This window comes from Motacilla alba, chromosome Z (assembly GCF_015832195.1).
Source record: "Motacilla alba alba isolate MOTALB_02 chromosome Z, Motacilla_alba_V1.0_pri, whole genome shotgun sequence".
NCBI classification, from domain to species: domain Eukaryota; kingdom Metazoa; phylum Chordata; class Aves; order Passeriformes; family Motacillidae; genus Motacilla; species Motacilla alba.
The window spans coordinates 1194560-1771275 of record NC_052046.1 but is presented as its reverse complement, the minus strand read 5'-3'; the positions used below and the strand labels follow the sequence as shown (position 1 = coordinate 1771275).

The 576716-nt window shown below is 46.4% G+C and overlaps 8 protein-coding genes and 2 non-coding genes across 23 annotated transcripts in view; 2 read left to right on the top strand and 8 right to left on the bottom strand.

Annotated features, from left to right (window-relative positions):
* Positions 1-16037, bottom strand: part of ZBTB7C (zinc finger and BTB domain containing 7C) — a 145208-nt gene extending 129171 nt beyond the window's left edge. For 2 of the 4 annotated variants that reach the window (XM_038124907.1, XM_038124909.1), the window contains exons 1-2: positions 15912-16037; positions 14949-15019 (exon numbers count right to left, since the gene is read on the bottom strand). The gene's annotated coding sequence lies outside the window, so the exon portion shown is untranslated. Of the gene's footprint in view, positions 1-14948; positions 15020-15558; positions 15728-15911 lie in introns of those variants that run through there. The other 2 variants (XM_038124908.1, XM_038124910.1) reach the window with 1 other exon arrangement.
* Positions 16038-59650: 43613 nt separating this feature from the next.
* CTIF (cap binding complex dependent translation initiation factor) lies at positions 59651-206497 on the top strand. 3 transcript variants are annotated; one of them, XM_038123494.1, is made up of 13 exons: positions 59651-59710; positions 86070-86282; positions 89350-89433; positions 99971-100093; positions 104141-104214; positions 105047-105151; positions 109017-109092; positions 137132-137208; positions 161576-162017; positions 163775-164074; positions 184567-184722; positions 200035-200088; positions 201946-206497. In XM_038123494.1, the coding sequence occupies exons 2-13, from the start codon at positions 86103-86105 to the stop codon at positions 202159-202161; spliced, it is 1887 nt and encodes a 628-aa protein (XP_037979422.1). In that variant the 5' UTR covers positions 59651-59710; positions 86070-86102; the 3' UTR covers positions 202162-206497. The 3 variants fall into 3 exon arrangements, with proteins under 3 accessions (XP_037979422.1, XP_037979421.1, XP_037979423.1); XM_038123493.1 differs by having other exon boundaries at positions 163745-164074; XM_038123495.1 differs by lacking the exon at positions 99971-100093 and having other exon boundaries at positions 163745-164074.
* Positions 206498-227385: 20888 nt separating this feature from the next.
* On the bottom strand, positions 227386-255776 carry SMAD7 (SMAD family member 7). The gene is made up of 5 exons (XM_038125003.1): positions 255620-255776; positions 254085-255473; positions 253142-253195; positions 248036-248107; positions 227386-229309 (listed from the first exon to the last, which is right to left on the bottom strand). Exons 2-5 carry the CDS (start codon positions 254593-254595, stop codon positions 228771-228773), a joined length of 1176 nt encoding a protein of 391 aa, XP_037980931.1. The 5' UTR covers positions 254596-255473; positions 255620-255776; the 3' UTR covers positions 227386-228770.
* Positions 255777-295715: 39939 nt separating this feature from the next.
* On the bottom strand, positions 295716-504942 carry DYM (dymeclin). Of its 9 annotated transcripts, XM_038125823.1 has the most exons (21): positions 504798-504934; positions 498092-498153; positions 493549-493726; positions 483661-483713; positions 482892-482985; positions 481492-481628; positions 475082-475154; positions 474737-474829; positions 464679-464804; positions 462190-462332; positions 428540-428722; positions 424837-425015; positions 418592-418717; positions 411056-411169; positions 409677-409771; positions 389049-389213; positions 361696-361798; positions 352718-352771; positions 339391-339573; positions 329390-329503; positions 295716-298185 (listed from the first exon to the last, which is right to left on the bottom strand). In XM_038125823.1, the coding sequence occupies exons 3-21, from the start codon at positions 493686-493688 to the stop codon at positions 298036-298038; spliced, it is 2325 nt and encodes a 774-aa protein (XP_037981751.1). In that variant the 5' UTR covers positions 493689-493726; positions 498092-498153; positions 504798-504934; the 3' UTR covers positions 295716-298035. The 9 variants fall into 9 exon arrangements, with proteins under 9 accessions (XP_037981751.1, XP_037981750.1, XP_037981752.1 ...); XM_038125822.1 differs by lacking the exon at positions 498092-498153 and having other exon boundaries at positions 504798-504942; XM_038125824.1 differs by lacking the exons at positions 352718-352771; positions 498092-498153 and having other exon boundaries at positions 504798-504942.
* Positions 504943-510021: 5079 nt separating this feature from the next.
* On the bottom strand, positions 510022-513409 carry CZH18orf32 (chromosome Z C18orf32 homolog). Its single transcript, XM_038125111.1, has 3 exons — positions 513365-513409; positions 511510-511746; positions 510022-510836 (listed from the first exon to the last, which is right to left on the bottom strand). The coding sequence occupies exons 2-3, from the start codon at positions 511735-511737 to the stop codon at positions 510762-510764; spliced, it is 303 nt and encodes a 100-aa protein (XP_037981039.1). The 5' UTR covers positions 511738-511746; positions 513365-513409; the 3' UTR covers positions 510022-510761.
* On the bottom strand, positions 513361-514169 carry LOC119695514 (translation initiation factor IF-2-like). Its single transcript, XM_038124187.1, has 2 exons — positions 513545-514169; positions 513361-513432 (listed from the first exon to the last, which is right to left on the bottom strand). The coding sequence occupies exons 1-2, from the start codon at positions 514109-514111 to the stop codon at positions 513361-513363; spliced, it is 639 nt and encodes a 212-aa protein (XP_037980115.1). The 5' UTR covers positions 514112-514169.
* A 145-nt stretch (positions 514170-514314) lies between these two features.
* RPL17 (ribosomal protein L17) lies at positions 514315-519464 on the bottom strand. The gene is made up of 7 exons (XM_038125110.1): positions 519409-519464; positions 519014-519066; positions 518879-518919; positions 517562-517696; positions 516515-516613; positions 514872-515063; positions 514315-514410 (listed from the first exon to the last, which is right to left on the bottom strand). The coding sequence occupies exons 2-7, from the start codon at positions 519051-519053 to the stop codon at positions 514363-514365; spliced, it is 555 nt and encodes a 184-aa protein (XP_037981038.1). The 5' UTR covers positions 519054-519066; positions 519409-519464; the 3' UTR covers positions 514315-514362.
* LOC119696220 lies at positions 514735-514807 on the bottom strand. The gene has a single exon (XR_005255544.1). It is a non-coding gene; the product is annotated as a small nucleolar RNA SNORD58 (small nucleolar RNA).
* On the bottom strand, positions 519144-519212 carry LOC119696224. Its single transcript, XR_005255548.1, has one exon. It is a non-coding gene; the product is annotated as a small nucleolar RNA SNORD58 (small nucleolar RNA).
* A 16184-nt stretch (positions 519465-535648) lies between the features above and the next one.
* Positions 535649-545685, top strand: LIPG (lipase G, endothelial type). Its single transcript, XM_038125428.1, has 10 exons — positions 535649-535810; positions 535933-536105; positions 537094-537273; positions 537894-538005; positions 539116-539340; positions 539746-539988; positions 540471-540591; positions 541183-541401; positions 542444-542536; positions 544107-545685. Exons 1-10 carry the CDS (start codon positions 535741-535743, stop codon positions 544126-544128), a joined length of 1458 nt encoding a protein of 485 aa, XP_037981356.1. The 5' UTR covers positions 535649-535740; the 3' UTR covers positions 544129-545685.
* The last annotated feature ends 31031 nt before the right edge of the window (positions 545686-576716 follow it).

Below are 576716 nucleotides of genomic sequence, written 5' to 3'. Positions count from 1 at the left end.
ATAAACTCACCCGGCATTTCCGTGCAGGAAGGAGACAGTGGGGCTGCACAGCCCGGGCTGCTGAAGGGTGCCTGGGAAGCACCAGCCAGATCCTTCAGGCTTGGGGCGCATGCACAGCATCCAGGCAGCATCCCAAAAAAACCCACACGGGGAGGTGGGCAAAGTTTAAAGCTCCCTGCGCTCTTCCCATGCTGCCCATCCATCCATCCATGCCCGATTCCATCACTACAAGGCAGACCAAGTACAGGTCTATAGGGACTGTGCCAAAGGCTCTGTCCCCATGCCCTGCACCAGCCCTGCCACCCCCTCTGCTTCGGCCACCACTCCACTGCGGTCTTCAGAGACCCACAAAGCCCTGGCTGTGTTTAATTAAGTGACCTCACGGTGATTTACACAACAATCACCCTGTTTCCTAACATACCAGCTTCAGGCAGCTCCCTCCAGTGACAGAACCACACTACTCCAAGGAAAGGGAGAGTTTCGTTATCAGTTACCCATTACAATTCAGAATTTTTAAAAATCTTCTTTATATTAAAGGCACAGCTAATCTGACACAAAAGTCAACTCATTTTTAACACAAATCTAGGAACGAAAATTTTCTTTTTTTTTTTTTTTCTTGGACTGTTTCATGCTTTGAAGTTAATTGTAACTATTTAACTTTACACTTCACTTGCTCAGAAAGTTACAAGCCTCCCAGATCTCCCTGGTTCATTTGGGACCAGGGTTTGAAAGTTCAAAAGTCACAGTTCTCTCTAGCCCAGCTTCCATTAGGGAGATTATTCTTCCCCGAGATTGTGTCTTGGGGAAGGTCTGAATCACAGGGCTGGATCCTGCTCTTGGTTACACAGAGTTACAAGAATTGCAAGAAGGGGAGGAAAAACAAAGCTGGGCTGGACTGGCAAGCACCAAGCCTCCTGCTGTGGGACTGGACAAGGGCATTTGGGACTTTTGAGCAGAATGTTTATGCCCCTGCAACAAAGCAGAGCCCTGTCCCAGTGCTGGATATGTCAGGCACTGGAGCAAGTTAGTAAAATTAATAGCAATAACCAAATTGTGCTTGGCAAAGTCAACAGAGCATCCACTGGTGGCCTTGCCTACATGATGGATGGAAAAGTTTTAGCTGCAAATCCCTGGTGATGCTCAGGAAGACCCTCTCCTGCTCTGGGGTGTGCCATGGATGACATTCCTCACTCCTAAATTAGGGGAACCTCCTGTTCCTCACTGCCAAATTAACTCAAACAAAGCAGTGAGGGAACAGCTCATCCCATGGCCAACACCAGGCACTGCTGGGACAACAAGTTTGAGAACAACCCCCTGCAAACAGCCCGCATCTCCTTCCCCCCAAACCCTCCCAGCTTGTCATCCACCCACAGGAGAAAAATAAAAGCTTTGGGCTTTTAGTTAAAAGAGAAGAGCATCAAATCAGAGTCTTGCCATCCACACTGAGAACACATGCAGCACCTACAAGGAAGAAATAAGTTAAAGCCACCAGATCTCCAGGCCAATTCCAACCAAATCCTGAGGAGCCACCAGATCATTCTTACACACTCCTACACACACAGGCACCAAAGGGACAAAAGGAACTGCCTGGCAGGGGAGGAAATGGAACAGCTTCAAGAGAAGGGCTGCACTCACAGGGGACTTGGTACAGAGAGATGTCAGTGTGCAGTGCCTCCTTCCTGGCTCTGCTGCCTGCAATATGCAGGCAAACACAAACCAAGAGCAGGTTTTGTGCTGGAGCAGAATCTGCCGGAAGATTTCCTCAGTGCATCTCAAAGGAAGAGGACTTTCAGCAACTGGCAACCTGAAAATTCAGGAGGAAACCATGTGTGGTGAGGCTCTGATGCAGGTTAGTGCAAGGAGAGCATCGCCACTGTGGAACCAGGCGTGGAATGGGCTGGTGGTGCTCACGCCCCTGCAATAAGGTTTTGAGGAGAACAGCGTTTGATTTGGGTTGGGTTTTTTGCCTGCTGAGTCAGGTTGCTTTGTGAATCAGCCCATTTCTTGCAGGGACCCAGGACAGGAACCCAAGAGATACACCTCAGCTGCACCTCTACCTAACACCACTGGAATCAGAGGGCACAGGAAGATGTTCACCTTTAATCTGGGGAACCTGCAATGGATCAACACCACTTTTTCCTTATCAAAGCAGCAGAAATTTCCAGCTTACAAATTAAAAGACTGCAGCCTGTAAGCAATCAGCATACACTTCCCACTGCATAAGGCTATCCTCATCAAAATAACTGTAAACCTATTTTTTAAAGCACAGTCTTACAGAATTATTCTGCCTCGGCTCCACTGAGCTTGCAGGGCCCTGTATTTGTTCCTCAGCTGAGACAGTTGCAAGTTAAGCGCTGAATGGCAGTGTTGCTGCTACAGGGATTGTGCAGCTAAATAATTCAGTAACCAATTACTGTTTAACAATATCCCTCCCCATCATCCCAGCGACGATCCATCATCCCAGGCCAAGAGAGCCCAGCAGAAAGGAGGCAGCGAGAGGCCTCCTTGTGATGTAAACACATTGACTCGTGTATAATATACAACTTATTGATCAGAAGACAAGGTATACGGCACATTTTATTGCATGCTAAATGAGGGCTGTAATGAATTGCTGCTTGCCTCCAGGTCATTTGTTTGATTGCCACCTAAGCAAACTGGTGAGGGCGAAAGGTCCTGCCTCTGGGGCAGGTCCTCGGTGAAATGAGCTGCTGATCAAGAGAAACATGAGAAACAGAAAGCAGGACAGTCTAATGCTCTTTCTATGCATGAAGAACAGGGAATCTGGTCTTCTCCCCCATCCCCAAAATGCACAAGACACAGCTGTAGCTCATGCTTTCACCAAGAGCATCGGGGCCACTGCCCCCAGCCAGGTCTTCAGCAAGGGCATCCAGTGCTCCCCAGCTCAGATTCACCTCGCTCAGGACCTGGTCCTCCCAGCCTGTCTCTGTGCCTGCACTGGGATCTGAAAACAAAAAAAAAAAAAAAAAACCAAAAACTGGGGTGTGAAGAGCTGACTTCACATTTAAAGAGTCAGGGATACAGAGCACACATGACCAGCTGCCCCCCTGGCTATGAGACAAGGGCTGAACCTGTTCCTCATGCTGGGCATCGCCAGAGCTCACCCAGCTTTTCTCCACCACCGTGGCTCTGCAGAGAAACACGCCTGGTTTTTAAAGATATCCCTCCTGCCTGCTCGGTTCCTCCTTTGTGTGGCTCTAAAGCTTTCTTCTGCGCAGCTATAAAAGGGTGTGAGAAAACTTGGAAAGGAAGCCCTGGGTGGTACAGACAACTGGAACAAGGAGCAATCTGTGCCCGGGGCAGGGGAGGGGGTGGCAGAGCCCACATGGTGCCAGGCTGAATGGCTGCTGGGGAGGAAATGACACACCACACTATCCTGCTTTTGTCCAGGGGCGAGACCAAAACGCTCCAGAGGAAAAAGAAAAACCAAAAAGGGATTATTCTGCCTTGTGCTCTCCCTCCCCTCGCCCCCCTGCCACCCCCAAGCAGGCTACAGGTGACTGCCTCCGCATCCTCGCTCCAGTGGACCGTGGGGCATCGTGATCTGAGCAGCATCTGGTTTGCTTTAGCATCAGGCTTATACGTCCATGCTCCTCAGGTTTCTCCCTGCTTTTTAATTAGGAATCATGGCCACGAGGCCACCCATTGCTGGGTCCGGCTGGGCGGCAGAGCCCAGGTGCAGGAACACCCTGCTCCGCTGCTCCCACTGGAGCTGCCAGGGAAATGCCATGGGCAGGGGGGACAGGCAGTGTCCCCCAGCCCTGCCTGTGTGCAAGCTGACACCCAGCACACAACAGCTGAGGTGCCCACACTGCTGGCCTCCCCAAAACCTGTCTCCCAAAGGGCTGAGGCTCCAGCAGAGTCCCGGCTGCACTCTCTGGAAAAATGAAGACTTAAAAAACTTTTTGGCCTCGTTTTTCCAAGGTTAAGCTCAAAACTTGGGTGTTTTCCAACCCCGCCACTCTCAGCTCTCCTTCTCCCATATCAGTGATCCCTCCTTCACAATAGCTGTGGGATTTCCCCGGTGTCCATCACTGGGGTAATCCTGTCCCCAAGGAATTGTCTCCCCCTTCCTCACAACTGAGGCTTGTGCTAGGGTCAGATCTTTCACCTGCAGCTTGTGAACCATCTTCCAAATGCCCAAACAACTTCTGAAGCTTCACCCCACCATATCACATGTTTTTTTCCAATCTCTTCTCTTTTTCCTGGTGTTTTGGTATCTCACCCAATGTGTCTTCCCTTGTAAAAAGACCAGAACTGACACTTTTATTACTCAGCCAAAACTCTCTCTGTATCTGGGCCACCTCTCACTCCTCACTTCAAGCATAATGAAAATGAACAAGGCACAATTCCATTTTCAGAAAAATTAAGAAGCCCTCCCTGAAAGGGACAAAAATCTCTATTGTACATTTCCATACTGATGGTGCGTCTCATTAAAAACAAAAATCCCCAGAGGAACCCCAATAAAACAACTGTCCACAGACATAAGTTCTCCCCCTGCATCACATGAGCACTTCCAAAGGTCAATACTAGGAAGAAATTTCTCCCTGTGAGGGTGGGCAGGCCCTGGCACAGGGTGCCCAGAGCAGCTGTGACTGTCCCTGGATCCCTGGCAGTGTCCCAGGCCAGGCTGGATGGGGCTTGGAGCAGCCTGGGACAGTGGAAGGTGTCCATGCCCTCCACCTTCAGCTGGTATAAATCACCACAGCAGCCCTTCCACCCAGCTCTCACTCTTAAGACACCAGGACTTCTTTGACTACACGAGCTATAAAACCTTCTGTCCATCCCATAGCTGGCTGGGGCCCTCAGTGCTAGAAGCTGTAAGCAACAAAAAGACCCCAAAATTAGCTATTGCAGCAGACACATCCAGGTCATATTTTTCTTCTTCTGCATGCCAGAGTTTTTTCCTCTTTAAGGAAAACTCAGTAACTCAGTGCTTCCCCTTTTATTCCTCTTTCAACTAACAATTTCCAAGCTTTAAAGTCGAAACAACAACAACAAAAAGAAAACAAAAACAAAACAAAACAAAAAACTCTTCACCCCATCATTATTTTAATATCCGAATATCAGGTGGAGGACAGTGGGCCTTGCAAAGCTGGACAGTGAGTTGGTTGGTGGAAATAGTCTGGCTTTTTCCCATTAAAATAATTTTGGTAGGGTTAATGTGCAATCCCACCACTGCCACCAGCAAAGAGGAGGATGAGCAGGGAGCAAGGACATGGCTTGAGGATTTCAGTGCCTTGTCAGGTCTGAGTGAGCCTCAGTGAGCTACAGCCCTTTTGCAAACAAAAACTAGAGGCAGAAGAGGGTCAGAAATGGTGCAGGTGTCTCAGGTGACATCACACCAGCCAGCACAAGGTCACCTTGCTGAGTACATCTGGGTGAGGAACAGCCTAAGAAAACACTGAAGATTCTGCCAGTTCTGCACGGATCCAATCTTGAACAAGAAGGGCTGCAAACCTCGCACATGGAGATCTGCAGTGCTCAGTCTGGGCTGAGGAGGACTCTCTTTTCCTTTTGCCCTCCACGAAGACTTGAGCACCTCCTCCCTGAGCACCTCCAGCTCCAAGGAACAGCAAAACCCAACCATGGTCCCTGTGGAAAACAGCATCCCTGTGGAAAACAGCACCAGCACTGCCTATTCCTAAGCCCAGTCATGCAGCAGCCACCTGTCACAATCTCCTCATCAGCACCCGTCCCTCATCCACAGAGAAAAGCTGCTCCATGCAGATACACAACCTTGTTACATTCTTAATTAATCACCATTGATAACCAATCGGTGTGGCTGGCCAGCCAACCTGCCATGCCTGCAGCAGAGCCTCCTCTCGCTCAGCTGGTGAAGGACCTGACCTGGACAGGGCTGGACAGAGAGCTCTGCCTCTGGGGAGGGAGGAGGAGAGCCCATGGGAAGGTGGGGAAAGGATCATCCTGGCCATGGACCCTGAGGAAGACCCACAGCACAAGGTCAGGGTGAGGAGACACTGGAGATGGGGGAGCAGGAAAGGACATGAAGCATGGCAACGGGGAGGAAGATTTACCCCTCTGGGTCATCTCAATCACCTGGGTGTCCCCAGGACATGAGTCACCAGACACTCCTTAGTCAGCCCAGCCACCCCAGGCACCACCAGCCCCGGGGCCAGTGCGGTGTGGGGAGCCCTGGGGAAGCACTGGAAGGAGCCACCAGCCTCAGGGAGCACTGTCTGAACGTCTGCATGTTGGAAACCACTTTAAAACACCCCCTAATATCAATAAAAATAGTCTAAGAGCAAAAGAGATGTTAACACACAACTGCCAATACACCGAGGGCGCACACCCCACACCGAACCCACCAGGGTGGCTGCCAAAACCCCCAGAGATGTCCCCATCCCCAGCAGCTCCCCAGCATCAGATGAGGCAGAAGGTGAAAGGAAAAGGTGTTCAGCAGTATTCAGTGTGGCAGAAAAAATGGTTTGTGGGTTGGGGTTTGGGTTTTTTTGTTGTTTTTTGTTTTTTTTTAAACCACACCTGCAGATCATCCACCCATTTGTGACCCTCCAGACTCATCCACACTCTCACCACTTGCAAGCTGCTTCCCAACAAGGACCAACTTTGTTACGAAAAAGTACAGGGCCTGAGGCAAAATTAGCTTTTTTGTCTCCCAAACAGGCAATCATCTCTTGCACAACTATGCAAGTCTAAAACGCAGGAGAGGCAATATTAAGCTTTACTAAAATGGTGCCTTCAAAGTACAAATTGTTGCAACATGTGAAAATAACATGGGGGAATTGCAGTTGTGGAGAATTTGGGGAACTTTTTATTTTATAGTTTTCAAGCATACCAGGCTCCCAGTCGAGGTGACCCAAAAAAAAAAAAATCACTACTTTCAGCTGTGCTACACATAGCACCCCATTTTTAGACTATTTTAGAGGAGGTAAAATAATCTGCTTCTCTGTTCCTCCTGAAGACCCACAGATATGTTCCTTTCAGTATTTAAAGGGAACTTATAAAAAAGATGGAAAGGGACTTTTCACATGGGCATGTAGTGATAGGTTTTAAAGTCAGACTTTTAAATTTAGATTAGATGTTACAAAGAAATCCTTCCCTGTGAGGGTGGAGAGGCCCTGGCACAGGTTTCCCAGAGAAGCTGTGGCTGCCCTCGATCCCTGGAAGTTTCCAAGGCCAGGCTGGGCAAGGCTTGAAGCAGCCTGGGATAGTGGAAGGTGTCCTGGATGAGCTTTGAGAATCCTGCCAACCCAAACCATTCTACAGAAGACCTTAAAAAAGGCATCAAAACATAACACAGACTGTGCTACAGAGTATGTACATACATGTACAGACAAATCTACTTAAATGGGATACTCAAGCTGCATCAGCATCACAAAAAATTAAGTTAACACACTTTTCCATATTTTGAAGAGGATCCCTAAAATGGGTCATTTCTAACATGATACCATTAATTTACCTGTCCATGTTTGTTTAGTGAAGCCTGTCTGTCCTGGGTCACTTGAACCTTAAAACCTGAACACGGGAAATTAACACACTGCAGCATTAATTACATGTTATGCAAGGACTCATTTTACAGCCTTATAGTTTGAAACAATTTAAAAGAAACCCTGCTGCTTGTGTCCTGCTTACAATTCACATGGCAACTCTGTGCTTCTGATCAGGCAGACCAAGAAGTGTTTATCTTTCTTGTGGGGAAAACAAACAACTGCATATCAGACATTAATTTAATTAATCAAGGGCACCAGGCAGCACCAGCCCTGCACCAATCACAGAAGAAAAGAATGAATACCCTGACCTGGAAAGACCCACAAGGACCATCAAAGCCCCACTCCTGGCCCTGCACAGGACAGCCCAAATAATCACAATGCTTGGAGCCTTTGGACTGGAGAGAAGATCAAGGTCCCCAGTACGGAATTCCAGCCCTAAAAAGAAACTCCAAAGTGGAAACACCCAAAGAAGAGGACAGTTCACAAAGGCCAGGCTGACCAGTAACAGCAGTGGCCACAAATCCCCGCTGAGCAACCTCACTAACTACCCACAGTCACACTTCTCTTCTCCCCTGTTTAATTCAAAGTCAAGATGCTCAGAAGCGACAGTGAATACCCCCAATATATGCTCTCACATCTCCTGGACTTCAGCCTGCTGAGCTGGCGGAGGTCACCATGCTCCTGCCCACCCTTTTCTCGGCTTCCCTTTGATCGCGCGCTCACCGCAGAGCAAGGCAACCTGAAAACAAAGGCCCCAAAGGGATCCATATTTCAAACTTGCCACTGGCTTCTGGCTCGTGCCCCTGTGCCAAGGCACAACAGGCTCTACAGAAGGGCTCATCTCCGTGGCACTCATGGAGTTCATCTCCTGCCAGTTAGCTTGAGGTCCCTACATTTGCTAATGCTGATTTGGTTACTGCCATCAGGCTTGATCAAGCATGCAAATCTTCAGGTCTCAAGCTAGACAAAGCCTGGAGAAAGGAGAAGGCTGGAGCAAACAAATATGTAAAAACAGGATTGATTTATTAAAATGGAAAAAAAAAAGGGGGGGGGGAGCAAGAAGTAAACTTTTCTCCTCCTTCCCGACCTCCTCCTGTGATGTGTGTTCTCAAACATGATGCAATGAGAGGGCTCCCACAGCACTGGAAAGGCTCCTGCCAACAGGAACAAGGGTCCAAGAGGTCCCCCAGAGCAAAGGCCACCTTGCAGACTGGTAGATAGTGTGCCCATTAGACAGAAGGTCTGTAAAAAGCAGCAACAGCAGGTTGAGAGGCTTCACTTCTCACTTTTCTTCAGTTTTTTCTCAGCCAATCAGTAACTCATACACGGCTACTTAGGGCTTGACTGGCAGGTGAAGGGAGAAAATTCTGCCCTTTCTACTCTGCTCAGGGAATACCTCACCTGCAGAGCTGTCTCCAGCACTGGGGTCCCCAGCACAAGAAGGACGTGGAGCTGCTGGAGCCAGCGCAGAGGAGGCCACGGAGATGCTGCCAGGGCTGAGCCCCTCTGCTCTGCAGCCAGCCTGGCACAGCTGGGGCTGTTCAGCTGCACCAGAGAAGGCTCCAGGGACACCTGCGAGCCCCTGCCAGGGCCTGCAGGGGCTCCAGGAGAGCTGCCCAGGCACTGGGGACAAGGCATGCAGGGCCAGCAGCCAGGCAATGGCTTCCCAGGGCCAGAGGGCAGGCCCAGATGGGATATTGGGCAGGAATTGCTGGCTGGGAGGGTGGGCAGGCCCTGGCCCAGGGTGCCCAGAGCAGCTGGGGCTGTCCCTGCATCCCTGGGTGTGCCCAAGGCCAGGCTGGATGGGGCTCGGAGCAACCTGGGACAGTGGAAGGTGTCCCTGCCCATGGCAGGGAATAGGGCTGGATGAGCTTTAAGGTCCCTTCCAGCCCAAACCGTTCTATAATTTTCTAGAGAATCATGCACCCCACAGCCCGAAGGAGACCATTTCTCTTGGCTGGAAAAGGCAACAACTTTCAGATAAGCCGTAGAGCTGCTGATTTTACCCAGTAAAAGACACAAATAAAATGTCCACATTATGTTCATAGAGGTGTCCAGCAGTTTCTGACAGGGTTCATGCTATCTGTGGACCCAAATTTTCCCTGCAGCTACAAGCAGAAGAAGTAATTTTGCATTTAGGGTCCTGAACCATGGTGCAGCTTTGTTATTAAACAGCTGACAGTACCCTGAAGCCTGAGTGCAGCGTTTTATGTGCAAGTGAGAGTTTACAGAGCATTTGTGTGTCATTTCTGATGAATGGTGCTGCATAAATGTTAGATCTTCAACCCATTGCTCTCACAAATACTATTTCTTCTCTTATTTATTTGTATTGCTGTAATTCATTCAGGTGCCAACCATGACTGAGGCTGTGCCATCAATATGCAGCCTGACAGCAGCAGCAAGAGACAACAGCAGCTCTACAGATCACACAGGAGGACAGGAAGCATCCTGGCTGGTGTTGGTGGGGAATGGTTCTAAAGGCAGAGAACATCCTCAAACCCCAAGGAAAACCCCAGCAAAGCAAAGCTTTGATGCACAGAGCACCCATCCAAGTGTTTCACCAGAAGAGGCACAGAAGCCCCACCTGTGGCACAAATGGGGCCACCATGTCCTCTTTCAAACGCAGGTGTGTGTGCCACCAAAACACCTAGACCATGAGGAGCTACAGGCCAGCAGCTCAGGGCTCTGCAAAGCCAGTCTCAGATCAAAGAACCACAGAATTCCTTTTTTACGGCTGGAAAAGCTCTCTAAAACGGAGTCCTAACGTTCCCCCAGCACTAGCAAGATGCCATATCCACACGGCTTCTAAATCCCTCCAGGGATGCAGACTCCACCACTGCCCTGGACAGACCATGTCAACATCTGCCAACACTTTCCGTGAAGAAATTTTCACTAATATGGAATCTAAACTGCCCTGGTGCAACTTGAGGCCATCTCATCTTGTCCCTGTGGTTTGCCCCAGCTGCCCTGGAGACCTGATTTCCTACAGGAGCAATAAACGCACGCCCCAGTGCTGGTTTGTGTGGACCAGCAGAATGAGATGCTATCAGCCCACAGCTCTCCTCTGCTCCAAAAGCACCCCGAGGCAGCGTGCAAGCCCTGCTGCTGCTGGGGAGCCGTGCAGCAGCTGGATTTGCAACACCCCAGCCCTGGCCTGGCAAGGTGTGGCCCTGCAATTTCCCTGGTGAAGCCAGCACCGTCTCCAGAAGCAGGCAGACGTGGTCCAGCAGCACACCTGGAGACGTGGGCTAGCTCCTGCCAGGTGCTGCCTGTGTCCCTGCCAGGCGTTCATCCCAAGAAGCACCTGCATGTGGACATCACCAAGCTGCTGCCACGCCAAGCCACACCTGACAAAAGTGTCACCAGGGTGGCCAGGACCTCCAAGGCATGAAGGTCTGCCAGTATCCCAGTGCTGCTCCCTAGGAATTTGTACCACAGACTGCAACAGCAGCAGAGCTGCCTCCTGGTTGTCCTTGCCACCTGGACAAGGTGGCAGTGCCACCCCACCCTTTTAGCTCTTTCTTCTGAGCCCTGTTCTTGGAGCATCCCCCTTTGGTGCTGGAGAACTGCTGGAGAAGGAGCCAGCAGCCTGGCAAGGACCACCACTCCCCACCCACCTGCTTCTTTCTCCTCCAAAAAACCCAAATGCAGACTTCTCAACCAACCAGGTTACGTAAATAAGCAAGGCACCTCCCAGTGACAGTAATGGAGAACTGATGTCTCATTAAAAAAATGAAACAGATTAATGAGAAGAGTGACTGTTGTTTCTTTGAGCTGGTCATGGTGAGATAAAAGGCAAAGCAAGACTCGGATCCCTTTTCACAGGAGTGCTGTAAAATGAGTGGCACAGACTCAGCAGAGCTGAAAATACATGGCAGGACACACTTTATCCCTCCAAACACACCTGATACTTTCTTCTCTGCCCTTCTTTTTCTCTCCCATACTGACTCTGGAAAAGCCAAACTTCATTCATAACAGAACCAAACTATTTCCTTTTTTTATTCTAATATTTCCTTGGTTTCTTAATAGGCGACCATCTGGGAGTGGGGGAGTAGAAAGGAAGCCCTGAAGCTTTTCAGACACAATAAATAAATTATATAAAAAAAAAGAAGTATGATTAAAACCAAAAAGCATAAACAAACAAGCCATGTTACCCAGAATAATGACTTCAGGGAAAAGCGCCAAAAAAATTGTATAAGCTTCTGGAGCGTGGCAAAAGAAGAGAAGAGAAGGGAACAGAAAGTCCTCACTGCTGAGGAGAATGTGCCACTGCAATGGGACAGAGGCTGGGACTACAGGGATGTCCTGGGCAAGCCAGGAAGGAGAAGGGTTTCACAGAGACTTAGATCCCAAATTTGTCTTCAGGCACCTGGTTTTGGTAACTGCAAAGGCCCAGCCCAGGGGCCTTTCCAAAGGGGCCCAGCCCTCTCAGACCTTTTCAAATTTTTTGTCAAATTTTAATTGCATCTGCTCCTCTCTGGTGAGACCCCACCTGGAGTCAAGCTTGGGAATCCTCAGTGCATGGAGGATGTGGGGCTGCTGGAATGAGTCCAGAGAAGGCCACGGAGATGCTGCCAGGGCTGAGCCCCTCTGCTCTGCAGCCAGCCTGGCACAGCTGGGGCTGTTCAGCTGCACCAGAGAAGGCTCCAGGGACACCTGCGAGCCCCTGCCAGGGCCTGCAGGGGCTCCAGGAGAGCTGCCCAGGCACTGGGGACAAGGCATGCAGGGCCAGCAGCCAGGCAATGGCTTCCCAGGGCCAGAGGGCAGGCCCAGATGGGATATTGGGCAGGAATTGCTGGCTGGGAGGGTGGGCAGGCCCTGGCCCAGGGTGCCCAGAGCAGCTGGGGCTGTCCCTGCATCCCTGGCAGTGTCCCAGGCCAGGCTGGACAGGGCTTGGAGCAACCAGGTGTAGTTGAAGATGGCCCTGCTCGTGAGGCTCCCTTGGGCCCACTTCTCGAGCTTGTCCAGGTCCCTCTGGATGCCATCCCATCACTCAGGCACGTCAACCGCACTCAGCTCAGTGTCATGTGCAAACACAAACCCCTCTGAGCTATTCTTGTTCTACAGCTTCATCATTTTCGGCAGCAGCACGCCATATTCTGCAGGGATGACAAACTGGGGGCACACAGGGTAGATGGCATTACACAGAACAAATCTGATTTCTTTCTGACAAGCAGGCAGCACAGAGGGATGCACCCATTGCTCCTGTCCTAGCAGGGAAGCATTTTGGGGGGGATACTTGGCACTCAGGGGTCCCCAGCCTGATGCAGAGCATTAAAAGTAACAGGGTGCCTCATGAAAGCTGTGGTGAGGAGGAGAGGGACACTGTGCAGCTCTGAGACAGGGCTAGCAGAAAATGGGCCAGCACAGGCAGCCACGCTCCTGAGACACTGACACTGCAGCAGAGAAGATAAATGACTGGCCCAAGGCCACGCAGCCAGGCAGTGTCCCCTCTACATGACTTTCAATCCCCGCTCCAGCACAGGACTGCTGAGGGATCCTTCAACAAAATGCTATATTGGCTTCGAAATCGTGAGATTTATTTTACACCTGAACACACTCACACATATAAATGTAGTTTTTTTCCCTGCCTCTTTCTCTTGTCCCTTCTCAGACGCACCCAAGCACATCTTAAAACCTCTCTGAAACACCAGAAGAAGTAAAAACTTTTTATTTCCCCACTAAAGGAGAACTCGTAGGGGTTAACTTGACTCCAGGAGCTGGGGCTTCACAATGAAGCAGGATGCTGCCAGCAGTCCCACCTGGCAAATCAGTGCCTGTATTTACAATTGTGCGCCCGGAGACTCTGCAAATATTTCCTAGAAGCTATAAACCCCATCCCAACAATTGCAATGGGAGTGGGGATAAATTAGCTGAAGCCTGTCACTTGGTGAAGTCACGCTGGAGGAGATCCATCCAGGTAATCCATCTTTCTGCTGTGTTATACAATGACACAGTAATGGCCAGCCCAGAGGGATTTCCTTCAGGAAAACTCAACTGTTACTAAAATGGTAAGTTAATACCAAGCAAGGGCTCAGCCGTCATCAGACCGAAGGATAGACGTGACAGGGAATAAAATATTACAGTCCCCATTCAAATATTTTTATTTACAAGAGCACAAATAAATAGACCTATCTGTAGGCTGCAAAGAGAGGAGGCAGGGATTAAAGGAGAAAACAAAAAAAAGACCTGCACGCATCGATTCCATCTTTGCCATTTTTCCTAATAAATAGCCTGGCACGGCTGTGCTGATAGGTAGCTGGGGTGGAGGAGGGCACGCTGCCCAGCTCTCACAGGGACACAGGACACAAATCTGAGCTCAGGCTCTGCCCTTTTGTGTTGATTAAAAAAAAAAAAAAAAAACCTAAGAAGAAAGGAAGAAAGCAAGAAAAGTTATGTGGCTAATAAAGGGCTCTATTGTGCCATCAATTTTTTAAGCTTTAATGATTTCGGGAGGAAGTTCAGCTCAGCAATCAATAGCACAATATGGGCAGGAGGGCTCGGAGGAAATTCAGCGCCGGAGCTGCGGCGAGGGCTGGCGGAAAGGGGGGCTCAGAGGAAGGGGGTTCCCCTCCTTCAGCGGGCAGGGGGGCTCCCAGGACACTGTACAGCGACCCTGTCCCCCTCCTGTTTAGCCCACTGGGTGTGAGCTCCCTCTCCTGCTGCACAGCGCGTGCAGCCAGGGGACAGCGGGGACATTTGGGGATACCACGGCTGCTGCCACGGCCAGGGAGCTGGAAAAGCACCCACGCCAGGTGGGATGCTCACTCCACGCCTGATGGGACTGAGCACATCCCAGGGATGCTCACAGCACACCAGGGACAGCCCAGGGACCATCACCCCACACTGAGCATATCCCAGGAATCATCACCCCACACTCCCCACACCGGGGCTGAGCACATCCCAGGGACCATCACCCCACACTGAGCACATCCCAGGAATCATCACTCCACACTGAGCATATCCCAGAAATTATCACCCCACACTCCCCACACCGGGGCTGAGAACATCCCAGGGATGGTCACCCCACACTGAGCATATCCCAGAGATCATCACCCCACACTGAGCATATCCCAGGGATCATCACTCCACATTGAGTACATCCCAGAAATTATCACACTCCCCACTGAGTGCTCACTCAGGAGCCCCACTCCTGGGACTGAGCACATCCCAGGGACGGTCACCCCACACTGGGTACATCCCGGGGATGATCACCCCACACTGAGCATATCCCAGAAATGAACACCCCACACTCCCCGAATCTGGGTTCAGCACATCCCAGAGATGCTCGCCCCACACCATGCCCATCCCTGGGATGCTCACCCCACACCCGGGCTGTGCCCACCCAGGGACACTCTCCTCCAGGCCCACGTGTCCCTAAGCCCCACATCCCGGGGCACACAGCCAGCCTCCCCCTGCTCCGGGAAGCTCCGCTCCTGCCCGCAGCAGCATACGTACCGCATCGCCGAGGCTCGGTGCTGCCGCCGGGATGCGGGGCTGTCCGGGGGATGATCCTGCGCCGGGCAAACCTAAGAGACACGGTGACACAGCGTGAGGCTCTCCAGCATCAGCGGGGACAGCGCCTCGCCCGAGGTGTCACCCTGGACAGGAGCCACAGCCGCCTCCCAGCTCTCACAGGCACGGCCAGCAGCTGGATAAAAACCGGGCTAAAAACCCACAGAGGGCTTCCCAACAATGTGGGGATCCCGAGCCGTCGGGTCCCCGTCCCGCTGCGAGATGCAGAGGAAAAACGATGGGATGAGGTAGGACGGGGCGGGACGGGACGGGACGGTCCGGGATCACCCCGCGCATCCCGTGCTTCCGCGCAAGGAAAAGCCGATCCTGCAAGTTGATCCCAAACGTCAGGGAGCGCTTCGCGGAGTGGGACCGCACCAGCTGCACCGCCAGCCCCCGCAGGCAGCAGGAACTCGGGCGAAAGTTTTGCCACGATCCAGGGGATATTAATAAAAATTACTAGCAGTAATTAATCAGAAAAAAAAATAATAGCAATTAATCAATAAAAACTAACGACCGTTGGAGAAGAAGAACGGGGGAATGGATGTCCGACCTGGGAGCCAGGAGCGCCGGTGACAGCAGCGCTGCCTCTGCGTGATGCTGCCGCAGCTCGGGGACACAGCGGGAGCACCGGGCACGGTCCCCCGGCACCGGGAGGGACGGAGGGAGGGACGGCAGGGGAGGGGAGATGAAGGAGGGGGGGCTGCCGCCGCCGCCGCCTCCCCCCGGCAGGAGGGTCCTGGCGGGGCTGGGGATGGAGGGACCCCCCCCCCGGTCCACCCCCGTCGGTGAAGGCAGCGGTTCCCACCCGGCAATTCCGGCAGTGAGGAAAAGGAGCGTGATTTCAAAACGGCAAACAAAATAGCAAATAAATAAATAAATAAATAAATAAAAATCGGAACTTACCGTCTAAAACGAATCAGCAGGGAGGGATCCGCGGGCAGCGCAGCGAGGGGAGCATCTCCCCCCGCTGTGGGACGGGACGGGACGGGGCGGGGCGGGGCAGCTCCGCGCACCTCGAAGGCGGGGGGGGGGGGGGGGGGGCGGCAGCGGCTACGGATGGCGACGGACACAGCACCGCGCCGGGCACCGCGGCACCGCCCGCCCCGTCCGGCGGCGCTGGCCCGCGGCTGCGGGCGGCTCGGCGGCGGTGGCGAGCCAAGGGCCCGGATGTCGCTGGCCCCGCGCCGGGGGGGCCACACGGGCCGCGGGAGGGGGGGGTGGGGGTGTCCTGCCCGCCCCGTCGGGGCGCCGGGCGCTGCCACGTGGGACCGCCGGGGGGGGGCGCCCCACCCTTCCCGCTCTCGCTCCTCCGTCTCTGTGCCTCAGTCACCCCCCCCCAGCCCCCCCCCTCCCCAGTCGCCGGGCTTGACAGGTCCACGCGACCAAACAAACCGCGGCGGACGGGCGGGCGGCGCGGCCAATGGGAGGGCGCGGCGGGGAGGACCGGCCAATGGGAGCGCGCGTGGGGCGGGACCGCCTGAGGGGAGCGCGGCGGAGGCGCCGCCCCCGGGGTCAGAGCGCCGCCCGCTGCCCTCGGGGTGCGGGGCTTGGGGAGCGTGAGGGGTGGGATCGCAGGGACGGGGAATGGCCTGGGTGCGAATGCGCCCGAAAGAGCATCCACGCCTACCTCCTGCCGTGGGCAGGTAGAGATTCTGCTGGACCAGTTTGCTCCAAGCCCCGTCCGTTCTGGCCTTGGAGACTTCAGGGATGGGGCAGTCACAGTTTCTCTGGGAAACCTGTGGCAGGACCTCACCACCAGCGTCGTCAAGTCCTTCTCCCAGAGCTGCTCTTTATTCCCAGTTTGGATTGATCCCGGGGGTCACCTCGCCTCAAGTGCAGCCTTGGCTCTTGAGCTTGTTAAACCTCAGAGATTCCCATGGCCCAGCTTCTCATGTCCCACACTGTTTGATGATTCCAGATGAAAAAACTCTAGCACGGAAATTTAAAAAAAATAACCAATGCATGGAGCAGAGCGGTACTCCAGCATCATCATCCTGCTGTGGGACCCCAGCCCATGTTGTGGGCAATTGCCTTACAATTGCCCTGATCCTGCAGGGATCCAGCAGCTCTGGATCCTCTCTGCATCCCCTTCCTAACTGCCTCACTCTGCCTGCATTCTCCAGTGAGAAAGAAAGCTTCTTGAAATGTTTGGTTTCCATGTTCATGTGGATCGCAAGCTTCGGGTGCCGCCGGGTGCCCTATGTATTGTTAGACAATCATCCCTCGAGCCAATCTGACAAAACCTGTGGATGACCCTTTATCACTCCTCAGACTTTCAAAGACTGCATGAGGGAAGAAAATATTATTTGCAGGGAAAGTAGACAAAGAACACACCTAAATCCAGGAAATACATGAAACTGGGATATCAAGAAGCCCCCCTTCTAGGTCTAATGATCTTGATCCCAAAACTGGTATTCTAAAAGACACCTTTTTTTTTTTTTTTTTTTTTTTTTAAGGGTTTTCTTTGGCAGGATGTTTTGGAAATTTGGGATTTTAAATTTTTTATTTTTTTTTTAAGTCCGACCTAGCCAACAATCACAATTTGTTTTTATTTCATCGGCTATCCTACCCTGTCATCAGGCTCCCATGCTTTCCCACTGGGTCCCTGAGTGCAGTCAGCACGATGCTGAGTCACAGAAGAACATTGTCAGCTTAGACTCAAAGCAGTGAGGCTTCCCCTTCAATATCAACTACTCGGAGAGAGCCTCCCTGTGTGCATCTAGAACATTTCCAGCATATTTGCACTCTGTTTTTTGGGATTCTCATCAAATGTTTCCAGTGAAACCCCATTTCAGGATGTTCCTTTAGAGTTTGTTGTTCTGCAGTCCATCTGTTTCAGGTGGAGGAGCCCAGCACAGCAGTCCAGCCTGGGATCTCTGCTCTATCTAATATCCAGTAAAACCATTGCTAACAGCTGATCCAGCCTGGGATCTGAGTGCCTTAATTAGTCAGAAGTCCCCAGCTTTAGTCAAAATCCATCACTAGTAATGTGTTTTTAGATTTAAAGGGAAGGTTTAAATTAGGAACAGTAGGAGCAGCTGCTGTGAGTTTGCTGGTAGAGGAATGTGTGCTCCTAACAAAAAGCAGAGGCAGGATTTGGGATCTTTTTCATCCAGAGGAAAGATGACATCCAGCTATGAAGTTCTCCATAAGGGGCAGAAGGGATTTTCTGCCCGTCTCTGCCTCCTTGGAAACACTCCTAAGCTTCATCTCATTCTCTAGGTCCAAACTTAGCACCTGATTATTTTTCAAACAGCAAACTTGTGTAAAGCACACTGACAGGAGCAACGTGATGCTGCTCCCTGATCTCCCCTCTACATCTCCTGCCTTCAAAAACACATGGAGGTGGAATCAAGAGTCCGAGCCCTCTGCAGCCAGAAGCTCCTTGGAGAGAGTGAGTGACACAAGACTGACGTGTACTAAGGATTCCCTCCTGCCTTTGTGTGGCAAACACTCACCAGCACAGCAGACAAGAGGCTGGGAGGGATGGGAGCTTTGGATGGAGGTGTCACAAGGCAGAAAGTGACACTTGTGTCTGCTTGTGGTTGTTTTCTCCTCCTGCCCAGCCACAGGCAAACTTGAAATGGGATGAAAACAGGGAAGATCCCAGCGTGAGATTGGAAATGGATAAAATAGAAATATAACTTTTTCTGCTCCACTTTGCATTTAGTTGTTTTTCAGGGTCCTGAGTGCATTAATTGGTATTAATTACCCTGACCAACATCACCTCCACCCATGCAACCACCACTAATTAGTCCAGAGGCTCTAATTAGGTTCTGGGCACTTTCCTGAGCTGTGTTGTTGTAGTACTTGGTTGTAGTCCTTCCCGGGGTTCTATGTCTTGGGTGAGCATCATACCCATGTTGTCACCTTGTTTGCAGTCCTGCTCCTGCTGTTTCCAAGAGGATCCTGGATCCAGTTCATGCCCTCACCTTGCCTGGGGTGCCTGGTGGTTCCTTTTTACCAGAACCTGGCCCTGACACTCCTCTTCAGATCCAGTGGGACGACATGCCTGCCTGTGCTGTGGTCATCCATGGCTCTTGGCTCACCTTGGCATGGCAGGAAGCATCGCTGAACCTGAACGCCCCACAGCACCTGGGAACCATAAGCACACTGTTCCTAGACCACATTCCCTTCCTGGCTCTCCAGGGCACACCTGGCTTTGGGTTCCCCAGCCAGTGCAGCTGAAATATGGTGGCTGTCTTGTGTCTGTAGGACTTGGCTTGTGGGGTCAGGAAAATGTGGGCACCCCTCTCTTACTGCCATGTTTGTTCCACTTGTACTTAAGGAGGTCTGTGGTCAAGCACTCTCCGGAATTTCCCAACAGATTTCTGATGTGTCAGGTTTATCCCCTCCTGGGAGCAGTAACTCAGCTCTGCTAGAAATGGCTCAACTCCGGCACCCGCTTGTAATGTAATTGAGTGTGGAAATTGGCAGGAGAGGTAGGGAGCTACCTCATCTTCATGCACATAATCAATAGCAAATCATTACTTAAAAAGTAAAGTGGTTGATGGTGTTTCTGTAGGGCAAGACATGCCCTGCATTTTCAGTCTTTGATTCATACTGCTTAGCATGCCATGAGATGGGGCTCGGCGAGTGACTCACATTGTAAAAGCTCTCCAGTTAGCTCCTGGTGATCCCTCTCAGCAAGTGTGTCATGATTGCTTCAGCATGTCTGAGTCTGTTCTCCATCCCAGCTCCCAAAGCCTTCAAGGCCCTTTTAGGGATTTCCCTAAGTCCAGACACTGGAGGGGTGGCACCAAGGCACGCATGGGGCTCTTGCCAGGATCAAGGCACTCTCACTCTGGATTAGGTCCAGCCTGCATGAAGCAGAGCATGATACAGCTCAGTCCACCTACAGACACTTGGATGGCTGAGGGAGCTGGGAAGGGGCTCAGCCTGGAGCAAAGGAGGCTCAGGGGGGACCTTGTGGCTCTGCACAGCTCCTGACAGGAGGGGACAGCCGGGGGGCTGGGCTCTGCTCCCAGGGAACAGGGACAGGAGGAGAGGGAACGGCCTCAAGTTGCATCAGGAGAAGTTTAGATTGAGTATTAGGGAAAATTTCTTCACTGGATGGATTTTGCAGGCTTGGCACAGCTGCCCAGGGCTGTGATGGCATCCCTGTCCCTGGAGGGATTTAAAAGCTGTGTGGATGTGGCACTTGGGCACATGGGTCAGTGCTGGCCTTGGTAGTGCTGGGGAAATGGTTGTACTCAATGGTCTTGGCGGTTTCTTCCAACCTGAATAATTCTGGGATTCTCTGTTAGGAAGCCCATGGCTTGGGGAGCACAAGCTGTGGCAACCTACTCCATCTTGCAGGAGAAGGGAACCTTGCTCCTGACTCCCACCACAGATGTGGGAGAGGCCATTCCCTTATGAAGAAGGTGGCATGCTGAAAGCATGTTGTCTGTATTAGTCACTTCCTTTGCAGATGCACCTTGGTGCTTCTGAATTTTCAGCCTTCCTAAACACGAGCTGCCCGTCCAAGTGCTCCTGCTCCAGTGAGGGATTCAGCCAAGGAAAGCAATCTTCCTTCTCTTACCATTGCAAGCTGTTTGCTGTACTTCCACAACCTTATCACTGATTTTGGTCTGGAGCTGTCCCTTCAAGAAGTGACAAAGCTTGGTAGGATTCTTTATTTATACACTGAGGATGCAGGGAGTGTTCCTTCACTGCTGCTTCCTGTTCTCTCCTTGCGCTGACAGCCAGCTGACTCTGCTTTGGTTCCCTGGAGCTACACTGGAGTTTCTGTAAGTTTGGATGGGTCCTTGGGAAGAGATGGGAGTTGGGAGACCCTGGAAGGAGGCTGCTTTGGCTGAGAGGAGGACAACACTGAGGAAGGGCAATAGCTTACCTGGGGCTTGCAAGATCTCCAGCCAGCAATGGCCTGAGCTACCCTCTCTGGGTTTGCAGCAGGACAGAATTGCTGGCTTGTGACCATATCACAGAATCCCAGGGTAGTTTGGGCTGGGAGGGACCTTAAAGCTCATGTCATTCACACTCATGTCCCATGGGCAGGGACACCTTCCTCAAGCCCAGCTTGCTCCAAGCCCCATCCAGCCTGGCCTTGGGCACTTCGAGGGATCCAGGGGCAGCCACAGCTGCTCTGGACAACCTGTGCCCACAGGAAGGAATTTCGTGCGAATATCTAATCTAAACCTCCACTCTTTAGGGCCATTAATCCTCCTGAGGACGCTGCTCATTTTCTCTGGACTCCTAAACCAAAAGCAGTGACAGAATTCCAGCTGAGCTCCAGGGGAGCATGAAGGGTTACGGAGAGCTGTGCAGTGACAGGCGGTCCTGGGCAAGGCTGAGCACGTCCTGTGGAGGCCAGCCAGCAGGGCTGACCTGATGTAACAGGGAGCTGGCGCTGGATGCTTAACTTCAAATGGCCCAGGGACTGAACAGATGGCTCCTCTTTATTTGCATGCTACTTGGATTTGTGAGTCAAACAGAAGAATAACTTAATTTTTGACATTTGCTTCTCCTCAGAGCCCGGCACAATTTATGTTATACTGGCATTTGCGTGAAGGATGTTGCTTTAGGCACTAAACCCATCCTGGCTTTAACCCTAAAAGGAGCCAAATAGGCAGGAATCATATTCCTCCCCAGCTCTTTTGTAGGCTCTGCCAAGGGATATCACACTTACACAGTGACCAAAGAATCAGGAGAAAACAGTCATTTGGGGCTTGTGGAAGGAAGGGGCAGGGTTGGAGTTAAACTGGACTGGAAAATATCTCATTTGTAGGCCTAAAATGAGAAACTGTTTGTGGATGAGGTTTACCTCCTATTAAAAATACCCTTCAAGGCCTGTGCAGTTAGTCTTGAGCACAGGGGATAAATTTAGTAGAGTCTTGTTCCTGCTGACATAAACTTAAGTGAAAATAATATATATAGCCAGGGCACAACATCTGCAAGCCAATTAAAAACCTGGCAGATCGCACCCCAGATGACAGTTGCCATGACTAGTGTGTCTGCGTGCCACCCCTTTGAGAGGGAAAAAACAGATCCTGCTTGGCTGTGCAGCATCTCTATACATCTTCCAATGCCCACGACGGCCAATGGTGATTATTTGATAGCTGGAGTCCCAGCAGCATGTCCTTCTCGCCCTAACGCCTGTGCCTGCTGTCCCCAGTAATCCTTTGTGGTCACATATGTGATATTGATGGGTTTCACTGTAGGTCAGTTATAAAAGTCACAGGATAACAGAATAAAGCTCATTTTCCGGCCTGATTGTAAAGAAGTAAGAGTCTGGGTGAGGATGTCTGTGCTTTGACCAATGAAAACATACTTTTTTCAAAGGCTGTGTTTGAAATACTTAGCACAAAGAGATGGTCTTTGTTTTCCAGCAGGCAAAGTGCAGTTCTCCTTCACCTGTAATTTTAAGCAAAATATCAAGAGGTGTTTCTGTGGTAGGAAGATAAAGCAGGCAGAGCAGGGAGACCCATACCCTTGAATTCTGGGGCTACAATATGTTTTCCAGACTGTTTGCAGCATCTCTTGCATTCACTGTGATCCCCCTCTTGTGGTTAGTCCAGCGCTTGCAAAATTTCCATGTCCATGCCTGTCATGGAGGCTCAGTGGCTTCGGGTTCCCCAGCCAGTGCTACTGAAATATGCTGGCTTCACGGTCAGCTGCCCCTCAGCTGAGCTGCTGTGGCCATCCTGCTGTGTTCCAGAGGACAACCCCAGTTGCGAGGCAAAGAGCATTGTCCCAAACCTCTCCCCTAGACTGTTGCCCCAGCAGCCTCAGTTGTCAACCTGTTGAGAAGCTGCTGGCCTTGTGTAAGCTCTTGAGATGCTCCTGTTGAGAAGTAAAAGATGCTTTAAACCGTATAAATGCAAGCAGACACGTTTTCCTCTGCCACGTGCACAGGCCATGAGCACTTACAGGAAGGATTTAACAGCCCAGCTCATGGGCTGTAATGTGTTATATTACAATAACTTGGTCCCATCTGATGGCGTGTTTCACATTTGGCCTGAGCCCTCAGCGCGTAAAACATGCCTGGAGCACACAGCAACTGCAGTGTTGCTTGGATGCAAATAAATCATCTCCTCTACATCCTATGAAAAGCATGGATTGGATTTTAGATTGGATATTGGGGAAAATTTCTTCACTGGACGGGTAGTCAGGCATTGGCACAGGCTGCCCAGGGCAGTAGTGGAGTCCTTATCCCTGCAGCGATTTCAAAGCCTTGTAGATGTGGCACTTGTGGCACTTGTGTGACAGTGCTGGGGGAGCAGTTGGACTAGACAAAAGGTCTTTTCCACTCTAAATGATTCTGTGTTTCTGTGAAAAAACTCCTGTTCAGTTCTGACCCCACTGAGTTGTTCAGCTTGAAAATGAGACTGACCCCAGTGTTCATGTAGAAGTACTTGGGCTGGGAGCCATGGCATGGAGTTCTGATTCCCCTGAGTTAGCCCATCATCTCTGTTGTGTCTTCTGGAAGGCCAGGATCGTTGTGGATTGAATTCTGCTTTTGGCTATCAAGTGGCTTTTCAAGGCCTGTTCTTCCCCCTTCCTTTGGTGCTGCAAGGAGCTGGGACAGGTACTCTTGTGCTCTGTGTCCTCTTTAGGATCTATCCTTGTCTTCAGGTCCAATCTACAGACATCCAGCAACAAGACCTCTTCAAATCTCCTCATAACTTTCCATCTCCTGGGTTGGTTTGGGTTTTTTTGGTTTTTTGGGTTGTTTTGTTTTGTTTTGTTTTTTTTTTTTTTTGGTTTTTTTTTTTTTTTTTTTTTTTTTTTGTTTCAGAAGCAATATGCCCAGTGTTGAAATAGTCTGACATTTCATGAGGGCCCTTTGTGAGATGTGACACAAGCGTATCGTGATTCTTTGTCATTTTCTCCATGGCTCTCATCGTGTGAGACTCTCCACAGCCCCAGGCCTGCACCAGACCCACACACAGCTGAAAAACAGCTCGTAGCCAGAGGGCTGCTGTGATGAGGAGCAGCGGGATTGTGCTGCGTGGGGAGAGTAAGGAACTGCACTCCCTCTCGTGGCTGTGCTCTCCCCTACCTTTTCCTGCAGCAGAAGACCCTAAAACTTCACTTACAGGGCCAATGCAATATCCCCAGCATATCCAGAGCTAGCAGCACAACACAGCCCAGCATTCAAGGCACTGGGAGTTCAGCTAAAAGTTTTGTCAAACTATTAATTGTTTGGGAAAAAAATAAAAACAGTCCATGCCAGATGTCTGCCTTAGGCTGAAGTTCTCTGGAAAGTTTCAGCCAAAGTATTATGTCCATTTCCAAGAATGAGGGGAAAGCACAGTGTTTTGCCCAGTTTTGAAAAGGAATAATTCCATGAAACTGTAATAACAGAGAAAAGCCTCCATCTATTGAAGAAAGAGCATGCAATTTGGCCCAGCTGTCATAAAAGTGCCATTTCCTACTTCCAGGAAAGTTTGTTTAATTTTGAATTAGTTATAAGCTCTGAAAATCATGGTTTGCATGTGCTCGACAGATCCGGTCACAGATTAACAACTCTGTTCTCTGAGGACTGTCTGCAGCAGGCATGCTCCAACTCAGGCCTGAAAAGGCTAGGGTATGGAATGGCTGCTTCCAGCACTGGAAATAAGAACCAAGGAGGTCAGGAAAGCTGGGAAGAATAGAAGGTTCAGACGTGAATGTTGTGATGGGGTCAGAAACAAGTAGGTGCTGTTGGAGGGCTCTTTATGAGAGGGGCAACACAAGCTGGCCTAAGAAAAGATAATAGTGAAAAAGCTGCTGTGAGAGTTAGACCAGGCACTTTCTCCTGCTCCTCCAGAAATGCTTCCCTTGGTGGCAGAGAAAGGAAGGACAGATTTCAGCAGGTCAAGGAAGGTGATCCTGCCCTTCTGACCCTGGGCTCAGGTGAGAGCCCACCTGCAGAGCTGCCCCAGCCCTGCTCCAACAGCACAAGGACGTGGAGCTGCTGGAGCCGGCCCAGAGGAGGCCACGGAGATGCTGCCAGGGCTGAGCCTCTCTGCTCTGCAGCCAGCCTGGCACAGCTGGGGCTGTTCAGCTGCACCAGAGAAGGCTCCAGGGACACCTGCGAGCCCCTGCCAGGGCCTGCAGGGGCTCCAGGAGAGCTGCCCAGGCACTGGGGACAAGGCCTGCAGGGCCAGCAGCCAGGCAATGGCTTCCCAGGGCCAGAGGGCAGGCCCAGATGGGATATTGGGCAGGAATTGCTGGCTGGGAGGGTGGGCAGGCCCTGGCCCAGGGTGCCCAGAGCAGCTGGGGCTGTCCCTGCATCCCTGGGAGTGAACAAGGCCAGGCTGGACAGGGCTTGGAGCAACCTGGGACAGTGGAAGATGTCCCTGCCCATGGCAGGGGGTCAAAGGAGGTGAGCTCTAACCCTTCCCAGTCAAAGCATTTCATGATTCTAAGATCCTGTGGCCCCAACATTGGGTCACCTCCTGAGCTGAGCAACCTTCCCATGCAGGGAGAGTTTCTTCTCAGAGTTTGGTTGCCGCGCCGTCATCCCAAAGGCAATTTCTGAGGGAAAGCAGGAGTGCCTCAGGAGCATGTCTGGGATGCTTTCAGTTGGTATGTGCTGGAGATGTACTGACTGATCCAGGATATCCATGGGAGCATTTTCCATCCAGCAGCATGGCATTGCAGAGACTTGGGGCAAACTGACTGGAGCTCTGGGCTGCTCCTCCCAGCACCCTGCCTCTGACATCTAAAGCTTGCACTGGGTGTCTGGACACAGCCCTACAGCGTGCCCCGTGGACTCGAGTGCAGATAGCATCTGACTCCCTTGGCCTGGCAAGAAGATTGTCTTGCTTTATAATGCTGCCATCCAGATGCCAAAAGCACACTTTTGCCATCCAGTGGAGGGAAGGTTGTTAAGAATGAAGGCGTTGACACAACCTGCCTTTGGGGGAAATGGCACGGAGCAGCATCCCTAGTTCAAGAGGCTGTCTGAGTTTAGCAATAGTCTCTTGTTCCCAGGCTCTGGGCCAGGATAAATGGGCTGCAGTGTACTTTGGGAAGGATGGTTTTGCCTCCAGGAGAAAAAGAGCTTAGCACAGCTCTGCTGGGAGTCCCTCTTAAGCTCATCCACACAAAGGGTTGGGTGCCAGTTCCTCAGATGGGCTTGTTGCTGGCCTTCCCTGGGTGTAGCATAAGCTGCTGTTAGCAGGTACAGTGAGAAGGGGATTGAGAGGGGCCCACGGGTTTAATTTGCTTTCATGAATTAGCCTGAGTGGATGCAATGGCCTGTCCATGATGGGAAGGAGAGGAAGGCAGAGATTAGGATGACTCCTGTCTCTGTGCTCCGAGTTTTGCGTACACAACTGCGTGTTCCTCCCCATGCCAAATATTTTAATGCCTCACACGGTATCTGGGAACAATCAGAGAACAAAGAGCACCAGCCCTACTCCCTGCCCAGCCCCTGCTGCCCTGGATGCAGCCCTGCCCCTGAGTCTGGGTGGTGGATAAGGCAGGAGCCAGGCAAGGCCTGACCTAGCCAAGAGGTCCTAGGGGCTTCTCCATGGGCTCCATCCAACTGCTTTGCCTTGGAAACCTTCAGGTTTCAGGATTCTTTGCCCTGCAAGGAAATGGGAACAGTCACAACAGCTGGAGTCTTATGACCCACATGGTTCCCATCCCCACTGGAGAGGAGCATGGCTGTAGCTCACATCTGTGTGTTGCTTTAAAAAAAAGGTCTTTTCTGTTAACTAAGATGTTTGAGGCCATCTTTGGCCTTGCCTTCAGCCACCACTCCCAACAAATCTCCTCTGAGCCCTGTGTCATGCCCACCAGTCTCTGTCTCAGTACCTAAAGCATCTCACATGGCATTGGAGACCAACCTTTAGGTACCTGAAGCAAGCCCTTGGTGTTCATGCACCTCGTGGTGCCATTTCTGCTGCTCAGCTCAACAGTAACTTGCTCAGGTGTTCTGTTCAGCCGAGTTCTGGATGAATGGACCACAGGAGAGTGGTGGGGATGTTCACTCACCCCTTCCCAGAGGGACTGCATGAGTCTCCAGGAGAGATATCCCCAAAATCTGTGTCAGGGAGCAGAACAAGCTTCATTTCCCCACCCTGGATTTCAACCTTACATGTACACAGTAACAAAATCCCAATTTCCTACTTGAGATGCAGTAGGATGGAGACCAAAGATGATGTCTTTTAATGGTTTTTTACCTAGAGCAGATTTTTGTATGTAAATTACATACACCTTTAAAAAAAAAAGGGTAACAGCTTCTTGAAAGTCCTAGGCTTATTACACTCTACTAAATTTCCTTAATTACCAAATTTGCAAATGTTACCGGAGCAGTGGAGCAGTCACACGCAAGGTGAAGCCCTGGTTTATTGAGGAACTGCTGCACCTTTTGACAGAAGCCAGCTTCTCCACAGATGCATGGAGACTATTTATTTCATTTCCATTTGCGTGCCTAGCTCAGCTCAATGGCTTCTTCATCCAAGGCTCTGAAGAGAATAGGCCACTGAAACAAACAACAAAGTGGGCTTTAAATAAGAAGCATAGTATGTATTAATCCTGCAGGGGTAAAAAAAAATGAGGTGTGAAAATCCACTAGTTCTAAAAATCTTGTTTGTGGTTGCTACATACATCTGTCAATTGGATCATGGACAGCAAGACTTTCTTCATTTAAGTTGGTATTAAAAAAAACCCTGGTGTTTCCTTTTCTATTTATCTGACACATTTAGGCTTCATCCCTGAAAGCTCTGGCTGGGAGCAGCCCAGTCTGTGCTGTTTGACTCTCTCATCCTTCAAAACAGGGTGGTCCCCTACAAACTGCTTGCTGGGGCATGGGTCTCATGGATCCATGAGCATAAGTTTGAATAAACTCATTAATAACCCATTTGCCCACTGTATTAAATTCCACTAAATTCTGTGATTTGGGACAAATGGGTAAATACATGTGCAATTTCCATTGTTCCATAATGCAAAACATTTATGTTTTAAAATCCTGGAAAATGACTATTCATTTGTATGGTGACCAAAAATATGTGTTTCTGTCCCAGAGTCATTGCAAGACAGAGCTGGGGGGAACCTCAGCTGTTGAGCTCACTAATTCCCTATACCCCAGACAAACTTTGCTGTGATTTTTTTGCCCATTCTTCTTATTTTCTCATCTCTGGTGATGGATATTCCATGATCTCTGCTTTGATGGCATACCACCTACTAGCCAAAATGTACTGAAATATATTTAGCCTAGAAAAAATCAATTCTCATGGCAAAACGAGATTAAAAATGTTTTCTAACATGACTGCATTTTAAGATTCCCTTAATTTGATTGAAACTGTTCTTGACACCAGACCTCCCTCCCCCCGCCAAAGCCCCTTCACTCTTTATTTTTCACCTGGATCAGTTCAGTGATCTGCCTAGGACAATTGAAAAGCACAGGGTGATGTAGTGAGCAGTCAGGGTGGGGAGAGAAGCAATTCTTTTAGCTGGCATTGCTGAAAAGGGAGACAGTCCTTGCTTTGAACCTTCCTGCTGCCGGTCCAGCGCGCCTGCTTTGTTCACCTTCCCCTTAACCCAGCAGGTTGCCTGTCTTCACCAGCAAGTTAAAGCAGAGAAGGGCTGCCAGGGATGAGCTCAGGGTCTCCTGTTCTTGAAAAATCACAGCAAAGCATTTTGCTTTTCAAGCACTTGTCTAAACCAACAGGAATAATTTGCGAAGGAATCCTGACTCTACTTGTCGTTCAGTTCATTATCTTTATGATCCCGTCCCTAAAAACACTTAATGGTTAATAAACCTTAAGGAAATACAATCTTGCAGGCAAATGTTTTGGCTGAGCATCTGCTTCAATACTGGGAAGGGCTGGTCTTTTGTATCTTTAATTACCTTTTTGACCTTTTCAGAATACAGAGTTTTGCATTAGCTGTAGGACAGCTGCGCAGAATCGGTGACACTGAACCCCTGGCTACGCGTCCCCCACAGATGCTCTTGCTCCACAGCTATTTTCATGCTAACCTTTCTGCAGGTTCTGTTATTCATCCCAGAAAGACTCTTTAAAAACCCCAAGGAAGTGTCCTGGCATTTCCAGCATGTCCATAGGGAGGCCCAGCGGCAGTTTGGAAGGAATCTGAGTTTTGTGATGCCAGCTCTCCAGCCTGTGTCAAGATATGAGTGCAGAGCCTCATTTGCATAGATGCAAGTGCTTTAGAGGAGGGCTCAGCTTTGTGCTTCGTGTTTGTAGGAGACCCTCAGTCCCATGTGAGGTGATCTTTGTGGTCAAAGCTGGACTGCACCACAGGGGGAAGAGTTTCAGAGATCAGCCTAATGCCATCTTCGTCTGAGCTTGAGAATTCACAGCAAACACAGTGGGTAAATCTAACCCTGAGTGCAAGTCTGGGTGTGTGCTTAAATGATCAAATCATCATGGTCTGAGTGGTGTGACCATCTTAGCTGTCTGGGAGGAGATGAGGAGACCATGAGGATAATGAGACCATGAGGAGCACGGAGGTGCACTTGTCCTCCAAGGACTATATGTGCTGCACCCCCTCCTGCAGATTAATGCACAAGCTCACTCTTTCTAGCAGAACAGTTCCATGGGAAGCTGCACCTGCTTACTCAGGAACCCATGGGTCAGCACACCAATCTGGAAGTGCCTAAAGAAGCCTTGAAGACCCCTTCCCAGCTTTGAGGAGATGAGCCACCTGGCAAGTTATTCTGGAGTGGGGCTTGCTCAGCTTCTTTCTCTATTTTGTATAAAATAATTAACTGGAGAGAGAGACAGAGAGAGCATGTGAGTTTGCAGCTCATTGCCTAGGCATTAGTCTAGAAGGAGAAGACCAAGTCCCTGCTCTTAGGACTAAGTTAAAGAGGAAACTGCCACAGCTCTGCAGACTCTGCCCAAGGACCTTCTTTATACACAAAGGAAACCAGAAGTTAAACCACGACTAATGAGGAGCAATGACTGTGGAATTTCTGGATCAACAGTGTCCTCCTTCATGTCTCTGCCCAGGGAGCAATGGAGCCTGAAGAACATGTATCTCAGCTGCAGACCTCTGGCCCTTAATTCAGTCCATGGGTTGAATGCCATCAACATGGCCAAGCACTTTGAAAGTGCTTGCTACCTCAACATCTAAGTACAAAGAAGGAAAATATTCGTTTCCATTCGTAAGCTCCCAGCAGATTGTCCCCGCAGGGCTGGAAAGCGAGGAAGCAGGGAATTTCCTGGGACAGCACCTCCACAGCCACGTGGGTTCAGGCAGAGAGTCTGCAGTGGTGGTGGCTGCCTTTCCCTGTCCCTCGTTGGCTGCACTGTCTCTGGTAGGGTTGGCATTGCCTGTGTTCCTCTTGAGCCAGCAGCCTCAGGTCCAGAGGTTCAGCTGGTGGTGATGAGGTGAAATGTGGGTGCACCCTGTTCTGTAGGAAGGAGCTCAAGGGTTCCTGCTGTTTCTGAATGGCAAAGCTGATGTCCAGGCAGCAGAAGGCATTTCACCAGCTGGAACACTAAATAAAATTTTCTTCCTAGCTACCAATATCTGTTAAAGGCAGATAGGAATGGAGAGGGGAAAACCCTCATTCCTGCCCAGTCCCTGCATTTTTTTAGAGTGAAAGGCCCTGGAGGAAAGGTTTGCCCTTACTGTAGACATGATTTAGCTGGAGCTGCCTCCTGCCTTCCATCAGTGATATGTCACTGCAATGCGAGCCCTTAGATAGAGGTGTGTTTATAGAGCCTTTGTTCTCGTGTTCAGTGAATTGATCTCCATCTGAGAAAGTATCACTCACTGTCAGAATTAAAAAACAGCCCATGAAAAAGAAAAGGAGCAGCCTGACTTCAAAGGGCTGTGGTTCTTTTCTTGCGGCCTCTCCTAACCTGCACGCAGCTGAAAAACTTGTTTGACCCAATTCATTTCAGGCCTCCTTCCTCCCCTCCAACAGACAAAGACTCACAAACAATAAGCTCATTCAGGTGCAGAAGAGGGAGGGAAACCCGGAGACCCAGGCGAGGCTCCTGCTGCACACACCCTGTTCCCACAGATAAGCACAGAGCTGGAGGAGTGACAGGTTATCTTGGGCAGATCCAGCTACATGCAAGGTCTCCTTGAAGTCAGTGGTGTGTGTCTGTCGAGAGATGATATCTTTTATTAGGCCAACTGGTAGAGTCAGAAAAACTAGACAAGCTCTCTGGGGCCCAAAACCTTCTCCAGGCCAGAGAAATATCTGGGTCACCTGAAGCCAGGAGGGGCATGAGATGTTGTAGGGTAGGAGGTGGTTAGAGGTTAAGTACCTTTAGAGTCTGGTGGATTGGCTTGGCATAAAGTGAGACCTTACAATGACCTTCCAGGGCTTAATGGGACTCAGAGAGAGCTGCAGAGGGACAAGGGGGGATGGGACAAGGGCCTGGATAGGACAAGGGGGACAAGGGCTTGGAGGGTCAACACAAAGGCAATGGCTTCCCAGGACCAGAGGGCAGGCACAGATGGGATATTGGGAAGGAATTGCTGGCTGGGAGGGTGGGCAGGCCCTGGCCCAGGGTGCCCAGAGCAGCTGTGGCTGTCCCTGCATCCCTGGCAGTGTCCAAAGCCAGGTTGGATGGGGCTTGGAGCACCCTAGGATAGTGGAAGACGTCCCTGCTCATGGCAAGGTGTCAGAACTACACAGGTGCTATTTAAGACACTTCCAACCCAAATCATTCCGTGATTCTGTGATGTTTAAGTGATTTTTTTTTTTTTTAGGGGTACCAATTTAGCTTCTGACTGACTCATTTCATCTCTGACTGGCATGTGGCCAAGGGTGGGACTGCAGCAGCAAACCCTCCCATCACTTTAGACTGCCTTGAAAAGGTCCTTCAAGCTCAGTACCAGGCATTAACAGGGCGCCTGGCCTGGCAGCTGTGACCTTGGAGTTTCCAACACCTGATAACATGCTCAGGAGAGTTATCTCTGCAGCAGAGGTACCAAACCACTCCCAAGCAGGGCTGACTACAGCGGACAGCCCTTTCTTCCAGCAGGAACACAACCTCATGCAGAGAAGATCTCTGGATGTTTTTCCCTCTCTTTCTATTTTTAAATGTGCTCCAAGCTGAAATCTTTGTTTTTTTCTCTTCAGTGATACATGTGCCTGCATTTCCTCAAGCTGATACTCATTCCTTTCTCCCTTGTCTTTTCCAGGAGAAATGTCTTAACATTTGCAAGAAGTAACTATTGTTTTTGCAGTTTAGAAATGTGAATATGTCACTAAAGCAATTATCTCTAAAACCTAACTAAACAGGCCTAATGCTGCTTAATAGGAACTTGGTCGGCTCTGAGGACTTTTCTCTTCATTAATGAGTCACTGCAAAGCAAATTATCACTGGTGTCACTGTCTCAGTCCTGCTTCACTGCAGCTGGATGTGGCATTGCCTCAGTGAAAGCAGAGCTCAGCCACGGATCTGCCCTGTGTGGGGCAGAAGCTCTGCAAGTTCTTTGTGAGATGTTGGTGATAAGATGCAAGAAGACCAAATAAAACCAGCCACTGGGGAGCAACAACCTGGTGAGCATGGGTACCAATTTCCAGGTGCCTGAGAGGGCTTGGTGGCCAGTCCAAAACAGCCAGGAGCAGGCTAATAACGTGTGAAGGATCTGGGTTTGGAGATTATACTGCTGGGAAGAGGGACAAGGGACAAAAGCAGCATGGACGCTGAACACCTTGAGCTTTGAGGTGCTTCCCCAAGGCTGTAAAATCTGTCTTACCCCTGATTTCCATCACTTGGTGGCCAACACCAAGGAGATGCTCTGTGCTGTTACACACAGCATTAGTGAACACAGCAGATACAACTCCAACCAGCCTGGTCCAGTAAATAACCATGCACAAAAAGCTGTTTGTGAACCTGCTTCCTACAGCATAGAAATGAGTTTATCTCAGTCATGCCAAATCACCTAGCTGGACCTTTTTCATGGAGGAGCCCTCCAAGCTTTTCCATAAGTATTCATGCCTACAGGTAGAGTTCTTTGCAGGCACCAGTGAAGCTCTGCAAGGAGACAGCACCTTGAGTGATTTTAAGCTTTCACATCGAGGCCACATTGTGAGCAACCTGGTCTAGTGGAAGAGGTGGCTGCTTATTGCAGGAGGGTTGGACTAGTTGGTCTTTAAAACTCTCTTCCCACCCAAAACACTTGATAATTCCGTGAGCTCTGAGGGGCAAAAGGATTGACCACCGAGTTCACAATCACCAGCAGAGCTGTGGTTTCTGTATCTGTGCTCTACACCTGCGTCCCTTTTGTTAGTGCTCACTAGTCAATGGGTTGAAATACCTGGCACTTCCTGTGGGCTTAGATCACATGTGAGGAGAGTTACTCAGCTGTGGTAGGATGTCATTAAGCTTCTTCAATCAGCTGTGCTGGTGCTCTCCGCTTCCTTATTTTCATAGAGTCATGGAACCCTGGAATGGTTTGGGTCAGAAGGACCTTTACAGGTCATTAAGTCCAGCTCACCTGCCTTGAGCAGGGACACCTTCCACTAGACCAGGTTGCTCGGGCTTTATCTGTCTGTCATTCCAGTGTGTTCCTGTTTACATGGTCATTGCACTAGAAAGGGCTGCAGAGCTAGGTGAAAGGAGCTATTCACTCTTCTGATGGCATTTCCCTGGACAAGGATTAGGAAGGTGATACACAGATTTATCTCTCCTGCCTGGGAGGTGGTGACAGTCCTTGTGTCTGTCACCTGAAGGTTTCCCTTGAGCCCCGATAATCTGAAGTGTTATAACTCATAACTATTATCAGGCACTTCCAGAATAGCCAGGGTAGGAAGACTTTCCCCAGCAAGCTCCCTGCTTGCTGCTCCCAGCTCTCATGCTCCTGAAAGAGAAATAATCTCCTGCCAAGGTATTTCACTCTAGTGGCAGAAAGGTTTGGGAAGTGCACAAGAGAGGCTAATCCTGGCATTCACCTCCACAAGGCTTGAAAACCTCGAGCCTCATGTACAGCTCTGAAAGGTGTCTTGGAGCCAGTCCCAGCAGTGTGGTGCACTAGACACCCTCAAAGCCAGCACACACATCCCTGGGCAGCCTCTGGGATGGGCAGTTTATCATTTGTCCCTCTGTGAGCCTTTACCCAAGGTCCAGATGATGACTCCTGGATCCCGATGCCCAGCTCAATCCCACGCCTGCTGCTCTGCTGTAGCCTTGCAGTTCCTAAGCTATCTATCACGGCACATTTATTCTGACACCCCGTGAGTGCACAGGTTAGTGCTGCTCTGCCAGGCTCAGCACAGGCTTCTAAATATATTAGTGAAGGGGAAAGATCTGGGATGGCTTCCAATTTTAACCAAGGTCACATTGGCGAGTGCTGGTGTGCAGTGTGAGGATATTATCCACAGCATCTTTCATCAAGCTGTATTCCAGCTGCGTGCAGCGTTCCTGTGCTGCGACAGAAGGAAATGGGAAAGCATGGCAGCAGCAAGGAGCCTGGGAGATAGCTAAAATTTTGCTGCAAGTGTGTTGTGTACTTCAGGTTCTTTGCACCTCTGGTTATTTTTCTACCAAAAACCCCAAACGCAAACCGTGTTGCTTACCTGCCCCGAACTGTAGACTCAGGCGTAATGTTTTTCAAAGAGCTCAGAGCTTTGGGCTCTTGGATTCATCCTAGCAGACAATTTTCCCATTAGGAGACAGCCAAATGCTCCAGGGAAACATACATTGCTGGAAACGGCACCTGCATTCCAGATTTACCCAAGTCTCTTGATGATGCATCCTAAGAAGAGCTCTCTTCCTAGCCACAAGAAAGGGCTGGGAAAGTTTAGGCAAGGCCAAGGACTGGAGGTGAGACACATCACAGAAGAAGGTTTGAAATCCCCCCTCTGGCAGCAGTGACTCTGCGACTCTCTCCATGGGAAACGGACGAGATCTGGACTTTTAATTGCAGCCCTGGACTGGAGGAGGAGACCCAGGAGGAGCAGAAAGAGTGAGGAATAAAGAAGAGGTGCGTAATTTGAGAGAGCAAGGAATGAGGCTGGAGGCTCTGGCTGAGAACACTGCTCGGCAGAGGCCAGTTTATGAGCCTGGTAAAAACAGCATGAGGAGGTTTTCTTGTTGGCTTTTGGTGAGGCTCAAGAGCCCCTTAAGTCTGGAGCAGCTTCCCCATTCCTGCAGCCAGGCAGTGAAGAGCCCTGTGCTCCCCTGAGAGTGAAGGGCAAAGTCTGGGGCAAAAAGGGACAGGTTGCCATAAATTACCTGTCCATCCTTTCTAGGCTCAGTGACCGAGAGCTGTGCTGGGGTCTCACTTAACCCTGATAAATGTGGGGTTAGGAAGGATGCTGGGAACATCCTGGTGGTGTGTTTTCCTATGATCACTCATCCATGGTGAGGCAGGAAATGGGCAGGGGTCAAATTTATTTTCTTAGAGAAACTCCATCTTCTGCCTAACTCCCCCTCTAAAGCTATCAGATACATTTCAAGATGGTGAAGGGCTAGGAATCCCAAAGGTACCCTTATGCCTCAGATGCAAATAAAGCACCAGGTAGAAAAGAAATAGCTTTTCTGTGTCTCAGCATGGGGAAGGCTGTCTGGGGAGGTTCCTGAAACATGGATAAGGCAGAGCAGTGTCATGGAGTCCCTTGGCCGCAGGATGAGCATCGGGCAGGCTGTGGAGGATCCAGCTGTGCCGCACTAATCTGGTTCTCTGAGGCCACACTTAGTTACTAATGTGGTTTGTCAGGAGAGAGGGCAATGTTTTATCTACTTGCCTCTATTTTTAGCTGCCTTGGGTCAGCAAAACCACTCAGACAGCAGCGCTGGGGGACCTGCATCTCCAGATCCAGTTGTCCGGCTCCGAGCCATACCCCACACAGAGAGCAGCCTGAAATCTGTAATTCCTCCTTTCTTCCCAGCTCATCCTGCTCCCACCCAGCGGTGCCCACCTCCTCCTGGTGGTCCCAACTCCTGGCTGTGCTACACTGCCCCAGCCTGACAGTGTAGAGACCTCCAGACCTGGTGCTCGAGATCTGCTCGTGGCACAATCGTCGCCTTGTTCCGAGGTTTTGCCCATGAGCTGAGTGGCCGAGGGATGGAGGGGCACACCCCTGATGGGCTGTGTGCATCTTGCTCCTGTCTCCTGCACTGGGATTCCCGGGCAGAGGAGTATCCCTGCTCTGTGAAACCCACAGGCTTTCCTCCATCATCTGAAGAATTTAATTGTTGTTAGCATGCCGCATTAAGTGCTGGGAGGGGTTGCAGAAGCTTTCTGTGCACTTGTCCCCAAGTTAGATTGTACCTGAAATGACTGCATGCCTTTGCAGCAGCAGATATTCAGGATCAGTGCCTGCTGCAGTACTGCTCTGGGTTTCCAGTGCTGGCTGTAGGGCAAGGGCAGTGGCAGGGATGTTGGTGTGCAGTTATACTGCCGTTCCATTCCTGAGCAGAGGTTTAAAAATCAATGTCACACGGCGCAGTCGGAGCAGGGTTGCATGGGCTCTCTGAACTGAAGCATAGTTTTGGTCTAGAAATCATCTAGCAGTGTCTTGCAAAACTTCCAGGATTTCATGAGCTGGACTGGAATAGAAATGCCACAGGCAGTGCTGCCAACCCTGAGCATTCAAATACCATGAGTCAGCCCCCCCATCCTCCCTGGCTCTTCCAAGTATCTTTTCCTTTAAGGGTTTTTTTTTTTTAACAGTGAGGTTAAACTTGGTTCCTATTTTCCAGGTTTCTCTGCTCCTCTTCTCCCCCACCTTTTAGGGAGGCTAGAAACTTAACTGTTTTGGGAGCGAGGAGGTTGTTTCTATAATGAAGAGGAAATGCAATGCTCTAAGCCCCTGGAGCAGGGCCCTGAGTAACGTTGTTATGTGGCTTTATGATAAATTTGGGAGATTTGGCAGTGCTTCAGTCTGGCTCCTTGTTTAATTGCCTGCAGATCCTGCCTTGTCATTAACACAAGAGGTCAAGGTACTGGCAGGAGTTCTGTGATTTGTGGAGGCATACTTAGCTTATAAAAACACCTCTGTCTTTGCCTCCCAGCGAGCTTTCCTTGTTCATCCAGCTGTTACTGTTGTTCTCCCCCTCTCCTGAGCTCCTTCAGCAGACTCTTCCCTGCCTTTGTGAGGTGCCTTATGCAATGCCTGCACTCAAGCACACTTCTGGCCAGCTACACGCCCACTGCAGCAGCATCTGGGCATCTGAAATGCTCATTAAACTTGGTATATTTCAATAATTGTGGTCCAGGAAATGTCTTCTTCCTCTAAGGAAATGAAGCAGAGAGCATGGCAAGGGAGCAGAGCCCAAGGAGCATCCAGCAAGATCTTCAAATAAAGAAGGAGCATCTACCAGGATACAGCACATATGCAACAAGCAGCACACAAGTCTACTGAATGACAGGTATTTAGGTTGAAAAAAGACCTTTAAAAGTGTTGAGTTCAACCCTTCCCACCACTAAACCACATCCCCGAGTGTCACCTCTACACCTGTCTGGTCTTTCTCAGTTCTCCCTGAAAATCAGGGTGTGAGGAGGCTGAGAGTTCCCTCAGGAGCAACCAGGAGCTGCTCATTATAAATTGCTCTAAGCTCTGTATTACTTCTTCTGTCCACAAATACTTACTACCATCTGACAACACAACGAGAAGATGTTACTCCAAAGGGACAGGACTTGGCTAAGCAGCATCCAGTATTTTTCTTTTTTTGTTACTAGATTGTTGAAGGGTTGATTTGCCTGGGCTTTGTAGGGTATCCTAGTACTTAAAGGGAAGTGATAAAAAAGGACGGAGAGAGACGTTTTTTTTACCTGGGAAGATAGTGATAGGCAATTGGGAAAGGTTTTAAACTGAAGGATGTGATATTTAGATTAGCTATTAGGAGGAAATTCTTGTCTGTGAGGTTGGTGAGACCCTGGCACAGGTTTTCCAGAGCAGCTGTGGCTGTCCCTGGATCCCTGGAAGTGTCCAAGGCCAGGCTGGATGGGGCTTGGAGCACCCTGGCATAGTGGCAGGTGTCCCTGCCCATGGCAGGGGGTGGAGTGGGATGAGCTTTACAATTCTTTAAGGTCCCTTCCAAGCCCAGCTGTTCAGTGGCTCTGTGAAACTCCGTGTCCTGCTCTGCTCTGGAAGCAGCCACTGAGTCTCGCACCCCATCACTGACGTTTCCAGCAGTGCTGCAATCACAGCTTGCCAGATCTGAAGGGGTGCAGGGCCCAGGATGCAGGACCACGTTCCTGACAGGACAGCGTGTTGGGCTGCAGCAGCAGGAGAGCACGGGCTCAGGCAGTTCTGTGCCGGGCTGAGAGATGGATGGATGGATGGGTGGATGGATAGACAGAGGGATGGATGCTGTGCACAGTCTCTGGCACCCCTCTGTGGCCACCTGCACAAGCACAGCCCAGGCAAACACCTCAGCCTTCCCCGGCAGCAGCTTCCTGGCCAGAAAAGCCCAGGAACAACTTCCAAGAGGTCTAGAGGGGATATTAAATCCTGGCTGGTGTGGCAGCAAGTCCCTGTGAAGAATGGGAGCCCTGTTATCCTCTGTGGACGGCCAGGAGTTCCTTATGGACCTGGACACCAGGAACCAAGAGAATCACAGAATTACTGAATCCCAGAATGGTTTGGGTTGAAAGGAACCTTAAAGCTCATCCAGTGCCACCCTCTGCCATGGCAGGGACACCCTCCATTGTCCCAGGCTGCTCCAAACCCTGTCCAACCTGGCCTTGGGCACTTTCAGGGATCCAGGGGCAGCCACAGCTGCTCTGGGAAACCTGTGCCAGGACCTCATCACCCTCACAGGAAAATATTTCTCCCTGAAAAAGAAGAGCTAAGGAAGGGACCAGCCTTCAGGGTTTCGGTGTTCTTAGAGCTTACAGTGCCTGTAACTGGACTAAAATAGCAGAAAGCTGCTGTGTACAGCTGTGGATGGCACAGCAGTGATGCTGTCAGCTGGGTTTCACCCTCTCGTCCATGCCCCCAAATTGCTTCCTTGGTAAAATGTCTGAGAAACCAAAATTAAGGAAAACTACAGCTGCAGTGCTGCAAGCTGGCTGCCCACAGCCAGGCCAGCATCAGGGAGCACAGCCAGAGCTGAGACTCCCCCCTTTATACAAAATCAGATGATCCCTGAGGCCTTCCAATCCCTTTCCAGTCCTCTCCATCAGCAGATCCCAGCAGGCAAGCAGCTCCCAAGGTGCCAGGTTTGGAGGCAGTGTGTTCCACTCCCATGCCTTGAGCAATGGGGCCCCCCTTCCCCTCTCATTCATCTTCCCCCCACTTTATCCTGCTGTTTAACACAGTCCTTTTGTTATATTTGCTCACCAAGCTGCTTCCTATATTAATTTCCATTCCTAGGGAGCTCATGAAAGGTGGATTTTCCCCAACCCTATTTCCTACCCCTCTTTGTGCCTCTTGAGGGAGGCAGAGAAGCACTTGGAGGGGTTGCACAGGTCTCGGGGTTGGGAGCAGGGCACTGATTCCTATCCTCTTGACCAGTGCTGGCCTGAGCCAAGGGCAAGCCCTGAGAACATTGGTCACGCTCAGGGACACGTGGAGCATGTGGCACGTCCAGCTGTGCCTGGTGTGGGCAGCCATGCACAGGGAGGTGGTGGCAAGAGCAAGAAGAGCCTGGACAGACTCTTCTCCAAATGGCGGAGAGAGTAGATAAGAACCCCTGAGCACAGAGCAGGACCCAGGGCCTTGTCTCAGACGCATTTGGAGACAAAGGTAGCTCTGTGGTGTCACTCCAGTGCCACCGAATGCCATGCTCTGTGTGGCACCAGGGCCATTGAGAGGGTGCTATGGCCCCTGGGAGGTTACCGTGGCCATCAAGGGGCCATCTTGGCCATCAAGGGGGAGCTGTGGCCATTGAGGGGGCCACGCAGAGCAGCCTGTGCACCACCCACCCCATCAGCACCCATCATGCCACCGGCTTCGTCAGTCACGGGCTCATGCAAGGTGCTCGCTTAAAATCCAAGGCTCTCTGGCTTTGTGATGCTGGGTGGATGTCCAGGAGCACAGAAGAGAGCCCTGGCACAGAGCAGGGCTGGGAGCTGGCCAGCTGCTCCAGCAGGGAGGCCAGCTCTGCACAGACAGAGCTCTGGAGTATTTCCTGCGTGTGGAGGAAATTCCTAGTGCCCCAGCAGACCCTGGCTTTGTGGCAGAGTGCTGCACTTGAAAATTATTTGTCATTATTTGAAATAAGCTGCAGCCCCAATTACATCTCACGGCACTTTCCCCAGTGCAAATGGTGCCCAGGGAAGTGGAACAGGTTTTGAGCTGTGCCCACAAAGTCTGAGAACACAGAGGACACAATGACATATGGGTGCGGAGACAGGCTCTGGAGAACAAAATACTCATTACTTGCAGGGGAAGAATAAAGGCAGGATGTTAAGGAGCAAGTTAAAATAAATTTTAAAGCATCTTCTTGTGAAGATGCAGCTATGGAACTTGCTGCTGCAGTGTGTCTCTGCCTTCTCCATTCCAGCCCTGGCTTCTGAGCTGTGTTCCTGGAGGAGGGGGTGGCCAGAGGAAAATTAATTGGGAGCTGCATCAAATGCACACTCATGGCTGCTGGAAGCTTGGTCACTTCTTCGTGTGCTGTTCCTGTAATTTTCCCAAGCATTCTCCATCCTTAAAGGATTAGGAGGTGACACCTGTGCCCATGGAGGGGGCAGAGCCTGATGGCCCACCCTGAGCTCCGCAGCCCATTGCAGCCAGGCTGGTACCTGGCCTGCCCTGGGTCTGACCACAGCGAGCCCTGGAGGGATCTTACAGAGATGCCTTCACCCTCGGGGCGCCTTGGGCAGGGGAAACCACCCCTAAACTGCTCTCAGGAGCTCAGGACCCTGGATGGATCCTGAAATCTCAGATGTGAACACCTCTGGAGTGATGAGAGCTGCCTCAGCATCTGGAATGTCCAGACACATCCAGCCTGCCATGTGTGGTAGCTGGGAGTGGGGCAGGTGCAGTGGGATTTTCTGGTGATCTCCATCATCATCAGTGGGTTTTCCCTGCTGGCCATTCCCTTTCTGAAACTTTTCCCCAAAAGTAGTGCTACTTGTTAAAGCTCCAAGAAAGAAATCTTCGAGCCTTCCTCTGACACCCCTGCCAGGATGGTCTGACACTGAGGTGGCAAAGGGACCCACTTGCTTGTCACATTTCAGGTCACTGGGGAAAGGAACATCCCCAGGGATGGCTGGGAACACACATGCTGTGCTCCCACCCTGACCCCTCTCAATGTCCTTCCCACTCTCATCCCATTATCAACAGCCTGGATGAGGGGATCGAGGCCACCCTCAGTCAGTAGGCAGTGGTTTGTAGGTGACACCAAGTCACCTACAGTTTGTAGGTGACACCAAGTTGGTGGGAGTGTTGATGCACTGCAGGGCAGGAAGGCTCTGCAGAAGGACCTGGACAGGCTGGATCCATGGGCTGAGGCCAGTGGGATGAGGGCCAGCAAGGCCACAGGCTGGGTCCTGCCCCTGGGTCACACCAATCCCATGGAATGCTCCAGGCTGGGGCAGAGAGGCTGGAAAGGTGGGAAAGGCCACGGGGTGCTGGTGCCAGTGGACATGAGCCCAGGGTGCCCAGGTGGGCAATGGGGCCATGGTGTGACACAGCCCCAGGGCAGGGCCTGTCCCCTGTGCTGGCCCTGCTGAGGCACCTCCAGTGCTGGGGACAGCTCTGGGCCCTCAGGACAAGAGAGACACTGAGGGGCTGGAGCGTGTCCAGGGCAGGGAACGGAGCTGGGAAGGGGCTGGAGCCCCAGGAGAGGCTGAGGGAGCTGGGAAGGGGCTCAGCCTGGAGCAAAGGAGGCTCAGGGGGCACCTTGTGGCTCTGCACAGCTCCTGCCAGGAGGGGACAGCCGGGGGGGTCGGGCTCTGCTCCCAGGGAACAGGGACAGGAGGAGAGGGAACGGCCTCAAGTTGCATCAGGAGAAGTTTAGATTGAGTATTAGGGAAAATTTCTTCACTGGATGGATTTTGCAGGCTTGGCACAGCTGCCCAGGGCTGTGATGGCGTCCCTGTCCCTGGAGGGATTTAAAAGCTGTGTGGATGTGACACTTGAGGACATGGGTCAGTGCTGGCCTTGGTAGTGCTGGGGGGATTTTGGACTCGATGGTCTGAGAAGGCTTTTCCAACCTAAATGATTCCATGATTCTACAATCTTCCCATGGGATATTCTGTAACACTGGGAGGTCCCATCCCCCTGGTGCTGTAGGGAAGGTTTGGGAGGTGCCCTTGTGGGTGGATGTGGAAAGAGTCCCCGGTGTCATCTGGCTGGAACTGGGAGCTGCGGGTGTGCAGGCAGGGGTTGGGGGTGCAGGAAGGGGTTGGGGGTGCAGGAAAGGATTGGGGGTGCAGGAAGGGATTGGGGGTGCAGGAAAGGATTGGGGGTGCAGGCAGGGATTGGGGGTGCAGGAAAGGATTGGGGGTGCAGGCAGGGATTGGGGGTGCAGGAAAGGATTGGGAGTGCAGGAAGGGATTGGGGGTGCAGGAAAGGATTGGGAGTGCAGGAAGGGATTGGGGGTGCAGGCAGGGATTGGGAGTGCAGGAAGGGATTGGGGGTGCAGGAAAGGATTGGGAGTGCAGGAAGGGATTGGGGGTGCAGGCAGGGATTGGGAGTGCAGGAAGGGATTGGGGGTGCAGGCAGGGGTTCGTGATGGGGGCAGGTTCAGGTGTGGGGTGCTGGCAGGGGTTCACGGTTGCAGGCAGAGGTTCAGGGATGCAGGCAGGAGTTGGGGAGGTGGGCAGGTGTTGAGGGGTAGGGTAGGTGCTCAGGGGTGCAGACAGGGGTTTGGGGGACAGGCAGGGCTTTGGGGGGCAGGCAGGGGCCCAGGGGTGCAGGCAGGGGTTTGAGGGGGCTGTTAGGGGTTTGGGGTGCAGGCAGGGCTTTGGGGGGCAGGCAGGGGCCCAGGGGTGCAGGCAGGGGTTTGGGGGACTCCTAGGGGTTTTGGGGCTGGCAGGTGTTTGGGGGGTAGGCAAGGGTTTGGGGTTTTGGGCTCTCAGGTTTTGGGGTTTGAGGTCTGTCAGGGTTTTGGGGCTGTCAGGTTTTGAGGCTGTCAGGTTTTGGGGGTGTCAGGTTTTGGAGCTGTCAGGGTTTGGGGTTTTGGGGGTGTCAGGTTTTGGGGCTGTCAGGGTTTTGGGCTCTCAGGTTTTGGGTCTCTCAGGTTTTGTGGCTGTCAGGTTTTGGGGCTGTCAGGTTTTGGTGCTGTCAGGGTTTGGGGCTGTCAGGTTTTGGGGCTGTCAGGGTTTGGGGTTTTGGGGCTGTCAGGGTTTTGGGGCTGTCAGGGTTTGGGGCTGTCAGGTTTTGAGGCTGTCAGGGTTTGGGGCTGTCAGGGTTTTGGGGCTTTCAGGTTTTGGGGCTCTCAGGGTTTGGGGCTGTCAGGGTTTTGGGGCTCTCAGGGTTTGGAGCTCTCAGGGTTTGGGACTATCAGGTTTTGGGGCTGTCAGGGTTTTGGGGCTGTCAGGTTTTGGGGCTGTCAGGGTTTGGGGCTGTCAGGGTTTTGGGGCTCTCAGGGTTTGGAGCTCTCAGGGTTTGGGACTATCAGGTTTTGGGGCTGTCAGGGTTTTGGGGCTGTCAGGTTTTGGGGCTGTCAGGGTTTGGGGTTTTGGGGCTGTCAGGGTTTTGGGGCTGTCAGGGTTTGGGGCTGTCAGGGTTTGGGCTTTTGTGGCTGTCCGGTTTTGGGGCTCTCAGGTTTTGGGGCTGTCAGGGTTTGGGGTTTTGGGGCTCTCAAGGTTTGGGGCTGTCAGGTTTTGCGGCTGTCAGGGTTTGGGGCTCTCAGGGTTTTGGGGTTTTGGGGCTGTCAGGTTTTGGGGCTCTCAAGGTTTGGGGCTGTCAGGGTTTGGGGCTGTCAGGGTTTGGGGTTTTGGTGCTGTCAGGGTTTTGGGGCTGTCAGGTTTTGGGGCTGTCAGGTTTTAGGGGTCTTTTAGGGCTGTCAGGTTTTGGGGGTGTCAGGGTTTGGGGCTGTCAGGGTTTGGGGTTTTGGTGCTGTCAGGTTTTGGGGCTGTCATGTTTTGGGCTCTCAGGGGTCGCGCGGCCGGGCAGAGGCGCTGCCTGCAGGCTCCGGCAGCCGCCACCAGAGGGAGCCAGAGCGTCACCGCCCGGCGGTACCGGGAGGGGCTGGACCCGGAGGGGGAACGGGGATGGGAATATTGGGATGGGAATATTGGGATGGGAATATTGGGATGGGAACGGCGGGATGGGAATAACGGGATGGGAACAGCGGGATGGGAATAACGGGATGGGAATACAGGGATGGGAATATTGGGATGGGAATAGTGGGATGGGGATAGTCGGATGGGAATACTGGGATGGGGATACAGGGATGGGGATATTGGGATGGGAATACAAGGATGGGGATATTGGGATGGGGATACTGGGATGGGAATACTGGGATGGGAACAGCGGGATGGGAATAGCGGGATGGGAACAGCGGGATGGGAACAGCGGGATGGGAATAGCGGGATGGGGATACAGGGATGGGAATAGCGGGATGGGAACAGCGGGATGAGAATACTGGGATGGGAACAGCGGGATGGGAACAGCGGGATGGGAATACTGGGATGGGAACAGCGGGATGGGAATACTGGGATGGGAACAGTGGGATGGGAACAGCGGGATGGGGATACAGGGATGGGAATACTGGGATGGGAATAGTGGGATGGGGATACTGGGATGGGGATACTGGGATGGGGATACTGGAATGGGAACAGCAGGATGGGAATAGCGGGATGGGAACAGCGGGATGGGAACAGCGGGATGGGAATAGTGGGATGGGAATATTGGGATGGGGATACTGGGATGGGGATATTGGGATGGGGATAGTGGGATGGGAGTATTGGGATGGGGATACTGGGGTGGGGATATTTGGATGGGGATACAGGTACAGAAATACTGGGATGGGAGTAGTGAGATAGGGGAATAGGGATGAGAGTACCGGCACGGGGGACGGGGATGGGAATATTGGGATAGGGATACAGGGACAGGGACACTGGGGTGGAAGTACTGGGATGGGGGAACAGGGATGGGAATACAGTACTGGGATGGGAGTACTGGGATAGGGAAACAGACATGGGGATACTGAGATGGCTGTTTTGGAATGGGGATACTGGGATGGGGGCAAAGCAATGGGGGAACAGGGACAGGGTATGGGAAAACAGGATGGGGATATTGGAATGGGGATGCTGGGATGGGGGAACTGGGAAGGGGGTACGAGGATGGGAGACCTGGCATGGGGGTGTTAATATGGGGGAACTGGGATTAGGAACTGCAGTGGGACTACTGGGATGATGGTATTGGGTTGAGGATACTGGGATAGAGGTACTGGGATGAAGGAACTGGGATGAGGGTGCTGGGATGGGAGTACTGGGATGGGGACACTGGAACGGTGGTATTGTGTGGGGGGACTGGTATGAGGTGAGTACCAGGATGACGGAGAACCAGGATGGAGGAAGGTACTGGGATACAAGCACACCAGGATGCAGGAGCACTGGGATGTGGTCTGGGATGGGAGTTCTGGGATGGGGTGAGCACCAGGGTGAAGGAGCACCAAGACTGGGGAAGGTATCCCAAAATGCACTGCAGGAACACTGGGTTGGGGGGGATTACAGAGCACCAGGATGTGGAACATCAGGATGGGGAGGCTGCTGGGATGCAGGAGAATGTGGGTGGGGGAGCACCAGGCTGGAAAAGCGCCAGGCACAAGCCCACTTGCACCCCATCTGCAGCAAAGACTGCAGATGGAATAGCTGGCGCAGGACACGGGGATGGGCTGTGTGGGTGTGCCGTGGTGTCAGAGACCCTGTGAGGACCGTGCTGTCCCCAGCTGCCTCTGCAAGGTGCCACAGGCTCTGCTCAGAGGGCAGCAAACACCAAATACACTGATTTAACAGCTGTTTCTTGTCCTGTCTCTCCACTCCTGAGGGAGTCTGTTCTCCTCCTCTGCCCACCCATGCACAAAGCACTTGCCACAGCTGGACTGGATTTGCCCAGGAGAGCCTGGTGGATTAAGGTTGTCCTGGATGGGTTGTTTGTAGGGGGTATGCTGCGACTAAAGTCTAATTTTTAGGGAGCAATCATCTCTTTTGGCCCCTCCCTGGGATTACAGCACCACAGGCCCTTGGGGAGCAAGTTGTTTGCTTCCAGCTCTGTTTAATAGGTAATAAGTAAAATCCTCCCTTGGAGCTGTTGAGCCACTGTTAGAGAGGAGCTCACAGAATGGTTTGGGTTGGAAAAGAGCTCCAGAGATCACCTGGTTCAACCCCCTGCCATGGGCAGGCACACCTTCCACTGTCCCAGGCTGCTCCAAGCCCCATCCAGCCTGGCCCTGGACACTGCCAGGGATGCAGGGGCAGCCACAGCTGCTCTGGGCACCCTGGGCCAGGGCCTGCCCACCCTCCCAGCCAGCAATTCCTGCCCAATATCCCATCTGGGCCTGCCCTCTGGCCCTGGGAAGCCATTGCCTGGCTGCTGGCCCTGCAGGCCTTGTCCCCAGTGCCTGGGCAGCTCTCCTGGAGCCCCTGCAGGCCCTGGCAAGGGCTCGCAGGTGTCCCTGGAGCCTTCTCTGGTGCAGCTGAACAGCCCCAGCTGTGCCAGGCTGGCTGCAGAGCAGAGGGGCTCCAGCCTTGTGGCTGAGTGGTTTGAGCCTGAGATCGGCCTGCTCTGAATTCCTGAAGGACATACCCATTCAAGATCATTCAGAGACCGTTCAGTTCAGTGCTGTAGTTAATGGCAACCACTTCTGATGGCGTTGGTTTGCTTGCAGGTTTTTTTTTCTCTTCTACCTAGAATGTGCATCAAATGTGTTCTCACAGATATGCCAGTTCTACATTTACTGGCATTTTTCATCCCATCTTCTCATGGACACACTCAAGAAGAAACAGGATTTTTTACTTAAAATAAAATATGCTTTTTGCCACTCTATTCCCTACTCAGTTTTAAGCACCTGAACGCTGAACCTTGTTTATTTCCTATTTTTCCCCTTCCTGTTTTTCTATCCACCTAACTCATAAGCAGGGTAAACTTCAAACCTTGGGCTTTGGGCTTGCTGTGACTGTAAAGCGTTTGGAACCAACAGTGCAATAGTGCTTTTGTTAACACAGCCAGGGGGTCCGGGCTTTTGGGATGTGAAAGGATTCAGCTGACTAGGAGTATCTCAAATCCTAAAGCTTGATGAGGTCAAAGGGGCAGGGAGATCCCTGTCAGGCAAACAAGAGAAGAGGTGCACCCCAACCACCCCCGGGGCTCTGCAGGGAGAGGCTCCTTCCTGCCAAGGCAGAAGTTTGCTCCTTTCCTTGTGCTCCAAGCAGAGGTTGGGGCATCTCCCAAGGAGGGATCCTGCCCCGCCCAAGGGTGTGTGGGGCAGGTTGGAGTTGGATGTACAGCAGAGACCCCTTCCCTCCCTGCTTTCACATGGCAGAGGTGGGGAAAAACCAGGGGGGCTGCACTAGGACAGGCTGGAGAGGGAAAGTGAACCCTCGTGTGGATTGAGTGTGACTTTCCAATGTTTCCTTGGTTTGTGCCCAGACATCTGGTTTGGGCTTGCACAGCTTGATTTTGGTTTAGAAACTGAGGTATTTTAGAGATCTCCCTGAGATCCCCCCTCCAGTGGAGGCCCTGGAGGTGCTGTGTCATCCGTGTGCCCAGGCAGAGGCCTCAGGGTGTCTCTGATGGCACAAAACATCAGTTTGTGGTGGTGGTGTCATTTTGGGCACAAACCAGCATTCCCAGGACTCGCATTTGAACAGCAAATGCCATTCTGCAGCACAGGAATGTTTGGGTTTGCGCTCAACCAAAGAGCAGGTCAATAAAGGGGGCATTCCACCAGACTTAACTCTGACTAGGAGGAAAAGGTTTATACACAAGACAGACCAAAAAACTCTTTTTTTTTTTTTTTAATTTGTTTGTTGGTTTTGGGGGTGTTTTTTTTTTAAAAAAATGAGATTTCTCCCCCTGCTCTCCCAAGTCCATAGGAAAGATATCTTGATGTCCATTCTGCATGTAACTGCTGCCAGACAGAAGATTGGATGGGAATAATGGCAGCAACATCTGTAATGGAAAAGTGCTCCAGGCAGAAATGTGGTACTGGAATATGGCAGGAATATGGTTACTGCATGGCTGGACATGCTGAGGGTTACGGTCTCTCAGAATCAGAGAATCCAGAATGGGTTGGGTTGGAAGGAACCCTGAAGTTCACCTTGTTCCACCCCCTGCCAAGGACAGGGACACCTTTCTCTAGACCAGGTTGTTCCAGGCCCCATCCAACCTGGCCTTGCAGAGACACTGCCCAATGGTCTAAGGAAAATTAATAAATTGTGTGTTTCAGCAGCATTCGTGGAGAAATGTGGCTCCAGGTTAGTCTTCTGAACACCCAGGTGAACACACCAGGAACTGTGTTTCTGCTGGGTGTCCTTGGGCCAGGCATTGAACAGGAATAACCTCTGTGAGCAAACACATCCAAGGCTGGAACAAGTGAGGGGAACAAGACCTGTTCCTCTGAGTGCTTACTCAGGACCTGACTCAGGTGTCTCTGAGGCTTGGCTGCTGCCAGCAAAGGCTCAGATGTGGGAAAAGGGCTGGAAGAGGAGGCTACTGGAGTATCAGGGTCACTGTACTGAGAACCCATTCTCACCGAGATCACAAGAATTCCTATAATTTATTCTCTGTGTGACAAACTATGGCACAAATCCCATAGAAAGCCAAAAAAATATCAGCTGCTACACCTGATGGCTCAGAGACAGAAATGCAGCTCTGTTAGACTATGCTTTATGTAAACTTTGCTGCCACGTTTCACCTGCCATGAACTGCGGCAGCAGCCCAGGGCGGTTTCCAAGGGTGATGCCTGCTTTGTTCAGAGCTGGAATGCCCTTGGATGGGGTGTGGGACATGGTGCTGCTGGGGCAGGAGAGGCAGACAGCTCCCTTCTCTTGTCTCAAGCAGGTGGTGGTGTTAAGAGGAGGGAAGGGGATGGGGAAGGATGGGGCTCTAGGTCTCAAGGACGAGTGCTGGACACGCAGTTTGTGCAGTGGGAGCAGGGAGCTCCTCAGTCTGCTGCTTGCTGGAGGCATTTCTCTCCCAGTGACAGAAAGGGCTTCTGCCCTGAAGATTTTAATATTCCCATTTTTATGGGGAGGAACACCAGAGAATCAGAGAGTCTCAAAATGGTCTGGGTTGGAAGGGTCCTTAAAGCTCATCCAGTCCCAACCTCCTGCCATGGGCAGGGACACCTTCCACTGTCCCAGGCTGCTCCAAGCCCTGTCCAGCCTGGCCTGGGACACTGCCAGGGATGCAGGGACAGCCACAGCTGCTCTGGGCACCCTGGGCCAGGGCCTGCCACCCTCACTGCCAGGAATTCCTTCCAGTATGTTTTCTCTTATATGATGTGGATCCTTCCTATGTTTCTTCCTCGTATATTCCCATATATTATGCGGATGTGGTGTACAGCACCTCTGCCGTGCCCTTTGACCCACAGGAATGAGGCAGCAAAAGGCAAAGACACAGAGAAACTACAATTTAATGCTGGAAATGGTAAGCAGAAACCTCCTTATATGTTTTGGAAGTACACTAGCTGCTTGTGGCCATTATATGTGCTACCTGGTCTCTGGGCTGGCCAGCACTGTGAGGGGTCACAGAATTCCAGTCTGCAGAGACCCCAAGGATCAAAAGGTGCTAACTTTCTTGGCAGAAGAAACATTCATTCATACAAATCCACATCTATTGAAACCCAAAACTTTTGTCTGTCCAGACAGAATCCCTGGAAGTGTCCAAGGCTTGGTTAGAGAGGGCTTGGAGCAATCTAGTCTAGTGAAAGGTGTCCTGCCCATGGCAGGGGGTTGGACTAGAGGACCTTTAAGGTCCTTTCTTAAGGAAAAGATTAACCTGGGATTCTGGGATTCTGTATCCTTTTTTTAATAGCTTTATTTTCCATTTTTCATGTGAGTCTTCTCCCTCCAGTGGGACAGTGCCCTGGCAGGGTGGTCACAGCCCTGCCACAGCCAGGGGTGCCACAAGGTTTGGCGCCTCCCTTTGCACCTGAGCACACCCAAATAATTTATCCAGGATTTCCAAGGTGATGTTTGCAGGTGGATCTTTCCCAAGGTGAGCAGGAACAGGCTTGCTGAGCCAAGGCCAGGAGGGATGGTGTCCTCTGATGTCTTCTCTCCCACAGCCCACAGAGCCCCACCCTGTAATCCCCAAACAATGCCCACCAATTCACTAAAGCCCCAGCACACTGCTTTAGAAGCCTCTATTAAATACACCCAAAAAAAAAAAAAAAAAAAAAAGAAACAACTTGATTAAAGACTGCAGATGATGAGGAATCCACCACAGCCCCAGGTCCCACACCCTTAATTTCCTTTGCTCTTAAATGCTTGCAACTAAATTTGTCCATCTTTCATGTCCTGCCATGCATACCTGTATTTCTTGATAATTTCTTGTTCAATTTAAATTGCTGTGTCCTGGAGAGAACAAATAGAAGAAGATTTATTCAGTGTTTTTGCAGCAAATTTAATTCCTTTCTGAAATCAAATCCGTCTTAGGAGGACACACCCTACTTGGGAGAGGAGACCAGACTTTTTTGTTCTCTAAAACTGTCGAAAATAATTTCCCACCACCACACCTTGAAAACGTCATGGATTTTCTCAGCTCCAGGACCTGGATGGATGATGGAATAAAGAGCAGCTACTATTGCTCTAGCTGTCTGCACTTCAGCCCCTGTGAACGAAGCCCAGCTGGGGAATATGGGATTATTATAGAGAAATTAAACATTATCTGCTGGAAACTATATTATCTGGAATCCAAAAGCAGGCCTTTCATGAAAAGCAGTTTCTCTCTGCGGAGTGCACTTAATTGTGCTGCTAGTACTTTTTAATTAGTATAATTTGGAAATTGAGTTAAATTAGACATTTTATTTCAGCAGCAGAAGAAGGGGCACTGGAATATCTGCTGACTGAAAGGCTGTGCCTAGGTCTTGATCTAGCTCCAAAGACCTGCTAATAATTATTCACAGGAGCCAAGCTAAGCAGAGATGAACTCAGCATCTTTCCAGGTTTTACTGTCACTTCTGAAACAAGGGAAATTTCCTCACTCAGTGCAGGGAGGAAACCATCTCCCTGTGTCCTATCCCTGGGGAAAAACAGTTGAGTCCTGCTGCACAGGAAAGCCAGGGTGGTGTGGAGTCAGCCCTGCCTGGGGGTCCCTAGCTGGGGTAGAGCACAGTCACACTACAGTGACAGTGTAGAAAAGCAAGATTACCTTACAGAGAAAGCTCTGGAATTTTTTTTCTTTAATTGCATTTGAAGGATTCTTTAGGGAAAATAATGGAAAATTGGAGCACCATTAGCAAACCTGTGTGCAGTGCTGGGGACAAACATTTTAGTGGAGCCTGTTGCAACAGGATGAGGGGAAAAGGTTTTAATCAAAAAAGGACGGATTTAGATTAGACACAAAGATGTTTTTTACAATGAGGGTGGTGAGGCCCTGGCACAGGTTGCCCAGAGAGGTGGCAGATGTCCCATCTCTAGAACCCTTCAAGACCAGACTCCCCCAGCCCCAGTGCCCTGAGCTCTGCACTCCAGCTCACGGGGGTGAAAAGTGTCAGTCAGGGCGAGGTGAAAAGACTTCTCATTATCCCTGTCATTTCTGGTGTCACACACAGAGCATTTTGGGGCAAACAAACAGAAGGTTTTTTTCAAGCAAAATCTGTGCTAGTGGGGATAACTTATGCTGGGCAGGGCAGCTGGTACTTTCACATTGTTGGTTATTTGGGCAGCTGCAAATTTCCATCTGATGTGTGCCTGCTACCCTGTGTGTAGATATGAGGGTATCAGCATGTCTCTATTTTGTCCCAGCATGGTTAATATAAACCTGCCCTGCTCTGATTCCCAGAGGCCAGAGCATGATAAAATACCTGCCATGTGCCTGACGTGCCTGTGGTTTGATATTGTTATCTCTTTTTTTTCTCCTATCAAAAGCAAGAGCGTGTCAAACCCTTTTATTTTTTTCTAACAGCTTTTTCAGCATGCAGGGAATGAAAACATTTCCCTTTCCTCCCCAGTCACCTTACTGGGAAGGCAATGGGGTCAAAACTGGGGTGCCATCCCTCGGCAGCTGCTGAGGAAGGGAGGGCAGGACTGCAGCAGGTGTATTTTTACCAAAACTACGTGACAAGAAGCAAAGCCTGTGTGAAGACACGCTCACTTGTTTCATTGGCAGACAAAGGATAAGTCCCGGGCTCTTGTCATTGCTCAGCCTGAGCTGCTGGCATGTGGAAACCACAAGTTTATGTGGTTAAGGACTATCATTTCACAGCATGGAGATGCCCAGTGGGGAAAAGAGGATGAGAGATGCAGGTGCTCTGAGGCATCACATCTCACAGGTGAAAGGAGCAGTGTGGTGAGTCCTTCTCCTTGGAGGAGCAGATTCTGAGCAACCCCGATGGCTTCTCCATTGCACATAATATATAAACTATGGTTAGCTGACAAAAATGCACCTTTTCCAAGCTCCCCCATGTCTGATGGGCGCTGGAGTGCTGTTTGCTGCCAATCGTCCTTCCTTTTTGGTGGCTCTGCTGGAAGGGGGAGAGAGGATGTGGCCAGAAGGGAGGATCTCCACATCAGCAGGTGAGTCAGGGCCAGGGGAGGCATCATTAGAAGGTGCATGAGAGATAACAGAGGGTGCAGGCAGGTGGCTGCAGAGGATGTGGGCTCCCAGGAGCAGGAGAAGCTGGAACCTGGGCTGCTGCCATCAGCAGGAGTGTGGTGAAGGCCTCCTTGATGGGCTCTTCCTCACTAGGCTCCGGATTAACCCAAGACCAGGCAAGGGGGCTGCCACAGCCCTGAAGCAGATGAGGCACGAGGCTGTAGTGTTACAGTCCGAGACACTTCTCATTTTCCCAGGGAAGATTCTCTCCTAGGACATGTCCTAAGGACCAGGAGCAGATGTTCAAAGAGTCCTTGCTGACCCGGGGCTGCTGTTATCCCTGCAAACACAGTGTTGGTTAACTCCTGGTGAAAGCTGACTCACAAGGTGCTTCACCAGCAGGGTAGGCAGAGCTGTACCCACTTCAGAGCAGGAAAGCTGAAGCTGATCATGGAAGGCTTTCATCTGCATCACCAGTAGCCCAGGTCATCCAGGCCCAAGACCATTGAGTCATCCTGTCTTTTCCCCCTCTCCAGCCAAGGGTTGGGCCACCAGCCCCGAGGCAGTGCCAGCCCTCAGGTGCTGCAGCCATCACAGTGCTCGGTGGTGCCCAGCCTGCTCTCCTCAGCCTTGTTCATGATGAAAAATGTACCCTGGACCAGAGCCCCTGCCCAAAGCTTGGCTTTCTTGCTACGACATCATTCCAGGCAGACTTGTGAGACTACAGTTTGCTTAAAGGTCAGTAAAGCTGTACACAGTGTGATACTGAGCCATGAAATGGCCAAGGTAGAGACCCACAGAATAATGGAGTGGTTTGGGTTGGAAGTGACCTGTAAAACTCATCCAGTGCCCCCCTCTGCCATGGGCAGGGACAACTTCCACTATCCCAGGTTGCTCCAAGCCCTGTCCAACCTGGCCTGGAACACCCCCAGCGGTGGGGAAGCTGCAGCTGCTCTGGGAAAACTGTGCCAGGGCCTCCCCGCCCTCATTGTGAGAAAATTCTTTATATATAATCTAAATCCGCATGTTTTTAGTTTAAAACCTTCACCACTTGTCCTGTCACCACAGGTCTTACTAAAAGTCTGCCCTCACCTTTCTTCTAAGCCCCCTTTATTGAAAGATTGCAATTATTTCTCCCTGGAAAATCACATTAGAGAAATGTTTTGCTGTTGTCCTCCATCCAGCATTCTGGATTTCACACATCCCTCACCCAGTCAAATTCCCCTGCTTCTTCCCCCACCCCAACTATTAGCAATTCCTTCCCACTGCACCCCTCTAAGCAGCATCACAATCCTTTGATGCAATTAATATCCACAGTAAGGGATTGTGGAAAAAAAAATCCCATGTGCTGCCAGAGGAAGAGAGAGATTTCTGGGTTACTCCAGTATTTCCTGGCCAGCCATGCCTCTCTGCAAAACACACTTGTCAGTGTTTAATTCGAACCCCAGCAAAACTGCAGTTATTAATGTCCCTGTCAGAGATGTTTTCTGTCACCCTGCGGAGGTGTCTGACAGGATCCATCTTGCCTGGTGTGGAAGGACATCCTTCATCACCACCCCAAGTCCCTGCACTGCCTCTGCCAGCTCTCGGCTCAGCCTCCTCAGCAGCTTGACCTTTGAAAATCCTCGGGGCTAGAACCATGGTGATCCTTTAAATTGGTAATTTGTTCTTACCTGGATAATCATAATTTTTATTTCTAGGGCCTCTTTAATCCAAAGATGTAGCTGTGAATTAAATCAGTGGAGGAAAGTAATTAATTATGTCCAGGTAGTCTCATTATTCAACAGAATTATGTGAAATATGGGAAATTAAGGCTATTATTTTAAGCTACATGGGAGGTCAAGGAGGAAATCCAGCTGTTCTGAGTTGCAGCTTCTCACCTGTAGTATGGAAAGCAGCATCAGAGCAGGATTTCAACTTTTCAGGAGCAAATCAGTGCTCGCAAACCCCGATCTCCAGAAACCCAGGCCGTTCCCATTTCAGACCTCCTCCAAATACCAGTGAATTTAGCCTTGACTTGCAAACAGCCTTGGCACCCATGGCTGTGCTGGATAAAAATGCCCTTCTAAAAATAACTGGGAAGTGGGGGAAGGAGCCTATCCCCACATTCAGCATTTCAACACCAGCTTCACCAGCTTCCCCTCCCACCACAGCCAAGCACTGCTTCACCCATGGGTACCCTGCTCTGAAATACAAAAATAGAATATATATATATATATATATATATATATATAAATTTTTTTTTTTTGAACAGGAGAGAGTACTGGCATGCTAGTGCTGTCTCTTTTGTCATAAACACCCTGCTGTCTGGCCACATTCACACCCCACCACCTCTGCTTCTCTCCAGGTTTTCAGCCAGGCTGCCTCACACCATGAGGTTTGGATGGAGCAGGGACTGCTGGAACCCCACATCCAATACCCCTGGATCCCAGGCACAGACAGACATCGCCCTTGGGAAGGGGGACAGATGCTTGGGAAGGCGGGCAGAGCTGCTCACACAGGCTCTGTCAGGATGAGAATAAAGACCTTGTCTGTCTCCAGTCCTTTGCTCCTACAGTGGGTCCATTATTTATGTTTTTAAAGGATGTCTATTTGCTTTCAATTCAACTGCAGCCTGACCACAATAAGGATCAGTCTAATTCTGGCAGGAGGATTGTTGGCCAACTATTTTAAGTGTTTATTTTCCTGCAGAAGTCTCTGAGGGAGCATCTGAGCACTTAATGGCCACAGCCACTGAGGTCATCACTGTGCCTCCATCCTGGCATACACCTCCATCATCCCCCCTGTGCTGGCAGGACTTGGGGAAGAAAAAATGAATTCTCATCTTTAGCTTAATTTTTTAAGTACCTGCCTGCATGCAAAAATGAGAATTCCACAGAGGGCATGTATGATTTGAGCAGAACACAGTACATTGAATTTTGCCTTCAGCTACTTTCTCTGAGGCCAAGATTTGCTCCTAGCTAGAGAAGGGGCACCAAGCTACCAGCACAACCCAGCTACGAGCAAGGTACTTTGTAAATATTCTGTATTTCCCCTTGGAATCAGCAGATTCCCACCATTGCTAAGGCATTTTAAAGGCTAATGCCAGAGCAAGACTAGAGTTTGGCACAGAGTTTTTTGAGCTGCAGCTTGTGCTCTCAAAAATCTTCGTGTCCCCGGCTGCTCTTTCCGCCTCTCGCTATTTCCCTGGGACAAAAGTCTTGAGGCTGGAGCGCTTCCCACTGGCAAAGACCCAACAGCTTCCACTGAATTAGGTAGGAGAGAGCTTAGGAAGAGCTCCGAAGATCTTCCCAGAGATGCTCAGTGCTTCCCTGGGAGCAGCCCTGGGAGGATGCTGAGGCTGGATATGTGTCCCAGCACCTTGTGAACTCCATGCTCGGCAGCATAAGGAGCCAGACAGCCTGCCTGCATTCCCTCTGCTAAGGCAATGCAGGGACTCCCCTGACACCTCACTACCTCCCTAAAAGCATGCTTTTAATAAAGAGCCAATTTAATTTCCCAAACACTGAGTCATCTCGTGTTATTACCTGGCATATGGTACCCAGAACAGCAGCCACAGCATCTTTTCCTTGAAAGAAGGATGTTTCTGTTCCCTCCTCCATCCCCGGCTTTTACAACTCCTCTCCTTTCTTTTTCCTTTTAAGCAGAAATCCTCTTCTTTTCCCAACTTCTTTCTAGGCTGTGATGGGATTAAGCCAGAAGCAGGGATGAAAGGAGGAGGTTGGGATGAGCAGCTCAGAGGGGAGCAGGGTTGCTCCCGCATGGGGACGCGCTCGGCAGCTCCACTTTGCTCTTTGGACCTGGAGCTGCGCCAGCTCCTGGAGAAAAGTCCTCACTCACCGGAAAGCTGCCCTTTCTTCCTGCTGGGACACGTGGATGATGAACGCCATGAGCAGCGTGGCCAGGGAGCTTCAAGCCCACGCGAGGGTGGGAGAGCTGCAGTGAGGCGACAGACACGGCACCTGCTCCGGAGTCTGGCACCCACCCCTCGCCGGGTTTGCCTTTAGTCACCCTGCTGCCACCCTGCTGCCACCCTGCTGCCACCCTGCTGTCACCTGTCCACATCCCCCCACACCCCCTAGCAAAACAAACCAACTCCTTCTCACACTCCTACACACACCATGCTCGGCTGGATGGGTCGTTTCCCAAAAATCTCAGGCTGGAGGTTATGTGTCCTGATCCAGCATCCATCTGAGCTCCTGATCCAGAGTCCTCAGTCCTGCCACCTTTCAGCTTCCAGCAAGGATTCAGGCGAGTGCTTGGTGGCATTTTGGGACATTTTGTGACGTCTCTGAGCCAAGGATGCCTTGGGCATGTTGGGGCAGGAGTGGGGTGCACGAAGAGGTCCCGGCATGTGGGGCCAGGTCCTGCTGTGGGGCGCACAGAGAAGTCCCAGCATGTGGGGCCAGGACCTGTTGTTCCCATCCAGGAGCTGGATTTACACACGCCAGCACGTTCACATGTTAATATTATGGGCTGGTGTTCTCCGCAGAGAGCGAGTTGCTCTAAATAACTCTCTGAGATGAATTGTTTTCAGGTTACAGTTGACACTGGAATTCCAAAAAATTAGCATTAACACAAGAATAGGTCACACGTTTTTTCTCCCCCATACAGCAGGAGTGTCCCTGTGAAATCCTGGGCCTGGGGGCTCTTGGTTTAGGGGCTTGAGGGCTGGAGGGGATGTGGGGAGGCTGCATGAGGAGATGAGCTGGGAAAAAAAGGATGTGGGCAGAGCCGTTTTCTGCCCTGGTGAGCTCTGCAGCTCAGCCGTCACAGGAGAGATGCTATTGGCACTCAGATTAATAATTAAACCATAGTATGGTCATAGATATAAATATGAAAATCTAGGCAGTCCCCCTTTGCTTAAAATACAACAAAAGAAAAAGAATCTGGAGCTAAATTAACAATGTGCTCTCCCAATTACAGCCACCCTCCGGTGAATATCAGGTTGTCATGACAACCTGCCCAGCAAACGATAAGGCCCAAAATAAAGCACAGCAGGGAGAGAGATCTTTGGAATCCGATTTTGCTGTCAAAGTAGAATTAAGGTTTCTTCAGAGGCCAGCAATTCTGGTGAATTTATGTCTGCAGTCCTCGCGTTGATGTTCATTAACGTGATCCATTTATCCAGATGAGTGTGACGGTAGAACCAGACAGGAGCAACAAAGAATCCATGGTTAGAAATAGAGTTAACCTCTTGAATACAGCCCAAACCACAAGAAAAGGGGGATGATTGTTGGGTGGGTATTTTTGAGAGCCTGGTGTGGTAAGCAGAAAGTGATTTAAATTGCTTGTAGGAACATTTTGGGGTGGCTTTGAGCACCAGAGCTGAATGGATCCAGCGGGCTAGAGAGATGTTTAAAAGCTGCTTAAATTCCAGTTTTCATATTTCTAGTCTCAAAATTTTGTGTGTTTATATAGAAACCCTAGGTTTATCTGCATGCACAGGGACCTTGACAAGCTTGAGAACCGGGCCCATGCAAACCTCATGAAATCCAACATGGCCAAACACAAGGTCCTACATGTGGGTTTGAGTAATCCCAGGCACAAACACAGACTGGCTGGAGAATGGGCTGAGAGCAGCTCTGGGAGAAGGGAGAAGGTGCTGGGGGTGAGAGCTGGAGCTGCCCCAGCCTGAACCCCCCTGCCCTGGGCTGAGCCCCCAGTGTGGGCAGCAGGGCAGGGGGGATTGTGCCCCTCTGGCCCTGGGCTCGGGTGAGAGCCCACCTGCAGAGCTGCCCCAGCCCTGCTCCAACAGCACAAGGACGTGGAGCTGCTGGAGCCAGCCCAGAGGAGGCCACGGAGATGCTGCCAGGGCTGAGCCCCTCTGCTCTGCAGCCAGGCTGGCACAGCTGGGGCTGTTCAGCTGCACCAGAGAAGGCTCCAGGGACACCTGCGAGCCCCTGCCAGGGCCTGCAGGGGCTCCAGGAGAGCTGCCCAGGCACTGGGGACAAGGCATGCAGGGCCAGCAGCCAGGCAATGGCTTCCCAGGGCCAGAGGGCAGGCCCAGCTGGGATATTGGGCAGGAATTGCTGGCTGGGAGGGTGGGCAGGCCCTGGCCCAGGGTGCCCAGAGCAGCTGTGGCTGCCCCTGGATGTCTGGAAGTGTCCCGGGCCAGGTTGGATGGGGCTTGGAGCAACCTGGGACAGTGGAAGGTGTCCCTGCCCATGACAGGGGGTGGGACTGAATGAGCTTAAGGTCCTTCCCAGCCAAAGCATTCTGTGATTCTGTGAAACACTTGCAGTCTTCTTCTCTTCAGCCCAGTTTAACCCCCCACTCCTTGAAGCAGAGCTGGATGCTGCTTTGTCTTGAGAAGACGATTGCAGCTCTGAACTGAATCCCGATGGATGCAGGTGAGGACATGCGAGTCAGTGTTTGCCCCTGGCGCTGTGTTGGGTGGGTTAACACCACCCCAAAGGCTGCTCGGGGCCCGGGTGGTCTCTCACCAGCCCCGGCGGGTTTGGGACTCGGTGGATGAGGGTCCCAGGGTTTGGGCATCTGGGGGGTCCCTGCCAGATCCCCGGCGTGCAGGACCCGGGTGTCCCTGGTCACATCCCGGGATTGTGGGATCCGGAGGTCCCTGTCAGGCCGCCGCAGGGGTGGATGCGGGCATCTCTGTGAGGGCCCGGGGTGCGGGACCAGCAGATCCGTATCAGATCCGCGCCGGGTGCGGGGGGTCCCCGTCGGAATCCGGAGTGCCGGATCGGAGGAGTCCCTGTCAGATCCCTGGGGTGCGGGACTCCCGGATCCCTGTCACTTCCCGCGATTGCGGGGTCCGGGCTGTCCCCGTCAGAGCCCGGGCTGCGGGATGGGGGAGCCTCCCTGGGAGCCCCGGCGGTGCGAGAGGCAGGAGGTCCCTGTCAGATCCCGGGGGTGGGAGGGTCCCTGCCGGATCCCGAGGTTGCGGGGTCCGGGAGGTTCCTGTCAGAGGCGCGGGGGTGCGGCACTGGGGCTGTCCCTGTCCGATCCCCCCCGCGGCGGGCAGGCCGCAGCCCCGGACTACATCTCCCGTCAGGGCCGGCGCGGGCCGCGGGCGGAGCGCGGCGCGTCACTGCCCGCCGCCCCGGCCCGTCCCTCTGCCGAGCCGGAGCCGGAGCCGGAGCGTCCTCCCGGGCGGCGCCCCCGGAGCCCCCCGCGCCCCCCGCGCCCCGCGCCGCGCCCATGACCCCCTCAGCGGGGCACTGACCGCGCCCGGCCCCGCACGGTAAGCGCGGCCCGGGGGGGACGTGACACAGCACCGGCCGGGGGGGAGCGAAGGGGGGCAGCGGGGGGAGCGCATCCCGGCTTTTGTCTCCCTTGGAAAGACGCGAACCGCGCGGGGGGGTGCGGGTCGTGCCGCGGATGGAGCCGGTTTCTGGGCAGGTCTCGGTGCTGGCGGTGTCGCGGCGGCCTCGCCCCGGCGGGGTCCCCCCCGCTCGGTGACAGCCCGTGCGTGGCCGTGGGGCCCGCCCGGGATGCGGCGCTCCCCGCGGAGAGCTCCGGGGCTGGCTGCGGCTGTGCTCCCGGCCTCTGGAAGCTTCCCGGCCGCTCCGTTCGGCCGGAGAAGGGCAGGGCTGCCCCCCCGGCCCTGCCCCGGGCGAGCCCCCCGTGGGCAGGAGCACCGGGAGCCCATCGGGTCCCCGCCGCAGGAGCCGCGGCCGTCGCCGTCCCCGTGTTGGCGGAGCCCGCACGGCAGCACCGCCGCACAAAGGTGCCCGCCGAGCATCCCCGCGGGGCCGCGGCTCCCGTGGGATGGTCCCGGCTGCGAGCAGCGCCCACCCCGCGGGAGAGGCGGCCCCCGGGCTGGGTCCGGGTGTAGCGAGCGAGGGCTCGCCGGGGAGCCGGTTTTGTTGTCGTTTTACGGTTATCGTTTTCCTGCAGAGTCACTCTGGCTGCACGTGGTCTCGGGGGCCGTGGTGGGTGACAGTAGGGGACAACAGATGCCGTGGCAGCGGAGCAGCCGGCAGTCGTGGGATGTTTTTTTGCCGCAGCTGCCCCCAGAAATGCTGAAGGCTGGAGGTGCAGTTGTTGGGTGTCACTGGCCTCCCTGTGCCTCAAAACTCAGTCCTTGGAGTGGTTTTTCCATAGAACGAACGAGATCAAGGTTCACCTCCTGCGGCCATTCCCTGGGTCAGGCTTCTCTGGAAAGGGTGAGATTCCCACCAGTGGGATCCCACAGTGGACGAAGCAGCAATGCCATTAGATTGGAAAGGGGCAGGTGCTGTTTCTCAGTGCCCCAGAACCTGGGTGCTTCCCTCAAATGGGCCATTTCCACCTGCCCATGGGTGCCGCGTTCATTCCTTCTCCAGTAATCCGCCCTGCTCTTTCTCCACCACTCAGGCAGTTATGGGATGAAGCTTGAAATCACAGCCTCATTAACAGAAATTGAAGAGATGGGAGGAAGCAGAAGACAGACTGAGCTTCCAGGTTGTTTTTTTCAGTGCAAAGATGTCAAATAAGACCAGATCGTTTAATAGTCCCTTCTCTAAAAAACCTGGGAAGGCTTTTTGATGGTGGACCATCATCCGAGCATCCACATTGTGGCAGGGAGGTGCCACACAGGATGGAGAAGGAAACCTCCCACTCTGCTTTATGATTTATGTGACCTTGACTAGCAGATATTCACACCTTGTCTCCAGTGAGTGGAAAAAGCCATTCTGTTGTGTCCACCAGTATTGTTTTTCCCTGTGAGGATCATAAAGGCTTTGCTCTGCCATTGCTGAACCCAAGGTTCAAGAGCAAAACCTTGTGCTGCATTTTATCCCCTCAAGCCTTGGGTAAGATTTGTAGGCTGTGGTTGCCCTGCACTGAGTGTGTTATCTTTGGCACAGGCGAGCAGTGGCTGTTTTGGGAAGCTCAGGCTGTGCATTTTTTTTTATTTTTTTTATCATTTATAAGATCTCAGGTTGCTTTTAAAGCAGAGGAGCAGCAGCTGGATGCTGCTGCAGGTGAAGGTGATGCAGGGAAGCAACTTGCCTCAGGTGGTCTGGGAGGTGAAGCCCAGCACCTAGCTGGATGGAAGACTGGAGAGAATTTGTGGAGATGAACTGGACTCCAGCTCTGCCTTTGTGATGCAGTTTGGGAGGGGGCTGAGGTACCTGAGGGGCTTGGCTGGGTTTGGCACGTTTGTTCCCATAGCTGAGTCACAGCCTGATCCACGAATGGCATGGGAATGGTCTATGGGGGGTTCCTGAGAGCCATGAAAAATGGAATGCAAAGCATGGAAACATACTTGATGGATGTTAGCCCTGCATCCGGTCTGTGGAAGGGAAGATGGTGGGATGCTGGGCTTTATCTCCACAAGTCTCTTCTCCAGCACTTGATTTTGAATGAGGATAACTATACTCTTTTTGCTCTCTGGAGTACCTCATGTTGGGGTGAACTTCATGGGTGAGTTCATTCTGCTGTGATCTCCTGATGAGGACAAATTTTGCTATGTTGACTCTCCTTTCCCAATTTATGTCTCTCTCTTCTGTTTCTCCTTGCATCCATCCATCCTTGCTCCTGCTTGGTTTTTCAGGGAGGGTATGAAATTATGGTAGTTGTCACTGAGATTTTGCCCACAGGTGTCTGCAAAGCAGCAAGAAAACCCTTCTGGACCTAATTTAATTTCATATTCTTGCTGTTCAGTTGAGTCTTCGCAGTGCTGTGTATTTTTGAGGAGCTGTAGCTAGAAGTGTAGCAAGACCCTGTGTTTTCTGTGGAAGCTGGGGGCAGCTTTTTCAGAAGCTGTTTGGGACACATGTAACATCCTTCCTTTCCGTTCTGATGGAGTACTTAAACATCACCAATGGTTTCACTCTTCTTTGGTTTGGCAGAAGTGTTAAAGCATTTATGTTACACCATTGTTAAGTTTCAGAGCTAACAGTTTGCTGCTGTTTGGGCTATGATCAGGTTGGGGAAAGGACAACAGAAGACTGGAAGTGTTGAGGCTTCTGGTTGAGTAATCTCCATAAATGCCTTGGGATGTTGTGAAACTCCTCGGAGAAGGGGCAGTTCTGCCACTTGAGGATAATTAGCAGATTACTGTGTCCTCTGAAATGAAGGGCTGCTGTAGCTGACCAATCATCTTCTGTTTGTTTGAGACCCTGGCTATTTTATTTTTGTTTATTTATATACATGTTTGCATATATATATATTCATATTCATATATATATTTTTTTTTATTTTTTTTTTTTTCACTTAAAACGTAGATGCCTTGCTCTGGTGATCCTGAGAGAAGTGTGTTTCCTCCTCATTTCAGACTGAAATGGGAGTGACATTGGATGTCCTTAAAACTTCTGTGCATTTAAGCTTCCCTGCTGAAATGAGAGGTTTTGTTTCTTTCACGTCTGCCTTGAGCTGTGCCGTGGTCAGTCCTGGCTTGCTGGATTTTGCATTGTCATTGTCATTCTGAAATGTAGAGATGCCTCAACAGTGGCCAGGAATGGGAGGTGGTGTCTCTATCATGGATGGACTGCAGAAAACTTACGATGGAAAATTAATAGATTTGAGACTTTGCTGCTTTGAGGTATGTCTTGGAGAGTCCTCTCAGGCAGTCTATGGGCCACTGAGATTTTAGGCACCCCAGGATGGCTGGGAGTAGTCTTGTGCTCACTCCAGAAAGACTCCAGTCTCCTGTCCTGCACAGACAACCCTCGGCCTCCCTGTCCCCCAGGCATGTAGCAGTTGTGGTCCAGAAGAAGAAGAACTTGGTTTCTGAGGTGGTGGGAGAACCTGTGGTGACAGAACCAAACGTCTGCCTCTGCTATCTCTGCAGGACCAGTCCTGCCACACCTGTCAGCCAGGGACCTGCTGCAGGTGTATTTCATAACGTGCAGACACTTATCGAGGGCGTCTCCTCTGTGGCAGCTGGCTCAGCTTCATCTCCTTCCCCGGCAAGGCTGCATCCGTGCAGGGGGTGGGGTGGTGGTGGAAAACATCTGCATTTCCACCGGGATGGGAAGGGATATGGGTGGGGTAACATGGATGTGGTGGGGCTGTCCCTGGGATGGAGAGCGGGGTTGGGTGGCTCTGTGGTGTCCCCCATCTCCTGGTGCCACATCGTGCCTGGGTGACCTGAGGATGCACGTGGCTGCTGCCCGCCAGCTTCATATTTCTCAGCTGTGGTTTGAATGGGTCTGTTGGGCTTGCGTGGCCAGGTTTGAGTAATCGAGGGGGCTACCAGGGTGGCTTCTGTGAGGAGTTGCCAGGAGCTTCCCCCATGTCCCGCAGAGCCAACACCAGCCAGCTCTAGGACAGACCCCAAGGACAAGCCCATCAGGAATGATTGTGACATCTCTGGGATAACAGATTTAAGAAGAAAATAAAATGGTTGCCAGTCACCGGCAGTTGTAATTGTGGCCAGAGAAGAGTGGGGTGAGGACATGTGAGAGGAGCAACTCTGCAGACACCAGGAGCTCAGGCCAGGAGGAGGGGCAGGAGCTGCTCCAGGCACCAGAGGTGGGATTCCCCTGCAGCCCGTGGAGGCCGTGGGGATGCAGAGATGCACCTGCAGCTCCTGGAGGAGCCCATGCCAGAGCAGGGGGATGCCTGAGAGAGGCAGTGATCCCATGGGAAGCCCATGCTGGAACAGGGTCCTGGCAGGGATATGGTGATCTGTGGAAACAGGAGCTCATGCTAGGGCAGGTGTCCTGATGGGACTTGTGACCCCAGGGGGGGGGACCCATGCTGGAGCAGCCTGTCCTTGAGGGTCTGCACCCCATGGAAGAGTGATCCATGTTGCAGCAGTTCATGGAGAATTGATGCCCATGGGATGGACTCACACTGGAGAAGTTCATGCAAAACTGTCTCCTGTGGGAGGGACCCCACACTGGAGCAGGGAAAGGACTCTGTCTTCTCTCCCTCTGACTTCTCTCCCTGAGCAGTGGCAGGAACATCTTGTTCTGAACTGGTCATAACCCTCATTCCTGTCTCCCTGCACCACTGAGGGAGGAGGTAGAGCTGGGAAGGAGGGAGGGGTGAAGGTAAGGTGTTTTTAAGATTTATTTTACTTGTCATCATCCTGCTTTTATTGTGTTGTTAATAGATTCAATTAATATTGCAAATTCAAGTCTGTTTTGCCCACGATGGTATTTGGTGAGGGATCTCTCACAGTCCTTATCTAAACTCATGACCCTTTTGCTCTATTTTCTCTCCCCTGTCCAGCTGTGGAGGGGAGTGAGAGATCTGCACTGGTGATTGCCTGGATTCCAGCCAGGGTCAACCCACTGCAATTGGCCTTAATACAAAAACAAAACAAAAAACCAACAAAAAAAAAAAAGAAAAAAAAATCAAAAAAAACCCAAACAAAAACCACACACACACAAAAAAAAAAAAAAAAAAGACAACCAGCTTCTCCCTCCTTTGGAAGCAGGCTCAGCTCTCTGGGACTGGTTTGTACAGACTGTTCCACCCTGGAGAGGCTTCACCACTGCTGGAGCCTGCCCTGCACCAGAGCAGAAGCTACTGGGAGACACACAGCTGCCACCAGCTCGCTTGCCCAGGCACCTGCAACAGGGAGCAATTAGCAGGGTTCATAGTTAGTTCTGAAAAATGCTTTTGAACTCTGGAAATCGTGGAGGAGGTGTGTTGTTTGGCTGGCATTCACCAGGACCTTGTGAGAAGCTGGTGCTCACAACCAAGCTGTTGCCAGTGGTGTTGGGTGGCTGCTGGCTTGGGACACGAGTAGTTGGGTTGGCATGGGAGGGGTGTCTTGGGAGGCTGTGGCACAGGAGGGTGTCACACTGCAGCAGCCAAAGTCCCTGACATGAGCTGTGCCATACCATACATTGGGGATCACACCCCATGAGCCTCCAGATTAGTGTTGAGATGGTCTGCTGCCAGGTCAAGCAGTGATAGGGCAGGGGGGAATGGGTTTAAGCTGAAAGATGGTAGATTTGGATTGGATGTTAGGAGAAAACTCATCTCAGGGAGGGTGCTGAGGCCCTGGCACAGGCTGCCCAGGGAAGCTGTGGCTGTCCCTGCATCCCTGGCAGTGTCCCAGGCCAGGCTGGACAGGGCTTGGAGCAGCCTGGGCTAGTGGAAGGTATACCTTCCCATGGCAGGGGGTAAAAACAGATGGTCTTTAAGATTCCTTCCAACCCAAACCATTCTGTGATTGTGTTTCTATGAAATAAGCTGCTGTGACCCTGAATTTTTCACATAATTTGATTAAATCTCACAAATCTATCTATGCTACCACAGTGCTTTTGAGCTACAGCAGAAATGCACTGCAGATGTTTCAGGGGACTTGGCTGTCCCCAGCTTTGAGCACCTCTCTTGTGAAGCCAAAGCTTTGTGAGCGACATGGAGCTGGTTTTGGGTGGAGCAGCCTTGGGTGAGCCTGGGGCTGGGGCAGCTTTGCAGAAGCTGGGCTCACCTGTGGCTGTGGCTGTGGCTGTGAGCTGCTCCTCCTGTGTGGTCCATGGGGATGTCACCAGCTTCTGCAGGTGGCCTTCAAGGATGGTAGTGTCTGCAGAAACACTGCTTGGTGTTTGTTAGTCAGGGATTTTGCTGGAGTTAATCTGGAGTAAATTTTAAAGGATTTTTTCATCCTGCATAGAAGTGTGTGTTCCAGTCACTAGCAGGTGTATGGTGTAGTCTAGGTCCAGCCAGCCAGCCCAAAGCAGTAGTCTGAAAATGATGGAATCAGAATCATTAAGGTTGGAAGATACTTCTGAGAGCAACAAATCCAATCATCAATCCAGTACCACCACCATGTTCCCTACTAAACCGTGTCCTCAAGTGCCACATCCACATGCTTTTTGAACATGCTTCCTTTCCAGGAAGAGGGACTCCACCACTGCCCTGAGCAGCCTGTGGCAGTGCCTGCCCACTCTTTCAGTGGAGAACTTTTTTTCCAGTTTTGAGATTTCCCAATCTCAACTTCCCCTGGTACAGCTTGAGCCCGTTTCCTCTCATCATGTCAACTGTTACCTGGAAGAAGTGTCTGACCCCCACTTGGCTGCACCCTCCTGTCAGGGAATTGTAGAGAGTGAGAATGTCCCTTCTGAGCCTCCTTATCTCCAGGCTAAATGCTGGTTTGCTTTTGGGTGCTGCATTTCCCTGTATTACCCATCCAGCAGCAAATCCCCTGGGGCTAGAGGACTCCTGGGCGCCATGTCCAACTGCAGTGAAGCCAGGAAGCATTTTAATAACATGTCATCAAAAATACCATGTTGTGTGTCTCAGCAAGAGAAGAAAAGGAAGCAGGAAAGGTTGTGGTTGTGCTGTGATTGTCAGCTGGAGGTTAATAACAATGTTTTGTGTTTAAGGAGGTGTTTGCTTTGCACAGTGAGAGGAGAGAGGAGTGTATGCCTGAACCCGCGGGAATTATATTTCCTTAAATCAGGGCATATCGTTGATCCAGGGAATGTCTCTTCCCAGCCAGACGATCACTTTGGAGGTGTCTTTGATTTTATTTTCCTTTGGCTCAGGAAGCAGGGCTGGTGATCGCGAAACTTGCAGCAGTAATTTTTGCAGCAGGAGGTTTTACAGGAGGACATGAAGGCTCGGGGTGTGCTTTGGGAAATTATTTCTGTATTTTTCTTGCCATGTGCACATTTCATCCTTGCGAGTGAGCAGGTGAACCAGGTGAGGTTTTCAGGGTCCCGGCTGTGATGTCTGCAGAGGCCTCTGCAGAAAGAGGAGGCCACAGGTGTGGATGAAGGCTGTGCTGAGGTGGTGGACAGTTTTCTCTCCCAGCTTTTCCCTTTTCTTTTGAGATCAGCAGTTTCTCATACCCTGACAGCAGCTCTGCAATGAAACACACTCTTCTGGAAAGCTCTTACGGTGGATGCTGGGTTTTCCATCTCTCCCTGCATCCCTGCTCTGTCCATCCCTGTGCCTGGCAGATGAGTGTTTTCCTGCCTTTGCAGCTGCTCAAAGCAGCATCAGTCATGGGCAGGACATCACAGCCCCGTGGAGTGTCAGCAGAGCCGCAGCATCCCTCCCTGCCAGGATGCTTTCAGTGCCAAGATTCACCTCAGGGCACTGGTCCTCCCCCAGTCCTGCCTTTTGGAGCATCTGCAGAGCACACATTGTTATTCTCAAAATTGATTCTGAGAAAAAGCACTTGCTTCACTTTTTTTTTTTTTTTTTTGGATAGATATATTTTTGTCACATAGGGTGAAAGATTCATTTATCAACTGCAGTCACTTTAAAGCTTCTCCCCTGTTTTTATGCTTGCTTTTTTTTTTTTTTTTCCAATGAGCAGAAATGAGGCTTATACACTCAGACTGACTGTCACTCGCTATTCCTCCAGAACCTTTTCTAACCCAGGGACTAATATCAGCCAAATTTGACAGAGGAGGGCACGTTTTGGAGATAAGAACTTACAGACTGTAAGAAAGTGGGTAGAAAGGGGAGATGTAAAATCTTTCTTTTCTACAGGGAGAGGCAGCATCAGTCATAAGCCTAAATAATATCTGTCTGGGTGCAAGCAGGTTGGTTAATTCTTAAGTAAATTACCTTAGTAATTCACTACAATTCATTTAAGGAAATAACCCAGATAATTTTGAACATGGCAAAGGAGGAGCTGGCTGTAGGGATGCTGCCAGGGAGGGCGTGTTGGGATGATGCTAGGTAACTTTTTAAGGTCCCTCCCTACCCAAACTCTCATCTTGTCTCTCCTCTCCTCTCCTCTCCTCTCCTCTCCTCTCCTCTCCTCTCCTCTCCTCTCCTCTCCTCTAATACCTCCATCAGGTATTATACTATGATTGCTCCTGATACTGATGTTGCATGTGTTGTCATCTACAAGGTCACAGAGTCCTTGCAGGCTGAGGTGTGGATAAATTCTATCCCCAAAACCTTGCTCGGACACTTGACAGGCTCAACACAGTTTCCCATCAGGACTGAGGTCATGACTGGCAACATCACCTGGAGAAGATGAGGCAGCAGTGCAGTGGCTTTTCAGCATCAGCCATGGTCCGTGAACTTGCCTTGGAGCTGGAGCTGCTGTTACAAGTGATTAGTGAGCTTCCAGTTCCCAGAGGAACCAGGGATGGTGTTCTGCCCCTCTCTGCTCTTGTTCCCATTACAGCTGCAGCAGGAGGCTGCCTCTTTTGTCCCTTTCCCTTCTGCTGTCACTATGTGCACTTTGATTTTTGTTTTTTTAAAACTTTTTTTTTTTTTTTTTTTTTTTTTTTTTTTACACCGGGGATTCTCTTCCTTTTTTGTCAGCTCAGAGAATGATTTTCCTTACGCTCTTCTCTATTTAGGGCTGTGGGGGAGGAAGTGACTCAGCCTTTCCCCCCACTCTGATTTGCACCGTCATCCCTTGCTGGCTTTGCCGAGCTTTTCCTTGAGCACCTCCAGTTACACTCGCTTCATTCAGCAGGAACGTTCCCACCTCCTTGCCGCACGTTCCGGCAGGGAAGGGCACAGTGGGGAAGGATGAGCCCTCAGCAGGATCTTTCCCTGTGCCAGGAGCAGAGTGAAGCAGCGAGCAGGCTGTGCTGCCAGACCTGTGGCAGCTCCAGGTCTCCTGTCTGCTCCTTGTCCGTACGGGCATCTGTGGAGGAAGGGTCAGCCAAGTGGAATTTCGAGGGCTGGCCTGGTCATACTGTAAAAAAATGATGGAGTGTGATGTCATGGGCTCTCCCAGGAGAGACGGTGGCTCGGGTTGTGCTGCTGGCACTGCTGGAGGATGTCCTGCTCGCCTGGGTGATGGTGGGTGGGGTAGGGGTGGGTGATGGATGCGTGGTGACACGGGCTCCGTGCAGGACTGCTGCCAGCTTGCCTTTCATGGCAGGGCTGAAACGGCTGCTAAATACCAGGGAGGACACACTGCCTGCTCTGCTCTCCACAGGCCTTTCAGACACTGCTGCTCAGCAAGGAAGCCAATAAATCACTCTAAGTGATACCAGGCATTTGGTGTCCCATGTTCTGTATAAAAAACAAGTGCATTGGTTTTGGGTTAATTATTCTTCTACCCTGGAAGCCAGCATAGCTCTGCTTCTTTCTAAAGGCAAAAAGGGCAAATAAAAAAAGGAGATGAAACCCCCAAGCCCCCTAGAATGTTACCACTCTGCTCCCAAATCAGATACTCAAACCTTAACAGCAATTTTGATCTGCTGAGGGAATTCCAGCATGTATCGCTTACTGCTTTGCTTTATAACACAAGGAAGTCTGGCATCAGAAATGAATATTTGTGTGGTGGTGAGGGTAGTGCTGGGAAGGACAAAGTTGATCATCATCTAGAAGTACTCCAGTAACCTCTCTTGGGTTTAGACTTGCTTGTGTTCATATTTTTTCTCCTGTTTTAAGAAGTCCAGCCACATCGTGAACCTGTCCTCACAGCATCCTGTGCTCTGTCTTAGGCTATATTAGCTAGCTGCCTTCTGAACATCTCTGTCTGTTGATTAAAGCATTAGGAGGAATGTCATCTTGGAAGCAATGGGTTTGATTAGCCAGTTATTTTAACAAAAAAAGAGGTGAGCTTTGATTAAAAGTACAGAGGGAGCTATAGTGACTTTTTTAATGTGCTGGAAGGGAGGTCAGAGCACATAACCCAATGAGAGCCAATGGTCACCAATGGTCAGGATGTTAATGAGGGGAGTTTGGAGGCTGAAGGTGAACATTGTGCAAGACATCTCCTGCATGACCTAGAAATATGGAAGATTATTTCTGTGTATTTAATGGGGGCTGCTGGTTTTTGGCTAGTGAACTATAGTGAGTGTAGGGACTTCATGGTTGCATGAAGCACACAGAAAACAGTTGACTCTGTCGGAGGCTATTCTTGTGTGAAGGTTGGGTTTAACTTGGATCAGTCAGTGGAGTAATTACATCCTGAAGTACTTAATGAATCAGAGACTCATACAGCCCTGGAATGGTTTAGGTGGGAAGCACCTTAATATCACCGAGTTTGATCCCCTGCTGTGTGCAGGGACACCTTCCCAGGCTGCTCCAAGCCCCATCCAGCCTGGCCCTGGACACTGCCAGGGATGCAGGGGCAGCCACAGCTGCTCTGGGCACCCTGGGCCAGGGCCTGCCCACCCTCCCAGCCAGCAATTCCTGCCCAATATCCCATCTGGGCCTGCCCTCTGGCCCTGGGAAGCCATTGCCTGGCTGCTGGCCCTGCATGCCTTGTCCCCAGTGCCTGGGCAGCTCTCCTGGAGCCCCTGCAGGCCCTGGCAGGGGCTCGCAGGTGTCCCTGGAGCCTTCTCTGGTGCAGCTGAACAGCCCCAGCTGTGCCAGGCTGGCTGCAGAGCAGAGGGGCTCAGCCCTGGCAGCATCTCCGTGGCCTCCTCTGGGCTGGCTCCAGCAGCTCCACGTCCTTGTGCTGTTAAGGACGCCAGGTGCTCTGCAGGTGGGCTCTCACCTGAGCAGGGCAGAGCTTCGGTTTTCTACAGCTAACAGGAAAAGCTTGCTGGTATCAACACAGCTGTGTGGACTGCAGGCAGGAGGCTTCACAAAACCATCCCGTGCTGTTTGTTGTTGTTTGGGTTGTTCTGAGAATCGTTTGTGGATTGTAGGTGCAGGTGAGAGTATCCATGAGGTGTTCAGAAAGAAGCAGCCTAGAAAACAATGTGGAGGCTCCAGTGAGGGAGTGTCTGCCTCCTCTGTTAAGAAAAGAAAATGTCTTTTGGAAGGTGGTGGTTTGACTCAAATCAGTGCAAGGAGGGAGACTGGAAAGTCCAAGCATAGGTGACTGTGCTCTGAGCTGGAGGTTGGGCCCCAGTAATAGATGGCCAAATCAGAGACAGGCAGATGAAGGCACGGGTGGGGAGGAAGAGCCAAGAGCAGGTTGGAGCAGTGAGCACGTCCTCCTCTTTGGTCTGCCCTTCCTGTTTGCTTGATCTGGGGTCAAACATCTGGATGTGATCTCAGTCCAGCCCACACTCTGGGCCTGCAGCTGTGGCTCTTTCAAGTCCTTGAGCCCAAGGCCACCAGCATGGGCAGAGCTGATGGCAAACCATCCAGGAAGGAGGAGATGAGAAATAAAAAGCTTCTGTCTCCCTTTCTCCAGAGAAAAGTGCATGCATTCCCTGTTCAGCAATCTCTCCATGGGACCATCCTCTGCCTCCCAGAGCAGACAGCTTTGCTCAATGGGATTGCCATGTACTTGAATTTCATGTCAGCCTGTTTCCTCTTCTAAAGGTCAGCCTGACCCCTTGCTGTGTTATGAAGTTTCTTCTGGTTTTCATTAAGCTTAAAGTATGTCTTTCTTGCTTTGTCCTGGAAGTCTGGGCTCAGGGAAGATCTCCATAGGTAAGATCCTGGAGTTCTTCTGGACTGAAGTAAGCTCCTCTGGTCCAGCCCTCTGCTCAGTGCAGAGCGAGCTTCTACATCAAACCTGCTCAGGGCCTCCTCCAGCTGAGTCCTGCTGCTGTTTCCAAGCTGCACACCCAGATCTCACACTCAAGTTACTTGCTGGCTGCTGAACCACAGCTCAAAGCAAAGGAATTTTCCAGTATCCCATCAGAGTTTCCCAAGCTTCACCTACCGGTCCCCCGACCTGGAGCTGAGCAGCTGCAGCTGTTTGCTGCTGGAGGAGGCTTTCTGCTGCTGGTGTTTCCCGTGCCCCTGGCATTCTGCTGCTGGGATTCTCAGCTCCTGGAGGGGTATCAGCATTCCCGGGCCGAGCGGCAGCGCGTGTGTGCCTGTGTGTGCTGGGGAGGCTTATCGCCAACTGACCTAATTATTGTAATCTCGCTCTTCCCTAGATAGTGCAGGTTTCCTTGGCTCTCAGGAGGCTTCACGGGTTTTTCCAAGCTGTTCTTTGATTTATTGTCTGTCTCCTAATAGTAATATTCATTCACTCTGGCTAGGTGAAGCCTGAGAATAAGGGTTGTAGCCAGGGAGAGTGTAATACTTGTGAACTGCTTTTCCTGCTCCAGTGGCCATCCTGCTGGGTTTGGTGGTCCCAGCCTGCCAGACTTTCCAGGCAGCCCCTGGCAGGGAATTCTTTGCAGCCATGCTCTTCATCACAGCTCCCTCCTGTTCCCCCTGCCCTGATTGTACAATGCATCCTCTTACTGCAGAAATCCTCTGGCATCCAAACCTAGCAGGTGAAGACTGTGCAGTGACACTTTCTGCCCAGCTCTTAGATGCAGAGTTGTTACCTGTCCCTTTTTTTCTTTAGTTACCCATCCCATTCTATTTGTTACCTATTCCATTTTTTGTTGCCTATCCCATTTTTTCTTCTTTTCTATCCCTTCTTTTATGTTGCCTGTCCCATTTTTATGTCCCTTATGCCCCATCTCATTTGTGTTGTTCTTCCTGATCCCTTTTTTTGTTTGTTTGTTTTTGTTGTTGTTGTTGTTGTTGTTGTTGTTTGATGCTTATCATGATTTTTTCATTCTCTATCCCATTTTTTCTTCCTTTTGCCCTCCCCACTGTGGTTTCTTCCTTCTCTGCCTGCCTCTTTTCCTGTTTATAATATGTGTATTTGGCTACAGGTATAGGCCAGGTGCCTTTTAGAGGTGCCAAATTCTTATTTTTTCCAGCAAGACAGGGATTTACAGCATGTTAACAAGGTTTAACATGTACTTCAACATGAAAAGAACAAGCCTAGGACAGAAAAAAAAAATCTAAGCCCAACAACAAAACATTGCAACCTGGGATGAATTTCTTCCATTCAGGCACTCGATTTTCTTCCTGTAAGCTGTAGCTGAGATTTTGGAGCTAGGAGCTCCACGGTTGGGCAGAGAATAACCCACGTAACGTGGTGCCTCCTCGCAGGAGCAGGGCTTACTGCTAAGCTTCCTGGTTAAACCACCTGATGGGATCAGCAGAGGTTAGCAGCACCGCAGGGGCAGAGGAGGCAGAGGGCTTGGAAAACAACGAGTCAGCAGCACTGCCCTGAAAACCTGTTTTGTTTGGGGGTTTTTTGTCCCCTCGCCCTGCACGAGATCCAGTTGGACCTGAAAGGCAGCGGGAGGGGATGGAGCGGGGCATCACACGAGGCTTTATCTGTTGGGGTTTCTGCAGCCCTGGGTGTTATCTTGTGCAGTGCCTGATAGTCTCTGGAGAGTAAATATTTTCTCCTGCGGCAGAGCAGCCCGTGGAGGAGCTGGGAACAAGCCAAAGCAGAGGCATTGCTGGGAGGTGAAAGCCTGAAAGGGCTTGCACTGGGCTTGTGCCTGGTGTTCCACCTTGCCAGCAGAACTGGGGCTCTACCAGTGCCCCTTCCTTTTGGGGGAGTGTGGGTTCCCGTTTATCCTTATTTACCTCTTTAGAAAAAAGGATATGTGCGAACTTTCCTGAGGTTTCTAACTTTCGGGTGAATTGCAGTAACACTTTAAATTGCAAATCTTCTTTCCTGAAGCGCTGCTGCATCCTTTGGGTGGGTGCCCCAAGTTATCCTCAGTAATACTCTTCAACACCAGGCCATAAAACCAGATTTTTTTTTCCTTAATTAGCCTGTAGAAAAATCGTAGTGCTAAGGATAGTTGTGGAGAATAAGAGTGTTTGGGGCTGTGTTCAGTGGGAATAGATATTTTTATTTTGTTGAAGCAGGAAACAAAATAATGTCAAGTCCCATTTCAACCCAAAATGAAATGTGGTTTAAATTATTTTGCTCTATAATGGAGAGTTGTGGAAATTCAGTGTACATCACCACAAAATAAAACAAAAAATCCTTTGTTAAAAAATGCAAAGCTCTAAAAAAAAGTGAAACCATTTTTTCAGTGTTTCCTTCCCAGTAGTTTGGCTGCAGTCACTTGACCAAAACTATTTAAAATTCATCAAGCCAAATCTGGGGTGCTGGCAAACAAGTAATTTTAAAAATTATTATTGTTAATATGTGATAGGTTCAGACTTTTGCTTCTTCAAGGGTGAATTTTGTTCCTCTGGAGACTGTGACAGAGGAGAAACGTGACCCTTGTCCCACACTAGTGGAGGGGACATGAGTGGCTTGAGTGCCAGGTGTCACCTCTGGTTCCTGGTGCTGGAAGGCCATTGGACATCATGAACATGTGGGAATGCTCATCAGCAGCAGGGTGTTCCCAGGGACCAGGGTCCTCAGGAAGCGCTGGCACAAAGTTTCCCAGAGCAGCTGTGGCTGTCCCTGGATCCCTGGAAGTGTCCAAGGCCAGGTTGCGTGGGGCTTGGAGCAACCTGGGATAGTGGAAAGTGTCCCTGCCCTTGGCAGGAGTGGCACTGGATGGCTTTTAAAATCCCATCCAACCCAAACCATTCCATGATTCTATGAAAGCTCTAGAAGGAGTGGGAAGAACCTGCCCCAAACCCCAGAATTGTGTGTTTATCTTGGCATTCTTGGCATCTTCCTCTGAAGCCTCCAAGTCCTGCACTACCTCAGCGCTAGGAATGAGGTTTATGTTCTTTCATACTGTATAATTTATTGCAGAAGTGCCTTTTCCAGTCCCATGTTAAATTCTGCTGCTGACTTGTTTGGTCTTAAAGACCCCTCACACGGACATCCCTACCCTGTGCTGGCCCCCAAGAGCTGGGAATGGTGGGGCTCTACCTTCAAGGGCCTTTGATGTGAGACACCATCTGGGTCTATATCCCTAAGCAGTCTCTTGATTAATCAAATTCTCTCTTACCTCTTTTCTTTCCTTTTTTTTTTCCATTTTTTTCCTGCAAAGCAGTATAGTTTGAGCTCTTTATTTAATCTCTGAAGTCAAAGGTACATGAATAGCAGGGATCCTGCTGTGATGTTTCTGCTGAAGCTGCAGATGCTGCTCCGCTGTGCTGCACCTACAGCCCTCCCCCCATAATCCCATTGCTCTGCTGCATCCTTTGGGTGGGTGCCCCAAGTTATCCTTACTGTGAATTGTCCTTAACAAGTAATTATTGCTAACTCTAGCTTTTTCTCTCAATTAGCCTGTAGAGAAATCATGGTGCCAAGGTTAGTTGTGGGGGATAAGAGTATTTTTAGTTGGGTTCAATGAGAACAGATATTTTGTTGAAACAGGAAACAAAATAATGTCAAGTCCCATTTCAATCCCAAATGAAATGTCTTAAGTTGTTTTGCACTATAATGGAGAGCTGTGGAAATTTAGTGTACCATGAGAGAAAAAACCACTGTGTTTTACAAGAGAGGGCAGCGAAGCAGGATGGAGGAGCTGGTGTTACACCAGTCACACATGAAGTACATGGCACATCTGGGTCCATGGTGGATGCAACATCTGGACACAAAGAGCAGCTCAAGGGTATTTTGGGACAAATTTTAGGTTCTTGTCCCCAGTACACCAGCAGCAGTACTGGGACTCAACAAGGCTTTCTTGCACTGCATGAAGGGAGCCTACAGGAAGGGTGGAGAGAGGCTATTGGAGTGACAGGACACAGAGGGATGGCTTCAAACTGACAGAGAGTAGATTGAGATTAGATATTAGGAAAAAAGTAGGTGCTGAGGCCCTGGCACAGGTTGCACAGGGAATTTGTGTCTGGGCCATCCCTGGAAGTGTCCAGTGCGAGGTTGGATGAGGTTTGGAGCAACCTGGGACAGTGGAATGTGTGCCTGCCTGTGGCAGGGGGTGGGACTGGAAGATCCCTTCCCACTCAAAGCATTCTGTGATTCTCTGGTCTGAGACCTGGGGTTAGCAGAAGGGACTGGTGTCAGGGTCACTGACAGCAGGAAGGATTAGAACACAGGGTTGGTAAATCCCAAAGCTGTCTTGATCAGGGCCAGTCCCAACTGTCTGTGTGCTGGTGGAGGTAAACAGACACTTGCCAAGCTCATGTTCATTTCAAAACAATTTACTTGTCATGTCATGAAAGTACCTGTCTCTCTGTTTACTTTGTAATAACAAACACCTCCCTGTCCTGCTCCTGCCTGGCAGGGCTCAGCCAGATCCCCTAGGTGATAAATGTAGCTGTGCAAGTGCTTGCAGCATCTTTACACCCTGGGAGTCAGCGGGCTGCTCTTCCCACCCCCAATGCTGGCTTCATGTCATCCCTCACTCGCTGCAGTTTAGGGGGGAATAACCACAGGTGGAGTGGGGCCACCTGGGAAGGGAATTTTTGGAGATCCGTGGCAGCATTGCTGGTGCAGAGCACCCAACAGAGTGATAGTCTGGAAGTGATTGCAAAAAAATGCACTTCAGGCCTCAAAAAGGAGGCTGGTGGCTGGCCAGTAGCTCCCAAAAATTCCTGTCTGGGGAGGTGCTTGGTATTTTTGGGCTGGTTCCCTAAGGCAGACGTTTTCCTGGTGAATTGATTCAAGCTGCCTCGTCAGCTGCTGGAAGGAGCTAAAAGCTGGGGATGGATTTGAGAGGAAGGTTGAGCTAGTGGGCTTGGCTCATGCTGCTTGTACAAAGCAGAGCTTGGAGGGTCAGGTTTCCCCCTGTCCTAGGCTGGGCATTCCTGCTGCTGTGACTTCTGTCAGTGTGGTGGGTTCACACAGGGGAGCCCATCCCTGCCACACAGCAGCATCCCTGGGCTAGGTGAGACCTTTGGTGGGTGCTGTGGTGCCTGTGCTGCATCGTGCTCCTTGCTGGGAGCCCGATGCAAAACCTGGGTCTATCTGGGTATTACATTTGCTTTCCTAAGCGCAGTGGGAAATTATGTGGGAGAACATGCCATGACATCCTTGTAGCCTGAAAAGTGGAGTTAGGGTTTGCAAGGGCATCTAGGAAGAAACTCTTTCATGGAGAAATTATTCCCTTTGATGGTGATGAGGCCCTGGCACAGGGTGCCCAGAGCAGCTGTGGCTGCCCCTGGATCCCTGGCAGTTTCCAAGGTCAGGTTGGATGGGGCTTGGAGCAACCTGGGACAGTGGAAGGTGTCCCTGCCCATGACATGAATGAGATGAGGTTTAAGGTCCCTTCCAACCCAAACCATTCCATGATTCCATGATCTTCTCAAGGTGTGGGAGCTGCCTTAGACGATGTTCTTTGCATGGAACCCCATCCCAACCAGCAGCATGCCCAAAGCTGGGAAGGATTGTTTCCTTTGGTTTTAGCAGCAGGAGCCCATGGAAGATTTGCTTTCAGTGGTGCAGAAGGTAGCTGATGTTGCAAAAAGCATCTTGCTTCCTCAGTCCTATCTCATCTTCCCGAAATGTTGAATTTGGGATGTACCCCAGGCTCTCCTGTCCCTATTCTTGTTGCACAGAAGATCTTCATTTCCAAAAAAGGGGAAAGCTGTGATGAAGGGAAGCAGTTGGTTGGGATGGAGGTGAGAATCCTTAAGGATGGGAGCCCCATGAGGTTTAACAAGGCCAAGTGCTGCACCTGGGTCAGAGCAACCCCTGGGATCAACCCAGGCTGAGGATCAGCAGAGGGAGCGGCCCTGGGAGAAGGAGCTGGGGGTGCTGTGGGGGAGAGCTGGACCTGCCCCAGCCTGAACCCCCTGCCCTGGGCTGAGCCCCAGCGTGGGCAGCAGGGCAGGGGGGATTGTGCCCCTCTGGCCCTGGGCTCAGGTGAGAGCCCACCTGCAGAGCTGCCCCAGCCCTGCTCCAACAGCACAAGGACGTGGAGCTGCTGGAGCCAGCCCAGAGGAGGCCACGGAGATGCTGCCAGGGCTGAGCCCCTCTGCTCTGCAGCCAGCCTGGCACAGCTGGGGCTGTTCAGCTGCACCAGAGAAGGCTCCAGGGACACCTGCGAGCCCCTGCCAGGGCCTGCAGGGGCTCCAGGAGAGCTGCCCAGGCACTGGGGACAAGGCATGCAGGGCCAGCAGCCAGGCAATGGCTTCCCAGGGCCAGAGGGCAGGCCCAGATGGGATATTGGGCAGGAATTGCTGGCTGGGAGGGTGGGCAGGCCCTGGCCCAGGGTGCCCAGAGCAGCTGTGGCTGTCCCTGCATCCCTGGGTGTGTCCAAGGCTGGGTTGGATGGGGCTTGGAGCAGCCTCATCAAGTGGGAGGTGTTATTGTCCATGGCAGGGGGTTGGACTGGATGACCTCTAAGGGTTTGTTCCAACCCAGACCGTTCTGTGATCCTATGATTCCCAGGAGGAGAAGACCAGCTGGCTTCTCCTAGCATAAAATCCATCCGGGAGTGGCAGCTCCAGCGTTTTGGCTGGTGGCCAAGGTGTATTCTCTGAATGCTGCTACAAGCTGGTGTACAGGCACAAAAATGCTTTTTGCCGGTGAGCCACGGGCGTGATTTAATAGGGATTAAGCAGCCTCCATGCCTGCCCTGCTGCTGACCGAGGCGCGCTGCTCCCACCCAGTCCTTCCCATGGGCAGCCACCAGTGGGATGGATTACTTCAGCAGGTTGACATCTCAACTTAGAGTTGGATGTGTCTTTTAGGATTACAGAGCTTTTCACAGCCCAAGTGCCTATTATATTGCCTGGGTGCCTGGAAAGAAAAGATTTTGTCCCGATAATGGTTTCCCTTTGGTTATTTACAAGGGGTGATGCGTGGCAGCCAGCACGGGTGTGCGAGCGACTGTGTATGGATGAGCTCGTGGTTGTGATGCTTTTATTTAGGATGTGGGCTGTGCTCTGTGCCTGCACAGTGCTGCCTGCACGGAGAGTTTTGTACCCTGGCTGCCACTTCCATGGCATCGTGGCTCATCCCTTGGGGTGCCAGAAGAGCTGGGCAAAAAAACAGGTGTTAGTTGCCTGAGGATTGCAGCCTGCCAGGTGAATTGCAGGAGGGCATGCACAGGAGCGTGGAAGCTCATCTGGCAGGAGAACATGCTTGGTTCATGTCTTCCAGCATGATCCCCGCAGCCATCACGTCCTGCCCAGCTGCCAGAGTGATGCTGTGTGCTCTCCAAGGAGAAACAGTGCAGCTCTGAAGAAAAGAGCATGTGTGAAATGCTCTTTCTTCAGCTATTCGTGATAGTTGTTCAATATCTTTACCTGGCAACATTTTCCTTGTAAAGGTGAAAAGTAATAAGGGTAACATGTAATGTGGGCTCTTGTTCCATTAGCTTGTAGTAGAAGCAGGGGAACATGGAAATCTCTTATGTCTGCTTAAGTCACAGCTTGTAGCATGAACCAGTGTAAAATTGGCTATAAAACTCAGGCTGTTCACAATTCAGGGGTTGGTGGTTGGAGGCTTTTTGGGGCCTGTCTCAGATTTTATATCTAGAAATGCTGGTGCATTTGCATGTATTGAATTTGTATCAAAATCTGTGAGTGTTCCTTGCTGTTGTTGCTGCAGCCAGTGATGCCCCAGCAGGCTCCTAGCCCTGACATCCCCTGTAGTGGAGCATCCCACCACAGGGTGAGCCCATAAAAGCCCACCTCCTCTCACTTGATGTTCAGACAGTAGTTTTCTTAGTTGTGTGCTGTTTTTTCCTTTCCTTTTTTTGAAAATATCTATCACAAGCCAAAGGTAATGTCTTCCCCCAGGCAAGGAAGCCCATCTGGTGGAAAACCACTCCAACCTCATGCGCAGATTTGACACACTAAAAGACTTTATGTTTCTAAAGGTGATGTGGCTTTGGTTTTGTTCAGAAATAAGAAAAGGAAAAAGATTCACTTTCCAACCACAAAGAGTTGCTTATTGCAGGGAAGCAAGCTACATAATAAATTGTTGTCTGGGTGAGAATGAGGATTTCTGGCTTTCTGGTTACTCCTCTCCCTTTCTTGCGGGACCAGGCTGGCTGTTTTGGGTTGGATTCTGCGGCACTTGTCTGTCCCTCTCTTTTTTCCCTCCATTTATTTCTGTGTTTGTTTTGATGGCTCTGTTTCAATGCACTGTGGTGTTTGCCTGCTGTGTTCTGTGCCAGGCTCATGAGTGGCACTGCAGTGTGGCAGCTGGTGGGGCTCCTGTCCTGTCACTGGGGCTTTTCTGCATCACCAGGTACCAGAAACCAGACGTGAGACTGGAGGGATGATGAAATACATTAAATGCTCAGCCAGCTGTGGATGCATCAGTATCTGAAAAGCCCAAGGCTGGCTCCAGCAGTAAACACTCATGTGGTTTTCAAAGGTGTTTACGTTTTAATTAGAAAAGGGTCAGATCCAGGGGATAATAATTTACATTCTGTGCTTGTTTTGATGTCTGGAAAGGTAATGGTTTCAGAGCAGCAAATCCAAGAAAGACACACGATGCTTTGTGGAGATGCAGCAGTACCTGGGTACAGGGAGTCATGGTTCATCTCTGTTGCTTTTATTTTCCATAGTAACTGTTCCTGCGGGTGGCTGGGTATGAGAGCTGCCTGCCAGCAATAAAGATAAACTGCTCGTCTCGTTCTCCGAGATGCTCTCGCCGCTTGAGAAAGACGCATTGCTAATTACTTGTTGTTGGAAAAGGGCTGGATGAGGAGAGGGAAAATATTGCTGCAGAAGAGGCTCATTAAAAGGAGATGCTGGAAATCAAGCCGTGCTGATGGCGAGGAGTTCCAGCCCCAAACACAGACAGTCAAAGGTTCTTGTACCTGTGCTGCTGTCAGAGCATGAGCTGGTGGGTGGTTGTTTGCAGAGTTAGGACACACAGAGGGCTTCACCTGACCCAGAGGTGCTGATAAGAAGCAGATAAGTAGAAGGGCTGTCCTGTACTGCCTGCTCTTCCCTGGTCTGTGTGCTCAAAGCATCTCTCTTGTCTGGGGCTGCAGGGACTGCCTCCTTCTGTGTGTGCTTCAGCAGCAGCTTTAGGAAGCCAGGCTTGGAGCCTCAGTGAGCAGGAAATACGAGGGAGGTGATGATGGAGGGTTTGACCATGAGCTGTTCCTCCATGCCCAGCCCCAGAGAGGCACTAAGCAGAAGAGGGTGTCACCTCAGCTTGGATATCCACCTCCACCTGTACAAGGTGACATCCAACATGGCTGTGGGGGACAGAGATGGGAGAACAATGGTTTTGGAGCCTGCACAAGAGATGTGAAAGTTGTCTTTGGTTGCTCATGAGAGAGAATGTGATGTCTGGGCCTGGGCTGGGGCCTTCCCCTCTGTCTCCCTGGGGATCAGTTTGGTTTGTTTTTACCATCATCCCATTCAGGCACAGAAAAATCTGGGCTGCTGAGCTGTTCCTCAATTTGTGTCCCAGGTGTCTCAGAGCAGAAGGGACCTGCTGGATCACAGTCTGTTATAAATACTCAAGGGAGAACTAACACTAGAGGGATGCTGGATGTCCTATCAAAGAACATTCTGGAAGCAGGTGGCTGCATTGGTACGTGAAGAATTTGCACTGCAGCTGCCTTTTATAGGAAGCGTCTCTTGTTCCTAGAAAACTCTGGGATGATAAATCCCATGTGGCAAGACAAAGGCTTTCAGGGATGTCAGGATATCTCTGTAGCCTGTCACAGCCTGTCTCTGCAGCAGCTGGCCTGTGATGGCATTTCTGAGAAATAAATATTCTGTGCATAAAGGATGCTCTGCATTCCTCCTGAACTCACTTTGGAGTCACGGAGGAATGGAGGATTGGCCTGGGATTTTCTCAGTGTTTAACCAAAGGATAAGTAAGGAAGAGACATGAGTTTTCCAATTAAATGCTGTCAGTCAGTCAGTCAAGCCTAAACAGCTGAGGCCATGTTGTGGGAAAGATGGGCTGGGCACTTGTCCTTTAATGAGCTTTGGAGGCAGTTACACCTTTCAATAATTGAATTTCAGTTCAGGTGAGAGGAAGCCCAATGCATGAAGTAGTTCTGCCTGAACTCTACATTTTAGAGATTTTTCCCAATGACCTTACCGAGGCATTGGCATTGGGTATTATCTCCTGGCTGTGTAGTTGTCAAGAAAATCTGCTTACAACTTTAACCATTTTGGTTGTGTGTGACAGTGTGATATTCCTATTTCCTTGTGCCTTTGGAAGCCACAGCCTTCAAAGAAGCTCATCATGTGTGCAAGAACATTTTAAGCTCTTAGCATCCATCCAGTGAAAGCAAAACACTGGGAAAAGCAATCTCTTTATTTTCTTTCCTTCGCTGGTGCTCAGTCGCGTTGGACCTTGCATAGGAGCAAGGTGTGCTGTTTCTGTCCTAAGAGCAGGTCAGGATGTGGGTTTGTGTGGATGAATTGGAGTGAGAACTGGCTTGCTCTTGGTCACCCCAGCCCTCTACAGCTGTAGGCTGGTGTAGAGGCGCTGGAAAGCTGGGAAGGGCCCTGGGATGCTGGCGCTGCTGAGGTGCATCCAGTGCTGGGGACAGCTCTGAGCCCTCAGGACAAGAGAGACACTGAGGGGCTGGAGCGTGTCCAGGGCAGGGAACGGAGCTGGGAAGGGGCTGGAGCCCCAGGAGGGGCTGAGGGAGCTGGGCAGGGGCTCAGCCTGGAGCAAAGGAGGCTCAGGGGGCACCTTGTGGCTCTGCACAGCTCCTGACAGGAGGGGACAGCCAGGGAGGTCGGGCTCTGCTCCCAGGGAACAGGGACAGGAGCAGAGGGAATGGCCTCAGGCTGGGTCAGGGGAGGCTCAGGTTGGATATTGGGGAAAATCCCTCAATGGAAAGACTTTTCCAGCCCTGGCAGAGCTTCCCAGAGTAGTGGGGGAGTCCCCATACCTGGAGGGATTTAAAAGCCATGTGGATGTGGCACTTGGGGACATGTGTCACTGGTGGCCTTGGCAGTGCCAGGGGAATGGCCTTGATGGTCTTGGAGGGCTTTCCAATCTAAACAATTCCATCATTCAGTGATTCTGTGAGAATTTTTTAGGAAGATCTCTTTATGGTTGCAGTTTTGGTGTCATGTTGCTGTGCCAGCGTGTTTTTGCCCAGAAGCTTGTTTTGGGGGCTGGAGTCCCTTGGCGTGGCTGGTTCACAGGTGGGTCTCATCCCAGGGGACAGTGGGAAGTTGCCCTGCTCTTCTGTGGGAAGTTGTCCTGCTCTTCTCTCTTGGCACTGCCAGGCTGCTGCAGTCCAGGTTTTGGAGAGCTTTTGGCGTGGAGGAGAATGGTTGGAGCCTCTTCCCTGGGGGAGGACGTGCATGTGGGACCCTCTCACCCAGCCTCCAGTGACCTGATGGAAATACATCACTGTTCTGCATGTCTGTGGTCTTCTCATCACGGACTCCCCACTTCTTAAATCATTTTGGTTGCAAGTTCCACTCTCCTGTTGCCTCCCAACCCAAAGTGGGCTTCTTCTCCATTGCTGTTCCTCATCTATCAAACTCACCACTTGTTTCCACAAGTTCAACAAGCCTGGAGCACCTTTGGGAGAAAGGGAATGAGCCCACAAGTGTCATAAAAAAATGCTTGTTCTTATTATTTCCTGATGAAGGGTAAAACTGTGTAATTGCTAAAAAAACTGTATAATCTTGCTCGAGCAAGAACCCCATTTAGATCACCCTTAATAACAGCTATTAATAATAATTATACATTACAGTAATGCTGATAATTACTAAGTTATAATAAGCAGTTTGCACATCTATTGACTTTTTCTGCTGATGATTCCTTCTTTTATGGTCACAGTAACAAGCGCAACATGGGCTTTGTAAAATCATAAGATTTTACAAGGATTTAAGTTGGAAGAAACCTTCAAGATCCTCTAGTTCTACTCCCTTGCCATGGGCAGGGACATGTTGCACTGCACCAGGTTGCTCCAAGTCTCATCCAACCTGGCCTTGAACACTTTCAGATATAGGAAAGATTTGGAAGGTAATTTTCAGACCCCCAAAACTTACAAACTTTGTGCTTTGGCAAAGTAGAGTAGAATGAAGGGGGAAGTGGGGAAAAAAAAAAAAAAGGCAAATTTGAGATTGATCTCTATTTGTTGTGATTAAGGAATGTACCTGGTGTCTGGGAATCCTTTGTGGTAGGTGCTGAGCCAACACAGAGCTAAGGGATCACTGCTTCATCAAGAGCTCCCACCAACATTTGTTTGCTCAGTGTGGGAAGATAGTAAATGCTTTGATGCTCAAGTGTGGGTTTTGGTTTTTCTTTGAAAACCTTTTTTGTATGTGTTTAGAGGGTGAGGTGAGGTGAGAAACTAGCTCCAGGCAGAGACCGTCAGGAAGAGCAGGAGTTGAGTGATGGTTTCCTTTAGAGAGAGGTGAAGCTACCACAAGATGAATTTGTTTTAAAGTTTCCCACTAGAGACCCACAAATATCTCAGATATGTGGTTTGTGTTGTCTGAAACAGACAAAGAAAACTTTGGGCTTGGGTAATGTGTGGCCCAGTGAGACGGAGGATTACCTCTGACCCTGCTCACTCCATCCTGAGTGATGCCACCTGTGCCATTGTCCCCTGCCTCATGCCATCTCTCCATGCCATCACTCCAGGACTCATGGGAGCCTCCTGTTCTCCCAACTCTTTCTTTAGCACTTCCTGTTTGGTAATTGGTGCTTTCCTTTTTGTAATTGGCACTAATTAGTGGAAAGGGGAGAAGCATGCCCTCCTCCAGGGCTCCACACTCTCTGGGGCTCCTTCTTTTTTTCTTTCTTCACTTTCTTCTTTTTTCTTTGTCCTTTTTAATACGGCATATGATTTTTGTTCAGGAGCTAATGTGTGATATTGGTCTACATAATGAGCCTTTTTGACAGCCTGGGCACATTTGGGAATAATTCCTTGAGCAGATGAAATCCTTAGGCCAGAGCTGCTCATTCTCGGCAGTTTCCAAATGAAGCCACAATTGTTCAGAAGTGACAGAGGAGAAAATAGTTCAGGAGCTGGAAACTACATGAGCTGGGAGCAGATAATTTTTTTCCCCCCGTTCCCTTCTGGATGGCATGTGACTCATTCCAGATTTGCTTAGTGATTTTATGCTTATCTCAAAGCAGACTGTGAATACCCATTCCTGGTGCAGGAGAGGGTGAGGGATGAAGTTGTTGTGTCCTGCAGTGTGCTGGCAGCTCCCATGTCTTCTCCCTCCCAGATGCAGGAAGGGAGGAATATGAGATTTACCACAAGACACTGGGCCACAGCCTAGTTTTTTCTAAATGTAGAATTATAAAATATCCTAAGCTGGAAGGGATCCCCCAGGATCACCCAGCCCAGCTCCTGCCCTGCACAGACCCCCAACAATCCCGCCCTGGGCATCCCTGGCAGCGCTGGCCAAAGGCTCCTGGAGTTCTGGCAGCCTCGGGGCCGTGCCCATTCCCTGGGGAGCCTGGGCAGTGCCAGCACCCTCTGGGAAAGAACCTTTCCTGATATCCCACCCAAACCTCCCTGGCACAGCTCCAGCTGTTTCCTGGGTCCTGTCCTGGCCACAGGGAGCAGAGCTCAGAGCTATGCCCAGCCCAGGAGCTGGTGATTTCCTGTCTTTATGGTGTTACTCTCTTTGAGCCCTGGAGAAGTAGGAAGGAGAAGAGAATTATAAATCCCCTACGTCTCCTGTAGAGGCAATTTTCTGCAGTGAGAGGTTTTAAAAGTGAATTCTGCTGTGATCTCTGTCTCACCTCCTCACTGAACCATTCTCACTCGCACCATTAGCTCAGCATTATTTACTGCCACTGCCCTAGAGAAGCTTTTCAGTTATCATCCTCTGCCTCACCCTTGTCCATTTCCCCCAGCTTCTCACCCATATCCAGAACAACTAGTACTTTGGATTTATTAAATCAAGCATTTTAGTGTGGCATTTTTTTCTCTCATACATATGTCTGGAGATTTTCAGTAGTTTGGGTTTTAAGCAGGAGGCCAGGAAATACGTCCGTTGCCCTTAAATGCAGGACTATTACAGAAATGGCACATTTTTTGCATGCCTGGAAGCCCTAAAAGCAACCACCTAGGATTATTAGAAATTGTATTGGAAATGCAGATGTACAGCAAAAAACACCCTGCGCGTGGTAACCGGTAGGCTTTGTCTGCTGTGATTTTGGTTTTTTTTTAATTACTGGGAAATAATTCCTTGCTGTCTTTTTTGTCCCACTTCCTCAGGCCCCCTGTGTTCCTGGTGTGCCCTCTGAAGGGATGGAGAGCTCCTCAGTGGCGTCGGCCTCCTCGGAGGCAGGGAGCAGCCGCTCCCAGGAGATCGAGGAGCTGGAGCGCTTCATCGACAGCTACGTCCTGGAGTACCAGGTCCAGGGGCTGCTCACCGACAAGACCGAGGGCGACGGCGAGAGTGAGAAGACACAGTCCCACGTCTCACAGGTGGGTGAAAGGCTCACTGTGGGGTGGGAGAGGGGCTGGGGGCTCCCAGAGTGTGTTCTCAGCTGAAGTGGCTTTTTTGGGGTTTGGATGTGAAGCAGGATGTGATAAAACGCTGGGTTTGGGGCAGCTCGCTTGTTTGGGGGTGTATTTGAGGTCTCCAAGCTGCTGGTAGCAATCTCCTGATGCTGGGTTTGGTTTTTATGGTCTCAAGGCGCATCATTGAAAGTGTTTCAGGCCAGGTTGGACAGGGCTTGGAGCAATGTGGGACAGTGGAAGGTGTCCCTGCCCATGGCAGAGGGTGGAATGAGATGGGGTTTAAGGTCCCTTCCAACCCAAACCATTCCATGATTCTATATATGAAGGGTCCCATCTTTATCTGGTATCAGCAGTGTTTGATCTGATCTGTCTGAACTCTGCAGGTTTGCTGGAGCTGAGGATCTGACCCAGAGTTCCAGACCTGTTTTATATCATCTCAATGTAAAGAAATTACCAAACAAAGGAACCTTTTTAAGAACAGATTTTGGTGAAGAGGGCTCTCACAATGTGAGGATCAAAGCCGTTAGAAGTGGAAGAAAATGTATTTAAAAATCTAGTGATCCAAAGTGTATTCTATTAATCCAAGGCTGGAAGGTGTTTGTGTTTGAAGTGACGCTTTGGAGGGGCTTCAGGTCAAACAGACAAGTTCTGCTTATTAATGTGTCAAGCTCAAAAGTAGTATTGAATCAGAAATACTTAATAGACAAAGCTCTGTAACCTCTTCCAGCCTGTCCACTGCTCTGCCAATAAGCCCAGGCTCCCTCTGCGTCTTAAGGACAAAAATTTGTAATTCTCATGGCAGACCGTGTTTTTTGCATTAAGATCCTTGACTGCAACAACCAAATCCATCTTCCAGTTGTGGAAGTGGCATTTTAGCTTTCCTTCCTGGCTTGCCCTGCAAAAAAGGAGCTGCTAGGTTTTTAATGTCAGTTCTGAGAGTGTTCTCTTTCAAGATGGCTGGGTTTTATTTTAAAGGAAAAATTCGTAATAACGAAAGATCTGAACATTAAATCTTTTAATTAAACCAGTTATAGAGGCAACTCAAATGAAGCAGCTAAATGCGGTTGTACCCCAGACCATTGATGCAGGAGTTTAATTAGGATTTATTGTGAAACTCCATCAAAATGCAACATTTTGTATTTCTAGGGCTGTGTATTGGACAAAAAGTGAAGATGGGCTTTTACTTTAGGTCACTTGCATTTATCAAGCCACGTCTTAATGGATGCACTGAGAAGGAATTAAGTCTCAAAGAGGTTTTTTCATTTTTCCACCTAGAAGAAATCATCAGGAATTTTTATTTCTGATTTTCTCTTCCTGATCAGTTCTTAGGAAAGCAAGGAATAAACAGGCACATATCCTGCAGCTGACTGGAGTAACCCTGGTGGAAGCCAGCCTGATGAAAGGTGGCACGTTCCCTCATTAATGAGAGCTAGAGGGAGAAAGATGGATTTAAGGGAAAGGCACTCAGCTGAGACCAAGGAAATTGTTTTTAACTGCAAGGCTCTGCCAGAAACTAAATCTTTCATGTTGGGCAAGTTACTTAATCTCTCTGCAGTTTGTTTCCTTATGGCTGTGATGTTTTCCCTGCCTGAGAGTGGATAAATCCATTCAGCCATGTGTGCGTGAGTTGCTTGGATGGTACCACATCCCTGGACAACTGCTCTCCTTGCTGGGGGAAGGAAGGAAAGGCACATCCTCCTCACTCAGCTCCCAGGGAAGCTGAATCCATCGCCACCTCAGAGAATCCCAAAATGTGGATGTTCCCATAATGGGGATGTCCCCAGCCTTGCTCCCACTAGGAAAAAAAAAGGAAAATCAGAGGGAAAAAGGTGATTTTATTTTGCTGTGGAGATAATGAGTGAGCTTGTACCTTGAGAGACCTTTCCAGGCATGTGGTTGCACTCAAAATTGTTAAAGTCTGGTAAATAAAAGGCTCTCAAGAGTGATGGCATCATGAGCCTGCCCAGGGGGCTCAGCAGAAGTGGCAGGAGAGTGATGGGTAACTCTTTTATGAGAGGAGACTGAAATTCCCCCATCTGTGAGCTAGGATGGGCCCTCTGACGAGGGCAGGGATCATGGGTGGTTGTAATGAAGACTCCTATTTTGTGGCCTCATCCATACCTGTCAGGGAGCTCTCAGGTTGTTGTTTGTGTGGAAATGACTTTTCATTTTCTGGGCACATCATCCTTGGTGATGGTACCAAGCCTTGAGTGTCTCTGGAGCAGCCAAGTGCTTCCAGCATGGAAGACCTCAGAAGTGGGACTGGTCAGTCTCCACTTTGTTGAAGGAGTGACAAAATGACTTTGGAATTAAGCAGCATCTTTGATCTTTGTCTAGTGAAAATTGGTTTTGGTTTGTTGGTTTGTTTTTCTTTTTCACCAGTATGATGCAGCCCTACATTTATTTAGGGAAAAGAAAATAAGGCAACAAATGACACCAAATTAAATTATTTTTGTGGAGGCACCTTGCTGCCCATCTGTGGGGCAAGCTGGCCTAAGAATCTGCTAATCCTATATGGCCACATTTAGCAATGGCCAAACCTATAGCTTCCATACTCATTTACTGTCTTGTTTAAAATGAAAACAGGGGGTGTTGGCTGCTCAGGGCATGTATCTGTCCTTGAAGCAAATAGAGTTGGGGTCGAGGGTTGGGAAAAGCAGAAATTTTCCAACTTCCCATGGAAGAATTCCATGGAAATAAGTGATAAGTCGCCCTAGTGTGTATCACACACTCCTGGGGTTGCAAGCACTGTCAGAGTCAGTAAGGAGGTATTGGGGCTGGATTTTATTGCAAAGCACCCTATCAAATGCTTTCCTACAGTTGTTCCCGCTTCTTCCCTCTACCCACTGTCAGCGGGTGGAGCATTTCCAAGCCAAAGCCTTTGGGATCATCCTCCAAAAGGAGGGGGTGCCACACGTGTGCAGCGATGCCCGCGGCTGGACGGTGTTTTCTGTGCGCTGTGGACTGACACAGCAGTTCTGCCCAGCCCAGCTATTATTTTACACAATCCCTTTTTTCATCCCTTTTGCAGTGGACGGCGGATTGTAGCGAGCAGCTTGATGGCAGCTGTTCCCCATCCCGAGGGAAGGGCTCGTCGTCTCACGAACATAACCAGGTAGGGTTTGTGTTTAGTTCCTCCTCCCCAGACCTTTGCCTTTATTTGTTGCACTGCCTTGCCTGGGAGGTACTGCCAGCTTTCCCTCTCCCATGGAAGGGGAGATGTGATGTGTCCCTCTGTTTGGCATCTGAAAGCTCGTTCCTGCCCAAACCATGGGAGGTGGGCAACATCCTTATGTGCAGATGGATGCTTTCAACAGGAGCTTAAAGGGGAAAAAATAAGGAGTGTCACGTTTATTCCAGAAGACTTTCTTATTGTCACCTGTGTGAGGAAGCTGTTAGGAGCATCAGAGCTGACTTGGAAGGATGAGATGTAGCTGGAATAAGGGATCTTTGTGTAGCTGGGCTTCTCTGTTGTGTGCTGCAGGCACAAGGATGGTGTTACAGGGAAGAGCATTACACAGCTGAGAGGGTGAGCTGGCAGAAGAAGCAAAGTCGCACGTGCTGAGAGCCTGTGTTGGTCATGCAGTGACAGGTGCCAGGTGTGAGTCAGTTTTGGTGCTTGGACATGGTGTGAACACGAGTGAGGAGTGTTTACCAGGCACTGCTGGAGGTGGCTGTCCCTCCGCATGTGAGTACTCCCATGGAAGAGAGTTGGGTGGGGCGGGGACTTGTGTTTGATCATTCTCATCTGATTGATGAGCTGCTGTGTCACCATGAGACCATCAACTCTGTGAGAGCAGCACTTGCTTGAGGAGATGTGAAATTTAGGCATCTGAGGGAAGGGGAAACAGCATTTTCAATTGCTGTGGCTGATGGATGTCCCACCCAGAGAAAAGGCTGTGAGTTGGTGGCTTTCATTCTCTTGCTCTGCTTGATGTCCTCCAGATGCAGTCTTGTGCGTGGATCCATGAGGGGAAATTTGGGAGCCTCTTGCAGGATGTAAAAGAGCTTGTGCCAGTCTGGACAGGGCATGTTGCAGCTCTCATTTTGGGCAGAGCTTCCTCCTGTGGACCCATGCTTAAAGTTCTTTGCTAAGGGATGTGGGCTTAGGCATCCTGTCCCAGCCATGGCCCTGGGATGCTGCTAGCACCTCTACCAACACCTGTACCCAACAAAGGCAGGCTGCTGTTTTGTAGAAGGGTGTGTGATTAACAGAGGCATTGCTTTGGATGAGCTCCTGAAGGTGCCAGACAGAATTGTGGATTTAATTTATTACAGCTGTGATCTGCTTCAAAATACTCAGCAGAAAAACCTCATCCAGGCTCCCTCCCAGCACTGCAGACAGCTGCTGGATGTTCAGCTGGCAGGCTGGCCATTTCCATCGGGCTTCCTTGGGTGGATCAGGGGCTTTCCCTAGGGAAGAAGGTCCCTGGCCCTTTACCCAAGGGCTCTGCTGACGTGCCTGTGCCTGGTGGGGAGCACAAGAGGATGCAGGAGTCATGCATGGGTGTTGCTTTCCTGACAACCTCCGTCTCCCTGGTGCCATGCACTCTTTTGTTCCAGCTTACATGGGTCTTTTTTTGTTTTCTTGCTATTTTTTTTTCCTGGGAATTAAATGTGCTTGATCTCCTCCTACAGGGAGCTCCTTTCCTACACACAAACACCATTCGCTGATGCCCGAGCTGCTTACCCTGTGTTTGGGCTCTCTCCCAGCCTGCAGCAGGGCTAGTAATTATCTCTCTCCATGTTTGGCTTCCTTTAACTGTGAGTAACAAATTTTCCTTGGCACCAAAGAGGAGCTGCAAGCTATTGTTCCTCTGTCCAGGCAAGCATTTCTCTCACTGTCACTGATATATGAGTTAAATGCTGCTGATGAAGACCAAGTGCAGTTTCTTGCCATTCCTGACTGTTTCCACTAAAATCTTCCAAGATTTAAAAAAAAAATAAAAAAGTCATTACTAAGATGCTTGTCCTGAATTAAAGTTATCAGTCACTTTTCAAACCTGCTAAGGAAGAAGCCAGCTAATTATTTCCCCAGTGGAGGAAGGGGTTGCGTTTTGGGGGTGGGTTTTTTTGTTTTGTTTGGGGTTTGTTTGGTTTTGGGGTTTTTTTGGTTTTGTTTTGGGGATTTTTTTGTTGTGATGGGGTTTTTTGTTGCAGTTTTTTATGTATTTGAGGGGTTTGGGCAGGAAATAGAATTCCTAGTTTTCCTATTGTGTTTCCAGCTGAGATCTCTGCATTGCCAGACATACTTGAAAAATACTTGGATGTGAGATTTCTGCTGGCTTCAGCTAATGTGAAAATGTGGGTTATGTATCAGTGACCATGGTATGCCTCACGTGGCCATCAGAAAGGGCATTTATATGGAAATCTAGGTTAGTCCTGGAAATATATTCAGCATGTGGCTCATTTTCTGTGAAGACAGAGTAGTCCAGTCTTGTTTTTTCAGAAGTAATTGGCTTCCTAAAGGTTATAGGGAAGCCTAGAGAGATGACTTTGCCGTGCCTGAAATATCCCCCTGAGTACTTGATGCCTTTGAAATTCTGGGCTATATGATCCAGCAAGGTAAAGAAAAATAAAAGATTTTTTTTTTTACTCTGTGTGTGTTTATGCATTTTTATGTAGTATGTGTGTATATAAGCATCTACTGGTTGTTGTACAAGTGAGGGGGTTAGAGCAATTTCTGAATAAAATACAATGTAAAGGTAAAAATGAAGTGTCTTGATGCAACTTGCAGTCCAGGATATTCCTGAATTGCTGATTTTTGATGTTGTTAAGTGTCTCTGGAAAAGAGCACCCCAGACTTGTCCTGCTCTTGCACTACTTGGTGAGACCTGTATTAGCAGCTGTGTGAGACTCAGAGTCAGTTCCCATAGGCTGGCAGATAGGCATCCCATACAAAGCAGTGGCTTAAAAAGAGAGAAAATTCGCCCTGAAACCTCCTGGTCTTTCCAGTTCTGTGGGCAGGTGGCTGTGAGAAGATGGTCTGCTCATAGGGGAAGCTCCTGATTAACATTTTGTGAGCTCATGTGCTGAGAAAATTCTGGTCTCACAATTACATTCAGCTCATCTGTAATTCTTGTTTCCTGCTGGGATCTCTCTGTTTGCTGCATGGCATGGCCATGTTCCACTAAACCCCTGAAAGTTTGCCAGGTCTTACCACGTGTGAGCCTCTGGGGCAAAGACCAGGTACTCAAAATATTATTTGAGCACCTTACTGCCTCTATAAATGAGGAAGGTTTAGATAATGGAATAACTTTAAACTCTTTTATGTTTGAATTTTTTTTTTCTTCCCCAAAAAGAGCCAGTGGGAAGTTTTTATATAATACTTTATTTGCATTCCCCTTGTGAGGCTCTGGCAAGTAGGAAGCTCTTTGATATATTTCTGAGAGCAATTCATTAAGTAAAAAAATCTGGTATGGTGCATATTGAGGGATCCAGCAAAGCTCTTGGTACATGAAAGGCCTGGCAGGAACTCCATCCCAGGCTCCCCTTATGTAAAAGGCATTAACAAAAACCAGAACAGCTCCACGGGTTTGTGCCATTTCTCCAGGCGATGGGAGATGGAGAGCTGAAAATCCTCCTTCCTGGCCAAGTCCCTCCCTTCCCCCATGGTGGCTGGCTGTCACCCATCATCACCAAGGAAAAACCTGTGTTCTTGGCAGTAAACAGGACTTGCTTTCATTCCACTGCTTGTGTCCATGCCCCACCAGGTGCAGCAGGAACTTGGTACAGGGTTTGGGCCCTCAGAGGCTTCTGCAGTTGATGGTCGTGCTGCCGATCTGCTGAGCAATGAAGGAGCAGGCATGGTGTGTAGATCACACCTGGTGATCCCACACCTTCCTTGTAGCACCCTTTGTCCTGCCCTCCCTGAGGAGCTGGTGATGAAGAAGATGACTTTTCCTTCCTGTTAAACCAGCAGAAACAGCTGCCCATGGTGGCAGGATGGGGTGATGGGTTTGCACTCTTGGGCCGTGGCTGGAGATCAAGAGCATCCTAACTGTGCTAGCGTAAGAGTTCTGACAAGGGCCTGGAGGGACAAGGGGGAATGGCTTCCCACTGGGAAGGACAGGGTTAGATGGGATATTGGGAAGGAATTCCTGCCTGTGAGGGTGGGGAGACCCTTGCACAGGGTGCCCAGAGAAGCTGTGGCTGCCCCTGGATCCCTGGAAGTGTCCAAGGCCAGGTTGGACAGGGCTTGGAACAGCCTCATCTAGTGGAAGGTGTCCCTGCCCGTGGCAGGGGGTGGAATGAGATGAGCTTTAAGGTCCTGTCATTCCATGTCCACGTCTTGCAGTCGTGGCTGGAAAAGCTGCCATGTTGCCAAAGCAAAGGCAATAGGAGGTGTGGGGCAATGTGTGAAGGCTGTCTCATGGGTAACAGCAGATTGCAGTGCACAGAGGAGTTCAGTTTTAATGGAGAGTGGAAAAATCAAATTATCTGTGCAGATTTCTTTCACAGTTCCAGAAAATTTTCTTTTGCAGGCATCAGTGCTGCTTGCCTTCCTGGTATCAGCCACCAGGAGATCTTTCCTGGTGGATGCCACAGAAGCAGGTGGGAAGGAATCATGGTCTTGGACAGAGGACAGGGGACATGTCCCTGGGTCCAGATCAACAGAAGTTAGCAGTGAAATTGTCCTGCTGGCTTAAGTCCAGTGACGTCAGCAGGCAGCGTGTAATGCCCCAAATTCTTGGCTGACCAGATAGGGTTGGAGAGACAGTGGATTGGCAGGATCTCCTGACTAAATTTGTAATTAATTTTCCCTGTGCTGGTGGACAGCCTGTGTCTCACTTGAGTTGCCCATCGTTGGGTCCAGATCTGAAAGAAAACAAGAGGGATGACTCTGGAAGGACTTTTAGAAATTGCAGAATGCTTAGGGGATGGAATGGACATTAAAAATCACCCACCTGCCATAGAACAGGTTGCTCAGGGCCTTATGTGCTATTAACACTGCCAAGGTTGGGGCATCCACATCTTCCCTAGGCAACCTGGGCCAGTGTCTCACCACCCTCACGGTAAAAACATTCTTCCTAATAGCCAGTCTAAATTTCCTCTCTTTCTATTTGTACCCAGTAGTCCCTGTCCTGACACTATAGTTCTTGATGCAGAGTCCATCTCCAGCTTCCCTTTAGGCTCCCTTCAGATACTGGAAGGTGCTGAGAGGTGTGCACACAACCTTCTCTTCTCCAGGCTGAACAGCCCCAACTTTCTCAGCCTGTTTTTACAGGTGAGGTGCTCCAGTCCTTTTATCAACCTCATGGCCTCCTCTGGACTTGTTCCAGAGGAGTTCCATGTTTGGGGAATATGTTTGGGGTTCTCCATCTCATTGGCCTGCTCATGTCACAGCCCAGGGCTAGTTTGTACACTGAACTCAGCTGAGGGTGTCCACCATGCTGAGGATCTGTTGGGACAGGTGGGTGCTGGCTGATGCTGCAGACACTGATTTGGTGTTTCCAAAAGAGAAAGAGAAAGCAAGAGACAGACACTGGCTTTGCCAGTGTGTACATGTTGATGCATGCCTGCCTGATGGAGGACGAAAGTAGAACTTCAGGTGGGGTGACCTGCCCATGAGCAAAGAGCAGCTCTGAGAAGACCAGTCACTTTTCTGCCTGTAATTGCTGAGTGATGCTTCCTCATTTAGTGGATGCAGCCTTGCTCAGTTATGGTTGGAGAGGACTGCTGAGAAAGAAATCAAGTCCTTCAGCTGATGTGTAGGTGTAACTTTCTCTGAGACTTCAGTTTGGGCTTGGCCTCATGAAGCAGCAGTGCCCCATGTGAAGCAGACACTGGCTTGGGTGTCAGGGGGTCTGGGAGGGAGACGTTTCACTGCCTTGCTGCCTCCTCTGGAGAACTGCTGCTGCTTGCTGGGGGGGGAGGGAGGTGTCTTCAGGACCTGGTGTCACCAGTGGCTCACATGAGATGACATCTTGTCACCCTCATTTATGTTTGGCTGGAGAAGACTGGGTGATGCCTGTCTGCCCATTGTAGAGCTTCCCACGCTCTTATTTTTGTGAGATTTGATTTGCCTTTGAGGTCTCTGTCTTTCCAGGTTTGGATGAATAGGTCAGTCAGTGCTGGAGCTCTAGGCAGGGAAGGGATGACATGAGCCATTTCCTCTGAGGCTGGGACAGGGCCTTGCTGATGGGTTTCCATAGCACATCTGGAGTTTTCAGGGCCATTCTGAGAGCCCTCAGTCTTCCTCCTCTTCATCCTTGTGTGTAAATGAGCTATCTAGCGCATCCTTGGCTAGCATGGCTCTTCCAGTGTTGTGCAAAAATTGCAACCACACAGGCTTGGTCCTTTCTCAGGTAGTCCAGAAAGATCTTGTAAGCTTAACTTCCTACTTCCAAATCCATCAGGAGCTTTGGTCCTGTGTTATGACACAAGTGTAGGTGAAACCTTACTTTCCCTGGTGGAAGAAGATCTCAAAGTGATGTTTGTTATCCCTTCTACAGATTGGAGAGGGCTGGGGAAGGTGGACATAGACCTGGGAAGGGAAGGAACGGAGCCAAAGGGGTTGGGGCTTCTGCATCACATTTTTATATGTTTCCGATGTTCTTACAGCATTATGTAATGCTTTGAGAAGAAAGAAGCCAGAAAGTTTACCCTACTAAGATATTTAGAGTAATCTTATGGTTGGGCTTTTATTGGGGTTTTTTTAAGGTGTATTTTGAATTATTAAAATAATTAAGCCTTTGGTTTTCCGTATTAAAATTGGAGTGGTTTTTCTGGAATAGGTCTAGGGAGGTACTTCGAGTGCAGTGCAAAAATTCTGCATAGCGGGAAGATTTGGCAGCAGCACAAATTGGGTGTGTGAAAACCTCCACTGCAGAAAAACCTCAAAAAGTGCCTTTTACACAATAGCTGTTTTCTGTTCTGACCAGGAATAAGATCAAAGTTGAGGAACCATTTGAAGGACACCCCATAACTTGACCTAGGGATCTCCTGGGTACAGATGTGAGACCCTTGTTATGCCGGGGAATATGTCAGAGGTTTTTGGGGGCCTGAGAAGTCTGACAGCTTCCTGTTATTTTTCCTCTGGCCCACCCATGAATACTGTACATTGAATTGACATTTTTACATACAATTGAACATGAACCCCATCCAGAATCCACTGATATCTTCAGGACACTTAAAATTTGTGCTGGTGCCAAGGTTGATCTGCATCTCTACCAGCACAGCCCACTCTACCCATACTTATCTTCACTGAGAGCAGCCACGTAGGTGATCACTGTGTTTCCATTTATGGCTTCTGCACTGGGGAAACTTATCTTCTTTTTCTGCAGATAGGATTTTCAAACTTGCACTGAAGCAGCAGAAAATATTAACTCTTGAGCTGGCAAAGGCAGCAGGATTAATTAGTTCATGCCTCAAAGAGCTCGCTGCAAAGGTGAAAATTGCAGTGTAAGTGAAACATACGATTATTGCTAATTAAAATGCAAATGTTAGATTTGACAGCTAGTTTCCAAAGGAGGGCTGCTGGCAGTGGTAGTGTGCATGAACCTGGCTGTTCCTGAGAAGGTGCAGAGCTTGGCCAGAAGGATTGGCATGGGTGTGAGCAGCTCCTGGGAGTCAGTCTCTGGAGGGATGGTATTTTCCCTCCCAGTCCCAAAGTGTGACTAAGAGGTTCCATCTCCTGCTGGTGAGGGTAGACCAGAAATGGTGAGTGGAGGAGCCCAAGTAAGATCCATGAGCAAGTCTTCAAGGACTGTTTGGGGAACTGAGAGAGACTGGGAGATCCTTGGTTTTTTAAGGGCACGGCAGAGTAACGGGGTCAGGTGATGGGGAATTGGGTCAGCAGGAGGCAAGGGGTGGAGAGCTTTGTGCCATTACAGCTGTTTCTTCAGTGTTTGTCAGCTTTGGCAGTCAGTTCTGTTCCTGCAGCATGGTGGGTTTGTTCAGCAGGAGCTGTGTGTGGAACATACACAGGATGGAGGAAGAGCAGTGCCACATATCACCAGTGCCAAGCCATGGCTTTCTGCTGGACTCCAGCTGCCTCTGGAGTCTGGGAATGGGTTTTTATGGGCTTTGCAATGATGCTGGTGAAGGGGCTTTGCTGCTTGGGTGTTTTTTTAAGGAACAATCATCACCTGCATGCTCTCACCCACTCCTTCAGCATCACCCATGAGGTTGGTGTGAGCAGCCCATTTCCCACAGAAGGTCTGCAGAGAGGGTCCATTTTAGCATGAAAGAACTTTACTGCCGGACACAAAGCCATCAGAAGTGTGTGGGATTGTTTCTGGGAGTCGTATTTTCATTCTGGAGATTTCAATCCCCTTCATAAGGTACCAGTAAAAAGTTGTTAATCTATAGCAATTAGTCAGAAATTTGGGGAAAATACTGAGCTTGGCTGCGCTGGTGAATTTGAACATTAGTGTATTCAGGCAGTTCTCAGTTTGGACCATTAGCATCATCAGCAGATGTTTCAACAGTTTTTAGTGGAGCAATTTTATTTTAAAGATTATTTGGTTTTCAATATTAGTATCAGTGCTTGGTAAAGGTAAGGAAGGTAAACAGGGCAAAAGCCCCAGGCCATGAGTTAGAGCCAGGAGCCAAGCTGGTTTATTAAAATCACCTGTGATTTGGATCTGACTGGTTTGTGCTGTATCCAGTGGCTTTGCTTGGTGGACATTGGTGCGTGGTGATACCAATATTATTGTTTCTCACAGCAGCTGCTTTTCTGGAATTTACAACATCTTGGATTGTCTGCAGAAAACCACTCCTAAAAGATGGGTCTGCTGAATATCAGTGAACAGTTTTTATTTTCAGTGTGTCTTTCAAAGCAAAGGGTGCATGTGCTGACCTGCAGCATTTGGCACAGAAATTTTGTATGTGTGTGTGAGCAAGATGTTCAGTGTGTAGGATACAATTAGTCAAACATCAAGCGTGAAGGTGCATTTCTCCCAGCCACCTTTTCAGCTGATGCACATATTTCCCATGTTAAAGGAGGTATTTCTCACTTCTCAGGATGCCTACAAGGTTGGCTCTTCCCCAGGCTTTCCTAAAGTGGCCTGCCTGACATCCACCACGGTTTTTTTCCCTTCATGACAATTGAACAACTCCTCTTGTGGCATTTGATATTTCTCAGCCATTGGGAGATTTGGGTCAGGGTGTGATAAGAAGGAAAGAAGTGTCAGTGGAAATAACCACAACCTTTCCAATTTCATTTATCTACAACTTGAAAACCAGATAATTGCCTCTTTTTAAGTCAGTACCACAATGTATTTGAACTTGCTTGAAACTTACCAGCTTGTAGGGTGCAGAATGTCCAGCTGGGGTGATGCAGAAACTAGCACTGGAGTGTTTTTCTTCCAATTCCTTGTGTTGGGTGAATACTTCCATATTTCATGTGCATCAAGGTCCATGCTGGACCACCAGGTAGCATCACCTGAGGTAGTTCAGGTTCTGCTGTGCAGTTGTCTTCCTGTCTCATCCAAGTCGGGTGGCAGTGGTGGAGCTGGGACCTGGTCTGTGCCCTGAAGTTAGTGGCCTGGACTTGGCTGTTGTGTTCAAAAGCAGTTTGAGTGGTGAATCCTTTTGGCTTTGAAGGCTGAGGTGGCCCTGTCCTTGTTTTAGCCCAGGCAGTGTTTGCAGGGCCTCATGTAGCCCCGTGAGACCATCTGAGACATGAGAAACCCTCTTGAAGTTGTCAGCTCTCACACCAGCCCTAAAACACAGGCTTCCCTTTGTTTTTCCCAGATTTTCAGAGTACTTAGAAGAGTTGAATATTCTGCACTTTGTGGTATCATGGGGTTTTAATCATTTTTGGTCACTTCAAAAGCCTTTCCCAAGCCTCTGAGCAAAGCTTTTGGAGCAATTGCCATGACAATATCTACCTTTCTCCCCAGAGACCTTGTGGGGTGTTTGGGTAGAGCTGGTCAGGTGAGTTATGCTGGTTTCCAGATGAGTCATTATGCCTTGAGGGCTGAACAAGAAACCTGCCGTTTGCTTGACAGCACAACAAGTGAGAGAATAAAGGAGAACATCAGGCACAGCTCCTTAAGAGACAAAAATAGTTATTTGTGTAATGAGTCTCCTGGTGAACTACTAGAGTCCTCAGCCGTGTGAATAACTGGACTCCAACAGTGGGCTGAGCAGTGAGAAAACTGACTGAGAAGTTTATTTGGGCCTGGGAGGGGAATGGAATGGAATGGAATGGAATGGAATGGAATGGAATGGAATGGAATGGAATGGAATGGAGTGGCGTATTTCAGCTGGGAGGTGCCAACCATTATCCAGTCCAACTGTATGCTCAATTCAGGACTGACCAAAAGCTAAAGCGTGTTATTTAGGACATTGTCCAAATGCCCTTCAGCAGCTTTAGAGGATGTGGGGTTGGTGAATATGCATAGCTAATACTCCTAGAGATAGAGAAGGTGTTATTTTTCCCCATGCATACACTAGAGCACTAGGGTCAAATGTTATCCTCATCAGAGCCTACCACAGTGTCATCCCTTTGCCATCTGTAAATAGAACATGTTAAAGGACTCAGAGGAAGCCCCACACTCAGGATGCTGGTCATGGGCATGGTTTTGGAGGTGCAGGCATGAGTGGCCTGGTAACTGGAGCTCTCCTATTCCATGAAGTCGGTGGTTTTGGAGTGTGTGGGATGGAGTGGCCCTTGACTAAAGCAACCTGTTTGTTGTTTTCAGGAAGAGTGGGATCACAGCAGCAGTGGGAGCACAGAATCCCGGCCAGGGTCGAGCTCCAGGCAGGGCTCTGGATCCAGGTCTGGCAGCCACAGGAGAAGCAGCCAGTTCAGGCAATCAGCCAAGGTATACCTGGTGGTGACGTGCTGAAGCTGTGTCCCGTGCTTGCTGCTTCTTGGAGGCACCCCATCACGACATGCTTGTGGCGTGTGACACACGTGGGCGTGGGTGCATGTCAGCTGGGAAGGACACTGCAAAGACCTGTTTAATTCACTTGTGATGTGTGACCCGCTGAGGTGTGCTGATTGCCTTAGCTTTGGAAAGAAGTCCCTAGTCAGCTGGTTAAGTGCAAAAGAAATCAGGGTTTTTTTTCTGTATTTGAAGTCTTGGAGTATTTCAGTTTTGAGAAATCAAGAGATGTCTGTAATTATTTGCTGGCAGGTCTTCATTAGAAGTTGGAAGATGAGTGGACAGCACATAGATGGTGTTAAATGGTGACCTTAAGTCCAGCTGCTTTCTGTGTGAGCTGTCTGCAGGGCTATAGGGGAAGTTACCTTCCTACCCTGCAAAAGACTCTAAGAATTAACTTTTTATATGGGTTTAGGTCCATCCTTGGACTCAGACAAGGAACTATTCCTGTTAGTTTCAGTCTTCTCTTGGAGTCGCTCTCCTTAATGCACATGTGAGCACCAGTTGTGCCAGAAGTGGGTGGCAGGCTCTGAGGCTGGAACCAGTGGTCAAAGTCCTGGTCCATTCATCCATTTCATCCTCCTGAAGATCTTGAGGAAATAGCTTTTCCTTCTGAGCCATGCTGTGGTGGGAGAAGACCCACAGAACCAGGTTGTATCTGGAAAGTGACAGTCCTTTCTGGTGGGAATGAGACTCAACATATCCATTTCTCTTTGAGCAGGGATAATACTGTCTTCCTTAAAATATCTATACTTTTATCTGTATCTTTTATATTATATCTTATATTATTATAGGAGATAACATTTATATTTCTATTTTATCTTATATTATAGATAAAATATCTTATGTTTTTATCTGTGTTTTTATTTTCACATGACAACTTGCAGTTTTTAACAAGGAAGCCCAGAATTGGAGCCTTTTCAGTATCTATCTCATCCTTTTTTTATTTTCTACCAAAGTGCAGCCAGGGGTTGTAGGCAGCTGAGAAGGAGGAAAAGTGGGGGAAGCTCCTCAAGCTCAGAACTGAAAAATGCTTAAGTAATACATGGCACAGGATAATCCCTGAATTTATAGCAGGGACCCAGGTGGCCACTTGGTGTTGTTCTGTGTGCAGTGATGGTTTAACCTGGTTGCAGTTGTGCAGCAAAGGGCGTGATTTCATATTTGTTTTCTGGAGGATGGTAATGAGGAGCAGCAAGAGGTGGGACGCTGAGCTGGGCTTTGTAAAGCTGCTGCATGCATGCAAATGCTGACTTTGTGGGGAATTTGCTGAAGCTGCATGCGTGGTAAACAGCCAGAGTCCACATGGGCCCGTCCCCGTTTGTGTGGGCAGCTCCAGGGGCTGGGCAGCAGTGGATGGAGGTCATTTGTGCTCACAGAGGCAGGAGGACAGAGGTTGTGGACGTGCCTTTAAACCAGACTGTGTGCAGGATCTGCTTTACTGGATGTCTCATCTCTCAGAGTACTGGTGGTACTTGTGAAAGCGTCTCTCTCAATTATCATTCCGAGTGAATTAATTAATTTTCAGCAGTACTAACTCCTTCTCAGTGAAAAGGATTATCTAAAGCTGAGGGTTGGGTCACTGGGAGCTTCATGTTAAAATTGCTGATGGTTATAATTGCAGTCCTGGGGGGACTGACAGCAAGTCACTGCTTTTCTTAAATACATGCCATTTTTAATCTTTTTTTGTACCTGGATTTGAGAATTGGGTTTTTGAAGTCTTATTATTAAGTCTTGGCATTGTGCTGTGAGCATTTTAGTGAGCTCTCTGCAGCCCAGGGCTGCAAAGCTGCTCCTTGTCCTGTGAGCTGACAGAGAGACTGGTTCTAAAGACAGGTCATAGAAGACCAAAAGGGTATCTTCAAATGGCCACAGTGACTCATGATTTAACAGCAAGGTGTGTTATCACTGGGCCCTGGCACCATCTTTGTGGAGTCTGGCTGATGCTTGGAGTGTCTCCAAGAGGTTATGGGGACATCTTCTAGGAGGACCAGCTTTGGGTGAGAGTGTCCAGCTGCTGCCTTGGACTTGCCTGACCTCCTCGCCACCTGAAATGGATTTGTCTCTTCTTTGTGTGTCAGCTATGATAACCTGCACATGTGCGCTTCCATTATACTGCATTTGGATGCTTGGAAGGATTTAAGAAACTAATTCCTCTCCTTGGTGGGAGAAAATCGTGCTTACATTTGCCTAAAATAAAAAGCTCATCTTCTGTAACTTATCACGGGAGTTATGTATTTCTGGTAATTTGTTTCTGAGCAGAGACATGTCAACTTGCAGATCCCCAGGGGTTAAAATCATAATCCATAAACCTCTTGGAGGAGACTAAAAAGGGAGCAGTGTGTCTGTGTTTGGAGTTTCTGGTGTCTAAATTGCTTGTGCTGGAAATGACTACGGAGTGTAACCATCTGTTCACTAAGGACATGTGTCCCTGACATTGGTTGGGAAAGTGTTGCTCAATTTGTGAGCAGATTGAGCTCTGGGACTTCATTAAGAAATGGTCACATTTTTTATGAGTTTCTAATGTTTTGGTTAATATTAATAATACTTGAAAATGACAGAAGGTTTATGATGGGGAAGAGATGGAATCCACCTTCTCTAGCATGTGTTTTGCCAGAGTGGGACCATTTGGACTGAGATGCTTAAATAATCTGAATATGTGCAAGGTTATGAGTAATCTAAATGAGAAATGTTGAGGGGAAGATTGGTTAATACGGGCTCCTTATGTGCAATGCATTCAATACATCCAGACTGAGTCAAGTCTGATTTCTTGAATGGTCTTTAGTGGCAAAATCAACCTGCTTTACTTCCCCTGTAAAGGGTGGAGGGGGCAGCCCTCTTTGTGCAGGGAGTGCTTGTGAGGGCTGATGACTGTGAAGGGGCTTTGAATAACATATGTGAGGTCTTTGCTTTAGATGCTCATGCTTTGGGTTGTCCATTTTGACAAAAGCAGCTGCTTGCACAGGAAAATTCAAGGTATTTCACAGCTGGCTGGAGATTTCTTATAATGCCAATGGGGAAAGGCCCTGGGGGTGCTGGTGCCAGCAGCTGGACATGAGCCCAGGGTGCCCAGGTGGGCAGTGGCCCCTGGGCTGTCCCAGCCAGGCTGTGACACAGCCCCAGGGCAGTGCCTGTCCCCTGTGCTGGCCCTGCTGAGGCACCTCCAGTACTGGGGACAGCTCTGGGCCCTCAGGACAAGAGAGACACTGAGGGGCTGGAGCGTGTCCAGGGCAGGGAACGGAGCTGGGAAGGGGCTGGAGCCCCAGGAGCAGCTGAGGGAGCTGGGAAGGGGCTCAGCCTGGAGAAAAAGAGGCTCAGGGGGGACCTTGTGGCTCTGCACAGCTCCTGACAGGAGGGGACAGCCGGGGAGGGTCGGGCTCTGCTTCCAGGGAACAGGGACAGGAGGAGAGGGAACGGCCTCAGGCTAAGCCAAGGGAGGCTCAGGCTGGACATCAGGAGGAATTTTGTCATAGAAAGGATTGTTAAACCTTGGAACAGGCTGCCCAGGTCATTGGTGGCGTCTCCATCCCTGGAAGTGTTCAAGGAACACCTGGATGTGGCACTCAACATTCTGGGCTGGGTGACAGGTGGGAATTGGGCACAGGTTTGACTCCATCTTGGAGGTCATTTCCAACCTAAATGATTCTGTGATTTGGTGAATCTCAGCCTGGCCCCTGGACCTTGGTGGATCGTTTTTGTGGAAATGAGGCAGGAGGACAAGGCTGGAGTCAGAGCTGAGCTTGTGCATTGTCTGCTTCGTGTTGCGCACAGCTCTGTGTCCCCGAGGCTGACAGTGTCACTCCTTGCCTTCACGGTGCACTTTTGCAGCAGGTGAGGGGTCTCTGCATTGCATGGATTCACACGGGAACACAGGATCCCTTGTGCAGAGCCAAGACACCTCCATGGCTGGTGGGAGAGGCTGTGCCCTGGTCAGGATAGCTCCATATGCCTCCTGACAAGTAATCACCTTTCCATCTCTCCTAGAATGGCAACAAGGAGAGCAACCTTGACATGCTGGGCACAGACATCTGGGCTGCCAACACCTTTGACTCGTTCAGGTAAGCTGGTTTTAATTGCTTTAAGATAAAGGTGGACTCTTAGGATGGACCATGCCTTGTCTTAGCCCTTGCTGGTACGTCCATCCTGCTGATACCCAGGCACCAGAGATACCCTGGTAGTACTGACAGCACTGCTCCTCCTCCTCCCCATCCCCATTTAGCCTGTGGCACCAAACACAGTCTATTTAAAGCATCCTGTGTGTTTTGGAGAGGCCACTGGATGGGTTTGCAGTCCAAACACCTGAAACCAGGACCAGTACAATTACTTGTAGTCACCCCAGAGCTGCACAGGCAAGACTTGAGTCAGCTCTGAGCTGCTGCTCTGGGATTTTACTCTCCCATTAGCTGGAAGTAGCATTATGTGTTGGCTTCTTAGCTGCTGGGAAGACCTCTTCAGCTGCTGTCTCAGTGAAAGCAGTGAAAAATCCTTCCTGTCCAGTTTTACGCATAATCTGGCGGTGTTGAGTCACTGGAGCAGACAGGTTGTGCAGGACCAGAGAGAACTTCATTTCATGGACCTGTTGCAATACCCTCTTGGTACTGAGAGCGAGTATATCTTGCAGGGTGCCTTTTGTATCAAAATTAGAGGCTTAGATCAAGCCCCAAGAGCTCAGCATACCTAAGAAACGAGAAAAAATGAAAAGAGATGCATCAGTGTGAAGGTTGGAGGCTCACATCCTCGTGCTCTGCAGCAGGGAGTGGGGAGTGGTGCTTCCAGAAGTGCCAGCTTTCCTTGTCTGCAGGCTCCAATGTGTCCTCTGCTCTTCAGCTCAGTGGTGTTTAATTAGTAGTGGACTTCCTTTCTCTGTTTTTCCCTGTTTTTCTCTCCTAGTGGTGCAACGTGGGACTTGCAGCCTGAAAAACTAGATTTCACCCAGTTTCACAGAAAGCTGCGAAACACCTCCAAACACCCATTGCCTCACATAGACAGAGAAGGGTGAGTGCTGTGTCTGCAATACTGTGCTCTCCAGGAAGGTCTCTAACTTCTCCCTTGCTCTAGAAACTCTGGCTTGGTGGCGCACCTCCTGTAGAGGACATGGGAAGCAACACTGGAGTATTTAGAGAGTTTGAGAATGCCATGATCAGTCTATTTGTCTCCTCTGTCATCCAGTTCTGAGCTGGAGCAGAGTCGTTATCTGTATTTTTGCATTGCCATGGTAGATCTCAGTGTTTAAATAACTCTAGATCCAATTCTCCTAGATCCTGGTGTTCTAAATTTAGATATCTCTGGATATTGGAGGAAAGATCCTGGCTTAGAGCTGACCTGGTTACAGTTCCTGTGAATGACACTGTTCTTCCCAGCGAGAGTTCAGGGAAGGAGAGAGCATCAATGTGTTTCATAAAACTGTGAAAACATTCAACAGCTTCCTTTGGTTGTGACAGCCTCCACAGGCTTCCCTGGTATTTCTGGATTCCTTACTGGTTGTTGGTCAAACCAAGTAAATGTGTGGTGGTACCAAGTGGCTCACCAGTGTTGCTTAGATGGATATCACCGTTTCCCTGCAGGTTCTCTGCAGATGGAGAAACAATCACTCCCAGACAGGAGGGTGCAACCAGGTGGGAGTTGGGCTCTTCTCCCCTGTAACAAATGACAGGATAAGAGGTAAAGGCCTCACGTTGCATCAGGGGAGATGTAGCTTGGATGTTAGGAGCAGTTTCTTCATGGAAAGGGTTGTCCAGCCCTGGCAGAGCTGCCCAGGGGTGGAATCACCATCCCTGGAGAGATTTAAAAAGCATGTGGATGTGGCACTTGGGGATATTGGTCAGTGGTGGCCTTGGCAGGGCCAAGGGACTGCTTGGACTTGGTGCTTCTAGAGGTCTTTTCCAAATACAACAATTTCATGATTCTACAGATTGGGTTTTCTTCATGCTGTCACTCAGAGCATAGAGGAAGGAAAAAATTAGAAAAGGTCTAAAAGATGGGATTGCAGCTGATGTTCCATCACTGCCATGTTGTTTGCAGGGATGTAAGTCATCTCTTGGAGCCATTTTTCTGCTGATAATTTGGTTTTGCCAAAGTACTGGCCAATGCCATATGCCTGGTGTGCACATTTTGTTTAGAAGACAATTTTAGAATTGTTATTAGAACAGTTGATTAGAAACAATTAGAAACATCCATCCGGGCGAGAAATCCCTTGCCAGCCTAGGCTCAGCATCTGCAGTAGGCTCCTGTACCACACAGGGACAGGAAGACTCAGACAACCTTTTTTTCTGCTCTGTAAGTAAGGTATACTGCAGGTTTATAAAGAGCAATTTTCAGAACATTTGGAACAACATAACACTAAATTTCTAGGTCACTAAGTCCCTTAATCAAGTTCAATCCCATTTTTTCAGATGAGTTTGAAAAATGAGATGAAAGGGGCCCTCTGTAAAATAAAATATAATGGGCTTCCTCTGTAAAAGAATATATAATATGCTCCATGGCTGATGGCACTTGCCAGGTGAGCCTGTCAGAGACACCTGCTATGTGCAGGGAGGATGGAGCAGGGTTGGTGTTGTGTTTTTCCTCTGCTTCCTGATGTATTGTGAATGCCCACATTGCAAACAGGTAGAGGAGGCATGTGGAGGTGAGATATTTAATCACTCCTAAATATTAAAGTGGAGTAAGAATTAGTGTATCTGCAGAAAAGTTAAGCAGATGCTATCAGCACAAAACGGTGCATGTCCCAAAATGCATGCCATTTAAGTAACCTGGCTAGGACAGAGGAAGCACAAAGAAAGACATAATTGTTCTTATTTTTTCATTTCTAAAGCTGGCTGTGTTTTGCATTCATCAGCTCTGCGTGGTGAATCTGTGCCGAGATTCAGCTTGCTGAACCTCCATGAATCTCCACCTGCTAGCTAGGCATTTTCGCCCCTTGCTTGAATAGGAAGCTTTTTTAAAAAATTTAGCTGTGCAGTGAAAAAAATAATAGGGGAAAAAAAAAAGGACTTTGCTGTTCAGTGTGTGTTTTCAACACTAAAAGAACCATTTTATTCCTCAGTCTGATCAGTTGCCCAAGGCTGGCCATGTAGTTGCACCCAGTTGTGTGACCTCAAGTGACTTTTGCTTGGGTGAAGTGTTTTCCTCCAGGGAGACACCTCCTTTTATTGGGAGATGCTGTTTGGTGGCATGCTGAATAATCACAAGTGGAACAGTTAAGAAAAAGCGGGGAGCTGTACCGCGTTTCTGACCTGAATTAATCTGGCTTTAATTTCCAGTGCTAGCTCTTGCTCTGCTTGTACTCTTCCAGATCAAACATCCTTTTGTAGCTGGTATTTTCTCTTCATTCCAGGTATCTCCCAAACACATGTATCGCTTGAGTTTTTCAGGTTCTCTTAGGAATTTCCCTACGGTCTCTTTGAAAAAACGACTGCCAGCGCTGCCTGTGGTCCTGTAGCTGGGGCTCAGCCATGCTGTCTCCAGAGGAAAGCTGCCTTCATCCCCCTAATCCACGCCTCCTCTTGATCCCCTGCCTTTTTGCCACAGTTCAGCATCAGAAATTCATCCTTGGATGGTCCCCATCCTTTTCAGATGACCTTTTCCTACAATAAAATTGTGTTCGGCACTTGCAGCTGGCATTGTTTGTCCCCAGATGTGTGACATAATTTTTCTCATCTATATAAATACATATATATAAATATTTTTCAGATGTGCGTTTCTATATGTGTATGCACACTATATTTTTGCCTTTGTAAGTCAAAGTCAGTATTTCATCAATGATGGAAAGTCAATTGTTGAACGCCTCTTATTCCAATAACAGAATTACAGAATGTTTTGGGTTGGAAGGGATCTTCAAGATCACCTAGTCCAGCCCCCCTTTCGTGGTCAGAGATGCCTTTTACTAAACCAGGGTGCTCAAGTTGATTAAGGTTAATTAAACCGCTTCCCTTCAGTTTGCTGGATTTTGAGCCTGGTACTTCAGCATGTGCCATTTTTCTCAATTTTTTTTCTCCCATTTTCTCTAATTCCAAGATCTGTTTTTCTCTGACTTCTAGGCACTGATTACATGAGTCTGCTGCTACCAAAGTCTCTACTGTATCTTATTTAACACTGTCTTGCTTCTGACAAAAAAGATTTATCATTCTTGCATAATAAAGAAAGATCATCTCTGTTGTTTGTGAACAGAGAAGGATGATAATTATTGATCATTTATTTCTTTTTCTGTATCATCACAAACTCTTTGCATCCATCTAGTAATTATCTTTGGATTGGATTTATTTTGTGTCTTGTTCCAAGAAAGTCCTTCAGCTGCCACTTTTGTGTATGGTGTGTAAGTGCTCATCCCAATTTCTTTGTCTTTCAAATTGTCTGTTTATATTTATATCAATTGCTGCTTCCTGTCTGAGGTGTGTGTTTGCTGATTTTCAACACCTTTCTCATCAGGGAGCTGGAGCTCCCGTGGAGACCAGCAAATGAGCAGTGCTTCAAAGGAAACGTTTTTCATTACTCTCTCTGTGCTCTCATTTCTGCTGTCCAGGTGGGCTGTGCTTTCATTTTTACTTAGTCTGGAAATCGAGTCACCCTGGGCTCAGGACTGCCTTTGGTTTTCCCACTGCTGCTACTACCAAAAGTGTTTGCAAGCTGTGGCAGATGGTGCAGGTGGAGAGGACTGAGCAAAGCATTTAATTTTGTATTAACAGCTTTACGCCTGCGTGGGAGTGTTTTGGAGGCACAGCACACTTGCTCCAGAGAGAGCCTCTTTGTTTCCATGAGAGGCCTTTGCAGCAACAACTGATATTCCCCTTGTGCTGTAATAGAAAATTAACTGTGTCTCCAACTAGTTTTCACGTGGTTTTGTTTTGTTTTCTTCTTGCCACAGGCTTGGAAAGGGGAAATACGAGGATGGTGACAGCATCAACCTGAATGACATAGAGAAAGTCCTCCCAGTGTGGCAGGTAGGTGATGATGTCCCTGCCATGGTGGGGACCAGCAGCAGAGCCTTCCCTGCCTTCTGTTCCCTTAGGAAACCTCAGGACTGAGAGAGCTGCTGGGCTGTGGTCCTTTGGGGGTTGGGATGGAGATTTGTGCCTGTGGTTTCAGATGTTGATGCTGGGCAGGGGCAGTTACCACGCAGGCTTTGTTGGGGGGTGATACACTGAGGGCAGTATATACCTATATATGTATACATGTGGATGTACACAGGGCTCATGTGTTGAAGAAAGGGAGATTCTGAAAAGCATCAACCCCTCCTGACAGCTCCAAAATAAATTGCTGCCAAGAAGCCAGCAGTGCCTGTGTGCTGACCCAGGTATTGCCCCTTTGGGGCAGTGCCCATGTTGATACGCAGTGGTAATCCACATGTGAGTTCTCTCCAGCCTGTTCTTTCCCCAGATCTCCCTTTGCATTTTTGGCAGTTCTGGTTAAATGACCTCTGATGCATGGGTGTTGTGGAATAGCAGGATGAGACCCGCAGTTCAGAAGTCAGGTTGAAAAAGTCAATTTGTCAGCATCATATAGTTTTCCATTTTACAGAGCCCTAGTCCTCAAAGGAGCTGAGTTCCCTAAGCTAGGCAAGTTTCAGGGATGCTCAGTGTGTTTTTGCTGAAACCTCTTTGCTTCCAGAGGCAAGGATGAAAACATCTCATGTGCTGTGGCAGTGTTACTCTTTTCAGTGCTGAGCCAACATCTCACTGGGTGTGGGATTTTGGAATGAATTAGAGATGGGACCTCTGAGTTGGATTAGATGGTGCAATATTTTTTTTATTTTTCAGTCTTTTACATAGGCAGGAAGGCTGAGTTTGGCTCACATCTTCACTGCATGGTTCAGAAGGTCACAAGACCTCTAGTTATAAGAGCTTTTAAGGATTTATTAACTAAGAAAAAATAAACTGGCAACAAGGATATTTATGTTTTTGACCTAATCCTTAAATATGGACTCATACTACAGTGTGAGCTTTCTCAGCCAGTCATGTTATGGTACACAAACCTACAGCACTGCATTCTAAAATCCTTTTCACTCTGTAACTACTTTTTTTTTCCTATATAATAAACTCTGAAACTCTGAACTTTGTTCTATTTAGCTTAACATGTCTCAGCCTTAAACTATAAATCTACATTCTCACTTTTAGTACTTAAGTTTGGGAGCCTTTTCCAAGGTCTCAAATCAAATCTTGTGTTTCATTCTAAACTTTGGCTTACAGACCCAAAGTTCTGAGAGTTCCTGCATTTCGGATTCCAGCAGCTGGGCTTCTTGCTCACACGTCATGTGAGGAAGAGCTTTGCTCATCCTGCAGACCATGTGACAATCTGCCTTACTGTTTCTTTTGGGTGAACTATTTGGCACTGAGTACATGAAGGAGTGGAGAAGGGCAGCTGACTTTGGCAGGGAGGAGTACTGCCTGCAGCTGCTTCCTGCTTAGTCTCTTCCATGTTTGGTATGTCTGGACTTTAGGTCACAGGGAAAAAACATCAGGTTCAGCTGATACAAACCCCATTAATTCTGCAAAATAAGGTTAGTTTCCCTGGGGAATAATTGGAAATGAAGAATCAAACCATCTTTGGTGTGAGGAGCTTATTACCTTCAAGAGGGTTTTAATCAACAGCTGTTAAATAAGCCAGGTCCTCTTGGTCTGATTATCATTTCATCATGTCCTAAGAGTACATTGAATACAGTGAATTAATTCCAATATATACATTAATATCTGGCTTAATTATTAGTGTGACATCTCTAAGCTGGAAGACCTAGTGGGAATGCTGGATTTGATGTTTTGTTTGTGCCTCAGGCAGACTCGTGCAGTGCTGCATTGATTTGCAGACATGCTTACCTTGGCATGTACAGGCAGTCAAATGTGTCTGTGGGAGCTAGGACCCAGGTGGCTCTGGGTGAGGGTTTATCTTGTTCAACATGGACAAGTGAAATACTTGCAGACAGCTGGCTTAATCCTGACATATCATTCTTAACTGGATTTGAATGCAACCGTGCAATGCTGACAGTGATTTTACAGCTCCTCACCCCTTGTTTTAAATGGCTCTGTGGAGCAATGGAGGAGGGGGGGGGGTCGTAAGGGAAGGTATTCCCTTGTGTGAGCCTGTGAAAGGAAAATCCTTCATCCCGTGGGGTCGTTATGTTCATGGGTGTTGCATCCTGAGGCAGAGGCTTTTCAGGTTGGTGATGCATAAACTCCTGTTCTGTCTGTGTTTGAGAGCTCATGGGTTGCTTGCAGCAGGCGTGCACAGATGGAGGGGCCAATCTGAGCATCCTCTAGCTCCACTGGGGTAGTCTGAGCATCCTCCAGTGTGACTGAACCAGTCCAAGCATCCTCCAGCACAACTGGGGTGGTCCAAGCATCCTCCAGCACGATTCAGATGGAAGTGTTTAGCTGCTGGGTGTTTTTCAGCAGCCATGGAAAGGTTAAAAGCACCACATTTGAGAGAGGTAGGGAGTCTTGCTTGCACGCTGCTTGGAGATTTGTGTGCCTTTGGTGTTAAGGTGTGATAGGACATGAATTTTGAACTAATCTCCGTGTACATCCAGGTCTGTGTGGGGTGTCCACAGAGAGATGCAGAGATGTCCCTAATTAAGCAGACTATTGTGGTTGTCTGGGGGTTGAGCAGACTATTCTGGATATCTGGGTGTTAATATCCCCCTATACATGAGTTTTTCTCCTGATGTCTATCAATAGTATTTTAACAAAATATTGCAGGGAAAGCCTATGACTATTTGGCAATTAAAAGGTAGAAAAATAAACAAAGCAAAATAAGCCCAAGCGACCTTTCCCCAGATCCTCTTCTTTTGTCTGGAATTCGTGCATCCCAGTCCTTGGGGATGCTCTCACAGCATGGTGTGCTCTGCCATCTCGTGGACATGCACAGGCCTCACAATTCCTTCACCACAACTCGTAATTTGAAGCTGTCTCTTGTCCCATCCTTTCAAAATCCATCTGAGCTGCTTGTTTTTACTGGTGAATAGGTTTTTATTTTTGAATGCTTCAGGACCAGGAGCTCATGAGGTCATTGCCTTGACTCAGCTCATGAGCCATAACCTCTTCGTCTCTCCTTACTCATAAGAGTCTGCAGCAGGATTTGGGCATTAATTCACCAAAGTGCTGCCAAAAATTACTCTTTTGAAGGTAAGCATTCTCCATTCATATGATCTGCTTTTTACTGCACACCAGGGAGCATCTGCTGGATAGGGAGGCGCAGCTCAGATGCAGAAAGAGTCTTTATCATCCTCTCCATTTCCACATCATCTGTTTTGTTGAAGGAGACCACATAACCACCTTGGCGTCATGAAGACATCGCAGGGAGAGCTGAGTCAATGCCGTTTGCTTTTGCTCCCTTTGGCAAGCACTTGGAAAGTTGTTCAGGCTTGAATGTGTCACATGCAAGTACTCTGGTCCCAGATTTAGTCTTCAGACTCCTTGGCAAGCGAGCCCTTGGCAAAGTGTATGCTCACCAGAGAAAATAACCCAAGAGGTCATGTTCTGCAAGATGATAGGATCATGGAATGGCTTGGGTTGGAAGGGAACTTAAGATTCATCCCCTTCCAACCCCCCTGCCATGGGCAGAGACACCTTCCACTCTCCCAGGCTGCTCCAAGCCCTGTCCAGCCTGGCCTTGGACACTTCCAGGGATGGGGCAGTCACAGCTTTTCTGAGCAAGATCCACCCTGCTCCTTCCCGTGGAACTGCTGTAACTCACAAAGGACACAGGAGGCTGCATGTCACAGGGGTGTGCTGTAAATGCTGCTAGACACAAGCAGAGGGTTTTAGGACGTGTCCCAAGTGGTTTCTGGACTTGTGTATTGCAGAGTTTGGCTTTCAGTTTGCTGAACTTGTGCCTTTGGGATGGGCTTGCCCTCCTTTGAATGCTGGGAACGTGCCTTCACTGCCCAGCTGCTCCTTGTCTTGTGTTTTAGGAGATGGAAATGTGGCACTTCTGAAAGGCATATTGGGCTTTATTGTTGTAGTGAGATAAACTTGGAAGATGGCATTGATATCATTTGGTTTGGCATCTTACTGCCTTCAGCTCATCTCCTTCTGCTTCCTTACTGATTCTTGACCCTTTTTGTCGTATGCTTGCAGTTACAATAAACTGCTTGTTTCTCTTCTGGCTGCAGTCGTCATCCAGCTTCCTTGTTGGAAGAGAAACAAGAGAGAAGCTCCTTAGGAGAAAGGCAGACTCTAAGTTGTTCACATTCCTCTTAGCACCACTGTGTTCCTGATTTTGTCCAAACAGGATTAGGAGCACCAGGATTCCTGATCCGGTTTGTAGTTCAGCCTATAGGTGCTTAGGCAAACAGATTTGTTATTTAAACTCTTCCTTTTCACACATGCCTGTGTTTGAAAGCAAAAGCAAGCAAGGGACAGGTTCTTCCTTTAGCCTTGATGTTATGCTGCTGTAGGGTGCAGAGATAGACCAGTTCACATGTGGATTTAGTCACATATGGAAGGTTCCTAAAGAGAGATAAACCAACCCAGGTGTCCAAGGGGAGAGGATAGATTATGGGCAAGCAACTCCTTCGCTGTTGCTTTGCAGGCAAGGAGGGGAGATTGGTGTCCAGCACTGGTGTGAGGGCTTGTTCCTGAACCCTGCAGATCACTGATCCTTCCAGGGAGGTGGCAGCAGGAGAGCAGGTCTCTTTGGAGCTCACAGGCAGGTCTTTGGTGATGTGGTGTTATTTACTATCACCATACAGAGTTGTCACCTTGCCATCTCCTCTCTTGCCTGCTCCTTCTACACTGCAAGGCTTGGCAGTTCTCATTTTACCCAGCATGTTAGGTAACCCAGGTTGCTCCTCTTTCACAGCCTTGGCCATAGCAATGTGGCCCTTTCCTAGCAGGCTGTTCTGTGCTGGTGGATCTGGGGTGGGGTGATCCCTCATCGTGGCATCCCCTCCCACTGGGAGTGGCTTCTCCCACTGGAATGTGCCCCTTGTGCTCTGTGTCTCTGCTGTCACTCACAGGGTCTAATCCTGATGTCCTTTATGTGTCCACCACTTATGAAAAGGTTGAGGTGCCTCCTTAGGAGCCCCAAAAGGGGGGATTACTTCTCCCTGCCCCCACTTCCTGCTGGAATCTGCCCAGAGTGTGTGGGCACAGCACTGCCTTCAGAGAAGGTTTCTTGCCTGACAAGTCCATATCCCAAGGGTCTTTCCAATACAGTAACAGCTAAAACCACTGTGGAAAGTCCCTGTCAAGGAGCCAAGACTTCCTTGAGTATAGGTCAAAACGTATTGGGAATCAGAGCTTTGCTCCTGAGTAAAAAGCTTTTGGTTTGCCATGGCTTCCAGCAAGACACAGCCTTTCTGTGGCCCTTTTTTTGTTGCATTTAACCCAGCTGACAGTGACCATCATCTGGGGCAGAGAGGGCAAACTGCTGTGGTCACCTGTATCCCCTGCAGCTTCCCTCTCATGCCAGAGTTAAGGCCACCATTGCCAAGGAAGGCAGACGAGGCCATGGAGACATCCAGAGCACTGGAGAGGTCTGGACCAAGACTGTGACTGTCCCATGCAGGTCATCACCTCCCAGGTTCCCATGGGCTTGGGCTCTGTTGGCAGAGCACAGTCCCTGTGATCCTTGAAGGTTATAAACCCTGAAGGTTTTATCAGATGTGCAGGAAGAGGTAAATCTTCTAGGGGATTTTTCAGATTATGATGGTCTTTCATACCACAGAATTGGAGAAATACTGAAGTTGGAAAAGACCCATGAGATCACTGAGTCCAACCCTTCCCCCAGCACTGCCAAGGCCACCCTTGACCCATGTTCTCAAGTGCCACATCCACATGGCATTTAAATCCCTCCAGGGATGGGAATTCCACTACCACCCTGTGCCTGTGCCAGGGTCTGACAGCCCTTCCCATTAAGAAATTTTTCCTAATATCCAATTTCCTAGCATCATAGCCTTATTTTGAATAAGCCCGAGAGGCTTATTCAGTGCATAAACAAAATACTGGAGAAATGGCCAAGAACTTGGATATTTCCATTATTACTTTTTATTATCATAATTATTTTTATAATTATTTTATCATTATCATGATTACAATTGTTATTGTTGTTATTATTATCATTATCATTATTATGGCTCAGAGCAGGTTCCTGATTGTGGAAAATGATACAGGCTCTCTCAGGGCTGGTGTTACTCTTCTGGCTGTCAGGCAGTGTTGACTCACAATTCCTGGGAGTGTCTTCCCAACCTGTTGGGCACAGAGATCCTGTTCTGTAGTGGCTCTTGGTGCTGCTATTGGTCAGCTGGTCAGAATTAGGGCCAGGCCACTGTGCTTGCCAGGGTAGGAGGCATTGGGATGTTCTCACACTCCAGATGGATTGACTGGTCAGGAATTTGAGTTTGGGATGAGCAGGGAGGGAAGGTGGGAGGGGAAAAGGGTGGTTTATGCTGCAGCTCTGAAGTCTGGCAGTGTTTGGTGGCCGAGGGGACAGGGCTGGTGGCAGAGGGGAGCCTTGCAGCACTAGAGGGCACTGCGGCCTCGCTGCATGGCCCTGGAACGCTGCTCTGGGCAGAGGAAATGAGGCTTTTCCAAAGGCTTTTTCCAAGCAGAAACCCCACTCTGCAGTGGCTCTCACCCTCCTGCACCAGGGCATGCTGCTCTCCATCCAGATGTGTCCACCTCAGGCTCAGAGTGCATGTCCAACCTGGGGAAACCTGCAGGTGTTCCTCTGCACCTGGGGCTGAATTTGGGTGAGCTGCATTTTGGCCCTGAGCAGGATGAGGTCAAAACTGAAGGTGTGTGTGACCCCCTCAGTTACCAAAGTCCTGAGGGGAGCTGGTTCTTAGAGGTTAAACATGTCCCATCTCATGACTCCCTGGAAATCCTACCTTTTTCCCACACAATCCCCAGCTCCGTGTGTCTCCCACGGGATGCTCCGGCCAGGCTCAGTCTGGCACGATGCTCCTCGCACCAGAGCAGTTCCAGATGTGCTGAGGGGTTCTCCCTTTCTCTGGAGGTGCTGCTGCCCTGTCAGGGGTGGGATATTCTCCTGAACACCCACACTTCCACCTGTCCCTGTCCCCCACTTGCCTTGTTGTACCCACACCAAATTAAGGACATGCCGGCCTCAGGAGAAGGGAGATGGGCGCCATGAGTTGCCCACTGCAGGACTGTCTCTATTCCTTGGACCCCAGTTTGCCAGCCACTGGTTTGTACCACAAAATAAGATTAATAATGGGATGTGGGCAGCTTTGCAGCTTTTTCTCAGGCTGAGATGACAGAGGGGTGGACACAAAGAGATGTTGGGACCAGGATGTTGGGCTTACCAATAGAAAGTGCTGGGTTTTGGGTTCATGACCAAGGACCACAAAGGAGTATGGGAGAGCTGTTCCTGGGAGGATGATGAAGAAAGATGCTCTGTTTTACTTTTAAGGAGTCCAGAAGTTTTAGTCCTGTGAACTGCAGTTTTCTGGGGAATTAACTGGTTTGGGCAAGGGGAATTGTGCTGGGGTATAAATAACAGCTCAACAGGCATTTCAGGCTCAAAAATGTCACCACATTATGCTCTGGCTTGAACACACCAGGGAGCTACTTGGATTTTTCCCAGCTTTACAGCTGACTTCCCTTTCAGAAAGGTTTGCTTTTATGCAGCTATATAATATCCAAAGCAAACCTGTTTTGGTTTTTCCCAGTCATTTCTATAGACTCCAAAACACACCCCTTAAATCCTGCCTGAATTTTAACTTCTCGATAATGTTACATTTTCTTCTCCCTTTTATTCTCAGGGGATTCATTAGAAAACTGAGAGGGTTTTTGCTGCTCTCCCTTGAATTTGCTGAATATTTTCCTGCAGCATGGAAGTAATGTGGAGGAATGATTAAATTTTTAAAACATTATTAAAAGTAGCTGAGAAAAAAAAATCCAGATTTCTAAAGATCCCATTGAGTAAAAACTCAATGTCGCTTTGGTCAAGCAGCTATTTCTGCTGGCTTGGCTATTTCCACATCCTAATCCCCTTCCCTGCTCTCTGTAAAAGAGATGATTTTTTAATAAAATGAAGGGAAGGAAGGAATTTTCTCTCAAAAAAAAAAAAAAAAAAAAAAAAAAAAAAAAAAAAAAAAAAGGTAGGCATACCAAAGGACCAGAGAAGGGAGACGTGCATACATCCCCGTTGTCAGAGGAACCTGGAGAGCCTAGAAACACCTCGCTCTCTAAAAATCCTGCTAATGGGGGATGTCCTCGTCCCTGGTCCGACAAAACAGGAGTTTAATGTTTCCTGTCGCATTTATAAATTTCTTCTTAACCATAAGATGCTCCCCCACCCTTTTCTGCTGCCTTTCCTCTGATGTTGTGGGAATAGAAAGCAATACAATAAATGAGACCAGAAGTTCTTAAAATGCGAATTTCCTGCCCGGAGGCAGCAGGTAAGTGAATCCCATTCAGCTTGGAGAGATGTATATATAGCTATGGGTGTAAATATAGGTATTTAGTGGCAGGGTAAGTGTTTATTGCAATGTAGGGTAGTTTGGTCAAAGATTGTCATTTAAGTGGGAAATTTATTGCTGCACACGACGCCTGGATGTCTCTTCCACAGGGAAAATAAAGACTGTTTATGAAGGGATTAAATGATGTCCTCGCTGTGGTAGCAGACCAAGCTCTGTAACCCAGAGGTCCTTTTAGTCCTACGTTTGTATTGTCCCTCACTTTATGATTTTAGAAGCACTTTTGGTGGTTGGTTTTTTTCAAGATCATGAAATGGTTTGGGTTGGAAGGGACCTTAAAGATTGTATTGTTCCAATTCCTCTGCCTTGGGCAGGGACAGCTTTCACTCGACCAGTTTGCTCAGAGACCCATCCAGCTTGGCCTTGGGACACTTCCAGGGATACTCCATTAACTTCCCTGCTGGCTCTGGAAATGGCTCAGATGTACACATGCTGGCATGGTCAGTGAAAGAAAACTCTGTAGCCTCCTCAAAATGCCTTTGCTGGATAGTGGGCTTGATTGATTTCATTTAGGCTAACAGGAATAGCAAGCTGAATGTGGTTTCCACACCTTTGGCCACACAACACTGCTCCTGTGTCCATGTCTCCCAGAGCTATTCCTCTTTATCCTTCTTCTGTTCCTCCTGTTGTGGAGAAACTCCTCATTGTTAGCTTGCTTTCTTTTTCATTCTTCTTTTTTTTTTTTTAGTAATTCTTGTAATGTATGAGCAGAGAAACCACTGGAGAATGATAAAGCTTCATTTCTTCCTGCTTTTGTGACCCACTTCATTATTTAGTTTCTTATTGTATATTCTTCTGAGGTGCCCTGTCCAAACGGAAAGAAAATATGTGAGGTTATAGGAGTTGTTTGTTTCCTTTGGCTGGGAAAAATAAGACCCTTTGGCTGGACAAAATAAGCAGGTATCACAGAAGACATGGATTGCTTCTGCTGGTTAGTTCTGGGGAAGGGACTGCTGGTATTTGCTCCATCATACACCTGTGAGCAATGACATTTCCTAAAGCTGGTGGGCTGTGTGTATGCCTTCAGCTTGCCAGGCTTCCTCTTGGTGCTCTGCACAAATAAAATATAAAAATACATACTCCTTAAGTTGAGGTTGCTGCACATTTTCTAGATGAGAATATTTGGGGTCAGTAGTTACATGTACATTGTTTGGAGGAGCAGCAGGAGAGATGAGACACCCTGTCTTTTTGTTCCATGATTGTTCCACAACAATAATCCAGACCAAAGGCAGTTTTTTTAAGATTCAAGTGTGAAACACAGATTTTTCCTTGTAATTCAAAGGAAAACATGAGTTCAGGATGATCTCCAGGTTTCCAGCCTGATGGCACCATCCCACTGCTGCTTCTGGACACCCTGGGCACACCACAGAATGACAACAGTGGCTGCTCTGCTCCAGCCGTTGGGCCTGTGGTTAATGAAAGTTTGGTTTTCCAAAGTTTTCTTCCTCTTTGGGTTGTTCCCAGCCCTCTTGCCCATGGAGCTTGTTCAGCCCTGCATCCAGGGTCTTACAGCTGCTTGGCAGGAGGGTATTGTAGGGGAGAGTCAATCTGTTCTCTCAGCCTCAAGTTGCAGCCAAGTTGCACCAAGGGAGGTTTAGTTGGATATTAGGGAAAAAATTCTTAATGGGAAAGGTTGTTAAACATGGAAATGGGTTGTGGTGCAGTGATACAGTCCCCATCCCTGGAGGGATTTAAAAGCCATGTGGATGTGGCATTTGGGGACATTGGTTAGTGATGGGCTGGACAATGCTGGGGGAATGGTTGGACTTGATGATCTCAGAGAGGTCTTTTCCAACCTAAATGGTTCTGTAATTGTATGAATCTGTCTCTGGTGTAAACAGTGCTGGGAGACATCAGGGATGAAGAAGCTTCAGGATTGCCTGTGGTTGTAACAACCAACTCAGCCTGAAGGTTATGGACAACCTGGGGACTAGGCAGGTGGCTGTGGATGGTGGCTGGTCTCCTAGGTGCAGCCAACCTGCTAAAAGATCATCTCCTTGCATGCAGATCTTGATCTGGAAGCTTGGTGGTGTGATTTGATACCTGGATTGTTGTGATAAGATTTCCATTGGTGCTTTATTTTGCTGTCAGAGCAAAGCCAGCGCCTCAGTGCTTCGGGAGGCGGTGCAGTCCCTGCGCTCCCTGAGCCAGCAGTGTCCCGGCCCAACAGGTCACCACCCTGATAAGCGCAAAGCCATGGAGTCAGGCTGACACTGGAATGGTTTTTCAGCCAGAAAGAGAAAAGGGGGTAAAAAAGTGACCCTGACCATCAGTATGTGAGTGGACACTTCGTGTCGTGCGATCACAATATCGGTTTTCTATTTTATTTTTTTTTATGGTTGGCTTAACAATTAAAAGGCTACACTGCGCTTTGGTTTTTCCAGTCTGCTGCATCGTGTGACCCCGGTGACTCTGAGCTAAGCCTCGTTATATAATGGCGGGGTGTTTTTTTGGAAAACCTCCATTTAATCCTTTCAGAGCAGAATTTGCTGTTTTTGTTTTCTTTCATATCGTCTTGTTTCCCCCCTCCGCCTACCCCTTCCCTGGCGGGCGCACGCTGGAGGCGTCAGTCTGGGAGCAGGGTCCTTTCTTCCCTTTTTTCTTTCTTTTTTTTTTTTTTTCAAATCTGCAGAGAAAGAAAAAAAAAGGTTTATTTTCGTTTGCTTGGGTTACAGCGCCTTTCCCCACTGTCGGGGGGAAGGACTACGTGATGTGCAGCAGGTATTTTGTGAATGGAGCACAACCCTGTGACTCCCCGTCGCTTGACCGAAGGGGGAGGCAGGGGAAGGAGAAAGAAAAAAAAAAATAATAAAAACCACCACCCAGTGACTCCATCTGACTCGTTTTGGCTGGAAAACTTTTTCAGCGCTGTGGTTCTTAAGCCAGGAGGAAGCTTTCTTCTGGCCCAAGAACAATAAAGGGGTCAGCAGCCTGATCCTCCCTCCTACACCCTCTTCCTTCCATTGTGAGGGGTCTGTGCAAATATCCCAGGCTGTTTCTGCTAGGGCCTGAGGGACCTGAGCCACACATGTGACATTAAAGAGAGACTCCACGAACTCAGTAATCCTGCGAGAAGGAAAAAAAAGAAGAAAGAGAAAACAAAATGAAATCTCAGAGGAGATCTATTTCTGGTGCAGTGTTACGCCTGGAGAAGTTACCAATGGGTGTTTCTCATGGTGGGGGGAAATCCGTCCCCTTACTCTGCGTAGGTGCTCCTTCGACACCCCAGCAGCATCTTCCCCACTGGCTCAACATGTGGCCAAATCCACACCCAGGGAAGGTGAACCCTCATGTCCCACCAGCACTGCACCTCCTCCATTTCTTGGCTTGTCCAAGAGGGGGAATTTCTGCTGCTCTCATAGTGCAGGTGCAAGGCCTGTGTGCTGCAGGTGTGCAGTCTCCAGCAAGGATGGGGTTTAAGGAGGCCCAGCTGCCTGGCATGTTATGGTCGTTCCAGGGATTCACCACTACCTGGCAGCACTCAGTTTTTCAAGCCAACACTTTTAATTATTTACTCCTCAGATGCATATCACAAACCGTGAAGGTCTGAGCCAGCAATCCCTAGGGTAAAAGGTCTTCAAAAGGTGCCGTGGGGCCGCAGCAATGTGCCCACCAGTCCTGTCTGTCATGAAGGCCACCTGCATCTCTCCAGGAAGGAGGTCATACACTGGTCAGAGGGCTGCTAAGGTTTCTGTGATATTTCTCATGAATCCAGAGCAGTCACAAAACTTGCTGCCCATGCTAGGTTCTGCCACCATGGATAGTGATTGTCCAGTGATTTCCAGGTGGTATCTGCCAGGCTAGATGGTATCTCCTCCCAAAGGAGAAGGTGGGTCCTGTGGCCTTCTAAGAGAAGTCAAGTTCAACGCAGGAAACCACATCATACACTGAAAACCTGATGCATTTGCCAGAGGGAGAGCGTATCATACTCATGTTGTAGGAACCCACCTTCTTTTTTTTTTTTTCTTTCTCTTTTTGACACAATTAACCATCTAGCAGCATGTGTGACCTCGCCTGGCCGTGTCCGGGCCCGCTGGCCCTTGGCACCACGCGGCCGCGTGGATGGCGGTGGGGATCTCGCCGTTGAGGCAGTTCCTGCCATTTTTATCTCCTCGCCGTGTCGATAACGCTGCACTGGCCATGGCCAGGATTTCCTCACGCTACAGAGCTTTCCTGAGGATCAGCTCTGCGAGCGGTGGAGGAAGCAGCCGCTGCGAGATTGCTCCTGGCCGCCGAGAACGCGGTGGCCGGCTTCAAACGTACGTGCGGCCTGACATGATCCGAGGAGCGCCGCGACGGCTCCTCTTCCCCCTCGCCCGCCTCGTCAGGGCGGGCGGGTGGAAACTCCTCTTCTCCTGCAAGTGCCCCAATAGCTGAAGACCAAACATGGTTATGAAAGCCTGTCGGAGGTGGGGGGGAGTTGTCCCATGTCTTGCCTGGAATTCTGAGGGAATGGCGAGAACACTCGCGGGTGGAATTCAGGGCCTCACCCCCACCCCTCTTGCAGTGCCGCAGTGTTGGGACTACACATGCTACACACTTTCCTTTAGCTGAAAGGAAAACCATTTGTAGTTCCATTTTTCAGTGCTTAGGCAAACAGATTTGTTATTTAAACTCTTTTCTTTTTTCACAAATGCCCATGTTTGAAGGTAAAAGCAAGAAAGGTGCAGGGTCTTCTTTTAGCCTTTTCTCCTCGTGCTGAAGCAGCTCTCTGATCTCTGCACACAGAGTCTAGCTCCAGGATTTTGCTGGTGCTTCCAAGTGTAAGGTGATAATTACATTGGCTTTGTTGACCTTAGTGGAGGGCAGGTGAAATGTGACAGAATTCCAAGATAGAGCTCCTTTGCTTCTGTTCCAGAGAACCAGTGCCCAGCTGCCCATGGCCAGCAGGGTCACAAAATTAAAGTAGCTCCAAGGGTTGCAAGTGTACCTAAGGCTGGGAATGTGCTAAGTTAGAGGTGGAGTTCTGGGACTACTTGATCATCCTGACATTCCTGTCTGAAGGAAAAGAAAACTGCCTTGTTTGGCTTCTACTTGCTGCATCTTTTCCTGGCATGATTTGCGTACAAGGCAGAACATGAATTTATTCTGCAAGTCCTCAAATTCTGAGAGGTGTTGGTTCAGGAAGGGCAAGGCTGTAGTGCAGCAGCTGGTGGCTGTGCTCTTCTGGGAGATCTAAGGTAATTTTCCTGACATTAGGTTGTATTAAAAGACAAGGTGTTTGGATAGCACAGAAGTCTTTCTGCATATGAAAATGAATGATTTAGCAGTCACCTAGCGTGATTTGCAGTTTGGATGGAGGAATCCAGGCATCTTTCACAGGCATTCTGCTTATCCAAAGGCAATTGGTTATTTGGTGCCTTTGCTATTTTTAGCACGGATAAATCAGAAGTTAAAGTCCTGGTGGGAAGGACTGACTATTCAGGAGCAGGGAGAAATGCAGCAGAGCATGGTTAGAAGTGAATTACAGGGGGACAAGTAAGGGATGAGAGTGGGACTTGGTGATGGTCCCTTAGTCCACTCTCAAGTCCTGGCAAGTTGGTGCTTCTTGATGACAGCAATCCTGTTTCTGAAAAAATCCACAGAAAATCCCCATATTCTCTGTCTGGGTTTCTAATCTTTTGCTCTTCTGTTCTGTCAAAGACTTGCCTGTGATGACTGTTTGGAGTGGCTGCCTGTTTGCCAAGAGGGCTTTCACCCTGCCAGATCTGCCTACCTACCCACAGCCACCAAGGTGCTACCCATCACCATGGGTAGATGTAATCAAAACAAACTTTAAAAGCTCATATGAAAGGGCTCAGAATGGCAAAACAGACCCCAGTCCTGCAAGTGACTTCCAGCCCTTCGGAAGTTGTTTGGCATCTTGAAAGATTCCCCATTGGGTGCTGCAGTTTGCTGGGGTGGTTTCATGGACTTTGTGTTTCCACATCTCTCTTCTTCTCCTGTGTGGTCACCAAATTGCTTTTCAGATCTTAAAGCGTGCAGAAAGACACGTCCAGGGGACAGGTTCAGGGAGCATCCTGCCTTGGGAGGTGAGGGATGAGGTAGCTGGGAGTTTCTGCTGGAGCTTTGAGGAGTCTCCCTGTGCTGGGAGCTGTGTACAGTAGGAACAGTCATCAGCCTCATCTTACGTGCGCCTCGTCTCACTGGTTAGGATCGCTTCCCCCTTGGAAACCATCAAGAATTTCCGTTATTTCCTTTCCTGAGGCTTTGTTTGGGTGGGGATTTCTGGAAGGTATTTCACAAGCAGGTATAATTAAAGAAAGACATGCTTGCCTGGAGGCTTGACAAGGTTTCTTTAAAGCCAGGCCTTTAGCATAGTGGCAAAACAGAAACCGTTTGTTTCCCGGTCCAGTAGAGGGGAGGTCGAGGAAAAGGGGGAGCTAATCAGCTGGGAATCATCCCAGTTAAATGCTGCACACCAGGGTTAAGGCCCTTATCCAGCAAATCCTTGAAATATGTGCTTAATTTTAAGTCCCTCTGACTTCAATCTGTTTACTCTTGTGCTTAAGTTTAAGCATGTGCCTAAGTGCTCGGCTGGCTGCAGGCCAAGGCAAATAGTAGATTTAGGAGCAGAATCGCATAAAGTAAGTGCTTTGCTGGACTGAAGTTCCATGGGACAGCGGGTGCTGTGCAGGTCTGGGATGCTGGAAGGGGACAGTGTTGTGTGTCCCAGCTCCATCAAGTGTTGGGTACCACAGACCTGAGGCTGTGCTCACCATGCAGGGAGCATCCAAACAGTGCGGCCTCTAAACAGGTACCTGAATTTCAGCATCTGTTTCTCTGGTTTGAAGGCATCAGCCTCACCTGTAGCCTTCTATATTTCACAGGCACAGTCTTGGAAAAGTGTGTAATTTATTTCCTCCCCGTTGAGAGAAAGAAGCATGTTAGTGGAGGAAAATATTCTTGATTTTATCATCAAAGAAGGAAGGAGAGCAGATTCTATGACCTGACTAATAAATCTTCATAGGAATTTGTGTGGCTGCATTAACACAACAAAAAAGACTCCTGTATTAGCAGAAGCTTTTATAATGGCTTTATCTTCTTCTTTCCTGTTCCAAGCTAATTCCTGAAAGCCTTCTTCTAATCCCCCGTTTTGCTCATCCAGCCTGGACTTCTTAGAATGGCAACAGGGTTTTTTTCCTTCAGTTTTAATCTACAAATGACAGCACTTAAAGCTAATAACTGTAGCCTTGGCACGCACAAAAATGAAAAACTGCCATCAAGAAAACAAGACCTGTGTTTTTTGAAAACACCACTACCAGGGGTTAAGGGAAATCTGCAGCTGGAACAAATACAGCACTCATCTAACTTCCTCAATAACTCTGCCGGGGGAGCGGGCAGTTGCCAGACTGAGGAAGCGTGGTTAGCCATCGAGTCTTTGAATGCAGCTCCATTTCCCCCTCAAACCCATGGAATTTATATTAACCTCCAGCTTTTCTTAGCTGGTGGGAATTTTTTTTTTTTTTAATTTGCTTGAGTGAGAGCCTCACTTTTGTTGCTTTGGATCACAGGAGGAACGGAGGGGATGGTCCTGCTCTTCACACCGCACTTTTGCTGGCGGAAGGCCAGGGATGTTAAATGAATAATTTCTGGCAGTGATAAGGAGAGAAAGGTTGAGGCTGCCAAGCACAGAGTCACAAATGTCTGATGACTTGGTTTTGGGAAGGGCAGGTTTGAGAGATCCTGCCTCACTGGGTTGTCTGCAATCCCAGCAGAGGTGCAGGCAGGAAGGCAGGAGGGAGGGCCCCATATGCTTTTAGCATCTTGTACATGGGTACAAATGAAGCAGGCAACGAGCGGCACCACAGAATCATAGAAGGCTTGGGTTGGAAGGGACTTCAGACACCATCTCATCCCAACCCCCTGCCATGGGCAGGGACACCTTCCACTAGCCCAGCTTGCTCCAAACCCCATCCAACCTGGCCTTGGATACTTCCAGGGATCCAGGGGTAACCACAGCTTCTCTGGGCAACCTGTGCCAGGGCCTTCCCACCCTCACAAAGAAATACTTCCTAATATCTTACCTAAATCCACCCTTCTTTGGCTATGTGTGAATTCCAGTCAGGATGTCTAAAACTACTTTCAGTGAGATACTTGTCTACCTAATTTAAGGCCATAGGAGATCTCCTCAGGTGAGCGTGGAGTGTAGCTTGGGAGATGTCATTTTGCATCCATGGGCTCCTGTAAGGTCCCTCTGTGATTTCAGAGCCACTTTGGAGGCAGAGCATCTGTAGGATGTTGTGGCTGTGTTGCTGATGGAGGTGGGCAGGAGTCCTGGGCAGAGAACGCAGCTGGCAGAGACGTGCGGGATGTGCTGGTTCCCAAAATTACCATCTCTCTGGTGGCAAGCAGTTTGGTGTCTCCTTCCAGCTTTGCAATCACTAAATGCATCTGCAGTTTTCCTGTCATGCCCTGTTCTGCTCACTGCCCATTCAAATCTTGGTGGCCACTATCTCAGACCCTTTCCAGTTTCTGGAGCTGGGCCCATCACAGGCCTGGTTCTGCCAGCTACAAAGGCATCAAGGAGATTAGAAAGCAGCTGAAAAAACTGTGGTGAGGAGGGGCAACATGACCCAGGGCATCCCAGTAAGCAATGTCTTTCGTGTTGGTCACTTGACACTTGACATAGGAAAACATATCCAGTTGTGTGGTTCCTTGAGTTTTGGTGCTGATTCTTACAGAATCATAGAATGGTTTAGGTTGGAAAAAAGATCTTTGAGTCCAACCATTCCTCCAGCACTGCCAAGGCCACCACTGACCCATGTCCCCCAGTGCCATATCCACACAACTTTTAAACCCTCCAAGCATGAGGGATCCACCATTGCCCTGGGCAACCCCACTTGGATCTTGTGGAACACCTGAAGGTGCATCCTTGTGACCAATATGAAATTAATTGAAGAGGCTTCACCCAGCACCTGATACTCATCACAAAAGCAGCTGTAAGTTATGCCTTCTCTGGCAGGAGAGCTGATGTATGAATGATGCCACAGTCTTTGGAGATGTCATGTTTGAGATTTGGACTTTGCAAGGATTGGGAGAACCGATATGGCCATGCTGCTGCTTGTCCTCTATCAATTTTGGATAGAAAACAGTTTTTGAGGATTTTTTTCTTGGTGGAGATGCCAAATCCTTTTCCAGTGTCACATTTGGACACTGCTGTAAAGCAGCTACGAACATGCCTTTCTTACTCATCTCTGTTTTACTGTTCAAAGTAGCCTGTGTCTCGCAGAGGTCTGCAGGAGGTCAGTGAAAAAAAAACAGAGCATCTAATAGGTGATGTGATATTATTGATACTCTGTGGCAAGTGCATAATGTTTTCTGAGCTTTCCCTGCATTAAAGCCCATTACAGCAGGAGGAATCCTAGATCCTCAGTGCATAACAGGAAAACCCTTGGAGGGATCAGAGGGATGCTCAAGAAACAGTTTCTTCTCCCCAGGTACAAACTGCCAGTAAACTGGCTAGGAGCAAGTCAGAGCCTTGTGTTGCACAGCCCACACCCCCATGAAGGACTGAGACTTTTCAAAGGGAAGAGTAGGGCTTTTATAGGATTAAATTGGCATGTGCACATTGGGGTATTTCCCAAGCAAGGGCGACAGAGACATGGGATCCTCATGTGATCTCTCTGGGCTGAACTAGACTAAGCAGCAGCTTCAGAGAGGAGAAAAGACTTCTCTTGGAGGCATAGTCCTGAGGAAAGTGCATTGGCTCTGTCTTCAGCCAACTGCAGATCTGTTGCGTGAGAATGTTTCCAGCACAACACAAGGGAGTTGGCAAAGGAAAGGAAAGGAGCATGCTTTAGCCATGAAGATCTGTGAGAAATGTCCACTGGTGGGCCAAGAGGGGTTGCCACTACCATGACCATATTAAAGTTGATGCCAAAGTTCCCTTTTGCTTTGATGGTGCAGCATATGGATCACAGGGATATGGATCATGTTTAAAAAAAAAAAAAGGCTTGTTGAGTTATAAACTATTGCTTGCAATCAGATGGTGTTGAAAAAATTCATGCACTTGGAAGGTGTCCAGTGGGAAGTGCCAAGGACTGAGCACTGAGAAAGTTCTCCTATTGCCTCTGGATCTGCCCATGGTAAAAGAAAAGAAGCCACCTGTTGTGTGTTGCATTGTCCCAAATCCCAGGAGCTTGCAGGATCTTGAAGCTCCTTCAGGCTGAAGCCCTGGTCTGTCCAAAAGAAGATGAACAGAGGCCTGGTTCAGGGGATCGCACAGATGGACATGGAAAACACACCTTTTTTTGAATAGTAGTGAAATGAAAATATTCTTGGATGTGGCCCATATCACCTGGGAGCAAAACTGAGGTTCAAAGCACACCTGGCCAGAGGAGGCTGTACCAACACTGGGCATAGCACAGAAATTTTTGAGCTTAGAGGTTCCTAAACTCCCTGAGGCCCTATCAGGTGTGTTTATGGGTCACCTTAAGAATTTATCCCAGTTCTGCCTGTAGGTCTCCTCCTTGTGAGGATGGAACAGTGGGGAGGTGTTGAGTGGCCTCCTGCCATCCCACCTCACTTCATCTCAGCTGGAGAGACGTGGTCAAACGGCATGCTGAGGTGCACAAATGGGGGTGGTGGAAGAACCAGCCTGGGGAACATGACAAATACAGAGAAAATGTATATTTCAAAGAACAGTGAGGTCCCAGAGACACTGACATAGGTCAAATTATAGATAATCCAATAGCAACGTCATAACAGTCTTAAGGCCCAGTTAAAGCCATTCCTCCCTCACCCCCAAGCTGGTGCAAGCCAAGGAAAATGCAAGAAAAGCTTTTTGGAGTAGTGCAACCCTTTCTCAGGATGAGCTTGGGCTACCTGGGAACCAAACAGCATGTGTGGTGCCTCCTGGTCACAAGTGATGTGGACAGTATTTATTCCCAGTATTAGCTGAAAAAGGCTCCTTTTTCCAGGGAAAAGCAAACCCAGGTCATCAGTGCAATTTATTTTAGTGGTTCTTTAAATAATCTGCATTTAAGGACTTCAAGCAATGGTGTGGTTATAACTATACTTACTGGATAAATGTATTTATTTATGGATGGGATGCTTTACTGCTGACAGTACAGTTTGTTTTTAAGCCTGACCAGGGTAGAGGAAATACATACAAATAAACAATAAACCTAAACAACACTAAAATAACATCAGTTAAAACAATTAGAGTTACTTCCACTCGCAAAGTATTGTTCCCATTTTGCTACAACATGGGAAAAAGCTCCATTTCCTAAGTCAGCTTGTAACTGATTTGGGATTTGCGGATTCTGGTAACAAAAGGGGATTTCTTTTGTCTGTTATTTATACTCTTCCTATGGCACCGTGTGTCCGTGTCGGCGCGTCTGGAGCACCCTGTCTCAGTGCAGCAGTGTCTCCAGCCTGTCCCTATCTCCATGCCTTAGCTGGGCCTGGCTGGGCTTCTTCTCCTGGTGTGAACTTGTCTGTTTGCAGAGGCAGTTCCTCCTAGGAGACTTTGTCCTGGTTTTTAAAGTTTTATAATCTCTGAATTATGTATAATTCAGGAGCTCAGGGGCCAAGAGTTATAAATAGACCCCGGAAAACGCGCTGTCAGTAATCAGCAGAAGGCGTCAAGGAAGGTTCAGGCCATGCCTTAATTGGGATGCTTTGCCTAATTATTCTAATGCTTTAATTGCATTTGCATCCTTCACCCCGCACAGGGAGTTTCATGCCGGGTTGTTCTGCCTTTCTCTGTGTGTTTTGTGCCATCCCAGAGCTGGCTGCAGAGGGATGAGGTGGGACAGCTTAGCTGCCACCAAGTATTTTGTGCCACCAAGTATTTTCAATGCTGCCTTGCCTCTAGCTGTGTGTCTGCTCTCTGTCAGGAGCCAATAACAAACACCAAGGAGAGGTGATGGGAAAGTAAGTGTCTGAATGATACCTCTTTGGGTCTTGGACTGCATGTGTAGAGTCTGTGGCTCATGAAAGCACTCATTATTCTGTGAGAAATGCACACCAGAGCATTCACACTCAGCAAATGGGAATCCAGGAGTTTGTGTCCTTGGGCCAGCAGGCAAGGGCAGAGCCCTACAGGGAATACTGCAGGTGGTTTTAGTGATAAGTAAGGAGAGATGCTTAGCTGTGACAGTCCTGATCACAGTCACAGCCATCCCACCCTTTTTTTTTTTTTTTTAAAGTCTTCGCCACTGTGCCCATCACTGAGGCATGTGTACTGCAGCTGCACATTCAGCCTCTGCTGGCAGTCTGTGGTTTATGGTGTACGCCCGAAAGATGCAGTTATCCAATAAATCCCCTAAACTGGGACATCTCTCATGGAATTACTTAGAATCACAGAACCACAGAATGACCTGAGCTGGAGGGGACCCACGAGGATCATTGCAGTCCAACTCCTGGCCCTGCACAGGACGTGTCTAAGAATCCCATCCTGTGCCTGACAGTGTTATCCAAATGTTCCTGGGGCCTCTCTCGGGCATGTTGCACTATGCCATGATTCATCAGGCCAGCACATTCTGCTGTTAAGGTCCCACAGAGCATCTCTTCTCCACGACAGAGCTTCACAGATCAGTGGTGGCAAAGCCTAGTTTTGCTCCTTTTCTGGTTCCTGGATGGCTGGAAATTAATTTCTTTGTCAGTCCTGTAGTTTAATTTAGCCCTGGCTCCAATCATTGAGGTAGGATAAGGTGTCCTTGGAGGTTGCCAGGACCCACGTGTGCTGTGTTGTGGGTGAGGAAGGATGATAGAACTGTAAAGAACCATACAAGGATTTGCCTGCCTTTTGTCTTGTGTAGGGAGTATTTTGCAAAATTGTTGCACTTTCTATTCCTTAGATCTTGACCATCAACTGCTTGCTTTTTCAGAAGCAACTCTTATTGTAAGCACCTTACAGGAAAATATGAATAGCTTGCAATTTAAAGGAACAGATTTATCACTTGCATTTTAACGGAGAGGAAATAATTTCTGTGTGGCTTCCTGGCAGTGTTTAATGTCCTTCCATGGCCTCCACACCAGGTCAAGGCTTTGGTTTGTGCCTCAGCTCTCTCCTTCTAAGATGTAAAAAAACCATTCCCTTGTGGGTGACAGACCAGAATTCCATGGGAATTCCTGGAAGAGGAAGAGGACAGCGGCCTCTGAAGACAGAGCTCTGCTGGAAATACCCGCAGGACTTACAGATACTCATGTATCACTGAATCATGGAATCACAGAAGGATTTGGATTGGAAGGGACCATAAAGCTCATCTCATTCCGACCCCTGCCATGGGCTGGGACACCTTCCATTGGGATCATCTCCAGCAGAAATGCCAGCCTTGGGTGGATAGAGGTGATGGGGATGCTGCCAGTGGCACCTTTGCCATGTTTTTCACATGCAGGGGGCTGGCTGGGATGGTTGTACTGAATATATTGGCACATTCAACCCCATGGACACCATGACTGTGGGACTGGCACAATAAAAGTTAAATATACCTGCAGATCTGTGCTGTCCTGGCGTTCCCTGCCTTGGACAATCCATCCTATGGGCAGGTGAAAGCCTTGTTGCAGGATGTTGCAATTCACTGGGTGGGTTTCTGCTGATCATTTCTGGAACCACAACGTATTTGTCTTTTTATGCTCCCTCCAGCCTTGGAATTTCTGTTGTTCCTTTGCATGGGCAGATGGGGCGTCCTCAGTGATTCCAGCACCACCTCACCCTTCCCACTCCCCCAGAAAATAAATCCCACCCTGAACTTTGTGTGCAATAAAACTGAGCGAAACTCCCAGCTCCTACCTCAGGCCTAAGAACCTGTTTGTTCAGTTCAGGCCTTCTGCAACCATTTGTTTAAGATAAGCAAGGGCGGATGTTTCTTGAGGGCACAAAAGGCTCTTGAGATAAGGCTCCTGCAGGACTGATCCTGCACTGTGGCTGGATCATTTCCTTCTCTCATCACCTGAGTGTTGTTTTTTTTCCATCAGTCCAGTGCTTTTCTCAGCCTTCTGTTCACACTCAGGGTTTCAATGTTGCTGTTTCCTGTTCAGGTATCTTCACCTGCTTGGCGATCACAGGCTGGGCTTGTTTCTGCTGCATGGGGAACGTCTGTGAAGAGGTGGAATAAGTTGTTAAGAGTGGAGGCAGTTGCTTGGTGGGTTGAGGTTTCACATCTGAAAGTCAGGCTGTAAAACCACATGGATTAAGCAATGAACCCAAACCCCTAGAAGCCCCTCAAGTCTTTGTGAAACACCTACGAGTTCAGCCACCTCAGGCAACAAACAGCTGCACTTGGGAATGCAGCAGTGGAGGAGAGAAGGAGGAGGGAGGGTGCAGGTTGGTCCCAGATAGAGCTATCTCTTCTGTAAGGCTTTTGATTTCAGATGCCAAAGGGGTTGCTGTGATTTGCTGCCTCAGGGTGGTCACAGAAGAATCAGTGGCAGGAAAAGGCTCGGCCTCATTCTTGCAATCAAATTGCAACTTGGGAGCGTTCATGGAAGGGAGGCTGGACCTGCCCCAGCCTGAACCCCCCTGCCCTGGGCTGAGCCCCAGCGTGGGCAGCAGGGCAGGGGGGATTGTGCCCCTCTGGCCCTGGGCTCAGGTGAGAGCCCACCTGCAGAGCTGCCCCAGCCCTGCTCCAATAGCACAAGGACAGGGAGCTGCTGGAGCCAGCGCAGAGGAGGCCACGGAGATGCTGCCAGGGCTGAGCCCCTCTGCTCTGCAGCCAGCCTGGCACAGCTGGGGCTGTTCAGCTGCACCAGAGAAGGCTCCAGGGACACCTGCGAGCCCCTGCCAGGGCCTGCAGGGGCTCCAGGAGAGCTGCCCAGGCACTGGGGACAAGGCATGCAGGGCCAGCAGCCAGGCAATGGCTTCCCAGGGCCAGAGGGCAGGCCCAGATGGGATATTGGGCAGGAATTGCTGGCTGGGAGGGTGGGCAGGCCCTGGCCCAGGGTGCCCAGAGCAGCTGTGTCTGTCCCCATTCTTCACAGAGGGGTGGAACCAAATGGTCTTTAACGTCCCTTTCAACTCAAATAATTCCAAGATTCTACTAATTTATCATTCCCAGTAAAAAAGGCAAAGCTGGTGCCCTCCTCCAGCTTCTTCAGATGATCCTGATGCAAAGGAGGCATAAGAAAAATCATAGCAAAGTATTTTTTGTAGGAGGGCAGCACTAAACCAAACAATTTCCCTGCTCTGTTCCTGCCCCTCTTCCTCATGTCTCTCCCAAGCCAATATCCCACGGGATGCTGAGCTGGAGTGTGGATGGGGTGGGATCAGCAGAGGGATGGTTGCTGGGGAGAGGAAGGTATCAGTGGGGAAAGAGGTGGAGGCTCTTGGGTTGCAGCAGAATGCCACTGAGGTCTTAAAGACTTTTTATTTGTTCTTTCATTGAGCTTTGATGTAAATGTGCCTGGGAAGCAGCTTTTTGTATTCCCACAGGCAGGTGGACAGGGATGGAGGTTGGACAGACACCTTCATTAGGAAGGTAAAGCACAAAAAGAGAGCACGTGGCCTTCAAACCTGCTGCCTGTGACCTCTTGTTTGCAGCAATTCCAGTAGATGACAGATTTCCCTAGCTGGCCATACCACAGTCACCTGTGCTTGCCAGACATCACCTTCTCCAAGAGTTGTTTTCCTCAAAAAATCTAAAAACATGCACGTCACAACACAGCTGATCTCTTGGGGATTGGCCCAGAGGGCAGACCATTCCTGAACAACCCTTCTTTTACAGAGCTTTTGGCCCTTCTTGTTAGAGAATGTATGTTTATGATTTAAATTGGAGCATATGTGCATTAGAAGTCCCATGGGCGTCTCAGGTTCTGCTCCAAGCTTCCCATCATGCAAACCGCAGTGTTTAGCTCCAAAACTGAAAATTAGCCCTATTAGCAACTCTTTCAGTGACCATGGGCTCCTTGTGCTTTGCTTTTCCCACACCCGTTGCTTTCAGAACCAGAAGCACTGAAATGTTGGTTTGTTACCTTCTCCAGCCACCTGTGAATAAATACCAAGATTAGACCCATGTGGAAAAGAGACCAAATGTGATTTTGCTGCCCACTGAGAAGTTACAAACCTGCCTATGAAAACCATGGGCATCTGAGTGTGATGGTGTTTCTGGCCAAAGCAGGAGAAAAACCCATGCCTCTTGTAGACCCACTGCAGAGCAGAGGGTGGTCTCCTGCCTTGAGAGGTGTTTTCCTTTGGCTCTGTTCAGGGATTTTGGCTTCAGAAGGAGTGTGTCTGCTGAAAGGTGGAAGAGCTTCATTTCAGATTCACATTGTCCTCAGTGAGCTGGCTCTGCTGAAGGCACTTCCACAGCTGTGCTGCATGACCCATGGTGGGCAGCAGCCTGGAGACAAGGGCTATGTTATCAAAGCTCTCACCATGCCCTTGGGATTCTGTCCCCACCCACCCATCACCTTTGGTCTTCTCCAGCCACTCCGCCCTACTTGCAATTTGCTGATATTTCCTTTTGCATCAGCTTGCTGCACCAAAAAAAAAAAAAAAAGAAAAAGTCAACTTTTCTCCCTTCCAAATTTAGCTTTGTTTAGGCACCAAAATAGATGAGAGTAGGGATCAGTGACTGTTTTTTTCCAAAACATTGTCTCACAACGATGACTGAGGAAGGGAACTGCTCAGCTGGAGAAAGTGGAGAAGGGAGACGTTTGATTTTCGTAAATGGGGACACAAAGTTCTCCTCTATTCAAGCACAGGCAGTGTCCAGGAGTGCTCCTTGGATTAGGAGCTTATTCCCGTGTAATTAATTCATCTCTTATCCCTTTGACATCAGCTGCTGATGGGTAGAGGTCTGTGGAAGCACAGGGCTTCTCTGCAAGGAGGACATGCAGGAATGCACCACTTATATATGGTTTATAGTTGGAATGAGCAGAAAGACAGCTCCTGAGGCTTTAATGAGGTCTTCACTAGAGGAAATTGGTCCTTGTGTGGAGCAGAGATAGTTTCATTTTTCTGAGGTAATTGTATTTGCACATGTGTCTGCAATGCAGCTTAAATTCTTAAAAACACCCCAAGCATTAGCCTGCTCTGGTAGTACAACTTTTAGAAACAGCATCACTAATTGTTGTACTATTTTTGGCCTCATTTCCTAAACTAGCTGTGCTGATGGGGTTGGACTGTGTGTGTCTCCTCCTTCCCCTCCTTTCTTCATTCAGTTTGGTATCTGTTGGCCAGTTTCAAGTAATTTTTTTCAAAGGAACAGAGATCTCAGAGATATCGAGCTCCTCCTGTGCCTTCAGTGAAAATAAATTATTGGGAAAGTGGGTGATGAGGAACACTCAAACCACAGCCCTCAGCAGTGAAGCGGTTTCAGTATGAGCGCCCTGGTCTGGTGGGTTGGAACTGGGTGGTCTTTAAGGTTCTTTCCAACCTGAACTGTCCTGGGATTCTGTGATTCTAAGCCATTACAGAACCATGGAATTTTAGGATATTCTGAGTTTGAAGCCACCCACCAGGATCACCAGCCCAGCTCCTGCCCTGCACAGACCCCCAACAATCCCACCCTGGGCATCCCTGGCAGTGCTGGCCAAAGGCTCCTGGAGCTCTGGCAGCCTCGGGGCCGTGCCCATTCCCTGGGGAGCCTGGGCAGTGCCAGCACCCTCTGGGGAACAACCTTTCCTGATATCCCACCCAAACCTCCCTGGCACAGCTCCAGCTGTTTCCTGGGTCCTGTCTCTGTCACAGGGAGTAGAGATTGGAGCTGTCCCTCGGGAGGAGCTGCAGACCCCAGTGAGGTCTGGCCTCAGTCTCCTCTTGAGGCTGAACAAACACAGTGCCCTCAGACATTTTTTGATGTGGCCCCTCCGGACCCCTCATCATCATTGTGGCTCTCCTTTGGACCTTCTCTAATAGCTGTACATTTTGGCTCAGTGAGGGCCTTACGGCTTGAAGCCTGGAGGAGTGAAGCTCTCCAAATGGGAAGGCTGCCGTGGGAGCTGTAGGGTTGCTGCAGCAGCAGTTCCTCCGGGCTTTTTGCAGTGCTCAGGATGGATGGTCACAGTAAACCCTGGCTGTCCTCAACTTGGTGATGCCTTCTGTGGCCTAAATTCATCATCCCCAGGAACCTGTCTCGTCCATTACATCTTCCCCTGGAGAAACTCAAAATACTCTTACCTCAGCAACTGCTACTGAAATCAACTGCCATTTCCAAGGCTCTTTGCACAAAGAGAGAGGAACTTTTTTCTGAAGTCAGTGTGTTATGTTGTCATGCCAGTGTCACAAAGCTGCTGCTGGATGAAGCACATCCCCACCCAGCCCTTGCCCTTGCCCAGGCTGCTCCCTCATGGCCCCTCGCACGTGGTGATTCCCAGCAGTGGCTGGAGCTCCAGGCTGAGATAGATGGTGATGGAAATAAAAGGAGCAACTTTTACAGGGCTTTTATTGCCAGCTGGGGAAGGACAATACTGCATAAATAAAATTCATTATAGTTATGACAGCTCTGTGGTTCCTGGAAAATAAATAATACTTTGTACTTACGTAGGGCCTTTCATCCAGGAACCTCAGAGCTCTGTGTGAGCATTAACAAAGCCTCATCATGCCCATAGTAGGATAGTAAATACAGCAGCCCCCTTATCAGATGAACAGACCACGTCAGAGTCGGCACCTTCAGTGGAAAGAGGGCACTGGAAAGGCAGCAGCTGGAGTAACACACAGCTCTGCCACTGCCTTGTCTTGGAATCGTAGAATCCTAGATTGGTTTGGGTTGGAAGGGACTTTAAGGTCATCTCATTCCAACCCCCCTGACATGGGCAGGGACACCTTCCAATAGCCCAGGTGGCTCCAAACCCCATCCAACCTGACCTTGGACACTTCCAGGGATCCAGGAGCAGCCACAGCTTCTCTGGGCACCCTGTGCCAGGGCCTCAGCACCCTCACAGCAAAGACTTTCTCCTTAATTACTCGTAAAAAAATTCTGCCTTTAATGTCATCTAAATCTGCTCTCCTTCATCTTGAGCTTGGGCTCATGATTTACCATCCTTGTCACCTCAGTTGTTTCCTGTGAGGAGGGTCCCACCTGTCCTTGCTGCAGGGGTGGCATAGGCTGACTCATCCATGGTGGGCAGGCTCAGTGAAGTGCTTCTGATGTGCTTGTTCCCTTCCTCTGGGGTGGGGGCACAGCCCCAGCAGACCTACCAGCTGTGGGTCCTACTGGTTTCCCCCGGTATTCTCAAAATGATGCTATCTTCCTTTACAGACAATTTTCTCAGCTGGGTTTTGGATAAATACACAAAGGAAGCAGCCCAGGGAAATCGGATGGCTTAGTGTGTCGTGTGTGAAGTGGGTGAATTCCTTGTCCATCGTGCGTATGGCATTTATACATATGTGATCCAGTCATTTGCCCTGTGTGGTTTCCTCTATACAGAAATTGCAGATAATTTCATTCCCTGCTCCTTGCAATGGCTTTGAGAGGTACAACACATCTGTGGATTTTCAGACCTGCTTTTGTGGGGCCTGGGATGTTGTAAGGCTCTTTGGGGGAGCTGTTTCTTTTACCACGCTGACATGCTGGGTATCCAGCTCTGTGTCACTCTCACCCCTTCTTTGCTGATGCCTCCTGGGGCTGAAGGCTGCTTTTCCCTCTGTTTTACAGGGTTACCATCCGTTGCCTCATGAAGCTGAAATCGCACACACCAAAAAACTGTTCAGAAGGAGGAGAAACGACCGGAGGTAGGTGAAATCTCTTCAGTGTTTGGGTTTTTTTTACATCTTTTCTTTGTTGCATATCTTCCTCAACTGCCTCGTGGTGAGTCTTTGGACAGTGCTGCTGTTCAGCAGTGTTAATGCATAAACTCTTATTTCAGCACTAACACCCTGGAAATATTTTGGGATGTGTCCTGCTTTGATGCAGGAGTGCCTTAAGGACCTTCTCTTCCCCTTGAATTTATTCCTGCATAGCCAGATTCCCCCACTTGTACTCAAAGAGACAGCTGGCAATCTGTTGTCTGTAAAAGCTCAAGTCCTTGGTATTTGCTTCCTCTTTTTCTATTAAAAATCAAAATTTGCTGAGTTTCAGGGCTGCCTGGAAAGTGGGAATGGTTTGGTTCAGAGGGGGTCCCTCAGGTGTCTGTGGGAAGGAGGGGATGTGCTGTGCAGGCAGCCAAATTCCTGTGGCATTGGTGATTTCAGTCCATTGAGTTAATTTAATTGAGTCGATTCGATATTTAATTGTTATTTGATATTTAATTTATATTAAATGCATATTCAATTATATGAGGGCATCTAAAGTCCTTGATGGGAATTGTGACTATGGTTAAATGTGAAAAGAAGTGAGGAATAAGGGAGTTAGTTGTACATGCAGCTTTATTTCTGCTGAATTGTTCTGCTCCACCTGAGACAGCACACCCAGGGCAATAAAGCAGTTCTAAAACCACGTCTTGGAAAGATGATTGAACAGGAGAAAAAGTGGCCAGTGCTTTCTCCTGGAATAAACCCTCTTCAGTGCCTGACCTGTCACAGGGGGTATTTTTGGTGAAGTCCTTCAGACACCTTGGAGTGCATCCTGAAATCTTGCCATCACTTCTTGTCTCATGAACAGCTAGGATGTAGTTAACTCTGTGTGGTTTGATTATCCTAAACTTCACTGAGGGGTCGAAACAAGAGCTAAAAAGAGTTTTCTCAGGCAACCTAGAAACATTCTTCTGTGGGCGGAATGGTTTGTTAGCAGCGAACTCTGTTTCCTCTCCTTTTGGGGACTCCCTCCTTTTTAGCTGTACACAATTCAAAAAGCCAGTCTAATCTTGTTATTTGGGGTGGGTGGGAAAAGTCTTATTTCAGCTGGATTGCAGCCCTGTGGTCTCCAAAACATGGTTATAACCAAGTCTGCTGTCTTACAAGACTGAGCTAGGTGGGCTTAACTGGAGCACTGGGCTGGGCTCCTCTGAGGAACCACAGTGGAGTTTAGGGACTTCTGTTCCCATCTCTGGCCCTCTGCCATACCAAGAGTGTTTGATGCTTTGGGAGAGTGTCACAGACATATTTTATGAAAATCCTTTTGTCAGGATTTTCTTCTCCTGAAAAGCTGAGAAGCCTCAGGAACAAAATATAAACAATTACTGTCTGCTGCTGTGGAATGCAACAGGTGCTTCCTTGATTGGTCCATGTTAGATGTTTCTGCTTATTAACCAATCAAGGATGCAGCTGGCTCAGACTCTCTGGTCAGTCACAAGACTTTATTATTCATTCCATTCTATTCCTGTCTTGCCTTCTGATGATTCCTTTCTCTCTGTTCTTTTAATATAATTTTAGTTTAGCATTTTTAATATAATATATATCGTAGTATAATAAACCAGCCCTCTAAAACATGGAGTCAAGATTTCTTATCTCTTCCCTCGTCCTAGCTGCCTTAAAAAGCTACAGGAGAGGAGACCCTCAGGGCCAAGAGGTCTTCTGCCAGAAGCCCCATGCCCAAGGGTGTGATGAGCCATGGAGCTGTGTGTTGGTTCTTCCCGTTCATCCAAAAATCTTGCCAGTTGGAAGGATGGGAGGGAACACAACAGATGTGCATTTCTGATCCTTTTTTTTCTTTCTGGTCCCTTCAGATAAGGCATCGGCAGACAGAAGCATTCAGTCCTCCAGGGCATCCCTGCCTCCTGCACAGATGGCAAGGGGAGATAGCAAAAGAAACTGCCTTGGGCTGGGGTTGGAAGATGGAGGGGTGAGATACAGCCCTGGCCAATAGCACTGGGATAATGTCCTAGGGGTAGAGAAAAAAGCCTTAAAATCCAATTGATCAGCATCATTCCAGAGGAGCCATGGGGTCATTTCAGCCCTAAGCAGTCACAAATGAAATAAAATGGAAGGAGCAGGGGGTATGCACTTTTGCCCAAGTCCTCCACAGTGCTCTCAAATCTTAGCCAGAAAACCACATTTATTTCAACTTCAAAAAGCTGAGAGGCCTGAGTAGAGGTAGCTGGAGTGAAAAAGCAGTTTTTAAGTAATTATTTAAAAGGAAAATGCATGGTTCCCATCCCCTTCCTTCACCTTGAAACCTCAGCAGCCTCTCCCTCCCCATGCCACTTGTTTTGCTGCTGGAGGTTTTCAGCATCCCCTTGTCTTCTGTGGTGCATTTGGGACTAGGAGGGGATGTTTGGTCCTTTTAATGTCCCTTGAGTTGCTCCAAGAGAGCACTTGCTCCTTAAAATTGATTTCTAGCAGTGAGTTAGCTCTCAGAATGTTTATTTAATGTGGAAAGCATGACAGAAGTAAGGGAATAAAAGGGCAGGAATGGGGGGGGGGGGGGGGGGAGGAATAGGAAAAAACCCAGATTGTATCAGAACACAGACTACAAAGCTGTTTACACTTTATTGCAGTGCTATTATCTTAATGTCCCAGGCATCAGTCTGGGGCAGAAAAGCTCCATTCCAGAGCTGGTGGAGCCACACAGGTGATATAAAAATTCCTCAGGGTGAGGTTTTATGTTAGGCAGAAGAGTTGGGAGTAATGGGCTTTTTGTTTAAAACCTCATCTGGATGTGGAGAGAGTCAAAATTGCAAGAGTGTGGATGGGACATCAGAGGCAGTGAGGCTTAGAAGAAGCCATGCAGGGCCATTTTGTGATGCATGGGTTGGGAAGGGGCTGGGAAGCAGCTCTGGATGCCTGGACCCAAGGGAGGAAGGTCTTGTTTCCTAGAAAGGAATTGGTAGCAGCCAAAGATGGAAGTAGGGCTGGCATGCAGTGGATTTGCAGGAAGATAAGAGGTTGTCCTGCTGAGTTGGTTAGAAGCAGATGTGGCCCCAAAGTGCTGGACACACCTGGGTCTGGTTTTCATGGGGCAGCTTTTCCTCTTCTCCTGAAGCTGGTGGGTCCTGGAGCAGCACCCTGGGCCCCACAAGTAATGCCTGCATGGGGTGCAGGCATTCTTTCTGCCCAGCACTTGCCTCATCCAAGGCTGACAAATCCCAGGTGACCATGCTGGGCATCCTTGTGCCAGGTGCAGGAGTCACCCTCACAAGTGGCCATCCAGCTTGTGTTGGTGTCAACCCCCAGTTTGACCTCTGCTCGATGCACAGGTCCAGCTGGCCTTGCCTGGTTGTAGGTGACCTTCGGGTTGGTTGGAGCTTTATATTAACACAGCTATTACAAAAAAGCTGATAGAGCAGATTGGTACGCAGAAATCTGCCTCTTTTTTTTTCCCAGCTGGTCTTGCAAATGGCACTGATTGCCTCCCAGAGCGTGTGTGGGCTTCTCTGGCCTCCCTGACAGTGACATTCAGATGGGGACAGTGTTGGGCTAGTGGAGCACCTTTTGTTTCACATGCAGAACAGCGCTGATGTCCGGCCCTGCTATAAATAGCGCCTGTCCCTGCTTCCTTCCCGTCACCTTTCCTCGGGAAATGCTGTCCCTGTGTTGTGGAGGAGCACAGCTCACCTACCCTGAGGTCTCTGCCACACACCTTTTGCCCCCTTCAGGAGAAGATACCCCAGGGAAGTGACCCACAGCTCTCTCCTTGCATATGTGCTATGTTTTTATGTTCCCCAATCATTTTTTTCCATTTTTGTGGGTGCCCTATCCTCCAGAGTGTCCAAGGCCAGGTTGGATGAGGCTCTGAGTAACCTGGCCTAGTGGAGGATGTCCCTGCTTCTGAGCTGAATGGTCTTCAAGGTCTCTTCCAAGCCAAATCATTCTGAGAACCTATGATTTTCCATGGATGCCTGCTTCATCTGTTGCAAAAGACAGGCATGAAGAGTGAATTGCATGTCATTAAAAAAACTGGGCACATTTTCCATCACAGCAATCAACATCAGAGCCACATCTGCTGGAGGGTTTGGTTGCACATGGTGCTGTAAAAGCCTGCAGGAGGTGATGGGGCCCTTCCTGCAAAGAGCTTACGATCAGAGCTGTAGAGGTATCACTCCCCACCTCTCCTGGCAGAAATCCTGCAGCCAGTGTCCTCTCTGTTGGCTTAGAGTCAGGAGGTGTGATGAGGGTGGTGGAGGGCATCGCTGCTTGCTGGGATCATGGAAGGAGAGCAGCACAGGCAGGTGTTTTTCATACTATGTCCAAAGGCTGCCTAGTTTGACCTTCCAGGGGCAGCCACCTCTAGGGAAGGACAGAGTTTTGAGTTTTTCTGGGTGGTGGCACAACCTCTGCTGCAAGAAGAAAGATACTGTGGAATGTGGAGCACAACAGACCCCTTTCTCAAGTCCTCTCCTCAAACCTTTCTCAACCCAGTGCCTCTCTGCTAGCAGACCCCAAGCTGTGTGGGATGTGATCTCCTTGGGCAGGTAGGGTCTGAGTTTGGCCCCTTGTTTTTCAAAAAGTTCCCAAACCCCATATTTTTTAAGCACTACAAGCTGACTTTGTGTTGCCCAAGGTTCCTCCAGTTCTCATGGCCTCCTGGTGTGATGTGTTTGGGATGGAGAGTCCAGCTGGCCCAATTCTTTGGCCTGGAAATGCATGGAAATACATGGACAGTGGCTTGCCCCAGCCTTGTAGGAATGATAAAAAACATTGTATGTTCAGATAGGCTTTACAGGGAATATATGGAGTTGAAATATATGGAATTGCAGTACGACAGGTGGGGTTGTACCTACTTTTTGGTCTTCTGGTTAACAGTACTGAAATGGTTCTGTGTCACTTGAGGAAGGGAACAGTTTTCCTGACAACCAGGAAAGGGCTGTTGGGGAAGTCTTAAAAAGTTTGCACCATTGAAATCACATTGATCCAACATCTTGTTGGATTCAAAAGACAGATGAGGCTGGAGAGCTTAGCAAAAGCAAGTCCTTGGCTGTGCACAGATGTTGGCTGGTAACTCACAGCGTTTTTGGTTGTCCTTGTCTGAGGCCAGGAGCAGGAAAGGATGGCAGAGAGAAGAACAACCCCATGTCCTGGAGAGGATGGAGTAAAAGCCCAAGAGTTAATCAATACCCTCTTCTCAAAAGGCCCCTGAAATCTTTTTTTCAGTAGAAAAAGTGGGAATCTCTTGTGCTTCTGTGCAGCTGATGTGTCTTCAGGCTTTGAGGTGACCCAAGCCATGAGGGGCTGCCCTGCCTGTCCCAGCCAGGATTGTTGGATAACAGCCAGCCTCATTTGGAGGACCATCACCTTCAGCTGTGGCTGAGCTTTGTGTCATCTCCTCCTTCTCCTGTTGGATGAGGTTTTAAGAGGGGTGTTTCTGCGCCTGGGGAGTCCATTCTGCATAAAACCCCTGTGTGGGGAGCTGCAGCAGAAGGCTGCACGGGTCCTCCTGGCTCATACATGGAGGGAAGGGTTGGGAGCAAGGAGGCTCAGGAGCTCTCCCCATTTCATTTTAGCATGCCCCAAATACTAAAAGATTTCAAGAACAGAATTACAGAAATGTCCCCAAGTTTTCTCTAGCATTGTCTGACTTTATTTACTTCCTTGCATTAACTTGGCTTTGCACTTAAATGATCAGGAAAAAACAGTCTGGATTATTTTTTTCTGTGTGTATGTGTTTTCTGGACTTAATTAGATTCAGAGCTGAGGGAGGCAGAAATATCCTCCTTCCCTGGAGAGCCCCGGGTGGCTGTCAGGGACGGTTTCCTCTTCCTGAAGCAGGAGGGTTGTGTAAGCACCATGACCCTCCTGCTGACGCCCACGCCGCGCACTGGGTTATCTGGGGTGAGCACACTGAGTGGGCATCCCTGTCCCAACTCCCCAGTCAGGGCCTACACTGCTGAGAAACCTCCTGGGGCTCATCCCAGCCCAGCCATGTGGGTCTTCAAGGAGGTGGTTCTGCCTAGGGACACCCCAAAGGATGGTCATGGTGGGCTCAGGGCCAGGCAGGGAACGTCCCATATCCGCTGGCGGCTCCACTGAGGAGCGTAGGCAAGCTGTGATATATTTTTTTTCCCATTATATTTAATTTTACAGATCCTCGGGGACATTCAACCACCTACAGTGATTAGTTCGACTGATTAAGCTGCTTTTCCTCTTGTGACAAACTCCTTTTGTGAAGGGTTTTCAATAGCCACACTGCTCGGGACATTGTTCCTGTACAATTTCCTTTCAAAACACCATAAAGGCACTCTGCCGCTTCACCCTGTCGTAAAACACCACAGGAATCAGCTTGGCCCAGCTTGCTCCTCCAAGGGCAAGGTCTCCTCATTCAGGGGCACGATGCAGGCTCGGTGCGAGTTGCAGGACCATGTGGTGCCAGAGTGAGACGGAGCCATGAGAAGGGGGATTTAAGATGAGATAAAATGAAAAGCAAAAGTTTTCTGCTTTTTTTTTTTTTTTTTCTTCTGTTTGTTAATGAGAGGATCCAGAGCCACCCAGGGAAGTGAAGGATAAATAAACCTGAGAGCACAGAGAAGGGAATGCTGCTTCACACATGTCAGCTGGTTCAGCTTTGCATGGCAGAGGCTAGGGGCTGGTGCAGATGCTGTCAGGGTACCTAGGGGTAAAAGATGCAGGGGTAGAAGGGCAGTTTCTGCTGAAGAAGAACACTGCTGTGAGCAGCAATTGGATAAAACTGATAATTTAATTAAGACTGGTAGTCAGAGGAAGGTCTGATTGACACCAAGGGAGTAACAGATGGAGGGAACTAGAGGGAGTTGCAGCAGCACAAAGTCATTCCTCCCTTTGTTTGTAGTTACTCCCATGCCCTCTCATGAGGTTTTGGGTAGGACCTGTTGTCGTTTGGATCTGGTTGGTCCAGCAGCTGCCCTCTAGGTAAGGTGGTGATGGAGCAGGGCAGAGATGATATCAGGAACGGTCAAGCAGGAGCCCTTTTGATCTGCACAGCCACACTGGCCAGACATGGTGGCATCACCCTGCCCCACTGCCCTTCCTTCCAGGAACTGAGGAGAAGGCTCTGCCAGGGGTCACACGTGGAGACTCCACTCCTGGGGGAGGAGGTTGTTGAGAACAAAGCCTGCCCTGGGCTCACCGTTGAAGGAGTAATCCCCAAAACATCAAAAAGCCACCTCCTGACACCCAATGGACATGCAGCTGGTGTGACTCAGCCGTGGGTGGAGCTGCAGGGCAGCACTGCAGCTTCTTGTCAGGAGGGAGCTCTTGGAGGTGAGGTCTGGAGGTTCTTTGGCTCCATTAACACCTTTTGCTGCCTTTAACCATGGCTCAGTGAGCAGGACACAGCATGGCAAAGGGCAATGGCTTTAAACTGCCAGAGGGCAGGATTAGATAAGGTATTGAGAAGGGATTCTTGACTGTGAGGGTGAGGAGGCCCTGGCACAGCATGCCCAGAGCAGTTGTGGCTGTCCCTGGATCCTTGGAAGTGTCCAAGGCCAGGTTGGATGAGGCTTGGAGCAACCTGGGACAGTGGAAGGTGTCCCTGCCCGTGGCAGGGATGGAGCAAGATGAGGTTTAAGGTCCCTTCCAGCTGAACCCATTCTAGGATTCTGTGATATCCCTGTGCAGTAATCTGAGCCCTGGTACCTACAGGGCACAGATGATTCAACAGCTCTGCAAAAGCCATCTGAAGTTCAGCCAAATTTATATGTAGCATCAGTCCTGGGCCAGCTTATCTACGAGTGAGTCACCTGCCCCAGCACCATCCCCAGAGCTGCACACGTGGAGTTCTCCCATCATCCGTGTGGTCCGTGCAAAACACCAGGAGCAGTGAGGTGGAGCAGCTGGTATTTAGCATCCACTGGGGAATTTGTTTTGCCTGTCACCCATGTCTCAAGCTGTGGCAGGCTGAGTAGAGGTTCTCTATCCAGCTGCTCTCGTTTCTGGTGTTGTGGGCAGCACTGAGGCCTTATGTGCTTGGGAGCATCAGTGAAAATATGCCCAGCATGCTGCACCCCCAAAGGCAGGTGGTGTGGCCACCATCCTGCTGGCAGAGCACACCACAGGAGAGTTGCCCTGCTCACAGCTCCTTTCCTGATGCTGACAACAGCCAAAAGGATTCTGCATTTTATGCATGTGCAAGGAATAAAGCACTTCTGTAGAAGTCAGAGAGCTCTTTGGGCTCAGTGGTAATGGCAAGAGAAAGATAAACCTCTGTGAGTTTGGCAGGAGGAAGTGCTTGTGAGGACATCAGGGGATGCCTGTCCATTGCTGTTCCCCATATCTGCTCTGTCCTCCTTGTGTGCCTAGCTAAAGACCCATGCAGAAGGCTTAAAATATTCCCATCTAAGCAAATTTTATCCTTTCCTTTCATTGTTCCTTTTTTTCTAATGCCAGGAGGCAGTGGCAGGAGCAAGCCGGGTGCATTTCCCAGCTGCAGGGTTGCCACCTCTCTATTGAATGGCTTTGTCATTACATAAAAACTCTTAAAACACAAGACCTTTAATACCCATTTTTTTCTTCACAGTCTTTGTGACTGAAGTGTCCTGCAGACTAAATTTAACCCAAATAGCCAAGCTGCCAATAGACTTTCTGGCATCAGGAGGCTTTTGCAGGTTGTTTTTATCCTTCTCTGCCACTGCTTGAAAGACTTTATGTACCACCAGCAAACCTTGATAGAAATGTATGGCCTGCTGGATAGGCTCAGGGTCTTATGATGTTGCTTCACCAAAAGCAAAATAATTGTTCCAGAAAAAAAATCCAGAATTTCAGCATGTGGCTGTGGTGGAGGCTATGGTAGAAGTGGTTTTTATGAAAACTCAGTATTTCCTAGGTACCTTTTTACTGTGTGGTATTAGGGGTTGGTCTGGAGGTCAATGAGTTGTTGTCACTGATGGCTCTTCACAAGTGTTCCAGGCCAGGTTTGGAGCAGCTTGGTCTGGTGGAATGTGTCCCTGCCCATGGCAGAGATGGAAAAATGTGATCTTGAAACTCCTTTATGACCCAAACCACTGTGTGATTCTGTAATTTTTGTGAGCATTTTGGAGTGAACAGGAGCTAATGGTGGCTCTACAACTGTGGAGAAGGTTAGGAGAGCAGCCGCTTTTAAATCCAAGGCTTTGCAGGGAACATGAGAGACCTCATTCAGTGTTCACTTTATCAGAGACTACTGGGCTTCTCCTCCATGATCACAGGTCCTATTTCAGGTGCCCTAGCTTGTCTCAATCTCCATGCAAGGATCTGTCAGACACCAGACCTTATGATACTAGCCACCAGAATGGCTGGAAGCCAAACAAGATGCTGTAAGGCATCTCCAGTGTCACTGCCAGCTGGATCCCACTTTGTGTGTCCATAACTACATTGCCCAGATATGAACTGGAGGCCCAACTTCCTATTATGCTCAGAGGGATGTATTCAGTGAACTTTGGAGGATGCTTCTCCCCCACATAAGAAAAGTTAGCCTGTTCATCTTATAGAGAACGTATTTCCTTGCTTTATTTTGCTTTCCTATGTTGACCAGAACCAAGGAAGTCTGAAAAACAAAGAGATGTGGGAGGACTTGAGACAAAACACCTCACACTGGAGGGAGTGCTGGGACAAGGATTTTTTTCTGGGCTCTCTTAAGCAAGAGCAGACACTTGAGACTGGGCATCCCAGTCTCAGGTGGGATGGAGACTTTTGTTAGAAGGGCATGTAGTGGCAGGACAAAGAGGAATGAGTTCACACTGGCAGAAGGCAGGGTTGGGTGGGCTATTGGGAAGGAATTGTTCCCAGTGAGGGTGGCGAGACCCTGGCAAGGGCTGCCGGAGAAGCTGTGCCTGCCCCATCCCTGGAAACGTCCATGACCAGGTTGGATGGGGCTTGGAGCACCCTGGGCTAGTGGAAGGTGTCCCTGCCCATGGCAGGAGGTGGAATGGGACGATCTGTAAGGTCCCTTCCAACCCAAGCCCTAAGTTATATGGTGAAGTAAGTACCTGCACCCTTGTTCTTTTTCTTACATCTTTTGAGACCAAATAAAACTCAACACATTAATCACAAAGCATACAGTGAATTAAAAAGAGACAGGTGAGGTAGGAGAGAGGCAATGGTGACACTTCCAAGGTCTACCAGCCAAACTGGCTTGGTGCTGCTAACGAGCAGGATTCCACAGCAGTCACTGGTCTCTCAGCAGCCTGTGTGAGGTGTGGAGTAGCCTTCTCTTGCCCTTGTTTTTTTCATGAGCAGGTGTCAGCAGAGCTGTTGTCACCACAGGTGGAAAGGTTTAGCACTGAGCCCCTTAAAGGCTACAACACCTAGCTCACTGTCACATCAGTTATCAACTTCTTCCAGATGAGGTAGTGTATTCTTTCTTCTGGTAGAGAGCTGATGGGTGGATGCCCAGTTGATTCATCTGGTATGTCCTAAGGTCTGAGGAGACCCCTGGAGTGGTTATCAGGGCTGGGGTGCTTCTTGCCACATTTCAGGCAAAACATGAGCTGACCCAAGCCTTTGGAGTTGAGTGGGGTTTTGGGAAATTGGTTGATGATCTGTGCCTCAGCTGTGTTGTGGATGTTTATGTGTTCCCTTAGATTTGGTCCTAAGTGTAAAGATGAAATAAATGTATGTTCTGAGGTGTGTTATGGACACATGAAGTCATGGGAGGATTGGTAAGTGGCTCTAAGGCAGTGTGATTTATAGCCCTATTTAAAGGACTATTTTAAATCTATTTTTCTAGCTTGTGTTTGAAGGACATTACTAATGCATTTTATGTGAAAATGTGCTCCTCTGCGTTCATTTTTACCTAATTCTTTGTTCTCAGGCATCATCTTCTTTTCTGCTGTTTCCTTTCTTACAAAAAAAACCAGCTTTCCCTCTGGTTTCCCTTCCTTAATGTTGCGCTGAGAGTTTAAAGATACACATGATCAAGCTGCCCTAGCATTTTTTCTCACAAGATTTTTTTTTCCGCTGGAACTTAACCAAAATAAGTCTCCACACTTCTTCCCACAAGCATCCCATTGGCAAATCAAGAGGTTGGGATGCAACCTCTTCAGGCCAGGTAGTTCTTGTACTGGAAAGATAAAGAGTATCCTAGCCATCACTCAGGAATGTGACATGCAAGGTATTTGTTTGAAAACTCTTTGCTATCAGCTGACAGCCCATATTCATGCAGTTTTCATGCTGTCTTTGAAGGGGTTGCAGTATTTCCAGAGCCAGTCCCTTCGTGGCCAGCGCTAAGGCTCCTCTCACAAATAAAAATAGTCACAGGAGTGGCTCTCACCCCAGGTATGAAGATTTCAAGTTATACTGGGTGAAGGCAGAGGTGAACGTGTTTTACGGCTGGCATGAATGTGTCAGTTTTAAGGCTGTGAAATTTTGGAAGAGCCTTAGAAACCCGTTCCCAGAGGTCAACAGGACAAAGCTCTCCTGCTGAGTGAGTGAATAGAAATGAGTTCATAATTACAGAGTATAGTAGCTTTTTCACTGTTTTAATTGAGGTTTTTCAGAAAGGAAGAGAACTTAAAACAATACAGAAATGTCTTTTGTTCTTTCAGGGCCATTTGCTGAAGGCTTTGCAGTGAGAGGAGAGGATGTTTATTAAAAACAACAATATCAAGACGTTATTTTAGGGCCAAAGGGCCATTTCTAGCTGGAACAAAATTAAATGCTTGAGATGAACTGAAAATTAGCACTGAGCTAAATGATTTGCAGCACATTGCTGAACTTCTGTTGGAACAGAAGAAAGAGAGAGGAAGGGAAGGAATTGAAGAAGTTGAAACACTCCTTTCCTTCTCAGTAGGATTTCCAAATCAAATTAATCAGGTTTAACAGCATGTGGGTCTGAACCCTTGAAGCAGCATCTGGAAGTCAGGAGTTTATCCTCATCCTTATGCTCCTGTCTTCTCCATACCCTCCTGGGACCTGATGAGGCTTACTGGAGGGGACTTGGGGGGTGCAAAGGGGACACCCCAAACCCAACAGGGGTGTCAGGGCCATCTGTGCTGAGCAGGCTGTGGAGGAGCTGAGCCAGCATAGTGGTAGCTGTGAAAAACTGACTCTTCTCCAAGAGAAGCAAATGCAGGGGTGATTTTTTAAAATTTATTTTCAAGCACAAAAGTGAATCTGGTGGGATACTTGCCTGCAATGGAAAATATCAATACTAGCATCTAGATAGACTATGGTGTTTAGAAGGGAATGATGTAAGAAACTCTTCTAAGCAGCTGAAAGCACCTAAGCAGATATGTGAAAATAAGAAGTGCAGTTCGGCCTAACATTTAGAAACTTTGAACCAGTGATGAAGGACAGGTCATGTTTTCAGGAACAAGTGCAATAAAGGGTGATCTCCAAAAGGAATCACAGAATAGTGAAGAACCTTGAAAATCACCTCGTTCCAACCCCCTGCCACGGGCAGAGACATCTTCCACTATCCCAGATTTCTCCAAGCCCTGTCTAGCCTGGCCGTGGACACTTCCAGGGATCCAGGGCCAGCCACAGCTTTTCTTGCCACTCTGTGCCATGGCCTCCCCACAGTCAATAATTTCTTCCTAATACCTAATTTAAATATCTTCTCCTTTGATTGAAAACCACTCGCCCTTGTCCTAATCATAGACTATGTCAAAATAGAGGGATGCCATAAGGATCATCAAGTCCAACTCCCTGCTTCTCACAGAACTGCCTAAAACTAAACCACATGACTAAGAAAACTGCACCAGCCCAAGCTGAGCCTCATCAAGAACAAGGTGAAGAGCTCCTTATTGCAGTGCTGGTCCTTTGTGATAAGTCTCCTCAAGGAAATAAGTGTTCACAGTCACAGCAATCCCAGCTGTGGGTGCTTGCCTTTCCTGCCCAAGCAGAGCTGGCGGTGGCAGGGCCAGAGGGTTGGTGGCAAAAGGCAGTTTAGAGACAGGTCATCATTTTGGTTTGATTTTCTGCAATGTCACTGGGAGTTACTATACCAAATTAATTCTCAGGGCTGCAGGTCCCTAGAGGACAATACCAACCCAGCAGTTTGTTCCTGGCCGGGCTCAGCTGGGTGATTGTGTTGCCGCGGCCTAATGAATTATGGCACACAGGCCAGACATATTGTCCGTGTGTGCCGCTGGCTGTGCCTTCAGCTGGGACATCACTCCCCTTATCTTGTGTTTGCCGTGCCATCCCGCATCAGCAGAGTTCTTAACTCGCAGCTGGATGTGCTGTTGGTGTGCTGGAGCTGGACGGAAGGGCCGTAAGAGCAGGAGGAGAGAGAGCTGTGATGGGTGATGCACGGCCGCCTGGCTTGGTGACCAGCAGTGGACACCAGGAAGAGGGTGAGAGGAACATGCAATGCTGCTTCCCAGCAGTGCTCTCCCCTTCTTAATGGTTGGACTTGATGATCTTAAGGTTTCTTTCTTTTGTAAGTATTGAATGGCTGCAATAAAGTCTCTACAGACTTCCCCAGGCAGAACAACCCCAACTCTCTAAGTCTTTCCTCATAGGAAAGATGCTCCAGAATCCTCAGAGCAATTTTTGATTCTCCTCCTGGGACACCTTAGCCATCTTCACAGAATCCTAGAATAGCTTGGTTTGGGAGGAACTTTAAAGATCGTGCTGTTCCACCCCCTGCCATGGGCAGGAATACTTTCCACTATCCCAGGTTACTCCAAGCCCTGTCCAGCATGGCCTTGGACCTGGATCCAGGGATCCAGGGGCAGCCACAGCTGCTCTGCGAAACCTGTGCCAGGGCCTCCCAACCCTCACAGGAAGAATTTCTTCCTAACATCTGATCTAAATCTCCCCTTTTTATGTTTAAAACCATCCCCCCCTTGTTTTGTCCCTACCTGCCTGTGTAAAATGTCACTCTTGTTTTTATAAGCACTCTTTAAGTACTGGAAGTCAGCAGTGAGGTCTCCCTGGAGCCTCTTTTCTCCAGGTGAACATCCCAAGTTCCCCTAACCTGTCTCCAGAGCAGAGGGGCTCCAGCCCTCAGAGCATCTCCATAGCCTCTTCTGGACTCAGTCCAGCAGGTCCATGTGTTTGGTATTGCTTGTATTGGTGTTGCTTTGGTAGCTGACGCTGTAATTTATTTATTCTTACCCAACATGTGAGGAAAGTCTTCATTGTGTGTGCAGGCATGGGTGTAGGATGGGTCACAGAGCAAGAATACAAGAGCCATCCCCAGGGCAGACAGCCAGAGAGATGGATGATAAAACACCTCATCAGTGATCCACCAACCTCAAGGTGCCTTTTGGCAAAGGACTACATCCTCCCTTTGGCTGTGAAAAAACTGAGGTGGAAATGTGGAAGGAGTCTGTAGCTGGATCTTCCTCCACTGCAGACCTTGCAGGAACCTGTGGCCACCAGACTCTCCTGCGTGTGAGCCCTGCCACCCTTCAGCCTGCCCTGCAGGGCTTCTCTCTCACTGTCACACAGTGCAAAACACATCGAGTACGTGATGCTATTTCAGCCAGCCAGAATTGAGGGAAGGAAATATAGTGGCAGGTTCCTCTGCACTAGGAAACCGATCTGTTATTGAAATTGCTTTCTCTTTGGTGGAGTGTTTCCGGCACGGCTCCTCGGCACTGGAAATGGATTTATCCATCTACACCTTGTTTTCCAGCATGAGTTCATGGAGGTGTTGTCAGCAGTTGGTTGCTGGAGTGAATATGAGGTGAAATAACTTATTTCTTTCTCATGCTTTCCATCTTCAAGTATAAATGTGCCACTGCCTTGGAGTGAGCACCCAGGGCTTCGTGCTGCCAGGTTGCTTCCCAAAATATCTGGCAGCTGAGGTCAGAGATAAGGGCAAGCACAGGTTGATACTTTGAGTGGGTATAAATGAAAGGATTTATGTCACCTCCATCTCGTACAATGTCATTCAGTGAAACCTGGCCCATTTGAAGAAGCCCAGCAGCACTTCAGTGGTGTGGTCGCATGGTTTGGGTGGTGACTTCCAGTTTTTGGCCACGGAAAGTAGCCACTCTCTCAGCAAAAGAGCATCTTCCACCCACTCCTTCTCCCTGCAAGCCCCAGCTGGGGACATTGGCCCCAGGGACCTGGGTGGGAGCAACAAGCTGAAGCTCTGCAGGGCCTCCTGGCATGGTTAGTGTGTGAAGAGGTTGCCAGCTTAAGTTGTTTGGGCTCTTGTTGCAGAAACAATATTTCTGTCTGACCCCAGTTAGCAACTGATGTTTGCAAAATAAAGAAGTCAAGGCACTGGAAATACTTTCCATTCCGGCTCTTGTCTCAGCCCAAAATATTAGTATTAAAAATATTGCATCTATTATATGCAGCTAATATCTCTGCTGGCACATAAATCACCCAGGGATTTTTCATCTCCATATTAAAAAAAAAAAAAAAAAGTAACTGTGCTCTATTTTTGGTTATTTGTTAACTGTTTTGTTTCCATTTATCCTACTACAGCCACAGCAGTCTGTCTCCAAGGGACCATCTGTGGGAAAGAGAGTCCTTAGATTGATTCAGAAGGTGTCAGGGTCATTGACAGGCATGAGGGCGCTGAGTCTCTGCTCTTTCTCTGATAATGTCTTTATTTAGCGTGACAGCCTCCAGGGCACGAGTGGACAAGAGGCTTCTTTCTTTCGTTTAAACTAACATTGCTCCAGCCATTCCCAGCATTGTGCAGATGCTATGGATCTTCCTAATTTCCTGGTTAAAGCTGGGGGTGCAGGTCCCCAAGCAGCGAGGGCCAACAGCTACGTGACATCAGAGCTGCACAAGGTGGCCCAGATCTGTGCCTCCCCCCAGGCAGTGTGTTCCCATCCAAACTGACAAGTGAAAACTCATCCAGGAGAAATTAAGTTTTGGGAGTGAATCAGACCCTGGCACAGCTTAGCAATTCTGTGGGAGTGTTAGGGGTAGCATGAGAGAGGACGCAGGAGTGGGGTCAGGAGCAGAGAACTCTCTTGTTGTGGGTGACCCTGCTCATTGCAGAGGGGGTTGGAATGACCTGTAAAAGGCCCCTTCCATCTCAAATCATCTATAATTCTATGAACTCCACTTTTGACAGTGTGACAGAGTTAAGTAAACATTCAGGAAACAGCTTAGGATTGTCACTGGATTGCAATAAATCAATTTCTGGATCAATCCTGGCTCCCAGGTCTCTACATTAAATGCTATAGGCTGCTGCATCTTTTTTAAAGAATTTAATTTAGTGTGTTTGATAAAGGATTCTGGCACACCTAAATCTGAAGCATCTCTGCAGTTTGAGTTGATGTTTTACTGGATCCCTGTGTCGGAAGTAATTGCTTGCCATTGACTTTGGGTCATCTCATATGTCTGGACAGCTGTCAGGAGATCCTGTCAAATCTTGCCTTAGCTCCTACAGGAAAGACATTTATTTCTTCGCTAGAAAGCACTGGTATAAATAGGATATGGAAAAAAAAAAAAACCCTAGGATGTCTCCTTGCTGCAGGTCAAAGAGGCACAGGGGTCTAAAGGAAGACAGCTGAACACAAAGGCAGCAGGTGGGGGCTCATTGTACTATTTAGGATGTGTCTTGGGGGACAGACCACAGAGGATGGTGGTGGGCTGTGTCTGTGCATCTTGGCGTGGGTTTAAAGTTTATATCTTTTGGAGGATTATCAGATCTCGGGTTAACTGATCAGCCTGGGTGTATTTTTAAAGGAGGCAGCCTGGAGTCTGAAGTATAAGCTCTTTTATTGCAAAGTAGTAAAAGATGATTCCATATTCATTCAAGCCACATTCTTACCAGTAGTCCAGGATCCGTTTGTGTTTGGGAAACATTGTGTACTGTGGTCGTATCTTAATTTAAACTGTTTTGTCTAAACTGGACTCAATTCCTTGTCACTGTGTTTTCCGATGGCTTTTATGTAATTTTTGCAATCTTGTTTACAGTATGCTGAGAATACAACAACGTAATTCCAAGTAATGTAGTTTACAAAGAGAGTAATTTCCAAGCAATTTCTGTATGAAATTGCAGCAGTGATTTCTACACCAGTCACAGCAGTCACTCTTGAAGTCCAGGAGGTGCCTTCCTAGCTGGTTGCCTGCTCTGTGCAACAAGGGCCTCTGTCTTGACATCCCTCATGATTTGTGGGAGATCCAGCAAAGCATTAAAAGAGCTGTTTCAGAGCTATCTCACATGCCATCTGTACTTGGGATATCTTTCCCAAGCTGCTGTTGCAAAACAGCTCCTTAAATTCCTCCTGAAGATTCATTTCCATGAAGCTTGGAAGAAAATAGCTGACTCAGGCAGCCCGTGCAGCCAAGCATTGCAGAGTGTGAGGGCTGTCCCTGGGCTTCAGCAGTAGTGAGGTTTGCTTTTCAGTGCTTTTGAGTCCATCCCAAGGGCTGTTGTGCCATGTCCCCTCAGCCCAGCAGTGCTGTCTCTGCTCCTGCAACACAGCCTGCAGGCTGGTGGGCCTGTGAGTGGGGTGGGAGAAGTTGGTCATTCATCCATTTGCTTGTGAGTCAGTGGGAATTTTGGATGTGAAGACACAGAATCACACTAATACAGTAGTTCAGGTCCAGAGGGACCTTTAAAGCTCATCCAGTCTCATGCCCTGCCATGGTTAGGGACATCTTCCACTAGACCACAGTTGCTCAGAGCCTTGTCCAACCTGGCCTTGAATGTTTTTGGGGGTAGGGCATCTACCAACTCTCTGAGCAGCCTGTGCTGGTGTTCTACAACCATCATTGTGAAAATCAGTGCTACTGTGTTGGTTTATAGTCAGTCTAATTATGCTCTAGAGGACCAAATGAAATCATCTCTAGCAAAGGCAGATGTGGTGTCCAGGCCCAAAGGAAGGGTCGTCAGCACTGATTGTACCTCAGGACCAACGTGGTGACAAAGAGCATTGTGCCCATGTAGGCAACTCACACGAGGGTTTCATAATGCTTTTCCCAGCAGCCAGAGACTCTGAGCCTCATCACAAACATCTTTCCCCTCACAGCATTGTTTTGGTTGGCTGTGCTTGTCTTCTGGCATTCATTGTATGTTTGTAAAGATGCATACATGTGAGACTTAAACTATGCACTTCATCTCAGCTGTTCAAAGATGGTTTTAAATCTTGATCACCCCCATTTTGACAGGTGGACTTTCTACACTTCCAAGATGCCGTGTCTGTCCAGATGACGTGGGCTCTGTCTAGCAGTTGGGGTGGTCTCTACCCCTGGTGACAGAAAGACATGAAAGAAGTGTGAATAATTTCATTTTTGTTTTCAGGAGTGAACATGACATCTTGTTCCCTTCTCATCTGAGAAAAATGCAAACAAAAATGAAACTGGAGCCAAGTGAAACCAGTTTGAGAGAGAAAGCCAAAGGGAAAACAACACAAATCCTGTGTTCTTCATCCTTGGAGCTGGTGGTTATTGCTTTCTGTGGGGTTTTGAGGTTTTTGATTAAATTGTGTGGAACCATCAAGCTTATTCAAGTGTTTCCCATTCTCAACCGTAGCAAGGATAGAAAATGTCTAGGGTTGGGCTGGGATGCTCCCTGCATCAAAGCAGTGCTGAGTTACCATTATCCATGCATGTGAAACACCAGAGTGCCTTTCATGGAGGTAGTCTTGCTGAAGAATGCTTCTGGGGGAAGTCAGGCCTCTAAAACTGAAATTCAGACCTTTTTCCTCATTATATCAGTAACAATATTCCCCAGACCTCTTGGTACCTACCTCTTGGTAGTTTTAGATGTGATAGAATTCCATCCCATCCTACCTGGGATCCTTCAGTCCCTCCACTTTGGACCCCAACATCTCTTAAACGCTCAAAGCCAGTGATGATGGATGTTTCTGACCACAGCAATACTGCCATGCCCAAATCTCTCCAGCAGTGCCTGCTTCGGGATACCAGTCCAATTGTTTGTGGCCTGGCTGGAATATGCTTAGTTCAGAAAGACTAGGCCTGGAGACATGAGTTTGTTCAGGGGATGTTTCAGAGGATTTTGCTTTTTCCTGCCCTTTCCCTCTTCAGGCTGAGTTTCTTGGGCAGCTAGCTAGTACAGCCAGAAATAACCCACATGCTAAACTGAGAATTTTACCATTTTTTTACTCTGGTGGTGACTCTAAGAGGGGCCCTTCTTAATTTCCCTCCATTAGTGGAAAATTGTGTTGATATTTTCAGAAAAAAAGGTGAGAGAGGTGGCCTGACATCCCACAGTGAGCCCCACCAGTCCTTCATTTGCAGGAGAAGCTGCTGAGTTCCTTGGGGATGCTCTGCTCTCCCAGCCTTGAGGGGTGTCATGGATAAGAGGGAGTCATTATAGGAATGGAAGGTCCCACAGAGTCCATTCCTGCAGTAGATCCTGGAAGTGTTCCAGGCCAGGCTGGATGGGGCTTGAAGCACCCTGATGTAGTGTTAGGTGTCCCTTCCCATGGCGGGGAAGTGATGGTGTTCAAGGTCCCTTCCAAACCAAACCAAACCAAACCAAAGATTCTGTGATCTTAATCTGTCCTTTGCGACAGCGGTTGCTAATTAGTTGCAGGTGTTTTAATAGCAAAGCTGATCATGAGATGCTTCCAAGACTTAGCATTATATTCTTGATTCTCACACAGAGATGAGACCCTGCCCAAGCAGACAAAAGGGTGCAGAGAAACTTACTGTCTGTCAAGTGCAGTGAGGAATGTGTTCGTTCAAGCACCAGAAAGATGCAAGGAGTGGAGAAGGTTGCCTGAGTGTCTGCAAGTCCATATTAGCTGTTAATGACTGTGTGGCCCTGGCTATGCCCACCAGGTATTCTGCTTTGCACAAAAGCAGGACTAAATCAGAATTTCAGCTCTGTAGGGAGTTTATGATGTCCTGGAGGGTTTGTGCTGTGGGGAAGTTGGCTGAGATTGAGGGCAAGTATCCAGGCAGGTTCTCCAAAGTCAGGAACCAGCGTTTGCAGAGACCTGGTCCCTCAGTCCCAAGGTGGGATTTCAGGCTGTTTGGCCATACAAGGTGCTCTCTGTCATGGGGTTAAGTGTCTTAAGTGCCCCTGGAAATGTATAGAACCTCAGAATTGTTTCGGTGGGGAAAGACCTCTTTGACCATCAAGTCCAACTATTCTCCCAGCACTGTCCAGCCCACCGCTGACCCATGTCCCCAGATGCCACATCCACACAGCTTTTAAATCTCTCGAGTGATGGGGACTCCATCGCTGCCCTGGACTGTGCCAGGGCTGGACAGCCCTTTTGATTGAGGAATTTTCCCAATATCCAATCTAAACCTCACCTGGCACAGGTTTCTCATGTCCTGTCCCTTGTTCCCTGAGAAAAGAGCCCAATGCCCACTGGCTGCATCCTCCTGTCAGAGCCAGAAGGTCTCTCCTGAGCCTCCTTTTCACCAGACTGAACCACCTGAGCTCCCTCAATTGCCTTTCATGGGGCCAGTGCTCTTATGTGCCTGCTCACCTCTCCGTGTTTGTAGGAATTGCTTACCCAGATCTCTCTGCAGCCACCAGGAGAATGCAGCCCCACATGGTCCTCCAGCTCTCCACATGCCAGACAAATGGTGGGGGCTCTCAAGACTCATCTTGCTCATGGGGATATGGGCAAGGCTGACAGGACAGAACAACTGTGTTTTAGGCCACAGCTGTCCACATGTCTAGAGTTATTTTCCCCAGACTTGTGCCTTCCTGCTGCTTTCCTTGGGAGCAAACGATGTAGTAAAAACTTACAGGAATCATGTATTTCTGAGCACGTAGGCTGGTAATCACCGAGACAGCTGAAGCCTTACATTTGTTTGCGTAGGCTTCTCCGACAGAACAGACATTTGTCAGATCTAAATTCTGTTGAAAGGTATCTCATTTAGTTAATTAAATAAAAAAATGAGTGGAGAAACAATAGCAGAAGCAATACCATCCTATTTCCAGCTTGGCAGCCCTGACTGTCTCCCCTTGGTTTTTAGTACTTTTGCAATTTCTTTGTGACTCTCAATGTCTCTTTAGTTTCCATTTTGTCGGATGGCCAAATCCCGCTGAAGTCAGGGGGAGTTTTGAACTGAATTGGAATTTGGCCTTTGAAGTGAAAATAGTTATTTAATGTTAAATTGAGTCAAGAGATAAGAAACCGTTGTACTGCCCAGATGCTTTTTCTTCTAGCTGAATTATGGTTCCCTGCAAGGCACTACATCCTTATGGATGAGCAGAGGGGGACAGAGGAATGATTTCCCAGTAACTGCAGCATTTTACTGGGGTGAATTCTTGCTTTACTTGGAAGTATTGCTGTGTGATTCAAGCTTAAGCTTCCTCCCTTCAGCATCTCAGACCTAAAAGCCTAGGTTGGGAGGTGCATTTGGGTGCTTCCCTGGGCTGGTTCCCTGGGCTTGGCACATCACCCCAAGGCACTATCCTGGGCCATCACCTTAAGCTACCATCTGAGCACCTACGGTGCTGCCCCTTGACCAAGCACAAGGTTGTTTCCAACAACCCACAGTGGGAGTGGACACCCTGGTCCCCATTTTGTCCTTTGCTGCAGCTCTCTGTGTCCCCAGCACCTTGGTCACACCTGAGAGCAAGCATGGGTCATCCCAACCTCCCAGGCTTTGAGATGCTCTGCAGTCAAGAAAGTTTTTAGATGTGAGCACTGTTCTCCCTGCTTTGGCTCTTCTTCCCTACAGATCCTGTTTCTTCTTGGCTTTTCTTCTTCACTGGGGTGTTGGGAAGATAAAAGCACACAACTAGTCTTTGCCTGAATGCTGGATGATTGTCTAGACCCCTGACTGCTGCCAAGTCACAGACGTTGCTCCTTGTTTGCCGTTCTCCTTCCTTTGCCTTTTATTTCTTGCATTTTTTTTCCCAAAACTTTTTTAATTCTGGTGTTTTCACCCTTTGGCCAGTGACTACAGAGCTTTGGTCAGTGTTTGCTCTGCCCCTTGCCATGAGGACATCACCTTTTAGCTGTTCCATGGAAGGGCAGGGCTGCCTCTCTCCCCCACCCTATTGCAACAGCCTCAAAATTAACAATCTTGCACATTCCACATTGGCTTAACTAGGAGGGTTTTTTTTAATCTTAAACCCTTTTTTCATTCATAGCCCTTAAACATTAAGGGTTTGGTTTATAATATGTCTTTAGGAAAAAAACTGTCCCTGTGTGCGTGTCTTGCAGGAATTTATGGCCAAGTTTGCTTCCCAGCTCATTTCCAGGCATTTTCCCTTGCTTCTGAAATTATAGCCATATTTTTGTGCAACTTCTGTAATTTCTGTGCAATATTTACAAATTAAATAAAGTAGCAAACTGACTGGCTTATAAGCCAAGACTTGAAATGCAACCAAACAGTTAAACTCAGATGTCTGAGAGAAGAGCAAAACCACAGAAAGCAAAACTCTTGTACACTTGGGCCTGTGAAGGCTTAGTACCAGATAAGGTTTTTAACTAACTTTTATTTTGACATTCCCCTTTTAATAAGCATTGGTCTTTACAAAGCGGTTTGTGTGATTGCATTACTGAGAGGAAACAAAGAAATGCCAGGAAAACTTGATGTGGAGAATCTGTACTCATAAACTGCTCGTAGGCTCCAGCAAACAGGAAAGCTTTTCGCATCTCCGTTTTGGGTTTTTTTCCTTTTTTTTTTTTTTTTTAATTCCCTGCCATTCAGTTTGCAAGGGGAAAAAAAAAGAAAAATTAAAAAAGAAAAAAAAACAAAAACCACATGCTGAATATCTCAGAAAACCGGATCTGGTGGTCTGAGAGTAAACACAAATTCTTTCCAGTGCCATGAACAAGCCCTCTTCGTCCTGCATTTGTTAAAAATGAGCCCTCACTCTTTATGGTTAAAAGCCAGTTGGCCTCAGAAAATAGGTTTTGACTCCTGGGGATGCCAAGGAATACAGATTCCGTGGGCAGATGGCTTTGGCAGGCAGGGTTGGAGACTGCTGACCATTGAAATGTATTTGTGAATGGTTGCTCCCTTCATCCGAGCTCCCTTAGCTGAGCAGTGCCAGTGATGAAAATAAAACTAATTGCTGTGGGATGGGTTTAAAGTAAACACTGCTATTTATCCAGATTGGGTGGGGGTTTGGGATAAGTAGTGAGGCTGACCAGGGGTTTTATCATGGCTACAGAACCAATACTGAGACAATCCACTGTGGTCACCACGGCGCTCAAAGTTGTTTCCTTGTTTTTGGGGCTGATTCTGGGGAGATGTCCTGTGTCACCCTCTAGCACTGATCCCAGCAGCCTTGTAAAGGCCAAGCATTAAAACACCCCACAGGCTCTCAGAGCCAAGACCAATATCAAAGAGGCAGCAGGCAGGGGATGCCAGCATGCTTAGGGTGGCCACGCTTAAGACCCAGCCCTGGAGAAGGCAGCCAGTGCCAGGATCATCTCCATCTTAGGTGCATCCTGGATGATGGCATTCTGGCTCTGCCTTCTCCTCTGGGGACAGCCACGCTGCAGCCTGTTTGGAAATCTGAGATGCCTGAGACTGCCAAAGCATTTCTTCTATTCAACTGTTGTTTTTTTGGGGATTTGCCATCTCGGCTACCAGTTAAAGCCAGCACTCAGGGGCTTGCTCATTCTTTCTGAGATGTTGTAGTCTCTCAAGTAAACACTTTGGGGGCAGTTCCTCCTTGCTGTGGCTGTTGGATTTCTGTGTTATCCATTTGGAGCTCTGTACACATAGGTCTCTCTTTGGAGGTTGTGGTCCTGGATGCCATGCTCTCCATGCTGCCAGAGCCAAGTATGGTCCTCTTTTCATCCATGCGTGTGTCCTGTCCTGGTGTAGCAGTGCTGAAGGATAGGTATAAAATAAGGCCAAACAAAACCATTTGGTGTGGGCAGATTACCAGTTTACTTAGTGCCTTTGCTTCTTATTTTTTTTCCACTCAGAAATCCCTGATACACTTAAACTAGCTCACTGCAAAGCCATGCAGCAGTGCACCATGTTGGCAGGCAAGAGGAGAAAGTGATGCTGTAGGCCAGGTGTATTAGGAGCTCTGAAGCCTTCAGAAAAAAAAAAAAATCTCCTGGCATTTCTTGCCTACCTGACTTGCTGCAGCTGTTTTTCCTGGTCAGCGTGGAAGTAACACAGAAACCTGAGAGAATTTTTCCTGGGAACCAAAGTCATGTTGTCCAACTTCACAAAAACTTTCACCTGAAACATGACTGTCACTGAAAGAAATTTAGGGGCATGAGTTGTTAGATGACAATTGCCTCCCCAGTTGTTGTCCCCTGCCAAGGGCCAAACTGTTGGTTGAACAGATGTGTTGGCCCAACAGAACCACGAAGGAATGAGTGAACTTCCTTTGACTTTCTTCCACATTTTTTTTAATGCACTGTCATGCAGTTTGCAAAATAAAAACCAAACTAAACAACCAAACTAAAAAACCTATTTGGTTTCCAGCTAACAGGAGTTGAAATTTTCTATTTTCTGTGGCCAGCCGACTTCTCAATGACTTTCTTTGACTTTCCAGGCGACAGCAGAGACTTCCCAGCGGGAACAAGTCTCAGCAGCACACGGATCATCAGCAGGGTGGCACCAAGCATAACAGGGACCACCAGAAACTCTACCAAGGAGGCCAGGCCCCTCACTCCTCGGGCAGGACGGGCCACCACGGCTACAGCCAGAACCGGAGATGGCACCACAACCAGAAGCACTCGCCCAACGACAAAGAAACGCACAGAAACGCCAAAGAGACTGAGAATCTGAAAATCGAGGACAGCTCCGCGTGCACAGCACACGTCCCCGCCGAGGCGCCGCGAGGCCCCGAGGCCGTGGAGAAGCAGTCCCAGCAGAGCCTCCCCGAGCCCGAGACCAAGAGGAAAGACAGCGGCCACGAGCGCGCTGGGGACAGGCCCAAGATCAATTTGCTTCAGTCTTCTAAGGACAGGCTGAGGAGGAGACTAAAAGAAAAGGTATTATTCCTCGAGTTTCTCTTTTTCTCAGGGTCTGGCTGATGGCCGTTCTCCATACAGAGGGGGGTGAGCTCAAGGGACCTTTCCATCAATGCTCCCAGCTTACCCTAATCCGCCAGTGTCAGCACGTCTCTTGAGGTGTCTTTGTGCTTCTTCAGGAGGCTTTTTATTGAAAGAAATGAGGCTCTGAGCTTGACTTCTTGGGTGAGGTTGATACCAGCTTAAGTTCTTCATGGACTGAAGCTCTCCCATTTTCCATGGGGGAAAGCTGGTGCATACGTGAGCTCCCTCCTGGTCTGAAGAGCTCAGTCACTTTGCAAAAAAACTTGTGAAAAGGCAATTTGTCTCTGCAACTACAGAGCTAAATCCCAAACTTTGATTTTTGAGTGCTGAGTAGTTGGATTCCGCTGCTTTAAAGCTGATATCCATTTATCTCTGCAATGAATTGAAATGCCCTTATCTCCCCCATTCCTTCCAACAACCCAACAACAACAAAAGTATTGCATGCAAGTGATGGAGGAGAAATCCTTTTTGGAAACAATATTCAGCCACAGATTTCTGAGGAATTTGGAGATGATATCTCCATTTGCCCCCTGTAAAACTCAGATTCTTTCTCTTGAGATTCTTTTGTCAGACTGTAAAAAGCATCCATGGGGTTATCTCTAATGAGATTTCCAAAATACAGAGCCAAAATAACCTGAACATATACAATTCCATGGGAGCGCATGTTGGAAATGTATACCTTTGAATGCATGAGCAATTACTATTTCTGGATGTGGCATGAGGGGGAGTAAGAGATTTTGTTAGTTATTTTTATGTTCTTTAAAGCAATGGGAGTATAGTAGAGACTTTCAGGGTATTCATTTTAGTGCTCTTCTCAGAAATTTAGAGTCTTGGAAGACTAAAAATCTCATCGGCACTCACTTTGGGGTGGGTGTTTTCAACATAACCAGTCTCTTGATGGGAGGTTTGGACAACTCCCTTGGAGACTGGATTTGCTACACGTTTGTATTACATAAGATTGGGCTGGAGAGGTAGAAGAAAGCAGACCAGAACAAGCAGGATGCATGCCTAACACTGGGGAAAAATGAGCAAACGCGTAATAAAATGTTGAAAAGAAGCAATAATTTCTGTGGTAATGATGGGAAGTGAAAAGTGTAATAGGCAAGAGATGGAAAAGTTGAGAGTCTTTTGAATTCTAGCATCATGTGACTTCTTTGATCTCAATTTGCATCATGAAGTGTATATATTAAAAATAAATTTATATTTAGATATATCTATTTATATGTATATATTTTATATTAAATATATATATATAATATATTTTTATGGGATTGTTGTCTGAAGAGTTTGCAAACATCAGTGCACTTTCTAAAGAGAAGCAAAAAAATGTCCATTATCATGATGTCACAGATACCAGAAACTGGTCCAAGATGCCAAGGACAGTCAGAGGTGATCACACTTTGACATCCTGGCTCAGGACCCTCCTCATCTTCTCCCTGAGCTGAGGGGTGGGACTTTGGGATTGAGTGGTGTGGGAAGCGGAGAAGGAGACATTTCTGGGGCAGGATGCATGCGCTTATGCTTTCCAATGCTGATGTTATACCATTGTGCCACTAAAAATTGCTTTGTCTTCTCTCTTTCTGTTTGTCCTCCCAATCCCCTTCCCCCTTTGCTGTTTGTGCAAGGACATGGGCTGATATATCTGTTTTTTCCTTGTGTAACAGACGCCTTGTCTTTCCCTTTTCACGGACCAGGACGAAGTCACGGTGGAAACCACCGACCCTGAAAAGAATAAAATGGACAAATTAATTGAAATTCTCAACAGCATGAGAAACAATAGCAGTGACGTTGACTCCAAGCTCACCACCTTCATGGAGGAGGCTCAGAACTCCACCAACTCTGAGGAGATGCTGGGGGAGATAGTCAAGACCATCTACCAGAAAGCGGTGACGGACCGCAGCTTTGCTTCCACAGCAGCAAAGCTCTGTGACAAAATGGCCCTTTTCATGGTGGAAGGAACCAAATTCCGGAGTCTGCTCCTCAACATGTTGCAGGTAACAAGTTAGTTACTCAGATGCCTGTAGCATCATCTCAATTGGGTTTACCATTTATTTGGAGCTGAGCTGTTACCAAATTCCTTTTGAACCCAATTGATGAGTTCAAACTGCGCCCGTTGTTTTGTCTGTGCACATCTTCAGTGATTACCATAGATAATGTGACACTGAGGGCTTTATTAAGGTGTTCTTCATTCTCATTTCATGAACTCTACATGGAACTGTGGCATCTCGCACCAGGGCCTGTCTGAGTAAGGAGTCAGCTGCTTGAGGCAGCATCCCCATGGCATGAAGAGAAATTAACTGGGAAGGTCTCTCAATATAGGCTGTTAGAGTGGAACTCAGCACCAGTGCACCAAGACAAGTCCCTGATGGTCTTAAACACCAGGATGGTCCCTGAGCAGGCTTTAGGCTGCACCACCTGGCTGAAGGGCCTGATTCTGGTTTCTGAAGGCAAACAAAACTGAAATAATTGCATATTTTCTCATTATTCTGGGTGACTTGTTTATTGATATGTGGAGAACTAGTTGGTTGCTCTGCTCCAAAACCATCAGCGACAGCAAAGTTGCAGAGGGGAGGAAAAAGCAGTGGCTCTCATCACTGGTCCATGAGGTTAATGGTTGGACTTGGTGGCCTTGGAGATCTTTTCCAGCCTGGATGATTCTATAATAATGTTGGATGATAGAAAAAAAGGGCTATCCTCAGCTGCCCATGGTCTGCTGGGAGGAGTGTGTTTTACTGCAGTGCCACCATCAGAGAGGGCAGTTGTTTTCTGGGAGGGTATCACACACACCTCCAATTTTCTGCCTCTGGGACAGAGTTGAAACCATGAATTTCCATCCTTAATTTAAGGTGCATTTCCATGTGGCTGTTCCCTCACACACCATCTGTGGGACACGCAGAGCTCACTTTTCATTTCTCTGCTCTCCATACAAGTCTGTTGCTCAGCACCACTCCAGTTTTTAATTCCCATTCCTGTTGTTCTTGCTGCTCTTGTTGGAGATGCTCTCTTGGATGCTGTGGCTGGCTGCCTCTACCTTGAGTTGGCTTTGGGGCAACACAGCAAACAGGGAAATAAGGAGTAAAATAAAATAGTGAAAATTAATGTCAGATAATTCTGCACATTGACTGGTCCAACTTTGCTTCTGTCATTGCTCTGCATGCACATCAAACACAATTCTCCTGTGTCAACTTCCCCCTGCAAAGCCCTTGGCCAGCATACACATCTGCCCATTACCTGTACCAGGTGGTGATTTTTTCCAGATTAGTATTTCCAAAGGGAATATCAGTCAGAGTGAGGGAAATTGCAGACAGAATCAGTCCCAGAATTAGCAGCAAGGGGCTGGAGGGAGCTCTAAACCTTCTGTGCATCCCTTTCTTCCCATACTAGGTCACTCTTGCATCTTTCCATGTTAGGCTGAGCAATCTAAGAAATCCAGAATAAAGCCCAGGAGTGATGGCATGAGAGCAGCAGGGTGTTAGCCCACAGTTGGTGCTGATGGCAGTCCTGGGTTTAGGGAGGATTCTTCCAGCTTGCTTTATTCCCTTGCCCCAGCAATTCCACCCATGCAAACAGACCCAGTAAACTGATTTATACTGCAGCATCCTGTGCAAGACTGAGTGGCTTCCCATTCAGCTCTTCACAGCATGAATGTAGGATAAATAATGTATCTCCTATCTCCAGAGAGACTCAAAGTGCTTCTCAGGAACGTGTTGCCAGTCACAGTGTGACGGGAGGGTTGTGGAGAGCTGAAGTGCAAAGAGGGAGCAGGGTGTGCGGGTGACTGAGTTCATGTGCTGAGGCACAGAGAAATATGCAAAAGGGATTTGTTCAGCCCCAAACTGCACATCTTTTATAAATGTCTTGATGGGCAAAAGGTGACAGATCATTACAGGTCAAAAGCAAAGTGCTGTGCGAAATTGAAAAATTTAACATTTCCTTTCTGATAGAAAAGGATTTTGACTTTCTCCAAGCACTGTTTCGTTTTCCAGATGAAACAATCAGATGCACTCAAACTGATTTAGAAATATTTCGGTAAAGCCCTAAAACAGGACTATTTTGAGGTATTCAGGTCTGATAGCCCTGGATGGAGACAGAGCCAGGTATGAGGCACAAAAGAGTCATTGCAGCTGCACTGGTGTGAAATAAGGAGGTTGATTATCAATATCAGTATGGTATGTTGGAACTGATACAATGTATTATCTGTATTAATAAGGCATATTGGATATTACGTCATGTTACAGAGCAGTGTGAATATCCCATTTGTGTATGACATATTAATACATTGATATCAATTATTACATATCCATATGTATACACATATACATGCACACACAGATCTAATATATCCATATATATCCATATGTTACAATGATATTTTTATATGACTGATGATAGGACATTACCCAGCTACAGTCCTGGCCCTTCCACTATCAGATGCTTTCCGTCAGCCATTTTTAGACAACTCACCGTTAATTAAAACAGAAAAATAAACCTTTATTAAAACGCTTGCTGCAGAGCAGGATTTGTGTCTCTCTAGCACCTTTCAGACTAATCTGATCCCCGGACGTAAGGAGCTCGGCTTGCTGGGCACCGGCGAGCTGGGGAATTACTGTGCCGGGGTGTGATAAATCGGGATCAGTGTGATCCCTCCCTCCCCGTGCTGCTGGCGCCTGGGGCTGCACCGCTCGCCCCCCCATCTGCTCCCAGCAGATGCTCCTGTTTTGTAGGGGTTTGTTTGTCCCTTTCCCTCAGGACTGCGATGGCAACAGCTCACCCCCACCAGAGGACCTCAGGAATTGGTGCACGAACCCCCTGAGGTGCCCTGCCAGCACGGTCATACCTATAGACAGTATCCCTCTATGCCTGTAGACAGTGTCCCTGTACCCTGCTGGACCTTAAAACAAGGTGGTTTTATTCCCTGAAAAACAGGCAGCAAACTATCTTTTTAACCTGGTTCCTGTTCTATTTTCAGGTATTGACAAGGTGCTCATGCTCAAGGGTTGCACATGTTCACAGCTTATCTCAGGGTACTTGTTTTGATCCCAAAAGAGATGCCAGTGCTGCAGCATGGGAGTGTTGTCACATCATCCTCCTCCCTGCCAGCAGCTCCTCTGAAGAGCTTCCCTACAGCCAACATGGTCCACTTCATCCTCTAAGGGGATTCATCAGGAAAACTCTGGTTTGAATTTATCCTTCACTCCATGTTTTGGTCCAGAATCTTGGCTAAGTCTAGAGTTTGGGTGCTGCCACCCTCTCAGGAAAAGAGATATGGAAAGGGGAGCCATGGGGTGGACAGCTGGTAGAGCTGCTGTGTGGGAGCTTGGCACTGGGGGGATCATTTGGCATCTGAGTTGTCCAGCCCTGGCACAGGCTGACCAGGCAAGTGGTGGAGACACCATTCCTGCAGGGATTTAAAAGCTTTGTGGGTGTGGCACCTGGGGACATGGGTCACTGGTGGCCTGGACAGTGCTGAGGGAGTGGTTGGACTTGATGATCTTAGAAGGCTTGTCCAACCTAAACAAATCTGTGGTTCTGTGATTTGGGTTTGATTTTCACCTCATTGAGTTTGGTTTAGTCGGTTGGTAGCAAGAGCGATTTTGAGCTATGTGAGCCCTTGGGATGGACCTGGGTGAGCTGGGCCCAGGGAGCTTGGATGTCTGGGGACAGAAGGAACATCTTAGCAAACACATACACAAGTTCTTCATGCCTCTAGAAATACCTTCTTAATTAATGCATTGAAAGTATTTCTCCTTTGAGAGGGTTTTGCTTGTCATAGTTCAGTTTCACTCACTGGCATGCCCAAGCTTTTTTTTTTTTTTTTTTTTTGCTTTTTTTTTTTTTTTTTTTTTTGCTTTTTTTTTCTTTCCAGTGGGGGGTGTTAAGCAATGTGCCTCAAACCCTTCACATGTAACATAAGTTGGAGTACTCCTCTGCTGGAACAACCGTGCTCTTTATAGCAGAGCTGTGTCTGCATCTGAGCTATGCAGAGCCAAGTGTATTATTAGAGTGAACATCACTGGGGCTGTAATTGTACACTGCTCCCCTTGGCAACCACGGCCAACAGCACATCAAACAGAAGGCTGATACCTTCTTTTAATAATAATTAAAAAAAAAAGAAACACAAAAATCACGAAATGAACATCCCGGCGCAGAGCAGCAGAGCCTGCTGGCCTGCTGCCAGAGGAGTTCCATCCCTGCACATGGAGCTGCCTTGGTGCCAGAGGAGAAGGGCTGGTTCTGCTGGATGCCCTGTGGCTTACCCTGCTGCATGCCCCGTTGGATACCCTGTGGCATACCCTAATGTATATCCCGTTTCACACCCTAATGCATACCCTAAGGCACTCTGCATTTGATACGTCATAGGATACTGTGTGGCATACCCTAATGCATCCCAAAATTTATACCCTAATGCATACTCAGTGGTGTACCCTCATGCATATCCTGTTGGATGCCCTGTGGCATTCCCTGGTGAATATCTTGTGGTGCAGCCTAATGCACTTCCCATGGTATATCCTTTGGTACATCCTAAACACACCCCATTACTTACCCTAATGCACTTCCCGTGGCATGTCCTATGGTACATCCTAATATACACACCCTGCTACATACCCTAATGCACTTCCCATGGTGTTTCCTATGGTATATCCTAATACACACCCTGTTACATACCATAATGCATTCCCTATGGCATACCCTATGGTATACCCTAGTGCATACCCTATAGTGTATGCTAAAATATTCCCTGTGGTATATCCTAATGCATTCCTTAATACACATCCTATTGCACACCCAAGTGCCTACCTTATGATTTTCCTTACTGTATATCCTGTTGGATGCCCTGTGGCACACCCTCATCAATACTGTATGGTATATCCTAATGCATTCTCTATGGCATACCCTAATGAATACCCCATTGCCCACCCTAATGCTCCCCTGTTGCATACCCATATGGGGGTTTTGCCTTATTGCCTGCCCTATTGCACATGCTATTGCATATCCTGATACATTCCTGATGTTGCACACCCACACAGGGTTTCTTCATCATCTTACTGCAACCTCTTGATGCCCCAGAAATGGCCCTTCCTTGGTTCAGTGCTGTGCTTGGGTCTGGATGTAGAAATTTTATAGAAACACAGAACATCCTGAGCAAGAAGGGACCCACAAGGATCACGGAGTCCAAGCCCTGACCCTGCACAGGCACCTCAGTGACTCCTGAGAATGTTGTCCAAACATTCCTGGAGCTCTGGCAGCCTCGGGGCCGTGCCCATTCCCTGGGGAGCCTGGGCAGTGCCCCACCACCCTCTGGGGGAAGAACCTTTTCCCAATTTCCAGCCTAACCCTCCCTGGCACAGCTCCAGCCATTTCCATGGGTCCTGTCCCTGGTCACACAGAGCAAAGGTCAGTGCCTGACCCTTCTCTGCACATTACAAGGAAATTGTAACTGCAGTGAGTCTCCCCTCAGTTTCTTCTCCAGGCAGAACAAATGAAGTGCCCTCAGCCCCTCCTTGGATGGCTTCCCCTCTAGACCCTTGAGATGAATAGTGTTGGTTTTGGCAGAGGTTTCACTTCAGTCTCAGTGGTCTTGGTTGGGTTTGAGATGATTGGTGTGACCATTTATAGAGGGGCTCAACCAGGAAGGTGGCCAAAAATCCATTTATGTCATCCCAGGTGGGGGATGGAAGAGGAGAATTTAGGTTGGAGCGTTTTTTTGGATGTAGGCATTGCGGCATGAGGTACTGGAGAGCTGACTGATTCCCTCTAGTAAATGTGGATGCAGTGTGAAGGGTTTGCCAAGCGGAGCGTGAGGATTTGGGAGGAATGAGGTGAAGTTTTTCCTGTCCTGTAGCCTTTTTAGTCTGAGCAAACAACCTCCCAGTCATAGCAGCCCTTTCAGCACTGTAGGGCTCTAAGTTGTAGTGATAGACACTGGGTGGATACTGTGGGAACTGGGGCATGGAAGTTGGTTGGATTCAATGATCTTAGAAGTCTTTCCCAACCCTAGTGGTTCTGTGATGTTTTGTATTATTCTAAGTATTACATTAATGGTGAATGCTGAAAGGCAGATTCTTTTTTTTTTCCTTCTCAACATGATTATTGGTGAGGAACAGTTTGTGGTTTGGCAGAAGTGGAGGCAGGAATATCCAAGTGTGGCTGGAGAGTATCTGACCTGTGCACCCTGTCCAGCACTGACTGCAAAAACCCATCCGTCCTCTTTCTATGGCTGTTTTTAATATAATTTAATTACAGATGGTCCAATCTGTGCACATAAAACAGAGTGGTACCACTTGTCTCTGAAGGGGTGTTGCCCAGCAGACATCAGAGTGTTGCTTCACTGAGAGGTGGGGGAAAAAAAAGTCCCTATGGCTCTGGAGCAGATCCTAAAGCCATACAAGTGTGTGCTCATGGGCCACAGCAGTGAGTTCAGCTCCACAGAGCAGCACTACGTCCATCTCTAAGATCTGTGCATGAGCCAACATTGCAGCCTTTTGTTTCTCCTCCACAGGAGTTTGATGAGCTCTTCCCCCAGCGAGGTGGGGATTCAATGGGGAAAGCCTCCTTGGCTTGAGCTGCTCTCCATGGCTGTCTGTGCAGACCAGGAACATCGTGGTGGTGAACCTCAGAATGGATGCCAGCTCCTCAGGAGCCGAACACAAGCACAGAAACAGCAAATGATGCTGCCCTTGTGCTGACACCTTAATTTAGGGGTTTGCAGAGACTTTTAGAGCTTGGAAACCTTTCTTCCTTTACATTTCTGATATTGATAAACATCAAACCGTCCTGCTTTTGTAAATCACTGAGGGACTCCCCCAGCAAAAGTTTTGTGTAGCTTTGAAGAGATTTATTTTCTATACGCCCAGGCAATTCGAAGGCAGTTCTAAATTCATGCACACTCATATATCTATGCAGTGCTTGAAGGGGCACGGGGAATGCAGCCCCGTGGGTGGCTCTGAGGAGCATCCCCAGCTGCTGCATCCTCCTCCTCTCAAGCACAGAGGAAAAATAGTGGAAAGGAGACACATTCCCTGTTTTTTGCCCATGCATGTGTCTCTGGAGACATTCTCCAATTTTTTACAGTGTATTTGCTATTTTATTTTTATTATTTATTATTGTATCATTTTTATCGCTTGATTCTTGTATTCAATTACTTCTTATTTTGCTCATGTATTAATATATATATGTATTTATATATATATATATATGCTTTATATATACATATATATATTATAATTATACAATGTTAGTAACTTTTTTTTTTTTTTTTAATTCTTACTATGGTTTGTTTTGGTTTTTTTCCCCCCTTCTTTTGCAGTCATCCGGGGCCGAACACACCCCGTGCAAGTGTCGGCAGCAGGCAGGAGAGGGAGCCCGGGGAGCAGGCTGGCTGTGTGCCTGCGCCGGCAGGTGAAGGGCAGGGCTGGGCATCAATTGGAGCCGTCCCTGCCTTTACCCCGAGCCCGGCCAAGCCTGCCCGTAGTAACAGCGCTGGGCTTGGCCCCGGGAGGCTCCAGGAGCCGCTGGCACACGGCTCCCGTGCGGGGCTGGGAGTTACTGGAGAGCCCTGGATTAAATGTCCGGCTGCGTGCTTCCAACTTGCCACTTCTCCCAAGCGGAACGGTGACTGTAGGAACCACGCGGCTCCTCTGCGGCTTTTCCATGGCAAAGGGAATGTGGTGGGAGCCCGGGAGCGCCGGGCAGCACCTCCCTGGAGGGTGGTGGTGAGGTGGGGAGGGGTTAATGGAGCACAAGACGTCAGGTTTTAACGGAGTGCAAAAAAAGGGGCAGGTTTGCACTGAGAGGAAGGAGAGGATGGGGACAGGAGCTGTGCCACACAAGCACTAGGAGCTGGGGATAGTTGAGCCAGACCCTAAATTAAAAAAGCAGTGGGTTTGCACTGCACATCAGCCCTCAGTCTGAGCCCGGGGGTGGGTTTTGGGGGTCATGTTGAGTTGCAGCTGGAGGTGGCCACAGGGCCACCGACGTAGCAGTGAGTGTCACAGGGGATGACAAGGGGATTGTCCCCACTGCTGTGCAGGTCTCTGGGGTCTGCAGTCTGCCCAGTGCAGCCACATTCATGGCTCTGCACAGGAAAGGTGTTTGGTTTAGACAAGCAGTGCATCGTGCAGTTGGGAGTTTGGTAGGAAGCAGGACTAATTTTCCAAAAAAAAAAAAATCCCTTCCAGTTTAAAGATTGGCATATTTGATTTTAATTCGATCTCCTGGTAAGCGTTTGCAATGCTTGGATGCATCATGCAAAAATAGCCATCGCCTTTAGTCCATAAATTTGTGTGTGGCTTCTCCTGGCTTCTTTTCACCTCAGAGGGGCCAAGATTTCAAAGCCATGGCAGGGACCAGCCCCTGCTCCAGCACATGATGGGACCACAGGGATATGGTACTTGATGTCTCATTGTCTCTCTAGGCACTGGGTGCCCTGGGCATCTCCCAGTGATGGTGTTACCCAGCAGAGGCTCCGTCCTCTTGCTTGTGCATGTTGATGGTGAAGAGTGCCAGGAGCACCCCTGGCCAAACTGCTGCTGCCTGCTAAAAGCACAGATGAGTTCAGAGCAGGGCATTGGGGTGGTGGGACCCGTGCACAGCCTGTGCATGGGCTCAAGTGCAGAGCAGAGGCTGTTCTGGGCTCTAGGTGGAGACTGCAGACTGCTCAGCCTGCCTGCAGCCCTGGGACAGAGCCAGGCAGCAGCCTCCTGCTGGGGTGGGCTCCTGGCTGCCCCCAGCCATTGCTGGTGGGTGAGGATGCTGGGGGTCCTGGTAGAAGCAGAAATTAAAAAAAAACAACAGCTGAAAATCCATGTATCCATTGATGAGAGGTGAGGAAAGGCAGGGGGACACTTCAGTGTTGAGACCTCTCCAGATCAGGCTGAACTGGCATCAGCTCCTACTCTCTTGTTTATTCCCGAAAGGCTCAAGCCCACAGGATGTGGGAACATGTTCCTGTCAGCCCAGGGGCTCAGCTGGCCCAAGGCACCCTCCTCACAGACCATCTGCTCCTGCCTGCTCCAGCCCAAATCCAGCTCAAGCTGCTGCAGCAACCCCCAGGCAGGGATTTTGGGATGCTGTGGGGTTGGAGGATCCCTCCTCCCCATACCCACAGACACCCTGCTGTGCCCAGCCCTGCTCTTAGCTGATTCCCTTCACCCCACCTGGGAACAGGAGTTTTGGAGCCTCACTGGGCCCCTGTGATGCATCACCCTACGTGGGACTCATCCCACAAACCCCACACCCGCCTGTCATTTTGTCAGGGAATGAAGCATCTTGCTGACACAGGAGCACCTGGAGAAGCAGGTGCCAGGGACATCACCTCCTGTGCCAAGGCCAGGGCAGGTGGATGCACCAGCATCAGCCCAAAAATGGGGTTTGGTTTGAAGGATGTTGGAGAGGGAAGCATCTCTTTTTCTCCCTGGAGAAGGGGGAGCATGAGGTAACATGCTTTGCCCATCCCTGGCTTTACTGGACACAGGCCCATAGCATACAGAGGATGCTTTTGTGCTCACCAGCAGGAAATCTCTTGTTTTAAGGTTTTCTAGCTGAGTCACAAGTTTCTGTACCAGATTCAGTTTCCAGCCAAGTGAGCCTGACTGCTGTGGTGGCACCCAGAGTGATGGTCCTGTGGGACCTGCAGCTTGAGCACCCTCAGCATCCTCCAGGCATGCTTAGGCTCAGGGTTTTTTTGCTGGGTATTTTGGCCTGTAGATGTCTGCCAGAATCTGTATTTGGAGAATGAGTGCTTCCAACAAAGTCCACATCCCCTTTGCCTCCCCTGTGATGTTCATTTTGCACAGCCTCATCTTTTCCTGCTGCACACGTTTAAACAAGAAAATACAAAATGATGGTAGGAAGTGGCTTTGGTGGTTCATTGGAGCAGAGGACCTACAGGACACTTGAGAGGTGAGGAGTGAGGCTTGAGAATTATTTCAGATCCCTGTCCTACAGCTTGCCAGACCTGATACTGATGCAAAACACAGCATCCAAGTCTTGGGGACAGAAGCAAACAATGCTTGGCTGGAGGATGTTGCCCTGCCTTGACACATCCTCTGGTCTCATCAGCAGTGCTGCCACCCATGGGGTGTCCCCCCATGCTCCTTCCCTCACTGAGCATCCCAAAATAGTGCTTCCTTTTCCCCTCCCAGTGATAAATTCCTCCACTTTTCTTGCTTCCTTTTTTGAAAATTACTGTTGCTCTAAATACTAATTTTTATTAAACAGAGCATAAAAATAAGCATCTGTGGCAGTGCTGGGAATCCAAAATCAGTGATAAAACCAGGCTGGACAGGGTTTGGGGCAACCTGGTGAAGTGGAAGGTGTCCCTGCCCATGGCAGGGAGGTTGGAATGGTCTTTAAGGCCCCTTCTAAACCAAACCATTCTGTGATTCTGTGATAACACTTCCACTTCAGGAGCAGCAGGAACTGAAAGTGAGGACAGCAAGAGCAAAGTGTCCACCAGCTAAGGAGACAGTTTCAAGCTGGAGAAACAAAACCTTTCCATTTCTGCTTTGTTTTGAGTAAGGTGTGTTTGCTTGCATCTCTAATATTCACCAGCCCATGCCATCCAGTGGTCTTACACAGTGATGCTTGAAGTCTACCAGCGTGTAGCAAAATACATCCTGGTAATCATGGACATCCCTTTAGAGATACAAAGGATGGAGGAACTGAGGGTGTTTGCAGGTTGATGTTGTTTTCTGCAATCTGTAATCTTTTTGTAATCTTAGCTTTTCCAGCATGGATAGGCAGCTTCAGAGGCATTGTAGGGTGCTCCATACCTGTATTCTGCAGGGGATGAGCAAAAAATATTAATGTATCTTTCACATCCACTAAAAAAAGTAAAACCCAGCCAAATACAACATTTCTTACAGCAAAAGTTCCCTGGCTACATAGAATTTGTAAATATTAGCCTCTGAGAAAGATTTTCTGAGCTACTTTGTGTAAATAACATTTTTTTAGCAGACTGGCACTTCACCTCCAGGTCTCGATTTTCAAGTCGTCGCTCATCCCCCCAGTCCCAGGGCTGCATTTCCAGCAGGGGGATCCAGCACTGGTACACAGTGCCCATGGGGTGCCTGGTGGTGGGAGAGACGTGGTGGAAAGCAGATGGAGGAGATAAGAAGGGTGACAGCCCCTTTGCTCTCCAGCGTGTTTGCTCAGCAATGCTGAGTGCTGGGCCAGAGCCACCACCTCCCTGCAGACTAAACAGTTGCAGTGTTTTCTCTCCCATGACCGAAAGAATTTAGTAAAGGGTCCCGGTATGAAACTTTACACGAACTCTGGGTGCCACGAATATCTCTGGCTGGGAGTCTGTTAACTCCTCCGGTTCCTTGATCATCCGCGCGGTTCAGTCCCAGGGCAGATGAAAAGGAGACCCATCCCACCATGGATCTGGCCAGCTGCCTGCAGGACCCCCCGAGCTCTCCCACCCACTGAGTTCTTGTGCATCCATCTTTCTGGGGATTTTGTTGCTTGCTTTTAAAGGAGAGAGCCAAGAATTCTGGCCATGATGGAGCTCTGGAGTCGTCCAGCTCAGGAAAGACATGGACCTGTTAGAGCGGGTCCAGGGCAGGATTCTCCCAGGGCTGGAGCTCCTGTGCTCTGCAGCCAGCCTGGCACAGCTGGGGCTGTTCAGCTGCACCAGAGAAGGCTCCAGGGACACCTGCGAGCCCCTGCCAGGGCCTGCAGGGGCTCCAGGAGAGCTGCCCAGGCACTGGGGACAAGGCATGCGGGGCCAGCAGCCAGGCAATGGCTTCCCAGGGCCAGAGGGCAGGCCCAGATGGGATATTGGGCAGGAATTGCTGGCTGGGAGGGTGGGCAGGCCCTGGCCCAGGGTGCCCAGAGCAGCTGGGGCTGTCCCTGCATCCCTGGCAGTGTCCAAGGCTGGGTTGAACAGGGCTTGGCACACCCTTGGATAGTGAGAGGTGGAAGATGGGTTGGAATTAGATAACCTTTAAAAGTTCTTTCCAGACCTGATTCTATAACATCTCATGCCCCTTGGATCTGTTTGGAGCCATCTGTACGCAGCAATGTCTATCTGAATGTTGTCCACTTCCCTCTGCCACCCAGCTCAGGGACATGCACTTCAGGGAGAGCTTTTGGGGAGGGGAGAAGCCCCTAAGGCTTCATTCATCCTTTGGTCCTGGCTTGCAGAGGAGCAGAGGCCAAGCCTCAGTGTCTTGCCCAGCTCAGCAGATGGGTGGTCCCAGTCCCACGTCATGGTGAACGCCACCAAGAGGGCACTTCCTAGGAGGGTCTTAGCATCCCATGGGATAACATCCTGCTGCCAGCTACCAGGCACCCAGGAAAATCCCTCTGTGGACTGAAGTGATGTGAGCCAGGAGTGCCTGTGCAGTAAAGCTCCTGATGTCAAACAGGATTAGCTGCCTGCCTTTCCCTGCCCAGTTTCATTCATTCACAGGCAAGCTTGCCTTTCAATGGACACAGCTTAATTTCCAGTGCAAGTGGACTTCCTCCAGCCCTGGTGCCTGGACAAAGGAGCACCTTCCTCCACAGTCAGTTTTCCTCATCTTACATCCCTCTTTCCAAATCTGGCCTGTCCCCATAGATCCCTCATCACCTCCACCTTATAAAGAGGACACATTGCATGTGCAGAATTTAAAATAAGAAGAATGCATCCTGCTGGCAAAATCCAGCTGGTCCCTGCTGCATCCTCCTGGGCTGCAAGGCTGAATATCTCCAGACATGGCATTTGCAAGCAGGATCCATCTATCAGACAAAATGAGGGTGCCAGTCATCACCTCAGCCTGGTGTTGGGAGTGGGATGAGCATTTTCTCTGGAACAAAAATGGCCTCTGAGCAGATCTGGGGATGGTGCTGGGGCTCAGACCCTGCCATATAGTGGAGAAGACTTTGCAAACTGCCCATCAAACAATCCCCACCCATGTGAAGTAACCCGAAAATAGTGTTTTTTGAGATTTCTTGAAACCATTATGCTTTTACACTGAACTCGTGCTATGGGAAATGCAGCCTGTGGGATGGGAGATTCATACTAATCCATTTTGCCATGAAGTGGGGGTATCAGCACTGCTGTGGATGCTGGGATGAGCAGGGATTTGCTGTGCTTGATCCTCTCTCTTCCTACCACCTCCTTGTAGCGAGGAGGGGATTGCTGGCCTCGGGGTGGGGTGCTCTAGAGGACATGGATTCTCTGTCTCCTTTTCAGGGGGAGGACTCTCAGTGTCTCCAAAATTCCCAAGGTAGCCCAAGGTTTTCTGTGCACACTCATAAGAGACAAAGGGCATATTGCTGGCTCCAGATTCCCACAGTACTGGGACATGCAGGAATAAAATGAATATAACAAGGAACTCCTGCATTGCTGCAGAAGAGCAAGGCTGCCAAGGGGGAGCTGCTTCCTCTGGGCACTGCACAGCGTGTCTGCAGGGCTGGGTCAAACAGGTGTCCCTGCTGCTCTGATGGCAACCCAGCAGGGGAATTAATTTGTTTCTTTGTGGTCCCGTGTCTCCCTTCCGGTGCCTGTCTGTGGGACTGAAAGATAGGCTTGTGATTCTCAGACAGGTGATTAATTCCCCTTGTCTGTGTGTCCTGCAGATGGCAGGTCTGCCCCTTGCTCGCTGCATGGTCTGGCTGAGGATGGTAATGATGTTTTGCTATGTCTGGGTTCATGGGATAGCAGGTGTTTAAGGTGATGATAAACTGCTGTTATCCAGCTGAGCTGACACCCTGGCACGTGTTTGGGAACCCAGAAAGGTGTGAGATAGGAAGGACAGCAATAAAAATTAACTGATGAGGAAGACAACTCTGTCACCTGGGTAGTGCTGGAGGAGGTGCTGGCAAACATCCAGGACAAAATGGTGATTGTGGTTGGTTGTGTGCAGACCAGGCTACTGAATTCACCCTCCTGGTCCTCTCAGGGCTTCCACCCAGACAGTGCTCCAAGATCTCTAGCAACTGCGAGGTTAACAGCAAAACTTCTGTTTGCACATCCATCATTATGCTCCCACCAGGGTGATTTCAGCCTCAACTAAATCAATAATTAACTGCTTGTACCTCTGCAGCCTCTCAAGGACCTCACAGACATCACTGGCTGAAGCCATGAGACACCCACGTTGGGTGGGTAATTGCTGCTGATCCCAGATTTGGAGCCAGATGAAGAGGTCAGGGTGAGACCAGGGGGCAGGAGGTTCAAGTGACCACTTGGCTGGTCACCTCCAGGTGTGTGTAGACACGAGAAGTATCCACAGCCACTCTTGGCTCTGGTCATCGGCTGCCTCAGTTACCCACACCAGGGAATGTAAAATTGTGTTTCTTGTCCTGGGAGTTTGCTTAGGCTCTGCTTTAGAAAAAGCAGTTTTCTGACCTTATTTTCCGCTTCATGCCCAAATCCTTCTGAGAGGAATAAGCACTGTGTGTCTGCCTGATGGCTGCAGAATCTTTGTTGAATTATTCTTGCCGAACTGGAAGAATTCCATATCCCTGGAATTGTTCAAGGCAGATTGGACGGGGCTTGGGGCAACCTGGTCTGGTGGAAAGTGTCCCTGTCCATGACAGGGGGTCATAAAGAGATGAGTTATGGGGCCCCTTCCAACCCAAACATCTTGTGATTCTGTGAATTGGCCAGTGGCATCTAATGCAAGCTACAAATCACCCCGTGGTCAGATGATGTGTGGTGGGTGTCTGTGGGGTGGTGGTCAGAGTCCTAGTAGCCCAGACTTTCACCCATGTGGTGCTTTTGAGAGCCCTCTGCAATTAAAACCATTTACAGAGCTGTGGCCATCATGAAGTCAGGTCCACGCTGAAGATCACTGGTAGGATTTCCTGCTTTTGCCAAAATGACCAAAACATCCTGAGAAGATATTCTCAGATATCTGCATGTTCAAATGGTGCAGATCCAGCCTGGAGGAAGCAACGTGATGAAAGCCTGTGGGAGTGAAATGCCTCACGGCTGGGTGAAGCCAGGACCTCTGCGAGGCTGGGCACAGGGTGTCATCTGTAATTTAAAAGCTTTATCTGCTTTAAATGTCAATAGCTCCTTTGTTGGAGTCGTAATAATTGCCATGATTCGCATGTCTCAGTCACACACCCCAGAGCACTTCTCAGAGGAAGATGAGCAAATCATTCCCGTTTCTTGCCGGATGGAAAATCAGGGTACAGAGGTGATTGGAGCCCACACAGGGCTGGAAATAAACCTCAGTCTCCTGTGCTGCTGTTCCCCGGGTTCTGCATGGGAGCTGTAGGCTCAAAGCAGGTTGTCTGTCATCGCCTTACCCTGTTCTGTCTTGTCTCCATGCTGGCAGTAGTGTGGGCAGGGATGGTGTGAGGGGATCTCAGTGAGGTTCTGTCCTTGGGTGCAGGCAGAGAGGCCAGGAGTGGGTGGATGGAGGAAGAGCAGAGCCCGTGGAAGAGCTGATGGTCCCATTTCATGTCCCACCACCTCCAGCAGAGTTTTTGTAGTGGTGTCCATGAAGTGAGACTTTCCCAATGAAACTGTGGGTGGTACAGAGGAGCTCAGTGAGACCCCACAAATCCGTGAGCAGAGGTGTTTGATCATTCCCTGGTGCTGTCACAAGGTTCTCCTGCACCTCCTGAGCTCCTTCCAAATGCCCTGTGCTCCAAACTAATCATCTCACTGGTTTATACTCCTCAGGAAGCAAAGCTGCACACCAGAACCTCCTCCAAGCCAGGACCTAAATTCACATAGTATTTAAATCTGTAGCAGGGAATAATGAAGTTGATGTTAACTGTGCAAAGTGTAATTTATGGAGCCCTTTCTAGGAAGATCTGAGAAGGGAGCAGGCAGAGGCTGTGCTTCTCCAGGACAGCAATAAAGAGACAGAGGCTGTCCAACCTCTATCCACCAGTTCCCTCCTCCAACCTATTTGATTTGTCTTAGCCCTTTCCAAAGAGCCATTTAGGGCTCCAGCATTTTACAGAACATTGCCAGTAAGATCAACTATTTAGCACAGCCTATCTCAGCTTTTTATATAGCTCTTAGCACAGATATCTAAGCATCATATATTTCTTTTTGTGCAGTATTTCTGACTCAGTATTTCCTGCCTCCTTGACAATGACTGTGTAAACAGCAGAGCTGCCAGAGGAAGAGCCCTGTGTTTACAGAGCAACAAGCCCAAATGTGCCTTTATTTTTTAGCCCATCAGAAGGTGGTGATGCTTAAATTAACCCTCATTTTTATCTCTCACTAAACTTTTGCCCTCGAACTTGCTGCTACCAGAATCAGCCATGGGTTGGTGGGCCCAGATCTGGGAAAAGTTATTTGGAACGTTCTTATAAAGAAGTGCAGCAAACTCCCAAGGGAAGAATTTTCGGCTGCAGCTGTCTGAGGTGGAGTGAAGGCTTAGATCCAATGGCAAAATGCTGCTTCTCATCCCACCTGATTCTGCTGCCTACCAAAAATGTTAGAGGATGGATTTGCTCCTGTCCCACAGAGTGGCCATTCCTCTTGGCTCTTCTGGCTTGGTCCTAGTCTTGGAAAGGTCTCCTGTCCACTGTTGTAGCCCAGTGTTGCATGAGCTGCATCTACACTGGGATGAGGAGTGGGCTTTCACTTGGCTGCAAGAGTGAACACCCCCAGGAAAAAGGCATTTTGAATTTCCACTGCTGGCTGGAGCCTCAGCCAGGCTTACAAAGGAGCCAGCAGGGGATGTCAGAGGTTTTGCTGAGCCCTGGGCCATCTCTGTGATGTGTGTGAACACAGGCCACCCTGACCTACCCATGGTGAGGTCCAGCATGATGAACGTGCTCAGCCTTCAGATTTATGCCCCAAACTTGTCCTGTATGAGAGCTCTTTAGAGATCCCCTTGGCATCCCCCCCACTTCCCACATGGTTTCCCAATGAATTCTTCTCCCAAACCAGGCAGAGAAGAAAGGCCAACCCTACCTGGTATAAATACATTTTATTTTAAACTATAGGCACTGAAGGAAGGTCATCCAGTAGACACACCCAGATTATCTACAGGCCAGAGCACCCCCAAATTAGTAATACAATTCATGTTTAAAAATACAGCCAAACTGATGAAAGATAATTTGCTTACTGCCCTGACATCACCACCTAAGCATGGGGCAAGCCAATCCACAGGTTATTTTTATATAACTCCATGAGGCATTTCCAGAGCAAATAAAGTTCAGTGGGCAGGGCAGTGACCCGGCTGTCTGGTTCCAGAGCTTTTCAGCCCCCTCAAGGCTCGTCATCAGTGTGTGGAGGTCTGTGGGTCAGGGCACAGCTTCATCGGATGTGCCCCAGGCACACAGGACGTGGGGTTGGTTCTCTGACAGCCAGTTCCTCACCTCTCCCACGTGCTGGCTCTGGCTCATCCGTTCGGGTTGCACAGCCTTTGGAGCTGCTCTCAGTGTTCTCAAAGGGTCACAGGGCCAGCTGTGGGCATGGCTGACCTGCAGCAGGTGAGTCACACGTGTGACTCCATTAATTGAACAGCCCAGCTGAGCCTCAGTGGCTGCAGTGGTCTCCTCAAACTCCCCAAGGCAGGTGGGACACCTCTGCATGGGTGGCACTCAGTGCACACCAAGGTACAGGTCAAACCTGCAGTCCGAAGGCCAAATTTAAGGACAGAGCTTCCTGGACCACCTTCCTGGTGCATGCTGGGACACTGGAGTAGCATCGCCCTGAGGCATGTGGATTTCTAAGGATGCTTCAGGATACCCCTGGCGCTGCAAGTCCAGCTGCTGTGGAGGCTCCTGCCGGGCCCTACTCTGGCCTGCAGGCAAGTGTGGTCCAGAAAAATTCCTTCCACTGGCAACATGTTGTTCCTGCTTTGTCAGAGGAATCAGTGTCACTGCCTTCTTTTTGCAGAATATGTGCAAATCACCTCCTTTTGCAATGTTTGGCCCAGCCTGAGTTCGCAAATGGAGCAAAATTATTCCCACTGCAGCATCACATTCTGTGTGGAAATGTTTGCCATGCCTTCTGCATCCATACCACATTCCATCCCCCTCTCCCATCCGTCATGGGGGTCCCTCAAAGTCTACAGAAGCTTTTCTGTGACTGGAGGAGCAGGGACCACAGACCCTTTTACAAGGATCTGTTCATCTGCAAAGGTGGGGGAGTGTTCATTGATGTCTGTCTCTGCATCACCACTGGGCGCCACAGGATGAAAAAAGGAGGGTGATGTGTGGTGGAATCCTTTCCTGCCCAGCTCCCATCCCAGGCCTGATGAGTTTGGTTTGGTTTGCTAGTTGGTTTACAGAATTTCCAGGTGGTTGGTGAGTTTGTTGGTTTGGGGTTTTCTTACAGAAAATACTTTTTTTAAAAGGCAATATTGAAGAGCCATTTTTTTTTCTTGCAGGGGTGCAGAGCAGGACATGTTTGAAGCAGGAGTGGGAAAGAGTTTCCTGCAGTGTTTTTTATTCTTTCCCAGTAATCTGGGACTGCAGAGCTTGTGCAGTTATCCCAAGCTGCTAGGAATTTCACAGCATGCCCCAGGGATCCCAAAATACAGCACAGCTCCCCAGGTACACAAGTGTAGAGCTTCCAGGCCCAGGCAGGACAGGAGGTGCTGGAGGGCATCCAGGCTGGGAGAGGGAGGATGATTTGGGGGCTGGAGCTGACTGGGATGCTGCATGAGATGCAGGAGACAGTGCCAGGAGATGGAGAGGAATCCAGGAAAAGCTCCAGGGTTCACAGGAAAACTTTCTGTGTGCTGTATAGGTGGATGGGGCAGGTGAGGGGCATGGGATACTCGGGTTTTTAATTTATCATTAATCAGGATATCCTATCTCTTTGACTTCTTTTTTTTTTCATTAAATTTCAATTGAAAACTCCAGAACAAGTAATTGGGTAACCTTGGAGTGATAACCAGAGCTGGCAAATAGCTCCTCTGTCACTGCCCAGGGACGGGCTGCTTAATGAAAGGATGAACTCTGCAAACTCCCCCGGAGAGTCTGGGGAGACCTAACAGGATTTGGCTGCAGGTTGACTTCGAAGTCGCAGACACAGTTGGGCAACTGACTTATGGAAATGGGTGTAGAGAGGAATTAGTCATCGCTGTTTGGTTAATAAGTGCCTCGGCTATTTTACAAGTCTTTTTTCCTGCATATGCAAATACATATTTTATTTTTCCTTTTGTAATGAAACATATAAATAGCTCCTGCCTTGGATCTTCTGTGCATACAGTTGTGTCATGAAAATGATCGTCGTGCTTGTGCCTGGCTTTCTTTAGCAGCTGCTTCACTTAGCTTTGTTCTAAAAGGAAGATCTCCTGTGTGTTGTCCAGGGCAAGAGAGCAAACTTTGGTGTGGTGGTTTTTATATCTCCCCAGCTTTGCAGAGAGCAGCTGCAGGTCAGAGTATTTGCAGCAGTGAAGCCCTTTGTCTCAGGCAGTAGGAATAAACTGAGATGAGAAAGATAGAAGGTAATTTATTTAGTTGCTGGATTTCAAAGGTTGTGCAACCTGCGCTGGAAACACATGGTGTGGAGAACGAACTTGTCCTCTTCTTCAGTATTCCCCTGCTTAGTGTCTACTGAATTTTAGTGTCAAGGAAAGCTCACTATGGAGACAGACAAGAAAAGTCGCGTGGGATGTCATGCAAGAACCTCTGCAGCATCTCTTAGAGCCCAGGGAAACCTTCTTGACTCTGAGCATGATGCAATCCCTTGTGCCATCCTCTAGAAGGGGTTTTTTATGGTTTTCTATGTTGCCTTGTGCTGTTTGCCACGTGTTTCCATCACACATATCCTTTTCATACCTAGCCTTTGGACAAACCCCTTCTTTCCCCACCTGGAGGTCTGATGAAGAGGCAGCTGTCTCCCTGTGTGCTTCCTCCTGATGCTGACCCATAAATCACGTCACTGGGATAATCCTTAGTCATAGCAACCATCAGCTCAGGCTCAGGGTGACCTTTTAATGCCAAGCCCAGGCTGCCCTGATCTTCTGGTCGGGCAGGGAGCCAGTCTCTGCCATTATTTTGTGAGACACCAGAGAGCAGCCAGATCATTAGGATGCTCCTGGCCAGACACTGGGTCTGCTGAAGATACTGGAATGAATGGGCTGGGCAGGTTAACCTGGACCACCAAGCCCAGGATGGCCACCGTCATTTCCCCTGCATTTTGTTTAACTTCTTTGTTGCTGCTTTTTTTCAGTCCTGGTGGTGCTGGCTTCTTCCCTCCTCGCCAAAAAATCCAGCCATCCAAACCTAACACAGTGGTGCATCTGGAAAAGTTACCCTGTGTCTGTCCGGGGGGACAGTAGAGCACAGAGGGCAGACACCATCTCTGGTGCAAGCTGTGGCAGTTATTGCAGGAGTTGGTGATATTTCTGCAGTACCTGCTTTCTGGTGGCTTTGCTCTGTTGAAATTGCAGCCGCTCCGCGCGCGTTGAGTAATCTCCCCACTGTTACTAAAGAGTCAGTCTGTCTGTCTGTCCTCCCCCCACCCCAAGTTTCAATTTCCTCCTAATTCCCTCTCTAGACAGCCATTGTCTCTGCCGTGGTGGCGTGGTGTTGCTGATGCAGTCTCTTGTGTCTGTGCCTCTTGCAGAAGGATTTCTCCATGCGGGAGGAGCTGCAGCAGCGGGACGTGGAACGCTGGCTGGGGTTCATCACCTTCCTCTGCGAGGTCTTCGGCACCATGAGGAGCAGCACCGGGGAGCCCTTCCGAGTCCTCGTCTGCCCCATCTATACCTGCCTCAGGGAGGTAAATGCCTTCCCACCTTGTCTTTACCCACCAGTGGGACAAGCTGTTGGCTGCTGCACGGAGATGCCCATGGTCCATGGAAAGGCTGTGGCTGCTCCATCCCTGGAAATGCCCAAGGCCAGGCTGGACAGGGTTTGGAGCAGCCTGGGATAGTGGAAGGTGTCCCTGCCCATAGCAGAGTGTCAGAACTAGATAGAGGTGCTTTGAGGCCCTTCCAACCCAAACCATTCTGGGATTCCATCTTTGCTCTATAATTCCTGGAGGTTTGCTCTTCCAGCACTTCGCACTTCAAAAGTACTTACATCTGCAGGCGTGCTTGGCTCTTCCTGCATATTGTCTTTCTGCTCGTTAAAGCACAATAATTAAAGCACACACTCCCTTTGTCCAGTGGCTAGGAGGGACTGAAGTTGGAATGGCAAACCAAGCACTGTCGTTTGCAAATTCCAGTGTTGTGAAAATCCCCACCTAAGCAGCTTAAACAGCTTCTTAGAGCAGGTGAAGCCACCTGAATAGATGAGACAGACCAAGGAGAGGAAGGAGGGAGAGAAAGGAAGTCCCTAATGTCCTTAGACCCAACCCAGTGCAGTAGAAACCCAGCCCGGTCACCAGGCTTGGGGATTTTTCAGAACCTGATTTCCTGATGAGCTCGTTGTCCAGCTCCCCATGGCTCAGAGTGGTGGCAGAAACATCTGTGAGTACATACAGAAAAGACAATTCAAGTGTTAGTGTTCCGTAGAGGAGGAGAGGGCTTCCTTCCATCCTGTTTTAAAGATGGCTTTGTCTCCTGCTGGTGCCTGTAGAAGATTTTCTCAGAAAAACCCGCCTTGTTGCCCAGAGTTGGAGCTGTGAATCTCAAATTGTCAGTGGTGCTTCTGTCAGGCCATAAATAACTCACTGTAAAATAAGTTCTCCGCTAGACCTCAGGCAAGGGAAGGATAAAGAAAGTGCTGGTGATTACTTTTTTTACATGCATGGGAAGTTTCCTCTGAATGCAAACGCTCCATAAACATTTTGTCTGGGTGTAGTACTGTGGGCAGAGCTCACAGATGGTGACTGGAGCAGTGAGGAGTGCAGGCCTCATGATAAGGCAGACATATCCAGAGGCGGAGATGGGAGAGGGATGCTAAGAATAGCCGAACTTCCCCAAAATCTCTGCCCACTGAGGCATGTGTCACCTTCTGGGGAAGATCTTGACGTCTAGCAAAGCCCCCATGCCCATCCGCTTCCCATTGTAATCGTGACACAGCACAGCCCTGATTCTGCCAGAGTTTTTCCCTGCCCACTCCTGTCTGCCCTCGCCGTGCTGTCACTGTCCCTCCTGTCACCCTTCTGCTCTGTGGGGACATGGTGGTGAGCTAGAGGTGTGCGGAAGGACATGAATTTCATATATCAAGGATATTTTTTGCTACAGGGCAGCTCCATAAAAAGATTCACTAATTATATCAAGATGTCATGCGTAAATTTGCTCTTAAAAATACATCTCTGTTCCTTAGCAGGACAGGTCTGTCCCTGTGGTGTTGTTTGTCACAGATGACTTTACTAGGTGAACTTTAATAGTGAGATGATCTTTAGGTCCCTTCCAACCCAAGCTACTCTGTGATTCTAAGAGGACTCTTAACTTTGCTGGCATGGGTGAGCCTGACTCTTCTGGCTCCCCTGCCCCAAAATGCTTGCTCTGTGGCTGCTCTCTCTGCAGTGCTTTGACCTTGATTCACCCCTCTTCCATGGCTCTGGAATGGGTTTTCATTCTGCTGCCTTTTTTTGTCATTGTCAGCTAATCCTGCTGCACAGGGCCAGCCGGGGGAAAGGGTCACCGATTTATCAGCAGTGCCAGGCTCTGGTTGGCAGATGGTTGCCAGGGCCAAAGGTGGGCTGCAGACACAGTCAGGGAGGTGGGGGTGTGCTTTCCCAGCTGCCCCCCAGGGAGGACAGGGATATCTGCACAGGCTGGCCCTGCTGGGTGCTCTGTGAGAATGTGGAAGGTCCCTGACTGTGCAGACTGCTCATCCCTTGGTGTTCCCACAGACCACATGGGCTGGTGTCCCAGCAGAGGAGGGGGTGTCACCATGGCCTTTAGAGTTTGGGACTCCCACATGCCTCAGGACAGGCTCACAAGGTGTAGAAGCACTCACCATGGGTTTTTTCCCCTTCTGCTTATCAGAACATACATCCCCAAATAAAGTCTCAGCCCCTCACCCCTAATTCCTTTCATATTGAGTGTTCCCCAGCAAGCTCCCTCTGTGCTGCCGACAGTCCTGCATATCTCCTTCTGCCTCCATCCACCCATCCTTAGACCATAAATCATTAGCAGAGGCAAGATAACATCTCTCCCTTTGCCTGTCCTTTCAGGTCACTCGCTTTTTAGTTTCTCTTTTCTTTTTTTTTTTTTCTTCCTTTTCCCTTTTCCTTTATAGCTCTGGCAGACTCAGCCAAAGGTCAGCAGTGAGGCAGTGAGCAAGAGGAAGGGGAAAATTGCCTGATGACTGTGGAAGGAATGTCTCTTCCCTTCCTCCTGCAAAGCTTCCTCTCTCCAGCTCCTTTCCCCCCAAATAAAAGCTTATTCACACCATCATTAGCTGGGTGGGAAGGGGTGAGGGTGGCCATGAGGACATCAGTGCTGGGTAGGGAGGAGCTGGGGACATGGCTGGGGCATTGGGTGACAATGCCAGTGCTATTTATCGATCAGTGTGGATGGGTTGGTTTTGTGGGCTGGGAAAAAAAAAAAAAAAAAAAAGACGAGTTCATTTCAGGTGAGGCTGGAGTGATAAGTGCTGGGGCTTGCTGGCTGATTGACCCAGCACCCATTGCTGTCCTCAGGGAAGCAGACAGGCCTCATGTCAGACAAAGCAGTGGGTGTTTAACCATGGCAAAGGAAATCTGGGTCAGAGCTGCCACCTCACCCAGACAGTCTTTGTGGAACCAAAGGAGTAGCTGTGCCCTTTGGCTCAAGCACAGTCCAGCCAAATTCCCCTCCCAAAGGGCACTGCTGCATCCTCCTCCATCACTTGAGCTTGAAATGGGGGGAGAAGGAAGGGACTGCCAACACATCCAACACTGTAATGGCATCTCCCAGGAGCAGAATCCCTACCAAATGAAAAAGTTTAATTTCCATAACTGTTTTGAGGGGTTTGGGGTGAGGTTTGTGCAGGCGGAGAGTGTGTCCTCACAGTGAGGTCTGGTGAGGTCAGCGTTGGGATTTTAGGCAAAGAGGGGGTTTGCCAAGGGAAGTAAAAGGTGAGTCCAGCTCTCGTTAAAATGGTTTAATGGAGCACAGTGCATTTGGATGATAGTTTGGACTAAAATACATGCAGTGGAACAGTGCATATTTTAGGTTGGAGAAGGGCAATGGATACCCAAGGCTGGCCCAAAGATCAGACCTGGAGACAACAGGGGAAAGGAGGGAGAGCCTTTTGCAGATGAGAATGAGAGGACTATTGCAGCCCTCAGATCTGGGAAGCCTGGGAAAAGAATAACAAAGCAGAGATGTTAAATAGAAATAAAAGCACTTTCCTCCTATTCTTCCCTCAGAGCTTCGGGGAATCGAGGGCGAGCTGGAAGAGGGCATTGTTCCTGGGATAAAGGCTTTCCCCAGGGATGGTTATGCTGCAGCCAGGGCACTGTGGGTTTGACCCTTGCCTGCTTCCAGACCTGGCTGTTCTCACTTGGGAACGGTGGTGGCATCTTGCAGTACCACATTCTTCCATGAGCCTTTTATTTGGTGAAAGCACTTTTAGCACTGTTAGGAAGTTGTTCTGTCTCCTGGGCATGATGGTCTTAAGCAAGAGTGATGTCCCATTCTCTCCTTCCAGCCCTACAAGCCCTCTTGACTATGGCCTCAGTTTATTTCACAAAAGCACTCTAAATTTGTCCCTGAACATCTCCTTCCAGGATGGTGAGACGTGAACATGCTGACATGTTTCCTGCTCCAAAGCCTGTGCCCCATGTCCAAACACCAAGGACCATGCTGAGCCATGCTCCAGCAATGCTCCATGTTGCATGTCCCCCAAAAACAGCTAAAACCAAAAGAAGAACCAAGGGACTTTTTGGTTCTTGCAGCCTGACCATATTTTTTCTTTTCTGTGGCCTTTGGCAGAGTCAGCAAAATGGAGAGAATGGGTGGTTAAGGCAAGGAAGCAGCAAATGTCAGCTGAACCATCAGAGCCCTGTGCGCAGTGCAAGAAGTGCCCCGTGGCTACTGAAGATGTGGACATAATAAATAATATTATTTGCCATCTATTGTTCACTGATTGTCACCACTTTTGCCTTCCCTAGCTCTTCCCTAAGCACGGTTGGAGCTGTCTGTCCCTCATCCAGCTCTGTGCTCCCATGTCTGTGTGTGAGTCAGCAGGGTGGCCGTGGGCCACCCCAGTTCAGTGCCCTCCCAGTTTCATCCTCTGTTGCTGCTGGGGAGGAGGAACATTAGGACTAGATCCTGAGGGGCTCAGCCCAGTTTTAGGTGACATCTGAGATCTGCAGGGAAGCAGGGATCACAGCCAGTGTGGCTGCTGATGGGTGTTCTTGGGAGGTTTGCCTCCTCTGTCTGTCTCGTCCTCAGTGGATGTTGTTGGGACACCAACCCAGGAGGTGCCCCTGGGGCTGGGAGCTGCCACCTCCCTGCCAGCCCCCTGCCAGGAGCAGCCACTTCCAGCCCGGGTGTTTGATGCCAAGTGCTGCTTTGGATGCATTTGTTTGTTCTTACAATGCCATTTAGCAGCCAGGTAACCTGAGCAGTTGCCTATGGCAGCAGAGCAGGGAGGTGGAAAAACTGGCTCGAGGGACTCAGGCTCAAGGTGATGCCATGTGGCAATAATGTCACTGTGGTCTCTCAAGGCACCTCCCAAGCTGGTGTCCCATACAGGCAGGCAGCACAGGGAGGGCTCTGCCCCCTCTCACTCCCCATATAACCCTATCCCACCCCTTAGCCATGTCACTGTGCTCTTCTCCTGCACAGGGCTGATCTTTTGTTGAAAGTTTTAAGTTTCCTCTTGACATTTTGCTTCCCCCCACTGAGGCCCCTCTCATTAGCAACTCCTTGAATACATTTCAGTACATCCCAGATTTGCTGTCAACTTTCAAACTTCATGAGATTGCTCTTTTTACCTCCTCCAGGTCACGGATAAGGATGCTGAATAGAGCAGGTCCTGGGATAACAACTTGGTAGTTGTTACCATTCCTGGCCTTCAGGCAGAGTTGGGTTGGAACCCAATGGCTACAAGCCTCTGAGCCCAACCATCCCACCCATTTTTTACCCATCTGGTTGTCCTGGCTTGGATACAAAGGGACTGGATTATCAGGGGTGACAGGGAGCTGCCTTGGCTCCCATCCCACTCTGAGCCTTGGACAGGGCTGCTGGGGCAGGTTCAGAGCAAACCCCAGGAAGCAGCTCATCACAGAAAGGCTAATTAAACTGCAAAACTTTGTGCAGGAGGCTGCAGGACCAATTCACAGACATCCCTCCAGCTTGAGGGGATTACTGCTTCTGAGGCTGTGTACCCCAGGGGTACCCCCTTTAGAGGGATGCAGTCATTGGCCTGACCCAAGACAGATGATTTTAGGATCCTAATACCAGTCCTGGGCACCGAGGGCAGCTCCCAGGCGCTGTGAATCAGCAGGGATCAGACCCAGCAGGCTGGCAGCAGGCAGGACAGTTGCTTCTCTGCAGGAGTTGTCTCCTACCTCCAGTCTGGTTGGCAGAGACAGTCCCATTTCAGCATCGTTTAAAATCTTGGCATGCTCCCATCGCTTCCCTGCCTTGGTACACGCTGCTGACTGAAAGCCTCGGGGTGGTGGTGCAGGGAGGATAAATACTCCCTGTCTAATTGCCTTCCCCCTACGTCTGAGTCTGCGGTGCAGCGAGTAGACGGGTATCCACTCCCCTCCCTTCTCTTAGTGCCTGTTATCTCCTGGGGCCATGCTGCGTAATTTAGCAAAATATTCTAACACAGTAATTAACGTCTGAACTTCAAGAGGGCACTGCCTTTTCACTGTCTCCTTCAGAGGAAGAAAAAGGAAAACCTTCCCGGCTGCAGTCGGATGAGCAAGGAGGGTGGTGCTCTTTGGAAAAGAAAATTGTATCTTTTAACGTGGGTTGTGTTTTGTTAATCACTCTCACTTTTTAAAAAGCATCAGCCTTTTGAGTTGAAGAAAGGGTCTTTGACAGTATAATGAGATGCTAGGATTTTTAATATTACTCTCCGAGTCAGAGAGTGAAACAGAGTTTTTGCTTTATCAAATGAGCAAAGGCACCAAGGGGCTCAGATCTTGACCCCACACCACACTTCCACTCAGGAAAGCTCCATGAGGGCAGATCTGAATGGAGAAAATATGTCTTTTATGAGAAGGGGACTTAGATCCTCACACAAGTCCCCTTCTGGTCCCCCCTATCTGGTTCTGCAAAAAACCAAAGATTTGGTCTCCAGTCCAGTGGGACTGGGGGAAACTGGGAAGTGTTTTGTGTGGGGGAAGGATGGAGGAGGAATGTGGGCATGGGAGGGAAGGGATTTCAGAGAAGGAGTGAAAAAGGGGGACTGGGGCTCAGGAACACCGGCAGGAAGGAGAAATGAGGAGAACAAGTGGGGAATTGTCTTGGGAGTCCAGGAGATGTGGGTTGAAGACGTGGAAGGTCTGGGAGGAAGGTCTGGGATTTGGAGCAAGTGGGGCATGTTGATATAAAGGGGATATGGACTTCCAGAGCCATGACAGAAGGCAGAGTGCAGGAGCAGAGTCTGCAAAGAGGAAGGGTGGATGCCTGTCTGTAGGACCACGAAGGGCAGGGGTGGATGTCCCTGTAACCTCTGTGCCTGCCATACATTAAAATACAATTAACCATGCAAAAAGCTCCCACGCCGCCAGACCCCCATAGCTGTGCTAGCAAAACCACTCCTATGAATGCAGCTTGTTTGGGAAACAACAGATTTCCTTTAATCCTGGTCATTTTGATCAAAGGGCATAGTTAAGGTGGAGGAGGTTAGGTGTTATTTGGGAGCAGATGAGGACAGGCCAAACCAGGGAGGGCTGCCCAGTGCCTGTAAGCCCATCTGCCCTGTTGAGTATTGTGTGTGCAGGAACATATTCTTGGAAAGCCACAGGACTCATTTAGTGCCAGCACTAAAACCGCGATGTTGTATCTTGAATAGAGGAGGGAAAATGCCACCCTCGTTTCTCTGGGACCCGTGGAGAAGTCAGAGGAAGCAATTTGTGCAGATAAAGAAGTGAAGTCAGATACCATCTCACAGGATGGTCCCTCCTCCTCGCGTGGCTTTGTTTTTCTCCCTTGCCCTCCGCACCAGGCATTGTTAGTTCCCAAAAACCCTTTCAATGGGATGTAAACACAACTATTTGCGTCTGCCGCTGCGCGCTGGCTGCCTCTGCAGAGCCAGGAAAGCGCAGAGCCTCCGGCCAGCCAGGGTGGAGCCCGCTGCAATCAAGCACCATGGTCTCGCCACTGTTTCTTTCCATGTTTTGTGTTTCCCCGGGACCCTTGGGATGAGATCACATCCTCCTCTCCCAGGGTTATTATGTCTTCGGACGGGCAGGATGAAGCCAGTCGTCTGGGTGGCTTGAACTCCCTGTGCACCCAGACCGGGTGGCTCTGGTCCGTCTGTCCGTCTGTCCTGCTCACCTTCAGATCCTGGAGGTCCACCTCCAGCCAGGGGATGTGTAACCACCAGGCTACTGTTGGATTGCAGCGTCTGGGTTGATGAGTGACCAAATTTTCTTCATCATTGTCTCCAGTAATTGCCTCTAAATGGTTTCCATCTTCTCAGGAATTTCTTCTGCCTGTTCCAGATCCGGGGAGAGAGAGTGTCGTGTTTCATGGTTTCCCTTGCCTACAGTGGAAAGGAGTAGGAGGAGTTTCCCACGACTGGGTACAGGATTTTGTTCCTCTAGCCTTAATTCAATTTGCTTTTAAGTATCTCTTAGTTCCTCAGGAGCCTGACAAGGAGGATAACCAACATTTTGGTTTACTCAGTGCAATAAACAAACTAATCTCTTCTTACCATCCTCCCAGGGAGTCCTGGTTGTGTAATAGGAGAACAGAAATCTCCTCCTGAGCTGAGGGGAGCACATAAATGTAAAGGGAGTTGGTGCCACCAAAACTCATTTAGGTTGTCCAAAGTCTGTTAGAGAAAGTGTCTGCTGTGGACATGGCTCTGATGCAGCTGTGCTGGGACAAGCAGGTCAGCACAGACCTCCTTGCCCCCTGTGCCACTTCGTCTGGGCAGTTGCTTGTGGGATCAGCAGTGGCCTGTGCTGGTGAACTTTTCCTAATGAAGCAGCAGGAGCTGCTGTCAGACATTCTCACCCAGGCTGAGACCACAACATCCCAGTCAGGCAACTGGGAAGAGGGTTCCCTCCATGTGACACATGGTCTGGTGGCACCTTTTGCATCTTCTGTAGCCTTGAAGACTTCCCAGATCCCCAGAGAGGTGTGAGCAGAAGGGAATGGGGAGAGAAGCACCATTGCTAGTGTAAGGAGCTGGACACAAACTGCATCTCACAGCTCAGCTGTGTTTTTAAATTCCAACAAATCCCATTTTGGAGCATGGCAGAGCCTGTGCCTTGTGCAGAGATCAGCACAGGCAGCTCCATAAGGGAAAGGTTTTCCCCAAAACTGTGTGTTTGGGCAACCTCAGCATCAAATGGGAGAGCAGAAACGATTTCACCTATGCCTCTGAGCTTCTAGAAGTCTGTTTCCATGGGCTCACTTGTTTCTTCTCCAGAGAAAGACAATCTCATATGACTTCCCTCGCTTCCAGAGGGGGACTCAGTACCCATTTAGAGGGGGTGGTGCTGGCACAGCTTGTTGGTGGGTACAGGATGAGCTCAGCTGACCTTCTGATGTCCTGGGTCAAGGAACTGATACATCTGATGGTAGCAAATCGTAGAAATCCACCACTGGCCCTGTGGTGGAGCATTTTGCAATCACTCATCCCCACAGCCTTGTTTGTACTTTGCATTTTCCCAAGTCACGGTGGTTTTCTCCATCCTGTGTCCTGTGACAAGAGGAGAAGTGGAGCTGTACCATTGCCTGTGTCTCAGAGAAGTGTGTGACTGTCCCCATGCAGAGCCATGCAGTCCCATGGATCTTATCTTAGGCATCTTCCTTAAAGACTTGTGACAGTAGGTCAATAAGGGGCTGCTGGAAAGGCAGAAAATTGCTATTGATGTCTGTCTGTAGAGAGCCTGTGAAGCAGAATTGGCCTGGGCTCCCAGGAGGACCCACCTAGGAGATTGTGGGGATTCCAGGAGGTTTTGGGAGCAGGAGTTCCCCAGCTGTGATCCATTAGAGCTCTAAGACTGCCTGCAGAGCTGTGTTAGCACCTAAACTGCACTGTCAGATATAGGGGATGATCACAGAACCACAGAATGCTTTGGCGTGGAAAGACCATTTAAAGCTCTTCCCATTCCACGCCCTGCCATGGGCAGGGTCACCTTCCACTATCCCAGGTTGCTCCAAGCTCCAAGTCCAGCCTGTCCTGGGACACTTCCAGGGATCCAGGGGCAGCCACAGCTTCTCTGGGAAACGTGTGCCGGGTCTCACCACCCTCATTGTAAACAAACTCTTCTACCTATTTAGTCTGAATCTCCCCTTTTTTAGATGAAAACTATCACCCCTTATCCTGTTGCTGCAGTCCCCACTAAAAACTGAGTCCTTATCTTTCTTATAAGCTCCCTTCATAAGGGTTGTCCATGATGATCCCAACCGCAGAGCTGGAACAGATCCGTCTGTCAGAGGACCAAGTCCATCATGGTCCTTCCCATGGCACCTTCTGGTTAAAAGCAGGACTGGGAAGCACCATCTCTCTCCCACACTTCCAGTACAGTATGTCCACTCTGCTTAAGCTCCAAGTGGCACAAATAACTCATCTTCTTGAAGGAAATGTGTCTCCCTTTTCCCCGTGGCCTTGCTCCACACCGGCAAGCTGACTGCTGCACCTGGGCCATGCGTTTGCAGCACGCTGGTTCCCCTGAGGTCATGCTCCACAGTCCCCGGGAAGGGGGAATAACTGGGAGGCACCTCCTCGTGACCCAGGTGTGGATGAAAAGCATACCTGTGGGCAGCCTCAGCCCCAAGGCTGCCTGGGTGTCCGTGCGTGTTGCCACTGGACGCGTGAACCCGAGATGCCCGTCGGGGAGCCGGGGCGAGCGGCGCGTGGGCTGCGGTCAGCCCGGCTTTCCCTGGGTCTCATCCCAGCCTCTCTGTGGCTCTGGGTGGATATTTTCCAGGTTTCTTGTGCTTTCACGCTGGAGTCATCACCAAGGCGTCATAAAACGCTGCATGCTAAGGGGTAGTTAGTGGCCAGCATTGCTTATGTGTCATTTTGCAAGCGATATCGTACACAGTAATTAGCACTGTGCCTTGCAGGAGGAGTGTCATTGCATCTGGAAAGGGTAATGCGTGCCTTGGGCTGCTCCCACCCCATCTCCTGGGGAGAGTTGCTGAAGAACGCAATTAAACCTGTGTGGTTTAGTGATAAGGGGTGGTGGGACGGGTTCTCCTGTCCTCCTCGTGGTGTGGGCACCCCTGAGAATACCCTGTAAGCACTTCAGCTTCTCAGCAGGCCAGGCGATCTCAGAAAGCAGATAATAAACCCAAATATTTGGGGTGAGTCCCATTGTATTCGCTTTTTGGTTTGCTCTTGGTGGCCTGCACCCCATACACATGCATCTCTTGCTGTTCAGGAGGACCAAGCTGGCTCTGTCTGTGATGAGGCATAGCTGCAGTTTTAGGGCTCCTTTGGTCCTTCAGCCATGGCTGCACGTCCACCTTGTGTGGCTTATCTCTGCAGAGCTGTGAAGAGAAGGCTCTGGGGCCACAGAGGCCGGGGGAGATGGGTCTCAGTAGCACACCATGGATACCAGTTGAGCTCAAGAGCCACCTTGCAAGGCACTGCAACTCACCACAACACACAGCACTTGCAGGAGCAGACCCTAAAATTTAGTTTGGGTTCCTTATGCAAATATCTAGCACCTGGAGCCCGCCTGGGCACACTGGCTCTGCAGAGGACCTTGTCCAGTGCTCATCTCTCCGAGTGACATGGAAATTTGAATGAGGAGGCGCCTGATATCTCACACCAGTCTGCAAGGCAGCGAGTCCAGCACCAGAAACAAAAGTGAGAAGCCTTTCGCAACTGAGGCTGGGTATTATATGACTGGCCGGGCAGATTCTGGCATGCAGCCTCCTCTCTTAGGAAATCAGGCAGACTCTTTGTCTGCTCTCCAGCAGGAACTGCTGCTTTCATTGCCCAGCTTCGCCCGATACAGGGGAAACCGGCTGGAGAGCAAAGGGAAGTTTTTCTCGCAGACAGACCCAGCCTCCAGGGGATGATTACAGGTTAAACGGAGGAGCTCATGAGTCCCAGCTCACCTGCCCTCTTGTCTGCCTCATGCTCCTCTTTCAGATCCCTTGTCCACGTCCACCAGCTGGTTTGAACCCTGTGGGATACTGGTGGAGAGGGATGGGATGTTGCCCACAGTGGGATTTGGGCAGAGGCACACAGCAGGGAGGAGCGGCTATAAATAGTTAAATAAATAATAATTCCAATGTGGGAGTGCTAATTTAATGGGTATAGAGTGTTTACCTTAAAATATTTTAAGTAAATATGAATTAGATTGCAAACAGTGAATGCAGTTGGCTGGGTGGTCACACAAGTGCTGGGACTTCAGGACTGTGATTTCCGTGGAGCTCTCAAAACATTTTCACTTTTTTCCCTTTTTTTTTTCTTTTTTCAGCCCTGGTTAGGTCTGACTCAGGGGTCACAGAGCTTTGGGAGACACTGTGCTCTGGCTGAAGGAACCACCCCAGGTTTTGAGTGCCTGATGCTCACATGGGGCACCATCAGTGGGGATGAAATACCCTTTGAGAAATACATGCAAGTTGTCATTGATGGGTGAGGACGTCCGTGATGGGACCCCAGGCAGCACAGTCCTTGCAGTCAGCAAGGTTCAGTGCCCATGCCAGGCTCCCTGATCTGCTCCTGCTCCGTCATGCAGGAGTCAGAAGCAAATACTGCCTACACCCCAGCACGCTACAAACGTGGTCAGACACACAGAGAAACAGTGGCATCATTCTGATCCTCCAGGCTTCAGTCCATTGCACTGATGAAAGTGGCTGGCAGCCACCTGTGGCCATGGATTTGGACTCTGGTTCTCCAGAGCACCAGCAGATCTCACTGCTGGGCTGTCCCTCATGCACAGGAATGTGCCTGGGCTTGGTGGGCAGGCTGTGGGCCTCCCCAGCCTGCATGTCTCAGGCAGAGGCTCACCTGTAGTGCCTCAAACTGGTGTCTCTTGGTAGCCTGCTGGAGCAGTGGAGCATGTGGTACTTGGGTGGACAAGGTGGGGCACATGGTGCCTCTGGAGCAATGGAGCTGGTGGATCCGGGGTGGATGAGGTGCAGTGCTTGGTACCTGGATGGACAAGGTGGAGCACATGGTGTCTCCATGGACAAAGTGGAGCACATGGTGTCTCCATGGACAAGGTGGAGGAGCACATGGTGTCTCCATGGACAAGGTGGAGCACATGGTGTCTCCATGGACAAGGTGGAGGAGCACAGGGTGTCTCCTTGGACAAGGTGGAGCACATGGTGTCTCCATGGACAAAGTGGAGCACATGGTGTCTCCATGGACAAGGTGGAGGAGCACATGGTGTCTCCATGGACAAGGTGGAGCACATGGTGTCTCCATGGACAAAGTGGAGCACGTGGTGTCTCCATGGACAAGGTGGAGCACATGGTGTCTCCTTGGACAAGGTGGAGGAGCACATGGTGTCTCCATGGACAAGGTGGAGGAGCACAGGGTGTCTCCATGGACAAGGTGGAGCACGTGGTGTCTCCATGGACAAGGTGGAGGAGCACAGGGTGTCTCCATGGACAAGGTGGAGCACGTGGTGTCTCCATGGACAAGGTGGAGCAGCACATGGTGTCTCCATGGACAAGGTGGAGCACGTGGTGTCTCCATGGACAAGGTGGAGGAGCACGTGGTGTCTCCATGGACAAGGTGGAGCACATGGTGTCTCCATGGACAAAGTGGAGCACGTGGTGTCTCCATGGACAAAGTGGAGCACGTGGTGTCTCCATGGACAAGGTGGAAGAGCGCATGGTGTCTGATGGACAAAGTGGAGCACGTGGTGTCTCCATGGACAAGGTGGAGGAGCACATGGTGTCTCCATGGACAAGGTGGAGCACATGGCACCGTGATGGACACACTGGAGCACACACATTCTCCTCGTTCAGCCAAGGCACATCAGATGAAGATCAGGTGTCCATGAGGGCAGCGTTGAAGTTGGAGGGTGCCTGCCCAGGGCTGGGGGTAGGATGTGTTCTCTGTTTCATCAGAGGTAGGTGAGACTGTTCCTCATTAGCCAAGTATCTGAGCAGTTGACGGGATATGTTCATCCTCACAAACACATTTTGAGGTAGGGAAGCATGTCCCAGCCCTGTGTGTGGGAAGCTGGGGCTAGTGAATTTGCATCCTTTCTATGAGCACATATCCTAGAGAGAGAGCAGGCTCACTGAGGAGACCATGGCAGAGGAAGGGCTGGAGTCAATCCTTACTCTACTTTCATGCTTAGTTTTTGTGTTATGTTCTTTACTAAAGAATACCAAAAATAAGAAAGGTGTTTTTAAAAGGTATTGTCTGTTACTTTATTTGCAGCTCTGCTTCATGCCATGCTCATAAGCTAAATATCCCAGGAGGGGATATCAGGACTACTGTCTGTTTATATTTTTCCCTAACTGATATGTTTTTTTCATTGTTGGTGTTGGGTTTAAAGTAATCTCATGTTTTCTTGTGAAGAATCTGAACTGTTTGTGAGAACTTATCTCAGAGCCCTCGGCTTGGGCTTAACCAACATTTTCCAAACAACTTTGCAGAAAGATAAACTGGGGAGCAGGGGGTGGGGTAGAAAAAAAAAACCTGTTGGGTGATTTGAAAAACCCTGGCTAACAAGAAGCTTTGGCTAACAAGAGGGACAGAGTGCTCAGTGAGATGCTGTGAACACCATCTTCAACCAATTTGCTTTCTGTCAAAAACAGAAGACAAAGCTCTGAAAGCAGTGGTAATTCCTTGCATTACCTCTTCTTTCCCCTGTCCATTTTCCAGCCAACGTGGAGCTGGTAAACAGACATTTATCTGTAGAGGAAAGGAAACATGGAAAAATAAGAATGGGATGGAGAGATGTTAAGGCCTAGAGTCACAATTCTAATTTTAACTAATGGATATGACTTTGGAGGAACATTTAGTTACACTGAGCGATTTTTATATGGGCAGTTTAATCAGTTCAACTGCTTTTAAAAAATTTGCTTCTCTCTAATGAATGTCAGATGATAGTGAAGCCAGTTTTCCCATCTTTTCTCCTGTTGCTCAGTGTTTACTGCGCACAGGGATTAGCTCAGGGCCATCAGGGCTTGTTCATTCCAAAATGGTGGGATGGAAGTGGCTGTAGCTTTGAGTGTTCCTGGTACCTGTAGTTGTCATAAAGATGAGAACAAAGAAAAGTCCTATTTTTGATCCCGTTTTGAGGGTCCTTGCTCGTGGTTTCAGTGTTTGCGGGGTGAGACATGCTGAGCTCCTACACTTTGCCATTGTCAGGTGGAGCTGTTGACCCTCGCTGCACACCCTGAATCTGAACCAAGAGAGATGAGCATCTTCCTGCACCTTGCTGTGCCATGCCCAACAACATTTTGCGTCTTTCCTGAAAGCTGCTCCTGCTTGCAAGCTCGTGTTTGTAACACAGAGTTTATGGAGAGCAGAGCAGGGTTGGAGTTGGTGCACCTGAGACTCCGTAGTTTCATTGGCACCCCTGCCCTTGCAGCATTGTGTAACCTGCCTAGAAGGAGCCATATTAATTACAGTGAATTGGATGTAGCTCAGGCACTTTTGTGCCTGTCAGAAGTGTCCCCACGGGGATGGAGAGGTTCAGGGATGGGTGACAGAGCCCTTCCTTTCCAAACAGCCACTCCTAGTCTATGCTACTCCAGTGCTGTTGACTGAAGGCTGCATTTATTCCCTGAGTGTGCGAAACGAGTGTTTTCTCGCTGCCTGCCATGGGATAAAAAAAAGCAATGTAACCTAAACAAAATCTATTATGAAAGTTGTTAATCTAAATTTTACCCCTTGTTTTGTCACTGCTTACTTCCGATTTTTATGTGGACAATCTGTTTTCTTCCCTCCTTCTGATTTTGTATCCTTTCCTTCTGGAAGTGTCAAAAGCCAAGCTGGACAAAGACATAGAAGGAAAGTTGTAATGGAGGAGGAGGAGGAAAAAGATCATGCATTTCTCACTGTTTGTGTCTTCTGTCTTTTGCAGTTGTTGCAATCTCAGGATGTGAAGGAAGATGCCGTGCTTTGCTGCTCCATGGAGGTAGGGAAGCACCTCTACATCTGCCCTGATTTCATTGCTTTACCCCTTCCATCCTTGCCCATGCATGTGTCAAGCAGCTGTTTGTTTCCAGACCCAACAGCTGTGTGGCCTCTGTGCATTTTGGAATGATCAAATGGTTTGGATTGGAAGGAACCTTTGGAGGTCATTTAGTCCAACCCATCTGCAATGATCATGAACACTTTCCACTATCCCAGGTGGCTCCAAGCCCTGTCCAGCCTGGCCTGGGACACTGCCAGGGATGCAGGGACAGCCACAGCTGCTCTGGGCACCCTGGGCCAGGGCCTGCCCACCCTCCCAGCCAGCAATTCCTGCCCAATATCCCATCTGGGCCTGCCCTCTGGCCCTGGGAAGCCATTGCCTGGCTGCTGGCCCTGCATGCCTTGTCCCCAGTGCCTGGGCAGCCCTCCTGGAGTCCCTGCAGGCCCTGGCAGGGGCTCGCAGGTGTCCCTGGAGCCTTCTCTGGTGCAGCTGAACAGCCCCAGCTGTGCCAGGCTGGCTGCAGAGCAGAGGGGCTCCAGCCCTTGGAGCTCCATGGCCTCCTCTGGGCCTCACTCCAGCACATCAATGCTTTTCCTGTTTGGAGGCCCCCAGAGGTGGATTCAGGATCCCAGGTGGGGTCTCACAAGAACAGTTCAGGTGGAAGACCACTGTGAGATAAGAGCCCTTGAGGCTCTGTCACTGGGCTCCTGGTGCATGCAAATGGATGAAGGAAGTTTGGTACCTGGGGTCCCGTCCCAATATTATATCATCCTTGTTCCTTCAGATCTCACCCTCCAGTAACTTTTTAATCACAGAAAAAGCTGTATTGGAGCAAAAGCTGCCTCATGACTCTCTGTGCTCAGCGGCAGTTTTGCAGAGAGGGAAATGACTGGACATGGCACTCAGTGCTCTGGTCTGGCTGACAAGGTGGTGATCAGTCACAAGTTGGACTCAGTGACCTTGGGGGTCTCTTCCAACCTAACTGATTCTACGATTCTGTGAATTCTAGCAGAATTCTATTGGTTACTTTTTTTTTGGGAGGTGATGGGCCCACGGGGACAGATTCTTTTCTTGCAGAGAGCTGTTGAAGTTGCAGCCTGAATAGTTAAATTCAGCAAAGCACATGAGGAGGCCGATTTGATTTTCAAGGTGAGGGCTTGGGGGAGCTCTGCTTTAGGGAGCCTCCCACAGACTCATCACTGTCCACCCCAAACTTGTACCTTCTCTGTGGAACCACCTAGGGCTTGTGCTGCTCAGTGGAGGCTCTCCAAGGAGTAATTGTTTTAGAAAAAGCCCTTGGCTGTCTCTAGCAAAGCAGCACGACAGGTATAAATGCAGATCTCGGCAGGGCAGGATTTGTTATGCACACAGGCGCGTTCTGCTTATTCCAGCTAATGACTGGGAGTCACTGGGAGCTCTGAATCAGCGAGTAAATGAAGGGCCAGGTAGAAGGCAGGAATACCACATCACAGCCTGCACTTTGTTTTGACAATAGCATGATTTTTAGGTGGGATTTCGTTTCTTTTTTTTCAAAAGCAATCCATCGCTGCTGCCTTTGAAGTCAGTGGGAGCTGAACCATTCACTCCTCCAGCAGCCGTGGTGCGGGTGCTTTTGAAAACCTCACCCTTCGTGTTCAGCTCTTGGAGCCTGCTGCTGGGTGGTTTTGGTTTTCAAAAGCCATGACGCCTTTAACCTTGCCTGCACCAGGCAGGGCAGAATTGAAGGGACGGGAGGTGTCTGTAAAAAGCCAGAGGGGTGTTTTAACATCATAGAGTGATAGAATCCTAGCCTGTCTCAAGCTAGAAGTGGCCCACAAGGATCAGTAATCCATGGCTGACCCCTTCTTCTCCCGACAGCTGCAGAGCACCGGCCGGCTGCTGGAGGAGCAGCTGCCCGAGATGATGACAGAGCTGCTGGCGATAGCACGCGACAAGATGCTGTGTCCCTCCGAGTCCATGCTGACCAGGTCCCTGCTGCTGGAGGTCATCGAGCTGCACGCCAACAACTGGAACCCCCTGACGCCCACCATCACTCAGTACTACAACAAGACCATCCAAAAACTGACGGCTTGAGGGGCAGGGCAAGGTGGGGTGGTAAGGGACGAGAAGAAGACATGCGCCTTGAGGGGACCCGGCAAGAGCTTTTCTGATTTAAATCCCCCAGCAGACCAAACCCCAGCATGCTCGAGAATACGTTCGTGGGGTGGGGAGGGAGCAGCATGTTTCTTTTTCAGCCGCGTCGCCAAGTGCCACCCCTCCTCCCTGCCGTGGTTTTGTTTTAGGGGTTTCTTTTTCTGAACTCATTGCTCAAGCAGCAGCAGCGCATCCCGCCGGGTTATTGTTTGGCTTTCGAAAGAAGACAGAGAATTTGGAAAAGGAGGGGAAAAAAAAAATAATCTAAGTGGGGGCTAGTATTGTTTTCACGCCGTCCTCCTGCCTTGCCCTGGCCAACTGGCAGGAGACAGCACGCAGCAGATGTCTCGGGAGGACAAAGCCAGGCACACACTACACCAGACGCTCATAATTGATGGCTTTTGTCAAGCGGGGCTTGCGTTAGGTCCCCCCCTCCTTCTCTTGTTTTCGACTTTCTGTGTGTTCCCCCACCTACCCGCCACCCCTTCAGAGGCAGATTGGAGAGCGGGACGACTTTCTTATTTGCACTGGGTTTTCCTTTCCTCGAGCGTTCGTAATTTCTTCTTATCTTACTGTATTGTTGGATGGACAGTTGTGAGCAGCTCGGGGACAGGGAGAGCAGCGCCTTCCCTCGAGCTGGGTGACGGTTTATGTGAAGATGCTAAAGCAGAAGGAGTGTTTTAAAGGAGTCCTAAAGCCACTGCAGAAGTTACATAGCCACCGTCATCTTGCCAGTAACCTCTTTGGTGGATTGAGAAACGTTTCCTTTGAGCTGGGGGCTCTAAAAACAGGGGATTCTGTGGCTCTTGCTGTTCAAGTCGCCGTTATTCCTCAGCCACTATAATCATTTAACTTTTTTTTGTAATAATTTTTTTTCCATTGAAGGAGTGCTTTATTGTTATTACTGTCATGGTTGTAATTATACATTTAAACCCAGGCCTGTTATAGTTGGGCCTGATAATGTACAGGGCAATGGAGAAATGAAGGTTTGATGTTTTTTGGAGACTGGTAAAGAGAAGACAAGCAGCATATAGCAAAAGAAAAAAAAAAAGGAAAAAAGAAGAGGGAAAAATAGAAAAAGCCAAAAATAGAAGTTTGAGCCTGGCTTCTAACTAGCTGAATATGCTATCCAGCGTTCCTAGGTGTGTGCAGTGTGCAGGAGCAGCTCTGTCCCACGCTCAGTGTAAGTAGCACAGTGCCATCGAGGGATGGGGGACATCTTCAGAGAGGCAGGGTGTGCTCGGGGATCCCCAGGGGGCTCCAAGATCCCCTCATGGCTCCGTGCTGGAGCATCCCAAGGGAGAGAACAGCTGTGGGGACAGTGGGGAGGTGCCACCTGGGGGGTGAGAGGCTGGTCCGGGGCAACGCCTGATTCATGAAGAAGATGCAGAGGGCTCCTGCTTGCTGATCTAGCAACGCTTTGACTTGGGAAATCCCTCCGGGTGATTTTTCTAATGAAACCCAGCGAGGGTGCAGGCTGCCCCATCCTGACTGCAGGAGCCAAGGAAGGCATGATGCCATCAGCTCACCGTGGCTTCTTCTCACTGTTCAATTTATTCCTTTTATGATGAGAGAATTTATGCCACAAGGATGGTGCACACGGACCCTGGACCAGGCAGGCTGGGCCTGAGCTCGGCAGCTCAAACCCATTTTTCCAAGCAAAACGTTGCATTTCTGGTGGCTTGCAGAGAAGAGAGATTTCACCCCAACCTCCTTGGATGTGCAGTATGTTCTTGGGTGCCTTATGAATGTGTTGGTCTGACTGCGATGGGGAAGAAGCTTTTGCTGCAAAATTTAAAGGGCAGAAATTTTCAGCAGAAAATGCGTGGCAGAGGTGTGATCATCGTGATGCTGCAGTTCAGTATTACCTGAATTTTCATCTGGGTGTCTGCTGATCCAGTTTTCATTCTGCACTTGGAGCAAGAGGAGCTGGAAACAGGATCTTCAGTTTTCCTGTCTACCTAGAAAGCAGCAAAACGATTGCTGAGTTCACTGGAATTGTCTGGAAGAACTAACTTTTGCTTCACTTATTCGAGCCCAGGAGCTTCGCACGGTGACGGCGCCTTGCGTTGGGTCAGCTTCATTAGTAGCAGGGTGGTTTGATAGTATTAATGAGCAGATGAACTTCATTAGCACGGCAAAGCCCATCAGTATTACAAGGCTCAGGGCTGTGCCCATCGCTCTTTGTTTTTTCTGCTCCCTGTATTCTCAAGGAGTGGAAGAGAAGGGGATATAACACCCATCACAGTGCACTCAGGCAGAGTGTCAGTCTTCTGGGAGAAGGCCTGAAAAACAGTTTTGTCTTGTTGTTTGGTTTTTTTTTTTTTCTTTTTTTTTTTAAGAACAGCAAAGTCCTACAGCAGGGACAGCAACCTGATGAGCTGGAGTGCCAGGGATCCTGCCAGCAGTGATCCAGACTGCCACTCTGGCCCCTGCAGCTTCTCTCTTCCCACAGAATTTTTTCTTGGGATGTAGTGAAAGAAGAAAAAAAGAAAATAAAAACACAGATAATTGGGGATTTTTTTTCTAAAAACTTGAATTTTCACCCATCAGTGCATCAGGAGGTATTCAGAGTCAAAGTGTAAGCCACAGGACAGTATTCCTCCTAAAGCATTTCCCTACCCTTACCTGCTTTGAGAGCTTATTCAATTTTCTCATTGTGGGGCAATCCTGAATCCCCCACTAACCAGGCTTGGCCCTTGACTTTCCCTTCCAACACTGGAAATGAAGAACTTTCATGTGAAATTCATCGTTTTTTAATGTCTTGCCATTTATCTCTGGTATTAGCATGCATTCATCCAGCCATTAACTGCTTTGATACATCAGTCACTCTGTTGATGTCCGAGAATCAAAATGTTGACCAAAAATGGGGGTTTCTCCCCAAAAAATTACATGCTGCCAGTGGTATCTTTCTGAAGTCCATCCGCAGGAAGCCGGCAGACACATTACATCATTCACCGGGGTACCATGTTGGGAAAAGAGGTACCATGAGGACATTTGATGGGCAGGATGGGGAACAGCGCTGGGGAATTTTTGAGGGTGAAAGCACCTGGGGATCCTGGAGTGTTTTCTTCTCTCTCTTTTATTTTTTCTTTTTTTTCTTTTTTTTTTTTTCCTTTTGATATTTTGGCTTGTTTTACAAACGGTCGCCAAAGAGCGTAATTCTCCAACACGTTTTTTTGGGTGCAAAGCCAGTGGTTACATCTCCCTAAATCAGCCAGATTCCATCTTTGCTGCTCAACAAAAGTATTTGTGTGGGGTTTTACTGCGTTGTCCCCATACAACTACATCAGCAAAAGGGGAAAGCAAACCCCTTGGGCCAAATGTGTGTGGGGCCAAACCTCAGGGTGGTGTGGAGGCGAGTGGCTGCAGCATCACCTCTGTGCCCGTCTCCCTGGGATGCAGAGCAGGTTTGCTGACATCCTGCCAGGCTCCCCAGATTATTATTCACCTCATTCCTGGTAAAAATCTTTTCAAACTGACGAGTTTTGCTACGCAGAAAGTGACTTGCTTGGTTTCCCCATGAGGGATTCCACTGCTGTTCGAAGAAGTCTCGTGGATATGGAGGTGAAACAAAAATGGGGAGGGAAAAAAAAAAAGGAAAAGTAAGTGATTTGCTTGGTTCCCCTCTTCCCCTGAAGGAGATTAATTAGTATCTATTCTTGGCATGATTGATGGCTTTGAAAGAAAACTTGTCAGAATAACTTATGATTTATTTTCGTGCTTATTTTTATAACACCCCTCACTTGGAAATCTCTCAAAATCTGAAATATGATTTTTTTTTAATTTCCCTGCTGGGTGTTTTATGGCTTTACACTAATTTTGCTCTTCTTGGTGATAGCTATTAAGCAGTCCTGGTGATATTTTCAGTATTTTTTCAGAAGAAATTATACTAAGGGTTGCTAAGTCCACTGTCAATAGCCAAGGGAGCTGTGGTGTCCTGCAGAACACGGAGTTAATGCTAGCAATTTTTTTTTTTTTTTATGTATTTATTTGCATTTGAAAAAGCAACATTTTTAATTTAATCATATTTGTTAAACTAAGCGCTTAAAAAATTTTAAAAATTAAAAAAAAAGGAAAAAGGTTTTGGGGAGAGTTAAGGACTAGATATTCATACTTAGAGAAATCACAAACTCATCGTTTTCAGCATTTCAGAGACTGTTAAAACAAGGGAGCTCATAACTCTTTGTGGCAATTCAGTCTTTGTTTATAGAACATCCATACCCACTGTATGCTATAAAATGCATCATCTGAGTAATAAATGTTTAAAGCTTGACATCTCCCCCTCTCTTTGTGGGTACGCGCTGTCGCTTCTCCTGCTCTGGGAGGGACCATCCTTTAGTTCAGGATGGAGGGAAAGGAGAATGTGGGTGGTGGGAGCAGAATATCCCTCATGGTGGAAACGCAGCTCAGGAGGGCTCTGTGGGGATGGCCAAGTGCTGCTGGCAGTGGTCACATCCTGCCACTCCTCCTGTGAGGCTTGGTCCCTCTCCCTGTCACTCCTCACAGGGGTGAGGGTGAAAGCTTGGGGGAATGGTGCAGAGGGCTCAGAGCTCCATGGATGATGGATTGAGCCTGTCTCCTGCTCTGCCTCCACAGCTCCCCTGCTCCCCATCCTCTGCCCAAGGTGAATTTCCCACCTCTTTGTGTCCTACCTCAGCTGGGCCTGGGGGGGTTTGTTAGAGGACCCCCCAGTTTAATCACAGACATTCCACCCACTGCTACAACAACAAGGGCTCGCCAACCACTGCTGCCTGTTAAAAATAGTCTTTGAAAATGATACTCAAGGTGTTTGTCACAAAATCACCGAATATTCTGACTTGGAAGGGACCTGCAGGGACCATCAAAGTCCAGCTCTTCAGTGAGTGGCCCACACAGGGAGGAAGCCACAGCGTTGCCATTACCAGCACTGTGCTCTGACCAACTGAGCCAATCTCAGAAAAAAACTGGCTTATTCCAAGGTCTCCTCTGGAAGACCCTTCTCAACCCCAAGACAATTAATTTTTGGCTAACTGAAGTGCCTGCCTCTTTTCCTGGCCTGAGGGAGATAAAAAAGAGGGGGAAACCAAATGGAGGTGAAACAAGGAGTGGAAACACCACCAGGATCCCACAGGGACATTCATGTTGCTCCCCACACCTCTAATCCTCACATTCCCCCTCCATTTCCCTAAGGCCACAGCATCTTCTCTCTCAAGTCAGGGGCTCACAGGACACAGCTGAGCACCACAGATGTCCAAACTCCCCCAGGGGTCACCTCCTCCCAGAGACAATGTTTGCCCCAGAGAGCAGGGCTTTGTGGGGAACTTCCCACCTTGCCCATCATCAGTGGAGGTGTCTTGATCGCAGAGTGATGTCTGTTCCCTGCACACCTCACTTTGTCCTTCTGTTTTAATCAAAAATGGGCTTGAAACTGAGCCTCAGCAAGCTGGATTCAAGAACATTTAGAATTTAGAACAGATATTGGGAAGGAGTTCTTGGCCGTGAGGGTGGTGAGGCACAGGTTGCCCAGAGCAGCTGTGGCTGCCCCTGGATCCCTGGGAGTGTCCCAGGCCAGGTTGGATGGGGCTTGGAGCAACCTGGGGTAGGGGAAGGTGTCCCTGCCCATGGCAGGGGGTGGGAAAAGGGGGTGTGTAGGGTCCCTTCCAGCCCAAACCATTCTGTGATTCTGTGAAATAGCATGTCTGACCTTGTGCCACCCTTTCCACCCCTAAACACCCCCATCATGAGCCCCCACCTGCAGCCAGACCCTACAGCTCTGGGTGTGCTAGAGTTTGGCCTGTTCATAATCAGGGATTCGAGCATCTGGACCAGCTCTGGGAAAAGTTTATCAGCACTGGAGTTGGGCTGGGAGCAGACAAGCCAAGAGCAGAGACGATCCCTGGGACCCCTGGGACCACCAGGATGTATTAAATGAGAAAATAACCTGCAGTAACACAAGATTGGGAGCAGATGGTGGATGGGCATCACTACAGAGCCGAAGCTTTCAAGATGCAGGAGTATTTCTGTGCATTCCTCATGTCTGCCAAAAACCCAGACAGCAGCAAATAAAGATTCCATGGATCACAGTAAGATTGCTTGGCTTCCCTAAAACAGGGCAAACCTGCGAAGAGCCAGGACGCAGGATGTTCTCCTCTTGCAGCAGCTCCATGTCTCTGCTGAGTTTTAAGGGGAGCTTTTGAATGCTCCTGCTGGTGGCAAAATGGGCAACAAAGATAAGTAACCTAAAAGTAACAGCACTGGTGCTCTGTTTGCCAGCTGAACTGTAGATTAAGTGATTATTACTTGGGATGCAAGAAAAACAGTGATGCAAGAAAAAGACTGTGGCCTCTTCCTTTTGTATCCTGCACTATGATCCTCAGTTTTAAAGCTGGAGACTTGTGTGGCTACATAAATGTGACTGCTGAGCATAGCTTGATGTCTGTCCTGCTCCCCAGGACTCCTTGAGAAAGATTTCTGCAAGAAATGTTCCATCCCTGGGCTGCAAATTACTGATGTAAACATTTCCAGGAATGCAGACACTGCCTGTACCTCTTGGAGGGGTCACTGTGGTTATCCTTGCTGGTACAGGTGAGTGTGGGGTCTCAAGGATGGATGGTCCCAGAAACGGATGTTTGGCTTTGTCTGCCCAGAGCCAATGGGAAAGAAACACAAAGTCCCTCTCAAGAGAAATGCCGGGGTTTCAGAATTGCATTCTGTCCTAAATCATCTAAGTTCTTCACCAAAGTGTTTTGTTTCAATGTACGTTGTGTTGCTGTAGCAATAACATTTAAACAAATTGGGTTTTATTAGCTCAGACCTTTTCAATAACTTCCCACAGAGCTTTCCCATCAGAAGTTTCCACTTTGGGGGAGCTATGCCAAGAGATGGCAACGGTCTGATGGGAGAAATCACCTTTGCCATGGTCCTGGGCTTGCCTCGGCCTCTGCTCCTCTCCTCCCAGCCCTGCCAGGGTAAATGCATCAGCCTTTCTGTCCCCCCCATCATTCTTGGTGTCCAAATGCCTGACACATGTGGCCTTGCAGCCAAAACATCAAGTTGGACATCGGGAAAAACTTCTCCATGGAAGAGGGGGTCAGGCATTGGGAGGGGGTGCCCAGGGAGGAAGGAGGTTGAGTCCTCATCCATGGAAATGTCCAAGGAATGAGTGGACATGCTGTTCTTGGCTGGGTGACAAGGTGGAGATTGGTCATAGGTTGGACTCAGTGGTCTTGGAAGGCTTTCCCAACTTAAATGGTCCTGGGAAGATGGGGTAGGACTGACTGCACAGACCCTGCTGGTGCTGCTGGGGACCCTACAGCAGTCACTGGTGGTGGAGCTGTGAGCAGAAACCGGGTCTTGGAGCAGACCCCTGCAGCTGGTGGAAGTGTGGGAGCAGCTGTCTGAGGAGCTGGGCTGCAGTGAGGGTCTGCATGGGCAGGAGGGGTCATGGAATCACAGAACCACGGAATGGTTTGTATTGGAAGGGACCTGAAAGATCATCTCATTCCATCCTCCTGCCTGTCCAGGCCAAGACAATGGCCCATCAGATTCTGTGGCATCTAGGGCCTGTACAAAGTCCAAGCGGGTGGTTATGAAGTCCATTTTTGCACTTTACAGGCAGCACCAAGCCTGGCTTTTATTTGGAGGGTGCTTGAAAGTACAGATGGAGCAGCCGGGTTTCCCAATCCAAGGGACAAATCCTACCTGCTCTTGCTTCACACAGGCTCTAGGGAGGAGTTCCTTCTGGCTTGTCCTGTGGGTGGAGGAGGGCAGCAAGCAGAGCTCTTTTACCTTTAACAGCAGTGAGCTCTGCAGGAGCCTGAGCTTGCTTGGCGCAGAATCCTCTGCTCTGGCATCAGACGTGCAGAGCCAGGGTGCCGTGCACAGGTGGGTCATGGGGGCACCAAGGCCAGGTGTCAGCTGAGCTGGGGCTTCCCCAGGTCCCATCCATCAACCACTGCCAAATTATCCAGCACTGGCAGTTTTGTTTTGTTTTTATTTTTTTACTTCTTCCTGGGATAAAACCCTAAAGCAAATCCTGATCAGCATTTACTACTCCCTGCCTTGATCCTGGAATCATGGAATCTCAGAATGGTTTGGGTTGGAAGGAACCTTAAAGATCATCTCATTCCACCCCCTGCCATGGATGGGGTCCCCTTCCACTATCCCAAACCCCATCCACCCTGGCCTTGTACATTTCCAGGAATTAGCAACGTTCAAGCTTAGAAAGCAATTTTAAATTTACTTTTTTTTTTTTCTGTGTTTATAATTTAATACGTTGAGGTCCAAAAGAGGTCAGTTTTCAAAGCAAGGCTGGAAGATTGGGCAGATTAGGGTGGGAGGAAAAGCTGCACCGGGGGATGGGTTATCCAAAACCTGTCTGGTGGTAATTGCACATGTCGGCTGATGAAAAACTGGTTTGAGGGCAAACACCGTAAAAATATTGCTGTGGGGAGAGAAAGACGACAAAGATTGTGAAATCCAGTCGGCAGATTGTTTTACAGCAAAGGTAACTTCTCTCCCCAGGGCTGGATTTTACAACTTGTGCAAGAAACCAACCCCCAGTTAGCAGGGCTGCTCTGCTCTTCTTTCCAAGCACAAAAAATGCAGGGTATTTGTTAGAAACCATGGCTTTGTGCTGATTTCTTAGAGATAAATGCAGTCTTGTTTTTGGGGGAGCCATGAAGCGTTTGGGGCAGGGATTGTTTTGCGTGTGATGACTGCAATTAGTTTTTACAATCATCCTGCTGTATGTATTCTTTATATAAAATTACATTTACATTGCTTTTTTGAGCACTTGAAGGGTGCTGCAGGGGCTCACTGCTCTCCCAAGGGGACTAAACCCAAATAACACAGTGCTGCTGCCCGAGTTCTGTTTTTCAGCTGAATTTACACTCTTTTATTTCTCCATTTGCTCTCTGTCCTGTAATTTATATTTCCCTTTGCTCCCTCTGTGTTGGCTGGCAGGTTTCCAGCTCTGTGCTGTCACTTTTGGCCACCTCAGCTCCCTTTTCACAGCTGAGGATGTCTTCTTCTTGGGAAAGATGAGTTGTCCTGCCAGTCACCACCTGCACTCACCTTTTTGGGAACTGGTGACCATCCTGGGTCCCTGCAGTTCACATTTGGTTCCCCTGAACATTGTGCAAGGGTTTTCTCCCTTTGTTAACACTTTCTGCAAGCGCTGTAGAATCACAGAACTGCAGAAGGGTTTGGGTTGGAAGGGACCTTCAAGATTATCCTGTTCCACTCCCTGCCATGGGCAGGTATGCTTTCCACTATCCCAGGGTGCTCCAAGCCCTGTCCAACTTGACCTGGAACACTTCCAGAGGTGGGGAACCCACAACCTCCATTTTCCCTGGGGTGCACTGGATTTTCACCCCAAAATCCCCCTAGGAATCACCCCCACCCACGTTCCCCTGTAAATGCCAGGAGGAGGTTGCAGGGAGCCTCATCTCCTCTCGTGCTCCCCACCCCTCCACGCACAGCCCCTTGTCTCCCAGTTCCTCCCCTAATTACCCTCTTCTCCACTCCTAATTGCTCCTGTGGTGCTGGATTTAAGTGACTCTCCTCAGGGAAGCAATGGGGTAAAAAACACTCTGAGAAGCAGCTGTCCCTTGGAGCCCTGTCCCAGCCCGGGACGGCCCTGCCCAGACACGGATGGGGACAGCCAGCAGGGGATGGTCTCATGGGACTCTGGCACACCTGGCCTCGTGCTTTTCGTCCCAGCTGTAGGTGGGCAGGAGATTTTGGGGACATCCAGGGGGGCTGGTGAGGGTCAGGGCTGGCTCGCCTCCAGGGCACAGTGCTGGAGCCTATTTTCTGGTGGGAATTGTCAAGACAAAATTAGAAGTAGTTTGAACTTTATCTGCAGCTCGAACTGAGGCTGAACTCGGCCCCGCTTTGTTTTAGTTTTTCAAAGTTCAGTGGAGTTCACAGGGAGAGAGGCAAGTGGGGGGCATTGGATTTTTTTATTTCAACTTGGTCCTTCTGTGATTTCGCTGTAGTTTTTCTTCCTCCTCAGATTGGAAAGGCTCTTCCCATGGTATTCCTAATCCGAGGTGCTGATGTGGTGGCTCAAACACTGCCACAGGATTTATCCCATGTCAGGCTGGATTTAATCCATTTGAGGTGTTTGCAGCTGGGGTAGTGCAGGGCTGAGCAAGCCTTCCCCTAGCTCAGCCCTGGGTCTGCCCCAGCCCAGCCAAGGATGAGAAGACAAAGGGGAAAACTGGGAGTGGACTTGCAGAAGGACCACAGCACTCTGCACTGGAGATGCTTCAAGGGGTTTTGGGCACATTTTTGTCCCATGCCAACCACGTGGGCTACCAGACCACCTTCCACCACCACCGACACTTCTCCTAATCTTTATTTTTCATGTGGCCACCCCATAGTGGAGACGAATTTGCTTGCCTGGACACACGCTGTGGGGCCCGTGAGCTGTGCTCCCTGTCCCTGACCCTGGGGGTTGTGCAAGCTGCTGGCCCCGTGCAGAGGTGTGTGGGTGGTGCAGGGAGCACGTACAGCGCTCTGCACCTCGCTCTGGGGGCACAGCAGTCCCCTCTGGGCCAGGGCGGGTGGTGAAAGCAGCAGCACAAGGACGTGGTGGTGGGGGTTTCACTCCGAACCCACCACAGATCTGCAGAAGGACGAGTGGCATTGCAGCTCTCCACGGCCACTTGTGTTTCCCAACGAGCTGACCATCCCTTCCCAGAACAGACAGGAGGCTTCTACCACACGGATTTTCACCTCCTAAATTACTCAAGAGCTTGTAGAAACTTCACCAGTTTTTTAACAAAGATGCCTCCGAGATCACTGACAAATCTAGGGAATGTGTAGGGCAGATTAATTTCCTGGAATAGGACCTACTGGAGGAAAAGTCCCTCCAGGCTGGCTTCTAACTATGACACATTTGATAGCCATTCAAGGAGTACTGGGAAACTTGTCATTTGTCTCTGTGAGGCCTCAGACAGAGTTTCATCATCAATTCTGACTGTTCTGTGAAATAAAGCTAGCTAATGTCTACCAGCAGCCCTACAACTTCCAGGGTTTATGTAGGACATATCAGAGGGGTGATCCTTTTTTTCCCCCCCTGCAAGGTTTTATACCCGGGTGCAAAGTGACTTTATCCCTCTTGCACCTTGTTTTCTTTCCTCCTGGCAGGGTGACCTGCCTTGTCCCATGCAGGGTGGCACGGGCTGTGGGTGTGCCTGAGCTGCCACCACTGTCAATGAACTTTGGCACCTTAAACCATGGAAAGCCCGACGTGCCAGAGGGAGGGATAGGTGCCTGGCGTCCCGGAGATCAGATTGCCCCAGGGGATTTGCTGGGAGTCCCATGATGAGCCTGGAAGGGAGCCCAGACGGCAGGGCACCGCCGTGCTTTCCACCCAGGGCACGCAGCCGGGGTCCCGCGAGGACAGCTGGTGGCCTTTGTCCCTTGCTGTCACCTTTGTGCGCGCAAACCCCAACCCCACATCACGCCCAAGCCTTGATGGGGTGAGTTGAACCCACCACAAGGGATGTGAACCCACCACGTGGGATGTGAACCCACCAGCTCTGCGGGGGAAGATGGCAGATGGCAGTGGGCAGCCTGGAGTGAATCCCTTCTGAGTCAGGGGACCATCCCCGTGCTTGCCCACGAGGTCCATTCACCAGGCTCACCCCAGGGGCAGCTGCCTTGGGGTGGGTGTTTTTTTAGGACAAGTCTGGATCCTCAGCTGTGGCTCACTTCCCTGTGCTGTTCCAGATGCAGGAGATGTTCTGTTCACTCCCAGTGCAGGGAGCTTGGCCACCAGCATCGTCCATCCTGCTCAGCCTCGTGGGGGCATCCCAGGTGCCCATGGTCTCTCCCAGCTCTTTTTTGCCTCCAGGGTCTCCAGTAGGATCTCAGCACCGGCTGTTTTGTGGGCATATGAGGAATCCAGTGCTGCAGAGGGGTTTTTTTTCCCCGTCACCCATCTCAGCCCTGCCCTCACAGTCCCTGTGAGCTATTCCTAGGAGTCCTTGCCCAAGAGCTCTGCCTCCAGGAAATGCCATTATCAGCTGCCTGCATCGGCTGCTCCACTTCGAGCTCCCGGGGCGCCCGATCCCAATCCAATTTCGACTGGAAGGAGATAAGACAACGAAAGGAGATAAGGGCCAGGCAGCAGGCTGGTCACCCTGACTCACAGGTGTCGGCACAGGGAGGGGGGACACTGTCAGGGCAGCAGTTGCAGCCCTGAAACGGCTGGGTCGGTATGGCATGGGCAGCCAGGGGTCCCCAGCCTGCTGGGACAGCTGAGTGGTACCAGGACTGCAGCACTTGGGGTGGATTGAGATGGTGAATTCACCCTCCTTCCGGGGCGTGCGCAACCAAAACTGGGCATTCACAACAGTATACAGGGAGAGGGTTCAAGTTCAGGACTAAGGGGGGCTTTGCATAACTCAGTTCTCACCCCTGTGCACGCTGCAGGGTGGGGAGTTCCTCCCTCTCCTCCCCAAAAGCACAACCTCACTCCTCTTTTCCCAAGCACCCCCTTGGCAGCCACCTCCTCCCCTCCTTGCAATACCAAAATTTGCCAGATTAGTGGCAGAAATAGAAAGACTTGATGGTGAGGGACCACTCGTTTATCCTCCCAGCTGGTCAGTGGCAGCTGACTGGTGAATGCCTTTCATTAAAACTAAATGGTTAATGGGAAGCTGAGCAAAGGTCTCCCTCCTGGCTGCCGGCACAGGTGCCAATGGAAATCGTGCCGAGGGCTGAAGAGCTCGGTGTCGAAACAGCCAGACTCCACCTTGTCCCTCTGCCAGGGCTCTTACCACAGGATCTCACTCCCAAATACTGCTGGTCCTGGTGCAGCTGAACCTGTGCCTTGAGCAGGGACATCCCCCTGGACGCCCTCCAGCCCGTGGCCCCCTTTGCAAAGGGGGCTCTTGTCTCTGACCTGCAGCTTGGGTAGGAAGGGATTTTTTTTTAAACCTGGCGCAAGTTGTATTTTGACTGTTGCCCGTTTTGGGGGGGTGGGGAGTGGAGAAAAATGAGGAATTACCCAATACAGAGCAGTTTCCCAAGGTTGAGAAGCTGGAGGTTGGAAGTAATAATTAATCGACAGCGGCTGGCGTGGGCTTTGCTCACCTCAAACAACCTGGTCTAAGGGTCACTTCACAAAGGTGTCTGCAGCTTTGAACAGAAAAGACCTTGGCCTGAGGGAGGAAGAAAGAGAGGAAAAAGAGACAGGAGGTGAAACAAGGAGTGAAAACATAACCAGGACTCCACAGGGACATTCATGTTGCTCCTCTAATCCTCACATTCCCCCTCCGTTTCCCTAAGGCCACAGCATCCTCTCCCTCTCAAGTCAGGGGCTCACAGGACACAGCTGAGCACCACAGATGTCCAAACTCCCCCAGGGGTCACCTCCTCCCAGAGACAATGTTTGCCCCAGAGAGCAGGGCTTTGTGGGAAGATCCCCACCTTGCCCATCATCAGTGGAGGTGTCTTGATCGCAGAGTGATGTCCGTTCCCTGCACACCTCACTTTGTCCTTCTGTTTTAATCAAAGATGGGCTTGAAACTGAGCCTCAGCAAGCTGGATTCAAGAACATTTAGAATTTAGAACAGATATTGGGAAGGAGTTCTTGGCCGTGAGGGTGGTGAGGCACAGGTTGCCCAGAGCAGCTGTGGCTGCCCCTGCATCCCTGGGAGTGTCCCAGGCCAGGTTGGATGGGGCTTGGAGCAACCTGGGGTAGGGGAAGGTGTCCCTGCCCATGGCAGGGGGTGGGAAATGAGAGGGTCTTTAATATCCCTTCCAACCCAAAACACTCTGTCTTTCTCTGATCATCACCTTTGATGAAGCAGACATCAATAAACACTCATGAAAACACAATTAAATGCACCTCAGTATGTATTTTATTCTTAAATGGCCTGATTTAAAGTCCATGTGAGAGAGTAAATGGAGCTTTTTAACCAAAAACTCTGCAATATGGGCAGACTTTTCAAACGGAAAATAAGTGTGCTGTGTTGTTCTTGCATTTAAAACACCCCCAGCAGACATGCAGTTCATCCACAAAACTCACTGCTTTGCCACACTCATCCCAGGCCAGGTCTTCAACTGGAAAAAACATTCCTGGCCGTGCTTGTGTGGGGCTGGAGATTTTTACTCTGCCTGGGCATCTGATATCCTCTGTCTGGAAGGGAAACCCACTGTGCACTTGTGGCTGATGCTTATCTCACTGGCAATGCTGTTCCTGGAATTCCAGGGCCAGGAATTCCAGCAGAATCAACTGTATCCTCAGAGGTAATTGCAATAAATAGCACAAAATGCTTTCACATATCAAAATGTGTTTGTGGGGAAAAAAAAACATCATTTCAGAATGGATAAAACTGGTGTACTTGACCCATTTCCCTGCCCAGCACAAATCTGGAGACTTCACTCTGAATTTCCGTGGTATCCTGTGAGCTGGAACTGGACCAGTCCAGGGTTCCAAAACCATAGAGACCTCAGAGGAACCCCAGATTTCTGGTGGGTGTTTACATCTTTTTGGGAATGGGGTCCTCAAAGGTGGCTGGGAAGTGGGGAACCACTGGGCTGGTCCTTGTCAGATCCCCCAAGCTCCTTGTGGCCCTGTTGCAGTCTGGTGCTGAGAGCAGCTGCCCTTACACGCCCTTCCCTCACCTCTGCAAAGCCATGAAGAGCTGGCAGGTGGCTGGAGGACAGCTATCACATTCTGGAACAATGAGAAGAAAAAACATTCCATAATAAGCAACACTTATCCCAATGAATGCTGGATAATGACTTAATAATAAAGGTGGTCAACTAGCAATAGAGGGAGTCTGGAGGATGGTGTCTAAAGCACTTAGAAAATCAAAAGATAGCCCAAAAAGGAAGCTTGAAGGACCTGGTGCTGTTTAGTCCATAGAATTAAAAAAAAAGGACGAAGGGATAAATCATAAAAATTATGTAAATCATAAAACACAGCCACCAATAGAAAGGAAATAAACCCTTCCTTATCACAAAAGAAGGGCTGAGAAGGCGTGGGCCTAACCTGCAGGGAGGAAGATGCAGCCTGAGTGACAGACAGGTGATAAAGGCCTGGGAAAAATTACCTGGAAAAAACATAGTAATGCTGCACTTAATATTTCTAAGAACAGGCTGGAAAAACACCGATTGCAGGTAGTTTGAGGATTGCCCTTGGGATTGCCCTTGGGATCATCAGGAGGTTAGCTGATTTTAAGTGCTCTATTCCGGCATCATTTTCTATGGATTCAGTTTATTTTGCTTCCTTGACTGGATTGTGTTTTGAAATTTAAAGAAATACCTCACTTTGGCATTTTTCTCAGACCTGTCGCCCTGCAGGGAAGAAGTCTCCCCCTCCAACAAGGGCAACAAAAATCCAAAGGGGTGTGATAAACCTGGATGAGGGATTGTAACAGCAAAACCCAGGGATGTAGCAGACATTTCTCCAGATATTCAATGTCCAGCACTGGACAGGTTGGAGCTCAGTTCCTAAAATGTTATCTTCCAGAGAGATGTACCAACCTTGAGGACGTTTGTTCCCATGAGATGCTGTGTGCCTGTTGATACCATCCCCGCCATAATCCCAGACTAAACACGATAAATCCTTCTGAAGTTCCTCACTCCTAATCTCCAAGAACAGATAAAATTATGGGAAAATGGCAAAAAAGAAAGAGCAGGCAGTGCTTTGCGCCCCAGAGCTTATTTGGAGAGGAGGGATGCAGCATGGAGAAACGCCACCAAAAAAAAGCTGTGCCTGGAGAGCCTCTGCTTGGGAAGATCCCAAAAATGAATGAGGTTTTAAGGAGGGGTTACAAGAGGAGGGTGAGCAGGGAGTGGTTAGGAGGAATTTTAATTAACATCAACGTTTGCAATGTTATATAATAGGGTCCAAAAAAACATCTGAGAGCAATGAAAGCTGAAACCAGCGTTTTCGGAGCAAAAAGAGGCAAGTGTGGGGCTGGGGGAGCAGGGCTGAGGTAGGAGGGGCACCTGAAGAGGCGGAAGATTCTGGGCAGAGAAAGGTGGTTTTGGGAGGATTGCAGGGTAGAGGAGAGCTGAGCATCCCTGGGGCTGGAGAGGCTCCTGGGGCTGTGCCCAGCACAGGGACATCCCGGGTGACCTTTAGGGAGGCAGAAATCCAGCAGCATCAGAAGCCGAGGCTCTTTTGTGACCCAGAAACCCCACTGAAGGGGTTTGAGGGGCATTGAGGGGCTGCTGTCTGGATTGAACACCTTGCAGAAGCAGCTGAGCCCTGCTCTCCCAGAGGGATGCCCTTCCAGAAGCGGAAGGGTCTGACCCTGGGGAAGGGGCTCAGCACAGGTCTGTGTCCCGAGGGTGGCACAGCCACAGAGCTGCAGCAGCAGGGGTGCAGGAGGGCACACAGGGCCAGGGCCACCTCCACACAGCCGATCTCCAGCAGCTTTTCCCCCTGGATGGCTCAGTGGCCCTGCAGGGGACTCGGTGGCCCGGCCGGGATGTGCCAGCCCGGGCAAGGCCAGCAGAGCTGTGGGAGAGGCAGCTCAGCCCCATCCCCTGCCCGGGCTTGTCGATGGGGCTGTTGAGAGCGATGACATAATTACAGTTTCAATCGCAGATTAATAAGAAGCGGGGTTTGTTTTTTGGTTTTTTTTTTTTTTTTTTTTTCTTTTTTTTTCTTTTTTTTTCTTTTTTTTTTTTTTAGCGAACGGTGAGGCATGCCTGAACTGGAAGGGCATTTAAGCTCCCTGCTGGCTGGGAGCTGAGGGTGCCATGCCCTCTTTGATGTCTCCTGGCGTGGAGGTGCTGCAAACACTGGCACTGGTGTCCCAGCTCCAGCTGCCCTCCCCGTGCTGTGCTCTCCTTCAGCTTTCATCCCTGGGACTCGCTCAGGAAAGCGGGGTATGAATGGAGGAGCCATCCCCAGCCTCTAAATTAAATTCTGCTGCTGGTGGAAAATCACTCCAGGTGCCACCCAAGGCACAGGGGCTGGTAACTGGGAGAAAAGGGAAACTGAGGCAGAAGCAGCTTGCCTAAGGCCATTCAGAGAGTTTCTGCAGTGTGTCAAGCTCAGGGGTGCACCTGGAATGCTGCAGCAGCTGGAAGAGGAGGCAGAGTGAGGCCAGCATGGCCTGTGGACCACTGTGCAACTGTGAGATGAGAGAGAGGGATGACACCCATGGGCCACATACCAAAATCCAAGCTTAAAGTCCAGCTTTTAGATTTCTAGAGCCTTAGAAAAAAAAAACCCTAGGGTGTTTAGACCCTGAGATACTGCTTAAAGCAAAGCCAGAGAGGGGCAGAAATTTGTTGCTTCAGGGAATGATGGGCATGTAAGGAAATTTCTATCAATTTCCACCACAACTTCTTGTCTCTGCAAGATCACACATTTTTCCTCCTTCCCCAGCACTCAGCCCCACACAGCCTACCTGGACTAGCTGAATCTGCCACATTGCTCAGGTTTGGATGCTTCAGTGCCTGATGGAGGAGCTTTTGCACACCCTTGGGTATGTCAGACCAGGGAATGTCACTCAGCTACTCCCAGCAGGAGTCCCAGGGCCCAGCCAAGCCCTGCCAACCCAACCATTAAAAAAAAAAAAAAAGAATCACCCACATCCTCAGCTGACTTAAAAATCATGTGGCAGCAACTCCTAATAACCTTTTTTTTCCCCCCTCACCTATCCAGGCTAGAAGTCTTCATCCTGCACTTGTCGAAGTTGTCTTGCATTCAGAGGACTGGAGAGTTGTGCTTTCCACTCTCTTACACTTACACAACTCCTGGAGCTCACAAAGTGCTTGTGAGACTCTTGCACCCACTTGGGAGACACCAAGCAGAGCCCACGAGCGGGAACCTCTCATGGAGGTTCAAAAAGCAGATGAGACTTGGGGACAGACGTGTGTAACCAAGATCTGCTGCTGCTCCTTGTGGTTTCCTGCTCTTCACGTTGCCCAGCTCCACTTTCAGGTTCCTTTTAGACATTCCTCAAGTTCTGTTTTACCATTTTCCGGTGCCCCTGAGGTTGCTCTGCTGGACTATTCATCTCCCTTGGAAGGGGATGGGTGTATTTGAAGCTGCTGAGCTCTGAACACCAGAATCCCTCTGGCTCCATCTCCCTGGATTTTCCCAAGCCACGAGCAGGTCCGTATCTGAGATCAGTTTCCTCTACCAAATCCGGTCCCTATCTAGGGATCTGCTTTCCTGCAACAAAAATATGCCCCAGGTGAGAAATTTGCCTCCTGAACTCAGTGTGACCTCGAAGAGCTGAAAGACTTTGGATTAGGAGTATTGAGCTTGACTGTGCTGAAAATCAATCCAACCCCAGGGCCTCGCCGCTGCCAAGAGTGGTGATGCATCCCTGCAAAAAAAAAAAAGTCCCAAGAAAAGCTATTTTTGTAGTATACACACTAAAATGCCAGTGCTGTCCCAGTCCAGCAGGCTCTCTCAAGCTAGAGGCCTCCAGGGAATGATCCCAGCTGTGGGTTGAGATCCCACTCTCCTCCTCTCCATGGGCAGCAGACATAGCTGGCAGCTCCTCCAACAAGGGATGCTGCTGCATGGCTTTTTGTAATTCTTCAACTGCAGCCTTTCGTCCCCAGAAAACACCCTAAAAGAAAAAAAAAATTAAAAAAAAAAAAAAAAGAGCCTGAAGGGTTAAAACAGCACTGAAAGTTTTACGAGGCCAGGCTGCAGATGTTGTAGGCAGGGAGATGAAAGCAAACCCCTCTGCCCGGTTGTGGAGGCTGTGAGCCCTGAAGAGCCCCTCTGATGGAGGCAATTCCCTGCCTCCAGCCCCTCCGCACGCTGTCTGCTGGCTGGAAGTGGTTCTGCTGGTGAGCCCACAAGCAGCACATCGCTGCACGAGGCCTCTCCATCCCACTGCTCGCTCTTGATCAATTATTAAAACCAGAAAATTCTCCAACCATGAAATTCATCCCAGCTTCCCCATGGCATGCTGGGCTGGAAGAACCAAACCGCAGGGCCTGAGCTTCCAGGGAAGAAGTGAATACCACTTCCAGCAGGGCGTTTTGGGGTGCTGGACCATCTCCAGTGGTTTGGTTTTGTTCGTGCCAGTGTTCCCCTGTGGCTCCTGCAGCCCCCCAAGGTGAGCAGTGTGCCCACCCACTGGTCTGCAGGACGCCACCGCCCAGCTCCCATCAGGAGGTTGGTTTCCCTTCTTTCACCTTCACCAGATCTGCATCTCTCACTGGACCCCTTTCACACCACCTTCATTTTCTAGTTTCCTCCTGTCAGCCTTGGCTTACCTTGCTGTTGAGAGGCATAACTTATTTTCTGACCCATTTTCCACAGGAGACTGGCCCTGAACTGAGCTGACAAGCTTTTGTAGCTGTGGTGCTGGGGCCCAGTTATGTTCCTTCACTGGTTGAAGGTTGGAGCCAGAGCTGTCCTGCTCCTTTCTTTGCAGCATGCCTTGTGCAAAACAGATATCTCTGGGGTTAGAATGTGTTTTTTCCTATTTTAAGCATATTCATGCTGACATTCTCATCTGGGCAGCTGCAGAGAATAACAAGGGACCCCCCTCAGCTCTCACACAACAACTCCCTGGAGGTCTTTGGTGGTCCAGCTCCAAACCCAGAGCACGGATATGCCTCAGAATAACTCACATATTTGCTACAGGGCAGAGGATATAAATACATCCATGGTAATGCCAGTCCTATGTATCGCCTCGACAGCAAAATTAGTACTTAGTTCCTTGCAATATGTGGGATTCTTTTTCCCTTTTTCCCATGCGTGTTGTAACCCTGGTAACCGACAGCACCCGCACCAACCACGTCTGACTCGCACTGCTTTGTTCCTGTCTGGTACAAAAACAGGCTGCAAACACTTCACCACGCTGAAAGCTAGTGAAACCACCCAGATCTGACTCTCAGAGCTGATCCAAAACCCCGAGGGCCTCAATCGCCCTCCCTTCAGCCCTGACCCTGCTCAGATGCAAGGGATGCAGCCAAGAGCCTTGAGAACCTGCCCAGGACATCGGGCACAGCCGAGCTCCAAGGGGCTCAACCCCTCTTCAGAGCTCCCACAACCTGCCAGTGGTGCCTGCAGACTGAGCTGTGTGTGGGGGGTGCAAGGGGACCCTTAGCCTCTTCTTTCAGCCCAAATATAAATATATCATATTGCAGATGGCACATGTGGGGGCAGGAGCACCCATGTCCCTCTGCACAGGGTGTCAGCCGCTGAAGGACGGCTGTGCTCCTGCTCAGCACTGCTTTTCCTTGCTCAGCAGCCCAGTGAGCATCCCAAAAGCCCAGACAAAGCACACCCTTGTTCCCACCACAGGGTCCCTCGAGGAGGATGAGTCACAGCACAGCTCGAGCTGCCTCTGCTGCAGGACAGCTGCTCCTTCAGGTCTTCTCCCTCCACCCAGACTCTGTCATTTTTGGAGTGGGAACTCAATTCACTCTCACATTTCCCCCTGCATTTTCAGACCTGAGCCTTGTCACCAGGCTCAGGAGACATTTAGAATCATGGAATCCTCAGGGCTGGAAAGAGCCTCCAAGGCCATCAAGTCCAGCCTCGTGTGCAACTGACAGTGTGTGAGCGTTGGAGCCTCTTGGCTTTCAGAAACCAGAGTGTCTGAAGAATAACCCAAGGGGATGGTCAAATTCATCCCCAGGAGCACTTTGGCAGTTTATGGTGGTGATCCAGGAGCAAGACAAGTGGAAGCATCCTGAGCTTTTCCACTGAAGCTGATGACAGCAACCTTGGCTGGCAAACATTACGCAGCAGCAACTTCCCTGTTAAACCACCTTAGCCTCACAAGCATTTTGGGATTTTATCGATTTCATCTTTATGCCATACAAAAATTTGTAGAGTGAGTTGCTGGAGGGGCTGGGGGTGCTCCTCTGCCTCCTCTGTGCAAGGCTGAGCAGGGCTCCTGCCAAAGTCTGGTGACACAGTGAGGTCACGGGGGACAGACCAGCCTTGAGTGGGCTCTTCAGCCATGGCTGTTCAGGGCCAGTCCGGGGTTTGCTGTCCACCCCCCAGCACATCACCTCTCACAGCTGCTTGTTGCAAAGTCACAAATAAGTCTGGTCCAAAAAAGCCCATGTGTGTCCACGCTACTGTACAGATAAATGGCGTGGGAGCAGCTCCATCTTCACTTCTTGCTCTGAATATTTCTCACAACTGGCTGTCCCAGCCCATTTTAATCTCCCCCTTCAAACCACCAGAGGTGTGCCCCCACCCTGGTATCTTCTTTCCAACACGTGCCCAATAAAACAAGTTGAATTTTTAAATGCATGTAGACAGTGCAAAGAAAACGCTTGTATGGATGTGTTTTGTTAATTCCTCTTAAGCCAAATTTTCTCCAGTTTGCCTCCACAAGGGCTTTCAGACCAGGGGGTAGGTAGACCAACAGACAGAGAGACACACAGAAAGACAGACAGATAGATAGATAGATAGATGGATAGATAGATAGATATAGACAAATACCCAGCTGAGTTACCATTTGCAAGCCGAGGTAAAATCCACTGGGGCAACTTCACACCAGTGGAAACACAGCCAGCACAAGGAATCAGCTTTTCCATGGATTTGAAGTGCCTGGAGCAGCCAGCCCATAACCACCACACTGTCCTGAGGGCTGCATGAGCAGAAGATGCTCTGGGCAGGGTGGGCAGTGAGCCAGGTGCTGAGCATCACCTGGCACTGGGATCATGTCTCTGCACCACCTGCAAATGGCCTTCCTATGTGGAAAAACATGATCTGAAGAGGTGGAATTTCACCACCTTCCCTTACAGTACCTCAGCAGTTGACACTTTGAGGGTATCTCATGTGTGATTTAGGACAAAAATTGCATTGTTTGACCCTTCTTTATTGCACTTTTCAATTATTGCTCAGCAACACTGGGGAAAAAAGGCCCCACTGCACTGCAATTCACAATGTTGCAGTGCATTGTCAGAAGATTTAGCACTTACGGTTCTGGAGCCACAGTCCAAAGCAAAAATACAGTTAACAACAGGCTGATTTCAGCCACCCCAAATTTCCAGATAAATTCTTTTCTAAGAAGGAGAGGAGGGAGACATGTCCCGCCATCCGCTGGGAAATCTGGATTTCAGACTGTCTCAACCACCTCATGTCTGAGCCTCTTAAGCAGATGAGATTTCTCTAAGGTGATTTCCAAGGAGGGAAGAGTGGAATCCACAGATAAGCTGTACAGAGCACGATGACAGGTGAGGTCCCAGGGCCACCACTGCTCTGCTGGAAGATGTCCATGGAGCTGGGGTGTGCCTGAATTTAGGTGCTGGAGGCTTGAAGCAAGGAGGACATCATGTCACTGTCCAGGACCGACTTGGACATCAGCATTTTCGTTTTGGAAGGAGCTGGCTTTGTCCTTGTCCGCAGCTCCTTCATCTGTGTTTCTGCTCAGACCAGGTTTGTACCAGGTCAACACTTTGCTTTGTGTGGCTGCAGCTTTCCCGAGCCCTGAAGATGGAATTACAGCGTTGGCAAACCCTTGACAAGGGGAAATTCTTCCCTACTTAACCTCTAGTCTCTATTTTAACCTCCCACTCACCCCACATCCACCAGCCCCAGAGCTGAGCGAGTGAATGGGGACACATATGAACTGCTGCTCAGCATCCTTCTGTCATGTTCTTTTTCATTTTCTTGTTGAATGAGGGCTAAAATTAGCTCAGCAGGAGGTGAGGGCTGGAACATTTCAGCTAAAACTGTCATAGTATTGAAAAGCCAGAGTTTTGCTGATTATTTCTCAGCTTTCTTACTGTGAACAGCCTTGCCTGGCCTTTTATTTTGACAGATGAATGCAAGCAAGGATCTCACAGAATGAAGTGATCTGCCAGGCTTTTCAGGTCACTCTCCAGATGATTTTAATATTTGACCTGGAAAGGCACGTCCAGCTGAAGGTCCAGCCAGCTCAGTGTGCCACAGCCATGGCCAGGGGAAATCACCCGGGGCAAGGTGTAAAGGGGGTTGTAGAGGATATCCCAGACCCTCACTGCACCCTGCAAATGACACAGGAGCCCACCAGCCCTGCACCCATCACGGGCACATCTCCACAGACAGACTCTGGCTTCGCTGGATCCTTTTTCCTCTTTGCATTTTCACAGAGCAACAGAACAGTTCAAAGCTCATCCTGTTCCACCCCCTGCCATGGGCAGGGACATCTTCCACCAGACCAGGCTGCTCCAAGCCCTTGGAGTAGAGAGAGCCCTTGGAGCCAGCTGTGCCAGGCTGGCTGCAGAGCAGAGGGGCTCCAGCCCTTGGAGTATTTTTGTATTTTGGAAAGCTGCTGTGAAGAGTTTGTTTAGGGGTACAGTACTTTCAACCTTCGCTTTCAGGATGAGCAGCTTTTTGTAACCTCTGTACCTCAGAAGTGGGATTCCTGGAAAACAGGAAGGTTAAATGATTTGGTCGCATCTCATGGACTAATGAGCAGGGACAAAAATCAGATCTTAATTCAAGGGACAAAGCCATCCATGCTACAATTTGGTTTCAAGGCCTTAACCCCCAGGATACAGTATGTACCTCATGGAACACATGAGAACACCTTTGCAATGCAGAGTTCTGGGGTTGTCCATGCAGCTCAGTTGGTGCCGTACCTCAGGCTCAAAGCTATCATCTCATCTCTTCTGGCTTAAGACCCAGCTTTGAGGTGGGAGAAGCACAGGTGAACCAAACATTCCCTAACTGTTGGTCAGAGTAAAACCCACCCAGCTGTGGGTGCCCCATCCCTGGAAATGATCCAGGCCAGGTTGGATGGGCTTGGAGCAACCTGGGATAATGGCAGGTGTGCCTACCCGCAGGGGGTTGGAACTAGTTTAAGGTCCCTTGCAAACCAAATTTCATGATTTTCTCTGATTTTTGTGATTCTTAGACAGCAACCCCAGCATGACCCTGTACCTGGTCACATACCTAGATTTGGGTTGATCTTTCCAACCAAGCTGCTACACAGCTCAAGAGGAGCAAGCAGAGGGATTTGTGAGGCACTTGTCTGCTTCATCCTTCACCGGCAGTGCCTTTGATGGTGATCCTGGAGCTTCTGATGGATGCCATCACCGCTAGCTGGGCCCCCTGCACCACACAGGTGTCGTGTCATTATTGGGGAGCTCACATGTGGTGGCTCAGAACAGAAACCAGCCAAACTGTAGCACAGATGAGACTGTTTGGGAGGACTCCTGTCCTCCTGGGTGTGTCTTAGTGCACATCAAGTAACACAGGATGGGTGCATCCATCCTGCCTCAGCTTTCCATGCTGATTCCCCCCTGAAGGATGAGGAGAGAGCCTGGAAAGCGAAACAGGCCCGCAATCAAAATCCCTGTTGGAGCTGGTTCATGTGTTCAGTGCCGTGGATCCAGCTGAAGGCACAGTCCGTTTGGAGACACCCAAACGCTGTGTGCCAGTAAATCCCTCTGGGGCGGGCACATCTGTGCTGAACAGGAGGCACAGCACCGAGCTGATGCTCACAGAGACTGACCTGCTGGGATGTCCACCCACCCCTGGAGGGGTCACATTCCTGGGGTCCGTGCCCTTCAGTAGGGTGGGAGCTCGCAAGCCCATCTGGGCATTCTTCTTGCCCACGTCCTTCAGTGTCCAGGACTCCAGAGGTTTCCACTCAAGGTCCTGCTCCACGGAAGGTAGGAACAATTTACAGGGACTTGCCCCTGGCAGAGCACATGGGCAAGGAGGAGGTGGAGCAGGGAATGCCTAAAGGCAGGGTGAGGGGGGCAAAAGGAGCAACCACCTTTACTTCCAGAGGCGTGGGAGATGAAAAGGGTAGGAAATAGTCAAGGAAAACCCAAGACTGGCTTCCTCCTATTTTCCACCTCAGCTGCTGGCAGAGGCTGCTTGTGTCCCAGCAGAGAGCACAAGCTTGGGCCAGTATTCATGGGACAGGGACAGGGTCAAACAGGTCCTGTGTCCCCACTGGGGTTCCTTCAGGCTGAAATTAGGAGAAATAGGAACAACAGCAAAAACAACCCATCGGATTTTGGGCAGCCAGCCCCTCCAGCCTTGGGCTGATGGGGTGCATCCAAACTGGGCAGCCAAAAGCCATGGGCACTGAACCAGGCCAGCAGAGCCCAGCACTCAGGACAATCCCACCCAGGTGTTACCCACCCTGGAGAGGCCCCACTCAGGGCTGGGATGGGTGCTGTGGGTGCTCCCACCACTGACCCCACCCAGAGCAGCGCCTCTCCAGCCTCCCTCATCCACACTACCAAAAAAGCCACTTGGCACAGTTTGGGATCAAGTGTACATTTTTATTTTTTAATGGAACATAGACTCCTTTAGAAAAAGAAACATTCAGCTGGATGATAACACCCATAGAAAAAACACCAATCTTGTGTTCTCTTTTTTTTTTTTTTTTTTTTAATTTGGCATTTGTTATCTGCATTTATATTAAAGCAAAGTGCATCTTTCTTACTTTTTTCTCGTTTATACACATTGCACAATACATAAATAATGATGCTTATAAAACGTCTTTATATTTACAAGTAATAATATATTTATATATAACATAAAATACATTTTTTTTTCTTTAATAAATCTCAGGGTTTTTTTAAGGAGTCCTTTCTTTTGTGTGGGTGTTTTTCCAAAGCACTACAATGCTAAAGTTCCAAGAAGAATGCTCTCTTGTTCAATTAAACCTTTATATTTAGAAAAATAGCTTATGTTAAGGTCTAAACATGCTCATTGAGCTAAGAACAGTGTAAAAGTATCATACTCGTGTATGAATTCAAGAAGAAATGAAAGCACAACTGCATTTCCAGATAAGATGGTACCTGGATAACCTGATCTAAGCAGGTTATGACACACCGACTGTTGTGAACACTTTTTCTCTTGTTTTCCCCACTTGTTTTTCTTAGTTTAATCTTATTTATTTATTTATTTTTAGGTTTAGAATTCTGTCACTTCCCATCTCAGCTCAAATGATCAAAGCACGGGCCGTGCCCGGTGTCCCTCCACTGTTGTTTTCCCCCCTTACATCAATCCACAATCATTAAAAAACATAGAAAAAGCAGTGGAACAATGAACACAGTGACACGACATGAACCCAGCAACAAGAGAAAACACAAAAGGTCGGTAAAAGACCTGTCTGGGAAGGTTTTGCACCATCCTTCGGCGGCAACGCGGGGTCAGCACTGCTGGGGAAGGGGTCTTGGTGTCACCGTCACTGGGAAGGTGGTGCGTATAAAAATACAGTCATCTCCTTGTGTTGTCCAAGGGAAGGAGCTGTAACATAGAGCTAGTGGCTTTCAAATCCATCGATCCCCATTGGATAATCCTTTTTGAGAGGCGTGAAGTAATTATCTCATGTGATCTATCCCCACTGCACCCTTCTCTCGCCCTTCTGAGAGTTATTGGTCATTCACACTTTTAAAAAATAGATATATTTATCAAAATACCCCAAAGGCAAAAACAACAAAAAACAAACAACAACAACAACAAAAAAAATCATCTTTCATAAGCTATTTCTCAAAACGAAGAAGGGCGAACGAAACAAAACGAAACAAAAAACCAACAACAACAACAAAAAAAAAATAGTCTGCATGAAAAGCAAGCACTCAGAAGGAAGTAATAGCAGCAAAGTAGTATAGATGTCATGAGTTCACTCTGTCTCGAGTCACCGATTGTTGAAAATAACCTCCAACCAGCAGGGGCAACTGCTGATGAACTGTCTGGTGTAGCACTGGCCCCAGCCTTTCACAAAGCTGATCTGCACGGTAAATCCTGTCCATGGCTGCTGCGTGAACTCGTGGTCGTTGGGTCTCTGCAAGGTGTACGCCTTCTCGTAGTCAAAAGCCTTGATGGAAAACCCTGGGAACACTTTGTGAACCAGCAACGTCCTGGAGTCGGGGTTGTCCAGTGTGGCCGACTTGATGAAGATGGGGTAACTGCTGCGGTTGTACACCCACACGCCGTCCACTTCCTTGGTGAGCTGGATGCCGTAGCCGATCTTGCTGCGCACCTTCTGCACCAGCTGGCTTTTGTTGTCTGAGTTCAGCTGTCCGAGGCAGAAACCATTCCCCTGAGGTAGATCATAGAAGATATCCAGGGAGGGCTCTTGGACAGAGTACAGCCGACCCACACGTGTCTTCTCTTCCCAGTATGCCACCACACACCAGTGTGACCTATCCCCTGGCTCCTGAAGAACTTGAGAATCTGCAGAACAACACGGGGAGAAGAAAAAGGAGAGGTTTAGCAACGAGGGAATCAGCACGAACCGAAAGTGATGCAGAACAGGCAGGACCCTGCCTGTCCACGTCTTCATCATCCCCTCCACGCATCAACGTCCACAGTGCATCCAAAAAAATTTCCAGGTTTGGAGCTCGGAACTCGGAAATGGCACCCCTGTGTTGTTTCAGTGCCTAGTTCTGGCTGGATTCACAGGTCCTGAATGACCTGTGACAATGACACAGCCGCCCTCACCCTACCAACAGCAGGACCACTTCCAGTGCCAACAGGAGAGGTGAGATGCTTGTGCCACCAAACACCTGAACCTCCTGATTTGCACCCAGTGAATGATGGACTTATTTCCATAAATGACAATGTACTGTGCACAGACACTGAGACAAATGAGGTGCTGCTAAGAAAACCACACTGAAAGCCAGCCCATGGGGCCAGAGGGGATGAGAACGTGACTGCTCTGGTGTGTGGGGCTTTTTCCTTCCTGCAGGGCCTGGGTGATGGGCAGTATAGGGACATGAGATGCCACCCTAACCTATGGGAAGCGCCAAAAGACAGAGGGAACCAAAAAATCTCACACGGGTTAACGAAAATGGCCCAAAGACTAGCAAAAAAAAAAGTAGAAGTTCATTCGTGCAGCCCTTCTCTCAACTCCCTTTCCCATAATTACTCCATGCAGCATGGCAATGATGTAGGAGGAAGAAGCAAGGCAGGAGGAGGGAAAAATGTGAGAAAGCCCCTTTTCCTGACAGAGGATCCCGAGCAGCCTGGCGCTGCTCGCCGGGTAATTCCTTCCAGCCTCAGCAGGCATGTTAAGACCTGGGAACTATTCATCTCTATAACAGTACTTAAAAAAAAAAAAAAAAAAATCAAGCTGGGAATGCAAGTTAGAGAGCGCTACCAAAATAATCCCCTGAACTATGAGAGAAACTAGTGGAGCTGGGATGGTGGGTGACCTCGCAACCAAAAACTCTTCCTGCAGCCCCCCCAAGCCCCTCCCTCCCCAGGGCAACATGCTGGCTGCCTGCTCTATTTTTTGCTATTTTTATGGCATTTTCCCAGTTTTCTTCCCATCTTGTTCAAGCCCTGTGCTGTGCTTTTAAGAGAGAAGAGTTAAAAAAAAAAAAAAAAAAAAAGCCCAGCCACACACTTTTAATTTCCTCATTTCTATGCCAGTGAGGAAAATATTTCTCCAGTTGCTGGAGGCAGCTACTAAAAATGGGCCTGATTGTGGATGCCTCAAAACAGGGACCCTCATTCCCAGGTTAAACCAGGGATGGGGGTTCTGGTCATGCTGGGGTGGTCCCTGGGACAGCATCTGTCGAGGTGCACCCCAGTTTGTCCTTCCACTCCCTTTTCTGGTGCACCACAAGACTCTGCTGTGGGCAGCTTTATGTCCTGCTGAAAGGTGGGGCTGAGGAGGGGCAGGGAGGGCAGTTTGGGTTACCTCCTCCCCACTAACACAGATGGGGTGCCATCCATGCAAAAGTGCATCTAGAGGGGCAAGAAGCACCCCCAGGATGGATTTTCCACCACCTGCCTGGGAGAGAAGAATCTGGGAGGGTTGCTTCTGGATCCAGGGGAAGGATGCTCCTCAATCCAAAGGGATTGACCACCCACTGCCTCCCTCCTCACTGTCAGCCTGCCAAGTGATGTTCAGAACCTTTTGGGTTTTGTTTTACAGCATCTGGGGGAACTTTGGAGCCATTGGACCCCTGCTGAAATTCCTACAGGTTTTTATTGATTTGAACATAAAACAAATCCTTTCAGGAGGTGGCAGGGGGGGAAAAAGGACTTTTTCACCTGGTATTTGTGCTTACATCAGTGAAGACCATTTAACAACTAGTTCACTGCTGCTTACAGAGAGCTATTTAATTGCTAGAGCATTTAGGGAAAAGAAGAAAAACACAAACCTACCAATAATAAAAAAAAAAGGAAAAAAAAAAGAAAAAAATAGAAAACTGCCTTGGCCATGAATGAACAGACCTTTATGAAGGGCTGGAAGTTCATGAATGAATCCCACTAGGTTTCTGAATGACATGGGGTGACCAGACCTCAAGGACGAATCTTAGGTAATCCGGGATGTTTGAGTTTTTTTTAAGGAGCTGATGCCAGCACACAGTATAAATATGCCAGAGCCTCTTCCGTTTGCGGGCTTCAGCTGTTGACTGCATGTCTAGTCAAAAATCCATGAGAATACAAGGGCTCAGCCCGGGTAAACAGGCTCAGGCCTCCCTGCCAGCCACCACCAAAGCTGCTTTTTGCAGTTGTTGGGACCCCAGAGGAGCCCCCTTGCTCCCACCCTCTTCCCTGGTTCTGGCATCCGCCAGGAAAAGGGGTGGGAAAAGCCTGTGGCATAACTCCGACAGGAGAGGAGGTGGCAGGAGAGAAGGAAAAAGTGACTCAAGAGATGCTTCCTACAGTGACAGACTTCTTTTATTTTTTTCCCCCCAAAAGGCTTTTTTTGGTGGCAATAATCATGGATCTGTGCAAATGAAGCAAACAGAAGTATTATGCTCAAAAACACCCTGCTGGGTTCACCCCGTGCAACCTGGGGTCATGGCAGGCACCCACCACCCAACTGCCATCTCCGCCTGCTGCAAGCTCGCACAAAAACCCAGATCCCAGGAAAACCCACAGCCACATCCTCCTCAACACATCCTTGTGTGTGACAGCCCATAGACGGCTGCAAACCCTCTGGGATGCCTGTTTTGAGTTAAAAGCATCGTTTTTACGAGCTCCTCGGTGCAAACACATCCCTTTCTAAATGCCTGGAAAACTCCCAGCAAACTGGGAGCGTTCCCATGTCCCAGCAAACAATGATAATGTTTAATGCTATAAACATCTGCGCTATTATTTTGTTATTAAGGGTCCCTCCATTTGCTGCTATCACTGGGTTATTAGGATTTTCCATGGTTTCCATTACAGCCTGCCTGGAGGCTCCAGCAGGCTCCCCCCGGCGCGTTGTGCAAGCTCATTGTGAAAAAATAATAGTATAGAAACAACTGGAAATAAAGTGAGTCTGCCCTCAGGAATTTGGGGAATTAGTTGTATTGATCACTCATAGTCAGGTCTACAGAGAACAGCCGCTCACATTAGCTCCTCACAGAGGGAAGAAACCAAGGCAATGCCCCAGAGCCCCTGGGGTAACATCTTTTGTCATTTTGGTGCAGATGGTTCATCACCAGTGATGCCCCAGCACAACCACAGTACACCACATCCCATCCCCACTGGAAAACTCTTCTTTTTTCCTGTATTTTTTACACCTTCCTGGGTTTTCCTGAGGGGCTGCCCCAGTTTTGCCAATGCATCCATTGTCCTCCATAAAAGCATCATCCCAGCTAAGTCCCAACTCACCAACCAGCACAAGAGGCTATGAGGTTCCCCACCACTTGCCTTGACCTCCAAAACCATCAGGTCCTGCCTGAACTTTCTCAGCAAAAGCCCACAGTCAGGATTTCTCCACAATGGGGAGAAATGCTGTCCGTGGGCCCAGGGCATGACCCCGCTCCTGCTGAAATTGCTTCATCCGTGCAGAAATCCAGCAGGATGAGATACCAAAGCAGCAACCCCACAAAAAAAAACCTGACAGCTGCAGAAACAACAGCGGGCATGGGACATTCACACCACAGAAACACCCAAATTTATCGAGTCCCAGACTTGGTTCTTCCAAGCTGTGGCAGAAGGAGTCACATCTCCCCTTGCTTGGAAGTGGCAGGAAATTTCTGGTGTGGCTTTTCTCTCCATCACATGGAGAGTTTTAATTTGATGAAAGCATGTCGTCCATACTTTTTCTTTCCAAGATCCAGCAGTTTTATTAGGAGTTTGGGAGGAAAAAGTTCTCTATTTTTAATTCACAGAGAACCAAAGCATTTTAGAAAAATTGAATATATTAAAAAAAAATAATAATAAACTGAAACAGCACAGCTCCTGTCCTGGGGTTGTTTTAGATCTGTGTTGTCCTTCAGATCTCAGCCTTGTCCCAGTGCCAGGTTCATGAATGTAAAGGGGAGCTAGGCTGGGGATCTTTGAGTTTTGTTCTGGCTTTTTTAGCTAAAGGTTTTCCTGTCGTCAAGCAACCTTGAAAGAAAAGAGCAAGTTTAGCACACACTGAGCTATCTGACCCACCTGGATTGCTCCCAGCTGACCACATCAAGGGCTGTCAAAATTATCACCAGTATCTGAGACAACAACTCAGATATGAAAATAGGAATAAAATGGCCTTACTGATGAGGATTTTAAATGCCTGTAATTGGATCTTCCATCAATGACATCAGAATTAGAGGCAAATTAAGCTATCCAAATGTAGAAGTATTCAGAACTATATATGTACACTTTTTGTAATATATGTACATATACATTTACTTTTCCAAAAAGCAGTTTTGGTCCTGAGCATCTTCTCATGCTCTTCCTAAAGTTCTCACCATCTAACCCTCTCCTCTCCCTCATTCTTGGGTCTGGATTTCCCATCAAACATCAACCCTGGCACAATATTCACCATGGTAGCATTTACCCTGAACTGCTATCAAAAGCCCCCTCACTTTCTAAAAGAGTTTTGGTTGGAAGGGACCTTAAAGACCCTCTTGTTTCACCCCCTGCCATGGGCAGGGACACCTTCCACTATCCCAGGGTGCTCCAAGCCCCATCCAGCCTGGCCTGGGACACTGCCAGGGATGCAGGGGCAGCCACAGCTGCTCTGGGCACCCTGGGCCAGGGCCTGCCCACCCTCCCAGCCAGCAATTCCTGCCCAATATCCCATCTGGGCCTGCCCTCTGGCCCTGGGAAGCCATTGCCTGGCTGCTGGCCCTGCATGCCTTGTCCCCAGTGCCTGGGCAGCTCTCCTGGAGCCCCTGCAGGCCCTGGCAGGGGCTCGCAGGTGTCCCTGGAGCCTTCTCTGGTGCAGCTGAACAGCCCCAGCTGTGCCAGGCTGGCTGCAGAGCAGAGGGGCTCAGCCCTGGCAGCATCTCCGTGGCCTCCTCTGCGCTGGCTCCAGCAGCTCCACGTCCCTGTGCTGTCGGGAGGCTCAAAGATCTGGAGATGACCCTGCCTGGCTTTCCAGGAGACAGCTTTCAGCTGGGAAATAAGTGCAATGGGCACTGCCCAGGAGCAGATGAAGACGCACAGTCCTCCCTCCTCTATCCACCAGCACACACGGAGGGCATTTGTGCTTAAAAAAAAAATTGTCTGGACTGGTGTCAGCACAACGTGTCTGGCTGGGGCCAGGGCTGAGACTGAGCTCAGCACGTCTCGCGCCTGATAATCTCCCCTGGCTGACCTTAAGTGGCATTTGTGTGTCCGGGACAGTGCCATGACCCTTATCTTCTCCTACTCTTGGACATGCAAGAGATGGAGACACAAAACCCAGAGGTTTCCAAGAGGTTTAAAATGCTCTTCTGGAGGGTCCTCAGGACTTCTCCAGTTGCAGTTTCGCCCCTCCTGTTACTGGCAAGTGCTGATTTTGTGGGATCTCTGGAAAAACAACCGCCCGACCCCTTAGTTGTGACGTGAAAGGCATTGCATCAAGGTGAGGAGAACACAGAGCATGTGTGCTCATGAAAACAAAGAAAAATGGGCACCCAAAAGGGTAATCCCACTTCCTTTCTAGTCTCTCAAGTGACTTACAGGCTGGAAGAACAGAACAAAACAACAAAACAACAACAACAAAACAAAAAACTAAACCACCAAATAGATAAACAAACACATGAATAAAACAAAGAAAAATATCTAAAAGCCAGATTTCCAGGTACATTCAGCAAAAGCAAAGGGAAAAAAAAAGTCCAAATTAAAGGATAAATCCACATTAAAGGATATATCCTGCTGCAGAAAAGGGGCGTTGTGCCTTCAACAAAGTTTGTGGGCAGCTTGGAGACTCCACTCATAGCAGTGTTTGCCTCAAACCTCTCCCACCTCCCAGCACACAAGGGCTAGACAGCTTCACCCCCGCCAGGATCTCCAGCTTTTGATGGCTGGGACAGTTCCTCCAAGCCTAATTTCAAGCATGGTCCTGTGCTAAGCTCCCGTTGCTTGCAGAAGAAATAAACCCTGGCCTTCTGCAGGGATGGCACCGCCCTGGGGGGCCCGTGGGGTCCCTCCACCTCCCCAGCAGAAGAGCCCCAAGAGCTGAGACAGTCCATCACATCAACACCTACTTAGGGAGCCTTTAATCTGCGGATTATTGACATGATAGACCATAACATCTCTTCAGGAGCCATTACAGCCCATCGTGTCAGTAGGTACTTATGCAGGCCTTAATCCATGGATTGACAGGCTAGACCATAAATTTGTGTCTGTGTCTAATTAGACGGCTCTTATTGCTCAGCATATATGGTAGTCATGCAGGCTAAAGAGCCTTAAGATTACTTTTTTTTAATTTATTAGCCAGTTGTCCAATCAATCACTCAAATGGCTCCTTGTTCCTTGCAAAATCAGTCAACCTTGCACGAAAATAAATGTTAAGTTTCACCGCAAGATTTCAATTTGCTGATGTTTACTAAGATTGAGTCTGATGAGGTCAAGCAGGATAAAATATGGCAGATGCCATCAGGGGAAGGAGTCTCACATTTCCCCATTTTTCTCGGGCTTTGGTTCAGGTTTGTATTAACTGTGACCTGAAAGTTTGGGAGGGCTTTGCTCAGTCCGCAGGTGACCCAACCAAATCCTGCCACCACCTTCCCCCCAGCTGGGAACCCCCCTTGTGAAATCAGCACAAAAATGAGGTCAGGTGAGATGGTGGGCAGAGATGATTCACCCCTGAGGACATCCCCTCAGGTTCCCACCCCAGCTTGGTGGTGCCCTGAGTCATCCTTCCCCCAGCCTGGAACCCAGCCCTGACCTTTTCAAGGGTTAATTCAGCAAGAGCATAAAAGTGAGAAAGAAGGAAAGAAAGAAGGAAAGAAAGAAGGAAAGAAGAAAAGAAAGAAGGAAGGAAAGAAGGAAAGAAAGAAGGGAAGAAGGAAGGGAAGAAGGAAAGAAGGAAAGAAGAAAATAAAGAAATAAGGAAGGAAAGAAAGAAAGAGAGAAACCCTGCAAGCATGTTGTTGCAGTCCTAGAGGCTCGAGAACAAACACCACTATGGCAGATGGCAAGGCTGGACCAGGAGTAATGTCCAAAAATATTAAAAAATATATTAAAAAATATATTAAAAAATATGGGGTGATGCACGTCCCCTGCATTTACAGGATGGCAGAGAAAGAACCTGAGTGAAACTGCCGAGTTCATGGAGTCCACCAAACCAGAAATTTGATTCATAAACATCCTATTAGTCACTGCTACTGTCTAATTAGGGTGATTAATCAATTACCACGGCTAAAAACGACTCTAGAAGAGAAGAACCCTTTTCTTGTGACCATTCTCCTTAAAAGCCAAGCAAGGCTGGAGCTACAAGGTGGTGGGGCGGGGGGGGGGGAAATATGCAGGCACACACCAAAAATGCCTGTCTGCCTGTCTCCAGTGGTTAGAGGAGCCAGCTGACTCCAGTTTCCTCCGTACCAGGCTTCAGGCCTCATCAGCCATGCAAATTATAGAGTACCGTGCTGTCTGAAGGCCGAATTTCGACTCAGCTCAGAGAAAAGCCTTAGAGGAAGGGTGGGGATGAAGAAGCCAGCCAAATCCATTCATAATATTTACAGTAAATGGGCCTCTTTGCTGTTGTTTAGTATACAGTCAGCCTAATTATTTTTGAAGTTTTAATTTAAAGAACCTTCTTTATCTGCCTCTCCTTCTGCACCCCTCAAAGGTGTGGGAAAACTTTTCCCTTGTTTCAAAAAAGCAGTAGGACGGGAATCCCTTCCCCAAGCTCCAACTCGACAGTTGGGTGGGACAAAGGGATGCTGCCAGAGCTGAGACCCTTCCAGAGCGGCCCTGCCAACAAAATCCACAGGTTTTTAAGACTCCCAGGCCATCCAAAGAGTCACAGGGGCTTGCAGACCCATGTGGAAACCCCCCAGAAATTCTGTTTCTGCTGCATGTGTTGCTGTTCTGTGCTGGTGGGGGCTTGCTGGCTCAGTGGTGCAGGTGCTCCACTGCCCTGTGCACTCTCCAACCCTTGAGGCAACCCAAAATAATCTCGCTTTTGTAACAAATCAGCCAAGAGACTCGTCTGGAAAACACAGCTCATGAGATGCTGCCCTGGGAGCTCCAGGTGACTCAGGGGTGGTACCAGCCCCAGCTCCCAGAGAGGAGCAGCCACCTCCATGCTTCAGCCCCAGCTACCAGGACACACCCCTTCCCCACCCAAACCCAACCCAGATCTCAACCAGAAACCTTCTGAGAAAGAGAAACCAGCACACAAAGGGCTCCTGACTTACTGCGATGCAAATCAGACCTGAGGATGAGCTTGCCAAGAACCTCTCTCCTGGCTCTGGCTGTGCTGGAGGCTCCTGTGGCAGCATCCCGCCCATCACCCTTCTGGGATAAATCACACCACAGATGCTGAAGCCACCAGAGGCCACAGGGCCGTGCCAGCCATGGGGTAACAGCCCCCCTCAATGCAGCCACCCAGCTGGGGTTTAGAGGATGACCTTAAAAAGCCTTTGCAATGAAAAATAAAGCCTCACTGTTGCAAGGCAGGAAAGGTCATCCAGCGCCCAGGGATGCCCCGGGGAGGGCAGGGATGCAGCCCCCAGGAAAGCCACAGCTCTCCACCGACAGCATGTAGCCATGTGGGTTACACATTAAAAACCTTGTTAAGGCCTTAATAAAAACTGAAGTAGAGCAGTCTAGGATTTCCAAATGGATACCTAATACACAGATGTGTGTTAGGATTTCCCCCCCCAGCTGCATTACACACACACACACATACACAGCACAGCATCACTGCTGTTCTTATTCCAATACTGAAAAAAAAAAACCAACCCTCTCCCTGCAGCACACTGACCCAGAATTCTCCCCTAAAGACTGAAAGCAGACGTAAATATATGTTTCTCCCCACACCAAAAAAATAAAAAAGCCCGTTTCTCCCAGCAACTTTTCCCAGAGCAGCATCTCCCTCACAGGGATGTAAACCCATGGAAAAAGCAGAGTAGGAACAAAAGTCCTTTTCACGTTCGTCGTGCCCCGCTCCATAACAATTATGAAAACTGTTTGGCTGGGCTGGCATTTGGAGCATTTACTGCATTCCTGCCAATAAATTCCAGTCCCGGATCCGATGGAAAAGGCTCCCTCCCTCCCCTTTCTCCTCCCTCCCTTGCCTTCATTCCTCCTGGCTTTCTTTACAACCTAATACCCTGTCGACGCGGGGCCAGGGCCTACTTAGGGGGAAAAAAAAACACCCAGCGCCAGACTGGAGACAGCAGGCAGACTGAAAAAGTTAATCATTACTTCTGTCTGCCTTCATAATCTAATCACGCCTATTCCTAAGAGCAGGCGGCAGAGCACGCCATACATGGAATATATACATCCCAGGGTCCCCGCCCAGGGATGGACAGACGGACACACGGACAGCACCGGCCCCGGCCCGGGCAGGGGGCCATCAAGGGATGGACAGACAGGACGGGTGGCGTTGGGAAGGAGTTCACAAGCCTGGCCATGCACACACACCCCTCCCCTCGCCTCTCACTTTGCTCTGGATTAATAACACACAGCAATTATAGAGAATATTATATTCATTAAGTAATTAACCCTCGCGGCGCTCCGGCGGAGCTGGCACCCCCTTCTCGCAGACAGAGGCCAGCAGAGGTTTGCCCCGGGCTATAAAACGGGGCAGGTCGGCAGCACACAGGTTAAAAAAAAAGCCCCAAAAATCCTCGTGGCTCATCTCACCCCACTTCTGGTGGCAACAGCAGAGCCACGTCCCAAGAGGGGACCCACCGTGACCAGGGCAGCATCACCAACAGCACTCAGCAGCATCCTCCCATGGGCAAAAAACTCGGGGGATTTGGGGTGTCACCAGCACCCAGCAGCATCCTCCCATGGGCACGAAACTCGGGGGATTTGGGGTGTCACCAGCACCCAGCAGCATCCTCCCATGGGCAAAAAACTCGGGGGATTTGGGGTGTCACCAGCACCCAGCAGCATCCTCCCATGGGCACGAAACTCGGGGGATTTGGGGTGTCACCAGCACTCAGGTGACTTTTTTCCCCACAGGGAAAAAGCCCATGGGAACCGGGCATCACTGATGCAGCAGTATCCTCCCATGGGGCTGAAACCCAAGAGATCTGGGCATCACTAAAACCCAGGAGCATCCTCACACACGGGATAAAACCCAGGGAATCTGGGGCTTGGCAAGTCCAGCACCACACCAGCTTATCCAGAAAATAACTGCAGTGCAACTCTCAGGTGAGCCAAGGCTTCATGCTCTTGACACCCAGGATACATTTTCCATGCTTGGCTGTGACAAAGAACAGTAAAACTACAGGCCTCTGCTTATGATTTATGGGTTTGTTCCTTATCATGAACTAAAAAGCCTCAGACTGGCTTCCAAAGAAAATGAATTCATCAGTTCAAATGCAGTGATGTAAGTTCAGGCTCCCAGCTCCTTTTCCAAATAAAACTCCTGTTACTTGATTCCTGCTCAAAGAATGATTTTATGGAGTTATTGACTCCATCCGCTCTGCCTGGGAAGGTGCTGCCGGAGCCCAGCCACGAGGTCACTGACAGCCTCATCCCATGGCTTAGTTTCTTGACTATTTTGCCATTTTCCCTGCTTTTCTACTCAAAACCTCGCCTTGCACACCAACGTGCAAGCAGACGCTCAACTCCTCTGGTATCATCCTGCATTACCATGTAGGGGGCTCCTCCTCAGCAGTGTCCCCTGGTAATTTTGGTCACCCATAAATTCGACCCGCAGTCATCCATCACCAAAAATCACTGGATCCACAGCCAACCTCGCCACGCGCAAAAGTGACACCACCTGAATTTCCACCACCTCCCTAACAGCCACAAAGTCACCTCTTATTGATGAAGTTCTGGTTTCTATGAACAAAATCTCTTTAACCTGTGTAAGTATTACACAGAATTCTATGCAAATATGGAACATATTCAGAATACAATGAACATATTGGATATATTCAACCTATATATCTGTAGAATATACACACTATATGTTGACTATGTTTTACATAATTATATATATAATATATAATAAGTGATCTCCATACATATTCACCCTACACATAGAGATTGAATAGATTTTGCTCAGTATTTAACCATCTACAGTCTCACTTATTACATACATCTGTAAGATACATATTTACAACTAGGTTTAAGAGCCTGAGCAGTACTGAATTATTCATTTAATGGCAAAATTTGTCTTTCCACATGCTCAGAGAAAAGTCACAGAGGAGCCAGGACTTCACTCCAAACCCCAGCACCCCAATTTAAGGAATCCCCCTTGATGGCTGAGGGAGGGTGAGGAAGGAGCACGGAGCCAGGCACAGGTCCCCACACACGGAGAGCATCACCAGGAGCATCACCAGGAGCTCCTGCAACCAGCCCATGGTGCTTCAGCACTGCCAGCACAACCCGACCAGGGAGGCTGAAGCCAGAAGGTTTTTTTGTGCAGTGAGGTTAAAAGGGTAGAGAAGGGCTGAGCCAGCTCTTACAGGGTGGTTTTTTTTTGGGTTTTTTTTTGTTTTGTTGTGTGTTTTTTTTTTTTTTTTTATCCCTTGCAAGTTAAAACCAAGATAATGACACTGGGTGGGGACCAATTTGAAGGGCTGAGCAGCCAAACCAAAATTAGTCTCCCGGCCAACAGCTTCCTAGGCCTCACAGTTTGGGGAAGGAAGCTGAGAAAAAGCATGAAAATAAAATTTAAAAAAATCCTCGGGAAGCTGGACCGTCGCGCTCAAGCAAAGGTGACCCTGCTAGTCAAATATTTTTCAACATAATAAAAATAAAATCAAGTACTGGAGCAGCCTCCCTTGGAAAAGCAGGGCCTATGAGATGGTGTTTTTCCTCTTTTTTTTTTTTTTTTTTCTTTTTCTTTCTTTTCCCTCCCCTGGCACTTTCTTTCCTTTCACTAATAACTATGTTTTCTTGCATTTTTTTTTTCTTGGCTCTTTCCTCATAAAAGACTGATGTAATTTCCTGTCTTGTCCCAATGTTTCCTGTTAATTAACAGGGTGAAAGTTATCATCATGCATTTAAATGGCAACCCAAAAGAAGGGAGGAAAAAAAACACCAGGGGAAAAAAAAAAAAAAAGAAAAGAAAAAAGAAATTAGAGTTTGCTGTCGGCTAGCAAGCACCACATCACATTCCCAGCAGCACAAAATACCCCGGAAAATGCTTTTTGGAACTAATGACTTGAGCCCATGGGCAAAGACCCCCTGAAGGGTGGCAGCAGGTCTGTGCACAGGGGATCCAAGCCCCCACCCTCCCCTGGATGGGGATGGAAAATCCCTGCAATGCTTGCCCAGAAAAGCTCTTTCCTTGCATTAAGAAGGAAAATAAAAGAAGAAGGGAAACAGGGAGACGGAAAACAGGAAGAAGAAAGAAAACAAGTAGAAGAAGAAAAAAAAAAAGAAAAAGTAAAGGAGGAAAACAGAAAAAGGAGAAGAAGAAAGAAAATTAAGGAGGAGGAGAAGGAGAAAAAAGGAGAAGAAGGAGGAAAAGAAAGAGAAGAAGAAGAAGGAGAAGGAGAAAAAGAAGGAGAAGGAGAAAAAGAAGGAGAAGGAGAAAAAGAAGGAGAAGGAGAAAAAGAAGGAGAAGGAGAAAAAGAAGGAGAAGGAGAAAAAGAAGGAGAAGGAGAAAAAGAAGGAGAAGGAGAAAAAGAAGGAAAACAGAAGAGAGGGAAAATGGGAAAAGAAAATGGAAGGGAAAAGGCAAAAAAAGAGAAATAAAGTAACTTGTAGAGAAAGAGGCAGACAGCAACACCCAAGATACTGCATTTATTAAAAGAAGCTGAAGAATAGAGGAAGGAAAAAAAAAAAAAAAGAAAAACCCAGGGGCTAATCCAAAGACAGCAGGCGGAAATCCTGTGAGCCGCCGAGCTCCTTCCCTTGCCCGCCCTCAGCCCCGTGCAGGATCAGGCTCCTCCATGCCCTCTGTTCCTCAACAGCAGCCGTGACGCAGCCGGTACCCCGGCGGCACCGCGGCCACGCCGACGGCGGGCGAAAACAAAGCGATTTAGGCAAAAAGCGAGGGTGGTTAGAACAGAGGCTGTGCCTCAGCAGTTAATAATATCCCAGCGCCGAAAATAAACTGGGAAGGAAGCTCCTTTGTGACAGTAGGCAGGCGGCCAGGCTGCGGCGTGGGTCATTCACGCCGGCGGGGGACAGCAGAGGGGTTGGCACCCACTCGCCACCCAGCCCGTCACCCTGCTGGAGCACAGCGAGGGCTGGGGACAGGGTGCCTACACACAGTTTGCTCCTGGGCACCCTAAAATGTGCTGCACCCCGTTGTAAGCCAGCAGGGAGGTTTAGGGTGTTGGCCACGGTGGCTGGAAAGAGGCATCCCCCCATGCCCATGGCAGGGAAATGCGCGTGGCTAATATTACTGGTTCCTTTAGTGTAAGCGATACCCGCTGGCAGACAGTGGGGATGGAAACGATGCAGCCACATCCCTGCCAGCCCGGGGCTGCTCCTCTACGAGTGTTTTTGTCCCATCGAGTTTTAAATGTCCCCAGTGATCAGGTTGCTCACCGGGACGGCTACTGCGAGCGGAGCGCGGTTTGAACTGACACTCAACTCCCAAAATTCACCTCGCTAGCCTCATTCTTCCCTAGAAAGTGCCATGTTGTGGGACTGAAACACCAGTGACCCCATCATGGTCCCCCATCACTGTTCCCACCATCATCCCCACTATGATGGACTTGCTGATTCTGGGGTTTTCTACATTTTATCATCAGCTGTTCCAAAGGCACCGTTTGACTGGGAAAATCTACTGGCGTCTGGAAAAATGGGTTTAATGAAGCTGTACAGGTATGGATTGAAACTATCTAATGGGGGCAGCACCTCTGCTATCATTTCTTTTTTAAAACACATTGTACAGGAGTATCTAGGAAAGGCTCAAGAGGCTCTAGAGCACTTTAAAGTAATTATTAAATGGATTCTATTTGCTTTGGAAGGATTTTAATCGGCGAAATGCCCGGAGCTGGGAGGAGGATCGCAGCTCTGTCCCAGGGGGGTCCCCACAGGGTGAGAAGCCCCTTAAAAAAAATTAAAAAAAAAAAAGCCCTCGCGGGGCTTGAAGGAACCGGAGCGGGTGGCCAAGCCAAGAGCCTGGGGTCAGTGCCAAGCACCAGCTCCCTCCTCCCAGTCGGCCACGGTCAGATGATGTGCGAGGCGAGCCGGGAGGCTCCTAGTCTGGCAGGCAGCCTGCTCTGCTCCAGAGGCTCCAGTGCTGTCATCCTGGCATTAACCCCTGATAACCTTGTCCTTTCCAGGACAGGACTGTGGTTTTTAGGTAAGCAAGGAGCAGGGGGTCATGTCTCCCAGTGAGGCTGGGAAGGAAAGGGTGCAACGCCCTGCGACGCTCAAAGCAAATTAAAAAATATTGAGAAGACGTAAGCTCAAAAATAAACCAAAAATAAGTGACTTAAAGAAAAAAAAAAAATTCCCAAGCAATTGTTTATCCCTGGGACAAATATACAATCCTAGTTCCACAGGAAGATGTCTCAATTTCAGATTATAATAGGATGCCAATTTGTAAATAAAGGCATTTCACAGGAGGTTATAAACTCCGTAGGGGAGGGAGGTGGAAGTAGGGGGAACGGGAAAACACAGGCAGGGCTCTGGCGGAGAAACTGCACAGGATCCTGTTTACATGGGCAAGGGGAGAGCGACGGGAAGCCGCTTTGGGGGGCAAATATCTCCGGATTTGGACAAGGTGCTTCTTCCCCGTCAAGCAGATACCAGCAGGGATCAGAGGCATAGTGAAACATTCCCGGCCTGTCCGCAATTTTGGAATGAAATGTCAGTCAGCCAAGAGGTCCCTTAAACCAGACAAGGTCCCACAGCACAGAGAGCCAGAGTAGGGAATGATGCCAATGCTCTTCCAGCCTGGGGAAGTCTTTTCCCTGCGTTTTTGGTGTGGACTTGGGAGGGAGAAACTGAGCCTGTGCCTGCTACAGAAGAGCCTTGTTGGTTTCCCAGCCTTAAGGCTTGTAGAACCTTGATCCAGCACCCACCAAGCACCCTCACTCAACATCCGCTGGCTCTTGGAGAGCCTGAGGTGCTTCCAGAGTTTGGGCAAATCAGCAGAATTTGGCCAAAATCTGGATAACCTCTCAGGTTTGGTATTTTAGGAGCAACCTCTATAAAGGAGCAGTGGATGTGGCGAGGACACAAGCCAGCTCAAGTTGCTCTCCCTCTCTGAGGACAAGGTCTGGACTTCTTGAGAGCTTTGCTTTGCCAGCAGATCCACCACCAGCTCACTTCTACCCTTGGATCAGGGCTTCTCCATAGGTCATACAGGAATTGGGCTCCCACCAATCTGACACCACCAAACCATGGGCCAGCCACCTTCAGGCCCTCCAGACATGGCTTTGCTGGTTTGAAAGAAGTCACAACCAAACACATCTGCTGAGAACAAGTCAGCTCAAAACACAGGAAAACCACCCTCTGTCTCCTATTTACGGGAATTATTTTTATCCCCAATGGGATATTTTTGCTCTTTAACCACACGGAGGACAGAAAGGATCTGGCTGGTAATACCTGAGCACAGCCGTGTCAGTGGGAGCAACCGTGAGCGAGGAGTCCTGACCTACCCACAGGCTGACCGCCGATAAAAATAAAGATGATATAAGAAAATAAATAAAGCCAAGAATACAGAAGCAAGAGCCAGTGCCTCGGGGGAAGCGAGGGGTGCATCAGCCAGAGAATGGGATGGCTGGGGAAGAGAGAGCAGAGGTGGGATGGGAAGGGGGCACCAGCATGATGTGAAGGACTACCCAGGATTGCATTCCTGGGTCACGAAGGAGAACAGAAAGAAGAGGGAGGGAGGGAGGGAGGAAGGGAGGGAAAGAGCAGCTCAGAGTAGTTATCACAAGGGGGAAACACTCCCCGTACATGCCCCAGCTGCTCCCCCTACCACATGTCCTCCAGAGCCTCTGGTATCCATCAGCACAACGGCCTGCAGCCCCAGTAAGAGACAGACCCCAGCAGTGGCTGCTCTGAGGCTCCTCCGAGCTGCAAGGATGCTCGCCTTGAGCCCCCTTCAGTGCTCCCCTTGCCACCACCCTCTCTCCATGCATTCCCCTGCTGGCGTGGCCGTGAACCCCAGGCTGGCCTCATTCCCAAATTCTCAGTGCTGAGAGTGATCTTCCTTGCCAAAACCTGCTCTTTAAGGCATCAGAGCAGGTCTACTGATCCTCTGCTGCTACACCAGCATCCACCACACGTCACTAATGACCAAAGGCTGCACTGCTGCAGGATCCCACCACCACCAACAACCACCTGTGATGACTTTTTCCTCACACACCCACTCCAGTTTCCAAGTTAGCAAAATAATTACTTTTTTTTTTCCTTTTCTTCATCCATCCTTTCACCAGGGAGCTGCAAATCCAGCACTCTACAGGTCTGGAGGGGAGGAGGGACACTGGATTCTCCACCCAGCATCACCCATCCCTATGTGCCCAAACACAGATAAGACCAAGCCAAAGCGCTGGCCAAGTACCCTGCCAATAACTCATTAAAGCCCTCTTCAGACACACTCTTCTGCAAACTAAAATATGCAGGAGGGGGTAGGAAAAAAAAAGGAGGAGAAAGTGAGCTTTGGAGGATTGCTCCAAAGTGCGTTTATTTTCCTTTCTTGACTGGGTCTCTCCAGTTGGGAATTTTCAGCACTGCACTTCTGCGCGCGGAAGGGAGATGCCAGTAAATCAGAGCAAATTCAAAACAAATGCTCTTTCATGTGGAGGCATTCGGCTTTGTTTCAGGGCTTGGGTAGCTAACCATATCCCTTCAAGAGTCAACTCTCCTATCAGCTCCTCATTAAACTAAATGGCTACAATTACATTTGGGGAGGAAAAAAAGAGTGGTTAATGATCGTAAAAAGGTTCTGTTTCCAGGCTTGGGGAGGGGGGGAACCTTTGATAAGGGAGACAAAAAAAAAAAAAAAAGAAGCAAATCCAATGAAATTATAGCAACGGAATAAAGTTAAAAATGTACTTTCAGGTGGAAATGTGCTTTCTTTTGGGGAAGAAGCTGAATTAAGGAGCTAGGGGGTCCCCTTCCCGCAGCCTTTTGGGAGACACCAGGAACGAGCCATGTTATTTCCTGCAGCCCAAGCCCCCACCTCCTGCCTTCCCTTCGGGAGCAGAGCTGCCAGACGAGATGTTATCAATAGGCTGAACCTTACAGAAAGCCCCCTTTTAAAAGCGAGTACTTCCTCTGCTTATTTCATGTGGTATCCTGTGGAACTGAACTCTCTCCTCCCCTCTGCAACGGGTGTATTTCAGGAGGAAAAAGGAAAAAAAAAAAAAAAAAAGAAGAAAAGATCTAACAACATCCTTATTGTGTTGTTTTGCTTCTTGTCTTTCTTCTTTCTACAGTCACTTTTTTTTTTTTTTTCAATTCCCTGAAGCTATAGGCTCCAATGGTAAAAAAAAAATTAGAAAAACACAAATCTTTCTGCCTTTAGAAAAAAAAAACCCAAACAGCAACAAGTTTTCCTGTTCCCTCTCCCCCTTCATTTGATTAATTCTCATTAGGGCCTTTGAACAAACAATATGCTCCCCTCTCAAATAACAGACAGGGTATATATTACACCCAAAGAAAAACAAACAAGGCTCACTTAAAGACATCACATCCACACCAAACGCAATTCCTGGAGAGAGGCAGGGGCAGATGCACGCGCGCGTGCAGCCGCCGCCGACCTAATTCTGAATTCCAGTTTCAGGGTGATGAATAAATCATAAATCAAGGAGACATCCCCACAAAGGCAAGCACCTTCAAACATCAGCCAGTACCTGCAGGTACATGGTTTCAGACACTTTAATCCTGGTAGAGACACTGAGGTGGCCAGTCTGGGGTGGAAGATGAGGTGCCAGAGACATCACACCTTGGAAATGGGGTTGGGAGTTGCACTAGATGACCTTCAAAGGTCCTTTCCAACCCAAACTGCTCTATGTCTCTACACAAACCCCAAGTGGGGTGGAGGAAGTACCTAACAAGCCTCCATCTTCTAACAGCAACTGGAGGCTGAAGGAGATGGCAAATAGGAAAACAATGGAAATCACTGAATATATCAGGAAGGGGTACAAAAGCATCATCAACTCTCTCTGCAACATCCTCTATAAAAAACCAGGCCACCTTTCCTCCCCAGGCACCACAAGTCTTACGCATCAGATGTGGGATGCTGGTGACCTTAGCAGGAGCAAAACCTGAGCGGGGCTCTCATCCCAGAGACAAGAGATGCCCCCACCAGCGAGTCAAGGATTTGACACCAAATCCTTCTTTAAGGACTGCACCTGTGCCCATAATCCACACACCGGAATGAATGGTCAACCAACATTGCTTAGCCTTGCCCTGCCTCAGTCCTTCTGCCTCTTCCTGCCTTAGCCCAAAAACAAATGGAGCATAAGGCTGGAATCCAAAGGAAGTACAGACACATTCAGGGATGAAGAACCTTGTCTGGGGTTTCAACACCTCCTCTGCACAACAGGTACATGGCTGCTACTGAAATTAAACCCAACTCCCGCTCTGAGCGCGCCCTTCTCAGGGATGTGCATTCCCAAAACTCCCCCAGCATCACTTTGCTTTTTGTCAGGACCCCCAGCCAACACGAGACACAGCCAAGATCAAGGGCAGCAAGAGATGTCTTACCTGAGAGCCCCCCAGGGGCTAGACAATTAGTTCCCCCTGTTTCAGTGGAGGAAGGCACAGAGTCTGGACAATCTGTGGAGCAGAGGAAGGAGGGGAAAAAAAAAAAAAAAAGTCAGTATATAGGTGGTTCTTCGCAGGCTCCCAGCATCGCCCCAAGCAGAACACACATTCCAAAGGGCTTAGCAGGAAGCGATTACTAATTGTCCGTGCAGAGACGGTAGTTCATCAAGAAGCATCCACCCTAACTCGTTGTCTCAGTCAAGGCTGCGCTTCATCACCAGCCAGCACTGATTATAGACTGGCAGAAATTACAGGCTGGCTGCCACCTCTCTGGACAAGTCACCGGCTAAGGAGATCAAGGTTGTCACCGTTCTGATGCAAGTGAGCTTCCAAAAATGCTTAAATCGTGGCTTTATGCACCCAATTTAGTCAAAACCTGTAACTCACCAAAATAGGAACTGAAAAGGAAACGTCTCATTGCTGCCCTTCTGCAGTGAACGGGCTGAGTTTGTGGTGCCCCGCTCAAGTTTTGTCACCACCAGCAGCTGGCAGACCTTATTGCCACCTCCTGGGCAGCGGGACCCACTCCTCTGTGCACCCCCAAAGGGCAGAGTAAGACTGGCTGCTGCTTTAGAGGTTTCTCCTGATGCATGCAGGTGCTGGAGATCAAGGTTTGGACCTCTCTACCCTAAGCCTGCTCTTCCGAGCGACAACAGTCAGAAGCCAACACTGATCTCCTTGTCCTACAGAACAACTCCAGCTTTTTGGTCACTACCATGTGAACCCTGAGCTGAAGAACAAGCCTGAGAAGACCTGTGAAGTTCATGCAAACTTTTGGACCTGAGGGACTTTGAGCTTCTCCAAATTTGGGTTCCCTATGCCCTCATTTCGCCCACATCTGTGTCCCAAAGCAAGGCCAACCACCAGGAGAGCCAAGATGATTTTCTCCCTACTGATAAAGCAATCCTGCCAGATCCCACCCCTGAAATACCAGTGAATAAGAAATTCCTGTCTACATAACCTCATTTTATCAGAGTAAAGTAAAAGCCTTAACAGGAATATACAGTTTAACAGGATATACTTAATCAAACTGAAAACAATAGGGGAGACAGGAAATAGACTTACTTGTGAAATACTGTATATGATACGCTCTCTAAATGCCTTGTCGTGCTTTCTATGCTTTAAAGAAATAGGGGTTTTTACTTTTTTTAACTCTTTCTAGTCCAGACAGGAGATTTCCCCGCCATTCCCCTTGTATGATCTCCTGAAGTGATCACTTCAACTGCTTGAGCTGCAGATGCTTTCTGAACACAGGCTGGACCACTCTGCCCTGCCCTGGGCTCCCTGTGCCTGCAGCTACAGCTCCCTGAGGAGCTCCTGCGGGTAAGGGACATCTCTGTCTTGCTGTAGAGATCATACATCACCACGTTCTCTGTTACCACATCAGGCAGGACAGACTCCTACCCAAACTTCAAATACATAACCCTAGCAATGAGGCGATGTGCTGCCACTTTTCTTCCTCAGCTCCCTTCCCATGTCCCACCACCTGAGAGACAATTCCCCTCATCCATGAATCACCCCTGGAATTCCCTTTCCAAAACTCAGGGCTGCTGCAGCTCAACTCTAGACCAGCCAGGAGAGCCAGGTGCGGGATGAGCCCAAAGGCAGAACCCTCATGGGGTCTCTACCCTGTGCGTGGCTGGATTCGTTGTTGCCCTCATCCTACTGCCCACAGAGCTGCCAGGGCTCTCCTTAGGAATGGGCACTGGGGCTGGTTTTACCTTCAGCACCAGAGAGGTCGAGGACCAGATGTTGGTCCAAGCCTGGTGCACATCAGTCTCCTCCCAAGGCTGCCTTCCCACAGCATGAAACCATTGCGGAGACACACAATTATTCCTTGTGGCCACCAGCCCAACCTTGCAAGGTGTCAAATAGCTCCTGGGAGCTGCCAAACCTCCAGCTCCCCTGTAAGCTGACACCACGGGAGGGCATTCGGCCCCACAGCGACATCTCAGTGAGTTCCCTGCACTCTCGTACACCAGCACCACCAAGTCCAGCCACGCCAGAGCACAACGGAGCCACTTGCAGACCCTTGTCCCACTTAAAGCTTAGTCAAAAATCTGCCGGAATTATTTGAGGGTGCTACTATCCGCCTCACTTTCAGCAGAGCTGCAAGCTCCAGCAGGGACATCAGGAATGCTGAGTGCCCACACACTTCCATCATCCATCCCTGCCAACATCCCATGTGAGGAAGAGGGAAAGTTCTCCCATTGATAAAAGTCCTCCCCATCCCTGGAGGTGTCCAAGACCAGGCTGGAGGTGGCTTGGAGCAACCTGGTCTAGTGAAAGGTGTCCCTTTCACTAAGGGTTGGAGCGAGATGAGTTTTAAGGTCATTCCAACCCAAATAATTCTGGGATTCTATGAATGATCAAGCCAGGCTGACCCACAGCCTTCCCTCAGGTAACTCAGCCATCAAGGGCAGATCTTTCTGTTCTACAAGTACACAAATACCAGATCTATCCTATCAACACAGCCTGATGTGGCATTTCATTGCCTGCAACAGAGTCCCAGCCCCTCGTCCATCCCTGCTTTCCTCCAGCCTGCAATGCAGCCTGTCTCAGCCTCCATCACCTCCAGAAAAACTGATTTAATCCCCATCAGTTAAGGGTTTTAAACAAAAAGACATGAGAGATTTAGATGAGATTGAAGAGAGAAATGGTTAATGATGGCAGTGATGAGGCACAGGTTGCCCAGAGAGATGGTAGATCCCTCACCCCAGAAACATTCAAGGTCAGGCTGGATGGGACTGAGTGCCCTGGTCCTGCTGAGGATGCTCCTGCTCATTGCAGGAGGGTTGGACCAGATGGTTTTTAGGGTTCCTTCCAACACAACTTTTCTTTTGATTCTCTGATCTGGCGACCTCTGCCAGAGCCCACACCAGTCCAGGGTTATTATCTGCCTGTCTCTCCGTATGAAGCACTCACAAGTCATAGCACTAAACACTTAACTTTTACCACCACTGTCATGCCTGATAATAGCAGAAGTTTCCTGCTGGATGCTCATTCCCAGCTCCACTCTCAGAGCCTAAACACAGGGACTGCTCCCACCCAAGGCCCCAGGTGAGAAGATGGCTGACGGGCACCAGCCAGGTAAAAAATCTTCACACCTTCCCACAGCTCTCAACATGCAGCTGGGGAACTGCCACGGGAGATGGCACCGAGGCTGGGACGGGAAACCCTCAATCCCCCCCGCAGAGGAAATGCTGAGAAACCCTGAGCTTGCAAAACCCACCTGCCACCACAGACTTCCAGGCTCCGCCGGTGCCTGTCACAGCCCCGTTAGTCAGAGCTCAGCTGCCAAGTGGATTTTTCTTTCAAAAAGGAAAAAAAAAGGAGGACTTTTTGGTGAGTAACCCAGTCGTTTGGGTGTTTCCGATGGGCAGCGTTAATCACTTCCTATTGGCCGATAGGAATAACTTTTCCTTTCGAAATGGCACATTCATGTTCTGTGGCTTTTCTGTTTACACACATTTTGCTACCTTATGTCAACACTTGCTAATGAATAAATATATCATTCGGCTAACTGAAAATGAGATCCTGGCAGGGGCAGATTGGATGTTTAAATCCTGCTAATAGATTTTATCCTAACATCTTTACAGGAAACCAAAACCAAGTTTAACCCTTCTCTCCTGCAGCTCCAATCCCTTTTGCATCCCATGCCAGGATCATCAATGAGTGCAGAGAAGAGCCATAAAGGCAAAAAAAAACAGGAACTTTCGGGGGAGCACTGCAGGGATGCAGCCAAAATTATGTGTAACCCACAAAACTCCATGACCCAGCAAACTCCCTGAGTCTATTACAGAACAACCCTTCTGCATCCCAGCACAATCTCTGGACGCTGAACCTGCTCCCTGTGTCCCTCTTTCATTCATGAGCCCTTATCTCCTGTTTTTTCACACCAAGGCAAGACAGTTCATGCTTTGCAACCCAATTGTTTGTTAAACAGCTTTGTTTATTTCCCAAAGGCAAAAAAAAAGACTCATTAGCGTTCCCAAAGAGTTTGCAGAGGGGGAAAACGACAGTCCAGCCTCTGAGGCAGCTGCAGGATGAGACCCCACCACCGCTCCAGAGCAGCCTCAAGGCTGGGGTTTCTTTTAACCCTGAGACCCTGCAGAGAGGTAATTTCACGGACACTCTTCCGTTGGCCAAAAAAACCCAACCAAACAATCCGACCCTGGTCTCTAGGAATATCTGTGCATCCACCCTTGTCACCCTGCAGTGCCGTGCCTCCCCTGTCTGCCACGACCGCGGGATGCCACCGCAGAGACCACCGAGCTCCAGCCCACTCCAGAGCCACGGATCCTCGGGAAGCCAGGAGCTGCTCCTCCCGAGCTCCCCGCGTTTCCGACTCTCCCCACCTCTCCTCCTCCTGCCAGCCTCATTTATCTCACGCCCGGCGAGCTCGCTGCCAACCAAGAGTTTATGCAGACAACCGCAAAAGAGCTGGTGCCAGCCTCAAATGGGCTTCTCCCCTGGCACCCTGACATTCAATTACAAGCAACAGGCATGCACGGTGGTGCTAAGAAATTCAAATTTTAAAAAAGGTTAAATAAATAACTTTTCAAACTCTTTCCCCATTTTTTTTTCCAGCCTGATGAGGTAGGATTAGGCTCCTATAAAACTTAGAGAGGTTTCTAACCAACCAGTCCATCTGTCAAGGTTCACTGGGATTCCCAGGCATCAGGGAGATGTTGTGCTGGATCCCAAACTAAATCCTTAGAAATTCACCCAGGGGTGCAGAAGCACTGCCATTTCCAACTGGAGCCTATGGTTTTCCTGGCTGACTCAAGCAGCACAGGCCTGCACTGCACTGCACTGCAATCCCTTCTGAAGTTTACTGCCAGAGCTTTAAAACCTTACTTTGTGCACAGAGTGGCTTAGATAAATTATATGTTAATTCTTGCAGGGGTAGCAGGAGGCACAGAAGAAGCACACAAGCAACCCAAAAGCAAAATGCATGACAAAGGCAGGAGACTGTTTCCCCGATAAAGGGGCTGTTTTGGCATTTTTTATCTCTTACACTTGCATTGAAAAAAGTCCACTTACCAGTTGGTTTGAGAAAATCCATTGGATATCTGGAGTAGGGTGGAGGGGGAGACTCTGGAATTAGAGAAGTACAGAGAAAATAAAGGCAGAGCCATGAGAAAGAAAAAAAAAAAAAAAAAAAAGAAAAAAGATAGGAACTTATGATAACAGTGGCATTCTTTTAGCAAAACTGTTTGTCTTAGCTCTGGGGGTTGGAGGCAGGGCAGCGAGGCGGTGATTGCCTTGATATTTAGCTGTCAGATAAACAAAAGGGGCCGTCTGGCGCCAGTCTCCCTGCTATCTGCCGCTCGGGCTGTCTGATCGGGGCCTCCTTGGCTCGGCGGAGCCGCGGCAGCGCCGGGGCCGCCCGGCCCTTAATCCCCCGGCACCGCGCGGGGACGGCGGGGAGGCAGCGCCGGGGCCCCCGGGGAGGGGAGGGGGTCCCGGAGGTAGGGGCGTCGCCCCCTCCCCTAAATACAAAAGGAAATACATAAAACCACGGCAACGGAAAGTTTTAGCGCGTGTTCTGGGTTTTGTTGTTCGTTGCGGGTTGGTTTTGGTTGGTTTGGTGGGGTTTTTTTTTTCCTCCAGAAGGGGAAAAAAAAAGTTTTGTAGACCGGGAGGTGAGTGGGCCTGCATCCACGTACCCCTGTATCCCCTCCGTGCATCCTCTGCATCCCCTCCAACCCCTGCACACCTCCAGCCTCTGGATCTTCCCTATCCCCTGCACCCCCTCCAACCCCTGCACCCCATCCCCTCCATTAACCACACTCCTGTATCCCGTCCCTCCCCTGCATCCCCTCCATCCCTTGCGTGTCCCCCAGCCCCTGCACCCCCGAATCCCCTGCAGCCCTGAGTGCCCGCCATCCCCCTCCTGGACTCCCTCATCCCTCCAAGCCCTGCACACCTCTAACCCCCGCAGCCCCTGCATCCCCGCATCCCCTTGCCATCGCCGCCGCCGTACCTAGCTCGCAGAGCCGGCTGAGGTGGTGCGGGTTGCAGCAGACGAGCTCGGAGTGAGCCTTGCCGTAGGATTCACAGCAACATAGCCGCTTCACTTCGGAGCAGTGGCGGAGGTCGGGCCAGCGGAACACCTTGCAGAGCAGCACGGGCAGCGGGTACCAGTGCTGTCCCAGCCGCGAGTCGGCCTTGGCGGGCAGCAGCAGGCAGGGGGTCCGCGCCCCGCCGCGGGACTCCACGGCGTGCAGCAGCCCCTCCAGCTGCCGCTCCTTCAGCCGCTTCAGCACGGCGTGGGTCAGCGCCTTCAGTTCCGCCTCCGCGCCCGCCGCCGCCCGCCCGCCGCGGCCCGCCTTGCCCGGGCAGCACCCGCGCCCCCCGCCCAAGTGCGCCCGGGGCTCGGCCACCGCCGCCGCCGCGCCGGGCTCGCCCGCCGCCGCCTCCTCCTCCTCCTCGCCGCCGGGCGCGCGGCTCCGCCAGAGCCGCCGGACGAGCACCGAGCGTTTGGTCCTGAACATGCGGGACGAGAGGAGGGGCCCCCGGCTACAAAACGGGCATGTCGTCCGCCGAGCATGAAGGGGCCGGCAGGCGGGATGCGGCGGCGGCGGGGGGCAGCGGCGGGGGGCAGCGGAGCCGAGGCGGGCTGTGGCATGCGCCAGTCTCCGCGCTGGGGCCGCGGGTCCCGCCGCCTCCCGCGGGGGGATGCGCCGGCCGCGCCTCCGCCCGCTGCGAGAAAATTTACAGAAAAACCGGATTGAAAAGAAAAAAATCAAAACTGCGAGGAAAAAAAAAGAAAAAAAAAAAGGGGGGGGTAAAATAAAGGTGGGGGGAATGGAAGGGAGAGAGTCGCCACTTGCTCCGGCTTTGCCCAAAAAAGCAAAGAAAAACGCAAAAATCTCCGTCTATAGCCGGCGGCGCCCGTGGCGGGGGCAGGCGGGCGGGGGCTGCCGGCGCCGCGCCGCCGTGCGCGGGTGCGGAGCGCGGCCCGAGCCGCGGGGGAGCCTCGGCCGCCCCGGGGCCGCGGCGCCCATCAACCCGCCACGCCGGGGAGCGGGCGCGGCGGCGGGGATGCGGCGCAGGGCAGAGCCAGCAGGCAAAAAAACAAAAAGAGCCAGCCAAAAAGGCGTCTATAAAAAAAAAAAAAAAAAAAAAAAAAAAAAAAAAAAAAAAAGGTGGAAATAAAAAAAAAAATAAAAACCCCAAAACACCAACCCTAAGGTTTGGACGTCGGTTTAAGCATCTGTCACAAAAGAGGCGAACGAGCGCATCCAGAGTGTTGTATCCCTTTTAAAAAGCCCAAGTCGTCCTGATGTGGGGGTTTCGGGGTGGGCTTTTATTTTTTTTTCCCCCTCCTTCTTTCCAAAGGTTTAATCCACACGGAGTCTTGATCCGGCTGCTACGAAGAGAAAGAAAGGAAATAAAAAAAAAATAAAAAATAAAATAAAAAAGGAGAAAAGTGGGGCTATGTCCCTTCCTTCCTGCCTGCCTTCCCCAGCAGCCGCGCCGGGCCGAGCCGGGCCCGCCGCTCCCGGCGGAGCTTACATGGGTGCGGGGGTGCCCGCCGGCCGCCGACCCTCTCCCTGCTGCCGGCGCCTCTGCCGCGGTGCCTTTTTTTTGCTCTTCACTCCTCCTTCCTGCCTTCCTTCCCCTCCTCCTCCTCCTCCTACTTCTCCTCCTCCTTTCGTGGGGTTTCTCTTTTTTTTTTTTTTTTTTTTTCCTCCCCCTTTATTCCCCCCCGCCCCTCCGCTCTCCGCAGTCAGCCGCCCTCCCCGCACCTCCGCCTTCCCCCGGGTGCGTGCGGGGGGAGCGGCGGCGGCGGCGGCGCGGGGCGCGGCGGGAGCGGAGCCGGCGCGGTGCCTGCGCCCTCCCCCGGCCCCCCCGCACCGGCGGCGGCTTCGCAGTGCGCAGCGGCCCGGCCCGGCCCGGCCCCGGCCCCGTCACGTGGGCGTCTAGACACCGTGTCGCTCCGGGGGAAAAAAAAAAATAAATAAATATATCTATATATTATATTTATCTCCAACCGCCTTGCGCAAGAGGCGGCTCGGGTTGCGGGGAGGTTGTGGGTCCGTGTGTCCCCTGCCCGGCTCCCCCCGCTGCCGCGCCCCCCCCCCCTTCCCGATGCTTCCCTCCGTACCTGCTCCTGGGTGGGGGGTGCGGGGACACTGGGGTGTCCCCCCCCGCACCCCGCGGGGCACAGGGTGGGGAGCTCCCGGGGCTGGGGTGTGCCGGTGCTCACTGTAAATATTGGAATATTAAAGCAAATCAGCGTAAAAATTAAAAAAAAAAAAATTATGTGGCTCTGGGTATAGAAGCAGGGCACATCACAAAAAAGCAGCGACAATAATGATGATGATGATAATAATAGTAATAATAGTAATAATTTGTGTTTTTTACGGCACCTGTCACCAGAAGGACAGCAAAATACACCGAGGAGGCTCGGTACACTCCAAACACGAAGCAGAAATGACGGGCATGTAGCGCTCCGGTATTCGCGCTACGGCCACCACCAGCCGTAACAACCCCTGGCACCCTGGGCGCTCCACAGATTCCCCCATTCCAATTCCGGGCCGGCAGAGGGTGAGGAAAACCGAGCCACCAAGAGGCTGCGCTCTCGTCCAGCCTTGGTGCGCTCTGCGGCCGGGCTGGGAAGTCCGGCCAGACTTCCTAGCGCCAGGCTTGGCAGGGCAGCAGAACTCCCCAGGGGTCCCCGTCCTGCACGCACTCCCACGGAGGAGCAGCTCCTTTTTCACAGAATAGCTGCGGGCGGATGAGTTGCTTTAAGGTCACTCTCCGAGGCAGCTATCGTGTCGGAAGCAGGAGCTTGGACTCTTCAATCATGGCTGCTACAAAGCAAGCCCGGTTCAAATCCAAAGCCAAAGCTATGTCCAGAACGAATGCACCCGACTAAACGTGACGCCAGGTAGAGCACACGTAAAACTAACATCCCGTGCAGGCAGGGCACCCCCGGGGTGTGTGATCCCTGAATTTGGGGCAGGCAGGAGGGCAGGGATAATTTAAGTTGTGTATATATTCACACGAGCAGGTGAGGGATGCTACAAAAAAGGCCCGGCATTTGCAGAATCTGGACCTAAATTAGTCAGAAAGTGGCTAGATTTGGGGGCAGGCTTATTGAATGTTCACCAGACTACACCTAGCCAGGTACAAAATCTGCTCAAAATCCAGGTAAATGGTTGGAAAAACACAGGGGAGGGGAAGAATGTTATTTGCTGGCATCAGAAAGAATAATTTAGGAAGCCTCGTTGCGAAGCTGGAGTCTGAGGAAGGCAATTGACTCCTTGCTTCACCTCCAAATAATTAAAGGTAGGAGGGGAGCCCAGGGCACAGCCCTGCAGTCTTTGGGTGATAGCAGGGGCCAAATCAGAACAGCATCAGCATTTGGTTCTGCACACGCAAAGAAGTCCCATTCCTTTTAAAATGGCGCCTTCTGCACCCTGAAAAAATGGAATTTGGGTAATATTTTTAGTTCAGCATCTTGCCCTGCAGCCTCTGGGGCGACCTCACATACACTGAGGCTGATTTCCTCACTTCCTCAGAGAACCTCGATCTCTTTTCCCTGTGATATATATATATATATATATAGCAAATTGGGAGGGGGGAAAAAAAAGTTCCTTCTCATTCCAATATTTGCTGGTGAAAGGCGTGTTGGACGTGCTCATTAATCCATACGTTATACTTTTTAATTTTTCAAAACTTGCCAGGCTGTTATAAATGAGACTAAAACCTCCTTTTTTTAAATTTCCCCCTTTGTAGCTCCCCTTGCCTCAGCACTGACAGCTACGATTACTTTATTGTCACGGAGGAAGTGACAAAAAGCACAGTGTGCCGTGTGCTGGGAGGAGGTGGAGGACAGGAATGGGGTCCTGTCCTCCACAGGAGGACATGTCCTCCACATAAACAGGAGTTAATGTAGATTTTTGGCCCTGCCATGGTTTCTCCAGGTGACCTTGGGCACCTGCCTTTCCCTGTGAGTAGGGACCTGGGCTTTGGCACCTCTGATTTCCCATCGGTCCAGCTGGGCCATCAGCACTTGCCTGGTTTTGTGATCTCTGCAGGTGAAAATCGCCCCAGAAGTGCTAAATATTAAATAACTGATAAAGAACTGCTTTCCAATTAACCCTGCAAGCTTGTTTAAGCAGACCATATGTATGCGCCCATATGGAAAATACAGAAATAAACATAATGGAGCTGGTAAGCATGGGAACGGGACCTGGGCTGAGGGGACGCTTGGAAAGCAGGGTGATACCCACAGCCTGCCCTGCTCTGGGTGTATTGCTCAAATGTCACTCTGGGCCAGAAACCTGTCCTGAAATGCACGAAGGGCAGTGTTAATCCCCGAGGAGAAATAAAATATGTTTGAGTCATAGAATTCAAGAATTGTTTAGACTGGAAAGGACCTTAAAGCTCATTTCGTTCCACCTCGTCTGTCAGGGCTGGGACACCTTCCACCAGACCAGGTTGCTCCAGCCCTGTCCAACCTGGTCTTGGACACTTCCAGGGATCCAGGGGCAGCCACAGCTTCCCTGGGAAACCTGTGCCAGGGCCTCCCCACCCTCACAGACAAGGGCTTTTCACTTCTACATAGTCTGGATCTCCCCTAATTTAGTTTAAAACCGTCGCCCCTCGTCCTGTCACTTCAGGCCCTACTAAAAAGTCTCTCCCCGTCTTTTCTTCTAAGCCGCTTTGGAGTGTTGAAAGGATTTATACAACGTGTTACATTTGTATAATGTGTTTGCACAACGTTTTGCATCCCTCCTGCCAAACACATTAGGCCCTGGATGTAAAATCCCGGCGAGCCCACCCTCCCCAGCCCCAGACCTCCGTTCTCACGGGGGTTTCTGGGGACCTCTCCTGAACCCAGCTGGCTTTGAAGAGCTAAAGCCGGGTTAATTTGCATTGCAATTCAGCCTTTGACAGACAGTTGGAGCCAAGGCACTGTTAACCTAATTGTTTTGCTAACAGCACCAGGGTGTGAGACTCACCAAAGGCACTTCCAACAAAGGGGATAAAACCAGACTTGGGGGGGAAAAAAAAAAAAAAAACCTTTTCCTGACATCATTACCGGGTACAAACAAACAGAGCTGATCCCTCTTCATACACTTTCCAGGCGAGGGTCAATAACAAACACACTTTGCTCTTTTGGGGGTATGTCTCTCCTTTTCACAGCAGTGAAAAGCCAGTCCGGGGAGGTAGGAGAGAACAAGCCAGGCTGAAGGCAGGGGCAGAGGCAGCGCAGTCTGGCTCCTGGCACTCTCCCATCCTTTTGTGCACATTAGGAATAGCTAAGCTTGTGGCCCTGCTTCTATTTTTATGCATTATTTTGAGAGCAGAGCTCTCAAGCAATGTTCAAAGTCTGGGTTGTGAAGCCGTTTTGGCTGTAGCCAGTCTCCTTCCACTCCAGCGGCTCATGTCAAGAGAGCAGATTCAAGCTATGAGCCCCAAGGTCTGCAAAGAAAAGCATTCTTCAAGCAACCTCTCCGTGTGCTGAGTGGCACGGGGAGACAAGGATCCCGTGCTCACTGCTGTCACACAGCCCTGCAAGCTAAAATCACCATTTCAGTGCTGGTGCTCCTGCCTGCTGGCAGCCATTCCAAGGCTGGTCTCTTGGAAAAGGACTCAGTAAAAGTGGGTACAAGGGGAAATTCACTGCACCCGGCCCTGGGCTCCAACAGCACAAGGACGTGGAGCTGCTGGAGCCAGCCCAGAGGAGGCCACGGAGATGCTGCCAGGGCTGAGCCCCTCTGCTCTGCAGCCAGCCTGGCACAGCTGGGGCTGTTCAGCTGCACCAGAGAAGGCTCCAGGGACACCTGCGAGCCCCTGCCAGGGCCTGCAGGGGCTCCAGGAGAGCTGCCCAGGCACTGGGGACAAGGCCTGCAGGGCCAGCAGCCAGGCAATGGCTTCCCAGGGCCAGAGGGCAGGCCCAGATGGGATATTGGGCAGGAATTGCTGGCTGGGAGGGTGGGCAGGCCCTGGCCCAGGGTGCCCAGAGCAGCTGGGGCTGTCCCTGCATCCCTGGCAGTGTCCCAGGCCAGGCTGGACAGGGCTTGGAGCAGCCTGGGACAGTGGAAGGTGTCCCTGCCCATGAAAGAAAGGGCTGGAATGAGGTGAATTTTAAGGTCCTTTCCAGCCCACACCATTCTGTGAGAAAAATGAGAGCAAAGCCTGGTGAGATGTTTCCTTGCCTGTATCAGCCATGGGAAAAAAACCATTCCTCTCTTGAGCCCTGGGGGTTGGGCTGTCCAAATCAAATGTCCACCAGTGCCGTCCCTGGGGGGCTCATTCCAACATGGGAATATTTGGATTCATCAGGGCACTCACACATGCCTGACTCTGACTATGTGCTTTGCTGGCTGAAATTTTGTTAGCTTTATGAGTTGACCACACAGGGCAGTCTCCCCTTATACCAACATAAAGGAAATTACATATAAAGTGCATATTAAAAACACATTCCCCTAATTTTAGTAGGAGAATTTGCTGTTTGCAATGTAAGATGCTGGTGTAGCTGCATCCATCAAAGGGGGATGTTGGTGGCGCAGGGACTGAGACCCAGGGGAAGGAACGTGGGCTGCTGCCAGAGGGAAAGTGCTGCTGGCAAGAAGGATCTGGTGCCCCATGACCATGATAAGCCAAGGTGGGCCACGGGAGCAGTGCCTGCCCTCCGTGGCCTCTCTGGTGGTCGCTCACTGACACACTCAGTGTCCACGGAGCTGCCACACCTCTGTCCCTCAAATAACCTGTGCTGTGTCACCAGTGGGGCCGAGGGTCAGCCCGGCTCCTGGTGCATGTCACCAGTGGGATTTATGGCCAGGAGGTGAGAGGGATTTAGGTCAGACAGTCTGGGAGGGGATGATGGTGGAGCTGGGCAGGAGAACGCAGTGTCACTGGGGAGCCATAGGCCAGGCAGAGGAGACACGGGAGAGAAGATGTGAAGTGGAGGAATGGAGACAGATGCAATATTTGATTTTACAGATAAAGGAAACCTTGACAATCCCTTTAGCTGGGACAGGCTATGCTGAGAAAAAGGCTTGCCTCTTCCTCCAGCAGTCCAACACAGAGATCCCAGTGCCTTTGGCATTTGCCTGCACCTAGCTGCTTAGGATATAGCAGGGTCTGACTCAATGTTAATATAAAATACGTGATGTTAATGGACCACTTTAGGTGTAACTCTTCACTTGTATTGTACCTGTACTTCCGTGTTTCAGATGTCCGAATTAGTAATACAAGTTTTCAGATTTGTTTTGTTGTGTAAGCTCTCAGAAAGGGAATATTTTTCTTTCTGTAACAGCAAAGTGGCTCTGCTGGAACGCTTCAGGGATAAGCACATGCAGACAGTATAGCTGCTACCCCCCTTTCAGTGTTTCAGTTTCAGCAGAGTAAATCAAAATCCTCTCTATTTCAAGTTAGTGCATTTGCACGAACTGCAATGTTTTATTTGTCGTTACCTGTAGTTGGCCATGGGGTAACAACAGAGTGTATGGAAGGAGCTGGGGCTGACATGAGAAACAGGCGTATTTGTTACCCTATGATTCCTCCTCCTGATACCTCAGAGGAGACCAAGACTTTCTGGTTTCGGCCACATTTGCCTGCAGACCTACCCGTGGCAGGGAGAGAGGAACCAGAGGATCTCTAAGATCCCTTCCAATCCAAACTGCTCCGTGCTTCCACGATTCTAGGACCTCAGGGCGCATCCCAAGTGAGGACCCACTGCCTCCTGGACTCTGGCATATACAAACATTGCAACACCAACGCCCAGGAGCGCTGGGGAAGGGTGGGGCATCCATCACTTAAAAGCGGCATTTCAGCCCTAATGATATCAAGCAAATCCCTGAATTCTGGCTTTAGGAGGATTTATCAGCTCCTGAGAGACGGGCTACTCAGATGCAGCCACAAGGCAGGGATGTGCCCCTCCTTTTGGCCAGGACAGGAGACGGAGGTGTCACTGCCCTGCAGATCAATTTACCAGCGGGAGGAGCCCACAACACCCTCACTAAAATCAAACAAAACCACCCCAAGCTCTTTTTGGCAGAAGGAAACAGTTGTAAAAGGGATGGGAGAGTAGCAAGCAAAGCAAGAGGAAAAACTCCAGCTTCTGTATTTCCTATTGCTGGCAGGTAGGGGTGTAATTTTGGAGTTCCTTCCTTTTTAATGGGATAGGTCGTAACCTTACCATCATTTATGTGTCTCTCTGTATTTATTGCAATGGCCTGGCCAGATGCACTGTGGAGCTGATTTCTCTCCCTCAAACATTAGTCATGTCCTCACAGATGGCAATATAACAGCCTATGCTTTTCACAGACTTTACCAAGCAAAATTCCCAGTGACACTAATGGGAATTTTGTCCAGTCAGAGACAGGGACTGGCCTGCTGTAAAAAGAAAATTCTCATGTTTATGGTGAGTTGCTCAGCATCAGTGTTCCTCTTTCTGACCTACATCTTGACATAAAAAAATAATCCAACTATCAGACATCTGCAACCAAGGACTTTATGAAGCCCTGACCTTTTACATGTGGAGTATCACAGTTACACTGCACAACAGCCTGCTCTGAGGAACACAGTTTGGATTTCTTGTCCCCAAATCCAATACAAATACTCACTTAAAATAACAAAATTATTAGATGCTTCTTCATATTGCAGCTCTCTGGGAGCATTATAGGTCTAGATTAGGGTATTTTGGACTTACATATGATGTGCCTTTTTGGGGAGTTTGAGAGAGAGGGGAGAAGATGCATGCAAATAATTAAAAGATACTTCAAAATCAGGACAGCTGAGGCATGTAACGTCTTTTATCTGCAATGACTTAGCCATGAACTACCTGCATGGCTGAAAAAAAAGAAAAGGTAGATGCTGTGCTAGGAGGACACAACTGAGAAGTGAAGCATCATTTTTCAGCAGTAATGATCCAGGTGGAGTAATTAACCACTGGTTGTGGTGGATGTTTTGTCAATAGTAATTGTGAAATGAGGTTTTGGTGGTATTCAGCAGATGAGCTCCAGCTGGTTTAAACCTGTACGGGTGCAGGGAGTCTTTCTGCCCCAAGTTACTCAGGTGGGTAGTCTAGACAGCAGGAATAGCTCTTCATACCCAATAATTTATGAATTAGTAGGGCCAGTGTATTAAAACAGATAATTGAAAAGTCCTCATTTGTCTAAATGCAGGGTTGGGATTCTTTAATAACTTTTTACAAATACTAAACCAAACAGAAATGCTTTCATGACAGTCTTGCACATGGCTTAGTTCCAGGAAAAGCAACCTGCTGGGAATTGATTTTTTTTTCTCTGAAATTTCCAAGTGATGGAAATTGCTTGAGAATGGGAAAGTAGCTAGCACTAAAAAAAATAAAACTGAAACTCTGTCTGATAGTCACTACCTTCAGGATGAGAAAATTTCTTTCAACCTCATGTATGGGAGTTTCAGGTAAACAAGAAATATAGGATTGGGCAGGAACTGATTTCACAATCCAAATTGCATAAAGTGAAGGGAAAAAAGAAGTATTAGAAGTAAAGTGTAATTTAAAGATTGGATTTTCAAAAGCACATTACCCAAACCTGCGCTTTCGTTTTATCTGGAGGGAAGAAGGCACGCCATCTGATAGCAATGATTAATCCAAAGGAGGCCCAGACTTGTTCTCTTCATTTAAGAGGAAAAATTACATATTCTGTGAGGAGGCAAAAGCAGCTGTACTGACTGAGATACCTGTGGCTCTTCTAGAGATTGCAGAACATGGCTCGCCATCTCCCATATGTGTTAATATTTGAAGGTTTTTTTCAAAGACATAAAAGTAACTTTAGGTTTGAAATATCCAAAGTGTATTTGAGACATTATTTTCTTTTAATTTTATGATTTTTGGGGGTCTGCTGGAGTCATTTAATGACCCAAAGCCAAACCACCCAACACCAAATATGGAATAGAGAAGAAAACTGATTTACAGCAAAGGGGGAAAGTTCACTGTAATGGGTCCTTGGCTAACTGTGCCTTCAAGCTCAGAGAAAGACCTTAAATATTAAAGTGTATCAATTGCCATCAGCAAAATTAGAAAGGTTTTTTATTTGTTTGCTGGTCCTAGTGAGGGTACTTAATTGTGACCTGGTCCCAGTGCTTTCCAACACTCACCTGCCTCCCAAATCACAGAGACAGGGAAGAGCACTTCACAAAGAATTAAAGGATGACTTTATAGCCATTGTTTAAAACCATAATTAACACGGTGTTTAAAGCAAAAGTGAGACAATTACCACCTCCTAAAGCCCTTAAGAAATCCGAGCAGCAGACCTCCTGCCAGACTTTCTGATATCACAGGCACCATAAACAGAGCTTTGTAAGAACCATCCCATTCACAGCCCTGACAGCTATTGTCCTTAGTGCTAAGTACAATTATTAATATTATTATTATTATTATTACTCTCTCTGTTTATGGTGATGTGCTAGGAAGTGAGCAACTCGGGTTTCTCAAGACCTTACTGACTCCTACAAAGAGTAGCCTCACCTCCAAAGGCTGCCTGTCAGTGGGGTTCAGAGCTCTCGGGGCTTCTCCACCAGCACTCGGTCGGTTGGGAAAGTCACAGGATCCTGGGGTGGTTCGCGTTGGAAGGGATTTTAAAGCCCATCCAGTCCCACCCCCTGCCATGGGCAGGGACACCTTCCTCTAGATCAGGTTTCTCCAAGCCCCATCCAACCTGGCCTTGGACACTTCCTATGATAAAAAGGACAGACAGCAAGGTCTCAGCTTCTTGGGTCACAGCTGGAAACATCATGACACATTGTCCCCATCCCTCCGGCGAGCCCCAAGTTGAGTCTCAGTGCATCATCTCCCTCTGCCTCACGTCAGTCTGCAGAGCAGCAGGTAAGGTAAATTGGTACTGCTCTGAAAGTGCCTTTAGTCCAGACTAGTTAAACAATTCTGCAACATATTCATTATGGAAAAAATGTGGTAAAATAGATTAAGTAAAGCCAGAAAGCTCTCTTAATTGCTTTGACTTACCGGGAACACAAAACTAGGCAGAGTCTCAGAAGAAAGGATTCATTTTCTGTACACCTGAACTATTTTAAGTGCTACCTCCCTGCCTACAGAGTCCTGCTGCAAATCACACCTTCTGTCCCCATCAGGACATTCACACAGCACTGGCTAGGATGCTGCCCTGGAATAAAGGATGTGAGCCATGCCCCAGTTCCGGAGGATCTTGCAGTTGAACAATGGGAAATATGTGGTAATATGTATGCCAAAGCCTCCCAAGATCATTGAGTCCAACTATTGCCCCAGCACTGCCCAGGCCACTGCTACTGCCTGTCCCCAAGTGCCACATCCACACTGCTTCTAAATCCCTCCAGGGATCAGGACTCCAGCACTGCCCTGGGCACCTCTGCCAGGGCTGGACAGCTCTTTCCAGGGAAGAAATTTTCCCCAGTTTGCAACTAGAACTTCCTCTGGCCCAGCCTGAGGCTGTTCCCTCTCCTCCTGTCCCTGTTCCCTGGGAGCAGAGCCCGACCCCCCTGGCTGTCCCCTCCTGTCAGGAGCTGTGCAGAGCCACAAGGTCCCCCCTGAGCCTCCTTTGCTCCAGGCTGAGCCCCTTCCCAGCTCCCTCAGCCTCTCCTGGGGCTCCAGCCCCTTCCCAGCTCCGTTCCCTGCCCTGGACACGCTCCAGCCCCTCAGTGTCTCTCTTGTCCTGAGGGCCCAGAGCTGTCCCCAGTACTGGAGGTGCCTCAGCAGTGCCAGCACAGGGGACATTATAGAGCACACAAGAACTCCTCAGCCTGTGATGCTGCCCTGCTCAGACCATGCCAGTCTCAGCCTCAGTGGGATCCCTGGGGCTGGGGATTCCCTGCCATTTTTTCCTCTTCCTCATCATTCACCTCTTTCTCCTCTCCCCACCACCCTTCACCCTTGGCAGCCCCACCCGCTGCCACCTCCGTGCTGCCACATCCTGTGCCCACTCTGCTCCACAACACCCTTTTCCACCTGTGCCACCCCGTTCCTCAGTTTACCCAGCTATGGCTGTGCTTACTAACAGGTTATTACCTCTCTGTGTCATTACCCCAGCTCCTAGCAGCCAGGAGGTGCAGTTTCTCCCCTCCCAGACTCCAAAGGGCACCCACTGCAAGGCAGAATGAAATTTATTTTTTTTTAATTCACAGTTAACACATAATCCATGGTGCATCAGAAAACTAAACTGAGAAACAGCTAAGAGGGAGGAAACCATATAACAAACCTAATTTCTATCTCCCTACCCCCCAAAAAAGAGAAGAAAGTCTGTCATTAGATGACATGGTGTTAAAGGAATGCTGTAATGTACAGAAACCCCATGCCATTATACGTGCCCCTGAGGGCAGTGTGGATTTCTGCTCCAGCATCTGCCAAGGCACTTCATCTCTGCTCACCCGGCTGGGTAGGAAAAACTCAGTGCTTCATACAGCATTTGACACTGATTGAAAACATTTATTTCACTATGGGCACCTGTCTGGCGGGACCACGCATTAGATGGCATTCACCCCACATATATTTTGGTAGAAGAAAGCTAGATTTCTGGTCTAATATTTATTTAGTATCTCCTGTGAGTCCCTGAGAGGAGACAAACCCCTTCAGAGTACAATTCCTTCTCCTGGATATCCACTGCAGTGTGGGTAATACATCCATGTGGGAAGCCTGCTCACCCCCAGGAGATGCCCAGAGAGCTGGGTGGTCCAGGTGGGACACGGGGTAAGGCATGGGTGAGGGAAGCGCTGCAGCTCAGACAAGTTTGTTTTGGGGATTGCTGCTTTGGGACCCAACAAACGAGTGCATCCTGGGAGGTCTGCAGCTGCACTGGGGAGACGGTGCCACTGCCCAGCTGGAGGCAGCTGTTTTCATGGAGCCAGAATGGTTTTGGTTGGAAAGGACCTTGAAGAGCATCTCATTCCACCCCCTGCCATGGACCTTGAAAATTATCGCATTCCACCCCCTCCTGTGGGCTGGGACATCTTCCACCAGACCATGCTGCTCCAAGCCCTGTCCAGCCTGGCCTGGGACACTTCCAGGGATGCAGGGACAGCCACAGCTGCTCTGGGCACCCTGGGCCAGGGCCTGCCCACCCTCCCAGCCAGCAATTCCTGCCCAATATCCCATCTGGGCCTGCCCTCTGGCCCTGGGAAGCCATTGCCTGGCTGCTGGCCCTGCATGCCTTGTCCCCAGTGCCTGGGCAGCTCTCCTGGAGCCCCTGCAGGCCCTGGCAGGGGCTCGCAGGTGTCCCTGGAGCCTTCTCTGGTGCAGCTGAGCAGCCCCAGCTGTGCCAGGCTGGCTGCAGAGCAGAGGGGCTCAGCCCTGGCAGCATCTCCGTGACCTCCTCTGGACTGGCTCCAGCAGCTCCACGTCCTTGTGCTGTTGGAGCAGGGCTGGGGCAGCTCTGCAGGTGGGCTCTCACCTGAGCCCAGGGCCAGAGGGGCACAATCCCCCCTGCCCTGCTGCCCACAGTCTAGGCTGTGCCCAGCCCATATTTCTGGCCACAGAAGTGTCAGTGGCCACTGAGTGTCTGCAGCAGAGACAAAGCAGCCATTTCTCTAAAAAAGTGAGTGCATAACCCCATTTGGTAGAACACAAAGAATGAAGTGCTATTTTACCACATAATCCTTCCAAGCTCCAAGCCCCTGGCTGCTGAAGAAATCAGGATGTCCTCTTGCAAAGACCTATTGCCATCTCCCTCTCTCTGGGTCCAAGTCCCTGGAATCCTGACCCCTTTTCTCCTGGCAACTCAATTTTTTTTTTTTAAGTGGCAGTGATATTGCAAAAGGTCTGTGTTTTTCTTCCCTTCTGATTCAAGAGTTTTACTGATAGGAATAGAGGGGGCTGTGAGTTGTAGAGGCTGAAGGGAATCAGCTGTGGAGGAGAGGTGAAGAAGAGCAACAGAAATACAATGACAGTCAAACACCAGAAACTCTAAGAGACCTGTTTCCTTCTTTCCACAGATTTGGGAGCCAAAGTTTCCTGCCTGGAAGGAATTTCCTGTGCCCCACTGTCTTTCATGTCTGCCTGCTCCCTCTCCACCACTATCTCCATTATTTGTCTGGAGATAAATCTTTCAGTCCCACTCAGGTGGCCGGGTGAGCCACGGTGGTTTTGTTCTGGCAGGCATCAATGGGAGTCACCAGCCTTGTGTCTGATCTGCAGACAATTACAAAAGCATTTGAAACCCTTTATGATTCCCCATTGCTTCCCCTTCCCGATTTCTGCTTCCCTCTTCCTGCAGTTAACTGAGTATTGCTCACCCAGAGCTGAACTTTCCAAACCAACATGTCCTTAATATTTAAATTACTGTGCTGAAGGTAGCAGGCGGCTCCATATGGCACTGAGAAACCTACACCTCTGGACCCAGGGCACAGCCTGACATGGCAGGTGTAGAGGTGAGGGTGAATACTGTGCCCCAAGGACACAAGAGGGAGGATTGCCCTTGAGAGCAAAATAACTTGCGTCAGCCAGAACACCCAGTGCTTCGGGCTCAGAGCTACAGGGTCATTAATAAACACAGACAGAGGGAGAGGCAGGGAGAGGGTCTAGAAAGATCATACATCTGCATTATAACCTGTCATCATATGCGTTGTTACCCTCACACAAACTCTTATATATGAAAAAGTCCTTCAACAGCCTCCTTGGGAAATAAAGTGCTGCCTGCTAGAAGGAAAACATCCAACAAAAAGGTCGTTTTTGTGAACGAGGCTTTGGAAGTAGAAAGGCACTTTTACATCATGAATATGGTGAACAGTGAAGAACACACACAGGGGGCAATAAAAGCTGAATTCAATTATTTTGGTATTTGCTTCATAATGGTATTAGGCCCACGTTTGCACGTCTATACATACATACCTAAGTGAGATGTCCCTTCTTTGTAGTTCCCCAATAACTCTTCTTGAGCCAGCATTTGTAAAATGATATTTCTATATTTACTTAAGCATCTATTTAAAGAGGAGCCCCTCACAATTACTCACCACACAGATAGGTGACACTGTTTGGCTGTGTTTATTTAGTTTCTATTAGTGATTGGCAAAAAGTCTATTGTGGCTCCAAAGCAGATATAGATGAGTGACCCATCAATCATAAAATAAAGTATGATGATGTCTTCTAGGCCTTGTGGAAAATGGCATGTGAAGGGGACATGTATCATTATCTCATCCTGCCACTTTGTGATATAATATAAAATCCAGTCTTTCTGGTGGGTTTGGCTCAAAAGAAGATGTACATACAGTGTTGGCAGTCTAAGGCACGGAATAATGACAGCAATTCAAGGGAAGCTTTTAGCTTCAAAGTGTGAGTTCATTTGTCACTGCAGGTGAGACATCTTTCTACAAGTCCTCTGTCAGTGATGACGGACAAAATATGAGCCATCAGAATGTTAATCTCAAATTTTTGGCTTGCTGTTACCTGCTGGTACATGGTTCATCCTCTGGGAACTCAAGCACAGGCTGTCCTTTGCTCAGCTTCACTCATCCAGAGCTGGGTCATGGAGTGATGTGGATGACACAGACAGAGCAGCATCTGGGCTGTGATCAAAGGACGTGTGAAAATTTACTGTTTGCCACCATGTATTTCACTGCCCTGAGTAGCTCTGCTCACAGAGAGTTTGCAGAGTGCCTGATGTGCCCCCTTTTTGGTTTGGTCATTGGGACAAACACTTATCAATCTGGCTCCAGGTGAACAGTACTTAATTAATACCTTTTCAGCAGATTTAGCCTTCCAGGTGAGGTTGGTTAGGGCAGAAACTGGTGTTGTCTATGCTCACAGGAGCTAGCAGCAGAACTGTACCATGGCACCCAGACACTCCTTGCTCAGGAAATACATCTGGTACTGACTTCTGAACTTTTCTTCCCTTGTAGTTCAAACCCCTCTCCCAAGTGTCACGAGCTACAAGAGCAGGAGGACCTATCTGTGTTGGGAATCAAAGTTCACACTACTGGGAGGGTAGTTTTGCTGATACTCACTAGCCCTGCCAGTCAAACTTCAAGTGTGACCAGCTGACCATCTCCTTTTCACTTCCAAGGTGTTGGTCCACGGCCCCCTGTTGTCATGCCCACCCCCTTGGATGCTGAGCCATTCATGGAGCAATCCTGCTTCTTGAGGAAGAAGAAGAAGAGGCCAATCCTGCCCCTTGAGGAAGAAGAAATCCTCCAGGACTGTGAGGGTGCCAACACTGACAGATCATCAGTAACACCAGTTATGATTTTCTTGTGAATTTTCAAAATGCAGGGCAGTGAATTTCCTGGTGCTCATGCTGTAGTCCCATGATTTGAGGAATGCTGTGCAAACCCAGTATGCACACTCAAAACAAGTGCCCAGTGAGATTATTTAAAATGAGATGTCCAAATAACCTGAAGTACTTTTAATACTCCCGGAAACAAGACTTGCTCCCATGGCAGGTGGAGCATCCTTGGTTTTTACTGGTATCAGGGAGAGCTTGAAAGTACTTACAGCTTTTGTTGCAAGTATTTTTGTGCTAGAACACCTTTAAAGACAGAGGTGTCCCTGCCTGGACATTTGTGTTTGGTCTGTGCAACACCACAAGCACCTTGCTTCCCTCATGGTGACTTTGCTGGAAGATGTGGGATCATGGGCCAGCTATGAGGGAAGCGAGCAACAAAAGGAAAAATCCTGGGGAGAAAGTCCAGGGAAGAAAGGGGCAGCCCAACTACAGTCCCAGTGCATACCTCGTGCATAGGACTGCAGGACTTTGTGGAAAGAGCAACCAATCAAAAATCTCACAATTTCAGGTGGCCATATGTAATTGTAGGACATGCACAACAAACAGACCCTCTCTGCACTCCCTTGCACTTCCTTGGGCTTGTCTCTTCTGGACAAGGTGAACCCAGGAGATTTTTGGCCACAGATTCCCAGTCTAGATGGCAGGATATTTTTGTTTTAAATTGAGAAATACACTTCTGTATCACGCTGGCACTTTTGTTAATTTTTACCCCAGATCTATGGTTTCTTAAAGACACATGCGTATATATATACACATATATATATATAAAAATATAAAATATATAGATATATAGATATATAAATACATATACTACTGCTGTTAGTCATGATACATCCTTTTATATATATATATAATATACATAATAGTGATACATCCATTTATATATATATTAATATATATACGACTGCTGTCAGTCATGATACATCCTTTCTTTACACTCACCAAGAATACTCCTTGTAGACCCTGGTTTTGCTGAAGGCTGCTCCTCTCCAGTTGGGACTTACTGACATTACACAGTTAGGTGCTGGATGAATTTTGTTGTTTATCCTTGCCTTTTGATGATGCTGCTGTCTGAAGGTTATCTGCTACAGTGATTTCATAATCCTTTTGAGTCTCTTTCATATCTTCAAAAGGCAGGAAACAGGGTTTTTTAGCTATTCAAGAGCCACTTGTCTGCAGGTAAAGAATTTAACAGCTTGTGGGAGTGCTACTTACTGCCAGCAATAATGTGATTGATCTTTCCTGGAACTGCAAAAATGATTCTTAGAAGCGACATTGTGGAAGGCAAAAATTGAGCTATTTTCTTTCACTTGTCTACTAGGAACACTTAATACAAGAAAATAAATACCTAGTATTGAAGGGTGACCTGCCTCCTTGCATTTCCTTCTTGCAATTCATTTGTTAGCTTTTGGGGGACATTGATGGTTTTATTTGCTTTAAGATTTGGAATAGAAAAGGAACAGCTTGCTCAAGGACTTTCCAATCTAGATGTTTTTTACTAGAAAAAGAAACATGTTTAGAGTTAACTTCATTTTCTTTTTTGGGGACAGGAGGATTTAAGAGCAAAATTACAAATTGCGCATACTATTGTATGACATACGTATCCAGATGGTTAGGCTGGCTTATCTTTATTCTGAGATTTGTGTGTAATGAGCCCCAGTACATGATTTTGGCATGGTTTTCATTCAGAGCTACCTGATGAGCCCTTCTTGTGTAAGCACTTAGAGCTACTCATCTCGGGTTCCAGGGGCCGTGCTGTTTTGTCTCAAGGCCCTGCTGCGGCCTTCCCACCCCAGGCACAAAAAAAAGGCAGAAAAACAGAGTTTAAATGTTGCAAAATACCCAAATTAAACAGTATCCGTAGTCTTGACTGAGCAGAAGCATGGCTTCGAGTGACCTGGTCTGGAGAAAAGTGTCCTGGCCCATGGCAGGGATGATATGAAGGTCTCTTTCCACCCTAAGCAGTCTGGAACTCAAATCATCACACAGAAGAGTTGAATAAGTTGCTTGACTGGCTTCTGGTGTCCCACACTAAACTGCTTTGGAATCTGGAGTTGATTTTGTCTGGCAAAGGACTACCCAACGTCCCATTTTCCCACACTTCAGAAAAATAAATAAATACCTTTTGCAGGCCAGAAACACTTTTGTGGCTCAAGACGTGTACCTGCCATACATGGGACATGGCCTTTGTCTCAACAAGAAATTCATGGAGGTGGGAGCTCACTGGGAGGGGGCTTTTATTCCAGGAGAGCTCCCTAGCACACTGGCCCTGAAGTAAAGGGAAACTGTGTTTCCTCTGGGTAATCCCCCAGGGAGCTGGGTGACCTCTTTCCAAAGCCTCGTTTCTCATTTAGTTTCCTAAGAGGAAATTAGAATCCAATTATCTTGGTCTGATGCTTTCATGGGCATGGAAATCATGATGTGAAAATATTTACTAAAGCTTTTCTTCTGCCTAAAACAAAAACAAAAAAAACCCAAACCAAAACAAAAACAAAAACAAAACAAACAAAGAAAACAACAACAACAAACAAACAAAAAAAGGAAATTGCATAGAATCACAGTGTGGTTTGGGTTAGAACTTAAATCTCATCCCATCCCACCCCTTGCCATGGGCAGGGACAACTTCTGCTAGCCCAGGTTGCTCCAAGCCTCATCCAGCCTGGCCTGGGACACTCCCAGGGATGCAGGGGCAGCCACAGCTGCTCTGGGCACCCTGGGCCAGGGCCTGCCCACCCTCCCAGCCAGCAATTCCTGCCCAATATCCCATCTGGGCCTGCCCTCTGGCCCTGGGAAGCCATTGCCTGGCTGCTGGCCCTGCATGCCTTGTCCCCAGTGCCTGGGCAGCTCTCCTGGAGCCCCTGCAGGCCCTGGCAGGGGCTCGCAGGTGTCCCTGGAGCCTTCTCTGGTGCAGCTGAACAGCCCCAGCTGTGCCAGGCTGGCTGCAGAGCAGAGGGGCTCAGCCCTGGCAGCATCTCCGTGTCCCTTTATTTCTGTGGTCGTTCTTGTTGGTTGCTTGTTTTGGGATGCACAGCCTGAATTTGCTCCCACTTCCCAATGTGTCCCAGCTGCTGTAGTTTGGAATAGTTTGGAAGTTTGTAGTTTGGATTGATGCCAGAGGAACCCCTGGCAGGAGCCCTGCAGGTACAGCACTCTCTGGCACAGCTTTTCCCAGCAGCTCAGCACCCGCTGGCTTGTACGTCGAAGCGTGGGGATTATAAATGTTTATTTTAGCAAGTATGGTGATATTTTTAGTAGTGGTAGCTGTAGGAGTTTCATGGGAAAGCCTGTAGTTCATCAGCCTTTTCGGCGTGTATCTTATCTCGGAAATGTAAGCGTCGGCCGGGGGATATTGTACAATGTTGCCTTCATCACCCAGAGCTTAATCTACTCACGATTTATTTACTTTAGTAACTACAGGAAGCAAATAGCCTCTGCGTGTCTCACTTCAAGTAACTGAATTAGTGCTGTGTGACAAAGTATCACTCTGCTTGGACTCTTTTTATCCTTCTTAAAAAACATATAATTAAAAAAAAACCGACACACACACACACACAAAAAAAAAAAAAAAAAAAAAAAAAAACAAAAAAAAAAAAAAACCACAAAAAAACCCCACCAAAAATCACGCCCCCCCCCCCCAAAAAAAAAAAAAACCAAACCCAAAAAAAACCCAAAAAACAAAACCAAAAACAAAACCACACAAAAACCAGAACAAAAGCAAAAATGCACAGCCCCAGGCAGTGCATTAAGTGAGGCTCTCTGGCCTGACCTGTCCAGGTACCTGGCATGGTGGAGGGCAGTCAGATAGAAAGCTCTTCAGCAGCTAAAAAAAAATGGCAAAGTCCTCACAAAAGCATCTTCTTCCAAACCACGAGCACTGCTTGCTTTATATATGGTGAAACTGGAGAGTTGGTCTCTCCTTCAGTGTTTATTTTTGCTGGTACAATTAGCTGAGTTTTCAACCAGTAATATTGCTTAGTAGTGACTTCCTTTTAAAAAATTGTTTCAGGCTGCGCAAATCTTCTTGGCTTTGTGTGCATACAATGACTTGAACTGGTAGGACCCCAATGTACTAAGGCAGTGCTGCTAATTAATTCTTGGCTGCAGAAGTCCTGATAAGAGTAAACAAAGAGTGAAATTAGCTCAGGAGAAGACACAGGAATTTGCAGGCAAACCCACATCCTTCCATGATATCATTGGGAATCCACCCGTGCTCCACCCATATGTTTGACTGAGCCCTGGCCGAAGGCAAGAGAGCTGATTTTTGGGAGGGTGAGCTGTGGATCCTAGAGAGACTCAGTGTAATTTATGGCCTGTAAGGATTTTATTCCCACTAGCTTGGAGAGCAAGATAATTTGCATTTGCTCTCGGATGGCAAAGCCAAAAGCCTGGGCCCCCACACCCACATGGGTCATCCCTGCACCACCCAGCAAAGCCCCTCGAAGCCCTCGGTGCTCTGAGATGGCAGCTGAGATGCACAAAACACTGGTCCTGTGCTGGTTCAGAGGCTGCTGGTCTGGAAAGCTCTGTGCATGCTCTGGGGAGGATTTTAGCAGCAGACAGGGAGGTGCTGTCAGCCTCCAGTGACAGCAGTCCTGGGCTGGGGAGAGCGGGGGCAGCTGCCCAAAGGGTGCTCACTGGAGATGCTCCCCCACAGCCAGCAGACTTGGTACCATGGGTAACACTTCCCCAGGACGCCTCAGTCCTAAACTGCTGCCAAAATGATCTGTCTTTTTTTTTTTTTTTCCTTTGTATTTCCAAGGGAAGACTGCAGTGAGGAGATGATGAGAGACATCTCGCACAGTGCTAGTGTGTGTTGCCATGACATTGAAGTAATTGCTGTTACTTTTTTTTGAGAGAAATTAATTATTTCAGAATTAAGTGACCAATTTTGCCAACACTCAGCTGCAGGAGGGAAGGAATTTTCTGTAATTCGGCAAACAGATAACATCGTACCTACGCTTTCACAATAGCAGTGAAGCGTTTTCTTCTGCTCCCACTGTTTGCTAACACCTTGCAGTTTGCATTGGGAAATGATGATAGAACACAACAAAATGCAATCTTGAAATTTTCCCTGAAGTACAGTAAGAGGGGAGCAGGAGAATATAAAGGTGCAAGGTAGCAAAATTATGTCTAGACTGGCTATTTTGAAAAACAAATCCAATTCCCTCTGGATGGTTTCCTCTGTGGTTTAAGCCACATCTCTTTGTCTCAGAGAACACTGTGGATGTTCAGATTTGCCATTTTGTGCAGTGTTCTTGACCACACTCTTGTCAGGGCCACCTAAGTGCCAACCTGCAGGGCCCATGTTCCATTCTGTCATGTTTTACATCTCAGCAAGAACTGTTACATAAAAACCCTGTCCAGGTAATCCAAGGTAAAAAGCAATTAGCTAAAACCCAAGATCGGGTAAAACTATACAATAATAAGGAGACTGAGTGAGCCCTGGCTTAGTGAGCACTGGGAAACTTGAGTGGGTTTAATAAGCACCCTGAAGCCTGTCCACTGCAGGTCATGGTGTTCCTGTGCCCGCCGTACCCAAGGAAGGATGAGATGTTTCCAGACAGTTCCTGACATCCTGTCTAGGCAGGAGATTACCAGTCTGCTGGTGGGAGAGTTCTGCCCAAATCCTCCTGTTTAGAAGGGATCCCATTCAGGATCTGGCAGTCTCTGCCCATCTCCCCTCTTGGATCCCCTCTATATTAAAAAATCTCTGTGGCAACAAAGGCTAAAAGAACTCATCACCCAGGAGTTTTGGCTTTTGCTATGCAAAAAATAGCAGCGACACATCAGATTTCTTAATTGTTTTACATTTCTTTTGGAGTTTGACATTAAAGAGAAGGGAATATATAGGAAATACATATTTTTCCTACCCATCTCACAGACAGAGATACTGAGGTTAAAGAGATTTAACTTGCAGGAAGACCACCCAGCCAGGCTGTGGGGGAGCTGGCAGATGAACAAAGCCCTCCTGATGGATTAGCAAGCATCCCTCCTAGTAGAGAAGGGGATGGACCTTTCTCCAGAGAAGGGGATGGACCTTTAAGAGAACAGTTACTTAGGGATTTGTTTTATTTTTTATTTTAATCGGGTCATACTTCACCCCAAAGACTTCTCACATTTTTCCTTCCAGCCCCTGGTGGAGGGTGCTGGAGAATCCTCCTTTGGTGGCCCCAGAAGCCTGATGGCCTCTGCTCTGCCTTCCAGCACTTTGCCCTGCCGTGCTGTGAGCAGCCTTCCTGTGTGAAACAGGGACTCGTGTCGCTGAGCCATATTTAAAAACGAGGTATGGATGAGCGTCTCGAATGTTTCCTTGAAATGCCCCCACCTCCGAGTCATCAGGATGACACTGGAAATCAACCAGAGCAAACAATCCCCATCCTCCCAGAGCACTGGCAGCCCTGCCTCGCTGCTGGGTGGCATCAGCCCCTCATGCCTCCGCCCTGTCTCTGGACATAAGCCCTTGTCCATCTGCCAAATCCAGAACTGGGTTATTGTTTCCATTGTTGCATCTCTGGAGCTCACTTTTTCTCCTGGAAACCTGTCCTGGATGTGTGAGGCTCTTGAGAGTCTTTGGATCATGGCAGCTGTCTGTGAAACACAGCTGGGAACAGGGCCTGATGCACTCCAGGGAAAAAATCCCAACAAATACAGGTCTTTGCAACAGGGCTGAGCCCCTCTGCTCTGCAGCCAGCCTGGCACAGCTGGGGCTGTTCAGCTGCACCAGAGAAGGCTCCAGGGACACCTGCGAGCCCCTGCCAGGGCCTGCAGGGGCTCCAGGAGAGCTGCCCAGGCACTGGGGACAAGGCATGCAGGGCCAGCAGCCAGGCAATGGCTTCCCAGGGCCAGAGGGCAGGCCCAGATGGGATATTGGGCAGGAATTGCTGGCTGGGAGGGTGGGCAGGCCCTGGCCCAGGGTGCCCAGAGCAGCTGTGGCTGTCCCTGCATCCCTGGCAGTGTCCCAGGCTGGGCTGGACAGGGCTTGGAGCAGCCTGGGACAGTGGAAGGTGTCCCTGCCCATGGCAGGAGTTGGAATGAGATGGGATGAGCTTTAAGGTCCTTTTCCACTCAAATAATTCCATGATTCCATGACTATGTGATATACCCATGTGCTTAGACCCTCCTTCCTAAGACAAAAGCTGGGGGGCTTCTCAGGATCTCAGGGAAGCCCAGAATAGGGAGGGGAAGTACAGGGGAACTGAGACGAGGAGAAAATGGGGACTAGGGGCCTGAGGGGGAGGACGCCTTGCTGTGCAGAGGGGCTTGACCTGTGCATCTCTGCTTTACTAGACAAGGCACTGTAAAGGCGCTTTTCAGCTTTTACTGCACTACAAACATCAGTGCACGAGGGCAGCAGACAGACTGCTAAATTGGACGTCATAATTAGACAGCAAAATATTATATACAGCTTCTTCTTTTCCAAGAATGGCTGGCAGATAGGATCAGGCCAACCACTGTGTGTTCCTAAAACCTGCAAAGCCTTTTCCAAGTGTAAAATTTGTGACTTAAGGGCGAGGGTAGGATCTTGATATTTGGTTCATACTGGACATGACAGGTTAGAATTGCCATGGAATTGGAATTCTGACAATTGTCAGAAACTATTTGCACTAAACACCTTGTGAATTAGCTTCTGAGTCAGCTCAGGGTATAAAGAAACAGAAAGAATCTATTTGTGACTATATACAATTGAAGAAAAAGCCTGTGGTAAGACCACTGAGTCCAGTTCTTCGGGGTAACTTTTTGTGTACCCACAAATCAACCTGATCTCCTTCCAGACCATGGGGGGCAGGTGGGATGTGCCTAAAGTGAATGCAGGAAAGGTGAGCACACAGTTCACTCTTTCCTGTTTCACACATCAGCTAATCCATCATGCAGTCTTTATTGATTTGGCACCAGCCCTTTCTTTAATGGATTTCTGAAAAGTTTTTCTCTCAGTTGTTTGTGTTCTGAGCTGTTCTCTGGTTCCTGCAGAGCCCCAGCTCCCACTGGTGTGAGTGGGTCTGCTCTGTGGGCCTCAGGAAGCCCTGGCTTGGGCCAAGGTTTGCAGCTCTTGGCCATTACCCTGCATTTGATACATTAGCATATAAATATGGAACAGCTGAGCATCAATATATAATTATTTTCTTTTCCTTAAGTCTCCACCTATCCCGTGAAATGCCTCCAATCTAAGTAGCAAGCTTACAGGAAGGCCCAGTGCATTACTCCCATGGCTGCTGAGAAATTGGAGTCCTTCTGTTGAGCTGATTTCCAGGTAACAGTACCTGATGTAGGGCATCCCATGGCTGCTCGAGAAGTGAGATTATTTTGCTTTGTGCAGTAAAAAAATCACCTGACTATCCCTGGCATGACAGCACTCTCTGTCCTGATTCAAAAAAAAAAGAAATGGGAAACACTTTTTAAATTGAATGCCAGGGAATAAAGCACACAGCAGGGCTAGGTTTTAAGGGAAGACAACTGGCACAGCACATATAGTAATTTTTATTATTATAGCATTCTCCATCTTCCAGCATGTGAGTGATTTTTATTAAGTCTCCAAAGAAGACAAGGATGTCCCTATCGTCCACATGTGGCTGGCTGTGATTAAGCAGTGAAGACACAGACCCCTCAACCCATGAAAATTCAAAACACTGGCCCCAGTCCCTGCACAGTGCATGTCACGTGGCCTTCAGGAATGTCAGTACAAATCCCTGCCATTGGCTTGTGTCATTTCAAAGTATAGCAAAATCAATTTTTAGAGGGACTCTCAGTGTGTTGGAGGTGCCTGTGCTCCTTGCAGCAGGGCTGGGCTGGATGCCCTTTAAAGGTCCCTTCCAACCCAAGCCATCCCATGGTTCCATGATCTCAGCGTGTTCTTGCTTTGTCCTCGCTGGCTGGGTTAGCAAAGGCCAGTAAGGAAAGGAAAATGCAGCTCTGGTAACCCACAGCAAACCCTTCTCCTGGTGCTCTGCAGAACCCACCTGCCCCCTTCTCCTCCCTCCATCTCCCTCCACCCAACGTGCACCAAGCCTGACGCAGCCACCAGGCCCCCAGAGGAGGTGGTTCAGTGGTTCACTGTGGGGCTTGGCTGAGCCTGGGCTCCTGGCATCACCCTGGAATGTGTGTCCCTCACCCCTGCCCCGGGGCACCATGTCCTGGCGTGAACTCTCAGTGAGAAAGCTGCTAATCCCATCTGATGGTACACGCTGGGGCTGGAGATCATGTCTGGGTGTCCTGCTGAGCCACAGACCAGAATATGAGTTATATTTAATTAGCATTTACTCATCAGTGCCTCAGGTAGTCCTTCGGCCTCAAGGACTGTGGGCAGCAAGAGCTGTGGGCAGCAAGAGCTGCAGAGCCCCTGGAAGGGCCTGGCTGCCCTTGGATCTGTGCGCAGCCCAAGGAGGGACTCGTCCAAGGAGACAGGAGGCACAGCAGCATCATCCCAGCATTATTGGGATCCGGGTTTGAAACACAGGTGGAGATGGAGTGGCTCACCCCAGGAGGGGAGCGGGGTGGAAGATTGCCAAGGAAGCAGCCTGCTCCAGTCCCCAGCAAAATATAAACCCCTTGTCCCTGGTTAACAATGTCCTGCAGGAGAACAGCTCTCTGACGCTGCAGCACCCTTGCAGGCCTTTCAAACACAACATCACTTAAACACAGCAGTTTTCCCTGCTCATATATCGTAGAAAGATGGAGTGGTTTGTGCTGGAAGGGACCTTTAAAGCCCACCCTGTTCCACCCCTGCCATGGGCAGGGACACCTTCCACTATCCCAAGTTGTTCCCAGCCTTGTCCAGCCTGGCCTTGAACCCTTCCAGGAGTGGAGCAACCACAGCTTCTGTAAGAAACCTGTGCCAAGCTCTCACCACCCTCACAGGGAACAATTTCTTCCTATTATCTACTCTAAACCTACCCTCCAGCAATGTGAAACCATTCCCCCTTCTCCTGTCACTCCAGGCCCTTGGAAATAGTCCCTCTCCATGTTTTTGGTGGCTCCTTCAGGCACTGGAAGGCCACAATTAGGTCACCTCTGACCTTGCCCACTGCAGGCTGAACAACCCCAATTCTCTCAGCCTTTCCTGATACCAGAGCTGCTCCATCCCTCTGGCCAACCTGGTGCTTGCTCTGGGCTGTCTCCAGCAGCTCCACACCCTTCCAGGGCTGGGACCCCTGGGCTGGAGGCAGCCCTGCAGGTGGGGTCCCCCCTGAGTGGGGCAGAGGGGCAGAATTCCCCTCTGAGAGAGGCATCCCTGCCTCCAGAGCCCCTGGACAGGTGTGTGGGGTCAGCCCAGTGCCTTCCCCAGGACGGCTTTGGGTGCGAAGGCAACACGAGTTCAGCAGCCCTGCTCCCCACCAGCTGGTTTGAATAAGTTATGGGCTGAAAACATGGAACATTTGTTCTGGTGAATATTAACGTCCATCCCTGGGTGCTGATGTTTATCTGGCCAGCCTGTTTAAATAATTGGAAAGTACATGCATGAGCTCAAAGCCACCAGCCAGGCTGCTGCCTTCCCCTGCCCTCACCCGTGTGCATGTCAGGCAAGGCAAGCTCCACCAGCCTGAAGTTCTGTGTTTGGGCAGCTTCAAAGGCCTCTGAGAATGCACACAAGGTGCTTGCCTGCACAAAACACCCCTGCCCACACTAAAATGATCAGGAAAGTATTGTATAAAGCTGGTCTCTTTTATTTATTTTTTTTTATTCAATTGCCCTTTCCTTAACAAGCACTGATGGGCTGCATGCAAATCTTGCCTTCCCTTTTTACTCCCTACAGCCATACTGATAATTTAAACATCTCGCGCTTCAGGCGGGTCCCTGATGGCAAAAAAAATAATATTTTAATTAAAGTGGTTCAGACAGAGTCTCCCTCACTCCTCAGATGCTTGTTTTACAGAGGACATTTGTTTATAAGGCTCAGCTGGATTTTTCTTAAGAAGTTCCCTAAGCATTTCAGTTGCCATCTGTGCACCTTTGTTGTTCCAGTGCATTAGCAGAACTTCCCCAGTTCCATCTAAACTGATAAATTCATCCAGTCCCCACTTGCTATCACCACAGAGCAGCTGTTTGTGGGGTTGTTTAATCTCCATTAGGACACTGTGGTTAAAAGCCAAGCTTGCATCCATATGAAAACATGGCACAAGCAGGACGCTCTGCCTCTGCAGGTCTTTCCAGGCCAGGGGTGTCTGAGGCTGTTTGGAGCTGGATATTTAACATTTCCATGAAAACCAGGCTGGCTGCACGTCTCCCTGGAAACCTTGTGCTACTAGGAGGACGATCCTCTTTCCCTGGTGTTTTGCACCCACAGGCTGGGGTTTTTTTTCCCCCACATGAAATTCATTTTGGGAAATGCAGAGATCACTGTGGTGGGGTACCTGGGGCAGAAGTCGGGACAAGGACTGGTGTTTATTCAAGGAAATATATTCTGTGAAAGCTTTTCTTTTAATCACCTCAAGTGCTTCCAAAGGGACCTACGTTGCACTGTGTTTTGACTGCAGGCAGCAAGACGTGGACAGTTAGGCTCTCTTTAAATTACATCTGACAGAGAAATGGAATCTAGATTATTTTTAAATCTCCTTATTTCCCTTCTACATCTTCCAATCCATCTCCCTCAGTGACAGCTGGGGTGAAAAGCCCATCACAGAAGTTCCTCCCCAAGGGTAATTACAGGGAAGAGAAATTATTTTCTGCAACATTTATGCAGTAAAAAAAAAAAAAAAAAAAAGGACTACTTTTCTCATTCGTTCCTTGAAAGTTTTTCATCAAACAAATAAACCAGACGTGAAGTATCCAGCTTGCTCAGTGTTAGTGTCTCAGTCCTCTCTCCAAGCACAATACTGTTGGGATCACAGCCAGGAATCACTCTTTTAAGTGACCTGATGCTTTGGGAGAACAATTTCTCCTTGCAACACAGCTGGGTTTGTCTTTGTGCTCTGGCCCTACTGAAGACAACAGCATTTTTATCAACAGCCTCGAGGGATTCATTGATCTCAAAGGATCCAGGCTTCCAGCTCCTGTATTTCGATCCACATTAGGTTTTGGCTGGGCTGTTCCCAACAGCCCTTCAATTTCAGGAACTCAGTTTCAGCCACCACCTGCAACTGTCTCCCCCTCACAGGGTCCATCCTTCCCAAGCCATGTGTCCCATGAGGAAAGGGCAAGGAGGCAGCTGCAGGGTGCTGTCAGCCAGGCAAAGCAGTGAGCAACCCAAATTTTCTGTCTGTGTCCCCTGTGGCCCCAGGAGTGATGAAGGTGGAGCAAAGAGGATGGGCCAGCCTCTCTTCTGAGGATGGCATGGTGGGATGCAATATAACATATAATCTGTAGGGCCAAAAGGTGCATGGCTTGTGTGTGGGTTTTGCCTCTCCTAATTTTATCTAAAAATTAAAACCCTGGGCTGAAGTGATTGCCCACAGCTTAAATTACAGCAGGGATGAGGCCAGCACAGCCTTGGACATTCACATCCAGGACCACCCCCTCAGCTGGCATGGATGTCACGGCATGGCTCTCCTGCTCTGCACTGCTGTGGATGCAGAGGGCCCCAAGACAGCCCAGGGTGTGCTGATGGGGCAGCTGTGGCTGTGCTCTCCTGCCTCCTCCAGCTCATCTCCAGTGGCCAGGCAGGATTGCAACACTTTGATGAGCAAAGGGGATCAGGTCAGAATACTCTGGGCTATGCTGTGGATCATCAGCATCTTTCCTGGCGCTCCACCTAGGAGCAAGCTCCGTGCCCAGGCACCACCATCAGCAACACCATTTTTGTCTTCATTCCACTGGGCACCTCCTCTTTGTGGAACCTTCCATCCTGACAGAGACACTCAGGGCTTGAAACACAGAATGGCTTCGGTTGGAAGGGACTTTAAAGCTCATCCCATCTCATTCCAACTCCTGCCATGGGCAGGGACACCTTCCACTGTCCCAGGCTGCTCCAAGCCCCGTCCAGCCTGGCCTGGGACACTGCCAGGGATGCAGGGGCAGCCCCAGCTGCTCTGGGCACCCTGGGCCAGGGCCTGCCCACCCTCCCAGCCAGCAATTCCTGCCCAATATCCCATCTGGGCCTGCCCTCTGGCCCTGGGAAGCCATTGCCTGGCTGCTGGCCCTGCATGCCTTGTCCCCAGTGCCTGGGCAGCTCTCCTGGAGCCCCTGCAGGCCCTGGCAGGGGCTCGCAGGTGTCCCTGGAGCCTTCTCTGGTGCAGCTGAACAGCCCCAGCTGTGCCAGGCTGGCTGCAGAGCAGAGGGGCTCAGCCCTGGCAGCATCTCCGTGGCCTCCTCTGCGCTGGCTCCAGCAGCTCCCTGTTTTCCATGTGCTGAGTTGCTGCTGCTGTGAGCTCCCCTCGTTAATGGGGTCCCAGCGCTGAGGGCCCGTGCTCGCTCACACCCTACAGCAGCAGGGCAGACAAGGGGAAGGACTTTCCTCCACTGCCTCCCCTAGGGATTTTTTTGGTGTTTTTTTCCCAACAATCGACTCCTGGAGTGTGTTACTGAGACTCTCCCTCCTCCCACCACGCACTCCACAGTGCCTGGCCCCATGTCACAGCCTTGAGAGAGAGCAGGAGCCTGGCACAAGCGGGGAGCCATCCATGGGATCCCAAAGCTGGGCTCCAGGCATTACTATATCTAATTACAGCTGCCAGGGGCAGATTAAACGCACACTGTGTGCCCTGCTGAAGGAGGCACCAGCTGATCCTTGCAACACTGGCAGCCCCAAACGCTGTCACCCAGGGCTGTCTGCAGAGAAAATCACGGGCAGAAAAGCACAGTTTTGGGATGAGTGGGTATGATCTGAGGGAAACAGCAAAAGAAATGATGCAGTGTGTTGCCTTCTGAGTGCAGAAATAAGCCTGCCCCCTGCCCCTGCCCCTGCCAGAGGGCAAAATACAAAACATTAAGTAATATTTGTTGTCCCAGTGGTGGTTTTTCAGCAAGAATTTAGAATCACAAGCAAGGGTCCAGTTAATGAGGGGTGAAACACAGGAAAATGAAGCAGCTCAGCTCAGGTTTTGCCCTGAAAGATGTGAATGGGGAGTCCTGTCCATCACTTTTCTGCTGGGATATTGGGGGCTGCAGCACACACAACAGAAACTTCGAGGAATCCCAGTCCTAAGGAGAAGGGAGCACCCAAGAATTGCAAGTGCTCGTGAGCAAAGGAATGACAAAATCTGAGGGTCTGTGAAATCTTACGAAGTTTTGTTAGTGAGTTACACACTTGTCATGGAAATTGGTGGAAAGAGGAAATCATCCATCCAGCTGATGGGATGTCCAGGGTCCTGGGAGTGCCATTTAGGCTTCGTGGGGGCACTTTTCATAGAGAAGTTTTCTTCAGCTGGAGAGAAGTTTCTCACTTTTTGTGCGAATCAGCTTTCATGCACAGCCAGTTCTTTTGAGCCTTTCTGGAAATGGTTTAGGGGCTTCAGACATCTTGGGTGGCCTTGTCCCCTCTACAGTCACAGATTCACAGGATCCATGAGGTTGGAATAGACATCCAAGACCATCAAGTCTGCCCTGTGACCAATCCACACCTTATCACCCAGCCCAGAGCACTGAGTGGCACATCCAGTCGTTCCTTGGACACCTCCAGGGATGGGCACTCCAACACCTCCCTGGGCAGCTCCTTCCAAGGCCTGACCACCCTTTCCATGAAGGCATTTTCCTCAATATCCAACCTGACTCTCTCCTGATACAACTCAAGGCTGTTCCCTCTCCTCCTGTCCCTGTTCCCTGGGAGCAGAGCCCGACCCCCCCGGCCGTCCCCTCCTGTCAGGAGCTGTGCAGAGCCACAAGGTCCCCCCTGAGCCTCCTTTGCTTCCAGGCTGAGCCCCTTCCCAGCTCCCTCAGCTGCTCCTGGGGCTCCAGCCCCTTCCCAGCTCCGTTCCCTGCCCTGGACACGCTTCAGCCCCTCAGTGTCTCTCTTGTCCTGAGGGCCCAGAGCTGTCCCCAGCACTGGAGGTGCCTCAGCAGGGCCAGCACAGGGGACAGGCACTGCCCTGGGGCTGTGTCACAGCCTGGCTGGGACAGCCCAGGGGCCACTGCCCACCTGGGCACCCTGGGCTCGTGTCCAGCTGCTGGCACCAGCACCCCCAGGGCCTTTCACAGCCCCTCCAGCCCCAGCCTGGAGCTGCAGGGGGTTGGGGTGACCCCATTCCCGAGCCGTGGGGAACCCCACCAGTGCCCAGCCCCAGCTGGATGTGGCCACTTTCCCCACCTCTCTCTGGGCCTGGCCATCAGCCTCTTCTGAGCCCAGCGAAGACCAAACCTGTCCAAGCCATGGGCTGCAGCTTTTCCAGGAGAATGACGTGGGGGACAGTGTCAAAGGTTTGCTGAAGTCCACAGCCACTTCTTGACCTCTTTCCTGCACTGAGCCAGGCTGTGCTTTGCTCCAGAAGCCAGAACAGGTTTTGTCCCAGGAAAGTGCTGCCCTTCCTCCATAGGGCCCCATCTCCAGGAACATCCTGGTGTTCCTCATGTTCCTTACCAACAGCCTTTGGCTCCACAGCCATGCAGCTATCTGTGTTTGGGACATGCACGTTATCCCCTCCCCTGCTTTGCTCCTCCAAGCCACTGTGAGCAGCAACTGAGCAACAGAAATTTGAGATTTGTGATGAAAAATTGTGGGGAGACCCAAAACCCCAGGAAAAAAAATATATGTCCCCACCTGGCCAGGTATCATTGTGGTGCTCCAAACTTCAGGGCAGGGGGTGGGACTGTTCAAAAATAATGAGGGGACATTTGCTTTGCTTGCAGCAAGCATTTGTTAGGCTTAAGGGCATTGCTCAAGGGGAGTGTTGACAACAAAATATGATCATTCGGCATTTCCGTGTCATTTTACATTTTCAAGATGCCTTTCAGGCACTAAATAGACATTAAACATGAGCTAATCTTTTGTTATAGCTCCTCTGCAGCCATGAGATGGGATTAGGGCTCAAATTGGGTGGGTATTGAAAAAAAAAAGAAAAGGAATCAATTAAAAATATTCAAGTGCTTTTAACAAATTTGAAAGGGTTCATACCATGGTCCATGTGTTATGGACAATAATGAGCACTCACACACTTCACATCAGGCTTGTAAAGGACATCATGGGCAATGCTGAGTCAGTGCAATTCAAAACTAGTCAAAGGGGTGGCAAAATCTCAGAATCCCAGAATAGTTTGGGTTGAAAGGGAGTTTGGAGCTCCTCTCATTCCACACTCCTGAGATCTTGGCTCACCATCTGCAACGCGCAGATGAAAGGACTTGCACAGCAGACAGAGATGATGGAAAACATGCAGATCCAGTAATGAGGATTATACACAGGCCCTCTCTAATGAGTGATGCAGGTTAATTGCACCTCTTTAGCTGAAGACTGGGGGGTTTTGTGTCCTTAGTGGGTTATTGTGTGAATGGCACTGGGGAGCTGAGTGGGCAGCAGCACCTGTGTGTGATCCCAGGGGGGACAGCTGCAGGGTGGCCACTCCACAGGGCAGCTTTCCCGTGAGATAATTCCCATTGTCCATGGGAAGGATCCAGTTTCAGCGTGTCTCTGGATAGCGTGCCAGCCCCGCTGCACCCCGAGCATCTCCGACAGGAGGGGGAGGCAGTTCCCCCCAGCAGCCCTGGGAAGGTTCTCAGCAGCTTTGGCAAGCTGTGGTTTCTTCAGAGACTAATGGCTCAAGGAACCTGACTTTTGGGTTCAGTGTTTTCAAACCAGGAGCCAAAGGCCCTGAGAAGCTCCCCCGGGCCAGAGAGTGACCCTGCCTTGCCCCACAGCTGGACCACAGAAGGGTTTTGGGGCCGGAGCGGGCGCCACCGAGGTGAAGTGACTTGTCTGACATGACATGGACATGGATGCTGGTGCTGGGAGCTGACTCAGGAGATCTGGGCACGGAGTCCAGCTCCTGAACCGCAGCCCTCTCCTTCCTGTGACTCCTTCCACAGCATGGCTGCAATGGAAGATCCAGGCAGATGCTCTGGGAAGCAGAGCAGCACCGTGCTGCTGCTGGTGACCTTGACCACAGAAATGATGGTCACCACTGACCCAAGGACAGCACGGGGTGGTGCTGCTCAGCACCATGGGGCTGCTCAGTGTCCTCAGGCCTGCAGCAGACCTTGCCAGGGGTTAGGGCATCACTTGCAAGGGGGGATAGGTTGACTCTCATGGTCCCTCCTGCTGCAGCACCCCAGCCCATTGCTCTGCAGCCCTGCCAGGCTGGGAGGTGCTGGTTCCCTAGTGCAGTGGATGCAGGGAGAGCTGCACACTCAATAATCCCCAGCCAGGAGACTGCCAAGAGGAAATGCACTTCCCGTAAAGCAGGCACTGTTACTGACTTTGTTTGCTGGAATTGCTTGAGTGGTAATTACGCTCCCTTAATATTGACATATTTAAATAGTTTCCAAGCATAATAGGAGTCCTGCCCCACTCCTTCCACCTCCTTTTCCAAATTTCTGTGGCGAGCTTTCACTTTGAACCAGAGATTATCTGGGGGGGCGTGACTTGCCCACGTCTTGTTTACAGAGCAGCAGTCCAGATGTTGCGCTCTCTCTCGCGGTGCCTTCCCTGCTCTCAGCGCCTGCTGCGCTGCCCCATGGAGCAGCCACAGGGGTCTGTCATGCAGAAAAGGAGGTCTCCATCTCCACTGTGCTGCTCCACACGTGAGCGTGCTGGCCGTGGCCCCCAGCTCACGCCGGGGTGCTGAGGGGGTAACGCGCGTCGGCGTCAGCGCCGCTCGCATATCTGTGTTCCATTCATTGTGTTCTGAGACATTCTGTCCCCAGCACAGCGGCCAAAATCGGCCATTCCCTCCTTACGCTGCTCCATGCGGGGGCCACTCATGAATGCTGCAAAAGAAGGATTCATTTTTCCCAGGAAAAACAAGTCACGCGAGAAGCATGGTGGAAACCTGGGCCACTCCACGACCTGAGTGGCCGTCTGGGCTCCTCTCTCTGCATGACACCACACGCACAAATTTATCTTGGGCAGACCCCCAAATCTGGTACCTTTCCCCACTAAAACAGATGCTCTTTTCTCCCCCATTGCATTGCTGCCATTACTGGTCCCTGTCTCCCTCTGAGCATCCATCCCGAACAGAATCCAGCATGGCTTATGCTCCTGCTCCTCCCAGCCCTGGTCAGCCTCTAGGTGTTCTGGTCTTTGCAAACTTCTCCCTGGGTTTTCCTCTCCACCCTGAGGAAGACTTTTTCCTAGATCCACAGAATCCTGGAACGGTCTGGGTTGGAAGAGACCTTAAAGCCCAACCAGTCCCACTCCCTGCCACGGGCAGGGACACCTTCCACTATCCCAGGTGGCGCCAAGCCCTGTCCAGCCTGGCCCTGGACACTTCCAGAGATCCAGGGGCATGTGGGAAACAATTTTTTTCTGTCACAAGGGCTGGCTGACCCCAGAGGCAACCCCTGACTAGTTGTGGTCCACGCCCAGGGTCAGTGTGGGCTGGACACCCCGTGGGGCCACTCTCTGGGACAGAGGCAGTGGCAGGGGACCCCAATCCTTTCCCCAGGCAGGACTCGGACACCTTGCAGACACCTCCTCTCCTGCAAGAGGCTGCAGCTGTGGCACTATCAGTCCTCACTTTTATCCGAGGGCCTGTTCTGCTGAGGATGAGCATCAAGTTGGCCAGTTTGCTACACTGCCTTGGTACTCAAGCAAGGAAGGCGTTCTCGCCCTTGTTTGGTGAAAGCCAAAACAGGGAAAACTCTCATGCGGGTCTTGAACTACCATGGAAATGGCTCAGAATCACCCAAAAGTGAGAAATTTTCCTGGGAATTTCTGTAAAGGATGGAGGAGAGACAGCTCATCCTGCCAGGGCCCTGGCTGGGTTGTAGTTGCTTGCACAAAAGGGGGTGTGTGCGTATTTCAAGTATGTCAGAGGGATGAGAAAGCAAAGAACGAGCCAGCAAAGTGCCAGGGAGGTTCCAGAAAGGGATCTGGGGAAATGCAGAGCGAGGTGAGGGTACAGGGAGGCACCCGGGGTGGGCAGGGTGGCTCCAGGCAGGCTCGGGCCTGGGCTCCAGGCTGTGGCAGCCGACGTGGCCCCGTGGTGTTCAGGGAAACGGGACTTCACGTACTTTCCCCAGTAATACACAGAATTGCATCAAAGAAATACCTGGCTGTCAACATCAGCGTATCCTCCCAGAGAAAACGATCTTGGCAAGGCCTCGAGCGGGCCCAGAGTCTCAGGCCAAGAGCCAGAAGTGTTTAGTACAAGTTTCTTCACCTCCCCGTCTTTCATCATCTCCCACACGCACCCCACCAAGCTGCCATCCCAAAGGGTTACTGTCGAGGTAGGAGAAAGCTGCAAAGCAAAGATACTCCTAAAACTTGGAAGGGCTTTGCTGCAGAGGCATCAGTAAAAACCCCAACCTCTCTCCAGCCTTCCTGAGCCCCAGCCCTCTCCACGTGGCCTTAAACTGGGAGTGCAAAGTGACAAATCCTCTTCTGAGTCCCTTAAATCGAGAGGATACAATGGACAACTTCTGGTCCCCAGGGTGCATCGTGGGGCTGGGGGCACTGACAGGGAAGAAGGTGTAGCAGGCCTCTATTCCCAACTCCATGAACCCCAGATCTTGGCTCAGACCAAAGGAAAAAGCCCTGGATCCACCAGCCAGGTTTCTGCAGGCTGTGATTTGGAACGTTTCAGGGGTGCTCTCCATCCTACTGTGTCTGTTCTGAGCTAGGGTAAGGGTCTGACACAGCTGGGGAGCTGCTGCTCTTGCTGATGGCTGCTGCTGCTGCACATCTGACAGGTGAAAGATGGGCTTCCCGGGACCAGCTCCTAAACTGTTTTGACCTGAACAGGACTGTGAGCCCTTGAAGATTGCCAGAGCCAGATGTCATGCTGAAGCACACCGGTACAAACAAGGCTTTTGATGTCTGCTGACTGCAGAGCAGCCCAAGGCCACAGCACCAGATAGGAGATTTCAGGCCTGTGTTGGAGGGAAAGATTGGGAACTTGATGCCCAAGGCTGGGGTTGAGCTGCTCTGGCGTCAGGGCTGGGGAAGGAAGGGATTTTTTCCTGGCTCCTAATTTCATCAGGAGCAGAGGGTTATACAACAGTGGGGCAGATGGAAATGTCACAACAGCGAGCTTGGTAGCTGCACAAACACAGCTAATCTGCCCCCACTTAATGCTGGTAGCCACAACAAAAACACGCGGCACCAGGTAACGCAGCAGGTGAATCTGGCACCTCCGGACTTGGGATGTGCTGTCCTGATCCCCCCTGCACACCCCAATGCCTGAAAAAGCCTGGTGCCACCTCAAAGTCCTGCCCCAAATGCAGCTGAGGTGTCACCTGTGGCCACCACTTGTCCATTTCCTCTGGTAGTGTATGGAGGGGCACACACCCAAACCCAGCCAGTGCTGTGCTCTCACTCATGGCCCTTCATCAGACACGGTGGTACATCAGAAAGGGAATTTCATAGATAATAGATCATAAAATCAATCATAAATAACAATGATGTGCCATTTTGACATGTGTATGTGTAAATACCCTGTCTCCATGTGTCTGTACTGCATATACACATATGGACACTATAGACACACTTATGGAGAGGGGAGGAAGGAAGGAAGGAAGGAAGGAAGGAAGAGAAAGAGAGAGAGAGAAAGAAAGAGAGAAAGAAAGAGGGAAAGAAAGAGAAAGAGAGAGAGAAAGAAAGAAAGAAAGAAAGGAAGGAAGGAAGGAAGGAAGGAAGGAAGGAAGGAAGGAAGGAAGGAAGGAAGGAAGGAAGGAAGGAAGGAAGGAAGGAAGGAAGGAAGGAAGGAAGGAAGGAAGGAAGGAAGGAAGGAAGGAAGGAAGGAAGGAAGGAAGGAAGGAAGGAAGGAAGAAAGAAAGAAAGAAAGAAAGAAAGAGAGAAAGAAAGAGAGAGGGAAAGAAAGAAAGAGAGAAAGAAAGAGAGAAAGAAAGAGAGAAAGAAAGAAAGAAAGAAAGAAAGAAAGAAAGAGAAAGAAAAGAAAGAAAGAAAGAAAGAAAGAAAGAAAGAAAGAAAGAAAGAAAGAAAGAAAGAAAGAAAGAAAGAAAGAAAGAAAGAAAGAAAGAAAGAAAGAAAGAAAGAAAGGAGAAGGAAGAAAGGCTGCTGTGTGTGGTTTTATGAGCCCTCTCCATCCCACCTTCACCAGGGCCACTTTCCTGGCCCACATGTGCTCTACCAGGAAGGAGGAGAATCCAAGCAGGGAGACAAAGGTGGCCTGTAGTTTATGGCTGTTGTTTAGGTCAATAATATATCGATTACAATTTTGTGGGCTAAAAGCTTGACCTTTCAAAGGGCAATTGGCGCCTGTGAGATTTGATTTAGGAGAAAGAGAATAATATAAATTAAATTTTCACTTTGTGTTTCAGTTGGGAAAAACTCACAAGACTGCTTTTTTTTTTTTTTTTGTGGGGGGGAAGGTGAGGGTTTTTTCCTGGAGCCATCACAAAGAGCTTCATTTCAGGGTGAGTACAGCTCTGCTGGTTGTCTCTGCTCCACTGCTCACCATGCAGAGACATGGACAGGACACAAGGTACTAAGCAGAACATTTTTCCAAAGCTCAGCGTAGTAAATATAATGGATACTGAATATCCCACATCAAGGAATGACGGCTTTCCCCACTCTAGGAACAGCCTGACCAACGAAAAAACACACATGGCTTTTTTAGCGAAAACCCCACATTTTTAGGCCTTCAAGAACCTGTTTTGTAAGAGGTTTTGAGTCTGCAGACATGGTTTTGCCCAAATGGTTTATTCCCATTATTCTCAAGCTGATACAGTCCTTAAACAGGGACAGACAGCTCTGGTGGGGCTGAGCATCCCTGGTCCCCTGCACCCCAAGCCCCACACCCAGCAGGATTCATGGAGAGGGGGCACTGCAGACTGGATGCAGGAGCAGCGTGGGGAGAGGGGATGGACCCCGACAACAGCTCCAGGTACAAAAATAGAAACAGCAGGCCAAGGACAGCTGTTCATAGTTTAGATTGCCAGTTTTTAATAAGCTGTTTTGCTCTCTGAAAAGCTTTTTTTTGGTCATTTCATAAATAGGAGGAGGGGCCAGGGTAGCATCATCGGGACGTCACCTAGTTTGTCACTGCTACTCTCTGGATCCTCAATTTTCCCCGGGTGCCATCACATTCAGGGCTTTCAGCAGCACAAAGTGACTGCAAGGAAGACTGAAGTCTGCCATTTAGTTTGCCAAGACATCTGGCAAAAACATTATGTACAGCTGAACATTTCATCGCGTCTGCCAAGACATATTCATTTTGGATTAATTTTAAGACAGTTTTTAAAGTGATGATGAAGGATTATGCCGCGCGCTTCAGCGGCATTAAAAAAAAAAAAAAAGAAATCATCTCTCCACTTTAAATCTCTCATTCAAATCATCCCAGTTTGGCAGCTCCACAGTGTTTTGGAGTCGTGATCCGGAGGGATTCACCAATAGTGACGTTTTCATTCATCTGAGTACATGTCAGTGCTGTCACAGTCCATGGGTGGTAGCAGAGCCTCCAAGAGGTAATTCACTTGCAGGCAGGCAGCACAGCCCCAACATCCAAAATGCATCCACCAGCAGAAACGCAGCATCAATGACTGAATGAATACGAGCTGTAATCTCAGCTGGAACCTCGCAGTTCAGGGTTAACTGCCCTCAAAATACAAAGCATTTCTACAGAGCTGTTACTCCAGGAGCTTCCTTGGTATTCCCAGTGAAGGGATGCCAAAATCTGTAGTCAGGGGCTTGCAAAGGAGGGATGTACTCATGGGTTGCTGCTTTTGAGTAAGCTCATGCATCTCTGCGGCCTTTTCCATGGCCCTATCAATTTCTCTGGGCACCCTGGGCCAGGGCCTGCCCACCCTCCCAGCCAGCAATTCCTGCCCAATATCCCATCTGGGCCTGCCCTCTGGCCCTGGGAAGCCATTGCCTGGCTGCTGGCCCTGCATGCCTTGTCCCCAGTGCCTGGGCAGCTCTCCTGGAGCCCCTGCAGGCCCTGGCAGGGGCTCGCAGGTGTCCCTGGAGCCTTCTCTGGTGCAGCTGAACAGCCCCAGCTGTGCCAGGCTGGCTGCAGAGCAGAGGGGCTCAGCCCTGGGATCTTTAAATTCCCTTCTAACCCAAACACTCTGTAATTTAAACGATCATCTCCACTGCCCACAGCACCTCCCTGCCCTGCTCCGTATGAGTGGCTGTTCCCAAAGTCACAGCAGGAAGTACAGCTCTGCTGCTGGGGTCAGTGGAGGTTGCAAGGGCTGCCCTTTTGTCTGTGAAACACCATTATCTTCAGCTGGCAGAGCTGTTATCAGGCTGCTGGTGACGTGTGCTGATGTCTCATGCAGGAGGATGGCCTGGAGCACTCCCCTAGTGATGTCACAGCAGCCTGGGGATGTCCTGCCAACAGGCTCCTTCCCTGAAAGCGAAAAGAACAGGGAAACTCCCAGCCTTGTGATCCTTTCCCTGAACCTGTCACACACATCTGAGGGTCATGATTGGCCTGTGCAAAGGCACCATCAATGAGTAACTCCTAGGAGTTAAAAACTCAGATAAAAACTCAGCCTTCTGGCCAAGCCCAGAACAACTCCCAGCCCCATCCAGCCTAACCTCCACAACCAACCCGGTGGCATCGGGGACATCCCGCCCTGACAGGTCAGTCTCTAGGGACACCTGCACCACAGCCAGAGCTCACAGCCACCACGGCTTCTGCCAGGACCCGTCCAGAGCTGAGGCTTCAGAATGCAGGGGCTCAGGACGAGGCTGTTGCGTCTTGCTCTCAGGTGTGCAGCTGTTACACTGCTAGCTGTTAGCACTAACAGACAATAAATGTGGTAATAATAACTCCCTCGAGTCCCAAAATTATCAATGAATCCAGTACAAAAGCAGCTGGGATGCTGAATTTTACTTTGTTGCCAGTACCAATGGTACGAATTCTTAGGTAAGGTGGCCAAAGGGGGAATGGGTAGAAATAGGAAAGGATTTGCAGTGGTCAGGTGATTCCAGGAAGTGAAATGCACTAGAAAACTCCTGCTCTTGCAGCACAGAAGGTGGAGTTTTTGCAGACCAAGCCCAATCAATTACAAGAGAGCCTGGGGCTGACTAAATATGAGATTTGACCTTTACTTGGCTGAATTAGACAACATATGCAATGATAAAACCAGCAGAAAAGGTTGTACAAAATCTTTAGAGTTTCCAAAGAAGGGAGGGGAGTTGTTTGCTTCTTCCTTTCCTGTTTAACTGGTAGATCAACAATCTAGTGGCACGTACAAAACAGCTAGGGTTTTTTTTTTTTCCCTGTAACTTGCTAATACTCCTTGGTTTTAGGCTATTAGGGTCAAGAACACCAAGAAATCTGGCAGGTTTTTGGACTGCTTTTGCCAAAGTGAATGATGCCCAGTGCATTTATCTCTTCAAGCTGCCCACCCCCGTCTCTCTTTCACAGCAAGAGCAGAGTTTCACTCCATTGCCTGAGGGAGAAGGATTTCTGCCTCACCAGGGACACGTGCATGAGGCTCCACAACTCCAACTTCACCAACAACTTACACAGCAGCTGAGTTTTCTGCCTGTTTGATCTTCTGGAAGGGATGGTCCTCTGAGAGCAGACCTGCCTTCTCCTGCCCAGCCCTGAAGTGATGGATTTCCTTCTCCAGAGCTGCTCAGGGGTCCCAGGCAGGTGGTGGCACCAGTGATCAGCACTCAGAGCAAGAATATTATAACAGAATCTCAGAATGGTCTGGGTTGGAAGGGACATTAAAACCCACCTTGTTCCACTCCCTGCCATGGGCAGGGACACCTTTCACCAGACCAGGGTGTTCCAAGTTCTGTCCAGCCTGGCCTGGGACACTGCCAGGGATGCAGGGGCAGCCACAGCTGCTCTGGGCACCCTGGGCCAGGGCCTGCCCACCCTCCCAGCCAGCAATTCCTGCCCAATATCCCATCTGGGCCTGCCCTCTGGCCCTGGGAAGCCATTCCCCCTTTTACTGTCCTTCCAGGCCCCTTCCCAAAATCCCTCTCCAGCTCTCCTGTCAGTACATGCAGGTACTGGAAGGCCACAGTTAGGGCACCCCAAATATGAGTGGGGTCAGGAGAAGGTCCTGGTGCAACACCCACCCCACACCCCAGAACCAGAGACACCATCAGCTGAAATGGACAGAAAAGGGAATCTGAGGGTGCAGCAACACATCAGCTCTGGTCTTGTGTGGACAACCCTGTCCCTCCTCTGCTTGCCCCCATGGCTGCGCGTTGCCAGCGCCCTCCAGGCCACGGCCACTGACACCATTACAGCTGACCTGGCAAGAGGTGACATTCCACGTGACACTGCAGCATGACATGTTCCTTCCTTTACCAGACACTGACTTGCACACTGATTTACTTTAGACAACAACTAAAATTACATTCTTCTTACTTGCACATCATGGAGGACATTATAAACCCTCCATCAGGTTGGGCCTGATGACCACGCCAACACCCACGACACAAACCACACCACCTTGTATTTACAGTTTCATCTTTTTTTATTTTTGTAATTACGCATAATAAATCTTTCACACAAAGTAATGAAAAGGATCCCTAAGGTGAAGGAAAAACAGAGTATTTGTGACTGTACCAGACTGCAGATGTCAGGACACTGCCAGGCCCCCGTCACGCTCCAGCTCTTGGGAGAGCCAATGGGGCCAGCGTGAATTTCTGCCTAAATCTTGGTCTGGCTCTGCTGTTTCGGCTTCAGGTGGTAACTCCAGCTGTTCCAAACCAGCTGGGACCCAGGAGCAGGGTATTTCATGAAACACACACGGAAATTACGCCATCAGAACAAACCCTCTGCACCTCAGTGTCACCACAACGGGAGGACGGCGAGAGGGAATTTTCTGTGCGACGCCGGTGATGGTTCAGCAGCTGTTGGACCTTTCCTGTCAGACTGCTGCTTCATGTGCTCCTCTCTTGCAAAAAGCCCTTTCAGACACCTGGCTGAGCAGTGTCTGCCCTGGAAGGGCCTCTCTGGTTCTGCTCACTCCAGAGTGTTGAAAACAGATGAACATTGAGCCAGCCCAGCAGCTTTAGAATCCATGGTTTAAAAGTGCATCTTCAGACTGACCTTTCTAAATCTGGGCAGCCCTGTTGACTCACAAACACTCTTAGTCTTTTAATAAAGACAAAATTACAAATCACTACAGTAACCAAGAATAGTTATCCCCTTTTGACGTTTGCTCAAAGACCAAAACAAAACAGAATAAATCCAAAATACAGATCAACTTATGTGCAGCTCAGTCATGGTTCATGAATTTCTCCTACTTGCCTAAGAAAACACTGCATCTCCAGTCTTACCATTGTCTTTTCTCAAAAGCTTCTGCCATTTCAAAGTCCTAAATGCTCATGGGCTCTATATATCCCTTTGCAGCTATATTTAAATAAATTTGGAAAGCTTTTTTTTTTTTTTTTTTAACAAGCCAGCATTTCCATTTGTGTAGGACTCAAATGGACTTCTGTCTCTAAATAAGCAGATAAAAGGAAAGTACAATCTTAGCACATCCTTCAGAGGGATGAAACGGTGCAAGAAGTTCTATTTAAAGCCATTCAAAGGACTTTCTGAAAGCAAACGCACCCGATTCCTCAGGTCAACAAACAGAACATGCTGGAGCAGGCAGTGAATACAGAGGGTTGCCACGCATCTTCAAGAACTAATTCCTTGAAACTGAGGTTTTGGCATGCAAAGCACTGCTGACAGTCCCCCACACAGCAGCACGTGGGACGAGGAGAGTGGGTGCACGTGTGTGCAACAGGCATCCCCAAATATATGATCCCCACTTTGAAAAATGAGATTTCTTTCAAAATCACACCACTTCTTTCGCTTTTCCCACTGCGGAAACAGGTATATCAGGAAAGGGCACTTGAAAATAACCAAAAAAGAGAGTAGTATTCTACATTCAGATAAATTTATACTTCTGCCATAAAACTTTAAAAGCCAAGAGGAGGTTTTCAACACAGAGCTTTGTCAAGGATCCCCAAAACACACTGTCACCATTACGCACAGATTTACAGGACACTGGTCTATTTTACAATCTTGTAATTATTTTCTTTGGACTTTTTTTCCCCCCCTTTCCTTACACGTTCAATTTCCAGGAACAATTTCGCACAGGAGCACAGAAAAACAAGTCTGTAAGGGACTTGACTCTGAAAGCAGGTGTTTCTTGCCCTCTGGAGAGTATTTGTCAGTCAAACAACAACAACAACAGAAGACTTGCTATTGAAAATCCTCCCACAAACATCTAAATCAAGTGTTTTGAATCTGCCTGGGAGCTAACCTGATTAAGATGCTGCTTGCTTAGTTCCCTCGGATGACAGCGTAGACAGCAATTTAAGGGCTGCAGCCTTGACAGTGCCTCAGAAACGAAGGGCTGTGAGTGGAAACAGGGATTAGGTACCGAGCACCCCATGGCAGCATCCAAGAGACCACAAAAAGCTTGACCCAAGGAAGCTGCCCACTCGAAAGAGCCAAAAAATACAAACACTGCTTCCAAATCAAAGCCTGCAATCTCATTTAGCCTGTTAAGTTAAAAGGACGATCAGGTTTGTGGTTGGTAGTAACATCATACCCCATGTGTAAGGCCTCATTTTCATAAAACAAGCTCTAGGTTACGCAATATAAACACAAGGTTGCCTACAAGCCATCAGTGCCCCACACCAGTCTGCCCCAGCGTGAGGCTGGGCTGGACACTGGCTCTGGGGTCATAGGGGGCAGTTGGAGGGGGTCGGGTTGGAAGGGGTGCAGAGGTTCAATTCCTGTAAGATGGAGTGGGGCTGGCCTGGCAGGGCGTCCCTCAGCCTGAGTCCATGGTGAAGAGCTGGATGTCACGGGGGTTCCAGTACAGAGCCACAGCAGAGTTGTACACCAGGGACCACACATAGGGGATGAAGAACTCCTCAGGCTGCTCCTCCTCCACGTATTTAAACTTCAGCTCGGGGAACTTCTGCAACAAGAAGACAGAGTACAGTGAGGGCAGGTTTGCATGTCTGCTTACAAACACACAGCCCACATAAACACTGAAGAAAGAGGTTTGGTGAAAAAAATAATGGAAGGAACTAAACCATTAGAACCCAAGGAAAATATTTATGGGATAAAGAGAACATTTATAATTTCTTCCGTGAATCAAATGCTACAATAGCATATTGTATTCGAGCCTTTTACTGTTGGTCACAATCCATTTACCTGTTAACAGACTAAACACGTGAATCCTTTATGAAACACAAAGGTTTTAAGGAAAACTCGTTTTTGCAGCCCCTCAAAAGCCTTCTTGCTTGTGCATGTACAAACATATTTATTGCGTTTTCCCTTAAAAAACATTTTGCAATTAGTTGTACTTGGCTCCTCAGCAGGAGAATACTCTGAAAAGGCTGAAAGCATAAACACAGCTTATGGTATCATAGGATCACAAAATATTCCCAGTTGGAAGGGACCCCCCAGCATCACCCAGCCCAGCTCCTGCCCTGCACAGACCCCCAACACTCCCACCCTGGGCATCCCTGGCAGCGCTCTCCAAAGGCTCCTGGAGCTCTGGCAGCCTCGGGGCCGTGCCCATTCCCTGGGGAGCCTGGGCAGTGCCAGCACCCTCTGGGGAAGAACCTTGCCCTGATATCCCACCTAACCTTCCCTGGCACAGCTCCAGCTGTTCCCTGGGTCCTGTCCCCAGTCACCAGAGAGAAGAGACAGACATGCTGCAACCTCAAGTTCCCATTTTTCTCATTTTTTCCCTCCCAAAGCAGTGCACACTGCAAACCCACCAGATTCACTCTTGGTAAGTGTGTCTATTGGAAAGAGCTGAGTCTACTTTTGTATTCTGCTCTTCACTTTATCCACTTCTAAATGTTGCCTGTGTCTGAGCTTGGCAGAGTCTCAGGCAAAAGCCGCATTACAGTGATCACTGGGGTAAGATAAAACATGACCCATTTTATTATTTATAAGGCTGTGGCTAAGACTAAGAATAAACTCCTCTGTGTGACATGATCAGAACAAGCACAGCAATGGCTAAGGAGCCTCTTTGCCCATTAATAATGAAGGGATTCCCTATCCTATTTCTTGAGCTCAGTGTCCTGTTTCCTTGCCTTAAGGGTACAAGAATTCTGGCTGGATCAGTCTCCTTTGAGGGGGCATTTCTCGGACACTTGGTTTTCAGGGTTAGGTATTTAACTTCAGTGCTCCCATGTTATTTGTACTCTTGGAGTCAGAAAACATGCACACTTGTAGAGAAGTTGTAGAAACACGTGGATGTGGCACCTGGGGACATGGGTTGGTGGTGGCCTTGGCAGTGCTGGGAGAACAGCTGAACTCCAAGATCTTGGAGGCCTTTTCCAACCTAAAGGATTCTGCACTATCTCTGCTCAAGGAACTGAGGTAGCCAAAAGGTAAGACTGTTAAAGGCTCTTCTGCACCTAACTCCTGTTGAGTTCAAAGCCCAGAATCTCAAAGGTACATCAGCAAGTTTAATTTCCTGTGTAAGACATGCAGTTTGTGGCAGAGAACTCTCCCACAACCGTTCTGTGCATCTAAACCACTTTCTACCACCTCTCTACAACCTCTCTTCTCCAAGTCTGTTTTGACCAGCCTGTTTAATCTTTTGCATCACTTTGGCTTTTCATTCTTAGGGACCTTAGACCCATACTCACCCCCACGTCCCACTTCCAATCTCCCAGGCTACTGCCATGCCAACTCCCTTCCACTGCATCCTTATCCTCTCTCTTTAGCATACTTTTCTCTTTTGTACTCACCTAACCTCTCTTTTCTCACCAGCCTTGTGAGATCCTCCTTTTCATTGACATTCTCTATCCCTTCCCAACTCGGCTCCCAGTTCTGAAGTTGTCCCTGTCTTCCCCCTCTGCCACCCCCCCAACCAAGCCCTCATGTATATTTTCATTAGTATTTATTTTGTTTAAAAAAGCCCTGACATTCTACTCTGCTTATCCTCAGCGTAATCTTCCCCACTTCCTTCCAAAACTTCCTGGCTTGTGGTGAGTGTAGACAGGAGCACGTTCTGTTCAGCACTGCATCAGCAGAATGAATGGTTCAGCCTCACGATGACAGCATGGCAACACTTCCAGCCAGAGAGGAAAGTCTTCCACAGCTGCCACTCTTCACCCCAGGGGTGCAGCCCATGGTAGCCCTTCCGGGAGGGAAGGAGGGGAATGTGATTCAAGGTTCCAATTTGAATGGAATTAAACACAACTTTCTTTTTCACCTTCAGGTCACAGATGTAGCCACTGGCTTTGCCAACATTCGTGGCAGTAGCCTGGGACCGTTCTTGGGCTCTTGTGCAGCTTAAAAAACACCTTCATCAAAATTACATCAGAAATTCCAACAGCTGCATCTGAGATGCTCAGGTCTTACTATCCCATTATGTCTCAGCTGGAAGGGCAGCATAAAATGGCTCAGGTAGCATTCGTATTTTCAGGCAATAAGCCACGCATTGATTTTATTATTCAGCCTCTCTTCAGGCTGATCAATGTTGCCATTTATTGCAATTGTACCGTAGCAATTTAATAATCAATTTCAGATTAAAGGCTGTAACTCACTGCAGTCAGCCTGGACTCTCTGACACTCAACATGTGCTTGGAACAGCCTGCAGGGGTGTCTTGGAAATGCAGACAAGGAGAATGAGATTTTTAAGGAGAACAGTAATACACAGTGCCACTACATACACACAGTTTTGATTGAGTCTATATAAAAAGAATGTAGATAACATTAGGAGTGATGGATTTTTGAGGGTCCACCTGAACAGCAGGCTCAGGACAGCTCAATGAATTGCTGATGAGACATAAAAATTAGAATTCCAGGCCAGCAATTCAAACCCACATTTTTTAGATGACTGCAATGATCCACAGCTGTGTGCTGGCCATGTTTTCTTATTAATTTAAAACGAGAAATCCTAGAGGCCCAGCATGGAGAGAACTGCCCCAGCATCTTTGGGGTGTGGATGCAGCACTTGGGAATATGGTTTAGTGGTGAGCACAGTCCTGCTGAGTTAATGTTTGAACTCAATGATCTTAGAGGGCTTTTCCAACCTCAATGATTCTATGACGTAACTTGCAAGATTAACCATGGCAGCCATCCACTGTTGAGATAAAAAAACACCCACACTGTTTCACTAACAGGGTGTTCACTGAAAACAGAATTTGTTAACAAACAAAAGCATCAAAAGTTTCTTCTTTAAGAGAATGACTTTATAACAATTTGCAACAGCAGGATTTAAACACCATGTGAAAAGCTTGATCGATGACAAAAATCTTTAAGATTTTCAAAAAGCTTTTCAAGATTTTCAGGTGACAGTCCAAGGAATGTTTAAATTCATATTTGTGCCACTTGTCTCCTGTATGTCCTGCTTCAAATGAGTGATCAGGAGCCTTGGGCCCTCACTGTGTGCTGCAGACACACAGGAGGTGACACTGTAAAGCAACCAGGCCACATGGGTCTCAGGGCACTCCCAGAAATAACCCAGGCAGCAGTGGTGAGGACTTTATCATGGCTAACAAAATTACCAAAGTGGCATGTCAAACCTGCAGTGCACAAATCAAATTTCTTCTGCCTTGCTGCTGTTGTGTTCAACTTACTTCTGGAAAGACACTGGCACCCTAGCTGGTGACAGTCCAATGAACCAGACTTTTAGCACCACTTAAAAAGAGAGGCCATGTAAGGCATCTTAAACGGCAATCTTAATGATAGAGGAAAAGCTTTGGCATGGGATGAATCATCCCTTTTTTTACTTCATTGTCCTGTTTCATGGATGGATGGTATGGAAAGATGGAGCCCCTGTGCTCTGCAGCCAGCCTGGCACAGCTGGGGCTGTTCAGCTGCACCAGAGAAGGCTCCAGGGACACCTGCGAGCCCCTGCCAGGGCCTGCAGGGGCTCCAGGAGAGCTGCCCAGGCACTGGGGACAAGGCATGCAGGGCCAGCAGCCAGGCAATGGCTTCCCAGGGCCAGAGGGCAGGCCCAGATGGGATATTGGGCAGGAATTGCTGGCTGGGAGGGTGGGCAGGCCCTGGCCCAGGGTGCCCAGAGAAGCTGGGGCTGTCCCTGCATCCCTGGCAGTGTCCAGGGCCAGGCTGGATGGGGCTTGGAGCAGCCTGGGACAGTGGAAGGTGTCCCTGCCCATGGCAGGGCACGGAATGAGATGAGCTTTAAGGTCCCTCCCAACCCAAACCCTGTTTTGATCCAATATACAACAATGTTCAGTATTTAAATTACTGAACTCCCTGCCTTGACATAAAGAGGTCCATTGGAGCCATTATTTGCATTTCTTGCCACCCCATACAGGGACAGACAACCCCAGATAGTTTAAAAGAAACCAGCCTGAGAGAGTCCTCGAAAACGTGACAGACAGAGGTAACATTACGGTTTGAACGGCACAGTTTAAATAGAGACACCACTTATCAGCTCCAGTGAATCACCCCACCACATCACCCTATCTTGTTTTCTTCTGCCAGACAAAGCAGAAGTCAGATTTCGTGGTTGGGACAAGGGTACAAACGAGCCAGACCGAGAGCTTTGCAGACTGTCTGCATTGCCAATCACATGATTTGATGAAAAACCACGGGAAGTCCTATGAACAGATACAGAACTGCACTGCAGTAACTCCTCCACCACAGAAGTTCAACAACACTGGGGAGTTTTGTTGAGTGTTTTTCTTTTTTTTTTTTGGTTTGGTTTGGTTTGGTTTTTTTTCAGTTAACGTTGAGGAAGGGAACATCACGGCCAGTGCACCTGGCCCTGCTCCAGGCAGCTCAGTGGCATCTGAGCTATAAGGCTTGAGCCATACATTAAATAAAACATCCCCTTCCCTCTAAATGAACCCTCAGAGCTGCTCTGGGGCTACAGTGTTATGCCAGTGGATGATCTCCACTCAGATAACGCAGGCAAGGGCAGATGGAGCTGCTTTAAGAGCAAAGTCTTTGCTTCTTCCCTGATCTAGATGTTCTGCTGTATCAAAAGCAGAATTCGTCAAAGAAATGTGGCAGTCACTGTGGAAAATAAAGAAATTAAAGAGCTGGATTAATAAAAAACTGGAGAACCCTCTTTTCCTCAAGTTCTGGTTGGAAACTCTGGTTTCTGAAACAGCAATCAAGCACGAGTCAGTATTTTCAAAAGCAGGCAACTCTTTGAGCAGAGAAGTGCTGCTTTCAAAGGAGTCTGAACACATTTGAGAGTCAAATTCATGTGAACTTTACATCAATCCAAAGCTTCAAAGTCTTTCTGAAAATGGGATTTCTCTGTGTTTGAATACCTTACCATGAATCTTGTTGGGTAACCTAATGACTTGATGGCAAATTATGTGTTTCATATTGTTTCTGCTAAATATAGCAGTATTGCCTGCAGAGCATCTGTAGGATTGGACCTCATTAGCAAAATACATCAAATGGCAGGGGAAAAAAAAAGGGCTCAGGTTCAGCACTGTACCAAGCCTCTATTATAGAGTCTATAATGAATATTCACCCCAACAAAGATCACCCATAAACCTGCCTTGCACCAAACATATCAATCTGTGAAGATTCTGGGCAGAGGAATGACACCTGTACTTGACTGCCAAGTCCTCAACACCACTTGGAAATCTGGTCCTCAAAATTCCAATCTAAGTCAAATTAATGGCCAAGGATCCTAAAACAACTCAACAATCATGGATACTCAGGTACATATGGAAACATCGATATATTTGGGTGTTATATAAATACAAGGACTTGAGTTCTTTATCAGACCACAATTCATGGAAGAAAATGTCTCAGTGCTTGCTCCAAGATACTGACAGATTGAATTTTTGCAATTGCTTAGTTCTCATGGGGAAAGATGAGAAAGTTCTCATCTTTCTCGGGTTCTATTCGTGTCTGCGGTGCTTCTCTTTGACTGCAGACAGAAAGTGTGTGGCCCTGGTGAAGTATCTGTATGGGCTACACCACACCTGCCTGATACCATCTTTATCTCCTCCTCGGGCTCACAGCACAGAGGATGATGGTGGGGAGATGAAGGAAGCAAACAGGAAATGTGCTAGACTAAGTGTGAGCCACACATCTTGTTCAGAAATCTGCCTAAGGAATAGGTGCAAACGGAAAGACAGTGAAGAAAATGGGGGCTCAGAACATGGCAGGGAGGTGGAAAAAGAAATACAAAACTCACGGCAATAAGAGGTTCAAAACCATCTGTGCACAAGCTAAATATAATAAGTATATTACATATTATTTAATAAATCTAGATTAAATACAGTATTATTTATAATAATAGAATTATGAAAGTTTAAGCAAGTACACAAGCTGTAGTAGACAACAACATTGTTCCGAGGGAGTAAAATTCCATAGGACATTAACCCACATTCTAATGGGTCACAACCGTCCAGGTCCAGGAGGTAGGGAAGTTAATCTACAGAGAGAGAACTGTTTCAGCAAGTTTCATTGAGATGTGATTTCTGTTTTTAGATCACTTTGAGTAAAGGTTTGTACAACCACAGCTGCAGGAAAACAAATGCTCAGCAGTGGATTTTCAGTGTCAGATGTGAACTACTGCCAGAGAAGCAGACGTGCCTCTGGTCAGAGTTCAGCAATTACCAATTTTTTTATAGAGTACTGAGAAGCCAGGTCATTTTGGGAAAAATCAATCAAACAGTTCTGCCTAGATAATTATTGGTAAAAACACAATTAGTTAAATGAGTTAAATATTTGTGGCAAGCCTGCCAGGGCACAAAGCTTTGCAGGGTACCATCAGAAGACTGCTTTTCTGTCTGGAATAGAATGGCAAATAATGAGAACTTTAAAGTCCTAGAAATTCAGAGACACAAACACATACACACTTGTCTCTTTTCCTTCCAAGAAAGAAATATTGCTGATAAATGTCAATAGCCACAAACTGTGCCATTTTTGTTTTCGTACCAGGCTGTTGTTTGCACAGATTCCAAAAGCACTGTATAAATGGATATATCTGAGCTTAGGACAAAGTCAGGTATCTGGTATTTCAGGATCTGTTGGGCTCCACATCAGAAACACCAGGACTCTGGGCTACATTTAGACAGCATCGGAAACAAACAGGCTGGGAGAGCTGGGGCTGTTCAGCTGCACCAGAGAAGGCTCCAGGAGAGCTGCCCAGGCACTGGGGACAAGGCATGCAGGGCCAGCAGCCAGGCAATGGCTTCCCAGGGCCAGAGGGCAGGCCCAGATGGGATATTGGGCAGGAATTGCTGGCTGGGAGGGTGGGCAGGCCCTGGCCCAGGGTGCCCAGAGCAGCTGTGGCTGTCCCTGCATCCCTGGCAGTGCCCCAGGCCAGGCTGGACAGGGCTTGGAGCAGCCTGGGACAGTGGAACGTGTCCCTGTCAATGGCAAGGGATTGGAATGCAATGAGCTTTAAGCTTCCTTCCAACCCAAATTATTGTAGGATTCTGTGAAAATCTCTCAATCCCTTAGTTTGAGAAAAAAAAAAGGGGATCCCTGCTAAGCTTCAGAGATCCTGTGTCCACCTGGAGAAATTTTGGAATGGGAGGAAAAGATAACCAAGATGAAACACTGAACCAAACCTACATATCACACACTGTTAAGTATCATTAATCTCTACATACATTTTATGCATTATACATTTATTGTCACAGTTCAAGGATTTACAGCTCTAACTAGAATTTGCTTTCCCTGTCAGGATTGTTCTCTATGCCATGATGCCTACATGGACACAGATCTTTCTAGAACATTTCCAAGAGGACTGCTCAACAGCCAGGAGCCAGACTTGTTGTCAGACCACGGAGACAGAAAACAACAGGAACACAAGGAGGACATTTGCAACACTGCAGAAAATACAATACATGTTACAAATAAAAAGAAAAGAAAGAGATTGATGTATGTAATTACACTTGAAGCATGAGGATTAAGGCAGGACGTGTAAATGAGGTACCATCAACAAAAACCAGAACTTTCATTCACTTCAGGGCTTAACCTGAACGAATGGTAATTCTCAGAAAATATAGTGGCCTTTTAGAAGAAAGAACACAGGTCTGAGCAAAAAATGACAACAATTCAAACAAAGGATGTTTTTTACATTGGAAAAAAAAATAACCAAGAAGAGAGTTAAACACATGGAAGGAACAAAGCTACTGACCCAACTGACAAAAACAGTTCTGGTCCTGACCTGGCTCAAGCACTTGTTATGTACATACACTGATCACTCAGACAAATAAGTAAAATCCTTTGTGTGTTTTTGAATTTAGGGAATTAAAATCTGAAAACCCGAATAATCCCTGAACCCATTTCTCAGTGGCATTAAAGGGCACCAAAGCACAAATGGGGATGAGTCTATCAACTCACAAAACTTTTATGGATATGAAGCAGACATATAAGCCTTTCCTATCATGGGATTTGCAGAAAATGCACATTTCATAACAGTAAGTCCCTATTTTTACCACTGGTAAGGAAGATGCAAATAAGTTTAAGCCCTGGCTTCCTGTGCTTCAGCTTGCAAGCCATTCTTCTCTAGATTAACGTGCAAGGCTTTACACAACCACAAAAAACAGCAGGTTTTCAGCAAACATTTTTGTTAAAACTGAAGTGAGTTTAGAAATCACTCATCACTGACACCTTTGTATAGAAGACTTATAGACCTGCTAACAGAAGGTTACAAGATTAGAACTAGATTTTAGATGCCTCAACTCACAGTTAAGACCATAATGCTTTAGCAGAAATACATAAATTCTGAAGTCTCAGAATTAAATCCTGCACCACTCACTTGCCAAACAAAGCTGACTCAAGGCCGTATTTTTTTCTTTCCAGAATTTTGTGAGATCTGAGCAACCTGGAAGGTGTCCCTGCCCATGGCAGGGGGTTTGAACAAGTTGAGCTTTAAGGCTCCTTCCAGTTGAAAACATTCAGTGATTCATTGATTCTACGAATTCTGCCACTTTTCAAGTGCGCAAAAGGTAAAGTTTAAGAAACTGGCAGCAATAAATCAGTTGGGAACATCTCATGAGGAACAACTCTTTGAAGGTCCCTAATTGGGCAAAAGTTCAAGTTGTCCTCAGTCCATACATGCACACGCACTGTTTGCATCACTCTGCAGAAGACAGAAAATATATTTAGAAAGTCTAGGAAGCAAGAGAAGGCAGGGGAAGATCAGTTCTGCAGTCAAGCAGATCTGGAGCAGATAACCATCCCTGGAGGGATTTAAAAGCTGTGTGGATGTGCCCTTGGGGATGTGGATCAGTGGTAGCTTTGGCAGTGCTGGGGGAATAGTTGGACTTGATGGTCTTAGAGGACTTTTCCAACCCAAATGATTTTGTGATTCTGTGATCTGTGAGATCCTGAGATGCTTGCACCCTCCAGAAAAAGCTCATGGTGCTCTCAGAGCCCCAGTATCACCTGTTCAGTGGGAAATCCTTATACAAAACAAGAAAGGTTTTTTAGGGTTCAGGACTTGCCAAAGACCAGAATAATTCTTCCCAGGGAATTTGTTTATTTGCAACAATGTGGAAGAACTCAAAGGAGGGTGAGGTAGAGTTGGGAAAGGCAAAGTCTCCTCTTGGAGATATTGTAAATGAAGGCACTAGAAAAGAATTAAGTTGTGTATCTGGACAAAGTCTGCTTCAACTTCTGGATAAAAATGACAGATCTATATTCCCTTCATCAGCCTTTTTTAAACACAAAGCCAATACTATAAATGCCCAACAATATTCCACTTCTCATGTCAGAGACAACCATCTGCTAATTATTTTCTGAAAAGTGAGTTATACACTTTTAGTCTGATTGATATAATTGATTAAACTTTTTTTAACAATAAGGAAAAACCCACTGGAAATGATTTTAAAGGGCCTATGAAGTGCACGAATGATGGAAGCTTTACAGAAAATAACCCTGCTGAATAATGAATGTACACTAATATGTGTAGCTATATATTAAAAGACATGGAGAATCTGCTCTAGACAAATCTTACAGCCAATTACATATTTTACATTTCAAGCAGCGAGTGCTACTGTTTAAGCCAGAGCAGTTGTTTTGACTTTGATAGCAGACTAGTCTAAAATACAAGGAATGTTGTTTATCATGGAAATGCTTTGTGCTCCAGATAACATCACGGATGGCTGCCCCACCTAGAATACGGCACCATCCCACCGTCCTGAAACAAACCCCAGATAAACCTCTCCCTGCTGCCCGACTTTGACTCCCACCAAAGATCCAACAGTTGTGCAAATAAAACTAGAAAACTCTCACCATGGTGTGTGCCATGCAATCAGCAACACAAAACGAACAGAAGGTGTTGGATATACATGTGACAGTGAAGGAAACTACTGGACTTTCATGTTTTGGTAAGCCACAGAAGCCATGATCACTCTGGCACTCTGCCTTGATGCCAGAGGGATGCACCTCAGGAACCCTGTATGGAGAATGAACATATCCTGACCCAGTAATACACAAATATAACCCTTTCCTCACTTTTTTTTTCTTCCCTGTAGGATTGTCATGCCTAGGATTAGGTTTTTCTTCCTCTACCCTAGAGAAGGAGCTGAAGATTTTGTCATCTGACTCGGTCCCACACTGCTCTTGCTGATGGAGACTGTGACCCATCTGTGGAATTTCCAGCACTCCCCTCTCTGCTCTTCAGCATCTGAGCTGGGAAGGGACCGAAGCGCATTGACAGTATAAACCCCACTAATTTCACAGTTTTAAGATTTTTCCTTTTGCAAACTACTATATGACTTTTCTCTGCTCTAATACAGTCTTGGGATAATCCAGCAGAACCACAAAGCACTGAGAGATCAAAATGCTGTTTTCATCTGCCTGTTTCTTTCACCCCAAATCTAGAGTTACTACTATGTCACTGTTGTTTTGTTTTCTCATTTATTTGTGTAGACCATATTCCCCCAACACAAAAGGTGGCAGGAGAAGAGCACAGTGATTCAGTTTGCATACTTTTCCAGTGATGAGGTCCCAGACATGCTTTCACTACATTTTGGTTCAATGCTGCCTCCAAAACATCCCGCCAAGCCAAAAAGAACATTCCTTTGGACAACTGGGACCACGCTTCTCTCCGTTATCACTGTACAAGGGTTGATGCACTGCCTAGGCCTTGGCTTCATGCATCAGCCAGAGAGACAAAGTCCATTCTCCCAGCTGAGCTTAACACCTTTGATTTGCATCCTGGGGGCCGACATTTACAGCATATTTCCTGGTGTGGAGGGCTCCTGGAAGGTCATTAGACAAGGTCTGAGTTTTCCTTCACAACAGCCACAGAGCTGAGGCCCGCGCCGACATCCTGCTCCGGTCCCTCCCACCCCGCGCGGCGGTGGGGCCGCATGCCAAGCCCAAACATCCTCCCCCACCCCCAGCGCCCACGGAGGAAGACCTCCTTTTGATTTTGTACTTTTTAATCTGAGAGAGCCAGGCCTGTAAATATTACAAAAAATTATAACAATGACTTAAGAACAGAGACAGACTCACTGTCACCAACTGTTAACTCTCAGATCAGGGCAGCCTAGGAAGTGGACCCTTATCTGCCTGAAGCTCAGGACGTGCTGACTAACACCCTATTGAGCCGGCAGACCTTTGGCTCCCTAATCTCCCCAAACTGGAAAATGTACACCCCAGTGGATATACTCCCTTCTGAAGTATTTCAAGCCTCTGCAAAAAGACAGGCTGTGCTGCGAGATGAGCAGTGCTGCCCCGCTGCATGCAGGAAATCCCATTTATTTGTCTTGAGGAGTGAAATGTCAAGTGACAGTAAAACCTTTCCAGCCATAGCACTGAGTGCCAGACTGCAGCCTTATCTCTGCCAGGACTGCCAGCCAAGGAGCTGGTGCCAAATGTGTGCGTTTACACAGTAATTTTGTGAATGTGGACTTCACAGCTTTCTAAAAAAAAAAATTGCCCTAATGCCAAGAGTCCTTGAAGACAAACCAAAATCAGGGGAGTGGGGTTATGTTAAGTTGACCTCAACAAATAACCAGGATGCCTTTTCTGAAATGGATTTTTAGGTTGCTCATTCTATGCTATATTTTATTCTACATTCCATTATAATAATGAAAGTTGCAATAGCAATTTCAAATTAGGTATTGAAAACACGCCTTTATAAATGATAAAGGCAAGCAGTGTGTAGAAAGGAGAAAGGCTACGTATGAGCAGGACAAGGATTCCTTCAAGGTGTTAGGACATCTTTACAAATCTTGAACCTGGTCAACTGTGCAATCTCCTTGACTGTCTGAGTACAGGAGCAGATTGCAACCAAAAGGGATCTGTATGTAAGAAGTGGCACTCTCCTATAGTGAAACTGCATTTTTTTCCCTAATGCAAACAATCACCTCAATCTGAAAAAGGGCCCCAGGTGAGCTGCTGTTTCAATAATGAATGAAAATTACTTGTGTTTTCTGTTTCACTATGCTTTAGATGCAGCATTTCCATATTTGTTTGCCTTCACTGACACTTCACTTGTATTAAGACTTATTCTGGTAAAGACTGTCTTTAGGACATGAATCAAACATTTCCAGAGAACTCCCGACCACAGGTTGGGGAATTCTTTCAGAAATGCTGTTATGTTCCTCTGTTATTGAACGTATCTGCCCCCTTCCTCCCTGTGCACTCAGGCCAGCTCTGTTTACCCTGGTGACAACAATCAGGCTTTGCTGGTCTTAGCTCAGGAGGATGGAGCTTGGCAAGCCCTGGTGGGGCAGATAAGCACCAGGAATTCAAATAAAGTTTTGCTGCCTGGCTGTGCTCAGAGCTACAGGCACCACTTGGATCTCGTGGTTCTCACACCAAGGGCTACATGTAAGTTGAAGGCCTGTGCTCTCCTCCCACTCTACTACACAAACACAAAATTTCCTTCTCTGTTTTGGAGCTGCCAGTCTCCCATAGACTCGAGGGACCTTCCCTCAGTGAACTACCCAGAACTATCCAGCCTCTGGTTTCCCATCCATAAAAACTATCTTTGCTGTGGTTTTTGATAGCTCACATGCTGCAGCGAAGGAAGGGAAATCTCCCTTGTGGAGCTTTGGATGCTGCTGCTACAGCATCATCAAGCTGGGAAATTCTCACCCCACTGCTACAGTGCCTGTCCTCCAGCCTCAGCTCATAATCCACAGGTTGGTTGCTCTCCCCACAGCTTAAACATCAGAGCAATGGCTTTAAACTGCCAGAGGGCAGGGTTAGATGGGATATTAGGAAAAAATTTCTGGCTGTGAGGGTGGTGAGGCCCTGGCACAGGTTGCCCAGAGCAGCTGTGGCTGCCCCATCTCTGGAGGAGTTTAAAAGCCATGTGGATGTGGCATTTGTGGGGAACATGGGTCAGTGGTGGCCTTGGCAGTGCTGGGAAATGGTTGGACTCGATGGTCAAAGAGGGCTTTTCCAACTTAAAGGGCAAAGAGAAAACCTGGGTAGAAGGGACATAGTAGGGTTTGTTAAGGCACAAGAGTCAACATGAGGACACAGTCAAGAAAAATTAGCCTTTGTTTGTGAGCTCAACAGATTGTCGGTTTAGAATTAAAATCTTATAATAAACCCAGCCTAAAGCCACGTGGATTTAAGATTCAATACCATCATCTGATAGCCCAGAACATCTACAGCTACAAAAAAGGCAGGGTGGTCTAAACCAGCTGCCCTCCAAATCCTAACACCAGAGTCTCCAGCAGTGATGATAGATATGAGAAAACCCCTGCTTGGCCAGGAAAAGCCATTCCCATCTCTAATCATCCTCGGCAGGAACAAACAGCCCGTAAATCAACTGGAGAGGAGCTTTGCAACTTGTATCAAAGGTTGTGACAAAATTAAACTCTGTATGGGAATGCAGCGGACACAGCCATCAGCTGACAAAGTACATCTCTTCCTCATTCTCACTTCTTGGTGCAGTTGCTGTAAACATTCAAGACATTCCTCTGATTTATGCATTTAATTAGAAGATATCTGTAACATTCCTGCTGTTTACATTTAACCCAACACTGCAATGAAAGCTGTAATTTTGTCTGGGATTTATATTCTGTACTCAAAGTTATTTTGATTCCTTGATTTAAACATACACACAGAAGTGAAAATGTGTCAAAATCATGAAAATGGAAGAGATTATACTCCATTATCTAGTTCATCTGTCATCCAGGGCAAAAATTATCTGAGGACTGTTTTTCTCAATCTGCCACATATTATGGAAACTTAATTCAAAAGACTAATTCAGAAAAGACAGCTAAACCTTAAAAGTGGAAAAGCAATTGGATCAGTATAATTAGAAGTTACATGATTTTTTTCTCCCTTTATCTTGTACTTAGTTGTCATAACTCATTAAATTTTGCACCTTTTGGGATAAAGTTGTTGGCCTCTGACACATTATTTTACACTTTATTTAAAAAGCAGTTAATATTTTTTTCTTGATGGAGGGGGGGATAATGTGGGACTTTATTAATCAAAGAAATTAATAAATTCATTTTAAATGCAACTTTTTATACTTTTCAGCTACTCTGCCTACACTGAAGGTTTGCAGTAGAAAAGGAAACCACGGGTTGGAAATAGTTTTCAACTGAGCAGGGGAAGAAAGGGGTCAGGGCATTTCAGTGTAATTTTACTTTATTTTGACCAAAGTTGCAAGATATTTGGAAACAACACGTCATGCGAATGCAGTGCCTTTGGCACTGTACTTTTCATTGGACTCACAACATATGCAATGGAGTGAGGGGAGGCTGCACAACACATGTGAAGCACATTTAGTCACAGCAAAAAATGTAATAAAAGTATAGGGAGGCTTTCTAGGGAGGGAAACTTGGGGAATGTTATTTAGCTTGAGCAATTGTACAGCTCTGAAGTGAGTAGGGGCTGGGCTCTGGATGGGAGCCCTCCTGTAAGATGTGTTGGACAGGGAGTTTTGTGCTGCTCATGAGTGTGGGGCTCCTGCCAATCTCCTGCAAAGCCAAAGCTCTGCAGCTCTGGGCAAGGAAGCTCCTCTGTGCTCTCTTTCAGAAAAAATGGGATCACCCTTGAAGGTTAAGAGAGTTCAAATGATGTGGCAGGCCAGCAGTTAGGAGAATGGAAGTAGCTTTGAAAAATGTACACATGCAGAGAGTTGTTTACCCAGGTCAGAGCTCTGTTGCCATGGGGAGCAACTTGGAAACTCTCACACTGCTTTCCCATCCTCCTGTTTCTCCAGAGCTTGCTTTCTGCCTTGTACTTGGTATCTCTTCCTTGTAGCAGCTTCCTTGAACCAATGAAATCAGTCAATCTAACATATCTGGTGTCAAACAGCAGATACACAAAGACAGACTGTTCCATGTTAGAATCTGTGTAAAGCTTAATTTTTTTCTGCTCAAAGTCTCTTACTTGTGCCCTTCTTCCCCACAAAGTAAGAGAATCAGAGAATTGTAGAATGGTTTGGATTCGAAGGGGCCTTGAAGTTCATCCCATTCCAACCCCCTGCCATGGGCAGGGACACCTTCCACTATCCCAGGCTGCTCCAAGCCCTGTCCAGCCTGGCCTTGGACACTGCCAGGGATCCAGGGGCAGCCACAGCTTCTTTGGGAAACTTTGTGTCAGGCCCTCACCACCCTCATAGTCAAGAATTCATTCCTAATATCTAGTCTAAACATTCTTCCCCTAGTTTAAATTACCCTATCTTTCTAAGTGCCACCAAAAAATTAAATTTTGGGACTACTACTTTATTTTTAAATTGCACAATTAAGTTAAAATAGATGCACGGACAGCCAGTGCAGTGTCTGAAGAGCTCACATGGAAAAATCAGAGCTTATTGCTAACCTCTCTGGTTATTTCACATTGCAATGAAAGGCCAGAGTTCAGCTGTGGATAAAGAAATATTTCACTGATCTCTTTTGGCAACCCACACTCCCTTTAGTTGGCTGGAGTTTGTGTGTCACCTCCTGACCCTTCCCCTCCACAAAGCTTGCAGAGCACCTAACATCAGCCCCTCACCATTTAATGCCCTGTGCAAGGATGCTGTTCCATATGGACAGCAACCGGATGGTATACATTCCTCATCATGGATGACAGTTAGAAAATTTCACCAGTTACGTTATTCTCCTCCAAAACTTCACTCCTAACAGCAATGTTTTCTGCTCATCACAGCCCAACATGGCTGAGAACCAGCTGGAGCACCTTGCACTGGGTATGAGATGAAGATGCTGAAAGGGTCCCTCTCACCCTGACTCTGTCCCCAGCAGAGCACAACCATACTCTCCTGATCCAAGGAAGCAGAAGATCTTTGCAGTATATTTCCCTTGTGTCCCTTACAGAAATATTTTTCTGCTCTCTACAGGTAGCATAAAGAATTACATAATTATTTCATAGAGTCATAGAATCCCAGAATGGTGTGGGAGGGCCCTTCAAAGCTCATCCAGTGCCACCCACCCCCTGCCATGGGCAGATCCCAGGTTGCTCTAAGCCCCATCCAACTGGCCTTGGACACCTTGAGGGATGGAGCATCCTTCACCGCCCCAGGCAATGTGTACCAGTATTTTACCACCTTCCTTATAAAAAGTTTCTTCCTTATACCTTACTCTGATTCTACCTTCTTTTAGTTTAAAAATTTTACCCTTATCCTGAGCAAAAAAAGAAATAAAACCTCCTCTAACACCTCTTGTTACATGACACTACTCCATCTTCTAAAGCTTTTGCATGTAACTGCATGAATTTTCATCTGTTGCCTTAATGGGAGCTAGTTAATTACAACCCACAGAGTGCCACAGCCAAGGCTGAGGCATTATTCAGCTCAGCTGGGTACAGGGCTGTGACTGCAGTTACAGCTCTGCAGAGTGGCAAAGGGAACCCCAGTCACGGCAAGGTGATGAGGAGAGAAACAGCAAACTCCTGCACTGCTGATCAACCTGCTGCTAGAATTGGTTTGTGTTCCCTTTTCCATTTTTATTGGTTTGAAGAATTAAGTCTCAGAATCCCAGCAGATATTACTGTATTAATTTTATTACATTTGCTTTATACAATTCAATTTTTACTGTTATCTAGTCCATGGTAGTCCTGGCTGGGCAGGTACGACCTTGTTGTCTGCACATTTTTGTTGAAACTTTTTTTTTTAAACTGGTTTGGGATAGCCAAAACACTGCCCAGCCTTCTGCAGGAGACTAACCTGTGTAACAGTATTATGGAATAGGTCTTTGGAAGCAGCTATGGCAAATCCAGGATAAGGTGATTTCATTCCAATGCAATTGTTGAGCTTTGCAAAGAAAGCAATGACTTGGGAATGAAGTGACTGAATCCAGAATGCAGCTTCCAGAAGGTAACTGGAATAATCTTCAGGGGTGGAGGGGACAGCCAGTAAGCCTCCATGTAAATATTAGTCTCCATGCAGACAGCAGCTTGGGAATAGGAGTGTCCTGCGCTAGCCCACCCTTCATTCTCATCTTGGCCAATGCACCTCATTCCTGAACTGCAGAATCACTGCACTCCAGTCACTCACCCAAGCACCACCCTCCCAGGCTACCTTGGATTCTTGTGCAATACCCATTTCTGATGCATTCCTTCATCCTGGAATGAAATGTGCTTCCCTGGATTTCAGTAAGACAAACAAGCCTTCTGTACAAACAGGATGCATCTTTCCTAGAGAACTGTAATCTAATTACAAGCAAGATGTAAAGGAGAGAATAAAAACAGGCAACATACTTGATTTTAAAACTACAGCTGTCAACATAACCCTGATGCCAGTGAAACCCTAACCAGTGCTTCTGAGAATCCTACATGTAAGGCTTTCCTACATTATATTTTACTCTCTATTACTCCAAAATAGTCTATTTTCAGCCAGTCCTTTATCTTGTTTGTATTCAAGAAAATTAAGATTTTAAGCAAGCACTGAAGAAAGGTGAGGCTCTGGCTCAGATCTTCCAGAGCAGGTGTGGCTGCTCCTGGATCCCTGGCAGTGTCCCAGGCCAGGCTGGATGGAGCTTGGAGCAACCTGGGACAGTGAAAGGTGTCCCTGCCCATGGCAGAATGAGAATTAAGCCTTTTCAACCCAAACCATTGCCTTGGTTCTAAACCCAAACCATGGTTCTAGTTGGAGCTTCTCCAGATGACAGTAAAGGTCTTTTTGGGATTGTGACAGGTTCACTCATTTTTCAACGCATAATGCAAACAGATTTGAGTGTTACTGGCACTCTGATGGCCTTGATCATCATCAGCCTTTCACTGATAGCATGAGGGATCTCCAAGCATGCACAGCCATTAGCTAACATGGCCTTCCTTGTTCACAGTGGAAAGGACCAACATTCTGAGATCCTCAGGAGTATTTATGACACACTACTTTAAAATGGAAAATTATATTTACACTACTAAACCACAATTTTTTAAAAGCAAGGAATGCTAAATTTGTAATATTTTTACATTAACTTGAGGTGCAGACACAGCTTGGAAAACATCTGAATTTTACGAGCCTCAGTCATGTTGGTAATGAGGCCAAATCACCCACTTATCCTCCCCTGCAGTGGCTCAGGCTTGCAGGATGCAGGCCATGAGCAGGGTCCCTCTCTGGCACCAGCCCCAGGCAGCTCCTGCAACACCAACCACAGCTCAGAGAGCGCAGATGAGGCTTACACGGTGCATTCACAGGTTGTGGACGAGATGTTTTCAGCCACTTTTTGTTTGTGGAACAAAGGATCACAAATTGCCACTAAGCTAAGAGAGCTCTAAATACTTCCACAGTGATTTGCTCATAATAAAAAGGAGACTACCATATTAGACTGCAAAAATTCTGTTTACGGGATTTTTCTATAAGAAGCAATGAAATTAAGTGAGGCTGCATTACTTGCTACTGCTATCAATTAATGCAGCAATCACTTCCAGACATAATAATTACCATATGTCCACTGTGCTTTACCTCTGGGCTTAGTAATTTCATACATGGGAGGTTACAACTATTGATTGCATTAAAACAGACTGATGTGTTATGAGAGACATGCTCCCAGTGCAACACATCGTTGCACAAACTGAAATGATTCAAGTGGTACAGGAACAGACACCTGCATCCACCAGCAGACAACTTGCAAATGGTCATTTCTCCATCCCCTCTAAAGCACACAGATACAGTGTGTGACACAGAAAAAGCATTGCAAAAGGAGTAGGCCCAGATAATTAGGGACAAAATTAGGGGGTCTTAAGAAACAGATGTTGACCACTGGAGAAACGAAAAATTCCCAGGACTAGCTCCTATCAATATAAATAAATTAATAAAACCAAAATGGGTCTTCGTTTCTCAGTGCAATTTGCACAATTGAGAATTTGCTCAAGTTTAGGTTGACTGAGAAGGCTGACCAGCCTGGCACAGCTTTCCTGGGCAGTGGTGGAGCGCCCATCCCTGGAGGGGATTAAGACCTGTGTGGATGTGGCACTTGATGCATGGGTTAATGGTGGCTTTGGCAGTGTTGGGGGAACAGCTGGACTTGATGGTCTTAGAGGGCTCTTCCAACCCAGCTGATTCAGTGATTGACAACCAGCTCTGCCTTGCAAACTTCAGAGTGGCCTGGAGTCTGGTAAGTCACAAAAAAAATGCATTTGCATTTTTAAAAGTGCATTTGTTTTTTAAAGTTCGCTGAAAACTTGATCCATAATGAAAGACAATGACCTCCAAATAGCATCTAAAAAGAGTGGTGTTTACCTTGCCATTATACAGCTGGGTTTGTAACTATATGCAAAACCAGCAACACTCAGAAAGAACTGCACTTGATTTTTTGTTGTCATCCTATATGCATAATTAAAGACATATTTCTATTCAATTCTGGTTAAGCTCCTACAAGCTTAACCAGAATGTGTATGTTATATGTGTAACTTAGGCTTTAAAGCATCCCTTAAACAACAAAGCATTGTTTAGGTTTTTATAAAATCTTAATTTTCACTTCTCTAATTCAGAAGACATTTTTTGAAGCAAGAACACACTGAATTCAGTAGGCAAATCTCCCATTAACACAGCTCAATTGCCCTAAAATAATACTTATAAATACAGTGGTAAAACTGTGATGCAAAGAGCTAAATGTAATAGGCAAAATTATCCTGCATTAGTAGTATATTCATAAAGGGTGAGAGTGTGTCAGCAATTTCCAGAAACCTTAAAAGTAGGAAGGAACCTGGTTTTTTTTCAGCAAAAGAACTAAAAACAAGTGTCAGCACAAAGAGTTAACACATTCTTCCTACTTCTGAGAGCAGGAACGGGGCCGATTTCGTCAGTGAGGTTTGGCAGCGCGCGAAATCCTGTAACCAATTCCATTTCCTGATAAATGAACGGTCCACAGGGGAAAGTCAGCCAGAGGCTTTGGGAACTGCCGAGTGCTCAGACATGACCGAGAGGCTCCTGGAAGGAGCCAGACTGTCTCTTTGCTTATCGCCGCCCAGTCGAGCGCGACCAGCGCAACGCCGGTGCTGCCAGACTGCGCTGCGAGCCCAGGCCACGGCACAGCCTCCCCAGCTGCATGTGAGACCCCCAGAAAATCAGAAAATACACCAGCCCCAGCACATGCCTGACATCAGGCTCTAGGAACTCTGAGAACACATGGCCGTGTAATACAGGCGTTGGGATGGGACTTGTAACAGTCCGCATTGTTTATGTGCTTCAGAGCCAAGTGCTAGGAGTGACTCGATATTCTGGAGTTGAGGATCTCGCCCCCACCCTTCCAACAGGAAAAAGCCAAATACAGAATGATAAATCATTCATTATTGGTTAGATTTTGGCATCAGTGAGGCTGTGAAGGAGGGGTTTTCAATTGGAGCTATAGGGTGCGTCTCCTCAAGGGCTGAACGTCACTCTCAAGTTCTAAACCGTTCTTCATTTTGAGTTGAAAATTCTTTTTAAAAGTTATCTACATAAATGTGACTAATAGTCTTACTGAATGTTAACAGTACATATCAGCTCTAATAGCAAAATGGCAGATGTGCCCCAACCCTAGATGAGCCCTGAGTTTCTGATCTATTTAAATACCAACTTTTCCGACACAATTAACCTGGATGTTTGTTCACTTTCATATTATTACAAATCAATTCACAACTCCAAAATTTTTACAGGAAATTCAAGTAGCTTGACATACACAGAAGTGAACTTTCAAAAGTCTAAAATTTGAGCTTGTAAAAAAGAATAAAAATACTGCCAGTCTGATGACCCCTGAAGGGAAGTTAAAAGGAAAAAAAAAAAAAAAGAAAAAGCTCAAATAATAACTTCAGGCCCTTCATTACCAAAATCCTGGGTAAGTTTTCAAGTGGCTTGCAGCCTTATAATAGCAACTACGCCTGCAATTGATTAGCTCCCCCAGCACAACCAGATGTCTCGGTGACAGGGAGAAAGTACTGTGGGTTTGGAGTTTACTGGGATGCACAATATCCCATCACTGAAAAACAAAATTACAAATGGGAAGGTGGGGAAATGAAAGAAATATTATACTTGTTCTCAATGTGTCTGAATCCTGTTTTACTGCATGTTCTAGTTCTTTGGAAAGTCCAGGATAAATTCTTTCTTGTTCCCAAAGAAAATGCCAGAGACTTGGTTGAATCTGTCCTTCATCACAGCATCACTACTCATTCCTTTGCTGGGATCTTGCTGGGTGCTTTCTGCTCATGGCTGTGACAAATACAAGCTAACAGCATAAAACAATGACAGTTCTCTACATTCTCTATCTGCACAGGTTTGCAAACAAGGTACGTGGCCTTGGAGGAACACCAGAGCACTGTTTCAGACATAACTCCCACACGTAGACCAAACAAACTCCGTGTTCCTGCCGCTCCTTCCCTGACTTTACCTCACATTAATTAATGCATGCTTTAAACCTCAAATGAGAAAAGTGGTGGGAATACCTGAAGGAGATACAAAGAAGATTTGTTACTCTTTGGAGCATTTTGATATTCACAACTCTGCCACTTTTAAAATATCCTTGATCCTTTTTGGGCTGCTGCTAAGCTTCTACCAAAGACTGTGATGACTCCGTGCATAGCATTGCATAATGAGCAAGGAACACTGCAGCAAGAAGAAGTCTTCCTGCTCTCTTCAGGATGTGGCATTAAAGTGGAGGATAACACTGCAGGTATGGAGTGCCACAGGCTGGCTGACAGAAGTAAAGCCCAGCACAGAAGGATTAGTATTTGTATCACAGAATTGCAGAACTGTTTGAGTTGCAAGGGGTCTTAAAGCTCATTCTGTTGCAGCCCTCTGCAATGGGCAGGGACCCTTGCCAGGCTGCTCCAAGCTCCATCCAGCCTGGCCTTGGACACTGCCAGGGATGCAGGGGCAGCCACAGCTTCTGGTACAGGGCAACCTGTGCCACGGCCTCACCAGCCTCACAGCCAAGAATTTCTTCCCAATATCTAACTTAAACTTACAACAAATACTCAAAGTACATTGAAGGGATTCAGACATCAGTGTCTTATTTGAATTGTAACCTGTGTAAGAGAAATTATTCACCAAGAAGGGTGACAAAAGGCAACATATTCAGGACAAGAGTGAGCAAAAGCTGATGGATTTGATGTGGGTAACTCCCAGCTTCTTTGAGCTGACTGTGCACCTGTTAACAAAGCTCTACCTCCATCCCATTGCTCCTTGAGCTGCTTCTCTCAGTTCACTCCAGCTGAGGTGGCTGAAGGTCAGGAGCTCACAGACACCATTTTGCTGTCAGGTCACATACAGCACAGGCAGAAACACAGCTCTCATGGCATGAGATCCTCCCCAGGCTGCTGACCATGGCACCACTTTCTGAGCTTCCATGCAACCAATGCAATCCCCGCAGAGCAGCAGCCAGGAAAATCAGGGAAAGGGCAGGGGAACATGAAACACAGTCCCCCTTCCCTCCTAACTAATACAAGCCACTGTGAGCCACACACTCCTCACCATGGTACACACACAGCCTTGGGGCCTGCCTGGTGTCCTGCTTGCATCATGCCTGGTACCATCTCCTAAGCATGAAGATACAGCTTGACAAACTTGAGAATGTTGGAGCCATCAGCCAAACTTTCCAGTGGAAGCAGGATTTTCCCCATGAAAATGAATGCTTCAGTGACTATGAGGAAAACAAGACTGAAGTTCTCAGTTTATTCTTCATCTCTGAAGAAAAGCTGTTATACAAATGGTCTAAGTTGAAAGCATGATTACTATTTTCTGTTCAAAGGAATTTTTGGATGCTTTACAATAAGAAACTGATATTACATGAGAAACAGTTTAAAGATCAGAGATTCAAAAGTTTGCTAATGCTTTTTTTTCCTATGTTGATGCTGCAGTGATGTTTATATTACTCTTCAATAGGGAGGTGTCAGAAAAGCATTAATATGTTTTTAACTGTGTGCCAGGCAGACAAGCAAAATAAAATAGCTGGGTTTTTTCCTTGTTCTAGTCAACAATGCCAAAAAATTACTGTTTATTTTTCTCCGGCCCCATGAAAGAATTTATAACCACTGAAGTAAACTCAAGTTAAAAAGCTGGTTTTAATCCCAAAATTGACTGACAGCTGCTGTGTAAAAGCAAACCTAACTTGTTTGGGTTCTCAGAAGCATTCACATTTGAAAAATTTAGTTTCCTGGAATCATTTGAAGGGTGGTTTTTGGTGGTTTGGGTTTTTTTGTCCCTTCCCCCATAATGCTACAAAAATAATTTAAAGAATGTGATACTGTATAATTTTCACACTCTTTAAGACAACTGGGGAAAGGTGGAAAGCACATCCCCTTTTCAAACAGCCTTAAGAGTAACATGTAAATATGGTGTCAGTTACAGCATGAGTGAACTCTCTTTGGGAGTGCCAGGGAGAGGTTGTGAGTGCCACGGTGCACACCACTGCTGCTCAGCCTGGCAACGCTCAAGCAGATAAAACACCCAGCTGTAACTCAGACCTTGTATGCAAAGGGACTCGTCTCACACCACACCAAAGAAACCCAAATCTTGACAGGGATGACAGTCAAAATCCATGCAAACACTTGCGGAAATGGGTAACTGTATGAAGAGTTCTTGTTAGGTTTTTTTTCATATAAAAATATTAAACCAAGCTTTGAAAAATAAACAAATATGCTTGATAAATGCTTCATAACTGCCAGCCCATGCTAAAATTTCAAACACCTTGAATTCAGCAATATGAATATAAGCTCTCTGGGTAGCAAGTTTCAAGTCAAACTACATTGCTAAGGACTGCAGTAGAATTTATTTCTCTTTCATTAAAGTCTCTAAGTTAACTGATTCCTTCCATTTTACCTGAAGGATGCTTCTGAAAATGAAGTGTTGCTGGTATTCAATCCAACTCATCAGCTGTATTTGCATTACACGTGGCTACAAACAAGGCTCTCTAAAGACTGCTAAAATACACTTTTAACCATGGAACAATAGGAGTCATCATGTTTCAAAGACTTTTGATCACTTACATACTCAAAAGCCATGAAGATGTGAATTAGTGGAGGCCTTGGCCACCCTGGAGGAATTTATTTTAGAGGGCTTTTCTGACCTAAACGATTCTGTGATTCCATGACTTTGAATCCACAGGTGACAAAATGAATTTACTTTGGCCGTTGGCTTTTTCAGTGTTAAAGCAACCAGGCACATGAGCATATTTTTTGATAACATGCTATGTATTCCAACTAACTACTGAACCCTACTTCCTACTAAAGTCACATTTCTGTGGATTATCATGTTAATGCTTCAAAGTGAGGGTGGTATTTATTTCTGAACTAAACCCCCAAAGCTTTTGTTACCTTCTGGGATGATGCCGTTATTTTTCTTCCTGTAAGGTTTCAAACTACAAAGCCAAGAGTTCCCATACAATGCATTATGTCAGCAAGTATCTAACTTCAAGCACTATAATAATCACAGTTTTTCCATAGTATTTTTCACATACTTTAGATCTTGCCTACACACAAGTTTGCACCATTTAATTAAACAGATTTAAATGATAGAAACTCCTGCTTGGACATACTTATTATAAAGTGGTGTCATCCAGTTTAGTTTCAACTCATTCTCACCAATTTAAGTAGCGAGGCTTACATTAATAGAAAAGCACCTGCATTAGGGTTTGCCCTGGCTCAGACAGACAGACAGGTTTATAGTCCCACTGTAAGATTAGCCAGAGTCAGCTGAGTGCAGACATGTCTTTGACTGCTCAGAGTTTCACAATGATAAGTTATTTTCTGACCACAAAGCCCATCAAAACTTTCAAGATCATTTTTTCCCCCTGGAATTTTGATTACCCAAAATAATATTTCTCAAGGGACGCAGAGTATATTCTTCTGTACTCAAGGTCTCTGAGAAGCCGACCTCTAAAACAAATGCCTTCAAAAGAAATGTGAATTATTGTCCATCACTTACAGGTCAGCTCACGGAAGCAGGGAAGTCTGACATCTTAATTGAGGGTATAAATTGTCAGAAGGAAATATACAATCCATAAATACTCTTATTCTTAGCATATGGTCAGTGTTCTGGAAAGGCCCAAAAAGCACTTTGTTTAAAACTTTCTTACACTTCTGTCACTAATCTGATCTTCTTCAGGGTAAGGGTTAACAGCAGCTGAGGGTCAGCAAAAGGAAGTCTGTGTTGTAGACGCCTGCCTAGCGTCAGACCTAAGGATGTATTAGACACAATCAGCTTCCACTGTAATAAGAACTTTGACCTTTGAGCCAGAAAAAAAAAAGAAAAAGATAAATATCAGGAAGAACTGGATGAATTTATTTTTTAAGGAAGTTTTCTGTCTCTCTTGCTTAGTGCTGTGCCCTAGAACTCTGTAATGGAGTTGTTGGTCTCCGTAACTCCTCTGTCCCTACTCCCTTATGGTATCACACAGAGTTAATTTGTGAACTATTCCACCAAAAACTCCACAGCAGCAAAAGTGTTACAGCAGTAAAACAAACACAAGAAAGCTGAACATAGCTTTTAAAGCAATTACAGATCTGCCCCAAAGTTTAATCTGGATTATTAAAGACCACCAGTCTGGATCCTGAATCCAGCATCTTGCTGTGGCCAAATACCAAACACTCAGGATTAAGGACAGCAGGACTGTAGGGAAAAAATAAAACCGGTGATCAGGAGCAGTTCTAATAGAAGATGGGGCAATAGATGGTTTCTTTGGATCAACAAGGTGCATATATATATATAACACTTCGATTCCCTTTGCCATCTGGGGTGCTATACAGGGTTGCCCATGTCCTGTCCCTCTGCAGGTGTGATGGCACCACTGACTGATCAACAGATGATGTCTCCTCCCTGGGAGGAGCATTTGCAGAAGCAGGAAAATTCTTCCAAAGAAAGCTCAGTACCCAAGCCAAGAAATCGTTTAGGTTTCTTTGGTTTTGGGGACTTCACATGCACTTTCTTATATGGCCATTCCTAATTTCTGATTTGCCATGAGCACAGGTCTGATGGGGAACAGCTGTGGGAGCTGGGAAGGGGCTCAGCCTGGAGCAAAGGAGGCTCAGGGGGGACCTTGTGGCTCTGCACAGCTCCTGCCAGGAGGGGACAGCCGGGGGGGTCGGGCTCTGCTCCCAGGGAACAGGGACAGGAGCAGAGGGAACGGCCTCAGGCTGGGCCAGGGCAGGCTCAGGCTGGACACCAGGGAAAATTTCTTTACATAAAGCTCTGTCAATCCCTTGTTGCCAAGGGCAGTGTTGCAGTCCCCATCCCTGCAGGGAATTAAAAGCCGTGTGGATGTGGCATTAGGGGATGCCACATAGGTTAACCACCATAGGTTAGTGGTGACCTGAGCAGTGCTGGGGAAATGGTGGGACTTGGTGGTCTTGGAAGGCTTTTCCAACATAAATGAATCCGTGGTTCTACCAAAGCACCTGTGCTTGACATCCCCTGTTGAATTCACTGCCACCTCGTTCAACAACCATCTCATTTTTATGATATATTTTTTGTAGCTAAACTTCTGGTGCTGCTTCCTCAAGGTGATGTGCTAGAGATATAAAGCTGCTCTGGTCCACCTCCCAGGCAGTATCTGCCATCACCATGATGACAATTTACTCTTCCCCTGTGCTCTGGTGCCTCAGTGATTAGCAGCTTTTTTCAGTGAAACAAATTGAAGATGATGGAGTTGGAAGTACATTGTTAATAGAAGGGAAAATCTATGAGAAGTGCTTTTAACACCTAAAGTGAAACTTGTTCTGTCAAGAGACTGAAGGCTTTTACCTCTGCTCCTTTTATATATTCTGTGAAATTTTAATGCCCATCGAACTCAAATGCACTTCAATAAATATTAAATTTTGTACCATATCAAAATCGTGAGAGTTGATGGCATAATGGCATGTCTGCATAGCACACAAAGAACATCTGACAGAGTGCACACTGATGACAAAATACTCATTGACATGGGGAGAAAAGAAGTGGGGGAAAAACACAAGCAGATCAGAAAATGCTCATGAAAAACAAATCTCCATCTTAAGTGGCTTAGGTAATGAGAACTTTTCTTTTATAAAGCATTAAATGTGGCCTCCCAAGTGTGATCATTCCATAAAACCAAATGTCAGCTTCCAGTCACTAGCTGGCATTTAAAACAAGTTTTCCCACTTATTGCAGAAGAGTTGTTGTTATCTGCTGGCTAACTCCCCTTGAAATCCTGAGATAAGTCACAGGCTCCAGACACGGTCCCGCTTCTCTCACTCTCCTAATCCTGAAAGTACAGATAGGTCACCAAAGGGAAGGAAGGCAGCCTGAGAACATTCAAAAAAATAAAGAGAAAGAAAGAATGAAGCTAATTTTCACCTATCACTATGATCTCTAAATTGCCTTTAATAAGCTTCTGCAATATAGCAGGGAGCCTGGATTGTGGGCTGCTCGTCTGCGAAGGAGACAGCTCTATCTCCACGCCATGGCTTCTGCCTCCATCCCGGGCATATTAACTTCATTTATCTCCTCCCACAGACTGAGGGAGAAATAACCAGCTCTTGATTTCAGCACCTGCCCTTTATCTCTCTGTTTGTGCAGAAGTCTTCTAAAAGGCTAATTGCTCAGCTTGGACTTTCTTGGCCTTCCACAGTACACAGCTAAAAGCATATGCTTAAAATAATGTTAATTATATTGTTTGTCTCCAGTCAGACTGCTCCAGGACTGGAAGGAAAATCTGAGTTAGATCTCCCATTTCCCAATAATTATTTGCTAAGAAAATGCAGGATATCTTTCCTAACACAGACACAGACACACACACACACATATATATATATATTTATCCATGACCTACTGCTACTACCCATGCTCACTTTGCATCCCGTGTTGCTTCCCACAGTGGAAGAGAGCAGGAGCACCAGGGTGTGCTCCCAAACTGATAAGCTCCATTATGCAGATGAGGATCGTGGCTCTAAGTGCTGTTATTTTTAGTTGACAGTTGATTCATGTTTGAACTATGGGCTAAGCAGCAGACTCAGAAGCTGAATACATGTAGCACCTCTTGAATGCTCACTTCCTCGACAAAGGCCAAGATAAGCAACTTGAAAACATTCACTTGAAAACATCGGTGCATACATTAGGTACACACAAAAAAACCCCATCATTGTCTGAGCTGCAGGGAAGTGACTGAGTAAAAGCTCTGCCTCAGCCCTCATTTTCCAAATCATATCCATGTTTCAACTGCCTCCCCCAGAGTGCTTCAGCTGAAGATGGTTATTTCTCGGAGGCAGGAATAATATCTCTGCAGGGTCTCTTGTACTTTACAGCACTTCAGTATGCTGTGGCAAAAGGCAAGGATGGCTTGAAAATTACTTAGCAATTAACTGCAAAGCTGACACACACATATACATGTATACATTTTCTTGGGATTGAACTCCACAGCTTTGCACATTGGAATTACGTGTAGGTTGTGTCAGCACAGATGCAACAGATTCACAGCTTCTCCAGACGTCCAAGCTGGCTGAGCACAAGCTGCCCCTGGTTCTGGGGACAGCTCTGGCCCCTCAGGACAAGAGAGACACTGAGGGGCTGGAGCGTGTCCAGGGCAGGGAACAGAGCTGGGAAGGGGCTGGAGCCCCAGGAGAGGCTGAGGGAGCTGGGAAGGGGCTCAGCCTGGAGCAAAGGAGGCTCAGGGGGGACCTTGTGGCTCTGCACAGCTCCCTGAAAGGTGCCATCACAGCCAGGTAGGGTAGGGCTGCTCCCACCCATCCAGACTTGCCCAGAGAGTGTCATTAAAGACCTAAGGATTAAAGCTTTCTCCTTTACTTAGCTGCTGAAGTGCCTCGGAGTTGCCAGAGTTATTGTGTAACTATATCTACAGTCTGATCTTAATATGAGTTTGTCGAGCTTTAGAAGAGCTTCCCCTGAAAACCTCAGACTTAAGTGGGAAGACCTGAGGAACAGGGAGACTCCCAGGAGAGAGGCACACGGACAGAGGGCACAAAGACTCACAAGGCCATTTCTGCAGGAGGGAAACGTGTGCTGCTCTACCTCTGCAAGGGAAGGATGTTATTTGCATGTACAAATTGATGCATGACAATACATACATGCATATCTATATATATACAAACATCCTATCCCAAGGTCAATGTCACCTTTTCTACATGGAAAAGAAACCTGCTCAGCAAAGGTATTAAAAAAGAAAGAAAAGAAAAAGAAAAAACAAAACAAAAAAAAAAAGGTGGGAAAAAAAAAAAGAAAAATAAAGGAAACCAAAGGAAAATAAAAAGACAAAACCCAGTAGGTGTAAGTGGTCAGTATAGAAGATTGATGTGCCAGGCTGGCTATATTCCCTTTGTAAGTCTGTCCCAAAACTCAAGTGCTCCAGAGGAAAGAGAAGTGCTCCAAGCAACAGTAAGCATCTTTAAAACTGGAAGTACTTGACTGTTTGGTGAGGACTTACAGAGCTTGGCACACACCAAAAACTGCTGGTTTGTTGCTTTAAGTGGCAATATAAACATATAATTTTGAATACTGTATATCATTAGTGCAGAAAATTGAAACTTGATGGGATTTTACTCCAGAAACAGCATTTCTGTAAACTGTGGCCTGACACACCAGTCAATGTGGCACACTCCGCAACTGAGAAAATCTTCATTTTTTTCTAAGTAGTGAATTGATTTGGTGATGGCTCTGTGTCAAGAAGGGTGTAGCCTCAACATAAGAGCTTTTAATTATCAACACATCAGAACAAGTTGTCATAGAAACCACCAAAGTTCCAGTGTTCCTCTGCATTCACAGCATCACCACACAGAAAGGACAACCTAAAGGGCTGGATTTGGACCCAACAACTGCTCCGGTGTTACTCAGGCTATTCCTGTACTGTGGCTCAGGACTCAGACTCTAGACCAACCTCTCCTGAAGGAATTCAGTCTGAGTGACTAAAGATGTGCCATCTCAGGGACACAGGGAACCGAAGCAAAGACATTAGTATATGCAGCCAGCCAGAAAATTCCCACTGGGTGTTTTAAAATTACCAGCATATAAATAAATTACCAGCCATTGCCACTGGCTGTACAGACTCAGTGTGCCTTATCAGAGGATATTTTACTAAAGTTACCACAAAAGAAATGGTGCTCTCACTCTCTTATCACAGAGTAGCCACAAAAATAGTTCTGCAGAAAACAGACAGTATTTAAAATAAACTTGGCATAACAGAGAAACAAGATTCATCGTGTTTAAAAAACACACACAGCTCCCATTTGCTTACTTACCCACTTACACAGATTTCTTTATTGCAGTATTTAAACATCACACAGCCATTAATGGATTTTAGCCTCACAAAACCTGTCAAGTTGGTAAATCCCTCAAGAGATCTGAGAGGTTCTCAGAAAGGAATGGAGGGGACTGCTCAGGATTATATAGAAAGCTCATCATCATGTTGACCAGACTTATAGGTCCTGAACTGATTTTCACTAGGTTGGGTAAATTCTTAACTAAAGCCCTCCAAATTTACCCTTATAGCATTTAATTTAGACCAAGACAGAGGTGCACTAGAATACTAGAGACAGAAAAAGAAATTAATCAAAAGAGAGAATTACCAGGGTTTGGTTACAGCATAACTAAACAACAGATGGAGAGAGGAGCCTGCGTCTTCAGGATACGATGAAGAAAACCTTAGCTTCAGCAAATTTTAATTCCTCCACACACTTCAATTTAATAACTAATCACAAAAACTCACCCAAACACTTAGCAGAAATTAGGAATTTAAATGAAAACATACACATATGGCAATCGACAGTGCAATCACTTATCAGTCACTACTGAGAGGAGAGATGATTTTTTGAAGTTACAGATATAAAGGGCATATATGTGTAATTGATAGGAACAGTATACTTTAAGTGATGAGGTCTTGAGCACTTACTCTTAGCCTGTCTTTGGGCAAAGCAACAGCTCCCTGCTTGATGATTTCCAGAACTCGCTCCACTGACAGCTCAGCTCCAGCTTGCTCTAATCGGGAGCTGAAAAAGCTGATCACCTGGAATGAAACATCACAGCACATAAATAAATAGAAGAGATCTTTGGATCAATTTATACACAAAGCTTGTTTTTTGGCACCGTTGTACTTCTTAAAGAATAATCACGTTATTGCCTGTGTCACAGCAAGGGAGACTTTGTTAATGTCAAATTAGCACAACTCTCAGCATCCTCCTGCAGTCATTTTTAATAGACAGATGATTTTACAATGTAACACACACAGCTGAATTAATAAATTTACATTTTCAAGTATTGTGCACTGACATATGCCTATATTTCTTTCTGTCTATTCTGCCCATCAGGCTTCTGAGTTCTTCCAGTCTTTCTGTGATTTGAGCTAGAAATTTACTTAAATTGTAAAGTATAAAGTAAAATCATTATAGTTTAACTGACTTCTGGACAAAAGGCTTTAACACAACTGTTAAGTATCTCACTATGAGAGACTACATTTCCTGGGAGCCGTGTAGCACTCAAAGCCACAGCAAGTAGATGGTGAGAAGGAAGCTCCCCAAGCTCCTTTTCCACCCAGTATCCACCCCAAGTGCCGCACATACCTTCCACATCCTGGATTCTAGGTCCTAAGGAATCCTGCAGATTCCCTATCATCTTCCAGACATCCTCCTGGTAAAGCCAAGCTCATTTTCCTCATACTTCCCTTCCCATCCCCTTTTCTGTGACCCAGCTGGTCCTTGTTAGCTAGAACTCAGTTAGGTCAGGCTTTAACTTTTATCCCTCTCCAAGCTCAGTGGGTCACAGCAGAAGCAGACATCCCACCGGCAGTTATCCATGTGGGACATTAGAAAAATTCCATTTCTATAGCTCCTTTCATCCAAAAAGAACACACTTTGCAAACTCCATCCCTTATCCCAGGGAAGCTCCTTAGTCACAGAAGGGATCCAGGACTCAAAACACAAAAAGGATCTGGGGAAAAATTTCAACACCTACTTAGAATCCTCTGGAAGTACCACAAGAGGCACTTGGTAGAGCCTGTCTGCACCAGAGCACCTGGCTACCCCTGGGCTGGAGGCAAGCACAATGCTGATGACAAGTTCTGCAAAATCCTGTGAGCTTTCAACACACCCTGTAGAAAAATACTGATGTTCACTTGTATCTGAATCACAGTGCCAGTCCATCGAGTAATCTTCGATAATTCTCTCAAGTAGAAGTGGGGAAAAGTGTATTATACTACAAAATCTCCACTGAGCTCTCTTTGTTCTGTAGTGAGACACAGCTGGAGCCAGAAACCATTACCCTAATTATGCCTCCCAGCTCAGCTGCTGTTCATAAAACAAAGACAGCTGATGGCTTGATTGCTGTGAGATTCAAATTTGTTGTTCCTGTTTGTGACTTCCCCCACAGAAAGCCCAGCCCTTGTTTTCAGCTGGAAGATTTGCTGGGATCTCTAGAAATTCCTGCACCAAGTCAATGAGAAAGAGGCAGACTAAAATTGCTGGAAGTTACTTTTTGGGGTTGTCATGGGATTGTGGTGTTTGGTTTGGTTTTTCTCTCTGTTTTATTTTGTTTCTAACAACAGAAGTACACAAACCAGTCAAGAGAAAATTCAGATTTAATATTCTGTGCTGTCCCTACGATTATCAACATACTTGAGCAGAAGGGAGAATTTCACTGCCTCTGGCAGATGCTGCAGGTAGGCTTTTACATTCTAAGAGACAAGGACCTGGTGGAGGGCTGTGATCTCTGATCCCTAGAAAAAAAGGACTAGGAAGATGTGCTGAATTCATAAGCAAAGGAGCTGGAGGGAGGGACCAGAAAGAACAGAGTAAAACAGCAAGAAACAGCTTGTGCAAAGAGCGTGAGGACCTCAGAGTGAGGCTGACACGGTTTTGGCACAGAGTTTGGGACAAATTGCTGGTGGAGGATACACAGCTCACAGAGGAACAAGCAAGTTGCCCACAGACTTTGAAAGAAAAAAACATCTTCCTGCATTCAACACTCCTCTGTTGTCAGTAATCACTGGTGAAACCCATCCTCGCCAAGGGCAGGCTCCTGCAGAGAATCATCCCAGTGGCACTGCCTTGTTAGCTCAAGTTCTGCTAAACCACAACAAAGGCAAAACTTAATATTTAGCTTTTAACAAAAAGGTTAAAATACTATCATAATGCAAACATGTAAAAAAACTGAATGAAGCTCACAGATACTCCCTGAATTCTGACATTTCCTATTTTGGGAAGTCAAAACCCTTCAATCTTAACATGTTTTTGAAAGACTTATGTTTTTGTGGTAAAGGTACTAATCTTCTTCAGGTTATATTTCAAAAGAACAAAAGCAAGACAGGCTTCCAGTATTTTCAGGCTATGTCAGCATTTTAGAGAACTCAGAATGGCTATTTTTGATGTGTAGTTGATGACTAAAATTAAAAATACCTACTTTAATAATGGTACTTATCTCTAGAAGTTATTTGCCTTACTACTTCAAACAAAATAGAAACTAAGTACCTGTCTTTTGGACCCTGAGAGCACAATACCCCAGTGAGATAGTGAGGTACCCTCAAGTAATCCAATGAAATAACAAAACAGAAAAGCAAAAATAAATAAAAAAAAAAGATTGATTATACAGAGGAGATCCTAAAGGAGGCATTTTCTTATTAGCTCCATATCAGGAATAAAACCAAAAAGCACCCAGTATTACGTCTCTCATGCCCAAGCTCCCACCTCTGTAGCAGAGGGTCTAACACTTTTCCTACTAATCTAGTCAGATATAAAAATATAAAAGCTCAACATCATATTAAGGAATAGTAGCCTTTTCCTTTGAAAGAGCTTTAATTATCTTCTACACTTAGGTAACAGAAGTGAATTTAAAATAAAAATTAAAATTAACAGATTTCCACTCCTTGTCCCATTGAAAGTAAAATGAATCAGAAAAAATAGGCTGGGTAAATAGCATTAAATGAGTTTCAGGTTTTAGTACATGTTTTAAAACCAGCTGAGCATATAACTATGAATAGAAAAACACCAAATCTTAGGGCAAATAAACAAGGCTGAGAGATGGTGTCTTCCTGATACTCTGAAAATTAATTTTCTTCTTAATTATTTGGGCAATTGGTCTAAGAAAACAACAGCAAAGACTGTTTAAAAAGAAGAGTAGGAAGAAGCTCCACAAGTTGCTGTGAATTACTCTCTTCCTAGTCATGCTGAGCACTGAAAAGCCTCTCCTTGAGGCAACATAACCCCTTCTAAGAGCTCTCTCTCCAGTCTGGCTTCCATATTAGCAGAGATTAAAAGGCATGTCTAATCCAGGATTAGACAACCCCTCATCAGGAACATCTGACCCCTGTCCAGATAAAATGCATGGAGAGCCTTGCCCTCTGCAGAGTCTAATCCCAAGGTACCTTAGGTTGTACCTTAGTCTATCCTGTCTATACAAAAACTATGTCGTTTTCTATAGTGATTTCCAAAACTGGTTTTAATCCTAGACTCATGGAATGCTTTGGTTGGGAAAGGACCTTAAAGATCATCCAGTGCCATATCCCTGCCATGGGCAGGGACACCTTCCACTATCCCAGGTTGCTCCCAGCCCCATCCAACCTGGCCTTGCACACTTTCAGGGACCCAGGAACAGCCACAGCTGCTCTGGGAAACCTGTGCCAGAGCCTCACCATCCCCGCAGTGAGAATTTCTTCCTAGAGATCAATTTTCCATGAGAAACTCATACTTTCTCCTTTTGTTTTCTAAACAGTAAAGTTGCGAGGTATTGCCAGAGATTAAATGTACTACAAGATTAGAATGATTTAGAAACATTTTTCATTTAAAGGCAATATTTTAGGTTTTGGAGATTATTTTTGAGGTTGTGAGGGAACAACCACAGTGTCTGTTATTTCACCCAACTATTGTTTTCAATTGGGCTGCAAGGCTGAAGTAACAAAATACTTCCCTTTACAGCATGCCAACAGCAGAGCTATCAAGGGCAAAATGTTTTCTCCACTTGGATTCTATCACCAGATGCTGAAGTGCTGTGAGGCCTGCGGCAGCCCAGGCAGTGCTGCTGCCTAATCAACATGACAACTCCTCTCCTTCTCCTCCAGCTAAAAATAACAGTACAACACGTTGCTGCCTCCTCTGCCTGCAACTGCAAAGGTCAGTTCTAAAAGACAGAAGAAAAAAATCACTTGGCAAAAAATGAGTAAGTTTTGAACCTGTTTTTGTCAATTTTGTTTCCCTTTGGAAGTGATTGAAAGAAACACTTTGAGAATTTTATTTCCAGCCACATTCACCACTGGCAGAGTAATATGGTGTATTGGTGGCCGAATGGAGAAGAAAAGAAGAAAACAAACCTCTCACTGTAAAGTACAACAGGATTAGCACTTCAACTAAGCAGCTTCCATAGGGAAACCTATATCACAGCTACATTTGGTATCCAGTAGTCATAGCTGGAGCCAATGACAGGCAAAACCTTTAAGAATAGGTGAAACAGCTTCAGGTGATTCAACAGCAGGAGAAAAACAAGAGGTTAATCAGCAAACTTGAAGTACTGTATTTTTCAGAACCACCTTGAAATGAGGAGCATGTTCAAGGACACAAGAGCTTTTCCAGGTATTCTGCTCTCCACTCCTAGGGTGTAGGAGTGAGGAAAACAAAAACCAGGCAAAAAGAGCCCCCCCAAAGCAAACAAACAACAACCAAGAAAACCCCAAGCCAAATCCACCAAAACCTTAGAGTATTTAGCCAGGCTCTGGCAATCAGCAGGGTCAAGGTTTCTCTAATTTTAAGGAAAGCCATAAAAACTTAATTCATAAGTCCTGAAGGTCTTACAGCAGGGGTTGCTATGGCAAAGTGAAGACAACTTGATTGATTTTAAAATCTAGTAGAGAAATGTCTTTGAAGAATTAAATTCCTTGTAGGAAATTGCATCAATTGAATCCTTTGCATCACTAAGCTGTTGCTCCCAACCTCCTGATGTCTATCAGAGTATTTTGCAAACAAAATTCTAGCAGCTCCTAGTTAGGCCTGTTCCACCACCTGGTATCAGTTGCTCGCTTGTAGGAAATATGAGAGCAATGAAAGCCAAGGAGTTCTCACCGTGGCCATGAACCAAACACATCTTTAGGAATGATAAGTGAAGAGTCTCCACCAAATTCCTGACATATCTGAAGCAGCTGACCAAATTACAGACCACCTCTGAAGTGGAGGCTTATAGACAGCTCCCATATGAAATATTTCTGCACAAGGCCAGAAGAGGAACCATAGCATTCCTCTTTCTTCATCTTTCAGAAGAAGAATATCCCATTTTAGATAAACAAGATGTCTCATCTCCTACTAAAATGGCTTTCTAAAATAAAAGGTAAAGTAATAGGAAGCAGAAGGTATTTTGATTTCAGTTTCTTCTGTACAGCATTAATGGTTCCCATATGGTCCCAATCAGCTGGCAATGGTGATTTTTAGATTATTTATAAAAACACAGAGGCAAATAAGTAGTTTTCAATAAAAAGTGGTCCATATACTGACAACCCTTATACATTCACCTATTTTCGCCTAAGTGATGAAGCACACAGAGATTATGTCTATCTCCAGAGTAAACTGAATGGCCCAAATCCTGAGAAACAGCCCAGAGCTAATGTGGCCAGGTCTGCACTGAAAGTAACCCGGGCAATTCCTGCTCTGGTCTGAGCCCTGGGGGGCTGCAGAGGCATCCCCACATCTACCTGTGCCTATGCTGGTCTGTCCTCTGCCCCAGTGCCATGCTGCCAAACCCCCGAGGTCTCCAATGCTGAAGTCCCTGAAAATCTACCACAGTGCTTCATTATTCCCAGGAATAATGGAAAAGGCTTGGAAAAGTCTTTCCTTATGATCTGTGAATCCACAAGTATGTCAAAGAGATTATTCCATTTCCCTTCAAAGCAGCATTTTATTTGAAAAATACCACATCACTTTAGCAAATCAGCACCTTCAGAGGTTCTGTTTTCTACAGCTCTTATTTCTCCCTGGAATTTCTTTCATGGTGCCAGCTGAGTATGAGCACAGGTGTGCCCCGGTGGGTAATGGCCCCTCGGCTGTCCCAGCCAGGCTGTGACACAGCCCCAGGGCAGTGCCTGTCCCCTGTGCTGGCCCTGCTGAGGCACCTCCAGTGCTGGGGACAGTTCTGGGCCCTCAGGACAAGAGAGACACTGAGGGGCTGGAGCGTGCCCAGGGCAGGGAACGGAGCTGGGAAGGGGCTGGAGCCCCAGGAGAGGCTGAGGGAGCTGGGAAGGGGCTCAGCCTGGAGCAAAGGAGGCTCAGGGGGGACCCTGTGGCTCTGCACAGCTCCTGACAGGAGGGGACAGCTGGGGGGGTCGGGCTCTGCTCCCAGGGAACAGGGACAGGAGCAGAGGGAACGGCCTCAGGCTGGGCCAGGGGAGGCTCAGGTTGGATATTGAAGAAAATTCCTCCAAGGAAAGGCTTGTCCAGCCCTGGCCCAGCTGCCCAGGGCACTGGTGGAGTCCCCAGTCTGTGGAAGAGTTTAAAAGCCATGTGGCTGTGGCACTTGGGGACATGGGACAGCGGCGGCCTGGGCAGTGCTGGGGAATGATCGGACTCAGTGGTCTTGAAAGTGGTTAAATGGTTCTGAGATTATAAACCCAGAGTAATCCAGCTAAGATGTCACCAGCATGATTAGGCTTAAGAGGACATCTCTGGGTTATTCTTTGCTTGTATACACACACAGAATTGCAGCAGATGCCTTTTTCTATTTGCACCATCAACTACTCATTATTACATCCCCAGTACACTCTCCAATTAATTCTTCTTCAAATTTTTAGCCTTTTCACCTCTTCCATGCTTCCTTTTGGTTGATGAGTACATTATGTCCAACTGAGTAAAAATAATAAGCATTTAAGTCTTTACATGTCATATCTATTTTATACATTCTTGACAAGGCAAACTGGCAAGTGTTCTGGTGTCCAAAACTCATTACAGACTCTACGTGTTCTGTATTTTGGTCTGATTTCTGCAGCATTAAACATTATCACACTGTCTGTTAGTATTTCTCTATGAAATACAAGTCTGGACTACAGTCTACAGTCAGAGAATCTTTCATCAGCTGGTGGGCAGAATTTGCTGGAGCAGAGGGATGTCAGAGAGACACAGAGCGTAACAGGCACCTACTGCTCACGTGAATCTCTAGAGCTATCTGATAATTGGAATCATAGAATTCCAGAACGGCGTGGGCTGGAAGAAACTTTCAAAGGCCATCTAGTCCAATTCCAATGCACCTTCTCCTTGACCAGTTTACTGCAAGCCCCATCCAACCTGGTCTGGAACACTTCCAGGGATGGGCCAGCCACAACTTCTGTGGGCACGCTGTGCCAGGGTGTCACCACCCTCCCAACCAAGAATTCCTTCCCAATATCCCATCTATCCCTACCCTTTGGCAGTGGGAAGCCATTGCCCCTTGTCCTATCACTACATGCTATGGTCAAAAATTACACTCCTGGTTCCACTGCAGCATGGGTACAGATAATCCAAACATACTTTGCTGTTTATGACCAGAGAAAGTACCAAGAGAGGGAGTCAGGATGTAGCAGAGCCCCTGCAGACATACTTGGGGAGCTTCAGAAAGGTAACGTTTTTGACCACTCTTACATTACCAAAAGTTGCAACATTTACCGTTTCTATCTACAGTTTATACAAATTGGGCCACAAAATTTCATTGATCACAACAGCCTGAAAGCTAACACAGCTCCCCAATACACAGGAAGTTGGTGCATCCATCCTCTTCTGAATAACCAGCCTTGGTCACAGGAAAAGCCTGGCCAGCTCACTATTCTATCTGAAAACAGGCTGGAATGGATGCTGACATAAGAATACAAGAGCAGGTCAAGAATAGGGAGATCCTCCCCATGAGTATATCCTCCCAGCTTTCAGCAACATACACTTTAGAAATTTATTGAGCCAAATCTTTTAAGATTTTTTTTCTGACTCCTTTCAAAGCACAGCTCCATTTCAGACATCCACAGTGTCCCATGCAGCTGTGAGGATGGAGGTCCCAGCTCCACCACTGCAGACAAAAGCCTGGTAAGTTCTTGGAGACAGAAACTCATTTCTCTTCTTCTCAGATCATGCCCACGTGGCTCCCAGACAAGCTCCCTGCAATGTGTACAGTAAAACTGACATGATTTGCCACTGTTTCAAGGGACAGTAAGACCAGTTAGAACATTCTGGCTGTAGCATGCATGACAAAGACTGGTTCTGTATGGTGCTGCCAATACTGTGTATGAAGTGCAGGATGTGACAGGGTAGACAAGGAGTCAGATGAGTCTCATCTTTTATTCAGATCTACAAGGCTGACAGCTCTTACCACTTGCCAGATGGTGACAGGTACATTAAAAAAAAATTTAAAAATTTCTTTTTTTGACGTCCTCGCTTCTCTAACAAAGGAGCTATTTAAAAATTCAACATGCTCCCTTGGAAAGCTTTAAATAGTTTCTGAATGTAACTGGCATTATGCTGTAACCCAATATTAAATAGTTTTGGGGACGAATTGTTTAAATTGTTGAGGAAAACCTACATTTAACTGTTACAAAGGAAAGGACGTGCTGCTGTCTGTGGGAGGCACAGGGCTGCAAGCAGAAGGATCTGGCCACCATCAGTTATCCTGGATGTGGGCAAGTAACCAGAGAAGGTCCCTATCTCAGTCAGGAATGTAGACAACTGTTATCTCCAGCGCACCATATCCTCTTTACACAACTTGAAGACATCTTGTTCTAATCATCCAGACAGTATCATGCTGCCTGTAGTCTGCAGCTGCTGGAAGTTTGGAGAGTTTTGAGCTTCAAGTTCTCCACGTTCCAAACTCTTGCATGACCAGGAAATGTGAAGAGAGAACAGAAGAGGAAGGAATAGGTACAGAGCAGGATTTCAGTTCAACATTTTAAATGATTTTCCTTTATGGGCAATCAGATATCTGTCAATCTCCTGTACCAATCTCCAAACCAAAAACTCTAGATTATTAAGCACAATAGATTATTAAGCACAATAATATGTTATCATTAGTAGATTATTAAGCACAATAATATGTTATTCACTGCATTCAGAGACTTAGTACCCTGCTCAGCCCTCCCTTCAAGTAACTTGCACCCAGTGGTCATAGTGTGGCTTCAAACATTGCTCAGCTCTGCAAATATTGACTAGAAGACAGAAAAAAAATTGTAACACTTCAAATTTTCTAGCAAAAGCTCAGGCTCTCCATATGAATATTAAAACTACTATCAGATGCCAAAGTAATTAACAATTGTTTCCCCAAGTCGTACTCCACAGAGAGTCACACTGATAACAGCTTCTTATCCACAGCTATTTTCTTCAGTTTTCTTCTAAAATGCTTCCCTATGCAAGGGGAAGGTCGCTGTGAAGAAAACTCTTGGCAGGTGGAAACAACACACATTCACAGACAGACAACTGAATGCCTGCTCTTCAGTTATTTAAAATTAATTCCCTATAATCATTAATAGGCTGGTGAGAGGAGTAAGAGAAAAGAAAAAGGATTGTTTGATGATGAAAATTAGCTTCTGCTCCTCTGAAAGGTAGGTTTCTGACAAGGGGCAGTCAAGAGACGCTGACACTGTTCTCCCTTTGGGAGATGAAAGATGTGTCACAGCTTGGGAATTCCTTACCAGAGGCATCTCAAAATCCTTCTGATTCTCCTCAGTTAAAGATGTGGGAAAGGGCTGTTGAAGAAATTAGAGGGTTGGAACTAAATGACCTTTAAGGTCTCTTCCAACCCAAACCACTCTGTGTTTCTACGCTGCCCAGAAGGCATGTGCAGGCCCAAAAAAAAGACAAGAAAAATTCAACATTTTAAAACAAACTGGTAAGAAGTGATAAATATTTTCCACCTCTCAAGAGTAAGAAGAGCTCACATAACCAAGTGTATCCATCTCTGAAGTCAGGTATCACTCACCAGGTCTATATTTTGCATGATGTCCTGGAAGGAGGGGTGAGTCCGAAACTGCTCAAACAGATCGCGCTTGTAGAGCAGAGCGTACACCAGGTTGGGGTTGTGATGGAGGGAGTTGGTCAGGCAGGAGTTGATGATCTCCAGCATCATTCGGATCACCTCCTCAATCACATTCAGGTCTTGTGCCTTTAAGAAAGGAGCGAAAGGTCAGTGCGCTCTTTTGCATTGTAAAAATATTGAGTAACAAAGGCAGTACAAAGGTAATTATTACTAATAAAGCTATTAGCTGGCAATGTCTCTATGGTGAGCAAACCTGGCATCCATGTGTCTGGAAAGGAATCTGTTTTCTCCAGTAATCACCAAAATTTTAATTGAAATGCATCATACTAGTACTCAGCCTCATAGCTTGATTCTCCCAACAGGAGCCATGACACAAAGTATTACCATATTGTAATCTGTCAAATTTGTAAGGGTTAAGTGAACACAGTCTTTTCAACCCTTCCTATTCTAAGTAAAAGCACTTCAGCATATAATTAATTTATTACATTTTCTATGCAGGAAGAAGGGATAGGGAAAAGGGAGAAAAAGTAATAGAGAAATAGAAAACAGTGGGTGAAAGAGAAAAGCAAGGGCAGAAGAAGGAAAAAAGGGATCTCCTTTTGCAGTGCACTAAGCCTTCACACTAAGATTAACTTGTAGGGCTTTTCATTTTGTCAGTGCATTTGACAACTCAAACTTCCTAAGCTGAACAAGGAACTTGTGAACTCCTGCCAGCTGCCTGGATTTCCCTCCTTGAGCTTCACATCAGGATATCTCCAATACAGTTATTCTGACTGCAGAGTTGTTTGTCCTACCTTGGAATAGGGTAAAAAAAGGCTCTTCTGCCTTGTTTGTATCATTTAGGTTGTCTCCATCACATCAAGCACTGGACTGTGAGACTTTACATGTCTGGCAAGAACGAGAACCATACTAAACCAGATTGAGTTTTTCTGCTGGGTATGAACAATGAAACCACCGACACTTCCTTTTGCCGACTGCCCACAAAGTTCACTTTCTGAGTAATCACAAGCACTTAAATTCTTTACCAGAAAAAGGCAGTACTCACAGCATTTTGTTGGGCTGTCATTCAATCTGCACACAGTTATTTTCTACTATTAAGCAGAACTGTAGGAATTGTCATGTTGCAGATATATGCTGTCTCCAAGGCAGAGGAGAAGACAAGAATTTTCATTATCCTGTTTAGACTCAAAAAGAGCAAAAGTCTTCACTAGCACTTTGCTCTGGCTGCTTTCAATGGAAAGCAAGGTGCATTTCTTCCCAGAAGTGTAGCTCACAGAATCCCAAAACGGTTTGGGTTGGAAGGAACTTTAAAGCTCAGCCAGTTCCATCCCTTCCATGTGCAGGGACACCTTCCACTATCCCAGGCTGCTCCAAGCACCATTCAACCTGGTCTTGGACACTGCCAGGGATGCAGGGGCAGCCACAGCTGCTCTGGGCACCCTGGGCCAGGGCCTGCCCACCCTCCCAGCCAAAGATTCCTTCCTAATATCCCATCTGGGCCTGCCCTCTGGCCCTGGGAAGCCATTTCCTCTTGCCCAATCTCTCTGTCCCTTGTCCCAAATCCCTCCCCTAGATGTGGTCCTGCAGAAGGCAGCACCATTCCCCTAACCTGCTGCTCCATTTCTTTTGTGACACTGAGGACCATGGAGAAGTGAGATCCCATCATTATTCCCACACTAGTCTGGTTACCCCCAACCCTTGTGTTCTACATGAACAAGGGAGATTTAAGTGGAAGCTTTTTTGGAGCTCCTGTTTGAAGAGGAATATCTTGTGCATGCATTCCAGTAAAATTCCTTTTTAGCAATGATACCTGATAGTGAAGATTACAGATTTTTTTTTTCTGAATGTAAATATCTCCTATTTTTTAATGACTTTGCCACCTAAATTAGCATTGTAGTGTAGCTAACAATGATGGCAGAAATCCTCACAAAGCTGATTGCTGTCAATGGGATCAGATTCTTCTGTGACAGAAATAATCTTTACTTTCAAAATGCAGGTGGTTCCTCTGCCTGTAGTTACCTAGTTATTGTGCTATGAAACAGCATCCCAGGTAGGTGTTGTCAAGGGTATGTAATGGAAAATATTAAACAAAAATAGAAATAACTGCTTCAGCTGGCATCTGAAGAAAAATCCAGACCTAACTCACCTGTGGAATGGTGCTTGCCTATCAACTCAGATTTACTGCAGAATATGCTGTATTATGGTATATTTTTTAAAGCTCTGAGCACTGGCATACTTCTGCCCCCAGTGCAGCAGGCTGAGCTAGTGACCAAGACATGATCCTAAAATACAGACTAGATGACCTTCACAGAAATATTATTCAAGTGAGATCAATCCAGTTACCAGAAAGGTAACAAACCACACAACTACTTTTCAAAAACTAAATGTTTTTTTTTAATAAAAGGTGTGTTCAGCTTAAACCCCAGACATACAGCTGATTGAAACAGAAAGCATTGCTAACCATCTTCCAACAGGTTGGAGACTCTGCTAGTGATCAGCTTCAAACAATGAAAAGGTTCAGAGGTTATTGCACAGTAATTAAATTTAATGTTTTTAAGAGCTGATGGACAGAATCAACCATCTATATTTCAGCAACCACATCACAGGTGCAGAATCTGGGACCTCCTCATGAAGAAAAGGAGGAGATATAGTGAAGATTTTTACTCACAACTGACTACACGAAAAAGAATTTATAAGAAGAACTATCTCCATAAAAGACAGAGAAATGGCACTGAATCCCTGTATTGCACATACATTATCAGGAGAACTGTCTGCTCCTATAATTAGAGATTGAATCATTCCTAAGGGTTTGAAACTTTTCAAAACAAAGGAAAAAACAAGCATAAATCCAAGGACAGCATTTGGATGACAGTAGAGAAATGCTGATAAAATGCCATGTGATTTTGTTGCTCTGTATCATCAGTATCAAGCTACAGACCCACTGCATCCAGACATGGTATCAAGACAGGTATAAGTAAAGTTACATTAACATTTTGTTGTTGCAGTTTATCACCTTGTGCATTACTTTCAGAGCAGCTGAACACAGCTGAAATGCTGAATGTGTGTGGCCAAGGCAAGGACTAACACATCATCCTCAGCAGAGAGGATGCTTACATCCTTGTAATACCATTTTTTAAAATTGGATTAGCTGTTATACGAAAATAAAAGTCAAATATTGATTTGTAAAACGTAGACATGCTTCAATCTATTGAACAGTACATTTAAAGGAGAGGAGTTAAAAGTTTCCTATTGCTTACAATTGACAAATTTGGTGTGGCATTCACATTTAAAATTACTACAATATTCCTTTACAAAACAGGGCTTAGATAATGCCTCTGTCAACATCGACATGTACCAGTCCTCCCCCACCTATTTTTTTGGCTTATTCCCATAGAAATAATTACAACCATCATTAAAAAGAAAAGTGGAAGCTAAAAGCTCAGTACCAACTCTGTGAGACTGAAATCATGCCTGCAAAGGGGATGGCAATGTAGGCACAGCCCTCGCATTACTGTGGGTAACTCTAGGTAGTCACTTCATGTTCCTTCTCAGGAGAGAAGTTAAATGTGGTGCTTTTTTTGCAAAGATTCTAACTTTTAAGGCAAAAAGACAGATGTTTGGTCATGTTCTAGATGCACAAAGGATAAACCAGCCAGTGACAGCTAAAAGACAGCCAGGTACATGTCTGGGTAGTTTTTTGGTAAAAGGAAAAAACAAGTAATCATGCCAGACAAAAGAGAATGGAAATAAGCTGAGAGGATGCGGGGGAAAACACGATGAATGAGAACATTATCTGGGGAAAAACAATTTGAGTTTGATAAACACTATCAAGGAACACACAAAAGTTTAAAGCCAAGGCAAATGATGGGCAGAGCTGGATGTTCCTGGATCTGACCATTCTGGAATATTGTTGCTTTCTTTACTGCAATACAATCAATAATTAGCATGGTATCCTCCTTGGCAAACACTTCCACAGAATTCAATACTTACATCCTGATGTGTAAAACCACTTGGAAAGCATATGACTTTTAAATATGAAGAGAAGTCAAGCAGCCTAAGCACGAAACCCCAGCCATTTGCCCACAGTTAGTTCCATACAGACATATTTACCCATCAAAAAACAAATCACTGTCAGCAGATGATGCAAAAACTCAGTGTCACCAAACACGTACTTAATTTATGGTGCCCCATCTCCTGGTTCCCACAATGGAACATCCCGAGTGCTCATTCTTTTAAGTAAATTTGACATTGAATTTATTTTAATTATTTTGACCATAGAAAACTGATTTTAAAAATTCTATCATGAATGAATGCAAATCTCCACCCTCTAAATGTTACCAGATCTGAGGAGATAAAGGGAGGCATGTCTTGTGTAATTCAGCTTAGTGTTGCATAACCATCCCTTGTGGTTTGTACTGTTGAATATAAACAGAGACAAAATTATTCAGCTTTCTGTTTTCTTCTCTCCAAAGTTAGTTTACATAGAAAATAAAAGCTGGTTGAAAAATCAGAATTTTGGTGACTATGAAATGGTATCAATAAGCAAAGGTGGACATGTGGTTCTCTTCCATGATGAAATTAGACCCTTGATTAGCCCATTTTTTGACTGGAGGTCAAGCACTGCCCTTTTTCAGAGTGGTACCCAGGGTATTGCACAGCATGGATGGTGACAGATTTCTTAATGATATTTTGCATTTTTAATCATTAACCCAGGAAGATATGCAGCACACTCAGTCACAGCTGGCACAGGTTCTCAGAGCAGCTGTGGTTGCTCCATGGAAGTGTCCAAGGCCAGGTTGGACGGGGACCCTGGGATAGTGGAAGGTGTTCCTGCTCATGGCAGGGGTGGAACAAGATCAGCTCTAAGGTCCCTTTCAACCCAAACCATTTTGGGATTCTATTCCATGATTCTAAGAAGCATTAATGAACAAACATAAGTCTCCTTTTATGTCCACACGACAATTACAAGCTTTAGACTATATATTACAGATATGATTATATATTTCTTTATAGCAAGCTGAAATTCACTTAAATGCAATGATTTGGTTTTCCTCCCTTTTATCTGGATATATAGTAAACCCCCATACAAAGCAATGAATAATTGTAAGCCTAAAGAGGTCTACTTTCTAACTTTTTAAAAAATTGGAGATCTAACAGAGAAACTTTTCCTTTGTGGCAAGATCCATGTGAATGGTGTTATGCACCATACAACATGGGGTACAGACACCCAGGTCACTTGTGTGTGCTAAAAAAAGCCACATTTCTCACAGTGCATTCACATCACAGCAATTTTCCAGCCAAATTATACTTTCAGCTAAATAACTGCTAATTATATAGTTAGCACAATAAGCAGGAAGAAACTTATCTGCCTAAAAAAAGCAAAACCTGAGCAGGGATTGGTAAGGGAGTATGGTACAACTGCACAATGTAAATAGGGCAAAAGAAAACAACAGGACAACACACTGTGCTGAAGTCTTAATTCAAAGAAACCTGACAAAATAAAGTGGAAATGTCACATGTAATTGCAAAAGAAATACTTGATGGAAATGCAGGCTGACAAAAAAAAAAATGTCCAAACACAATTCTGAACTTAACTGCTTATGACAATGAATGGCTTTTAGTGAGTGGGAACTTGCTGCCAGTAATAAAATGCTTTGTTTGACATTTGAATTTTCAGAAGTGCAAGTTGCTTTGTGTCAGAGCTTGGTGGCTTTAGCTCATTCTGACCAACATTGCTGGTCCCTCTCCAGAGGAGCCAGGAGTGCACACAGTGTGCAAAAGCTGTGAAGCAGCTACTTAAAACAGCTGGACATGATGTAATAGTTTCCTTCCCAGGAACTCCACAATTCACAGAAGGAAAACCATCTTGGACTCACCACTCTCCCTGCTAGTTCTGAGTGACCTCTTAAGGACATCTGCTCCCTTTGCCTCTCTTTGCAACTCAGAAAATCCCAGGATGGTTTTGGTTGGGAGGGACCTTAAAAGCCATCTTGTTCCAGCCCCTGCCATGGGAAGGGACATCTTCCACCGTCCCAGGCTGCTCCAAGCCCTGTCCAGCCTGGCCTGGGACACTGCCAGGGATGCAGGGACAGCCCCAGCTGCTCTGGGCACCCTGGGCCAGGGCCTGCCCACCCTCCCAGCCAGCAATTCCTGCCCAATCTCCCATCTGGGCCTGCCCTCTGGCCCTGGGAAGCCATTGCCTGGCTGCTGGCCCTGCATGCCTTGTCCCCAGTGCCTTTCCAGCCCCTCTGGAGCCCCTTTAGGCACTGGAATGTCAGGGAGGGCTGCACCATGTCTGTGTTGCTGCATCCTCACTGTGGGACCACCCATCATCTTCACAGCTGAGGCTGAAGGCCTCATATAGATGTAGGAATAGAGAAAAGGTGAGGGTGGAGGCTGCTGCACAGGCAACTGTAATTATGGCTGTTCTCCATGCTGAGCCCCTGTCCATGATGACTCACTACAGCTCTTCATCTGTAATATTTTCAGTGAGATTCAACAATTTGTGAACATAAATTATAAAAAATTATAGTCATAAACAACTACTTCCTTCATGACGCAGATATGACTATAAAGGCAATTTTGTCAGCATTGGGGAAAAAAAAATATACATACCCTGCACAATTAACAGATATCAAAAGGACTAAGAATGCCAAATTAACCCCAAAGAGACAAGTTCTGGGATTTTTTTTACCAGGGAGAAACCAACAGGAAAAATTTAGTAAACTGTTCCAGCTCCATAAGCTGCAGCCACACAAAGTATAGCTGAACAGACAGTTTCAGTTCATTTTACATTACTTTTTTTTTTTTTCATCTGGCTTCGTAGATGCTAAAGAATACTTCAATGAATTATGCTTTTGGACATGCAGTAGTTTCTACTTCTGTCTGTAATGCAGCTATTCCAGATTTCAGGGTGGTACCCCTCAATCTTTTGTGAGGAATAGACAATAGACGCTACAGGGAATTTCACCTTGATAAGACAATTTATCAGCATCCACTATTGTAATGATATAAATTTGCCTTTCTCTTTATAGGGGAATATCTATAGTTAAATATTTTCAAATAATTTACTTTATTTTTAGTTGGTTTAAGAGAAGCATATGTATCTTGTTTGTATTAGCTTTGGGGAGCTTCCAAGAGAGCTGTCTGAATTTCCTGCACTTTCAGCAGAAAATAAAACCTTCAACAAAATAAACTTGCTCTGCCAAAGGAGTGGAAGAACGGGGAGGAATGAAGGAAGCTCACAAGAAAGCTGTTCTTACCCTCAGTGAGCAAAGCAACTTCAAAGCCAAGCGTTTGGTGACCAGAATCTTATCTTTATCTCTTTTACTGGCAATACTCTTTGGCTGTTCTATGTCAAGCTCAGACAACTTTTGGTAAAGTAGGTATTACGTGAAAAAATGCAGGGCCCATAGTGATTATAACCTCAAGTATTAACCCTGCCATCTCTGATCACTGCTTAGAAATGAAAGCACTGCTGTCACACAGCAGAGCTGTTTGTTGCCAGACACTTTGCTAAATAAACTGTCCATGCTGACATTCCTCCTCTCCTTCCTGAGCAACTGGCAAGCTGAGAGTGCAGGTTTTCAGCCATGCTGAGCCAGCCTGTGTGGGAGCACACTTCCCGCGAGGAACACGGCGTTTCCAGCCCATATCCCAGTGCCAACACCCACCACAGCCCACGACAAGGAGGAAATGCCACAGTGTGTGTCCTGTCCCAGAGGAAAAGGCCCAGGAGCTGTCTGCTCCAAAGGAAAACACACCACAGGACACCTGCCAAGGCAGCAAGCCCAACTGCTTTCCTGCTCCAAAACCCTGCTTCCCCAACTTGCACTGGCCCAGAAAATACTGAGCTGTTTCTGAGGACAGGAATATAACCCAGGGAAGGTGCAGGGGCTTCATTGGTACCTCTTACATGACTTCACCATACTGTGTTTATTACCTAGCTGACCTACAGCTAATCCACTGCTCATCTCCTGCTCACCCCTTCACTTTCATCTCTTCTTCAATCCATTCCCTTCCTGTGTTTGAAATTCCAACCCTAAACCACTTCACTTTGAAATATTTTAACTTATCCTCCACCTCCTTCAAAGGCAGGCTCCAGAATCAATCAAAAATTACTATAAAACTGCCCAGATTCCCTCAGTGCTTTACTGATTCTTGGTGATGCTTCACTCTCATAGCCCTGTGTCCTTTTCACCTGCTTACTGAGGATTTTGCAATTCCCAGACTCATGGAAACCCAAAATGGTTTGGTTTGGAAGGTTTATTGGCAGGGAAACCTTACACTAGACCAGGCTGGTCCAAGCCACCCATGAATCAAATCAAATAACCTCATTTTAACCCGAACTAGCTTAGAAAAGGCAAATTACTCTGGAAGACATCTACCCACGGACAAGCATCAGAAGCTGGTCTAAGCCCACCAAGAAACTTCAGCATAAGGGGATCCACCACAATGCCCAAAACACCTGGAAGTCACCAGCTGGGAACTCAAACACTCCAAGACAATATTCCCAAACCACATGCAACAGTGATAACAGAATGCAAAGAGTATTTAGTAAAACTGAACCCAATCATTTTCTATGATCCCACAAAACCTGGGAACCAACTGCTACTAGAAGATGACAACATTCCTACTAAGAAAATTAAAACTGTGAATTTTTATTTAGTCATAGTGCTTGAAATACTAATGAAGTTTTCTTGCTGTTGAAAGGAAATGAAGATTTCTCCATTTCTCCATGAAACTAAGCAGTATTCCCTAGAGGTATGGGAAGATTTTGTTTAGTTTGACTGGTAGAACAAGAAAGAACAAGTCCCATACGCAACCCCAACTCCACCATACAAAGGTAAAACAGATCATCATGATACAGGCTTTAATTAATTGAGCCAATCTACCTTGAGGAGAGTTTGAGGACTTTAAAGACATTCCTCAAGTGAAAAAGTTTCTGATTCCAGCCCTACACATTCAGCTTAGCTGCAAAATGTCACCAGCAAAACTGTTTGGAGAAGTTACACAGCAGTTAAGTGCTGCAAGAACTGAAACCTTGACAATTATCACGGAATGATAGCCATCACAGGATCGTTTGGGTTGGAAGGGAGAGAGACCACCTTGCTCCACCCTCTCTGCCATGGGCAGGGACACCTGCCACTGTCCCAGGCTGCTCCAAGCCCTGTCCAGCCTGGCCTTGGACACTGCCAGGGATGCAGGGGCAGCCACAGCTGCTCTGGGCACCCTGGGCCAGGGCCTGCCCACCCTCCCAGCCAGAAATTCTTTCCCAATATTCCATCCACCCCTGCCCTCTGGCAGCGGAAGCCATTCCCCCTTGTCCTGGCACTCCATCCTGTTGTAAAAAGTACTTTTCTGCTTCGTAGGATCCCATCAGGAGCAATGCAGGTCTCATTTAAGACAAAGTTTCCAATTTATGCATTAAACCAACAATAGTATTAACAGCAAGGTAAATAGTACCTAATGAAATCTGTAGACCTTAACGTGTGTCTTAAGAGATGATTTCTGATCACCCTGTTTGAAGCAAGTGAGTGGTTCTCCAAAAAGGAACAAATTTAACAATTTACTAGGAAGATACAGTTGCTAATACAGGCATTCCGGTTCGTGTTTCAGTTCACAGTTAACTCCAGATTTAAGCACCCTTACCACATTTTAATGCTTCTTTGGAATGGACTCTTACTCTTTTTATCCTATGTGATGCTAACTGAAGTACAGAAACCCGGATTTTTATCATGAAGAAGAAAAAGATGGCAAAACATCACATCTTACAAATGGCCAGAAAAAATTCACCAATTAGCAGTTAAAACCAAACAGTTTTCTTCATGTTTTTCCTTCACACCTCCCAAACCTTACTACATACAATACGCTACAGTTGCAGGAAGTAATTTATCCACCAGTACCCTATCACCCCAGCATAATCCCTGACTATATTATCAAATATTTTCTTCATCCTTGATATTATGCTTAGCAGTAACAACTATAACACTGCCTGCAAAAGTCTATATACAGCTATTAGCATGTTTCCTGTGAACCACTGGCTGTCACTCGAGAAAATCACTCAGTAATTACAGATTACACCAATCCTGGAGTCAGCTCTGGGCCCTCAGGACAAGAGAGACACTGAGGGGCTGGGGCATGTCCAGGGCAGGGAACGGAGCTGGGAAGGGGCTGGAGCCCCAGGAGAGGCTGAGGGAGCTGGGAAGGGGCTCAGCCTGGAGCAAAGGAGGCTCAGGGGGGACCTTGTGGCTCTGCACAGCTCCTGCCAGGAGGGGACAGCCGGGGGGGTCGGGCTCTGCTCCCAGGAACAGGGACAGGAGCAGAGGGAGCAGCCTCAGGTTGTGCTGCTGGAAGATCAGGTTCAACAGTAAGGAAAATTTCTTTCATAAAAGGGCTGTCCAGCCTTGGCACAGCTGCCCAGAGTGGAGTCCCCACCCCTGGAGGGGTTTAAAAGCCATGTGGATGTGGCACTTGGGGACACGGGTCAGTGGTGGCCTTGGCAGGTTGGGGAATGGTTGGACTCAGTGATTTTTCCAACCCAGACTTGAGAGGGCTTTTTCAAAGCAAATGATCCTACAATTCTGTGGTCTCGCAGACCTACCTTCAGTGTCTAAGTAATTTTAACTGACCAAAACAAACTGAATATATATTGATCCCTGACTAAAGCTGCCAACTTCACAGAACCTGAATTCCTAAGTTCTCGTATGGTTCCTCACTGATCAGAGCCTGTGGTTCAGCATCTATGCTATGACACAGCAAAACCATCAACCAGTTCCATGCCTTGGAACTGTTCTCTCCCATTGAAAGTACCAACCTGAATAATTCTGACCCTACCTGAGAGAAAAAACTCCACACACAAGACTGCGTAATCCAAGTCCTCAATACAAACAGAGACTGAATAGAGTTTCTATAATTTCCACACTATGCAAGCAGAAGATTTTCCGGTCCTGATGGCGCACAGGGTATCAGTGGAAAAAGTCAGTGCTTCTCTCTACCCAGCAGCCAAAAGATTCTGTATTCCTGCCCTTGGGGTGAAAATTGCTACTGAAATTTCTGTGGGAGGCATAAGAAAGTCAGAAGGGGTTCGCAGAGCAGATGTATCCACCATTACAATTCAGGGAATGCCAAGGAGGCAAGGGAATGGTGTTAACTGCTAAGGCCACACCCTGCCCCTGCTTCCACAGAGCTAGACTCCTGCTCTGCTCAAACACCAAAAAGTCACTGCAAAGGGACACTGAGATGGGTAAGACAACAATAGAAAAGCCCCATAAAACAGAAAAAAACCCCTCTTGAAAATATTAGGCATGTCTAAAAGCAGTAATTACACAAAAGCTTGATTTAACCTGTTGCTGTTCATGTAGAAGGTTACAGTGTGCACACAGGAAAGATTATATGATACAAAATGTCAGGTCCCAGGTAGCAGACAGCTAACAAGGGGTTATGGCACAAGATTCCTGAACTTCTGTGAGCAGGAAAAAGCTGCTTTACAGCCATCATCTTACACCAGAGCTGAAGATAAATCATGGAAAATGATTTTATCTCTTATGATACATGAAAAGATAGCAGCATGGTTAAGAAAGTGATTCTTTATGACACCACTCAGCACACGTGCTCAATTCATTCTTTCAGTGGTGTTAAATATTTTGAAAATTAAAGGGAATAGCTTAACAAAGATATGTGAAAGCTATCAGAAAAATCACATTATTGAGCTTTGAAGTGGTTTTCAGTATAAAGGAGATACGTTCTTCTAAGATTAGCAAATTTAAGAAAGTGGTTTTGTTTTCCTCTTACCTTACCAATTCTTCAAAACTAGGGGCTGCCAGTAAAAGTACCATTTATTATATTAACCTGGGCCTCAAAAACCTCCATGAAAAAATTTCAAGAACTGCTCTCTTGAGCTGAATAAAATGAAAATTGTAAGGAGATGAGAAACAGCCTTCTGAGAGCTGACAGCAAACAAACCAAATAAATGGGGTATCTTTTAGATTATATCTCTTTTTACTACATTCCATCTTATTTTTGAAATACATTTGGTCACAAAGACACTGCATCAGTTCTGATAAACACAGAAGTTGCTGACCACTGTGCTGCTAAATGTTCTGGAAGCACAGAGCAGCTGCAGCCTGAATGCCAAAAAAACAAACCTTCAACTGAGATGTGGAAAACCCAAAACTCACAGAAAATAATTGTAGAAGTCTATGTACACAGGCACTTGTTCCAAAATGAACTATGAGCAACAGATGGTATTTTCTCAAATTTTGAGGCAAAATGCTCTTGATGGAAATATGTAAAAACTGCATTATCCAACTAAATAAAATTTCCTGAAATATTTATGAAGTCTTGTCTATTTTGGGACCAAAGTTAATTTTGTGTAGCCTGGTTCATAAAGCTCAGCAGTGACAGACAGGGAGAAGATGAGAGATTACTGCTGAAAGACAGTGAAGCACTTGGGTATGTTGTACATCCATCCCAGAGTCCCTCAACTCTTCCTCACCAAAATCCTGTTTGTGATTATAACTGGTTACCTATAATTTACACTAAGTTTTCTAACAAACTTTAATTAACTTACCACACGTTAAGATGGCTAATTTATAGCAGAAAAATAATTTCATGTATCACAAAAATTCCACAAAACTTTTTTCCCATGGGAATGTAACATGACTCTTCCTATTGACTCAATTTATCAAAATCTAGAAGATTAGTGTTGGAACGGGAAAACTTGTCATTATTTGTTCAGATAACTTTTTTTGGCTGCATTGAGTAAGCATCTTATTTCTCTGTGAGTGCCACAAATTATCTGCTGGTGAGCAGATGAAAGGCCTGCCTTTGGGAACTGCAACATCCATTTTCTCCTCAGTTTATCTGGGGAGAACAGATATACTTCAGATAATGAGTCCTATCGCAGTGAATAAAGCAAACTGAACCCGCAATGTTACAATACATCTTATTTTCTCCAGAACAGGATGGCTGTTTTTTGTTATTAGCCAACATTATCTTTGAGGTCAAGGGTTTGGGTTAACACACACACAAATGCTGGAGTGGAACAGGCTCTGTACACACCGTGCCAGCTTGATAGCAACACAAAAATGCATTGGAACATAGTGTCTTTGGAGAATACGTCGTTCAGCAGTGGGCCACAGCTCACCCAGCTTGGGCTCCAGCCTGAATATGAACAAGAGCAGCTCTGGAAGAGCTCCACCACATTCCAGTAACATATCTGAAGGGCAAATGGAAAAAAAAAAAAAAAAAAAAAAAAAAGGTATCTTACGTGTCTCAACTTTGTTTCAGAGAAGTGAAGGCAATCAGACATCTCCCAAAAGTGCTGGGGATAACAAATACAGGAGGATTAAACAATGGCAATGGATTAGAGGCTTGTCTCCCCAGAGCCTTCTCTTCCCCAGGCTGAACACCCCCAGCGCTCGACTCTAACTCGGAGATTGTCAAGAATTGCTACTTTTTGTCCAAGGTCTGGGTTATTGTTTCTATAATTAACCAATTCTGTGGAAGAATTCCTATTTATAAAACCTGACTCAGTATATGAAGTATGCAATGTATTCTACTAATTCACTTAGCTCCTAATGAACAAAGAAATGAGAAAATTAGGAGAAATAGCTGATTACATGACAGGGAGTTAAAAGTTTTTCTTTTCAATTACACCTGTGAAAAACACTGTCTATACAATTCCATAAAATTAGTAACAGACTCTTATAAATTTCTGTTTCTTCTAAATACATTCTCAAAATTTACTGAGAGGTTTTTTCAGGAAGATATTTCACATAGAACAAGAATCCACTCCTGTCAATGGGAATAAACAAAATATAAATTCTCCCTTCTACATGTCTTTAATGCTGTTTTCAGGCCAGGTGATGAGGAAATCAGTTTTCAGTAAGTGGCTTATTTTGCTCCATGTGATAGTTCATATGAGCAGCAGAGAGGAGCCGACCCTTTTTCAAAATCCAGTTTTGGTTTTGGATTTCTCTCTATATTAATAATTTTTCTTATCCAAACCTTTTTCTTATTCACTTCATACCAAGACTGTCTTTTAATATGGTTGACTCATTCCCTTTAAAATACTCTCCTTGCCTTCATTCCATCATTCAGTCTCCTGGCCACCCACACTGCCAATCAGCAGCAGTTGTGTAACATTATAGGTAACATTAACAACAGCCACCAGTGGGAGAATTGCCCTCAGCATGACACTGTGAAATGCTGCTCAGGGGGCACAATTTGTCTCCAAGAAGATAAATTGTAAACTGATGAGATTAACTTGCTTCAGTAACATGGACACAACTTATAATACATGTGGCTCTGCAGAGGGAGAAAATGGTCCCATTTCAACATTTTATAGAATTACAGAACTGTTTAGGCTGGAGAAGCCCTCCAAGATGGAATCCAACCATTCCACCAGCACTGCCAAGTCCACTACTGTCCCATGTCCCCAAGTGCCACATCCACATGGCTTTTAAACCCCTCCAGGGGTGGGGACTCACCACTGCCCGGGGCAGCGGTGCCAGGGCTGGACAAGCCTTTCCAGGAAGAATTTTCCCCAATATCCAACAGAGTCTGCCCTGGCCCAGCCTGAGGCCGTTCCCTCTCCTCCTGTCCCTGTTCCCTGGGAGCAGGGCCCGACCCCCCCCGGCTGTCCCCTCCTGGCAGGAGCTGTGCAGAGCCACAAGGTCCCCCCTGAGCCTCCTTTGCTCCAGCTGAGCCCCTTCCCAGCTCCCTCAGCCTTTCCTGGGGCTCCAGCCCCTTCCCAGCTCCGTTCCCTGCCCTGGACACGCTCCAGCCCCTCAGTGTCTCTCTTGTCCTGAGGGCCCAGAGCTGGACACAGCATCTGAGATTGTGGATGTTTCAGTTCAGACAGATTTGAGCAGCATCTCCACAGGTGAATAGCTTCTATTATTTTATCCAATGTGAAGCACGCCATCTTCCTCTTAGAGCATGTTTCTCAAAATCACTGAGTCTTGGTTTACCATAATTTCTATTATTTTCTTTGTCTTTGCAGTGCCAAATCACAGATATCTGCAATGAAGGAGTCTAAAGATCTTTGTTTGTTTACTTTTCTAATAACTTCTTCATACCCTTTGATAGAAATGGCTTTTTTTTTAAAACAACAACCAAAAACGTACAAAACCCTCACTGGTTAGTCTGTAAATGTCCCTATAAAATATGAAGAGGAGAAATTGGAAATGGAAGGTACAACATGTTCCGCCAATATCTCATAGAGAAAAAGCAGCACACAGAAATTCTAATTCCAATTAGATATTTAGTACCAAACAGCCTAAAAAGGTTTGGTACATACTTTCTTCCTCATCCATTTCCTCTACTTTATATGGCTGCATGTTTAAAAAAACAATTACTGGGATGTTTATAACATATGGTCACATAGTTACCGTTTTTAAGCACTACATTTTTCAATCAAAACCTTGCGTTAGGAACACCAGAAAATTGTTTTAATGCATTGTTGAAGTAGATTGCTGTTATAAAAATAAATCCTACTCTTTGGAGAGCTACTGCATTAGGTTGTTCTGTTTGTCTGTGGATGTCTGACCAAGATGAACCATCCAGGTGAGTAATTGGTTTCTGAGAAACCCTGAACAACCCACTCATGTGAAAGAGGCAGCAGGAAAAGCATCTAATGACCAAATCAGCAAAGAAGGGTGCTTTGGGGATCAGTACTGCTCCTTTTTTCATCCAAACACTTCAATACTTACCATTAGTGTGAATAAAACAAATGTTGGTTTACATGGCAGTAATAAACAGTTTTATAGAGAGGCCTATAGGGGCTTTATCTTAATAATGTATCATATTTTCTATCTACAGCTACACCTAAGACCTTTCCAAAATGTCACCATTCCCAAGCTTCCAGTTCTCTCAAATGCAACCCAATCAGCTGTGCTGGAGAAAAATCAGCATGCAGAGTTCTCTTGTTTAACTTATGGAGGTGCAAAGGAATCGCAAGATCTCATCCTTTCATAGGACAAGCTCTTACAACTTCTTCAGTTTAATCATCTTCTCTTTTAAGGACACTCATTTAAGCAGTCCTCTTAAAAAAACATGGGGTTTGAGTGCAGATTTTGTATAAATGCCATAGTTTATACCCTGTGCTGCAAAATAATGACAATGTCCTAAAGCTCTACAACTATTAAAGAAGAAAAAGTAAAAAATTATGATCATGTTTGGTTTATTTCAAATGTTTCTAACAAGCAAAACAAGGGGTTTTGAAATTACTTCAGCAGGTGTTAGCACTGCTAATGTCAGAAGTTCTTCCACTTATTTGTTCTCCTTTCTCATAAACCTGAAGAATGAAAGCTTTTCAATCAGATGATCACAAGATGCTACTGCCACAGTAAATGTTCTTTCAAACCACATGAATTTTCATCCCTATTTGCCAAAATAATGAGAATTTCTAAGTGAAATAAGGCTTAACACCATCTATGTAACACAAATACCAGACATCAATGACATTTTTGTGGAAGTCCTGGGTGATGAAAGACCATAATCTTTTTGAAGAACATCATCTTGATGTTCTTCAATGTATTTAAGGTAAAAATCTTTCAATCACAAGCAGTGTATTTGTAAAGACACAATAATGCAAAAGCCAGCTGCAAATAACTTTTAGTACTTCATAGTAATATAAAGAAGTTTAAACAGACTGAACTTCACCAACATCTTTTTTCACAGGATTTTAGGATAGTTCTTCTGTTTAAGGATAATTTATGCACCATTTTCATATGAAAGTTTCAATTCATTTAAAGGAAAGAACTGATTAAGAATTCAGACAGAACTGCAGAATTCAGCTATTACTCAATAGAAAAGCTTGCTTTAGATTTGGGTTAGGTTGGTTATTTCAGTCTATTCTGAAATAGCTATTTTTTGGTGATATAAAAATAGGGGGATTAGGTAGGAGTAATATTCTATAAAATATAATTCATCTGAAGGAGGGTATGACTAATATTTAGAAAAAGTATTTTTAGGCCCTCTGCTCAATAGTGGAGACAGGCAAACCCAAGAATAACCTGATATTGAAAATGTTTTTTCATCAGCCATCAAGTCAGAGTAATCAAAAAGAAGGTATTATATTGCAAAAGAGGGTGACTCTCCTATTAAGTGCAACTTGAACAGCTAGAATCCACATACTATACAAAACCCACCCAGTACTATATTGCTTTACCATATGCTTTCATTAAACAACACCCTGATAAAAACTCTCTTGTATAATCACATTTTAAGTTTATTCCCCTAGACAACATGAGAAACTAAAAATTCACACACAAAAATGAAGTTTTTTTGACTATTAATGATGCACGGCTAAGGCATTAAAGAAATCTTATTGGGTTTCTGATGACATTTTGAAGTGGAAGAAAACAGAGACAAAAAAAACACTGAAGAGACCTAGGCAGTGCTTTGGGTGGTAAGTAGGTGGTTTTTGAATTCTAAAGAAAGACTATGACAAAAAAAACCAACAAAACAAAACTACCTTAGTTTTTTTCCTCACTCCAGTATTTGACAAATATGGACATATCTCAGTCAGCAGTCTTGATTTAATTTGGCAAAAGTTTCCTATTCTGCCAACAGTGTATCCAGTTCTACATATTTTGTGCATTCTTAGCAGTTACCACCGAGCAGTTCTTTACAGACTACCAGCTGAACAACGTTAATTGCATCACACTAACTCTATTATGGCCAGCCAGTTTATTTGGAAGTAGGTTTAATTTCATTTCTGCATCATTTCTGGAGTCATCAGATGATTGCAGGGAAGATTTCCCATTTCTTTGTGATGCCACACGTTTGTAGGAGAACACTTCTATGTGATGGCAGAGCTCTGCATTAAACTGCTCTTTAGATAATTAAAAAAATCAGAGAGAGCTGCAGGATACCTAATGTAATACTAGATATGCAAGCACAGAACATATTATGGGGCCTGATGAACCTAGAGGTCTTTTCCACTCCAAACAGCTCTATGATTCATAGAATCATTTAATCCTAGAATGATTTGGGCTGGAAAGGCGTACAGACCATCTCCTTCTAACCCCCAAAACATCACAACATTTAGTTAAAGGCCAAATTCATCACATCATTTTAGTGAACAAAGTATTTGTTTGCTACACACAGGATTAAAAATTACCTTCTCTGCATGTAACTGAATCTAGAACATTAACAGATTTTAGATCTGTTCCATTATGTTTAAAAGACAACAAATACTGCAGTTCATGGACCTGATTTTACCTACTCTTCAACAATTTCAAGTTTCTAAGATAAATATGGAGCTTTTAATTACAACAGACAATTTATTCTTAGGAAGTAAATAATGCAGGGGAACCTTTTTACATCTCCTGATGTACAGGGGGGAGACTGGGCTGGTTCTCTCTTGGGGAAACTCAGACGAGGGACTATTTATGAAGTACTTGGAGGTTTGACTATAATCAAGTGTAATAACAAGATATAAGCTCCCACCCCCCCAAATTTCTTTTTTGTTGAAACCACTTTTGTAATACTGCTTTTTAATAACCCCCATAATGGCCGAATTAGAGGGACCCCAACTGAAGTCATTCATCCCACATAAAACAAACATTGCTTTTTCTTCTTAGCTTTGTTTTACAAGCTACATTACTTCCAGATGACGCTCGAGGGGCCTAGGAGTTTCAAGAGTTAGATGGTTAAACAGACAGCTGCTTTCTATTTACCATATAAATCAGGGAAAAATCAAAGAAGAATCTAAATATTGGAATTCATTTAGCCCATTATGGAGCACAAACTGAGGGGGAAAAGAAAATAATACAGAAATCCCGTCATCCAGATGCAAAGTTTAATTCTGGTTATCAAGATGAGAGAAAAACTCATCAACATTTGCAGAATTCCAGCCCTCCATGAAAGCCAGCTCTGCACAGTGGGTAAATTTACTGGATTGGGAAGGAGTCATGAGAAGTCAGCTCTGATTGGGAACTCGCCAGTACCACCAGGCTTTGCTACTGCAGACTTTATATATATAACTATACATTAAAACATATATTTTTATACATATACATGCACACACAAAGCTCATTACATTTGTATTTTTTACATTTTTCCCCTTGAGTTGCCAACATGCTTTTATTTCTATGCTAAATAACCCAAAACCCAACAGATTTTGGACAGAGAATTAAAGGATGGCTCTCCATATACTGATTCATGTAGCTATGAATATGAAAAGTTTGATATTACCCCACAAGGCTTTAATTCCAAATTTCATCCACCACTGATGCACTGTTTAAATGACAGTGCTATGTACTAAATAATTGACTATATTACCACTAAGTGGGATTATTTTTAGAATTTTTCTAACACATTTAAGCTTCAACTGGCTAGAACAATTATTTTTTTAAACCCAAAATTCAGGAGGTAAGACTCAAGTGATGATGTCTGCCAAACTACTCTATACTAGTACTATACTAATATACTAGTACTATACAAATCTAATACTATACCTACATGTGATTTTTAATTTCCTCAATTTTTGCATTAAGGAAACTGGTTTTTCTCACATCAGCAAGAAAATGACATGAACTTGCCAAAAATCAAAATCTACTCCCTTCTTCTCCGTAGAAAGAGTTAAGGAAAATCTCTCATTGCCAGCTGTAGTTTAACAAGCAGGGGAAGTGCCCAAAAATCATAAAGAATACTATGAAGTCCTTGAAAGGAAATTTTTGGTGTAGATGGTAGCTCCAACAACACATCTGACGTGCTACTTCCCAAGAGAAGTTAGCATGTTTCTAGTTATGCTGTTAAGCACCTCTGATTTGATACATTACATTAGGGTGTAATCAAATTACCAAGAAAACCATTGATATGTTTACTTAAGTAATATGTCTTGATTTGAACTGAAAGAAGCAAAATTTTCCATTATTTTACTACCAGTTTTCTTGTTTGCTAAAAACAATCGAAAACATGCTTTCATTGAATGCAAGAAAGTAAGAAAGATAAACTTAAGTGGACTCTTCCCATTTCCAGTTGGGTTATATGGAGTATTTCAAAACAGGCCAATGCTGCTACAAAAACAATGAATAATATGATGGCTTAGGAAACAACAGGTAAATTACTTAGCATGAGAATTAGTCTAACAAAGGATTGTGTCTTTGATATGATAATGACAAGGGTTGGTTGTCTCTGTCCTGCTGAATCCACCACACTAGCAAGAGTTTATCAGGAAAGGACCGGGACACTCGTCCAGCCTCAATAAATAAAACAAATTGCCCTTTACTTTTTTAAAAACCAGAAAAACCCCAGCAAAAACAATATCAAGGCCAACAGGGTCAGTTCCTTACTCCAGTTCCCAGCTCTGCTGTTACACCACAGACCTGATGGCAGACTGCAGCAGATAACTGACAAAAAGAACACTAACAAACGTGGTAAAGATAGAACTCAGTATATTCCTACCACCATCAGTGAGTATAAGCTTAGGGACTGTGTATTGCGTCAAAACCTTACTAGAATATAAAGAATACTATGGTTCAAACATACAGAATTTAAGACAATATCTTAAACAGCACCTAGAATACTTTTGTGATTTAACCCCTGGATTCAGGTTCCATGCAAATTCCCATTTGGATTACAGAACACAGTAAGAAAATGAATAATTTCTAAATTAAAGTGAATGAAAAAATGGTGAGAAAGGCATTTTTGAAGTACATATTTGGTCCAAACAGAACCTGCCAAGAAAACTACTTATTAGGCAAGCCTCCATCTCTCAATGAACAAACCTGTGCAGAGCAGGCAATATTGGAATCACCCTTTTCCTTAGCTCCACGTGGGATACAGAGGTAGAACGTGCTTCAGGACTTCTGACATTTCAGTCCCCTCCACTCCTACACTCCTCCTTGTTCTTACACACAACATGACCATGGGCTTTCAGAAGCAGAATATGCTGAAGTGATGAAATGTGGCCTCAACTCTTTTTAGTCAACGGCCTATGTTTCAGACTGAGCTGTAACATGAGCAATTTGGAGAGGAAAAAGAAAGGACCAGAAAGCCATGCCTTAACAGTTTACCTTATTGTTTCAAAATACAGGCCATGAACTTAATTTACTCTCCCCTGCACCAATCTTTCCAAGTGCTCTCTTTCCCCCTTCCATCCCTACAACATACCAACAGTAAAAATAAAATAAAAAATCAGTGGAGTATCTAAGCCTCTTGGCTGTGCTCCAGGCAGCTTTCCCAGCTCTATCAGCTGCATTGTTCAGCTGTCTCTGTACGTAAGGGGACAACTTCATACAGAAAGCCTTTCCCCCGGGCCTTTCCTTAACTGCAGTATTGTTTACATCCAGCAAGTTAAGAAGTTCAAAACCTACAAAATATTTTTCAAGCATTGTATTCTCACACACCTTAAAATATAGATCTTCATCTGTATGTTATCACACGCCTATGTGTGCCTATGTGTTTTGCAGACATGTATCACGCTGTTTCCTTATTTAATTCATTAAACTAATATATCAAATTATCTTTTTCAGTATTTTTATACTTAATGCTAGTGTAATAGGATATGCAAAGTCTCAGGCAGGCGTATTCTGGATCATGTATTAGCCCTGAAAATAAAACAGTTGTACATTTTTACCCTCAAAAATCCCAAGCAAATGATAAATCAACTTTTCTTTCCTGCACACAGTACTGCAGTGAGGGTTCAAATGAGTACAGACCAAAGATACTTCAGCAGTACAAAGATATTATTCAAGTCCTCTCAAGACGTCTCCTTCTTCCACCCAAAGCAGAGATTTCCCAACAAGCCGTGCAATTAAATACAAAATTGTTGCCTACTTGTGGGCACTGGCTCAGCAAACTGAAGGGAACTGTAAGTATCCATGTATTCAGAACATACTAATTTATCCCATGACTCCAGTACTCCCTCAGAGGCTCACTGGGAATTGTTTTCAATCATTTTTAGGCATTTTAAGATTCTGTGGATGCTAAAGCCCACTTCTTAAATATGCCGCTTTCAACGGTGTGATTTAAATATTCTGAATTACAAATGGCTTGAAAAGTGTGAGTTGACAGTGAGTCTCTTCCCTCTGCATAGCTGTGGTTTTGCTCTGCCATTTCTAAGTGTAATTCTTGTTTTTTAGAGACTTTTCAGACATGACATCATTCATACAGGTTCCTGTATTTTGATGTCGGTGGTTGCTCAGCTGCCACACTCTGAGAATTCTTTGCAGATTTAGGGATGTATGACTTGAATTCCAAAGCACCCATTACAACATTCATTTTGATACTCACATAATCAGGAAGTGGAGAGTCGTTTGAACCCAAGGAACCTCTCAAGGACTGCGTGGCTTGCTCCAGCACTTTGTTGTGTTTTTTAGACAACAGAGAAAATAGACTGGGGGAAAAAGAAATTAAAATAACTTCACGAGAGTGTCCTGAAATAGTTAAGACGGTTCAGAAAGGGAAGAAGTCTTACTATATACACAAAATTTCTAGAATGCAATGCACAATAGTTGTATTATTTATTTATTTATTTAACATGTGGGTAAGTAACAGCAGAGTTTGAATCAGAAACATTCTATACAATATATGCTCTGAAGAACATTTTCTGTTCATTATTAAATTCTTAAAAGTCAAACTGTCACAGAAGGAATGGCATACATGCAATTTTAGTTCATAAATAGTTTGTGTTCACTAGAATGCAATTTTTAAGTGCAGCACCTCATGCAATACATTGTAATATATACTTAAGTATCTCATATATTATCCATTTTAATAACCTATTGCTTAGACAGGAGAAATCTGAGTACATGACAAAAGCTTTGTGTATTTCAAGGCCAAGTTATTGCATTTTACTAGTACATATTATTTTCAAATTTATTTTAGCCTAAGTCAATTGAAAAAGGATTACCTTAGCCTTATAATCTGTTAAATCAGAGGTCCATACACATACAGAGAAATAAACATATTTTTCTTGCATTCTGGAAAAAAGCAGGGCAATGACACTCACAGAGGATGCTGTAACCTGATTTACAAGGAGAATGGTGGAAGTAGCAGCAGTGGGCAAAGACCACCAGCTAATGCCCAGCAGCAGCAAGGAGTCAGATGCTCCTCTAAAGCCCTGGATAGCTCAAGCATGGCTGTCAATGAACAGATGAACCCATCCCCATACTGGAAGAGCTTCTAAGACCATCGAGTCCAACCATTCCCCCAGCACGACCAAGGCCACCACTGACCCATGTCCCCAGTTGCCACATCCACTTTCAAATAGTGGCTTTTAAATCCCTCCAGGGATGGGGACTCCACCAGTGCTCTGGGCAGCCTGTGAAAGAACAACCCCTTCCTTGGAGAATTTTTCCCTAACATCCATTCTAAAGCTACTCTGAGGCCATTTGCTCTTGTTAGGTGTCAGATGTTTTTAGGCCTTCTGCATTTAAAAACATCATTTGTACTTCTTTACATCTCTTTGGAGCATTACAGGACGCCTATCAGGTTTCCCTGGGATGACTATGTGTGTTTTAGAGGGTGGAATGGCTAGCTTGTCACCATCTCTTGTCACCCCATTGCTAGTCAAGAGCCTCAGGAAAAGGCTTTTCCAGCACTCCTCACAGCCACCAGGAATTAGTTACACTAACTCACAGCTATTAGTCAATACCATTAGAACATTCCATGTTAAAAGGGGAAGAAGCAACACAGAAATTAAGATACATTGGTAGCTTTCCACCTTTTCCCCCCTCCCATATTTTGTTATTGCGTTCACAGACTGAAATTTTTGTTCAGATCAACAACTGGATCTGCAAACTGGTCCTTGGTAGGAAACAGTAGCACTACTCCTGCAACCATGGGTATCTTTGAAGACTCAGATTTCAGAGATACTGTCATCAGCACCATCTAGTGCTGTGGAGACAAAATAATCAGTTAAAACCAAGCTGGAGATGCTTATGGTGGAATGCAGCAAAATCAGGTTAAATCTCGTGTCTGCTCCAGAAGATAGAGGTAATTTCACAAAGAGGAAGAATTTGGAATAAAGCAGATTTCCAACTAGTAGATTCTTCTCCAAAATACATAAAGCATTTTGGATTTAAAAGAACTCTAAATATAAATAAGGAAAAGGGATCAAGATTTTGGAAAGTGCATGTGTTCAATGCATATGAAGAGGAAAATTAACATACCGAGGTAGTCTGCATGGAACTAAAATAGCAGAAATTAAATTTATTTATTCCAATAGAAATGTAGAGAACTGGGGAAAAGTGGAAAGGAAAATAATTGGACAAATTATTCCTTTATATATTCCTTAAGGTTTTTTTTTTAATAATTAAATGTACTCTAAGTAGAGTTTATGGCATAAGCAAGATTTGGTGGCTGATATCTAGTTACAAAGCAGCAGTGCAGAGGCTTTTGTGGTCTTTCCCCTTGCAAAGTTCTGCTTCCCAGCCATAGACTCATGTCCTTCACACCATGCTGGCACAATTCTTTCTGGGACCACTGCCCATAACACAGATATCCAGGTTAGAAAAACTCAATACAATTCTCTCCTCCATCCATTGGTAATCCTTCTCTAAGGACCATCCCTTAGATAAGCACAAGGGCAAGGATACATGGCAGGATTTTTCATACTAAATTTTTCATAACAAAAATGCATAGAATTGCAAACTCAAACAGGCCCACAAAAACACTACAGCTAAACACAGAAAAACAAAAATCAAGGCCAGATATTGTGATTAATGAATGCATTTGGAGCTTCCCAGGAAATACTGTTGCCCCTAAATTGGTGCAAAACTTCAATTCCAAGTCATTAACTTATTATTATATCTCTGTCTCTAGCTCTGAAAACCACCTTGATAAACATCAGACTAATTTTTAAAGTCTCAGCACAGGGTTAGTTACAGCCCTCAAAAGGCATTTCTATGAAGTTTAGCTCATAAATACCTTTCATCACCAACAAATGCTGTGTTCTAAAAGAGTTGCTTGGTTTTGCATCAGCCATGTCTCCAGTGTATGTAAGGTTTTGGGCTTGATTTTGATTTTCAAGGCATGAATAATGCAATTTTAAAAAAGCAAAAATCCTTTACAACAAGTTTTTTCCCCTCCTCACAACAAGCTACAAGGTCCAGAAGTTGAAGCTGCAACTGTCACCCAAATTTCCCTCATGTGTTTTCATCACGCATCTCTTTTTGCCCAATTAAAAGCCAAGTTGAGATCAAACAGAAAAATATTTGTACTATGTGGTCACTATGGGCAGCATGCACAGGCTGACAAGAATATGCATTTTCCTACTGGAATATTTGTCCTCTTTCATCCACTCTTCTCCATCAACTGTCAGGCAGGCTATGGAGCTTGACAGCCCTTCAATCTCACCCATTATGGACTTTTCACAATAATAAAGAGCTATGCCCAGAACAATTAAATCATCTTGGTACCCTTCATCTCAACTCATCTCTCCCTCACAGAAGCACATCCCAGCCAATGTATAGTGAGCAAAACAGTAAGCTGGAATAAGACCAAGATGAGGTAACAGCTGGCTTCTGTTAGGAAGATTAGGAATCATCAGCTGGCATTATCAGGAGAAATTCCTGGCTCTGAGGGTGGTGAGTCCCTGACACGGGGTGCCTAGAGAAGTGTGTGCAGCTGGGAGTCTCCAGGTCCCTGGCAGCGTCCAAGGCCTGGCTGGACAGGGCTCGGGGCAGCCTGGTCTAGTGGAGGGTGCTCCTGACCACAGAGTGATCTTTAAGGTCTTTGCAACCCACACCATTCTGGGATAACGTGATCTATTACAGATCATCAAATCGCACCAGCGATGAGCACAGCCAGCAAGGAAGACTAAAGGCTGAACAACATTCTCAAGGTCATGTGGTTGTTTGTTTTCAAGGAATTAAAAACAACATTGATTTCTTACCTCCCTTTACACAGCAGTTTTTAATTTAACTCAGGGCTGTACTTCAATAAATTTAAAAAAAAATTAATAAAGACTAAATAGTAATGGTTGCTAATACCAGTGAATTGGTTAAGTGCTATTTGCACACACAATAAATGCAAACCAGTAGTATATGAACTTAACACTTTCAAAAAGTCAACTCCACAAAGCCTGTAGATCCCTAAAGGAAAAACAAAAAGCCAATAAGGAAACCTATTTAACAAGTGCCTCAAAAAGTCTAATTTACATCAGTTTGAAACAGCTCATAAAATACACTTTTCACATCAAAAAACCTCAATGTATAAAATGCAGCTTTTATAACAAAATTTGGGGGAAAAAAGTGAGAATTAAAATTAGAAGATGAAAGGAAATCTGAAGTTAGAATTTGCCAAAACCTTTTCTGAAAGTTTTGAACAATGAGAAGGAAAGGTAACAGTGTATTTTATTTTAAGAAAGTGAATAGGATGCTCCAAAATAATGACATGCCAGTTTGTCCTGAGCATAATACTGGAACAGTGATTGTGAAACTCATTTCAAGGAGGGTATCACCAACACTAAAAAAATATACTTTGTTGATGGTCTTTCATTGTGACTGTAAGTAAAATAAAGCACAGTACTACCCCTGTTGTAACAGGCTTCTACAAATCATTTATACAACTTTGTTCCACGTGAGATTTTTAAAAAAAATTAATACAGTTGAATTATAAAAAGTAACATGGGATGCATTATATGAACTGAAGGTGAGATATCCAACAGTTGAAAAATAGTCTTAGTAGGGCCAAACAGGAATATATTCTTGGGCCATCTAAATAACAAAAGCTGATAAACACTCAATCAAGCCATCAAAATACTTTCAATATACAGAGAGAATATATAAAGTGACTTACATCAATATACATCAAGGGTAAAGAAATGCCAGTGGCTTGAAGTTGTGCCAGGGAGGTTTGCGTGGGATATCAGGGAAAGGTTCTTCCCCAGAGGGTGCTGGCACTGCCCAGGCTCCCCAGGGAATGGGCACGGCCCCGAGGCTGCCAGAGCTCCAGGAGCCTTTGGCCAGCACTGCCAGGGATGCCCAGGGTGGGATTGTTGGGGGTCTGTGCAGGGCAGGAGCTGGGCTGGTGATCCTGGGGGGGTCCCTTCCACCTCAGATCATTCTGTGATTCTGTTAAATACTACAGTTAAAATTTGCAAATGGCACAGTCATTACAGGAGTGATAAATAAAGAGAAAACGCATTTTAATTAGATTTTTCTTCACCCTTTGAGAAGTTGGACACAAAATAAACTTGCTGAGATTTAATGCAGCAACAAGCAATCCAAGCTGCTCCCTAAGTATGAAGGATTTCACCCTGGAAGCAGCAGCTAAGGATGACCAGAGAAAAAACAGCTGCCTATAATGTAACAAAGCTGCTGAAAGAGTACCTGTGTTTGGTTTCAACAAAAATATGGCCCTCCATGTCAAGAAAGACATTGAGGAGCTGGAGCATGTCCAGAGAAGGAAACAGAGCTGGGAAAGGGGCTGGAGCCTGGTGGGTGTCTATCTCTTATTTCAGATGACAAGTGACAGGACAAGCAGAAATGGCTCAGGTTGTGCCAGGGCATTTAGTTTGGATATTAGAAAAAGTTTCTTCATGGAAAGAGCTGTCCAGCCCTGGCACAGCTGCCCAGAGCAGTGGTGGAGCTCCCATCCCTGGTGGTGTTTAAAAGCCATGTGCATGTGGCACTTGGGGACATGGGGCAGTGGTGGCCTTGGCAGTGCTGGGGAGGAGGGTTGTACTCAAATTTAGAAGTCCTTTCCAACCAAAACAATTCTATCATTTTGTGTCTAGTAAAGTTGAGCTGTGCAGAAAGTGCCCCTGGCATTCTGTGTGAAAGATTTTGAAACAATTACGGAAATGCACAGGTGCTAAACCAGAAAACATACTTCTCCATTAAATTCCTGAAAACTCATTTATTCAATAGATTTGAGAAGACTGATTTGACCAAAAAACCAAAAATATGCAAATGGAGAAAGGATGCTTGCTTACCGAGTATTCTACAAGACACCATAATAATAATTAAAAAAGGAGTTATTAGAAACTTAGCAATCATTACATGGGCACAGACCCCTTTACAAAGGAGGCTGGAGCCAGGTTCAAGGTGCAATAAATTCCTATTTGCACTGTCAAAGCAGTGACAGAGAGCAAAGAAAAACTGGCAGGAAAGAAGACAATTTTAATACCTAGGGTATTGATGAGATGAGCCTAGACTGATGGTGTAATACAAAGAAAGAGATGGAAGCCTGTAAAAAAGGGGCACGGATAGAAACAAACTGATGACATTAGCAGAGGAAAGTCAGATCATGTTATATGACAGCAAGAAGGGATAAGGATTTGATTTCTCACAATTCAAATCATTACTGAATTTATAAAGGTGAATTTTCATTTATCTGAATATCTAGAAATATTCTATATGCGCTGAGTAAAGAACTACTTGAGGACCAAAGCACCTCTCCACAGAATTTACTTGAAGTTTGGAAATTTAGATGTTCTGATTTTTTTCTGCTCACTCTCCTAGTTCAGAAGTGCTGCAAACAAATTGAACAGCACCCAAACACCAAGCACTATCTGGTAATGGAGAAAAACAGTTCCATGGATCAAAAAATGTGAGGATGAATGATCTCAAACAATTCAGCAAAACTCTATGCTGCTTTTTCTCACTCTTCCTATATACACGCCAAATGTACTATTGTTCTCTATTTTAAAGACTCAAATATAAAGCCCTAAACATCAAAACCTTGCTACACTAAAAATACTCCTTTTGAAAAAAAGGATTGTACAATGCGACAATCATACTAGAAAAAAGCTCTAAAAATATTTTATTTTCAAAATCTGACATCTAAAAGTTAAACCATACCTTGATTTCTGTATATTGTAAGGAACACTTCTTGGGTTTGACCTATTTTTCAGAAGGATTACAGCAAAACAAAGTGTGTGCTGTGGCACAAGAACTCTAGACGTGGACATGTCCCAGCACAGACGTCTCCAAGCAGACAACCTGAGATGCCCATCTGGTTGAATAAAGGTCTGTGAAGGGTCATACCAGACATCAGAACAAAATAAATGCACTGTGCTGCTCCACTTGAAATACAATAAACGCATTGTCCCATAGACCTGCACGGGGGACAGGTTGTAAGCAAGTGCCTGTCTGTGGGCAATGGAGAAGTGCTCTCTGAGCACTTAAGGAACCCAGCACTGGGAGAAATCCATTTAGTACAAATAAATGCAGAGAAAAATCCCTAAGTCCCCAGTGCTCATGTCTGCTAAAGAGCCCTTGAGGTATTCTGCACTCGAATTATCCAAGCTACAATGGCACATAAATAGAAATAAAGAGAGACAATAGCCATGGAGAACTCCAAGGCCTTTGCAGGGCCATTTACTCCATAGAAGGGCACTGCTCTTACTTATTTCAGACCAACTTTAAAGACTGGGAGACATTTAGGATCCCAGGAAACAGAAGCTAACCAATTAAAATATGAAACAACAGAATAAACAGAAAGTAAGAACGCACTTTATATCTTTCTTTCTAATCTTGTAAAGTGAAACATGACTAAATTCTGCTGAATAAAGTTTACTATATTTACTGTTAGGTCCATCTGGCTTGTGGAGATGATGTGAAATCGAGAGACTCACAGTGTGCAGACTCCACAAACATCATGGATGTAAATAACATGGTTTGCATGGGCCACACTGATGGACAAAGAGGGTTCAAGAGATCAGGAAATGAAAAGAACTCCCAGACAGTACAACATTCACACGAGGAGGGTATTGCCATGTTCTGATTTTGCTGGACAGTGATCAGACCTTTTTCTGCTTTTCATATCTTGTGCCTTCTTAAAAATATAACTTTGTGTCCCCTTGGAAACAGCTGTGTGCTGCAGGTGGCAGCTACTTCAGGGTAAATCCTAAACTATAGAACCTCTGAGTGATTTGGGTTGAAAGAGATCTTAAAGTTCATCCAGTTCCAACCCCTGCTATGGGCAGGGACACCTTCCACTATCTCAGGTTTCTCCAAGCCCTGTCCAACCCAGCCTTGGACACTTCCAGGAATCCAGGGGCAGCCACAGCTGCTCTGGGTACCCTGTGCCTGGACCTCACCCCATCTTTTAAAAAAATAATTTCTTCCTAATATCCAATCTGAACCTGCTCTGAGTGTGTTTAAAGTTGTCTTGTTGGTAAAAAGTCATTCACCTGAGCTGCTCTCTGGCATCACAAATGGTTTTAATGCAGCCTGGGTAAGAAAATTATTTCTATCCCATCGCCCTGTTAAACAGCAAACATAAAAGGCCACTCTTTTAATTCTACAATCCTAAACTTGATCCTAATAAATTATATAATTCAAGATATCTTCATGACAAAATATCCCATTAATTTTAAAGAGTACCCTTTTATCTGCCCCTTACATATGAGCAGAGATCTGTTAAGTCATGTGCTATAAAGCCTTATCAAATTCTGCCTCACAGAGGATAACATTATTATTTAGAATATTGTTATACTAAGTAGAGAAACAAGAAGTCACCATACACTTGTAGGTCTATAAGCAAAATCAGAAACAACTCAGAACAATTAAGGGAGGCTTTGCATTAACGAACAGGATTTCCTGCCAAAATGGAGTTAGAAAGACAATGACACTGGAAACAATATGGAAGAAAGGAATTTGATGTGGCAAGACAAAAGTAAATATTTACAAAATAAGCCAAGAGTTTAATTTCCAGAGACCAGGAAATGTATTTTTCAACTGAAGGCATAAATTGTTCGGCATCTCATGGCCACTTTCCAGCCAATGTTGGGAAATGGATGCTCCTATTGCTAGAGAAGTAAAAGGAACAGAAAGCAGTAAATTCCTTCCCCTGTATCATGGTACAGATCGTTTCATTCCCCTTTTGTCTGGCATGCCAAACAACATCCTTGTAACTCTACTCACAGGGCAGGGGTGGGCTAGGACCTAACTCTAGGTTGTACTGAAGTAGAAACTCAATGGGCAGACTGTAATCTACCATGGACTGAATTCCTGCACACAAATCCCAGAGAATGTGATGATTTTGACTTGACAGGGCAGTGCTTTGCTCAGCACCATCTCTCTCTTGTACTTTTCAAGAGAGTGGCAAGCAGGAAACTAACTTCTGAAAGGCTGAAAGCTAAGGAAGGAAAATCAGTGCAGTCCAGTATAAACAGAATATATATTTGCAAAGCTCAGATTAAACACAAGGCTTACTCTGAGCTAAAAATCCTCAAACCTGTTTTAGATGTCTCAAGGTATGTATGTAATTCCTTTCAATGATCCCTGCGTTTGTCCTGTTACTTTTTTATAATATCAAATGGGCAGAGCCCACAATATTTCTATTTTATCTACTTGCTCTTAATTCAATAAGGGAAAGTGTCTCATAGCTGCTGAGAGATGACATTTGCCTTGAATGAGGGCAGAACTCTGTGGGCGAGAATCAGAGGAAATTGCTGGAGAAAGCATCCTGAGCAAAACTCTCACCCAAAACCTTAACAAAGAAATAGCAACATGAAAATTAGAAAGACACTGTTGTGTGCAACCTAAGGTCCAAATCCCTGTCCTTTAAACAGCTTGGATTTGGCACAGTTCTGCTCAAACACGCTGGCTGTGCAAGCACATTTGTATGTATTTGTATGTATTTGGGTGCTTGCTACACTTGGAAAGAGAATTGCTGTGCCCTCTGAACTCATTCTGACAGGAAAGAATCTGGGTCCACTTTAGGAGACAACAGACTCATTCTGCAGGCAGAAGGTCACAGGGTATGGGTGTTGCTAACAGCCCTCTTTGTTCTAAGATTGAAGCAGAACATGAGCCTGGAGCCCTGGTTCAGTACCCAGAGCCCTCATGGCGCTCACCTCTGGCACCACCCTGTCCTTACACAGCCCCATGGGCTCAGCGAGGGTTTGGCTTTTTAGTGCCCTGGCACATTACAATGAATTAATTGCAATCTCCTGTGAAACTTGGAAATAATCACAGAGTCATAGAATGTTTGGGTTGGAAGGGATCTTAAAGCCCATCCCACCCCCAGCCCCCTGCCTTAGGCAGGGGCACCTTCCACTGTCCCAGGCTGCTCCAAGCCCTGTCCAGCCTGGCCTGGGACACTGCCAGGGATGCAGGGACAGCCACAGCTGCTCTGGGCACCCTGGGCCAGGGCCTGCCCACCCTCCCAGCCAGCAATTCCTGCCCAATATCCCATCTGGGCCTGCCCTCTGGCCCTGGGAAGCCATTGCCTGGCTGCTGGCCCTGCAGGCCTTGTCCCCAGTGCCTGGGCAGCTCTCCTGGAGCCCCTGCAGGCCCTGGCAGGGGCTCGCAGGTGTCCCTGGAGCCTTCTCTGGTGCAGCTGAACAGCCCCAGCTGTGCCAGGCTGGCTGCAGAGCAGAGGGGCTCAGCCCTGGCAGCATCTCCGTGGCCTCCTCTGGGCTGGCTCCAGCAGCTCCACGTCCTTGTGCTGTTGGAGCAGGGCTGGGGCAGCTCTGCAGGTGGGCTCTCACCCGAGCCCAGGGCCAGAGGGGCACAATCCCCCCTGCCCTGCTGCCCACGCTGGGGCTCAGCCCAGGGCAGGGGGGTTCAGGCTGGGGCAGGTCCAGCTCTCCCCCACAGCACCCCCAGCTCCTTCTCCCAGGGCTGCTCCCTCTGCTCACCCCCAGCCCTGGTTGATCCCAGGGGTTGCCCTGACCAGGTGCAGCTCCAGAGCTTGGCCTTGTTAAACCTGAGATGTTTCCATGGGCTGCTGCTCGAGCCTGTCTGGATAATGTGATACCAGATATTGTACTGTGAATTTTGAGTTCATTATCAACTACCATACCCACAGTCCTCTTCTTTGTTTCTTCAAAGGTATTTCATGCCTGGCATGATTTATTCAGAAAGGAATGCGTGAATAAAATTTGAAAATTGAAATTCTGTATGTACTAGTTTGAATACACATCTTGGTAATTGCAGTTTGTGTACCAATAGTGAACATTCTATGGGAAATTCCTGGCCAAGGTATAGGGGCAATGATTAAAATTCAGCTCCAACTTCAGCTTTATCGTAGTGCAGCTCAAACTATGTATTTTTTTATGTCTGGAAATTTGGTAAAATAAGATATTTGAGCCAAAATCACTAACATGATATGGATGGAGGTACTCCATTGAGGGAGGTGGTAATACATGCAATATATTATGCCTTATGCATATTTTACATTAAAAATTGGCTTCATCAATATTGGAATTTGACTCAAAGTTCAGGAAGTAATAGATTAAGGTTTTATGAAAAGTTTTAATTCACCATCTTGGTTTCAAAAGTGAAACATAATCACTAATTAAGTGATTGTTCACTGTGCTTTGTTTATTGAATTTAGAGTTATTCACTGGTTTGGGGTTTTTTTTACATTGTCTTTATTCTTTGTGTGGCCTCAGGCACACTGAACACATGCCATCTAACTTCATCCAGAAGACAAAAAATGCTAATTTCCTTAATAACTGTTCTTTTTAGAGCCCGTGTACTCATAAAAGTTCTCAGTGATTCACAAGTGTTCACAGTGAAAATACAAATTATTTATAAATACAGATTTGGGAAAAAAAAGATTGCTACCTACTATAAACAATTACAAAAGTTATCCACAGATATAAATGTGTTATCTTTTAATTTTTTTTTCCTTTATGGGGCACTGGAAGTTTAGAAATGGACTTCTTGTTATGCAAAAGAGAGTCCTTGCATCCAAAATTATGTTTGGGAGAACATCTTAGCTGTGACACATTGTGAGGTTTGAATTTTTGGTCATTTCTTTATTGTCCTTAGCAATGGCTTTATTGTGAAGTTGACTGGTCCAACTGATTTTCTTTATTTCTTAAAAAAAAATGTTTTCAGTTGGTTAAAATTGTAGAGGTTTCATGTCAGTAGGATAACCAGACTGTAGTGATGAGGGAGAGATAGCTAGGGGCTTTCCATGCCCACTGGCACTGTGGAGAGAGAAAGATGTGATCAGGAAGGACAACTGGCCAAAGACAAGGTCAGTCCATGAGGAAAGCAGTAAACTCCTTCCTGTGGAGCAAACAGGTCAAGGGGCCCTTCGGACAGGGACTGAAAGAAAGGAGGGAGAAAGGAGACAAAGGCTTAGGACAAAATTAGTATTCTCTGTCTGCAGCTTATGATGGGTCCCCTAGGGGCTTGTTTCTTGTTCTGCTTCAACACCAAAATTCAAGTTTAATGATGTTAGGTGACAACCTGCCCAAGAGAAGGCGCTGGGGAGAGCTCAGAGCCCCTGCCAGGGCCTGCAGGGGCTCCAGGAGAGCTGCCCAGGCACTGGGGACAAGGCATGCAGGGCCAGCAGCCAGGCAATGGCTTCCCAGGGCCAGAGGGCAGGCCCAGATGGGATATTGGGCAGGAATTGCTGGCTGGGAGGGTGGGCAGGCCCTGGCCCAGGGTGCCCAGAGCAGCTGTGGCTGTCCCTGCATCCCTGGCAGTGTCCCAGGCCAGGCTGGACAGGGCTTGGAGCAGCCTGGGACAGTGGAAGGGGTCCCTGCCATGGCAGGGGATGAAATGAGATGAGGTTTAAAGTCCCTTCCAACCCAAACCACTCTGGGATCCTATGACCAAGTGTATGCACCCACATAAAACACCCACACCTTCCTTCCATGGTATTTGTTGGAAATACTCCTCCTCTCTGCAAACAGCACTGATGTGCAGATCAATACACTTTCCAAGAGATGAAATGCTTAAACATTTTCAGAAGCACATGAAAGCATACTAGTATTTGAAAAAAGGAAAAATACAATAAAAACAAAGGATAATGCCAAATAACATAACATTAAATAACGTAACATATCAAGTGTTTTTCAGTACAAGACCAAGATTAAGTTCATTATCTATTACTAAACACATGCTGTAACAACACAGTACTTGAAAAATATGTATCTCAAATAAAAATTGTTTACATCCTTCACTGTAATGTCAACATCATCCCCTTTGAAGCATTTCTGTGAATTTCTGTTCTTAGAAACAAACCTGCAAAAGGTAGCCTGTCACAAATAAACCACTTTTCAAAGGAAAACTGAGGTTAAAATAGATAGGAAATTAAATATAGGTATTTTCATCCTGAAAAATACTGCATCACCGAAAGAAAACATTTATCAAGAGTATTAAATTTTTTATAAGGGATGTTAATATCCAGTCAGAACCCAACTGCAGTGAATGCTGGACAAAACAAGGGATAATGAAGCATTTCATAAGAGTGCAATTCACTATGGAAAAAGCTACAGTTAATGACCTACACGGAGGTTAACTTGGCTTTAGGAAGTCCCAGCCTGCCCTTGCCCAGTTCCCTGTAAATGCTGTGCCAACATCCTGGGAAATCAGCCCATAGCATTTTTTTCAATTCTGTTATTTAACATTTCTCTTTTATTTTCTTTATTTCTCTCTTCTTGGTAGCTCCAGCCTCTCAACAACACCCATGTCCTTTCCTATGTATGTCTGAGAGATAATGCCAGGGCCTTTCACTTGCTTCCTTTTCCATGTATCTTTATTATGAACAGTAAAGTTGACCTCCCTAACATCACATCCCAAATTAACAGTGTTTAGTGATTTTCTCTCCCTTGTTCTATAGCTCATAAGAAAAAACCCCTAAATTAAACAAAATAAAAAAACAAACAAACAGTGGGGGGAAGCAACCTGCGAAGCATCACTGGAGGGATTTAAAAGCTCTGTGAATGTGAAACTTTGGTGACCTTGGCAATGCTGGGGGAATGAGTGGACTTGATACTTTCAGAGGGACTTTTCAGCCTAAATGATTCCATTAAATGTAGAGCAAGGACCTAGAAAGGTTAAAACACAACTCCAGGGAAAAGCATAGAGGTATCAGGAATATACCACGGTCTCCAGGATGTACAAAAGCATTTAGAAATACACTACAGCTTGAAATGCTCTGAACTACTCATTGTTGCAGGAAGATGACAATCTTGGAATGGATAATTTGGAAGCCTTTAAGGAAGGAAAAATGTTTGGAGTGCTGAATTCTCCCAGCTTTTGTCTCCACCACCACCACTGTTCTCCCAAACAAACATGTGTGATCAAAATCACCGTAGCTCACAGCAGGAAAAGGTTTGTCAGCATCCTGAAGGATCCCCGGCTTGGACCGTCCCCTCATCTTTTATTAAAATATTTTCCATATCTAGCAAAAGTCACATCTTACCCAAGTTTCACAATCCAGCCTTGACAGAGATGAAATGCAACCCTGTTTCTCCACTCTAGTCTGCCTGTCAATGTTTTCAATTTTATTCTTCAGTGAAAAAGGTGTTACAGACAATACCAATGAGATCTAGAAGTGTCACATGGGCATGAATAGCCCCTATTAAGAAAAAGCAGATTTTATTTAGATAAAGCTTTAAAGTTATTGTTCATCACTTTTCAGTAGGAAATATGTCATTATTTCCCACATACACTGTCATCCAAAATTACCTTACCCACTGCTGAACCTGTCATTCTGAAAAAGAGACTATTTTATTGCCTTCAGACATCCTCAAGTCTCAGAACTGGTGGGACAACTAACAGAGATTTGATTTAATTATTTATTTCAGCGCTCTTGCAGTTGTGCAATATTTTTCCATCCTAAAAACTAACATGATAGCTTTTAAGTCCCAGTCTTCAAGCTGCACAGTAATTAAATTTACATTGTCTTCAATTTATTTGGAAATTAACCTCCTTCCCACAGAGAAAGAGGTTGAGCTTTACCTCCCACTCAGTTTTATAAATCTTATTCTGCTGTGTAATTCTTTCTGCCTCTATCAATCTAAAAATCCTCCTAAATTCCAAAACATTGCCCTCCCGAAAATGCGCTTTTTAAAAAGGAACATTTCTGCGATGTTCCAGGTCATTCTTTGTTTTCCCCAAAGTTAAGACAACACTTCCAGGAACTGACTTCATGATGATAAAGCAAACACTAACAACTTTAATATTCTATACTGTACAAAAACCAAGTACAACCACCATGGGTTGGGATGTTAATTCCGCTCCCACTTGGGAAACAAATGCTAGGCCATAGGATCAAACATAAACTGCATTTCAACAGGATATTCAGAAGAGACACAGTAACAGTCTTTCTAGGCATGTACAAACATTGTTCTGAATTTCAATTTATCCAGGTGACAGAACCACAGAATCATTTAGGCTGGAAAAAACCTCAGAGAACACAGAGTCCAAGCTGAAGCTGACCTTGTTACCCAGCTCAAAGCATTGAGTGCCATGTCCATGCCTTCCTTGGACACCTCCAGGGATGGGGACTACATGGGCAGCCCCTTCTAATTCCTGATCATCCTTTCCATGGCGAAATTCCTCCTGATGTCCAGGCTGACCCTCCCCTGGCCCAGCCTGAGGCCATTCCCTCTGCTCCTGTCCCTGTTCCCTGGGAGCAGAGCCCGACCCTCCCCGGCTGTCCCCTCCTGTCAGGAGCTGTGCAGAGCCACAAGGTCCCCCCTGAGCCTCCTTTGCTCCAGGCTGAGCCCCTTCCCAGCTCCCTCAGCCTCTCCTGGGGCTCCAGCCCCTTCCCAGCTCCGTTCCCTGCCCTGGACACGCTCCAGCCCCTCAGCGTCTCTCTTGTCCTGAGGGTCCAGAGCTGTCCCCAGCACTGGAGGTGCCTCAGCAGATAGACAGATCACAGATGAGTTTTCCCAACCCTGGTGGTGTAATCTGAAATCTTCATTCAAGGCCAAAACTATCCCGGATACTGAAGCAATTTGTAAATGTGAACAACTACACAGACAGTATAAAGACTCTCAAAGATAAAATCAAGGTAATCATGGTATTTCACAATTAAGCCAAGTTGTAACAGAGTGACGAAGTAGAGACTAGATAAATGGACAGGGAGGTGGACAGAAACCTGGCTAAACTAAAGGGGTCAGAGAGCTACAATCAGCAGAACAAAGTCCAGCTGGAGCCCAGCCAGAAGTGGTGCACCCCATGTGTTGGTTCCGGAGGAGGCCACGGAGATGCTGCCAGGGCTGAGCCCCTCTGCTCTGCAGCCAGCCTGGCACAGCTGGGGCTGTTCAGCTGCACCAGAGAAGGCTCCAGGGACACCTGCGAGCCCCTGCCAGGGCCTGCAGGGGCTCCAGGAGAGCTGCCCAGGCACTGGGGACAAGGCCTGCAGGGCCAGCAGCCAGGCAATGGCTTCCCAGGGCCAGAGGGCAGGCCCAGATGGGATATTGGGCAGGAATTGCTGGCTGGGAGGGTGGGCAGGCCCTGGCCCAGGGTGCCCAGAGCAGCTGTGGCTGTCCCTGCATCCCTGGCAGTGTCCAAGGCCGGGTTGGATGGGGCTTGGAGCAGCCTGGAACAGTGGAAGGTGTTCCTGCTCATTACAGGGGGTTGGAGCAAGACAGCCTTTAAAGATCCCTTCCAACCACTCTGGGATTCTGAGACCAGTGTTTTCCAACAACTCCACTGATGCCCCAGCTGATGGGGCAGGCTGCAGCCTTGCCAAGTTTGCAGGTGATACAGAACTGGGAGGAGAAGCTCATGCACATGATGGTTGTGCTGCTAGAGGGACAAGGACAGGCTGGATAAACACTCCAAGAGAAACATTGTGGAAATATGCAGGGATGTATCATATCCTGGGTGTTGAGGGTCAGCCACACACAGTTTTGCAGCAGCTTAGCAGCAAGGGCCCCCATGTTCCTGGGGAACACAGAATTGAAGGTACACCAGCAACTGACCCTCACAGCAAAGAAAGCCGTGGGCACCTTGGGCTGCGTGAGGCACAGCACCACCAGCCCACTGAAGAGGTGATCTCCCCTCTCTGCTCAGCACTGGGAAGCCTCACCTGGAGCGCTGGGACACCAGCAGCAGGAACATGCACACACCACAGCATGTCCAGCAAAGCACCACAAAGATTATAAGGGGACTGGAGGGCCTCATATGCAAAGAGAAGCTGAGAAACCTCTGATTAGCCTGGGAAAAAAAGGCTCACAGGGGTCTCAGAAAATACAAATATCTGATAGGTGACAAGGTGGTGTTACATCATAGGTAGGACTTGATGACCTAAAGGTCTTTTCCAGTCTAGATGATTCTGTGATTCCGATGGGAAGGTCTAGAGATGATGAAGCCAGACACACTGATGCCCCGAGAAAGGACAAAAGGAAATGGGCCCAAATTGCAATACAGGAAATTGCATTTAACCATAAGAGAAAAACCACAAGTTACACAGAGAGCTTGTGGAGTCACCATCCTTGGAGATAATAAACATCAACTGGATGTAGCCTTGGGCATACAGCTCTTGGTGACCCTTCCCTTGGACATGAAAATCTCCAAAGATGCTTCCTAACCAGGCACTTTGATGATTCCCTGAAATCACGGAGCACAAACATTGAGCACAATTCAATAAACAACAAAATGCAAGGCAAACTGTCTGCTGGGAATGAATACCAAGTCAATGTAGAAACCTGTAAAGCTACAACGGCACTATAAAGCACTCTGGGAAATACAGAAAACATACTTCAGGATAAAATCTAGCAGTAGCAAGAGGATGGCTTGTTGATTAATTACAAGAATGCAGTATTGGAAAGATCTGATTTTATTTATTAGGTTGCAAGTTTTTAATAAACACCAATTTTTATTTTTTGCCAAGTGAATGTCACACCAAAAGCAAGGACTTGCATTTTTTTTTTCACTCTGGTGAAAAAGAAAATATCCATGTTGAATCCCCTTAAAAGTCTTCTGCAAAACTGAGGAGCAATCACTGAACTTTCACCACTGGAAGTCAAAAACTCTATCACACTACTGCTAACACGTCCATTAGAAATACCTTACCATATCTTATCTGTAAAACTAGATTTTCCTCATTTGTAAAACATTCTGGAAACTAATACAGAATACAGGCAAAATGTAATACTGCACATCATGCACCTAGAAGTATTTAAAGTAACCAAGTGCACAAAGCAGGAACATTAAATGGGAACTTTAAAATCTTTCATTAGTTACATGTATTGAACCAGTTTTCAGCTAGGCTGACGCCCCAGAAAACTTTTCCAGCAGAAGAAAAGCCAAATGCTAATCATTGTCCTGGAGGTTACACTGGAGCTAGAGGATTAGTCATCTTTGGAAACCAGTTGTGGTTGTTCTTATTTTCCTCTCCCACTGCTTTTTCTGATCTGTGGCTGCTGCAGTGGGAGCATTCTCATCAATGTTTTCTCATAAATTCAGCTTACAAACACGAAAGAACAAAACCACTTAAGAATAGCTCACAGCTCTCACCCCCTACATCCTGCTGCAGAGTGGGGATCCAAAAACTCTTTACACAACTTAAATCAATCCTTTGGAGGATTGGAATAAAGAGCTGACTAAATTTTCCCCCCTAGCCTCTCTCTGCACTTCTTGGTCAAATAGGCTGTGGTGAGAAAGGGCGATACCAAAATGTGAGAAGACATAACAGTTGTTGTTTTCAGATGTTCTCAATAGGAGCCAGAAATTAAAAGAAGGAGTCATTCTTACAGTGTTATTAATTCTGCAAATCTGGAATTGTTTGGGTCACTTAGGTCAGTATGAATGGATCTGGATGCCCGTTTCCAAATTTTCAGGTGTTACACTTTCAATAAGCAGGTCAGCAGTGTTCCCTATTCCTTTCCTCCCCATCCTGTTCCTGCCATGGGAGCCAGGCCAGGTCTGCAGGACCCAGCAGCCTGGGGGCTCTGCCTCTGTTGTAATGTGCTTATGACCCCTCACTGGTGGCACCTGCCTCTTTGATGGAGAATCATTGATTTAGATTCAACAACTGGGCAGCTAGGAGACTACCCAAAACTACTTCAGAAGGAGAACCATGAGGATGATGCCTCTAATCACTTATATTGTTAATCAAATATTTTTTAAAATATTTTTTTAATCAAAAGAAGCCAAACTTCCAAACTCATGATATCTACAGCTGTAGTTATTTAGAAGAATATAAACCCTCAGGTATTTTCCCCTGTGGCTCCTGTGCAGAACATCTCTGCAGCACATATCACAACATCTGGTTTGAGACAATTTGGGCCTACTGGAAATCACCCAGTGAAATTAGGTTTCACTATGTAAGGATTATCTCCTGGACTCATCATTTTTAAACTAACATAACCAGCCCCACATCAGCAGACCACTCAGATATCCTTCCTATGCACATCATCCCACTAACCAAATTATGTTTCAAGTGAAAGCCTTCCATGAAGCTACGAGTATGTTGTGAGGTTCTCTCACTTTTACTGCACTGCTGATTCTTGGGGTTATTGTATAAAAATAACTGCTGAATTAAAATTTTATATATTTTATGAAGTGGGACACTTTGCATCCAACCTTAAAAGCATAAAACTTTAAACCTCTTGTCCTCCACATTAACAAGATTAATTTCTTGCTGCTTCTGTTCTTCAGAGTCCTTGATCAAAATTTAAAATTTCCTCATCACCACTGTTCATATGCACGATTTGAATCTCTCAAGCTCATCCATTTCTGTCTCCAGGAGACACCTGCAAAGATGTTTGCTACACCGTTCTTCTTGTGAATCATTTGTTACTCAAGGTTTGCAAAGTTCTTTGCATGTTTTAGTACTGAGGGTACTGCCCAGCCCTGGGTAGACACCCAGATCTCTCTCAGGAGACCCATGAATATGGTTTAAACATTTAGTTCTCAACTGGTATCAAGATATAGACACTCCTACTTAAAAGGGGAAAAATATATACATTCTCCTTCAGGCATTCTGACTGGAATATCTCAATCAAAATTACCAATTGTGACAACTTTAGCTGCTGTCAATACTTTCTTTAATTTGAGAAATTGGAAGACGTTTTGAATCAGTAACATATGTTTGTTATTTTCTAAGTGAATAATTTTCTATATTTAGGCATTAATTAAATATTTTACTTTCACTAGTCCAAGTTCACGCAACGCTATTTGGGAAATCGAAACAGCCACGAGTGCATCACCTAGATGCAGAAAGCCAAGAATACCAGCAGGGCACTCCCTGCTGCCAGTGGCACTGACTTAAGGAAGCTGCTGGAGAGGTGCACCCAGGGAAGTTAGCAAAGACTACAGGGGGGCTAGATCTCAGCGAGGCTTTTCAGTCCAAGGATAAAACTGGCTGAGATGAGCATAAATTGTTTCTCCTTTCAGCTACAACCTGTTTCAGTGTATTCTGACTGACACGCATTTTGTTAGCATTCTCCTGAACTCTTCAGACAAGCTATGGCATTTTTCTCCTTTTACTCCCAAAACAATAGCTTATTTACATACTTACCAAAGAATAAGACACCCTCCCAATGCTGATTAAATGCCAGACGTTACGTAGGAACGCAAAACCCCCGGACTCTGAACATACCGCTACAATGGAAATGTGTGAAAGTAATTTTGTTCCAGTTTCATCTCATGGGAATGTGGGCTCATAAGCATCCAATTAAAAATAATTCCGACTGATCGAGATGTGTTTTAGCTTCACATGAGAATGCATCTAGAACATGCCTGTGATAGATTTTACCAAGGTGGGAGGAATAAAGATTATTACAGAGAAAGAACCTCACTCTTGCAATTTTTCCCCATTCAATTTCATTCTTTGTACATGAGAATGTAGAGCTTTGGCAACCTGTGCTGTTTTGTACTATTTGGGTCAAATCACCTGGGGAACCTGAGAAGATATCATTTTTAGTGAGAAGATTCCAAATCAAAATGCAGCCTTTTAAAGCAATCTGTAAGGCAAACAAATGAACAAAATCCTTCATGGCAATCTGCCTGTAACTTCCATTTTTTTAAGCCAAAAGAAGCCACTTTGATTCACTCATCTGACACAAGCCATAGGAATTCCCTCAGCTACTTCCTCCTTCAAGTCCAATAGCTTTGGCTGGACTTGGACATATCTTTTAGGAGAACATCCAATCTCATTTAAAAATTCCAATCTAGGGAAATCCAGAGCCCTTGTTATTCCAGTGACTCATATACCATGTAAAAAAAGATAGACCAGTCTCAGCTGGGTTTGCTTTCCAGCTACTGGAGTGCATTGTACTTTTGCACAGGATCACAGAATACCCTGAGCTGGAAGGGACCCCCCAGGATCACCCAGCCCAGCTCCTGCCCTGCACAGACCCCCAACAATCCCACCCTGGGCATCCCTGGCAGTGCTGGCCAAAGGCTCCTGGAGCTCTGGCAGCCTCGGGGCCGTGCCCATTCCCTGGGGAGCCTGGGCAGTGCCAGCACCCTCTGGGCAAGAACCTTCCCTGATATCTCACCTATTTCTCCCCTCACAAATCTTATTAATGAGCCCCCTTATTGAAGGATTTATTTACCCTTAATCGTCCAAATAATTTAAGGAGCAAACTCATAAAAGTGCCAGAGAGTACTTCTGATTTCTTTCAAAGTCGACCTGTTCCTCTTATCTTGTACCATGAGCTTTCCACCAGCTTTATGAAAATACACCTTGCTTTCATCAAGCTTAGACAATTACATTTTTATATCAGCAATCTCTCCCCTTCACTGATCACTCTTTCCCTAAAAACTACTTTTGATACTTAATTTTAAATAGGGCAGAACCTAACAAATCAATGCAGAGGGTTTCCACTAGACATGCACCCACTTGATAAGCATCCAGTTCAAATGTATTTGAGACCTGCAAGCCAGGCACTTCTTCACCCAGTGGATCCCCATACCATTGATTTTATATCTCACTGGTTTCTTGATCACTATGCTGTGCAGTACAAAGATAAATAATCTGTAATAGAATTATTTATAAACAATTCTGCTCTGCCAAGTCACTCGATGTTGAGTGTAAAGTGATCCTTCCATAATAAACAACTCCAAGCCTTCAATAAAATTATGAACAGCTGACCAAAAATCACAAAGCAATAAAATATTAAGTTATATTCATTCAACAGGCCTCTGACCTTTTTTTTTTTTTTTAACTTTTTTTTTCCCCCAAAGGAAAATGATCAAATGAGCTGGATTTTGGGGAAATGATCCACACCAACACAGCAGCCAAAAAAAAAAAAAAAGCCTCATCTCCTGAGCTGTGCCCCCAGCTCAGAAACTAAACCCCACAAACCATCTTGCATGGAAGCTCAGAGAACAGAGTTTCCATAGAAATCTACAGGCCACTCTAGAGAAATCTCAGCATATGAGTATTAACAAACCAGCCTGAGTCCTTGAAGAAATATTAATGCAGTTTGACTGTCTTTTTTTCTTTTGTCCTTTTCACTTGTTCCTGCTTCTGTTTACTTCTTAAGTGATTTAATAAAGTTCTGTCAGCTGTTCCATGGTCTGCCCAAGACTGAAGTTCAAAATACACCATAACCACTGAACTCAATGACTATTGGTTGACAATTACAGCGACTCACAGCACTGGGCAGGCATTGAAAATAAGCAGTAAAACTGTGCATATTAAGCCCAGTAGGAAAAAGATAATCTTTGAGACTTCAGGTTTAACACTGGTAATGGAAGCAGTTAGAATTTATCAGTGGCACAGCATTAAGACAAAAAAAATTGTTCACTGTCACCAAAATGTACCATTTTCAACTCTGACACTAAAAGCTGGAGATACTATGCCATATGTTTCAATAAAAATAAAAATTTCCCAGTCCACCATAATGATACTTTCTGATAATGCAATGACACTGCAGTCCCTGAATGGTACCAGTCCAGCTCCCATCAGCCTCTCAGCTTGGCAGGATGCTGAGCAGAGACCACTGAGTGGTGTTTGGAGGAACAAAAAGGAAAAAGAGAAGGAGAAATATCATTGCTAAAATGTCAGCTTTGGAAGCAAAGTGCAGAATCTTATTTAAATATCCTGCAGAAAAAGAATGTTTTTATTCAGTATTGTAAAAAAAACAAACAAACAAACAAAAAAAAACCAAGCTTGTTTATTTCTGAAAAGTGCTTAAATCTACCAATTTTTTACATGTATTGGAGAAATAAATTTTTCTTTAGGGAAAAATATTTCAAACTATGCTATCTAACATTCCAAAAATAGCCTGCTTCCGTGATAAATGAAGTGAAGCCGGTTCTTGCCTGTGACAGATCCAGACTCTGCCATCTTCATTACTCATACTTTTAATTCTATGACAAATGTGGGGCCATTTATGAAAGCTCTGACAGGTTAAGCTCACAGTGAAGTAAGGATCAATGTTTGTCCTATCCCTGGAAATGTTCCAGGCCAGGTTGGACAGGGCTCAGAGCAAACTGGGATAGTGGATGGTGTCCCTGATCCTGGAAGGGGGTGGAATGGGATGAACTTTAGGGTCCCTTCCAATCCGAAGCATTTAATGACTCTAAAGAAGTCTGATGCATTGACTATTTTACTTGCACTAACGTAGGGTGAGTTTTTCACCCTAACTCTCTAAAAACTCAATGGCAACATATGCTCAGGATTATTGCAAAAAAGAATTCACATCTGTCAAGCCTCATTTGAAAGAATATGAATTGCTGCACATCTCCACATAGCAAATCCAATTAATCCAGGCAAAAGCCACTTAAGGTTCAATAATAAACATGTTTGCCTCATGTTTTTCCCCATCTTCCTTTCACAGGCTAAAGTCAAAGAAAACACGTCAGAGTTGCAAATGCTTAAGCTGTTTTTGAGGATGACACCCATACACCTTTCCTGCATGGTCAGGTCAGTAATCCATACCAGGACACAGGACTGGGATCCAGGCTCTGTGCCCCAGCACAGCTCGCACTCCAAGGAAAAAGGAACTGGAAACTGGGTAATAAACTCAAGTTGGCTTTAAGCAGCCTCTGAGCATCAGGTTGCAGCAACAGAACCATTTCTAGTAAATTAGCAGCATTTCTCAGAGCTAGCCTCCAAGGCCGTGATCTCGCTAAGGCGGCACATTCTTAAATGGATGTAATTGCCTAATTCCACTGACTCTGATGGCATGGGAGAAGGATGGCTGCAAAGCTCATTCTCCAGACGCTTCAGACAATGCCAAAACACTTCTGAAAGGGAGCATTATGATCTTATGAGATACATTTTGCTGTTTAAACAAACCTAGCATTAAGTAATAAAAGATAAGCAAAATGGGTAAACTGAATGTCAATTTGATATCGTATTTCTTGGTCTTTTTTATCTGGAAAAAGACCCCCAAATTTAAATTAATCCATAATAAATTTCATCGCTGCAACTTTAAGGCATATTTACCCAATTTACAAGGCTCAGCAAAACTGTATTTCCTGCTTTCACACACAGTGTCAAGCTTGCTATGAAACTAAAACTGTCCATAATTTGTTCAGCATCCCAGAACTAATCATTGCTTGTTAGCTGCCTCTTTGCTAGTACATGCACTAAGCCAGTCTGCCTTCAAAAGCAATTTTCCCGAGCTTGACTGCAACCCAGAGAGGTTTAAAACAAAACAGGAACACACACGAGCATTAAAACATCACACGATGAATATGAAATGAAAAAGGAAAGAGTAATAGTGGCAAACATATCTCACATCACAAAACACAGTTGCTGCAATAAAAATACATAGCAGAATTATTAGATATTAGGAATTCTGCATTACAAACCCAGGGTTGATATTTATGCTATGCTAATGCTGTGCATAATAAAATGGGTATTGAACCCACTATGTTTCTAGAATTTGCAAGAGAAGAAAAGCAACACTGGCACTAAATCCCTATGAAAGCTGCCTGGAAAACTGGTGCTGTGGGCTTGCTCCCTGTGGGATAGCAAAATATGTGCTATTTTGCATTCCCCCTTCCCTGCTTCAACCAGTGTTGGCTGTCCAGTAAGTGTGGGGTGTGGTGTGCCTGTGCCACATCACCACCAGGTTCTCACACACATCCATGGAACACTGAAACCCTGAGAAACACAGAATGGTTTGGGCTGGAAGGGACCTGAAGGACCATCTACTACCACACTCCTGCCATGGGCAGGGACACCTTCCACTGTCCCAGGTGGCTCCAAGCCTCATCCAGCCTTGGACACTTCCAGGGATGCAGGGGCAGCCCCAGCTGCTCTGGGCACCCTGGGCCAGGGCCTGCCCACCCTCCCAGCCAGCAATTCCTGCCCAATATCCCATCTGAGCCTGCCCTCTGGCCCTGGGAAGCCATTGCCTGGCTGCTGGCCCTGCATGCCTTGTCCCCAGTGCCTGGGCAGCTCTCCTGGAGCCCCTGCAGGCCCTGGCAGGGGCTCGCAGGTGTCCCTGGAGCCTTCTCTGGTGCAGCTGAACAGCCCCAGCTGTGCCAGGCTGGCTGCAGAGCAGAGGGGCTCAGCCCTGGCAGCATCTCCGTGGCCTCCTCTGCGCTGGCTCCAGCAGCTCCACGTCCTTGTGCTGTTGGAGCAGGGCTGGGGCAGCTCTGCAGGTGGGCTCTCACCTGAGCTCAGAAGAAGAGGGATAGAATCCCTCTTCTCTGTTGCCCATGCTGCTTTTGAACATTTTTAATGCAAACATTAATATATTTGCACATAAAGTCTACCAAAATAGTAATGAAAAATGTAATTCTTTGATAAGTACAAAGACAGGCAACACCATATGTGGGTATCAGAGCATCGTTAGAGACCTCAGAGACCTTCTGCTCTGGACTAAAATTTATATTCTTTGCCAGGAATACTGGATGGAGGGTGGTGATTTATGAATCACCACAATTAATTATCCTCTGCCTTTAGTAATTTGTAAATTCCATCTCTCCTCTAAATGGGCTGATCACACAATAAAACACTGTAGTACTTAATAGAGGATGGATGCATGGATTCAAACAAAAAGCTTTTGACACCTCAATTATGCTGTTGTATTGTATTCGATGCTACTTACAGACTTAGACAGGCAAATTTCCTGACTGTACTTCTCTAATCATCCAATATCAAAACAACAAGAGAGAATTAGCCACAAAAACAGCTACCTCTATATTTTTACAGCAGTAATTTCTATTTCAAATCCTCTGCTCTCCTCCTATCTCAGAAAAAGATAACCTGCAATGAAAATCTGAGATTTTACAACCTCCCTGATTGATGTACTCTAATATACCTCAACTGATGCATAAACCCCATTTCAGAAAGTGATACCAGTAAAAAATTTTTCAATCAGTTGTGGTAAGTGGGGAGTAGCTAGATGAATGTTTTTGCTCTAAAAACTTCACAAGCTTGTTACAGGAAAACACATACAGTGTTATCAGTGCTCATTTTCATCCATAGAACACTTGAAAGATGCAATATCCATGGAGAAGCACTTAGTCTCCCAAGGGTGATTTTGTCAGCTCAATGTGTAGTTCTGTTGCTGTACAGAACTACCAAAATTTCATGGAAACAAGCTGGAAGAATTACACTATTTATTTTACATTTTCAGGATATCATTTCTACATGTAAAACATTACATCTGAAAGAAGATTGTAGTGTAGACTGCACTTATTATTAGTATTCATTTTTAAATAAGCCTTTGAAATCTCAGGCTTTTGACTACTTTAATACCATGTCCCTGTTCCAAATTAATCTGGAGAATGCCCCTGGGACAGCTAGATTTTCATGTCCTGTTGAGATCTTCAGAGTAATTCTCCATCATTATGTACTACTATAATTTTTTTTCTTTTGTACAAAAAGAGCTATTTCAGCTTGCATGCCGTATTTTCTTCCCTTGACAGTCAAGCTGGTTTTACTTATGTTTACTGTGTGGTCCCTTGCTATTGTATGCTGGCTTAGCTGGGAAGCTGCATTTCCACCCTGGATGCCTTCCATGTTCTGATCAATTTTGTCACGCAATTTTTTCCTTGTTTTCCCAAAGCTTCTAGGGACTAGGTTAATATATTTAATTATCCACAGCATCAACAATGAAATAGTAAAACTTTAATTTTTACTTGGAGTAAACAGCTAAGAGAAATCCTTTGGGTATGGCAAGGACTTACTTTTAAATTCACCCTTTTTACAGCTTCTGTAAAGCACCTATAATTCCCTATCACAAACAAGGATTTGGGGCTGATGGATTCTCATAATTCTTATTCTGTATAATTAAAAGTAATCGGACATACAAAAAAGGAGAGATCTTTAATTGTCCCAAGTAACAATCAATAGAAGATGAAATGGACTCAGCTTGTGTCAGGGGAGGTTTAGGTTGGATATTGGGAAAAATTTCTTAACCCCAAGGGTGGCCAGGCGCTGGCACAGCTGCCCAGGGCAGGGGTGGATTCCCCCTCGCTGGAGGGGTTTAAAAGCTGTGTGGATGGGGCACTTGGGGACAAGGGTCAGTGGTGGCCTTGGCAGTGCTGGGTAATGTTTGGACTCGATCTTGGAGGGCTTTTCCAGCACAAACAATCCTGTCATTAACTTCCACGAAAACTTCCTGAACTTGAGGCAAAAGCTCTATCATTTCTACTCTTGAAAAGCAAATTATATAGACAACGTTGCAAAAAAACCAATGGGTGTCAAGAAGTATAAGACACTTGCATGTAACCTCTACACCAGTTCCAAACAAACCATGCAACTGCAATGGAAGTTTTGTGAATCACAGCTCAAGTTCTTACGTCAAGGCTTTGGAAATGGACTAAAATACTTTAACATAAAAAGCATTTAAAGCTTCCAAAGGCCGAAGAATTTGTATTCTAAATTTAAAAAGACAAACCAAACCATTAGTAGACTCCATTTCTAACACACTTTTTAGAATATGCATCAAGGATGTCATAACGACACAAACCATCCCCTTAGAAATTAAAATTGTTCATCAGTTAACTGAAAACATGCACAGATCAGTCACAGGGCATGCAGCATGCAGTAAATGGAGAGGAGAGGTTAATAACCTGGAAGCATAGGATCTGAGAATGTGAGAACAAGTTAAAGACAAGAGTTCCTCTCCATTGTCACTGAGGGTCGAGAAGCAATGCTGCAGCGTAGAGCAGTGGGAGTGGGGGAAATACAGTTTGTCCAAGACATACACATATCTCCGCAAGTGGCGGCAGGTATAACTGAAAGACAAGGGTAGAGGGAGACAAAACAGAAAAGAGGTGTTTTCCTTTAAGAAAGCTAAGTCATGGTTTAACATCCCTGGCTTTTGTGCCAAGAGTCAATGGAAGATGCCAAGAAAGCAATGGAGCGGTTTGACATAACACAAACAGTTTCAAGAAACAGAGGGATCTGTTTGCCCCTGTGCCCACATGTTGGTTCTGTCACTGCTGCACGGGGAATTCGCCAAGTCTCACACATTAGACACAAGAATTTGGGCTTCTTTTGGGTGTCTGTGTCATTTCTCTCCCTCCTCCCCCCCTTCTTTTTGTTCCCGGTATCATCTTAAGAAAAGTTTATCTCTCTCAATAAATGCTGAAGACTGGCCCCTGGTTTACAAAGGTTACCTCTAAAATCAACCTAAGAACGTTCACAAAATTTTACTGCCTTCCAAGAAAACTGACAGTTGACTTAAAGGGGAAAAAAATCACACTGAGTTATTGGTAAGTGTGAACTGCTCTTTTAGCCTGGGATTACAGTGGTAGAGCATTCCTGTATTTAATTGTAGTTGCTCATATGCGATGCTTAATCATAACAGAGTTACTCAACTAAGACCTGGCCAGCTTTTCCATGAAGAACTACAGTCACTTCCATGAAGTAACTACAGAGCAAGCAATAAAACATTTAAAATTGATATTAAGCAACCCTGAATGCACCTGAGTAAGAGATATATTGACTATGCCTATGCACAGGATATCCTCCCACTCATAATGGAAAGGAAAATAAATTTATTAGTGTAGTTCACCTGCAACACACTGCCTCACTGGGAAACTCTGAGGCACATAGAAAATAGAACCTCAATTACCTTTTACTATAGAGTTTGTATAGAAAATACTTCACTGCATAATGGTGCACAGCCCAGGATGTGCCAAATATGATGATGTGATGTGATGATGTGTCTCAGTGATCTTACAACTTGACTTGGTAATCCTGCCAATCTTTTCCAGCCTTAATGATTCTGTGATTCTAAGTTGTCCAGAAAGTGCTTTAACCAGCCATGTATACTTTGAGACAAAAAGGTCAGTTCCTGATGGTCCTACCAGGCTCTGCTGTCCTCATCTGCAGCCAGGGGACATGGCTCTCTCCAGGACAGACATACTCATGGACTGCAAAACTGGGAAAGTTTCCCACGGAGGTTTATGAAATCAAGTCTCTTCTGCTGACTTTGCAAGAACCAACAACACCTGAACTCTAGGCTCCAGCACTCTCACCAAATCAAAAAGCCCCATTGTTTCATGGCTTCATAGGTGTAAAATTGGGCCAGGGGTTATACACCCAACCACCTGCAATTCACAGGCTAGTGTCTCTCTAAATCCCTACATGACGTAGTCATATGTGGCTGAAACACTTTTTCCTGAGACATTTTTGTATGTTGGGCAAAAATGGGACAAAAAAGAGTGCCACAACAGGTAATCGGTGCAGTCAGTGGGGCTACAGGACCAAAACTGCATCAAAACCAACACCTCCCTCTGCTTTGCTTTAAACAACACTCACTATTGGATTACATCAGTCCTATCTTTGCTCTGGAAGTTTAAGAACACAAGATCCCTTTTGGCACTTCATTTGCAGACATGATAATTGTCAGAAGATGAAGAAGCTTCAAGGATGCCATTTCATAAGCTTTCCTGCCTTTTCTGCCTTCCTGACCACAGCATGCTGTGAGCAAGGCAGGCTATTCTATTCACCCCATAGGCCAGGGATGGACAAGATAAAGGATTTACAGGGTACCATATTAAAGAAAACCCTCAACCCACAAGCCTGCCCTTCCACCTACCTGGAGAGGCCACATATTTTTTTTCTAAAACTAGAATAAAGAGCATAATTTAGAATGATGATGCTTTGAAGATTTAAATGGTTTCAAGTCCACTGTTACCATTTACTGAATTTAACCAGGCCTCTTACTAGAAAACTCCTTCCAGCTATTCAATCTTGTTAGATTTATCAAGAAATTGAACAGGTTTTCCATTGTAGAATCCCAGGATGGTTTGGGTTGGAAAGGACATTAAAGCTCATCCAATCCCACCCCCTGCCATGGGCAGGGACACCTTCCACTGTCCCAGGCTGCTCCAAGCCCTGTCCAGCCTGGCCTGGGACACTGCCAGGGATGCAGGGGCAGCCACAGCTGCTCTGGGCACCCTGGGCCAGGGCCTGCCCACCCTCCCAGCCAGCAATTCCTGCCCAATATCCCATCTGGGCCTGCCCTCTGGCCCTGGGAAGCCATTGCCTGGCTGCTGGCCCTGCATGCCTTGTCCCCAGTGCCTGGGCAGCTCTCCTGGAGCCCTGCAGGCCCTGGCAGGGGCTCGCAGGTGTCCCTGGAGCCTTCTCTGGTGCAGCTGAACAGCCCCAGCTGTGCCAGGCTCACTCTGCAGGGAAAGTGATAGCAACTATCTTTGACCTCCATCAACATTCTCCATAGATGGGAAGAACAACACTTGATCCCACAATCACAATCATCGTATTCAGGCTTAACTGATCAATGGGGTGAGGTGATGGTGGAGGAGGAGAAGTTTTGCCAAAACATCACCCAGAGGTTCTGGAGACACACCCAGGGTGACACGGTGTCAGTAGCACTGCCCTCCATAGGCCATTCCTGACTTGTCTACTGAGAAGTTTGACATTAAACTCACATCAAGAGCAATGCAGTCCTGTATCTCTGTGACTGCTCATAGCCATTTTGACCAGCAGAACTTACATCAAATTGAAGACTAAGCATTTATGTTATTAAATCCTCTGAAGTAAATCAGAATAAAATCAAGGCTTAAGAGCAGAGTTCCTTTAAGACCATGTACATTAAGAGACATTGCCTTGACTTTCACTGACTGCTTGTGGGTTTGAAATAAGCTTATTTAATCCACCAGAAATGAGGCTGCATTTCATTCAGCTACATCTACTTTTACATGATACTGAAATTTTTGTTCTCTGTATGTTTTATGCAGCACATTTCTTTTACTTTATAGCAAAAGGTGATCTTCAACTACAATGCAGTACTGAAATTTTTGAAAAACACTACTGCAAAAAATAGAGATAATCATACTTGATTTCAGGTATGTGTGTGTGTGTGCATGTGTGCTATTCAGGTATCTTGTTTGCTTGGAAAACAAAACTGTAGCTCACACTGTACTAAAATCCCACTTCAAAAGATTGTAATCCCCTCAAATAGAAAGTCATCTGATCAACATTTTGAATTCTGATACAATAACATGACAGTGTCCATTTCTAAAAGTTTAAAGGTAGAGTGTCTTGTTACAAAACTCTGTCAGGAAAATCTGGGTGGACTTGAATTATCCCAATCAAAAGAAGGCAATTATTCATATATAACAGTAAACTATCCCTCTATTTATGGTAATGAAAATAATACAACTCCTCTCTTGCCTTCTCACTACACAAAATGCACAGTGACATTCAAGAGAAGTTTAAATTATTAACAAAATTCCATATGCTCCGTCAAAACTTCAAGTTTTTAAAGTCCTTTGTCTTTAACAGCCATGAAAGCCACAGAACACAAAACTTTCAGATGCAAAGCAACAGAGGTCAGCATTAGTATTTTGGAGACTAAAGTGCCAGGATCCTTTCTGTCTGGTAGCTCCCCATCTCTCATACTGGATCAGTTGGGACCCTCTGTGGTTGCAGAATATCAGCTGGATGGAAAAGTAAACAAGGAAAACCAACAACACCTTTAACATACCAGAAGATACTCAAAAATGACAGGCATCATGGCAAAGCACTAAATTCAGTCTTTATAAAGTCAGAAAGCAGCATTTAGAAGGCTCCTAGGATTTAATCTCATAGGTATTTTTATAGATTTCTTGTTTGTTTTTCACTTTCTCTTTCACATTGAGGATGGAGAATTGAAAGAGACAAAAATTGAACAAAACACCAAAACCACCATAAAAATGCTCACTTGCTAACTATCAATAATGAGAATTTTGGAATAAAAATATACCTAAAGTAATTCAATACTGTAAGAGACAGCACAGAGAACCTGACATCTGTGAAGAAGCCTGTAAACTACCTGCTACCTAAGAATTTTTTCTTCTCATGTTTCTGGCATCCCTTAGTGATTCCTTCTCTGATCTTGCCCAGCAGCTGGTATAAATTGAGAGGGCAGGGAGGAAGCTGAAGTATTAGGTGGCAAAACAAAAAAAAAGATAAGAGAAAAGAAAAAAAAAAAAGAAAAGGAAGAAGACCCCATATAAACCACTCCATATAAAACCATTATCAACCTCCTAGAAAAAGGGAAAAAAAAGTGAATTTGCTCAAAGGGATAATTGGTCCTGCCTTTAAGTATCCCCAACTGTTCTTTTCTCTGCCACCCTGCAAGGGCAGCCTGTTCTCATCAAGAGGTGAATGTCTTCACCTGACTGCTGTGAGAATACTCTCACCCATTTATCCCAATCTTCCATAACCCTCGAGCTCTGGTCCTCTGCCTGAAAGCTTTTTAAATTTGTCTTGAACCAGAAGTAGTTAAAATCAAGGCTGAGACCCTCTACTGTATTCACTGCTCACTGCCTGAAACCCAGGCACATGTACGGGAAACATGCAATTTCTACACACATACAAAAACAAACCCAGTGTATCTACATTTATTTGCAATTAAGTGCAGATTTGATGAACGTAAAGAAAAGTTTTATTTCCTTTTTCTTACTCCAGTCACTAAAGGTATTCTGATGACAGGAGTTAAACGAGAGCATCAAAGACACACTTTAAAACTTATGGGAGTTTGATGTGGGGAGCTGGAGGGAAGGCAGAGGTTGCCATGTGAATAGAAGAGAATATTTTCAGTAGGAAGGGACCTACAACTTTCTAGTCCAACTGCCTCATCAGTTCAGGGATGACCAAGTTAAACCATGCTAAAGCCCTGGTGCAGGGTACCCAGAGCAGCTGTGGCTGCCCCTGCATCCCTGGAAGTGTCCCAGGCCAGGTTGGAGAGGGCTTGGAGCAACCTGGGACAGTGGAAGGTGTCCCTGCCCATGGCAGGGGGTTGGAATGACACAAGACTAAAGGTCCCTTCCAATCCAAACCATTTTGGGATTCCATGATGGACCACCTCTCTAGGAAGGCTGTTCCAGGGTTTGACCAACCTCTCTCTAAAAAAATGCTTCCTAATGTCCAGCCTGAACCTCCCCTGGGCAGTTTTGAACCTTCCCATGCATCCTATCACTAGATCCCAGGGACAAAAGGTGACTCCCTTCCTCAGGAAGCTGCTGCAGGGAGCAATGAGGTTGGGCCTCAGCCTCCTTCTCTCCAAACTAAGCCAGCCCAGACTCTTCAGCTGCTCCTCACAGGACATTCCTTCCAGCTCTTTCACCAGCTTTGTTGCCCTTCTCTGGAAGCATCCAAGAACCTTCACATCTTTCTCAGATGGTGTGTTCAGAATGGCACACAGTGCCCAAAATGACACTGCAACAACACTGAGCAAACTGGGATAATCCCCTCCCTTGACCAAATAGTTTTGCTGTGTGTGATGCATGCCAGGATGCGGTTTTCCCTCTGGGAATGCCACGGCACAAAGGATGTCACAGCTTCCTGCAGCTTTAGTTATTCCCCTGATCATGTGGAAGCCCTCCAAACAACTTGTGTGAAACCAGCAGATAGTCAAAACCAATAAATAAATAAGACTTTGCTGAAGATTCTTCCAAAGTTTCTCTGAAAATTTAAACATCCTAATTGGCCACCGAAATTATTTTGGTTTAGGTGATAATATCACTTCCAATATTTAACTCAAACTCCACATTAATTCAAGAAGTGAGCATAAGGCTACAGCCATAGACTAAACACCTAGCAAAAATAAGAGTTTGAAAAAAAGAAATGCGGAAATTCATTATACATTTACATACATTTCTCATCCAAAATTTAAGACTTGAACAAGACACTAAGCAAAACGTGCAAAGCCACTTTTTGTTTAAACTAGAAAGCTGATATTGTCTCTAGTGAAATCAACTGTTATTTTAAAATAGGCAAAGGCAAAAATGTAAACAGCACCAGGCCAACATCCTAACAACACAGAAAGGAAGCAAGCTGGGCAGGGTATTGAAAAGTGGTATAAAACCACTGTTCACTAACCCCTCTACAAACACAACCCAGGCTGAAACAGCATATACAGGATTCAAAAGAAAATTTCCCAGTTGAAGTAACTGTAATTCATAATCTTCCTCTTGGCACATGCCAGATTTTATGAGAGCTATAAATCTTTAACGTTATTGAGAAAAAGAAAGGTCTTGAAGACATACATGCCATGTGTATTAGCTCAAGAGAAACTAGATTAATCTGCAGCAATAAAAAAGCCAATTCTACTAAGCCTGATTAAATATTTAGGTCATATTGTTTCTGCGGCAGAATTTTAAAAATGCACAGCAAATAACATCTTTCCCTGAGCTTGAAGACTTAATCACTGTATTTTCAAAAGGCAGTTATGTTACAACACGACTCTACAGGAAAGCCAATATGAAAGTCTTTAAAAGAAAAAGAAATGAAAGTATAAGCTAATTAAACCATCACATGTTAATCAACACACTAAACTACCTCTGTACACGTGGGCAGAACGTCACGACATGCATTACTGTTCATGTTTGGTAACTCGAGTTCTAGGAAGTCCTATTAGTCACTACTCCTCTGTTCCCAAAGACAAACCCAAGCGAAATACATTCTGTACTCAAACACCAAACATATGATAACAAAAACTTATTAGATCATCCATTCCATGAGAACTGATTTCCATTCTGCCTGAAATATCACCAATTAATGTTATTTCACAAGGCACAAAGAGCTGAAAGGCAAATAATCTCACTGCCTATATCAAGGCCAGGTTGGAGCAATGTGCTCTAGTGGAAGGTGCCTCTGCCCATGGCAGGAGTTGGAAAGAGATGATTTTTACAATCCCTTCCTACCATGGGCCAGTCTAGGATTCTGTGATTCTTGCAACAGTAAAATACACCAGATACATCATGCAAAAATAGAATTTTGGATTGAACTTTTCATTTCTGTTTAGTATACTGCCACTGATGACACGATGAACTATGGTACTGATGAACCAGTGCAGAAATCTAATTATCTATTTGTTTTTCAGTACCAAGAATGTTTTGAAAGATCAACATGCCCATGTTCATGGAAAAATATTCTGGGCTTCTTTAAGGCCAGTTTCTGCCACTGTGGTGTCCACAATTAAACTGCTTAAGAAGTTCCTCATTTTTCATACAGTTTAAGTATTTTTTGAATTATTATTCTTAGATTAGAGTCATAGTTAATATGAAAGAGACCTTAGGGGGTCTCTAGCCCAGCCTTCTGCTCAGCGCAAGGTTAAAATTGTATCCACACCTGAACAGAGGTTTATTTGGCTGTCTCAGAAGCCTCCAGGGAAGAGACTCTACAACTCCCCTGTGCTCCTGTGCCAATTCTCCCATGACCATGAAAAATTGCATTTTTCCCTCAGCCTGGAACCTCCTGACCATTCTCTCTCATCTTCCTGCCACACCCTTCTGTATAAAGAGCCTGGCTCCATCTTCTCAGCAGCCTTCTCATAGACGTGGGAATGCTGCTCACCCTTTCTGTGAACCCCCTACTGCAGCCTTGCCCCAAAGCCTTCTCTCCTCCAGGCTAAACAAGCCCAGTGCCCCCAGCCCACCTTCCCACCATCATGTGGGCTCCACGGAACTCCCTCCAGTCTGGCAGCCCCTCTGCTATGTCTAGGGCCCCAAAACCTGGATGCAGCTTTCCAGATGTGATCCAACACAGTGGTCTTGTACAGGCACAAGTCAACACGCATGGCACTCTTGGATGTGTTTTACCAGGTCCTGTGGACATGGATATGTCAGTTCTCAAGTAAGACTGACTTGATCCTTTTCCACTGCTGACACTTTCCTTCTTCCCTGATCCCCAACTAATGTCCTCTTCTAAGTAACATTCTCATAGATATCTAAAAATACTTCATTCCTGCAGGCCTTCTTTTCAGATACAAGTATCCCTAAATTTATATCTTACATCATAAAGTGATGACAGGATTTTAAATTACATTACTTCAAAACAGCGGTTAAGCGGCGAGGGGTCACCATGGGGTTAAAGGTGCCGTAACAACATAGAAAAGGATGAAAATTATTTAAATGCTTAAGAAGCGATTATTTGTGATAATGTGTCACAGATGTAAGTTCCCATGCCCTGAAGCAGCACTCTGTCACACTATTGGCCAAATGTACACGACAGGCTTATGAGAGGAATACTATCTTTATGCATGAAAGTATTTATAGTGAAGGAGGGCAAGGAAATGAAAGCCAAACAAGTTCTGGAGATGTCTGATAGACTGAAAACAAAATGAGAAATATATGAGATTCTTCTACAGAAAGGCCAAATTACTTCTGTACAGATGAAGTTCTATCAGAAAGAACAAAAGGATTTATATATTAAAAGCAGACAGAAATAACTGATGACCCATAAGCAAAAAAGATCTAAAAGAGCTCAGAGGAAGTGTCTATTCAGTTCTGATGTTTCAGACAAAGGCAAAGGCTTTAATCACCCAGATGCACTGGTTACTTGGAAGGCACATATCGCCGGCAGCTTAAGAGATGCTACTATGGGAATGTTGTTTTGGAAACCTCCTGTGCTTTTATCCGTTGGCTAGACACTTGTGATAATTCACAGGCTCTGCATGGGATTACAGGGATGCTACGACACCCTCATTAACACAGGCATTTGCATCTCCGTCTGCCTGAACCTGGAAAATCCTGCATCAGGAGGAGAGATCCTGGGAGACAGTGGCAACAGAGGGCACGGCAAGTGAGGGCAGTGGTGTCTGAGCCCTGCTGCCCCACCCACCATCCATCCATCCATCCATCCACCCACCCACTCACCATCCATCCAGCTACCATTCATCCATCCATACTTCCATCCATCCATCCCTCATCCACCCATCCATCCCTCCCTCATCCATCCACCCACCCACCATCCATCTACCCATCCACCATCCATCCATCCATCCATCCATCCATCCATCCATCCATCCATCCATCCATTATCCACCCATCCACCTATCCATCCATCCATCCACCCACCCACCATCCATCCATCCATCCATCCATCCATCCATCATCCATCCATCCACCCACCCACCATCCATCCATCCATCCATCCATCCATCCATCCACCCATCCATCCATCATCCATCCATCCATCCATCCATCCATCCATCCATCCCTCATCCCACCATCCATCCATCCATCCACCTATCCATCCACCCCTCCCTCATCCCACCATCCATCCATCCATCCATCCATCCATCCATCCATCCATCCATCATCCATCCATCCATCCCTCATCTCACCACCCATCCATCCATCCATCCCTCCATCCATCTGAGCCCCTGCTAACTGGGGTACTTGCAGACAGACCCCAGCACACAAATGAGTCACAGGAGCATGCCTCTAAAAAACTCCATAGTAAAGTTGTTTATTCATTACAAAACTAAGTGCACTTACTTTACCTAAAAGCCTGTTATTTCCTAAACTCGCTGAAGGCCATTACCATTAAATAGGCTGAGTCATTCAATGGTTATAAAGACCTGCTGCACATTAAAGTTGTTAAATCCTGATTCTTTTGCCTGTACCTATAGTTTCACCCTCCATTTACAAATGTCAGATGATTCAATGTGCAATATTGTCTTTGAGAGCCACAAAAACGCCAGTGAAAATACACAGTGGTAGGAAATACCTCAGCTTGAGTACTTAACAGACTCAGAAATTTCATAGATTGTTATTTTCTATTCCCAAAATCCATTAGAAAGCCCATTTGAAAATCCTCACTGAAGTGTGGGGTCTGAAAGAACTGAACATTTCCATGTGTGGTGGAAAGGAAGGAGGCATTTGGAGGGCACTGACACAGATCAGTTAGGTATTACACAGCCCTGTTTCCCTCCCTGCAGCCACTCATACTTATCCTGACTTCACACAAGTGGAGAGGGACACTAGTTCATGCAGTGCAGAGCTGGAAAAATACTAGACGTATATAATGACATCAGTTAAAATGTGAAATAAGCAGCAGCCTGACAGGGAAAAAAATATAATTAATGCTATATTTTTGGCTACATCTTTGTTCCATACTAATGTTTACTTAGAACCATTTTAGTTTGTCAGATAAATCCTTAAAAGTTCATTATTAATTTCTTCAGATCACAGTGCATGGTTTTTTCTAATGGGAAAATTTCTAAACAGGAAAGAGTACATGTTGTATCAGAATAAAGCACTAATGAGCCAAATACCCTGCAACTGAGGATAAATTACAGGTTCAAGCAAGTCATTATCTTGAGTCACCTCTATTTCTGTTAAGGAACGCTGTCCCATAAATATGTTGCATTCAAAACAAACTGAAGACAAGACTGCAGTTAATAGGATTCCACTAGAATGGCAAATAATAGTTTCTAAAATACTATCAAATTCCCTAGGTTTTTTTAATCTCAGAAAAATCTTATGCAGGACATTATTGGTTTTAAACAATCTTTTTTTTAATACAAAAGCTATAAAGATCATACCTTAATATCTCTAAGGTCCCTTCTGATTCAACCATTCTATGACCCCCACAATAGACATCCAAATCCCAAATAATACGATGGAACACAACCCAGCAAATATTTCAGCGGCCTTAAATTTTTTTCCAGCTAAAAGAAATCAAAATGGCATTATCAGGACTGGAATAATCCTACTTGATTTCTCAGTTTTGCTTCCGGTAGCATTAAACATGCAGAAAACTTAAGTGACAGAGCTCAGAACAACCTCTACTCTGCAAATTCATCTGTAAAACAACACTAGAAGTCTATCTCAAAAATCGCTATTTCTCTACAGGTTTCCTCAGAAATTTCTTCTTCTCTATCAAAGAGATTCACAAGATCAACAATTTCAAGGTTACACAAAACCAGAAAAGTTTAATTCTGCAATTTGAGCACTCTATCACGTTACACTGTTTCCAAAGAGCTTATGTGGCACAGTAATGATAGTAATGATGAAAGGGCCATTCATAATAATTAAAGATGTCACAATGGGGCCTTCTCCCTCCTAACCCCAGCTCTGTGTGACATGTGTGATGCTCTGGATGCCCTGAAACAGGGTTCAAGGTTTCAATAAACTTCAGTTCTATGCTGATTTGAATCACACATCCTGCCAGGCAGTGACACTGAAATACCACACGATTTTCTGGGATGGTGGAAGACAAATGAGTTATAGTAGTGCCTTGCCCCCCAAAAATGACAGAATTATCCTGCTGGTTGCTGCTTACAAGTCAGCAGAGACAAAAAGACTGGTCCATGGAAGAGCAAACTACCTTGTACAAAGCTGAGCTTTCAGAGTGGTGCATATTTTGATGCTAAATACCTTTTAAAGCCAAATCAGCAACCAAACTGTCATTCTTAAGGAGTCCTGTGGCCATTAACTGCAGAGCAGAAGGTAAGATAGTTTAACTGCTCCCGTCTATTGAGAAAACCCTGACACAGAGAGAAGCAACTGCTCCCCCAGTATCCCTCCATAGCTCACACTGATCCAATCTGTCCATCTGGGGAGCCTCCATGACCCATGAGCTGGGGGTCCTGGGCTGCAAACACTTCCAACGGCATGTGGGGCACTCAACTGCTCATGCCAGATGGGGGACGAGGGTATTACTGTCCCATCAGATGCCCACTCAGAATCCCCAGCAGGTTCAACCAGGCTTAAACCAAGTTCAATGATATTTCCATGTTGGAAACAGCTGATATCAGCCTAAAACCTCACCTCCATATGTTACACACAGGCAAAAACAGGCAAGTACACATGGGGTACTGCTCTTGCTGTTGACATAGCTAAAGCAGCATTTTAGTACATCTGACCACAAATACACTCAATTCTTAGTAACAAAGGATGCTTCTTTCCTCTTAAAAAATTAACTTCATTCTATTTACATCCCTAAGTCATACCAGCAAGAGCCCATTTGCTACTAATATTCTCTTTTCCCTTGTCAGAACAATTGTTGTCTTCCCTTTTGTCACAGCCTTTCTCACTAATTGCAATGACACCTCCCAATTTTGGAATGGCTGATCAGCTTATAAGCTTCCCCACAGCTAATCTAGGTCAACAAGCTACTAATAAGGCCAGCATATGTTTCTTTTATTTAACGCTATTGAGATCTTTATAAATCGCTTCTGTCTCCCAATAAAAGGCACCCCAGGGATTCAAGACCCTCTGTGGGTTTGAGGAGTAACAGTGACAGAGCAGAGAATGAGGGGTATAAAAAACACTGCACACAGAGTGGGGAGCCTGTGCCTGTGGACAGCTCAAGGCAGAGGAGGCAAAGCTGCCCAAGGTTTCACCAGGTGACTCAAACAGGGTCCCCAGGCATCCTACTGCCCACACAACCTTGGCTACTAGCAGCCCACAGGTGAAAAGCAAAGCTCAGGCTCAGGGGCTTGAAATTGCCTGATGTTCCACTTCCACAGGATCCTCTTCCAAACACAGCCTGAGCATGAGAATTTCATGAAGGCCCTTTTTGTGAGAGGACATTAGTTTTCACTCTACTCGGAATGCTTAATAAAAATCGGATTAGCACTTTTGCTGCACTACATAGGGGTCAGAAAAATTTTCATTATAAAGCAGTTTCTCACAAACAGAGTATAATTTTATCATACAATCATAGAATGCCTTCCTTGTGTTGTAAGGGATTTTCAAGATCATCTCATTCCATCCCGCTGCCATGGGCAGGGACACCTTCCACTATCCCAGGTTGCTTAAAGCCTTATTCAGCCTGGTCTTGGACACTTCCAGGGACCCAGGAGGAGCCACAGCTTCTCTGGGCATCCTGTGCCAGGGCCTCCCCACCCTCACAGCCAGGAATTTCTTCCCAATACAACATGTAACCCCGGCCTCTGGCAGAGGGAAGCCATTTTATATCCAGGATAGACAATAAATGCTTTCTTTTCTGAACAAAAATGTTACAAACTATTTCAAAGCTAAGAAGCACTAAATTGTCTTTGAGGATTTTAATTCTTATTTCTGAGGCAAAGTCAACCAGTCAGCCTCCCATTCTGAAGAGAATTTAATGCCAGATCCTGTATCTTACAGCACATGGTAAATACCACCCAAGAGAAGGATGGAGAGAAAAATCAATACAGATTTTTCAAAGTAACAAATTCACCAGTCCAAGTATCGAATGGCAATGTAAGTTTGTTGGGATGAACAGTTCATCAGCTACTGCTTTAAAGCAAACACAGAAAATTGAACAAGTTGGTTAAGTTGCAGATAAATAACCTGAAGACATATCCACACAGAAATGCTCTTTGCCTGTTCACCTCAGTGACATGAGGTCTACATGGAAATAATCAGGGATTGGAATCACTAAAAGCCATCGTTTCTATCTACAGGTCCCCCCAAAGCATGGAATTGGAGAGTAGGGCTGTGGGGTTTCCTGCGCTGACAGTGAAATTAACATAAGCCTGAGGTTAAAAATCACATTTAGAAAATAGTCATATTGTTGTGATAACTATAATTGAAATAATTTCTTTCTAGCACAACCCATATGTGATGCAAAAGAGGACAAAAAAATTATCTTCTATTCTTGAACAGCTCAGACTGGAGGTACTTGAGTTTCACTATCAGAAACCAGGGATTTTTAACTATTCCACTCACGTTATTTGCAGAGGCAGATTTCACTGCTTTAGTGAAACTGTTCATTACCCTCGATTCCTTTCTTCTTTTCTTTTGGTTAAAAAAGGAATGGGAAAGCTGATGCTCAGAGGGTTCACTATTGAGCAGTACAAAGCTGATGCTTAGAGGGTTCAGTATTTAAAAGCTCTGGCCACAGGGCACTAATTCCAAGCAGCTTCATCGTTTATTATGTTATAATTTAACCTGTGAAGTCTCTCAATGTCTGCTGCCGTGGGAGCAGAAGCAGTCTCTTTTCTCTAGGGCCTGCCATTGTGAACACTTCTCTGGTATGATTAAGAGATCAGTAAATTGAGATTTAATTTAATGGCCCAATTAAGAGATGAAGATTTGAACCCAGGTTGTAAAACCCTTGCCTACTGATCATTCCTACAGTACCACTACAGCCTACCCAAGCCCAGGCTCCTGGTGTCCCTGATACAAACCTGTGTGATTCAAACCATCCCCAGAGCTGTGCAGCTCTAAGCAACATAAACTCCATGTTCCAACAGAACCAACGGAGAAGGAGCAGAGGTGAAAACATCAGTTTTCATGTTATGTGTTAATAAATGCATAGGTTATAAATCAGTCACTGAACATCTTACAAGCATTATCTTGCTTTTTGATTACTGAAAGCTGACATTCCTGAAATTAAAGGGCCTTTCAAAATAAGGTTTGCTAGTGTCAAAGGACTTCAACTCCCAAATCTGGAACAATTCTAGGAAGTTTTTAATCTGAAAAACTGCTCTAATTTAACCCCATTCATTTCCCTGCTGTAAGAAAGATGCCAGAACGATGAGCTTAAAAAATTACTGCATACTCTATTCACCTAATTCTATTTGCTCAATTTAGACATCTCAGTTGAAGTCTAAAATGCCAACTTAGCTCAAATCTTATAATTTAAAAATCACAACTCCTGTATGAAAAGAAACATTTCTGTTGTATACCCACATTTCCAAATGAGAATTAAATTAGAAAGCAAAAAAGTTTGAAGCATTAATGCAGCAACCTGCATTATGCTTCCAAGCTTTTCCCCTTAAGATGCGCCTTTGATTTTATGAACTCCATCTCACTAGTTCTCTGCTCCAACTATCCTATTGCTATTCTCATATGGTAGAGGAAGCTCTCTGCTAAAGAGCTTCCAAAAAGCACTGTGGACATCAAAGAAAAAAAGGCAGGAAAACCAGAAAGCTCAGAGTCTGAAGTTGTGTGGGAGACAAATTTGTTTATCTTCCTATGCGAGCAGCCTAGAGAATTTTGAGCCAGCAATTACATCTCATTATTGGCACTGCAAAATGATATTATTAAGCAACTGGCAAATTTTAATTCCATCACACTCACACACTAACAATTTCAGATTTTTCAGTGTAATGTGGCCTCTAATACACAGCTCAGTTCCTACATGTCTTGTTGCTCTAAGTATTTTTCTTCTTTGTCGAAACACAGTGATTCATACAAATTTTTCTGAGCAGAGAATGGATCAAGAGCAGCCCTGGGAGAAGGAGCTGGGGGTGCTGTGGGGGAGAGCTGGACCTGCCCCAGCCTGAACCCCCTGCCCTGGGCTGAGCCCCAGCGTGGGCAGCAGGGCCGGGGGGATTGTGCCCCTCTGGCCCTGGGCTCGGGTGAGAGCCCACCTGCAGAGCTGCCCCAGCCCTGCTCCAACAGCACAAGGACGTGGAGCTGCTGGAGCCAGCCCAGAGGAGGCCACGGAGATGCTGCCAGGGCTGAGCCCCTCTGCTCTGCAGCCAGCCTGGCACAGCTGGGGCTGCTCAGCTGCACCAGAGAAGGCTCCAGGGACACCTGCGAGCCCCTGCCAGGGCCTGCAGGGGCTCCAGGAGAGCTGCCCAGGCACTGGGGACAAGGCCTGCAGGGCCAGCAGCCAGGCAATGGCTTCCCAGGGCCAGAGGCAGGGTTGTATTGGGTATAAGGAAAAAATTTATTTACAGTTACTTAAAGGAAAACACTGGACAGGGTTTTGAGCAACCTTGTCTAGTGGAAGGTGTCTCTGGCCATGGAATGGAAGGTGGAACGAGATGGGCTTTAGGGTCCATTCCCACTGAAACTATTCTGGGATTACATGAAATGTGTTGCAGTAGCAATTAATTGTTCCTGTAGAAACTCACACATTACAACTAAAGACAATTTTCAGTTCAGCATAAACAGGGCTTAAAAAGCACTGTTTAAAGTAACATCCTGTACTCTTTTTCCTAAACAACAGTCATAAACATTTTTGTTCACGAAAATCCCATCAGACTCTGTAAGAGGAAACCATACCAAAGAAATTAAATTACTAACACAGAAAACCATAAAGCAAATAAATGGTTTGGTTGGGGAGCTGAAATTTCTCAAATACAGCAGTATGTAAGCAGTATGTATCATGAAGGATAGCAATTTTCACAGTAGTTTAAGAAACACAGTCAACCCTACAAAAAGATGAAGACTTTTTTTTACTGAAGAGTAAAAATGGAATTCAGGGCTTCATCCTCCTCTTTGATGTGAGGAACTACAGCAATGCTGTTAGACTTTACAAGCATTGATGTTTAAGGACACTGCTCACAACTAATTTTAAAAAAGAAATATACAAGTTTACAGCTGGTATATAGGCCTCCAACTTTGCTCTCCAAGCAGGTACAGCAGGGCTGTGATGACACCAATCTACTGCATCCACAGCATGCACAAGTTACACAGGTCTCTGATCTGCACCCCTTTAAAGCACACATTCTTCTCTAACTCCATTTGACTTCTACCAGCATCAGGAGAATTTACACAAACCTCTTTCCTCATGTCATTCCCTGAATCTCACTGAAACTTCTGTGACTACCAAAGAAATCAACACAAGTGCAACCAACAGAATTCTTAGTGTCTCACACAGCCCTGCGTATGAGCAGCTGTGGCAGAAAAAAAGGAAAACTAGGTGGTGTTTCTAGCCCCATGAAGTCATTTGATGTTAGAAGTCCACATCTAATTAGTGAGGTGCATGGCAACCTCTAGTGGCATATGCCTGCTTAGGAAACAGCAAACATTCCAACGCATGAAGCTACAGGAAAAGCATTTGCCTGAAGTGATCAGCCTCTTCTTGTCACTAGTTTTATTAGAATGAGATGGAGAGGAGATGCCAGAACACAGCTTTAAGGAAGACCCTCCAAGTGTTACATATACTACAGCAGTCAGGCAAGCTGCAGAAAAACCAGATATAATGAATGAAAGCTGTTGCCAAATAGGTTAAATGTATTAATGCCAACTGACTGGCAGTGTTAAGTGACAAACTGAATACCCACACTACTATGCAGGTATATTTAAATATAATTTTAAAATACTACAAACAGCAGCACCCCAGCACAGCAGTGCAGTGCAGTACCACCCTCAGCAATCTGCTGATAAAAAAGCTCTGAGTAATTAAACACAAACCCGTGGCAGCAGTGCATAGAGAATCTCAGAATATTCTGAGCTGGAAAGGACCCACAAGGATCATTGAGTCCAACTCTCCAGGGAATGGCCCATACAGGGATCAGAGAAGGTAAGATTTCAAAGTCAGGGCAATCTACAACAGAGGACATCCAACAGTAAGTGAACCCTGGATCTTACTAGGAAACATCTATTACTTCTATTTTTAACTTCAAGCAGCTGCTTGTGATAGATTTACACAAATCTGACAATTTTCATGCTTTGCTGGAACGTGATACAAATTACCCAACATTATGAAATTGTATTTTACTGAGCCCTTAAGTGCACTACATTGAATATTCCCAGCTCATTCTTTCACAGAAAACAGTCTTCAGAATTTAAAACAATTGGCTGTCTCTGCTCAGAATAGGATTAGGAAAAAGCCTGCATGGAAATGGAATTAATTCTCACATTAAGGAAGGAGTCATTAGAGCATCTGGTGAGGTTTAAATTATGACTGTCTATTCAGTTGTATTGCTAAGCAGATTTTAAGTGTTTCAGAGCTACTCAATTTAGAAACCTATACCCTGAAATACTTCATGTGATATAAAGTACTATTTTGTTTTTCCTTTGCAGAAAACGCTTTCTGATTAAGATGCTTGTACTCTGATGGTGAAGCAGAATAGGAGCATAAATATATATTTCCTTCTTTGGCATCATGGAACAAAGCTGGGTCCATCACTGCTGGTGAAATTTAGTAATTGTGGATAACAGACTTCCTAAGTTCCTAAGAAAGAGGAAGAACTATAAATTACTTAAATACCAGCCCCTTAAGAAATACATGTATTTGTACTGCTTTTCTTGGTAACTGAAACTTCATAGCAAATCTAGTGTATTTTGAGAGGAAATCAGGTTAAAATACTCCCTCCACCGTGATTAAACCTGCCAAGGAACCCAGGGCTGTAAAGTTTCTGAGAAGAAAATGCAGTAAAGTCTAACAGGAGACAGGCTGCTCCTGGAACCGGCTCTTCCTTCCAGCCTGCCCATGTCCTAGTCCCACAGGACACTTTACAACAGATTTTAATACATTTTTAAAGTCGTGTCTTTTGATTTACAAGCAATCATGATCACAGCGACAAATTAAATTCCAGTCTTGGTGGTCATTTTTGCCTACTGTCCAGATGTACAGTTTTCTAACTCCAGAATAAGATCCTCTTTGCTTAATACTCCTCTTGTTTTTGCTGGTTCTGTTTCAAATCTAAAGTCATCTCCTTCATTACAATTTCCACTTTTAATAATATGGGGCGTCTGGCTACAATAAGACAGAAGCTTAAAAGCAACAGCATGGAATGCCTTTGGACCATTTAGGAATGTCATAGTACACATAATAGAGATCTCATTGCCTTTGTTCTGCTTCTTCAGTTGATGAGTATGACCATTTTCTCTACCAACCCTTACATTACTTCCAGGCAGAACAATACAGCTCCAATCCTGCCAGCACCCAATGGCTGGGATAGCTGGCATCCTCCTCTCTGCTGTCCTACCAGACTAACATGTCTACAATTCTCCAAATGCACAGAGATCTCAGACTAATTCACAGAATCACAGAATAGAACTATAGAACCATTTAGGTTGGAAAAGTTCTTGAAGACCATTGAGTCCAAACATTCCCCCAGCACCACCCAAGGCCACCACTGACCCATGTCCCCAGGTGCCTCATGGCTTTTTAACACCTCCAGGGATGGGGACTGCAACACCTGGACTCGATGATCTTCCACTGTGACAGAATCTCCTCTCTCTGTTTTCTGCCATTCACCCCTTTGCCTTCTTCCTGCACTCATCAGTGTCAAGCAACAGAACAATCTGTCTGTCTCCAATAAGAATATCACAGCTAAAAATCAAGCAGCAGTGTTAAAGTTAAATTTTAAGTATTCAGGTAGAGACACATTAGGAATAAGGCTCCCGAACAGGAGGACCCTCAGGATTAGAGGATCCTCATAAAAAGCTGCATGAAATGAGTGAAAGAGAAATTCTTGGGTCTTGAGACTAGCAAGTCACTGCTTCCTGCCCCTAATATACCCAAAAGAACACATCTCACTTTGGGCTGCAGAAACAGCCATAGAATAAAACAGAACAAAATCAGAACCCAGGGTTCTAGGGCCAAGCTCTGAAGTGGCAAATGAAGTATCACAGTAAGAACCAGACCATGTTTTTGAGAGTCAGAGACTTGTATTTCACACCGCACCAGGATCTCTGATTTCAGAGCATTTCAAAGGCTTGGAAAACTCAGACTTTAAGTCTATGATTTGAGAAATGAGCACAGCAAATATTTAAGACAATGTCTGCGGCAAGTAAGGGGAAAATAGCTCCATTTCAAACTCTGAACCCTCTTTACTTCTGCCAAGGGTATGAAAAGAGGGCAAGTGTAAGGCAGGTGAAAGGCACCAACACAATGCATTCATTGGTAACCTGTCCCACTTATACCACCAACCATTTTCAAAGGAGAAGTGTCTTGGAGAGAATTAAATCCTTAAGAACAAGCTGTATGTCATGTTAACCCAGTCTTGACAAAGTGTACAGGTACACAATTATTATTTTTGGCACGCAGTCTGTACCTGACAAGCCCTGTAACCATTTATTCCAGATCACATTAAAAAGGACCTTCCTAGTTTCCCTTGGAGCGTGGAGCAGGGCTGGCTGCCAAGATGAGAAGGATGCCTGGCGCAGAGTTACCTGCCTTTACAATGTGCTCTGCAGCACAGAAACACAATAGGAAGGACCAGCTTCAATATCTGCCTCTTCAAAGTTCTGGCCTTGTTTTACAACCAGAGCAGACACTGACTATTGACTACTATACAGGATAATAAACTTAATCATTTGGAAAGCACAGATTTAGGCTTTATAGCCCATATTTGCAGGGTATGGTCACAAAATGATCATTTAATTATGTCTGATTTTAAAAATAGACCTTTTCCCAAATACGCAGGAAAAAATAAGCAGAGAATCCATGCTGTGTAGCACTTGAGAACCAGCACTCAGTGCATTTTTACAATAACTGAATACATGACTGAATTTGCAATTCAAACAAACCCCTGAAAACCTTCTGTTTTGAAGGCAGGTATTGAGCTGTTCTGTTAAAAGGATCAAAAGGCAGAAGTTTCTCAGACAGAGAAACTAGTAGTTTTTCTGTCCATTCAGAGCAGGTTCAAATATAGAGGAAGTAAGATTTATTCTGGGATTATTTAGTTACCCAGTTATCAGTTCTGCTGTTTAGTTCATTGGTATCTACTAAGGCATATAAAATTAATTTTTCTGTACTAATAAGGCATAAAAAATTCAATCTTCTCTACTCCAGAGCTTCAGTAGAGATGATTTTTCTAGCAGGGTCTTTATATTTACCTGATGATCCTCTGAGCAGCATACTGATGAAGTGAGCGGAACTGTGCTGACATATTTGCTAAGGCTGCCAGACAATTTGTGTGAAGGTATTTGTCCTGTCAGAAAGAAGAGGAAAGATAAAAAAAACCAACACATCAGACTGTTGGTTGGATACACACTGACACCTCTGGAAGGAATAATTCAAAAGACTGAGTAATATATGTTGTTTTTCAAGCACAGGCAGAAATGCAAAGCCTATATACTTGGTGATGTTCGAGCGTGTTTTCTTAAAATACAAGGCTTATAAAAAAGTGATTCCATACAAATTTCAGAGTGTATACATACATATATAGATACGTTTGTATTTGTCTTTCAATGTTCATTCACAGTTGCACCACAGCTGTAACATATGCACAAAAACATTTTCCTCCTCTCTACCTTCCTCTCTCCCTTTTGTAGTCTTATCCTAAAACTTCCTACTTCATAACTCATCTCTCTCTTGACTCTTTCACATCATTCCATATATCCCACAACTACAACCATACCTTACCTCAGAGCACTGGTCCCCATTTCAGCACCCCCGAAACCATTTGGCCAGACAAGCATTTATCTGATGGCCCTTTCAAAATCAATGGTTCTCACAGAATGAAACTTGTCCACTTATCCAATCCAAATGGGATTAATTTCCCAATTCAAGTCTAAAATATTCATTTACATAACATAAGAGATTCTAATTACTGCAAATATATGCCTAATTTGTTCTCATTCCTTCCAATTATTTTTATCATATAAGTAATATCCTTAATTTTTGCAGTTTAAAATATATTTGATGTTTTGGCTACTGTTCAATATAAAAAATTCTGTGCCTTTAATTGTTGAAAATATTCAGAAGTGTGTGATGTTTGTGTTTGCAAAAAAGGTAAAAAAAACCTATTGTGCATTGAAAAATGCACAAAATCAATCTAGGCTATAAGGCTTGGAAGTTAAAGCAGTTTTGCTTTGCCAGAGCTCAAAGAGGTCTTCTGGCCCAGTCCCTGTCACACTTCCTAAAAAACTAACAATAAATAGACCTGAAATTCCCACTTTTAAGTCATTCAGAGAAGCAAATAGACTATGAGGAATCCCTTCTCATGAAACTAATGAACTCTTCTCAACTGAAGATGAGTTTGATGCCTGAATGAAGGTCTTTAGAGAACCATACTCAATGAATTGGAAGACAACACAGAAATTGTGTTACAAGTTCACAAAAACTTAGTTAGCACAGCTGATCTATTTTCTTCCTTCCTGCAAAACCAGATGCCAACTGGTCGCAATAGAATTAATAAAATCCCACCTCCTGTTTGAAATTGAATTCAAGCTGCTGAGGTTAGGAATTCACAAGAGCTCAACACAACTCTTACCCTTGTCCGTGTCATGTTGTACTGGATGGTTCTTATCACAACCAGTATCAGAAGACTCCCAAGTGAGATCTCTGTTAGGACACGCTCAGCATACCAAGTAATGTTTTTCAGTATCTGCAAAAAGAAAAAATTAAAAGAAAAAGGCTCTTCAGCACCTCGCTCTGAATAAGAACATAGGAAGCTGTCTGGAGTCTCACATTCCTTAGGACATGAAAATTAGTTTCCAGTCTCAAATGTTAACTTAATTTTTGTACTCCAAAGCATAATTAGAATAAAATTAACAAAAAAAAAAAAAAAAAGAAATCAGAACTCTGCAGCATTATCACCTAGTAGATCTCATCAACTTTAAGTCATATGGAAATACAGCAAGTGTAGAAAGATGATTACATTTGGCACTTTGCTAATTTCTATGTCCTGTGCCACCACACTTACATACTCATCTTTACCCCTGACACCTTTATAAAGTCTCCATTTACACCCAGACACCTGAATCATTCTGCCAAAGCCTTGCCATTTTCCCTCATCACTGGCTGGGCAAGAGGCAGCACACAGGAGCTCTGACTGATGGGCAAGAGCACGCACACTGAAGGTCGGGGGCAGATCAACAGTGTGTTGGCTTCACACTAAAGGCTTTCCCTTAAAAAGTATGAAGTCTCTTCCCCTAATACTAAGAGAAAGTCATGAGCTAGATTAAGAGCTTCATGTCTTTCACTGCCCTCCACTATCAGGGTGGATGAAGTTAATCACCACTTCCAAGTTTATAGCAGAAGGAGAATCAATCCACTCTTTCCTTGTAACCAGCCAACCTACATGGAGGAAACACATGTACCCAACACCCAGCCTTGAAGGACTGGTAAAAATGACTCAACAGGAACTGTCCTAAAAACATGGAAAAGATCCTCTATAAATTCAGGGTTACTCTCAGTCAAAAATAAATATGTTTAACAAGGACTACTGCACACAAAGCTATCGCCCTGTGTAACTTCAGAGAGAGAAGAGAGACTGCAGGAGAGCTGCAGAGGGGCTGGAGAGACAGGACACAAGGAATGGCTTCCCAGGGCCAGAGGGCAGAGTTAGACGGGATGGTGGGCAGGAATTGCTGGCTGGGAGGGTGGGCAGGCCCTGGCCCAGGGTGCCCAGAGCAGCTGTGGCTGTCCCTGCATCCCTGGCAGTGTCCCAGGCCAGGCTGGATGGGGCTTGGAGCACCTTGGGATAAAGGAAGGTATCCCTGCCCACGGTAGGTGGTGGAACCCCAAGATGAACTTTAGGGTCTTTTCAAACCCAAACCATTTTGTGAGTCTGTATCTCTGGAAGCTCTTTCATAGTACAAGAGACATTTGAAATAGCATCCTTATTATGATTCATGTTTATTGGTAAGCTTAAAGTTTGAGATATAAAAATAAATTTTTATTATATATGAAGAAACAAAATAAAATTCAGATCCTTGAAATAAATTTTAAAATATTTTTTTTAAAAGCATCTCCACTATCACATGCTGCCCAGTACCTGGCTCCTTGTCAGCACCTTCCTATTTCCCACAAGGAAGCTAAAATGAAGCCCATGACTGTAACCTACAGATGGGGAAAACACTATTTCATGGCAAGGGTGACAAAACATCCTCAGGTACAGGCTGAGGTGTAGTAAACACCTTTTGCTAAAAGGATCAAAAAATCAGAATAGGGGGAAGATGGAAAGACTTGAGAGGTATTTAAGGGGAGAACAGTCAAAGCTGAGGAACGAATAGGAAACATGAAATCACTACATGAAAGGTTTCCACAAATAGCAGGCAATGAGTGGATGCAGAAACCAATATAATTTCTGGTTATAGCAAGTCACTAATACTATTTTAAGACAAAGTGATGATGGTATAAATGAAAACAAGTCATCCAAGGAGTTTCAGTAAACAAGGACAACTAGTCGGGATGAACAACATAGATGATTAACAGGAAACGGCTGAAAGACAAAGCAAAATCCACAGATATTTTCACATAAAAAAGGCAACTGAAAATTTTAAAAGCTCTTAGTGAAAGTAATTAATGAATCACATGTACAAACTTCACTGCAAGAAGATACTCTGCTAGTGGAGAACTTGATCATCCCAAGGCTGCTAAGCATCAACATATGGTAAGATACAGCAAGTTCATGGGTTACTTCACAAATGCAAAACGTAAGTGTAGACATCCATCCTGGTTGCCCTAATTATAATTTCTTAATAACAGCTTATTTATGACTATGTGAATATACCTGATCTCAAGAGAAGATTTTATATAAAGAAATAAATTAACCACTTTGGCAAGTATCTCATGCAAATATCTCAAGCTCAAATATCTGAAGCTCAGCACTGAAACCTTCCAGAAGAAAAACATATTGTTATATGAAGAATAGAGTATATGATCATTAAATAATGGTTACTCCCAGTAATACATAAATATAGCAGGGATAAGTTGTGGTTGCACATTTAATTTCCTGACTTTTAAATGCTTATTGAAAATGTAACAGACCTTTTAAAAAATATAGCAATGAAAATGGGTAGTATAAAATACTATTTGTTTTGACATGACACACAAGGTTGAAACCAATAATCCATAAAGGGGTGTATTTCCTGATGATTATTGAAGAAAAATTTCATTCAATTTGCTCTGAAATGATACCCAAGAGTTTGGGTTTGGTTTTTTTCCCCCTCTTAGACAAAATACACTTATTCTGGCCAAAAACCCATCAACTTAACTGATTGAATTTCTAATAAGCTCATTTTTCTAGTCTCTGATTTATGAGTGAAATAGCAAAGCAACCTCATCCCACAAATAAAACAATCCCCATGTTTCCTCCCACCCTCTTTGGTGCTATTTTGTGGAGCAGATCCCTGCACTCCACCAACGAAAGTGGAAGTTCATGATTCACTCTATGCTGGAACTGAGGGCAGATTCCATCATGTGCTCTGTCCTACAGGGTGTCCCAGTGCAACAAGAGGAATGGGACTGGGACAAGTTAAGTAGTCTCAAGTAGTACCTTGAGCCCTCCAACATCTCCAGACACATCTTTCTCATCCACCATGGATCTCTGTTGTATATAGAAGCCATCACTCTTCCTGTTTTCCCTGCTTGTAGCCTATTCCCACCTCCTTGCCCTCCCAGACCCCATTCCTTCTCAGCTCTTTCTTTTACCTGCTTCCACTCCCCCCACCCATACCTTATCATCACAGAACCATGGGATGGTTTGTGTTAGAAGGGACTTTACAGCTCAACCCACCTTCCACTATCCCAGGGTGATCCAAGCCCTGTCCAACCTGGCCTTGGACACTTCCAGGGATCCAGGGGCAGCCCCAGCTGCTCTGGGCACCCTGTGCCAAGGCCTCACCAACTTAACAGGGAAGACTTTCCTCCCAATATCTCATCTAATTCTGCCTTCTCTCAGGGTGAAGCTACTCTCCTTTGTCCTACCCTGCTCATCCCAGTCTCTCATCAAAAAGAAGCCTGACTTCACCTTCTTCCTCAGCTTTTTGTTATTGTTCCTATCCTGCCTCTTTATTCATCTCTCTTCTCAGCATCCCAAAATCTTACCTACTTGTTGTTTAACTTCTTCTTGTCCCTCTCCCCTACTGCACAGCCATGCTCCATGCTCCATATTCTATGCACAGCCAGTCCCAGCCTGTTTCAAGTTTCTCCCAACTGCTGTCACATCAGGGCTCCCATTCTTACACATTTTCCTCAACATGTGGAGGTGGCATTTGGGGACATGAGTCATTGGTGGCCTTGGCAGTGCTGGGGGAATGCTTGGACTCGATGGCCTTGCAGGGCTTTTCCAAGCCAAAGGGTTCTGTGTGGTTTCAACCCCTGCCAAGAAGCAGCAGAAACGTCCCTGGGAGCACAGTCCTGTCCCACGGGAGCTGGGAGCTGCACTTGCCCAAGCTGCAGCTTGTCCCTGCCTATCTCAGCTGATAACGCGATCCCTGGGCACGGGAGGATGCACACAGCCCAGATGCCTCTGGGAGCAGCAAAATGAGAATAATCAGTTTCCACAGACGTCAGGCCACCTCCGGCTACGTCTCTGCTGCGCAGATGGAAACAGACTGCTCCCCGTGCCCGGAGACTGATAATTTGGTCACATTTAGTCATATTATCAGCAGCAGAGCCCTAGCACAAAGGCCACCTGCCAAATTTCAGATTCCTAATGCAAAACATGAAGTTACATGAAGTTAATGAGAAGGGCTCATTAAGTAACACATTGACAGCTGAAAGCATGGACATAGACACGTTAATGCTCCAGTCTCACCCCAGAAACCTTCAGTGAAACCTTCCCTGAAACTCTGAGAACACCAACCTGGGAAAAAAGACGGTTACTGAGATAACGATTCCTTGAAATAGTACACTACTCTTAAAAATATATATATAAATTCACAGTTAAAAAGTTACATACTAGAACCGCTTAGGTCTCCTCTACGCTGGGGAAAGCAACCTGAGCTGAAATGGCTGTTTCAAAAAAAACAGCAGCAACCACCACCATCCACTCTGGGTTTCAGAGACACGAAGCATGAAAATATCTTAAATTCCAAAATCCTTTATCTGGAACCAGTGCCCCCACTGACCCCACTGACCAATCTCATTGGTTTGCAGTTAACATTAAAAAGGTAAAAAAAGAAAAAGTTGTTCCCTGGGGTGGTCTTGCAAAAATAATTTTTAAATAAATGAAAATCTTTTGATTGATTATTCTTTTAAATACCAGGCTCTTGGATAGTTCCAATTCAGGGAGCACAAACTGCAGAGATGCAAAGAGCAGGAGCTCAGTTCTACATAAACCAAGCAGCAAGACTCGCAGTTTCCCACAACTTTACTCATGAGATATTTTTTGACACACTAAAAATAAGCACAGTTAAGTTGTGATTTACAATGTATCACCATTCACTACCGCATGAAGTGCTACAGTAGCACAATAAGGCTACTGCTACATAAAACACCTTATGATGTTATTTTGATGTCAGATATAATTTTATTTAGAATTTTATAAATCAGAGACAAAAGATCACCAATACTTGTCCCTCTGGGGAATTCTTACATTTACTTGTTTACTCTGCTATTATAATTATTGTTGTTATTAGTGAAAGAAATTGAGTTCTGTGTGGTTACAGTGACCCAGCTGCATTAAACCAATTGCAGGGACAGGACCTATGATTTGGATCATATTTTCCAGGCAGTTAAGACCACACTCATTTTAAATAAAAAATGCTCCAGCACCCTACAGCAGTCAAAAAGAGTTTCTGAGGTTTCATGAGCTCCTCACCAGTTGGTATAATCACCAGACTTATAAAACTTCGCTCACTAAAATTAATCCTAAAAATCAATAAATAAATGTGGGTTAAATGCCACAAAGGAAAATAGCCCATAAATGAACTGTACAGTCATGGTTCTTATAAGAACAGTACACAGGATACACAGCAGAGAGAAAAACAGGTTGATCTAAAATACAGCACATCTTTTTTTCTTCATCTTTTACCCAGGTGATGGAGGGAATAAAACAATTCTGCTGTAACTGCTAAAACCTGGTATGTACTTGCATGAATGAGGTTTATGAAACTGATGCTAGATGCTTACATTTTACAGGAAGGCCTACACAGATTTTCTGAGTCCCATCATTTTTCAGACCTATAATACCCTCTTAGGCTTCAGGAGATGTGGAGTCAATACCTAAGCAAGTAGGAGACCAATTTCATCCTCAATAGTAGAGTTTTTGAGGAGTAACTTGCTCATTCATACCTCAAAGCATCAATTTCATTAATTCAAAGACATGGTTGAGGGCAATGGATTTCTAAGTATGACTTTGAAACTTTTTTCCCCTTACACTTATTTCCCTCCTTGGGATCTGTAGGAATGTGTAGGAGAAGCTCACACAGACAGGCCTGGAGCACCTCACAGCCACCTCTCATTATCCACCTAAGATAGGTGGATAAAATCCAGCAAAACTCTGGACACACAGCACTATTAACAAATGGAACCAGACACTCTGGAGCAGGAGAACACCACCACAGAGGAAAAGAAGCAGTTATTGAACATCTGAAATAAAATTTTTAAAAACTGTGAAGAAAATGGCAGAAGCAAAGGCATGACTGAAAAAAAGATCAGTGCAGGGTAAAAGGAACAAGGTGGGGTTTGTGTTTTTATGAAGATACAAGTAGTAAACCAATATCCACATTGCAAGCAACACTACAACTCTGTTGGCAGGGTTAGCTGAAAGGCAGGATAAACCGGACAAGAAAACTTGATTTATGTTTTCATTCCACAGCTGGATCCTCATTAAGGAATTTTAGAGAAATCTTCCACTTACACTCATCCAGTAAGGAATTTATTGAAAGACTTATTGAATCTATTTATTGTGTAAAGCCTCTAAAATGAATGAAGAGTGATAGGGGAAGAGACTGAGGCAGGAATGACACCTTGCCTGCTGAATTCCAACTCTCAACAAGCCCAGTTTATGAGGGAGGATAAATGACTCCGTGACACGGAGCCTAAAAATACTCATCACACATGTACACCTCTGGTGCACATGTACAGGTTCAAGGCACACAAAGCTGAAGGCAGGAAAAAGCTTCAAGAAAATATTTCAGTCATCTGCATGGTTACTATAGACGCTCCTAAAAGCTTCCAAAAAGGTATTACCAGGAAACTGCATTTAAATAATCTCTTCCTGCTTTCTACACACAGAGCTATACTAAATAATATGAAACTTCAGAGAAAAAATACTGTAAGTCTGGAAATTCACCTGGGAAAGAGTTCTGTTTAGGAACCTTAAAACATGCTTTCAGCATTTTGCATTTCAGTAATTTCACAAAGATAATAATTTCCCCAAAAGAAAATTTCTGTGTGCCAGTTACAAAATTAAATTAAATCAGTGCAAATATCTCATGCAGTATCATAGCTTAAGAAGCTGGGAAACTAGGACATAATTGTCCAAGGTATTCTCCTGCACAGATGGTCAAGGTCCATCAAAGCTAGTAAAAATTTGGATCCTGTTATATGGACAACATAAAATAGAAATTAATCTAACAGAGAGACAGAAAAAGAAGTGCCAAGTAAGGAAGTAGCATTTAGTATGGAAAATACAACTCCAGCTAAAGGCTGCATCACACTGGTTAAGCAAAGTTTTTCAAGAGAAATAAAAAAAAAAAAAACAGCTTCCTGTTTTTTTCCTCTCTTCTAGGCCCTCCACTTCCATGGCAAACATTCAGCACACCTTTGAGGGAGCCTGCCCAGCTATTACTAGGCTAATTTGTAACAAGAAATACCAAAAAAAGACAGAAAAAGAGATATTTGCAGCAGTTGCTCTACAGGAGGGAGTGCGTTGTTTGTTCATTTCACTTGGGAAGAGTTTTGAAAGCAGTCTTCAGGTTCCTTCTTCTTACAAAAGAAAGATGTATATGCCACCAAATTTGAATGAGCTCATACAGCTCTGCTGAGGGAACAGATTTGCCAATGTATCTTCTTAGAAGTAAATATTTAGATTATTTTTAGAGCCAAAGGATTATTTACCAAAACAGACACTCACCACTTCATGAATGGATCGGTTGAAGCCATCATCCTCTGTGAGGATCAGCAAAATGATAAGGGCCATGTAAACATGGTGTGAATTCCTTTCTTCAACATGATACAGGATTTCAAGAATTGGCAGAACCTTTAGGGAAGGAAAAATGTGTGTATCAGTTTAGTCTTCAAATACCTCAGACACTAAACAGAGGAGGCTCTAAAGGTCCCATGTATTGCCCTGCCCTTGACAATTCATAGCAACTCCTCCCTCCTGAAACAGCCGCCCCTGAGCAGTGACATCCAGCGCCCAAACACCTTCCATCTGCTTCATTTTGTCACAGAAGAGAGTCTAAACAAGTGTTTTCTTGTGGTCAGAAATGGAATTTCAATCCCTAATAAATGAGATTCCCAGCCATAGCAGCTACCATAACATCCAAATGTTTCAGTCCTCCTCTCTACACTACAGGGAGAAGAGAATTGTTAAACAAGATTTTCACCAGTCCAATCAGGAAAACAGTTGTGTCTACCCATCTGTGCCACCACAACCCTGCTCTGAAAAGCCTTTCCTCCTCAAACCAAGCACATCAAAGGGGAGGTGAACAGAGGCATTTTGAGACCTGAAAGTTAAATCCCATTTTGGTGTGTGAAGATAACGCCAGAAAAAAACCCAAAACAAAACAGTTTGGGTTTGGTTAAGACTAGAAGAGGCCTGTTTTTCCAATTTTAGATAATATGCAGCCAAAGAGAACTGACTGATCATTATGATTAGAGTTCAGCCCAAGGTCTTGCAACATTTCCACCAGGATGAACAGCTTAAGCCAAAGCCTTGCAATAATAACGAAAATGAGATTTCATTGCAACAGCAAGCATACCTGAATGCTAGTCTAAAGTTAATCCAGATGCAAACATTGTCTCTCTACCAAATGAAAATTAGCTTTCTACTGGCTCAGTACAACGTGGCTTCCCTGGGCTGCAGAAATAGGCCGAAATCACAAAAAAGCCCTGGAAAAAGGAACTGGAGAAAGCCCTCAGTTCCAAGAAGCTTCTAGACACCTAAAAATTTGCTGTTTTTCAAAACAGGCCAAATGCAGCTGGATGAATCATGTGAAACCTATTCTGGTGAGCAGCCAGGACACCAAGTGCTTCACAAGCCTCTGAAGTTACCAAAATGTTCTCTTACAGTCAACCATCCTCGAAACAGTTGGGACATACTAAACCAGTTTTTATTAGAATGAAATGAGAGTGATCTGAATGCTGCAGGCCACAAAACCTTTTGACACATGCTTTCGTCAGGGTCAAGACAAGACGACAACAGAAGCAGAGGGAAAATATACTTAAAGTAACATTTTTATTAATATTAAAGTAAAATATTTTTTAAAATTACATGTTGCAAACACCCTCCCCTTGCTGTTTCAAAGGATCCTTCAGAAACCTCTCAGCTCAGTGGAAACTAGAGTACCATCTTTGTGTTTTCTGAATATCAGTCTTGAGTAAAGACCAGCTTTTCCCTAGAACTTCTAGTTAGCACATAGACAAAAAAATTGTCCTTTTTGTTGGATGGGGAGAAAGAGAGACAATCATCACTGCGTTGGTCCACCATCCAAATTGTTTCCACAACACTTGTATGTAGCTTTGCACTGTAAAAGCTCTCTCCTCTCATTTCCAAGTCCAAGAGTTATTATAATAAACTGGATAGAGCTGGAAGCAACATAAAACTAATGAAGAATTGCATTTACAACTTTGCAGGGAGAACAACAAAAGCCTTGCTAAAGGTAACCATTGGAACAACTTCTCAGTTTTCCAGACAGATCCCAGATGGAAGCACAAGATGGTTTGAGTTGGAAGGGACCTTTAAAGGTAATTGTGACTCAGTCTGGTTGTGTCAAACCATACAAACCGCTCTGGCAAAACATACTCCTTCAGAACAGCCCAAAAAAATCTCCTCTGTCTACAGACATTAATACTAATTGTAACTGAAAAAGTCCATTCATGTTCTCAAGTGCTCCAAGCCCTACAAGTGTGTGGCTACAAACTACATTTAAAAACACACGATCCTGAGACATTGCAGCCATTCCTCTACAAGCCAATATGTGAAAGAGTTGTTACTGAAGCTCCATACTTGCTACTGAAGAGTAGTCTGGCACTCCAGATCATGGCAATCAGTCCTCCTGCCCCCACAAAACCTCTGCTGCTTCCAAAACCTCCACTTCTTGGGCCACGTTTCCCTTTCCACTCCTCTTCGAGGCTCTGCACCATCTACACACTGAACAAAACTCAGGGAGGAGAATGGCAACTTAATTCTCTGTTATGTGCCATTTCCGGATGAAACCAGAACCAATTCCTACACTTTCCATCATCCTTCCTCCTTACAGCACTTCTTCCTTTGTATATTGATTGCTGAGGTGCACACCTTTAGGACAAGTATTACTGCTCTCAAAACATAAACTAGTTAACAAGCCACCACTTCTATAAAAACGTTACAATAAAGATTCAATTAAAGTTCTAATCATATGAAAATGTAAAATTTTAAATACTCTGGGGGAGAGGAGTCTTGTGAGGAGTCCTGGGTAGAACCTGGAGGAGACAGTTTTCTTCAAAAGAGGAAGAATTTTAGGTAGTTTCCTTGAAGAAGTCTGGGGCTGAAACCTGGGTCTCAGGTCTCTAGAAGAATTCAAAGAACCCTGAGAGATGCCTGGAAGGAGTGTCAGGAGGATTCTGGAAGAGATGGATTCCTCCAAAAGAGAAGAATCCTCTCAGTTAAAATTTTAATTATATTAAAATTTATCTAGACTTTCAACCAAAATACATTTCTGCCCTTCTATGCTGCATACAAACATTAAAACTTTTATACCTATCTTCTTACGCAATGGTTTTATCCAACCCTATGTTGAGAAGACAGCCACCACTTCTTTTTTATTGCTGACCCTTTTCTCACAGTCATCACACTACGTCTACTGCACCGCTGCTAACACTCCTCCCTCAGGAGCAGCTTTTATCTGGCAAGAAACAGCCACCATTAAAAAGTTAGTTACTTTTAATCCCCAAAACAAGCGGCAGGTAAATACAGACACTGAAAATTGCAGGTGCTATATCCAGTCCAAGGCTGGTTTTCCCAGTAAAGTTTAAAAATAGATTGTCTTTAGTATTCCACAAAAAAAAAAGCAGCAACCTGCTTAAGACAAATTACAGGAAAAAATATTGCTGTAGCATCAGCTGATATAAACACATCATCATGTATGTTATTTCATTCCAATCATGTTGAGCAGCAACAAAATCTCAACTCAGCAGCCAAAGAAAATACATCAAATAGCTCACTTCTTACACACAGAAATCTAACTGGTATATTCATTTGCAATACTGGTGCTAATTGCTCTTTCAAACAGAAGAAGGCTTGACAGTCTCCCATCCACAGACCAGAACACTATGCTTGTCAAAAATTATGTTAACTGCCCTCTATTTCATCTGTCCCACCACTTTCTGAAGGATCCCTGCAAGCACTTTGAAAAGCATAGCCAAATACTAGATGTAAACTTCTCCAACATCAGATATTTAATCAGTTATTTGAAAAATGAAGTAATGAAGGACACACAAAGATCCTAATCATTTTGGCAAGCAGAATTATATTCAGAGCAAAAAAAGGTTCTTTATTAACAATAAAACACAAAGTCCAACAGAAGGTGAAGGTATTTAGCCATAACTGGCAGAGGGAGATTCATACAAATGAGGAAGTGAGCTGAGACAGTATCTGTTACACCAGCTAAGAAAAACAAACTTTTAATTTACAAGTTACACTAAAGTTGAAAAAGAGCAGAGAACACATTTAAAAAAATCCTTATGAAATGTTACAGAGCACCTTCTGGTGATGCTTCCTGGGCACAGAAAGGGAGACAAATTAAAACAGGGGAAAACACAACATATGGGATGCACTGAGTGCAGTGAAAAAGGAAGAACCTGCAAAACCCCCTGAAGTTTAGGATGAGCTCTGAGCTGCCTGTGGACGTGATCTCTCACACAGCACCTATATACCTAACACCCCATTCACCCAACTGCCTCTGCACAAAGAGGCCACTGATTTACACCACATGCCTCCAAAAAGTCCCCCACCCCTATTCAAAGATCATTTTGACTCTGGATTAATGACCATACTGTTTTTCTCCCTTATCTCCGGATGGTGGGAATCAACCTCCAGGCTTTAATCCTTACCATCCCTCTCTGCAAGCAGGGATTCCGTTTTTTTCAAGGATTCCCCTTTATGAAGGCACATACACATCCTGAGGCTCCCCAAGCTCCTCTCTGACCAGCTAGAGTTAGCTTCCTAGGCCTCTCACGGTGTTATTGTTAACTTTAAACCAAAAAAAACCTTCCATGTTTCTCAACAGGGATCCATTTTTCAATAGTCTATAACTATTTTTAGTTACAGACTATTGGAAGTACAGTCTGGAAGTACAACACCAGAACAGCACAGAGTCTATCAGCACCACTCTTGCCATACAGGGAAGCCAGCTCCAGTACTCAAGTCCTTTTATCTCATTATAAAGTCTAAGACTGAATTACCCTTTTTCACCACAGGACTGTAGTTAGGAGGTCATGATTTCTTCATCCACTAGCCCTCCCAGCCCTCCCAATTCTCCAATTTTTTTTTTAGGTCTAGCTCAGCCTGCCTCTACTGAGCAATTAAAACTGCTCTTCTCGGTTGGTTGCTGCTTATCCTTATCTCCTGGCCCAATAAAAACAAGAGGATTGAGCAAAGATGTCAGAAACTTGTCAGTAGAGATCACAAAGAAGCAGCAAAATAGGAGCAGTTTCAAATGTTGGTATTGAAAGAAAAAATCAAAATACCCACAAAAAAATACTGTTGGCTTTTCGGTGATGCTTTTCTGAATTTTTCCAGCTTTTCCCAAGAAGTGTTTAAAGTTGCTGATAATTTCTGGGATTTTCTGACTATTTTTTGAGGTGATAATATATGAAAATATCCACACTGCAGAGTATCTGAGTACCTGCATCTTGACTTGTTTTGACAGGTGCACTGCACTGTTTTTCTGGAAGCTTTACAGTGTATCAGACACCGTAATTATAAAACAATGCACACACCTAATATTTACTCATCTAGAGCAACATAGGATAGTGGAAGGCATCCCTGAACATGCAAGAGGTTGGATCAACATGGGCTTTAAGGTCCCTTCCAACCCAAACCATTCTAGGATTCTATGCTGTGAGTCTAAAGATACAGCAAATTGTTATGGTTAGCAGCTGTTAACCTGTCATATCACACACTAGCAGCCCCAAAAATTAAACACGGCCATTTGTTCACAGGATTCATGCAAAATTACTCAGCCCTTGCCTACATAATCTGCCGTGGACACAGGAGTTCAGTCTTGAATCAATTCAGCATCAACCATCTCACCCCAGTTTGCCAACAGTGGCGTCTATCAACTCCGATTTTAGCAATACATCTGCTAGGACTTGGACTGAAACCAAACTCACTCCATATCTGCCATCAAACAGGCAAGGGATCTAATTACCTGGCAAGATTTCAAATATTAAAATGGAAAGGGTCCTCTACTCTGTTACCAATTCCCCTAGACAGCCATTATCTTATTAAAGGAATGCTTTTTAATAAGTAAGATTTGTTAAAGTGGTTTGTGACATTACTAAAGTGGGGACCATAAGCTAATTTATAACCTACAAAACCATACCAGGTGTCTGTTATATTGGCCATTAACCACAATCCTATTTAAGCAGCTAAAAAGGCACTACAGTTGAATTTCTATAAAATCTGTGAGCTGCTCCTTGAGGAGTTTCAGTCTTAGGTCAACCCTGTAAGACACTTGGCATGTTAGTCCAGTTACAGCTCATTTTGTTAACTATTACTCCTGAAAGCACAGAGACAGCTTGTGCAACTTTTTGGCCTGAATATCCAAAAGAGATAAATAAAATAATGAATGGAATGGTATCTGCTACCAGTTTCTCTACACAATGATCAGAAGTGGGCAGGTTTGACCTGGGTCATGATAGTGGCACAGAGAAAAAGGGAATCCAAGATGGTCTTGTAACTTTAGCAGTACCACCCTTGACTGCAGTGACGTGTTCAGCAGCACACTCCTGAGATGATGTAACAAAAATGCATAAGTGAGCTACAACTGGCAAATGAGTGATCCAGAATCTATTGCTCCCACTGCAGAACAGAGGCCACTGGCAGCTGGTGACACCCAAGCTTGCAGGGCCAATCCCTCGTGAGGAGAACAAAGGAGGCAGAGCAAGACTCACCAGATTTTCTATGTCTGTCCGTGCCAACACGTAGGTCCGCATGTTGCTGTTCTGATGCAGAAGCATGTATAAGAGAAGAGTGGCTTGATCAGATTTCTGCTGATCGCATAAAGCTGTGTATAAACTGTTAAAGTTAATCTGGAAAGCATGTGGATTTGATGACGAAAAAGCAGTGTTATCTGAAATAAAGAAATAAAATAAAGTCTTTAACAACTATGTTTATCATTCAGTTATTTGTTAATTTTATAAAATCTCAGGGGGAAATATTTAATACATCACAGAAAGAGGGAAACAAAAATCACCTGTGACTCTTATTACCAATGGTCATAAACCATAATAGAGTCTCACAGAGCTTCAGTTGTGCCAAAAAGCTGAGGTTGTCCTCCCAAATGAACTTCAGTAAGACCCCAGTACCTGCACAAAACATTCACCCCTTTTCATGAAACAATTTTGGCCCTCCATATGACTTCCACTGCTAAGAAGGAATGTGATCCCAGGAGCTGCTGAAATGGAGGCAGACACAAGGTTTTCTCTGGAAACAATATACCAATGATTAACTTCCAAAGCCTGCACATCAAACTTACAGGTTTAGTTCTCTGGCATTAAGGCAGAGTATCTCCCCTCCATCCCATTCTTGGTGCAAAGGGTGGATGTGCATAGGTCAAGATTGCTTTGATACCTCAGTGAAACGTAGGTGTTAGGACTTTAGAGATGTGTGGTGGAGAGTTTGGTGAGTTAAGTGACGTAAAACATCACATCACATTGTCTGACATCCCTCAAAGTAAGAGCAGTTTGTTCATAATCACAACACACTCTGTGCCAGGGCTGGAAGTGAAAATAAAACAGATTTCTGTTCACAGAACCTTTACCAGCCTCAACATCTGGACAGATCCCTAAGGTCTAGATCCCATCTGGACAGATCCCCAAGGTCTAGAAATTTCCTGTGGAAACAGAAAAAGCTAGTGCTTACAGGGGGCTTTTGAAGAAGATGGAGACTGAGACAATTTTTATATGGGCTAATAGCCATAGGACGAGGGGGAAGGGTTTTAAACTGAAAGAGAAGACATTTAGATGAGAGATCAGGAAGAAATTCTTGCCTGTGAGGGTGATGAGGCCCTGGCACAGGTCTCCCAGAGCCAGCTGTGGCTGTCCCTGAATCCCTGGCAGTGTCCAAGGCCAGGTTGGACAGGGCTTGGAGCAACCTGGGACAGTGGAAGGTGCTCCTGCCCGAGGCAAGAGAGTTGAAACTGGGTGATCTTGAAGGTCCCTTCCAACTCAAACCACACTGTGGTTCTATGATTTTAAGACCATATTCTTACTGAAGTTTGCTAAGTAGCTTTCAACACAGAAGAGCATGGCAGTCGTCATGTATTTTGAACATTTCCACCCACTTTGGATGGAAAAACTGCTTGGAATTGCAGCAGGAGCCCTGCAGGAGCCCTGGCTGCCATTGGTTTTTTGAGGCCCAGCAGACAGCATGCCGGGGAGCCACCATTCCTCCTGGCCAGGGCAAGGGGGGACAGCTCCAGCCATTGAGCTGGAGGCAGCAGGAGGCCCTGGAGCAAACAGAACTCCTGCCTGCAGGAGCTGGGAACCACGCGGAGACGCAGCCCCACGGCGATGGAACCCTGCCTGTCCCAAAACCACGCACCCGTGGGCGCAGCAGAGACTCCAACCTGGCCTTCCTCAACTACTGACCATGACTACGGACTGGCTCGTTTAAAACCTTCCTGCTTTGGGCAGGAATTTCCCTTCAGGAGGCAAAACCTGGATGTAGACAGCAAAACCAGAACAATTCAGTCCTTGGTGCCACAGGTCATTAGCTGAGAAGCTCCCCTTGGCTTTGCAGCTTCACTTCTGTGGATGTTTAAGCTGTGGCACTGGGATTTATAGCATTTTACTATCAGTTTTATTAAAGGATACTAAAAAGTCCAGTAAAATAAAAAGCTAAACAGAATTAAAGAAACTTACCAGCAACACCAGCATATCCTGTATTATTCTGCAGAACATTAAGCTGATCAACAGAAAAATTAAACTATTCTAAACCATGTAAAAAAAAAAAAAAACTATCCTGAATGCTTCTAGTTTTGTCCCAATTAAATTATAGAAATTATTTTTTTAAAAATGCCAATTTTCCTTTTATAGTATATATTACGACTTCAACCAGCCTCTTTTTTTCCACATTACTTTCCTCTTAACAAACCCCTTAGAATGTTCACAGAAATCAAATTTAAGCTCAATTATGATTATTGCTAGTGGGAACAAGTTTCTGGGAAACAATAAGTCAGTCTATCAACACAAACATGAAGAAAAAATATAGCTTTTCATGCTACATTTGACACAAAATAAGTTATTTCAAAATTTTATAATGATATATAGCATGCTTTAATGAAATACATTACTGGCTACTGGTGGCATGAAACTAAGTCAACCAAAATGCAACATTAAAGAAAGCTTGCAGTTTAAAGACAGAACAAAACAAAAACTTTATCACAATTTGATCTCAACCACCTGTAAATGGTGTCCAATAAATCAAAGAAGCATGTTAGGACTCAGAATTCCTCTTATGAGAACAATCCTCCACCTTCACAACTCAATAAATTTTCCTAGGTAATGGTGAATTAATTTAGAGCTCAACCTGGTTAAAACTTAATGGATAAAGGAATACAAAAACTCCCCAGAAGAAAGTGCATAACTCAGGATATTACTGTGGCTTCACAGGTTGTCACACCGCTCCTGAGCCCCGTGCACAGTGCCAACCTGCACAGAGCCAATGAAAGGTAAAACCACATGGCTCAGATTCAGAGATTGAAGTGTGGATAAAGCACACATGGAAAATGGTGGAGTCCCCATCCCTGCAGAGACTTAAAAGCCGTGTGCATGTGGCACATGGGGACAAGGGGTAGTGGTGGCCTTGGCAGTGCTGGGGAATGGTTGGACTTGGAGGGCATTTCCAACCTAAATGATCCTGTGCTTCTGTGAAAGGCACAGGCTGCATACTGAGCTACCTAGATAGCACAAGCTGTTTTAGGGCATTCCCATGCTCCAAACAAGACCCTCTGTGAGTCAGTGCCACATGGCACCTGCAGTTACCTGACACACAGACTGGAACCTGCCTTCTCAAAACCCAGACAAGCGCCAAAAGAACTCTGAAACCTCACATACATACAAAACTCACGGAAGTGTTTATGTTAAACATTTTTTCTTACATTTGAAATAGAAGAATTTTTGAAACAGTCAGCAAACCCAGGCAGCAATTTAATTATTTACCTTCTCTCTGAGGACCATGACTCCAGGACAGAAAGTGCTACAGATTTTTAGGGGACTCCTGCAGACTCTTGAATAACCAATCTAATTATAGGTTAGTTTTATGTATATTTTATGAAATTATAGAGTCACAGAATCATGAAGGTCAGCAAAAACCTTCAAGAACTTCTAGTCCAGGAAGTAAACTGGACCAGGATTATGAAGCTTTCCAGTATTTCTCAAGTCAGAAGAATAAAGTATCCTCCCTCTGCCACCACCTATAAGTTCCAGCAGCTGAGGAACTCCTCAAAACTCCCAGATAAAAATGTGTTATTACTGCTCTTCCAAGGGTGTGCTGGAAGGACAACAAATCTTGGAAAGAGAACCTCTAAGCAATCACAGCACCTTAAAACTCCACTTCATCAGCTCAGGCTCAGAAGTAAGAACAGATACAAACCTTGTGTGTTCTTGAAGGACATGATGGCTTGCCTGTAGGGGTTTGGGGTGTCTGGAGTGTCAGTCAGGTTGGCCAGGACCAGCAGCAGCAGCAGGCTCTGGCTGGCCAGAGGGGAGCACTGCTCCAGCTGCGCCGACGCCTTGCTGCCCACCCCACCCAGCGTGAACACTGTCCACAGGCCAGCTGCAGAGACAAAAACAACAAATAACAGTTTTGGTCATATTTTAATAAACAAGGCTATTTTAGAGTGTAGGTTTAGATTAGATATTGGAACAAAATCCTTCCCTGTGAGGATGCTGAGGCCCTGGCACAGGGTGCCCAGAGCCAGCTGTGGCTACCCCTGGATCCCTGGCAGTGTCCCAGGCCAGGTTGGACAGGGCTTGGAGAAACCTGGGACAGTGGCAGGTGTCCCTGCCCATGGCAGGGGGTGGCACTGGATGGGCTTTAAGGTCCTTCCAGTCAAATTGATTCTACAATTGTACACTGTACGTGTACAGCTCCAGTAGTAAGGCATAATGTATGAAGCCAATGTAATGTCCCCAGAGGCTGCTTGAAAAAACTCTCATTATCACATTGCTTAAACTTTGATGATTGGGCCTCAAATGCAGAGCTATTTTCTCATTTACAGCACTACAAAGAATTAACTCCAATACTAGACTACTGCATTTGAAATTCCTGCTCCTAATTACAGCAGTAATTAGGAGTGTTGGTGAAACCAGATGACCAGATACAGGCCCAAATACTGATTAAGGAGAAGGAGCATCAGAGGAGGATTAAAGGACTCCCCTCATCCCTCTCCATCAAGTCCATTAGTCCTTGCCACTGTTCATGGCAGTGTATTACAGCACTAAAAAAAAACAAAGAAAAGCACTAAAACTCAAACAGAGATGCTGCAGACTCAGCATTATTGGAGTACAAAGTCAGAGGAAAGGATGAAACCTCTGTGTTTTATCACATCTGGGCTCCTGATACATTCATTCCAAGGGGATAAGAAGCAGCCCCTCCCAATCACACAGCATTAGATTCACCCCAAATGCCTGCCTAGCAGTTCATTTTTTTGAGTGTATCTTGAAATTTTATGACAGAGAATAAGCATTTAATCAAATTATCCATTTAACAGGTCAAAGCTTTGAGTTATACAGGTTAAAAAATTAGTAAGTTTTACTTAAAAGGGTAAATCCTTATTTCCTCTTTTAATTAATGCCTAAATCAAAAATTAAATACAACACACCCTCTTAAAGAAATCAAAAAAATTAAGAAAGTTTAGTTTCCAGTCTTCTAGTCATCAAGATTCAAGGTGTAAATGATAAAAACTTCTAAGCCATTTGAATGCAAAATACTAAAGTATAACCAGGTAAAGAATTTAAAGTACTCTTAGCCCTACAAAATTTCAAGCCATCCAATGAGTATTTTTCTTCAAATGTAATTTACAGTCAGATTATGTAACAAACCAGTGCTCCCTCATTAGGACAATTGCAGGAAAATTACTGCCATGTCACAGGCAGGGGACTAATGCCACTCTGTGTTAAGCAGCTGGAGAGAGTTCTTATAATGAAAAGTACTATAATTGCAGCCTTCTTAGCAAAAATTTCATGTTCCATTAGTAACCCTTTATCACCATGTTTTTCATCCACAGATCTTATCAGAATGAATGATGTTGACCATGAAGTTTTTCACATGAGTTAACCAGAGAGGTAACATGCAAATAAACTATTTTAAAAACCCTGAAACAACTGTACATTTATCATCACATGTTAAAGAAACTAAAATTAATCAGACTTCCATTCTTAAATTTTAGTGTAGTTCTTGTATTTAATTTTCTACCACCCCATCCTTCTGTGGCTGCCATCTGCCATTACACCTTTCCTCAATAGTTAAGAAAAGAAGGATATGGCCGAAACACCAGTGATTAATGTGAATCTTCCACCAGGGAGAAAAAGGTCACAATGTCCAAGAGACATCTGCACATGAATATGTGGCCCAAGTAACCTCCTGAAGTTCTCTTGTGTGTTGGCAAGTCCTCCAGAAAACCAATCATATGTTACAGGTTCATAACATTCCTTTCAGTTGCAAGGGCAGCATCACATTAGGTGCTAAGTATTGGCTGATGCTTCCAACACATTCAAGTTAAAAAGGAAAGGAAGTTAAAGGAAAATATTCTTTCTGATCATAAACATCACATTGAAATCCTAGTTAGGTAAAGAGCCTAATTAGAGAGGACAGAGGAACAGGAAGTTTCTAGCTATATGTAGCAGTATGTTCACAATACCTGAAATATTACTTTGTTATACTTCACTTTATGCATATTTCAAAATTACAAGACTATATTTAACTGCTTTAATATACAAAACAAAGTAAATTATGCTGTGCTCTCTTAGAAGCTCTCCTTTATATTCTTTTCAGATATGAAGTTAAGAGAAAACATAGACAGACACTGATACAGTGTGGACAGAATATTTCAGATTCTGCTGCTTCAGAACATCACAGGAAAAATAAACAGAACAAAAAGAGGAAAATTTCATGTTTAAAAGGGATGAAGGCCAGGTTGGACAGGGCTTGGAGTAACCTGGGATAGTGGAAGGTGTCCCCACCCATGGCAGGGGTAGGAATGAGATGAGCCTTGAAATCCCTTCCAACCCAAATCATTCTAGGAATTCCATGATTCCATGAAAACTCCTGTTAAAGCCAACAGGATAGCCACAGATTACTGCAACAGTACTAGTTCTGCCTGGCATCACTACAGGCATGAAGTGAAATTTGCCTAAATGCTTCAACATATAAACTGGATTTCTTTCACATTTAGGTTTTTTGGGTTTTGTTTTTGTTTTTTTTTTTACTTCTACCCTCTTGTCATTTTTTTTTTTATACCACAAGAGAAATACAAATTCCAGGTATTTTTGTAAAACTTTCTAAATCTCTGGGAGGTGGCAAAGATAAGTTAGGGTTCTCAAAACTGAACCACTAAACCACAAAAAGGAGGGAAGGGTAGATTATCTGAAACAGCGTCATGAGGCACACTGCTTCTGAAGATTTATAAAATCTTCAAAAGCTCTACAGTACCAAATATTACCTTTCTGATCCCAGTTATAAGTCTAATGAAGTCAATAATCCACAACCCTAAAACAGCCTCTTCAACGTTGTTGTGGTTTAACACCACACAACCAATCACTCCCTCCTCTCTGGTGAGATGAGGAAGAGAACTGAGAGAAAACACAAAACTCGTGGGTTGGGAAGGCAATTCAATAGGACTGAAAAGAAGGGAAAATGATTATGATAATAATAATGATAAAAGAATATACAGAGGAAGTGATGCACAGTGCAGTTGCTCACCACCTGCTGCGGACCCCAAAGCAGCGTCCACCCACCCCTGGGCAACACCCCCCAGTTTTATTGCTCAGAATGACAGGATATGGGATATTCCTTCAAACAGTCAGGCCAGCTGCCCTGGCTGTGTCCCCTCCCAGCTCCCTGTGTCTTAAGAAACCTTGACACTCAACCCCTGCTATGGGCAGGGACACCTTCCGCTATCTCAGGTTTCTCCAAGCCCCGTCCAGCCTGGTCTGGAACACTTTCAGGGATGGGGCAGTCAGAGCTTCTCTGGGAAACCTGAGCCAGGGCGTCCGACCCTCACAGACAAAAATTTATTCTGAAACTATGAGAAGGTGACAAGTCCTTGATGCAGAGTAAGCATGACTTAGCAACAACTAAAACATCAGGGTGGTATCAACATTACCCAGCACTACAACTGTATCCAAGCTGAAAGCAAGACAAACATGTAGGTATTTGGATCACTTACTTCACTTACACAGTTTACTGTTTTCTGCAGAATATTTTCAGTTGCACTTCTCTAATATTTGTCCATCATTTCTAACTGTGTCCAGCTCTGGGCTCCCCAGTACAGGAGGGACATGGAGCTCTTGGAGCGCGTCCAGTGGAGAGTGACATATATTGAAGGGCCTGGAGCATCTCCGTGCCCAGGAAAGGCTGAGGGAGCTGGGGCTGCTCAGGCTGTGAGAGGGCCCCCAGCCCTGGGTGTCCCTGGGTGTCCCTGGGTGTCCCTGTGTGCAGGGAGGGGCAGAGCAGGGCCCAGGCTCTGCTCCAGGCCCAGCAATGGCACCAGAGCCAGGGACTGAGCCCAGCAATCCCCTTGCACAGGAGGCACAACATCAGAGGCCAGAGGGGGGGAGTCTCCCTCACCAGGGATATTCCAGAGCCCTCTGGACACAATGCTGTGCCCTGTGCTCTGGGATGGCCCTGCTGGAACAGGGAGGTGGGGTCAGATGTCCCACTGTAGGCCCTTCCAACCTGACCAGCTCTGGGATTCACTGATTTAACTTTATTTCTTCACTCAGTCCCACATGGAAACACGTTGCGAGAAGTTTTGTCAATTGGAGAACTGTAAAATTCTGCCAATTATTTCTGAAAATACTCCAATACTTCAATAAGAAACTGAATGCTTTTATCTTTAAAACCAAATTAACAGATTCATTTTTGCCCTTCTCTTTCACCAAACTAGTCACCACAGGCTTTTTTTCCCTGTTCATACAAGTTCTATGTAAAGCAGAGCAAGAAAAGCAGGTTATAAGAGCAGAGTAAGTTATTTTGCAACAGAGAAGCTGAGATTTTCTGTACGATGGCTGGAAACACAGTTTACAGCCATGAAAACAAACCCAACACTTTAATCCAGTTTGACAGTCTGTGAAACAACACATAATAGCAAAATGAAGTTATGACACAGTCATCAAAATAGAACTTTCTTTCACCTGACTGTTATTTGATGTAAACACAACTCTGCAGAAATCTCAGCCTAATGCCTGGTCTCTGTTACACAATGAGATACAAGTAAGGTTCATGTTTGTACCTACTTCAAAAAACTTTAAACATACTTATTTATAGTTTCACAAGAATAAGAAGAATTTTAAGAGTTTGACTTTGAAGACATTTTGAAACCAAGAGTGCAGAAGGTACTCTAAAAACTCATCACACTCATATAAAGCATTGCAACTTACAGTCAACAACTTCTAACACTGTCTACCATTACTTTAAGTCAGGAGATCAACCGACTGTGAGCTATAATTGATTTTTGAGCTCTCCTGGATTAGTTATTAAACTAGTTGTAATTCTTCTGCAAAACATATTATTCACCTTTCAACCTTCAGTGTCAAGACTTAGAAGACAAACTCTCTGACTTCTCATGCTGGACAGAGCATTATATTAATGCCGAGGAAATTGGAGTTACTTACTTCCAAGTTTCTTTCTAGGAAATTAGTATTGTTTAGTTTTTTTTTTAATCTAATAGTAGCTCAAAAATTCAATTAAAGTAATCACTGAACTTCAACCTTTCCTTTGAACATCCTTCATTGCATTTAAATATAGGCATTAAATTGCAATTAATACTGGCAAAGCCTTTTTGAATATGGTCCTGTCTCTCCTCACTGGAGCTTGGTAAGACGGCAGAGCCTTCCCTCATTCCCCCCACATAACCCACATCCTCTCAAACATATTTATCATCCTCCTATTGAGTTTTTCATTATTTTTGACAGGATTTTGCTGAGGACACCACCTTGAGGTGCTGCCCCCAGGCTGCCTTTGAGACTGAATAGGAGAAAATAAGAGTTTCAGAAGACATGAAGATTTTCAAAAGTTCTCTTGATCTCCCCCTGCCATTTTGATATTTCCAAAACAACAATCCTGCTCCCTTGTTGCAAAAATGGAAAGAACACAAATAGATGAGGCTACAGAAGTTGGCAAAGCCAGTGTTAAATATCAGAAAGAAAACTCAACCACAACGAAAAAAGCCCAAAACAGAACAGATCTAACTTATGGTTAGTAATACATCCAAGTCCTAGTTCCACATTCTGTTTTCCTATTTCTGAAACTTTTAGCATCCAGAAGATTGTCCAATGCTTTCAATGCTGCAAGATTGTCCAATCCAAGGCATCACTAAATAGAGATGATGAAGAATTAAAGCAAAAGTGATTTTCATTGCATCTAATTGTACCATCATGTAGTTTCTCCACCAAAACCAGTAAATAGAATATTATTAAAAAACATTACAATTACTGTTTAATTCTTATTAGAGTCAAGCAGCAGCACTGGGAACTTGAGTGTTGTTTTTTTAACGCTTATTATGTGTGTCACTTTTCTTAAGTCAATTCAATAGTTCTCACACTGTGGTCTGATGAACACTTTCTGGTGGCCCATGGAGAGCTGGCAGTTCACATTGTGCTGGCTCTTGTCCTTGTTTCCAGCTGCTACATTGTGTTAGAAGAAAGCTAAAAATACATAAATACTTTCCTACGATTACTTTTCCATGCAAGCAATTTCTCAAGTTGCCACGGGGATGTTATGTGATAATGAATGGGAGAGGAAAAAGAGGTCCATGGAATCATGAACGGGGATCAGTGAGGCAACTGCTGTATCAGGGGCATTTTATACTTTATAAAGCACATCTCCAACATCTCAGATCTTCAGTTAAGGAACTTAAACTGCAAATTGTGAAGAACCCAGGGTACACTTGCTTAAGAAACTATAAACCAGCAGCTACATTGATTTTAGGAAAGCCCCACTGCAGATTTGGGAGGATTCATTACAGAAAAAAAAACTAGCAAAGCTGAAGTATAGGAAATGTGGAATCATTTTTACATGGTTTATGAACCTGCATATTAAATATTCCACTCTCAAGCAACATGAAACTCACCTGTAGCATAAACACACAAACTACAACCTGTGATTGAAAAAGTCAGTCTGGTGACTGTAGATGTTTTAAGTGATTGTAAAAACTCAAAGCACAAAAATGGCTGTCCTAAATGCCACAGTAAATTTTTGTTTGCAGTCACTTTTTAATTGCAGTAACTTTTTCAACTGACATTAGTTTCCATAAATGATAGGTTTTTTTGAAGCGTTTCACCTGACATGGTAATACAAATGGCAAAAGTAACAATTTTTAATTTTCAGCAATATTTCTCATGGTCTTCATTGTCCAGCATTGGACTAACAGGATTAATCCCAACTACCATGAGATATAGGACAAGTTCTACAAACAGCAATAAATGAATAGTTTCTGGGTGTCAGACAGTCTAGCAAAATAAATATGTATTTTAAATACTGGTAGACTAGCTGCTCTCTAAGTCATCAGCAGGCTGCAGCAAGAATTCACACGTGGGAGACACTAAATTTAAAAGCATTTTGAGACAACAGATATGTACCAATCCATCGTGACTCTATTTCTTGTCTGGAACACAGGAATGGCACATGATGTGTATCAGAGTAAATGTGTGATCACTTGGAACTCCATATTCAGGCTTAAAATCCCATTGAACTACCACTTAGTCCTTAGTGCAAGGTCAAAGTCACACAATTTACACAGATGATTGCCATGGCTTTATTTCAGGTGCTGTGTTATATTTCAGTTGTTTTACTACCATATTTTAAGTATTTAATTCCTAAATACTACAGGAAAGTGACTGAAATGCTATAGAAAGATTAAGTGCATGTTTTAGATTACTTCTTTAAACGTCAGAAAGAATTATAGAAGTGATTTAAAAACCAAGTTATTTTCTTCTCAACAAATCACTGCAACAGAACAACTGCTCTATATTTCATAGATTTCAACTGGCTCATTGAAATACATGACTGAGTATGACTTAATTGTTTGAGGGTTTTCACACCTAATAACACTATTGTAAAGGAGACCAGTATTTCATCCTCCCTGCCAAGAACAGCAGAAGGTAGTTGTTTCTGCGGAGCCAAGCTCTGCAACACCAGCTCCCTGCCTGCCCCACTCCTGGTCACAGCCTCTCCAAGAATAGCCAAGCTCATGTCTCTGTACCCACACATTTCAAATACATCACAGGCACTTGACTTTTTGATGTCACCATTGCTCCCAGTGCTGCAGCAGGACAGGAAAGCCACAGCAAATGGCTGGGGTGCAGTGGAGGAGCCACTGTTGAAGAGACAGCCCAGGAAACCTCCACACAAACCCTCCGAAGCCAGAGAAGCACTGATGATTCTGAGGTGCCCGGGGCTGTGATGTCATTAACACATTCTGGAAGCAGTTTTTCAGGAAATGAATCATGGAAGCAAGTGAAATGCAAAGATGTATTAGGTAACTGTGTCCATCCCCTATCCATGCAACAGTGTTCCCTCCAGTACAGCTTGTTATTCTATCCAGACTAATTTTAAGGGACTAGTAATGGAGCTTGAACCACATCCTTTGGGAAGCGTGTTCCATAATCTAATAAACCTCAATGTTAAGATTTTTTTCCTAATATTCAGCTAAACATTGCTTTATTCAGCTTCATCTACGTATTCCTTAAAGTGGTTCTATGTAATACCATAAAACATTTCTGCCCCAGTTCAGTGTTTACAGCCCTTAAATAAAAGGCACAGTCAGGTCTCCTTTGTTGCTCAGCCAAATTACATACACACATTTTTCTTTCTTTTCTTTTAAAGTCTTTTCCAGTTTGCTTCCTGCAATTAATCCCAGCTCCAATGCTTTGCACGACCTTTCAAATGTCATGGAACTGAAAAAGATTGCAAACACTAAATTGCATAGATTGATAAATAAGCATATCCCTCATTTCACTGCAAAAACAGTGTTTATTTCATTTTAAACCATTCATCTCCCTTTTTATCACTACATCTCAGGAGATCTTTATTGATATATAAAAATAATATCTTTATTATCTGAAATGATCCAAGCGTTCCTCAGGGCAGGAAAACTATCTACTGCATTATTACTCTTCTTCTTGTTTTGAACTTTAAAATAAGGAGACTATCACCTTCTCCCAAGAACATGAAGCTCAGCTACAGGCCTGCATTTTCATGAAAGCTTTTGACACCACAGAAGAATCAGAAATGTCTTTTTACATTTCTGATTCTTCTGTGGTGTCAAAAAGTATTTAATCTGAAAACCTACAAAATCATACAAAACCAAAGTCAATACCTGTAAACTCAGTGAAATCATATTACCTGTAACTATATATATTATTTACAGTTGGACTTGATGATCTTTGAGGTCTTTCCCAAACTTGATGATGCCATGAGTCTATGATAAATTTAACATTTCCAGATGGGATCTACTTCTCTGACTTTCCCAGAGATGCTGAAGCACGGAATAGCTTTGTTAGCTGGAAATCCCTGATGACATTTTTATTATATGTAATTGGAGTACACGTAGTAGACATACCCAGAGACAGACACCTTGAAGAATTTAAGCAAAGCAAATTACATAACATACTTCTGAATCAAAAGGCCAAATAAGGCTGGGAATTACTCTAACAAACCATTAATTCACTTTTAGAAATATATAAAATAAGTAAATCTATTAAAAATAACGATAGGAGGGGAACATCTTAAGTAAGGAATCTTCACATTTTTATTAGACCAAGTCCTGGCCTGCCGCTGGCAATACCTATTTCATCTCCTTTGGACACAAGTGATACATTTTCTGAGATGGAACAATATTCCTACTGCACATTTGAAGACTGTCCAGTATAACTGAAGCTGCAAATGTAACCACAATATCAAGAAAAAATAAATAAAGGTTTAATGGTATTATACAAGAGCAAAATACCACAGTATTATGACTACTTGGAACCCGGGAAGCTAAGTGCAAGCTTGAAGAGAGTGAGAGAGAGGAAAACGAATGAGAAATGTGGGAAAAACTGCAAATCCACCCAGTGTTGTATTTAATTTTAGAAGAACTGTCTGACTCAATCATCTATCAACCTTGGAACAGCAAACCTCACACCAACAACAAGTTCACATAGAGACATTAAAAACGAGTTGTTGGATGATGGGGTTTGGGGTCTTTTTTGGTTTGGGTTATTGTGGTGGGATTTTGGGGAGAGAAGGTTAGTTCTTGGAGGGGTATTGTTCAGGCTTTTATTTTTAAATTATTATTTATTTAATTATTTTTGGTTTTAATAGAAAACTCCTCTGGCTTTTGCCTAGGGTACCATGCTGGTATTTTATTGTTCTTGTCAGAACGCAAGGGAACACAGTGAATGTGTATAATTCAACCAATTGTGGAACTTCCAGTAACATCTTCTGTTGACTCTATCAGGCAAAATATGAGGCAGAAACAAACACAGAAACATGTTACAAAATAAACATTTGGCAGTATTATTTTTAAATAGTGCTAATCAGGGTATTGATATTAACTAATGCTTTTGATGTAGGACCCTCAGGAGAACTTCATCCCCAGATCTGGTAAGGAAGGGGGAAGAAGAAATCCAGACAACCAATGAAAGAAGTGACCTGTGAAGTTGCTAGACAGGTCAAGGCATCCAAGAAATAACTTTTCCAGAGCAGTTAGATTTTTGTATCAGTTAGTGAGTTTAGCACACTGCTTCTGTTGGTTTGTTGTGACTGCAGGCACTCAATTCACTCATATTCCCTATGACAGGAACAAGGAATAGCTGGCACAGTAAAGTCAGCACAGACCTGCTGCTTCCCTCCTAGACCTAAGTTTCACTCCTCCAGACTTGTGAAGCACCTCACCAATGGTACCTGCAGCAATTCCAGCCAGCTTCTCTATCAGCTTTCAGGAGAGCATTCAAAAACAATTCAATAAAACTCCTAATATAAGCACAGCTGAAAGACCTGGAGTTCCACAGCTTAGGAAAGCTCTGGCCATCACCCTTATTCCTGAGAAGATCTGCTCACACTCCATGGAGACTGCCACCTCTCCACAGTGCAACGGGCATGTAATTTTTTAACCCAGCATTTCTTAACCCCTACTTTTCCTCTAAGAGGTAACATTTTGTTTGTGTGAGGTAACTTCTTCCTCTACACTACTTCCTACTCCAACAACAAGGAAAACTCTAAGTCTCAATTCTCTCGCTTGAAACCTGGTCCATCAGCATGGAGCAGGGAAAGTCTCCCCTGGATCCTGGAACAGCAGCCTCATGGACCTCACGAGGGGTGCTGCATCCTAAGCCTCACTGGCATAACACTCTGTGGAACACACTTCATGAAAACGCAACATTCAGACAATTTTGCTGCCAGTTTTTCAACAAGTTTCTGCTCAATGTATGCAATACGGCAAGTTTTGGGACCTTGTAACTTGGCCAGATTTAGTAAACTTTAAGAGGGATTGTAAATGGCACATCTCTATCCACAGCTTCACTCCCCTAAGCCCCGCTTCCCAAATCTCAAGAGCCTGTTCCAAGGCATGAAGGCTCTAAAACTCCTCAATAAAACAGATGTAAGAATTCAGCATTGGTTAAGTAACATTTTTCCCTAACCTCATTCTCAGAAACAGAGGAACTGTTTTCAATTAAAGCAGTGCCAAAGAAATTTTTTTAAAAAAATCTAAAAAAAAGAGCCTAAGGAAGATACTCAGCATGAAAAGTTTCACCACAAACAACTGAAGCCTGAAAAAAAACCTATGAGCAATTGAAAATTGGATTTCACTACAGAAAGTGCTCTATAAGCTTATCTTGAGGCATCAATACCAGCTCCAGCCATACGAACATTATTAAAGTGGCAGTTTTAATGATGAAGCACTGAGGAATGAAGTCCTACCCCCAGAATAAGCGTGCCACAGGCAAAACTTTTCATTATCTTGACTAGCAGAAAATGCCTCCTCAGCTGAAAGAGCCCAGTGTCCCTGCTCCCTCTCGGAGCAGGGCGTGAGCTGCTGCCAAGGCTGACGAGCTGTTTTATGTCAGCACCTGCCCGCTGGCTCCGCTCTCGCACTGACATCAACTCCAGCGGCATCAGACAGGAACACGTTTCTGTCACCAGACACCGCGCCTGGAGCCACACCAACTCAACTGCACTGCAGAGCACGGAACTCTGTCTGAAGCCCGCTTATGGATCCAACACCGACCAAACTCCCTCTCTTTGGGTCAACGGCCAGTGTGGAAGGGATGGTGGAGGGAAAGGTTTTGGTGTGTCAAATTTACTGACTATGAAAACAGAATGCTATGGGGGGAGGAAAAGGCTGACTAAGTATTACTGACTCTGCCTGAATATTTTTTCCCAGCAAAAACTGATAGTTAACTTTGAAATTATACAGAAACATGTGCTAGCACTCATCAACTTTACTATTAAAGACTAAAATTACATATATAGTATTGAGAAGGTTTTAGTTCCAAATACTGATTTGCCAATTTATGGAATGAATTACATAAAGATTTTCATTTATATGAAAAAATATATTTAGAGGCACTTTATTTTTTCTCTAGCACGCAAGTTCAGTTCCATAATATTTCATCTTCAATACCCAAAAATGTTTTTACCACAGGGCAAGGGATTCCTCTGGGCTTTTCCTGTTCCTAGGTATTTTGCAATAGTGCCAAGCCATAAAGGAAAAAGAAGTTTGCTCTCTGGGAGCACAGTTAGGAAACAGTGAGGACAAGCCACTCCTGCCTCTCTGCCATCACCTACAACAGGGCTATGCCCATGCCTGAGACAGAGGAGTTAATATAACTTTTTAATATAACGTACAAAGCAATTCTCATTCTGTATGAGATCAATCTAGGAGTTAAAAAAGCAAATTTGAGCAGCATGATTGCCCTCGAGGGTGACACCTGGCACCACCATCTCCAGATTTGCACGTAGATCTCACTTGTGTGGAAGCTCCTTGGCAATCCCAAAGCACCCCAGGCAAGCCCTATGATGCAGACAAGCTATGTAGGCCTCCATTGTCAGCAGCTGTGCAGAGACAGCCTTTTTAGGCTAACAGGTTTTGAGTAGATAATTTGAATATTATAGTATTTTTCATAAAAAACATTTCTGCTATCCCAAACACCCAAAATCACACCATGATTTGGGAGGAAAGGGACCTTCATGATCACCTCATTCCAAACCCCCGCCTGTCATGGGCAGGGACACCTTCCACTGTCCCAGGCTGCTCCAAGCCCTGTCCAGCCTGGCCTGGGACACTGCCAGGGATGCAGGGACAGCCCCAGCTGCTCTGGGCACCCTGGGCCAGGGCCTGCCCACCCTCCCAGCCAGCAATTCCTGCCCAATATCCCATCTGGGCCTGCCCTCTGGCCCTGGGAAGCCATTGCCTGGCTGCTGGCCCTGCATGCCTTGTCCCCAGTGCCTGGGCAGCTCTCCTGGAGCCCCTGCAGGCCCTGGCAGGGGCTCTGAGCCCTCCCTGGAGCCTTCTCTCCTCCAGGATGAAACTCACTCCACATTCCCACAGCAATTACTCAGTAAACTTTATGGAAAATCACAAATGCCACCAAACTGTTTGGCATGAGCTGATAGCAGGGCCTCGTGAGCAGGCCTTGTGCAAAACAATTACAATTAGCAAGGTAAGACAGTAAGAAACACCTATGTGCTATATTTACCTCTTATAAGATCACCTGAAATTAATTTTAAGTGGGAATTCTATGCATATTATCACATGCAAACAGCATGTTTTATTAACCTTGAAGCAAGGCCCAGCAGTTAAAACATGAGGATAAAGATCAGGACAGTGGAATTTTATTCCCAGCTGCAATGTCAACTGATTGTGTAATTTTAGCCAAGATTCAAGCATGTTATTTCCTCTTTTTCCCATATCTATAAAAATGAGCATTTTCTACTTAATAAGGGCCTTTATATCCTGATGCCCTTGGCCTGAATGTGCGTTGTTCCTGAGCTGATGTCCCAATTTCCTAAGAGATCTCTGACCCACTAAAGAGAGTTAGAGCAGATTATATACACACTGGGACTGATTATACACTCATTGTGTATTTACATACAACTAGCTAATGATATAGATATATAGAATGTATCCAATTATACAGATATAATTATATAGATATATAAAAAGACAGATCTTTGCTTGACTGATCCTCTCAGAATTCCTCTCAGAATTGCTGAGAGAAGCAGTTCAATAAATATAAACTATTGAGGCTGAAATTAGAAGCCAGCAGTGAATTAGATGGATAAACCTAATGCCAAACTTGAAATTATGCAGGCCAAAACAGTTTTTCCTTAGGAATATTTTTATATTTTGTATTACCTACATTTCTACACATACATTTGCTTTAATGTATTTACATATGTCATATTTGTATATGTTGTATATATTTCTTATAAAACCACTTGAAATTGTTTAAGTGGGAATCTTACAAATTACCACATGCAAACAGCATGACTCCTAACTAAATGTCATATTGATATAGTATATTCTAGATTTATGAAACAATTTATTCTCATATGTAACTTACACATTTCATTTTTATATCTCTAGGTATTTTGATCCCTAAATGGTATATTTTTGTATAAATACACTAAATATATAGATGCAGTACACTGGGTCATTCATATTTCTATTATTAAATGTAAGCATGCTCATATGTTTCTGTATAGTCTGTATTTTATAGTTTTTCTATTATATACACACACATCCACACACAGAACTAGTGAGTACCAAGTAACTGTCAAATTCTGTGGTGTCTACAACATCTCTCATTCTTGCCACAATTAATTTGATCCAGATTTACCTTCCAGCTGAGAGTAAACTCTGCTGAAACCTCCCATATATCTACTTCTCTTTCTTTTGCAGACAAGAAAAAAATCTTTGTTCCAAGGTCATGATGTGGCTGTCCCATCCCTGGAAGTGTGCAAGACCAGGTTAGAGGGGCTCTGAAGCAACCTGGTCTAGTGGAAGGTGTCCCTGCCCATTGCAGGAGAGTGGAATGAAATTATTCTTAAGGTCTCTTATAGCTCAAGCCCTTATAGGATTCTGCAATTCTATGATCTGATTTTCTTTTCCCAAAAACAAAAACACCCATCAGTCTCCCACACAGATTTGACCATAATTCATAATTCAAGTGCTTTAACTATAAAACATTCAGAGGATTCTTCCAGTTTCCAAGTTTCATATCAAAATGGGATTTATTTTCCCAGTTAGCAATTTTTTAGCACTTAGCCTAAAGATTAAGAAACAGGTAAGAAAACAGGCTCAGCTTATGAATTCCTAGGTGGCAACAAGACAACTTCAAGTTACTACATCAGGGCTTAGAGGGGATGTATCTGTCAGAGACCCTGAACAGACAAAAAAGCACCATGACTCAACTGCAGAGAAAGGAAACTACAAAATGTAAAAAGATTAAGTTCTTTTCCAAACCAGGGAAAATAAAAAAAAAAGGTATATAAGCTTTGGCAAGTTCAATGCTAAACCAGACCAAGTTGAGCCAAAAGTAATTTGGGAACAGCCTGCTAAAGGTATAAAAATCAACAGTAAAAGCTTTTCCAAACAATCTGACAGCTCCTCAAAGAGGCCAACAAGCCATAGAGGCCTTTAGGGAGCACTCTGGGAAGGTCAGGCTCTGGCAAATGAACTACTCTGGGTGCATTTCCCAACACCTTCTGCACACTCCATCAACAGATCTGATGCATGACCAGTGAAAGCAACTGCAAAAGAAACACCAACTGCTGTGGTGTCCTCCCTTGGCAACAGGTCCCCTCCAGCAGCTGAAGGCTCTGCAGAAGCCCCGAAGGTGAGGGGCTAACGTGTATGTCCTAAACACCAAGAGCTGGATGGCTGTGGAGCCAGCCAAGAACCAAGATCAGTTCAACAGCCAAGGGTTGATAGTAAGAACATGCATGAGAAAGACCAGGATATGGCTGCAGAAGGGGCCATATGGAGGAAGTGTAGCACTTTTCTGGGACAAACCCCCTTCCCTTCCCTTCCCTTCCCTTCCCTTCCCTTCCCTTCCCTTCCCTTCCCTTCCCTTCCCTTCCCTTCCCTTCCCTTCCCTTCCCTTCCCTTCCCTTCCCTTCCCTTCCCTTCCCTTCCCTTCCCTTCCCTTCCCTTCCCTTCCCTTCCCTTCCCTTCTTTTCTTTCCTCTCTTTAATCCACCCCTCCTCTTTCTCTTCCCTTTCACTCCACTCCTTTATCCAAAATCTGCCACCAAGAGCTCATACTAGAAGAACAGGGACTAACACACCAATTTCCACGCCAAGTGTGTAATCCACTAGGAAAGCTTCCTAAACTTTTGTAGGCCCTCTGACTTTTATCATTCCTTCTCCGAACATCTGGGTTCTCCCTAAAGCATCAGACATCACAGGCCCAGCAGGAGGCTGCCTTTGGAGCAACAGCTTTCAAATGAAGGATCAGGATCAGGATAAATACAGGGGGAAATTCAGAATTTTTAAGAAATGCAGCATTTGTATACTGTCCCATAAGACTCGACACCCACATTAAGCCCTGAAAATTTCACACCTAAGAATCCTCACCACAGATACAACTACAGGTAAGCCAAACTTCTCTTGCTCACGTTTAAGTAATTAAAAGAAGCACCTAGCAGTTGCAGAAATACCTGACTCCACATTAAGGAATATTCCAATATAGTTACAGCAGTAAAAGCTCCAGTTCTAACTCAAACATCTAAAATCAGCATGAATTTGGGTAAACATGCCTTACACATTCAAGTGGCGTCTAAAGACTTTGTTAACTAGTTATTAATTATCATCTGAAACAAGCCCAAAAGAAAAAACAAAACAAAACAAGACATTGCTTAATTAATATACTTTTAAGCAAGCACAGCATCGATTTGTTTGAGGAAAGCATAAATTAAAGAACCCCAAAATACATCCAGAAAAAAATTGGAAAAAGAAAATGTACAATACATCAACTATTCCATTCCAAGCTTTTATTTCCTCCCACACCTCTCACACAGACATAAGAGTTTCATGATAAAGACACCCCCCACACACACATGATTGCAATTGATGGATAGTGGACCACTTTTAATTCTAACTGAAAGAATTTGGCACTCTATCCTACCATAAAATCCCTCCCTGCACTTGTGGAAGGACACAATGACGGCTCCACTACGGACACCATGCTCCATGAAGAATTCTGTCAAGCACAATACCCATACTAACCAGACAGAACTATACATTTTAATTTATATAGTCATTACTTCTTTTCAAAGCATGCTTCCTAAGGCAGAAAAAGTGACAAGACAAAGGGATTGATTTGTACATAAGGTGAAATGATTATTTAGTACTTATTTTCCATCTTTAGTAATTGCATTGTGTTTGTCTCAAGTATGTGCCAAACCACAGTGAAAATCTAATTTAAAATTAATTAACTGGAGAACTCTACATACATGCCGAAGCTAATTTCTGCAAAGCTTCTATCCTTTAAAAATTGCCTTCTGCAATTTGCAAATATGCCAGTTCTTGACATACCAATAGGATGCTGGAATGACTTAAAAAATTACTCCAAATATTTGAGCATGCCATCAGTTTCAGCAGACTGGTGGTGGCTGTGGTGGGGAGAGAGAGTGCAAAACACAGAAGGGAAAAAAAGATGCTATTAAAAAGACAGGAAGAGAAACACTGTAAGAGTGATTGAGAACACATTATTTTCCAATACACAAACTGCAAAAGCTCATAAGGTTATTTTTTCTTCTTCCAGTGAAAATACTAGGAAGCCAAATGGCAAAGATAAACGTTTTCTATTTAGCAAGGACAAAAATTCCCCAAGTAGCTACATATTATATGACAAATCATTAGCCTGACTAGACAAGCTACACAGGATTACGTTTAAAACATTTCAGTTGACTACTCAGGAAAATAATTATTAAATTTTATTGCCTATACATTGTTCAAAGTAAGTTTACCGTCTGTTCTAAAAAACATTTATAAGTCAACAGAGTGCTCAAAGAGAACAGGAAAACCATGGAGGAAGAGACAACAGTAATAGTTAACTACTTATTTTCTTTGTATCACTTGATGCAGTGATACAATAAATTCCACAGTCCCATGAGAGCCCATATTAAACGTAATGTATTTTCTATTCATAAAGCAGCACCAGCATAAATGGCAAACACACCCAGACCAGCCACACACAATAGCTTTCCCTGCATTTGTTCATTTTAATGCTGCAATTAAATCACTCGGCTCTACCAAGTGCTGTCACCAGGATTTTGTTTTGTGACTGCTACAGCAGTTTAAAATTGTTTGTTTGGGAAACAGAACAACTTTTGCAAAGCTTCAGACTGTTTTTCGAACTCGGGATAGGGAAGGCAAATATATCTCAGAAAACGAAAAAATTTATATAAATCTTCATTAATAAGCAATTTGAACCAATACAGCAATTATACAAAAAAATGCACTGACAGCAGCCACAGCATGTTAAAAGGTTGTAGAAAAATTAAACAGAACATTGGGCAAGAATAGGAACGTGGCTAATGAGCACATTTTCCATCTAGGCTAAGACTATTTCAGGACAACTCTCTTAATTGCAAAAATGTAAAATGCTGCACTTCCAATTGCATAAAGCCTTTACATAACAAGCAGTTCTCTAACCTAGATTACATGTCATTCGTGTCCAAAAACAACAGTGACAACAACCAGAGGCTCTACAGCTTCTGTCCATCTCCCAAGGCTGCTTGCACAAGAAACAACAAACACCACCTTGAGGGTGATATGGTGCAGCAAATCCCAAACTTTTTACAGAAAAGACAGCACACAAAATCCCTGAACTGAAAAATGGGAGAGGAAATTAAGGAGGAAAAAAGCGCAAAACCACTAAAGATTTCTCCATAGCAAAGTCAGATTATCTTTAAGCACGTTGGCAAACTCCACTCAATGATCACCAAACTATTACTGAGATTGGCTGAAACAGCAGACCTGCCACTAGAACTTGTTGTGTGCAGATCTTACATTTGATTTTGGGAGCAGATGCTCCAGATGCTGTTTGAGAGAAACCTTGGAAGACCAATTCTGCTTCTGGAAATGCCAATGGAACACCTTGCCTCCTCTCACTTCTTGGTCCCAAGAGAATTTAAAGAGGTTGACTAGAAGTCATCTCAAAAGCTTTCTCATCACAGTAATCTGATTTATTTCACAAAATGTTTGGCAATAGGAAAATTCATGGAGAATCACAAGTCAGGTCAGACTTAGCAGCAATTTAGTCAAGAAAGGAAATGTGTCTGTTTGGAATAGTCCTAGACTTGCTGTATTCTTTTAAGGATTCTTCTTCATCAGGTGGGCTTTCTAACTTTAAAAAACTACTCCAGATTTCACAGATCATCAAATCACTATGGTTAGAAAGATCTCTAAGGTCAAGTCCAACCATAAATTTGTTGTTCATTTTTCTTGAGACTAAATGATAGGATCATTGAGGAAGCTTACAAAAAAGTTATTTTCCTCCATGGAGGCACAGATAGAATCACAGAATGGTTTGAGCTGGAAGGAACCTTCAGGATCAGCCAGTTCCACCCCTGCCATGGGCAGGGACAACTGTCATGAGACTAGATTGCTCCAAGCCCTGTCCAGCCTGGTTTTGATCACTTCTGGGGGTAGGCAGCCACATACTCACACTCAGAGTGGCTCACCATGAAGGCCAGCCATTCTGTTTCCCTTCCCAGAAAGCCAACAGCTTTTGAAGACATAACTTATTTCCAACATCCATAGTTTCCACCGAATTAGATTCCCCAGTGAGACAGAACCTCGTAGTAAGTCTGGACTAGTGTCTGAAAAGCTCTGAAGTCAGCCACACACATTTTGACAGAACGCTGTGTGTCCATGTCTTGCTCTCCATATGTGATGTGGGAAAGCAGCACTCAGCCCAGCAAGACAAGCAGTGGCTTTGCTTCATTCCCAGTGCCCGAAGGGTCTCCTGGGCCAACGAGCCTACACAACTTCAACCATGTACTAATATCAAGAAGTCCAAAATCATTGTTCAAGACATTGAAATTTCGATTTATCTGACTTTGAGACCACAGGCAAATCAACCAATTACTAGGAAGAGGAACTTTTATTTTTACTTTTTCCTCCAGGACATTGCAGGTGATAAGACTTGTGAGCATCTGTTCCACTTCCACTCATCAGCTGTTTGGAATGGATGCTGGGGAACAAGCCCTCCTGCTAGAATTTAGTACATGTTCCATACTAGGACATAAGGCTTCCAAGAAAATCTTCTGGATGAAGAGAATACATGTGTTTTTAGCAGTGTACTAATAAATTTACAACTACTTTTTCTCCAAGGACAGCCTTTCCAATCCAAAGGAATCTTTAATCCATTACACTGTACAGGTGGTGTTTCTGGTTAGATACATGCAGTTATACATATCACTTTTGGACTAGTCACTAGGTCTCAGAAGTATGATGTCAAATTCTGTCAATCAGAACTGTCACAGGCATTGAGGCTGCTGTGCCTGACTGCCACCACCACCGAGATCATAAACAGTTTAATAATATATTCTAGCAAGTACCCTTTATGCAATTTATTGTAAAACTCATTACCCTGTTTAAATTCACAATTACTATTTTATTTTCTGGGTATATTTTAATAGCAATTGTTCTTTTATAATTTCAGAGGTTCAAAATATGAGTATCCTATATAGGTAATTTCTCATGAATATCATCATATCTGGCTTGCCCTGGCACTACAGAAATCCAATGTAGTTCCAAACATTATATTTAGAAAATAATTCAGTTCTCTGTTGAGTAAAACTGTTTTCTTTTGACTTATTTTGTTCCTCTTGCCACACTTTTCTGTGAAACAACACTTAACCCAAAAGACCCAAGTGTTTGTTGCTGACGACAGAAATGAAAGTTCTTTATAATATTATTTAAATAACTAGATATAAAGAAATTCTAAAATTACATCTTAAGGTTTTAGTTCTTTCATCTGAAAGATGTCATGTATTTCCTCAGGACTGGAAGTGGTTGGGAACATGATATTTCAACACTCCCACTGACATCAATGTGCTCTGTGTGTGCTGCACCACACGACATACCTGTTTGCATCTGGAATGCGGCAACAATGTTTCTCCTTCAAATGGTTAAATATGTTAACTATGCACTTTTTCTAACTGTGGTTTTCTGATTGTTCTCAGCATAAACTGTGTAAAAAACCAAACCAACCCAGTATAAACTGTGTAAAAAACCAAACCAACCCAGTATCCTATGAAAAATTAAATGCTCCTCTGTTTGCTCCATCACTATGAATTCAGAGCATGATCAAGAAGCGTCCCTTCTCTCCCTGGAGCACTTCGCACCACTGCTAAAACTGACAGGTTGAAAGTGCAGGGTCTCAGCTGAAGATTTGCTCTGAAATTACTGGGATTCTGCACAAGCACACAACGTCTCTGTGCATAACCAGACCCCAGAACCACATACTGCAAAGCTATAAATACACATCCTTCGCCACGTACAGGAACATGAACACTTTTGTACCACACAATCTGCTATCATCATCTCCAAAATAATTCTTTAGTTAGGAAGAAATTACAGCCTGTGAGGATGCTGAGGCCCTGGCCCAGGGTGCCCAGAGAAGCTGTGGCTGCCCCTGGATCCCTGGAAGTGTCCAAGGCCAGGCTGGACAGGGCTTGGAGCAAACTGGGATAGCGGAAAGTGTCCCTGCCCATGGCAGGGGTGGCACTTTAAGGTCCCTTACAACACAAACTGCTCTGTGATTCTGTGATTTTATGATTCACGGCAGTCCTGGGGGTTTGCTCTCTTTCCAATGAATGGTACAGATTCTGATATTTTTACACAAAACCTTCAGAAGTATTCAGAGAGTAATCCAAGACCAGCTTATGCACTTAGAAAAACGACTCTTTAGACATGCAGCCTCTAGTAAGATTTGCGTTTAAGAGCTTTGCCAGTCCAAAAGAAGTTTGCAGGCCTGATAACTGCAATACAGGATCTTCCTTCTCTCCATTTTTTTTTTTTGAATCTCACTACACAAAGCAATGTATTCAGGCAGATATTACATGGGTGGTACAGTAAGAACTAGTTGTGTAAGAGCTAATTCTTGCCTCCAAAGTCCTAGTTCATTTAAGCCCTAATTCAGATCTGCTGAAAACTAGTTTGTTCTAAAGGCTTAAACAAACCTATAAATCCACCCTTCCCCAAAGGTTCAAACCCAGCTGTATGACAGACATCACAGAATGGTTTGGGTTGGAAGGGATCATGAAGACCAGCTCAGGCCACCCTCCGGACATGTTTTGTGTGAATTAAGACCAACAGGAAAGTAAAAACTTTCAGTTCAGGCTGAGAGTATAGGCTTATGTATTTATCAGCTACAGAGTCTCGTACTGCTGAACAAAAATCCAAAATATTAGCTGGAATGCTATTAAATTCAGTCTTTTAACAATTACGAGGAATCATTCCAGAGTCAGACTCATTCTGAAATTTTTCATTTAGACAGAAAATATTGTCCTGTTCCTGACCACAATTCTCTTATGAAACCTTGTTTTAAATTTATTACCTACCCAATTCAGCACAAGAGTGACAAGGTCTCAACTCTGTCATTATTAATATCCACAAAAGGAATACAGGGTTTGGATCCCAGCCAAGGAAAATCTGTCCATTGTACTGCAGCATTTCTACCAGTAATAGTCTACCTCAAACCTCACAAAATGCTCAAAAATTAAGGGGGAAAGAGAGCAGTGTTTGGCACAAATACTGGACAAAATACTATCTAGAAAGGCCAAACATGAAAGCATTTGCTTAATATGCTAAATAAGAATAACATGCGAGAGCCTATCAGACCAATTTGCTCTCCACTTGGCATAAGGAGGCCCCTAAATAGTATAACAAAGGAAGTTTTTTACATCAATTCTTGGATACACATTCACATCAGGAATGGGTTTGCATCACAACAGCCATTTACATGTAAGCAACAGCCTTCAATTCAGCCAGCCAAGTCATACCTGGGTTAGAGATGTCAGTCATCCTCCCACCTACAGCTACTCCACCTTCCCAGCTCCACACATCCCCATTCTTTGTACTACAGGACAAAAACAAAGATGGAAAGGACCAGGAGACAATATGGGACACTCAGGCAGCAAGGGATTTGCTTCTGTGCCTGCCCCTCCAGCCTCTCATCTATCTAGCCCTTCCCTTTACTTCACACAGCACTTAAGATTACAGCGCTTAGTTTTATTAAACTCCAACAATTGATGAAAGACGAAATGGAAAAAGTTGCATTCCAGCTATGGTGCTGGTAACATTTCTTCCCTCTTGCTCTAGCCCTTCACCCAGTCAGCCTGCACAAAAGCAGCATGTCACTTCAGCCTGAGCCACATCCCCTCATGTGTGACAATCACCACCACCCAGACATCAACTGACAGAGCTTCTCAACAACACAGCTCTGGGCTTCGTGTATACCCAAATGAAAATCTAATTACTTAGAAGCAAGCAAAAATTCACACTTTCCTGTAAGGATGCTAACAGAATTTCCATGTAATGCAGAAATTTATTTTTCAATAATGGAAATCCATTCTTTTCAACCAGGATGTCTATTCCTAGGTGCCACATTCTTTTCTTGTTAATAGTATTTTTCTTTCCCCAAAGTGAGTCACTCTGGAAAATGCCATTCGCTTAAAAGAGAAAAATTGACAAACAACCCCAACTGTCACAAAAATGAATGTTCATGCTCAGTGCTACAACTACCACATACCAATAACTTAAACCTCAATCACGAAATCACCAAATTACTCAACAATAGTAACTGGCCTCAGGACAAGGAAATAAAACTTAAATCTGCAACTGTGAAAATAGTTTCTACTAATACACTGCTAAGCACATGATCTGTTTGGCTTTGCTCTGCTTTGGCTGGGAAGTCTTTCGCAGAAAGACGGAAAAAGTTTTTGATGGCTTATTCAAAAGGAAAAATAGCCATTTATCAGGTTATGTAAAAATCTCATACTTGTGTTGGAAACTACAGTTTGGCAGAACACATTCAATTACCACTGGGTCTTCTAGAACATTAGGTAAAAAATAACGATGGTATAATCGCATTAAGGGTTTGTCTTTGTTGGTTTAAGACAAAGATTTTAGTCAAAGGCCTCATTAAATCTTAGATCATTCTGTGCAGAGCTTAGCTCCTCTGTGGGTCTACAAAAACAAGGAAGTACAACTATAATCCATAGAAATAAAAGAAAGATGGAAAGACTTCCAAGTTTTTTGTGCTTAAAAGTAGAGGAACATTTTTCCCCTCTTGAACAAAAATTACTCATTAGAAACTATAGCTGTGAAAATTAAATTATTTGTGAAATCACCCTCAAAATCAGAGTCAAACACTTCACTCCATATAGGCAATACTGCAAGTTTGTGCTCTTAAGAATATACTCAACAAGGCTCAAGGGAAAACATACTCTGAGCCACATCCAGGTGGTGTGTGATACAACCTCCACTGAGGTTGTAGCAACTCAAAATTACAAAATTAATTACAGCCAAGAGTTTCACAGTATTTTCTCTTATGACAGAATGGACAAGAGTTGGAAAAGACCTTAAAGCTCCTCTTGTTTCAGCCCCCTGCCATGGGTAGGGACACCTCCTATAGAGCAAGCTGCTCCAAGCCCCGTCCAGCCTGGCCTTGAACACTTCGAAAGAAGGGACTTCTCTTATCCTTCAAAATATTTTTGTCTCACATTCTGCAAATTCAATGTATTCTCTGCACACCAACTACAACAAAAAAAAAAAAAAAGCAAATAACCAATTATAAACCAGGTTGCTTAGGAAAATAAAAGCATCGTTTTATGATCTTTTGAGTTTTATGATTTTATGAGTCAAGGAGCAAAGCTTCTGTGCAGATGTGCAAGACTGCAATTTTGAAAGGCAAATGTACACAGAAATGCATACTGATATTTTCACTACAGACTAAAGAGATTCAAGTATTTATCTAATTCTGGGGTTTGGTGCTCTTCAAAGTTTTGCTTCCACAACACATTTTTGTTTTCCTTCATTTCCCTCAGAGATCCAGCAGAACCTACCACAGTCATCTCCTAAAAGCACAGTATTCCTTCACACCATGCAAATTCAAAAGCCAGAATGACAATTTCTACTTGCATTAATGACTTGTTTATGGAGGTAGTTAATTACCCATCTCCTTCTGGACAGGTGCTTAGCACTGGCAAGACAGGGGATATTCTTGTCTCAGCACTATTACTAAATCAGAGTTCATCTGCAGGCTCCTTGAGTAAACCATTCTTTGTATTTAAGCATTGTAGTTGAGCAGACTGACATCACAAATTAAGGCTTCTCCCCTGACAAAAATATTGAAAGGCAAATAAAACTGTTTCCGAACTTGAACTAATTTGATCATGACACAGAACTTCCACATCTAAAATGTACCACTCCTATCACGAGTCCATTCCATACTGAACATATTTCATAAACTTCTCTTTCACCTTTTACGTGTCAAAAAGTCTACCAGACTTCAGAAGTTTTTCACAGATTTTCTTTGCAGATGCACTAAAAAAAAAAAACCTTTCATCATTTATTTCAGGGAAGAAGCAGGAAGCTAAAGGTGAAAGGGAGCATGGAACTAAACAGAAAGCTCAGACACCCTTTCCTCTACCCTTGTGTTACCTATAATGTGTCAATAATAAAATAAACATTATTTATAATATTTACATAATAAATATACATTATGTATATTATTATATATTTTATATATATTATATATTATATCTAATATATAATATAATAAAAAATCTTAAAGAAAAGTGCAAAATAACACAACAACTTCACAGAACTGATACTCAAGTAGCCTACTGGAGAAAACAACCCCCAGAAAATGGAGCTAACTAATCAATATTTCCAGACAGGCAGTGCACAGCATTGCCTTTTCATTCCTTTAGTCTTTACACACACAACCAATCAAAAAAACCACAAAATTTAACTATTAAAAGGAGTTTCACACGCCAGGCAATGTAACTCCCCTGCTCTGCTGAACATGGACAATGGTTAAAATTAGTGATCTGATGTCTGAATACTCCCACTCCAAAACATGGCACAGACATCTGGCAGGACAATGAAGGGGAAACAGTTAATGTGTTATTCAGTAACATGTAATTTATTAACAAAAGCAGCTTCAGATGAATTTAATCCATGAGCAGACCTGAAAAACAGTTTTTAAGAAAGAACAATAGAAAGCCGAAGAATTTGTTGTGCTTTATCAATGCTCTTCATCCTGACTTGCAATGCAGCTCAGTTTCTCCTATCCATGCACTTTCCAATCTGTCCAGGGCACCTGTCACTTATCAGACATCAAATTTAAACTTTCATAACGTGTCATCAGTGCATCTGGAAACAAGCAGATCATCCTTTCTCCTGACCTATCCAACATTTTCATGAGAAATCGTGGAGCTAGACAACACAGCCTGAGCACTTTAGTGCAGGTATTTTCAAAATTATGAAGAAAAAATCCCTTATGGAGCTGTAAATTGTAGGTGTTATTTTAACATCCAATATTAGTGAAAAAAAACCCCTTATCTTTTGAGTCATTAACACTACAAAGTCTGCCATCCAGAAGGAGGACCACCAAAAAGTTCAAGATCAAAAAACCCTAGAATGGTTTGGGTTCGAAGGGAAAAGCTTAAAGCTCATCCAGTCCCACCCCCCACCATGTGCAGGGACACCTTCCACTGTCCCAGGCTGCTCCAAGCCCTGTCCAGCCTGGCCTTGGACACTGCCAGGGATGCAGGGGCAGCCCCAGCTGCTCTGGGCACCCTGGGCCAGGGCCTGCCCACCCTCCCAGCCAGCAATTCCTGCCCAATATCCCATCTGGGCCTGCCCTCTGGCCCTGGGAAGCCATTGCCTGGCTGCTGGCCCTGCATGCCTTGTCCCCAGTGCCTGGGCAGCTCTCCTGGAGCCCCTGCAGGCCCTGGCAGGGGCTCGCAGGTGTCCCTGGAGCCTTCTCTGGAGCAGCTGAACAGCCCCAGCTGTGCCAGGCTGGCTGCAGAGCAGAGGGGCTCAGCCCTGGCAGCATCTCCGTGGCCTCCTCTGCGCTGGCTCCAGCAGCTCCACGTCCTTGTGCTGTTGGAGCAGGGCTGGGGCAGCTCTGCAGGTGGGCTCTCACCTGAGCACAGTATCTGTTAACACTGTACAAGAAGCACAGCAGCTCACAGGAAGAAGGTACTGAACCTTTAACTCACAGATTTTGGACTGTTTCTTAGACAGCATGGATGGTCAAGTATCTTTGTCATTTGAAATTTGCTCAAAAATGAACTTGAAAAATACCAGTACTTTTTAAAGCCTTTTCACATTTTTTGCTAAAATAAAGATTAGGTAGGAAATGAACATTCTTTTTGATGCTTGATTATAAGGTAAAGAGTTATGGATTTCTTACCATCCACTATGAAATTTATAGGACTTTAAGAAAAAGTCAAACATAACTGCTTTTTTCTTTTGCTGCTCAAGTTCATTTTTTTAACATAGCTGATTATTGACATTCTTTAATTATAAATATTGTCTATCTCAATTTCCATTGCCATAATTCTCTAGAGCTTAGAAGAATTTGGAAAGCAAGAAATACCTCCTTCTCAGCCACATAAAATTCCTTTTCTCTAGCCCTAATCCTTGCAAAATATCAACTTTTAAAACTTTGTTACAATACATCAGCTTGCTTCTTGGTTTCCTTTAACAAGCCATTTCCCCTAAAGAATTAAAGAAAAATCTTTTTTGAGCCAATAGGTTTCCTCTTCTCTTTTATAATGGGTTATTTGAAGCTGCTCAGGTTTTGGAATATCAGGATAAATGTCAGGGAGATAAATCACCAACACACCTCGTGAAACTTGCTGCTGCACTCTCAGTAAACAAGCTGAGACATATGGTTACAATTAGGGTTTGTATGACCACAGAAATCAGAAGCTCCAGTCATGAACCACAGCCTCACTGTGCTGTGCACTGATGGTCCCTGCTCCAAACAGCTGACAGGCTAGAGAGAGCTACAGCACAGCTCCCTGCACAACACAAGCTTGGGCAGTGCCAGGAAGACATCACAGAAAAGAGGCTTTACAGACTTTAAGAACACACAAGCCTCCACAACGTTAAGTATGAAAAATGTTGTCACTGTCACAAGGTTGCAGTGGTGGCACTGAAGGGTTCCCAAGAGCACTAGCCCCTCCAAAAATAAAAGAAAAACATACAGTTTCACAGAACGGGAAAATCTCAGAATGTGTAAAGGTGGAAGGGACCACAGTGGATCATCTGATCCCAGCTCCCTCCTGCAGCAGGGTCATCCCAGAGAAATGGCACAGGATTGTGTCCAGATGGTCTGGAATATCCCCAGCAAGGGAGACTCCACACTCCCTCTGGTATGTTTCGGTGCTCAGTCACTGCACAGGGAAGTTCTTCCTCAAGTCCAGGTGGATCTTCCTGGGCATCAGTTCCCCTGGTGCCATTGCTGGGTCACACAGAGCAGAGTCTGATCCATGCTCTGACACTTCCCTGCAGATACTGATGAGCCTCTTCAGAGTAAATTGAAGATTTCTCACAACTATCAAGCCCAGGAAATGACAGTACAAATTGCTCTTCTGAGAAAGAATGCTTTGCTGTCACTGCCATAAGAGTACATGCAAAGAGCAGAGCTCACAGAGCAAAGCCCAGGCTGCCTGTACAGCTACTTCTCACTAATGCTGGTTTACTATCAAAATAACTTTGGTGAAGCTAATAGGATTGATGAAGAATTTAATGGAATCTCAGGACGGTTTGAGTTGAAACAGGACTTTAAAAACCATCTCGTTCCATCCCCTGCCATGGGCATTCCATCCCCTGCCATGGACCTTCCACTGTCCCAGGCTGCTCCAAGCCCTGTCCAGCCTGGCCTGGGACACTGCCAGGGATGCAGGGACAGCCCCAGCTGCTCTGGGCACCCTGGGCCAGGGCCTGCCCACCCTCCCAGCCAGCAATTCCTGCCCAATATCCCATCTGGGCCTGCCCTCTGGCCCTGGGAAGCCATTGCCTGGCTGCTGGCCCTGCATGCCTTGTCCCCAGTGCCTGGGCAGCTCTCCTGGAGCCCCTGCAGGCCCTGGCAGGGGCTCGCAGGTGTCCCTGGAGCCTTCTCTGGTGCAGCTGAACAGCCCCAGCTGCATTATTATTTCTTAATTATAGTACAATTCTTCTGGTTTCAGATCCTTGTCATTCGAAGTCCCAAGAGCTTGGTGGAGCTGGGGCCAAATGCCACCAGAAGTGTTATTGCTGTATAAACATTCTATACTCTCACACCATTCAAATACACAAAGATGAATTACATTTCAAGAAACAGAACATACATGGCACAGTGTACATTAAAGGAAGTGTCCAAGAGCTCGACAGCGAGTACATCTCTGGTCTGCAGAGATACCTATCATACACAATGCATTTCTGTACCAACGTGATTAAGGCAGAAGGTGAGTTTTTGTCATAAGAAAGTGAAAACTCTCAAAGGCAACACCGAGGCACTGGTCAGGCAGCAGCAACCTAATTTCAAACCAGCTTCTGTGGTCCTTGTAGCACTCAAGCACAGATTTTGGGCAGGATGAAGCCACTCTGGCAGTTTGCTGTGCAGCTTTTGCAGTCTGCCCCTGCAGCTACACAACCAGAACACTCAACTATTTATTCTTAAAGTACCTGCGCTTGACCTGCAGCCACACACTTTGCTCTGTGTCAGGCACATTGTCACGGGAACTAAGTGAAAGATTAAAGACCTCGAAACTTCCTCAATCTTCCCATTCAGACAGGGGAAAATATCATAGTTACAGCATCAAGAGGATGACACTTACAGACTGTAAGCAAGAAGGAACACGAACAGACAGCACTGGAAAAGAAAGCTCAAATGTACATTTCCATTGTGGTGGGCATGAACAGGCAATTAAGCATTGACTAAGCACCAGAGACAGACACCAGATCTGTGACACATCACAAAAAGGATCTGGAAGGTAGAAGCAAGTAGAGTGAAGCATTTTTTAGCAGAAGTAAAAGTTGGTGAAATCATAGGAAGTAACAGACACATTGTTAGTATCTTTTTGTGTCTCTCTACTTTGATATATTTTAATGTAGATATTACAAATCAGGCTACACAAAACTGAAGATACATAACATAAAACACTAAACATTAATAAACAGTTTTCTTGTAAAGTTAAAAATTATCATTTAAATGCTTCTATTAACCAGAAAGTAGCACAAAAAATAGACAAAGCTATAGTGTATATAAATCACAGATGTACAACAGAGGTCTGATACCTTCAGGTATCCTAATGCTGAGTATCTATAATGCAGAGTAAAGCATACACTTGCCTGATATAACACCACTAATGGCCAGGAATATTACTCTAGTTCCAACCAAAGTATACAGACATGAGAAAACAAGCCACCACTGACCACTACACACTGAGTTCTGCAATTTCTATTAATGCTACAACAGTACATTTGTGTGGCAGATTAGTTATGATGATGACTTGGGTGATTAATGAAGCTGAATCCTGTTACTGACTCTGCTTTCGTTCCTCACAGATACAGCACTGTACCCCTCACATCTGTGAACACCCTAACAGCACAAACCAAGTCAATCAGATCCCACTGTTGCAGTAACTCCTTACTTCTGGCAGATGCATTAGTGTCTGGCGTTGTTTTTAATAGCAAAGTATAAACTGGATCAACTATTTCAAAGGAAACCATCTAAATTGACTTATTTTTCAACAGTCTTGAGTAGCACTATCGTTTCCCTGTCTTAGCACATCATCTGCTTGGCAGTTCCTCACTCTAACAAGGATTCTATTTTGCAGGCAATAAAATGACTAATTGAAAAAAAAATTGCTTGTCCACAAAAAGTTGTCTCAACTGAGTTGACTGTAGACTATGAATTGGCCAATGTTAACAAATCTCAACAAAAAAAGAAGAGGGAACTTAGAGCCAACAAAAAAACTTGGGTTTGAGGGTAAGTCGGTTCAATGTGCTTTGTGAACCAAGAATAATTAATTTCTGGTTTCCAATAAATGAGTTTCTAATATCTAAATTCTACTGCCATGCATATTAGTGTCATTTATGCTTCACAACACTGCCCCAGATCTAGCAGCACTTTACAATTACTGTGCACACCTACTGAAAGACCACAAAGACAAAGCAAAGTTGACTCAGTAGAGAAAAATCTCCTTTATGAAGTCACAAAAATAAATACCATTATTTTTCCCCTCCTTCCAAAACCACCATTGTTTCTTTAATTATTGGAGCATGACAGAATTGGCAGGACAATCCAATCCAGGTATTTTATATCCAGGATAGAAAAAGGTCCTTGGACAGAGGTAACCTGGATCCAATCAGAGGCCAAACCCAGAAATAATTGGTGTGAGGATGTTGGTTGTGTGGTTTCAGAGTTAAGGAAGCTCATGAGAGGAAGAAAAACAGGCTACGAAGGATGAGAAGCAGGAGAAGGTTAACTGTGGGAAAGGGTAAAATTCTGCTCATATCGTGTATAATTATCACTCCTGCTGAATCACAAGGAAGGAAAAGGAGGGTGGATCTAAAATACGGTGCTTGTAAGAGTTTGTTGATCTCCTGCTGCAGTGCAAGTGACTACAAAATAGGAATATATACATGGTAATTTAGATGACTGGGGTATCAAGTAAAATAATTAGCAAGTACAATAATTATTTTAGGCCTCAAAATGTCATATTAAAAATACCTTTTTAAAAACCAGGTTCCTGTTTCCTTTCATCCTAAGTAGATTTTATTTAGACTATTTCAGTAAACTTACTTTAAGCATTATGTGGTATTTAAAAGGCACTAAGCAACACAGAAGTGAGTTTTCAATTCTTCCATTCTTCATTCAATTTCTATCATGTAAAGATTACAAAACACACAAAAGTAAGACAATACAGAAATCACACCAAAGTTTTCCACAGCTGTTCATTGCTCAAAATTCCCTTTTGTTCCCTAACAGACTATCACCTTGTGTTGCTGCATCTTCATTTGTGTTGCATTCTATCCATGTACCTAAGGCTACATGAACCAAAGTACTGATTTGAAAAGAGTTAATTCAGAGGTAAGACAGGCAAATATGCCATTTACTCTACAATCCTACGGTGCCCACATTTCACCTGTAGTCCAACATCATATATAGGCAAATAATTTTCAAAAAATCTCGAGTAACTGTCTGGGCACGGATAGAAAAAACATTTCTGTTTTTTAACAGCATGTGGTACACCTTTTTTCCCTTTTCCCAGGCAGGAAACTAGAAAGCTCTTTAAAAAGGCTCCTCTTCTTAAAGCTTTAAATGAAGACACTTAATTTGCTGGGCTAAGAGATGGCACTTCAGGTACTCATGAAAGAAGCAAGAAAACAAGCGTAGGCGTATGCCAAGGTAGTTGCTAAGGGAATGGTTCAAGAGGAGTGAAGGAGGAGGGAGTGTAGGAAGAGACAAGAACAGATGTAGGCTGAAGTCTTAAGAGTTTGCATTAAGAAATGGAAACTTAATATACAACGAGTAAAAAGTCATGGGGGATATCATGTAGAAGTGTTACAGAGGGAGGCTCGAGTGGTGGCAATATGGATGGATTTACAACTCAGTTAAGTAACAGAAGACAGGAAGAAGTGTTTTGCCTGTGGCAGCACTGAGACAGAAAGACACTAGAGAGATCAGAACTAATAATAACATAAATAGCAGCAATTATTCAGGTAATAATATGTACCAAAATATGCAGCAAAAACTGAAAAACTACAAACCAGATACTGAAAAGTGCTTCAGAAAAACATGTTAAGAGCAATTTCTCCTTGCAATTGAAACGAAGGAAAAGAATATACCTGATGGGATTCTCGAATAAAACACTGCAAGGAACAATTTAATTAATCTGGCGTGCGTGTAAGTGAATCGCAAACCGAGCCACTACTTTGCGCTGGGTTTGGGATAGGGACACAAGCCAGGCGCGGCCCCGTGAGGGTGTAGCCCGGAGCGCAGAAGGAGCTGTGTGCAGCAGCCGTGCGCTTTTGCTGCCGCCGTGAGGAGGGACGCGGGCACTGCCTCCGACTGCAAATTCTGGCAGACCCCTTGCGGCCTGAACTTTAATATTCCCTCAGGAGGCTGCCAGCGAATTGATTTCACAAAAGAGCTAAATAAATAGTATCGGTTTTAACAGCAACTGACTTGCAAAGTGTTCTCTAGTTTATCGGGGAGAAAGAAAATAATATCTACCTTTGCTGTTAGCACTGTATTATGTTTTATTCTCATTCAGTGGGACAGAAAAAACCTCTAGAACAGATTTTTATATACCAGTAAAGCACATCTGGTGTGGGGAAGGGAGCAGCCACCAACCAAAACAGAGTGTATAGTATAACAAAAATGAGAAACCTTTTTCTGAACAACAAATGGCATCAAGTCTTTGCTATTCTTCAGGCAGTATTTCTCTACAGCAAACAGTCTGGGAAAGGTCAGAATCTAGTCATACTTATCAGGAAAAAACATTAGTCAACTTACTGGAAAAGGCACAATATGTTAGAAAAATTCCTATCTAGGCTGCTCCCTTACATCAAAGAACCCTTCTAGGAGGGACCCCTTGGGACCACCTAGCCCAACCTTTTGCTCAAGCACAGCCACAGAGCAGGTAACCACATGCACAGAGTAATTGTAAAGAATAAAATGTGCACATAAAACCATTTCTTGCAACACTTTAAGTAACCTGAAGTATGTGATTCATCAAATAGGGCATTACTTGCTTGGTTGAGGGTTTTTTAATGTGTCAGTAAAAAAACCAGGGGCGAGGTGATACTTTTACCATCTGCTGTCCTGCAGGTATAATTGCTTCAGATTCTAACATGTCTCAAGATGGGCCGTGCAGGCCTGTGGACAGCTTTTCTACACTGGTATCACTTGCTGAAAAAGAAATGGGCTACAGGTGTGTCTGCAAGAGAGGGCACACAGAAGGCAATACTTCATATGGTCTGAAGTACAATTTATAGAAAATCAGACTCACTTGCCACCCCAGATGCAATTCCATAGAGCAGTCCTCCTCCATCTGTTTGCTGCTGAAAGACGTGGGCCCCTGGAGGAGGGCTTCTTTCTTGTCTAATGAAATTATACAGCAAAGTTTTCACAAGTCTGCTGGTGTATGGGAGACTGGAAAAAAAAAAAAATTTAGTTGGCTCACAACTCACAAAAACTGGCACAACAAAGTCCAGGTAGGGTGCAAACGCTAGTGCTTGTCATTAAAGATGGTCAGTAACTCTCTCATGTGCTGACCAGACTGGAAAAGAACAGCAAGGTCTTGCCCATGCAAAGCTGCCCAGACTTCAGCAAGGGTCCGAAGGAGCATTATCCACAGCAGCATCATGAAAACTTTTGGTTTTGTTTTTTTTTTTTTTTAAATACTACTTTTAAATAAACCATTTATTTTGTAGAATCATTGTATTCACTTGCCTCAAGACACAACTGGAAAAGCATTGATGCAATGGAAAGGAATACAGTATTTTTTCAATTTTCACTCCATGATCTAGTAACATGGAACAGGTACCAACAGCATCTCTCCACACCCACAAGATTTTTGTCTGTGTGTGCAGCTCAGAACCAATCTTAAACACCTTTTAATACCTCAAGGATAATATAACTCTAGGAATTTGCAAAGACCAATGAAACAACCAACCTCACACCAGTGAATGTGAAAAATGCCAGCAGAATTTCTAGGGTTTAACTAGAAGTTTACAGTATTCCAAAATGGAGTAGCATTTCCACAAAAGCAAACAGCTGGCTCCCATTCCCATCTGATTTAGAGCTGAAAAGAAGGAGCTCTGTTAGCATGGACCCTCTGACCATCTATAGAATCCCAGAAGGTGAGGACCTAATGTGCATGTCCCAAACACCAACAGCTGCATGGTGTGGAGCCAACCAAGGATTTTTGGGAATAACAAACAAGGGCTTGGTAGAAACACACCAGAGGAGGACCAGGAGGTGGCTGGATGAAGGGGCCATATGGAGGCAGGGCAGCGTTTTCTGGGACAAACCTCCTGGTGGTGGCTCCTGCAGAAAAGCACAGGGGGGAACGAGCCCATCCAAGCCCAAAGCCAAGCCCAAAGCCTCCAACCCGTTTTCAGAAAGGTCTGAAAGAACCCCTGGGAATGAGAACTGACTTGCACAAAAAGTGGGAAACTTCTCCCCAGGGAGTGGAAGATTTAAATGAGCCCCATGAAACCCAGGGCCCCAGGACATCCCATCAGCTGGATCCACACAGGAGTCAGGACTGCCGAGCTCTCTTTTTTTTTCTTCCTTTCTCTCTCCCCTTCTTTGATCCAATACTCTCTCTCTCTCTCCCCCTCTCTCTCTGTGTCTCTCTCTTTCTCCCCTTACAGCCCCCCCCACCTTTATCCAAACCCCACTGTGCTTACACTGGGATATCAGGCACAAAGTGTTTTCCATGCCAAGCGTGTAATTTATTAATAAAACTTGGCAGATCCTCTGACTTTTGTCATTCCTTTTGATCATGAACATCTACAAATCCTGCGTGCTTCTCTCTCCTTAGGGATGGGATGTCACACCAGTACCACTCCACCTGTTCACATTGCTCTCGATTCCCAGCCACCAAATTCCTATGTCTCTCTCCAGAGGTCAGGCTCCTCCTACTCCCAAATCAGATGTCTTAGACCACATACTAAGTCTTCCCCCGAACATTCCCCATTTTCCCCCAAACCCTCGATTCCTTCAGTCCAGAGACTGAAGCACCAGGATACCCCACACATCCTGAGGCTCTGGCTCTATCCTGTTGATGTTTCAGGCTGAAGTCTGCCCTGTGCTCCAAGCTGAGACTCGCTCCTTTCCCTGCATGTCAGAGTAGTATCAGTCTCTTACACCTAGCAGAAACTTCAGGAAACCAGAGAATAAATACATTTATGAGAAATCTGCCCACATGGAACTTGCAGCTGAAAGAGGATGAATGGGAGCCTGACTAAAATGCATGTAAGCCACCGTGAAAGCGCTTGAACACAACCACCAACTTGCCATAACAAGTGGTATTACTCACACAACCAAGCCTATCCCCAGCTACGTGCTCCCTTCAGCTCAGCACAGCATGTGTCTTCATCTTTCCAAGGACTGCTGCTTATCTGGATGGCAAGAAAGCACTAGCATTTCTGGGACCTGAAATGCTGCAGTGCTACAAGACTCATTGCTGAATCAAAAAACTATCCTGAAAAAGATAGTTTTAAATACTGTTTTAAGTTAATGAAATTACCCTCAAAATAAAAAAATTATTTCCAGATTAGTTTTACTGAAGTCTGGGCTGTGAGATTTCCACCCAGATCCCTCCAAGAGCCTTTACAGACGTTTGCTTTTGTGATCTCTTTTGTTCTGAGCAGAACAAATTTTCTATCAAGATAACATTTTGCTGCCTTCTGTTTTCAGGTACAAACAACCTAAAGAAGCCACCAGCAGCGTTTGCTTTGCCCTTAGGCAGCACCCCAGAGCAGGACATACCATCGACCATGCATCAGGTATCTGTGAATGATGCTCTCTCGCAGAATCTCTTTGTGGAATAATTGGCAGGAGAGGAACACAATGAGAGTTGTCACGGCTTCCAAGGAAATGCTGTATGTAATATCTCTGCAGAATAAAGGGAAAAGTACGGAGATTAATCTACTGGGTTGTTTACAAGCAGATTTCCAAGAATACTTGGTCGCTTCACCTGATGTTATACACTGTGTAGCACAGAGAGTTTCAACTGGGAACATGTAAACAACAAATTCAAGAAACTTAGAATCATTTCATACCAAAAATGGGTGTTTTTCCCAGAAATAAACACTTTTTTCATACACCAAAGGACAAAACAATATAAGAAGAGGTATTGCTCATGGCACTCAAGTTGCAATTGATAGATTATACTTCTTTCTCAAAACAGTAAGTACCTGTCAGAAGCGTGTCCTTTGTACTATTAAACAAAATTGTCACAAAACCATCATGCTAAGTGAGGGAATGAATGTCCAGCTAGCCCAACACAGCTCCATCTGCCAAGGAAACTGGATCCCTACGAGAAGAATGTAATATACAACTGCCAGCTCAAGTGTACAAAACACTCAGAGTATCAGGACACCATATACACTGCTCAGTTTTAAATGGTATTTTTGAGGTAACAGGGAAGTAGAAAGTTTCAAGGTATTACAAGGTATTCAAGATAATCACTAAGAATGAGCTGCAGTGCTTAAATACAGACACCAGACAGTTCAGCACAGTTCATTTAGCTCAGGCTGATTAGGAAAGGCTGTGCAGCAGAACAGATGACAGGCACACATTAAAAGTATCTTGTGCTTTCTGTTCCCACCTCTGCCTATAATGACTTTGTTACAAATCTTGTTTTTAAAAGGGAGAGAAAAACGTCATTTGCCTCCTAAATCCGTAACAAATTGCAGACTGCAAGAAACCTTTTAAAACACAATGAACTAACTTGGACATGAACCACTATCATTCTCACTTTCAACCCAAGACCATTTTTACATCCTCCAAAATGAGGTACTTCATTGGGTGCAACAGCACCACCCTGCAGTTTGCCAGAAATATTGTTATCAAGTATTGTTATTGTTACCACAAGTCCTTTCAATGCTTCTCCCACTGTCACTATGTAATTTCCACATTATGCTTCCCAACCCAGTATTGCTAAGTTACAGTGGTTTCTCTGCAACAGTTATCAAGGTTTTCTCACCTGGGACCTTCTACAAATTCAAAATCTGTTTATTATTGTCAAATGCAAATATTTAATAGTACCTCTATTTAAGATCTTTAAAAAATCAAAACACCAAAGAACAAATCAGCATCTATGTTGCTTAATCAATGGTGCTAAATTTTTCTTTGTTACAATGTCACCTTCCAAAAATTTTATTATCAACAGTTAGAACATGTATAAGCATAAAACTAAGTGCCCTTTCAAACAATGATGACTTGAAAACTACAGTGGAATCTCCCAAAACAAACAAATTAACCCCAGAAAGGACTAGATTTTCCCTGGTCTCAGGATCAGAGCTCACTAAAATACACAGCATTTTATTTAGAAGAAATCAGTCTAATTTTTAACACAATCAAATAGCTTAATATTCTCAAGTGTGCTGCCAGATATGCTGTAAACAACACACGTTACTGTCAAGTGTGAAAACAAGAATTTCAAGCATCACAATGCAGAGACAGCTTAAGTTAAGCTCTTCTGCAGCAGCTCCAGGCCCGAGTTTCTCCAGAGTGCAGTTATTTACTCAAAGCCAACAGCAAACTGGAATCACAATTTCCTGGATCACAATCCACAGAACTGTATCACCTCTCATACAAAAATGTTTTTTTAAAATGAAGGTTGTGCATATTCACTGTTTTTTATTTTCACTCACTTCATTTGAGCATTTGAACCCCAAACATTTGAAGTTACGGGTTGGGAAAGGACATACTGCCCAAGTAACATTTTCCTGAAAATCATGATGTCCTTTTGAATTACTTTTACTCTCTGCAAGTTACCTGACTTTTTGCCCACTCCTGAGGAAGTTCGCCAGTGTAAATGCTGATAATTAGATCAGGCCAGAGGTTACACTCTGATCTGGTTCCACTGCAAATTCATCTGAGCCAGAAGCAAGGCTGCACTAGGAACAGCACCTGCTCCCTCTCCAAACCAGAGAAGCTGTGCAATCCGCCACCCACACACATCCCAAGCAAAGCAAAGAGGACTTAAATACATACATAACATCAACTATCAAATATTCAGCCACCAGTAAAAAAAAAAACTGAGAAATGTTTTTCTATCAAAATAAAAGCAACAGTTTGGGAAAATACTTTTTTGATATTATCAGAGAAACATTCAGAAACTTATCATTATGACAACAGCTGAGAATACAAGAACAATATCTCCCACCCCAGGGTGATGAATGAAAAGTGTAATAACTTCATGACATACTACAGCATGCACTGGGTCACTATTGAAGAAAGGAAACAAATTTTGGGTCTAGTATACTTTTTCTCCATTTCAATCATTAATTCATTTATTTTTATTATAACCCACACAAGTGGAATAGCAAATTTGAGGAAACATTACAAAATAATTTTTGTTTTGATAAGAATCAGCATAAAAAATAAACTAAGAGATTACTGTAGTGTATTAAGGAAAAAAAATCTGCTTTCAATATTCTTATATAACTCAGATAAAAAAAAAAAAAAAACAACCAAAAAAACCCAGAAAGGTAAATTCAAGCAGTCCCACTTAGTGAGCTATTCTCATTTTATCTAAGTTCAAAACCCAGACAGGGCACATTTAACTGTAGAAATACTCCACTCAAACCTGTAGAATTTGTTCAAATTAAATCTGCTCTGACATAAATACAAGCAGGGTCCTGATATCTGGGGTAACCCCTCAGGTCCAGTCACCCTTAACTTATCAGCACAAGGACAAAGCTTCAGAGCAGCATTATTTTCTCCACCAAGGGTCAAATGAATGGTTTTCTGAAACTCAGGCATTTCTAAAGGATCACAAGAACTACCAGGAACCTCTTTCAACTTCAAAGAACACATTGTTTATTTATATTGAGAGACTATATAATAGGGGATCTTGGTTTTGATTTTTTTTTTATTCAAAGCTATCAGTCATATAGAATGACTTTACATGGAATTTATGCTGATCTTCAACTTCCCCTGAAAACTGTTTGCTTGCAGATAAGGAGGAAACTAGAAATAATGAACTCATGTATCAATTACATGTCAAAATTATTTAGCTACTTCTTTCAGAAAGCCAGAATAACTGCAAGTTGTTTTGAGCTTCTGTGGCTTTTTTTTTCCTTCTCAAGTGTTGCAAAACAAATAAAAAATCTACAGACAGAGCTCAAGTTCTGTGTAACGGACTTCATAAAACAATGTACCAAAACATGCAGAGGTCTTCTCTTTCTCCTCTTTTGGATTTTCTCTTTTGGCGATTCATTAGTTATTCTCAATTTTTTCATCTTATTCTCTCTCTCCCCTTTCCAAAGAGAGATATATTCCCATACCAGGTAGATAAGTTAGCAGATACTACAGGTCTGTCTCTCAAAAGACATCTCAAGAAACGCACATCTTTCACACGGAAAGAATCTGAGATAGACTGAAGTCTAGAACTCAAGGCAATCATTTCTGTCCTGCATTTGGGTTCTCCTCTTATCCCAGGCAGCTGTCCTCCTGGTACCATACCTCGTATGCAGTGACATCCTCGGACTGGATGGAGCAGGCCCAGGTTCTCCCATGTGACACCCGAGCTAAAATTGATTTCTGGCAACAAACCTTATGGATAAACATGTACTCTCTGAAGAAAAGACACATCATGCTATATCTATCCGAGATCATGCTGAATTATGGATTCTTCATAGAATGAGGAGCTCCAAAATGCAAGATTCCCTGATCCTAGCATAATAAATGTGTGTATTTAACACGTGTTTGGTGGCTACATCTCAATGAAAAACTGATAAATCAATGGATTCCTTCCAAAATGAAATGATGCCAGATCATTTCAATAAAAATTTTTAAATTAAACAACTAAAGAGTTGAATGATTTATAATCATAAATAAATCAGTAATTGTTAGATAACAACTTATTAAACAAAAAGACAAAAATTAGAATAACAGAATGGTTTGGGTTGGGAGGCACCTTGAAGCTCATCCAGTCCCATTCCTTGCCATGGGCAGGGACACCTTACATTGTCCCATGGTGCTCCAAGCCCTGTCCAGCCTGGCCTTGGACACTTCCAGGGATTTAAAGTCCACAACCTCTGGGAAATAAATTCTACTGAGTCAGACCACAGTCTGTTTTAATCTGCGCTGTCAGGTAGGTAACAGAGATCCTGAGCTCTGGGACCTCTACAGCTGCTTTAAAGCAGCACTGCATTTACACATATAGTAGTACTGCTTTAGAAGAAATTGGTACAGTACCTAATTCTTCCAAGACATGGACTGGAGAGAATATCACTTCTCTTCTGGTCTTCCACCAAGAACATACATTTCAGTTTATTTATTTTATTTATTAACTTTGGTGGCAAACTTGTAAGTTAGAACCATCAAATCCTAGGCTGGTTTGTTTCAGAAAGGACCTCAAAGCTCATCCTGACACAGACAGGAACACCTTCTGCTAGATCAGGTCACTCCAAGCCCCGTCCAACCTTAGCCCAAATACTGTTCCCAAATGATGCAATCACCCCACACAGAACAAGAACTATGGTCCTGTTAAAACCACAACTTCCCAGTATCCTGGCATCTGCTTTATCCATTCAAAACCATGTGGATGACCTCCTGTCAGCATCACCTACCAAGAACTTCAACAATCTACTTATGTGTCCCCATCCTGCTGCTGCTGGCTTCTCTCCAAGGCCAAGCACTGCTCACAAGTGCTTTCTGTGCTCCCAATCATTCAGCTTTGTTCCCTGCCTGTGAGAGAGAGGTCTGTGACAGAGGAACCAAGGTGAAGCATAGAGGCACCATAGAGGAAAATCTCAGCTACAAACTCCAATTAACACTCTGAAGGCACATGCTGTTGTAAACACTTTAATTACTCAGTGAAATGCAGCTATTTCTATATCAGCACACAGAGGCTGAGAGCTCATAAATGATTTCACACCTACAGAGCAAACAGCCTGAACAGTCAGGAACCAAACTCCAAATCTCAACTCCCACCCCTAGACCAAGCCCCCTCCCTGTTCAAATATTTTCCTGAACTTTCACCCAGCCAGAGCTGTCTATCCGAGTATTAAAAGGTTAAAAGGTAACCCATTTTCTAATTTAGGAGAGTTGCCAAAAGGGCTGATTCATACAAAAAGTCTCAAATCATACAGGAACCAGGTTTCATTTCCCTGCTTCCTGAGGGCCCACCAGAAAGGTGAAAGAGGAGTCACCACAGAGAATAGAATCAGTTTTGAAAACTGAAAAGCAAGTACAATATCTGGCTATCAGTCTCAGGATACAAGTACAACAACTCAAAGAGAACATAATCTTTCCTCTTGGAAACACTCCTAATTTTACACTCACTGATGGCACATATGCACTGTGGCAGCTGATAATGCTCTACACTCATTACAGCTGACTCCAAACATTTGGGAGATGTCCCAAGGGGGCACTCAGCAAACACTGACTGGAAGCAGAAAGCATCCCTGACATTTCGTACTGCATCTCCCCCACGCTGGGCATTCTCAACGGGGAGAAAAATAGGGTGAAAGAACAAAAACTCCCAGAATGGTTGGGGTTGGAAGGACTTTAAAAATCGTCTCATTCCATCCCCCTGCCATGGGCAGGGACACTTTCCACTGTCCCAGGCTGCTCCAAGCCCCATCCAGCCTGGCCCGGGACACTGCCAGGGATGCAGGGACAGCCCCAGCTGCTCTGGGCACCCTGGGCTAGGGCCTGCCCACCCTCCCAGCCAGCAATTCCTGCCCAATATCCCATCTGGGCCTGCCCTCTGGCCCTGGGAAGCCATTGCCTGGCTGCTGGCCCTGCATGCCTTGTCCCCAGTGCCTGGGCAGCTCTCCTGGAGCCCCTGCAGGCCCTGGCAGGGGCTCGCAGGTGTCCCTGGAGCCTTCTCTGGTGCAGCTGAACAGCCCCAGCTGTGCCAGGCTGGCTGCAGAGCAGAGGGGCTCAGCCCTGGCAGCATCAACAATATGGAAATACGCTAAAGGTAGTAACTAAAGGATTAACATGACTTGAGAGCCTTTTCTCACAGACCTGTTCCTAAACCATCTGAGACTATGCGACTGTGTATATTGTCACCTCACTGATATTTATTTCTTCCCGCTACAGATTAAAAATCCTAGAAGAAATTCTGGACTTCTAAATGTTGCACAGAAGCTGTACTATTCTCCATTTACTTTTCATATCACCATGTCTTGTTACTAATATCCACTGAAATTAATTAAAATACATTACTTTTCAAACAACAGAACACAAGGGAGCAGCCCAAATTCCTTTAGAAATGGACAGCTGCAGAGACTCCCAGGTGTAGCTTCCAAACCCCAGGGAAGAGGAGATGACCCAGGTGATCAAACAACTACATTAGACCATCAGAGCCAGACCACAGGAATCACATCCTGCACTTCAGTGATGCAGCCTAAGTGAAAGGCAGACCTGCTCCACAGCCTCTCTCTGTCTTTGCTGTTGAGACCCAAATACCTGCAACCAGAGGTTTTTCAACACCCATCATGTTTTGTGAAAGGAGGGCTGAAAACCATATATGAAAGCAGATTATTAGGAATATGTCACACAGCACAGTGTATGAAAAAACTGTACAGACCTCTGATACTGTGCTTTGAGGTGAGGAAGTTTGTTACAAATTAAAGCACACCTAGTGAACAGATAGGTCATAGAATAATACTGATCTAATTCTAAAATAAAAACTAAACTAGACCAGAGTAAGGCTATGTGATACAGATAAAGGTTCTCCTACCACCCCAAGGTGCAGCAGCAAATAAAACTCCCTTTATATGAATCAACTCCCTCCTAAACAGAGCACAATGGTCTTAAACTTCATGGCTCTTCAAAGTGAAGCAACACAAATCTCTCTCAGTTTGGATGTTTTGGCTACCTTCAACCTCCGTTTCAACAGATGGAAGTTCGCCTTTGATGATTAGACAAAGTTGCCAAAAATGCAAAAGTCACATGTTTTCCAAATAATGGCGCTACTACAATCTTGATGAAAATTCCTTGAATAGACTCTTTTTCTAAAGAACTATTCTGACCTATTCTTTTGAGAGTAACAAAAATAATTAAAATGTGGCACTCCTGAGCTAGAACAGAAAACATTTCTTAATCTCTTTGCTGCTCACTGGCAAAAAAGAAAGCCTAAACATTTCTCATCATCTGTACATGGCACCTTTCCTACACTGCAGTTATTCTGTAAAGCTTTATAATCGATTATATTGCCTTTCCTCCTCCTCCTACATTTGACTTTTAAGCTCCCATAAAATGCAGCGAGCATCCCTAAATGAGTCAAAACTTTATCAACATTTAAATTCTATCAACATTGTCAACATTTAAATGTTGTCAACATTGTCAACATTTCCAAACAGCTACGACTGCACCGTAAAACAACCATAACTAGAGAAAATAAGGGAATGTAATAGAAATATCAGCTAACTTGTACTGGCACCACAGGGTGCTTCTTAGGAGTGATGTAACTAGATCACAGTATTTCATTTTTCCTCCACATGCATTTATAGTTTTTAATGAAGTGAAAATGCACTGATAACAACCAGATGTGCAGTTATGGATACCAGCTCTTAACAAGCTGCTGAAAGAAGCCTTTATAATTTAAAGCTTTGGGAGCAACATCCTGCAACAAAACCCTAGCAATAGTTTCTACGTAGCAGTCATACAATTAAATACTAACATTGTATCTTTTTGCCGACTATGCAGTTCGAATAGTTAGTGTACACTCTTGAGTGCTAACATTAGCAAAAGCAAAGAAAAAGCAGAGTATCCATAGCAGACCCAAGGGAACCATAAATCAAACATCAACATATGGTAACACAAGGGTTATAAGGGACTGCACAAGTCTAATTGTTGAAAACTGTATTTCGTATAAAATTAAACCTGAAACCTTTATCCCTGGAATTTTGTTCAATGCAGAACAGTCTGTTTTTCAGAAAGGTAATTCAAGATATTTTAATAACTCTCAGACACAGCACCACAATGTTGCAGAGTCCCAGAGTACCTACTGCAACCTATTTCTGCCTTAAAGCACATTTGTCTTTTCCAATACAAACTAACTTTGAGAATGATTTTCTTAAATTCCCTGTAAAAAACTGAGACACTTCCAGAAATCCTCTGCCTCCCAGAGAGGCTCTGCAGCATTTCCTAACAAAAAAAAAAAAAAAAAAAAAAAAAAAAAAAAAAAAAAGTTTCATAATAAGGGATGGAGATTTGACATTTATCTTCTTGTTCTCTCACAGGTGATCCTGAGTTCTGACACAGAGATCATTACGAGTGTGAATATTTTATGTATTCCACTCAATCTAGTCCTTGCCCAAATTCACATACTAGGCTTGCAGCTCTCTTGATTCATTCCAGCTAAAGACAAAAATGGACTACGACCTTGAAACAAAACAGGGAAAGAATCTCTATGATATCTGCCAGGGAGAGAGAGGGAAGCAAGTACACTCACTATGAAAACAATCCTGATCACTCTCTTGAACAAAATTAATAAAAAAGTAATACCTTGTAACACCTTTTTGAAGAACATAGGTGGATTGTGTATTAGAGAATGCAAGTTCTCTCTTTCCCCTACCTATTTCCCTTTCGACGATATGGGGACAAAATTCTTAGTTGAGGTATTAACACATTGTTAAACATATTCTAGTGACAAATGATTAACAAAACATTAATATATATTTTTGTAAGTGTTAGTATTTATTAGCAATCAGCAACATGTTGTTTCAGGAGAAGTTTAGCTAAAAGAGCTTATTTCACCAAAAAAAAACAACCAACCACAAAACAAAAATCTTCTCCATCTATCTCTTATGAAATCTAAGTTTTTGATATAGTTGAATTATGGACGGGCTTCATAATTTTCTTTTTAAATAAGCCATTTTAGCATTAGGTTTTATAGTAATCTAAGTGCTTTCAGCACCTGCTTCCACTTGCAGCAACCAGATTCACACAGAAACAGAGCTGCTGAGAGGTTCAGTAGTGGAAGTGGGTGAGGAACTATCATGCTGGTGTATTTTCTCCTGCTGGAAAGGCATTATGAAGGATACTGGACTACACACGGCTACTTCCAAGAAAGAAAAATAAAACCCTGCAGGATTTATGAACTTGCCCGTATATCACAGTCCTCTCAGCCCTTTGTACTTCCTCTAATCCGCTCCAAACAAAGCGTGTATGTGTTCCAGGAAGTCCTGACAAGCTCTGTGGAATGACACTTTGAATCACACCACTAATTCTTTACACTCTACCTACACAAATCCCTCGTGTTAACGTTGACAGAGCTGCATTTAATGACAGCAATGTTTCAAAAAACATTGCATCTCTGTCAGTTTTCCAACCAAAAGAACAATCCCAGCTACGAGATAGCAGGGTTCTATACTGTAACAGACAATCTGAAACTCCTCCAAAGCTGCCCTGCTTCAGCTGGGGTGCTGCATTTTAGACACAGACCACAATGCAATTTAACACTAAAGACACTGCTCACTCTACCTTCAGTACAGTTTATCACGGGGAAAATAGTCAAAACTCATCAGAACACTTCCACAAAAGTGAAAGAACATTTTTTTTTCCAAAGAACAAAGCATGCTCTCCTACATAAAACACTGAAGTGTGCTTTACGACACATTTCCCAACAAGACGTGGAATCAACATTTCTCAAATACAACAGATGCATGACAAAAAGCCATGTAAACAAATCTGGAGATCTACAGAAACATTCCACTTATTAATTTCTCTTGTCCCTTCTTCAGACATCAATTCACTGGAATTTTATAAATCAGTATTGAATAGCACAGTATGATTTATTTTCAATTTAAACCCCCACAGAACTGCAGAAGAACTTTAGTTTTCATCTTACTGCATACCCCAGAGCTGAAGTGACACCTCCACTGTACCTTCCCCTGTACCATGAGCACAACCATTTCCACCAGTTACTGTCTGTGTGCTGACAGGGGTACCTGAAACAAACGGAATAACTTCTGTTGATGGTTTGAACTGGGTGTGAGACGTTCATCATGTACTTCTTCCAACAGAATATTCAGGGCTGGCACTGTCAGCAGCTTATCATTATCTGTACTGCTCCATCACATGGAACATTCAAATACAACTATTTAAACATTATAAAGCCATTATTACAAGCTTCATAGTTTCTCAAATGCTCAGTTTATAAAAGAAGACTAAGTAAAAAAAAAAAAAAAAAGCCTACTTACAAGAGGGGAATTTCAACAATGAGCTGGATGAGGCAACACAGCAACTCTTCTATAAGGTCTTCACACTCTGCTCCTAAAAAACAAACACAGCAAAGGATTTCTGGGTTTTCAAATACAAAAACAAAGCAAGGATTCAAACTCACAAATGCAGATGATCAATATCTTAATTAAGGAACAAACACGAACAGTTCTAGCTATTAAAGGAGATAGGATTTTTTTCCTAAAACAGAAAACACTTGAGATTACTAACAGAGAAAATGGTGATGCCTTCTCTTTTTTACATAAAAAGTAACTAATAACAACTGCATAAATTAAATGAGATGTTGGTACTGTGGGAATGTGCTAATATTTAGCACATCAAGCCTTCCTTTACTATTCACAGAAGACCACATTAAACAGTGTTAGTACTAACAGCTGAACTAATCACTGGTGACTTCTCACTGGTCCACAGCTAAATGTTCCTTCAAAATTCCCGCACTTCACATATTTTCCTACTCCGTTTTTTCAAACCCAAGTGAAGAATAATCAGACAGTGTCATTTGTCTACTATTCACTGAGCAACATTATAAAACAATGTCAAAAGAATGTAGCTACTGAGCATGTCTCTGCTGCTCTAGAGAAATATAGATACAATGTTTTTGTGGAAACATATTTATTAATTGAGGAAGTTTTACACATTTCAATGACAAGCTTGTGCATTTTAAGGGAACAGAAATCATTCTCTAGTCATATACAATGTGATAAAATGCATGCAGTGATTCAGAATTATCAAAAAACTTGCAACTATTCTAAGCAATAAAACTGCTCATATTTTACATCAGTAATTTTTAAAAGCAACTGTAACAAAATACTTTCAAGACTCATTGAGGAAAAAAAACCACTTGAAGTCATCATATAATACTAAAAACCCCAGAAGATAAATCTCTTGGCTCATCAGGATTTATTCTGCTTTCAAAAATTAAATTATGATGAGAAACCTACAACATCATAAAGAGGTGGAGGGTTTTATAGCACTGAATGGCTTAAGAGTGGCATAGCTGATCCCCTGCATCACAGCATTGCAGCACAATAATTACCCAAATGCCTGTTTATTTTGTATTTTCAAATAAATAAGTCCTGCCATAAACACAGCTTTATAGCCAGGTTACAGAGGTGTTACTCTGCTTAACTCAAGTTTGTTCTTGAATACAGAACTCAATTTTAAGAAGCACACCAGAGGGAATATTCACTATAAAGCAAAATTATTTCTTTCCACAATCAGTTTATTAAAAACACATTAAAAATTGTCACCTAGTGAACTGCACATTCTAAAGGAAATCAGTTTTTTATCACGGAAACGTGGTTTCCTTTATATAGAATCCCCCATGAGTAACACAATGCAGCTCCTGTTAGTAAAACCAAGAACTGCTCAGAGTATTTAACCTTGGACAGAAACCACAGCCAATAACGGAGCACAGATAATATATTCTAAAGTAACTTGAATGTGACATTTTCCTAAGGCTTTCTGAACCTAGAAAATGCTTATAAAGCAAGACTGCTACTAGTTCCTGACAGGTACCTAGTTTTTCTCCTAACAGAAGAAAGTGAGAAGAAAAAGGTTAAAAAAGTGAGAGCATTTTTAAAACATAAATTTTTCTGCCATACTGTATGCACAACTCATATGAACAAAGAATAAGGTTATTTGAATATGAAAGAAGGCTTCTCTCTCAAGACAATATTCAAAATAAAGGAAGAAAACACTGGGTTAGCACAGTCACATAGAATGAAAGATGTTATTTAAAAAAAAAAAAAAGCTTAATTGCTGTAATCAATGTCGTTCAGCTACAATAATTAATGTATCCTTTTCCCAATTGGGGCACACACATTCTTGTTTAATTTTCATCTTGCCAAGACAATGAGGAGGATGCAAGCCAAATCTATAACGTGAGAGAGGGCTATAAACACGGAACATTCTGTGTTTTCATAAACAATGCCTCTTTCAATAGCAGGATAAAGACAATACACACAAGACTCATTCACATTAATAGATCACATACTTGGATCAAAGACCTGTTAAGCCTTGGGGAAAGTAAGGACAGGGTGAACCTGTCCAGATAAAATCAGAGCAGGGAGAGGAATCAGAGGTGTATCTTCCAAATCCACTGCAGAAGTGACTGCAATTACACAGGTTTTAAAATGTCAAGTCATGCTGAAGTACCTTTTTGTCATCTGCTATATTTAAGTCGTCAAACGTGGATTATTTCATTTTGCAAGTAATTTGATGGATTTTGACTTTTTGGTTTTTGGTGGGGTTTGTTTGTTTTAGATTTGGTTTATATATATATACTTATATACATATATATTTATATACACTTCAATTTTTTTTTTTTTTTGTAATACTATTTTTTGTTTGCTTTTACTTTTTTGAAGTTGCCCACATTACAGACACTGGATTAGCACACACTACACAGGTAAAATGGCTTATGAAGAGGAAAGCAGACATGCCAGGGTGCCCCAATTCTGAAACCAGTCCAGCTCCACCTTCTCCAGAACCTAACTAGCACACTGATAAGACCTGATCTGGTGGATGTGCTTAATATCAATATCAGTAAGACATTCAGGCTCATTAAGGTATACCCTCATCTTAACTGCTACTTGTTTTTCTGCCCTGTTGCTCATATAGAACCTGGACACAAGTAATAAAATAAACAATTCCTTGCAAAACAGACTTAGAGATTCCTCAGGTTTTGTGGTTTGATCTTCAGCTCTAATTACTCTCAAAAACTTACAACTTCTACTTGATAATAATGAGTACATAAATTGATTGCCTTCCCTCATTTCCTTTAGGCAATAGCTGAACACACATTAAATCAATTAAGGCTTGCAGTAAATGCCTTTTTATTTATTCCCTTCTCTACATCCTCATATTTGCTTTAATATGTCACAAACAGCCCTTAGTAGCCTTGTGTTTAAAAACTCCTCTACAGATAATGAATAAAGCTTCCTACTACAGCTCAGGGGACTGGTAAAATGAATCAATAGTCTGATTTAAAATACAATACTCAGCACGTGCTCTCTTGCACCTTTGAGTCACAATACAGTTAAAGACTGCAGAAATTACAGGATACAGATATTGGAAAGATGAATGATTTGTGTTAGTGAGACTAACTCCAGCTTCAGCTGAGTGGATGCTGACTCCAGTTTGGGATCTGTTGATATCAGGACATTTTCAGCTGAATCTTAAAGTATATGGGCTTAGTCTCTCTGGATTTTCTTGCAATCAAAATTCTGCAATACTGTCCAAAATTATAAGGAAATTCCAGTTATGGATGAAGAGGCAAAGGCTGTACCATCTGAAACTCCTCAAAAAGAATACATTCATATAATTGGTATGCCTTCTTTTCAAGGAAATCAATAACAGCAGTATAAGCAGGGACTCAATCCAGGGCAATTTATTCATCAGGCTAAAGTACACCCATGCACTCAGACTTCAAAAAAATCCCATTTTATGACACAAAGCACAGTTGCACAGCTTTCTTCTGAGCCTCAAGCAGAGTGCAGCAGGAAAAAGTACAAACTGGACATTCATAAAAAGTGAAAGCATATGAACTGCAAAATCTGGAGAATTCTTCCGGATAAGGCAACGATAAAAGATGCTACCTGAGCAATCGTGACTATGTCACATACAGTCTATATTTCTGAGTAGTCAGTGACAGGGATATTTTCCATACACAGGACTCTCACCGATTATAATTATACACTTCTCCCTGAAACACCAAATATCCCAGAGCAAGTGCTGAGGTGCTGATTGCAGTGTGAGCATCCTGACGTGCTGACACTGCAGTTACGTGCTATGAGCTCCAGGTGCTGCACCTAAATCGGAGAGCATGGCACCAGAAGATATTGTCCAACCAGAAGGATAAAAATATGATGTTCACAGGGAAACAAAAACCACCACAGAGTGATTTCCAAAGGAGTTGTGAGATGATCCTGAAAGGAACAATAACCTTTTCTCAGAAGGCTAAGAGACTGAACAAAGCATATGAAAATGAACCACGGGGTAGAGAGGTTGTTTGTGTTGTTGGGTGATTGCACTGTTCTTTCCAATGACTACTGACTAGGCAGTACGGAAATACAGAAACTTCAAAATTCAGACATTGTATTAAAACTTCTTTTAATTTGGATATTTTATTTACATCATACAGTTCACATAATAATGTCTTTTGTAAGGCTTTGTTTTATGCTCACAATTGAAGAATTATAAATAATGCCAAGCTCTAATAAATGAAAAAACAGTATGGATGACTAAGAACTTAGTTTTTTAAAAGACTGTTCACCAAAGCTAGTAAAATTTCCAAAAAAGTACTAATAAATCTATGTAAAATTAAGAGCAATATAGGAATAATAATATTACAATAATAGATTAATAATATTATAATAAAATATATAATAACAGGAATATTCTGTTTTCCAAAAAGTAGACATCAAAAATTCAAGAAAGCTACACTTAATTATAAAAATACAAACAACAAAACACTTCATTTTCTTCTGCTTACTTTTAACAGGCCCTAGCACAACTACAGTTTATTACAATTCATTTATGGTACTTCACCTTCCTATAGCTGAGTGTAAGCCTTATTACCACCTTCTGTAGATATTTAAAAGTAAGATTTTTAGGAATCCAACCCAATAGCTATGTAACCTCAGCATGTTATGAACCTCAACACCCTGAGGAAGTTCACAGGAACCATCTCCAACTGCAAACCCAAAGAGGAGCCAAGGAGCAGCTCATTTCCTGCCTCACCAGCAGACCACACACAATTACTTTCCTAATCAACAACATCCCATGAACAATCTGCTCAGAGGTAATTGCTAAGTACCATTGCTATCAATATGCACAGAATTATTGCTAATAAATGTCACTGTGAATTACAGTCAAGTGCTCCTAGACATGGTATAAGCATGGCTCTACCCTGGTGACAAGAATCACTTTCCATACCACACTGCGAGGAACTCCCAGTGCAAGGAATAAAGATCACAGGGGTTCCAGCTGACAGAAGTCTCAGCTTTTCCACCCATCCCATTGTGGCATGCTGCACACTGAAGCAAGAGGTGAGCCATTTTTTTAAATCCAGGAATAAACCCACAGGCAGTCTGCAGGGATAGCTTACACACAAGCAGATACTCTTTTTCCAGTGCATCAGTGAGCTGACTTCCCTCCTGGAGGTCACTCATCACAGTTTAAATACATTAAACCATTTCAACATGTAGCACTTAATCCTTTGGCACCACAGTTCTGATTTCCCCAGAGCACTGGCAGGCGCCAAGGAGTTAAACAGATTTTAATGAACAGTTTTCACTGCTGGATGAGCAAGCAGTGACTCGGTGTTCTCAGCGCGTGTCCTCGTGGAGGAAATCCACAGCCAGACACTCTTGGTTGTTCTCACACCATCCACTCACACTGCTCCAGCATTCTGAGACTTTTTGGCCTTCATGCAACATGCAATTAAACACTGAACAGTACTTTGACTTGGACTTGGCAGTTCTGGGTTGACTTGATGATCTTAGAGGGCTCTTCCAGCCGAAATGATTCCATGATTTACCCCAAAGCAAAAGAAATCAAGGCTCCCGTGGCAGAATTATCCATCATTTGTGAGAGCAACTTGAAACAGGGCTGCACCAAGATTTGTGGCAGACAGGGCAACTGATTTTGAACACATTTGTATTATTCTTGTTCAAAGACAACAGCTTCTTCCTTGAGCATCTCTCCTGCCATCTTCCATCTTGTATAATACATACTCCATTTCCTGGACATGAGCCCATTTTAGTAATTCTGCCTAAATTCTGTACTCTTGTATAAGCTATTGCCCCCAAATTAAATTTTAGCAGGTGCTCTCTCAAAGGGTCAATTCTAACCACAGGACTGTTACTTTCCTTCACCAGATCCCTAAAAATAGCATTAATTCCACTCTGTGGCTGCTGTTGGATTTATAAAATAAAAGTGAAAAGATGCATTAAATTGCAATATCAGTGTTCCAATGTTTGTACATGGCCACCTTCACCTCAATGCCTCTGAAGAGGACCATTATCACCTTTCAAACTGTATGAAAATCACTAAAGCTCAGGCTGATCTACAGCACCACATCTCAACAACTGTTAAAAAACCCCAGATTAAACTAAATCAAACTCTCTGACACTTAATTTCTGCCTTTAAAGCAAAGTTGGGGATTCTGAGTCTAAAAAAACATACAATCATAGAAGTATTTAGACCTAAAGCACCTGAGGGAAAAGACCCTTAAGATCAAGTACAACCATTAATGTAACCCACTAGTCCAGCACTAAACCATGTCCCTGCATGCCACATCTACAAACATCAGGACCTTTAAGTTTCTCATGGGATGTTTGTTTCACTTGCACTTGTGTGTACCCACCATATGAGCTTGGTCCTGCTTTCTCTTCGTACGTAAAATGAAGTTGCAGCTCCTCTTCTGACATTCGACTGATGAATACTTTCAGCAAACAGCAAATAATGAACAGTGCATTGTGAGCCTGCCAGATAAAGAGGTGGCTAGAAAAGAACAAACAAGAATCAGTAACGCTCCACCAGCAAACATGCATCAAAAGCCACAGGAAAATAAATGTCAGAGCAGGTAAAGTTCTACAGTTGATGGAAGGAAAAGCCAAAGTGTTTAAGCAGGGAGTCTGCAGTTGATGTTACAGAAAATACAATGGGAATGTATTCAAAAGTAGTTTAGAAAATACAACCTTATCCCTAACTACATTCGTGCCATTAAAAACACCACGGTAGACAGAACTCTTTGCGGAACTCGCCAAACAGTTCAGCAAACTTCTACAGGTCTCTAGATGCTATGGACTCAAGGAACACAGACATTTGAAAATTTCCAGCAGGTCTGGAAAAGCTTGCTGGCTCCCTGAACCTCAGCCCTTTTCCCAAGTGAACAGCTTCCAGGTGACAGTAGGCATTTATGGACTTCATGAGCACCATACAGCACAATTTTCTTAGGCAATACACACAAATATTTCCCAAGCTTTCTGAATGAAAGGCTGCATAAATTTTTTGAGTCCAGTAAGCAACTGCTGGGGAGCCCATGCAACAGCACAAGACAGCTATTGCCAAAAGCTGTACTTTCAAGGTATTTTAGGATTAAAACAGCAACAGCTATCTGGGCACAAGTAACTTCTTACTTTGGATGCAAGCAAAAAACTTGATGGCAGTCGTGGGAACAAGGAGGAATTCCAGCCCCAGATCTGATCAAAGCGGGACATTTATCTGTGGGTGTGAGGGAACAACTACAGAAAGCCTCCTGCAAAAAAACCCCGCAGTGCTGCACAAGACACCTACTGGGAGTTCTCTCCTACTGCTGAAAGGGGCAAACAAAACCAACAGCAGCTGCATGACATAACTTGAAAGCAGTATTTTGATACATATTTACATATTTATAGATGTAGATATTTAAAATATTTCCAAGATAGAATACTGGCTCATACATTAAGTTCAGCTTAAAAGTTCAGATAATTTTTAAAGATCTCTAAGGGAGTAGTACCCATAGCTTACACCATCTATATAAAAATGTGTTCATCTAACACACAAATATGTACTTTTGCCCAGTAATCTACTTACCTACTATACTTAATTTCTGTGTCTAAAGAAGTACTAGACACCAGTTCTGTTTCAAACAGCAGTTTAAGAGAATTCTAAGGTTTGGTTTGTGAGCATGTTAATTAGCAGTGCAGAAAAATTCAAGAGCTAGCAACAAAAGGAACACCTGAAAAATTAAATGGCACACAGAGCTCTTTTCTGGGAACTTACTTCTGACATTCTGCTGAAATTTTTAACTCTTTGGTTCTAGAAAGAAAGACTTTAATCAATGATCCAAGGTTTCCCGTTCGAGGATTCTTCTCAACTAGATGAGGAAAAATAAGATACAATTACAAAGTATGCATAAGCTGACACTATCTAGTTCAAAAAATATATAGAAAAAAACCAAATTTCAACGTCTCAAACATTTCTAAATAAAGTACAGTATGTCTTGTTTCTCTGTATAGGCATTCTTCTTTCAAGATTCTCTAGTGTATGGTTTACTAGTCCAAAATCGTTCTCTAAATACTATTAATCCTAGAAGATTTAAAATATCCCCAAACATGAGATATTCATACTCATACTGCTTTCTTTCCCATACTTGTCTGCAGCACAACAGCCTCCCATCAGAAAACTGGGCAGGTCTTCACAAGTACCTTTCACCTTCTTGCAGTACCACTGATCACGTTTATATCACCCTTCCTCTCATCCTCTAATTCCTTCCCCTTACTGATCAACTTAAAGGGAAAAGGGAAAACGACATAGTAGACATGGAAATATTTGTTTTGAACCTTGCAGTCATATCAAGTTCTGTAAAAGAATTAACAATGAAGGTAAAGGTTTTGGGTATACATAAACACACTCTTAACGATGTTTCAATTTTAGTAGGGCAATATATACAAATAGAATGCTAAAGGCATGAATGTGGGATCAGAACAGGGATGCTGCTTCCCAATTTTTCTGGTAAAGTACATGGAAAAAAGATGGCACAATGTCTCACCTAAAGACTTGCAGACTGAGATTGTGGCTTCTTCCAAGAGCTTTAAATCAGCACTAGGTAAGGAAAAGAAAACAAAACTGGTTACACAAGCAATTGGGTTCCTGTACTAGGAGTGAAAATTCATTACAAAACAGTAATAAAACCTTTCTATAAAGTACTTAATTTCAGCCATCCATTAGCTCGTTGAGGTCAGTTTGTCCAACCTCCCTGTTCAAGCAGGATCTCCTAGAGCTAGCAGCCCCTGACTGTGTCCAGGTGGCTTTTGAGTATCCCCACAAGCTCTCTGAGCAACTCATTCCAATGCTCTGTCATCCCAACATCAGGCAATGCAACATTCTTCTGAAGCACAGAAACTATAAAAAAGGAAACTAATATTAAAAACTTAAATGTTTATCAGAGTGAAATTAGATCAGGGTCTTCTCCCAGGGAACAAGGGACAGGATGAGAGAAAATGGCCTCAAGCTGTATTAAAGAAGTTTTAGGTTGGATAGGTTGGATATTGGGTCAAATCTCTCCATGGAAAGGGCTGTCCAGCCCTGGCATAGCTGCTCAGGGCAGTGGTGGAATCTCTGTCTCTGGAGGGATTTAAAAGCTGTGCAGTTGTGGCACCTGGGGACAGGGCTCGGGGTGGCCTCGGTAGTGCTGGGGAATGGTTGGACTCCACAGTCTTCGTGGGCTTTTTCTACCTAAACGATTCTGTGATTCCATGAGCATTTTATTATTCCTAGTTTTGCAGCTTCAGTGCTGCCATGCTCAGTTTGGCATTACCAAAAATATAAATAGAACAGCAGCCTACAGAAGGAACTTGAACTTTTTTACAAGAAATTTCACGTGAAATGACGCACTTTTAAAAACACAAATAAAAGAAACCTCAATCTGACATTTAACCTCAAGCTAACCAGCTCTTTCCTTTTAACCAATGTTATAATACTAGTGCAACAATTACATCAGACACAGCAAATTGTTCCTAACTTCATTAATTGCCTTGTGATACGCCTCAGAAAAACACCTGTAAAGAACAATAAAGCACTAAAGCAATACCTGACAGCAACCACTGAAACCACATTAGCTGCGTCAAACACACACTTGTGACCTACCAGTGCAGGGCAACTGATCTTCAAAAACATCCTTAACAGATGGGAAAACAGGACAAATCACCAGATACTGTGTTCAATGCCACACTGAGCAATATGAATACTAATAACTAAAGGGCACCCTGTTCTACCACTCTCATCATTAAAATTTTTTCCTTCTATCTTGTCCGAATCCACCCTCTTCCAGTTTAAAACGATCACCTCTTGTCATATCATGAACTGCTCATATCATGAACATATGAACATATCATATCTACTGCTCAGTGTTTTGGAAGAGATGGTAGAGCCTCTATACAGACTGAACATAGAGCCTGACCTTCAGGGACTTCTGAAGTTCAAAAATTAAAGGACAGTCAAAAAATTTAGTTCATCACTTGCAGTCATAACACAATCCTTTTTAAATTTACATGGTAATCCAGTTTACAGCACACTGCTGCATCAACCTGAGATTACCAGCAGTGCTGTGTGGGAAGCTGCTAAACCAGCTCCAGGGCTGCAAACCCTGTGGAGCCATGCTCTTGGAAGCTGTGGAGTTTGAGCTGTTCCCCAACTGATGAGGACTAAAAGATACTGTAGAAAGAGCAGTCAAAAAATTATTTCAAAACCCTTCAACGGGAAACTATTCAAGATAGAGACATCAAATTAAGTTTTAAGACGCTTGCAAATTTTCTTGTATATCAGACTAATTTACTGTGCAGTGAGCTGACAGCTGAGACAGCTCTTCACCTACAGCTGAATATCCTAAGACAACTTTAGATTACGCAGATTGTCTTGCCCTGATATCAATTACCAGCATTCATTCTTCTCTTACAAAGTGCTTTAAAACACATGATTCAGAAAGAACAAACTTACACTTTGATATATACTTTAAAAACATTAGGCTTGGTCTCAAAGGTGGTCTCTTGTTCCAGCACTACAAACATGTAGTGTAATTAAAAACAAATGGTATTGAGCAAGAACCACCAGCACGCCACCAGCAACTATGGACAACACAGTTTTCTAGGTCTGTGTGACCTTACACTTTTTAAAAAAACAAAAACTTCTAAATTTGCCCAGCTGGCTGCTTGTCATCAGGATTTATTCCTTCCCAAGACCTGGCAGGCAGGAAGGGTGAATATTACAATGAACAACAACTCAGTAGAGAGTTTTAGGTACTGAAAAATCATAATCTAACACAACATGACCCCTCCCACCACCCAAAGATCCTGGGGACACAGTCAGAGTGGTTATTGTAATTGCTCCAGCATTTAAACCCTAAATGCAGACATTCAGCTTTGAATTATGGTTCAATTTCTCCCTAATTTCTAAGGTTAGGTTTCAAAGTATAGCATTCCTACAGATTTTTTTTTCTTCTCTTTTGAGTTACTAAAACCCACACAAAGTCCTCAAAAAAATTCCACAGAGTTGTTTAGTTTCTATAAGTTGCCAGGATCAAAACCAGTGGCAAAGCAAGTAAGGCTTTCAGATCTTCAGCAAAGCTTTTAACACTCCAGTAATTCTTTTTAATACTAAAATGAAGTTTAACGCTTAAAAATTAACTACAGCCCACTGCCTCTTATTCATACAACAACAACACAAAAGTGCATTTTGCCACACTCAAGACTAGGCAACAGTTACTGTAAAATTTCAGTTCACTCAAACAAACACCTAGTGAAGGGGAATTACAGCAGACATAACACCCCAATAGACACACACCACTGAAATACATCCCCAGGAACGAACTCATGGAGACAATATCATGGAGGGGCACAAAAAAATAGCAGCTCATTCCTAAGTACCTTGGGCCAAACTTAGCAGTCACTTTCTTTCCTTTGATCGAGCAGGAAAGAGAAGTGAGAGACATGGAAAAAAGCTATCTGGGTATTTTCTTGTGCAGTGAAGAGAGAGAAGGTAAATTACATTAAGATTTGGGTTGAAGATGCCAGAGACAACATTCACAAGGTGGCACAAAAGAAATGGTACAATCAACTGTGGTACCAACTTTTCTCTACAGTCCCTGTGGAAATAACATCTGGTTAATGAATGAATGTAAAAATGGAAACTCAACACTGAAACATCTGTCCTTTCATTAAGCCACAAGAGAACACTGCTAATAAGTACTTGAATTGTATTTCAGCTCTAACAAGAGCAAGGACTGATAAAGTGAAGCTCCTTCACTGCACTGATCACAACTAAAAGTTCCAATTCTCTTTGAATTGGAACTCTCACCTGAATTAGAACTCTCACCTGAGGAATACAGACTGCCCTGTTGTCAAATATCTGCCAAGTACATGTCTGGAGCACAAGTCTGATGAGAAGCAGCTGAGGGAGCTGGGAAGGGGCTCAGCCTGGAGCAAAGGAGGCTCAGGGGGGACCTCGTGGCTCTGCACAGCTCCTGACAGGAGGGGACAGCCGGGGGGGTCGGGCTCTGCTCCCAGGGAACAGGGACAGGAGCAGAGGGAATGGCCTCAGGCTGGGCCAGGGCAGCTCAGGGTGGACATCAGGAGGAGTTTCCCCATGGAAAGGGCTGCCCAGCTCTGGCACAGCTGCCCTGGGCAGTGGTGGAGTTGCCATCATGGGAGGGATTTAAAAACCGTGTGGATGTGGCACTTGGTGACATGGGTTAGAACACATAAAAGTAAAGTACAGATTAGTTAAGGATGCAGTGTAAAATATTCCATGCACTATGAGAAACATTTGGTATATTCACAGTGTGAAACAGATTATCTATTGCTAGTAACAAACAGGTGGTGAGTATGAAAAGTCAACTCTGCCTGAGGCTGGATGGCTCTGCTGAGCATCAGCAGGAGAAACCCAGGCACTCCAGTAACTTCCAGGAAGCTCTACCCTGGACAAGACACCTCTATGAAAACCAGTCACATGCATAGGAAACAAACTCTGAGGGAGGCAGGGCCCTTGCACAGGTTGCCCACAACAGCTGCGGCTGCCCCATCCCTGGAGTGTCCAAGGCCAGGTTGGATGGGGTTTGGAGCAGCCTGGGATAGTGGAAGGTGTCCCTGCCCATGGCAGGGGTGTGGAATAGGATGATTTTTAAGATCCCTTTCAACTCAAACTGTTCTGGGCTTCTGTGACACCAGCTTCAAGCCATGGGCCTTTAACAGCAGGATCACAGTGACCTGGGTGAGTTTGCACAGGTACTTCAAGTGGCACAACCTGCACCGAACCACCTCGCTTCCACAGAGCAGGACATATTTACATATTCACCAGTTCTACGGTATTCCAAGAAATGAACAAAAGGTACCACCTGATGTGGGGATTCAAACAGGCCGTGAACATATGGGGCAAACAAAATAGATTCAAAGCAGAATATTCTTAACTATACAGACTTTACTGGCTCACTTGGATACAAGCAAATTTGTGAGGTGCATGGTTTCTTCCCACACACTTGAGGAAAAAATTCCAGGCTTCAAAGGAGTTCCTCCTTCATGCTGTGATCTGATGGCCAGCATTTTCAAAGTACTTAATAAAAGAAAAAAAATATTTTATTTTATTTGCTTTCCTTTCATGTAGAGGCTAAGCCCACAGACTTCAGCAAAACTAAAATTAATAATAGTGAAATTTGCTTCCTTGACAGCACAGCCATGTTTAAAGAAAATGGGTTTGTCTTTGTTTATTTTAAAGGTATCCAAACAAGAGAGGTTTTACAGTGGCAGTGATTGTTTTCTGTAACATCTTAATACCATGTAATAAGAATATTTTGCATACCAATTGTCACTAAAAGCTGCTCTAGACACAGGCAGCATCTGTGTGACTGCAGCTATCACGCACCAGTGGTGAAAGTAAAGAGTAATCAAGGATAATCATTATTTCTTTGGCATTTAATCACTTTGTGCTGGCAATCACTCATCACAGTCCAAAGTTTCTTCATCAAGCAGTTAGTTTTCTGTAAAAAAACTCTTTTCAGCAGAGATGGGAAAGAATGGCAAATTGAGCAGTCTATTAATCAATAAAATTTCATCATTTTCATTGACTGTGGATTTTTATTTCTGGCTTCTTACCACCAAAAAGCAGGATCCTGCAGTCAGCAGGATATTTTTGTCAAAAACATAACTTCCAAAAACAAAAGGAAGGGAAAAAAAGAAAAAGGAAAAAAAAAACCAAAACAGTGGCACTATAGGTAGGATTATTTTTAAACAGTTGATTTTAAACAGTTGATTGCCTTACTTTAAATTTACTAACAATCAGTCTTCAGCAAAACCATAATTATTAAGACAGTGAAGGTTGATCCCTGGCAACAGCCAACTTTGAAGAATGTGGTTTTATCTGCCTATCTTTTAACAGCACCACAAGAGAAGACGTTTCAAAGTGTCAGGGCCTTCCCTTAAAGTATCTCCACATAACAAGAGGAAGCATTCTGCCCAAAAGCTGCAATTATAAACATATTCACATCACAACACCTGCCCTTAGTACGGTAAGAAAAAGACCCAAACCAAAGCAGACAAGTACCCCTCTAAAAAAAGAGGGGGGAAAAAACAAAACCAGCAACTTTCCTGACAGTTTTTTCCTCATAGTAAGGCCTTTTTTTCTTTGCCATTGAACACAAAACAGAAGAACCAGCCCATTGACTAAATTCATACTGTGGGAATGCTGATTTAATGGAGTAGTTGGAGGACAGACATCAAAGGATACAAGGCAGCATATGATTTATTGTACCATTTAAAAAATGTACCGTGTTAAGGCAACATAAAAGCTTCCCATCTTTATGTCTTTCCATTAAAGGCCCATGCACATTATTCTTGAGCCACCAACTCATTAGTAACTCTGGGGAAGGAACAAAGCAAAACAGTAAATATTAAGTACATGATTTTCAGCAAGTTCTGCTTTAGTTAACTTTAAGTTTTCCACCAGAAAATAATTGTAACTAATACCACCACTAAGGAGGAGGCTGCATTCTTGGTAGCAAATCACAGAAAAGCTAGACAAACACAAAGTCTGCCTAGACTGGTAGCTAACACTCCAAAGCAAACCTCATAGCTCTTAATTCTGACAGTAACTAAAAAAATCATCCAGAGAAGCTGTATTTAATTTTTCCAATAACCAAACACAATTGGATTAATAGGGTAGTCACCTAAAGTATAGAAGTGGCAGATTTATACAATTCAGGTCGCATAAGTCCATTCTGTGCAACAAATAAGGACCCGTGAAGGAAAAGAAAACACGAGCATGCAGGAGTGTGAAATTGGAGCACCAAGTACTTCCTAATGGCTGAAACCAGAAATGCCTCAGCAGACACTTCAACAGTACCTGCTTAGCACACACGATTTGCTTTATGGAAGATGATATCGCAATAAACCTTTTACAGTGAAAAGCGTGAGGCAACCTAAAACAAAACTGCTGAAAGCTGCTCCTTGGACAATCATTTATGTTTGCACCACTCATCTGCTCCCACTCTCAGGCTGTGAGAGGCCCCCGTGGCTTTCTTTACAACATACCCAGGCTGGCTCTGGCTGTTACTATTCACTCGTGCCAGGGGAGTTGCAGGCAGCGAGCAGGGACTCACCATCAGCTCATTTCTGATTGCTGACAGCTGATAGCCCCTCTTAATATCTGCCTAATTATTAAGGAAATCAATAGTATGAGAGGAAGAACAAGCAGCCCAGAAAGGCAGAATATTAGACTCCTCGCAGCAAGCTCTGCTTTGACCACACTCTCCTGTTCAATTCTGGATGGCAAAGCAGGTTTAAGCAATCCCACCTTTTAGCTCAACAGGCTGCTGTGCCCCAAAAAATCAATCCCTCATCATGCCAGAATTGTTTTGTGGTGCCAAGCTATGAATCACTGTAGGGAATTATCTTGGCTGAAAAAATAAACACTTCTGCTGTGTTTTCCAGATTAGCTCCTAATTAAACCTACAGAAGAACAATATAAATACTGGAAGAGATAGTGAAAGGGCAAGAGCATCTTGCATCAATGTTGCTGACAGAGATACAGCAACTTCGCAGTCAGCAGCACTGGTATTTGGCAAACTTTCCCATACAGAAATAAATTATTTGATACAGAAAACTACCTTGTGTTCTGCACAGAAACAGACCAGAAAGTCAACAGGACTGAAAAAATAAAACCCAGTAAAGAAGGCACGGCTCAGGAAATGAGCAATGCTAAATAATTTCCCATGGAACCAGAAAAAGAGAGATTAACACATTCTGTCAGGTAGAGGTCAGGAAAAAAAACCAAAAAAGAGAACCACAAAGATGAGACATGGATAAAAGGAGGAAGAGATCAACCAAACTGAAAGGAGAAAGAGACAAAAGCAAAACAAGGACAAATAAAGAAAAACAAAGGGCCAAGACACACAAAGCATAAGAAAATGAAGACAGCAGACCACAGAAAGTGGTGCTATTTTAAGATCTGGTATCATGTCTTCATGTTTCTCAAAGTAACAAGACGGTAATTCCCTATCTCTCATGCCAAGGCACAGAATACTGTTCCACCGGAGATCCAGCTCTGTTTGACACCTGGATCTACGGCACCTGGACTAACTTGGAACAACTTCTTAAAACAAAGCACTAGTCACAAGTTCCTAACTAGAAAAAGCATACATGGAAAAGTGTTAAAAATCCCACAAACTTTCTTACACACGCTGATTCAGATTTCCCTTGGAATCCTTCCTTGCTGATACTGTTTCCTTGCTATGGCCAATGCTTCTTGACAACCGAAATTTGTTGGGCATCTGTTGCTGAAAGGAGTAAATCTACCCCAGCCCCACCACCTCCCCACCTTGCTGGTTTTTGCTTGGGTAATTTGGGTTCGGCCGATTGCTTTTCCTACCAACGTGACCTTTTCTATCACATTCTCTTCTAATGTTTTTCTCTGCCTCCTCTGCTATGGTACTGACATATGTAGAATAGAATTATGTCCAAAGCAGCACCCAGAGAAGACAGCCCTCTTCTCCCTGGGGATCGCATCAGTCCCACCTTTGCAAAAACTTCAGGAAATAGCTCTTTTACTCTGAAGCATCACCAACTGCCTCCAGAAAAAAAGCAACACAAAACACTTAAACAGCTCCCAATAATACTTGCAAACAGTCACTAGTTTTGCAACAGACAACCAGAAAAGGTGAATTAAGAAGAGAAGAAAACTGTAAAACTCTGTCCTGTACAAGAGGTGAAAACTGGCTCTTTTCCACAAATCACAAACAAGCATCTTGCTCCTGACACTTAAGCCTCACTAAAAAAAAGAGTTAACTTGGTAATTTGGAAGATTTCAATCTCAGAAATTGACATTGACCTCTATTGTTCCATTCCTGCAGGCAAGGTTATCTGATATAGACAAATGCTGAGGGTGCTGTGCAGCCAACATAGTCTGATTTCACTTGCCAATGGCTGTCTCAGGTAGATGCCACTAAATGGGAAATTTCTGTTTCCTTCCAATACTAAGCTGCAGAAAAGATGTCTCTAAAAATATTTCTTCTCTAGCTCCCAGGCAAGAGCACCATCTGGTGTTCAGCTAATTAAAGCTTTCAACCTGCATTTGGATCATTTTATTGGACTGCTTGTCTTTTTAATTATGTTTCTTGCTTGAGGTTTTTTTTGTTTGGTTAGGTTTTTGCTTTGTTGATTTGGGGGCTTTTTTAGCAAATTGACTCTGCACTGCATCTGAATTTTATGAAACAGCCACAAAAAAGCTGCAAAACAAGATAAGAAAAACTCCTCAACTTTCATGAAGGAATGAAGAAAAATAGAACAACCAAAAAAAATTGGTGGGATTTTATATGTAATTATTATTAACACAAACAACAGAGTATTATGTAAGTTCTTAGAATACTGTCAATCGAATTAGTCATGGGTAGGCTGTAAATAAATCTTGTCTTCAGGGATCTTAGAGGAAACACAACTCCCAGTTCCGTACTGCCCTTTACCAGCTTTACAGCCATCCACAACACTGTCTCTTCTTCCAAACCTCTGGCTTTTCTCTCCAGGCAGAAGCCAGAATACTTCCTCCTCCTTGCTCTTTACAAAAATAGCACCTAGTAAATGCTTCCCAGTTATTTACCTTAACCGTTTTCCATTCCAGTGCCTGAACTTTCACTTACAGAGAAGCACCAGTTTTATACTGAAAACTGATAGTTTAAGTAACATCTGAAGGAATTAATATCAGATTGTTCTTGAAAGACTGATAATCTACACACAGGCCAAGGACTTTAGCAATGGAGTTGGGCTAATAGAAGTTACAAGAACTTAAATTCTCTACTTCTGGAGATATGCTATGGATCCTCTAAAAAATACTGATTTTATTTATACCCACACCACTTTCTGGAATGAAAAGCCACTCAAAGCTTAAAGTGTAGGTATTTAGAAAATATTTTTATGGAGAATACACACCAGATTTCTTTTTAAGATGCAAAGAGGGTGAAAAAAAAGCCACACAGACTAAGCAACTCAAAAGCTAACCTACAATTAAATCATGCAAGAAGTACAATTCACTCTAAATTGAGAGGAAACATCAAATGTTGGAATCTTCAGCAAATCCAGTCAACCCAAAGGCTATACCAAAGGAAAAGAAAGCTTCCTAAAACAACGAGGAAAAAAGGCTCCCCCAACACTACAGACCCTATTTCTGATCTTTACCAGCAGAATGAATAGCAATTACAGCTATTACGAAGAAGAAAGAAACCCACAGGAATGAAAAGGTGGTGGAAAATGCTGCCAAACTTAGAAACAACAGCCTATTTTACACAGGCATTTAATTCCTCTGCTACCTAAAACAGGAATAATTAACATAAACCACTCATTTGCTTTTAGACTGGTCACTTTCATAAACATATATCAAAGCCAGCTCTTCAACACCTTCTTACCTGTTTGTTGGAGTGGTGAAGCTAAAAGACAGAAGCTGATTCCAGAACGGGTCATTCTCAGAGATGGGCTCTGATCCTGACAGTTTCTGTAAGTACTCATTTTCTGGAAGCTCACTGATGCTGCTGCTATTCGCTCCCATCTTCTTTATTTGGCAAAGGTTTTTCTAAATGTTCATTTCTTTGAGAAAAAAAAAAAAGAAAGAAATATTTTAAGTCTTTTGCACAAACAAGGAATATGCAGACCCTGAGTTAGGCACCAGTAAAGCGTTAGATCACCTCCTTGAAAAATTACTGAGATGTAGGAATCAGGCACATAGAAAGATTTCCTTTCAACAAACTTTGGACTATAACATCTTTGGTGAAGAAAGATAGAAGTTTTTGTGTTATTCTTTCAGTCATCATCTCATTTTTATTTTAATAAATTATACTGAGCAAGAACACTGCTGCACAGTTATATCAGTGACAAGGCTGCTAGCAGTGCGGAAAACAACAATAACAGAATTCACAGTTTTAATGGGGGTGCCAAGCTGACATACTATTCAGAAATATGTTTTCAAACTGAACATGCACAGATAGAAAACTACTACTTCTGTAAAGACACAGCTAATTCCTGTGTGCTACCAATGATCTGCACCTTAAAAGTTCCTGCCTTTCCAGAGCAAGCACACCTCTTATCACACTGTTATCAAGTAAGCAAAGGTACTAGTGACCATACATGAATCTCCTGACTCTGTAAAATAGCATGGTTCCTTCCAGGCAGCTACTTCAATGGGAAAGAGCCACAAACTGAACATATCAGAAACAGAACTGCTTCTTGATGGAACACTGCAGAAACTGGCACTCCAAACCATCTTATTATATGTGTTGTACCTGATCTGTGTCTGTGTGAGGAATGAGAAGTTTGAAATCTTCATGCTGCTTCTCATTTTTATAAATAATTTAATTAACTAAGAGAACCAACACAATGATATAGACTACATGCCAGGTACAACCGCAAGCACTTCACATCTTTCCAGGGAATTAACTTCAATAAACTTCTACCCTTTGGGACAAAATAACTGTGACTCACTGGTTTAAAAGTTTGTATGAAAAAAGGCATTGCCATCAAGATAAAAGTGTTGTGCAACATCTACTGTAACCTAAATACCCCTGAGGTGGCATAAGACAAAAGAACAGGCACAGCTGTATCAGAAGATGTAAGCTACTGCCCAGCAGCAACTTTTCCCTTGGTTTCTACAAAGATACAGATGCGAAGTATCAGATACAAGATATCAGATCCAAGGATCACGATCATACTGATACTCTTAAAATCATCAACTTTGCAAAAGCAATTACTTTGAGAAAAGACAATTCTAAGTGCAATTTATATTAATAAAGAACTGTGTAAATATGAAGAAAGCTTATGAGAAACAAACAGCAGAGGCAACAAAAAGCTGTAATGTTAGCAGCCATCATGGAAGTTCTGTGAAGAATTTATATTTGAGATTTAGAGCAACTGCAAAGTACCAAAATATGTCAGAAACAACAAAGGGCCAGCACAGTCATAGAGCAGAATATAAAATATTACAGAGATCTTTAAAAGGAAAATGGTGATTATTTTCTATATTTTATTTGTAGGAGATTCTACATGCAGGGACACCTTGTACTGGACCAGGTTGCTCCAAGCTCCATCCAACCTGACATCTTTGCAACACATTCAACAACTGCAAAAGCCAGCAATGATGCTGTTGGCCCTGGACCTGTATTTTGACACAAGCCCCGTCCCTGTGCCTTTAAATGACTTAAAGGCCCTACATTTAAACCTTTATTTCTTGGAGAAAAAACAAGTCTAGTCTCTGTCTGCTTCAAGTTCACATTCTCCGCTCATGTTTTCCAGCTTACTTGCTCCAAGACAAACAACTAATGGTGAAGAGAACCAAGAGGCAGCTGGAGCCCTGCCTTCAAATGCCTCCACCTTCACCTGGAACTCTTGAGTTCTCCACACCAGAGCACTGACGGAGCCCAAAACTCCTTGCCTCTTCTCCTAAAACGAGTCACTGGTCACTACATTGTCTATTTACAAGCTACTCCTACAGCTTGCTGCAGCTCCCGAAGTCCCCACATTTAAACCACTTTCCCAGAAATATGACAGCAACTGGAACAGGTTTCAAGCTCATTCTTGAAAAAGAGTCATGCTTGCTTTCCAGATTTCCTAAGCCATGCCAGCAGGTTCAATACCATTAAGACAAAATCCAAAACAAAGAGGGCTTTAACAGCAAGTCTTAGCAAAATTTTATTGTCTGTTTTCAGAGTCAGTGTCAAATCACAGTGCCAAGAATGTGCCCAGCTCCACAGCCACGCTCCCAAGCAGCATGACAAGCTGGGGAGCCCCTTGTGAGCCCTCCAGCTCTAATGCCCAGCTGGCTCCCTCCAAACTGCAGAGAACATTTTTCATTCCACAAACCTTCCCCAAAGCAACAGAAAAATAAGGCACTGGTTGATTTTTTTCCTCTTCTAAATGAAATAAATATCAAGCTATCCAAATATCAAAATAATCCTGCTTGCTTGAGCTCTAGATACTGACAGTAGCTTGCAGATAAGGAGACCTGGAGATAAGGAGCTTTGACTTCCATTCATTCAAGAGCCAAAAAATCTTGGAGCAAAACAAACATACAGATTTTTTGTTTCTTTCCTCTCTTAAATATATTACACTCACTACACCCTTCTGAAGTAAAAATCTCAGCAAGCTCTACTGATCCTCCCTGCAGAGGACAACACCTACAGACACACAAAGCTAACTCCTCCCATCAGGATCTTGTGTTATCCCAAAGCTTGATAAGTGCTCTGCAATGACTTCGTGATGCAGCCTGAGCACCTCCAGCACCTACAATCTCAACCACAGGCTTTACATAAGCAAGACATTTCTGAGGAACTCCAGCCATCAAATGACCCAGAAAACAAGCCTCTCCTTCAGAGTTCATGAATATCCTACAGGAAAAATGTCTAAAAATAATTTAAAATAGGAAAAAAATCAATATTTAATTTCCAGGCATTTTAACACAATAACAGATTAACCCCAATGCTTTAACTTAGCTGATTACATGCTAGCCATGATCTCAAACACATTTCCAATTCAGCTGCTACTAAATAATATTAAATTAAATGACAGTCAAATATTTCTTTTAGAAACAGCTGCCTTTAGCTGAAAAGATCACTCAAATAAAACATGTAACTACTTAAATGTCCACACTACTTTTGATTAAGAGGCACTGCCTCTGTGCCTGCACACTGGTTAAGACAGTAGAGGTTCAAGTTATTGGATAATATAAAAGGTTCATCAGTACTTGGAACAGATTTACAACAGCATGCTTTAAGCAGTACTTAAAACATTTATTTATTTATCCACGATTTTTCCTTCAATTTCATAACAATTTCATAACATTTCCTTCCATTTAATAACAGCCCCCACTGCATAGAAAGGCTGCTCCAGGGGACCCCAAAGAAACCGCGAAAAACAAGGTTAAACAGCTTCTGCTCCCTCACACGCTGAAGTGGGACAGCCCCAACAAACACCAAACCACAGGAAATTCACTCCAGGAAAGTCAGTCCTCACTCTAGCAGTAAATTACCAATGAAATCTGATTTCCTTTTCCTTCAAATACACTGAATTAATAAATGCACGGTTCATTACAATAAGATTTTACAAAAAGCCAACTTACTATCTGCCACCCCACCCTCCCCCACCTCCAAACAAAAAAAAAAAAACCAGACACAAGTTATTAACAACTCATTTAGTTTAACTCGTATTATTACACCCCAAAGAATCACAGCCTGGTCTGCAAGTGTCATTCTCTATTAAATCCAGTATCTGTTTAGCCCCAGAACTTGGCTCCGAAATGCAGCAGTGGAGGCTTTAGAGCAACACAAGGGAGGTTGCTTTGCACATCAGGACTCATTCCAATCTCAAATTGCTAGGGGTAGGTATAAATCCCAAGTTTACTGTTTCTTCTAAAAGATTTTAGTATTAATTATTAACAAGGCTTACAAAAATATGATTTTTCATCTGAAAGAAAGTTAAAAGCAATTCAGCAATACATAGATAGCATGTATGAGCTCCAAAGTATAACTCAAGGTACAGATGTGCACTGTCAAACTTGGGAAAAAATTTGTCATCCTCTATATATGTTCCATTTAAACAAGCTTAGATAAGTAATTAGAGTTCCTTTGAGGATTATATCTCCTACTGGCCTTACAACTTAATTGCTAATGCTGGAATTTTATCTGCCCAGTACAGCCAGCTGCCGCCTTCCAAAACTACACTTGCCATGATCATCTGGCTTAGTCTGCAGACATCTTGAATAATACAGATTACATATAGCTGTGGGATTTTTTTTAAATTACTGCTTCAAAGTGCAAGAATTTGAGATGGTCAGGCACACGATTTTACAATGTCATCTGATATCTGGTCACTAGATCAAGTCCTTAACACAATTACATGAAAATACTGAAAACATCTTAAAACCTCACAAAAATTAAATTTGTACACATACAGGACTCTGGTTACCTTTATAGTTTGCAGCTGTATGGACACTGTTTCCTTTCCAAGCAAAGGAGCCACCACAATCACTGTAAAGATGAGAACATGAGATCTAATGCTGCTCATTCAGTATTACCAAAGCACTGCACTGAGGTGTTTGGCTGATTTCTGTTTGTATCCAAGAACTGCAGGTTTCAGACCATCTTTCACCCATGAGACATTGAAGCATCCCACAAAATCCTAAGACAAATCTTGCCACAGAGGTATGAGACTACTGCAATATATTTACACATAATTCTCCATACAACAGAAAACACAGAAGTCAGATTAACAGTATGCTTTGCTCAGCTCCAATATTTGAATTTTACTGTCCACATAATACATTTGAATTCTGACTACTCACTCATATTACAGTAATATTTCATAGATTCATAGAATGGTTTGTTTTGGAAGGGACCTTTAAAGGCCATCCCATTCCACCCCCTCCATGGGCAGGGACACCTTCCACTATCCCAGGATGCTCCAAGCATCATCCAGCCTGGCCTGGAACACTTCCACAGATGGGGCAGCCTCAATTTCTCTGAGCAACTTTGCAGCTTTCCAGACACATTAAGTGTTTATTACCTGCACTGCTTGGGGAACTGTTCTGGGGAAGTTTTGGTGCTGTTAAAAATACTGAACAAATCCCCCAAGAAATGAGAGTCTGTCCTTCTACAAAGAAAAAAAAGCAGTTATGCAAATACTTCATTCATGCTAGGAGATCACTCACTAATTTTCATACAAAGAGGTCCAAAACGAAGAATTTTGGTTTTACCAATTAAATTGGTAAGATTTTGCTAAGCAAAACTAATGATGCAGAAATACCTAGCAATAACAATTCATGCCAGTAAAAGAGATCTTCAGGAAAAAAAATCTTTACAATCCTCAGACTTTAGGAATTCTTGACATTTTAGATCAGAAAAGAGCATTGAAATAGTCTTTGTTTTTAAAGCATGTTAATGAGACAGAATCTTCCAGCTATAACTTAATGCTTAGCAATCTTCAAACAGTATCAAACCACTATTAAAAATTCACCTCTGATACACCAATTAGCCACAACCAAGCAGCCTGGGAGATTTCAGAATGGAATAAACACATCCTTCAAGACCAATTAGAAAAGCTTCCTACTGTTTTTAATTTAATGAGTTACACAGGAAAGACTGTTTCTGCTTACTTTACACTGATTTGTAATTTTCCTCCCCTTTTCTACTGCCTTTTTGGCAAGCACTCCTTTCACTCCTTTCTTCAGTTCCCTTTACCCACCTCTTTTACTTTTGCATGCTGAAACTGTTCAGATACATACCAAATCCCTCCCCCCCCCCAGGAAAAAACCCACCAAAACCACAAAAACCACAGTTTTATGAGAAGTAGCAGACAGGCAAGCTGCTTTTGCAACAAACACAAAATTAGTGCTCCTCTAGAGAACCCGGTTGACCATGACAGGGTCTATCTTTGTAGCCTGGGGACCAATACCATTTCTCATAGCTCTTTAAATAACCCTTTGTTTCTCCTCTACCCATTATTTTCCAGACACTGCCAAGTTTGATGGCTACTGTCAGGGATCATGATACAACCTGTAACCTATCTTTGCAGTAGCCCAGCACACTAACTATTCACCAGGTACCAAAATGTCTTCCTGTAGAGCTCAGCACATCAGGACAGAAGCACTTTTGGATGGCAGTAAGAAATGCAACGGAATTATGAAGTGGTCCCCACAATGCCTAAAAACAAGAACAGTACAAAAAAACCCCCAAAATATCTTAAGGTCTTCAGGCAGCTCTCAACATAAATTATTTGACTTGCTCACTGTTGACTGAGCTGGATGAACAAACACAGCATCTTTTCCAGCTCTCCTGCTCTGTTCTAGTGCCTTCCCCTTCCACAGTAAGGACCTGAGTCGAGCAGCAGTGCAGCGACATCAGAATGGTCCTTCAGGGTTCCACTGAAGCCTGAAGAGTCTTGCACGTAGCAGAACTGATCAATCTCAACAGATTTACTGCAGGCAAGGAAGGCCCCTCACAGGGAAGGCGAGCAGCTGAAAAAACGAGTGACGATGCTGTGTTTTCTGCTCCAGTTCCTCTTCCACAACATTTTCGTGGGAGTCAGCCATCAAGAAAAGCCTAATTCTGAAGAGCACAATCTGCTTCCTTCATGTCCCACCTACGGTACAGTTGTTCTGCTCACAACTGAAGAAGGGATTTTTCAAAACCTTCACGGTAAGGCAGAGTATTTCAAGCAGAAGAATTCCGATGTGAGTGAGCCCGGATGTTGTGGTGCTTCCCCAAACTGCTCAACAAGGGATGCTATTGTCTTTGACAGCTCACCCTACACAGTTTGTCACATTTTAATAAAGTGTTCTGAAAGGAGATGACAGAAAAATGAAAACCTAAATTCTATAAATGAGACTGAGATGTACTGATCATGTTTCTCAGTTTCTGCCATCTCAGAAAACTAACACATTTTCATACACTCTATAATCTCTAACCTCCAGGTTGTTGGTGATCCACTCTGCTAATTTCTGATCACCAAATGTAATGATTTTGTTAAGCAGATGCCCATTTACTAATCTCAAACTTACTTCAAGTGAACTACTAGTCACCTTTACAGGTTGCCTTCAAAGCCACGTCCTGAACTGGAACTACTGACTCACAGGAGGACAAAAACAAGGACAACCTTGCTCAAGTTGCTTTTCTCTACAGTTACAAGAGATCAAAAATAATTTACACAAAAACGTCCCTCCAACTTTTGACCTCACAAGAGAAACCTCTGATACAGAGTGCTCTAAAAAATATTAAAAAGTTACATGATAGCCTCGAACACCAATAAGCAAATACAGGCTTGTGGCAAACTAGACCCCAAAATTATCATATTTCCACCTGACATGTATTGGCCTTTCTATTAGCACATACCAATTAGTGACACAGCTAATTTAAATGAAGCTTTTTGTCCTCTGTTCCCTCAGTCACCATGCTCTGGCAGGGCAGGGCAGCAGGTACTTGTCAAACCCCTCGAGGAAGCTTTTGCTGAATCCTGCACGTGAAATGTCTTTCTGTTAAGTTCAGAGAGCTCCTGTTTAAGTTTTACAGGTAAATAAGCATTTAGAGCATTTAAGGACTTCTCTGTCCAATTTACAAAAAAAGCAATTTATGCAACAAAACATATCTAGTCCATTAATACAAAATCCCACAAGATCAATTATGGAGTCCTCAATTTTGTTCATTTTTAGTGCAGGCAATTACACACCCATACTAAAACATGATACTTGTGGCCAAATCTCTCTGAAGGTGCAAAAGCCTCTCTACATATAAAATTTATCAAGACCTAACAAAACTGAAAGCTACAAAAACTATAAAGACCACTTTTCTGTTGAAATTCCTATGTAACAAGTTATGAAATAAATTCTGCACCAAGCCTACCTATCTGAGAGCAGAATGACAGCATCAGTTTTACAAGGACATCCTGTCACAGAGGGGAGGAGAGGTGGTGTGCAGGCAACTATGAAAAAAATTAATTATGAAGAAAGGTACCTCTATCCTTACTCTCACAATCCAACATCCCAAGAAAAGGTCAGCACTCAAATACAGCTAGTGTTTTTCTGAGTACATGCAGAAATAAATTCTTTAATCCAATCAGTAAACACTGTCAGAAGGAAAGAAGGCTGGGTCAAGCACACCTTGTAATTTCTGTGTAAAACACCTGTTACAAAACTATTACAGGTAAGTAACACCTTCTTCTAAAGTTTCAAGAAGCGAAAATTCAAACACTATCTCCACTCTCTGCGGTGGGCAGGTATTTCTGTAAAGGTTTTGTTTGTTCTCACCGGTGAGATTCCTGCTGCCAGCCAGGACAGGTGTGCTGGAACTATAAAATGAGAACAACAAACCAAACTTTAAACAAGAATATCAAAGGGATATGGGGCTTAAAAATAAAGACAAATCAAGAAAGAGCACAGCCCATACTGAGACCTCTCTTCACAGATTAGGAACAGACAGCACATCAGAACCAACACTGCTGGTTTGACATTATCTTCTTCCAGTGGCCAAAAAGAGACTTTTATTAGCACAAATACAGCAATGGTTTTCAAAAACACTTTTACACCAACTCCCTGATAATCTATGATGGATTGTAGTGTTGGAAGTTTTGTTCAATATGAGAATGCTTTAATGGCTTTGTCCCTTTTCTCTATGTATTAAAAAAAACCCTCAGTATACCTACCTAAAAAATCAATTTATAGTAAGTCATTGGTTCCACCATAATTGAAACGGACAGCTGGGTTGGATAAGACACAAGTCACACCAAATGTAGCCTGATTTAATAAATCAAGTAGCTTCAATATGGAAGGGATGCTAAGATTACTGTTACACACAAGTATTTCCTCCCTATTTCACTATCAGACCTAAGTAACTCCTGCCTAAAGGCCAAAGCAATGTTTCAAAAAGGTAATTCAAACACCATTTAAGCTTCAAAGAGATGCTCAGATGTTCATTAAAAGGCCTGCATTTGTTTCAATATTGGTATAGTTTTCTCTGTGTAAAATTATATTTTTATACAATTTATATATACAAATAGACATACAAAATTATACATATTATATATATATTATACAAAATCATATATATTATACAACTCTCTTGGTATCTGTGCTCTTCCACAGTTTAGGCATTAACCCTATTTTTGCAACAGGATTATTTGTCTCTCCTTTTGAAGTTTCTCACAGCTGAAGACCTAAACACAGCATAAAAAAGCATGTTATGCAGAAAGACAAACCTGCTCTGTATGTGTAATAACTTTACACTATATTGCACATCATGATTTATATCACCTATCTTCAGGATCTACTGCAAATTAAGCTATCCTTGCCAGGGTGTGGGATTACTTCAAGGTGCAACAGACTTTCCACTCTAGAAAAATACTGTTAAAATCATTAATCATCGACTGTGGCATCAGTTCAGCAGCCACCAAACAGGATTTCTTGCTTTTAGTGACTTCTGTCAGTCATCAGCACGTTAAAAACATCTCAAGGTCTTAAAAACACAGCATGTCAGAAAATGCCAGAGGGCAGGCCCAGATGGGATATTGGGCAGGAATTGCTGGCTGGGAGGGTGGGCAGGCCCTGGCCCAGGGTGCCCAGAGCAGCTGTGGCTGCCCCTGCATCCCTGGCAGTGTCCCAGGCCAGGCTGGACAGGGCTTGGAGCAGCCTGGGACAGTGGGACGTGTCCCTGGCCCTGGCAGGGGGTGGAACATGATGATCCTTAATGTCCCTTCCCACCCAAACCAGTCTGGAATTCTATGATGTCCAAATCTTCCTCTTAATCTGATAAAATCACTGGAAGGCAGCCCCGATCCATCTGAGTTCAGCAGTAATTTGCTACAAGTACATTTTTTTACAGATTTAGCAGGAAACCCTGCGAGTAAAACATCAACATGGGACTGTAAGAGGAGGAGCTGAGGGATGCTCCAGCCAGGCGACTGTACTGAGCTGGGTCCATCACTCCCCGGGCTGTCCAGAGGCTTCTGCTGATGCAGCAGCAGGGGAAAGAGCAAACAGCCCATGGAAATGGCAGCAGGAGGCCCTCCCCAGCTCCTGGCAACCCAAGGAGAAATGGCAACTTTCTAGTCGACCCAGCCGGAGCACCTCGAACGTTTTTCAGTTGGGAATTGACACAATGTGGGATTACACAACCCTGCGTTGGGACACCGGACCCAACCACCCGGGAGCCTCCTTCCACTCCCCTGCACTCCAAAAGTGATCCGTGATGGAAATACCAGCAGCTTCCTTACTTCTGCAAATACCTACAGTGATTAGAACTGCAGCCCACCACGTTATCCCTCAGCACAGGAGAGGGAAAAAATTAGATTACAGCCTCCTGAACTCCCTACGCCCTGGACAGATTAAAAATAGTAAATAAATAAACAAACAGTGCTTGGCATGAAGTTATGTGAGGTAATGCAAAGCCCGGCAACTAAGGTGAGATACCAATTGAATTTTAAACTGAAATATGCCTCACTTTTGATAAATATTATCATTCATAAGTATAAAAACAGTGTGGTAGGAATGAGGAGGCAGAGTGAGCCCCAGGAGATCTGAGATGCTACAGAGGAATAGAAATGCCTCCGTCAAGAACAGGACGGAAAATAAATCAATTTATCATCTAGCCATGAACAATAAATATCATTAAGAGCACATAAGAAAAAAACGGGATATAAAGCTCTGGCTTTCCAGTCCTGGGCGCATTTAAAGGGACACAGGGACATCCCAGGAACCCTGAGGGATCACAGGATCTCTGTAAGGTAGCACTCAAGGTCTGGGTAAAGGGACACAGGCACATTCTGGGAATCCTGGCAGGGATCCCTGGATCCCTAAGGGACACAAGGACATCCAGGGGACCCAGCGCGAAATCGATTCCCGGATCCCGACGGGACACAGGTACAACCCGGGACCGCTGTGAGGGATCCCGGGAGATGCCCCAGCCCGGGCGGGGACACGGCGGGTGCCGGTGCCCCGGCAACTCTCCGCAGCGCCGGTGTCGAATTACGCAAGGCATCCCTCCATCTATCGCGACACAGGCCCGCGCCACGAGGGGACGGTGACGTGGGGGCAACCGGGGGATCTCGGGGGCCCTTTCGGAGCCGGCAGCCGCCGGGTCCACCCGTCGCCCGTGCCACTCGAAGGCACCGCCGAGGCCGCGCTTACCGTCCGTGCCCTGGGCCCGAGGTCGGTGGCGGGGTCGGTGGCGGGGCGCCTCGGCCCGCTCTGCTCCCGGGTCCCCTCACGGCCCCTCACGGTCCCCGCCCGCCTCCACGTCGCCGGCGCGGCCCCGCTGCGCGTGCGCGAGGCCCGCGCGGGGCGGCGCGCGGGGCACCACGGGAGTTGTAGTTCTTGACGGTCGGGGCGGCCATGACACCTCCCGTGCCCTGGGCTGAGCCCCCAGCGTGGGCAGCAGGGCAGGGGGGATTGTGCCCCTCTGGCCCTGGGCTCGGGTGAGAGCCCACCTGCAGAGCTGCCCCAGCCCTGCTCCAACAGCACAAGGACGTGGAGCTGCTGGAGCCAGCCCAGAGGAGGCCACGGAGATGCTGCCAGGGCTGAGCCCCTCTGCTCTGCAGCCAGCCTGGCACAGCTGGGGCTGTTCAGCTGCACCAGAGAAGGCTCCAGGGACACCTGCGAGCCCCTGCCAGGGCCTGCAGGGGCTCCAGGAGAGCTGCCCAGGCACTGGGGACAAGGCCTGCAGGGCCAGCAGCCAGGCAATGGCTTCCCAGGGCCAGAGGGCAGGCCCAGATGGGATATTGGGCAGGAATTGCTGGCTGGGAGGGTGGGCAGGCCCTGGCCCAGGGTGCCCAGAGCAGCTGGGGCTGTCCCTGCATCCCTGGCAGTGTCCCAGGCCAGGCTGGACAGGGCTTGGAGCAGCCTGGGACAGTGGAAGGTGTTCCTGCCCATGGCAGGGGGTGGGACTGGATGAGCTTTAAGCTCCCTTCCAGCCCAAACCATTCTGTGATTCACTCTGATTCTCTACTCTGCATCCCACATTTTCAGTGGGACATGAGGTCAGCCCAGCAAATGGGACCCACAGTGGATGTCTGAGGGTGGGAGGATTTACCAGGCCCCATCCTGCCCTCGTGCTGCTTTAAATCATTGTTTCTCCAAGGGTAACTTCCCAAGTGGGGTTTGTGCCATCAGCAGCAGGTTCCAAGGTACCCGTTGGCTCATTTAAAAGGGAAGCTCTTCCCAGTGTAGTCCTGAGTTTATCCTCATGTTCCACTTGGTGCATGACAGCCGGGCTCTTCCCCATCCCTGTCCCTGGGCTGTGCGTGCCAGCGGCAGGTCTGCCAACAGCACCCGTGGGGTGTAACCCTGAGCAAACACTGCCACGTCTCAGCTGCAGCCCTGCTCTGAGGCTCGGCCCCGGCTCACACGGCGCTCGGTGGGAATGGCTGCGCCCACAGAGCTGCTGCCTGGTCAACAGCACGGCTCTGACACGCTGTGTGCCAAAATGGAAAGGTTTTGTAGAGCGATCCCCGTGCCAGAAACAAGCATTGCTATGCCTGTGAGTTATAAACGCGTCTTGGAAAAATGCGTATTTCACTATTGGCTTTTTGCAAATATCAGGATGAATATTATATGTGTCATGTTAGAAAGTTATGCTGTATTAATTGTTTCAAATATAGTTTTAGGTTACATCATAATGTTAAAATAAAAACTGTGTATGTGGGATATATTTTAAAAGAAAGGAAGGAATGAGGTACTTGCCCCAGATAGCAGCCGCAGGACACCTAAATCTTTCAAAGAGGATTTATTGCTCCATTATCACAAGAAATAAACTTCTTCCCATCTCAGTTCAGTCTTAAAGACACAGTTAGGATTCAGAGGAAGAAGTTGATGCTGCCCAGACAGAATCTTTTGTTGGAATGGAATTTATGGATCATGTATGAGGTGTATGAATACGCAACAGGCTATTGTTTTTAAGGGTTAATCCTCTGTTAACCTGTGTCCTTTTTTGGGCTTATTTTGCCCAGAAAAGGTACCCAGACCCATCCGCAATTCTTTGTTCTTATTGTGTCGTATCATCCTAATCTCAATTATTCAATTTTTAATTATTTTAATAATACTGCTATTTTTATAACCATTTTATTATTATTAAACTTTTAAAATTTTAAAAACAAGTGATTGGCGTTTTTCACGCATCTATTCACAGCATGTCAATTTATGTTTCACTGTCATCCCAAGGACGGGCTCGGCAGGCCTTGGAGCAGCCAGGGATAGTGGAAAGCTGTCCCTGCCCACGGCAGAGGGTGTGACAGGATGAGGTTTAAGGCCCCATCCAACCCAAACCATTCAGTGATTCTGAAACACCAGTGAAATAAAGATACAGCACTATAATCCCAATGCATTTCTAATGCAAAATAATCATGGCAAACATGGCCTTCTAGAGCTTTTCAATTAAATTACTGCAGCCAGGTTCACTGAAAACAGGGATAATGGCAGTCTGCTACAGCCAAAATATGATTTGGTTCAGCAAGCATTGGTCTAACAATCAGAAAACTGCACAAAGAAGATAACGCCTTTTTTCATGTCTTAGGCAGCTTAATGAAACAGTTATTTCTCACTGAAGGAGAATTTAGTTAACCTAAGTGTAAATTAAATTTCATTTCCTTCACCTGCAGCCTCTGAAGCCACTGTTCTCTCGGCAATAATGTTCTCCACTGTACAGAAATCATGAAGGAATGACCCCGAGGACTGAACCTCAGCAGCATGTCCAACAGCTCCCAGAATTCAGCTGGGACACGATTGCTCCATCTGGGCAACTGTCTTTAGATCAGAATTTAACTTTATTTTCAGTTCAGACATTCTTAGCAGCTGACCAAGTGCAGTCTAACACACCAGAATTTCCTTTCCATTCAGGATCAGGCCATCAAAATAATCAGCAACATAAAATTAATTCATTTTATTTAAGAATTTTTGGCATATAAAATGCATATATTTGCATTTTTTAAAATGTGGCATCCAGTAATTTGTGCAAACCAACAGACAGAAGGTACCACATCCCATTAAGACCTTCCCATTAGGAAAAAATACTTGAAATGAGTTGATTGGAATGATTTTTTTTCAAATATTGATTTATTGGTCTTTCCTCAGTAGTATTAAAATAAAGCCAGACAGGTTTAATGCTGAAGAACTTAGGACTAGATTGGCAGTACTTTGGTCCCCTAAAGATGCCAACTCCGAAATTCTCTAAGTCTTCAGCGTAAATGAAGCTGCTACTTGGTCTAGGAAATTCTGCTAGATGTCTACGTGCCACCATCAGGTGCCAAAACCCTTTGTAAATCTTGTTTTTAGAGAGTAACAAGCACGTGGGAATTTTCTCAGGTAAATTCAACTCACTTGATGAACATTATTCCGTCACATGAGGATTTCCTTAATTTCTGCCTGCTCGTTTTCCTTAAAGAAGGCTTTGTGCACTCCTTTGCGTCCCAGCAGATGGTCTCATGCACTCCAGCCCAGACTTGGGCCTTTGCTTTCACTCGATTTTTATTTAACTATTCACAACACAGCAGGATTATTGACCTATTCTTCGAAAAGAATAGGGGCAGAAGAGTTACAACACAAATCTCCTGACAGGACTTCCAGCTAAGTGCCTCATACAGAAAGTTTTGTGATGTAGATTGCTCCCTTTAGGGTTTAACTGCAGCTAATAAAAGCAGCGGAACACCATTCCAGAGACCATAAATGTGTAATCTTACTTGCATTATCTGCCTGTTTTTGTTTTTGCAGCTTTTTTCAGAAGGCCTGGTGTTTAAATATGGTGCTGGCACACAGCTGGAAGCCTGGCGCAGCCTGCAGTCTAATTTACTACACACTTTATTTTCTGTGTTATTGTTCAATGCATTTTCTTCTGTAATAATATCCTAAATAACTAAAAAAAAATAATATTATGCAGACTTCATAAATTGACTGAATACATTTACAAAGTAAAGGAGCCCCAGTAAAGCTCTTGCTCTACTTTTTGTTGTGCTCCCAGCTGTTGAGAGGTGGATATACTCTAAAACTATGGCCTGTTTATGGGATGCCCAGCATATTAAAAGAACATGGAAGGGACAATCTCTTCAGCAGTGCTCAGGATGTCAGAACACATATTCTTGTTTAGCTGAAGAGCTGCAGATTGGACTGGGCATGACTGAGGCACCTCCAGTGCTGGGGACAGTTCTGGGCCCTCAGGACAAGAGAGGGGCTGGAGCATGTCCAGGGCAGGGAACGGAGCTGGGAAGGGGCTGGAGCCCCAGGAGAGGCTGAGGGAGCTGGGAAGGGGCTCAGCCTGGAGCAAAGGAGGCTCAGGGGGGACCTTGTGGCTCTGCACAGCTCCTGACAGGAGGGGACAGCCGGGGGGGTCGGGCTCTGCTTCCAGGGAACAGGGACAGGAGGAGAGGGAACGGCCTCAGGCTGGGCCAGGGGAGGCTCAGGTTGGACATCAGGAGGAATTTCCCAATGGACAGGGTGGTCAGGAATTAGAAGGGGCTGCCCAGAGAGGTGCCCGAATTCCCATCACTGGAGGTGTCCATGGAATGACTGGATGTGCCACTCAGTGCTCTGGGCTGGTGACAAGGCAGGGATTGGTCACAGGTTGGACTCGGTGGTATTTTCCAGCCTAAATGATCCTGGGATTCACTGATCTAGGAGGAAGCTGTGATACACCAATCCCAATGGGGGGTTATGTTCCAAAGATGAGGTAAGGGTTGATTAAACGCAATTCCAAACTCGGGTTAAGTTGGAGCAAAGAGCATTAATCAAGGGCACGGAGGTGTCAGTGCCCGAGCCCATTGCAAGGTCGTGGCTGTGGCTGCAGGGGCACATCTGTGAACGCTGCAGATTGATTCACACCAGGTCTGACCAAAGCAGGCACTGGCAGGAAACGAGGCACCTCACCAAGGGCACCAGGCAAAATTAGATACCAGAGTAATTAACTAACTGCCGAGAGAAATCACAGTTGCAAGAGTAACGCTGGACCACAGTGACAGTTCAGGGACTGCCCGTAGAAAAAGGTGCACTTCTAGGCCTGCCTGAGGGAGGATTTTAGGGAAATTAAATCATCAAGAACAATCCAAAACTGCTGGAATGGTTTTGTTTTGAATATTTTTAAGAGGTCTCTCGTTTGGCAGAGAGGGAAAAGCAGGAATTACCACTTTTATTCCTTACCAAGCACAGGGACACAAACCCCTTCACAGCTGGGATGCAAGCCAGCAGCAGAATCCATCTTCTCAAGAAGAGGCAAAGTTTGCCCAGTTCCCTTCACCATGAACTCAGTTATTTTAGGACCTCCTTCTGCCTGGGGCCTGGTTTTCAAAGATTTTGTCACCACTTGAAGTGTTTATAGCTCTGAACACTAAGAATTCTGTGATTCTGTGCAATAATTGCATGAAGTGACTTATTTTTAAGTAAAATCCCGGTTTATTATAATGAAAATTCCACAAGCATGATAAAGAGGTTTTAGTAGGAGGTTGTTTTTTTTTTTTTTTTTAAAGCCAGAACTGCACCATTATAAATCACTACAACAGAACATAAATCAACATTCTCTTGCATCATGCCTCAGGAAAAAAAAAAAAAGGCATAATATTTCGAGGAAAATAATTAAGGGAAGTATCACATCAAGACTTTCTGCTTTTAGTAAGCTAAGTAAATTTTGTATGTAGCATAATTCTTCTAGCTCATCCATAGATTTGACATGAAAAATCTACATTCTTCATAGATAAATTATGAGCTTTTGTTGTCACAATGCAGTCCACACTTCTTCACCAGGAACAGATAAAGCCTTTGAGGTGAAAGCCTCAAGTACTGCACTAGCACTTAGTGACATCAAGATGCTAAGATACATTTACCTTCCACAGACAGATTTATTCTTACGTTATTTAACCTAAACTCTAATCACACCAAACAGATGGCAGATGAGAAGTAGTTCCAGCAATAAAAATACGAGAACATCAGCTTTCAAATATTTTAAATAAACAAATGCACCAGCTGCCATTTTAGTGGCCAAAGGTAATCTCTCCTGCAAGCAATTAAGTTTTTTATTCGGCTAAAATGTGCAAAGAAAAATAAGTCTCAAATTGAGAGGAATATCAGCAGTTCATACTGGACATGAGGGAATAAAATCCTTAGGAATTAACTCCTTTAAGCCGTTTTCTTGTCATATACTACACTGGATCTCTTTGCAGCACTTCCATTTGCAATGCCATTGCTTTCCAACTGCAAATAAAAAACAGTGCCATTAGTGAGATGTCAAATCAGAACTTCACATCTAAAGCAGGAACAGCTGGTGACGAAAATGGCTTTTAGAAGCAAGGTCAGCAAAGATCTGTGGAGAAATATGGAGCAAGAACCAAAAGTGGTGGTCTCTGCGTAGATTTACAAATAATTATTGTTTCAGGGGGAAGGGAGGAATGAGAGCAGAGACAACATTTACAAGTCTTTGCATTGTGACAGAAGATAAATAATAAAAGCATAATAAAAGCATAAATAATAAAAGCATAATTTATATGCACTAAGCATCCTCCCCCATTACAAGTGGCAGAGCTGGCTGAAGAGAGGGGCTGTTTTTAATTTCTGCTTCGTACATCTGTTGTGATTTGCCAAATATTTGACTTTTTTCTTCTCTGAAAAAAACCAGCCAGTTGTTAAAAAAAAATAATTAATTAAGCTGTTTCAGGATATGAGTACAATTCCTCTTCCTCCAAGACCAGAATCAGCAACTATTGTACTAACCATGTCTTGAAGCACCAATTCCTAGCTGGCACAGTAGTGGCAATTGCTATTCCCAAGAAAGCAGCCACCAAAACATCTGTAAACACGCCCAGCTGTTCACCCTCCTGAGCCACCACTGGGTGGCTCATCCCTGCTGAGCTGTGTGAATTAATCTTACTTTATGGCTTCCAGATCCATCCTCCTGGTCTCCTTTGGCAGCTGCAGGTCCCCGAGGGTCCCCAGTGCTGCCTCCTGGCCCCTGCTTGGTGTCTGGTGGCTCCTGCACAGCCTTCTTGGGCCAGACACGCTTGATGAAGGGGGCGATCATGGGGTAGACGTAGGGCTCCACAAACTTCTTGTAGACCCAGAGCAGAACAGGGATGACGATGCAGGGAATGCACACCATGGCTCCCTCCTGTGCTGGGACAGAGAAAACAGCTCAGGGGTGGCAGCGTTTGTATGCCACAACCTGAGAAAACAGTGTTTGCAAAGCAAATAAAATCCGTATTTCATATTCAAATGGAGATTACTCCGTAATTATCAAGCAGCTGCTAAAGCTACAGAAATGTTGTGTGTTCCAGTGTTATAAAGCCTCCAACAAAGGGAACATTCTTGCCATTTTAACAAAAAAACAAAAAAAAACCCCAAAAAAAAAAAAAAAAAAAAAAAAAAAGTTTGCTATTAATTCATCAGTCCTACGGATGCAACTAAGGAAAACAAATTCAGGAAATTGGAGTTTTTGCTTAAGCCACACAAAAACAGTTCAAGCAGCAAGCTGCCAGTGCCAGTTCCCGCTATACTATGAGTCCAAAGGGTTGGTTTTGCTCAATCCATTTTTATTTAAGGAGAAACTAAACAGCAGAAAGCCAGTCTATCCAATGGGCTGCTACCACTGAAGGGCAGGATAATGGGAAAAGGGAAAAAAAATTCCGATCAGGATTTGAGAGAATTAGCATACGGGTTACTTTCTTCCTGCTGCCCTCGCCTGATCCCACACGAACCCCATACAATTAACTGTTAGAAAATGAACCATGTCCTCTCTCTGAAACCCCACAAGTCCTCAAGATTCCCACCTTGGGGTCTATGCTAAAAAAAAAAACAAAACCAAAACAAAACAAACCAAAACAAAAAAACAAACAAACAAAAAAAAAAAAGGCAGAAAAGCAAAGCAAGGAGGCAGAGAGGTCCAGCTGGGAGAGGAAGCAGTTAATTAGGGCTGGACCTGTCCCTGCCAGTGCTGACAAGCAATATATTAGACACACTCTGCTGCCACACAACTTTGCCCTTCACAGTCCCCCTCTCTAGGCTGCTGACATCTCAATTCTCACACCAAGAAGCAAAACAAAAGCTTTCCAAGATGGAGAATGAAGAGACAGATGTCCGCACCTCACTAGGGACCAGTTTTGCTTTTTATTTTGTTTTCATGAAGATTTTTAGCCCTGTGGAAAAACAGAGTATCAATTTCCAGTTGACTGCTTCCAGGTTCTGCTCTGGCTGCTTCAAATACAGTCTAAATCTACTCCCTGAAGTCTGAGAGGAATCTTGCATTGACACAACACAAATGAGGTAACCCTATAAACTCATTTAAAAAATACATTTCAGATACTGTCTGCACCAGAACTTCCTAAATATTAAATTTCCAGCAAATTGTGGATTCATCCAGCAGCTGAAGAACGTGGCTGGAGGGAGCACCTCAGGCTGTAGAATCGTTACAGAATTATCTGGGTCACAAGAGAGCTTAAAAATCATTTCCTTCTATTCCCTGCCATGGGCAGGGACACCTTCCACTATCCCAGGCTGCTCCAAGCCCTGTCCAGCCTGGCCTGGGACACTGCCAGGGATGCAGGGGCAGCCACAGCTGCTCTCGGCACCCTGGGCCAGGGCCTGCCCACCCTCCCAGCCAGCAATTCCTGCCCAAAATCTGCCTTTCCCTGTGTCCTGTCCCTCCATGCTCCCTCCCAGGGAAACAGCGCGTGCTGTGCTGCCTCTGCAGCCGCTTCGTGTCAAGATTCCTGCCCAAAACCCATCCCTACCTCCGCCCGATGCACCAGCGATCCCTGGGATCAGCGTCCTGAGGAATTCCTCCGCCGGCTCGGTCCAGCTGCTTAGCAAAGAAAATAAACAGAACAGGAGAAAAGAGGCGTGAGGAGGCGGCGGGGCCGGTGATTTCCTGGTGAGCCCCCGGCCCGGAACGCGCTCACCGGCGGGCAAACCTCGGCACGGCACGGCACGGCTTCGTTCCCAGCGCCCGCAAAACGCCCCAGGGGCAAACGCGCCGGGTTTTCCCCGTTTTCCATAAAGGACGAGCGAGCCCAGCAGGCTGCCGGCTGGCCGGCGCTGCCGTTCTGCTCGCCGGGGGCGGTTGCGGCCGGTGCGGCCCGTGAGGCCCCGGCTAGCGGCGCGACCAGGGCCGTGCGGAGCGGGGCGGGGGGCAGGGCGAGGCGGGATGTGGGGAAGGGATCATTCCCTGCTCCCGGTGTTCCCGGTGTTCCCGGCGCTCCGCACCCACCTGCGCCCGCACCGGAACGGCCTCGCGCTTCCGGGGCGGCGCTTCCGGCCAATGGCCGGCGGCAGCGCGCGTCACGTGACGCGCCAGGCCCCGCCCCGCCCGCGCGGACAGCGACGCGGAGCGGATTCCCGATGATCCCGGATTTGGGATGGGGAACTGTGGCACGGCACGGCAGCCGGCGGGAAGACCGGTATTGGGCAGGAATTGCTGGCTGGGAGGGTGGGCAGGCCCTGGCCCAGGGTGCCCAGAGCAGCTGGGGCTGTCCCTGCATCCCTGGCAGTGTCCCAGGCCAGGCTGGATGGGGCTTGGAGCAACATGGGAGGGTGGAAGATGTCCCTGCCCGTGGCAGGAGATGGGGCTGGATGAGCTTTAAGATCCCTTCCCACCCAAAACACTCCACGATTCTGTGATCTTCACTGCCCCCCTCCCACAGCAACGCCCAGCCAGGTCAGAACTCGTAGCAGAGCAACACAATCAATCCGAACTTTAAAATTTTATTTATATACATCTGCCCGTGCAGATTTATTCCCGAGCCATCAGCTTTTGCTTCTTCAGCTTCTTCTGGGAGATCTGGGAAGCAAACACACAAAAAGAAAACGGTGAAATGAGACTTCCTGAAACATCCCTAAGTTGTATTTCAGAAGTGCTGCGAACTGTTAGGAATTGTTTATTAGGAACTAACAGTTAATTAGGAATTCCCTCACACCTGCATGTGCACAGGAATCCCTACAAGCACCACACGGCTTGCAGGCTCTAAATTGAACTTGGTTTACTGTACACACCCAGGATTCAAGCACACAATGCTGTAAGCTGCTTTGAGGGAGGAAAGAACCTCTGTGCAATTAAAAAAATGCTTCTCAGGGCTTTAAAGTGCTTGGAATATTAAAAAGTGGGGTTGCTCAGAAAGAACTGTTGGTTTTTTTTTCACGGGCATTCCAAAGGTGTCCTAAGATAGTCATCACAGCAACCCCGCCAGAGCCTCGGCTGTCCCGACAGCTTTACAGGAACAGAGCACACGAAACACCGGGTACCTTTTTCTTCTGGGCAACTTCCTCCTCTGGCTTGGGCACGATCTGCTCCTTCTCCGTGAGGATCATCTCGATGTGGCACGGGGAGCTCATGTAGGGGTTGATCCTGCCGTGGGCCCGGTACGTGCGCCGGCGCATCTTGGGAGCCTTGTTCACCTGGATGTGCTCGATCACCAGGGAGTCCACATCGAGACCCTGGCAGGAAGGAAACCCGTGAGCCACTTCCATCTCTAAAGAATTCATTCCTGCAGCAAGGACGCGAGGAATCGCCCCAGACACTGCTGCTGCTGCATCAAACTGCACGGCCTGGGAGTGCCACAGAGCTCAGGGTTTTCCAAGGATTCAACACTGACACAGCCAGGCTTGGTGGTGCCACAGAGCTCAGGGTTTTCCAAGGATTCAACACTGACACAGCCAGGCCTGGTGGTGCCACAGAGCTCAGGGTTTTCTAAGGATTCATCACTGACACAGCCAGGCCTGGTGGTGCCACAGAGCTCAGGGTTTTCCAAGGATTTATCACTGACACAGCCAGGCCTGGTGGTGCCACAGGGCTCAGGGTTTTCCAAGGATTCATCACTGACACAGCCAGGCCTGGGAGTGCCACAGAGCTCAGGGTTTTCCAAGGATTCAACACTGACACAGCCAGGCCTGGGAGTGCCACAGAGCTCAGGGTTTTCCAAGGATTTATCACTGACACAGCCAGGCTTGGTGGTGCCACAGAGCTCAGGGTTTTCCAAGGATTCAACACTGACACAGCCAGGCCTGGTGGTGCCACAGAGCTCAGGGTTTTCTAAGGATTCATCACTGACACAGCCAGGCCTGGTGGTGCCACAGAGCTCAGGGTTTTCCAAGGATTTATCACTGACACAGCCAGGCCTGGTGGTGCCACAGAGCTCAGGGTTTTCCAAGGATTTATCACTGACACAGCCAGGCCTGGTGGTGCCACAGAGCTCAGGGTTTTCCAAGGATTTATCACTGACACAGCCAGGCTTGGTGGTGCCACAGAGCTCAGGGTTTTCCAAGGATTCAACACTGACACAGCCAGGCCTGGGAGTGCCACAGAGCTCAGGGTTTTCCAAGGATTTCTCACTGACACAGCCAGGCTTGGTGGTGCCACAGAGCTCAGGGTTTTCCAAGGATCTGCCAATGGAACTGCTGAGCTTGGCAGTGTCATGGAGATGAGGACTTAGCAAACAAGCACCATTTAAAATGGTGAAGAGCAGCCTTCCCATATCACAAATAATTTAAAATTGTGCTGATGGCTCATTGTCTGTGGTTATTTCGTGGTTACTCAAAGGTGTAACCTGTTACTCCAACACTGCCAACAAAGCTACCAAATTAAGCACAGGAACAAAGACACCAACTGACCAAGTCAGCAGATTTCAATTTCACAGATTTTGAGACATCTGAAGAGCTCTTTTGTGTGAAATTTTTTAAATTTAGTTTTTCCCTGTGAAAACCTGCTGCTGCCATTTAACTCGAGGAACACACAGAGCCTGTTTTAAATGGGGAGCCACACCAAACGCTCCCCACAATTCAGTATTGTGGATGAAGCAGGTGGCAAGTGGCTCTCCAGGTCACTGACACCCAGGCCAGGGGTGCTGACAGAGAGCCTAACACCACTGCTTTGTGCTCAGAACACCCACCTTGAGCTCAGCATTGCTCTCTGCATTCTTCAGCATGTGCAGCAAGAACTCTGCGCTCTTCTTGGGCCAGCGTCCCTGTGTCCAGCCCCACTGCTTGGCCTGGAATGAGAGGACAACAGTGGGAATCCTGCTTTTGGCCTGCTCCATTCCAGTTACCTTCTACACACCTTTAGCTTGCCATTATCACAGAATGGTTTGGGCTGGAGGACACCCTGAAGTACATCCAGAGCCACCCCTTGCCATGGGCAGGGACACCTGGCACTGTCCCAGGCTGCTCCAAGCCCTGTCCAGCCTGGCCTGGGACACTGCCAGGGATGCAGGGACAGCCACAGCTGCTCTGGGCACCCTGGGCCAGGGCCTGCCCACCCTCCCAGCCAGCAATTCCTGCCCAATATCCCATCTGGGCCTGCCCTCTGGCCCTGGGAAGCCATTGCCTGGCTGCTGGCCCTGCATGCCTTGTCCCCAGTGCCTGGGCAGCTCTCCTGGAGCCCCTCAGGCCCTGGCAGGGGCTCGCAGGTGTCCCTGGAGCCTTCTCTGGTGCAGCTGAACAGCCCCAGCTGTGCCAGGCTGGCTGCAGAGCAGAGGAGCTCAGCCCTGGCAGCATCTCCGTGGCCTCCTCTGCGCTGGCTCCAACAGGATGATTTCCTTCCTGTGCTAAGGGCCCCGTATCTTATGGATTGGAATGGATTATAATCTTCTCTATTTTGCTGTACACCAAACCCCACAAAATTCAAACCCCTGACTTGATGCTGCCAACTAGATGCAGACACTCCACGTAGAAGCATCTCCTGGAATTAACAGCCCCTCCTTCCTCCCTCCTGAGCAACCTGCTCTGGTGGAAGATGTCCCTGCCCATGGCAGGGGACTGGAGTGAGATGAGCTCTGGGGTCCCTTCCAAGCCAAAACTTCCAACTCTTCCAACCCTGTGGTTCTGTGTTTCAATGCAAGTTCACCACCAGCAGACCAGACCCACACCATCTCTAGATCACCTTTTTGGTGTCAGGCACCCAGAGCCAAAGGCCCCTCGCTGGGTTTCCCGGGGCTCACCTGGGCGCACCTCCCGACGCCGCCGTTGTAGCGCCGGAAGGGGACACACTGCTTCTTCAGGGTGACATCCTTCAGGTACTTGGTGGCCTTGCGGATGTGCATGCCCTTGATGGCCTGCGCCGTCTCTCGGGTGTTCTGCCAACACAGGGCACACAAAAGATCCCCTGAACAAATCCTTCCAACACACAGCACAAGCTCAACCCCTCCTCTGTCCTCCCTGGATGCAATTCTGCCCACTGCAAAGGAAGCACTTACTAAACAATACCCGAGTTTGAATGAAAGATAATTAACACTTTTTTTTTATTTGTTATCACTTTTGAGTCTCCAGCACACACTCTTTTTATTTTTTAACCCAGTGGCTAAATCCAACAAGGAAATTCGTAACTCTTAATAAAAGTATCATTTAAGTCCTTATACTTTTCACAGCTCCTCTTTGGCCACCAATCTTAAAAGGCAAGATCCAGATGGACAAATTCTTCCTAAAATGTCCAACACCTCACAGGAACTGATGAAGGAACACGGGGACATTTGTTAACAATGCTGTTTTCTCTACAAGAATTGTAAGAGAAGAAAAGGCTCAGAAATAAAAATTTGAGGATAAAAGATCAGTCTTTTTTGCTGATTGTGTAAGCCAGCTCTATTATCCTACCACTTCATAATCAAAAAAAAGAAAACCAAAGTGAAAACTGTATTACACTAAGCAGAAGATGATTTGCTAAGTTCTGGTGGTTTCATGATTAATTAACACTTCTGAATTGTTCTCTGCACATAAGCCTTTTCCAGAGGAACTGATGCCCTTGTGCCAAACACCACACAACCAGATAGAGTAGGAGAAATGAGACAAATTTCACACCAAACACTAGCCCAGTGTCTGATGAATTTACTCCAACTGTTTTGCTGCGATATTTCGTTATCTGAATTAGACAAGGACAATTTTAGGATTCAGACTCTTAATTTTTTTGCGGATGGAGACCATTACAAGCAGCTAACAGCAATTCTTTAGTGATTAAAGAGTAAAAGACCTTTTCTTAAAAAGAGGGATATTGGGAAGAAATTCCAGGCTATGAGGGCGAGGAGGCCCTAGCACAGGGTGCCCAGAGAAGCTGTGGCTGTCCCTGGATCCCTGGAAGTTTCCAGGGCCACGCTGGACCGGAGCTTACTCCCTAACCAAGGCAGAGGGTGGAAAGAGATTATCCCTACAATCCATTTCAATCCAAGCCAGTCTGGGCTTTTTTAAACAAATAACAAGAAAAACTAGCAAAAAACACATGAAACAGAAAATGAATTTGGAATTCCTGCTAATCACCCACTCCTTACCTTGAAATGCACACGCAGGTTAGATCCCCGTGACTTGCATGCTGAAAAAGAGAAAAAAAGACCACGTTTTAGAATCAAAACCTCACTGGCTTCCGGGAAATCCCACACGAACTCTCCCAAAACAGCGAAACTCACATTTCGTGGGGTTCTCCGGATCCAGGGAGTAGCGCACCATCTTGAGAGCTCAGCTGAAAAACACCAATTAAAACATATTAAACTTCTAACACCGGCACGCAGGACCTGGACTACTCCCCTCACCGCCGCAGCTGCTCAGGAATCACGCGTTCTTTTCACAGTTACATCCAAAGGTGTCCTAAGAAAGTCATCATCGCAGCCATGGATTTTCTCAGGCCTGCCCCCCTTCATCGCATCCGCGCCCGCCCTCCCGCGCGCCATCCCGGGGAATACCGCGGGCGCGGGGCATGTCGTGGCGATCCCGGTGCCCGGGACGCCGGTGGCGGCGGGGATGGGGCGGGATAGGGGCGGATGGCGGCGGATGGCGCGGGAGCGGCCCGGCCATGGCTCCTCACCTCGGGGCGGCGGCCGCAGAGGAAGAGGAAGGGGCGGGGCGCGCCGCCAGCGCGCGCGCGTCTCGCGAGATCTCGGGACGGGACGGGGCCGCTCCGCCCCCAAGATGGCGGCGGGGCTCGCTGTGAGGGCGGTGCGGGAAGGGGGCGGCTCCCTCGCTGAGCCTTTGGATAAAAACTGCCGTGGGGAAAGTTATTCACGCTGCCGTGGGGAAACACACCGCGGCGTTGAGCCTGAGCTCGTGGTGCGGGTGCTTTTAGTGAGGAAATCAGCATCTGGCACAGCATCACTGATTTATTAAAATATGGATATTGATCTAATAGCGATATCCAGCTGTTACGGACAAAAAACTCTCTAACAGTTTAAAGTTAGAAAGTGTATGTTTATTACGTCGCCGGGCAGCGTGCGGGATAACTCCCAAATACACACCGCAATTTACAGGTGATTACAGAGTTCTTTTATCTATGCAAGTATTGAATACCTAAAATATAAATACATATTTATGATTTTGGTACATCCTGTTCTCCGCTTCATATGTTAATTAGTTCAAAAGCTTTTAAGCATGCGTTGTTTGCTCCTTGAAATGGGTCGGTGGTCCCTTTCATGGGGAGGGGTCCCAAAATGAGGAAGTAAATGAATTCTTCCTCGTTCTGACCTTTCTGCCTTTTCAATGCAAATGTGACAAACGAACCCGTGGTGGAACTCCCATTCCTTGTCTTCAGTTGGTTTCAGAGCAGAGGAGGCCCACGATTGTCTTATGTTCCTAAAAGCTTATTTATCAGTTTCTATATTCTTCATTATAAACCCAGATAACCAAACATTGTGTTGACAAGCAATCAGTTATTAGTTAACTACTAACTCTCAACTTCATCAAGGCCTACCTATTTATTTTAATTAGCTCCAACAAAGCTTATCTCTGACTAAAATCTTAGCTTCTCTAAAATCTCTAAATTTTTAAAGTTTATGCTTCAGCACCAGCCGCCCAGGGGAGGAGGTTGCCCCGCACCGATCACATTGAACGCTGTGGGCAGTGTTGGTCACTGCAATATAAGAGAGATATTAAACAATTAGCGCGTAAAAGATGGCCAGGGATGTGGTGAAGGGCCTTGAGGGGAGGCCGTATGAGCAGCAGCTGAGGGCACCTGCTCTGTTCAGCTGGAGGGAGGCGAGAATATAGCAGTTAAAACTTCCTCGTGAGGGAAGAGGAAGGTCAGGCATTGACCTCTTCTCTCTGGTGACCACTGACAGGACCCAGGGCACCACTGGAGCTGTGCCAGGGAGGTTTGGGTGGGATATCAGGGAAAGGTTCTTCCCCAGAGGGTGCTGGCACTGCCCACGCTCCCCGGGGAATGGGCACGGCCCCGAGGCTGCCAGAGCTCCAGGAGCCTTTGGAGAGCGCTGCCAGGGATGCCCAGGGTGGGAGTGTTGAGGAACTGGACTCGATGGTCCTTGTGGGTGCTTTCCCGCTCAGGATATTCTGTGGTTCATTCAGTCAGGGTCGTTCAGGTTGGAAAAGACTTTTGAGGTCATCAAGTCCCAGCTGTGCCCGATCCCTGCCGTGTCACCAACCCAGAGCTCTCAGTGCCACGTGCAGCGTTCCTTGCCCGGGGATGGGGACACCAACACCTCCCTGGGCAGCCCCTTCCAAGTCCTTTCCATGAAGAAATTCCTCCTGATGTTCAACCTGAGCCTCCCCTGGCATAACTTGAGGCCGTTTCCTCTTGTCCTGTCCCTTGTTCTCAGGGAGCAGAACCTGTCCCCAGCCTGAGAGCACAGAATTGTTACGTTTTTTAAAGGCCTTTGAGATAACCGGGTCTAACTCTGATCCCAGCAGCCACCACCGTGTTCACCATTAGATGGCAGCTCAGGATGGGAATAAAGCAGCACATTGCTCACAGAGGCGTCCCAGAGACCAGAACGAAGAGATTCATTCAAACTCATATTTATAAACCTCAACTGGTATTTACTGCACCATTATGAAATAATTACAGACTGACTCAATAAAATATTTTTTCCCATTTGAGACAGCATTTGCGACTAGAACTGCTTGGGAAGCAGCTCAATAAAAGCAAAATGTTTCCTGAAAGTGGTGCCCAGCTGCAGCAAAGGTCTCATTGAGAAAAAAAATGACAGAATGGGAGAAAAAAAAGAAGAGACGTGTTCCTGAGATGGCAGTAATCTGGTGTGCAGGCACCTCCCCAGCATGAGAGTCTGGGTTTAACTCTGAGTTTAGAAATAAGCAGAGGAAGAACTTGCTGCCCATCTAAATGCTATGAACAGGGTCTGGTTTGGATCTCTTGTTTAGGGCTAAAAAGCCCCAAAGCTCTGCAGCTAGGATTTTACCCAGATGGGGAGAGGAAAATATTTGAGCTATCACAAATATTTACCTGGCTAAAAACCGTAAGAGCTCTAGTTGTTACTACAGCTCTCCCTTTACCTGCCTTAAAATGTGCCTTTTTCTTTGGTTTTGAGGAAGCTCTCTGCAAAATCTCCAAGCAACTTTCAAGCACTGACCTCAAAGCCTGAAACACACTGGGGTGTGGGCAGGTATTATGTGTGAATAATATCTGTAGAATCACAGACTGGTTTGGAAGGAACCTTAAAGGTCATCACATCCCACCCCCTGCCATGGTGGCAGGGACACCTTCCACTGTTCCAGGTTTCTCCAAGCCCCATCCAGCCTGGCCTTGGACACTGCCAGTGATCCAGAGGCAGCCAAAGCTTCTGTGGGAGACAGTTTTCAGGTACGATAAATTAAAACTGGCTTGAGCTGGGATGCTCAAACACTCCCACAGCCTTACCCACCATACTGTGGGAACCCCCTCTCGGAACACACCTGAATGAAACTCTTCTTCATCCTTTCTGCCCTTCCCTCTGCGCCTTCCTCTGTTTTCTGCTGGGGCAGGAACCCAGTCTTTACATGGGAAGCACCTTTACACACAGCTGCTTCTTGGCAGCAGTGCACAGAAAGCAAGGAGATGTTCAAGGAAAGCTGGAGGAGAGGTGTGAAACACAAGTACTTGGTGGGGATTGTCACCTGTGTTCATCAATCAAACCCAAAAGAAATACATTTTCTGTTTCCCCACAGGTGGAACTGTTTTGCTGAGCTTCTAAGGGTTTGCAGTGGTGGAAGGCTAGCACAGAATCACAGCATATCCTGAGCTGGAAAAGGCTTTCCAGAGCCATGGAATCCAACTGCTGGCCCTACACAGTCACCCCAAAAATCCCAGCCTGTTCATCCCTGAGAGCATTGTCCAAGTGCTCCTGGAGCTCTGGCAGTCTTGGGGCTGTGAGCCCTTCCTTGAGATGTTTTCAGTTTTGTTGGAAGCTTGACAAGAGCTCTCATGGGCAGCCTAGCACATTCCTGGTGCTAAGATCAGGGCTGAGGCAGCTGAGCTTGTGCCCTAGTTGGTATTTCACCAAATTTTTCCCCCACTACACCACCTGCCTGGGATATTTGGGTTATATGACCTGACTCCAATAGAGCTTTCAGATACTAAGCAGAAAACTCAGGCAAGTGAGTCCAAAACTGTATTCTTGAAAACTCCTGCATCAGAAGCAGCTGCCTGCTAACTGTACTGGAACCTCAAATCCACAAATACACAGGGGTTTCCTAGGGAAAACCAGGTTTCCCAGGGAGACCTGGCTGTCCCAGCAGGTACGGACAGCAAACACCCAGCTGTGCCTGGACCTGGCAGAGCCTCTGCTTCCTGCTCTGGGAGCTCCTGCTGAGAACATCCTCCTGTGAAGGGCTGATCACAATGGCAGCAGAGGCTTCTGCCATCTCCTCTGCTCTGGAGCCAGGCGGGCAGAGCTGGAGGTGTTCAGCTGCACAAGAGAAGACTCCAGGCAAAGCCGTCTAAAGCAGCTCCACGAGAGCTGCACAGGGACTTGGGGCAAGGCATGGAGGGACAGGACACAGGGAATGGCTTCCCCCACTCAAAGGGCAGGGAGAGATGGGAAGGAATTCTTGGCTGTGAGGGATGGGAGGCCCTGGCACAGGTTTCCCAGAGAAGCTGTGACTTCCCCAACCCTGGAAGTGTCCAAGGCCGGGTTGGATGGGGCTTGCACTAGTCTGCAATAGTGGAAGGTGTCCCTGTCCATGGTAGGTTAAAGCTGGATGAGCTTTAAGGTCCCTTCCAACCCAAACCATTCATTGATCCCATGGTTCTCTCCTTTGGCTGTGTTCCTGGGGCTGGAATGGGGCTGTATCCCTTATCCTGCCACGGAAAGGCCCAGCAGGCAGGGGGGAGTGTTCAGGTACTGGAGTGTTGCATCCTTTTGTGTCTTTAGGTGTAAGTAAGCAAGCGCTGTCAGTGCTACTGGGAGCCAAATGTGACAATCAGCCAGTGTCCCTGACAGTCATTATTCCTCCTGACCAGAGGGACGGGTGAGCTCCAAGACTGGCTGGAGTTATGTTTTCACCATCTGGGGTTATGTCTTTGTGGCAGCTCTAAACCTACACGGAGTTCATTTCCAGCCAGGGGACCTTCCTGCTCACCTTGCAGCCTGGCACTCACCTCAAGCACACCTGCCTTGGGGCAGTCACTTCTAACAGAGGGGCTAATAGCCACGGGAGGGGCTGTGCTCAATCTCTGTAGCCCACAGAAACACTGGGGCTGACTGAGCAAGCTTAGCTCTGGCCCACTAAAACACACTCTGTATGTGCTCTTCTACAGGAGAGGGCCTGACCTGTTCTTTGCGCTGGAACGGAAGCCCATTCCTCAAATCTTTTTGTAAGATGTCTTGGCATTTCTCTTAGAGACCCAGCTTTTGGAGTCCAAGGGTTATGTGGGGATATTAAACTGTCATTCATGAAATTACACACAAATGGTTCCTTGTCCTAAAATTTAAGCAGAAAATCTTGAAGACAAAGACATTTTAAATTGAAACCAGCTTGAATGCTGCAAACACTGAGGATTTTCAACCATCAGACAGCCGGCTGCACTTCCTTCTGTGAAATCCTCTCTGCTGACCAGCCTGCAGTCTCCTGCCCTCCTTGTCCCAGATGCTTGGCTCCTCCAGAGGCACAGCTCACCCCCACTGTTTGCCTTTTCCTCCCACAGTCAGCAGCACAGCAGAATTTGGACACAGGGTAGGCAAGTTCTCCAGCTAAAGGGTTCTCCACAAACATCTTAAAATCTACTGACCCAGGCAGTGAGTCTCAGGAGCAAGATCATAGAATCACAGAATCATGGAATGGTTGGGTGGAAGGGCCACCTTCCACCATCCCAGGCTGCTCCAAGCCCTGTCCAGCCTGGCCTGGGGCACTGCCAGGGATGCAGGGACAGCCACAGCTGCTCTGGGCACCCTGGGCCAGGGCCTGCCCACCCTCCCAGCCAGCAATTCCTGCCCAATATCCCATCTGGGCCTGCCCTCTGGCCCTGGGAAGCCATTCCCTGTCACTTTATGGAAAAGGGGCAAACACACCTCCCAAAGATGGACTGACCTTCATGAGAGATTTGCTCTGCATCAGTAATTCTGTCTTGGTCACTTGGAGAGCTCAATTATGTTACGTATTCCACCGTGTGACTTTCAAGAAGACATGCTTCCATAGGGAGCATCTTACTTAAGGGGAGAAGTTATTTATATTCATATATTTATTAGCATATATCTGTATGTACATATATAACTCACTCTGAGTGCATCATCGAAAACATGTGAACAACTGAAACATATCTGATTCCCTATGGGTCTTCCTAAAACACAGGGAGAGAGGGAGAGAGTAGCTGCACAGGGAGAGAGTAGCTGCACATCCTGTTTAAATAATTTTTGTCACTTGCATGCTGCACCTAGAGCAGGGGTGAGGAAAGAGCTGGGGAGCTCAGCATCAGGACAGCTGAATATCTGTCCTCGCCATCACCGCTGCTGAAGCGTGACGCAGTAGCCACAGCACCTTCCCCACACTGCTGGTGACCTGCCTGCCAGGATCATAGTCAAAACAAGAAAAAAAAACAACAAACCACGGCAATCGGTGATGTAGTCTTAGTACTAAACTTTTTTTGGCATGTTGTCCAGAGCTATGGGTTCATCCACCCCCTATACACCCAGCTAGGACGGAATCACTGGTAAAACAAACCTCCTGTGTGATTAAATAACCTTGTAGCTAAAGTTTGTGTTTGTTCAGTGCAGTTTTTGACAGCAAACCCATTTACGCAGGTTGTGGAGGTCTGTGACTGCTTGTTCCTCGCTTCAATGGCCAGGAATGGACAATCTCAGTGATGAGAGAATAAAGGCACCATGTAAGTGCCTGATCACAAACACTTTCTGGGATAAATTAATTCCTGGGCTTATATTTGCCCTAACCTGTCTAGCTCATAACCAAGAAGTACTGCTTTAAATGTGCTTTTGATTAATGAAACCTAAATTATCCCTAGAATCAGGGATATTGACCACAATTTAGTCACAAATTAAACTATGGGGAATTCTGTTAAACAAAAGAGAATGATTGAACCCTGAAGCAGGTGGGCCAGAGACAATATCCTGGGCAACCAGCTCTGGCTGACTCTGCCTTGAGCTGCAGGGGGGTTGCTCTGGGAAGCCTCCTCTGGCCCTTTCCAGCCTCAGCTTCTCTTGATCTGTGAATCCTGTGAACATTTCTAAAGATGAGTGTGCCCTGTACTGTGAAACAGAGCCTCAGACTCCCTTTGTTATACTGCATCTCCTAAACAAAATGGATCAAAGAATCCTCCTCCTCCTCTCCTCTGTTACAGTGGTGATTATTCATGTGGCAGTGCTGGGTTGGCAGTTAGACTCAATCACCTAAGAGATATTTTCCACCCTTAAATGATACCATCATTCTGTAAGCTGTCTTTGCAGTTGCCCTGCTCAGGAGCTCCTCTGGATCAGCTGATAAACCCCAACCAAACTCGCTTTTCTCTTCCAAGGGCTTCTCCACCTCCCTGCTGTCAGACAAAGCATGCAGGGACCTGGGACAGGAGCATCCTTACAGACAGGACCCGGCATTGCAGAGTTCTGCTCAGAGCTGGGATGATGCCCATTAACACAACTCTTGTGCCAAAGTTTCAGCCAGCAGACAGCTTTCTGTTCATGGCACAGCAAGAAGCAGCAGCCCTGAACATCTGAACTTCATGTCCATAGCAATCTTTGCAGCATCTTCATTTTTCATCTCAGTGCATGGCTTTTGTGGTCATTCCTTACAATTCTTATGGTCAGAGATTCTTCCTAAGTTTCTGATCCCAATGTCTCTGACGATTGCAGTGTCTTCCTGTCCACAAGACGCAAACAGCTTGGATCCCAAATGTCACCTCTGAGGTCATCCCTCCCTCCCATCTTGCTCCATGGCTGTTTTCCAGTCATCCAGCTACTTCCCTCTTTGCTATTGCGACAACTCTGACACAAGCCCCCTCTTTCAAAGCTTTCCCTATCTGTCCAGCTTATTAATCCTCTCTGGCTGCACTGCCCTCCCCCTCTCCAGCCTCTCTGCTCCGCTCTGCCTGGTCTTTTGCAGTCACATGCGGTGCTTGGGAAGGTCATATGATGGGTAGGGACTGCCGGGCTAGGCTGTGGCAGGGGGCCCCGAGGGGCAGCACACCTCCAGCTGCCCCCCACCCTCGGCCCTCAGCTGCCCCGTGACTCACTCAGGTGCTGGACCTGCATCCTGCACACGGGAAGGACGGGCACAAGGAGTTACACAAGGAGAGTTCCCTTCAGAGAGCTGATTAGTGGGATGGGTCCTGCACCCATATCCCAGACCAGGGATGTGTGCTGCTACTGCTCCACTGTCCTACCTGCCCAGCAGACCACTGCTTAGAGGATGCCACCCTTGCTCTATAAAATATATAATAAAATGCAATCCCAGAATGATTTGGGTGGGAAGGGATCTTAAAAATCCTCTCATTTCACTCCCCTGCCATAGGCAGAGACACTTTCCACTGTCCCAGGCTGCTCCAGCCTGGCCTTGGACACTGCCAGGGATGCAGGGGCAGCCACAACTGCTCTGGGCACCCTGGGCCAGGGCCTGCCCACCCTCCCAGCCAGCAGTTCCTGCCCAATATCCCATCTGGGCCTGCCCTCTGGCCCTGGGAAGCCATTGCCTGGCTGCTGGCCCTGCATGCCTTGTCCCCAGTGCCTGGGCAGCTCTCCTGGAGCCCCTGCAGGCCCTGGCAGGGGCTCGCAGGTGTCCCTGGAGCCTTCTCTGGTGCAGCTGAACAGCCCCAGCTGTGCCAGGCTGGCTGCAGAGCAGAGGGGCTCAGCCCTGGCAGCATCTCCGTGGCCTCCTCTGGGCTGGCTCCAGCAGCTCCACGTCCTTGTGCTGTTGGAGCAGGGCTGGGGCAGCTCTGCAGGTGGGCTCTCGCCCGAGCCCAGGGCCAGAGGAACAGCATGCCCCACCTTGACCTGCCTGTCACGCTGCTGGTGGTGCAGCCCGGGGTATACCTGACCTGTACACAGAAGCCCTTTTGCTTTTCCCCTGCCCTCACTGCAGTCTTTCTGCCTGTCTGGACTGGGAAGTTCTGGGATGAATGTCTGCAGCATCTGTACATTATACAGACAGGAACATAAGTTCAATGCACTAAGAAATGCCCCAGACTCTTCCTAATTAATTACAGAGCCTTTGACTCTTCCTAATAAGCTCCACACACTCAATAAACACAATAAATGAGAGAAGTTAGGCAATTAGGAATAAATGGCCAGAAGGTGAAACAGAGCCTGATGAGGACCAGCATCCCATCATCCCCTTGCGGACTCTGCAAACAGATGTGGTAGGTGTCCTTTTCATGGAGACATTGAGTAATAAGACTGGACTCAGGGATGGGATAACGAGTGAGTTGTCAAAGTAAAATGTGCAACCTGGTGAAAACCAAAATGAGTAGTACTGTTGGTGTAAGTGAAGCCAACTTCTGAGAAAAGCAGGAGACTCCCTGTATTTCCAATGGTGACTTGAGGCTTTCCCCTACCCACGGCAGATCCCATCTCTGCATTTTGCATGGGGATCCCATCTCTACACTCTGCATGGGCTGGAGAAGACAAATGGTTCAAAGGGGAGGGCAAAGGAAGAGCAGGGTGCTGGAGAGCAAATGACACTGACCTTGATGATACACGACTGCATCTTGTGCAGCTTATTCCTGTCCTCAAGCTGTTCGTCACCCTTTTTCTTCTCACAAAAGCTGGTGCGTAAAGTCTCTGTTTGTGGTTTAAAATACGATTCCTCTTCAGTGTGTGAATCACAGTGAAATACTGCCACAGGGTCTCCTAAACACCAGCTGAATCAGCAATCAGGACCAGAAATAGATGAAGAACTTCTGTGAGCTGACACAACAACTGCCCAGGAAGAAACAATTACCCGAGATTTGCAGCCATAAAGCGTAGGTACAAATTAACAATAATGGTGAGAACTAATATATGTTTTTACAGGGCTTTGCTAAAGTGAGTAACAAATTAATTGGTTTTAATAAAAAAAACTTGCTTTCTTTCCAGTAGCCACTGGAAGTGGAGGGGCATGCTCAGAGTTTCAGGGGTTTGGTGTCCATCCAGATTTACAGGATCAGTTTTGAAAGCCTGAGATAGATTTAAAGTGGATTTAGGAGTGCTGAAAATTAATAATAGAATAATGGAATGGGTTTGAGAGTATGTTAAAGATCTATTTGCAAAGCCTCTGCTGTGTGCAGGAACACCTTCCATTGGATGAGTTTGCTGCAAGCCCTTTTCAGCCTGCCTCCAGACAACTGGTTTGGGCGATAGTCTGGAGGGTTTTTGGAAAAGAATGAGATGTCAGCTTACTCATTGTTCTGCCAAAATGCTGAACTCCAAGATTTTTTACCTGCTAATTACAGAACTAATGCCAAAGCCAGAGCTCTGCCCAGTCCAACAGACCCATCTCAGTGTGCAGGAGGCCCACTGCCTGCTCTGCCTGTTCTTACAGTCTCTGCTGATGCTGCAGCCCAGCTGAGTGTTGGGTACACCTCACTGGTGGTGCTACCACATCCACTCCACACTTGGACCAAACATTCCTGCAGATTTGAAGAAAAAGCTTTTGTATAAGGATATGCACTCTAAAGCAATACCTAAATCAAACAACTGCCCTGCCAACTCCTCTCTGGACTCTCCAGCAGTCCCAGGCTCCTCGTATTTTAGTATTTTTTTCTTTGCTGGATGCAGGAGACTTAAAGCAGAAGCTCTGTAGGGGCCTCACTATCCACCAGCTGAAGGATCAAGTAATCACAAACTTCTGAGATGTTTCTCCAGTCCCACCAAAACAGGACCTCAGAAAGGTGCAGAAGCAAATATCCCTCTGGCCACCCACAACACCTCTGCACTGCCAATGGACTTGGCTACAAGTCCACGTTCAAGCCCAGACTTGCTCAGCATTCATCCAGCTTGGATGGAAAACTGTGAATTTTGCTTAAAAGCATAAGAAGAGAGAAATACGCGTTTTTTTTACGGAATACTTTAGGTCTCAGCACAGACCTAAAGGCATCCTTGTCTGCAGAGTGGATGGAGCAGGCCCACCACACACCACCGGGCCTTCTGTCTGACACAAAGCAGCCTAGCAGCCTGGATCCGTCTCACGGACCACGAGACATGCTGGGAATGACAAGCTGAATTCCACTTGTCTGCTTGGGCACAGCAAACAGGCGTCAGGACACACAGAGCTCTCTCTGGCTTCCAGCCTGAGCCCCTGCACAGCTCTGCTGGGGATAAAGGAGGGCAAGAGCACTCAGAGCAACCCAAGGACTCATACAAGACGTGGGCAGGGGCAAAAAGAGATAAATACCACCATAAGAATCATTCCTGTTGCTTATATATATGTCTGGGAAAGCAGCAGAAGCTTGAAGAAGGAAGAAGAATTTTGTCTGTGGTGAAGGGTGGTCCAGAGGCAGGGCTAGGGTCCTGCCATGGGGAGGGGGCAGCCAGCAGGGATCAAAGCCTCCTGGAAACCTCCCAGTGGATGGCGATGCCTGGAGACAGGTACAAACTGTAACCCTGTGTGACAACGTTCACAAGAATTAGCATTTCTCAGGAATGCAGGGATTTATTCTTCAAGGCCCACCATATCCGCGAGCACTACAGCCCAAACACTGCACCAACAGAGCATGTGTTTGATAAGAACCCAGGAACAGATGCCAGCGGATTTAATGTGGGACAGGAGGCCCATTGCAGGTTTGCAGACTGCTGGCAGGGTCAGCTGTAAATATTCCCTCACAATCAAAGGCATTCATCTAAGGATTACATGCTGGGGGCTTTGTGGTAAAGTAAATTTGCAACTAACAGGACCATTAATAGTCAGACAGTTTAGTGGGCTCGCTAGCTGCCATTTATTTTCCCCCCAGTCATTTTTACTACATCTAAATACCATGGGGATGTGGGACTTGAATGAGGTGGCTTAAGAAATCAGCTTAGAAGGAGTAGGAGAAGGGGTTACCTCCAACAAAGAGAGCTCAACGGGGATCGAACCAGGATATCAATGGTGGGTAAGGCCACTGAAGCATGTGAGCTGATTTCATAACCTGGTGGAGATTAGCCTCTTCTGTAAGCAAACAAACCTACACAGGGCTATGAAGTATTGGTCCTATAAAGTGTGTTCATAGAGGGGATGTATTTGAAAAGCCGAGGAGGGAAGGCAAGACTTTGTGGGGTAAGGAGTGGCTGTGAAACAAAGATACCACGGCCTTTTTTCACCCCAGTTTGACACTCTCAGAACAAAAACAACCAGAGCAGAAACTGTGCTGCAGAAATAATATGTCCCCCACTCTGCAGCAAGCACTAAGCATAAAATAATTGTGGTGTGATGGGATGATGACAAACCAATAGTTCCAGGGCTGAGCAGGCACAGGGTGATACAAGGATTAACCCAGGATAATATTTCACTGGAGAGCTGCCTCTCCAGAATATCAGACATCTTGGGGTGCAGTCAGCTCTGCACTCCCATTCATCCCAGGCCTTTGCCCCAGTTCAGCACACCTCGAGGCTGCTGCCATCCGAGCAGCCCTTCCCTCTCTCTGTTTGCTACCTCTCCTCCTCTGTCATCTCAGAAACAAGCCAGGCAGAAGGAGCCATGTGGGAAACTAGCATCAATTCCACTGGATTATACTGCTTGTGTTTTGTAATTGAAAATAATAACTGTTTTATAACTAAAAAAAAAACAAAAAGAAAAAAAAACAAAAAACAGAGAGAGGGAGAGATCCCTTTCTCTCCCCTCCTCCTATCCTGTAAATCCTACTCACTCTTTCACTGGAGAAAGGAAGAACCAGGCAGGAAGAATGGAGAGTGGGTAAAACACTCTAAGGTTTCTAAATGCACTCCCTGACACTGAATAGCTGACCTAAAGCCATGACATCTCTCTTTAGTTTGTTCAAATGAAAACATTTTAATAGGAGCATCTTTAACTCTGGCTGGTATGCGATTGTTTTCACTAACCACTTCACAAGCCCAGGAGTCACAATTTTTCCCTGACAGGAGTGGCCAGGTGTTCCACTTGTATCTTCCCAGCAATGTGAACACAACAGGATGCAACCTTAGCCACGGGAATACTGTACAAATCCCTCCTGCAGCCACCCATATCAGCAATGGTGCTCTGTCCTGGGCCTCAAAACTCTCTCTTTGCTGTATTTCCACTGCAGGCCATCCATGGGAGGATGAGGGATGCAATGTTGGCAGCGCTGTTCATGCAAAAGTGAGTTTTTCTTGTTATCTCCAGTCCCACTTACACAAGAATTACTCTACCTCTACAGGTTTTTAAAGAGATGGTGTGATGATGAAGGGTTTCCCCTGTTCCTTTAATGCTCATCTCTTTAATGGTGGTGTCATTTCTGCAAGGAAAGCAGGTGTCTACTTGCTAATTTTAAAGACGGGGATAAAAAAGGCATTAATGACAATTATTTTGCAGAAGTCTTCTGACTCCAGTCTCCTTGAAGGCGTTTTTGTTAGGGATGCTGAGCTCCTGCAGAAGAACTGACCATAACCCAAGTTTGAGATGCTGTTCTTTATAGAAACAGCATTGAAAAGGTCTCCTTGATGTATGCAAGGGTGTGGGAACCTCTCAGATTAAATGCTGCTGCTGTAAAACCTGTCTAGTCCTTTTCTGAGAGCACCAGCAGACTCCAGACCTTTAAATATTTGGGCATCCCAATTTAAATCCCATGCTGATTTTAGCATTTTGCTACTAAAAGAAGCTTGATTCCTCTCATGTACCTTCTACCTCCACATTTCATGACTGTGCTCTGACTCACCATGTCTGGTGCTGAAGAAGAAACCAGACTCAGCCACCCAGCACCCACCTGCAAAGAGCGTGTGACTACAGCTGAGTGGAAACATTTTTCTATTTCCTATGAAAACACTCATGATTTCAAAAACATTCCTCTTCTGCCTTTTGGACTGAATTGAGAACTTTAGGAAATCACGTAGGAATGGAGCCAGGGAGAGAGGAAGAGAGCCAGAAAGACACCTCCAAAACAGCCACTATCTCCATGGGCATTGCCCCCTCACACCAGCTGCTGAGGTAAAGCCTCCAGCATCCCTACAAGTGCTGTAACTCTTGAGCTTCCAAGTCTTTTAAAGTGGATTACTATCATTTCACCCTGGTTTATTATTTATTACTTACTACAATATCCTGAAACTTCATCTGGGAGCCATGAAATCTTTTCCAGTGGAAAAAAACTAATCAAAACTAGGAATTTTTCCCCAGAATTATTTGGCTTAACAAACTGCTATTTTCCAAGCAGCTCTGGGTGGGAGCCTCCTTCCCCCCAGGCCACGAGGGTTACAGAGAGGTCAGTGCCGAGCCACACTCTGTGAGTTGATACAATACCCATCACAACAGACCCCGAGCATCTCCCCAGGTGATCATCACCCTCGTGCTGAAGCAGCCAGGAATTATTTTGATGCACTTTTTCCTTGCTGTTGCTAAGCTGTTCTCACTGCTACTGTCATTCTTGGAAGCCAGAGACAAAGATCAGGGCTCCCCTCCCAGAGCCTGGAGTTGCACAGACAAAAGCAGGAGCTTTACAATAGCAAGAGACAACAGAAGGAGAATGAGAGGACCTCGTGGTTAAACCACAATAATGTCCTGGTGGTCAGCAGTCTGGAAGGGGTTTGTTGGCACCAGAAATTTTTTAAATGATGAGGTGTTTGGTGATGAGGCTTGGCTGAATCATTTCCTGCAGGAGTAAGTCCAGTAGTGGACAGCAGCTGAGAAATTTAGGTCCTGTCTGGTTTAGGTCAGTGCTGCCAGGATGCTGCTCCTCGAGAGGGACCACACAGCTGCAGAGGAGAGGCTACATCCTCAGGACATTTTGCTCAATCCCACGCTCCTCCCTGAGGAACATGAGCATCATCTCCAGCCTCTGGAAACAGGGTATGCTTGAGGAGATCCCAGAGCATGTATTCATCCTGCAAAGTGAGAAATGAAGAGGTTCTAGGAGTGATCCCCAAAGAAGAGAGGAGCAGCAGTCCCTATTCACAACCTGTCACATGTATGAGAGCTATGAGGAAATTACAATAGAATAGAATAGAGTAGAATAGAATAGAATAGAATAGAATAGAATAGAATAGAATAGAATAGAGTATTTCAGTTGGAAGTGACCCACAATGACCATCTGCCAATCAACATGGAGTGAGGAGGTGTCTGGGCTGAGGAAGGCTCACACAGATGTGGGGTGCAAGCTCAGTGCCCTGAAAAAGCACTGCCAGAAAATCAGATTAATTCTCTCTACTTGTGTCTACTGGTGAGGGCTCAAGCAATTTCTGTGCATGATTTTGCATGATGTCCCATTTCCTTCCTTCCTTCCTTCCTTCCTTCCTTCCTTCCTTCCTTCCTTCCTTCCTTCCTTCCTTCCTTCCTTCCTTCCTTCCTTCCTTCCTTCCTTCCTTCCTTCCTTCCTTCCTTCCTTCCTTCCTTCCTTCCTTCCTTCCTTCCTTCCTTCCTTCCTTCCTTCCTTCCTTCCTTCCTTCCTTCCTTCCTTCCTTCCTCCCTTCCTCCCTTCCTCCCTTCCTCCCTTCCTCCCTTCCTCCCTTCCTCCCTTCCTCCCTTCCTCCCTTCCTCCCTTCCTCCCTTCCTCCCTTCCTCCCTTCCTCCCTTCTTCCCTTCCTCATGTTTATATTACAAAACCAGGGACAAACACACCAATTTCCATGCCAAGCCTGCAATTTTCTAATAAAACCTTTAAAGTTTTTGCAGATCCTCTGACTTTTGTCTTTCCTTTTGACCGTGAGCATCTACAAATCCTGGGTGCTCCCTTTGCCTTAGGAATGGGACACCACACTCCTCATCTTTGCCCATTTTGTGCCTACATCTTTTTCCTTTATCCCGGTGCTTTGTCCTTGCTTTCTTCTGTGAGTTTGGAGAGAAAGAGGAGCCACTGGGCTGAGGAGGGGGATGAAAAAAAGAGCAGGAAAATCATGTGTCCCCAGAGCACGATCTCTTCTTACAGTGTGGTGAGGCAGCAGCAGTATAAAGTGAAATAACTCATCACACATCAGCAATTGGTAAATAAACAAGTAATAAAAAACTAGAAATAAATGGTAAATTTTTGAGTTCAAAATTACTTATGATATCGATAACGTACTGCAGAATGTGGTGGGCCGCAAGTCGGGCAATGCCCTCTGGGCAGCATCTCGTGCCTGTTAGGTCCAGAGGGCCCCAGTGGTGAAGTTCTGGGGCTCCGAGGGTGGAGATGGAAAGCAGAGACCCCTCTGGCGTGTGGGACCGCAGCTGAGGGCTCAGCACAAGTGAACCCCCCTTCCCAAACACCCCCAGTTCCCCACGCAGGGCTGCGTGTCCCCTGTCCCTGGGGGTGTCAGCGCTGGGGACCCCCTGTGGCTGTCACCACCCCCCCCACATGTCCCCTGTGTCCCTGGGGGTGTCAGCGCTGGGGACCCCCTGTGGCTGTCACCACCCCCCCCACATGTCCCCTGTGTCCCGGGGGGTGTCAGCGCTGGGGACCCCCTGTGGCTGTCACCAACCCCCCCCACATGTCCCCTGTGTCCCTGGGGGTGTCAGCGCTGGGGACCCCCTGTGGCTGTCACCACCCCCCCCATGTCCCCTGTGTCCCTGGGGGTGTCAGCGCTGGGGACCCCTGTGGCTGTCACCATCCCCCCCCATGTCCCCTGTGTCCCGGGGGGTGTCAGCGCTGGGGACCCCCGCCGACCCCTCCCTACTCGGGGCGTGGCCTCCCATTCATACTATACGTGACGTCACGGAAGGCGTGACCAATAGGAGCGGCCCACCAGACGGGGGCTGGCCCCGCCCCCATGGTGCCACCGTTTAAGCGCCGCCGCCGCGCGTCCGCGCGTCCGTGTGTCTGTCCATCCATCCATCCCCTCGCCGCTCCAGCCCTCCTTCCCTCCCTCCCTGCGTCCGGCCGTCCTCCCGAGCCATGAGGAGGCTCTTCCTCGTGCTGTGCAGCGCCGTGTCCTGCTGCATCGCGGCGCTGCCCGCGGCAGGAGGTGGGTGAGCGCGGTCCCACGCGGGAGCGGGGGAGCCGCCGGGCGGGCTCGTTCCCCGGCGGGGCAGGCGGGTTCCGCACCTTTAGGCGCTTTGCTGACCCTTCTCTCCCGCGGGCTCGCAGATGGCAGCGCGGAGCGTGTGCCGGCGCAGAAGGCGCGGGTGAAGTTCGGTCTCCGCTCCTCGCCGGACGCCGGTGAGGATGGTTGCGCGCTCGCCATCGGCCAGCACCAGTGCTTGGAGGAGTGCAAGTTCAACGTGACAGCTAAAACCTTCTTCATCATTCACGGCTGGACGGTAAGTGTGAAGAATCGTAGGCAATGATTAGTCTGCCCTCTGAGAGAGAGGAAACTGCCTTGCAAACGGGCTGTGTCTCCAGAATGTTTATTTTCAGGAATTTCTGTGACTGACTGATCCCTGAAGGTGTTCAAGGCTGGGCTGCATGGCACTTTGAACAACCTGGTGTAGTGGAAGATGTCTCTGTCGATGGCAGGGGAGTTCAAACTAGATAATCTTTAAGGTTCTTTCCTACCCAAACCATTTTAGACTTCTATGAATAGAGGAACTTGGGAAAACTTTTCATGTTCTGAGCACAATGGTCTCTTAAAAGATGCACCTCTATTGAGACCTCTGGAGCGAAGTGTTCACAGTCAGGCTTGGAAACTCTGAAATCACCCAACTCATTCATAACTGCTCAAGATCACTTCCTAGCTGTATCATGTGAATATGGCACTAAAATCCAACTGACTGACCACTATGAATGTGACACTTGACTTGACAGGCACGTGTATAGCCCTTCTGCAATCGTAGCTGAGTGCCCAGTCCTGACGTCTGCTATGTGCCCTCCTTGATAAAGAAACAAGAGGGCACGCAGACTTTATCAAGCTTTTTAATTCTGCATTTGGTGAGGCTGAGTGTGTGGCACAAGGGGGCTTATCAGCTCTGCCAGGGCTTATGCAAACAGCACTGCCAGGTCTGGCGAATAATTTTGCAATCCATCAGAATTTCTGAAGCTCTTGAGAAAAAGTGCGATAAGGTGGCACGTAACAAATGCCTCTCCCTCCTGCCCTAGAAGGCAAGTGGGTAATTACAGCCAGTCTCTCAAAACCTGTTTTTCTTACTCCGTTGCATTTATGCTCTTACTGCATCGCTGAGAGGTAGTGGGGCTTGCAGAGGAGCAGCATGCAGCTGGAGCAGCAAGTGTAAATTACATGCAAATAACTTGACTGTGGATGTGTCATTTTGGTCCCACAAGCTGGAAACTGACACCTGAATCTCTTTCTAGATGAGTGGCATGTTCGAAACCTGGCTTGACAGCTTGGTGTCCGCTCTGCAGGAGAGGGAGAAGGATGCCAACGTGGTCGTGGTGGACTGGCTCTCTCTTGCCCACCAGCTCTACACCGACGCCGTGAACAACACGCAGATTGTTGGAAAAACCATAGCGAGGTTGCTTGACTGGTTACAGGTAGTGCAAGCTAAGAGCAGCCTCTGTTGTAACGCTCGGTGAGGGACTGTTGCACAAGGCTGCTGAGCGTTCACCAGCTCCGAGGCTCACCAGCAGGGCAGGCTGTGCTGCAACGCCCAGCCCAGGGCTTGGCCAGGTGATGGCTCATAGCTGCAGCGCTGCTGCCCTGCCTCCCTGGAGATGCTGCCTGGCAGCGTGCTCGGGTCAGTGGTGCTGAAGTGCAGCTCGGATTTGGGAGTGCTGCCTGAGCGATGAGGGCTCGGGCGTTGGGCGTTCAGAGCCAGAACTGGCCTGGCAGGAGGCGGGGAAAGAGGAGAGGTCCATGGTGCTGCACTTGGCACCTGAGGCCATGGCCAGTGCTGAGTCTGCTGGCAGCTCCCAGGGGAAAGTTTTACTCTTGGTGATAAAGAATATCATAATTGGGGCTGGAACATGGGTAAACCACGAGTGCCATCCAAATTGTTCCACTTGTCTTGATGAAATACAAAAGGAAGTGTGCTTATCTGCCCCCTCCCACCAATCCCTTCTTGGAACTGGACTTTATATTCCTGCAGACAGAAACAGCACCAGATGCCATGAAAGAGAGGGGATCAGACTTTCATATTTTCTTTTCCTTGCAGGAAAACCCCCTCTTCAAGCTTGAGAATGTCCACCTGATTGGATACAGCCTGGGTGCCCATGTGGCTGGCTTTGCTGGTAACCATGTCCATGGCACTATAGGCAGAATTACAGGCAAGTGGCTTTTTAATCACTTTTTAAAGCACTCTCCCCTGTCCTTCCTGGCAGTGAGTTTCCCTGAAGAGGCTCGTTTCCTGTGTTGCTACAAGGTTGTTTTGGTGTTGTTCTTCCAGAAATGACAAGTTTTCTGCTTGTGGCAGCAGTGGAAAGCACAGGTCTCCTCACATCAATGAAAAAACTTACCCAGGACAAACTGGTCCTGGGTTTGTTTGAATTTAAATGTGGGTTCAGAAAAAATCCAGCTCAAGCTCTTACTATCCAAATGCTACTCCTCTGAGTGATAGTGTTTTTGTAATTATAGCTCATAAGCTAATGGAGATGAAGAATGTTGGGTGCTGTTTGTCCCACAGGATGTCTGATTAAAAAAAAAATCAACTCTACACCCTCATTCTGCAAATATCTGAAGAGTTTTTTCCCAGCTCCAGAGGAAAGCTGATTTCAAAATGTGAGAACTTAGGGCATAGTACAAGGAGTTGCATTAAGGATTTACGTGTGACACTGGCAGTGAGAATTCCACATAGCCTAGCAATAAATGTCTGTATTTAATTAATCAGGGAAAAAAAAAAATCACCTAACAGTCAAGTTGTAGAAATGCTCCGGAGTGCAGCTTCTGGTTGGGGGTGAGGCTCAGGGGTTAACAGAGCATCCCAAACCCATCATGGGATCTCAGATGCACATGTTTCTTGGCTGCTGCTGAAATTGTGTTAGTCCCTCAATATGTGCAGTCTGAAAACAGACTAAATGTCACTGAGGCAGCTTTGCTGCCAGCTGTCCCTGGGGTGTTAAACCTCTTCTGGTGTTTGAGCTGCCTCTTGAATCATCTTTTCACCGTCACCTGGTGAAGGCTCTTTGCTTCCAACAGGCAATCTGATTGTGGTGCCACTATTGGGTCGTGCTGCCCCAAAAGTGGAGCAGGGCATCTTTATTTGCACCCTCAGTGAGCCCACGGTGAAGACAACTTGAGGGACAGTACCAGCAGTGAGGCTGGGACTGTCTGTGTATCAGCTGGTGAGGAGAATCTGCCAGCAGCAGGCTTCTGGCTATATTCTGTATGAAAATGCCCAGTTTCTTACCTGGCCCCTTGTGTTCTGTCTCTGACTGCAGGCTTGGATCCTGCTGGCCCCATGTTTGAAGGAGTGGACCCCAGCAGGCGCCTCTCCCCTGATGATGCCAACTTTGTGGATGTCCTTCACACCTACACCAGGGAAACGCTGGGTGTTAGCATTGGGATCCAGATGCCTGTGGGCCACCTTGACATCTACCCCAATGGGGGAGACTTCCAGCCCGGCTGTGGCCTAAGTGATGTCTTGGGAGCCATTGCCTACGGGAGTAAGTTCTCTTTACCTTTTCCCTCTGGTCAGCGTAGACTTCTCACAAATAGACTTGGGTTGATGGAAAGAAAACCATTTTTTCTTTCTAAGCGGTCTGTACTTCTGGAGATAGTTGCTAGAAATTATAGATGCTTTTAACAATGAAGCACGTTCTCACTCCAGCACCTGATCATAATCTGTGGTCTTATGCTGTGACTAGGATCCTCTTAAAGCTCTTCATGGGAGGGACTAAGTCAGCATCTCCCACTAACCTCCTGAATTGCTGCTGTTGGAAAACTGTTCCAGTTTGGCCCCGCTCAGCTCATGCTGGGCTGCAGAAAGGCAATAGCTCACTTTATCTTACGGGCTGCTGTGGTGACAGCTGCTTAAACCAAGTGTCTCCCTTGCAACTCTGCCTCTCCAGCAATTGGTGAAGTTGTCAAATGTGAGCACGAGCGGTCTGTGCACCTCTTTGTGGACTCCCTGGTGAACCAGGACAAGCAGAGCTTTGCGTTCCAGTGCACCGATTCCAGTCGCTTCAAGAAGGGAATCTGCCTGAGCTGCCGCAAGAACCGCTGCAACGGCATCGGCTACAACGCCCGCAGGATCCGGCACAAGAGGAACAGCAAGATGTACCTGAAAACCAGGGCTGACATGCCCTTCAAAGGTATGCTTCCCCTCCCAGGGGGAGCACGGGCCTCCCTGTGGGGGCAACCTCCCCGAGTCGGTGTGGGGAAGGAGGCAGAGGCAGAGGAGCAGCATGTCCCCAAAGCCGTGATGCTCTGGCTGCTGTTCTGCTGGCACCTGGCTGCTCTGCTGTGCTGTCCCATCACTGTGCTCCTTCCTCCCTGTGGAATCCACCCACGACAACCCTCTGCTTTTTGAGCAGGGCTGCAGTTCACCTGCCATGCTTGCGGAACTCAGCCTCAGAGCAATGTAAGGTCTGGGGAGCCATCCCCAGGGTGGGCCTGCTGCTGTTGTGTGAAGCTCAAATTTGTAATCAGTAAGGGCAGGAAAAAGTCATCAGTGCTGTCTCACTAAAGGAAGGGTCTGGTCTTTGCTAGCCAACACTATTTCACACACAGCAGTGCTGAGCAACGTTTCTCTCAGCACAGCTGGTTCCATCTCTGCTCTCCCCTCTCTCTCCAGTCTACCACTACCAGATGAAAATGCATGTCTTCAGCTATAAGGACTTGGGAGAGGTTGATCCCACCTTCTCTGTCACCCTCCACGGCACCAATGGAGACTCTGAGACCCTCTCTTTAGAAATGTAAGTAATCTGCCCTTTGTGTTTTTACCTAAGTATGAAGGCCACAGGGACTACTCAGGATGGCAGAATTCTTTTTCTTCTGCTTACACCAGTGGTGTTGCATCCCAGCCTAGCAGCCTCACTTCATCACCTTCCCAAAAGCTTTTCATTCAGTAGCTTAATTATAATTTATTATTGGATGAATTGAGAACACTTTAATGTGCCCAGTCCCATGTTAGCCTTCATGGCTCGTTGCTTTTTGTGTGGGGGTGTTTTTTTGCTTGGTTGGTTTGTTTTTGCCCTCCACCATTTGGATGCAGTCTGAAATGTCTCTGGAGGCACTGCTGACCTCATTTAGCCTCTCCCAAAAGAAAGAGCAGGCACAAACCCCACCTTTAAGCTACGGAAGGATGGCCAAGCTAAGTACACATTGCGCTGTGTTCAGCCAGCTATCTGAGCTCCCGTCAGTGTAATCAGTAATTAACTGGTGACAGTTGAACGTGCAGCACTTGATAAGCTGCAGGGGCTCTGTTAAACTCCTGGCATGGAACAAAGGAGCACCTGGCATCCTTCCATAAGGAAAAAAATGCCAAGTCTCTGCCTCTCTTCCAGGCTTGATCTAATTGGCCTAAATGCCACGAACACCTTCCTGGTCTACACTGAGGAGGACATGGGTGAACTTCTGAAAATAAAGCTGACCTGGGAGGGGACGTCTCAGTCGTGGTATGATCTGTGGAAAGAGCTGAGGAGCTACTGGTACAGGCCTGTGAATTCCTCCCAGGAGCTCCACATCAGACGAATACGTGTGAAATCTGGGGAAACACAACAGAGGTAATAATTTGTGTTAGGCTGCATGTGAACTGACCTGAAACCTCAACCCAGAGCCAAGGGAAAAAAGACAGTGTTTTGAATGTAGTTGGTATCTTGAGCTGCCTTCCTTTTTGGGGTCATCAGCTATTGCTCCCTCGTGGTGTAGGAGAGCAGGTTACTGTCCAGCACAAGGCTGCAAACAAAATAGGCTTTAAGCAAAACTGGTCACCACAGAGGTATTCTTTTGCCTTATTTTGATACTGTGGGATCCGCTGGGGACTAAATTAACATGCTTCAAGGTGGTTTAGATTGTACCTGAAGTGTTAAAGTACTGAGCACCAAAAGTACACTGAAAGATGGGTGGTCATGGCTATTATTTACAGGCTTCATGTGCTTATTTGGTACAACCAGCGGGGCCTAAAGCTGCAGCCAGTAACATGGTGACACCAACCCCTCAAGCACTGCATTGCTCCTTCTGGGATCTGGCAGGAGGGTTGGAGCTAGGTGATTTTTAAGGGCCTTTCCAAACCCAACCCATACCCCCGGATCATGGAATTGACCATAGAATTATAGTGAAATGTTCTCTGCCATGGCAAGGATGATTTTTAAGGTCCCATCCCACCCAAACCATTCTATGATTCTCTGCAAATGGAAAGTTACTGGAGCATCCAAAAATTGTTAAAGCTCCCAAGCACGTAGCATGGTGTGGCACTCCCACACCTTCTGTTAATGTTGTTCTGAAAGTAACTCTGATCTGTCAAAGAGCACTGACAATTTCCCACATTTCTCAGTGCTTTAAATAAGCATCACCTGTCATCTGTAAGGTATTCTGCATCCTGACTTCTATGAAACATAGGGGTAGTAGAAGCAAAGATCTCTAGTTAAAATATTGAAGTGGGAAATGAAACAGCAACTCAAGGGGCTGATGGTGTATCAAGATGTTCTGTGGGATGGATATCTAATCAAACAACTTGTCCTAGAATAAGCTGCAGTCCATATTACTTGCTAATTGTTAATCGTGGAGACGGCAAGTACCTTGACTCCTGATTCCTCCTCCTCCTAGGTTTGCTTTCTGCGTGGAGGACTCCCAGCTAACCAGTATATCTCCTGGCAAAGAGCTCTGGTTTGTGAAGTGCACAGAGGAATGGCAGAAAAGGTACGGAAATCAGTCAAGAGAAATTCTGTATGATGCATGTGGCTTGGCTGGGATGAGTGGAACCTTCTCTTTGTTTTTTTTTAGACCCCCTGATACCTCTTTTTCTTTCAAAAAAGAAGAAATCCAGCCTAAGATTCACAGCTATCAGACTTAATTTTCATGCATGCCATATCTGTTGCTAAGTAGGTGATATTATTCTCACTTCTGACCTTGGATTGTCACCTGGTACCTTTACATGTTTACAGCCAAATAGGTGTATCACACTCCTTGCTCCTAATTGTGGTAGGTGCTAAAGTGAGGTGCCACCAATGCCCCAGATCTGTGCAATAGTGGAAAGGTAACTAAGTCATTTATTAAGTGCCCTTTAAAACAGGGGGAAGCTGGGAGAAGTGCAGGGCATTTCCTCAAAGTCTGGTTGAAGACCTTGAGCTGCCAAGAAATCACTTGGTTAAAGTCTGAGCTGAACTGCATGAGGAAGACTCAGATGAGGCATTGCCATGGTGTTACAGCCCTGACTCCTACAGCTTCATCTCCAGGCCTGCTGATCTCCTCTGGTTCAGGAGAGTGCCTTTGGCCACTGCCAAAGCAGCTCAGCCTTGTTTAACCTCTGGGGGACTTCCCAGAACACATAGAGCAGTCCTCAGAGCATGACTTCCAGAAAGTCTGGTCCTAGCAGTGACAACCTGATTGCCTCGGATGCCTTCAGTCATGTTTTGAATGAATTCCTGTTCATTTGACTAAATGATACCTTCCTTTGGATTAAGCCCAGCCTTTTGCCCTCTCTTAAATTTCATTTTGTAGACTTGGAGCTTTGACACTTCTAATCTAGAGAACAAAGTGCTTGTTAGGGCTAGCAGAGCCCCGTGGAAGTCAAGCTTTGCACAGCCTTCCTGGGCAGCAGAACTCAGCTCTGAAATGCGAGCTGGTCCCATTCCACGTTTGGCAGAAACCAGCAAGCTGTGCTATGCACGGTAGCAAACAATTCTGTGAATGAAACCCCTGTGCAAGAACTTGTTGCTCTGCCACAAGTCTCAAAAGATCGAGTAAACATTCCTGCAGGTACAATAAAAGGCTGTTTTGATATGCTACTTGGTAACCCCCATAAAACTGAATTGCTGGCAGATGTGCCCTTCCTGCTTTCTTGTGCAGTACAGCTTGTGCATGAGGCAGGGGAGCTGAGCTCAGCTGCAGCACACTATTTTTTCTAGGAAATGATCCTTCTAGAAATCATGAGTGATTACTTGCTGTTCAGCTCTCTGTTTCTGCCAAGTCAGTGCAATGTTATAGTTCCCTCCTTGGAGACTGAGCCTGCAAACATCTGTCCGTCCCAAATGGAGCTGCACAGGCAGGGTCTAGCTCAAGCCCTGTAATTTCTGCTTGCAGCCCTGCATAGTGTCCACTACAGGCTCTCACTGAGTAGCTACTGGGCAAAGTGCAGCATTGGCAGAATAAAACACCAGCCTGTGCTGTTCAAACCTGTTCTTGGCATTCCATGAGTTCTTAGAAATCCTTCATTACTCTTAACTTCTGCATTTAACTAGGTGTCTTTTTTGCTCTCTGTTTTCCCCAGGTCTGTCTCAAATCTGCTCTGAAGGCTTCCCTAAAGACTCACAACCAAGCAACCTAGATGCATGAAGACCATACAGGTGGCAAGATGCTCTGGGGGAAACCTGGCTTGGTAGCACTTAAAGAAACTAGCTCTTCAGGACAAAACATCTTGGATTGGATGCAAGAAACTGAGGAGCAATTGATGAACCGTGGTCCTAGACCTAAAATAACTAAAACTCCATTTTCCCTTTCCCGAGGAGCCTGGTTTGTGCATTTAACCTTACCTTGACCTGTTACACACTGCATTTTCCCTTCCCTGCTCCCATTAACCAGGACTATGGATGAGATCTTCAGAGACTGAGACCTCAGCAATGATCTTCTGGTCTGCCTGCCAGTGGAGTTGAGAAGACAGATAACCACGCTCACTGCCCATCAGACTGTGGGTGACAGAGCTGCCAAGAACAAATTAGCACCTAGGGTAGGGGTTACCATGGTCCTGTAGCACTGTGGGCTGTGGGAAGGTGAGACCAGCACAGGTCAGGTGTGTGGGGCTGTCCAGGGAAGGGCTGGGGATAAGCACAATGCCACTTAACTTCAAGTTGTCCTTTGCTTGCCTTAAAAATAATCCGTTCTGATACCGAAATGTCTATTTGCCTGACGTATGGCCTGATAAGGTGGCAGAGCTCTGTCCTCCTTGTGCCTGGGGCAGGACACAGTGCAGGTGGTGGTGGTGGTGGCGGCAGCTGCTCCTTGCCTGGTCAGTGTCTGCAGTGGGGTGCCTGGTCCCACGTGGGGATCCCTTTTTAAAGGGCAAAGAGAAGCTGCCCTTGTTCTGACCACAGGGATGGAGGAAGGCAATGCACTGTGCTGCCTCAGGAGAGCTTTGCACCGCTCCTTTTAACCTCTGAGAATGTGCTCCCCTCTGCTCAGAAGCTGTTGTAGTACCAATGCATAATGAAGACCTTATTTTTGAGTGCCAAACATCCTGCCCTCAATTGTCACCACACCCCAGTTGGATTCCCTGGTCCCACGTGGCCTTGGCTTGGCTTTGAGATGGACAGACTCTGCAGCTGTCCTGTTTGGTACAGCAGAATGGACATTGTCAGTTGGTGAAATAGGTTTTGTTTTGGTTGCTTGCTTTTGTCTTTGATTTCTTTTTCTTTTTTTTTTTTTTAATTTTACTTTCTGGAAGGAAAATTGGTATAACAACCCTTGAGCTTTTGGCATGCAGAAAGGCAATCTCAAAAATGGTATTGCCAGGTGCTGCACTGCACTGAGTTCTGAAGTCTTAGCAAGTCCTTCTGAGGCCTGCAAATCTCTTTAGTTTTTGTAGAGCTTCACTCCAACCAAAGCAAGCACATTTGGGGATATTTTTTTCATGGTTTTATGCAAAGACTTCAAAAACAGAAGCCTTTGGTAAGTATCTGTGAGTTGATGCCATGCCATACTTAGAGAAGTTTCAAAGCCCTATTTGTATATTGTGGTTTTTGTATGACTTAAAATATAATTTATTTCTCATATTGTATATATGTAAAATTTTAAACATTTTGGTTTTGAGTAACAGTTTTTATGAGCCTTGAGATCAAAAATAAAGGGCTTTGTAAAAATCAGTGAAGTCTTGTTATTGATCACAGAACCATTTAGGTTGGAAAGACCCTCAAAGAACACAGAGTCCAACCCTGCCCCCAGCACTGCCAAGGCCACCACTGACCCCTGTCCCCAAGTGCCATGTCCACACACCTCCAGACATGGGGATTCCACCACTGCCCTGGCTGGCTGTGTCAGGGCAAGAAAACCCTTTCCATGAAATTTTCCCTAATTTCCAGCCTAAACCTCCCCATGCCCAGCCTGAGGCCGTTCCCTCTCCTCCTGTCCCTGTTCCCTGGGAGCAGAGCCCGACCCCCCCTGGCTGTCCCCTCCTGGCAGGGAGTTGTGGACAGCAATCTACCAAAAGCTTTGACATTCCTTGCCAGAACAGCTAGGACAGTCTTGTTCCTCCCTGCAGCTCTCTGAGCCTTCAGCCAGGTACCACATCCTCCTTCTTCTTCCTTCCCAACTCTGCTGTGTGGCCAAGGCCAAGCTGTTCTCTCCATGCTCCCATGATCGAGGGCCTTCAGGAATGGGGCAAAGTCACTCTGGATCTACACCTGCTCTGTAGAGATGCCCCCCATAAAACACTAGGAGCGGGGGGACATGGAGATGCTGCCAGGGCTGAGCCCCTCTGCTCTGCAGCCAGCCTGGCACAGCTGGGGCTGTTCAGCTGCACCAGAGAAGGCTCCAGGGACACCTGCGAGCCCCTGCCAGGGCCTGAGGGGCTCCAGGAGAGCTGCCCAGGCACTGGGGACAAGGCATGCAGGGCCAGCAGCCAGGCAATGGCTTCCCAGGGCCAGAGGGCAGGCCCAGATGGGATATTGGGCAGGAATTGCTGGCTGGGAGGGTGGGCAGGCCCTGGCCCAGGGTGCCCAGAGCAGCTGTGGCTGTCCCTGCATCCCTGGCAGTGTCCCAGGCTGGGCTGGACAGGGCTTGGAGCAGCCTGGGACAGTGGAAGGTGTGCCTGCCCATGGCAGGGGTGGCACTGGATGGGCTTCAAGGTCCTTTCCAACCCAAACCCTTCTGTGGTTACAGGTTTATTTCAGTTTTATTTTCAGCAGTGAGGACATGATTTCAACAGTACCAGTACCATCATCTTGTTTTCAGCAGAGTGAATATCAGAAAATCAAGATTCTTCTCCGCTTTGCAGTAGAGGGATGCTTTGGCTGGCCCTTCCCCACCATGACCATGAGCCTCATTCAGTGGGGAGCCCTACCAAAACCATTACCCTTTCCTTCCCGTGCTGCTTTCTTTCAGACATGGCAATGCCACTACTGCTTTTGGCTGGGGAAAAGCAGGATTTTGTGTTACTTTCTATGGCTGTAGCATTGAGCACAGCACCATTTCTGCTGTGGCAGGCTAGTCAGGACAAGTGCAAACTCCCTCTCTTCCTTTGGTTTCTTCCATTAATTCTTTTTTTCTCCATTAAATGTCACTTATATTTTGCCTGAAATGCTTCACCTTTGCCTGACTTCACTAACAAACCCATTGGTGAGCACTTGTAAGAAAACCTAATCACTAACTGAGTTTTCCCAGCTTTTCCCACCAACCCCACCACCCAATTTAAAGGGAAGCCTCTTATTGTGCTCTGCCTGTGCCTGACACAAATTGATGGCACAAATCCAGCAGCAGCAGAAGGACTTTGCAAACAGAGTAAATACCTCTGAGCTGAGGAAGATTTGCATGAAATTACTTAGTTAACCTTTCCCTATGGAAAGCTCAGCAATGCCTGTCTGCAAGGAAAACTACCTCGGTGAATTTGGCAGAGAGCTGTTTGGTGCATGTAGGGCCCCTGATTGTTCTGCATCCCAGAGCTGGAGCTGTTTTCTGATGTGTTCCTGTGGGGCTCCCTTCCACCCTCTGCAAAGAGTGTGTGGGGGGGGAACTAACACCAGAAGTCATTCCAGATATCTGGAACTCATTTTTTGGCTGCTACCCCGTGGACACAGCTGCAGCACAAAGGGCTGGTGCCTCTTGCAGGGTGAGTCTCCTGCAAGGACAAGCAGGAGCTGGCCTCTAAAGGAAAAGGGGGAAGAATACAAGCTCACAAGAGAGGAGAAACAGACTGCAGCTCTTTCACATCTGTGGGCATCCTCTTCAGGTGTCAGGCCCTTCACACAGCAAATGTTAGCTCCCAAATGCATCACTCCTGCTGCTCCACACCTTGAGGGATCACACCTGCTGGCACACCAAGATGCATCCCTGCATGCCTCCCCTCACTGGGAGCTCAGCTGTGCATTGGACAAGTAAGAAAAGAAAGAGAAGAGGGTATTTTTTTTAACCTTCCAATGAATTTAGAATCTTTTTTATGTCTCTAAGGAATTTAGGCCTGGCAGAGCGGACACATCCCAAATCTGTGCCAGGCAGGGCTGAGGCTGGACAACTGTGCCCCCAGCTGCCTGGCACCCCTCCCCCAGGTTTCCTTGGGGTCACTTTTTCACAGCCACTGCATTCAGCCCCAAGAGTTAGGTCCCCACAAAGGTCAGGCTGTTCTCTGAGGAACAATAGGACCGGCATGGGGAATGCTTTATAACCCTCCTCAACCCCCACCCAGGGCTGCCCTGGCCTCACAAGCAGCAGCAACTGAGCACTGTTTCACCGATTACCATAGAATCAGACTGTCATGGAATCCCAAAATGGTTTGGTTTGGGACCTGAAATTCCAGCTCCTTCCAACCCCCAGCCACTGGAGGCATCTCTAGAGACACCTCCCACTGTCCCAGGCTGCTCCAAGCCCTGTCCAGCCTGGCCTGGGACACTGCCAGGGATGCAGGGACAGCCACAGCTGCTCTGGGCACCCTGGGCCAGGGCCTGCCCACCCTCCCAGCCAGCAATTCCTTCCCAATATCCCATCTAATTAGTCCTTCTAATGGCAGTGAGAAGCCATTCCCTGTGTGCTGTCTCTCCATGCCTTGTCCCCAGTCCCTCTGCAGCTCTCCTGGAGACCATTTAGGCACTGGCAGGGGCTTCAGAAGGGCTGGAGAGGAACTTGGGACAAGCCCAGACTGTCAAGCACATCCCAGCATCCTTCTTTGGAGGTGATTTTAACATGAAGTCCATTTAGACTGTGCTGCTCCCTCATTTCCCAGTGTAATATTTCCCTTTGGCAGTGCTCTGAGGTGGCTTAGCAGACATCCCCAGTGCAGGTGGTGCCAGCTATCTCTCCCAAGCTACAAAAGCCTGGGCACAGAAGATCTGTTTGGGATGAAAAAGACCAACCCATTCTTCCAAGAACAAGGACAGCATGTTTTTTGCTGGCTTCCCAAACTGAAACAATGACCCAGCCTCACACTAGCAAGTAAAACTTTCCAGGGTCCCCAAGAGCAGCCTCACCAAGAGATGGCTGTGACAGTCCAGGAAACCCAAGATCTTGCTCCTCTGTCTGTGCAAACCAGTTGTAATTTTATGCCTGTTCTGATGCTGATATTCCAACATAAATTATACAGCTCACTGCCTTCCCAGCAGTCCCATCCAGCCCAGCAGCAAACACAAAGGGTCAGGCAACTTCTGCACATTGATGCAAAGGCATCAGAGACCTCAGACTGCCCAGAGGGATGGGTAAAGCATCAGCCCAGAACCAGCCCAGGTTTAAAACTTACAATCAGATTATTTCTATTGCTTGATTTTTTTCCCCCTATCTCTGTCCTCTCTGTTCCAGGTTGTTTTGCAGCTGTTTCACAAAGGTTCAGGACATTTATGGCAATCTGTATAAAGAAGACACAAAGTGCAAACATTCAGAATCCTTTTATTCTGACCTGACTTGTAATAACATTGAAAAATGAGGAAGGTGGATCAATAAAGGAAGGCTTTCCAGGCCATGCTGTTCCACCTCTCCTCATTCTGCAAACAGGCAAACCAGCTCAGAAAAAGTAAGAAACAGCATAAGACTTGGACAAGACATTAACACAAGTATGGTTGATTTTTCTCCCCCTCCTTTCCATGTGGCTTTCCATATCTTGTTTTGGCTGACAACAGACATATCCTACAAAGTTATGAAGAGAAAGGCCACACCAGCTTGGCTGGAGCTAGGCAAGTGTACTGAAACAATCGTAGTCCCATGCCCTAAAACCTGCAGGTGTTAATGAGAAGAAGATCCTTGCTCTGCTCTCTCTGTGAAACAGTCAGACCTGTAATGAACAACCCATCAAAAATACTCCATGGAAAAGCTGGACCACATTTTATTCATGATAGCAATGGAGGGAATACCCAATGATCTCAAAATCAGTTGGGTTATAAAGCTTAAAATTTATCTCTAAATTTCAGACTGGTGGATCTGGGTGGTTTGCAGATGACTAAGTTTGTTCAAAAACCTCACTGCTCTCTTTACAAGTAGTTTATAAGTTTTGTCTTCTTGCTGAGGAAAAAGAATCCATTCAAATGCAACAAAATTGACTGATAGCAGGATAAGATTAACAGGTTTGCCTTAAAAGCACTCCAGGAGTCTGTGAGAGAGAGAAAACCCAGATGCCTTCACCTTGGTTAGCAGCTCTGCACACAAACCAGAACTGTTCATGGTCGTCTGAACAGTTTTCATGCAAAAAAACCCAAAAAACCAAATAGTTGAAGAGTTTATTTTCCTTGCAGGAGTTTTCTTCTACTAGTCCAATGGTCTAATATGGTCTAATTCACATTAGGTTAATGAAGGTAAGTGAAGATAAATCAAAATGAATGAAACTGAAAATTTATAGGGAGAGAAGGCACATGGAGATGCTGCCAGGGCTGAGCCCCTCTGCTCTGCAGCCAGCCTGGCACAGCTGGGGCTGTTCAGCTGCACCAGAGAAGGCTCCAGGGACACCTGCGAGCCCCTGCCAGGGCCTGCAGGGGCTCCAGGAGAGCTGCCCAGGCACTGGGGACAAGGCCTGCAGGGCCAGCAGCCAGGCAATGGCTTCCCAGGGCCAGAGGGCAGGCCCAGATGGGATATTGGGCAGGAATTGCTGGCTGGGAGGGTGGGCAGGCCCTGGCCCAGGGTGCCCAGAGCAGCTGTGGCTGTCCCTGCATCCCTGGCAGTGTCCCAGGCCAGGCTGGACAGGGCTTGGAGCAGCCTGGGACAGTGGAAGGTGCCCCTGCCCATGGCAGGGGTGGCACTGGATGAGTTTTACTGTCCCTTCCCACCCGAACCATTCCATGGTTCTGTAACTCTCAAAGGCTGCCATGGTAGAGCATCCATCCCCAGGAGAGCAGCAGCACAGACACACACTGGACATGTTTCCCTTGATGATTTCTGTGGCCAAAGCCAAGTCTGCAGAAGCAGGGACATGACAGCTTTTCTGGGAGCTGTGTCTGCAGAGCTTCCTCCTTGTCTCAGCAGCACGGGGCAGGCGCTGTCAGGCTCAGGGTCACCCAGCAGGGCACTTCCCAGCAGGATCTCTGCTCAGGGCACACACGAGTGCTCCAGCTGGGCCTCCTTTGACATCTGAGGGAGTTTTCCCTTGGACCTCTGCAGATGTGGGATGCTATTCCAGGAAGGGGAAGGAAGCCGAGCTGAAATGCCCAGGTGAGGAGCATGCTCCGCGCTGTGCAAGGCTGGTTGTAAGAGGCATAAATTTAGAGAAATTAAAAATCTGTACACGTTTTTGTCCTGTTACTTCTGCTCATCATCCTCAGTTATTGACCTAAATTCCTGTCTGGAGTCCAAGTCACACGCTGCCTCCAAGCCAGCTCCAGTAACAACATTAAAGCCCTGACCTAGACCGATCCTGTGTTCTGGCCAACAGCTACTTAACAGGACACGATGAACTTTAGATCCAGTTCATCTTCACGGGGATGAGCCAAAGGAGGCTCTCATTTTTCAGTCTGATCCAAAGATCCTCAGTTAACTTTTGTTGCCCTGTAATGGTGCTCTTTAAAGTTGTTTGCCCTTCCCATCTGGAAGACCGTAAGAAATAAATGGAGAAAACCTGAAAACTAGATGGGCAAAGCAACAAATCTGATTGTGCAAATGAAATGCTGCCAAACAATCAAGAAAAAAATGATGAAAGGGAAAGAATAAAGACAGTGTCTTCTTTTCTTTTAGCTCTATTACAAGTGATTAAGTAGTGAGAGGAAGCAGGGACAAAACCAGATAGTCTTAGGATATTTAAATAAATACTGTTTTCTTAAGATAATAATCACTAATGCAGGAAATAACTGGAAAGGCAACCAGAAAAAAATTTTCCACTCTTTCATTTACACTAAAATTGAACGTTAAAGAAACTGAAAACATTTTAATGAAGACTGTTTTAATTCAAGTCATACCCTCTACATATCACTGGAGCCAAAGCCAAGCTCTGCTCTTCATCAATAATGTCCAGAAACCATTTAGAAGACAGATTTTTTTAGATAATTCTGCATAGTCATTATCTGTGAAAGAAAACCTGCACCCATGTTTTCCATTTGCATCCTTGGATTGGCTCCCATCCATGATCCACTCCCTCTCCCCACTAGATTCATATCCATGTTCCTCATTGCTTTTTGCTCCAAGTTTTAGAAGAATTGTCACTGTCCACTGCTGCCTAATTTAGAGAATCAGTGAGCTCATGTTTGCCCTCCAAAGGATCAATATCTGCACCCAAATATGAGCTACTCCTCTCAGGTGAGAGCCCAACCTGCAGAGCTGCCCCAGCCCTGCTCCAACAGCACAAGGACGTGGAGCTGCTGGAGCCAGCGCAGAGGAGGCCACGGAGATGCTGCCAGGGCTGAGCCCCTCTGCTCTGCAGCCAGCCTGGCACAGCTGGGGCTGTTCAGCTGCACCAGAGAAGGCTCCAGGGACACCTGCGAGCCCCTGCCAGGGCCTGCAGGGGCTCCAGGAGAGCTGCCCAGGCACTGGGGACAAGGCATGCAGGGCCAGCAGCCAGGCAATGGCTTCCCAGGGCCAGAGGGCAGGCCCAGATGGGATATTGGGCAGGAATTGCTGGCTGGGAGGGTGGGCAGGCCCTGGCCCAGGGTGCCCAGAGCAGCTGTGGCTGTCCCTGCATCCCTGGCAGTGTCCCAGGCCAGGCTGGATGGGGCCTGGGCCCCCTGATCTAATGGAAGATGTCCCAGGTCATGGCATGGGATGGAACAGGATGGGCTTCAAGGTCCCTCTACCACCAGAATTTCTGAGAAGCAATCTCACAGCACAGAGCTTGACCAAGGGCAACCCACATCTTGACCCTCTCCAAGTCCTGAGTTCCTCCTTGTCTTCTTTCCCCACATGTGTGCAGCCTCCCCCAGACGTAACTTCTGGAATTCTCTGAGCATTCTGCCTGTCCTCAGCTGGGCAGTGGAGAGGTACAGAGGAGCATCCAGGGTAAGCTTTGAAATACCTGAGGATGAGTATCTCCTGCCCAGAAGCAGAAAGCACAGGAGCTCACAACCCCTGTAACACACTCAGGTAAGATGAGCAATTACATTGCCTTAGCAAGCTGATTGTCTTCCCGTGTCCCTGCAGCTCCAGGGCCATGCATCAAAGCAGCTGAGATGAAGAAAATAATTTTATGGGTTTTTTTTGTTAAACAGGGACAGAGGAGAACCTGTTCCAGCCAGGCAACCATCTGGTGTCAACCATCTGGTGCCTGCCCCAGAACCTCTGTGTTCTGGAGATGCTGGAAGAGATGCAGCTCCTGTGCAGAGGCACTCAGAGCTCCATCTCCACCTGCACCCTCTCCTCAGACCTCTCAGGAGAAACACCTGGCAGCCCCCTTCACCTGCATCTCATATGGGAAACCCTCTCTGCTGAGCTTCCAGAGGGAGGTGTAAGGCCCAGGTGGGCAGATGACACACGTGCCTTGGTGTCCCTTTTGGCTGGGACATGTTGCTGCTGGCCCACAGAGGTCACTTGTGAACCCAGCACAACAAAAGCCCTCCAGGCAGTGTGGAACTTCCCACCAGGAGCTGTGATAACAGCAGCAGGCATGGTGCACCCAGCCATGCTGGAGGCCACCAGAAGTCCAGGCTTTTTGCCAAGGATCAACCCTCCTGTCGCTGGAAGATGCTGCGGGAGCCAAACAACACATTCCAAACCTCAAAGGAATTGACAGGGTCCTCTCCTTGATATCCATATGGATCCTGGCTTGAGCATCCTGAAGAAGCAGCTGCTGCTCAGGGCAGGATCAGCCATTCCTGGGAGGTTGCTGACTTAGGCTGGGATTGCAGTGCTGGTTCCTGTGCTCTGCTGCTGTATCAGCAGCTTGGAAGGGTGTACCTTCCCAAGGTACATCCCGTGTTCTTCTGAGCCACCATCATCTGGCGGATATGATCAAGCCCTTACCTAAATTTGTGGTCAGTTTCTAAATTTAGGTTGAAGGAGCGTGTCCTTCCTCTCCTAGCTCAGTGGGGATCTGCAGTGGTCGTACTGCAGCAGGGCTGTGGTCTCTGATCACTCCATCAATCTGATTTTTCTTTAAAGCCAGGATGAAGCCACCTGCAGCACCAGCTCCAGACCTGGCCAGAGAGGTGGAACAGCTGCTCACTGCCAGGGGCGGTGCTGATTTATGCTTTGGGAGATGGGCACACCAGCTAGCCTGTTTGTTTGTAAACCAAGGATGATTTATTCCTCTTAGTAATTCAGTATCCTTCGGAAGGCACACGATGTCAGCCCCATTCAGCAGCCCTTTTATTTATTATTTTAGTCCTGCATAATCCATGTTGCAGACAAAGAGGCACATTGTTCTACTCTGGCTGACAAACAAAATCTGTTTTTTTATAAATTCCTGCTGTGTTGTTTTCTCCCAGTTTTGCTGTATCAGCTTTTAGCTTCCATTTAGAAAAAAAAAAGGTATTATTTTAAAACGAAGCAAAATTTGTTTTGTAATCCAACTGAGTTACCTCCTTATGCAGTTTCAGCAGCATTTTGCTGCTCCAATGGCCAGGAAGCTGTTTGTGCCAGCCTATCCAGACTGCCTTGCCTATAACACCCCATCCTGTAGTTTTAATGGGACTGGACTCAAGAAACAAAGCAAAGGACCGAGTCCAAGCTTTGGCATGTACTGATGTCATTTTTCATCCTGCTTCCAGGGGGAAAAAAAAAGTAGAATCCCAGAACGGTTTGGGTTGGAAGGGACCTTAAAAATTATCTCATTCCATCCCCCTGCCATGGGCAGGGACACCTTCCACTGCCCCAGGCTGCTCCAAGCCCTGTCCAGCCTGGCCTGGGACACGTCTAAGGATGGAGCAGCCACAGCTGCTCTGAGCAACCTCAGGGCCTCACCACCCTCACAGCCAGGAATTCCTTCCCAATATCTCATCTAACCCTGCCCTCTGGCACTGGGAATCCTTTCCTCCTTGACCTGTCTGCTCAGACCCTTGTACAAAGTCCTTTTCCAGAGCTTCTGTAGTCCTTTGATATACATTTGCTAAGATGGAGCAGTTGGGGCCCACAAGATTGATGTTTTTAGGAGATTTTACCTTGAATATTGTGAACTGATCCACTGCCCCATGGCAGAGAGTTTTGGGGAAAGTCACAAGAGTCAACAAAAAACTCCCAGTGTTGTTAAACTGCAGACGATCTCTGCACCCACTGCAGTGAGAGTTGACCGATTGCAAAATGCACACCAAACATCCCTCTCCTGGGCACTAGATTCTTGTTGCCTCTGCAGGGTCTCTGGAGATGATGCTGAAGCAATCCCAGCTCAGTATTGTTTTGACTGGGTGGCTGACCACAAGAAGGGTCTCTGGCTATAGCACAGAACTGGAAAGTAGATCCAAGGTTGGTCATCAACACTGATACCCAAGGATAACCCAAAGGTCACAGTCTGGACTGGAGAGACCAAATGCTCTTTAAATCCCTTGGAAATCTGCTGAAAGCAGACCATGAGGTTGCTGGTCTTTGTTCCTGCAGGATGATTGAAGCCTACCCAGGTCCTGAGGCCAGAAATCCCTCAACAGCGTCCCCATAACTCACTGCAGCAGGGCTCACTGCACCTGCTGCCCACAAGGACAGGTGAAACTGCTCCAGGTTTGGACATCAGCTGCTTTCTGATGTGTGAGAGGTGGGAAAGGCCATTACCAGCTGCCCAGCCTAGCTGAAGGTGGTTTTCAAGGGTGAAATCTGTTTAAAGACAAACATTTATTCTGGCTCCGTCTTGATCTTGTGGTTTTGCTTTCAAGTGAAAGGCTGGTGGGTCTGAGACAATCCCATTGCAGATGCACAGCAAACTCAGGACAGTTGCAGAGCATATGAAAGCTCCCAAGGGAAGTCTTATGATGTGCCAAGAGTGACCCCAGCCACCCATGTGGCAATCCTGCACACAGCTGAGTGCAAGCACAAGTTAGAATAAGAAGAAAGGCCCCTCAACTCCATGCAAAATGCCAAGGACCAGCGTTGACCAAGGGTGAAGAACAGGGCATGCTTATTATGGCAATCTTTTTCAACAGTAGGAGAACATTGCCAGAGCTCCCACCTCACTGGAATCTGCAGAATAAACAGTCCCTGACACTGGGTCACCAAGGGGTGACTTTAAATTCCCTGTTTCTGGGCAAAATCTTGTCCCCAGTGTGTTCCTTGCACTCTCAAAGGAGCACACCAGAAAGCTGCTGATGCGCCTCATTAGTCCTGTATAGCTGCAGGACAGCCTCCACCAGTCACTGCAGTAAAACCAACTTGCTCCACTCATCCATGACCAGACTCCTTGGGCAGCAGCCCAAGGATGTGATCCCCAAGCTCCAGAAGCCTGGTGGTGCTGCGGAGCATCAGACTGGAGGGACCATTTGCTGCCAGATTGCAAAGGGAAGCCAAAAATAAGTGACTAACTAGGGACAGAGCAGCTCTCCACAGACCATTGATGCTCCTGAACTGTCCTCAGAGCACTGGCGGCATTGAAAAATAAGCAAGGAAATTTCCAGCTCAACCGCTTCCTAATCACGTAAAAAGTTCTGGAAGGACAAAGACACAAAAAAGAGGAAACTCTGAAAGGAGAGCTTGTAAAGCCACAGATAAAATGCTTTTCTCTGGCCATGACAGTACCACTAAAGTGGTACTATATTGGTGCAGCTCAGGGTCCTGAAGAACTTCTAAGGTGTTCGTGTGCCCAAGGAAGATGGGATCGGACTGGGCTCTTCTGGGCTGTTCAGAGGGCACAGCCAGCTGTGCAGGGGATGTGTCCTCCCTGCCTGTCTCTTGATGACATCCCCTTTGTATTCATCTTTTGCTGCTATCCTGTCCCTTGTTCTTCAAAACTCTCAGAAAACAAGTCTAAGGTGATAATACCCCCTGCACAAAGGCCTGTTCTACAGCAGAGGAGAGCATTCCATACCTAAACCTGAGCCCCCACACCAGTTCTCCAGCATGTTTGCAAGAGCTGCTGCTAGAACTCAGCATTTTATGGATTTTGTGGTGGATGCTTTCCCTTCTTAAGAGACAAGAAACACAGGTTTTGCACAGGGCTTTCTACATATGCAAGAATTTCTGTCTTGGAGCACTCCAGATGTGCAGATCTATAGATAAATCCTTCTCTCTAACCTGTGCTCACCTGCTGCACAGGGCGTGGACTGAAAATCAACCCTTCCCTCATCACTTTTTTGCACCTCCTGGAAAACCTGAACACTAAGACAGATCTCAAACCACTGCTGGCCCTGCCTTTGGTGTGAAAATCAGTGATTTCAGGTTATTAAATAGGTGTTTCGCCTTCCAAGTGCCTCACAAAGCAGGGAGTGCCTCCCACTCCATGCTGTCATGCACCACATAGGTCCTGCCCCAGGCTCTCAGCATATGGGACAAAAAGTGAGAGAAGCACAGCATGGTATGAATTTTGGAACATGTGGCTGCTTTCAGCTCTGGCATGGCAGAAAGGGGAAGGTCAATGCATGGACCTTGTCTAAGGTATCAGCATCCTGTGGAGTGTGGGCTGTGGAGCTGAAGTATCCATCTATCTATTGATACACCAGTAGTAAAAAAAACAAAACCAAAACCAAACAAAACAGTACACCTGATAACCCCTCTGCAGTTTCTAAGTCAAAGTTTTTATGTCTTTCAAAAAACAACCCACAAAAAATAGCCCTCACAAGACCCCACCCATCACGGTCAACTCTCCAGCTCTTATAAGAGCAAAATTTTAGATCCAACTTAAATGCTTGAGATGAAATTTTAAACATCAGCTAGATCAAACTTAAACACAGAGGATGTAATAGCCAACTTTTTGGAATTTAACTGAGGCTTCTCCATCTCACCCAAATTGTGCCCCACTTAAAATCTTACGTATGAGTGTTTGGAACAGCTCCAAAACCTTTAGCAATTTCCACATAGTACAAAGAGAACTTGCCTATTGCCAATTACATATTGCCTTTACCTAACAAAGCCATCATTTCCTCAAGGCATCCACAGAGTTTCTTTTGCAAATGTCTCTTATGGGGCAACAGGGAGCTCAGTGTTTAATAGCACCAAACCCTCACTCTGCTTTTTAACACAATGGAATTCCCCAATGGTTTAGTTATGGAGTTACAGAATTATTTAGGATGAGAAAGCCCTTTGAGATCATCGAGCCCAACCATCCCCAGCACTGCCAAGCCCACCACTGACCCCTGTCCCCAAGTGCTACATCCACGCCATTTCTAAATCCTGCCAGGGATGGGGATTGCACCACCACCCTGAGCAGCTCTGCCAGGCCTGGACAGCCCTTTCCATGAAGAAATTTTCCTCAATATCCAAGCTGAGCCTCCCCTGGCCCAACCTGAGGCCGTTCCCTCTCCTCCTGTCCCTGTTCCCTGGGAGCAGAGCCTGACCTCCCCCCCGGCTGTCCCCTCCTGTCAGGAGCTGTGCAGAGCCACAAGGTCCCCCCTGAGCCTCCTTTGCTCCAGGCTGAGCCCCTTCCCAGCTCCCTCAGCCTCTCCTGGGGCTCCAGACCCTTCCCAGCTCCCTTGACAAAGGCTGCTCCAGCATTGCAAGAAAACACTTTTCCCTTGACTTTTTACCCACGGCTGGATATTTGTCACCTGAAGGTAGGACCAGCTCTTCAGCAGGACAATGAACTGCTCTGCCTTGGCAGCAGGCTGGGAGTGGGAGGAAAACTCTTTGTTTTCAATTTTTAGAACAGGCAAAGGCCAAACAAGGAATTAGCTAATAAAATCCTCTATGTTCCATGGTAAAAAAAGAAAAGAAATCTTGAATAAATTGTGTCAGACACTGTAGCATCTGAACCCTATTTGCTACCAGAGATAACAAGATAACATACTTTTCTTTGTATCTCAAACCAGTCTTGGTTTGTTTCAAACCAGATTTACAGAGTCTGGCGGTGCAATATGATCTTTTTCTTGACCAAGTTGAAGGATAAGCCATTTTTTCCCCTCATCTGGAAACAGCTGACAACAACATACTCTGCATTTATGGCGTACTTTTAATCTTGGGTGAAGTGTTTATGGACCATGGGCCTTGTTCCACTTTCAGCTGCATCTGCGCAAGCCCGTGCTTGGCTGGGAGGGAGATAAATTAAAGGAGGGCAGAAATCACTGCAGTGTGTGCAACAACAAAACAAGAATTAACTCCATATGAATCCCATTTGGCTCTGGCAGGGCTTATTTGTTTTCTCTGTTTTTCTTTGCTCCTGCTGTTCACTGTGAAGGGAAGATAAAGAGATGGCTGTAGATTGCCTTGCATAATAGAGCAGAATTTATTCCAGAGATTTATTTGGTATGGGAAAAAGAGTAGATCTTGGAGACCTTAATCAAAATCCTGCCTTTTAAGCTGCTGTACAGGTAGTCAATAAATAAAGACCCAGGGATCTGGCAGGGATCACCCTGCATAAACCAGCAGTAAAGAATATGGGGAGGGAAAATGAAGGTCCAGAGCAAGCAAGGTGAATTAGCCAGGTCACAATACACATCAGTGGCTCACAGATCACTGCAGTACTCATTAAATAGCTCTGCAGAGATGCTCTGGATAAATTATCATCCCCAGGAAGCACAGCTTCCCTCCAGGCAGTCTCGAGAGCTTGAGGTCTGTCCCTGAACCAAAACCCCATAAAACACTTGTACACCACACATTATTCCTGAACCACCAAAGTTCTCGGAGGAAAAGCTCCCTTCAGCTCCAAGCTCGGGGTCAGTGAAGGCTCATTTCCCTGGTGGGACTCAGTGCTCGTTGTGGAGCTGGAGTGATGATGAACCCTGTGTGTGAGGCACCTGCTTCTTCACACTGTCCTGCTGACAGCCAGGCCTCCAGGGGCTGATCCCTTGGGGTCCGCAGAGGCTGAACATCTGCCAACACCTGCACTCACCTGGAGGGGCTCTGTTCCTTTCAGTGATCTCCTGGGGTGCTTGCTGGTGGGTACCAGGAAGAACGCCTTTGCCACATTTCTTTCCCCAGATCTGTGTGGTTTTTTAGACAAAACAGAATCACAGAATCATGCAATCATGGAATCATCAAAGCTGGAAGACACTCTAAGATCATTAAGCCCAGCTGCCCATCCAGCACTGCCACTGTAAACCCTAAACCACATCTCCCAGTGCCAGATCCTAGCTCCTCTCGAACACCTTTCAGGGATGGTGACTCCGCCAGCACCATGGGCAAACTGATCCAATGCCTTACCAGTCTAACAGTGCAAAAATATTTTCTAATATCCATTCTGAATCTCCCCTGTCTCAGCTTAAGGCCATTTCCTCTGGTCCTCTCACTTCTGCCGCAGTAGAAGAGACCAGCCTCCACCTCGCTGCACCCTCCTGTCAGGGAGTTGTGGAGAGTGACGAGGTCCCCTGTGAGCCTCCTTTTCTTGAGACTAAACAACTACAGCTCCCTCAGCTGATCCTACAGAAGTTAGGTACACCTAGGGATTCTTAACCTTAAAAAAACCCCAAAAGACCAAACAAATTAACACACAACCCAACACTGGCACTTACCCCAATGCAATTTTTTTCTCTGCCTATATGAATCAAGAAATTTCACTTCCAAAACATCCCCTGTGAGATTCACTAACATTTCAAACATTTTTTTCTCATTATAAGGACTGTGATGGGGCAGAGAACTTGAATAAAATTGTAGAATACTTTGGGTTGGAAGGGACCTTCAAAGCCCACCTCATTCCAACCCCTGCTGTGGGTAGAAACACCTTTCACTATCCCAGGTTGCTCCAAGCCCCCTCCAAACTTGCCTTGGACACTTCCAGGGATGGGACCCCACCACCCTCACACGTAATAATTCCTTCCCAATTTCCCATCCAGCCCTGCCCTCTGGCAGTGGGAAGCCACTGCCCCTTGTCCTAATGGTAGCACAAACACACACACACTGGACAATAATTACATTAATAGATGGAAATGAGGATATTGCAGCCAGCATTTACCAAACACCTAAAACTGTACAGAATTTGCATTATGGGCTGATTCCAAGGAAAATTGGAGAGCATCAGCAATACAGAGAGTGAGGCTGTTCTCCTGCCCAGTTTTGCAGGTTCATGACATTTGGAGCACTCAGGCTCCTGGATGCTGATCCAGCCTTTAAGACACAGTCACTCTGGGGTGTGTTCAGGCAGCATTTTTCAGATGCTGAGGATATACAATAAAGGTCAGACTTAGAAAAAGCTCATTGTGCATTTAAGCAGTTGGATAGACCTAAGCAGCCTTTTTTAGGCTGCACCAGTTGCAGAATCAGGTGGTTCACCATATAGGAAGTGGGTTGCTTTTGCCAGGGTTTGAGCTATTACAAGGTTATGGTTTTTGAGATCTTGTCCCAAGCAGTGCTATCCTGAAAGAGGCAGCTAAATGTGGGAAACCTCTGTCTCTATGCCAGAAAGAACAGATGTCTATTAAACAACCAGACTCCCTCAAACATGTGTAACTGATAATATTCCAAATTAGTGTTCCAGGTAGAAATTCCGCAAGCAAACAGAGCACTTTATAATTTTTTAAGCTCAGGAGACTGGTCTCTCTGCATCAGGGAGATGTGCTCAGTCCTGGAGCCTGTGCCACTGGCCAGGCTCCAGGACTGAGTGTATCAGGTTTCTGCCTCTGTATTTGCACATGGTTTTAGATTGGGAGGAGAAGCCCTTCCTCCTGTGACAGCCATTCCTGGATTTCTGGATTTTCAGCTGCCTAAGTACTGCAAATTTGAATGAATTTTAAAAAGTTTGGGTCCTGTTTAGGCTGCTAAGAGAAGGCAACTTCAGTTTTCATCCTTGCAGAGAGTGTTTATCCTCCCCTTGGTATTTTTTTATTCCCTTCATGATTCAGAGCCTTGCTTTGGTATCTAAGTAACTTTTTTTGCAGCTGAGTTTAGTATTAGGGGCCACTTATCCATGTGCCAAGGTATCTGATGTATCAATGATTATTATTCCTGTGGTATCTCTCTCTTATTTCAGGCATTTCAGTCATCTAAAACAACAGCTTTGTATTTCCAGGTATTGAGTGTCCACCTTGCTGGACTCACCTTCTCAACTCTTTGACTGCGCTTGATTTGTTTCCATCACATGGGAGACTGGGGAGAGCACGGATCTGACTCAGCATAAACATATTTAGAAAGCTAATAAACCTATATTTTTAAGCTCTCTCACTCCCCCCTCTTGTTATGCTCCCTGTTGCTGTTGAGGTTTTTCATGCATTGACCACATCCAGGTTCCACCCTTGTCCTCAGTCAGCCTCTTGTTGCTGGTGAGCTCTGAGCTGCATCTCCTGGGACTGTTTGATTGACCTGTTCTGTCATTTTCTGTCTCCTCGGCTCCTACTGACTGAGGTTGGTGCTATTCCCCGTTCCTGGGAGTGTTTAATGGCAGTTTGGACAGGCTTGGAGCAATCTGGGGTAGCAGAAGGTGTCCCTGCCTGTGGTAGGGGGTGGAACAGGGTCAAGTTTGAGGTTCCTCCCAAGCCAAACCATTCTGGGGTCTCTTCTGCTCAGAACAGCAGAACTTCTCAGGAGAGTCTTCAGCTTTTCAGTGTGACGGATTTAGAGGGGATGATGGGGTTTTGGGGCTGGGGAGCCCTAAGGGACTAACACTAGAAAGACCAACTTTCTAGGTGGCGTTTGGAAACAAGGACTGGCTCATGATGAGGGCTGATGCCCTCAGAGCTGCTGGCGAATGTGGAGCCGCCTGCGTGTGCCAAGTCCCGGCTGTAAATAAAACCAAACTGCCCCTCTGCTAAGCCATGCATCACGTAAAGCCCCTGGGAATGGGATCAGTGACTCGCTTCAAATGCAAATCGCTCTCGGTGCCGGCGCAGCCCCGGGTTCATGTGCGCACAGCGCCATTCTTCCAGCCCTGAAAGCCAGGCCTCCATGAGTAATAAAGTACCTAACTGGACTCTGACCTCGGCTGCGCTGGGCCCGTGTGTGAGTGTGGGGGTGTGTGTGTGTGTGTGTGAGTGTGGGTGTGTGTGTTTCTGTGTGTGTGTGAGTGAATGTTTGTGTGTGTTTGTGAGGGGGCTTCCCCCGGCCCGCTCCTTCCCCTGGGCACGGCTGCCGTCTCGATGGTGTGGGCCTGTCCATCACGGTCTGCTGCCTCCTGGCCGGCTTCCACCTGGCAGCCTCTCTGCTAAACCCATCAAACAAAACCGCTCCTCCCTCAGGTCTCTCTCGCTTTCTGCGGGATTGGGAGCTGCCAGAGAGGACCCTGGCACACCATGCTACGGCAGCAGTGAGAGAGGGAGACGCTTCCACCATGGTCCACTGCGTGTCATGAGGAGGGGTCTGTCTCTTGCAAAGACAAATTTTTTAGCAGGGCTCGTTGTGACAGCATAAGGGGGAATGGCTTTAAATTTAAAGACAGGAGGTGTGTGTGGGATATTGGGCAGGAATTGCTGGCTGGGAGGGTGAGCAGGCCCTGGCCCAGGGTGCCCAGAGCAGCTGTGGCTGTCCCTGCATCCCTGGCAGTGTCCCAGGCCAGGCTGGACAGGGCTTGGAGCAGCCTGGGATAGTGGAAGATGTTCCTGCCCATGGCAGGGGGTGGAATGAGATGATCCTTAAAATCTTTTCCAACCCAAACTAGCCTAGGACTACTTATAGGTGAGCTAAAGAACTTGCTATGCTGACCCAGGCTCTGCACATATCTAATAGCATCACCCTAAACAGTTTGTTACCCACAATCTGTGCTGGAGACTCAGATCACAACACTCTGTGGAAATAGTGCTGGGAGATGTCCATTTTTTTGTCTGGACATCTCTGTAATTTAAGCTGTTGGAACCTGGATCTCAAAGTCTTGGGGAAAAAAACCCCAGAAATATGGTCTGTGGAGATCAGAGGAAATGATCAAAATGCTAAGGACAGAACAGCAGACAAAATTCAGCAAAACTGAGGAAAAAGAAAGATAAAATCACAATGATTGCATGAGAGGAAGGGGGAAGAATAATTTGGATTGATGGAAACATTTCAGATACAGCTGCTACAGAAACCTTTGCCAAGAGAAGTTTAGCAGTTGGCAGATGTGGATTGCTTGCTATTGCTGTCTCTAGAGGTGTATCTTCACTCTTTTTTTGGCACTCCCAATCTGCCTGCTTTCCTTTTCTTGTATTCACGATGTAAATTGTTTGGGACAGAGACTCTCCTTTTGGTGTATGGTGGACTTTGCCTTGCAGGTCTCTGAGCACTGAAAATTCTACACGCAATTATACTGAAGACAGCTTAACCCTGAGGAAAGGATTTTTGACAACCTAGAAACAGTCAAGATGCTCCTTTTTTCCTGCCAAAAAGTTAATTGGTGATGAGTTATGGGTTTGAAGCGTACACAAGGAGTAGATACATAAACAGGAGCACTAAGTTCTGTTTATAAGAAACCTGCAGAAACTCAAAAGCAACAGGTCTTTCTTCACCCAGCCTTCATTCCATGGTTCTTCCAAAAGCTTCTTTCCAGTGGGGACTCCCCAGCTTTTCCTTGGCTGTCTGGGAATGCTTCAGGTAATTTTTGAGCCATGGTAACCAGACATCTCTGCTTTGCTCTGCTTCACCACCTTTGGTTTCTCAGAGTGTTTCAATAATTGCATCAATGATCAGACAGAAAAAGAGAGCCCCAGTGAATATTTAATTATTAAGGAGCATCTGTGTTTAAGTCATGATGGGCCTTCCCTGCTAGGATCCTATTTATCTGGCCATGGATCTCATCTGTATATTCTATCCACCTACCTCAGCCCCCAGCTGAGAATCCCTGTCAAATCTTCCCAACACTCCTGGAAAGTTTAAAATTAGACCAAATCTCCGTGGGTGGCTCTTACTTCTAAAGTGGATGAAATCCAAACATGAGCCTGAGCTGCTCACAGTTAGGAGGCTGCTCTGGGAGGCTGAATCCATCCAGCCACCCTTGTACGGGGGCCAAACACTTACACTGCCCAAAGCACAGCCCCCAGAAATGCATTAGGGCTGGGATCAAAGATCAGAGGGAACGGAGAATTGCTGCTGGACCACTAACCCCCCTCACCCCTAGCACAGTGAGAGTTTCATGCCAACAGAAACACAGCAACTATTTATTGTTTTTAATCGCTTAGAGCTCAAACCTTTTCTTAAAAATGCTCCTTCAAACTCCAGGCTCTGAATCAGCCACGTGCCTCAGGCAGGTGTCCTGCAGGAGGACACGGTGGCCCGCACAAGGCCACAGGGTCACATTTCCAGGTGGTCGTTTGACCAAGTGGAGCACAACAGATGTGTGATGGAAATCTCCGTCCATTCTCTGCACACAGGCATTTCCCTGAGTATATAGGCCATTTTCATCACCTCTGGGACACTATTTGTGCCAAATATGAATCTCTGAATTGGTTCCTCAGCATCCAGTGCAATAAATTTCCAGTTCTGAAACAGTTTCCAGACAAACAATACCAAAGTTAAGTATTCATAATGTAAAAGTACAGTAATTTCCTTCTTCAATACAGGATAAAACCTAGGCAAAAGATCCAAAACCATTTTGGATTAGGAGTGCCAAGGTAGTCAGATAAGAAGCAACTCAGTACTTTTTTTTTTTTTTTTCAATTTCAAATTTGAGATAATGGATATTCACAATTCATAATATGGAGACTGACTTCCTATTTATCCAGGATGAAAGGCTCTCTGTAGGAGGAAAGCTCAGCTGAAGAAGGAATTTGGTGAAATACTTCTTGGAGTCCATCAGGTTGGAACAACTCTCCTCATTGGGGTTGTGGAACTAAGTCAGGGTAGTAACAGGCATTTTTTAATGAAAACAGGTCAAGACAGGGTCTGTTTCCTATTTGGTTCTCTGATGGAGAGACCACTCATCTGAAAAATCAAAGAGCACTGATTGGTAGCCTCTTCTTCAAGCTATACATGATTATTCCTATAAATGAGAGCTATTCCTACAGGAGGCACTGGCTGAGGACAGAGGACAAAGCACAAAGCTGGACAGGGTGGATTTGAGCCTGGTGGTCCCTCACAGCAGTTGAAATGTTCCAGGGTCTGAGATAAAAGGGATATCTCTTTCCTGGCTGGGCTGGGATGTGCTCTGGAAGCTTGGAGGTACATCCTGCAGCAGCGTGGCTGGGGCTTTGGGAGTGTCATGGATACTGCCATGGAATCCTTTAGGTTGTAAAAGCCCTCTAAGCTCATGGAATCAATTCCCCAAAGCACTGCCAGGCCCACCAGTGTCCCCAGGTGCCACTGGGGACTCCATCACTGCCCCAGGCAGCCTGTAACAGGGTGTGACAACTCTTTCCATGAAGAATTTTTCCTAACATCCAAACCAAACCTGCTCTGCTGTAACCCAAGGACATTTCCTCCTGTCATTGATTACTTGGGTGTCCTGAGCACATTGTGCCTGTGGGTGGAAACCCTGCTGAGCCCAGCCCTAGATAGCAGGTGCCCAGCTGGGCTCAGTCCTATTCCTGCTGTCCTTGGGAACATGGTGTGAGTTATGCTCTGTATAAACATCCAAATTATGTTTGGGGTCATGTTAACTTGGCTGGGGGAGATGGGAAAAAAAAGGAGGGAGACATGGGTACCTTTTGGGGGTAGGGTGAGGGACACAGACACCCTGCAGATTTCAAAGGCCCTTTCTTTGTCTTTCTTTGAGTTCTTTGAGCCCAGAAAGTTTATTTTTCCCTCCGAATCTTTCTTCTTTCTTTTTAAAATGAATGTTTACTTCTATTAAAATCCCTCCCAGCCTACAAATGCCAGTCTTTCTCCACTTGTGATGCTGCACTCACCATCAAAACAGAATGAAAAGCCAGTCCTCCCAAATTCTGGGGGAAGAGGGGGTTTTCTTGTGGTTAAGCAGATTGCTTTCTGGGTCATTATGTATAACAGGAGTGCTGCAGAATTGTCCTTGTGCGTGAAATTCCCTTGAAAAAGTGCTAGTCACTTGAAGCAAGAAGGTTTGTTTTAATTTCACAGGACAAAGAAACTTTGGGCTTAGACAAAACAACCTGGTGTGAGATATCAGCTGGGTGGTTTATCCTCACCAGGCTCTCAGGGGTGGCTATGGGAACAGATCTGAAGCCAATTTAAATGACATATTGAATATTCAGATATCTGTAATGAAAAAGCAGTTTCTAGCACTGATTTTTTTCAGTGCTGAAGGGAGCAGTGCCTCTGAGACAAAACTGAAAATGTCACTTCCCTTTGGGGCCCAGCTCCGTTCTCTGGTAGGCAAAAGAGCGATTAACATATTTTATTGTTTCTATTTCCCTGCTTTGCATTGGTCTTCACAGCCCACATCAGCGAGAGGGTTAGAAAGGAGACGTGCTCCTGCTGAAAAGGCTTTTTTTAAGTCTCCGATTTTGCACTTTTACATAGGATTTCGACCCCCATAAACAGGGAGGCAGCAGCTGTGAGCAGCAGGGAGGGCGGCTGGGAGGGCAGGGTGTGCAGCAAACAGCTGGTATTTGTGTTGTCAGCCTGCAAATGCTGAATTTCATACGCTGTGTGGTTGTGATACTGGTGCAAATGGATGTGCTCAGATGCGGCAGATCTCCAAGAAAGTCCAAAACAAAAAAAAAAAAAATTTCTGCAGCCACGTCCTGCTGCAAGCTGCACCATTGGGACTTCCTGAGCCCAAGATGCCATCTGCAGCTTGGGTAGACTTTGCTGCCGTAAAAACATCTAATCCTGCCTTAAAAACCTCTAATCCTGCCCAGCTTGTCCCCACTGAGGCCAACGTCATCATGTCCACGGTTTCTACGGCTTCATGAGGCAACCAATGAAAAAATATTGAGCCAAATGACCTTTGAACCTCCCTTCCAAACCATTCTGTGATAAAAAAGACTCTCTTGACACCGTTTTTGAAGCTTCTACCTGGTGGTTCAATTTTTTGCACTCCTGCAGCTGGGCTGCAAGAGCGTGGATGCAAAATAGGCAGAGTGGTCATCGAAATGGGATCTGCAACATGTTTTTTAATGCTGTACAAAAAAGTGAATATTTAGAGATGTGCCTTCTAATTATCCATGGAGATGATAACTATAAACCTCTGCTCCTGGGCATGGTTACAACACCCTTCTTTCTTTTAAGGCAGTTTCCTTGTTTCCTTGCCACTTTTTCTCAAGCAGCTCTGAGGCTGGAGTGTTTAGGGATCATGGTGGGAACTCAAACCCTGCACAAGCAGATGCCTCACTCCAGAATATTTGTAGATGTTGATACCAGTGGTGAAGCTTGGCAAAAGCCTTGTGATGTTAAGAGGAAGAATGAGCTCAGTTCAGCTGATTCTCATGAAAATGGGAATCAAAGTCACAAGTGCCAACAAGAACCTTCTCCAAAGTGTTTGCTGCCTGTTGACTCACACTGCTTTGGGCAAGCAAGGCACAGCCAGGATTTGAGTTACTCTCTTAGTGCATTTTGTCATTTTTCTTGTAGACAGGACAAACGCCTGATAAGAAAAATTAATTATATGGAGGTTCAATATGTATTTTTATGGGGTGGGGGTGAAAGTCAAAGAGGATAGTATTTAAGAGGTTTGCAGCTCAAATATTTGGCTTTTCATTGCATTTAAAACTGGTTCTACATGACAGTGTTTCTGAATATATGTGTTTTCCAAAGTCCTCATTTCTTAAATCAAACAATTCCTGTATATAACTGTAGTGTTGCCAGGTCATGGGGTGTCTTTCACAATTCTTGTCATTTCTGTGATGCTCTTCTAGATCCCAACTTCTTGTGTTTGTGAGAAATTCAGCTTTTGTTAAGTAAATAAACAAAGTTCCTGGTCATCTTAATTGTAAGGTTAAAAAACCAAAACAAAATGAGAAAGGGAACCTGGAGCCATCATTCAGATGCTGGGGATTCTCTAAAGAAACAATAATGGTGTTTTCTAGATTGCCTGGAGGTGTAACAGCTCCCAGAGGAGAGATGGCTCCTCAGGTTCCCTCCAAGAGGTCACTTCCACAGCCTCCCTGGCAAAGCTATCCATAGGGATCGAGGGAGGTGTGTCTCACCTGTAAGCCAAGTAAGGTGCAGAATGTACAGGAAAGCTTCCTGCCCACGGACATGAAAGCTGCTGGCTTGGGAATGTGCTTCCTAGTGTGTCTGGCAGCTAGTCACAGAATAACAGAATAACAGAAGGTGGCCTGGGGATGGAAGGGACCTTAAAACTCATCTCATTCTGCCCCTGCCATGGGCAGGAACACCTTCCACTGTCCCAGGCTGCTCCAAGCCCTGTCCAGCCTGGCCTGGGACACTGCCAGGGATGCAGGGACAGCCACAGCTGCTCCGGGCACCCTGGGCCAGGGCCTGCCCACCCTCCCAGCCAGCAATTCCTGCCCAATATCCCATCTGGGCCTGCCCTCTGGCCCTGGGAAGCCATTCCCTGTGTCCTGCCATGACATGCTCTTGTGAAAAGTCCCTCCTCATGTTTCCTGTTGGCTCCTTCAGGCACCGGACAGACACAATTAGGTTTTGCTGCAGCCTTCTCTTCTCCATGCTGAACAATCCCAATTCTCTCAGCCTTTATCTACTCTCATAGAAAAGGTCAAAGAAAGTGGATTGAGTATTTCCTGCTAGGCAGGAGACATTCAATGCATCGAAGTAATGACACCTCAGAGCCAAAACTGCACTTTTTAACCTGCCTTGGTAGCTGCAAAGATGAAACAGAGATGTAGGAAGGGCAGGCACCTCGGCAGTCTCCTAAGCTCCCTGGTCCTTAAAAGATCGAGGTGTTCTAGCTGAAGTAAGAGACCAAAACTCACGGCACCTTGTGAGTTTCATGAGTGAGTTTCAAGGCACCCCATGAGTTTCATGAGTGAGTTTCATGGCACCCTGTGAGTTTCACAGCAGCGTTGGTGCTTTAGGGAAAATTCATTTCATGTGAGCCCTGGTGGCTCCTGGGGAGCTGAGAGCAGCCTGGAGCGCCTCCTTACCCAACCCTTCCAGCTGTGAGTATCGGTGCCACTCAGAATAGATGGGAAATCTGCTGTTACTCCTTGTCAGAGCATGGTGGGTGGTGGAGCCCTGCCAAACATGGGTGGGTGCAGCCTGGCAGCAGATCCATGGTGAAAAAAAAAAAAAAAGGGAATGTGCAGGATTTTACAGGGGATGTTTGCGGACCAGTTAGGCAGGAGGGTTTTTTGATGGAGGCTGCAGACACCTGAGACCCTGCAGCATCTGCTCGATGTGCAGAAGGGCCAAACTTCCACTTGGAAGGATGCTCTGACAGCTCCAGTGCTCTCCCATGCCAGGATCTCTGCTGGGTCCACCCCTCCTTGCATCTGGAGGTTCCCTAATCCTCCCTGAGCCCCCCATTTTCCCTGAATCACCAACCACCCACAGAACAGTGCCACTATTACACTGCGAGACACCTCTTCACGAACTCATCTCTACAGTCATTGTAGCAACAGCATAAAATATCCTTAGTTTAAAAAAAAAAAAGTTTATTCCTTGAGCCTGAAAAATATGGAGTGGTCAAAATAACAGAAAGAATGGTGGTAGGTTGAGGTTTACTTATAAATACTTGAGTTCATGTGGTTAATTGTTCTGCTCATCAGCATTTAGGCAAGAAAATTACTTGAATTTGAAAATGTGTTACTGCCTTCACAAACCTTTTATTGCAGTTTTTGGATTGTTGCACAAAATTCAGTACAACTGACATCAGCTTTTAAAACCTAATACAGCTGGGAGAAAGGAAAATCTCAGCAGCTGAGAGAGGAAGAGAGAATTCCCTACTTCCATTTGTTTTGTGCTTGTGCCCAGTTTCTGTGTTCCCTGGGGATCTTTCAAAGACCATGATTACAAAACGCAGGAAGGTGTGTTTGGGAAGCTGAAGCGCCAGACAGTAGCGCCCAAAAAAGGCCTTCAGATGGATTTATCAAAAAATTTACTACCTCCAGAGGTAATGAAAGCCTTTGAACACAGTGGTGTGATGCACAGGAGATGAAGGATTTGTTGCCGTTGTTGCGTGATGTTGGGAGATGTGCCACGAGCCCACGTAATGCTGGCAGTGACACCCTCCCCTCACTGTGCATTCACCCAGCGTGCTCCTCGAGGCTTCAGAGGACACTGACACAGACAGGACAAGGCAAAGGAGCAGAAATAATGAGGGCTAGATGGAGACATTAAGTGTTTTGTCATTTCAGATCCTTTCCCCTACCACTACCAACAATACTCATTCTGTAAGAAATTACCCCAAACAGGAATTCACTTTTCTTTCTCTTTTTCACCAAAAAAATGCCCAAAACTGGGGAGAGAGATGGAAAGAGAGAAGGTGAGCGCACCATATCCCTTACTTTTCTGGGAATCATGATCCTATTTTACTGTGTATCAGGACAATGCTGAAAAAAAAAAAAAGGAGTATGTCAGTTTGGGAATATTTTGCAGGTGGGGTTATAAGTCAACTAAAAAATGAAACAAAAAAATCTCTTGGCATCCTTCTTTCCCAGACACAGCCAAGATTCCTGCTTTGACTTGATCCAGGCGAGGGAGGGAGTGCAGCCTGTTCCTCCAACACAGTGAGATGCAAGGGTGTTTGTTTTCTGTTATCAGCAAAGGGTGGCGATGAGCTTACTGTCCATGAGATAATCTTTTTTTTATTACTGTGGGTTAGATCAAATGCACCATGGTTTAGAACAACAATGAAACACAAAAATCCCCCCAAAACTGGAAAAAATCCCCACCCTTCTCTTTTGCATTGGTGATGAAGTGGTATTTTTTGTCAGAGTGCCCACCCTGAAGCACACTTTAATAATATTAGTGGTTATTACATGCAGAGCAGCTTTTCATGTCACATGAGCCAGGCTTGAAAGCAAATCCCAGCCTCTCTGTGAAATCCACTTGATCCTCGTGTTGAAACACAGCTATTTCCAGATGATACAAAGCACCTGTTTAACAGGGAACTCGGGCAGGAAAATCCCATATTCCAGTGAAAACGGCAGGAGGAACCTCTTGGCTACTCAACAGAATTACTCACTGACCACATAGGGCAGGTTACAGGTCACTGTCATACGTCCACAAAAATTGTTCCAACATGGAAATGTTTCAACAGCTCGCTGACCAGGGCTGAATCAGAAAGCATTGTCCTCTGCTCCCACCCCAAACATGCAGCCATCTTTTGCCATGACCAGAGGGGACCGGTGTTCAGCTGCCCTGGCTACAGGATGACGTGCCATTAACATAATTATGGTGTTGAGAAGAGAAAAAGATGATCCAAAGATCACCAGCAAGTCAAGGCCCTTTCTGACGAAGGAGAGTTTTGAGAGCGTTTCAGAGGGAATCAGAGAATGGTTTGGGCTGGAAGGACCTACCTTAAAGCTCATCTCATTCCACTCCCTGCCACGGGCAGGGACACCTTCCACTGTCCCAGGGTGCTCTGAGCCCCATCCAGCCTGGCCTGAGACACTTCCAGGGATCCAGGGGCAGCCACAGCTGCTCTGGGCACCCTGTGCACCCCACCCTCACAGGGAAGGATTTCCTCCCAGCACCTATGCTAAATTCCCCCTCTAAGCATAAAACTGTTGCTCCTTGCCCTGTCGCTATCTGTCCCCTTTAAAAAGCCACTTTCCAAGGCAGTGGAGATGTTTCTCAATGCAATAGGGCATTAAATACAGCAGAAACTTTTTGAGAGAGCAGTTGGAGACTACTCAAAATAAATTGCTGGAGGATACTTAGGGATCCATTCTTCCTATGCTTGCAAAAGCTGAATGAATAGGTTTTCTGCAGATTCATTCCTAGCCGTTACAAAATCACTCATATTCTGCGCTGTAATTAAGATGGCCTCTCCCCTTCCTGTCTTCACAGCACCACACAGTTACTCAGGGATGTAACTTGTGGGTCTGACACCATCCCTCACTCACGGCATCATCCGTGGAGCACAGGGACCCCAGCCTACCCCGCTCCCACGGGACACGCAGGACTCCACCCCGGCGCTTAAAACTACACCAAAAGCACCAGCAAAGTCACGGCGCCCGCCAGATGCGCTGCCGAACCTGCCGAGGATGTCTCCCACGAGCAGGAGTGCATGGATAAGAGAACAATGCGGCTTGGGGCAGACAAAAGGCTTGAAATCTGAGCCTACCGAAGTATCCAGGCAGCAGCTGCAGCAAACGCTTCCCGCGCAGATCCTGTTAAAGGAGAAGGATCTGCATTCACCCAGCTCTCCCAGGTGCCATCACAGCAAGGAGAATGAAGATATTTTGCTGTCCACAGCTCCCTGACAGGAGCGGGCAGCCAGGTGAAGATCAGTGTCTTCTGCCGTGGAACAAGTGACAGGATGAGGGGAAACAGCCTCAAGGTGTGTCAGGTTGGATATTGGGGAAAATTTTCCATGGAAAGGGTTGTCCAGCCCTGGCACAGATTACCTGGGGTAGTGTAAGAGTCCCGGTCTCCGGAGGGATTTAAAAGCCCTGTGGCTGTGGCACCTGGGGACATGGGACAGTGGTGGCCTGGGCGGTGCTGGGGAATGGTTGGACTCAATGGTCTGGGGGTTTTTCCAACCTAAACCTCTCAATTATTCTGTGATTTCCATTGAGCAGCACAGAGAGAGAAGGGCCAGCTGGACCATCCAGCCTGGACACAGAAGGCTCCTTGGTGCCCTAGGGCTTCTGAAACTTTCGACATTCCAGTAGCAGCCAGAGGTTTTCCATGGTCAGTGGAGATAATGGGCACTTGTCTCGTATTTATCCTTCCTCTTAGGGAGGAATGGACACTCCCGAAGAACCCCTCAGGCTCGGCTGCCTGCAGAGAGGATCTGCATGACCACATGAGGGGAGTACACCAGGAAGCTGCTCTATTTCCAGATGTGTCCTCTCCGAGGAGTCATTTTTATCTGCACTAATATTTACATTTTTTCATAGCCAGTTTTGTTTCCCTACTCAATGTCAGGGATGTTGCAACAACCTATTCTTTATCAGAGCATTTCATTCCCGAGATGTTTCCAAAACAGTTTTCAGTGCAGCTTTTGTACTGGTCCCAGCACCAGTCTGTCTTTGAGCATCATGTAACCACGATTTCAGTGGCAAGTGGAGCACCATCACTTATGCTGCACACAGGCTGCAGGTGCTTTGGAGGTTTTTGTTGTTGTTTTTTTTACGGTTTGGGAGTGCTCCCTGTGTTTTCCATCAGGGCGTATCTGCAGAAGTACAGCGCTGAAGCTGCAGAACAGGCACACTTCCAGATTTCACCAGCTTTAGTCCCAGTATCAACTGTTTGCAGACAGCTGTCCCTGTAATCTGCAGGCTGCAGCTTGTGCATAAGGGAAGCCAAAATAATGCAGATTACTGGAAAGCTAATGGGCAGAGATGGCAAGGAATATTCTTCCTCTCAGTGGTGAAGATATGTAGGGTTTTTTTTTTGTTTTGTTTAAAACCACAGTTTGTATGTAAAGGGAGAAGCTTAACCCCCAGAATAGGCTTATGTTATTTGTAGTTTTTAGTTTGCAGTCAAATTCTTGTTGTTTTTCTTCTATTTCTTGGAATTTGTATTCGTATGTGTAAGAAAAACCACACTTCCTTTCTCCTTCCTGCCATTCAGGTGTTCCTGTTGTCATTTGCTGACAGTGACAAAGAGCTTTCTAAATTTCAGTCACTTAGAAAAGCTGAAAATACCTACAGAGCTTCTGCCTGGGGACTTGCAGCCACATGCAGAGGCCTGTGCACAGCTGGGAAGTGCCACTGACTCATTATTGAGGATCTCAGCCAGGTGGACATCTAAATCCAGATAATCCATGTGCTGATATACATAGAAGGAGGGGAAACAGAACTAGAAGGAGACCACAGGGCAGGACAGCACTGAAAAGCTCTGTTAAGTGATCCACTATAGGCAAAGCTGAGCTGTTGCTACTGCTAAATAGTTTGAGAATTTTTCCTGATTTTTTGGGGGCAAGACAATCTCCTGGAAGGTAAGAAGTGCCAGCAAAACTCTTTTTCCCCTCAATTTGTTCCCATCCCAGCTACTGCAATCCTCCACCAAGCTGCAGGTGTAAATGCTCGTGGCATGTCTTGAGCATGAGGTGAAATGCCACTAAACTCCCTCTATTAAACACCTAATTTCATGGCTGGAGTTTGGTGGCAAAATGATAAGAGTAACCCAAATAAATGGGACACTTGCAGCTCTCAATAAGCAAACCCACAGACAGCTCTTCTTGCTTCACCCAGGGAGGTTTGATGTTTGCAAGGAAGGTCAGCTCAACTTCAGAGGTATCCCCAAATACTTTTCATCCAGTTGTGGCATTTCAAGCAGATGAAATTTCATTTGGAAATGGACATGTTGTTATGGCTATAAACATGGATGAGCCATTTTTCGTGAAGGGGAGACAGTGTTTACTGTTGGTGAGCTCTAGAACAGATAAATAAAAGCATTCTCAAGTGCACTCAGCTGTCTCCTGCCACAGGGAGCTGCTCTGGCTGTTCATAAAAACCTCCACAGAATTGCCTCCAGTGGCATTTCCCACCCAGTGTTGCTTGCACACCTCTACTTTCACAGAAGTAACTTTTTGTCTAGGGAAAAATAAGTGTTTAAAGCTCTCAGCTATTCAGTTGGTTTTTGGTGCAGGGTTCCTGCAGTGGTGGCCCTTTGCTCTGCAGGAACGAGGAGGAAGCCACCCTGTCCCAATCAGCATCTTCACTCAGCCACAGCCTGCAGACTCAGAACATGACTTTGTACCAATTCTATAAAATTGGTACAAACTGGGGCATTCAAGTCTCTCATTTTGGAGATGTCTTTAATAAAAAATTCTTTCTTGCAGGATACACGTCACAGACACTCAGCCTCAGGAAATTGCCTTGCATCTAGAAGGGGAAAAAAGCCCCACCAACATGCCACCTCCATAAATCAGCCATCTGCAGAATGTAAACTGGTGCAGCATGGCTCTATCAGCACTTACAGCTCCAAGTGCTTTGCAGAGGTTTACACAACATGAACTATTCCGTCTCTCCTAAAAGAAATCTCGTGCTCATAAATTACCAAACTTTCCAGGAAACACGACAAAAACCCACCCGTCGGTGCTGACCTCTGGGACTCAGCTGTAGAGCCCGTGAAAAGGAGGAGTTTCCCTGGGGACGAAAGGAGCTGGAGAGCTGAGTTTATCTGTGGGTGTTTGGGGAAGAAGGTCACCCGCGGCACATCGCGATGCCGCTGCAACGCGAGAAGGTGTTTTGGGAAGGGGTTGACAGATGATGGGGGGAAACGAGGAGGAGACCAACGCACTCCTCTCCTTCCTGGCCTTCACAGGCTCCAAGGACATAACCCAGAATCAGCCTGAGAGAGCAGCAGAACTCCTGCTGAACCCAACAGGGCATGGAAAGATATCACACCATTTGTAAGACTTCATTAACCACCGTGTTTTCAGCTCTGTGGCACTGGCTGCAGGAGCAGGGGCTCCTTTCCAAGTGCTGAAACAACTTTTGCCTATGTTTTCCCTTTCCCAGATTTCTCTTAACTCGTGGACATAGAATGCTGCTGCTGAACCAGCCCTGGAGCCAAGAATGCCCCACTACACTTCAGTTTCATCAAAGTTTATACAGCGGGTCCATCAGGGGCAACATACTCTACCTCATGACATGGACCGGCAAAATCCCCACTAATTCTTGAAAATTTTAAGAGTCTGGAAGACAAGCAAGAGGGGAGGCAAATGGGGAATGAATTCCCACTGCCAGACAGCAGGGATAGATGAGATATTGGGAGGAAGAAATTGTTTCCTCTGAGGGCAGGGAGGCCCTGACACAGGGTGCCCAGAGAAGCTGTGGCTGCCTCTGTATCCCTGGAAGTGTCCAAGGCCAGGCTAGGCAGGGCTTGGAGCAGCCTGGGACAGTGGAAGGTGCCCATG

Excerpts from the sequence above, each read along its gene's own strand:
- LOC119695514 (XM_038124187.1), bottom strand. The coding sequence starts at position 514,111 with ATGCAGGGACAGCCCCAGCTGCTCTGGGCACCCTGGGCCAGGGCCTGC. Across the intron at positions 513,433-513,544 it reads CCGTGCCGTGCCGTGCCGAG|CTGGACCGAGCCGGCGGAGG; the intron begins GTTTGCCCGCCG and ends TTTGCTAAGCAG.
- CZH18orf32 (XM_038125111.1), bottom strand. The coding sequence starts at position 511,737 with ATGGTGTGCATTCCCTGCATCGTCATCCCTGTTCTGCTCTGGGTCTAC. Across the intron at positions 510,837-511,509 it reads ATGGATCTGGAAGCCATAAA|TTGGAAAGCAATGGCATTGC; the intron begins GTAAGATTAATT and ends TTTTATTTGCAG.
- SMAD7 (XM_038125003.1), bottom strand. The coding sequence starts at position 254,595 with ATGTTCAGGACCAAACGCTCGGTGCTCGTCCGGCGGCTCTGGCGGAGC. Across the intron at positions 248,108-253,141 it reads GGATTTTCTCAAACCAACTG|ATTGTCCAGACTCTGTGCCT; the intron begins GTAAGTGGACTT and ends TCTGCTCCACAG. Across the intron at positions 229,310-248,035 it reads AGCCCCTGGGGGGCTCTCAG|ATTCTCAAGTTCTTCAGGAG; the intron begins GTAAGACATCTC and ends GTTGTTCTGCAG.
- CTIF (XM_038123493.1), top strand. The coding sequence starts at position 86,103 with ATGGAGAGCTCCTCAGTGGCGTCGGCCTCCTCGGAGGCAGGGAGCAGC. Across the intron at positions 109,093-137,131 it reads AAGTCCTCCCAGTGTGGCAG|GGTTACCATCCGTTGCCTCA; the intron begins GTAGGTGATGAT and ends TCTGTTTTACAG. Across the intron at positions 164,075-184,566 it reads TGCTCCTCAACATGTTGCAG|AAGGATTTCTCCATGCGGGA; the intron begins GTAACAAGTTAG and ends TGCCTCTTGCAG.
- LIPG (XM_038125428.1), top strand. The coding sequence starts at position 535,741 with ATGAGGAGGCTCTTCCTCGTGCTGTGCAGCGCCGTGTCCTGCTGCATC. Across the intron at positions 535,811-535,932 it reads GGCGCTGCCCGCGGCAGGAG|ATGGCAGCGCGGAGCGTGTG; the intron begins GTGGGTGAGCGC and ends GCGGGCTCGCAG. Across the intron at positions 542,537-544,106 it reads ACAGAGGAATGGCAGAAAAG|GTCTGTCTCAAATCTGCTCT; the intron begins GTACGGAAATCA and ends TGTTTTCCCCAG.
- DYM (XM_038125822.1), bottom strand. The coding sequence starts at position 493,688 with ATGGGAGCGAATAGCAGCAGCATCAGTGAGCTTCCAGAAAATGAGTAC. Across the intron at positions 464,805-474,736 it reads GGTGTCACTTCAGCTCTGGG|AGATATTACATACAGCATTT; the intron begins GTATGCAGTAAG and ends TTTATTCTGCAG. Across the intron at positions 339,574-352,717 it reads CTGAAACAAAGTTGAGACAC|GCACAAGACCTGAATGTGAT; the intron begins GTAAGATACCTT and ends CCTTTCTTAAAG.
- RPL17 (XM_038125110.1), bottom strand. The coding sequence starts at position 519,053 with ATGGTGCGCTACTCCCTGGATCCGGAGAACCCCACGAAAT. Across the intron at positions 517,697-518,878 it reads ACCTGCGTGTGCATTTCAAG|AACACCCGAGAGACGGCGCA; the intron begins GTAAGGAGTGGG and ends CTGTGTTGGCAG. Across the intron at positions 516,614-517,561 it reads GCGTCGGGAGGTGCGCCCAG|GCCAAGCAGTGGGGCTGGAC; the intron begins GTGAGCCCCGGG and ends CTCTCATTCCAG.